This window comes from Fundulus heteroclitus, unplaced genomic scaffold (assembly GCF_011125445.2).
Source record: "Fundulus heteroclitus isolate FHET01 unplaced genomic scaffold, MU-UCD_Fhet_4.1 scaffold_72, whole genome shotgun sequence".
Taxonomy (NCBI): domain Eukaryota; kingdom Metazoa; phylum Chordata; class Actinopteri; order Cyprinodontiformes; family Fundulidae; genus Fundulus; species Fundulus heteroclitus.
The window spans coordinates 1,094,028-1,670,743 of NW_023397165.1; the positions used below are offsets into that span (position 1 = coordinate 1,094,028).

At 39.2% G+C, this 576,716-nt stretch overlaps 11 protein-coding genes and 1 long non-coding RNA gene across 31 annotated transcripts in view; 8 read left to right on the top strand and 4 right to left on the bottom strand.

Moving 5' to 3' along the window:
* The window catches only part of LOC118556366 (sodium-dependent phosphate transport protein 2A-like), an 11,114-nt gene extending 2,125 nt beyond the window's left edge, over positions 1 to 8,989 (bottom strand). Inside the window, exons 1-10 of the mRNA XM_036134042.1 lie at positions 8,848 to 8,989; positions 8,604 to 8,747; positions 8,362 to 8,473; positions 6,211 to 6,406; positions 4,409 to 4,504; positions 4,167 to 4,218; positions 3,769 to 3,936; positions 3,488 to 3,604; positions 2,572 to 2,696; positions 1 to 92 (exon numbers count right to left, since the gene is read on the bottom strand). The exon at positions 1 to 92 is cut by the window's left edge and continues 21 nt beyond it. Coding sequence (XP_035989935.1) covers positions 1 to 92; positions 2,572 to 2,696; positions 3,488 to 3,604; positions 3,769 to 3,936; positions 4,167 to 4,218; positions 4,409 to 4,504; positions 6,211 to 6,406; positions 8,362 to 8,473; positions 8,604 to 8,747; positions 8,848 to 8,983 — 1,238 coding nt within the window. The 5' untranslated portion in view covers positions 8,984 to 8,989. The remainder of the gene's footprint in view (positions 93 to 2,571; positions 2,697 to 3,487; positions 3,605 to 3,768; positions 3,937 to 4,166; positions 4,219 to 4,408; positions 4,505 to 6,210; positions 6,407 to 8,361; positions 8,474 to 8,603; positions 8,748 to 8,847) is intronic.
* Positions 8,990 to 17,440: 8,451 nt separating this feature from the next.
* Positions 17,441 to 41,097, bottom strand: LOC105937887 (solute carrier family 22 member 5). Its single transcript, XM_012879436.3, has 10 exons — positions 40,588 to 41,097; positions 38,188 to 38,291; positions 36,396 to 36,550; positions 36,146 to 36,317; positions 28,413 to 28,539; positions 28,104 to 28,201; positions 23,917 to 24,131; positions 23,643 to 23,825; positions 19,130 to 19,265; positions 17,441 to 18,440 (listed from the first exon to the last, which is right to left on the bottom strand). Exons 1-10 carry the CDS (start codon positions 41,017 to 41,019, stop codon positions 18,338 to 18,340), a joined length of 1,725 nt encoding a protein of 574 aa, XP_012734890.2. The 5' UTR covers positions 41,020 to 41,097; the 3' UTR covers positions 17,441 to 18,337.
* Positions 41,098 to 45,041: 3,944 nt separating this feature from the next.
* Positions 45,042 to 58,921, bottom strand: slc22a21 (solute carrier family 22 member 21). Of its 2 annotated transcripts, none has more exons than XM_012879437.3 (10): positions 58,369 to 58,921; positions 57,950 to 58,053; positions 55,541 to 55,695; positions 55,284 to 55,455; positions 53,550 to 53,676; positions 50,727 to 50,824; positions 49,882 to 50,096; positions 49,616 to 49,798; positions 47,375 to 47,510; positions 45,042 to 46,072 (listed from the first exon to the last, which is right to left on the bottom strand). In XM_012879437.3, exons 1-10 carry the CDS (start codon positions 58,798 to 58,800, stop codon positions 45,973 to 45,975), a joined length of 1,722 nt encoding a protein of 573 aa, XP_012734891.2. In that variant the 5' UTR covers positions 58,801 to 58,921; the 3' UTR covers positions 45,042 to 45,972. The 2 variants fall into 2 exon arrangements, 1 of the variants encoding a protein (XP_012734891.2); XR_004930272.1 differs by lacking the exon at positions 45,042 to 46,072 and adding an exon at positions 47,865 to 47,936 and having other exon boundaries at positions 47,413 to 47,510.
* A 6,512-nt stretch (positions 58,922 to 65,433) lies between these two features.
* slc22a5 (solute carrier family 22 member 5) lies at positions 65,434 to 75,144 on the top strand. Its single transcript, XM_036134038.1, has 10 exons — positions 65,434 to 66,241; positions 66,338 to 66,441; positions 69,001 to 69,155; positions 69,278 to 69,449; positions 69,534 to 69,660; positions 71,619 to 71,713; positions 71,904 to 72,118; positions 73,786 to 73,968; positions 74,112 to 74,247; positions 74,868 to 75,144. Exons 1-10 carry the CDS (start codon positions 65,852 to 65,854, stop codon positions 74,971 to 74,973), a joined length of 1,683 nt encoding a protein of 560 aa, XP_035989931.1. The 5' UTR covers positions 65,434 to 65,851; the 3' UTR covers positions 74,974 to 75,144.
* Positions 75,145 to 77,764: 2,620 nt separating this feature from the next.
* LOC105937879 (solute carrier family 22 member 4) lies at positions 77,765 to 90,638 on the top strand. Of its 2 annotated transcripts, none has more exons than XM_036134041.1 (10): positions 77,765 to 77,801; positions 82,367 to 82,470; positions 82,572 to 82,726; positions 84,476 to 84,647; positions 85,905 to 86,031; positions 86,203 to 86,303; positions 86,441 to 86,655; positions 86,965 to 87,147; positions 89,044 to 89,179; positions 89,654 to 90,638. In XM_036134041.1, exons 1-10 carry the CDS (start codon positions 77,784 to 77,786, stop codon positions 89,724 to 89,726), a joined length of 1,284 nt encoding a protein of 427 aa, XP_035989934.1. In that variant the 5' UTR covers positions 77,765 to 77,783; the 3' UTR covers positions 89,727 to 90,638. The 2 variants fall into 2 exon arrangements, with proteins under 2 accessions (XP_035989934.1, XP_035989933.1); XM_036134040.1 differs by lacking the exon at positions 77,765 to 77,801 and adding an exon at positions 78,555 to 79,307.
* Positions 90,639 to 93,817: 3,179 nt separating this feature from the next.
* On the top strand, positions 93,818 to 104,047 carry LOC105937878 (solute carrier family 22 member 4). Of its 3 annotated transcripts, XM_021324980.2 has the most exons (12): positions 93,818 to 94,043; positions 95,309 to 95,735; positions 96,452 to 96,555; positions 96,646 to 96,800; positions 96,910 to 97,081; positions 99,540 to 99,666; positions 99,927 to 100,027; positions 100,142 to 100,356; positions 103,036 to 103,218; positions 103,471 to 103,606; positions 103,809 to 103,901; positions 103,942 to 104,047. In XM_021324980.2, the coding sequence occupies exons 2-11, from the start codon at positions 95,328 to 95,330 to the stop codon at positions 103,861 to 103,863; spliced, it is 1,656 nt and encodes a 551-aa protein (XP_021180655.2). In that variant the 5' UTR covers positions 93,818 to 94,043; positions 95,309 to 95,327; the 3' UTR covers positions 103,864 to 103,901; positions 103,942 to 104,047. The 3 variants fall into 3 exon arrangements, with proteins under 3 accessions (XP_021180655.2, XP_021180654.2, XP_021180656.2); XM_021324979.2 differs by having other exon boundaries at positions 103,809 to 104,047; XM_021324981.2 differs by having other exon boundaries at positions 103,552 to 103,606; positions 103,809 to 104,047.
* Positions 104,048 to 149,005: 44,958 nt separating this feature from the next.
* irf1b (interferon regulatory factor 1b) lies at positions 149,006 to 152,539 on the bottom strand. Its single transcript, XM_012879444.3, has 10 exons — positions 152,398 to 152,539; positions 151,722 to 151,816; positions 151,482 to 151,581; positions 151,187 to 151,354; positions 151,035 to 151,075; positions 150,751 to 150,883; positions 150,523 to 150,633; positions 150,355 to 150,386; positions 150,036 to 150,150; positions 149,006 to 149,793 (listed from the first exon to the last, which is right to left on the bottom strand). Exons 2-10 carry the CDS (start codon positions 151,806 to 151,808, stop codon positions 149,693 to 149,695), a joined length of 888 nt encoding a protein of 295 aa, XP_012734898.1. The 5' UTR covers positions 151,809 to 151,816; positions 152,398 to 152,539; the 3' UTR covers positions 149,006 to 149,692.
* An 8,202-nt stretch (positions 152,540 to 160,741) lies between these two features.
* Positions 160,742 to 215,228, top strand: acsl6 (acyl-CoA synthetase long chain family member 6). 2 transcript variants are annotated; one of them, XM_012879434.3, is made up of 21 exons: positions 160,742 to 160,911; positions 176,394 to 176,614; positions 177,414 to 177,528; positions 179,131 to 179,195; positions 183,213 to 183,314; positions 183,436 to 183,535; positions 185,221 to 185,399; positions 191,986 to 192,018; positions 192,641 to 192,692; positions 198,184 to 198,257; positions 198,441 to 198,518; positions 206,133 to 206,267; positions 206,499 to 206,633; positions 207,929 to 208,024; positions 208,299 to 208,371; positions 211,132 to 211,220; positions 211,422 to 211,538; positions 211,674 to 211,817; positions 211,964 to 212,065; positions 212,173 to 212,244; positions 213,986 to 215,228. In XM_012879434.3, exons 1-21 carry the CDS (start codon positions 160,866 to 160,868, stop codon positions 214,124 to 214,126), a joined length of 2,169 nt encoding a protein of 722 aa, XP_012734888.1. In that variant the 5' UTR covers positions 160,742 to 160,865; the 3' UTR covers positions 214,127 to 215,228. The 2 variants fall into 2 exon arrangements, with proteins under 2 accessions (XP_012734888.1, XP_035989915.1); XM_036134022.1 differs by lacking the exon at positions 160,742 to 160,911 and adding an exon at positions 164,633 to 164,651.
* A 2,844-nt stretch (positions 215,229 to 218,072) lies between these two features.
* On the top strand, positions 218,073 to 223,298 carry LOC105937877. Of its 2 annotated transcripts, none has more exons than XM_021324970.2 (8): positions 218,073 to 218,291; positions 219,258 to 219,355; positions 219,559 to 219,880; positions 221,130 to 221,255; positions 221,346 to 221,388; positions 221,866 to 221,921; positions 221,997 to 222,028; positions 222,127 to 223,298. In XM_021324970.2, exons 1-8 carry the CDS (start codon positions 218,201 to 218,203, stop codon positions 222,505 to 222,507), a joined length of 1,149 nt encoding a protein of 382 aa, XP_021180645.2. In that variant the 5' UTR covers positions 218,073 to 218,200; the 3' UTR covers positions 222,508 to 223,298. The 2 variants fall into 2 exon arrangements, with proteins under 2 accessions (XP_021180645.2, XP_012734872.2); XM_012879418.3 differs by having other exon boundaries at positions 221,349 to 221,388.
* A 338-nt stretch (positions 223,299 to 223,636) lies between these two features.
* fnip1 (folliculin interacting protein 1) lies at positions 223,637 to 264,497 on the top strand. Of its 4 annotated transcripts, none has more exons than XM_012879431.3 (18): positions 223,637 to 223,836; positions 237,508 to 237,637; positions 241,216 to 241,344; positions 241,737 to 241,837; positions 242,196 to 242,270; positions 242,470 to 242,561; positions 243,440 to 243,523; positions 247,442 to 247,513; positions 249,126 to 249,261; positions 250,521 to 250,722; positions 251,016 to 251,101; positions 255,122 to 255,268; positions 257,085 to 257,254; positions 259,001 to 260,594; positions 260,710 to 260,875; positions 262,090 to 262,290; positions 262,381 to 262,496; positions 262,595 to 264,497. In XM_012879431.3, exons 1-18 carry the CDS (start codon positions 223,745 to 223,747, stop codon positions 262,671 to 262,673), a joined length of 3,672 nt encoding a protein of 1,223 aa, XP_012734885.2. In that variant the 5' UTR covers positions 223,637 to 223,744; the 3' UTR covers positions 262,674 to 264,497. The 4 variants fall into 4 exon arrangements, with proteins under 4 accessions (XP_012734885.2, XP_012734886.2, XP_035989913.1 ...); XM_012879432.3 differs by lacking the exon at positions 223,637 to 223,836 and adding an exon at positions 233,456 to 233,565; XM_036134020.1 differs by lacking the exon at positions 223,637 to 223,836 and adding an exon at positions 236,474 to 236,714.
* A 2,181-nt stretch (positions 264,498 to 266,678) lies between these two features.
* Positions 266,679 to 455,986, top strand: rapgef6 (Rap guanine nucleotide exchange factor (GEF) 6). 11 transcript variants are annotated; one of them, XM_036134009.1, is made up of 33 exons: positions 266,679 to 267,142; positions 314,264 to 314,334; positions 316,325 to 316,381; positions 321,003 to 321,086; positions 340,778 to 340,847; positions 349,612 to 349,758; positions 395,378 to 395,509; positions 401,754 to 401,934; positions 403,281 to 403,417; positions 406,619 to 406,777; positions 409,657 to 409,809; positions 413,095 to 413,259; positions 415,001 to 415,108; positions 415,210 to 415,413; positions 417,046 to 417,154; positions 418,142 to 418,385; positions 421,178 to 421,189; positions 425,015 to 425,172; positions 429,581 to 429,595; positions 432,864 to 433,104; positions 436,729 to 436,896; positions 437,020 to 437,235; positions 439,468 to 439,679; positions 441,062 to 441,185; positions 442,036 to 442,059; positions 444,317 to 444,537; positions 446,343 to 446,516; positions 446,643 to 446,789; positions 446,923 to 447,042; positions 448,456 to 448,720; positions 452,335 to 452,873; positions 453,377 to 453,721; positions 455,207 to 455,986. In XM_036134009.1, exons 1-33 carry the CDS (start codon positions 267,068 to 267,070, stop codon positions 455,227 to 455,229), a joined length of 5,100 nt encoding a protein of 1,699 aa, XP_035989902.1. In that variant the 5' UTR covers positions 266,679 to 267,067; the 3' UTR covers positions 455,230 to 455,986. The 11 variants fall into 11 exon arrangements, with proteins under 11 accessions (XP_035989902.1, XP_035989909.1, XP_035989904.1 ...); XM_036134016.1 differs by having other exon boundaries at positions 453,440 to 453,721; XM_036134011.1 differs by lacking the exon at positions 429,581 to 429,595.
* A 16,408-nt stretch (positions 455,987 to 472,394) lies between these two features.
* On the top strand, positions 472,395 to 511,974 carry LOC110369578. The gene is made up of 3 exons (XR_002429196.2): positions 472,395 to 472,556; positions 476,066 to 476,140; positions 511,530 to 511,974. It is a non-coding gene; the product is annotated as an uncharacterized LOC110369578 (long non-coding RNA).
* The last annotated feature ends 64,742 nt before the right edge of the window (positions 511,975 to 576,716 follow it).

Consider the following 576,716-nt stretch of genomic DNA (forward strand, 5'->3'; position numbering starts at 1 on the left):
GCACAGGCCATTCGTATGGGTAAACGGGTGACTGGTATAGGATACCAAAGGAGGATACCAAGGAGGTTAAAGAAAAAGTGGCACAGAGCAACCTGAAAGAAAACAGCTTGTGAGAAAAGAATAGAACAGGCTATTTAAATACAGTTTATAGCTATTACTAATTTTCAACTGTTGTTTTTGGGCTTCCACATAATCGACACAATGAAATCAAAATTACCAGCTAGTTAAAGCTACATTAAGCTATGCATGAAAATATGTATGCAATGTCATAATAGTGCAAAGAAGGGACAGATTACAATTTTAACTTTAGAACAAATGACTGAAATGCTGAAATGTAATAATACAATTAGCTAATAAGACAATAACTGTTTCACAGGACCGAGCCAAGAAAAAATGTCAGTGTTTTAAGAAAACTAAGAATCTACATTTTGTTTTGTTTAATGAGACTAAAGGTTTCCAAAAATGTAAACCTTTAGATTTCCTTAAACTGTACTGCAATTGCCTTTTTGTTTTGATTCTGGCCGGCTGTCTGCTCCCTCACTCTCCTCCTGGATCTCTCAATCATTGAGATCTGCTGCACCTGTGATGCTCCTCCCTCAGCAGCCCAATGCAGCAGATTCAGTTCAGCTGATTCCTTGACTTTATATACTGGACTTTCACAGTCAATCTTTGCCAGAGCATTGCAAGCCTTTAGTGAGTTGTGGCCAGCATTCTTTACCTGCCAAGTTCCTGACTTTGTCCTTTTCTTGGATTTTTCTTATTTAGCCTTGCTCTTGTCAGACACCTCATTCTGCCATTGTTTTCTGGACCGCAATCACAGGAGCCCATTAAACCTGTCTACCACAGCACATTTCTTGCCCACTTGGCACCACAGAGTGCCTGCCCAGAGCTGTCAAGAGTAAATAATACTTTTGTACGGGAATAATAACCTGTGCTTCTATGACCCCCCCCCCACCCCAAAAAAAACAAACAAACAAACATTTGGATTATTTCTGTCGCCCAGTGTTTATATTGGTAATGCTTTAAAGTTCTTTAGGCTGTGCATAGCTTCTCCGTTGTAGCAACGAAGCAGGTGAATCCTAGCTTGAGGTAGCGTGTCTAAAAAAAAATTATACCATGAAAACAAATTAATGAAAAAAAGCCATTTCAGAAACTGAAACTCTAATTTCACACAGTGAAATATTTCAAACATGTATTGTAATTTTGCTAACTATGGCTTACAAGATAAAAAACCCAAATTGTCTCTGAAAATTGGACAATTTTGAAAAAGTTAGATATGATAAGCTCATGATGTCACACATTAATCACCTAATTATCTCAAAACTTCTGCGAAGGCTTCCTGTTTCTATGAATGATCTTTGGTCTGGCTCTGTTGGCCACGCAGTTACAGGAAAAACTGCTGACTGGACAGATGTCTAGTACAGTCATGGGCCCCCTCCACAGGCTGGTTGTTGGTTCACAGTTTTAACACGGCCCTCTATCAGGGACTTTTACAGCATGTCATGCTTCTTTCTGCTGAGCTTTATGGAAATGCTGATTTCATTTTCCAGCAGACCTTGGCACCTGCCCATACTGACAAGGTACCCAAAGCGGGTTTAATGACCATGATGTTACTGGGCTTGATTGGCCTGTAAACTCACCTATCCTGGACCCATTTGAGAATCTTTGGAGTGTTTTCAAGAGAAAGATTAGAGTCACCAGTCTCAACAATGCAGATGATTTGAAGGCCACTATCACAGCAACCTGAGTTTCAATTTCACCATCACAGTGCCACACCGCATTGATGCAGTAATTCATGTAAAAGGGGGCCCAACCAGGTACTAAAAGCAAAAAATGAACATACTTTTCAGAGCCACACTGTATTTTCTGGTATATTGTGTTTTCATGAAGTATAAGACCTAGTCCTCAAAATTACAAGAAATAAAGACTTGGAATATTCCACCTTAGGTGTAATAAATCTATATAGAGTTTCACTCTCTAAAATGAGGGAGACGAAAATATTTAACTTATTCACAAATTCAGAGTTTTCACAAATTTATTTGAAATATTTCAAAATGAACTTGTATGTAATCGGAGGCTAATTCTTTTTCATTTTCCTGTTCTTTAAAGGGACTGATTTTTTTTCAGGATTTTCCTTCCTTAGGTGTAAAAGTGCATTCCCACATGTTTTTACCAAGATTTGCACGGCAAAAGGTTCTTTGCTTACTTATAACTATGCTCATGAAGTTCCACAGATTTTTCATGCAACTCTATTAGTTATACTATATAACCAATAGGTAAAAAGATTGATATGACAATATTATCTTACAATGTTTACAAAATAGGAAGCGTATCACTTTTAAATAGGCACAAGGCATTTAAGGGTGGAATGGTGTCAATTAATGCTTATTTATCCAATTGTAATCACGCTGACTCCAACTGGATATTTGCTTTGTGATATAGGCAGAAAGATGAGAAATATTTTAATGCCCTAATATTGTGCTGTCTTCACATCCCTACTAGAAAGTGAAAATACTAGCTGAAAATATGAAAGCTGTGCAAACAGAAGCAAAAACAGACAACATTTCTAACCTGTGTGGCAGCAGCTAACTTGTCTCCAGGGCTAGCCAGGGCTGCTAGCAGAGCTGTGGTAGTGGTTCCGAGGTTGGATCCCAGGGTTAAAGGGTAGGCCCTTTCGAGACTGATCACACCAATCCCTGTGAATCCACGGTGCAATATCTTACTCAGTTCAGAAAAACGTTAACCTAAATATAGTCACAGACAATCAAACGGCATGCCACAAAGCTATCACAATAGAAAAATTAATGTGTGTGTTAATGGATAAGAGTGATAAAACAGTTTCTGAAACTAAAGTAAAACCACTATAAACAACAGTGTAGATATTAATCAGCTGTGAAATACAAGGTTTCCTTTGTATTGTAAACCCTCAACAAACAGAAATTTACAATCATTTTGGTTTTCACATAATTTCAAAAAGGCTCATCTCTAACATTTTATCCTGACTGTCTAAAGAAACATCACCAGTTGTTTCTGCCTTGCCACGATGCCAATAGTGATATCTGGGGCAGTCTGTACTGTAATTGTTGGATAAATTACTATTAATTATTATTAATTAATAGTCATTACTTTTAATTAAATGCCCTTTGCCTGGCTACGGTATATCCAGTTATCAATCATGCACTACCTTGTATCGGTGTAGCACAAAAAATAATGAGTATAATATATTGAACTTTGTGGTTTTTACATGATTATGAGTGGCATTAATACTTTTGTAAGCCAACCAATTTAAATCAAAATAAAGATCAGGATAGATAAATGCTCTGTTTCCGAGTATGAGTTTTACAGACACTTGTGGAATTTTTCATTTGTTTGTATTTTTTCAAATTGTGAACTATAAGTACATAATCTAAGGCTACATTGTAAACAACAGTTGTTAAAAAGTTGGACGTTCAGAAGGACGTGAATTATGTTTTTGTGTGTTTATTACCTATGAGCGGTGTAATGGCAGATGTGAAGACAGAACTACTCTGAACCAAAAATGTCATGCCAGCTCCAACCAAGAGAGCCAGATAACCTGCCACCCAGGTAAAAGGGAAGGGGAAATCTAAAGAGCAAGAGAGCACAGTATGACAGAAGGAATTTTCGTCCTCTTGCATTATTTGTTAAGCTTTTAGAACTTTTGTTGCAAACGTAACTTTGATAAAGAGTTTTTTGTGTGTATTTACTCATTGATTTGCATAGTAAATGGTTATGGTTTAGTGAAGTTACCTGTATTGATGACTCTGTTTATAGCATTTGCCACCTGGCCCTTGAGTAGGGAGTTTAACAATTTAACCAACAGAATAAGGCAGCTGCACAGGACTAACAATGAGCAGGAAAGGAGGATGAGACCTATGGCCAGGTCTGACATAGAGCAGTCCACAAATAAATGTATACCTGCGCAGAGAGAAGGAGAGATGTGGTTTCACTTAAACTGTATAGGATTATAAGGTTGAAACTATTTTCTAAGAAATATTTGCAAAAATTTAAGAAAACCCTCTAATCCTTCAATTTTAGCGCTGCTTCATATTTGATTCTTTATTAACAAAGTAAATTATGTAATTAAAACATTTATACGAGAGTAAATTAACAAAAAAAGACGCAATGTCATAAATCTGTACACGTACATTTATATGATTGTTCTGAAAGGTTCTGTGCTCCCCATGATGTTTTGTTTTCCTGTAACAATAATAGATAAGGCAGACAGATGCATAGAAATGATTAGCTTTCAAAACATATCAAAAAAGTAAAATTTTCACACAGTGTATCACAACTAGCTTCCAAAATTAGAATAATAATTTTGTTATTTATGGATTGTTGCAAAAGATTCTACCAAACGAGAGAGAAGACAAGAAAGTTGTCTGTCTACCTTGACAGAAGAAAGTTCACACCAATGCTTCACCAGACTCTTATTTCGCTCGATTTTGTCCCCTGTGGCCACAGCTGTAAGGACTGACTTATCCAACTGAATAAAAAATAAATAAATAAACAAATAATGTTTTAATGCTGGCACTCAAAGAGCTGTGATTTAGTTAATTCTTAAGAGTTAGTTACAGAAAGTTATAATGTGTGAAAAAATTAATACATTTAATTGCAATGTGGATTGTAAACCCATACGCCATTTGAACTACTGTTTAAATGAGTAAGTATCAGAGTTCCCAGTGCAAGTGAATGCACCTATAATACCCTTAATGATGTGTGAGCTAAGCCCCCTCTGTAGTCAGTGGGGAGGTTGCACACCGAACAACATCCTTTGCTGTTTTTACTGCAGTCAACTGCTATGCTGATGAGCTGAAGTTAAAACCACACCGATGGTGCTGAATTCTGTTCGTCCACAGCAGAGTTCAGGGCAAAAGATCTGGAGTTTTGTAAATAGTCAAGTAGGTAATGGCCATGTTTTATCTGCAAAAATATGATTTTTTTCCCCCTCTTTTTTGTGTGTAAACCAATAAAGATTTGGGGGTAAATTCCACAAATTATTACAGAGGCCTAACGTTTAAAATCTAAAGCCAGATACTATTCCAGGACTAGGTGAGAGGATAGTAAAACAGCCAAACGTGAGTTAGTGTTGCTATGCCAGTTTGCTTTGAATTCAAAGCGTTTTTTCTGTTTTTATTTTGTTGATTTTTGGCTCAGACTGGGGGGAGGGTATTAAGAAAGTTCTGATTTTAAAGGTTTACACTTCTGAATATGGAACTGAATGACAGAAATCCCGTTCCATAAAATAAAGATATATTTAACCTTTTCCAGCACAAGTTACACAATTTAACTGAATATGAAGTAATAAACTGACAGTTTTCTTGACATAAGACATCTTGAATACAACTACATCTTGGAGCTGTATAGTTGAATGAACAAAAGACATTACAAAAGAATACTGCTAATTCAAAGATTTTGGATTTAATGTTCATTACCATGTAAACTATGAGTTTATCTGGTTCTGCTGGAGGTTTTACCTTCCCGTTAATGGGGAGTTTTTCTTTCCGCTGTCGCTTCATGCTTTCTCAGTATGAAGGATTGATGCAAAGCCATGGACAATGCAGGAGTGAATGCTGCTTGTCGGGACTTTGATGCAATCAACCGGGTTCTCTTATATAGGACATTTTTGACCAATCTGTATAGTCTGACCCAATCTGTATAATATGATTGGATTTGACTTTGTTAAGTTCCTTGAGATGACATGTTTAATGAAACGGCACTATATAAATAAAATTGAATTAAATTGAGTTTGCAGAGCTGTATATCACAGGACTCTCATCTCATCTTAACTCTATTAACCTGAATTTCGTTTTTATAAAAGTTCACTTTTTTATGTGATTTCTGAGAGACACTGCTTTGCAGCCAGTGGAGATAAAAAGTTGTTCTTCATTGACAAATGTGTTAATCTTGTACTCAGCTGCACCTTTAAGTCTGCTTGCAAAGTCAAATAGTTGCTGAATGATTATGCTGAATCAGTTTAAAAAGTAATCCTTTCTCTCCAGAAATATGCTAAATCCTGTTAATGGGTGACGATTTCAAACTGGATTTGTTTAACTCTTTATTTTCTCTTTACAAGAATAAGCAACCTTCCTTTTGTTGCCAAGAAGGACTTATTGTTGTCAGGGTCACATGATTGTGTGGTAATAAAGAAAGGATTCTTTATGTCTTTAAGGAACTCCACTTTCTCAGTACCTGAATGACCAATTTCGTTAAAGGCTCAGTGAGAACCTTCAGGAGTTCAGGTGCATCGTCTCCACTGCTGAGGTGAAGTGTGTTGACTGCAGCCTGCGACAGACGTCTCAGTACTCCACTTATGGCTTCCACAGGGAGAAGCACCAGTACAGACAACCAGTTAAAGCAGTCATGAACGGTTGCTCCAGCAAATGCTCTGCAAATAACAGTAATGTCAAAAATGTACATATGCACACTAAACCAATAAGAATGATATAAAAAAGTAAATGATGCCCCATTCCCAGTCTCAAGGGTAGATGTCCTGCATGTCTAAAATGCTTACCTGGTTCAACATGATTAAGTTACACTCAGATTCTGCTGAGGAGGTGATTTGGATCAGACAATTTGGAGAAGGGACTAATCTAGAGCATACAAGACACTAGCCCCCAAGGAGGGAATGAGATACCACTTATATGTTGTTGGATGATTTTAATAGTACATCCGCAAACTCCCTGTCCACTGCTCTAGATCAGCGGCCCTTAAACTGGGGTTCCCGGACTCCCGGGGGTCCACGAACCACGGGTTGGGGGGTCCATGAAACGCATGTTGTCGGGCCTGAGGAGGCACTGCTCAGGGTTGAGCTAAGTAAAACAATGGACAAATATTAAACTCCGTCCACTTCATCAAGTAAGGTACAGCCAAATCAGCTAAAATTAGGAAGTATGACAACAGTTACATCGAGTTTGGCTTTATCGAGAATGAGGATCTAATCGCCACTAAATCTCTAATATTAGGTGTATTTATACATTTTTAAAAAACATGCATAATTCCTAATGCATTTAATGGTAAAAAAAAAAAAAAGGCTGTTTAAAAATACTATCAGCATGAGAAATTTAAGGGGGTCCTTGGAAAAATTTTACTGCTGCTAAGGGGTCCCTAGCTACGAAGAGTTTGAGAACCTCTGATCTAGACGACTGGCGGGGAAATAAAAACAGAGCAGTAACCAGATAGAGCAGCCAGAGGGATAGTGAAGTGTTTTTGTTTTCAGAGTATAACCATCTTTTTGTGCTATTATAAATAATGGAAATCGTAAACAAAATTAATATAAGGCTTTTATCATCTAGGGGCTCATGAACACAAATCTGGAAGAGACAAAATTGATTTTAAAGACAGAACAATAGAACTGCATCTAAGATGATCAATACTTTATAAACTTGAGCTGGGCATCTATTTACAAAACTTAAAATGCTGGAAAAAAAATTTCTTGACATAATCTGATCGATTTAGCAAATGTAGACATTAAGGAGCAATTGGATTACTACACAAACATGTTTGCTTGCACTTTGAATCACTGGATATGGGCCTAAATATTAGGACTGTGTCATTTCTGATGCTTTTCCGCTCTGGATATTTTGTGTATACTGAGAACCGTGGTGTGGAATTCTGAGCTGATGGATTATGAAAAGGGTGTGCTACTTTTCCATATATTTACGCTTCATTTAATTACTTTTTAAATTATATTAAAAGATCAACGAACCATCTAGAAATTACGTTTTGGTGCTTTATTAGTGCTGCCATTTGATTATTGTTAGCCAAATTAATCAGACATCAAGGGAAATCATGAGGGAGGTCACGCCCGAATTGCCCCATTGTGTGACAGTAAAGGAATTTCTTATCTTAATTTATACTCTACATGTTCAAAATATAGTGTAGCTGGATGGCTTATCTGCTGATCAAATTGATTGTGCCGAAGCGTTAACGACCTGAAGGCAATTCTGTTGATGATATTTCCCTTTGGGGCATGATTTCTTCCCACATCCTTGCAGCAAACGCGAGCTATTCAAAATTGTAATGGAGGCTACAGAGAAATTAAAGATTTCTGCTAAAAAAGATGTTTCCAATTTGTTAAATTAACCCATCCCAGTTTCCTACCTTGTGTTTAATGAAAAATTAAGTTTTTATTTGGCTTCCTGACTCCTAACCCTAACCCTAACCCTAAGACAACTTTTTCAAACTACATTTGCTCTTTACCATCCGTTACATCTAGTCCATCAGTACATGTCAAATTGTCCTTTTAGATCTCTCTGGTATCCCTTTATTGTTGCACGTGTTGTTTGTCTCCCAAGTTGGGCCATGGGTGTGTTTTCTAATGTGACTGAATCCACTCTTTACCGTTCAAACTCCTCCCTGTCGCCAGCCTGCATTAAGGCAACAATAGTGTTGGTGACTGACGTTCCGATGTTGGAGCCCATGATAATCGGAATGGCTGACTGTACATCCAGCACTAAAGAGACAAAAATGTATGATGTAAGTTGACATAAACCTTCTAATGCTGAGATGTTTGGCAAATTTCCAATGTTTCACGAAGCATTGCTATTTCAGTAAATTGACATGTAAGTAATATTCTTACTCACAACCAGACGACACAAGGCTGACTATAATGGAGGTTGAAGTGGAAGAGCTCTGGACTAACACTGTCACCAGAATCCCTACCACCAACCCAGCCACTGGATTAGACAGGATAGCATTTTCCTGGAAGATTTCCCCAGCTACCCTGCCTGTAAGGAGACATACAAGGACAAAAAGAAGGAAACTTTAAAATATTTTTTTAAAAACTAGCATTATATTATCCCTTAGCAATTGAAACTAGGTGCTTACCTCCTGCAAGCTGGAAGGCAGAGCTCAAAACATCAAGTGAGCAAACAAAAATGTAGAGAATCAGAAAAAGGAAGGGGATTTTTAGGAGAGTAAATGCTGTTTTTTTCAGTAGGTGCACCCTTGGTTGAATCTCCATGGTCTGAACTTCAAGCGCAGAAGAGTAAGATCCTTTCAAAATAAGCCTAAACAAACCATGCATATGCTGTAAATGGTGTAAGAGACATTTTGTAGTGATTCATTTTAAACAAAACGGATACATTTTCTAATTTTTGGAAGAACATAGAGCGGTTTGTAGAGATGCCATCTTTAACATACCTGAAATGTTTGACGAATTATTGCCTCATCTTCAGAAGGTTTAAAAGAGACACACAAGAAGCTAATGTTCTATGGACAGAAAGAGAAAAAGGACGTTGGCAAAGGGAAAGGGAGGTGCTAGTACTGGGCAGTGTTGAATAACTAATTTATGCTGCAATGGAAAACTAAGGTTCACATTCTTTTTCACCATTTCTTTGTATCTTTACATATAAACCATGTCTGTGAAGGCGCAACTTTAGTTAAAACTCTCCCTCCTCCTTCAGCTGCTTGAACTGTATCAAGGCTGCAATCTGTTTTAATAAAAACTTATTCAGAGGCGGAAACAAGTTTAAATAAGGACAATTATGGACTATGGAAAGAAGACCACCACAAGGCTAACATAAGGCTCAGTTTCAGGGGTTTTCACCTGTTATTTATTCTTTGCCTGGTTTGTTTGAAGCAGGTATACATGGAGTAAAAAGGTATATAACCACGTTAGAAACTTATAAAAAAGTATAATGTTTGATCATCCTAAAATAAAGCTACATACACCAAGCCTCTATCTTGATAGTGTTTTGATGGTCCTTTCTGAGGCTGGACTGAATTCAGCTCTGGGTGCGATGAGCAGATATAAACAGACTAAGTTTTTGTTTTTTGTTTGCCCACTTTCTGAAGTGTGAATTTGAAGAATATCAGCTCTGTAGGCAATTTGGGGTTAAGTGTCTTGCCCAGGGGCACATCGACATGTGGCATGGGGAAGCAGGAATCAAACCCACAACCTTCTGATTGCCAGACCTTCTGATTGCCAGACGACTACTCAACCCATCAAGCCACAGTCGCCCCCTGGTCCACTGTATGCAATTTGGTGTAATCATGTATGCAGCACAGCTTTTTACATTTTTCAGTTTCCTTTGTTTTTGTCTTCAGAAATGGCTGAAGCATTACCTAAGATAATGTAATTTAATTGGAAGAAGAGAATAATCATTTAGTCTAAGTAAGGACATTTTTAGAGTAATGGCAGCAAAGTAATGGAATCAGAAGCACACAGATACACATACTTGTATGTTGGATTCAAATGAATGCAAAGATTTGCACATGTTTAAAGTCTTACACATCCCCTCAAACTTCAAAAAAATAAACAAAATCGCTTTCTTTACTTAGATATCTTTGGCACTAACAGACAGTGCCTCATATGCCAGTGAGCATGTAATGCAGGCACCAAACCACCGGATGGCGGTAAAACAAAGAGCAATTGTGTGGGTGCCTAATTTAGAGTAAGTACTGATTTAAGCTACAATGAGCATACTAATGAGTCTCCAAAAGGGGTTATTGTAATTAAGCTAACAAACTTTCACAGAAAAAGAAAATAATTAAATCAGACCACACTCTAAAAGACTAATATGAGATTAATTGTACTTGGTATCTCAAATTGTGTACACTCACTTGTTGTATATATATAATTAAATAATAATAATTAATATATAAATATTAAAATATATAAATATGTAATTAATATATAATTAAATATGTAAATATGTAGTTATATCTTTTCAATGGACAATGCTCAAGATATGACACTTTGATTCAATGTAAAGTAGTCAGTGTACAGCTTGCATAACAGTGTAAATTTTGATATCCTTTTTAAACAACCCAGTACATAGACATTTAACTGTAAATCCTTAGCAACAAAGGTGAGTGAGTGAATTAAGTGAAAATGTCCACGCTGTGCCCAATCAGCCATTCTCCTCTTATGAGTGCTGTCAGCATTGCTGCAGAGGTTGGTCAGCCTGTCAGTGTCCTGACCATACGATGCAACAATTTGGTCTGCATGGCGGTTGTCCAGAAGGAAGCCTTTTCTAAAGCTGATGCACTTGAAAGCTTTAGGTTTGCTGAAGACAAGGACACCAAGGATGGATTACTGGAACCATGTCCTGTGGTCTGATGAGACCACGATTTACTTATTTGGTTCAGATGGTTAGCTTATATTATTTTATTTTTATTTTATTTATGTTTTGATTTTTTGCATTGAAGGAACTGCTGGTTTGACTGGACTGACGTGAAAATGCCATTTAATTTTTTTAGAGGGACAAATAAATTTGTTCCATAAAGGCTGATAACTTATGCCCTGCAGCATACCGAGCCCGCTGTGTGTTACTGCGGATGGGTTCTCGAGCTTCATTGAAGGCAGAACCCTGCCTTTATATTTCTCAGGGTGTGACTGTGTGTGTGAATGGATGAATGACTGATTGAAGTGTAAAGTGCTCTGGGGTTGTCGGACTAGTTAAAGTGCTATACAAGTACACGCCATTTACCATCTACTATTTAAATCAATATTGTGTTGCACCACAAAGATAAGGAGAAAAGTCTTTATATTAAAATATTAAAAAGTAAATAGAGAATTGATGCTTTGCTTCAAAGTTTACAGAAACTCAGACTTGATACAAACGTAATGCTAACATTTTGGTTTCTGTTTTTTGGCAACAGACGTCTCTACACTGCATAATCGGACTAATTTAAAAGCAACATCTTTACTAGATTTTTTTTTGCTGTTCTTTGGGTGCAACATTTCATACAGAAACACACAAATCTCTGGAACACAGGATGAATCTCCTTGAATGTTGTGATGCCTGACAATTCCCAAACTGTACATAGTTGCAGATTCATTTAAGTTAAATTTATATAGTGCCAATTCACAGCACATGTCATCGCAAGGCACTTTACAGATAGCTGTTTGAAAGATAAGTGTGGCTTGTTCAAGCATCTGAAAACTGTTAGTCTTGCAGTGGTCCCTCTATATCACACAAGATTACAGTGTTTTTGAGGTGTTGCCTTAAAAGGGAAATTACATACTTTTAAGATCTTCCTTTTCACATTTAAATCCTTCAGTTGTAGTCTATATGAAGAAGAATTGCAACGCTTTGGTCCTTGGTCCTATTTTTTCCCCACAGCCCATCTTTTGCTCCTGTTCTGAGGTGTATCTGAGAGCAACTTGTTTTGGTGCAGCCCCTTTAAATGCAATTGAGAAAGTTTACACCCTTTTCGCAAACATTTTGCACTCCTAGAGACTCCAAGTGAAGAAAAAAATCCATCAATCTCTAAAACAATATTTTGCTCACTATTCGCTATAACAAATATAATTTGGATAACCTAAAGGAGACTGAAATGGAAAAGGTTTAGACTGATTTAATGCTTCAAGATACCAGCTAATGTTATGTTCAATAATTAATGTAATTCATATTTACATGTATCAAAAGGTTACTATACAGCAAAAAGACCTTATTTCTGAAATATTTAATCTCCAACTTTGCTTTTAGCTTTTTCCACTGCCGCAAGAGTTAGAGAGGTGTAGAAAGAGCAAGGGCCGCACGGCGGAGAAAGCTAGAATTAAAGAGGACATCTCTGAAAACAGACGCTGCTAAATGTGCAAAACTTTACAGCTTTTTCGATAAAATGAGCTCATGTTTGAAACGTCAAATGAGGTCAATGAAATGGGTAAGGAAAGATGTTGAACTTTGCCTGCAAACCAACCTGCAAGTTAATTACCAAGTCTGAATTTTGTTATGTTGTGGTGCATAGTATAATATTATATAATGTAATGTAATGCTTATTGCAGTTTTTTTATAGGTTACTTCATGGCTGTGGCTGTCAGTTATTGCCCAATAAGCAATAAAACTGTCCTTCAAAACATCTAAACATTTAACATATATTGAAACAAATTAAAAGAAATGGCTTAAGCATTACCTATGATAATGTAATTTCATTAGAAAAAAAGTCTTAAGTCCAAGTCAGGACATTTTTTACAGTATTAGCAGTAACAGAATCAGAAGCACACAGATACACATACTTGTATGTTGGATTTAAATCAATGCAAATATTTGCATATGTCTAAATTCTCACACATACGCGCAACGTGCAAAAAAATAAACAAAATTGCTTTCTTTATTTAGATATCGTTGGCACTAACAGACAGTGCATCGTGCCAGTGAGCATGTAGTGCGGGCTCTCAACCACCAGATGGCGGTAAAACAGAAGGATGAACCGTGTTTGAGTGGCGATGCCTTATTTAGTAAGGTCTGATTTAAGCTACTATGAGCATACTGCTGCGCTTCCAAAAGTGATTATTGTAAGTTAGTCAGCAATCTTTCACAGAAAAAGACAAGAATTAAACCTGATCACACTCCAAAAGCTTAATATGAGATCAGTCATACTTGTTATCTCACAAAATTTAGTACAACACTCACATTTATGTAAATATTTTATTATATGTTTTCATGAGACAACGCCAATAATATCATACTTTAATACAATGTAAAGTGGTCAGTGTACGGCTTGCATAACAGTGTAGATTTTCCACACCCTTAAACAACTCATCACAGGGAAATAATGTCCTAACTGTTGGAAACAAAGGTGAGTAATGTGAGTGAACAATTGGAAATACCCACACTGTGCCCAATTAGCCATTCTTAGCTGCAGAGGTTGAAGTAGTGGAGGGGTCAGTCTGTCAGTGTTCTGACCAAACATCAAATTGGTCTGCATGGCTGTTCAATTCCATCCATCCATCCATTTTCCAACCCGCTTAATCCCTCATGGGGTCACGGGGGTTGCTGGTGCCTATCTTCAGCGTTCACTGGGCAAGAGGCGTGGTACAGGTCGCCAGTCAACACAGAGACAAACAACCATTCACGCACACATTCACACCTAAGGACAATTTAAAGAGACCTGGGTTGTCAGCATTTAGGAGAACTAATAAATCCAGCCAGATTCCTAGAAAGAAGAGCTGCACCATCCAAAGTGGGATGGATGTCGTCTCTCCGGATTTGACCAGGTTTTATCCAGAAATTTCGCCAGTTATCAATGTAGCCCACCTAGACAACCAGCGGTTGAATAATGACATGCGGTGTCCGACATTGTTTTAGCAAACTTACACACTAAATCAACACCAACTTTAGTGACATCCGATCGGTGTGACCGGGTCTCATTACCGCCGGCGTGAATAACAATCTTACTGTATTTACGCTTATCCTTAGCCAGCAGTTTCAGGTAGGATTCGATGTTGCCCGTTTTGGCCCCTGGCAAGCTATGGTCCCTGGTGTCTCTAGAGCCACATTTCTGACTATAGAGCTCCCAATAATCAGGGTCGGCTTCTCAGTGGGTGTGTCACTGAGTGGGGAAAATACGTTTGAAGACGGGTTGGTGGTGACCTGGTTTTTCAACAGCACGGAGCCGGGTCTTCAATTCTGACACCCTCGCCTCCAAAGCTACAAAAACACTACATTTATTACATGTACCATTGTCACTAAAAGAGGCAGAGGAATAACTATACATCTGACACAGAGAGCAGGAGATAGGGGGAGACTTAGACAGAGACGGAGAAGTGGAGGGAAGAGTAGGGGAGGAAGCCATTGTGGAGCTAAAGCTAGGCTAGGCTAAAGCTAGGCTAGTGCCCTCTTACCATGCCAAAAAAGCAAACTGTGTGAAACACGAGGAGTTCCCAAGCGTGATGTGCAGCATGGGAGAATGTTTTAAAAGTGCTTATGTGTTAGAAACAGATGTTACAGCAAAGAGATTAAAGATAAAAGCGAGAGAGTCTGGAACAACAGAAAGCGATTCACACCGTGACAACAGGAAGTGACACAATATGCCTTACCGCAAACAGGAAGGAACAGGTTGGTTGACCCAGAAGGAACAACCAAGCGTGTTTGGTGGAAACCAGCAGAGTCATAAAAGGACAAGTGTGTCTCTCCTACAGTCAAGCATGGTGTTGGGAGTGTCATGGTCTGGGGCTTCATGAGTGCTGCCAGCTGTGGGGAGTTACAGTTCACTGACGAAACCATGACATATTGAGCATGATCCCCTCCATATGGAAAATGGGTCACAGGGCAGTATTCCAACATGTTACCAACCCCTCACCAAAACGACCAAGGATTTAATAAAATTATGTGGGTAAAGGTGCTGGACTGGCCTTTCCAGACCTAAACCTTATTGAGCATCTGTGGGGTATCCTCAAACAGAAGATGGAGGAGCTCAGCGTCTCTTCCACCACCGCCGTGACGTCACCATGGAGGAGTGGAAGAGGATCCCTCTGGCAATCCATGAAGCTCTAGTGAACACGTTTTCACTTTGTTGCCAACATGTTAGACTTGGCAGTGTTTTGAGTTGTAAATATGTATGTATGCAGTCCCTCTATGGTGTATTGGTTTAGGTCTTTGACTTTAGTTTGGCGGACCCAGCTTCAAGCCCCACTTATGTCAGCAAGGGCATCTGGCATAAAAATTCTGCCAAGTCTATGAATAAGTTGTAATGATTTCAGCAGCCGAAAAGGACCCTCCATCTATGTGTGTGTAGTCAGGTTAGTAGTGCTTACTTGTTTATGTTTTGTCTCCACCATAGAATGAAGTGTCCCTGCATCAAAATACCTGAAACTTCAGTACCAGGAATTTTACCGGACAGTCCTGTTGTGCCAGTTCATACGTGACAAAAACTGCATCAATTCGGGACGTAACGGACTGCATTACCCATGATGCAATGTGGTCAAAATGGCCACCAACTCATGTGGTCAAAATGGCCACCAACTCCCATCACGCAACACGGCAAAATGGCCGCCGATCAAGATAAGGTTGCTATGGTGATGGCTATAAAAGCCGATCACACACGACAATCTTCCTTCTTCCCTGGCTTTTAGCCAACCCGAGAAGACACACAGCTGTTTCCGTTGGGTTATTCCCACGCCACGTGTTCGATTGCTCGCTGGACCGAGATTTTTCGACGCAACGGTTATTCCCTGCTTTGTATAACAGGAGGTCGACTAAAATAAGTACTTTTAAATTCCCTCTGATCAAAAGACTGAGAGACGCCGTATCTCCCAGTGATCGAAGAGGACCCCGCTTTGTCTGGCCAACAAAGCGACTGTGAACCCGGAGGAAGAAACGAAGGAGCTTCTCCCCCGTCCCGCTGCAGCCTGCGGACAACTGCGCTCGTCAAGGCGCGTCCAGAAAGCCACTACTCGGAGCGCTCCGGACCAGCCCCGAGGCACCTCAAAGTAACGGGGTTCTCCCTTTTTATTTCTGTCTCACCAACAGGGTGTTTAGAAGTGCCTGGGCAGGCGTTAGAACTTTGTAGGTGTTTGTTAATGCTTTTATTCCACGACGAAGTTGGAATTATTTTGCTGAACATTTTCTTTGTATGTGCATGCATTTTACAATTGATTTTGCTGTGTTGATTTGTGATCCATCAAGAACCCCGCCATGGGTTACTGCTTCATTTCTTTTCATCTTTTTCCCTGCTTTCCCCCCTCTCTCTTTTCGCTTCTCATCAGTTTAATCTCTTTGTCCGAGCTCAAGTCGCGGGCTTTGCTTTAAACTCCCAGTTAGCTGCGCCCTCTCGAAGCGAGGCATTATCCCATCAGCGTAAGCGTGGTTACGGCATTAGGACCTCCCCTCATACGTCATCGTAGCAGCCATCTTGGGAGGGTGACGTGTATCTGAACTGTAGGTAGCTTAGCTGAACTAGCTTTTGGTAAGACATCAAAGCGTCCAGTGAGATTCCCGAAGCTGTTCTGTCTGTCAATGCTGATACGTGAAATGCCGGTGTTTTGAGGGCGGTGTAAACAACTGTGAGTTGAGTTAAGATCTGCTAACCGCTCATTTTAATCCATTGTTTATTTTTTTTTTGTTTTGTTCTTTTATTTCCACATATATATTTTGCATGTTTTAGTTTAGTAATGAGTAAGAATTCCAAAGTTGTTGAATCAGAGAATTACTGTAACAGGGAATTGCTTTTGGTTCAATAAAACCAACGACTGCGGAATAGACATTGTTTTGTGTTCAGTCCAATTCACAGTTGCCTGGGTATTCAGAATTCAGAGCTAACCTCCTTTGGAGTTAACATCTGATATTAATATAGAGACAATATCATTGGATGGTGATAAGGAATAAGGATTTAAACTCTAATTGCAGTTACATTGGGGTTCTCACAGCCTGCTGGATAAACCTCGTCGGTTAACAGTCCGACCTGATCATTTATTCCAGCATAAGTCAGTTCATAACAGCAAATTAACTAATGCATTAGTGGTATAAATACTTACAAGCTTATAGCTAACATCACCACCATTTGAACTTTATTTGTTATAGCGGAAATTTGAGTTGAATGATTTATTATTTAAATTATAATACCAAATTATAATTAATAATAATAATAAGCATATTCAACCAGCTTATGGCATAACAGTCCTCTGTGATAATCTGACATGTTGACCGTCACAAGTTCAGTTGAAAATTATATTCCTCTGAATTACCATGTATACCTTCCTTAATAGTTTATTGCTGTTTCCTGAACTGATGTTCAACAAGTCTCTGCTTAAAAATGTGTAAAATTAAAGGCTGGTTCACACAGCAGGATAAATTGGCCTATTTTTGCCCCGATCTACCCCTTCTGACAGGTCCCGTGTTAAAAGTAATCTGGTCTGTTCGGAAAGACCTCGGGACTGCTCCGACCTCAAATCAGAGATATTCAACATGGTCGATTGTCTAGGCCTGTTGAATGTAATGTGTAGCTGATCAGAAAGCAAGGTGAGGGAAATCCCGAGAGAAAAAAACACAGCTCACCTCCATATCATACTGCAGCAAACATAAAGCCCCTGTTCACACTGTCTCCCGTCTTTTAACTAACACCCTTTTTAAAGTTATTTCTGTTCAAATTAGTCCACAAACTATCACCATTATACTTCCTCATCATCTATGTTTATTTATTCTGGATCTTGAGAGGTTTTGTGAGATTTCTGATCTGATATCTGAATGATCCTGAGTGAAATCTATTTGTGTTGTGTGTTGCGCTTGCGGTTTGACCGGACACCACACACAGTATGAACAAACCTGTTATTTTTTATCGTTAAGCGCGTTGTCCCTCAGGCTTTGACAATCGACCGACAATTTTAGAATCTTGCCATGTGAACCAGGCTCAAGGCAACTTTCAGTCCTTAGCACTACTGAGTTTATCACTGAAATATTCTGATTTTATATTTCAATAGTATAATGATCACAAGGAGAGTTAACTTTGAAGATGATCTAGAAACAAACCAAAAAAAAAAAAAAAAAACGCTTTCAGTAAATCCATTGTAAATATGTAGAAAGGTATGTTTTTTCATCTAGTCCCTGTTCTACAGAGACGTGCACAGAATTTACAGCCAGCCATAAGCTTGTTAGTTTTGAGTGACGACGCTTCGTTTTGCCGGAGACTTTTCTTCAGCAGTATTTTCCTCTTCTTTAGTGTTGGTGAGGGCATACGGTCTTTTCTGACAACATCTGGAACAAAAAACAAATTCACATTAATCCAGTCAAACTACTGACTCATGAAAAAAGATGGAGGTTATTGTTGCCTCTCTTAATTTGCTTGAATCAATACACATTTTTTCCCATAACACTCAATTTTATTTGTTATGTGTTTCTGAAAGGGCCACACCCAAGCTTTATGTTACTGTTTTTTCTTTAAACTGACATATTTGATGTCAATTTAGATTTTTTACAGTTATCATTTAGGTTTGCTGGTGTATCTTAATAAAGTAGAATCTCATTGAAATAAATTAAGCAAGCAACTTCAAAACGTATTGATAATCGTACTATTGTTGAGCTGTACCTGCAAGTACGTCCAAGTGTTATTTCTGTTGCCAATGATTTGTGGTAAGCTTTGAAGTAACTTTTCTACACTAACACACTTCCCACTCTGCTGACCGGAAAACAGCAACAGAGCGCGATGCTACAAGTCCTATAGCTGTTCTATCAAGAAACAGATCATACATGTACGTATAAGACTGTCAAGAAATAATTTAATTTATGTTTCTTCTAGGGTGTGTTTTTGCTGAAACATTAAAATATGTGAGAGGGAAAAATACAGCTTTTTTTAAATAAATCAATAAAAATGTCTAAGAAATATATACATTACAATATTTCTCTGACAGAGATGTAGGAGATGTTTTTTTGTTGTTGTTTTTTACCCAGGGAAGCTTTGCATTTGACTGATGGTGTCCGGCAGAGGCATCCCAAAGCTCTCAGGGAGTAGGAGACTCAGAAGTCCAGTCAGAGTTGTGAGGCTTCCCACTAAGATGTAAAGCAGGGAGACGGAATAGGTTCCTGCGGGGTAACATCAAATGAGAGATTATGAGACAAAAAATTATCTACATTAAGTGGCAAAGCTATCCAGCTGCTAAAAACAAATGAAAAACAGAACAAGTAAAGTGGGTAATTTCAGATACACTTTTATTTTTTTAAACCAAATGTGTGGTTTTATACCATGTTAAAAAGAGAAGTAGTTTAGATGAGGACAAAATTGCATAAAAAGGTGACTCTGTATGCAAAACCTCATTTGGATGCCCACAAACTGAAATGTCTTGAATTGAGAAGGTTTCGATCAATGAACAAAAAGGTGAGCTAGCCAAATTATTGTCTTTTGCCCACAAAACCAGTTGAGCTAGCTTCTAGTCTCCTGTTTTTATGTTAAAGTGTGTTACTTTACCTAAAAGCTTCATTAAATCTAAATATGTGAGCGAGATAATTGTGTCTTCGCTTGAAACAGTAACAATATACCAAATTGTTTTGTTACAAGCATAGACTTTAATGATGCTATACAAACAAAGTAATGCATAACATGGAAAGGGAAGGAAAATGGCACAGGGTTTTTATCTTATGAAATTCTTTTTTTTTCTCTATTAAAATTAGTCCACAAACTATCAGCATTATTGTTCCTTGTCGTCCACGGTTATTCAGTCTAAACTCACGTTTAATCTTGAGAGGTTTTGCAAGATTTCCCGTCTGTCACCTGAATGATCCAGAGTGAAATCTGATCGTGTGTGGTGTGTTGTGCTTGCCATCTGACTGGACAACACACACTGTACACGCAAACCTGTTATATCTGCATTTTTTTTATCGCTACATGTGGCATCTCTCAGGCTTTGAAAATCGGCTGACTATTTTAAAATCTTGCCGTGTGAACCAGCCTTAAGACAGAAAAAAATTCCATTAATAAAAAAATTACATCACACTTATACTTCCAATGTCAATGGTCTTAAATCTATAATTGGTAATCCTGTTTAGAAACGCTTTTTGTTACACTGATTGAAATGGTCCTTCAATCCTGAGAGTAGTCAATACTCTTCAGAAAAGAAATGAGAGTAAAATAAGATCTCTGTGACAACTGCAGGCCTTTAAAAACTGCCATTCGGTCCGAATTGGTGAGAGGATTGGCCCTGTCCACGGCTCCCTCTGTCACCTGAGTTCGGGGTATCACCTTGTCTATCGGTTGTCCCACATGCCTATCATTGTGATGCGCTCACATAACACCAATGTGCGTGCACGCTCCTTGCTAGTTTCTGCATGTCGTCTGCGCATGCGTACTTTTAGTGTTTATGCATCCAGTTAGCTTTGGTGTTAGCCGTTCATTGTAACTCCACTGCTCTCACTGTATAGTTTGGCCGAGAGTCGCAAGAAGCAAACTGTCTTACAAGTTTATGAGAAGAAGAGGAAGGCCTCAGAAGAAAGAAGTAAGACCAGAGTGGATATGGGAGATTTTTTCACATGACCCCCCCCCCCCCCCCCCCCCCCCCCCCTGAGGAGCAGAAGAGCAGGCAAGACGGTCTTGTGCATGTACAGTTGTCCAAAAAGGGACTTGGGCTTTTCTTTATTATATTTCCAGAAAAATCACATACTCTACCTTTTAATGAAGTAAAGTAATCGATGAAAGGTTGCCATATCTGAAATTCCCTCTTAGTCTAAACTTATTTTTCAGTTTAAAAAAAAGACATAACATATCTTAGCCAAAATCCTGCAGCTGGAGGGTTAGGCACTTTCCAGGACAAAAAAAATAAAGAAGTAAAGGCAATAATATCCTTCGCCTTTTGTATAAGATTTATAATAGAGCCCCCAGTAAAACCAGAAATGGCCACTAGGGGACAAGGTTGTACTGTAACATTCAACACACTGGTAAGCACATCACAGTAAGACCAGTAAGAATGTAGTGACAGACAGATGGAAAACACATTAGATAGATCATAGGGGAAAATACTCCATCTCTCACACAGGTCAGAGACGCTGCGAAATATTTTAGATAATCTTGATTTTGACCAATGAAATCTATATACTGTTTTAAACTGAATAAGGGAAAGTCTTGCACGTGATGTTGAGGTACAAATCCTTTCACTAACTTTTTCCCAATAACCTTCCCCAAATTTAAGACCCATCTGCTTCTCCTTAATGGTGCCTTAGTGTAAGGTTTCAACTTAAATAAATCCTGCCCTGAGTGTTTGGGGGGTTTCCATGGGAAATAAAAAGGATATGTGGGTAAATAATTTAAAGAGGACAAATAGCTAAAACCAAGGAATGTGTTATCTCTAAAAAGGTCATAAAAGCATTAGATACCTTTTCTTGCCCATATAGAAACACAGATAGAGTACAGAGATGAAGGAGGAAAGAGACAATTATTCCATATTGTCTAAAGGTTGACTAAAGGCAATTAGGCTGCAGGGGAAGTAGGACAACGAACTGGCAGTGGCTGGAGGATAACAGAATCTAACAGGAAATATGAAAATAGCCAGACACAAGGAAACACCTAACTAAACTGAAAAATGAGCAGGCAAAAGATACGGACCTAACAGAACTACTGAAATAATAAAGAACAGAAGTACACAGAATGCACTCACATCATAAATGCTGAACAGAAAACTAAACTAATGACAAGGGTCTAAGCAGAAACCGTACTAAAGGTGCAAACATCCACTGGAGGATCCCCAGGGAGCTACAAAAGTAATCAAAGCTCTGGTGATCCTGACAGATTGAGCTTCAACATAACACCAAAGAGCCTGAGGATCCTTCAGCCACCAAATATACTTCTTGATATTAGCTGCCCAGTAATAAAACATTGAGTTAGGTAACGAGAGACTATCGCTGTACCTACTCTGCTGTAGTAAAGTCATCCTAACCCTGGGTGTCTTGTTCAACCATATAAATGAAGAAATCATCTGATTTACCCATTTGAATAAACATTTATGCAAATACATTGAAAGAGATGAAGACATTTAGGTGCAATATTCATCTTGGCAATATCAATCCTACCAAGAAGAGATGCAGGAAGGTTTGCCCAACTTTGAAAAGCCAATCTTGCATGGGTTAAGAAAGGAGTAAAATTTGCAGCATGCAACGCTTTGAATGAGCAGAAAACATGCACTCCCAGATACTTAAAGCCAGAGAGAGCTAGATGGATAAAAAGGTCAGATTGACTAAGCTTCTGCACAGCTTTGTTTATTGGAAAACATTTACTCTTTTCTATATTAATTTTGTACCCAGAGAAAGAGCCAAAGTTCATGAGTATTGCATAATAAGAGCAAGGTGAATTTTAAGGTTTGAAACATACAATAATAATAAATTGTCCGCATATAGGACAACTCTGTTCTCTACACCACCATGTGTAACCCCTTGAAACAGCAGAGAGGTTGTGTGTACAGATGACAATTGTGCGGTTTATAAAGGTTGTATCAAAAAAATTTAATTATAACAGAAACCACATTTTCTCAAAACTGCAAAAAGGTATCCCCATTCAACTCTGTCAAATGCCTTTTCGGCATCAATAGAAATTACCAGAATATTTGGAATACATTATATTAAAAAAGGGTAAGAATACTGACAAACGAATGGCTTCCTTCGATAAAGCCTATTTGTTCACTTGATATTATCAAAGAGAGAACTTTTTTTTTTTCCAAACGGGATGCTAACAGTTTAGAAAAGATTTCAAAGTCAACATTAAAAAGGCTTATAGGCCAGTTGGAGCCGCTACAAGTAGTATCACTACCCTCTTTATACAGTAGAAAAATAGAAGCCTGTTTTTGTGTTAGAAGGAGAAAACCTAATTTCTGACTCCTCAAAAACTGTGCACATTGCATGACAAATAACCATCCGAACCACTTGACTGCATATCTGATTAATGCTCTTCTTGCCTGGCCTGTCACTTTAGCTGGACAGCAATGCATCAGTAGTTTTGCTATTGCACAATGTTCTTCCTATTGTCAGATGATGGAACAATACATCATGAGCTTTTGTATTATAACCTATTCCTGCTTCTGGTTTGCTCTTTGATCTTCATGATGTTATTTGTTCACTAATATTCTAAAAATAAACTGACATCTTCACAGAACAGCTGGATACTGAGATTGAGTTACCTGGGCTCTGTCATAGTTAAATGACTCATGAGGGCAAATAGATGCAGTAGATTTTATTTAGGAGCAAAGAGGCTTAATACACATCCTTAAAAATGTAAACACTACATACTGTTTGTCCTTCCCCTGGAATTGTGCTACTTTCTGTTTGGTCTAGCACACAAAATGAGCTTAAGTTTGAGGTTGTGACATGAAAAAAATAGGCAAGGTTCAAGGTGTATGAATACTTTCACAAAGCACTTTAAATCAAAGACTTGAGGTTTTGTCTAACCTTTTTCCAAAACTAAGGGAGTTTGATGGCACTTACGTAAGTAAATGAAGTATGGAGCAAAAAGGGTGCCAATTCTGGAGGCTGTGGAGCAGGCACCAACAGCTGTAGTCCTCAGCACAGTTGGGTACAGCTCTGCTGTGTAGGCGTACAAAATAGCAAACACAGTCGACACAAAAAACTTCCCCATCATCTCAAAAGTTATGGCTAGAAAAAACAAATCTGCAAGAAAAGAAAATTTAAAACCGATCAAGATTAGAAACTTGCAAACACCAATGGTTAGTGTAAAGGTTTATAAGCTTTAACGTCATACGTGCTGGTACGAGCTGTATGATGAATATAAACAATCCTCCTGCAAAAAGCAATGAGCAAAGACTGAGCCGTCTGGAACACCAGCGAAACATGAGCCACGACAAACCGTAGGCTGGCAACTCTACCACCGCAGACAGGAAGCAATTGAAGAATGGATTTCCATGGAGGTTGGTCGTGTTCAGGGAAAGCGCATAGTAGGAGATGGTCATGGTGTTCCTGTTGGGGAGGAATTTGAAGCACACATGACAGAGTGTTTAGTTAAAAAGAAAATAAGTATTAATGAATTATTTCTGTTTTTATTTCTCCCACAATTGGACTGTTAGCATTACCCAGTGGAATTTGGAGAATGAGTGGAATTACAAATGAGTGGGATCAAGGATGAAGTGTGCCAAGAATTGAGAATTTGGAGATGAGTGGGTCGAGAAGGGCTACAGAGGATTAGATTGTTCTGGGATGAGGAATATTAAGAAAGGCTGGGATAAGATCGGACATGGATGTCAGTTGTGTATGAAAAGGGGGAATGAGTAAGGCAAATTATTAGGAATAGTCATGACCAGATGGCTATGACTATTCCTAATAATTTGATATACTGAGTCGGGAAAGCAGAGTTTATAATTCAAAAAAATATGAGGAGCCAATTGGAAGATTCCGCAGTAATGTTAAAGTAAAAAATCTGAAGACTGAACCTTATTTTTCTAAATGTCAAGAGGCTTTTTCAACCGTTCATCTAAAGCACAACATATTTGACCAGCACTAGAGAAGGACTGCAATTTAGACAACAGTAGATGTGTATATAGGAAGGAAGAGTCTGTATCTCCAGCACACTAACTACTACAGTGGGGAAAATAAAAGGCTAAACATGTAGATGTTTTTATTTCTGTTTCCAATGACAGTGAAGACATGAAAAAACTGAACTCCAACTTTAACATGTCTCCCTACTTCACCATGGCTGTTTCAAGTGGAGCATTAAAGTGTTTTAACAGTGCTGTTTCTCTCTCATTCACTGTAAATCAGGTGAACGACGACAGAAGTCTGTGCAAAGAACTGTACTATTCAGATGTAGTCTGCAGACCTGGGGTCAGTCTGTCAAAAGAGCGACATCCAAAAGCATGCAGGTTACATGCAATAAAGGTCCTCATCCATCATAGTGACAGCAGTTATAATCCCTTTAAATAAGCTTATAACAAAACATATAGTGAAGATGGCACGAACAGGCAAGAATATGTGTTTCTATCAGGGGTTGAACTTCAGATCTCTCATATTGAAAGACTGGGACTTAATCCTTAAACTGGTATTTGGGTGGGATGGTACAAAGGTTGTACTATTTGGGGGGGAGGGGTAGCTTGTTGTGCAGTATCTGGGTAAGAAGACACTTTTTTATCAACAAGGACAAGATGATCATAAATGGTAATAAGAGGAGGTGGATTATGTTGTAAATATTGAGATTTCAACATGTTTCCAAAATTTCTACACCTTTTCTTTTTTTCTTTTTGTTTGTAGCTCATTTTACATGTCTTCAATTTTTATTAGTTTAAAGACTAACCTTGTGTTATGATTTAGCTTTTTGTTTGTTTATTTTGGACTTTTCTTGGATCAGCCTTCACATCTCAGCCTCTCTCCAATCAGCTCAGTCTCCTTCCAGCCAACACCTTGCTGTTAATCAGATCCACCTGCTGCACTAATTAGTGAACGCTGGTCTCCTGCCTACAAATACCTGCCTCAGCCAACTCATCTGGGCCATAACGTTTATTTTCTTCTCGTCTCATCCAGTGTGATGAGTTCTGCCTCTACCAGTTCCTAAGTGCTCAGCCAGCTGGACTCTTCTGTTAAATGTCGCCAGGGTCTGCGTGCTGTAGTGCTGCCTGTTTCCCCGTGAGTTCCAGCTGCTTGCTCTGCCCGTTCTGGTGGTTCCCCGGTCCACATTGCCTGTTCTGGCCTGTCACTACCTGCATCCTCTGTTCTCCTGCTCTTCCCTGCCAAGTCTGGTTCTGCTTGTCTGCCTCACCTGCCACTATTCACCCCTCACAATAAAGCTTTTTAAAAGAAACATAACTCTGTGTCCGGCTGAATATCGGGTTCACCAGTAATAATCATTACACGTTTAGTTTCTTTGGGTTACTACCAACATTGTATGAAGTTTTGAAACTACATTTAACAAAATTAAGAACCATATCATAGCAAAAAGTAATTTTCTATATCTATCTCCCAGCTGTATGTCAGGTTAAAAGAAGAACCCTAATGCCTAGATAGCAAAAGCAGACATGGCCAGATAAGATCAGATGTAGGCCAAGGTGGTTAAAAGCATTGTTTTTCAAGCACGAGCATGGCCAAGATTGGAAAAAGCGAATGTAGCAAACAAACCGTGTAAGTTGAGTAATTCTGCTGCATGCATTACTCAATACATGCAGCAACTAGTTAACAATAATACTAATGTTACCTATGGTACATTCCTTGCTAGTTAGTATATGCAAGGAACAAACCCAAACCTCTTTCATTTCTGTGCACATGTTGTTCTCACTATGGCTTCCCACATATTTATAAGAAATCTTTAGAAAAGGCCAAGTCAGAGAGAATATATTTCATGTTCAGGGTTGTCATTTGGCACCTAATGATCTGTCTACTTCAACTCCAGTAGTCCAGGTTCCTGGAGCTTTTAGATGTGTCCTTGGTCCAACATACCTGAATCACATGGCTGAATAAAGTATTCGGTATGCAGTCAAGTTCTCCAGAGTCCTGCTAATGACCTGTTTGTTTGACTCAAGTTTGTTGGAGCAGAGACACATAAAACATATTTACTATATGAAAGTGAGAATTAATGTAATAGATATGAATGTAATAACTTATTCTGAATGATTTCTGATGACATCTATAATAAGGTCTACAATGTTTTTGTTTTGTCTTGTGGACCCCGGGAAGAGTAGCTGGTCCCACTTTTGGTGACAGGTAACGGGGATCATTTTAACAATAAACAATAAACCTGCCCTCTAAGACTGAAGTTAAAGACCCCTTCAAGGGTCCGAGGGTTATAGTATCAACAAAATCTGAAAATCTGGGAACTAAAACATTTTGTTAGGCTATAGCTTAAAGCAATGGTTTTAAAACCTTGTCCTCAGGACCCACTGTCCAACATGTTTTCGGTATATCCCTTCCTCCACACACCTGGCTTAGATAAACTGGTGATGAGGATGCCTCTGCAGCCTTTGATGGCTGCTGAGGAGGTAATGCAATCATTTGATTAAGGTGGAATTGAGCAGAGGCACATCTAAAACATGGAGGGCAGAAGGTCCTGAGGACCAGGCTTGAAAACCACTGGTTTGAAGAAATAAAGTTGTCCACTGGTGCTGTACTGCCACAGTACTGTGGCTGTTAGTGGTTATAAAGTGCTTTAGTCACCAAGGAGAGATGCAGAAAGGTGATAAATTACTAAAGAGACCTCTTAAAAAATAGTTCCTCCCACTTCTGAGATGCTGGTTATTCCCCTGATATAATGTAAGTTGCCTCATGTGATTATTGTGCAGGATATAATACCCTTTTGGCGATTTGCTCTTAGCAAAGCAACACTAGCATAAAAAGCTGATATAAGTTGCCAGATTAGTCTTGGCTTGGGCAAGTGGCCTGCATTCAGCGGGTTAAATGTAGATCAAAACCCCAGTGGTCTTCATGAGAGTGGATGGCTGTCCTCCTTTAGGTTCCGCACCATGACTATCTTTTACTGTGAGCCAAAATGCTTCTAAACAACCAAATTTGTCTCACTTATATAAATAAAGGAAATGTGATGTAGGCACTTATTGGTTTCCTTTAAAAGCTTTATAACTTTTGAAAAGCCTTGGCTTAGCGGCATATGCTTGTTAACATCTAATCTTCTTTCCAGGTGGACAGTTTAAGATCAAAAGGAGACACACCACTTATGTAAGTTTGTAAAACCATAAAAACTTTTTTTTTTTTTTTCAGAACGGAACAAGTAGAAGCATGTAGCGTAATTACTCGAAACCAGATTTTGAGCTCTGCCACAGGCATCAAGAAAATCAATATGTTTATATCTAACCGGCTGAGTTTTATAGCAGTTGATGTGAGAACTTTAACGAACAGGTTCTGATCACGTAACGCTGCATTTGCTGTTAATTCTCATTCATTCAAACTGTGCATGTCTGCCATGAAAAACATCAACGGAGACAATTTAAGACAAACCAGACAAGCCACATCGTGACAGAGAGCCATCGGATGTTCGGAGAACGGAGAAGATCAAAGATGTTGTGGGCCTTCGTCTCTTCGGTCTTGCCTCCAGTCTGTGACAAAGTAGAGTTTAGCCACTTACTGAATACCTCTATTTATCGTACACCTGCATAGAGTGCAGACTTGCTAGTCATTACGTACCTGCAGAAAGAGAGAGAGAGAGAGAGAGAGAGAGAGAGAGAGAGAGAGAGAGAGAGAGAGAGATTCAACAGATAATGGTGGGTACAGCTTTCAAGGTTGTTTACGCAGTTGGGGAACTCTCACCTTTAGGGGTCTAAAGATGACAGCTGGAGGTTCAATATTGTTTATCTTGGCAGCGTTTTGGATTATGACCTCAGCTTCTTCGATTCTACCCTGAGAAAGCAACCACCGAGGAGACTCGGGGATGAACCTGCCTCATTTTGCAATCGTGGGAGCAGAAAGAGAGAAAATGAAGTCATTAGCATAGATGTTAAGCTTTTATCACCACATTATGAGTTTCTTTGATGCTTGTTTTGCACAGCCATAAATACACAGCATTGTGAGAAGTATTGCTATCAAAACAGAAACTGAGTTCAACAACATTTGTATGAAAATTAGGTGTTCAAACTTGCTTTATATCACCTAAAAGCCTAACCATTTTTAGATACATATACCAATATAAATCCACTGAATCATTTGTTGTTGTTTTTCTGTATATGAGTCAATCAACACACAAATCATTTGTATTTATAATTTGAGGCAGCATATACATCGACAAATAGCAGAATGCGTTCATTTTGATCTGGCAACAGATCATGTTACTTCTCTGAGCAACTGTTTAACCCATGTACAAGTTAAAAAAATACTGATTTTCTTTTGCACTAAAGTGCAGCAAAGGTTGCTTATCCTAGAGACTGAGAACAATGGGAGCTGTTAAGGGGGTGGTCATCTCAGTCTATGATTAAGCTTTAATGCACAGCAATGTTCTGCAGCTACGGAAAAGAGTATTTTATCTTTTATGCAGCGACTTAATAGGATTAGCCAAATGTCCGGCGTCAATAAAAAGGAAGATTTAAACAATTCCGTGGGGAAAGTTTTTCAATTGACAACCAATGGCAGCATACGTTTTGAGGAGTTTGTTGGTAAGTAAATCCCTGTTTATTCACAACTGTCGCATAGCTTAAGTCTGCCAAACATTAAATTAGGAAACAAATAGTAGTTGACAGTAATGTTAACAGAGGCCCAACATGTGTTTAGACATAAAGGTTAGCATTTTGCTAATCTAATGCAAATTCATTACTTCTTGATAATTTGCATTTGTGTGTTAATAACTTTGTTGGACAGTCACAGAACATAAAAAAGGGTCTGTCTCAGGTGGGTATTAAGTACTTTTAGGCCAAAAGAGTGAGTATGCCATCTGCTGAGAGTAGGGTGAGAGCAGAAGAAGGCTGCGGACCAGAGGCTGGTCAAGAGCAGGGCACCTCCACTCCTTCGTCATCAGGTCAGAAATCTGTAATGCTGTAAAGTTGGAAATGTCTGATATCTAGTGAGATGGCATGTACGTTCACTGGATTCTGACTTTTCATAGTGATAAGATTTACCATAACTTTAATGCTATGGCCCTAATTTTTAATTTTTTCGTATATCATCAAAAACAGCTTAGCTTAAAATAAGTAAAAATACTGTCTTATATACGACATGATTTTGACTGAACACATGCTCATGTCCCCTCCCTGGGCTGCCACCTTACCGTGGTGGAGGGGTTTGAGTGTCCCAATGATCCTAGTAGCTATGCTGTCAGGGGCTTTAAGCCCCTAGTAGGGTCACCCAAGGCAGACAGGTCCTAGGTGAGGGACCAGACAAAGCGCAGCCCAAAATGCCCCTTATGATGAATAAGATTATTGGACCTCGTGTTCCCTCGCCCGGACGCGGGTCACCGGGGCCCCACTCTGGAGCCAGGCCTGGAGGTGGGGCACGTTGGCGAGCGTCTGGTGGCCGGGCTTTTGCCCATGGAGCCCGGCCGGGCTCAGCCCGAAGAGGCAACATGGGTCCCCCTTCCAATGGGCTCACCACCTGTCGGAGGGGCCAAAGGGGTCGGGTGCATTGTGCAACGGGTGGCAGTAGAGGGCGGGGACCTTGGCGTTCCGATCCTTGGCTGCAGAAGCTGGCTCTTGGGACGTGGAATGTCACCTCTCTGGTGGGGAAGGAGCCTGAGCTTGTGCGCGAGGTTGAGAGGTTCCGACTAGAGATAGTCGGACTCACCTCGACGCACCGCTCTGGCTCCGGAACCAGTCTCCTTGAGAGGGGCTGGACATTCTTCCACTCTGGAGTTGCCCATGGTGAGAGGCGCCGAGCTGGGGTTGGCATACTGGTTGCCCCCCATGTCGGTGCCTGCACGTTGGGGTTTTCCTCGGTGAGCGAGAGGGTGGCCTCCCTCCGCATTCGTGTGGGGGGACGGGTTCTGACTGTTGTTTGCGCTTATGCGCCAAACAGCAGTTCAGATTACCCACCCTTTTTGGAGTCCTTGGAGGGGGTACTGGAGAGTGCCCCTCCTGGGGACTCCCTCGTTTTGCTGGGGGACTTCAACGCTCACGTGGGCAATGACAGTGGGACCTGGAGGGGCGTGGTTGGGAGGAATGGCCCACCTGATCTGAACTCGAGTGGTGTTTTGTTGTTGGACTTCTGTGCTCGTCATGGATTGTCCATCACAAACACCATGTTCAAGCATAAGGGTGTCCATATGTGCTCTTGGCACCAGGACACCCTAGGTCGCAGTTCAATGATCGACTTTGTTGTCGTTTCATCTGACCTGCGGCCGTATGTCTTGGACACTCGGGTGAAGAGAGGGGCGGAGCTCTCCACCGACCACTACCTGGTGGTGAGTTGGCTCCGTTGGCGGGGGAGGAAGCCGGTCCGACCGGGCAGGCCCAAACGCACTGTGAGGGTTTGCTGGGAACGTCTGGCAGAGTCCCCTGTGAGGTGGAGCTTTAACTCCCACCTCCGGGAGAACTTTAAACACGTCCCGAGGGAGGCGGGGGACATTGAGTCTGAATGGACCATGTCCCACGCCTCTATTGTTGAGGCGGCTAGTGGGAGCTGTGGCCGCAAGGTTGTCGGTGCATGTCGCGGCGGCAACCCTCGAACCCACTGGTGGACACCAGCGGTGTGGGAAGCCGTCAAGCTGAAGAAGGAGTCCTACCGGGCTTTTTTGGCCTGTGGGACTCCGGAAGCAGCTGATGTGTACCGGCAGTCGAAGCGGCAGGCGGCTCGGCTGGTCGCCGAGGCAAAAACTCGGGCGTGGGAAGAGTTCGGAGAGGCCATGGAGAAAGACTTCCGTACGGCTTCGAAGCGATTCTGGTCCACTATCCGGCGTCTCAGGAGGGGGAAGCAGTGCAGTACCAACACTGTTTACAGTGGGGGTGGTGTGCTGCTGACCTCGACTCGGGACGTCGTGCGTCGGTGGGCGGAATACTTCGAAGACCTCCTTAATCCCACCAACACGTCTTCCATTGAGGAAGCAGAGCCTGAGGACTCTGGGTCGGGTTCTCCCATCTCTGGTGCTGAGGTTGCCGAGGTTGTTAAAAAGCTCCTCGGTGGCAAGGCCCCGGGGGTGGATGAGATTCGCCCTGAGTACCTTAAGGCTCTGGATGTTGTGGGGCTGTGTTGGTTAACGCGGCTCTGCAATATTGCGTGGACATTGGGGGCAGTTCCTCTGGATTGGCAGACTGGGGTGGTGGTCCCCCTATTTAAAAAGGGGGACCGGAGGGTGTGTTCCAACTACAGAGGAATCACACTCTTAAGCCTCCCTGGTAAGGTCTATTCAGGGGTTCTGGAAAGGAGGGTCCGTCGGATAGTCGAATCTCGGATTCAGGAAGAGCAGTGTGGTTTTCGTCCTGTCCGTGGAACACTGGACCAGCTCTATACCCTCAGCAGGATTCTTGAGGGGGCATGGGAGTTTGCCCAACCAGTCTACATGTGCTTTGTGGATCTGGAGAAGGCATTCGACCGTGTCCCCCGGGGGATCCTGTGGGGGGTACTCCGGGAGTATGGAGTACCGGACCCTTCAATAAGGGCTGTCAGGTCTCTGTACGACCGGTGTCAGAGTCTGGTCCGCATTGCCGGCAGTAAGTCGGACTCGTTTCCGGTGAGAGTTGGACTCCGCCAAGGTTGCCCTTTGTCACCGATTCTGTTCATAACTTTTATGGACAGAATTTCTAGGCGCAGCCAAGGTGTTGAGGGGATCCGTTTTGGTGGCCTTAGGATTGCGTCTCTGCTATTCGCGGATGACGTGGTCCTATTGGCTTCATCAGGGCGTGATCTACAGCTCTCACTGGAGCGGTTCGCAGCCGAGTGCGAAGCGGCCAGGATGAAAATCAGTGCCTCCAAATCCGAGACCATGGTCTTGAACCGGAAAAGGGTAGAGTGCCTTCTCCGGGTTGGGGAGGATGTCCTGCCCCTAGTGGAGGAGTTCAAGTATCTTGGGGTCTTGTTCACGAATGAGGGGAAGATGGAGCGGGAGATCGACAGGCGGATTGGTGCAGCGTCTGCTGTGAAGCGGGCGCTGTACCGATCCGTTGTGGTGAAGAGAGAGCTGAGCCAAAAGGCGAAGCTCTCGATTTACCGGTCGATCTACGTTCCTACCCTCATCTATGGTCACGAGCTTTGGGTTGTGACCGAAAGAACGAGATCCCGGATACAAGCGGCTGAAATGAGTTTTCTCCGTAGTGTGTCTGGGCTCTCCCTTAGAGATAGGGTGAGGAGCTCAGTCATCCGGGGAGGACTCAGAGTAGAGCCGCTGCTCCTCCACGTCGAGAGGAGCCAGTTGAGGTGGCTCGGGCATCTGGTCAGGATGCCTCCTGGACGCCTCCCTGGTGAGGTGTTCCGGGCACGTTCCACCGGGAGGAGGCCCAGGGGAAGACCCAGGACACGCTGGAGGGACTATGTCTCCCGGCTGGCCTGGGAACGCCTTGGGATTCCTCCTGAGGAGCTGGCCCAAGTGGCTGGGGAGAGGGACGTCTGGGCCTCCCTACTGAAGCTGCTACCCCCGCGACCCAACCCCGGATAAGCGGAAGAAGACGGACGGACGGACATGCTCATGTTAAGTATTTTTTCATTTAGTGCTTTCAGACATCTTCCAGTGCGCTGCACAGAGTTCTATGCAGACATCAAAGGATGGCTCTGCTCCAGAAGGACCATATAGTATGCTTCTCATTCTTTAAATGGCCTTTAAATTCAATGAATTATTCACTTATTTTTTCTGCATGCCTTAAAAAGCAAAAAGTTGAGGGAGACTTGCTTCCTGTCATACTTCCGCCTGTCCAGCACCTGAAACTGTTATCCCGCTTCAGATCACCCGTACAACAGAGGTAAGGCAAGGAGGCGCTCCCGAGCTCAGGGAGGACAGTGGGAGATGAGAGCAAGAGGCCAGGCAGAGAGAGCACCGACCAGGGCAAAGGCGGTTGCCAGGAACCAGCTCTGGAGCAACAAGAGGAGGTTGGCTGATTTAACAGTCCTTTTAAGTGCTAAATTAAAATGGCTTTTTTCAGAGACATCAAAATATCATTCTAAATATCATTCTAAAAATTTGTTACTTCATCCAATGTCAACATAAATTTTTCTATATTCTGTTTTGATTGAAATAAGCTTTGTCTCCGCTGTGCTCCTTATTCACTGCGCTCTGTATGTCACAACAACAACCAGTGTCTGATTGGTTGAAGCAACATGAATTGAAAGAAAAGTTCCGATTTTTAACTTCTGCAAAAGTCATTGCGGTGCACTACTTCGCTCCTGAAAGTGCCTTTTGCATACGGATAATATGTAAATCGCTCGCTCAGGTTGCCTCATTCACGTTCAGTGTGAAAGCTTGCATCACAGACAAATTGTGACATCAATACATCACACAAAAGCCGGTACGGAGATTAGTGTCGGGGATGAAAATCACCTGGTTAAGTGAACAAAGTAAAGGAAAACCAGGCAGGGTCTTTACTTTTCTGAAGCTGGTTTGCCCACCTCTGCTTGTGTTCTGTCAAATATGTGTTAAAGCAGACATGTCGACAGATTTATTATGCCAGTGATTATGTTGTCGATCTGCTTCAGTAGAACGACAGCAGCCCTGGCCCAGTGATTAATGACTACACTCAGTGGTATGAGGAGTCTTGCATCAAGCGTAACACAAGAAAACCAACAGTACTGGCATTGCTTTTTTTTGGAGGAAACCGTGCATGCACAAACTAATTTTGATCAAATATCAGGCCATTGAGCTTGTGCATTCCTCTAAACATCTGTGGGCTGTCCCTGATGACGGATTGAACTTTGATACCAACTGTAAAACTGCATAAAAAGGCTCATCTGCATCAGTTTCTGTTTCACTCCCATTCGCTTTACCGCGAGTTTCAACTTCTTCCCTCTGGATGGAAATTCTTATTCCCCAAATGGAGAACTCAACGTCATAAAGATAGCTATCTTGCTGCAGCTGTTATTGAACAAGATGCAGAGACACTTTGAAAATGTAAATACCACCTGCAAAGCGATTTATCAAACCTGAGATTGACTGCGGGCTCAGTTTTTACATCTCTATTTAGGACAATTGAAAGTCTGGTGCAAACATGCATGCACAAATGTCTGCGGCCATTGTGGCCAGATTGGAGGCAGTGGTACCATTACAGACGATGGAAAGCAAAAGTATGTGCGCATGCAAAGATATTTGGACTGTCAGATATAACAACAGAATAATATTAGTGGAGTGGGTCCACCTGAAGTGCACATTCCTAACTTGTGGCAAGAGGGATTTTCTATTCCTGTCTCAATGTTCCTTAACTGATGAAGAATAGTTATTTTGTATCATATTATTATGGGTATACCTTGGTGTGCAATAATTTGGGTCAAGTGGTTGTTGTTAGGAATTGGTGGAGGTAAATCTAGCTGTTTTTTCAGAGTTTGAGACCACTGCTGTAAATCTGAGAGTGACTCCTTCCTGGACTAGAGTCTGTTAGGGAGGAGTCAGTATGTAGCTGTCAGTCAGCTTTTCCAGGTTTAATGATTGATATTACATTTTTTTAATTTAACTTTTGTAATTTTTACAAAACTACTTAGAAGTAAAATGCACTATAAATACTGTTTTTTTTAAATAATTATCATGATTTCATCCAAGGCCATTGCTTTATTTAATTTTATGGCCACTCTCAAACTGCCAGTAGCAGACGCAATTTACTTAATTTACTCAATTTATTGAATTGGTTTTATCTACTACGGACAGTTTTTGTAATTACCTGCTACATGCCCCTTTATTTCATGCGCAAAGTTTTATTTTGCACTTTTTTTTTGTTGTTGTTGTTTTTGCCTAAGCAATTTAGCCTTCCTGATTTGGAACCTATGTGGATCAGGCCTTTAATGGTCTATGCTATATATGCATATTTATTGTTTATGTATTTATTCTTATAATGATTTAACATGACTTGGTTTAAAAATTTGTTTTATCTTTAGATGAATCCTTCTTCTTGCATGTCCTGATTGGTGGAGCGTTGAGTACTTTTTTACAAATATGTGTTTCATGGGTCTGCTATGTGTTATACTTAACAGTGTGTGTGGGGTGTGTAAAACAGACATCATTCTTTTCTTATCTCCCAGAAAGCAAATCTACCTCTGGGAATTAATAAAGGAACCTGATTTTCCTCGTCACCTTCGCCTTACCCGAGTACCTACCAAAAAAGGCTATTTTCTCTAAGTTGTATCGTAGAAAGTTGGTGACCAGGTTTTTAATGGTAAAGACACTTCTTCAAAGGTTGAAACAGAAACATTTAGTTAAACAGGCACTTGCACAACACTAGCAGTACAACTGGTTTGCAGGGAAATCGCCTTAGGAAATTTGGTAGTTAAACTTTTAAAAGTACCACCCATTAACTGAATTCTAGGCTTTTTCCACACTGCCTGCCGAACAACATATCAATCAAGTTGGAGAAAATTGGAGAGTAAAAAAAAAAACATGAAAGAAAAAGCAACACCAAAAAAAAAAAACATACACGAAAACGCCTACCTACCAGAACAGAGGCAAAGAAAGACAGCCTGCCAACATGAAGCCAACTTGAAGCTGCCTCCAGTCTCTCATGAAGAATGCGAGCAGCGGAAGCAGCATGTAGCCCACAGCAAAGAACACAGACGCTCCAGCGGTGGAAAACAGCGTCCGAGCCCATGAGCCTAAGATTTCTGTCCCTGAATATGAAATTTCAAAACTTAAAACATGTGGGGGGATTGGGTAGAATAGGCTGGAAATATAGGAACAAAACATACCTAGAACAAATGCAACCAGATAATTAGAAATTTGTTCCACTCCAAGAAGAAAATACAAGACGAGAAACATGATCCAGTTTGAAGAGAAAATCTGAATCAGAGTTGTGACCACTTGCAGTCCTATGGTGCCAAACATCACTATTTTCCTCCCAAATCTGAAATGAAAACAAAACAGAGCAATCACTAAACAAGCTGGACTAAATGTAATATTCTTTATGATGTTGCATTGTTGTTTCATAAACAAGAAGTAATTACCGGTACTCCTCCACCTTTATGCACTGTAAGACCTTTAATATATACTGGTTACAAAAATAAAGTTCATTATGCCAGCCACTGTTCTAAGAGTACAAAGGAGTTAAGTTAGGTGTTTTCCCTTAACTTGGGAAACTTATGCATCATATATGAAGCTATTAACAATGTTATCTTCCTCTCCTTCTCCTCTCCTCTATTTTTGTCCCTTTTTCCCCCTTTTAGCATTTTGTCTCATCTTTTTTCTTCCTATTTTCTCTCTCCTACATTCTCGTTTTTTGGGTTCATTGAATGTGAAATAGTCCCAGAATAAAATCTAATAAAGCTTCTTGTATATATAAATCAAGCGGAGCAGCCCAAAATCTGTTGGGCTGTCTCTGGCATTAACACAACAATTCTTAATGCTACACTGCCAAACAGGACACGTGAAAAAAAAAGTATTTGAAGCTGTTAAGAGGCTTTTTTATTATAGGGGTGAATCAAAAATGACATGACATTACATGACTTTAGTGATTGACTTCAAAACAATATATTGCCCCAATTAGCTTTGCTATATAAGTTTCAAGGCCAAGATGAAATGCTTCTTTATTTTCCTCGTCACATATTTCTTATATCCTAATATACCTGAATTCAGCACTTTATATGGTAATACTAAACAAGTATATCATATTTATTAAAATCATATGTTGAGCTATACTTTATAAAGTCCAAAAACAGGTGACAAATATGTTATTTATATAAAAAAAAGATAGATTGTAGAAAAAAATATGTATAGGTTGACCACATGATTGAATGTAAAAAAAAAACACAATTTGAAATAATCTTACATGAATATTTTAGTTTTTTATGGGTCTTGTGTTGGATGGGACCAAGACATTGTTTAATCTATCAGTGTGGATCATCAAACCTAACATTTGATTGGTTTACCTGGTCAGTAAGTCCAATTCAGATCAATTGTTTCAAGTAAAGCAGCGCTGACTCTGCCTTCTGATTTTTAAAAGTGAAGCTTGTAGATAAAATATGAAGTGTTGTGGCATACGACTTTAAAATGTCCAAAGCATATGGTTTCCTTTCAATAATATATCTAATTAATAGCATCTTCACCAAAGGGTAATTTTAGTTTAAACCTAAAGGAGGCACTTCAAATCCAAAAAAAATTCTAAATTTTCAAAACATTTTATAATATGACCCAAAAAGAGTCGAAAGATATCGAAGCAGCACCTGGAGGGACTACATTCAATTTTTCTGCACTCCAAGAGAAACCAAATGCACAACAAAATGGATTTAGGGGCTAAAAAAGTGGACTTTGTATATGTCTCCTTTGGGAAAATATTAACACATTCAGGTAATGATTTGCTGTTTATTAGAGTTTTTATTAGAGACCTTCTTGAATTTTTACCTAAACCTTTTGTGGATTTTTACAGAATAAACAGATTCTTCAAAGCTATAAAATGGCTGTTGTTGTCAAGTGTTTCTTGAAATTAAAGAAACTTTCAGTGTAGTTCAGTCCCCATTGTGTACGACAAAAAACGTTGTTTACAACCTGTCAGAGAGCTGTCCTGAGACGAAGGAGCCTGCAAGAACACCCCCAAAGTAGACTGAAGAAGTGAATGGGTTCTTCCAGCTTTCATCACACACCAGGTTCCACTAGCAAACAATCAACAAAAATAAATTAAATTCATGTAGTAGGTCAACGATTAGGACAAGAAATGAAGGCAAAACCTAGTCTATCCCCAGGCCAAGTTTCTTGTCTTTTGGTTGAATAGCAATAAATTAATAACAAAAATTGTTGCAGGTTCTTTGAAAGAGGTAGTGGTAACCTTTATTGGATTTGTCTTACTGATCAAAGTGTCCTAAAGCACATCCTGTTGGCTGGTATATTTATAGACCAGTGCCTGTATTTAAAAAGAATCCTACGACTGAGAAGTAGCTCTTAGTGACGTAATTTTAGAAATAAAATCTTGAAATTAATTCCAAGGTATTTCTTCGAATTTTACCTCGGTAAGATGAAAGTTATTCAGAATGCACCCTAGACCTTATAAGAGAGCTTCTAAAGTGAAACAAATGTTAGGAGTAGTGAAGAGGACCTTTAACGAGCCTAAGAGTGTCTTCAGCAGGGAAGATGGTGGAATTATATAGAGCTGATTGGCTGATCCACCACCTAAACAGTGGAGGAAATGCGCACATAAACTTATTTAACAATCATATGATTAATAATATTAAAATTAGATAAACTTTATCTTCTCAATAAGGAAAATTAATTAATCAATAGGAAAACATTTTTGAATAATCGTGAATAAAAATTGTCAAAATGTACAAAGCGCATAGTAAAGAGGAATATTTGTATTATTTACAGAAATGCTCTCAATAATATACATTTTAGAAGAAAAGGTCACAGAAAATATATATATACATAATAAATCTGTTGGTTATATTATCCTGTGCACCTGTGCATAAATCCAGGAATGTAGTCACAAAGATTCTCAGAGTCCTCTCAGAGAGGCAAGGCAAGGCAAATTTATTTATATAGCACAATTCAGTACAGAGACAATGCAAAGTGCTTTACATGATTAAAATGAGAGCTCCTATCTTAGCCTAAACATTCCTACCTATAGGAGTCTCAGCCTGAGGGCGATCAGATATGTAGTTTCTCAGAGTGATGAGACGACATAAATGTTTAGCTTACTCAGAACGGAGTGATTAACCCCGTCGCGAGGTGTGACCTGTTACTACAAGAAAAACACAACTGGGCTCCTAGTAGCCTAATCAAAGGAGTGAAAGTAAACGATTTGACTGGGTTAAGAAATGTGTGACATGATAATGAAACTTAAGATTAATTAATTGTCACATAACAAATGTTTAAAAGCACATTATTTACATCCTCAGCATTAATTTGATTTGCTTATTTATTTCTACTTATTTTATCCCTTTGAGTGCGCACTTAGCATTTTTCTTGGATTGCCTGCTTGTACAAAGCGGTCCTACTTGGCAAAACGACCGACATAAAATGGAGAAAAAAAGGTGGAAAGAACCGGACAGGACAGCTGTGCAAATACATGGAATTTGAAGCACTTTGCCGCAGGTCAATGCATCCTTTTCCCTGCGCCGCCTCTGGGTGCTTTTACGCACCACCAGCCTGTGAGAGGCGCTCCGCGCAGTAGGTGATCAAAAGCGAGGAGATAGCGTCACACAAGCAAACTTCTAGATGGCCATTTAGCCTGCTGACATTATTATGCAATACAGAAAATACTTTGTCGCCTCTTTCATATATATTCTTTGTAAATTTATCCACTTTTATTCATGACTATATAAAATATTTCCTAATATTGTTTTAATCCTCGAGTAAATTACGCTACCCAAGCCTTTAACCTAAAACTAAAATTAATTTCCCTCTGTGGGGATGATAAAGTTTATCTTATCTACATATTAATACCTGTATGATTGTTAAAGAAGTGTATGGGCTCATTTCCTCCACAGTTTAGGTGGTGGATCAGCCAAACAGCTATCTCTGATTTCACCATCTTCCCTTTTACTTTGGGAGCTCTATATGACTAGGGTGCATTGTGGATAACCTTTATCTTACCAAGGTCAAATTCTAAGAAAAATCTTCAAATTCGGGAATTTCGAAGATTTGTTTCTAAAATGACGTCACTAAGAGTTACGTTTAGTCTTGGGGTTCTTTCTGAATACGGGCACTGTATTTTCTGTCTTGGTCTTTTTGTCACGTATCGAATTCCACTTTTTAGTGCCTATTCCACCCGTCCTTAACATAATGAACCACCATAAATTAATTATAATGAGTCTATAAAAAAAACTTCAAAATCAATTATGATTTTTGGATGTGTTGTGTCCCCGCCACAAACAGGGCATCTCTCTAAACAAAAGTTTTAAAAAAAAATATTCTAGAGGCGCCGTGGGCAGATCGAATAGGAAATCCACCCACCTCAGTCACAACAGTGGACGTATACACGCTGTGGTCAAACTCCCATCCGTCCAAGCAGCCCTCTGTGGGCACAGTGGACAGATTCACGTCCACTCCGGGTAGCAGACCCCTGTCCGAGTAATTCAGCAGGTGCTCCAGCTTGTATCTGGAGCACCTGCTGGGCACCGACGCGCCGCCGCGGCTCGCATCCTCCTCCAGCGGGATGCTGCTGTTCCTCCACGCCGCGCTCAGGTTCAGGTGCGCCGGCAGCAGGCAGCGGTGGGCCGGCGTGTCGACCAGAAACACCGCAGACAACGCGGTGAGCCCATTGGGGATAAAGCTCAGACAGAGGAAAAAAAAGACCCGCTGCTGGAAACGTCCCCATTCTCCCAGGAAGGAGGTCGCAGTCTCATAATCAGCGATTGTGCTGGTATCAGAAGTTAGAGCGGGCATGGCGCGGCAGAGGTATCACAGCGCAACTAAACAGGTTTAGGCTGAGGATCCCCGAAGTTGTGCTTTAGTACCAACTGCAAACAGGTCCAACCCACAACCGGCTGTGAGATTTTTTTGTCTCGCTCCTGAAAACAAGTTTGCTTGAGGTAGAACTTGTTTTTCATTAGGGGAGAACCACAACGTATAATTCCAAATCCCACAATAAAGATAAGAGAGAAAGCGTCAGACTTCTTCATTTGTACTGACATCAAAAATTAAGTCGTTCGTGTTTTTCTTATTAGTTAACATCCACAATTTTTATTTTCAGAATCAGAATCAGACATACTTTAATAATCCCAGAGGGAAATTGCTGTTTTTTGGGTGCACTTGGCCCAACACTGGCAGCGGAAGAATTTGTGATTTCCAGGTATTGCACCAAGCTTGGCCTTTAGGACGTCTTCTGAAGAACTGGCAGCAGCTTGTCTTTTCTTTTTGCTGTAGATGTTGCATTTCAAATCGATTTAAAACATTCAGAACCCTTGCTGGGGTAACCTAATCAGATTATCATGCAAAAATAATGCAGATCAGGTGTCTATTCAGTTCGACAGTCGCCGTTTTCACACCGGAGGTGTGGCTGTTTGCCCAGGGCGCTATTCTGTCTTCCAGCACCAGAGGACAAAAAAAAAGTTGCATTTTTCAATTTTTGGCAACAGCAATCCTCCTAATGTTGTGCAACAAGTAAGCACTAAAAGGATCTGATGAATCTTATATTGTTATCTGACCTGACTGATGCGTTTGTGTGTTTTTCTGGGAACAACCCAAAATAATTTGTACATTCCCAGACCCACCACTGCCTAAATAAGCAGTTTAAGTTTGGTCACCATGGACGTAAGATTTACTCAGGAATTCACTGCAAAATGGAAATTTGCTTGTGTGGACAGACTTCTACCTAAAAGAAGTCAAAATGTGTGCTTTACCCTTTTTTACGTGGTACTTTTTGCCCCTTTTCTTAATATTTTTGCCACTCTGTGGGTGAAGCAAAATTGGTTTTTGTGCTTTCTTGACAAAACGTGATTAAAGTTTTAGTTAAAAGGGTAACTAAACTCAACTTCTAAGGTTTGGAGAAGTATTAAAAACAACAAAAAAAAACATTTCTTATTGTATTTTTTTCTTATTGTAGCTAGTCCCTGATGCAGTTTGTAGAGAATAAAACACAAGTTCTCTCTCTACTTTTCAAACTATACAGGAGTATAGTAACAAGAAGCTGCCCGTGAATCTTCCCATGTAGGCTACTCTGAGAATCATGAGGTTTGGAAATTCAATAATTTAACTTGGTGTGTATTTTAACTGCTCTTTTTCTTCTATTTTCTATTTCCACATCCCTGTGTCATGTAGGATTTATAACATGTTTAAACATGTATCTGATATAAGAACAGAACATCATTAAACAAGTTTTGCAGATGGGGTTTATAGAGAGCCAGGCACACATCAGCAGTCATTAAAAAGGCACACATGCTCCACAATTTCTTTAAACTCCAACACAGATGAAGAGTCACTTTTATTTCAGAAATTTAACTGCAGAATGCTGAGAAAATGCAGACATTGCACTTCCTGCTAGAAATCCACTGCTGCACGTCATCAGTGGGCCATCCACAAATAGGGTAGCGAGGAGAACGATATAAGGACCTGTAGCTGCCAGTCACAAGCTTTAATTTTTTCTACTTTCATAATTATAATTGAAAGGGGTTGCAATCACTAATTTCCCCAGATGTTTGACTTTACAGACCTCAGTTATCCTCATGCAACTTAAAGTATGAGAGTAAATCCTCAGGGGGCCATTGCGTGTTTGTCTACATCCATTTACATTGTCTGCATCATGTGTGTTTTGAACTGCATGTTTTGGGATTTTAATACGGCCTTTAATGCATATAAAGTGAAGCAAAGTGCATCAGCAGTCAGCAGAGTGACTACAGTTCAAACCAGAGCCTAAACAAAGAGACCAAAAGTTGAGTCTTGGAGGAACACTGTGTCTTCTTCAAGGCTGCTAAAATAGGGCAGATTCACAGCTATGTTTACCTAAAGAATAAGATCATAGTTAAGCAGATATTGTCTCTCTCTCTCTCTCTCTCTCTCTCTCTCTCTCTCTCTCTCTCTCTCTCTCTCTCTCTCTCTCGCTCTACTTTTAGCCTGTGTATATTGTTCTTTCTTATGTTGGAGTTGAGAGTCAGCATGTAGCCACATGCTATGAGGAATATAATTACTGTACATGCCACGAAGAGCAACAGGTTGGAAAATTTCAAATATTTGTGCTTGTGGCTGTAGCGTCTTCTGGTTTGACGAGGAAACCTCCAATAGTGCATGTAAACGAGGCCTGCTCTAAGGAACCATTTAAAGAGGTCTAACTAGGATATGCATGTAGAAAATGTGTTAAAAACTACAATTTGATACCAAAAAGCAGACACACATGGGTAATGTTGGTATGTTTGTTTTATTTTACAAATGTAATAACAATTCAAATCAATCAAATCATAACACCTTGAACTCAGGTTTAGAGTATGTCTCTGTCTTATGCATAGCTGTACACATTTTACTGTGCTATGCCCTGGGAAGGTTTTTTCTATCACCAGAACCCTGACTTATTGCGGTGTTTCTTCAGAAGTTATAAATCCTACAAGACCAGCTCTGCCTGTACACACTCTTCATAGACAGTGATGCTTATTTCAATCACCTCAAAAGCGTCATTCTCAGCTGATCTTATGATCTCAGTGATGTTCAGTTACTCTGTGAGGTCCATTGCCACGTCCTAATATTGTCTAATAATTGATAATTCAACCTAACTTATAGTTAAAGGTATGTCCCCCAATAAACTATAGCCTACTGATACTTAATTAACAATAAACCCTGTATTAGCCTACTATGTCTTTTATGCTTCCTGGATCAAATAATTTTGTAATATTAGAACTGTTCTGACCATTCTAGTCTTTGAGAACTGACTAACTTGCGTTGTGCACACCCTTTAGTAATCTTAGATAACAAATTTAGGCTTCAATGTGGGTTGTTTAGTGCTGACACTATTTATATATGTTTATTGTGGAGTACAAATCTGCTTTTCATTGCTCATCCGCGATACATTGGCTTACCTACATCGCCCTCTGCTGGCAGTTTATATAACAACTGTTCGTGCTTAAAATAAAGCTCTGCTATGTAAAAAAAAAAAAAAAAAAAAAAAAAAAAAAACGCGGACGGATTTGTATTATCATTATTCATTTGGATTTTTTTTTTTAAATTAGACTAAAAGACAAACAGAACATGCATTGACATCACATGGCTTTTAAGACTTGGACGTTTTTTGTTTGTTTTTTATGATAAGGGTCTGTTGGATAAATAATAGTATTTGTCATCGTTCATACAAATTTGTCCTTTAAACTAGTTCATGAAGACTTTGTTGTCTGTTAGTGTTGATTTCTGTTTTAATCCCACCTAATGTATTTTTGTGTTTGAGACCCAAACTCTCCTAGATAGTGCTTCTCTTCAGAGCTAATGTGGAATAGAAACATAACTAACAAAACAGTTGTTAAGGTGAGCAAGGTTCAAGCCACCGAGGGAGCGGTAAAGCACAGTGTAAATTGGCAACCACTCACACTAATAATCCTATATTATATAAATACTAGGCCTATATATATGAACCTTTGTAGTGAAATCTCAGTGTAGGTACACTGTCACCAGATAATTATTGAGCTGGGTTAAAGTCTCTGATTTTATAGCCATTAAATAGATGAAGTGTATGTTTGAGATTTTTGTCTCTAATTTATCCAGTTGCTTGAAAAATAAATAATTACTTTCTTTGTTCAAGATCAATTTAGGGAAAAGGCAAATAAATTGCTGGACCTGACACGCCAATACAGTATTATGCAGTTTTGGATAAAAATCCCTTGAGCTGGGTACATTTAAAATGAATGGATAACTATCAAGATCTCAAAGTGTCACAAAATGTATACGTAAAGACACACACACACACACACACACACACACACACACACACACACACACACACACACACACACACACACACACGCACACACGTTTACACCATAAACAGATTTAGCAGCTGGTTGTTTAGTTAAATTACTCAACAGCTCTGACACAAACAATACCCACTTATTTTATTTTATTTTTACCACTCAAGCTTTAAGCAATAACCATAACTTCCTGTTTGAAATGAATGGACTTTAAAATAAAAAAAAGCACAGCATTTGTTTTACATATGTGTAACAAATGTCTTTAAAGATTTCAGTAAAATGTAAAAGAGTAAACTTTTGTCCTATACGGTGAGAACAAATATCCTTATGGGTGCAGAACAAACATTAGTTCATCAAACTGTAAACTGAAGAATGATTCCTTGCAAGACCAGTCAACACATCTTCCCATACAAAAAAGGGATTTCAACATGATTTATTAACATGTTTGGATCATTTCTTTTTTCTAATTGCGGCCATAGACAGTAACTCTTGAAAGTGTGGTGCAAATAGAATTTTATTACAATCTCACAAATGCATGAATGATCAGAGAACTATAAAAAAACAATCCAGGTATATGTGGCTCACACTACATTATTAAATCAAAAATGAAGTCGACAAAATATTGACAAGAGATGAAAGTATGACCATTTCAAAGGTTTAAATTTAAAACAAAAATTTAGGGTAGAAATGGGACCTGTGTTTGAATAACTTGTTCTAAACTCTGTTCTCTTTCACCATTGGCAGTTTATCAGTCACATTAATTGAGAAAAAGAATGGTAATTTGCAAAAGAGGCAAGTTCTTCAATAGTGTGTTGGAGAAAGGACAGTTTTCATGGAAATGTTTGACAAATTATTTCACACACAATGTTTTTTTCTTCTGTATGGTTCCCCAGATCAGTTATGGAAATTCTCATATATGCGCACATGGACTTTATGGCTGCTCATTTGTTTGAAGTCAGATTTGAGAGCTGCTCTTTCTGACCAGAGACCTTATTTCTGCAGCTTTTTCCTCCTCTTTAGTGTGCGAGACGATGCAAGGAGCCTCCCGACAACATCTGGAGAATCAAAGAGATGCAAAGATATTCAGCTTCACGGAAGGCAGAACCCAGCCTAATATTTCCCTTTAAACCAATGTTGTGTAGCACCACAAAGTTTAGGAGAAAGGCCTTTACATCAAAATATTAAACATAAGCAATTCAAAAATTAATTAAAGAAGCTTTGCTTCGGAGTTTACAGAAACTAAGGCTTGATCTAAACACAATACAACCATTTTGGTTTCTGTGTTTTTCTTTAACAGAACCCTTCTACACTGCATAATCTAACTAATTTTTTTTGTACTGAAACATCAATCTCTGGAACGCAAGATGAGGCTCCTTGAATGTTGTAACGGCTGAAAATGAACATAATGTTCAGAGTTGCAGATGATTGTTTGAAAGGTGAGTGTGACACCTTCAAGCATCTGAAAATTGTAACCCAAAGTATAAACTAGTGTTGTCGTGGTCCCTCTGTGATGTCACACAAGGTTACAGCGTTTTTGAAGTGTTGCCTTAAAGGGGACATTACACACTTTTTAAGGTCTTCCTTTTCACATGCAAATCATTCACTTGTGAATTCCTGGTTATCGTTGCCACACAGCCTATTTATTGCCCTATTCTGAGGTGAATCTGAGAGCAACTTGTTTTGGTGCGGTCCCTTTAAATGCGAATGAGGAAGTTCGCACTGCACCACCCCTCCAGTTGGTGGTGCAGTTGTGTGGGTTAATACACCCAACAACCAAATATTTTCACTTATCCACTTGTAGTTTTAACATCCTTCAGCTTGGACTACATCGTGTCAAAAAATATTAAAAAACGGGATTTGCGGACATCCATGACCTTGGTTAGCAGTTCTGCAGCAAATACTGTGATGCAATTGTTTAAAAAAAAACATAATAGAGAACAGAGAAAGCTGAACAATTTGAAAAATATCACCCAAAGAGAATATAAACATATCTACACAGTACCTGGACAGACTAAATACAAACTTTTTGCAATCCAACAGATTCCAAGTGCACAAAAAATGCACTTAAGGGCTAAAAAAGTGGATTTTGCATGATATATCCCCGTTAAAATGTTGAAACTCATGTTGAAACTTTGTTATTGTTAACAATTTAAACAGTTCACACATTAAAAAGAAATATATAGGCAAAAGGATGACAAACAATGGGCATCCCATGCATATTTGGACATTTGAAAATTTGAAGAAAAAAAAAAAGAAACTATAAAGACTGTGTACATTTTTTTAAAGATGAGGCTTTTGAGATATTGAAGATGAGTACCATGATAATGATGACGAAGGTGCAGAAAGTTTAGTCTTACCCTGGGAACTGTTGCATGTGACTGATGGTTTCCGGCAGCGGAATTCCAAAGCTCTCAGGCAGCAGGAGACTCAGCAACCCCGCCATGGTTGTAAGGCTTCCCATTAGGATGTAAGGCAGGGAGACGGAATAGGTTCCTGTATCGTAGCATCAAACGAAGGAGAAAGGACCGTGAAAAACAACCTTGTCTACAATCAATGGGCTGCACAGCTGCTAAAAACAAAAAGACAAATATTCAAAGTAAGACTTTAGTGGACCACAGAAAGCTTTTGTCTCTAAGTGACTGGTTGTTTAGCGTATTTCTGCCAGGGGTGATTCCAAATTTAAATGTGCCGTTTCCTCCATGGTTACAAAGAAAAGCAGATTCAAACAAGGGTTACAGGGAGATTTGACGCACAGATGGTGGTGTTACACAGACGATGGATAAAAAAGCTTAAAGTATTTAGAGCCCTCAAATTTTGGCATGCCCTCTACATCTCTATTGGCATTACCTGCTTATCCTTGCAGTGTCACTCAGTGTGTGGTTGTGGGGGGTACACGCTGCACAGCTCACCAGTCCATAACTGGGCCACAAAGAGACAGAAAATGCAACTATGCGCAGACACTCCTTAAGGCATCTTAGAGGCACTAGCAAACTCTAACATGCATGTTTTTGGCCTGTGTGAAGAAGCCGGAGTACCCAGAGGGAACCCAAGCATAGCCGGAAAGAATATGCAAACTACACCCAGAAATACCCCAGGCTGTATCTTTACTGCAGTAGCATAATCTCACACCAGTGACTCAAAATCAGACTATTGGCGTGCAATTCCTCAAAGGGGAAAAGTCCTTATTGAGATTCTGTTTGAGTTGCTGAGGTAACAGTTACTGGCAACCCTGGTGATGAAAACAATTTACAACTCCCTTTTGCCAATAGGACAGGCCCTGGTCTTACCTTATGACATTGCACAAGAATGGAGTGGACAGCAGAAGGAATCTGTCTAAACCCGTTTGCACAATCTCTCGAGCTCATCCAGAGAACGTTCAAGCACCTAAGGTTTTACGTGTCTCCATTTCCTGACTTGTGAGCATCAACACAAATTTTATTTGTGGATGGATTTTGGCCTCATGGTGAAGACTGATTTAAATAAACAGGACTCTGTGCCACATCATATTCACCTTTAGGGAAACAAAGTTAAAGGCTACTTCTTAAAACTTTAAAGAAACAGTGATCAGCTTTAAAAAAAATGATAATACGTATTTAACAAAAAAATGTTTCATTTAGTTTCAAAGCATTGATTCTGGTGATTTTTGTAAAAAAAAAAAAAAAAAACAATAAAAAAAAAACACATCTACATATGTGTGTGTGTGTGTGTGTGTCATGATTTAGGTTTTTGTTTATTTGTGTCTGTACTTTTCTGGACTGATTAGTTCCCACTCCCACCAGTCACCATCCAATCAGCTCAGTCACCTACCTGCCACCACTCTGCACCTGATCAGCTCCACCTGCTGCACTAATTACTGCCAACTCTGCTCACCTGTTCCCCCGCCTACTTATACCTGCCTCAATCTTCCACTCACTGCCAGAACGTCTCGCCTTGTTACCCGCCTGTATGTGTGAGTTTGTTCCCGTGTTTTTCCTGGATTCAGTCCTCGCTCTGCCGCACTAGTTTTCCTGCTAGTGTTTGTGTGCACCGGCTCTTAGGAAGCCTTCCTGTTGGGTTCTGTTCTTTGTTCTGCTCACACTGGAGACAGATCAGTGGCTTCTATCAAGATTATGTCTATTGCTTCTGATCAAGTTGGGTTACATCAATGAGTTCAAGTCTGGTTCTACCTGCCTACCTTATCAATCATTACCCATTGGGTTCTCTAGCACTACTCTTATCTATCTATCTATCTATCTATCTATCTATCTACACACACATTTGTTTTTAAACATAGTATATATATTTTTTGCTCCACTGAATAAATATATTTAAACTAAAGATAGATTGCATGAGATAATCCTACACCAATCAAACATGCATTTACTGTAAGGCTTTTTCACATCCTGAAACCTTGAAATGTTCATAAAAACTGGCATGGCGTGTGAAATAATAAGCCTCAGCAAAAACGAATGGGGCATTCTGAGAAAATCACAGAAACTTAAAGGACTATCACCTGCATTGAATATATGTTGTTTTATGTTGATACATTAATCGGACCATAACACATTAAGTTAAGGCAGCAACCTGGAACTTGAAAATTCAGAAGAAGACGGACTTACTCAAATAAATGAAAAATGGAGCAGTAATGCTGCCTATTCGGGAGGCCATGGAGCAGGCGCCAACAGCTGTGTTCCTCAGCACAGTAGGGTACAGCTCCGCTGTGTAGGCGTACACAATAGAGAACGCAGTCGTCACAGCAAACTTCCCCATCATCTCAAATGTTATGGATAGAAACACCAAGTCTACAGTGAACAGAAACATGAATTTGGTCAGTTCATAAGACAATATGTGTGAACAATAAGTTCTGCAAACAGGGGTGACATACGTGCTGGTACGAGCTGTATGATGAATAGAAGCAACCCCACTGAGGAGAGCGATGCAAAAACACTCATTCGTCGGGAACACCAGCGAAACATAACCCAGGACAGAACGTAGGCTGGCATCTCCACCGTGGCGGACAGGAAACAGTTGAAGTAGGCGTTCCCATGGAGGTTCGCCGTGTTCAGGGAAAGGGCAAAGTAGGCGACATTGACTGTGTTCCTGTGGGCATAAAATGGAAGCACAAGTGATAAAAGTCGATGGTACCCATTTAATTTCACCCAATGAAATGTGCTTATTTATCTTAATGGCTAGAGGGGTACCCAATAACTTAAGTGTTTTTTTTTTCTTTTCCCTTTTATTATAAGGTTATTTTGGAATATCTTACACATTATTCTTTCTAGTAATTAACAGATTCTCATTAAACTGTTGTCAAGTTCAAAACGTGGAAAATTTCTGAATATTTTGTCCTCTTTCAGAGGAAAATGTCAAATGTGTAAAAATCACTCCAAGCTGGCATGTAGTTTGAAGCAACATATTTGCTTGTAACGCTAAAACCAAAATCAAACTGCACCTGTTTTTCCACTCAGGACACAGTGCATCCACGCTGTGCAATTACATAAAGCCTGATTTTGATTCTAGAAGCCGCTCCATGGTACTTGGCATGTCTTTGATGTTCATAGAAACGGTCTGAAATGGGATTTAGGTGACATGTGAACAAAAGGTGACACATGGGAGGACTGTGTGTGCCGTATGTGCAAACGTGGGCCTAAACTAAATGTGTGCTGGTGTATATCTAACTGTAGATGGTGGTGTGGAATGTGGAGGCCCGCTGGGACGGCATGGACTCACCAGATCACCCACAGCGTGATCGAGGTCCAGCGGATGTTTGGAGAACGAAGCAGGTCACAGATGTTGTAGGTCCTCCTCTCCCCGGCCTTAACTCCATTCTGTGAAGCAGCGGAGCATGATGAACAACAACAGACATCTAATTAGCAAGCTGAGACATCGGTCAAGAAGTACTTTAATGAAACAGAGGCTTTTTTTTAGATTCCTGAAGCTTGCTTAGTGAACTTAATAGTCCCTACTAGCTTTGATAATCTAGAGACTGAAATTTCGGTTCTTTCTTAATTTTTATTTTGTTTAAAAACCTAATTTTACTTATTATTTTTTTTCTTGTTACTTACAATCAAACAATATTTTGTGCTTGATCACAATACATTGAGTCTTGTGGTCAAAATGTAACATGTGACAAAGCAATGGGAACATTTCCAGGTATATAAATATATTATGAGGCGATGCACATAAATCCAAACAGAGGGAAAGATTTACAATCATTTAAGTTTTGTCCCTTCATCCTATTCTTGTCCTAAAATGATGCAACTACAAAATGATTTGTATGCATTTCATTACTAGGATTAAGATACACAGGAGCCTCTAAAAAACAGTGGATGATTGAAAAACTATATTTTTTAGATGCATTCATGGAGAAGAAAATTACTTGTGAGATATCCAAAAAGAAAGGCTAAGTGGTGCATATGCACAAGCAAGACGTTCTATTACACGAGCCATTGTTTATGTATGGGCAATTACAGAAGTTGTAGTAGAGGTCGTGGTTTGTGACAGTTTTGTTTCTAGAATAAAGTTCACAAATTTTTTTATTTTTTTATTTGATTTTAGATTAGTTTTAACTATGTACTTCATTGTTAGGACAAACTTTTATAATAGAATAAAACTGCAAAAACAAGGGGATTTCTTGTCCTTAATGTGACTGTGATCATAAAACTCAATTTTGCATTTAACTGCATGCATAATACGTAAAAAAATTGCAATTTTGTAAAGTTTAAGCTGAGCAGTGAACTATTAAAGGTCTATTCTGCATCTTATTGCTATATTAGCAGCTAAAACCGTTCTTTAAAAATGCAAACAGGTGGAAAAGGAAGCAGCTCCAGTTTTTTTTATTCTGTCACAGACTGCTTATAATGCAGATGAACATATGATTTACAAGTCACTTATAATTTAATAATAAAAGAATTCAATTCAATGCTATATTGATGTTATTTTACAGATTTATTTAGATTTAGATTTTGCACTCATTACTCGTAACATTGTCATTTTTAACATCAACATACCAGCTGGGAATTCAATTTGAATGCTTAGAGTGCCCCCAAACAGCTAATTATTTATCAGTTAATAGTCATAATTCAAGCATTAGTTTCACCTTCTCTTTAAAGCATCTGGCATCCCGGCATCGGTACAGAGTAAATAGCATAGCATGAGATTAAATAACATTATTTTTGGGTCACTGCAACAAAACTGAGTCACAACTGGAATACTTCTGTAGCAGCGGTAAATGTGCATACTCATGAGCCACAACTCCCATGCAGCAAAATATTTGGTCAAATCCAAATAAATCTGTGTACGCCTGGCTTTTTGTCACATACTGATCATATATGCTAGTGTTCAATGCCTAGGTAAGCAATACCAGTCTTATTTTGCAATACCAGTCTTATTTTGGCTTTCCAGCTTTGCATTTTCATGCAAAGCTGGAAAGCCAGTTTGATAATGTGTGGCACTTTACGTTCTGCACATTATCAATCTTGGCCTGCTCCCAACAAATCCGTACAAAAAGGAGGGATTTTCAGCAGAACTTTCCGAGCTGATTGGGTGAAGTGACACCTAGTGCCCGCCTACCCAAGGTTGGTTTTAGCCAATCACGGTATCAAATGAAAAATGTAAGCAGCAGGCGCCATGAGAAACCACAACAAGTTTATCTGGTCAAGGCGCTTCTTGCTGTTCTTCTTTCAAAGAAGGAATCGTTGTTTCTGACAAAACAGTCGTGATAACTGCAGCTACGCATGCGTCCTCCTACGCTGCCATTTTTATTTTGGTTCGGCTGCTCGGCACCTCTTTCTATCTTCACAGCTGGTATGTCCTGCCTCAAACCAGAATACTGCACAATGATTGGCCTGAATGATTTCAACGGGAGCGGGACAAGATGGATTCTCGTGTGCTTGTGAACGCACAAATACCGCAAGAATTCTGCTCGCAGGCAAGGTTACATGTCCTCTTCTCTTGATATGAAGGCAATATACGCAATAGTGTGATTGGCCTTTAATCGTTTCAAGATCTTTGGTTTTTATCAAAATATAGAAACTGAACAGTCATATTCCTGATATTCCCATTAATACACATGAAATAATACTGTGGTTTTTGTGCACAAAAACAAACTATTCATGAATTTTTCTCTTTATTTTATTGAGTAGATTTTGACTTTCGTAAGTAATATTTTCAAAGTTTAAAAACTGAATGATAATAATATGCACCAACTTCCCTCCTACGTACTGTAATATCACAAAACTACAATATGCATGCATTCTTAGTGTGGTTTACTTTATTTCTGTGTTTTTGTACGTACCTTACTAAGTTTCGGTGGACTGAAGTTACATATTCATTCTCAACTTCTAAAACAAAGTTCTAAAAGAAAACATCTTCAGTTATTAACCTCAGTAGCTTCATTCGCGATATTTAATATATGACTTGCCAACCAAAGACTATCAAGACGTATCTGAATGCAAGCAGTTCTCACAGAGATATTTTCCTTTTCAAAATATGTAGGCTTTTGGAAACTGTGGTAAACTGTTCAATTTATCAAACTATTCAGGATGTTCTCACCTGTAAAGGAGTAAAGATGACTGCTGGAGGCTCAATGTTGTTCATTTCAGCTGCCTCTCTGATTATGGCCTCAGCTTCTTCTATTCTTCCCTGAGAGAGCAACCAACGAGGGGACTCCGGAACGAACCTGCCTCATTACACAGCAAAGCAACGGTCAGTACAGGAGAAAATTAGTTTTGAGAAGCAATAGTTGATCTAATTTGATTTGGAAAATTTAAGAATTTACCACCAGAGTGTCTAATTCTATGATAAAAAAAAAAAAAAAACGTGAACCATGGAGAGCATCTCCCTCCAAGGTCAAAACCAACGGCGGACTGTGCAGTGCTAAAAAGAACCGCAAAAAGGCCCAGCGCTACGTCTCCAAAGGAGCAGTGCCTAAATAGTCCTAAATAGTGTTGTAAAGGTGTTAGTAATTAAGGACAGTACGGGTAATGCACAAAGGAATAAAAACAGCATTACTTGAACGAATCACTGAACCTGGTAGTCCTTGGATTAATCATGAACATGCAGTATGAGTATGTGGTACGTTACAGTCAAAGGATGAGTGATCACAGTAGAACAAATGATAATGTTTTTTATTTACTCAAAAGAAAGTTCTGCTTAACTGCAATCAACTTTACATCAGCTGCTCTAACGTGTCAAATTCCTTGCTGAGTGATCATTAAGGGAGCCTGTTTCTCATAAGGATGTCTGTACAGCCGTCAAACTTGGCAGAAATTGGCTCATGCAACAGGAACCAGCTCTGGAAGCACAAGAACCAAGCAATCGATCAAAGTGCCCGTTTAAAAGAGATCATTAGGCGTTTTGGTCTAAGTTTAGCTAAATAAATGATGGCATCTTTTAACATTTAATGCTGATCACCTCAGAATTTATTCAGTTTACCAGATATTGAGACATTTTCAGGAAGAGATTATCTTTCCATTATTTCAGGTTTGGATTGGGTGTTTGGAAACTATTAGGTGGATAAAAATATTGAATTTATCACACCACCAAACTCCAGCTTGGGGTCTTTCTGCATTAAGTAGACAGGTTCTCCAAGTGCACAAGTGGATTCTCTCTGGGTACCCAAGAGTTAATGGGTTTTCTCTAAAATGACCTTAGATGTGAGTGAGTGTGTGTGTGTGTATGTTTGCTAGTCCTGTGTGTCTCTGTGTTGCTCTGTGATGGACTTGCGACCTCTCCAGGGGGCTTCCCGCCTCTTGCCCAGTGACCGCTGGAGATAGGAACCAGCGGTCCGTGGCTAGACGTGCAAAGCTAGTAGAGGCATATCCAAATAATTTTCATTCTGATTCACAATTAAGCAGCTCTTTGTGTTTGTGTGTCCCATAAAATCCGATGGAATATATTGATGCTTGTTTGAAAAAGCTAAAGGGTAAGAAGACAGATGTGAGGAACTGTAAATACATTGAAGCAAAAAAAATCTGATTCAAACGTTGAACTGTTTTTAATTTAAGCTGACCCACTGCTAATGGGATTCTTAACCAGTGAAGGCATCAAATTTAATACGGAGGCAAATTTGCTGAACATTCAATATGGCAAAGTACTTTAAAAATCTAGAATAATAATTGATTGCTTTTCCAGATTGGATTCATTAGCAGACTTCTATGTAACTACAATGTTCAGGAGTGCCTTGTGTCAGCAAGAATTCAGGAAAAACATTGAAGTATTTTTTTCTTTTACTTAAGCCTTGGGGGGAAAAAAGGACACAGACAAGTCAAACATACACCTACCTACCACCAGAAAGGCAAGCACAGCCAGCTGGGTATCATCAAGGCAAGGAGCAGCATCCTCCAGTCAGTGATGTAGAACGCGAACAGCGGCAGAAGCATGTATCCCGCACCAAAGAACAGAGTCATTCCAGCCGTGGAGAAAATTGTCCGGATATGAAAGCCTAATACCTCCGTCCCTTTAAGCAACGTTGTTAAGCACAGGTTATGTCACACTGGGTTCCCATCATAATGGATAGTTTGAAAAGATATAAACCGATGTACCTAAAACAAATGCAACCAAGTAATTGGAACTTTGTCCCATTCCCACAACGAAATACAAAGCGCAGAAAACGATCCAGTTTGGAGAGAAAACTTGAATGAACCTGGTGACCGCCTGCAAGGCTATGGTGGCAAACATCATTATTTTTCTTCCAAACCTGAAATTGACATTAAGCACAAGCAATTGGAAGGTAAACAACGTATATAAATTGGGGATATAACAAAAAGCTACATTGAAAAAGGTCTGCCACAGTTCTGTATCTTGTTACCAGGTATTCAGAAGACATTTAGTGGACAGATAAATTATCTCTTAAAACCTATCGACTTTAAGATGAACGCAAACATCTGTAGCAGCTGCACAGACAGATTGTCATTGTGTTTTGAAAAGAGATCAGAGAAGTGCAAAGGTCTATTTTAGGGAAACTTAAGGTGGTCTGAAGGGAATAACCTTACATAGATTTCCATAGTAGAAAGAGTAGAATCGCCTTTTTAACTTTGTCATTTTGTTTGTTCTTATTGGTTGTTTTCCTGAATTGTATGATGGCTGGCCATACTGCTTATACCTGCATGTGTTTTTTTTTTCTATTTTATTTTACAGATACATTTTAGGGATCAGGAAAATATACCTAAGGCAGACACATACTTATGGAGGTCTATGTTTCTCTTCCTGACATCTTGCCTGATTTATTTTGCTGGTTCCATGATCTCACAGGGAAACTGTTTGAGGTGTTGTCCTAAAGTACCTCCACCGGTGTGCCTGTCTGTCTGTATGTCTGCCTGTATGTTTCCCTTTCTTTTAAAACCTCAGCACTTTAACTCAGAGCGGTGGCGATTGATTAACAGCATGACATCTTGTCTTCTTGAACCCCGACAGAAAACATTATCTTGAGGGTTGAGTAAACCTGTGCAATAATTATCTTAACCAAACAGTAAATCTTTAGATGCAGTGATCAAGGCTTTTTTTTTTTTTTCTGACAGATGACGATTATTGTTTTTCCCTTGAGATCTAACTTGCCAACTCCACTTTTGACCATTTCTGTATTTATTTATATATATTTCAAATGATTATATTAAAATAATAATAATAAAAGAGAAAAAAACACCCTGAAAGCTCTTTAAGTAGTCGCAAAAACTCAAAAGAACATCAAAGCCTTTGCTGCCTGCTAAATTAATTTGTAGACAAAAAAATGTGTTCTAAGTGTTATGGTTGAGTTTTGGTTTGGCTTTGTTTTTCTGTTATTTTCATTTTTTTCATCTCTTTTGGGTTAGGTTTGACTTTATTTATTGTTAGTTTTCAGTCATCAGTTATTTTCTGTCAATTTTCACTTCACCTCCTCAGCAGTCAGTCACACCTGAGAATCATTTACCAGTCAATTAGCCAGACCCTGGTTCCACCTGTGAAGTGCTCTATTTAAACCTCCCTCTGCCTTCAGTTCAGCACTGGGCCGTCATCAATCCACACCTCTCCATGCCAGTCCCCGGTTTTTGCCTTGGAAGATTTGTTTTTCTTGTTTAAGGTTAGTCCTGCCAGTTTTCTATAGACTCATACTTTGCTGTTTGTCCCTGGAGAAGTTCTGCTCCGTGTCCTGGTGTCTCCAGAGAACTGCTAACTGGACTAGCCATCCTGGAAAGGCTCTGCTCTGTGCCCTGGTGTCTCTCAAGTTCTGCTAACCTGACTAGCCGCCCTGGAGAAGCTCAGCTCTGTGCCCTGGTGTCTCTCAAGTTCTGCTAACCTGATTAGCCGCCCTGGAGAAGCTCAGCTCTGTGCCCTGGTGTCTCTCAAGTTCTGCTAACCTGACTAGCCGCCCTGGAGAAGCTCAGCTCTGTGCCCTGGTGTCTCTCAAGTTCTGCTAACCTGACTAGCTGCCCTGGAGAAGCTCAGCTCTGTGCCCTGGTGTCTCTCAAGTTCTGCTAACCTGACTAGCCGCCCTGGAGAAGCTCAGCTCTGTGCCCTGGTGTCTCCAATGAACTGCTAAGCTGTTGTGGCTACGGGGCCCGCTAGCCGAGCAGTACTGAGCTTTCCCTGCGGCCTGTATAGTTGTGACTCTCTCTCACTCCGGGCCGTCAGCTCCTGCCATCACCTACATCCCTGACCTTCTGCAGCCCTGAACCTCCGGTCTTCATCATCTGCCATCCAGCACACTTCCTTTAAATAAAAACTCTTAAACTTTAGTCCCGTGTGCGTGTCCTGAGTTCATCGATAAACAAACCCTGACACTAAGATTTTGCACACATGCATTTAAAAAAATAGGGGTAGCTGTTTATATATTATATATAAATAATGATAATAATAGACTCTTCAAAATTCTTAGTGAGTAAGAGAAGTCTTCTCATCATGATTGCTTCTTAATTCACAGAGCATCTCTGTGGGGTGCCAACATGAGCTCATGCAAAAACGACTGATTCCAGAACCTGTCAGAAAGCAGTCCAGAAATTAAGGCTCCAGCCAGAATGCCACAGAAGAAGATGGAGGTCGTCAGTGGGTTCTTCCAACTTTCACCACACACCAGGTTCCACTGCAGAAGAGACAAAAAAATGCAAAACAGATGAGACCAGGCAAATAGTGCACAGAAAATAATAGATTTCACGAACATCATTGTTAAAAATTCATCACCACCATGTTTCAAATGTGCATTTCCTGACACATAGACATTTATTTTTACTTTTGTGAATATCATTTGCAAAACTACAATTTTTTTTTTAATGTATTTCCCTATTTTATCATTAATGTTGTAACATATATAGGTAAGATAACATTAAGTAATATAATAACAGATCATCTTCACTGGACTGTCAGTAGCAGGAGAATCCAAGTCTGACACTGAACGCACCTCAGTCACAATAGTGGACGTATACACGCTGTGGTCAAACTGCCATCCGTCCAAGCAGCCCTCTGTGGGCACAGTGGACAGATTCACGTCCACTCCGGGTAGCAGACCCCTGTCCGAGTAATTCAGCACATGCTCCAGCTTGTATCTGGAGCACCTGCTGGGCACCGACGCGCCGCCGCGGCTCGCATCCTCCTCCAGCGGGATGCTGCTGTTCCTCCACGCCGCGCTCAGGTTCAGGTGCGCCGGCAGCAGGCAGCGGTGGGCCGGCGTGTCGGCCAGAAACACGATCAAGAAGCCGGTGAGTCCATCGGGGACGACGCTCAGGCAGAGGAGGAAAAAGACCCGCCGCTGGAAGCGTCCCCATTTCCCCAGGAAGGAGGTGGCCGCGTCGTAATCGGTCGCTGTATTCTCCACGGAAGGCTCTGGGAGCATGATTACAGCCGGGGGAAGAGGAATGGACGAGCTCAGATTGGGTTTTTATGAAGTTGTTGGGTTTCTGCTAAAATCCATCCCACCCTCCTCTTTGGTTTTGGAAGTGGGATTTCTTTCTGAATAAACCTGTCCACCCGCGCAGGCCAAACCACAGGCCTGAACCATAACTATAAACCCTGTAATTATTAACACGACCTCACAAACACAGGCGAGAGATTTTGTTTAAAGGTCGGCCTTTCACTTTTTTGCTGATAAGCATTTCAGTGAAAAAAATATATATTACATTACATTACGGGCGCATCTCAAAGTATTATATATTTATATTTTTATTTTGGGAAAACTGAATCTTTAATTATAGCTGTAATCACCCGCCCGGCTGGAAGATTTTGATTTAAAGAAACCTTTCAATTTGATCAACATGTTGCTTCATTGGAAGTAATGAGCATTCTGGAGCCCCAGGGAGTCCAAACATGAATCTGAGAAACCATTGAGGGAGCTAAAGATTAGGGTGATGGCAAGGAGGCCCTCAAACCCTAAACACTTGGAAATGATTGCAGCAGCAAAAGCAAAAACTTTCTCAACAGTCATAAAAGTCCTCTGCTGGAATGCCAATAAAGCCTTTTATGTAAAACATTGAGAAAGATACACTAATGTAAATAAATAAATAGATCCTGGCACCCCATTAAGAATTCAGTTCTTTCAAACATGCAGGGCTGTCATATTGACTGATAGCTCATTTTTTATCTCTGAAAAAGAAATTGACTTAATTGCACTTTAGCAATTGAAAAATGTTGGTTTACTCACTAAACAAGAAAGTGTTTTGTAACTGAATAGGAAAAAGTTTATCTTGGAAAAAGTTAGGACACCCTTACTCTTCAGTACTTAGTGGGGCTTCCTTTAACTAAAATAGCTCCAGTGAGACCAATTTCTCACTTAAACCTGTAAGATACTTGTGAGGGCTTCTTGCATATATGGCCTGTTTTTAAGTCACCCTGAAGCAACTCTATGAGATGTGGGCTTTGACTGGGCACGAGAATTTTTATTTGTTAGCTTTTAGCCAGCCCTCCATTAATTTATGAAGGATTTATCCATGTGTTTCATGATTTAAGTCATTGTCGTGTTTGCATGGTCCGGTTCTGCATTAGCTCAACCCTTTTACAGTTGAGCTCACCTTTTTTTTCAAGCAACCTTTAATGCACAATGCATTACATTTATAGTGGATTGTATTATGGTGAGTTGGCCTGATACTGCTGCGGCAAGGCAATCTGGAACCACGGCACATCCAACTCCATACTTTAAAGTTGAGCAATAATTTTGTTGCGTTCCATAAATTCACACACGCCTTTGTATTTTATTGAGTGAGCAATGGCTTCTTCCTTGCACAACTCCTATAACCATTAAACGTTTGCGCTCTTTTTCACATTGTGCAGGCATTCACACATCTGTGATGACATTTTATGGGTTTTATTTTTTTAAGAATGTTGTAACATCTTGAACTGTACCCTGAGGGTGACCCGGCCAGACCTGAGCACATATCCCAATGTCTTATCTCCCTCAAAAATGTTGAGTAATTACGTTGTTATAAAGTATATATCTTTATTTGTTATTTGGCTCAAAGTTTTCTATTCCTGAATTTTGCAAATACCCACACAATACTATTCTCTTTAAAATAGAGTAAAAACAAAATGTCCTGCTTCAGGTAAGTGGCCTTTGTCACTATGAATACATTATACAGCTTATTCTTTTGCTTATAAAATACTTAATTCACCAGACTGTGTGTGAAAGTGCTTATTTGTTTTAATTTATTTTTCATATTTATTCATTTACGTTTTTGTTTTCATCCTTAATGTGAATTGTTGTATTTTCCCCAATATGTTATTTTAAATTTGCGCTTGATCAAAGCAAAAAATAACTTTTAAAAGTTGTTCATAAGCTTCAAAAATAAACTAGATCTTTACATTTTGTTTGAACTGCATGTTTATATATAAATACACTACATATCTGTATATAAAAAAAAAAACGTTCGGTGGCTGATGAAATAAGCTAAAATGATCATTGTTTCATGTACCAACTATCTTAAAGCCAAATCTAAGTGACCTCTACATTTCAATAGTTGTAATTTATTTACTAATTTAATAACAGAACCTCTAAGTTTTGGAAGATTCCCTCTATGAACTTAATAATTGTCAGTTCAATAATATTTATGTTGATGTTTAGGCTAAAAATCTAACAAAAAGTCCGGAATTTTGGCCTGAAAGTCACAGATTGAGCCAAACGTATAAATGGGTTCAACTGTCACTAAGTAACAGCTGGTAGTGAACTGTGAGAACATTTCAACATACAGACCCGAGGCTTTTTTCAGTGACTGACAGGATAAAAATGGGATCCTGTCCTGCTCAGCCAATACACTTGCAGCCCTAAGGGCATTCAGTTGGTAAAGGGTTAACATATATCTGAAAAGACAGCCAAGGAGAAGGTTAATTAAACCTGTGGTTAAATCTGTTAGAACATGTGTAGGTTTTCAAAGAACCAAGGAACCAAATGCTTCCCAGAGTTTATTTTTCCCAAGTAAGAGAAATGGTGCTGTTACACAACACATAACAGCAAAACTGATTCTGAATCTTAAGTAAAGTATTTTAAACTACAGTAGCATGCCATGTAGCTCAAACTCAGCATTCGGTCAAATATAAGGCCAACAGGGTAATTTAAATGGACCAAGGACTGAATGAACATAGAAAATCCAACATTACCTTTTGACTAAAATCTGCTCAAAAGAGAAAGGTGGACAGACATCCACAGAAAGTCATTTGTACGTGGATGCAGGGTGGTTGGGTTTATCAAATAGACTTACCAAGCCTAGCTTTCTATCGTTGTTTGGGCTAAATGTGGATCAGACCTATCAAACTAATCTAATTTCAGTTTTCAAGATAATTTTCTTTGCTAAATAAGAACAAGGACTGCACTATTTGCAACAGTAATAAAAACAGTTTTGATATTGAGTGTCTAAAGGGCAGATCGCAGTCAGCTCATCAAACTGTTTATGACCTGTAAAAATACATCTAAGAAAAGAAGTCCGCTGTTATCTATAGCCGTGATTCTGTTCTGGAAAAGGCCACTGGCTGAACTACTGCTGCCAACTCACTGTTCTACCATTGATGATACACATGGCCCTGTCTTTTGGTGTTTAACCCTGTCTCAGAGTACCTGCAGCAAGTTCTCCTTCTCTCCAGTTCTCAATTTGAGTTATAAGACTCAAATTACCCCCATATAAATGAACTGGAAGGGGGGGGGGGGGTGGGAACAACCCAAATGGAGAGTTCCCTGTTAGTTGGTGCCAAACTACCTTTCAAACAAGTTTAAACAGGCTTTGCTTCTCCATTTTAAGCTAGCTGAGAGTTTGCCCAGTCATGTCAGAGGCCAAGTTAAACTCCTTGTCCATAGTTTCCCCAGATTCCCTCAATATTTCAAGCGTCTTCTACCATTAAAACGGCTGCTGTATCAGCTATGCCACACTTGCCAGCTGCTACGGGTAACTTTTCGGTGAATTAAGCTTGTCAGTGATGTTAAATAATAAAAGAAAATCATTCCTGCAGCTTCATCCTTCCCCAAATAGACATTGAAGTTCCTTATGAGGACATAATCTAATAGATAATTATAATGTGGCAAAGCAGGAATAATTATTTTGAATGAATTATGTATATCTAGGTAAATGGTTTACTTTTTTGTCTTTTCTTTTCTTTTCATATCAGAAATTTGAAAAAAAAAAGTCATATTATTATGACGGACTTCAAAATTTCAAACTTAGCCTTAGACTCACTGTTTAGGAATAATCCCAAACATAATCCAGCACAAAACACGATCCTTAACGTATGGGCTGACAGAATCCATGCGCTCTTATTTTATGTCACGTGTAGGCATCCTCTGACTGTGTGTACTATGATCCTCTGTATCGGACCGGTAACATCTGGTGTTAAAGCGCATGTTAATGATTACACAGACCGCTACAGACTTCATCTGTTAACACCTAAGATAAGCTCAGCAGAAATGGATGCTGTTCGTCACACACTTCGTCTGCGGTATAAATTAATCTTAGAGTGAAATTTTTTTTAAAAAACTCAGTTACTAAGGTTCCCAGTGAGGAAAAAAAAAATAACCACAAAGTCGAGTATCTCCCACCGGAAATGTACCGCACATTTTGTCAGCTGGCAGCAACATGTTTAACCCCAATTGATGCAGTGAGCAGCTTTTCAGTCCCTAATCTTATCAAACATGTGAGGAGATATTTAACAATTGATGACAATGTCAGGATTCACTGGGCACAAACTGAGAAAGCCTATTTCAGGAACCTCAAGACACGTTTTTAACACAATTGCTTACGTTAGTTTAATTCAGAATCTTAGTTGTATAAAACCTCACATGATAGTTTGACCTTTTAATTGTTGATTTAAAAAATTGTGGTGAAAAACATAATTACTGTAAAAGGAAAGAGATGTTTTAAAGGAAAATGTAAGTTTATCAAAACAACATGTCAGCAAATGAAAACCTGTCATCAAAGTGTCTGACCTTTTGTTACCACTCTGTGTACATGCTTTCGGATGTGAAAAAATTAGGACACTCCAGTAAAATCAGTTGGTTTGGTTTTATTTGCCATGTATTTAGACAAGTGGAAATTTAATATCAATAGTAACAATTCACATAATATAAAGAAATACTGAAAACTGAACATTCTGAGAACTGTATAAACAATATAGGACATCCTCACATTTAATCTGACATCAGGGGAACATCCTTACTCGGTATTTTGAAGGATGTTTGCCCTCTTTTTAACCTTGGGCATTTGTTTGGCTGTTCAGTCAGGTGTGCTCCTGAATGTAGAGGTAGTAGTGAACACTTATAATCAGCCATTCCCCTGGGTGGAAAATAGTATTCAAGTGGAAGACATTCAAAACAATTAAAAACATGCCCAGGTCTGGCTTTCCAAGTAAGTTCACTCTTAAAAGAGATCAGAAGATTTTTAAAGGCGTCTCCAAAACCCTTAAAATGTCATAACCTACAGCAGACTATTGCAAAGGTTGATACGAAAGTGCATCTCTAAAATCTGAAAGAGACATCACAGGTTTTTCATTCATGAGGGGATGTGGAAGGGAAAACATCATGAAAAGCCAGACTTGTCAAGGCAGAGATAATTTAGGCAAATGATGAGTGGCAACGTGAATTATTTGGACACCAAAACCAGCACAAACACCAACACTTTGGATTTGGCATAAACCCAAAACAGAAGTGCTCATTCGAATGTTATGGACATGGAGGTGTTATGGTTGGGTGATGCTTTGCTCCAGCTGGACCAGGCCGCTCATCATCATGGGCTTTACCCTAAATTCTACTGTGTATCAGAAGAGTTTGAAGGAAATGTGAGACTCTTTGTTAAAAACAAAAAACAACAACAACAAAAAAAACCACGACAGTTCATGCAAACCTGGACCCTCCAACGTGACGGCGATGACCCAAAGCAAACCTAGAAATCCGGTGCACCACTAAATAACCAGTTGTGAAAAAACACAAAATGAAACAGTTCTCTTATCTTTTGACGTCATCCACCCAAAATCAGCTGACAGCTGTGTTGTTGATTAGTTCTCTAAGGGGGATAAAAGACTAAAACGAGCATCAGCTAATGTGATCAAACGGCTTGAACCTGTGTGGGGCACAAAGGGACACATGTTTGCAATAATTCAATTGGAAGTGGAGATAACGTAAACATTCCTGATCATCATTAATCAATGCACTGATTAAACTGAATAGTATTGCCAAACTGGGTGTAGCATTGACGAGAGCAATCAGACTACGGGAATCTTGAGTTCTTAGGGGGTATGAGGTGGAAATTGCTGAAAATCATGTTGAAATGTTTAACATTTTCCTAATTCACAGGATGTTGTATTTCCCATCAAGCATTTATGTCTGCACTCTAAACATTTGAATCCCCAGAAAGCAGTGCAGATATCACCCCCCCCAGCAGAATGCGCAGTAGTTGTTATTCCTTTAAAGCTTATTGCATTAATGTTGAGGACATCAGGTCATCCTTTCACAAAAAAAGGAGAAAGAGCTTGCTGTTGGTCATCTCGGACAGTACACATTGCAAAAAAAAAAAAAAAGAACACTTTATTGGGAACATCTTTTCTCTAATTTTGCAAATAAACCACCCACAATGAGGAGCTTTATCTAGTTAAAACTGATTAGGTAATACAGCAGCAGTGAGTGCCACACAGGACCCAGAATTGAATGTCTCCCTCTAGAGTCACAGCCTTTAAGTGCAGGAGTACAAAACTATACATACTGCAGGTATTTTGTTGTTGTTGCCTGAAATCCAGATATTCATAGCGTCAGTCCACATTTTTAGGCTATATATATGTACTATGCGCCGGTCCACAAATGCTGGTCTGCAAAATGCATGTATTTTCTCAGGGACCATGTGAGTCAGTGGCTTATCTGTAAGATAGTAAAGCAAACATCCAAGATTGATACAAGTTCAGCAGAACTTTCCATAAAGGCCCGCTTGCCTCTACAATCTCCATTAACATGGTCCAATAGGAGTCTTAAGGCTACTTAGCGACATTCAGACTACAGTCATGTGGACTTCTTGGGAGTATTTAAAAGTGAGGAATGCTGTTTAGAGAAAATACCCCAGGAAGAACTTTTTCACAGTGGTGTAGGGAGCTGAGTACGTACAGTAGAATGGGTTCTCTGGAGCTTTAGATTATTGAACTTCCAGCGGACCAAATCCCTTAGTGAAGGGTCTTAGTGGGTCAAGCAGCCTTTCAAGAGGTTTCCTATTCCCGATAAAAACTTGCGCCCTACACAGCTGGCTTAATACTCTCACAGGACTTGGACATGGAAATTTTTGGATTCTGACTCCGGCCCACCCAGGGACCAGTCCGCTCTACCCCACAGAGAGCTCAACCCTTTAACTTTGGCACTGAGCTGAAGACTTGAAGAGGGACACCCCATTTCACTCTCTAAAGGAGGGAAGGAGGTTCTTTCATTCAGGGGGGGGAAAATGGGAGACTATGACGAGGAGACTGCGTTTCTTGGACAAATCGGTCCTTACTTCTGGGTCACTTTCTTCCTCTTGAACACGGTTTTCGTGTCGACCGGATTCAACGGACTGTACATCATCTTTGCAGGAGCAGCTCCGAAGCACCGCTGTCTCATTCCAGACGTCAACCTGACGGAGGAGTGGAGAAATGCCCTCATTCCCTTCACAACGGTGGGTGGCGAAGACGTTCAGAGCCAGTGCAGCCGATACAATCTGGCGGTGGTTAGAAATCTGTCTGATGAGGGTTATATTCCTGGAAGGGATGTAAATCTCACTAATCTTCCGCAAGAAGGGTGTTTAGATGGATGGAACTACAGCACTGATATCTACCAGTCCACAATAGTCACCGAGGTCAGTATGGATGTTGTTTTGTTCTTTCAGTTCAAGTTCTGCTGGTCTCTGTTAGTTTGGATGGCAGTTCCATTTTTTATATATATATCTTTACAGTGGAACCTTGTCTGTGAGAACCAATGGAAAGTGCCATTTGCATCCTCAACCATCTTTGTGGGCTACCTTTTTGGCTCCCTAATCTCAGGACAGCTTTCTGACAGGTATTTCATTCTTAAATACATCTTAATAAATATATATAATTACTTTCAACTCAAAGTTTGTGTATTTATGCATTACGTGAGTCTCTGTGCAGCTCAAACGTGTAATTTTGCCTGAGCAACCTTAACCTAGAAAAATTGTTTATTGCTGTTGCTTTATGTAAATGAAGTTCGGATGAAAGCCTGTAGTAAATGTTGCTGAAGGGTTCTGATCGACTGCTGACGAGGACAACAGCGCCATCTTCTGTTATAGTGATTGCATATTCATCTGATCTTCAGTGCTGAGGCTTCCATCAGTATCCAGCGTTCAGCTCAAATCTAGTTTTTTTCATCTCAGTTTGATCTATAAGTAATTTTCTTTCACTTGGCATTTTGTTGTGTTGCTTGCTGAATGTATTTATATTTTATTAATGTGTTGCCTCTCTATAAGCTAGGAAAGTCGGTCTATTTCAGTAACATTTAAAAGGGGAATGTTCTTCATTTTGCACAGAGTGAAATAGTTCAAGGGTTTATTTCAGTACATTTTGAGTATTATTACAGACAATGTGAACCCAAATCTGTTTCTCAGAAAACTGGAAGATTTAATTTTAATCCAGAAATCTCACTTTGGTCAAAGGTATGCCCATTCACTGTACAGTAAATGAACTCAGGTCTTGGTCGGGGCTCCTTCTTTGCTTAATTACTGCATTAATGCATTGCGGCATGGAGGTGAGCGGCCTGTGGCTCTCCTGTGGTGTGTGGAACCCTGGTTGCTTTATAAGCCGCCTTCAGGTCCTTTGCAGACTCTGGTCTGTCGTCTCTTGTTTTATACTTGACAGCGCTCCATTGTTTCTCTACGAGGTTTAAATCTGGCAAGCTTTTGTTATTATTTAACCCTTATTTAACCAGGTTAGGTCCCGTTGAGATCAAGATCTTATGTACAAGCGTGACCTGGCCGTGACGTCAACAACACGTGGCATCATAACTGCACCAAGTAAAAAAGACAGATCACAAACAATAAAATAAGCAGTCATCCACTGTTCAATCATTTTGTACTCCGGACAGTTAACCTGTTACCAAGTTCAGTCGTGTCTATTAGAACACATGGATTCCTGTTTTCTAAGATTCAATTCATACCATGGTCATTACAGCGCTTTTTGGTAACTTGTTTTTTGGCAGCGTGTGCAGGTGCCAAAACTTACCGGAAAATAAAATCCAACAGGATTCCAGCAGCTCCATAAAGTTTGCCAGCAGAGGGAAGCAGTACGTCCTCTAAAATTTCCTGCTGGAAGGCAGTGCTGTGGATTCGATAAAATACATCTCCAACTTGGATATTTATGCCTCTTCAAACTCCTAACTCTGGGACAATTATTAAAAAAAAAAAAAGGCTAAATTGACTTGCATCTGAAAAGAAGACTTTGTAGCACTGTGCAGCAGTTCAGTCCCTTTTGTTTTTGGCCCAGGCAAGATGCAACGGAGGTCCTGTTTGAAAGTGGCTTTAAACAAGGAATGCAACGGTGATGGGCTGGAAATGTGAGTGTGGGGGAAGCTTGATGCCAGCTGCAGTCCACACCTTTTTCATCTAATCCAAATTCTTAAATGGGTTTTGCTTGACAGTCCAATCAATCCAGCAGTTACCCCTGTTGCTTTTGCACATTGTAGACCTAATTTTTTTTCTTTCACTGAACCTTCCTGTAAAGTGTTTGTTGTTGTTTTGGTTTTTTTTTTAGAAATAAACTGTCCACAGTCATGTCAGCAGGCTTCCCCATGAATGTGTATGGTACAACATGTTATGATTCTGGCCTGTCTGCCTGCTCTGCTCTCCCTGTGAGCAATCAAGTCCAGCTGCTGCAGTGCAATCAGCAGCATGCCTCTCAGCTGCTCGCAAGCAGTTATAAGTCAGCCTGTGGCAGGCAGACAGGGCCAGATAATTGCAAGCCAACAAGCCAGCAGTATCCAGCACCTCACGTACCTGACCAAGGTTTTGACCACGCCATCGCCTCACGGATTTTCCCTTTTTGCCTAGCCCTCGTCGGAATTCTCTGCCTTTTGGACAACGACCCTGTTTCTGCCCCTTGACTTTTGCCTCTTGCCAAGCCCCCTGAATATTAAGCCTGAGTTTGGCTTCCAGGACCTCAAGCCTGCTTCTGTGCTCCATGTCACTATCTGTTAAAGGAGCAGTCTGCTCTGTTAAAACTGCCGACCCCTGCTGAAGGAAGGACGCTGAAAAGTTATCCCTGGTCCTCGGCGGATGCACTCCTGAAGTCCAGAGTTCAGAATAAACTGTTTAAGTCCTACTTCTGTGTTTCTGGCTGAAAATTTTGGGTCTTCTGTCTAGTTCATTACACAACATGGCCATACCGTGACATTTCTGCATTACAAATTCATGTATAATTTCCAGAGAAACCTAATTTTGAATTTTCACTAATAGTAATCGTCAAATTAAAAGAAATAAAATTATGTGTTACATAAATATGTTTGCAATTGAATTATTTAACATACTACTTGAACTAAATCATTGAAAACATTTTCATAAAGATCTACTTTACTGAGACTCACCTGTAAATGGCTTTCTTTTTTTAGGTTTGGAAGAAAGAAAGTTGTTTTCATATCTCTTGGGGCCCAGTCTCTCGCTGTTCTGCTTCAGTCATTCTCTCAGTCTTGGAGAATGTTTTGTGTCATGTTCCTCTTCGTTGGAGCCTCTCAGATCTCCATCTACATTTCTGCATTTGTACTGGGTAAGTGCTATCCCATAGATATGCCCTAAAAACAACCAACAGTAGGCTTAACTAAAACAAAAATAACTAGGACCTTTACGGCTTGTTTATAAATGCAGTTTATGTTTTCCTTTGTCCGATAGGTACAGAGTTGTTGAGCAAAACCATGCGGGTTCTCTTTACGACCCTCGGGGCCTTCCTCTTCTACTGTATCGGCTACATGACGCTTCCCTGGATTGCATATGGCATCAGAGACTGGAGAACTCTGTTAGCGGTTCTGTCCGCAACGTCTGTGATTTACCTTCCCCTGTGGTGGTATGTTAGCCGTACGAATCTCGGATTTCTTAGGTACATATGTGCAAACTTTACAAAAATGACACCTAAAAACTGTTTGCCCAGGTTCATCCCGGAGTCCCCTCGGTGGCTGATCACTCAAGGAAGAGTGACGGAGGCGGAGGTCATTGTGAGAGAAGCTGCACGGAAAAACAAAGTGCAGGCCCCTTCGGTGATCTTTAAAGAATCTGGGGTGAGGTTTATCTTATTATTACTATTTAATTCTGTCAGCTCGGCCCTTCTTATTCTGCTGATTGACAAGAAAACTGTGTTAAGACTATGTGTTTCAGTCACCTCCTCAGGTGACTGCAACTCCAGTCCTAGAGTTCCACTGTCCTGCATCTTTTGGAAGCATCCCTGCCCTGACACACCTCAAAAGGCTACATTACTTCCTTGGCATGTCAACAAGTTTTACAAAGGCCTGGACACTAACCATTATTATGATTCCGGTGTGTTGGAGCAGGGATGCATCCAGAAGTTGCAGGACAGTAGCATGGGTGGACTGTAGTTGCAGACACCTGGGTCTAAATCTGATGCGTCTCAAGGAGCTATTTCCAACATCCACTCTGAACTATGCTCTCACAACAAATAGCATCGCTGATGTACTTTTCACTGGGAAAGATGATTTGGAGGCTTTAAACATTCAGGAAAATGTAACGGCAAATTCAGCTCAAAAGTACTTTGAGTTAGTGATAAGGCTGATTGAATCAATGGAATTGAGTTGATAGCTTATTCAAGTCATCACAGTCGTTTTTGTTATTGATTTATTAATGCATGCTCGTCTAAGTAAAAAAAATGGGTCAACTACTGTCCACCCTATCACGCTGCCCCAGCTCTAAAATGCATTGTAATTAATTCAAAGGTTGTTGTTTTTCTATTACTTTACCAAGTCACGTTTCAGGACCTGTTTACCTGTAATTGCCGGACACTTGAGAATAGGTAAATAATATTAAAAGCGTATTTGTTCGAGATTCTTAGTTTGAATTTATACAGTGTCTTGCAAAAGTGTTCAAACCCACTAAATGTTCTGTCCTTTTATCAAGTTACACCCACAAATGACAATGTATTTTATTGGGTTTTTATGTGATAGACATTACATAATAATACATGATGGTTTTCAAAGCTATTTGAAAGTAAACACTGTAAAGTTTGTCGTGCATACCGTACGTATTCTGCCCCCTTGCTCTAATACCCTTAAATGAAATCCAGTACAACCCAATTGCTTCTGAAGTCACCAAACAAGTACCTAAAATCCACCATAAATTCATCTCAATGTAAATAAAGCTGTGGTGTGTGAAGGCCAGAGGTTTATTTGAGAACATTTGAGAGTAAACAGCATCCTGCTCAACAAGTGATTGCACTGTGCAAGTCAGGGATAAAGTTGTACCAAAGTTTATAGAAAGATTTGGTTATATAAGAAACTCTCTATCTTTGAAGAGTTTAGCAGTTTCACCTATAAGAAGCCTCATTTGCAGTTTCCAGTCATGTAGAGGACCCAGCAAAGGGTCTGGTCAGGTGAGCCCAAAATGGGACTTTTGACCTACATTGAAAAAGGTGTGTGGCAGTGAAATGACTCTGTACACCACGCGGAATGCATAGAGGGAATCTTAAGTAGTGACAAGGAAGCAAGTCAGACCTACAGAAAGATGGATGAAGAGAAATTCAGTCCAAATCCTGAAAGAAAATCAACTGGTGGCTGTAAAACACTTGAGCTTAGATCAAAGCATATGCGTGTTTTAATGTGGCCCCTAGTGAAATTCAAGACCTAAATCCAATCTGAAATCTGAATCAGCACTCGCAGCATTCAACATCCAGTCTGACTGAGCTTGAGCTGTTTTTTTTTCCAAAGAAGATTGAAGAAAATGTATGTCTCCATATGTGAAAGGCTCATGGAGACATATTCCAAAAGAACTGCAACTGTAATTGCAGCACAAAGGAGTTCTACATAGTATTGATTTATAGCATTTTCCAGTGCATAAAATTGCAAAAATAAAAAAAAAGATGCTTGAAATGTCTTTATAAAGAAAAATCTGTGGGTATTATCTCACAACTACAACCATCTTGTGTTTGTGTCGGTCGGACAAACCAAAAAAACCTGCAGGACAAATTACAGATTTTGTGAATTTATCAGAAATGTCATCTTGGTTTTAGGTTGAGGAAATCCCTCCCGGGAAGAAATACACCATGCTCGATGTTCTGAAGTCCAGTAAGCTCAGATGCATCACGCTGATGTGTCTCCTTTTGTGGTGAGCACACGAGTTCTTAATCCAAAAATGAGAAGCCTGACATATGTTGAGATATATATATATATATATATATATATATATATATATATATATATATATATATATATATATATATATATATATGAAATGTCTTTGGCCTTAACCATTTGGAAATTATTTTTATCTTCGACACTGTTATTTGTCTTTTCAGGATGGCGATAAACATCGGGTACTTCGGCTTATCCCTGAACACGTCTAACCTGAGTGGCAACCCTTTCATGAATTGCTTTTTATCAGCTATCACTGAAGTTCCTGCTTATATTGTGTCTACTTGTCTGCTGAGGAAATGTCCTCGAAGGGCAATCCTGTCAACCTTCCTTGTTATCGGAGGAGGGGTTCTCCTGCTCATCCAGTTTATCCCTGACAGTAAGACTCCTTTTTTTTTTTACTTTTTTTGTCAGAATGTACGGAAGACGTCAGTAATAGGAAATAGGAACACATGGGCTGTATGGGGAATTTCAGTATTTGTGGAAATATTTAACCTATGCCCAGTATTAACGTGCTTGCTAAGCAACAGACATTAAAGTGTTATATCCTTTTGATGTTTACGGCATTCTGCTTGTGTTACAAGATATATAATCTCTTAAAAGATAAATCAAGATGAACTGAATATCAATTCTGGGAACTATAATTTTAATTAAAAAAATCCAATTAGCTGTTAAAAAAGAGACGTGTGGTCCCCAAAAAAGGTCTTCTAAATAAGCGCTGTGATTCCAGATTATTAAATTAAGTGCACACTGAGCAATGTTTAGCTTGTAATAGCTGCCTGAGCTGACTGTTTCCAACCCTTCCCACCTATTAAGTTGTGCTGGCATTCCACATGTGTGAGACAAACAGCTTTGTCAGGTAAAATACTTAGACTCTGTCCATGGGAGTTCAAACAGGTTGCTTGAACTGCTGACTGCACAACTCAGAGTTTAGCAGAGGACTAGAAACGTGTCTGTTATGTAATCAGCACACACTCTCTTTTTAAGGTGACTCCAGTTTAAGTAAAAGAAGCAGTGAAATATAACATCTAGGTTCTAAACTTTAAAATGAAGATGTGAAATTTGAAAAATAATGTCTATGCTATTTATAGTAATGTCCTGTCAGGTATGTACCCAGAACCGTAAGGCCATTTCTAATGTGGGACCTACATATAGACAAAACAATAAACCAGCCACTAATTAACAGCTTCTTTCACCTTACCTACCCCCAACCTTATAGCTGTCGGCACTTGCTTTTCAAGATTCTCATTTATTCCTTTTTTTAACTCCATGTTTTACAATGTTTCACAGTAGCACATCAAGCAGCTGGTTATTTCGGATCTTTTGGTCAAAAGATGTTTGTCAAAAGAGAGACACCGACGCTCAAGAGGTTTAAGCTTTCCTGCACTTTTAAATCATCATTTAATCTCAATATTTACTTAAACAAATAAGACTAAAATCTCCGGGTAGAAAAGGCTGCTTATTTTCATCTGACTTTGTAATGATTAATGCTGGTTAACCCGGTATTCAGCCGGACACAGAATTACATTTCTTTTAAAAATGTTTATTGTGAGGGATGAATAGTGGCAGGTGAGGCAGACAAGCAGAACCAGACTTGAACAGATGAGTTATGGCAGATGGTGCAGGCAGGCAGGGATGAGCAGGAGACCAGAGGATGCAGGTAGTGATAGAACAGGCAATGTGGACCGGGGAACCACCAGAACGGGCAGAGCAAGCAGCTGGAACTCACAGGGAAACAGGCAGAACTGCAGCATGCAGATACTGGCAACTTTCTTCAGAGAACTTTTAGCTGAAGAGTCCAGCTGGCTGAGCACACAGGAGGCAGGTCACATCACACTGCATGAGACGAGATGGGATAAGAAGAGACGTTCGGACTGCTAGTCAAAAAAGCTGAGCCAAAGTCCGGTTACCATCAACTTAAGCCTGTTGTTGTTGACACGAATGATGGAGAATATGCGCAAGCAAGCTTCTTTTTGTCATAGATTGCGTTGTTACGAGAACTGCATAAGAGACTAAAAATGTTTTCTCTCTCTCATTCCTCTTTAGCGCTCCATTATGTTGCTGTGGCACTGGAAATGACCGGGAAGTTTGGCTTCACCATGGCCTTCACTATTGTTTACATCTACACCGCTGAGATCTACCCCACTGTACTTAGGAATGTTGGCATGGGAATGTGCTCCTCAGCTGCTCGCATTGGGAGTATTACGGCTCCTTACGTCATCTATTTAGGTACCTAATACCTCTGTTGGCTGCAAAGCAATCAACGGAACAGATATAACACCTCCAACCTGAGTGGCATCTGTCACAGGGCATGTTTAGTCTGAAATGATGCTGTTTTTTAATGTCTAACTTTTGTTCCTTCTTATTTACAGGTACATATAATAAGGCTCTGCCTTACATTTTAATGGGAAGTCTCACCATTGCCTCTTCTGTGGTTAACCTCTTCCTTCCGGAGACATTCAACAAAGATCTCCCTGAAACAGTGGAGCAGATGCAAGAATGCCAGGGGTATTTATTGAATATTTGTTCATTTTTAAGTTTAAGCAAGAACTGCAGCCTTATCCCAATCAGTAGGCTATACCCTGGAATGTCTTTGTCAAATTAGGATTTCCTGTTACATATGACTACAGTATGTTACGAAAAGAATGAATATCTGAAGACACAACGCATAAATAATACATAATATGAAGTTGAGCAATACAATGGACAATATAACATCAATGAAACAATATGAGCAATTGCAGGGGTATATGATAAAAACACATTTTGTAAAAATGTTTCTAGCTTTACTTGAAAATAACCCTGATTTAAAAGGGGGTAAAAGTTGGTCTCCTCTGTCAGGAGGAATGGGCCAAAATTATAGCAAAACTAAAATGAGAGTGAAGGATACCCACATTTGAGTCAAACAGTTTAAAAGAAAATTCTGCAAAATGTTTAAAAAATGTACGTGAAATTGAGAATTTGAAGAACAGTTTTAAAAACGAAAATTAAATTTTTCTATTTTAACTAGAAAATACAAGTAATTTTTTACAGTGAAAAAAATTATTGTGTCTTTTTACAGATTGTGTGTAGATTTGTGATTTAATGAAAGTAGCGCTGTTGGTAAAAAAAAAAATTATACATTGCAGGCTCTGCGGAGGATCCAAAAAGAAGAAATATTTTCAAAATGGAGCATCACCCAAACAGCCAATTTCACAAGGAGAAAAGTCTGAAGTGCAAACACTCAACCTTTAAATTGTTTTTTTTTTATAGTAAGGAAGGATTTGTTTTTTTTCTCCAGGTGTGAATCCATGAAACCATTAACAAGACCAAATGTGGTGTTATTTTTGTTTTGGCTTAGCTGATGTTTATGAATTTAAAACATTTTCTAAAAATGTTAAAAAAAAAAGTAAGTCAATAAATTATTTTTTATCCACTTGCACCATGTGTGTCATCGGTCAACATTTTTTACACAGTTTTTGTCTAATAGCAGCAATTAGAAAATTGTACATTGAAATATTCTCAAAACAAAACTTGACAACTTGTAAAAAAGAAAAAAAAGGGGGGGGTTATTATTGTTATGGCTTTACTGAACGGAAGAAGTTTAAATATTGTTTCATATTTTAGAACATTTTCAAGTCTGTGTCAGAACTATAGCTAAGCTAAAGAGCATATAAATTCTTATCCTAATTTCATCTTTGTGTTTCAAACTACTAGTAGGATTCACTGATTAACTCTTTTTTAAAGCCAATATACTTTAAAAAGAGGTTTGGGTGGTTTATAATTTTGGCAACGACTAAGGTAGCAATGTTTTCTGCCTTTCACGGTGTGATTTTAACTTTTCTACTTTCTTTTTGTTCTTTTTTGTAGATGGCATGATTATTTAAATATAGCTATTATTTATAGACCTTTCCCAAAGTTTCAGACTCAAAACACAATAAGAGTGTATGGCAGAATTCATTGTCCTCTCTGCACTCTCCAAAGGTTTTACATAAACTATAAGTCCTACAGCAATGAGTGACGATTTTCATGAACTAGACAAGTTTACACATTAAATGACATATAAATGATCCATGTAATTCAAAATGTGTGGCTTGTGACACCATGGTAACTGAAAACAGCACCAAAAGTAATGGCACAAGCACTGCATTGGGACCACGTTACAGTCAAGTCGAATAAAGAAAGATAAAGATTAAAAGATTTCCATTTAGACGTGAAGAATAAGGTGTGCTTCTAGCAGTTAAGTGCATTGCTTTGCTCTGCATTCAGTCTGCATCAGAGTTTGTTGAGGTTAAAAAAAACTGTGTGTTTCTTGTCTCCTCCCCCTGTTCAACTCTCTGCACACCAAGGCACACAGTGCGAAAGCCTGCGTCGTTTGTCAATCTGGGTCAGAACTCTGTATCACACAACGCAACTGGCTGTTGTTTTGGCCTCTCAACAAATATATTTACACCCCCACACCACCACCACCAAGGATATTTCTTCACCTAAAAATCCCTCCGTTTACACCTTTTTTAGGTGTTAACTCTAAACAACAACAGATTATATGTGTGCCATACAACCATAAGTTTAAACAAATCTGCACTCTAGAGTAGCATTAAAACAGTAATAAAATCTGTCTAAATTTCTAAAGTTCCTTATACAAGCAAAGTGTAGGATCGATCCATCTGAAGCTGTGTTGCTGAAAATGATCTGGGGAAGCACCTCCAAACACATTTCTCCAACAAATAAAGTTACATCATTAAGTTTAACTGTAAAAAGTTTCTATAGATTGTTCGTGTGTTGTATTGTTTCATGCAACACGTTAAATTTTCTGTCAGTCTGTCCTGCTGTGTAGAACTTAGCTCCTATTTATTTTTCTCCAACACTTGCTCTGCTTTGATATGGGTCAAATTCTGCTATCTATAGTTTATCGCTTTCATCAAGGTTGTCCAATGATTGTTTATGAATGTGTTCAAAGTGCCACACGATGGGAACACCTATGATAAGGGTAATCTGATTGAAACGACACATACGTTGAGCTGGTTTTCTAAGAGGGCGCCACAGTGTAGTTCTTTCAATTCTACCGTTTCACTTTATATGAGATACTTCTCAGAGCTTTTTCATCTATTGTCATTCAGTCTTAGTCCCTTTAACAGGTTTGAGGGGATTTTTGAGTTAAATGTTTCTATATTCTAATTATCATAATATCCTCTGCAAATATTAACTTGTTAAATATTTCTTCTATAAATTTCTAAAGAGTAACACATTTGATCCTATAAATGCAACAGCTCCAGGGTTTGTGTTTACTTCTAGGGGGTGACTCATGACAGGGAGACTCGAGTAAGCCCCTCACATGAGATATTCCACGTACATGACAAGTTCTCCGCAAATGTGGACTTTTTCCTGTTGACCCTCATTTTTTTTCCCTCTCTTCTTACTCATAATCTTCATAAATCCTTTTGATGTCAATTGTATTTGCAGCGGAGTGGATCTGTTGGAGGTCCTTTTGGGAACAGGGTGTAAAGCAGAGGCATCCGATCAAAGAAATTAGCTTCGAAATAGGGTGTTCCTAAAGTGAGTGAGGGGAGTTTGGGCCTGAAAACCATAGAAGATGATCCCTTTGGTGAAGTGGAGGGTGCCATGTAGAATAATCTGTGTATTTTTTAACTGGAAGTAGAAGAGGGCATACAAATCCAGGAGTTAGGCTTGAAACGAAATCCGGGGGTCAGGCATTTGGTTGAGGTCCAGGTAACAGAAGCTGATGAGAAGTACGACGGGTGCAAGACGACGCAGGGGAATCCAAAGACGAGAACTAGGTTGAGGTCTTGGCAAAGTTGAACGCTGGACTTTTACCCACCGAGGGCTTTTAATAATCCGGCGCCAACAGTCTGTGAAGTTTGGGCATTCAAAGACCGAGAAACAGGTGCAGATGATTGGCTGGATTGCTGCCGCAGGCAGAGGCTCACAGGTGCATGGAGTGATCTTGATTGTCATGCTGCTGGTGGAGGGTGAGGGATCAGGCAAACAGCCAGGTCACAATCATAACAGTGAACTAGATTTGAAGTCCATCATTATCCCAGTAAATGAGGAGACCCAGTTTGGTGAGTAGGTTTCTTCCCTAACGGGGTTGATAGGAGCAAACGAAAACTGGTCGAAATGATGGTGGGGCCAACAGGTCAACGGCAAATATTATAACATGATAAAACCTCACAGAATCTCTCCTTTTAAACCTCTTAATGTCTATACCATCTAAAGAAATAGCTCTTCCACATTGTAAATGGTACACTCTGTGTTACCTCCCCCGCTGCCAGCAAAAGCCCAACAATTGATAGAGTTTAGGCATGATGGGTGATTTAATCAACAAACAATAGAAAGGGTATGGTGTTCCTAATCTGTATTTTCTAGTTTCCCATGGAGAGCATTAGGGATTCCTGGAAATGAAGTGCTGTGTGGATTTTCTTGTTCAGCACAATACATGATCTGGACTTTGCTCTCTTAATTTACACAGGTCATTACTGGATGAATTTATTTATATAATAAAAGACTAGGTCAACACTTTAACTTTTGTAATGAAAACTTTTAAAACTGAAGAGTTTCAACAGTTATCTAGAATTTTTATTATTGTTTTTCTAACTATAGGAAGTTCTGAGCAAACTCCTCATGGTTCACTATCCTTTAGGACTTTGGTCCTTGTAGCAGTTTATGAACAACCACAACACAGCCCTTATGCAAAAAGTCATAATCTCATTATTGTTTAACTGCAATAAAAAACACAACTATCCATGGAAATTGCAGTGAAATGATCCATTACTGTTTAACTTTTACTTGGGAAAGATTTACTTTTTAGAAGAGCTTCTTAAAGGATGGGTTGTCTTAACATTTTTCTTTATTGTTATAGTTTCTCTAAAACAGGTGTAGTAAAAGGTTTGTCTAAATAATGAACGATTTGAACCACAAATATTGCATTGAACCTAAGGTAAATCAGAGATTATCCTGTTTTACAGTGTTGCATGTAACTATGTAACCTCCCACATTTCCATGAAGGAATCTTAAAACGTGAGTTCAGAGTTACAGTTCGGAGCACTTTTACACATAACACAGAGTTGTGCAGAAAACTCTGTCTTGTATAAATTAGTACTTACAAAGGACTTCGCTGCCTTCCACTTTTTTTCTTAAAAATGAAGGAATTCGGCCAGGATAAGGACAATCAAACGATCAGGGACTATGACACCATGACTTCTTTTCTTGGATCCTTTGGACCCTTTCAGAGGAGGATTTTTTTGGCGTTGGCCATCAGCATCCTACCGAATGGATTTACTGGAATCTATATAGTATTCGTAGGCGCCACGCCAACTCATGAATGCCATGTCCCCGAGAACAACAGCATCAGCAACATTTGGAGAAATGTGACCATTCCACTGGAAACAGTCGACGGTGTCACAAAGCGCAGCTCTTGCTGGAGGCTTAACCTGGAAACGGTCAGGAACTACTCTCAGCAGAACTTTATCCCGAATGTCGACGTGAACGTGAGTGAAATTCCCCATGAGAGGTGTCTGGATGGATGGACATACAGCAAGGAAGACTACCAGTCAACTATTGTTTCAGATGTAAGCCTATTTTATTCAAAACTATGCAGCAAATGATTGCATTTTGCTGTCCTCTTATGCCTTTATTCTGTATGATCTGGTCAGTAAGGGTGGAGGTGTTTCACGTGACCTGGCAAGTAACAAAGCTTTTTAAATGAGCCAATTATATTGCTGAGTATTGCAATTCATTTAGATTGAGTTAACAATGTTAAGGGGAAATAACGTCTTGCACACACACTTTAGTTTCACTTAGGCCTAACTTTCAAACCTCGTTCAGATTTAATAACTGAAGGCTTTTCCAATAACTGCATGTTTTAAAATGAGGGTGCTCAAGTCAAGCCATCTAGAGCTACCATCCTGTAACTTTTAGACGCATCCCTTCTCTAACACACTTGGATGATCTGGCTGAATTACCTTTTCAGCATGTCATTTAGTTCTGCAGAGACATTCCTTGGATTCAGATTTGTTGCAGAAGAAATGTGTAAATACTTGCAAAGCAGAAGCTCTCAAGGGCTGGAGTGGACACCTCTGGTTTAAAAGTGTCCACAATATTTCAGTGGGTCCAAAATGTAAGATAATACTAAGTATGGTTCTAATGGTGCAACTGGCTTCTCTCCAGAAACAACCCACCCAGTCCACACACATAGATGTTCATAATTTATGTAAATTGAACATAATGAAACAAGAAAAAGTATTGAATAATTAAATAAATTAGCTGCAAAAGGGCATGGAAAGTAATTAGAATCTAATTCAGCCATTTTTAGTTAAAATCAGTTTCAGCTAGATTAGTCCAAACTGGTGCTCCATAAAAAGGCGTCTCATAACCAAGGAGTCAGACAACAAACCAATGACCTTCACAACCTTACTATTGGAAAACATACTGATGGCTTTGGTTCAGTTTAGGGCTGAACAATATAGAAAAAAAGTACATCAATAAAATGGAGATCATATTGATTGATATCCATAATTATCAAAAAAATCAAAACATATAGTTTAAATGCAGCCCTGGCAATTTTATGCTGTTGCTTGATTACCTTCTTTTTTTTTTTTTTTTGATAAACAACACACAAACGCTGAATTCAAAATGAGTCCTTTACTTACCCAACTTTTTACCGAAACTGCAAGTTTTTGAAAAAGAAAAAAGAATGTGTCCTCTCTGAACTCTTTGAAGGGGGCGGAGCTTGGTAACGGAGTATTCCTCTGTCTGCATTTGTGATTGGTTGGGAGGATGTAATGACTATAGTATTAACCTAAATGATGGGCTAGAATGCAAAAGAAGGGATAACTGTTCTTCAGTTGTACTTTTTATTGACTCTTTTTTTTTATTGCACCACACGTCTTTAATTATCATCCAGCCCTTGTTCAGTTACTGAAGTTTTCCAGTTAGTATGGTAGGGGCCATTATCAGGAAGCAGAAAAAACAGAATTACACCATAAGCTGTCCCCGACCAGGTACTTTCCGCAAGATTTCAGACAGAAGTAAAAGGAATTATCAGATCTTCTAAATGTGACAACAGCACCCCACACTGTTAGTTCTGTACCTGCGGTAAAAGGTACAAAACTTAATGTAACTAAAGTTTATCTTTAATGTTAATGGCTTGATTTTATTTTTGCCATATGAGGTTCATAGCAGGTTAAAAGTTGACTTCAGGTACGAGTCGGGCTAAAAGCCCGACTCGTACCTGAAGTTAATGTTATATAGTTTAAAATTGTGGCAATGTTGAAACATTCTAGTTGTTAGAAAGTAGAAACCATTGTTATTTGTTAGAAATGAACTTTTTTGGACCATATTGCGCGCCGGATGATTACGCCCACTGTAAATTAAAGTGTCTACGTGTGTCTAAGTTCACACATAAGGTGCACCGGATTATGAGGCACATTAAATATTCTTCCCAAGTGTGTAATATCACTCCACACCTCCACGTACACACATACTACCTCAGAGGAAGAGCTATCCGTCTCTGTCGGAAGGACAGAGTAGCTGGACGACACTGCCCTGTTTCTAACGTAAGGCCAAAATAAACGTAACTTTTATATTGAATTAATTTACCTGGTTTAGTGTTGCTAGCATGTACTGCAGGCTCGGACTGCCTTACATGAATGCATTTCTAGTTTAGAAATTACAGTCAGACAGTCTTGTAGACAGCTCAATGGTCCGATCAGGTAGTAACACAGTGTACCGTAATACTCCGAATATCCATTGACCGAAGCATCTTAGTTTGCTAACCAAAGTCGTACTTACACATTTTGACAGATCTTTGAGCGCGTTGCACCGAATAAAATCAGTCAATAACTGGATTATATGGCACACTATCAATTTTTGAGAAAATTTTGGTATTTTAAGTGTGCCTTATAGTTTGAAAAACACGGTATATGTTGTGAATTTTAAAAGAGATTCTGGGTAATCTTCAGAACAGAAGCTTTATTCCACTAAAACAGAAAACGATAAAAGTTAAATTTAAAAAATTTCTTTCTTCAAGGGGGTGGCGCTACTGAAAACATTTGAGAACCACTGCTCTAGAGTGATGCATGCGACCAACTTCTCCAAACTGGAGTCATCTTGAAGCTGTCATCACCAACAAAAGCTTTTGTAAAAAGCATTAAATCAATTTCAGTAACTGTTTGACTTAATTTCTGGACCTCTATGGTTTATTTTTTTCTGCATAAGTGGACTGGATGGGTTAGTTTCTTACATCCTGTGAGAATTGCATGTCAGTTGCACTTTCAGAAACAAAATTACATGGTTACAAATTGGTGATGTGGCTAGTAATTATTGAACATGGTATAAATATTTTGTTTCAATATACACATAAATTTAGATCGGAAAAATAAATAAATAAATAAAACACCACATTCAAATGATGAGAATATATGACTGAAATACAATGAAATTATCATTCAACTAAATCTAAAATCCTTTCCACGTCTGTTAAAGTATCCATCAAATGTTGCATTTTATCCACAGAAGGCTTAAAAGTCTATTACCTAAAGGCCATATACAGTAAAAGAGTAACAATTATTGTCATACTAATGAAGCACTTTGTGATAAAACATTTTTTGTGAAAATCCTGCTTTTACAGTGGGACTTGGTATGTGATGAAGCATATAAAGCTCCACTGACCACCTCTATTCATTATGTTGGAGTGCTAATTGGAACTATGGTATCAGGTCAGATGTCTGACAGGTATGTATGTACCTTATGTTTAGGATTTCCTGTTAAACTAACGATCTAATTTTCCTCTTAGGGGTATATAAAACACTGACCAACCAACTTGTCTTCCACAGGTTTGGAAGAAAGCCGATTCTCTTTATCATGATGGCCCTTCAAACCATAGCAATAACAGCACAGATCTTCTCACCCAGCTGGGAAATCTTTACTTTTATTTTTGCTCTTGTGGGCGCTGGAGGGTACTCCAACTACACAATAGCATTTGTTCTGGGTATGCTCTTCAAGCCAAAACACAAAGAAAACAAAAACAGCACCTAATATAGCTTAAATGTTAGGAATGTCTCGCTGAAAACAACTCAGGCAGAAATTCATACCCATGCCACACTTTCTTCCAACATTTTAAAGAGATCTTGATCAATAGTTTTTAGGCTTTCTAAATGTCAGTCAGAAGTCTTTCTTTTGACTTTGACAGCTTTTTCTTTCTTTTTTCTTTCTTTTTTTTTTTGGTTCAGCCTTTGTAACTGATCATAACAGCACATCATGCAGTGTTGGCTCCACCAAACACTCTAGTGCCAAATGCATTCGCCCATCACACCAAATCATTGAATTTAGATGATACAATCAATTAGACAACAACGGATGTATGAACTTACAGCACCTTTGCATGCAGAGTGCTTCTCACAACATTTGTAAAATTGCTCCCTCTCAGGAGCTCGGTGAGTTAGAGAGTCATAATATGAAAGGTTGACACCTGTGAAATAAGTCCAATGTTGACATCTCAAGTCTATTAAATATTCCACAGTCAACTGTTAGTGGTGTTATAACAAAGTGGAAGTGATTGGGAATGAGAACAACAAAGCTTTCTCCAGATTCAGTTGCTACACATTGTCAAACGTCGTCATCTTCAGATTAGGTTAAGAACAATGTTCGTCGTCTGCTATTTGCGAATTACGTGGCTCTATTGGGTTCATTAGGGCGTGATCTACAGCTCTCACTGGAGTGGTTTCCAGCCGAGTGTGAAAAGGCCGGGATGAGGATCAGTGTCTCCAAATCCAAGACCATGGTCTTGAGCCGGAAAAGGGTAGAGTGCCTTCTCCGGGTTGGGGAGGATGTGCTGCCCCTAATGGAGGAGTTCAAGTATCTTGGGGTCTTGTTCACGAATGAGGGGAAGATGGAGTGGGAGATCGACAGGCGGATTGGTGCAGCGTCTGCTGTGAAGCGGGCGCTGTACCGATCCGTTGTGGTGAAGAGAGAGCTGAGCCACAAGGCAAAGCTCTCGATTTACCAATCGATCTACATTCCTACCCTCATCTATGGTCATTAGCTTTGGGTCATGACCAAAAGAACGAGATCCCGGATACAAGCGGCTGAAATGAGTTTTCTCCGTAGTGTGTCTGGGCTCTCCCTTAGAGATAGGGTGAGGAGCTCAGTCATCCGGGGAGGACTCGGAGTAGAGCCGCTGCTCCTCCACGTCGAGAGGAGCCAGTTGAGGTGGCTCGGGCATCTGGTCAGGATGCCTCCTGGACGCCTCCCTGGTGAGGTGATCCGGGCACGTCCCAACGGGAGGAGACCCAGAGGAAGACCCAGGACACGCTGGAGGGACTATGTCTCCCGGCTGGCCTGGGAACGCCTTGGGATTCCCCCGGAGGAGCTGGCCCAAGTGGCCGGGGAGAGGGACGTCTGGGCCTTCCTACTGAAGCTGCTACCCCCGCGACCCGACCCCGGAATAAGCGGAAGAAGATGGATGGATGGATGGATGGATGGATGGATGGACAATGTTCGGAGAGTTTCATTGAGTGGTTTCTGTGGTTAAGCAGCTGTTTCCAACATTTTATAAGGGATCATCTAAAACTTTCTCACACGAATCCAGCATTGTAAAACATACCATGAAAAGTTTAGATTTTTAGGATTCTTAGGATTCTTAGTCCTATACACAAACAAATAAACACAAAAATGGCAATTATTTTCCCAGACTGCAGATTTTGTTTTTTTTAACAAGTTCTGCATATGAAACCCACAGGATCTGAAATTCTCAGCCCCAGGACCCGGGTTGTGTTCTGTTCCCTTGGAGTTTTCATGGGCTCAGCTGTAGGTTACATGGCCATGCCTGCTGTTGCCTACTTCATCCGCGATTGGAGAATGCTGCTGATTGCAATGGCTGTATCCGGACTTATCTACATTCCTCTGTGGTGGTAAGTATACTCAAGTATGTTAAAAAATAAAGATATGTACATCAAAAGTTACTGATCATATTCATATTATTTTATTTGTATCATATTCAATTCTTGATTGTGCTTGTTAAACACCGTCTTTTTGCCCTGTGATTTAAACTGCTGCATGTAGACATTTTAGTCGGGTTGCGGGGGTAGCAGCTTCAGTAGGGAGGCCCAGACGTCCCTCTCCCCAGCTCCTCCGGGGGAATCCCAAGGCGTTCCCAGGCCAGCCGGGAGACATAGTCCCTCCAGCGTGTCCTGGGTCTTCCCCTGGGCCTCCTCCCGGTGGGACGTGCCCAGAACACCTCACCAGGGAGGCGTCCAGGAGGCATCCTGACCAGATGCCCGAGCCACCTCAACTGGCTCCTCTCGACGTGGAGGAGCAGCGGCTCTACTCTGAGTCCTCCCCGGATGACTGAGCTCCTCACCCTATCTCTAAGGGAGAGCTCATCCACTATGGAGAAAACTCATTTTGGCCGCTTGTACCTGGGATCTCGTTCTTTTGGTCATGACCCAAAGCTCATGACCATAGATGAGGGTAGGAACGTAGATCGACTGGTAAATCGAGAGCTTCGCCTTTTGGCTCAGCTCTCTCTTCACCACAATGGATCGGTACAGCGCCCGCTTCACAGCAGACGCTGCACCAATCCGCCTGTCGATCTCCAGCTCCACCTTCCCCTCATTTGTGAACAAGACCCCAAGATACTTGAACTCCTCCACTAGGGGCAGCACATCCTCCCCAACCCGGAGAAGGCACTCTACCCTTTTCCGCATCAAGACCATTGTCTCAGATTTGGAGGCACAGATTTTCATCCCGGCCGTTTCGCACTCGGCTGCGAACTGCTCCAGTGAGAGCTGTAGATCACGCCCTGATGAAGCCAATAGGACCACGTCATCCGCGAATAGCAGAGACGCAATCCTAACGCCACCAAAATGGATCCCCTCAACTTTCATAAAAGTTATGAACAGAATCGGTGACAAAGGGCAAACTTGGCGGAGTCCAACTCTCACTGGAAACGAGTCCGACTTACTGCCGGCAATGCGGACCAGAGTCTGACACCGGTCATACAGAGACATCATTTGTATATTATTAAAAACAAATTGGGCTTAATGTGATTCCCTGTAGTACACCACAATTTCCAAAGATGAAGATGAGAATTTTCCACAATAACATTCACGTGTTTTTTGTCTTCTGCATAACTTTAACTTATCTGCAGATGCTGTCTGTCTGTTCAGGTTGCTCTCAGAGTCTCCTCGCTGGCTGCTTTCTCAGGGGAGAGTAGAAGAAGCTGAAGCCATTCTTAGAAAAGCTGCAAAATTAAATAGCATAGAAGTCCCTCAGGACATTTTTAGCCCCGCTGAGGTAAGTTTATCAAAAAACACATAATTTATAATAGATAAGAATATCATCAAGCGCTTTATCAAAATTGCATCAAATTTGCAGCCATCCAAAATATTCACGTCTTCTTCTTTCAATGCATTTTCCTTATTTTTATTTTACACCGCATTGACCATTCCCTCTAATTTTACATAGATTGAAGATGCTTTGTCGAAGAGTGATGAAAAAACAAATCCCTTGGTCATCCTGAAAAGCTGTAATATAGCATCTATAACATTGTTATGTGCCAGTCTGTGGTATGTCTCGAGCTCCCTTGCATTACATAAACCCTTAAATTATGACACATTTATTCATTGCATTGTTCAAGCTTCAGCATCCAGCTTAACATTTTGTGCTGTGGCACCAACTAAAAGTTTTATGTATGTCTTTGCAGGATGATCATCACCATTAGCTACTATGCTTTGCTCCTCAACACTTCAAACCTTCACGGTGACCCCTACTTAAACTGCTTCCTGTCTGCTGTGACAGAAGTACCAGCATATATTATTGCCTTGCTGCTGCTGCGGTTCTGCTCCAGGCATCTGTGTCAGTCCTCCACTCTTTTCCTCGGAGGCATCATGATTCTCTGTGTACGGCTCATACCCATAGGTAAGGCTAAAAGCCTCTTCGGCACACTTGAAAAATGTTGAATACTGTCAGATTTGTAATAGAAGATTTAAAGCCAACCCAAATATAACAAGGTTGTCAATGTATTCTCATCTGACTAATCTGCCGTTTTATTTCTTTAGAATCATTTAAACACCACAGGACAAACCAAAGAGTTTGTGCCTTTTCAGGAACCAGATCATAATTAAACCCAGTTTTTTGTCTGTTCTTTTGCTGCATTATAAAAGTTGATGTTTGTTACCAAATATTGAATGTAAACGTTCACTTTTGTTTTTTTTTTCATTTCTCCAGATTTACCCATTGTGGCTGTGCTTCTTGAGATGTTTGGAAAGTTTGGAGTGACCGCAGCATTCTGTGTGGTTTATTCCGTCACATCAGAGCTCTTTCCCACTGTTATAAGAAATACTGCAATGGGTTGCTGCTCCATGGCCGCCCGCATTGCTACAATCATCTCTCCTTTCATCATTTATCTAGGTAATTACGTTTTGCATTTCACAAAAATCAGCTGATCAGATGAGTACTGTCTCAAATTCCCATTTTCTGGAAAATATTTAACATGTTTGTGTTTTGTGAATTGAAATTTTACTAGATATTTTTCCTTTTTTTGCGTAATAATTACATATTGGACAATATTGTCTATTCAAGGTTCAAGGTTACTTTAAATCTTTTTGTTCTGCAGTGGCTCAAGACACACACATACACACAAAAAGATTCAACATAATCAGAAACCATCCGTATGATGTAGGGCTCAAAATGCTCAAGGATCTACACATCAAAACATTTATGGTATTATAAGTAAAACACAGACAAGACCAACGGATTTAGAAAATAATATATAATCATTACATACAGAGCCTTTCAAAGGCACTTATGCACATCACACTTTTTAGATTGTTTTTGTTTAAAATTACTTCTGTTCTCAATGTGCTACTTTGCATTGGACTATTATGTTATATCCCAATGAAAAGACATTGTACTTAATTGTAATAAATATGTACTTGTAATATAATAAATAAATATCAATCTTTTTTCAAGGCACCGTGTACAAACAAAATGTAAAAGAAAACTAACAAGAATCCATTACGCTAAACTTTTATGTTGGTGTGATCTGCATTATGTATTATTTATTTTTATTTTTTGTTTTGTTTTGCTTAAGCAACACAACTCCATAAAAGTATATAACTTAATAGACAGAAGTTACATTATTTCCCTCAATACAGAATGTAAATTTAGATTCAATTTGTTATGACAGAACAAACCACAAAAAATCCTTGTTTTACATAGATTTTTTTTATTTTCTTGCATGTGAGGAAAAGCTTACTAGTTGGAAAGGAATAATCCTTCATTGTCCCACACTGAGGAAATTCAGCTGTACCAGCAGAAAATAAAGGAAAATGTCCAGAATCGAAGAACAAAATACAGTACAGTTCAGTTCTTAAAAATGGTACAGCCAGATTATATGAAATTTAGGCGACAAGGTCTAGCAGTTATTTTCTTTTTGCTAGAGTTTTCTTGTCTCCCTCCACCTGTTTGGGTCAGGGGGGCTTCCTAGGACAGAGATGGCCTTCCTGATGGGGCTTATCTAATCGCTCCCTCTCAGCTGTAGATAAGTTACTGCTCCAACAGACAAACTCTTTTGAGCACCGTCGGCACTCAGTCTGCTCTGTTCTCAGTCTGCTCTGATCCCGCCTGTAAAGAGTATCAGTGTTATGACTCCAGTCCAGTTTATTGTTCTGGTGAATAGCCAGCTACTAACAAGAGTCCAATATCTCAATGTCTGTTTCCTGAATGTTCACCAGTGTCAGTGAGGTGAGTCTGGGCCTTCCCACGTGGATCAGGAGGTGGTTCTGATGGCACCAGTCCACAAAGTCTTGAAAAATGCTTGAAAGAAATTTTTATAAAAGCTTATGCAAGAAAAAAAAGTTGTTGTATTATTCATTACGAATGTAAAAACATTTATTTAATCATACCATTTTTTTCAAAGTTTGGAAGAACAAAGTTATATTTATTTTCAGTTAATATGGGGTTCCTAAGGAAAAGAATCAATCTGGAAACGTATGTCAAACTGCCCCGCTTAGTGGAATGATGTGGTAATTACAGCAAACTTCAAAATGCTCGCTTCTTCTCCTTCTCCTTCTTCTCAATATAAGAGTAAGACTAAGAATATGTTACTTATTGTGGATCCGGACAGTTTCTGAAATAAAAAAAAATTTTGAACAACTATAGAATAATAAAAAAATATGTTTTAATGATATTTATCACAAATTAAGCAGACGTGTTACCTTACTTAAGGCAAAATGTAATAAGAAAAATAACTAAACGTTTTATTTGCCTCTCTCAAAGCATATTCATCTTTTTTTTTATTTTAAGGGAAATACTACAAGGCGCTCCCGTACATTGTGATGGGTGTTTTAGCCATTTCTGGTGGGATTATATGCTTCTTGCTGCCAGAGACATATGGAAGAGCGTTGCCAGAGACAATCCCTCAAATGCAGCAGATCTGCGGGTGAGTCTACAACTGTGTTTGTCTCAAATGAAAGCTGCTTAAATATTGTCAGTTAGTATAGGACCAAATATATTACAGACTTAGACTTAGACAACCTTTATTGTCATTTGTATGCACAGAGTGCATACAAAACCAAATTCTGTTGCAAACAGCTTACGACAATGTAATGAGATTGCAATTGAAATAAAATAACATAAGCAGTGATAAGAATATAACAGTGCAGGAGAAAGACAGTTTTTTGTTTTTTTTAAAAAAGTGTTCAGAAGAATGTTCAGCCATGTTTATCGTGCAAAGGTAATGGTGCAAAAATAAAGGCATTAATTTGAAATGTTCAATGTTGGCAGTGCAAAATATGTGTTAACAGTGTAACATTTACACTGTTAAATTTCCAACACATTGCTCACAAGTTTTAAAATCTTAATGAAGAAGACAGCTTGTGTTTTCTAATTGTTGCTGTTGTCTTCTTTCAAACAGGAGAAGAAGAGGGAAGGAAGCTGAAACTGTGGAGAAACAGTTTATTTCCCAAGCTAAAGAAACCAAATTGTAGTTAGCTATAAATTGTGACATGGTCTCTTTAGTTTGACTTTAGTCTCTGTTGGTGTCTGTGGATGTAGTTGCACATTTTTTGTTGTCTTATATATTTTTAAAGTGGCACATCATTATGAAAGCTGAAAGAGAAATTATAGTTTGTCTTGTCCCTGTTCTCTCCACCACTGCTGAATCTTTTATTTACTTATTTCCTCAACAGTTAAATATCAGACATGTATTTTTTTCTTTTGACCGACAGTGTGACTGTTCCAGTAATTTTCTTTACCTGACCTCACATGCTAAATGAAGAATGCACTTCCAGGTATTGTCACAGGGCTCACAGGTCATGTGTTTGCAGCAACAGAAAGAAAAAAAATCCATAATCCAGCTGTAAACTGTTTGGGTAAGAAGTTGGCTTTGTGATAAATTATGTAACACAGGGAGACTAGGGCTCCAACCAGAAATGTCTTCCTCGCGATGTCCCTTAACGGTGCTAAGGAGCTAAAACGAATCCCGCTATCCTCTCCGTAACATGACGTATAAACACAGCCCACCTCACGGAAATTAACGAAAATGTCTGGAGACAAGAGAGTGTGCACTTGTGAGTAGCACCAGTTACCCTTTCACATATTACAAGACTTGTTGATCATCCATGTGGATAAGAGGCCTTTGCCCATCTCCGCCTTTGTTGTGTACAGAAAAGGAGATCCGATAGATAGTTTAACAAAGTAACGGCAAAGTTTTAAATTGAAGGTAGCAATGAAATTACCAGCTGTGATTAGATATAATGTAAATGTAAATAAATGTTATAAATACATATATTAACCTTGAAAATTAAACTCTGTATGCTGTACATATTGTTTATTTTGCATATAGTGTGAATACACCATTTTCTGTTAAAGACAAAACCTATCCATAAAATTAAAACAATTACAATAAATATAACAAAATCGTCGCCTGTATGTCAACTCCGTTCACAAAGACAATAACAAGCAACTGGACCAGTTGCTGTGAGAACTAGAAAGTCTGTATAAGTTAACGAGCCGTCACATGTTTTGGTTTGTGTAACGGAGAACTTCAGCCGTTCGCTACATTTGTCTAACTTGTGTGTTTAGTAGTTCTTGTATCATTCACGTGTGTTTTTCTGCGCGCAATGATGTATATGAGTCCGACATTGGCACTGCAGTCCGAAGCTCCTTTCCTCCCCACGATAGAGTTTTATTGTTGACTTCATGAATGGTCAAGGAAGAGGAGCTATGAGCTATAATTAGACAATTTTGGATGCAGCTTAGACTTCTACATACTGACTTTGGGGATATTAAAATTATTTAAAGCCAGTTAAATGGAAGAATCAGACTGTGTACTTAAAACATCCTGGACGTTACTACCTTTAAAAAAAGCATAAACTTCTTTGTTAAACTGTTTGGCCAATGGATGGTTCATCCTTGGCATTTTGGTGCTTTTTTATTATTCAGGAATTTGAGAGGAGAGTTGAAAAGGAAAGCTTTATTGAATTTAGGTCTAGCTCTCATCAATGACAAACAAATGGTCTGAGTAGTAATTCAATTTATTTTTAAAAGAAAAAAAAAATTCACATGCCGATGCAAGCTAAATGGTCACAATCCAATGGGAGTCCTTTTTTGGTAATTTGAAATAGAAATGTAGCTTTTGTTTCCTGATGTTTGGTAAGTTTCAGAGTTTTTAAAATTGACAATTTTTTTAACTGCCTCCCATCTCCTCTGAACTCATGGTTCTGACGACCGAAATGATCAGTTATTGACTGAAAATATTCAAAATTGCATACAAGAAAGATTGTTTTAGCTGCCGAACTAAATCAAGTAAAGATTGTTTATTTAAAATTTATCAGATAAACATTTACAAATTGATGTTATGATGCAACCCAGCAACAAAAGGTAGAATCAGGCATAATAAGAATAAACACATTTTCCAGTTTCAGGTGTCTAGGTTATTTTACCGATGCTCTTTTAATTACAACATAAACTTTGTTAAAATACATTCTTATCCATATTTATAGTATTTCAATTTGTCTAAAATTGCATATACAACTACTTTTAGTTAATGCGCCGATCATGAGATAGCAGCAAGGTGAAAATGCTTCCAGTGTGAATCTTGATGTGTGTAAAATATGCAACAACAGGCATCTCTGCTGGGTTGAGGGAGGAAACAGTGTGAAGCCATGAAATTTTCTAATTGGACGAAACATTGTGAAGACAAGAAGTCAACATCAACTAATTAATAGCAACAATTTTTTAACACGTACGGCTGGACAAGGTCCCAATATGCAAATTGATAGATTCGGTCCTTATTCAGAAATTCTTGTTGTGTTCTGGTCACTGTGAAAATAGTTTTCAGTTTATTTAACTTTTAGTCAGACACAGTGGTGGCTGGTGATAAAAAAAATTATAAGAGGTGCAATAGAGGTTGACGATTACCGCACCACAAAGACTCTACATAAATTCGTCCATGCTGTTGCGGTCCTGCTGCTACATCCTGCAGCTGGATTTTTAAGTCTGGTCGGTCCGGTCCAAGTTCTATTTTCTGCTTTTTTCCCCCCAGCAAAAGCATAAAGAGATTTCATAAGTATATAAATGACATAATTTAATTTTTGCTGTGCCATTGTTTCTTGTATTGGTGTTGTGGTCTGACTCCGCTTGCATTCATATTCTTGAGTCACATTTGTACCTGCAGCCAGGGGTGCGACTTTTATTGAAAGTATGATGAATTAATCTGAATGGATGAAGAACGACACCAAAAGCGCTGATTGGTCGCAGGTGCAGAGAGTTGCATCCCAAAATGTTTAAGTAACCAATTAGAGACCAGCACGAAGTCACATGCAAGCCAAAGATACATTCTCGTTCATCTTTCTGGCAGCCCTCAGCTTTGAAACAATAACATTAGGAGACCTACACAAAAAGATGAATAATAAATAAACCCAAAATGGAAGGGGAACTCTCTAAAATCAGAAGTCAGACACATTTTATGAGAGAACTTATAATTACTTCTGTCTGAGAGCCCCCTATTGACAACTTGGCACTGGTCAGACGCCTGTTTTCCAATAGGCCCTCAGACAGGCAGCTCACATGTCTATGTCTGTAACTCAAACCCTCGAGGGACAGTGTCCTGCAACTTTTAGACGTGTCCCTTGCCCTACACACCTAAAGCAAATGGTTGAACTACCTCACTAGCATTCAGTCAATCTCTGCAGAGCTCTGCTGATAAGCTCATATATAGGAGTCAGGTGTGCTGAAGCAGAGATGCATCTAAAAGTTGATGCACAGCGGCCATCGAGGACTGGAATTTGAGATAACTGGCTTAAAGTATTGTGCAAACACTGTGCAATATCTAACCCCCTGAAAGCAAAATTTCTAAAACACATTTTGCTTTATTGTTTCATTTACAAAAACTGGTCCGGATTTTGAATTGCAGATCGGAAAAATGTTACAGGACTCTACCTTGGAATTGTAATCCAAGCTTGTAACCTGGGGGGTTCTTACTATCCCCAGCGTGAGAATTCGTTGTTGCTAAGATGTGTGTAAAAGGTAGTCGACTGATAGCTGCAGTAATTAACATAGTGGTTATTGTTGAAGATTGCAATTCATATAATTACTATGATTTCATTGCATTTATTGCTGCAGTGTTTCAACTGAAAAAAATTGTAATGTGGCTTTGGCTATTAAACCTAGTTAAGATGGTCAATGACAGTCAAATTGGCTTGTTTTTGTTTATCATTCAGACTGCAGATATAGGCCGGTTTAGGCAAATAGCTATTTTCTTCTCCTGTCTTTCCTAATGTGACAAAGAGAAATGGGTCTCTGTGTTTTACCTCATTAATGCCTCGGTGAAGAAGGAAGTCATGGATTACTAATTAACTGTTTCAGGACATTTTGATCAATATTAAGAGTACTTAATACATTTACCCAGATCACATTAAAGTTCTGATTTGTCCGATATTTTCAGAATGAGTTCATGGATGTCTATACCAGGGGGTGTAGAGGACAGTTTATGATTTACTTCATTCAATCAAAGGGTGGTCATAGCTGGCAAACGATGCGTGTAACTTTAGCTTTAAACACCAAAGAGTCTGCCAGCACAAAGCGAAGCGTGTCATTTCTTCCCGGGTGTGGATGATCGCAGACTGAACCAACGCCTTGCCACCAAAGAAGTTAGATCTACGAGTCGAGCCAGAGCAGCAAAGCCATAAAAATTGGATTTTTCCACATGCTGATCTGTTGTTTTTAATTGTGAGGCTTCAACTGTGCTGCAGAAAAGTTGCCTCCAGAAAAACCAAACACTGCCACGCTGCAACTCAAACTTGGTAAGTTATAGCTTATTCCTCGTCACCCCATGGGGACGCAGATAACATTTACTTAACGGTGAAACTGAGTTTACCACTGCTGGTAAACTCATTCAGGAAAAAGGAATGCTTCTGCCTTGCTTTTATAGATTTAGCCTGTTTAATATGGCGCCGCTGCTGGTTTCTCTGAAAAGATGATCAGAAGCCAACATCCCTGCTGTTAACTGGTAACATGACTGACTGCAGCAGCAGCTCACATTCGTGCACAGACACGTGCATACCGGGTATTTTAGATGGTCATCTCTCTGCCAAATATATTTTGGACCCAAGTGTACAGTATGCTTGAGGGAGATTATGTGGAACAGCGTGTTACCAGATCTGAAAGGTTGCATTGAAATATTATCCCGGGAGATTGCAACGAGTCTTGACGAGCAGCGTTCACTCCTCCTGAAAGAGCGAAGAGCCACAGTGGATGTCCTGTCCGGTCGATTGCCTGAAAACCTTTGATAAAGAAATCTGTCTATTCCAGGTAGTACTGGTCCTGTGCAGTGAAAACCATGCAGTGTTCTTAAAGAGTCTTCTGCAAAATACAACCAAACACTTTTGAAGGAGGAATCATATTAAATATGTGAAACCATAAAAAAAAATAACCAGAGTATTAGAAATGGTTTTATTCGAATTAACTTAGATCAGCTGCCTTCTGTGATGTCATCAGAAGCATGTGGAAACGTTTCTTTTTTGGAGAGTAGATTTTTCTGTAAGTCCAGTAGTCCAACAACAACTAACTGTAAGATTTTGTGCAATTGAAAAACTATATTTAAAATGCATGTTAGTAGTTTTATTTAAGAAATTATCTATAAAAATAAAAATAAAACCTAAATGTTTTGAATAATAGGTTTGCAATTAAATCTGCACCATGTTGGTAAAATGTGCTATTGGAATGTTATTGATGAATATTGTGATGACTATTTGCCTTGTAAATTATGATCAGCTCACTTGTTAAATATTCCTGGCATGCAGAATGTGATTGCATAGCACCTACAAAAAAATTAAATAAAAGATAAACTATACTTTGTATCTACTTCACGTATGTTCTTTTAAAATGCACACCTACATTTTCTAGCAGTGACTAAAGTCCTTCCTTTAAACATGTTGTAACAAAGACCAAAAGGGTTTCAGCTTTTAAGCAGGAATCCCAAGCTCACATTTAACTTTAACATCTTACAAAATCTCAAGAAGGTAACAGCAGTAAAAACATCTGCTTGTGTTTTTATGCTTTCTGTTAGGATTTCTTTGTGCAAGACAATGGATAGCCAGAAAATCAGGGACTATGACATCATCACCTCTTTCCTTGGATCCTGGGGGCCCTTTCAGAGGAAGATTTTTTTAGCACTTGCCATTAGTATTATTCCAAATGGATTCGTCGGTGTCTACATCGTCTTTGTTGGTGACACCCCACCTCATGAATGCCGCGTCCCTGAGAACGTGAGCCTCAGCGAGACGTGGAGGAATGTGACCATTCCACTGGAAACAGCCGATGGTGTCACAAAGCGCAGCTCTTGCTGGAGGCTTAACCTGGAAACGGTCAGGAACTACTCTCAGCAGAACTTGATCCCGAATGTGGACGTGAACGTGAGTGAAATTCCCTGGGAGAACTGTCTGGATGGATGGACATACAGCAAGGAAGTCTACCAGTCAACTATTGCTACAGAGGTGAAGAAAAATCCTTATTTCACATAAAGAAGCAAAACCCTTAATAGCTTTGCTTTAATAGGGGGAATGGAAGATGTTGTGTTTTTTTAAACTTTTCCTTTTATTTGCATAAAAGTTATCAAGCATTTTAGACAACCCTGATCTCTAATGAAAGAAATGTGCAACTATGTCTTCATATTTTTGTACACTTGAGCACTGAATTACTTTAATTTATGCAGCTATAAACTTCTTGAACCTCAAGCCAATTACAGAGTAGTTTAACTTTAGTCAATTTAACTCTATCTCCAGCCAATTGAGACATTTACTCTGCAGAACTGCCTCTGCTTCTATCAAAATTTAAATGATATGCACAAACAGGGTGGCATGCATTTAGCACCAAAATATGGCTTTGCGTATATTTGCGCTTGAGAATATCACAAATGTCAGGGGCGACTTGCATGAGCTTTTGCAAAGTGTCAAAAATACATATCATGTCAAGTGAGTAAGCTTCAGGCCTTTTTGTGTTTAGGTACGGCATTGTTTTAAATCTTGACATTTATTTTGATTCCTTTAGATGCTAAATAAGTTCCACGTGAGCAATAATAGGGCAGCTCACCTACTCTATCTCCCGTGATAATAATTGATTGAAGCGTCCATGTAAAATTAAAACACTGTCTTGTTTAAGAAATCGTCCCGCCAGCTGTTCAGTAAGTAAGAAGACGTGTCTGCTTTTGCAGTGGAACTTGGTATGTGAGAATCGGTACAAAAACCCACTGACTACCTCTGTTCATTACACTGGAGTGCTGTTAGGAGTTCTGTTCTCAGGCCAACTGTCTGACAGGTAAGTACCTCACATTTACACGCAGATTAATTTAATTTCTGTTTAAAGTCTGGAAAACAGAAAGTCAAATCAACTTTGTTACCTCTACAGATTTGGAAGGAAGCCCATCCTTTTTGTAACGATGGCTGTTCAAACCGTGGGGCTGACAGCGCAGATCTTCTCTCCGAGCTGGGAGGCCTTTCTGCTGATTTTCTTTATTGTTGGTGCTGGGGGATACTCCAACTATGTCATTGCATTTGTTTTGGGTACGCGTTGTTAAAGCAAACTGTACAATGTCTATGCGCACTGTATGTGTATGGTTATCGCATATTCTTTTTTGACAATTGTCCGTAAAGATGTGGCATCCGCCAACAGGAGCCGAAGTTCTAAGCCCTAAAACCAGAGTGGTTTTCAGCTCACTTGGAGTATTTATGAGCTCGGCTTTGGGCTACATGGCAATGCCCGCGGTAGCCTTCTTTCTCCGTGAATGGCGGATGCTGCTGATTCCCATGGCTGCCTCTGGTTTGATCTACGTCCCTTTGTGGTGGTAAGAATATCCACACAGCATATACCAGCTCTACTTTTTAAGCTTTTTTTCTTGTTTTAAAATAACTTTTTTTTCTCGATGGTGCTTCGGGTGATGCGCTCCATCTTTGTGCAAATGGCTGTCATTGTAACAGTTGGTCTTCTTCTCTGCAAATCATTAGCCGAATTTAAAAGAGGTATTGCTTATTAGTGATGGATTGTGACTGCTGGGACTTGCTGTTTTGTTCTTAAAGACCGGTAAATAGAGCAGAAGTATTTCTTGAAAACTCCTCATAGACCGTATAGAGCACTGAACTCATCCTCTGCTTAATGTGTAAGAAATGATCGCAGCAAAAGTAATGTACCTGATTCTGATGCAATAGAACACTGAATTCTACATCCCACACCCCAATGCTCACAATTCACAGAATAGGAGCATATCAAAAGTAATGTACATACAGATGATGTATCAAAATGTCTTGAAACAAGTGACAAGACTTGATATTGCACAAAATTAGCCTCTCACGTTCCGAGACACTTGATACTGTTTTTTCTGTATGAAAACACACGGAATGGTAAGAAGCGCTCGGACAGCAATTTATCCAAAAGACCAAAGAACATACATTGCGCGGACACTATGTGTGCTTTTTATAAATGTTCACCTGTTTGTGTGGAACGTATAACTGAAGTTATAGTGCAAAAAAGCTTTATAGTACTAAAAATATTTGACTTTCACCATGAAGGTGTTTTTTTGGGTTTTTTGCATTGAAAATGGTTGGACTTCTAGTAAAAACCCAAAACAAAAGAAGAGACAGTGGATTTCAAGTTTATAAACAAGTAGTCTCATTTAGCAGCTGTTTTAAGATGGCAGAAATTTGTTGAGGAACTGTTTTCCCTCTGAGCAACTCTCAGCCTGACTCTCCAAAGACGGACGCCTCTGAGCCTTGTGCACTAGAGTCCACCACTGGAAGCAGGATACCGTGGGTCCCGCAGGACCCAACGTAAATCTCATGGGAGCGGGCGATTTTTAAGACTATCACAGGCAGGACTGGGTGGCTTAAAATGGACACAGCATCCCAAGACTCTTGGAAGGATGGGGGCCACAACTAATATTGGTAATTAAATGATGAAATCAAGCCTGGAGACTTGAGAAAAATAAAGTGTATAATTAAACAGTATAATTATTAAATAGCAATTTAAATCTCTTTATGAAATAATATTTTAACAAATATATGATGATTTGCAAAACAAACCTTTCAGAACATGGGCTTTGATGGGCATGCGCCGCCACTTGCCAAAAAATAAATAAAATCTAGACCGAAAAACAGAAATGATTCTGTTTATTACACATTTCTCAGAGACTTCACCTTTTTTTGTGACACCGTGGCACATTCATCTTATTTCTATATATATTTTTTACATTAGAGATATGGTTATTGTCATTCTCAGCTTACAGAAGAATGTGATATTCAAAGCGAGGGGATTTATATTACAGTATTATTTATTCTGCTCTCGTTGGACTGCATAAAGGTTTAACGAATTATACAGTGCTTCAATGAAAATATCGTATGGGGCCGAGACACAGCGACAGCAGACGGGATTTATAGGATCGGCAGACAAGATATTGTGGTTGGAACACAATACAGGCATTTAGGCATTCAGGCATTTAGGCATTCAGGCATTTAGGAGATACTTTAAACAGCATACATTTTAGATTTTAGGCATGTGTGTGTGTGTGTGTGTGTGTGTGTGTGTGTGTGTGTGTGTGTGTGTGTGTGTGTGTGTGTGTGTGTGTGTGTGTGCCTGATTTCTGATTTCAAATATTCATAACACTTTTATTTTGACTTTTTCTCTACAGTAGTGGACAAAATTGTTGGCACCCCTCTGTTAATCAAAGAGAATCCCACAATGGTCACTGGAATAAATTGAGACTGACATAAGTAATAATAAATAAAGAATTTACTGCAAATGAACCAATGAAAATCAAACATTGCTTTTGAATTGGTGGTTCAACGGAGTCGTTTTGCTTTTTATTATTTGCTTCCGACAATGTTGTCGCCCATGAATTCCACTTTGGCTCGAACAGTGAAAGGATTTTGCGATCTGACACTGATGTACCTTGACCTTGTAGTTCACCTTTAATTTATTTGGAGTTTATGCTGGGCACTTTGGTTACCATTTGTATGATCTTTGTCTTTAAGTTGCCAGTTTAACATGTCCCTATGGTCAAAATGTTTTCAATCTTTACTAGGGGGCCATCATTTTTGTCCAGGCCTGTTTGATTCTTTTTATTATTTATTTTAATGATTCTGTTGAACCACAATTCAAAAGCAATGTCTGTTTTTCATTTGTTAATTATTGAGTGAATTTTTATTTGTTGTTATTTTTGTCAGTTTCAAGTTATTTCAGTGACCATTGTGGTATTTTCTTTGATTTACAGAGGGGTGCCAACAATTTTGTCCATGACTGTATATGATCAGGTGGATCCCAGAGTCTCCTCGCTGGCTGCTGTCTCAAGGGAGAGTGGCTGAAGCTGAAGCCATCCTTAAAGACGCAGCAAAGCTGAATAAAGTAGAAGCTCCAGAAGACATTTTTACACAGCAGGAGGTAAACTTTAAAGCACTTCTTTAATACCGTTATAACACCAACACTAGTAAATGTCTTCTCAAAGAGCCCAGTGTTTTTGTAAGTGTATGGAATACCCCATACTTTTGGTATTTAAAGAAATCTGTTTGGTTTCATGTTTTCTTTTCAGTTTTGTCTGCCTTTTCTCTGCCTTCATACCCCGTGCAACTTTTATTTTCATCAGAGACCTTTGTCTTGCCATGTTTTAACTTTAATTCGTTTTGTTTTCTCTACTGTTACAGGTTGAAACAGTTTTAAAGATGCAAGACAATAAATTCAACATTTTGGTCCTTCTGAAAAGCTGCAACACGTTTACCACAACATTGCTTTGTTCAAGTCTGTGGTATGTGCACAGATAATGAGCTGAAATATTCACAGGAACAGATGAGTAATGTTCATTGGATTTGACGCTTTCACTCCTCCGTGTACTAAAGACTTGCTCTGAATTATTTGGCAGGATGATCGTCGCTATGAACTACTATGCTTTATCCCTCAACACCTCAAACCTCCACGGCGACCCTTACCTGAACTGCTTCCTGTCTGCTGCCACAGAGGTCCCAGCGTACATCATCGTACTCTTGCTGCTCCGCTACTCCTCCAGACGCCTCTGTCAGTCTGCGATGCTCTTCCTTGGAGGCCTCATGATCATTTGCGTAAACCTTATTCCGATAGGTAAGATCCACACAGGACCAGCGCAATGGAGACCCTTCGCCAGCTTAATTATGTTGGGTTTTTCACACCCCTAGTTTTATAGTTTCAAACTGAATTAACATTAATGTTTGCAAAGCGTTTTAATACAGACTCAAGTAAACAGGTACAAAGAGGTACAGTTACAGTTCATATCAAATCTAATTCAAGCACAAACATAAGAGGAAATTGATCAACTACCAGTATTAAATTATGCAATCATTAATGTGAAATTAGAAACATTTTCTTATGTCTTGTATTCCAAATAAATCATGCTTTAAATTATTGAATGATTTCAAGTTTAAAAAAAATCTGATATTCAGAAACCTTCTAACTGAAGAGTAGACTTGTTATTTATATACAGTATATTCACAAATCAAAAGTTTGGGCAGATCTGTTCTTCTGGAGAAGCAGAGGACTTTTGGGGGGGGGGGGGGGGCACATACTATCCTGGGAATCCTAAGCAGCAGCTAAGTTTGCTTCTGCCTCAGGCCGGCTTTGAGCCCACAGCTCCTACAAATTTCTGTTGATTAATAAATGGTCTATGCCACAATATGCAGTAAAACTTATGAAATTAGAACATGGACTCCAATGACCCCTCGTTTGTCAGGGTCAAAGTACCTTCTGGAAATAACAACCTTTAAGCAGCTATTAATACTTTTCAGTAAGATGACATTTCTGCAGTGTCAACAAAAGTGTTGTTTTATTGGCTTGATATAATTTTCTAATCTTAAATGCAATGTTCTCATTTGCTTTAACTGGAGAAACATAATAACGTGGAAAAATTGGCTTGAAAACACCAGTCTGTGTCTAATTCATCCACGTAGATGTGTCACTTGTTGAATTTAGTTAGTGAAATAAATTCACTTTCAAAGATATTTTCATTTATTGGGTTTTGATCTGAAAATTTAACGCAAAACATCAGTCAGGATCATTTACACCAGATTAACATTTGTCATGGTGTAGTTTTGGCCTGCCTGTCTCTCCATGAACTTTCTGGAGCTTCCTGCCTTCCATACTGCCTGGCTCCATTCCACAGTAATCAACTACACCTGTCATGCTCCAATCAAGCCCTCCTCAGTCTGCTCTTCCCTGCCGGATTGTGTTCATCCAAACCTCGTCCTGCCTCGTGCTTCTCATGTCTGCCAGTCAGAGCTCCCGTGCCTGTTAGTTAGAGCTTCCTACGTCTGCCTGACAGAGTTCCCTTCTGCCTTTCCGCCTGCAAGTAATCTCTCTGCTGTGCTGCTGGTTCTGCTGCTACTCCAGCGCTCCAAGTAATCTCTCTGCTGTGCTGCTGGTTCTGCTGCTACCCCAGCGCTCCAAGTTCTCTCTCTGCTGTGCTGCTGGTTCTCCTGCTACTCTAGCGCTCCAAGTAATCTCTCTGCTGTGCTGCTGGTTCTGCTGCTACTCCAACGCTCCAAGTAATCTCTCTGCTGTGCTGCTGGTCCTCCTGCTACCCCAGCGCTCCAAGTAATGTCTCTGCTGTGCTGCTGGTTCTGCTGCTACTCCAGCGCTCCAACTACTCTCGCTGCTGTGGCGTCGTCTGAACCACACCCCAGCGCTCCAACAACTCTCTGTACTGTGCTGCCAGCTAACCTCATACCCCGGCGTTCTAAGAACCCGCTCTGCTGCCGAGCTTCCGGCTCCTCCTGGACCTCAGCGCTTTCACGCCTGCCCTGTATGCTCCTTGGCTCTCAGCGTCTTCCTGGACTTGCAGCACAGCACCTGCAGCCCTCTTGCTCAAGTCCTCCAGCTCTTGCCATCTACATCCTTCTGCTCCTGCTCAGTCAAGACTCTGGTTCTCTCTCTCTGTCCACAACTCAACCTTGTTCTTAAAACATACCTGTGTGTGCGGCTGAATCCGGGTTCCAACTCAACAAACCCTGACAACATTTAATTAAGATCTTGATTCAGACAGGCGAGATGGAACTGGTTTACCATTTTACAAATATAAAATCCTGCAAGGTAAACCGTGTTTAAAAGAGACCAGTTTAAATAAAGGCATTTCTAACAGTGCACAGTCCAAGAAACAGGAACAACTCACAGTGGGATTAGAGAGCATTAAAATAAAACTGCAGCACGCCGTCCAGAATTAAACACTGACTTCCCCAAGATAGCATTAAATGATCACAATACTACAGTGACACGCATCTTACAGACACTCTATTTTAAGTCAGACTCTTATGACATCACTAAATAAAACTTGTACATGTTGCATGATGGATTTCTTAATTGTAAGATGGCGCAGTACAGAGCAGTGTATAGCACGGTTTAAACAACGCCCCCTTTATAATAAAACAGAACAGAAGCTGTGTGCAATGGTGTAGACCTAAGCACGATGTTCGTCATAATCATCACTAATTTAATCTAAATAAGAAATTAAACTATCCATCCATCCATCCATTTTCCGAACCGCTTTATCCCTCATGGGGTCGCGGGGGGTGCTGGTGCCTATCTCCAGCGTTAGAAATTAAACTATTTCAGCTTTTTCACAATTTACATGACTACATGCCTATAGTTTATTTTGCTTTCCTTTTTCTTTTATGAAACGCCGCATGCAAGATACGTTAAGCCTGGTTTCCATTTGTCTGTTCTGAAACTGGGATGATAAAATCAACCACATAAGTTGATTGTGAATCTGCTCTCTTGATTTGATCTCCCCAGATCTGCCCGGCATGGCAGTGCTACTCGAGATGGTAGGAAAATTTGGCTTCACTTCAGCCTTCTGCATCTTGTACTCCTTTACCACGGAGCTCTTCCCGACCGTGATCAGGAATACAGCCATGGGGTGTTGCTCCACAGCCGCACGGATCGGTACCATCATCTCCCCCTTTATCATTTATCTGGGTAAGCGCTGAGCATACATTCGTGAAATTTGGATTTTATTTTATTTTTTCAAAAGATACATAGTAAGCATATTTCTTCATTTTACATATAATGTTTACAGTGTTCTTGTTTTGTTTATATCAGTGAGAATTACTGTAATCTTTCAAGCTTTATCCTGTTATTGCAGACTAAACAAACGGCAGTTGATATTCTTCTCAGCAAATGATTAATTAGGGACAATGCATTTGAAATAAAAGCCTGGGTTTTTCACAGGGCTATACCTCAGGGCCCTTCCGTACATAGTGATGGGTGTTATGGCCATTTCTGCTTCTGCGTTCTGCTTCATGCTCCCAGAAACCCACGGGAAGGCTCTGCCAGAGACTCTATCAGACATGCAGCAGGTATCTGGGTAAGTTCAGGCACAACTTATCTAAAGGATAACTTTTATGTTCGGCAAAAGGTCTTTGTCATCCTGTTCAATTATCGGCTGCCTTCTTCTGAGGCCGTGTAGCCACATTAGTTAACATTTAAAAAGAAACTTGAGCTTTATCAATGAGCATTTATGCAGCACTCTTTCTTTTTCTGATGTTTTTGTGCCTTTGTTCAAACAGAAATTGTGGAAAAAAGGAAGAGGAGGCAGAAAATGAAGAGCGCTCGCATAGTTAGTTGGGGTATACGATTTTGTTAGGGGTATAGTAAGTCTGCTCCCTTGGAAAGGAATTTGTAGTATTTCTTGGGCTTCTCCTAAATACTGACTGAATTTAACTGATTAAAATTTTTATCAGGTATTATTTTTGGATTTCTGGTGTCTGGAGAGGAATAATATTAATAAACTCCTAAAAAAGTCTAAGTATATTTGTCTTTAGTATTAATGGGTAGATATTATTTGGTCCATATTTTCAGCTCATCTATTTTTGGGTCCCTGAATTCATGTATCGATGATGAGGTTCATGTCTAGTTAAAAGCAACGCGCCATCATTCCAGAGAGAGAACGAGCCGGCAATGAACGTTTTTGTTTCTTCCTTTGCTTTGACTGCAGGTGTGAGTCAGGCTAAAAACCTTTTTATATTGCTGGTAATATTATAAAGTAAAAGATGTGGGGCAATGTTGAAAAAGATACCTTTATTTGTTGGAAACCATTGATTATATATTGAACTGTTATACATTTTAAAAGGGATTCTGGGTATTCCCTTTTAAAATGCATAACATTTTGCATTAAAACCGAGAGCAATAAAAGTTACATTTTTGACCCATGTTTTGTTGGGATGGGGGGTGGGGGCTGAACATCTTTAATTTTTCAAAAGGGTCACAACAGAAAACATTTGTGACCCACTGCCTTAATAGAAGAAGCAGTAAGCCACTGATGATATGGAGCCTTAGGATATCCAGTTTAAAGTTTACGACAGGCAATGTAGGGGACAGAAAGCATGTGGCAGATCAGACGTGATCTGATCAGACAATAAGATGACTGAACTTTTTGATTTTAATAAAAATGACATCAAACTGTATAAGCCAAAGAACATTTTTCTGTTTGAAAGGTCCAGTCAAAGTCCAGACCTATTCCAAGAATTAGAATAGAGAATTAATAGCAAAACATGATGCTCAAAGACACTCTCAGTTACATGTGGTATTTTTATATCACATTTTAATTAGCGATTTTTTTTATTTTTTTTTTGCATTAAAAAAACTGAGACATTTTTCCCCTCTCTAGACTTGCCAAGCAGGATATATACCCCGAGAAATCACAACTATAAAAGAAGTCCTACAAAGCATGGACTTAATAGCACTGAAAAGCACCTTGGTGTTGGTCTGTCACACAAGATCCCAATTCAGTTTGTATAAATGTATGAAAGATTAAAGGTTTTTCTTATTTTCTGTTATTCATTCCATTTTTGCGCCACTCCAGCTGTGTTACCAACGCCAAGAATAAATGTGAATAAACTTGATTTGAGTCCACAACTCCCCCCCCCCAAATTCAAATAATAGTTTCCTGTGATCAGCAAGCGACCATTCGATTGTGTTTCTTTTCTGCTCAACACCAAACAGAAGGGTGGTCATGGAAGGCCTCATGGGTGAAATACCCTGCTGACGTTCAGCAGGGTATTTCACAGGAAGCCGTGAACGCGTCAGGTGTTACCGTGGAAAGGCCGCCATTTCACTTTCATTTCATCTCCAACAGCAAGCAAATGCGTCGCCTTTTTATGATTTTTTTTTAGAGAAACATTGTTTAGATGAATTAAAAAAGAAGCCAGGGTAAAAGGGATGCTTTATTTCAGTTGTGCTGGATGCCAGCGGCTGTCTGAGCTGCAGGACGCGCCACAGCTGCTGGAGATTTAAAGCAACTGCAGACTACGTTACAGGAGGCAAAGTAAAAGTGAAACCAAGTGGTTTAACCAACGGTCCGGTTCTTTGTTCGCTCTGTCGAACCTCTGCGGCTTGGATGGATTTTATTTGACCGAAAAGGAATGATATACTGGATCGCAGGTGAGTGTTGTTTTGGTTGTAGAGATTGTTTGGCCAACATGCTGGACCTCTCGACGAGGTGATGGTGACGATGATGATGCTGGCGTTTCTTCTCAGCAGCCTTGCGCTTTTTTTTTTTCTTTCTTTTTTTACTTGAACAAACCTTGATGGTATTCTCTGATATACAGTCATCTCTTTTTATACATAGATACAGCTTTTGATACAATGACATGTGCCCATGTGTCGCGTCTCCTTTATTTTATTTACCTATTTTCATTTTTTCTGTGCGCTATTCTTTTATCTTACGTAATCTGCGCTGGTCTTCCGAGCGATCTTCTAACGAGCTTTGTGATCTGAATTGCAGCCTAAATATTTTTTTTATATACAGAACCGCAGCGTTTGATGAAAATTTGAAGGCATTTAGCCAACATGAGCGAGTCTCAGTCCTTTCTGCTGCGTGATGGTGAAAATGGGCCTAATCTTTCTAAAATTATAACTTCTTTTTTTTTTTTCAAAGCAGGAGGAAATGACATAAACCACTGAATAACAGTAATTTAAGTCTACATGTCAGTGTTTTACCCTTGCTATCCCTTGTTTCTTATCTTTTTGTTCACTGGTTGCATTACTGCGAGGTCGCTCTGAAGATAGAGAATCATAACATCCGAATAATACTCGAGCAATATGTGTGTGTGTGTGTGTGTGTGTGTGTGTGTGTGTGTGTGTCCAAGTTTAAAAAGGTTATTTAATCAGCCTAACTGCTGTATCAGAAATGGCCACATGATGGCGCCAAACTCTACTTTATCGGAATGATTGCTTTTGGTTGAATTCAAAATGAATAAAGTAACAGCTGGCCTGAGGCACAAGCAACAAATAGCCCTAGGTGTGTGTGTGTGTGTGTGTGTGTGTGTGTGTGTGTGTGTGTGTGTGTGTGTGTGTGTGTGTGTGTGTGTATTACAGCAGCTGGGACTGAAGAATATCTAAGCTGTAACAAAACATGATGAATTATCGATGCGTTTTCATATTTTCGATTTTATTTTAGGCTACGATCACATGTGTTTTTGTTCATATTCGTAAAATTGTTTTTCATCTCAGCTCCCTCCCGACAAACTTCCACAACGCAAGCTTAATGCACCAGTATAAGACTCCGCATTGCATCTATTCCAGAAGAAATTATGAACTTCAGCTACTGCCTGGCGTGCAGGTTGCCTTGAAACGAGGGATGTTGGAGGCCAAGAAAGTTACTCCTCTAACCTGGAAGTCTGCCAAAAACACCCATGTTTACCTGCTGGCACAGGGAGATTTTGTCAGTTATTCAAATCGACAGGCTGCCACAAACCCAACGAACAGAACAGATTTTGGAGCCTTTCCTGGCACATTGTCGCAGATTGTGCACATCTGTTGTAACGCCAAACTGTAAGGCCGTAGGAGCAAATAAGTGATCAATTTAAAACAAAAAAAATCTTTTGGGTGGGATTTTATTAATATTTGTTGTCTTTGACAAAAAGACAATATGAACATGAAATAAAAAATAACAAAGTTGCACAAGCCCTAACTTCACTGCTACGTTGTCGTCAGACCTTTTAGACTGATGTTTCTGTGGCGTACTCAGATTCCATAATTCACACTTCATTCGTTTCATAGGCGTTTGTTGAGAAATGCATCAAGCTTAAGCAAACTGTTACAGGGTTTCTGAGAGGTTTGAGCTCTGGGGCGTTTCCTGGCCGCAGACCCAAAATGTTAATGTATCGATCCCTGAGGGACTTGGTGATATCAGCCCTTCAAGAAAATGCATTATTCCTTACCATACTGCTACCGGACTGTAGCTCTTGGATAATGTTTTCAGTTTTTATTCATAACAGACAAAAGGGTAAGTGAGGCCACTCCCTTGAACTGGCGCCAAACATATACACACATAGGATGTTTTGCTGTCAGTATCACCCAATGTAGCGTTCAGCTTTCCTTCTTTGGATGCTACTTTCTCCAACTATCCTAAGAAGTCGGAAGTGGGCTTAACATTAAAGGAAACAAAACTTCACCCCATTTCGCCATAGTCCATTCCTTGTACTACCTTGAAAATATCAGTCTAACCCTGATGTTTTTCTTGGCTTCTTTAATATCCTTCTACACTGTAGGCCCGTGTCCAAAAGTCATCGCCTCACTGTGAGTCCAGGAATACGCACGCTTGCCTTCTATTCCTGAGCGAACTCTGCACAGTCCTCTGACTTGAAGGGGGCGTCTGAACTTCTGTCCTTGCAGTTCTTGGTGGTTCTATGAATGCGTTTAAACTTATTTGCAGCAATATTCTTGCCTGTGAAATCCTTCTAGGAAAGGAGTGTTTGTTTTCCTAGAGTTCCCACCACCTCCCATTTCCTGTTTAAAGCAACTATTCTGATCTTGATTCAATCAGCCATTGCCTGTTTTTAACACTTTCCATTTTTAGTAGTAATAGTAACTTTATTTATAAAGCGCTTTCATACAATTCGCTGAACAATTGCATGGCAATAAAAGACAAGTAAGAAAACAACAGCTAATAAAAAGGAAATAAAAAATAAAAATAAAAGGTTGTTCCATAGGAAAGGGGCTCGGAAAGAAAATCATGCTCGCCAGCAGTTTTTCTCGGTGCTTTAGGGATTTTTAGAAGGCTAGTGCCTTAAGATCTGAAAGCTGGAGAAGGGACATACAAATGCAAAAGGTCCGAGAGGTAAGAGACGGCCAATCCGTTTAAGGCCTTGTAAGGCAACAGGATCTTGAAGTCTGCTGGAAAAGGGCAAGGCAGTCAGTGAAGAGACAACACTGGGGTGATGTGCGCATTTTTCCTAGTGTTAGTTATAACACGGGCATCTGCGTTCATGACCGTCTAATTTAGCTAATTTTAGCTGACATTGCTGAATTTATCCCAACAGGGAATTTTGTTGCAGAAGTAAAATACTGTAAAAAATAGGTCTTTGTGGTTTTTTTTTTTTTTTTTTTTAGTTTTATCTAGATGAAGATTTATCAATTTTGGGATTACCTGGATTTTCCAATATTAACACAAAGACACCCTTTCTTGCAGAACTTTAAGGCTGCATGGTATAATGGATAAATCTTTAACGTTTGAGTTTCATTTTCATAGTTCATTTGAATCTATAGCTAATCTAAACAAATTTGCATATTCAAACTAAGCTAAATTTGCAGTAAAACATTAAAATAAAACAATGTCACTCTTTATACTCTACCCTCAAAATAGGTTTAAAATCAGTGTTAAGTTTTTGGACAAAGTTGTAAAGATGGTAATTAAATAAACACGTTTTTTATATATCAAAAAAGTTATTTGCAGCTGAAATTTTAGATTGGTTAAGCAATTAGCCAAAAGGTTAGAAATGTTTTGAAGACAGTAAAAGACTCTCTTTTCAAATGAGGGGGAAAAAAAAAAAAAAAATATATATATATATATATATATATATATATATATATAATATTATATATATCTTATATATATATATATATATATATATATATATATATATATATATATATATAGCGCCACTAAATAAGTTAACGACAAGCAACTGTTATCATAAGCAACTTTATCACTAGTGTGATAAGACTTTACACATTCCTGAAGGAAGTTTTACAATTTACCAGACATGTCCTCAATTGGGTTTACCAGCAGCAACAATTAAGTCATAAAGGGACACGTGATGACGTCAAAGGCTCTATATCATTTAAGCAGAGTTGAATTTCAGTACTGTGCAGGAAGAATTGGATTGAAACTCTGGTCATGTCTACTTCAACGATATCAAATGGTAAACTGAGTTCGGACTCCCAATCTATTGATTTTTTTAAATGTTTGCAAACACATTAGTGCTAAAGTAGCCTAATGAAAACGGTTAGGACGTCAAGAAACAAAACTAAAGTTGGTCACTAGATGGCGCCAAACTACTTAAAATCATAAAAAAAATTGCTTCATGCTCTTTGTCGTGGGAAAAATACAGTCTGGTAGTTTTTAGTTATTTGCTCACAGGTTTGTTGGTTTTTCTTTTACTGCCTTCTTTTTTTCACTTTATCATTTAAAAATGCAAGCAAAACAAAACAGACCGCTAAAATTGTTCACAACCTTTTGATGATAAAAACAATGAACCTGCAGAAGATGAAGTTAACCGAGAGGCAAAGGTTGGGCAGGAAACACGCTGCAGCAGGAACCTGTGACTGCTCTGAACCCAACAAGTCTGGCTTGTTTTTTTTTTTTTTTTGTTTTGTTTTTACGTCACCGCATTCTAGAAATGTGAACGCGAAATGTAACAAACTTCCTCATACCACCTCCTGCTCAAAGCTTAACTTTAAAAGACACTAGTCTTCAAAATGACACTTAGTAGTTCAAACGTCTATCCTCCAGGGGCTGAGAATGTAGTATTTTTTTTGTTAAAGTAAGCAGACTGTTAAAGCTGAGGTATGTCTGCTTCTCGCTTCCTCAGAATCTGTTTTGCAGCTGAATACTTCCTTTATCAGTCATCATCAGAGAGTGGATCACATCAAGAGGTGATGAGGCGGCGGGAGGGTGGGGGTAGATAACAGGCTGCCACAGATACCTCTACAAGTCCGGGGGAAGAAAAACATCAGAAAAAAAAAAAAGAGCCAATGTCATTGGTCTTTTACGTAATGAAGTCTCGGGCCATTATACACGCCAAAGTTGTTGTTTTAATTTTGTGTTCCATGTTTGCTGGTGTTAAGTGGTATTCACTACACCTCATGAGTGTATTTTTTAAAGCATTCAAAAACAAATTACTGGCTGTTAGACAGGGGGCACTCTCCTAAAAGAGCCCAGACCAGATGAGCTGCCATGGTGACCCGGATCCATTTTAATGATGTTTAGCAGAATTTCTCAGCTTTGCATCAACAAGAAAGTGCAAAGTCAAAATGCCAGCTTTATGCAGATAACAATCTTACCACGTTGTGTTCTCATCCCAAAGGGTGAATATGCAAAAATATGTACATTCAAGGTCATGCATAATCCAGCAAACAGGACTTTTACTCATTTTTGAACTGTGTTGCTATCTATATTTTAACTTTTTCATTCTTTTACTTTGGAATCCTTCCAAATTAGTAAGCAAGATGTTTTTAATGCGATAAATCCAATAATTAATTTATTTATTTACTTTGGGGGGAGGGGTATAGTTGCAATTTATCTTTAGTTTCATAGAAAGCAGGTGCTTCCAAGAGCACGTTCTGCTTCATGGAAGTGGTTTGAGGGCTGGACAGGCTGGATTTCCCAACTCCAGAGGCATTTCTTATAAACGGTTCAGCCCCGCACCTGGTAGCGTTAGCGCCACACCCTGGTTGCACGGTGAAACTGCAGGAGGAGCTTCTTCCAAGTCACGTGATTTAGAGGAAATCGAGCCTTCAGCTTTGTGCAGGTCAGGTTGTGGCAGACGGTCCTGCACAGACAGCGAGGCTCCCTAGAGTCAGCAGATTTTTTTTTTTCTTTTTTCTTTTTTTTTTTTGAAGGATTTCTTCTGGTGTTTAGTTTTTGTTTTCCTCACATCTTAAGAATGATGTGTTATCTGATGGGGGGCGTAAGATGAGTGATCTAATAGATGTTTAATGCTTCATTTTACTCAGAGTGAGATGCTTTTGGGTAAATCATCATGTGACTGCAGCATCAGCCAGGAGTGCTAACATATGAGAATAATTTATCATCTGCTTATGTTGGACTTTTGGTGATCACGTGAAATCTTAAAGCTAGTCACACAGTCTTTAGAAGATTTCTAATCCTTTTTGGCTTGACTATGTTTTTTTTTTTTTTTTTTTTTTTACATTTGCATGCATTAATGACTGATCATTTGGATAAAGTCGGTTCCAAGTTTGTGCATTCAACCTTAATTTGACATAACTCGCATGTTTTTGGAAGTGTGCAGTTGGAAGCCCGCATACTTAGCCCTCCAGCACTTTGTTTACTTCCTTGTGTTGTTGCGATGACCTCAATCAGCCTTATCTGTGGCCCCACCCTCTGCAGATGGGGATCAGAGCCAACAGGTCGTCACTCAAGTGACTTCATGTAAATGGAGCATTTCATCTCATACAAAGGCTCTCACGCACAGCAGCCATTTTTGTCTTTTTTTCAATGTAAATATTAATTAGAAACATAATCTATTTAATCACATTGCGACTGGTGACTTAGATGGGCATGCATCTTATACAGTGCCTTGCAAAAGTAGTCATACCCTTTGAGATGGTTCACATTTTGTCACAATACAAACTCAACTTTTTATGTACTTTATTGAGATTTTTTATTTATTTATTTTTTTGATGGACCAAACCCGAGCATCATATAATTGTAAAGTGGGGCAGAAAACATGTATGTTTTACAAGTTTTTAAAAATTAAAATTTTTGTAGAAATAAAAATCAGAAAAGTAGGGCGCTAATTTGCATTCAACCCTGTTTAATACTAACCTGACCCTAGTCAGATGACTTCCGCTCCGCCTAGCTCCATTCATTCAATCTGGGACAGATCCATAGGAATGGCGTTTCAGAAGGCTGGGCCTCATCAAAAATCCTTGCATATGATTGGATAAGCCACTTGTCTGTCATCTTTATCGACGTGCTATTTCAACCACTAACACTGAAGCTAAACCGTGACGTTGATGAGAGCGACGCAGGAAAAAACAAAACTTTTTTTTTTTTTTTTTTTTTTTTTTAAATGTGTTTGCGGCTCTAGTGGCACGCGTTTTATTGACAGTGAGCTGAGCTGACAGGAAGAGGGGGGAAGACGGGCGGCAAAGCGCCGCGGGTCGGAGTCGATCCCGGGCCGACCGCGTCGAGGACTAAAGGCCTCCTAACATGGTTTGCGCTAACCGCTCTGCCGCGGGCGCGCCCCGGAAACAAAACTTGCCAAATCCGGTCGGGAGAAGGGCGAAAACATCATTTCCAACAACAAAAGCCTTCAGAGCCGTTCTCTGATGTTCTTTTAATGAAACAATATTAGGTAGATTGGACAACACGGAAGAAATAGCAGCATCAATGTTAACGCTTGCTTCCTCGATGCGAGCCGCCATTGTTGTCTGAATCAAAACAGTCTCACGGTCGCTTCCCCACTACGTCTCATCTATGAAACTCTAGCCCTGCGTCCTGATTGGCTGGACAATAAAATTGGTTGAAGAGATCACTCTCTATGGGAGATGTCCCAGATGGATGTGAGTGAAGCTAGGCGGAGCTAAGCGGAACGAAATTCAGCTGGCTAGGGTCAGGTTAGTTTAATACTGATCATTCAAATTCAGTACAACCAATTTCTTTACTGTCCATCTGTGATTTGGTCTCAGCATTAATACACGGGTTTGTTAGAACCCTTTAAAAGCATAGGCCAAACAGCAACGTTTGATTTTTATGTTAATAACTTAATATTGGCCTAAAGTCATCGACTCTTTAAAATCACTGTTCTGAATCTATTTTTTATTAGACAAGTTAACTGAAACATCACATGTTTAATGTTCAACTTCTCTTTACCTGCCTTTATTTTGCCACTGCAATGTATTTTTCTATGCGTTTTCCTCTTCTAATGTTCTATTTGTGTACTTTGTCTTGTCACTGAAATGGGCTTTACCAATGAACTTGTCTTGCCTTGCCTCGAGAACATTAACTAACAAACAGAACCATAAGATCAAAAAAGACACCAGACAGGCCAGAGATAAAGCTGTAGAGGAGGTTAAAGTGGGGTTAGTCTACAAAAACAACATCCTAAGCTTTGAACATCTCATAGAGCATTGTTCAGTCTTTTATGTTAAAACTGAAAGGATATGGTACAACTAAAACTAAAACAGTAACTCTGGAGGAGCTGCAGATGTCTACAGCTCTGGTGGGCGATTTTGTATTGACAGGACAACTTTAGCAGTGCACTTATCCGCTTAATACGCGAGATGAATGACATTTTAAAAGAAAATCACGAGAAGGTTGACACAGTTCATATAGGGGTCACAGTAAATGCGGTAATAGACGCTCTGGTCAGATAAGAACGTTTACCTTTTTTTTTTTTTTTTTGCCCTATATGCAATACCCGTGTGGTGGGAATTACGGGACATCACAATGAATACACCATCCCCACTGTAATGCACGGTGATGGGAGCATTATGCCGTGAAGATGCTTTTCATTAGCAGGGACTGAGGAGCTAGACAGAGTTAGTAGGAAGATGGATGGCACTAAAGAGGGGGCTCCATGGTCCCATGGTTGGAATGGTTTTATTTAGACATAATAGGGCTGGATGATAATTCAATAACAATATATATGGTTTGACGGACATATATCGATGCCAGAAAAAAGGTCAATAAGAAGTTCAATAGAGTAACAGTTATCCTTCCATTTGCATTCTACCCATGTTAGTAAATATTACAGTGATTACATCCTCCCAACCAATCACAAACACAGACCCAAGAATGCTTAGTCTCCTTCAAAGAGTCTAGACAGCGTGCATTCTTTTATAAAAGATGGAAGTTTTTGTAAAAAGTTGGTTGAATAAAGGGTTGAGTGTTCTGTATCAAAAAATAGGTTGCTAAGCAACAGGTTAAAATGGCCAGGGCCTCACTTAAGATATATGCTTTGAAATTGTTGATAATTATCGATATCAATCGATATGTTTTCTATTTAATCGATATGCTTTTTTTTCTATATCGTCCAGCCCTAAGACATTATTCTAATTTCTAATGAATGTGGGGGGGGGGGGGGGGGGGGGAGTCACTTTGTTGATGTGCAAAGCCGGTAGAGACATAATCCAAAAGACTTACACCGGCAGACTTTTCAGATTTTCCTTTGTTAAACATATTTATTTATTATGTTTTTTATTTATATATATATATATATATATATATATATATATATATATATATATTAGTTTTGTTTTTTTTGTTTGTTTTTTTGCTTCCACTTAACAATCGCTACTTCGTCTTGACATATCACAAAAATCTCCTACTAAAAACCATTGTTGTTTTTTGATATAACGGGACAAAATGTGGAAAGGTTCAAGCAGGATCAATACTTTAGCAAGACACTTCATTTACTGGAAATAGGAACAGCAGAGCTGGGGCACAGTAGCCAGAAATTGTACTCAAGTAAGAGTAGCACTACGTTGTCATAATCTCACTGAAAAGTAAAAAGTACAGAACCAAGAAATGACTCCAGTAAAAAGTATTTGGTAAGAAGGCTACTCAAGTACTGAGTAACTAATCATAACATCTGATTTATTATTTAAAAATATTGGAATCGGTCAGGCAAAAATATTCAGTTATGTACAAATTCTGCTATTTTAAAGAACAGCATAAGAAATGTACAAAAACTAACAATTACAAAGTATCATTCAGGCAGAAAAGAAACATAACATATATAATAATATAAGTTATAGTAATATATAATATAACTTATTGAACCAACACTTACAGCAGTTGATATAATACAGTATGTCAGAAAAGTGCAAGGTACTTGCAGTGACAATATCTACTGTTTACTGTATGGTTACTTGACCTCCAAATGGCTCAATGGTTTCACCAAATGGAAAATAACATTAAAACAACAAAGCTTGTGTACAAACAAGAAGTTGCCTTTTAACATAAACCGTAGGTGTGTCGCTCTCTGGTGCGTCTTTGTTTAAAACAAGTCTGTATTCAATTAAGTTACTCTCGGTCAGTAGAGAAGCCAGAAATTTTACTCAAGTAAGGGTAGCGATACTTCAGTGCAGTAAAACCACCCTTTTTTTGTTCAAACCATTACTCAGGTAAATGTAACTGAGTAACTGTAGTTACTACCCACCTCCGGGCGAGAGTTTCTGGAGACTGGCTGCAATAGATGACACACTTTGAACCTTGACAGTTTTGAAAGAAGGGTTCGGGGGGGGGGGGGGGCAAGGACGGTGTCAGCACTGTTGGGTGAGAGACAGACGACGGCGTAGGGGAAAGACTGAAAACTTTTCCTAGACTGCTGCTTGCAGACCTATCAGGGTCATCAGAAAACCTTGCAGGACTAGCGAAGTAGCCTGAATTAACCCTGTTTTACAAACTGTATTAGTAAACCGATTCAGGAATGCAGGTCAGTTATCTTTGTAACATCTACTAATACTTGACTTCAATTGGATATTTTTTTCTTTGTTTGCTCCATACAGAGCATTACATGCCATTTGAAACTAAAGGTTCACATGGCCGTGAATGGCATGGGTGTATTCAAAGTTCTCTGGAAGTGCCCTGACATCTTTCACTTGATCCACACAACACTGCAATTGTACCTTCACCTGCATTGCTAGCAACCACGTGCTCGTGCAGCGCCATTTCGGGCAGCTAGAACAGACAAATCCCCTTTGCGTTTATCGCCGTCATGGCAAAGGAAGTCTTTGTTTTGCAACCTTAAGACAGAATCTGCAGCTAAACGCGTAGAAACTTGCGTTATTCTTTTTTTTTTTTTTTTTTTTTTTTATTCAAATTCAAATGTGCTTTATTGATCCCAAAGGGAAATTAAATATGCAAGTGCGATGCTAGGAGGAAGAGACTTTAGTGGGAAAAAAATTGTATGATCCATTTGAGTCACATTATACGTTAATTGTTGTTATTTTAAATACTTTGTCAGAAAAGTAATGATAGGTCCAGCACTTCTAGTTGCCTGCTTAGAAAACAGCCTAGTTTGACCTGCATTTTCTTTGTTCTTTGGTCTGGGACTATGAACATTCTATGATCCATGCCGCATCCGCCCTGCTTTGCCTGCGCCAGGTTCATAATCCTACAAACAAAAGAGCCATATTCAGGTTCGGGTTTCCATTAAATAAGCCTTCTTATTCAATCGCGTAAAAAGAAAAACAAAAACAAAGTATGATACACATAAGCTGAGCAAAAGCCTCTTTGCCTCTGATTTGCAGCTTTTGTTTGCACAAGGCAGTCGGAGACATGTCATTTCATCTTTGCAGACAGTCCTCTGGCATGTCTCACCTTATCTGTCTCTTAACCCCTTTTTACATATCTCCCTGCGTCCTCCAGCATGCACAGTGTTATCCCACATCGTCGTGCACAAACGGACATATACACACAAACTGGTTGCCCGTGTTTGTCAAGAAAACGATGACGTGGGAATCATTCAAACCTGATAGCATCAAAATTCAACATTTGCATGTGTCAGGTCACCATCTCTCACTGAGGATACTGTCCAGTTATTGGCATAAATAACACCTGTTGTTGCATTTCGTTTTTTATTTAACCTGTGGATAACAGAACAGTAATGTGCTAATTTGAAGGGATAAGTTAAATAAAAAATAATAGATGCACTACAGAAATATTCTGATCAGAATGCCTAATGTGCTCTATGTGCTGCAACAAGATCAGGAGTCGCTCTTCGTCGCTACAGAGTGAGGATGATGAAGTCGGTGTAGCTTTGGCAATGCCAGTGACCTTATAGGATGGCACTGGCTGCATTTCTTTTTTTTTTTTTTTTAATGTTTCTTTTGGAGATAAGAGTGCACTCTTTGAATCTGACCTACTCTTATCTCTGCAAACTCTTCTGGTTCATTTTATTTACTTAAGATTTTTCATGAGCAAACATTATTTTCTTCAAATTGACGTGGTTGTTGTGTCAAGAATAAAAAAGAAAAGGTTTAAAAGAATCATTTATTATTTTGGATTTATCATGACCTGGATGATTGAGAATATTCACCAATATCATGTCAAGAAAGCTGTAGACATGGAAGAAGATTGGCGCACAATATAAAAACAAAAAAACAAACTTAAATGGAATATGGAAACACTCAAAATGTCTTTTCTTCACAAATGTGACTGTATAGACTGAAAATTTTTCCTCTTTTATTACCAAAGTTAATCGGTTGTAAAGCCTTAACAATAAAGCAGGGTCACACGTTGCCCACTCCATCTATTTTTACTGATAACTAGAGAAAAGGCCATTCATAGGTTACTACTGTTGCAACATTTAAACCAAAAAAAATACACCTACTGGTCTGCTGTTGAGCTGCAGCTTATCATGGATTGGCAAAGATATCTTTAGATGGGAGTGTTTATGTTCAAACGATTTATGCTGTATCTAAAAAGTTTATCGCACATAATTTTGATACTTATTGAGACATAGGTCTGTCCAAAATGCATGTTTGATAATATACAAAAATAACATTTGGTGCAGCCAACAAATAAAATGATGTGTCTTGTTGAAGAAGCATAAAAAAAAAACAGTGAAACGGTTGACAGAAGTTGTGGCTTTAGCCTGCAGGTTGTTTGATGCAAATTTTTTATTCGGTACCTGTAAATATTTTTACCTGTAGATCACACAAGCATCACACAAGCACAGATGAAAGACACCCTTAATGTGTGTGTGTATGTATGTATGCATGTATGTATATGTGTATATATATATATATATATATATATATATATATCAGAAACTTGATTTTATTGAAGAAAGCACACATATGTGATGCAGGATGTGGTGCACTTTAGCTTCACAGCATCCTTTTTTGTTTTAAACAACTGCAGATGGCTCCAGCATTTCCAGTAAACACTATGTCTTCTGCTCTGCCTCTCTCTATGATATGCACACGCACGTCCAATATTTCTTTATTCACACACCCCACAAACAAGACATCAGCAAAGCCTGTTCCCTGACGTTGAAAAACAATGTTGATGTCACTGCTCTTTTTCGTTGACCTCTTTGCTGACATTAGGCTGCCTGACTTGTCAGTTCTAGACAGAAGAATAGAATGGAATGGAATAGAAATACCTTTATTGTGCCACAATAGAGAAATCTGGGTGTGACAGTGGCAAAGAACATGTAGACAGGATACACCAGATTTACACACTAGCGTCCTCTCAGCTACAGATGAGCTGCTACTCAGACAAACTACACCATAGAAGTAGCTGATGCCACCACAGAGTCTAAGAAGGTATTCAGGAGCCTTCCTTGCACTCCTGAAGACCTCAGTCACCTGAGCAGGTTAAGTCTGCTCTGGCCCTTCTTCTTGTAAAGAGCGTCCGTGTTTTGACTCCAGTCCAATTTATTGTTCAGGTGAACACCCGGGTACATGCATGAGTCCACAATCTCAACATCAGTTCCCTGGATGTTAAGCGGTGTCAGTGTGGTGGTTCTACACCTGTGGAAATCCACCACCAGCTCCTTTTGTTTCCCCTGCGTTTAACATGAGGTGGTGGTTCTGCTGACACCAGTCTACAAAGCTCTCCCTCCACTGTCTGTACTCTGAGTCGTCCTCATCTTTGATGAGAGACGACGGCAGAGTCATCAGAGAACTTCTGAAGGTGGGATCCTAGGGAGTAGCGGACTTGGCCTCTATAAGGTTTTTATGTCTAAAAAAAAAAGCATCAAGTGGGCATCAGGGTACCATTTTCAGTCATTCAACCACTAAAAAGTGTTGCCGTAGACTGGAGGGGCTTTGTTCATCTTTTGTCTGACCACAAAGAGCTGAAAAATATTCTTAAAGGGAACATATTTCCCACCAACTGGCTTGTTTTCTATTTCTCATGTCCATCTCAAAGAGGTTTGCAGCAGAAAATGGGGTCGTTTCAGTGTTTTGATCTGTGCCAGCAGGTTTCCTACATGGGGTAGGGAAGAGGTGGTGTTGTGTACTCTAATCCAGGGTTGATTTCAAAAGGGAGGTCGCGAAAACAGTTATTCCACTAGTTTTTGTTGTTGTTGTTCATCCCATTGTGGTTTTGTTTGTTCACTGCTGATGTAGGCTTTTGCAGCATTCTTTAGGTGTATGCTGCGTGGTTTCCTGTCAACACATTGAAAAGACACACCTTTTCATGTAATCTGGCCCGTTTTAATATTTCTCTGTTTAGCCCATTGCATTGAAAACCAAACTCGATGATTGTGAAACTGGACTGACCATGACACATGCAAAGTCATCATAAACAAAGTCACCACATAGACCAAGTACTGTAACGGGGGAAATGCTTCACATTGTGGAAGTGCTTGCGGAGGCAGGGCTTCCCAACTCCAGAGGCATTTCTTATAAATGCCTTGGATTCCACCTCACTTTCACTTATACCTTTGGTATTAAATTGCAACACCAAGAGACATGTTAAAATGTCACAATATACTAATAGGATGACAATCGTTGATCTACAAGGTGCACTGCTATGAGGAACTGCTGTTTCTTTGGTTAAAAATCATAAGCTAGTGTGCCGACTGTTGGCTGTCGCATATGTTGAAAACCATCTCGTCACAATTGTTTGTGTGAGTCTGTGTGTTCTGCATTACCTGCAGATTTACACACCATCAATCATTTAGCCTACCTATTCAAATTATTCAAAAGGCAAAACACTGCTATCAATGTCATCAACAGTGGCAACATCTGCACAACACAATTGTCCCTTAAAGTCAAGTTGGATGAAAATGTCAATGTGTCCTTTTTGTCCCCTGGTGTTTCACGGAGGCTGTTGCTCTTAGGATGCCTCCTGTGTTTAAATGTTTTCCTGCAATTCTTTTTTTTTTTTTTTAAATAGATTCTCTGGAAAAAAATTCTCATGACCCTTCCCAATTCTAACCTATAATACTGGCTTATTTTTTTTTTTTTTGTAAATGTGCAGACATGCGCTCCGTTGCAAAAATAGAGCACATGTAGCAATGATCCTCATGTTTCCTGAAAGCTTTTCGTCATCATCAGTGCTCAGTTTTTGCAAGTTAACCATTGACTAGATGCATTTTGGGCTTAAAGAATGCATTTAGTCTGGTAAAATAAAGAATTAGGAAAAAAATAGAAAAGGATTCATCGGGTCCTCTAGTCAGATGGAGAAGTTTTTCCACTCTAGGTTACAATGCATTCTAATTATCTTTGACTATTGTGTAACCTTTATCAAAGTTCTTCTCTTCATATACTCTATGAAAATAAATGAACTTTCTTTGTCTTTGTTTAATTCTTTGGAAACCTGAAGAGCTTCTATTAATACTTTAAAATCCCTGATGACTTAGTAGTTAATGCGATTAAACAGCTCAGTTATGAGAGAGTACATACTCTTTTAGTTCTATTGTATTAATATAAGTGATGACATTTTTTAACCAGGTAGGTTTTCTTTCTTTTAATTTCTTTCTTTTAATCTAGATTTTGTTCCGCAGAGCTCCACACATCCACACAGGAGGGGCCTTGTCAAAAATCCTTGCATATGATTGGATAAACCACTTATCCATTCTCTTTACTGACTTCAACCCCTCACGTCGAAACCAACCCGTGACGCTGATGAGAGCGAAGATAAAGCTCTTGCCAAACTCGGTCGGGAGAAGGGCAAAAACATTGTTTTCCACTAACAAAAGCCTTCAAAGCCGTTCTCTGGTGTTCAAATTAATATTCGGTAGATTGGACAACACTGATGAAATAACAGCATCAATGTTTCCGCATGCTTCCTCGCTGTGAGATGCCTTTGTTGTCTGAATCCAAAAAGTCGCTTCTCTGATACGTCACATCTATGAAAATCCTGCCCGGGGATCCTGATTGGCTCGTCCGTGTCATGTGCTATTGAAATCCCTCCCAATGGCAGCGATTCCAGAAGGATGTGTGGAGCCGTGTGGAGCTCAGCGGAACAAAATCCATCTGGCGAGAGTCGGGTTAGGAAAATGCTGCATGTACAGGAAAAAAAAAACGGCAAGTAAAAAAAAAAAAGCTGCAAAATCACTCGAAGAATAACAGAAGTGCTCCAAACCACTAGGGGGAGTAGGGAGTCTCAGTAAAGACACGCACACTAATATTACCTACGTAAATATGGTGATGGTCTATAATATTGTAAAAGATTACAGCCACAAAAACATACTTTTTCTTTCTTCCCTCCAACCTTCTTCTAGGCAATAATCTCTTTACTGAGGGTCTAATCCCACCATGCTAGGTGGTCGTCTCCCCCTTGTGGTCTGGTGCACTTCCATTTTTGTTTTACAGCAAGTTTGCAGATTTTACTTTACTACCTGTTGCTTTTGGTATTTTCAGCATTTTATTTTTTGTGTGCATGTGTATGTGTTTTGGAGTTTGCATCATTCTGTTTTTTTGTGATTGCAGCACTTTTTTTTGCAGCGTTTATCTCTTGTAGCACATCTGACCGTTGGCGGCGCATTCAGCCGTTTGCTACGCGTTTGCACCTGTCGGCCACTGCACCAAACCCTTCCTCATTTGCCTTCTGCCTAAACATGTAAATGTGGTTTAAAAGTGAAAGACGTTTAAGTGTAAAGTAGAGGGCCATTTCACTGTTGTTCTTTTTGTCTCGGCTTCCTTTCAAGAAAATGTAAATAACCAGGAACACGATCAAGGGGCTCGCCCCGGGCGGTATTTGTGAAAGAACTGCTTCGCATCAAAATGATGCCAATGAACCCTCAGTGTTTGGAGGGACAAATTCCTCCATATCATTTCATTTACTTGTTGATTTTGTTAAACATTGATGAGGCATAATTCAAAAAAAGTTGTTTTTTAAAACAAAGAACCCGTGGATAAAATTAATTAAACACACCTTAGAATTCAAAATGAGTGCCCTTTTCACATCATAACTTTGGTAATGGATTTGTTTTTAGTTAAGATGCAGAATTAATGGGTGATAGAATTATTACCACCTGTTTAATATTGAAGTGATGCATTTTTTCCTTTAGGATCATGTGTTTTAAAAAAAAGAAAAAAAATCTGGCATGAGCAATATGTTTCTGGTCCAGTGGATAACGGGGAGGGAAATGTTTGCAATAGATCAGTGCTATCAGATACACTCTGGTTTTCAGGGCTCTGGGAGTGAGGCAGTGCTTTCCCGTGTGTGGGTGTAGATGGGTGTTGTAGGTCATACTTCTTACTTGGCAGTTGGAAGTGTTGCTTATTTGAGAAATGGCAACCGGACCCCTGTTCCTGCTGGTGCTTTTTAGTTTCCTGTATGAGGATAAACAGACAGAAAGGCAACAAGAGCAATTTCTGACATTGGGGAGAGGACAACAATATTTTTCATACATACGATAAGCAATGCATTCGTTCAGCAAAATAATTACATGATTCCTTAAAAAAATTTATAAATATGGAAACGCTTCCCGATTGTCGCATGTCATCCTTGCGCAGGGGCTGACCCTGGCCCAGCTGTTACAGCTTAGTTCCAAAAATACAAGAAATAAATAAGGGTAAATAAACATGGTCAACGCAATTTTCTGCACCTAAATATTCGTCTCTCTAACACTTTTAAAAAGCTTGCATTTAGAGTGGATGTTGCATTCATTGCCTGGATCATATAGATAAGCCATTCAGTTAGCCAGCCGGTCTTTTCTGCTTCCTACTATTGTTTTCAACTATCTCCGAGTGAAAGGTACAACTTCTGCCAAACCAAGCCAGAGACAAAAAACGTTAGGCGTACAGGAGGTTGCGGTTCCTCCAAATAACTCTTTGCAGTGTATATTACAGTCATGCCTGCCTAAAAAATAAATAAATAAATAAATAAATAAAAAATAGCAGAGAAAAAAAATAAATAACATAAAAAAAAAACATCCATAGCTTCTGCAGTTTTGTTTCCCAACATTCTTTGTCTAAAGCATGTTTTTTGGTTAAAAAGTTACCCAGGCCTATATTTTGGTCCCGGTAATGATTCCAGGTGTTACTGCTTTTACTTTGAGGCAAGTTGCCGCAGGGATCTATGCACGTGTTTTACAGTGAGTCACCATGAAACTAAAGAGTAACATGACTGACAATTAATGTGTTGTTGTTGGTTTGATAACCCCCCCCCCCTCTCTCTCTCCCCAAGTCATAATAGGTTGAGTCAGAACTTGTACAGTTTCTGGCACAAGGCTTACCATCATACATCATGAAACAAACCAGATTCATCGAAAGCCTGTTTAACTGTAAGACTTTCGTACCCTGTTTTAAGTTAAAAAAAAAAATAATAAAAATAAAAAAAGATCAACAGCTTGTAGCACTAGCAGCACTTGCCAAAATAAATACATATTGTGTCGGAGAATGTCTTATACCTTTCCAAGTCATTATTGCCACATTTCTTTGTTCAATGCAGAAAAGTTGCTCAATCACATTATTAAATTCTGCATAACCATGTCTTGTACAAAGTTCACCTTTAAGACGCCTGCAGACGACTCTCAATTTTGCCACTTGCATAGTTAGTGTGGTTAGAGGTGTTAAAACAGTTGCTCTGTAGCTCTTCCTGTCTAAAGAGCCGCTTTGTGAAAATCTGGTCTTTTTGTTTTCCTATTTTCTGAACCAAGTCTGTGCTGTAAAAATTGAGTTTCAGGTTTGCAATAAAGTCTATAAATAATTGTACTAGATTTTACTGAATTTATGTAACTGGGTGACCTTTCGTCCAAGGTCAGCAATGACACATTCAAGCTTCCACAGCTGCGAAGAGATTTATACTCAGTGATAACAATCCTCTGGTTAACTCTGAAATGAGGACTGCCTGAACTGCCTGAACATAGGGATTTTCAGCTGTACCCTACTGTGCAGCTTTCTTTCATTTGGTGTCATATGCTGCACAAAAGGGTTTTTTTTGCACTTTAAAGCAGCCTTATTGATAGCACCTTTAAGCTTAGGACAAAAGCTACTGCTATTAGGAATGATAAGAGATCTCATATAACACAATCTCATGATGTTGAATATTTGAAAGCGAGGCTTGTCTCGGAAAGTGAAATCAGTTTGCTGTTAGTTCGGGTCCCTGAAAACTGTGTGCTTTAATCTCAACCTAATTAAGACCAAAAATTATTCATATCCCTGGCAGAATAACATAAAAAATTCTCATCCAACCTAGAAGCTTGTTGATATGAAATTAGTCTTGCACCTCCTTATACATTTGAACTGTTAGATGAGAACATGGCGGGTTCTCTAGGGCACCCAGGCAGCTTTTATTGGATGTTCCAAGGAGCTTAAACTCTTGGCTTACCTGGAGTTTTCATTGTTGTCACCGACACTCCAGACCTAGCTTCCTTTGTAAAAGTATATTAAACGTGCATTTGTTTAGAGAGGCTTTTATTAGTACTTAGTACATTCCTTTTTACCTGAATTATTTTGGTGTGATCTTTTTTAACTTTTTTAACTTGATTTTTTCTGTGCTTTGGTCTTCTTTGGATGTTTTAAAGGTCTTTTTTAAATCAATAAATTAAATCAATTATTGAAAAGAGACAGGCACTTCTCAAGACAATACATCAATGTAAAAAGAGTATGGTGTAATTCAGTTGTTTTTTTTTTATTATTATTTACATTTTGTTAAAACATAGCTTGTCAGTTAAGGTGAAGATAGATGCCGCAAAATATGGTCCAATCCTGCTCAAAAACCTGTTCAAGGATGCAAAAGACAGAGGTGGAGGTTCACCTTCCGGCAGGATCTTCACCCCAAACGTACAGCCAGAACAGCGATTGATGTACAGTGTTCAGATGTTATCCAAAAACCCAGCTCAACGTGCAACTGAGAATATGTAGGAGTACTTGAAAATGACTGTTTGTCGACGCTCTCCATCCTGACTGAGCATGGACTTTATTTGCAAAGAAGAACAGGCAAAAATGTCTCTAGAAATGCAAAGCCGGTACTCAGCCATACCCCAAAACGGCTGCTGTAACTGCAGCGAAAGGTGGTTCTAAAAAGAATTGGCAAAGGCGAGCTGAATATAAATGTAAGCCACACTTTTCAGATTTTCACTCATGAAAATTATGAATTGTTTGCCTCTGTCCTTCTATGGTGGTGTAGCAGCTTACGTCCGCATCTTTGATATGGGGGACCCGGGTTTGAGTCGCGGTTGCTACAGGAAGGGAATCCGGTGTGCAAACTGTCTGTGTGCAAATTCTAAGGACTTGTGGCGACCCCTGAATAAGAGAGCAGCTCAAAGGACTTAGTTGTATCATTACCCCCTACTTACATTGTGCTTTTAATAAAAAAAACACAGAGAATTATTATTATTATTATTATTAGTATTAGTATTATTAGTATTATTATTATTATTATTATTATCTAAATAAACTGGTCAAGCTGTAAAGTCTATTGGTTTGCATTTTTTTAATTTTTTGTGGGATCTTTTAAAGGTGGAGAACCTGCCGCCTCGATTCCTCCCAACGCCCGTGCCAGTAAACTGTTGTTCCTTCTGCAGAAGCCAGTAATGAACTGAACTATGAACGCATATGAATACGTCCTTGGATTCCTCCGGCTTGACGTTTTAATTACCCCCTCACTAAAACGTCGCTCATAACTGCCTTTGTGTTGCCAGGTTACTGTGCCACACAACTTGCCTGCCTCCACCCAACCGTGTGTTTAGTTTGCCTGAAAGTTTGGAACATGTTCATCAGCATTCACGACCGCTGACGAGACGCATTAAATCGCACGAGCTGACATTTCAAACCTGAAAATCTACCTGCCATTCTCTATTTTGTTTGGCTCTTCTGCTCACCTGGACTTCTCTTAGCAATTATACCAAACACACTGTCGATGTATTTGTGGCACAGAGCAGATGAGTCTACACCCATGTTTGCGCAAGCTTTTGACTTAATCTTTTATAAGTGATAAACCTACGTGGCTGTTGTTTTATTCCACAGTCTGCTTAATAGTAGAGAAAGAATCTGTAAATTAGATCTTAGTTTGCAGGTCAAAGGTTAGTTATTCATATGATGGTTAGACAAGTTCAAATGCCATCCATCCACTATGTGTCAGTTTTGTGCTCTGTTATTTGATACATAAAACATGAACAAATTGCTTTTTGTTTTATGGGAAGCAAACGGCCCTGCAAACAGTGCAACGTAGGAATGATCTTTTGATCTTCACATTCAAACATCATATTTTAATGCATTTGTGTAAACATTTTTAATACAACTATCAATTTGTGAATGTGTGAATGAACTCAGTTCATATACGAGACACCATATATTGAATAGCTGATTGCCAAAAATTAACTTTGGGGATTCAACGTTATTCTTTAATTACATTTCTTATGCAGTGTACGATCACTGGCAAGTACTGGGTTTGCGGACTTGCATTTTGCATTATTTTGCTTTGTTTTCTACATGCATTACTGCAAGATTTTATCTTTTAACAAAAAAACAATTGCAGAACAATAAGCTGCCTTTTTTAAAATAGGTCCAGGAAAATATCACTGAAGTATACATTCAGTTGTAAAAACATGAGAGTTTATGCTTAGATCTGTACATAATTCAGACTTTCAACATAATATTTTTAAAGTACAAAAAAAAAAAAAAGAACTAATGCAAATCAAACAATAGAGATGGACAAAAATATATTCTATGTTTAATGGTTTTGGATAATTATCTCATTATAATTTCAAATTAACAATCCGGTTTGTAGGCAAGGCTCTAATACAAACAGATAAACCAAATTAAAAGGAACAATATTCATTACTATAGGGGGTTAATTTTAAACATTGAAAATAAACTAATGAATTAAAAGAAAACAAGTAAAAAAAATATATAATAAAAATATTTTCCCTACAATACTGATGTCCAAAAGTCACGTGTAATATGGTTTTAAGAGTGCAAACATATTTAAATACAAGCAAAACATAATGTAGATCAGGTCTACAATACTGGTTATAATATCTTCTCTAACTTGTAAAAATGCTTAAATAAGGGTAGTCTGCTACTACCTGATTGGCCACATGTATTGTTGGTCTTTTTTAAGCCTGTCCATATTATCAAAATTTCTTTTCCTCAAGAAAATATTGCGATAGTAGTTGGGCTGCACGGTATTAGAAGAAACGTGGGAATATTGGTGAATATGTGACTTTCAATAAATGAAGAAATTTCTTTAAAAGTGTTAATTTCTTTCTGCATTTGGTCTGTAGCAAACATAGACCCCATACAATGAGTAGTCTATACAGCACCTGAAAAATAAAACTTAATTCATTATTTCCATCTCAAAAACAAGGGTTTATTGAAAATGTTGATTCTGGCTGACGTCTAATGTTTTGGCATGGAAACAGCTTAATTAGTAGTTTCTTAATGACTCGACTTCCTCTTTTCCTTCTAAAACTATATATTAGACACTTAACAAGTGTCACCTAATCAATTACGTAAACAGCTTGCATTGCGCTTATAAATTAGCTAGCATTTGTTGTAGTCCAAGAAGTTCTTTGTGATATGAATGTTGCGTAGAGGGATATTGCATTGACGTTAATTTTCTAAATTGTGTGGAGCCTAAATTGTTTAATGTTGTTTGTTTAGATCTCTGGACAGTTAAAAGAAAGTCCCAGCAAATCTCCAAAGACAATTGCTGCTCTAATTCAGTAGTAAAGATTTTAAATACCACCAATTTCACTGCAATTTCAAGACAGAATCACAACATGACTTATTCACTTAGTTGCTTAATGTCCATAAAAATAAAAACCAGGAAGAAAATAGTATTGTTGCACTCTTGTGCTATTATGCATAATTATTCTATTTGAAATTGAAAAAATTAGCAGGTTCTTAGAAATCTAAGATTTCTCACCAACCCTAACAATAAAATCTAAGATGGCTGCCATGACTAGTGGTAGTCATAGTAAAATGCAGCTAATTTGCTCTTTTGATGACTTGTCTCTTTAAATCTTTTTGACACAAAGTACTGTAACTTCTTCGGAGCAGGTTCTACAGTGTTTGAAAGTTCAAAATGCAGAGGAATGCATGATTAGCTTGTGCTGCTAGTAGTAGTTAGCCGGGTCCCTGAGCATGTCAGTCAGTAAATCCCACTGGTTTAGCCGTGTTTGTCGTTTCCAGATCTAAGTTCCAACTTTAGAGGTAAAAGTAACACAGCACAAGTACTGTAGCTACCGATACGCTGCTTCCTGGTTCACTGTTGCCCACATACTAGGATTTCTGTATGTTTTCTGTAATGTATTTCAGTTTTGAGAGACTTCCGATGGAGGAAAAATAAATGTGTGACAATGTTATTTTGGCTGTTAGTGCATATTAGAACTCATCAGTCAGTTTGCTCATGTTTGCCCTAATTTTTGCATCACTTGAAGCATCCTTTCCGTGTTACCTGCATGCCATTTGAGACTATTTCCTTTTGTTCAAGTGAAAAGGTTTGAGGAGCAGTATACAAATATAGACCCCTCTCCAGGCTGGGGAGTTCCTGCCTCAACCTCCTGTTTTTGTCCAAGCTTCTGGAAAAAAGCCTCAGATGCTCAGCTGCAGGATCCCCTCCTTCTTCTGTCCGTGCACTTTATTTTGAACAAAAGGTAACCAGGCCTTTTTTGCAGCTGTCCTTTGCCTTTGGAGCTCCCTCCGCAAACACCTGAAAGCTCCATAGACACCTGCTGCTGTTTAAAAATGACTTAAAGACTTTCCTTTGTAAACAAGTATATCCTACCGAGCCATGAGTTTTTGTTGTATCCAGTAGCACTTGAGATTATTTTTTCTTAAATGAAAAGTTCTTTACAAATACATATTATTATTATTATTATTATTATTATTATTATTATTATTATTATTATTATTATTATTATTATTATAACTTTCATGGAGCCATATCAAATCCCTTTTTGCAAACTTTCCAAAGCATACAGCTTCGCCATTTTGCTCTACTAAGGGTTCTAAAAAATCTTACCTTGGGAGAACACAAATAAAGTGGTGGGACCCAATTTAAATAATAAAATCTAAATAACTGGAAGCACAAAAAGCAAAGTGTAACAATTACATAAATGTTTGTAAAGGTGAGCAAATAAGGTCTCACCAAGGCAGTGTGAAATTTTAGCAGTGTGTCTTTTAGTATATGTTGAAAGGAATGCCATACATCAAAACTGTGTTGTAATATGTATTTTATGACCGTAATAAACTTGATGTTAGGTGCAGTTAAATTTAGGCTGTTTCTTTACTATGTAGGCCAAAGTCTACTATTACACTGAACTTTGCCTATCTTATTTGCTTATGATTTCCACACATTTGCCTCCATTTACGGAAGGACTTCAGCTTAGGTTTTTACTCCTCCAAGAGGATGAGAGTATAGAAATCACATTTCCTATTGAGTGAAGCTGAATGAGAAATAATTGGTGCCGAGGATGGTGAGGTGTAAGAATACAGGTAAAATATGAGATTGGTAAGGAGGACAGGAATTAGGAAAATTAATATTTAGACAATTTGAAAAGTTCCTTTCTATATTAATTTTACATCTAAAATGGTATGGGTTGCTTAAGCTACTGGATATCTTATCTTGCAAGTAAATACTTTTCAATTAACTGGAATAAAATACTTTTTTCACCTTTGCACCATTGTGATATAGAGTTGCCCAGAGACAACAAAACCCAACATTGAAATTATTTATTTAGTCTATTTTAAGACGTAAAACAATAAAATAAAGGATCATAGGTTTACCATAGAGCAGAGTTTCCCAAACCTTTCAGCCTGCGACACCCAAAATAATAGTGCCAGAGAAAGGCAACCCCATTTTTTATAAATCTATATTTTTTATTTATTTGGAAATTATGAGAATAAAGTCATAAATTTAAAGTGTTTTTTTTGTTGTTTTTTGCAAGACCTCTTTAAAAAAAGTCCATCCTTCCCTTTGCATTAAAATGACGAATGTGGAGCATCTTGTGAAGTGAAACTTTGGTATCTGTTTCACAAATAAGTATCTTACAAATATCTTACAAATCATTTTTTCTAACTTCTTAGTACATCAGCATGAAATCATCTCACTACCCCCCAGAGGTGTCTAACGACCCCCTGGGAGATATCGACCCCCCCACTTCAGGAACCCCTGCGATAGAAGATTAAAATGTTTTTGATTAATAAAATCCAGCTGTTTGCGATTCAAAATCACTTATTACATGCTACACCTATTTCACTCATCTTGTATGCACACATTATGGATATGTAGTCCAAATGTCTATTTCTTTTGTAATTCATTTGTCTTCTATAGTTTTCTGTAGTTTTTATGCATAGTTATACAGTTTACACCATCTGTCATAATCACAGTACTTTGTGAATCCCAGGGAGAAATTACGTTATTATAGTCGCTCAGTCAAAATATACATAAAAAAATTACAATTTAAGGACATTAGACCTTCTTTAAAGAATTAATCTGAATAAGATAAAAATAAGTTGCTCAGACAGATTTTAAATGGAAACAACTCTAAGTTCTCTGCCGCGCTTCTTTAGAATGCATGATTCTGTACAGGTGATGACTCCAGTTCGAGGGATCGTCGGATTGAATCTGTGGTCTGCAGATGGATAATACAGGTACTTCTCAAATATTAGAATATCATGAAAAGGTTCGGTAGTTTTTACTTGTTTCAGAAAGTAAAACTCCTATATAGATTCATTACACATGAATATAAAATTATTTTAAGCGTTGTGGGTTATAGATATAAATTCTGTTTTTCAGAGCACTGTAATATTACATAGAATCAATAAAAAAGGATATTTTAAATGGAAATATCAGGCTTCTCAGAAGTATGTTCCTTTCTATGCGCTGAATACTTTTGTATAAAATATAAAGCGTTTGTCAGGTAAGCAGCATAAATTCTGAAGTAAAGGAGACTTTATTGTGAAGGCATGCAGACGTTGTCAAGGATTGAAAAAAGTGGCCCTGGTGTTATCTTACAGGACCCCCATATTACTAACACAGCAGTCATGGGAGTTTGGGGAAAAGAATGTTTACATGTGGGTGTTTTGTGTGATTTATCCAATGCTTTAATCTAAAGACACTGGCATCTATTACTTCCATTGTCCTTTAAATAACTTTAAGGTTCTGCTGGAACATTTTCAGTAATAATTATCATCATCTTAATTTGTCACCACGACAATTTCTGTACACGCCAATGAAATGTGTCCTCTGCTTTTAAGCAGTGCCTAATCCAGCAGGGCGCGGCCATTGTGCCGGGCCCGTGGAGCGCCCTGGGGCTAAGCGTCTGCCTTAGAGTTTCAGAGTGGTAGTGTGCGGGATTCGGATCATTGAACTTAACCCCTCTTCAGGACGCAAGCACCCTGCTCTAAGCACTAAATCACCACTTAAGCTACAGAATTTATACTTTTGCTCTTTTAGGGAAGTTTTTACAATCATTTCCTGTTAATGATTTTTCAAAAGATTGAATATAAATCGTGATCTTGGGAAGAGTGAATTGAAAAGATAAAAGTATAGAATTTTTTTCTATTCTTACCTGACAGTTTTTTAAATGTATATAAAGTGGAAACGATGAAGTATTTTTTTTTCTTTTCAGCAGCATTAGTACAGTTTATCTCTAGCTCAACATTGTCATTTCATTTTTTTTTTTTTATTCTCTGTGTATTACATTGACATATATTTTTCCCCCTGAATGATAACAAATGTTAACATATCTCTCGTTTGAGAGACGGGGAAAAAGAAATTCTCAGGTGCTTCGAAGAGCATTGCACCAACCACTATTGTTATTGTTTTTCATATACCAAGTGTATTTCAGCTACTATTTAGCCGAAGTTGGGAATTAGCTATTGCATTTTTCGTAGTCAAAATAAAGTGCCGAATAAAAGCATTTGAAAACACAGACTTGTTAGGATTATGTCCATCTGCTCCTCCGAGGACATTAAACATTTTCTGCAGATATTATACTTTACGTGGTTGTCATGCCAAGTTAAACAAGCGCGGGTACATTTCTAAAGATGCTGACAGATGGTGAATGGACATGCATGATGTGCAGCAAAAAGAAGCTGCCAAACTGGAAGAGCAAAAACAACCAACAATAAAGAGGAACTGCGGTAATTTAATGTAAGCGCATGTGTTCAGTTTAATTCTTCAGTGCTGAGTACCACAAAATCCCCTTTATGGTTCGACTCTAGAAGACAACGGTGCCAAGGTAGCACGACTTATATTTGTTTTGCTGGTTGTAATGTGCTCCCATCACAGGGGTTAGGGCCGAAACCGGATAAACAAAACTCTAGATGAGGCCAAAACGTTGATAATTGTGACTGAAAACGTATTAACATAAACTGTCAAACTTCTCTGTTTGCACTGAGACTCACCGTCTGACATGGCGCACGGCAAATATAATAAGTTATTGCTCACATGAATGAAATTGTACTTGCGTTTTCAAACTTATACGACTTTTTTTTTTTTTGCTGTTTTAATTAAAAACTTTGAAAACATCAAATCCATTTCTGTTGAGCCCACAACATTTTGTAAGCTTTGTAAACAGGCGAAGGCAACAGACACGTACGGAAACACAAACATACGGACTGGTATTGCAGACATAAACAGCTAACGAGCCATAAACGGAAAATGATCCCTCACTGACTGTTTATAGTTCTCACCCTCAAGGAATAGGTAACCTTATTTTGATCCTGGCAAATATTTCTACATAACAAGGCTGGACCCTCATTTTTTTTTACCCTTTTCTATGTTAAACCTGTTGCCTTAACAAAAACTAAAATCAGGTATTGCTGTCAATCTCTTTTTACTCACCCCGTATCCTCAAGAATTATACAGTTGTGTCCTTCTTATCCTTGTATCCTTCTTATTATTAGCACTGTCTGGCCAGGATTCTACAAATTAAACTAGAATGAATAGACACCTGTTAAACCCAAAAAAATATATAAAATGTCTTATTAAAATCTTTAGAAAATTGATAAGGGTTCCAAAATATCCCACTTTTGTACCCTTCATTTTAGGTAGAAACAAACATTTCTCAATCTTGTCCATGTTATTAAAGAAAGCAAAACTATTATGCTGGCTTAAATTAGATATTGTTCTTTTCTTGGGCAATGCAGTCATTTCATATCAGCAGAAACAAGTCGTTGAAGGGAAATGACATTGGATGTGGAACAGTGAACTCGGGCATCAATGCATATAATACAATGAACACCAAAGACAAAAGTCCCTAGTTCAAAGCTTAGTTTACAAGATCAGAGTTCGGGCGGACTTGTCCAGTGAAATACCTGTCTGACTAGGGATGTCTTCCTCTGGTTATTTCTTTATTTCTTTCCCAAAGTCACCCTAAAGTTGAGTCATGTATTTAGAAAACATATAAATAAGAAATAAATTGTGAATTAAATTTTCTAGAAGAGCAGAGACTATTCATTAAAGTCCAATCTTTATGAGCTAAAGACAGTCTGAACATTCACTTTGATGTCTGTTTATGTCTTCGTAAATAACAAATAATTATATTAGTGGGATTGCTGATACAGTTGATTGTGGTGACTAGACGCAATATAATCATAAAATATACAACGCTAGTGTTAATATTGACACTATTCTAAGAATAAGTATATTTGTATTGTATATTCCTCTCATTTCTGTCATGAAGTATGTAATTTGGACTTCCTGAATAACAAAATTTACCCTTCAGATACCAAATGATCTGTAAAGACTTGAGACGGAAGAAATATTTTATTTAATGAGACTAGTTCTGTTCTGTCTCTCTTCGAAGGTCGGTCGCGTTTTTCTCTCCTCTCCAGCTCTTCACCCACCCTCCCCCTCTCCTGCTTCTGCTGCCGTCTTGTCTTTCTGAGCACTTTCTTCATATCACCCGTACTCTGAAAACCATAGATCTGGTAAGCTGGTCTCTCAATGCTATTGATAAAAAATTTTCGACGGGTAGGCAGCGTAAGGGGGACCCGTCCTGTCCAGATTTGACTCTTTTCATGGGATACAGCCTATATTCTTGGATGGAAAATGGTGTGTCCTTCAACTTTGTCTGTCCTGGACGTGGAGGCGTATATATGTTTGGATTCATGCTACTTGGATTTCTACTTATTGGATTTGGTGGATTTTTGATGTATCAGGAAATACAGCGGATGTCTGTAGCCATTTGGCCTTGATCAGTCTACCGGCTGCATATGACGCGATCACTAAGGCGGTGAACTAACAGACTCGGAAGATGGAGGAACAGACTTGAAAAGCTGGATGTGCTGGAACGCAGACTGGCTTTGGTGGTTGAACTCTAGGGGAGATGGGATAAAATCTGGAAGTGAAACGCGGAAAAGCCCAACTAATTTGGAATATTGGATTTCGCCATTTGAAGCCACCAATGACTTAAAGCTGACGGGAAAGTCAGTGCAGCTTGTCCTCATAACAAATAAAGTATATGGATTATGCCTCCCTTATCAATAATCACTCACTGGTTGTTATGTGGATAGAGCTCAGAACTCTCCCCTGCTCCCTCCTCCCCCGCTGACATCTGCAGATGCTTTCTGAACTGTCGGCCGGTTGATAACATCAAGGACAATGGCCTCTGTAGAGCGTTCATGGAAATATAACAACTTTCACCCAAACACACACACATAACTGATGCCCACGACAACATACCAACATGCGACTAGTCTCCAAGGTTAACCTTTCTGCTTATATGTGTCTCGCCATATTTGTGCTTCTCGTGCCAGAGGTTTTTGATATCTCAAACGGTATCCTGTTATTAGGATAAAGTGTGAAATATGTGTTTTCCCCTCTCCCTTCCTATTATGGCCCCTATCTTTCCACAGAGTCAATGGCAGCGCCCTGTGGGCACCGTGTAAGGCAGTGTCCTTGGCTGCATGGCCTCAGTAAATCGTCTCCCCCTGAAATGTTTGTGATGTATGTTATGTTATGGCGGTTGTACTGAAACAGTAATTTCCCTCTGGGATTATTAAAGTATATCTGATTCTGATAATAGGATTTGTATTGCATACCGTGGCTACCCATGCATTTTGTGTAAGCTTTTGTAATGTTATGCGATCTTAATTCACTTCTTTTTAAAACCTTGATCGACAGATGTTGCCAGATGTTTTGGGGACACATAAAAGTAACAAAAAAAGCATGCTAAATCAATGAATTTTCCTACCTGAGAAACGTATGCTTATAAACAGCACCTGTAACATATAAATGTTTTTGCCTGCTGAGCTAGCTGTTGTAGACGGGACATGAGCGGGGTTGAGTCCTTCAATTACTCCTTCTTTGGAAGTCAAGATTGCGGTTGCTGTGTAATTTCCAGACCGTCATCGGTTTCATGAGCCTCACCCACTTTCTTACACCTCAGGATATTTGGGAGGGAGTAAGAATGTTTATCTGTTGCCATTACAAGGCTGCACATCGATCGAAATTATTCCTGTTAAATATTTTTCTGTAAAAAAAAAAAAAAAAAAATCGTTTTGTATTTGCAAGAATAAGCATTTGTTCCCTGCAGTTCCAGGCGGCCCCTCATCACCCATATACGGCCGTGCCTTTCGGTTTTTAAAGTGCTTTTATTTTACCAGATTAGTGAATAATGTTGTTTATCTGCTTTGAAGAACAACGGTAGGGCGGGTCATGACTGACTTATGATTCATAATTTTGAAATGTTTCAACTCTCATTCTAAATAAAATTTGCCCTTTTAAGATTATGATTATGAAAGATCTTTAACAGTTATATGACATTTGTGTTTTGAGAACTACATCATGCTAAAATGGTACTATTTAAAAGTGCCAAAGTGTTTTTTTAACTAAGGGTGTCTAAAAATGATGTCTACAAAACAGAAGTTATCATCAGTGATTCAGAATCTGTGGGTAAATTTATTTTGATCCATTATCACAGTTAGTGAAATTACTGTAACAGAGCAAAGCCAGAAAATGTTTGACGGAGTTCTATGATAGATGGATAATGTCTAAACGCAAACTGGTGAAGCTTTCCAAATATGATAACCATCAAAGTGAACAGGTACTGTTTTTTTTCTTGGATTTTGTTTGATTTTAATTGCAATCAATTGTTAAATCAGGAAGTGTATGATGTAATATTTATTTTTGATTAGATTAGAGAAGCATTGATCACAGATTTTTATTTTCATTTTTTGGCCAATTTCAGATCCCCAATTTGTTGAAGCCCTGACCTCCTTGTGCTGATTTTAAACTATAAGTATATAGAAAGCACCTGCTATATAAATAAATTAAAAAAATCCAACTGATATAAGTTTTGGCTCACTAAGTTTTTTTCTTTTTTCTGCATGTATCAAAATTATAAAGTGCCTTAAATCAAAATAGGCAGGTCAATATTGATATTAGCCTAATCTCTTCTGAACAACTGCTGTGTAACTTAACTTGCAAAGCTAACCTAACATAAAGTTTCAGGAGTTTAAGCACATTATTGGTCCTGCTGAGCTGGCATTGGGATTTTAAAGTCTGATGCCCTTGGTCATGCCTTTGGCCCCAAAGCAGGAAGTGGCCAACACCCAAAATCAGGTATCTAAAACAAATAATAAAAAAAGGATAAGGATAACAGAGTACACTTTAAAAACCACACAGCTGATATGTGCACGCTCCATAATATCAGTGTTTGGTTTAAAAAATTGCTTCATTTTAATGCTGGACTATGTGTTTACCTGCAAAACAACGTAACACGACTAAGGACGGGATTGTGTAGACTGGTGTTATCCATGTGTGACTAAAGCCATTGTGCTAGAAAAATAGTGGAGGTTCATTTTTGTCCACCCCCTCTCTGAATAACTGTTGGTAAGAAAACAAATCTGTTAAAAATTAAAACTTTCTGTTATCTACCACAGGTAACTTTTTTTTTTTTATTTCTCAAAAAATCTGAACCATCTGTTGTAACCTAAATTGTAAATACAAGGTGATGCTGCTGAGTGATGTTTGTGTCACAAGACTGAAAAACTTAGGGAAATACCAAGGCATATTAATTTTACCCTGTGGTTTAACGGGTTTATTGTGCATCCCTGAAGCTTAAGAGGAAATAACCTTACACCAATGTCGCTTTCATGGTAAATATAAATAAAAATGACTCGTACGATGTCCACCGTAAAGAAACGTACAGGAACTTTATTAAAATTAGGACAGGTTGTGTAAAACATTTACGTTTGTGAAGTGGAAAGCACCAGAGATTTCTCCCAACATTTTCCCCCAGACACATACACACACACACACACACACACACACACACACACACACACACACACACACACACACACACACACGGTTTCTCTGTCTTAGCCCATCTCTCTCAACAGTCTTTGTTGTGGTTTTTAGCTGAAAGATTTTTTTTATTTTTATTTTTTTTGCTGTCCAGTTTTTCCACGCAAGGTTTGCAGCTTTTTGTGCCCAGCTCACACATAAACACTTTTTACCATGTTATAAGTACTCAACATGTGTTACTTTGCCTTTGATATTTGTCTAATAAAAATAGTACAAAATTCTCCAGATGTACAGGGACAACAGATTTATAAAAAAAAAAAAGCTGCTGGTTGATTCTGGTGGTTACAGAAATAACGTTTCTGTAAATGCAGAAACTGTGCACTGACTGTTGTTACACCTCATAAGAGCTTCCATTTCTCTCCACCCACCCCAAACTCCCTTTATGTGACTAATTTTGCTACTACGACTGATGCACAATATGCAAACTGAAACCATGACAAGACATCCCACTAATCAGAAAAATAAATCCTGCTTCACTGACCTATATTAGCAAAAAGTAATAGAAGCTAATTTTTCTTTTCTTTTTCTTTTTTCCTTCTTCTTTTCATAAAGCTTTTAAAGCTTTATTGTCGCCTGTTGTACATTATTTAAATGCACAACACTAATAAGTCTGTCTTTGATTACAAACAATTCTGGTCTTTAACGTGGCATTGTACTGATTTGTTAGTGAAATACCCCCCAGTCAACTAACGCTGTCAACCCTGGTGAAAAGTGAGATGTGTCTTTTACCAAGACATTGTCGTCCACCTAAACTAACGAGTTGGCTAAGGAGAGAACGATTTCAAGAAGCACCCAAAAAGTGCTGTAATTCTACTGTAATCCTGGAGTAGTTGCAGAGATTCACAGCTTGACGCACAGGACAGCTAACAGTTGGGATTTCTACAAATCTGAAAGATTCTCACATTTTTTCCATACGCCCTGTATAATACTGTATATTCTTCAGTGACAGTATTTAGGCGTTGGTTGTTTGTACCTGTAATACTTTATCGGTTGGTTTTGCTGTTCTTGTTATATCTCTCTCTGCAAGTGTAGAAGCAGACTCATAGAATGTTATCTTGCTCTCTCTCTCTTTCATCTCCTCTTTGTTTTTCACCTTTTCTCCCTTTTAGCATTTTGTCTCATTTGTTTCTCACCCTTATTTCTTCTTTTGCCTTCCCATTTATATGAAATCGTCCCAGAGTAAAATCTAATACAGCTTCTAGCATACGTAAATCAAGCGGAGCACTATGGTGAAAGCAGTAAGGCAGTACTCGTGAAAGTATAATCTGTTGGGCTCTTTTTGTCATTAAGACAACAATTTTGAATGCTGCATTGCCAGGCAGGACACAAAAAAAATTCAAATCCATGTTTTCTTTTTACTCCCATTGTGAAAAGTGGCTCAGAGGTATTAGTCTCTGTGCCTCGTCGTTATTATTCCCCAGGGAATAAGGAAGTTACTTATTACATGTTTCTAAACAAGTTACACAACTTTACCAGAGATGCCAATAATGAGAGGGAAATCCACCTCTAACATAATTTAGCCTCTACAATTTTAATCAGCTTTGGGCTAACAGTGATTTGTCTATTAAACTCTATTTTGTACCTTTTATGAAATTTGGCTCTGTGGAATACTCATTGATAGTCTTTGCTGTCAGGTTGGAGAATTTGTACGTTTTCTCAGATGACCAAAACCTAATCTGGACTAGGTCCAATTCTGACTCCTTGTTTTGTTTGACTCCATGTGAAAATCTCTTGTATCTTAAGCACTCTGGCTGCTTTCTGCTGTAGGTAATATACTGACTAGTGATAAGTTTTCCTTACAAATCTTTGAAATCTTAAATGTCCCTCAATATTTTTATCAACACATCCTATTTTAAATATGGTTTGCTTCATTTGTTTGAGCTCAATTAAAGGGTGTTGGATTTTTTTTTTTTTTTTTTTTTTTTTTTTTTTAGCCAAGTGAGTCATGCAGTAAGGTTATCTGTAGTCGGCATCTTAACTACAGTCTATAGGGCCTTTTTAGCAACCTCCGTTTGGATGCATGAAAAGCAGTTTAGTCATCAGAGCTCTTCAGTCTCAGTAATTCACTGAGTCATTGTAATTCATCTTAAAAACATTATTTTACATGTGATGGCAGTTTACACAGAAATCCAGCGATATCTGCACCAAAGACCCAATAACACTCCATGTGGAGCACATGTGTCAAACAAAACATGTTAATGCAACCGAACAATGACACTATCTGTTGCACAAATAATGAAAAATATTCTAAATTTTATATATATATTTTTATTTTTTATTTTTTTACTTTTCTAATCTGCTGGATATGAGACAAGGGAAGTTAAATCGGGGTAAATCATATGTCAGTGTTTCTTATTGCTGGATGTTAATGGTTGACATGACGCATGCAACAAACTATAAATAATTGTTAGATTTATTAAAGTCACGTCACTGAAAACCCCAGTTTGAATTCTCTCAATGTAAAGTATTATTGACACCCATTTTTTTTTCTTTGCAATTCCCATCCAACTTTTTTTTTTTTACGTTAGAAACCGTTTTCATATAGGACCTATTGTTTACTGCAACACTGTAGCGAAGTAAATGGAAAAGGAGGAATGCTCTCTTGTTACTTCTTGTTGTGTAATGTGTTTGAAAAATGCTAGTCTCACAGGGTGGTTAGGCAGGCTCTGTTCCATGGAATGAAATGCACATCTCTAATCATGCCTTTTTTTTTTTTCTTGTCTTTTGAAAGGATACCAGACTCCAAAGGATCAGATTGCTGGGTGCTCCCCGCATCTACGTCTGCAAAGAAAAAAGGAAGAAGAAGCGACAGAGACTGCTTGTGGGCATTGTGTGTGTCTGACATAATGTACAATCAGCAAAAAAAATAGACCCTTCAGACATCTAAAAAGTTTCACATGTTTTTCTGAGGTTTTCTTCTTCTTAATTGTGGATGTCTGGTTAATATCGTTGAGCGGATACAGTGTCTAGCCCAAGTATTTGTACCACTTGAACTTCTTTCACATTGTGTCTCATTACACATACTTTAGCGTGTTTTTATTGTTATAGACCAACACAAAGTACCATTAAAATTCTGAAGTGGAAGGAAACTAGCACATGGTTTTCAAAGTTTATACAAATAATAGTCTGAAAAGTGTGCATTTGTATTAAGCCCTCTTGAATAAATACTTAAAACCACCTTTTGCTGGGATTTCGGCTACAAGTCCTTTTGAGTATATCTCAAAGTCTTGCACATCTGGTGAATTGAAACTTTGTCCGTTCCTGTTGTTGAAATAGCTCAATCTCTGTTATATTTAATAGAGTCTATATGTGAACAGCAGTTTTCAGGTTTTGCCACACATTAATTTAGGTCTACTAGGCCCTTTTAATGTTCTCGACCACGTTTGCCAACTCCCGTCTTCTTGTGTCTTGCATGTTTTGAATGTTCCCCTGGTCAACACACCTTAAGCAAATCGTTTCTTCACGAGGCTTCAGTAGAGCTAAAGGATGTACTGAGCAGGTAATCTGTCCGTTCATTTAGCCGTGCTGGAGTAGTAAACACGGGGCAGGAGCTCTTTAGAGACTGGACTTAGCCCGCTCTGAAGCCATTCCACTGTAGTTCTGGCTGCATGTTTGGGGTTCTCTGAGAAGGGCAACCTTCCACCCAGTTTTAGGTATTTTTCAGCCTTTAGCATGATGCTGCCGGCGCCATGTTTTACCACAGGATGTTGATGTTCAGGGTGTTAGTTCTCTGCCACACACCGTGCTTTAAAAAGTTTAATTACGGTCTCAGTTGACCAGAGCACCTTCTTCCACGTTTCTTTGCCGAGTCCCAGACAGGGCGTATGGAAAAATGTGAGAATCTTCCAGATTTGTAGAGATCCCAACTGTTAGCTGTCCCGTGTGTCGAGCTGTGAATCTCTGCAACTACTCCAGAGTTACTGTAGAATTACAGCACTTTTTAGGTGCTTCTTGAAATCGTTCTCTCCTTAGCCAACTCGTTAGTTTATGTGGACAACAATGTCTTTGTAAGTTGGCAGTGCTTTTTTTTCGCTTTAATATGATGGACTGAACTATGCTGTAAAGTATTCAAAGCTAAAGATATACATTTTATTGTACAGCATTCTTTAAATACCTCCACTTCCTCCTGCCTGTTAGTTGTGCCCGTTGTTCTAGCAAACCTCCGATGCCTTTACAGAACAACTGGATTTACACTTAGAGTAAATGCCGCACAGCTGGAGTCTCTTTACAAATAGGTGACTTCTGAAGGCAACTGGTTGCCTTACTTTTTATTAAGGGACGTCTTAGTAAATGGACCTATGAACAAATGCGAGGCACGCTTTTCAGATTGTGATTTGTAAAAGAAAACTTTCATCTCAGTTCACAATAATGCACTACTTTATGTTGGTCTGTAAATAGCTCTGTAATTTTACCCTGTGCCTGCATGTTTCATAAGACCTGTCTTCCCGGTGCTTTAATAAAGGACTTCGCCCTCATTGGAGCAGTGATAAACTGAGTGTATTATGTCAAACTTCAAACTGGTTCATCTTATTTTATTAGTTAATGAATGATGTTCAGATTACCTATTCCCACAGTGCTACAAATTAAAAGGTTTTGAGTTTTATAATGGTGCAAACTTCAAAGTGTGGCCTATGTCGCATTTGGCCATTTATTTCTCACGCAATAGGCTTGTTGCAGCACTTAATCAACATCTAAGTGACAGACTTCATTATTTTTTAATTTTTTTGGAAGACTTCAACGATCCAGCTATTATGGCAATACATTTAAAATAAAGTTTCACTCTGTAAAGTTTTCCTCCATAACATGTATAAGATGTACTTTATTTCATCTTTTTTCTTTAAGGCACAGACTAAATAAATGATCATGAAATTAAGTATTTCTTGAAGTGTAATTATTTAACTATCGGCTTTCATTTAATTATAGTTTCAGGTTCAAAATAACTTTCAATTTAATCTAACACTCTACAGTTTGAAAAATATACGGTCATATTCAATAAATTAGACTATTGAAAAGTCAATTTATTTCAGCAACCGCATCATTAAATTAAACACGTTATATAGATTAATTACCCACCCTCATGTTTTCAAGCCTTTATTTCTGTTAATTGTTTTTCCACTTGCAGCTAATGAAAATATGACTTTTAAGCTCAGAATATTACATCACAACAATAATTATTCAAAAGAAATTATACAGAAATGCGGGCCTAACGAAAAGCATGTTTGATACCTGCTTGAAGGTTATTTTCCAGAGGTGCTTTTAGTCAGACTAACGAGCCTCATTGGATCGCGTATTCTTTTTATTGAATACAACTACAGATTATTAAAGGTGGCAATAGTCACAGTGGCACAACAGTATTAACTGTATGGTGTATTTATCCATTAAAAAAGTTAATCTATAGGTAAATTGGACCTTTGGATTTATGTTGCATTTTGCCATGAAATGTTTTCTATCATTCTTTTAATAAACTAAGTTTCCTCATGAGATAATTTATATACAGTACCTGTAAAAACAGGTTGCTTGTTGGTTATCTTGAGTGATCTGTGAATGAGTTTCCAGGAAGCTGACTGGTTGAAGCCCCGGTCGCTGCGTTGAGAGACAACCTCAGCTCCAGCAAGCAAGATATCCCATAATCTTTCAACCGAGAATGTTACAGAAGGGATTATATTAGGCTTTTGTTAAATCTTTCTTTAAAACTACCAGAACCAAAGGATGTTTATCATTTGTCCCTTGAAGAATGTTTTCTCATTTTATTTCTCTTTGTATTTTAATTTTGTTAATTAAGTAGTGATTTTATTTTTCTATCTCTGGAAATGAAAGTCATTTTATTGCTTCAAAAGAAGTATAATGACCTCAACCTAACACTTAGAACCATAAATGGCTTTTCCAACTGAGGTCTATGTGATTGGACTGTTTTGAATTTACATTTCTGCATAGGAACTGGATCAGTTTGTCAGTTTAAAGAGCCTTAAGGTGACATGAACTAATTTAAATTTAACCGAAAGAGATAAATCCCCCAACCCACTCGTATAATAACACTCCTTTAGGCAGAAATGCATTTAGTGAAAGGCTTCCTGTGGCAGTCGGCCACTTTCTGACATCGGTATGAGGAAAGTCAACCATACTCCTCGCTGTCAGCTGTAAGATTTATAAAAGGGTTTTTGCATGTATGTTTTGAGTTGTTGTCATCCTGTTGCAGGGTGCCGTTCCGTTTCAGGGTCAAGTCTTCCATTATACATCGATGGGCATGGTGTTAGACTGATGTATCCAAGGAGCTCATCCTGAGGACTACCTGAGGCATGTACACCTCGGCGTTGCTTAGAAAGGCCAGTGCTCAATTGAAAGCATCCTGAAATGCTGTATATGCCTGTGGAGCAGCAGTGATTTAGAGAGTTATTAAAATCACACAGAACGATGTCGCCTGCCCTATTCCCCAACTGGAGGAGCTGCACAGTTCCAGGAGCCTCAAGAAGATTAAAAAAAAATCTCCATACAGGACATTTCTCACTCTTTGAACTGCACCCACCAGGAAGACAGTATAGAGTTAAAAAAAACAGTTTTTATCCGACACTTAACACTGCCAATATGTGGCATTTTAAAATTGGCACAAAGAAAAGCTAATTTACACCTGATTGTGGTTGCAAATGCAGAGCAACAATGTTCTCATCACATGTTCCTGAAGAGATACACCTGTGTGTGCATCATTTTGAACATTTTATAGGATAATACACAAGTGGGTCGTCCCAATTTATTCCTTTCCACAAATTACATTTTTGTTGCATTTTTGGATTTATTTGCTAATTTTTAGTAGTTTGGTACATTGAATATTCCAGTATTCAAAGTGCACATATGCTTTTATGTTGTTCCTCTTCACATTTAAATTATTCAGTTGTGGTCTATATAAAGTGGAACTGCAACACTTTAATCTGAATTCCTCATTTTAGTAGCTCCACAAGCCCGCGTTTTGGTGCGGTCTCCCTCCAGGTCACAGAGCGTTCGCCTCCACCCTGTTCGGCCATTTTTGTAGTTTGCTGGTAACAGTGTGTAATCAGTTGCGTGGGTTGATGTACCCAGCTATCGTATATTTTGACTTATCCATCTGTAGCTTCGGCATCTTCCAGCTAAGGCTACAGAATCGCAGCGAAAAATAAAAATGGCGGATTCACGAAATTGGTAAACCGGAAGTCCATGACCTAGTTTAGCTGCTCCGCAACAAAAACTGTGACATAAATGTTCAAAAGACAAAATAGGGAATAGAGAAAACTGATGGGCTTGAAAAATATGATCCAAAAATATTATAAAAATATTTACGCAGCACCTGGAGAGATTACTTTCTACTTTGCTGCACTCCTAGAGAGTCCAAGTGCACATCAAAATGTATTTAAGGGCTAAAAAAAAAAAAAGCTGATTTTTTTATGTCCTCTTTAAATTGAAGTAACACTTTTTTAGGCTATGTCAAAATATGTTGGAAAACACATGATTTTAGAGGGTGTCTAATTTTTCCGTTTTTTAACATGACTATATGAAATCAAAAGCATTTTCCAAGTTTAACGCTTACATGTTTTCCAGAAAGAGAACAGTACCTGAGAGACAAGAGTAATAAATCCCTTTTACACACAAAGTATTACAACCTAAGTGTGGTCTAGTAAGATTTTACGTCTTGCACCACAGTCCGTTAATGATACTGATAAAAAATGGAATTATTTGCTAAATGTCAATGAACCAGAAAGCAATGCTGGTCCACAACAGAGGTTTGAGTATTAAACAAACTTCTGCGGGTTTGCCAACACTGTGGTTTGATGGGCATGGTCTGGACCTGTGTCTTAAACCAGCCATAAAATATCCTAAAATAAAAGTTAATCATGCAATCTGAGGGGCTCTGTACCAGTGTCTCCTGCGCTGTACTGTTGTACTCTGGGTGGATGTGCTGTGTACCTGTGGTGGAGCTACTGGTTTTTCTCTCTGCTCATTTCTGATCACAGCAGAGGATATGGTGGTGGCCCTCTGCACCCATCACTGAGCACAGTTCATGTCCCACACCACATATGTTGCATGTTCACACACAAACACACTCATAATACAGTAGCTGAGCGGCCCGGTAGTTTTTTCTTTTTTTGTTTTTCATTAGTTCCCTATTCTTGCTGCTGCTGAGGTTTTGTTAACTGTGTGTTTTTTCCCATTAGTTTTGTCTCTTTGCAGGTGTTTGTGGTTGTCTTTCCCCAGTCTGGCCATGGACACTGTTGCAGGATTTTTTTTAGTTTTTATTTTTTTTTTTTGTTTTGTTTTTTGATAGTTGGTTGTTGCGTTTCGTGATTATGCCTATATATTTTTCTTGTGTTGCTGAATTTCTCCAATGTGAGATCAATAAAGCCTATCTTATCTTTTCTTTTTCTTTGTCCTTCTTATCCCAATTCTCCTATCTCCTGGTCATGTTTGGCATCAGTTTGTATATAAAACCTTAACAGTAATAAATTTAATTATTAAGCTTTGAGTGATAAGGTAGGATTTATAGGTATAAAGCCTCCCTTGGTAAAGTAAGTTAGGCTTGGCATAACTAAGGCAGCTAGAGTACCATTCTGCTTACCATGAAACCAGACATGGGGGGGGGGCATCATAGTGAAACAATAAGGACCAACATTACACTTAAATTGGTGAATGGAATATAAGCATCATAGTGAAGCAATAAGGACCAATATTACACTTAAATTGGTGAATGGAATATAAGTAAAATCAATTTCGATAAGTGTGTATATTCGACTGAAGTTTGAAGACAGGTTGTCACAGTTATCACATTTTTAGCAAAGAGGGGACGGAAAGTTGGCTTCTCCAATGATACGACTGAAAGCTATATATACCTATGCAATCTGTAGGTAAAAGAAATGTTTTGATCTTTGGCTGAACTCTCAAACGTTTTCCTTTACAATACAGTCTCTTGTTCATGTTAGTTTTTATATTGTTACCTGTGTGTGTATCTACAAGCTTCTATTTCCCTTTCACTTTGCTGCTGGTACACCTGAGTTTCTAATTCTATGATTTTAAAATATGTGACCAATTTACTCAGCTGTTGGATAATTGCATTTTATAGGAACTCTTCTGAGTCATAACTTATATAAACCTAGTATTTCCCTCATGTTTCAGATGGGAGACCTCCAGTTTTAGTTATTATTGTGCTTTATGCTTTAGTTTAGAACTGCATAAGAAATTGTATCGGTAACATCATCACAATATCAATGTTTGCAATATTGCATGTCCAATGGATTGTTTGGGTGAAGTTTATGGTATGCCATATTTCAAGTGTCATGCATTCAATGATATGCATTCAATCCCCAAATGGCCAAAAGATATTTGACCATTTGGAGAAAGTCTAACTGCCCTTGGTGTCCATAGAAAAATCTTAGTGGCTGAGAAGCTGAAGCTTATGAAAAATTGTGAGGCTATTGGAATGATGGCAAAGAAATAAAAAGCATCTATATATGGGTCAAAAAAGTTAATGTGTACTAAAAAAAAGTTGATATTTCTAGTTAACCGAATAGTTTTTTAGGGATAGGGCCCAAAACTGGATTATTTTTGAAAGGGGTAATTTGACTAAATTCAATTACTTAAACCTATGCATTGCAAAATATAAATGAATAATTTATTTTGAAGAACCCAAATTGTTAAAAATATCTATCTTTTATCTCTTTCAATACGGAAGTCTTCTTACCTAGACGGGTTTCTGTGAAGTAATGTCTTTATTTTAAATTAGAAGAGACCTGCCAGGGAACAAGAATCAGTGCAACTCCATGTCTCTCTATCTCCTTGCGTTCAGACTCTCATTGGTAATAAACTGCTGTACGGCTCAATCAATGGCGACAGCTCCCCAGTTTAATCATGACTTCACATCTTAACTAAGAGTTGCAGCACACATCCAGGATAGAAAGCTTTTGGAGTGGAACCACAAGCACGTAGGAACCTAATTGATCACTGCTAGTACCAACTGCTGATTCTGAAGACGTTGACACAGAGCCAGCCAAAAGCCAAATGTGACCAGACACGTTGAACTCAAGGCAGCGGCAGAAGACAAATGATATCTTCAAACTGTGTATGAATATCTATATGCGTGGTTAGGATAGCATATGTTGTGCAGATAGACCACCTAACTTGGACAAGCTAGAAAATAAAATGAAATAAAATAAAAGCAATAAAACTTGAAACCAAGCAGATGTTAAAATATAGGTGATGCACATGACAAAAGCCCAAGTCCCTCTGATGGTCTGTGACTATATGATAGCTTTGAAGTGCAAAAATAAAGATAAAACATGGGGCAGGCGGCAACTGCTATTAAAAACAACAACCAAATATGAACAAACCAAATGTATAAATGAAAACAGTACCGCTGCTGTTTGTGACAGAGATGCTTTTGTAAGAGAGACCTGTCTATTAATACGCTGTGTGCAGGGTACTGATTTGCATGATTCGTGTTTTCAAATACTTGAAGATAGAAGTTATGGCTTATTTGTTTATATATTTGATGTTACATTTGGTTTGATAATTAAAATATTACAAAGCTTAATTAATTAGGTTTTGTTACAGGTATAAAAAGGGGATTAAGGCCAGTGTTTAATCAGGCAGTTTACAGGAAATGCCCTGTTTCCCTTCATTCGACCTCAATAACGGGCTGCAATGAAGTCACGTGATGTAACGAAAAGTGTAAGAAGCAATGATCTCAGATAGCTATTTTTGCTTGAACGGTATTTCATCTTGGTTCAAGAAGCAGGAAACCACGGTCCTACTTTTTAGGCATTTAGGTATCATCAACGGGGTGACTGCACAGGCACGTTAATGAACGGTCCATCAAATGTAGCTGCATCCAGACAAACTTGAAACGGCTGTTTGGGATCAATGAGATGAGTTTATTCTATTCCTGGGAATGATATATTATTCTGCTGGCAAGATTCCCAAGGATGAATTTATTGCATTTGTGTTATGTTTGATTTTCTGAACTGCTATTGGCAATTCTTACTTGAATCTAGGCCAGTTTATTAGGCAACAACAGTGTTTCTTCAAAAGCCCTGGGGTTTACAGGGAAACCCCAAATGAGGAAGGGGAAAAACCATGGAGGAACTGTTTTTTCTGGGGGGGTTTATGTAAAAATAAATAACATACATAAGTTAATAATGAGCCACTTAAGGGTAACATGGTGAGAGTGCCCAATGCAGTCCTTCTTGGTATATATGTAAAAACAATTTGAACAGGTGCTTAAACATTTTAGATGCTTAAACATTTTAGAATGTTTAAGATTATTTTATGATGTAAAAACTCTTAGTTCTCTGTATACTTTGAATTTTGAGTCATGTTAACACCTTTTGTAAAGATCATTAAAAGGACTGTTTACCTTACAGGATGTATCACTTAGAAAAATGCCACAATTATTTTTCCGAGGGCTTTTCTGCATTATGTTCTATGGTGTCACAGCAGTTCATCATCGGTATACTGTGCAATGTAAACCCAGATAATTGAATCACTCGTGCATTCAATTAACTTGAAATATGTTTCTATATCTAAAAAGTCAGGAGTCATCCATATTTTAAAGCATTTTTTTATTTTGTAAAAAAAACAAACACAAATATTTACACTTTTTACAAATGCTTTAAGCAAACATTAAAATGTGCTTTCACTGGAAGTTGACAGGATAATCAAAAGAGTTAAGATGTATGAATGTATCTACCCCATTAGCAAAGGTTCACTTGTAAATCTAACGGAAAAATAGGCATGTGATAGTTATATGGCACTATAACTTAAGTACTTTCCAAATGTTTAACGCAGTAATCTTTTTTTTTTTCCCAATTTTTAGTATTTGAGGTAGGTATACTTCCAAATTGTAGATCATGGTGTAATGCCCAGTCAGAAGCTTTACAATAGAAAATGTCAACAACAAAAAAGATGGACACCAAAACTGCTTTGAACCAGCCAAAACCATAAAAGCGCAGCATCTCTGCTTCTGTCACACAGAAGCGTTCTTCATAACTTCACATCGGTGGATGGGAGAGATGAGGACAACTGTCTCTGAACTGCTACCAAGAAACAGCATACGTAGAAGAGTGGGTGGCATTTTAGCTTGATGTGGTGGTGGGGGTGTGGGGGGGGGGGGGGGGGGGTTGGTCTTCAGTAGGAGGTGGAAAAAGGCTAGAGGGTCAGAGCTTGTGAACAGGCAGAGCTCTAAAAACAGTCCAAAATTTTAGAGTATCCTCCTGTCCAGTCGTTGAGATCTCAAATCGTCGGAAAGCAAAAGTTGTTCCAGGCGTCACTTGTGGAGCTCTGGAAGTCTGAGCCGAGTGTTGTGTACCTTCGACTGTCGTCTAGTTCGCCGACTGCAAATCAAACAGAAAATTCCAGCATGAGTGAAGGTGACAGTAGGTATGCATTCGCAAAGTCGGAGCCAAATTTTCATCAACACCTGTCTGCTTGCTTAATGTCATTCGCAGCTACTTGCAAAACCCGACTTGCGTTGAACTAAAACTCTTAAGAGTGCCATATATAAACCAACATTCATACTTTTAAAGGTTCAAAACTGCAGTAGAGTCAAGTTTCCTCATGGGTTAGCAGTATTTACCTGAGGAAGATTCACTCCACACGCTCTCTGGACTGGTGCATGCTTCATTGTGAGGGAACCTCTCCATGACTGAATTCTTCATCCACAGTGAGTCTTTCTCCAGTAACTGGCAAATCTGTAAGAGCAACAGGAGACTATTGAGTATGGACTATACTTTTTTACCAACTGGAGATTTCTCACACCAAGTTCGTTTTTTTTTTGTTTGTTTTTTTTATTAGCTTTAGCTTTGTCGCCAAACAGGCAGAACAAGACTAACATGGATATTCCTGCCAATGAAAAATGCACGCAGTTAATAGTAAGAGCTGGAAGTTGAGCTTACCTGAATAATATCGCCATCTCCATAGTCCAAATCTGAGAGAGCACAGCGAAGAAGCGGGTAGAAAAAAGACAAAGTTATTAGTATGGTGGTAAGATAATATTCAATGTAATTCTCTTGCTAATTATTTTATTTATGTTCAAGCGAGGAAAAGTTGTCTTGCTCTCTTACCAGGGCTGTGTTCAGGAGAGACCTCAAATCTGTGGGGAAAGGTCTGCAGAAAATCCGTCTCAATCTCAACTTGGAGGGACAACTCTGGCACGTCAATTGGATACTCGAATTCTGCAAGAAGGAAACGGTATTAATTCCCTTTGTTGTTTAGAACATCTCATATTTAAGACTTTCGGCGTTTGCATATTTCCGACTTTTCTCTAAATGTTTTGCAGCTCTCTCACTTACTTGGCCGGTCAATGTTTACTGTGCTGTCTACTGTGTTTTCCTGAGTGGACATGCTTTCCTCGGGCGGACACGTGTTTACAGAAGACTGGGTTTCGCTGTAGTCTGACTCCATCTCTTCCTTGACTGCTTGTCTCTGCAGAGACAAAAATACAAATTTGGTGAGTTTTTTTTTCCCAAGAAAATACATCCGCGGTGATGTCAATTCACATAGCCTTATCTAAGTCAGTGTGAGTGTTGCATCATTTGAATAAAACGCTAACTAGACAGGAACTGACAGTATTTACCTTCTTCCTCAGCTTGGTGGTCCTGGACTTGCTTCTTTTGTCTGTGCAGAGGAAAGGAAAACATTTTTAATCTCTTTACATCTCAACCTCCCGACTGTCACGACAGCAGGAAAGCTACAGCGTCTTGAACTTTGCCTGGTAATTGCTCGTACCTCTGCATTTTGAAACAGCAGGTAGCATTCTGAAGACCCGCATGGCTTGGTGGCCTTTGTTGATGCTCTTGTCTTTCACCTCCTCAATGTCAGGCAGGGAGTTCATTGCACATCGGAAGTTGGCTTTCCATGTTTTGGGATCGCAAGCCTGGCCAGTGGTGTATTTGCCTGTAGAAAGCATTCAAACATGATGGTTTGATATTGTTTTTGTTTGTTTTGGGTTTGTTTTTTTTATCACGAAAAGATCACTCCTGTTACCAATGCAGCCAAGGTGTGCATGCTCTTGCTTGCTCACCTGTATGGATGGCCCATTCTTTGAACAGACTGGCGTCTTTGTCCAGCTCCCAACCATGGCGAGCAGCATGCTTCCAGGGAATAGAGAACATTGTCTTCTCCTGCAACATAAATTTATATTTTTCCTGTTCAGATCATGTTTTTTTACATACTTGCTTTAATTTTGATCCGATACGTTTTGTGCACAAACTCGACCCCGACCACAACTAATTACAGGTTCAATTCATTCGAAGATTCTTACCTTATCCACCCAAGTCAGACCAGTGATGGCGTTTGATTCGATCATCTGCTCCAGCCATGGTCTCATCCTCATTCTGGACACAGGCATGTTTGTGCCTAAGACATACAGCAACACAAAAAAAGCAAGATAGTTAGATATAGAGGGAATCCGAGTTTGATACACATCGGTGAGAGCAACTGAACTCCCCACATCCGCCTCAGCTTAGATTTATAGCTGCCTGTTGGCCGCGCATAAAAAAAAAAAAAAAAAAAAAAAAAACAGTAAGGAAGAGTTCATCCGGGGGTTGCTGGGTGCACATAGAGGGAAGTTTTGGGCGTTTACTCATATCAACTGTAGTTACATTGTTGTATCTAAAAAAACAAACGCAGCTGATTTAAAATAATTAAATTACAAATTCGCTCAGTCTCAAGTTGTGGACATAAAAAGTGTAAAAACATTAAAAAAAAAAAAAATTAAAAAAAGGTGCATCATGCGCTTCTGGAGGCGCACAATTCCTATCCATGACAAAAGCCACATACAATTCGGTGAGAGCGACAAACACGCAAAGCTTGAGAACCATTTGCTTTGTTGAAGATAATATTTAAAAAAAAAAAAAAAAAAGCCAAGTAAATAAAAATGCAAACATGCCCGTTAAATCATTTACAGTAGTAAAATAAAATCCTGTGGAGTCACTTACAGTGTTTGCTCTTTTAATAATCCGAGGAAAATAGGAAGATCCGTAAAAATCAGCAGTGATAAAAGCTCGTGTTTATTGCAGAAAGGTTTCTTCTCGTTCCTGAGTTATCCTCATGGATAGCTTTCTTGAACTGTACAGAGCGCGCCGTGGCATCAGAATTTATATCGTTCAGGCTGGTATTCCCCGGTCAGCCCAGAAAGGTGGAGTTGCGCATGCGCATGTGAGACCGACAGAGGAGCCGTTTCCGAGAAATCACGTTGTTGAGCGCAAGAGGGAAGTTAATAACAACAAGGGTTGATTACAGTAGCCCTCTGCACGTAGACCGTGGCGTTAAACTAAATGACCTGACCAAAAAGTCATGTTGTAATCCGGTGTGCAAAATAGTGCAAGGGACTTTGCAGACCTTTATGTATCTGCTGGAGGTTTATTACCGTGCAAACTGATTTAAAATCCCATTAGTTTTAAAAGCATGAGAGCAGATCACAGCACCTCTATGTTGAATCGGTGTTAATAGTATTGTGTAGATGGTAAATGGACTGAATATGGCGCTTTTTCTAGCTATACCAACCATGCAAAGTGCTTTACACTAAAGCCCCATTACCCCAATCGCACTCACACATTCATACACCGGACATGCAGATTGGGGAGGGGGTCGTATCGTGCCTAGGGGTGCATCGACGTGGGACGGCAGAACACTGGAATCGGACCCAGAACTTTAGATTTGCATTTTGTAAATATCTGTATTATTACAATAAATGCATACTTTTCTTTGCATTCTTTTTTGTTCCTCGGTCTCTTGAATACCGTCCCACACACTGGCATGGCAAACTTGCTCGTGATACCAGACCTGCCCTTTAGAATAAACAACAGGCTCAGAGAGAAGTGGAGCATTTACAAGAAATGCTGTAGTAATTTTGGTCCGCCGCTGGGGGCAGACTGGCGCAATCTTTCTAGCACGAAACGGGTGAAGAGAGAAGAGACACGAGGGAGCTCCTATCTCTCTGAAACACACACACGCACACACACACACACACACACACACACACACACACACACACACACACACACACACACACAGAGGTGCGGCTTGTCAGATCGGTTTTTCGCTTGTGAACAAAGAAAAACGCGTTTAGCGATGCAGCATGACGAAAGAATGCTCGTGCGTTTTTGTTTTTATCACCAACTACGTGCATGCGTGTCTTAATCTGTGGCTGTGCGTGTATTGAAGAGAGCCTTGCTATTTTAAACTGTGTGCACACACCTAATTCATTTGGGAAGCCCCATAAATGTCTTATCACGTCCCACCCCCCCTGCTGTTCTTAGTGGGGCTTCCCGGGCGTCGTGGCTCGCGGCCGCACTCTCGTGCAGCGGCCAGCGTGTCACCATTGCGCGCGCACGGCGCCTGGCGTCTGGCAGGGAATGGCAGGGAGTTTTCATTGCGGAGTTTTCTTCACCGGAAATCATTGAGTGGGATTTCCCAATGAAAATAGGAAAACGCAAGTCCATATAGGGAGGTGGGATTCTCCCGAGTTTCTGCCCTTCTGTTGCTGGGACACTGTCAGCCGCCAGGCAGCTCTCTGGAGAGAAATGGGGGAATTATAGGAAAACGCTGCAGCTGACGAAACCCACGCCGCTCTGTTTTATTCAGTGTGTGGCTGTCCGTGAAGGCGTCAGGGGTTTGCAAATGAAGACACCTGCTCATCAGGAACAAAGAAAAACACCAGAGTGATAAAGATGGGGACAACTTTATAGCGGCCGAGATAGGTTATAAACCTGTTTTTGCCCAAAGGTATGAACATCTCGGTGAGCACTGTTCCACTCCATGATCTGGAATATTATGGCATATCAGCAAACCTATGAGACACGGACAATTTTAACAAGGTAACTGAGGTGCAGCAAGTATCAGCTACAGCTCAGGTGCCAAAGGTAACGTCCTACTAGTAACATCTGGCCTTAACCGAATACACGAGCAAACACCTGAGGGAAGTGGTCTGGTCAGATTAGATGAAAACCAAACTTTTTGGCCTGCACGCAAAATGCTCTGTGCGGTGGAAAACTAACCCCCGGGACTGACCATTCCCATCATGAAACATGGTGTTGGCAGCATCATGCTGCGAGGATGCTTTTCTACGATTGAGTCTGTCTAAAAGTAAACCTAAAAACATGTTCACAGGTAATCTCCACCTAGTTTGACTGACTATTTAGAATGGACAAAAATGTTGGTAGAGACATCTTCCTAAGGATTTATTATTATTATTATTATTATTATTATTATTATTATTATTATTATCCATCAATCTATCCATTTGCCCACACGCCTATCCCTATTGGGGTTGCAAGCGGTGCTGGTGCCTATCTCCAGCTGTCAATGGGCGAGAGGCGGGGTACACCCTGGACAGACAGGACAAACAACCATTCACACACACACTCACACCAAAGGAGAATTTAGAGAGGCCAATTAACCTAACAGTCATGTTTTGTGGACTGTGGGAGGAAGCCGGAGTACCCGGAGAGAACCCACGCACATGCACAGGAAGAACATGCAAACTCCATGCAGAAAGACCCAGGGCAAGAGTAGGACTTGAACCCAGGACCTTCTTGCTGCATAGCAACAGTGCTACACACTGCACCACTGTGCAGCCCTATTATTATTATTATTATTATTATTATTATTATTATTATTATTATTATTATTAGATTACATGTTCTTTTGAATCCTATACCTTTGACATTAACTAATTATTTGTTCATCATTTCGGAGTTTCTAACCATTAACTCCAAGTGGTTCGACCTTATTGGCAGTGTGCAGCAAGATTCTCAGAGAATGCTGCACACGGTGCCCGCAAATCTGAATATGTAGGCCACCTGAAGGAAAAGTAAACTGTCATTTGACGCTTCGGCATGAGGCAAGCTGCTTGAGCATCCGATCTCTATCCCCGCCGGACCATCTGTTTTGACAGCTCAGTGACACCAGGTCAGGCCAAAACCCCGATGCGTCAGCCGCGCAGTTGCAGCACATACTCGTGCAGGTGGGAGATTGCAAGCAGGGATTACCAGAAGCATCATTTTGAATTTTGGCATGGCTCTGTAATATCTCGTAACATTATTTGCTGCAAAGCATCTCAGGTAAACCTGTTTTAATACTGGCTAGTTTCCTGGTGCTGGACAGCAGCACAGTCATGTCAGTTATGGAGTTTTTATTCATGACAAGCATCTGTATAGTTAGTCGCATCCTTAGCTTTCTTAAAACACACTTCTTTCCATTTGAGATTTATTAGCCTTTTCCCATGCATGAAGAGTGTTTATTAACTATTTATGACGTCTAAATCAAAACAACTTTTACCCTCTAGCCATTCATATTACGAGGAAGTAACTTGATTGGAGTCAGAATGAACGGTGTAAGGAAACGAAAAGGGAAACACAGAATCACTTTCCTTAGCTCCTGAAGAGGCGGTGTGGTGTTTCACAGAAACGTTTTTTTCAAGTTTAGCACCCTCATCAGGCCACTCGGTGTATCCTTTTTGAGAGCTGAAACATGTCGAGTTCAACTGTTTTTGTTCGTTTTAGGCAGAAAAGTGACACAATATCTAAACACAATAGTGGTTTTTTTTTGCATCTAAAAGGTCCCTTTGTTCTGTTTTTGTTTGTTTTGTCAGATTTACTGATTGGAATTTCAATTCTGTTGTATGATTTGTTAACATCAACGGGCACGGTTGTAGATTCCCATCCTACAATGAAACCCAATGAAACATTTTTGCTTCTAAGATTAAATGAGCATAATGCAGATTAATAAATAGGGAGTGTAACTAATACATATATATAAAATAAAAAATTGTCCTGGCTGTATCATTTGTTTTGCTTCCGGCCCTTGAATTTTTGCATGTTTGGCAGTTTGGCTCACTGTAAACTTCCTCCTGATTTTAAATGGTATGTATTAATATGATGACCAGTAAATAACTCCAAAATATCCAGTGCACTGAGGTGCACCACTTTTTTTTAAATCCCTTAATACACATCAAAGGAATTTAATTTCTGTGGGACATCAGCATAAATTGTGTGTCTCTCAGGTGGCACTTCAGCTGAAAAAGTGTGGTTAATAGTTAAAGAGAAGGCAATAAACTGTAATGATGCTTCTTGGAAAGGGTCATCAGGCCAAGGGCAATATACTTTGCATGGTGGTTTTATCTTTGATGCTGTTAAATAAAATCTAGGTTGACAAATTACATAAGACATATGTCATGCCATTCTGCAAACATAAGGATATCCTATTTTCTTGTCTTTTAATAGGTCATTCCATTGCTGTTTCTGTAAACTGTTTTATAAACCAAAAACATACATAAGATAGAATGTTTTATGAAGAATACTTTGTTACAAACATTAACTTGGCCCGAAATGGACCTTTGTTGCATCACTTATCATGTTTTGCACACGCCATGAATTAGCAGTTTATATGTGAAACGATAAGCCCGAAACAAATAAGGTTACTCCAGAGAGTTGAAAATGTTGACTTCTCCATTTGGATGAGTGCTTTTAGCTTCAAAATATCCAAAACATTAGACAGTAAATTACGTGGGCCTTTATCACAGTCTCTGGCCTCTGTTTCAGGGGTCTAAAATGCCTGCCATCATTATAACTGATTTGGAAATATGACCATAAAATAATTCAAACCTACATGGGGTCAGAATTTCTCTTAAATGACTAAGTAAAAAGGCTATTTCCAATGGGAAATTGCCCTTATTGAAAAAAAAAATGCATTTTATAATATGCATGTCTTGGATGGAATGTAGCCTGCAGGGAGTTTTAGGTATGTTTTGCATACAATGAGGGTTATGGGCTAGGGTTACAACCCATGCATTATCTATACCCAGCCGTAGAAGGAAGTTCACGGGGGTTTGGTGCCTATCTCCAGCAGTCACCAGGTGGGCAGGTTGCCAGTACATCACAAGGTAACATAGAGATACACAGGAAGCAGGTGCTGGACAACCTTAGAGATCTGGGAAAAGGACAGAAGTTCAAAGAGATCTAAAATAGCTGCAGTACTGGGGTTTATAGCAGAGGCAGAGGCGACATGAGAAGGTGAAGACCTGTCAGGACCTGTCATTCAATAATTAAAAAAATAACTTTTTAAAAATTTCATACTGTGAAGAGGAACCGTTTTAAAAGTAACAGAATAAGATGAATTAGAAGAGTCCTTGCATTCTTCTTTTCAAAAGTCCAACCCAATCCTACAATAAAATCAGTCTATTTCTAAGACATCCTCAGTCTATCAAAAACTGTTGTTTTCAGATATTTAAAAAAAGAAAATCTGTTATATTGAGGACATGTGGAGGGCTTCAGTGGTTCTTTGTAAATTTATTGATGTGTTCACAGCCTCAGCGCAGTAAAATTATCTCTTTTCACCACTTACCTTTATTCTTCAACAATTTGCCGATTTTGGCGTGAAGGTGCTCTAAAACTAGCTGCACTTTTATCACAGTATAAAACTCCTGATTTCTTTTTGAAGTTTTTTATTTTGTGACGAGGAAACAAAGCATTTTTTTCATTCCTTCTCATTGAACCTCAAACTTTACTCTAGATCCTTTGTTCCCAGAAACTGTGGTGACAAAAAAAGAAAAGCTTTTCAGACTCTTCATCTGTCTTTTTTGTGCCGAGTAGCCTGAAACACTTTAATAAAGCAAAGCGCTTGGTTGTTGGCTGAGAAAGTGTTGTACACATTTCCATTCAAATGTTTATCCAAAGTCATCATATGTGTGAGTGTAACATTAATTATGGGCTTTTAAATGCTTATTACACAAATTGTTTTTCAAGGTTGGAATGATAGCACAAGGAACAATGTAAAAAAAATGTTTTAAAGTTTCGTGCACAGGTTTGATCTTTTCTTCGTTTGCTTCCCCGATCTACGTTTTGTTTTTGCTTCGGTTCCTGCATCCTCCAGTGTTTTTGTGTTTGTTTCAGAAGCAAATTTGTGAGGTCACACACTGATGTTGGGCGGGAAGGCCTGGCTCTCAGTCCCAGCTCTAATTCATCCCAAAGGTGTTCTATTGGGTTAAGGTCAGGACTCTGTGTAGCCCAGTCAGGTTCATCCACACCAGACTGTTCCATCCATGTCTTTATAGACCTTGCTTTGTGCACTGGTCTACAGTCATGTTGGAAGAGGAAGGGACCGATCCAAACTGTTCCCACAAAGTTGGAAGCATAGAATTGTCCAAAATGCTTTGGTATGCTGAAGCATTCAGAGTTCCTTTCACTGGAACTAAGGTGGCAAGCCCAGCTCCTGAAAAATAACATCACACCATAATCCATTTAGCACAATGCAGTCAGACAAGTACCATTCTCCTGGCAACCACCAAACCCCGACTCGTCCATCAGATTTACAGATGAAGTGTGATCCATCACTCCAGAGAATGTGTCTCCACTGCTTTGGAGTCCAGTTGCGGCGTACTTTACACCACTGCATCCGACTCCTTGCATTGCTCTTGGTGATTTATGGCTTGGATGCAGTCTCTTGACCATGAAAACCCATTGCTGAAGCTCTCTGCGCTGCTCTTGAGCTAATCTGAAGGCCACATGAAGTTTTGCGGTGTGTAGTGATTGACTCTGTGGAAAGTTGGTGACCTCTACGCACTATGTGCTTCAGCATCCACTGACCCCGCTCCGTCAGTTTACATGGCCTACCACTTAATGGCTGAGGTGCTGTCATTCCCAAACACTTCCTTTTTTTTACAACACATCTGACAGTTGACTGTGGAATATTTAGGAGCGAGGAAATTTCACGTCTGGATTTGTTGCACAGGTGGCCTCCTATCACAGTTCCATGCTGGGATTTACTGAGCTCCTGAGAGCGACTTTCACAAATTTCACAGATTCTTTCACAAATGTTTGTACAGTCTGCATGCCCGGGTGCTTGAATTTATACACCTGTGGCCATGGAAGTGATTGGAACACCTGATCCCAATAATTTGCGTGGGCGAGCAAATACTTTTGGCAATATAGTGTATATCATCAGCTAGAATGCAGATCTTTCTGGATGTATTTTCTCTTATTTATTTTCAATTAGGATTGAATATTCAACAGGGTGTCGGAATGTATTCCCCAATGAAGGTATATTAAAATATAATATTTTAAAAATCCACTTGTTGTGTTTAATAACATGTTTATGTTTATGTTTTTCTTGACAATTCAGAGCCCAGAGCCTGGTGCAATTTGATCTTAATGCAAATTAAATAGAGAAAGTTATCAAATTTGTGCAATTACCTCACTGACATTCACTCTGCTATTGTCCTGCAGTCAAATCACAGGTAACTTAAACCAACATTCACAAACTGAATTGAAATAATAATAATAATAATAATAATAATATCCAGTAACTCTACTGGATGCCCTGCTTATGTGCATCTGCTTGACTGTTTTCCTCCCGTCCGCCATGAATGAACAGCTTAGCTCTTTTTTAATGTGCTTTGAGTTTTTTTGTTCTTTTTTTTTTTTTTTTGCCAAGGGATGAAAAGGAACAGGTCCTTACCAGTGACCCATTTAATAAGGTGAGTCAGCAGGAGAATAAGATAAGACAATGTCATCCAACGAGGGAAGAAATATGGACAAAAATAAGACGCAAACCGGATCAAGTAAACATCTGATGAGCTGCTTTGGTAACATATTAATACGTGTAAACTATGTGGCCGCAGTAATTTTAATGTAATTCCTATTTCCTTCCCTCCATCTGTTCAACCCCCCGTCTGTGTCTCTGTGTCAGCCATTCTCAAGGTTACTTCAGTTCAATGGGCGTGTCTGGCTGAACCACGTGACCCTGATGCAAAGTTACTCTGTGTCAGCGTGCTCAGCTGCAGGGATGGCGTGATGTACAGCGCATCCCCATTAAATAAATGAATCAATTTAAAAACTAAAAAAAAAAAAAAAAGTGTATACAAAAAAAATGCATTTCCTTGACAAATTTCTTATTTAAATTTAAAATGACAGGGCTATGCTGAGAACTAAGCATGGTAGGCAAACCAGGATCCCCGTTTGATTTTGTCGTTAATGATTAATTAACATCACAGAAAAATAAATATGACATTGCTTCTCGTCTGGGGCGGGGGTCGCACCGACCTACAAGCCTTTTAATGCCACCGAGGCTGTCTGCCATTGCGCAACGTCCAACTAGGTGACGGTACAAAACCCGCCGGAGGAGGGATGCTTCGCAGCAAGCAGCCTCCTTCTTCTTCCTCAGTCTGCACGTGTAGTTTATTTTCAGGCAAATTCTGCGGGCCGAGAACCCCCTCCAACACCCCCCCTTCCAGAGTGACCCCTTCCCTTCAGAACTACCCCCCCCCCCCCTCCTCAACCACCCAACCCCCCCTCCCCCCACCGTCGCTCCTTAATCTCCCAGCTTGTCGGCGGACTTGCTGCAGTCGTTGCTGCAGTTCTGAGCCGCTCCCGACCGGCACCGGGACACCTGACTCCATGAGAGAGACATGCTCGCATTCGTCCTGGTCTCTGGGTCACTCTGGATTATATTAGGTGAGTTTCGCGCATCTGCTTGATTGTGTTAATTAATTTTTTTTCCCTTTATTTTTTTGTTGCCGACAGCCGGCCCCATGCACCTGCTGGTCTCTTTCTCTCTCTCTCTCTCTGTCTCTGTGTCTCTGGCATGGGCAGAGCCCTCATTGTGTGTCATTCATTGCCGGTGTTCCGGCTTGCTTGTTTTACAAAGGCAGGGATGCTTCTATTTTTACTAGCGCTCCGTTGATAGGTGTTAACCCGACACGTTGTTCCCGCTGGCTCGTTGCCTGCTTTGTGATAACGCCATTGTATTTTTATTTATTTATTATTATTATTATTATGCTCAGGCTACACGTGTAGCCTCCAAAATTAGCATCGACGCAAACCATGGGCATCTCACGATAACCTAGGGTTATCTCTAAAAAAAACACCTAATGTATAATCTGAGCCACACTGCTGCGGCCAGATTAAGCTACCTTAAATCAGGTAGGGGTGCGCACGGGTTGGACATGTTGCCATGCACCTTAGGAGAAAGCGCGGACATCACCGGGCTGGATTTGACAAGAAGATAACAGTTTAAACCCCCGGGTATTAAATTGTCTTCCTTACTACGGGCTGGATGTGATAAACGTTCGTTTTTTAATGGCCTGCCAGCAGCCATAAGGACGTGTGACATTGTGCGTGGAAACCGGACACACGTCATTTTCAAACCTCCCCAGCAGATCTATAGCTCACATCTCATGCCTTTTTGGAGACGTTTTTTTTTTTTTTTTTTGCCGCAGTGTGCTTGCACCGAAACGAGGAAGCGTTCAGAGCGGGCCCGCCACAATTTCCTCTATGTACAGCGATGGGTGTCAGTGCGCCTTTTTTTTTTTTAACACACGACCCGGCGGTGAATGTCAGCGTTTCGTCTGAAATGTCCTCCGCCATGCATGCTCTGATGATGGAGGGGAGGATGAGAGGAGGGGGGGATGAGGAAGGATGACGCGCTGCGGGAGAGCGCAGCTGATTGGACGGAGCTGTCCAGGAGCGAGGAGGTGCTGAAGTCCTGCGGCCTACCGGCAAAACTGCAAAAGTACGGCGTGTTTCTAACGAGAAACAACCGGCACACCGACCCGTGGCCCAATTCAGAGGCTAAAGAAGCATTTATTATAAGGTGCATTGGACTTAAGCGACGAGAGATCATGAGATTTGTTCTCTCCATTATAGTGTTTTGAAGTTGTTTTACTCAACAAAATGGCTTTTTAATAAGTGTGCTTAAAAAAAGAAACTGCATTGCCGCCAACTACTTTCAATGGCAGTTCTTGCCAATTAGGGTTGATCTTTAGAGATGCTCTAATCAGGGACGTCACTGGGGCTCAAAGACAGGGGGTATTACCCTCAAGGTCACAGGGAAAACTGCAGTGCACATAATGAAAAACATCAAACCCCAAAAAGCCTATTAATTTACTTTAATATTCCTAATACTACAGCATAGAGCAAGATGATTTATTTGGCACAGTGGTCCCTAAACCTTTTGAGATGCTTGAGCACACCTGATCTAAATCATTGGCTCATTAACTTGCATCTGCAGAACAATGCTGCAAATCGGTCATTTGGCGTAGTTCAACAAGGAGTTAAGAACATACTACAATTTTCTGCAAGGTTCCATGCCCACCCACCTATGGAAGAATGCAGGGGTAAACGACCTAATTTCAATGAGAAAGGGTGTGCAATATTGATAGCATTTATTTAGATCGGCAGTCTTGTTTCTTTATGTAAAGTTATGATCTACACTGATTTTCGAAACCAGATTTCCCTTTACTGGCATCTTTTAAAAAGATGCCTGTCTCATTTCCAATCAGACATAAACTTCTAGATCTAATGGGAATATTTCTAAATCTAAATTGCCTGGAGCATGAATAATTTTGGACTTAACTGTAGGTTATTTTCACATATGTCACATAACACTTGCCGTTGTGATTGATGTATGTGTGGTAAAACATATTGTGGAGTGGTTTGGAGGTTGCAAGTGGAGTGTATCAATTAGACAACAAAAGGGGCCCCAGTAAGGATTGTTTTTGGGGTTAAATATTGGCCCCGACTTAAATGTGTATATTGGTTTATGCATTTGCAATTGAAGCTTTTAACACACAGGTCAGATGAACATAGGCTACAAAATTGTTTTCCCGATCTGTTTTTTTTTTTTTAGCTATAGGTCTGATACAATAGGCCTATCGTGAGTCCAGGCTCCCTTTTTACCCAACTAACCGGAGCAAAATCACTATGGGTCCCATAGTGATGGCAGGGTAGGGGATCTTGGGGAGAGGTTCTCATGACATCCTTCACCTGCCCTCTCATCTCAACACCCTGCTGTCACTCAGTTTAAATAATTCATTGTAATCTTCATCTAGTGCAGCCCTGCGCAGCATGTAATCCAAGACTTTTCCTTGCTCAATATTTCATTAAAGTAGTAAAGGTAGCTTCATCATGCCCATTAGACAGGAAGCAACTAGCAATAGTGCTCCAACAGAATACCTTCTTTAATTTGGCATTAGAGCCTTTACGGCTCCTTTAGGACGCTAAATTAAAAAGCATGATAACTCCAAGGAAGTGTGCGAAGTGAAGGCACTTTTTGTGGTATTCTTGTTGCAAAATAAATCTGTATTACTGTTCACTTCCACTAAGCGTAAGAAATACAGATACCAAGCAAATTCCTTTACATCTAAGTCTCTGGAAAAGGACTTGTACATTTCCCCCCTCTAAAATCTGTTATCAGTATTAATCAATGGCCGTTGGTCAGACAGGATGCGCTCAGGGCCATATGGCAGCTCTCCGTCTGAGAGCCTTGTTGCTGTTTCAGCATTCCTTGCCCACTCCTTCTTCTGGTGAGGGACCATGGTCAGCAGCTCAAACTAAAGTGCCGTAGCCGATCAGCCCGGCTCTCATGGTGAACACTGTTGTACCTGCTCGGTTGAAGTGCTAAGCCATACCGGGTGAATGTAGATCAGTGAGTAAGGGAGGTAAAACTGGAGTAATAGGCATTTATCCTCTCTTTGTTCCTTCTTCCTTTTGCTTGTTGGTTTAAAACTGAATACAGAAAAACGCTGTAACACAAAAGGCTGTTTTTCTTTACAAAGATTTACCTGTTATCATTCAAAAGCACAAGGACGATTAGAAATCTGTTGAGGTCAAACAGGATCTTCCAATTGTAAGACTTTAAAGGTGTCCCTTGTTCTGATTTGATAGTCAAATCAAAGAGGGCACTGCCTCGATTGATGCGAGTCTCCTTCATTTGTTTGAATGTGCAAGGTATAGTTTGGTCAGGGGGGGATTTATTTGCATACATGTGCCTGCACCAGCATGCTAATTCTTTGTCACCATAGGCCACCTAACGCATGGCTGTGTATCATTTTCATGTAGTGAAGGAGAAGGTGAGCCTGTGTATTCAGTGTCGGAGGTGGAGAGAGTGGTGAGGGGAGGGAGACAGGAGGGAGGGAGGGGTGCGGCAAGAGCGTGCAGCGTCTGTTGAGCTCAGAGTGGTGTGATACGGAAGCCAGGGAGGCCCAAGCTGATCCGCAGCGCTCCTTCGCCGCCTTCCTCTTGCTTGCCTCAGCTTAATCTAGCTGGTGCCAATTGGTAGGTAATTACCAGTTTGCAGGGCGTTAAGCGATATCTGCCTGATGCCCCTTGAGACACCGCATATCTTTTATGCACTCACACATGCACACACACCTACACGGGCACGCATTGCACCTCACCGGCTCCTGGACACCTCTGTAAGTGCTGCTGCTTAGACCACAGCTTCTTTATTGCACCACAGTTGAAGCTTATAGAGCTCTCGTTTGCTTGTCCTCCTTTATTCTTTCGCTTGCATCCTTATTTAGCAATACCTCCTGCTGCCTGTTTTTTATTTCCCAGTATCTTATTTTCTGTCTCTAGTGTCTTTTTCTAATCTTATTTCATGAGTGATGGGTGCATCATTCTAAAATAAGAAGGTGTGTGTGTGTCAGGATGTTAGTGTCTATGTGACTGACCCTCGGAGAGGAAGACAGGAACAAGTTGAGTTCTGTGTCGCAGAACGAGACATCAGTAATGAGCAGGTATAGAGCGTTTAAGAAGATCTCTGCAAAAGAGATTGAAGAAAAATAATAATGCAGACAAACCTGTAGATTAGAAGTGAATTGTGTTTTTAAAAAAGGGAAAGCTGAGCCTGTCCTTTTAGGATGAATAATGTATAGATCGAGTGTAGTAGTGAGGTTACTACTGGTCATCCGCCTTTGTGCTAATAGGCTGTAATCCCCCCATGCTGGACTGTAATCATTGGTGGTGGACCTCGGATGAGGCGATGGGGCGGGACCTAAGGATGACTTTTCCCCACCTTCTAAGCCTGAGAGGGCACAGGAAGTGTGACGGACCCATTCACCAGCCCCCAACCATTGTGAAGCTTCTGACATAGTCATGGTGCTCTAACGTTTTGCCAAGTCACATCTACCTTGGAGAGGGAGCATGGCAGCAAAATGAGTTGTAAAGTTAACTGACGTCATTATTGTTGGATGATTTTCAGGTGTACTGGCTTTAGACCGAGCTTCAGCAATGTTTTATGGGTCATATCAATACATAGCACAGCATGTGAGGCATTCAGACTAATGACGGTATGCTGAAAAGGTGTCAGAGTGGAAATCCCGTTATATGCAGGTGTCCAACCGGCATTTTTTTTTATCCTACATTAGATACTGCGGTTAAATTTGTTAAGTGATACAGATATTTGACTGGATACCAGCTGCTGTGGCTTCCACTGTTTCAGTCCATTCCTTTAGCCACATGCATATATGAAAAGGTCAAATGTTTATTTTTATTTACTCAGCTGTTCGTGCACAGCATGTGGACTAAACATTTCACCCTGGATATGATGTTGCTCTTATTTAGCTATCCACATCTGTGATCCATCCAAGTGCATTACATATCTTCCTGACTGGAAATTGAAATAAAATCCACCTCCCAACACCTACACTTAATATTAATCACGTTCTATCAAAAAGATCTGACTTCTTTCGGTCTTGACAGTAGGACATCTCCCTTAAAGTTTCTAATTAGCCAGAGACGATCATTCTCCACTATCGTGGCCCATTTTAATAACACCCTACATCTTTGCCAGTTAGCTGGCCGTTTACGTCTTGATCCTGGTTTGTTTGTGGCTTAAGCAAACGCTCAGACCAAATTTCATTCAGACATGAAAACAAACTGACATGACATTGAGTTGTTTCCTATATTTAAACATTTGATAGTGAGCAAGACTGTACAATGAAGGGACTCTATTATATTACCTCACTCTGTCTACGGTTTCCTGTTTTGACAAATTGAAATCCTATCTGTTGCAAAAAGGTGTGTTTTTCTGCTTATCGTACCATTCATCAATGCATGTATGTGGGTATAATATCTCCCAGCAAGATCTGAGTGGATGAAATGTAGAAGCTTTCTTAAGCTGCAAAAATTTAATGCATATTCTGACAAACTACATTACTCTTTGTATTTCTGGTGTTTGCAGTTTATCCTCTTTCAACCTTCCAAACAACACCGACCAGCTTTATTGTCCCTGTTGATCTGCACACCATGATGCTGCCACCACCTTTAGTTTATGCGTGAATGGTGTGTTGAGGAGGAGGTGCATTGTCAGTTCACTGCCACACATAGATCTTTGCATGTAGGCCAGAAATAAAATTAAAAAAAATGTTGCCTCCTCTGACCAGAACACCTTCCCCCATATGTTTGCTGTGTCCTCCACATGGCTTTTGACAAACATCTAGCAGCACTTCTTATGGCTTTCTTTCAACAATGGTGTTGAAAGAACATCCCCCCCGAGTTATGGCTCGCTGCAGCTCCTCCCGTGTCACTGTGGGCAGTTGTGCGATACTCTTTTCATTTTCAGATGATCCATAGAACGGTGTTCTGTAAGACGTTCAAAGCTTGAGATACATAGCATAACCCAACCCTACTTTAAACTTCTCTACAGCATCAATCCTGGCAGGTCCGCAGTGTTCACAATGCTTTTTGGTTCAGACATTGATGTTCCATACGCTGAGTCCCTCCTACATTTACATGCACCGTTGAGCCAAGCTGCACTCCTGGCTCGATCAGGCCATTTAGTAAGACCACTTTCCTTCTTCCGCAGTACAAGCACAGAATCACAGCTAAAGTATTGACTACTTCATGAGCATCTGCTCTAGAATAGGAATTGTTATACCCCCTATCAGCTTGCTGGTATTATGCCTTTTCAGGCTGACCTGTTATGTCACACACGAGAAGAATTGACGGACAATTTAGCTGCCGGCAAAATTAAGCTGTGAATTGGAGAGCTTTGCAAAGGTTAGAGGAAGAGGTGGAATGATCTCACGCACACATGTTTGAGTCTATTGGGCTGCCTGTTAAATTTAATTGAGCACAACTTCAGTCAAACTAACCTGTTTACTTCTATTTTACAAGTCTTGTTTCGGTAAAACAACTGTTCGGTCCTGTCAGTTCAATTTAGTAACATTTGGGAATAGTGTTTACGTTGATTCTGAGCTAATTTCTGGCCAACAGCAGTTTCAGCTTGCCACGACATTTTCTCATTGACTGTCAGCGGCCAAAGTCAACAAAGAAAATAGCTTTCCAGCCACATAATAATTAGTGTGGGAGATAAAGAAGCCATAAATAAATAGCCCTTTTCAGGATATAGTTTACTCGGTTTATGAAAGGGGCACGTCTCCAGAGCCCTGTAGATATGATGTGTCCACTTTCAAGTTCTTCATGAAAGCTTGTGCAAAATTGTGGAAGTCGTGTCTTTCAGCTAATTGCAGGCAGGGTTGGAAACATAGCGTTTAAAAAAAACGGGCCTTCAAAAGTTCTTATCCTGATGGAGGTCATTGATGTCACTGATGGGGATCCTGCAGGCCTGCTGTTACTTTCTCCCTCCAGCTGAAGCAACAGGCCTTGTAGAGGGCAGCGGGGACAGATTTCAAACCTTGTGTGTGGACGTGTTTATTTGGAGACGTGTGTGTGTGTGTCCCTGGGGTGCTTTAATGGGGTTACTGCAGGACAAAAGGGCTTATGGATGTGTGGAGAAACTATACAAATTTAATCAACTCTGCCCATTAAAGGTCTTATATATTTTTAAACATTTTAAAGGTTTTAGCTTGTCTCTTTGTGTTTTTTTCTTGGAGGGATAGTTGAGTTTGTCTTGCTGTTGTAATTGTTTGAAAAGCAGAGAGTTACTCTGGGAATGATAGCAAAGGTTGTGTTGAAATAGATGTGAACCTCAAGATAGTCTTTCAGTAGAATTTTGGGGGAAAATAACAGCTCGTTAAAAAAGCCTGACACAGTGACTGTAGTGGAAGGGCTAGCGCCCCATAAACGGAGCCTATTAGTCGTCAATTGAGCCATTTGTGGTTGGATTCTCAATCTAAAGACCTAAGCTGCATGTCTGCCCCTCTTCTTGTAATCGATATACTAATTTAGCAGCAGTAAGAAAATGTATTGCTTTTTGGTGTTAAATAAAAGTAATTAGGCCCATGCCTGATGTTTAAGAAGGACTTTAAAGACTTTTGTTCCTCCATTGCATCCGCCCAGCTAACATGTTGCACGGTTAACAGTAGAGTTCATAACACAACGGAGGGAAAGCGGAAATAATGAGGGGCAATTAAATGTTTCTATCCTTCTTGGAGGCCAATTAGAGGTCTGGGTTGGCCTTGTGTCTCCTGCTGTTCTCAGGCTATTTCAATGCAGGAATATGGAGTGTACTGGCATGTCTGTAACAGATTATTTGTAGGTTTGTGTAAACACTATGAGCTCCACGTCAAATTTTGTGCATTTTAAAAACAAGTATAGGAATGATATTATAAGCAGATGTAGAATATTTGTGAACTTGTGCTGTACAGATAAATCTAAGTACATCAGTTCCAGTCAGGTTTCCCAATTATAGATAGGTCTTATGCTTATTTTTGTCTATAGTGTGGCTATTTATGCTTGCATAAGACCTACCAAGTTGCAAAGAGCATCCGCAAATAAGGAAGCCACTTCTATAGAAGACTCTTCCCCTAAATTACCAAAAATTGCCTTGCAAGCATTCCACTCTACTTTTTCCTCAGTTGTATAAATACAATATGTGGTATAAGATTACAAAAACTGAGAGGTGAAGTGAAAAATAGTAATTTTCTTGGCACCTGTCACAAGTGTTTCAAATGGACAAAAGCTGGGATATTAACAACTGTTTCTCTTTTTTATGTTCAGGTCTACAGTGCTTTTTAGTGGTTACGAGTTATGAAAAGCATAGAGATGGACATTAAAACAGTGGTCAAGGTCATAATTATCCAAGGCTTACTGCTCAAGGAAAGGAAAGGCTAACAAATTTTCATTTGTTACATTCTTCCAAGCCTTTTTTCTCGGTTGTTCCTTTGAGACACAAAAAACTACCCAAAAATGCCCACCTCTTCACACAGTTGAATTTGACTAAGCCTAACATTTGGCCTTAGTTGTTTTTTTTATCTATTATGTTTTTGTCCTGTGGCTAATATGTCTGTGTTTGTGCACAAGGATGCTTTTGTAACCACCCGCACTCTATTTCTTTCCAGCTATCTGCACAGTGGTGTCAGCAGGTTATAGAGTCTGTCTATATTTAGAGCTGGTCCGTTTCTCTTTGTCAGCCTCTCTTTTCAGACTCCCGAGCCCACTGTTCAACCCTTGGTTACCTCAAAGAAATAATCTACACCTTGCATGCTTTGCAAGACAGGTTTAGCCTGGTTATTTTTTGCTAAGATAAGCTAACATGTGTTCACTCTCAAATTGAAAAAAGTGTGCCAATTAGGAAAACTGCTTGCATTCAAAAAATGCAAACCAAAAAGAACGTAGCATGAGGATAAGTTGATTAAGGGTGACTTTTATTTACATAATGGCTTAGTCGTTTAGCTCTGATTGTTGCTTTTGCCAAGGTAAGCTTAAGCTATGCGTACTCACTCACAAATGGAAAAGCAAACAGGTATTTTCCAAAAAACTATAACAATTTGACAATAGCTGTGATCAATATTACTTATGCTCTCCCCAAAAAATGTTAAAAATTAACCATGATGTTTAGAGTATTAGATGGAAGATTTATTTTTAGCTAACAAAGCTTTTGCTAAGCTAATGCATTTTCATTCTATAGGTACAAAAGCTTACCTATTCATGTAACTATTTCAAAAGTGATCATTCCATTACTTTTACTCCTAAATATGTGGAAAATGGAGGGATATTAAATAATTTTATTTACAGTTGATTGAGCTAGGATAGTTATGTTGCTCTGATTAGTCTTTATGCTAACACCTGTTTACTGCCTGAGTGAATGGGCTAAAGGGATTTTCCACAGAGTATGTCATTAATGTTTTAAAAATATTACGCATTCCATTACTTTTATCCCAAAATTATTCTGAAAGTATTCCTTTGATAAAGTGGGTCAATTAGGGGATTAGAAGTGTTATTTATAGCTAAGAGAGCAAACTATTTAGCTATGATTATTCTTTGTGCAAAGCTAAGCTAACAGGCGGTCACTTTTAACCATTATTCTAAAAAAAAAGGAGAGTGTGTGTGTGTCCTAAAAAGTAAAAGCAATGTTCTACTGAATAAAAAGTTTTATCTTAGAAATGAAGCGCTCTTTATTTGATTTTTCAGCAAGGTGTAGGCAAGTAGGAATTTGACACTTTATACTACAAAACATTTAGTTTCACATGTGTTCAAAAACAAATTTCTATAGATTAACTTATAGTTTTTCTTAGATTTTTTATTTAACAATAATTTTTAACAATAATTCTTCTGTGGTCTTAAACATGTTGGGAAACCTTGCGAAATTGATGTACTTGAGTTGGAGGGAAAAAGGTTGAAAACATTCCTTACTCTTAGGAGCTCTTAATTCCAAATATTTTTCATAATAACTGCATAGATCTCTCTTAAAGTGACGATGGATATAGAAGGGACACCAGTGCTGTTATGGTAATGAGCGCGTCATGCGGTCACTGTTCTGTTTTCACACATTAGAGGGCTGCTATGGTTGCCAGGCACATATGTTTTGTGTCACAACAGACACTCAACTGAATTAAACGGATGAATGCCCAGCTTGTGTTTGGTAAATTACATTTGAGGAATCTACAGCCGTACACCTGAAGAAAGAAAGACAATGAGTAACTGCTATACCATGCCACTGTTGGGCTTAGCCATGGGAGGAACAAAATAAGACACTGGTAAAAACTCTGAATCCCAGAATGCACAGCATTACTCATTTTAATCCCCAGCTCCCAGGAAACAGGACTTAATTGTAATGTCACTGCAGGGGCGTTGAGGGTAATATTGGGGGCTTTAGCCCAGACCCCTCCTTACTTATTTTCCCTCTTTAACAAAATGCCCCTACAGTATTTCTGCATTTCCCTCACTATGTTTATGTCTCACATGCAGCACCCTTAACACTAAATTTACACCGCGTCGAGCTCCGCTCCGCTCTGCTCTGCCCCGCCCTGCCCCGCCCTGCCGTTCGCCGCCATTGGTTGTGGCCCTGATTTACATGTGAAGCTCTCCGCTACGCTGCAAAGACTGGAGGTGCTCCAAGAAGCATGTGCAGTAAAAGGCAGCCGTAAATGCAGAAGTCAGACCAAAACGATTCATTCTGTTAAAACTGCTTCACTTTTAATTTTTTTGTTTTTGCACCCAGACATTTTTACACATTTTCTACAACGGGTGAGTACACTGAGTGTAGAGAAGCTATATCTGTTGCTTATTTTTGTGCATTTAGTGTTTAATCAGTAGTTTTTGAATACCTAAATAATGTACAGTATATAGCCCACTGATATACCAAAATCTAATGCGCTTTTAATAAATTATTTTGAAAATACGGATGTAGCACTCGTTCAGTTTCCTGTTGATGCGCCATAATCTGTGTACATTGACTCCAGCATGTCTCTGGCATCTGGAAAAGTGGAATCAGGTTGAATTTTTAGTGGATAGCTGTCCACATGCCACCACCCTTCGGAGGCTGTGCAAATCCTGTCATTGATTATAATTTCCCCTTTGTGGGACGATAAAAGGCTTTCTTATTTCTCATCTCGCCATATTTATTGCAGAGTTTGCACTAGAGTGGGGTAAAGCTCTCAATAGCAGGTTAAAGGCAAAGCTGGATGTAGTTTATGCCTCATCTGGTCTGTCCATACCACAAAGATCTGCAGACAACTTCAAGCTTAGTCTTCAGCATGTGTACTTGCGCACTCAGAAGCTCCTTGTTCATATGAACGACAGAGAGTAGAAACGATCTTCGATTAGGGCAGAGATTGAGATGACGGGCCTGGGGCAGTGAACAATGGCAACGAAGGTTATGAGCTGAACAGTCTAATACTGACCAGAGAAGGCCGAGCTAGGAGCATAGAAACACAAGGAAACAAATCAGCAGCTGGATCATTCATAATGAGGCAGCGTTAAATGGACGGAGCTTATATAGCGCTTTTCGAGTCTTACTGACCACTCAAAGGGCTGCACACTAGAGCCACATTCACCCAATCGCACTCACTAATGCACATACATTCATACACTGATACACAGCTCAGTAGGCAACTTGGGGTTAAGCGCCTTGCCCAGGGGCACATTGACGTGTCAGTGGGGAAGCTGGAATCGAAACCCACAACCTTCCGATTGCGAGACGACTACTCAACCTATCAAGCCATCAACAGTGGCCCGTTATAACCCTTCCACGCCTCAAGCACCACAGCAGAGGGCAATAATCTGACCACAGGGAGGCTTGATGAAATTCAGATGTAGTGACTGATAAGAGCCGAAAAATAAATATTATCTGATCCCGAGACGGTGCCGCTGTACGCACCGCGTAGCACGAGAGCGCATGCACAGGACAGAGGAGATGGGACGTAGCTTCCTTCCCCGGAGGTATGAGGAGGAGGAGGAGGAAGAAGATGAAAGGCGTTCAGAGTGTCAGTGTAAAACTGAATGAGCCTGTGGTGCGGGCCTTTAAGTGTAAAAGCAGGGTTAGGATGCAGCATAGCTGAGCTGCCGTCGGCACCATATTCTGAGACGAAAGGAGCGACAGAGAGAGCAGAAAAATTGCTCACTCTCTTTACGGATGTCAGAGCCAACAGCAGAAAAGACAGAAATTCCAGTGGAGCCTAGGAGCTTGAATGGCGTTTTAACCAGTGCGCCCATAACAAGCGCCAATTCCCACTGGCACCAAAAACCCTCATGACGAGAGGAAATAGCCACAGCATACATTTTAATTGAGCTGCCGCAAATTTGTTTGTTCATCAGCTGCTGAAAAAAATGACAATACACAGTATTCATGTCCACGCCGTTCTCTGCACACCAGCCCTGAAAAGATGTCCATTCTGGTGTGTGTGACGATGTGGTATAAGCGGCTTGTGCACCCTGAATCATGTGCATCACGCTCTGCGGGCGGGCCGAGCGCTCCCGCTCAGGGGCCAAACGCAAAGACACTGACACATCTCTGGATGACTCCTGCCTAGAGGAGGATACCTCCCACCGCGGCGCCCTGATACCAGCTGCTGCGGGTTCAGGAACCATGACGTGCTTGCACGCTCATGGGCTTTGCTGACAACTGTTCCGCCCAAACACAATCCAGGAACCACGGGACCTGTGGAAACGGAGGAAAGGCTCAAAAGTCCATCTTTGGCCACAGACTGTGAGCAAAGGCATCCACTCCTAAAGATGGAAGCCTTGGGCTCAGAGAGAACAAATATGGCCTGTTCATCCATGGCATGAACAGATCCACTGCTGATCTGCCGCTTATGCTTCAGGTCTGCTTCAGCAGGATAAATACAAAAAACGACAAACCAAAATAATGTAAGTACATGAATCAATCAAGAGGGATTGATGATGAGTACGCTTGAGATGCACATTCCACGCAACTGTCAACTAAAAATGAATTCAGCTTACCTCTGACTCTTAATATTCTCATTTTAATCTGGGACTATTTACCAAACATGGCCCAGGTCTAACGACGCATCTGTGTCACAGGTACGAAACTGTCCACAGCAGCAGTTCTTTTTTCTTTTGCCCGCAGCAATCACTCCACCAGGACACATGCAGGTGAAGGTGTTATTGCTGGCAAAGTGAACGAGTGCATCGTCAGAGAAACCTCTGATCCGATATAAGTACAGTCTGCTGTTTAGTTACTGGGTGCCTCTGTCCAAGCTTAAAATAAGGCTGCCCGAGCTTCTGCTAAAAAGAATCTGATTCTCAGGAAGAGAGGGTGTCCCTAATTACGTCGACAAAGCGTTTTTCCCCCACTGCCTGAGGAAGATGGCTTGAAGCCGCAGCTCCGCCTGCTCCAGCAGAAAATCGCCCCAGATACTAAACCGAGAGCGACTGCTACGTCTTCTCTGCCCACCACACAACTCACTGGGCCTATCGGACGTCCTCTTGTTCATCTCAACGGTTTGTGCAAGGGATGGTGCCTGAGCAGAGAGTTGATTTAGGATAAAACAATTTAAAGAAGCTTATTTCACTGAGTTTTACTTTTTTGCGGTGCTTAAGGCCAGCGGTGTCCTAGGATGTCGTCTTATCCCAGTGCGGTGGGTGGGGGACAGAAGAAATCTAGGAAAAATAACAGCATTCTTGGACAAGGTCTCCAGCCCCATGCATGAAGCTGTTGCACAATTTGGTGACAGACTTCTGTATCCTCGGTGCACAAACTAGCTTTGTCACAGATCCTTCCTCCCAGCACTTGTTAGATTTTATAACCATCATTGCGCCCAACCAACTCAATAAGTGTTTACATCCCTGCTGTTATTTTTTTTTAAATCAACCCACTAAGTTGTGTATTTCTTTAATCTGAGAATCCCAATTTTAATAACTGTACAATATTTTTTCTTAGGTTGTAAATTTGCTTTCACTGTCTCTTATAAACAGGTAGCAACAAAAACCAAACATTTTTATTAACATAGAAAGGTTTGTAGGATTTGCATCTATTCATCTTATTTTGGTTATAAGGATCTCAAACTTTAAAGTGTGACATTGGCAATGATTAGAATTTATTACGATTGTTGTTAAATCCTAAATCTGGCTTTCAACTGTTGCTCTTGGATGAGTTTATATGATTATGCTTCACCTAAAAGGAGTAGTTATAAAAAAGAAAGGAACAGTAGCTTTTTGCCAAATGGATGAAAGAGGAAGTCGGCCTTTGCATAAACGGCGATATTTTTACTTGTCAGCAAAACTGTGTTTGAATGAGGGGCGTGGCCTGATGTGTGTGGGACCGAAAGAGGAAGTGACTGATTGGCTGTAATATTTCCTCAGCATTGTATGTGTAATTAGGTGATATTATCTGTGACTAATTTAGAGGGGTAAGAGGAGACCTTTTAGTCATCACTGGAAAGTAACGACTACATTGTGGAGGTTGCAGCATGTGTTTGTGTGTGAGCATGTGTGAGAAAAATAACCCATGACGATGTACTCTTTGATCTGTTTAACGATAGACAATGTACTGTGTTCTGGTAGTAGCACGCAACCTAATCTATACAGTCAAACCAGAAATCTGTGGGACTACCCCTAATTTACCCTTTTACAAACATGAATCTCTGTAGGAGCCGTGGGTTTAAATTTTGTCACAAAGGACTGGTTTTAGTGGCGCAATTTCACGTGTGTCCGTAAAAACGTGTGTGTGTGTGTGTGTGTGTGTGTGTGTGTGAGTGAGAGAGAGAGAGAGAGAGAGAGAGAGAGAGAGAGAGAGAGAGAGAGAGAGAGAGAGAGAATTCACCACTTTACCAACATTAGGTTTTCGGTGTTTTCTAAAAAAATCTTTTCATTTTTATCTTATTTTAATAATAAGAAAAATTTGCTGTTGAGAACAACCTGTCAGCACATTACAATTTATGTATTTTAGGCATTTAACATTCATAGTTTTTTCTGCTTTTCTCATTGGATTGGATTGGATTGTCCAAATAAACTAATTATTTAATAGTATATAGAATCAGTTAATGGAATATCAAGTATGTGTGTGTGTGTGTGTGTGTGTGTGTGTGTGTGTGTGTGTGTGTGTGTGTGTGTGTGTGTGTGTGTGTGTGTGTGTGTGTGTGTGTGTGTGTGTGTGTGTGTGTGTGTCAATATTACAGTCAGCATTTTATGCACTTTTATCATCAAGATAGTTATAGTATTGTATTTTCAAGAGTAGTCTTAAGAGGTGGACTTTGAAAATATTTTTTGCATTCAGGACCTTTGCGGACAAGGTTTTTCACATGATTTATTTTGTGCTTATGCCAGCAGTCCACTGTCAGGTGTCCGTGGGTTTTCTCCCATCCCTACTTCTGCTTCTTCTTTTCTTTTGTGGTTCCATAAAAATACACATTCCCCTATATAAGCTGCGTGTGTGGCTTTCCTGCTGCACAGCAAAATGATGCAATGTGAATTGCAAAAGATGTGTTCAACATTTTTGCTGGATTTGCCACACTTTGCGACACTTTTGCATGACAAGCTTTAGTGTTTTAAAAGCTCCGTTCCATCTGCAGAATTGAGTTCCACCCTAATGGAGAAGATGCAGGCCCAGGAGATGATGAGCGGCCTGAGGATACCGGAGATGGATGAGCTCGGCCAGTTCTTCCGCTCGCTGCCGACCTCCACCTTGGTGGGCATCGGCGCCCTGACAGCTGTGCTGGCATACTGGTTGGCCACCAGACCTCGACCCATCAAGCCTCCCTGTAGTCTCCTTCACCAGTCTGAGGAAGTGCCGGTGAGACTCGCAAGTAGTCATTTGCAGACACGGATACAACCTTTATGCAAATGTATGAATCAGCAGGAGCTCCAGAACACAATATGAGTGAAAAGGGCTTTTGAAAGTCCTCGAATGAAATAGGAAAGTAAAGTTTAATCATTTCCTGATTTTTCTATTTATTTATTTTCCCTTTCATCACATTAGCAATGGCATTACCTATCTCTGCAAACCGACCTACCTGGGTCGACGTAGTTTATGCATGAGACTCTGGTCTGAAACAATGCCACCTCCTCTCGGTTCACCAAAACCAACGTCTCCACCCTGACATGCTTTCTTACACGTTTTTACCACAGAACTTTCACCGACAGGTGAGGTTGACAGTTTTTCATGTCAGGGTGAAACTCCATGTGGCTTCAAATGCGTTTTTCTCGTTCGCTTTGTTAACCTTAAAGGGCGTTTGAAGCTGTGGCACCACATCGTAACTGACTGACACGACTTAGAAAGGGCCAGCCCAAACCGCGTTTCGCACGTTGACTGTAGCGGTTGTTGGAAGTTTCATAACCAGAAAGTCAGTTTACCCTATTTGTCATTTTGAGGAGAACAAATTCCCAAAACTAATAACAAGAATGCGTCGCCATTATGACTGTACACACTGGATGATAAAGCACAGCTCTGCTCAGCTCAGTTTATTTTAAAAATTGAGACATGAATACATTTATAGAACAAGATAGGGAATAAGCTCTCATTGGGTCTGAGTTTAAAGAAACAGAGACTTGAGTGTAATTTATTTATGTGCGTCTCCTTTTGTTTCTGTCAGCATGAAGGTGGAGGTCGAAGGTCAATGATGGGTGACCCGTCGAGGTTGCTGACTCATTACCACGATGACGCCAGGACCATGTATGAAGTCTTTCAGAGAGGCCTCCATATATCTGGTGGGTGGGATGGAACTGCAGGCACACAGAAGGCTGAAGCCGGCACAGTCTTCACTTTGACGTAGCTTCTTGTCTACATGGAAAACCTTTCGCGATAGTATTTTATTCCGTTATCAATAAAGCAGAGCGTTTATGTTTATCGGTCTCATTTTATGCTATAAAGCATGAACTGAAAACAAATAAACTAGATTATTCATTTTTATCATTCATTTTGTGTACAAAACATTCCGTCAGTGGGGATATAAAAAAAAAAATTGTATATCTGAATTTCACATCATTTCTCAAAGATTTTATTTCCCTAACTGTTATTACTGCCTTTAAAACAGGATTTTACTAAGTAGTTCACCTACTTCACTCATAATAAGACATGTTATTATAGTTTTGATATAATAAATAGATTAAAATTAATTTTATATGTTTCTTATTTCTTATTCTTTGTGACCAATTAACTATAAAAATCAGCTTTCACAAAGAAACTGGCTGATATGGGATGAATTAAACTGTATGTAATTGCACATTTAATTTCAGTCAGACTACACTGCATATGAATATGAGTTAGACCTGTTTGACCGGTGAAGTGCCCCAAGATTTGTTTTGAGTTTTAAATAGCTGACATTTGATTAAACTGTTTAGTTTCTGATGTAGAAATCATAATCTCTGTTGTTAGAGCGATGGAAATTAATATTTTTCAAGGTCACGTACATCACGGTGCAGCTTGATTAAAAATTTCTATTTCCTCTGTTGCAAAAGTACCTCGTTTTGACAAAATACATAAATATACCACATATTTGTAGAATTTAAAATGTAAAAAGGCAATAAATGACGCAGAATATATACATATCCAGTATACACAGCTACACTTTCCGTTGTTTCTATAACCATATTGCATTTGTGGACATTGTTAACTTACCGTACTTTAAAACCCTCAGTCAGTTTTTTGATAGACACACGGAAAAAAAAACTCCTCTGGTTGCCACAATGATGACCATCCTTGCTAAAAGTCACAAATGAGCTACTCATTCATGCTTCAATGCCGCCAGCCCCCTGGTAGTGTAAAGCGGGTTTTTGAATTATTAAAAAAACCTCCTTATCAGATTCTATCTCTGCAGACAGGTTTATTCACCAAAAATTATATTTTATGAACTTTGTGGCCTTGTTTCAGGTATGTAAGAATAATTATTAGAACGAAGAAAGCCTGTCATTGTCTTGGATAGAAACCTGGAGACTCTTTAGGTTATTATCAAAAGAATAAAGTGATTTAAAATAGTTTCAGATTTAATATTAAAGTGACCTCTTTGTCCCCCGATCTCCTGAAGGTATAGCTAAGATTAATTTGTAATGGTTTCCCAGTAATTATCACATACGTGGTAGATGAGATAACTTCTCATGCTGATTGTCATCTGGCCAAAATAACTTCTATAAAATCAAGCAGTGTAATAAGAACAAAATATTATAGCAGTTTAACTCATCAGAATATTATGTTTATTTACTTTTTTAAACCTTAAAATGCTCCGCCTTATTTAGCACCTGTAAATGTCTAGTTTGAAGATTTAAAAGTGGATTTAAAAGAGTTTTATTTGTCTTTCTCTGTTCATTCCCCAGGTGATGGACCTTGTCTGGGCTCTCGACTCCCAAACCAGCCCTACAAATGGATGTCCTACAAAGAGGTTAGGGTCCTACAGTGGACAGTTGTTACAGGAAGAGAATACGTGTTTCATAAGTCTGCTATTCTTCTTTGGCTGAGTCCCAAATGTAGAAACAAAGGCTCATGACTCCTAAAGGACCTCAAAGAACGATTGTAAAGGTCCAAACAAAAGTGCTTCAGGATGGAAAATCAAATGCAATTCCTCCTCTGATCCTTTCCTTTCCTTACCCTATTCCTTCAGTCCTTGCTTTTTACAACCTTTTATTCCATCATTGATTCCTTTCTTTAACCATTCTTCATTTATTCAATCCTTCCTTCTTTCCTTGTTTGATTCAGCCCTTTAATAATTATTGTCTTCAATTCTTTATCCTTAATTAAATCCTTCCTTCAACCCTCTATTCAGTCATTCATTCATTCTTTTCTTTAATTCTTTCTTAATTCAATCCTTCCCTCTTTCCATTTTTCATTCTGTCCTTTATTAATTTTTGTCTTCAATTATTTTGCCTTAATTCAATCCCTCCTTCACCCTTACTTCTCTCCTTCCTTCAATCCCCTTTTCCTTCCTTCCAACCATCCTTCATTCAAGCCTCCTTTCCTCCTGACCCTTCTGTAATCCTTACCTCACCCCTTGAATATTTCTCTCCTTCCCTTACTCTTTCCATCCTTCTCTCAATTCTTTAATTATTCCTTCCTTTATTGCTCATTCATTAAATACTTTACGTAAAGACTTCTTTTAACCTCCCTTTCTCCGTTAATTCAGTCTTTTATGTCTTAATTTGGTCCTCCTTTCTTTCAGCACCTGTCCTTTCCTTCCTTCCGTCTTTTAAACTGGTCTCTGCTCATTTCAGAGGTGTGCTGGTATCAATTTTCAAAAACAAGGGAGATGCGCAGAGTTGTGGCAGCTGCAGAGGAATAAAGTTGATCAGTCATTAAATTAAGTTATGGGAAAGAGTGGTGGAAGCTCGACCGAGGTCAGAGGTGAGCATCTGTGATCAGATGCGCGGTTTCATGCCAAGACAAGGTTCTACAGATGCAGGATTTGCTTTGAGGATGTGGATGGAGAAGTACAGAGAAGGTCAGAGCGCGCTGCATTGTGTTTCTGTAGCTCCAGAGGAAGCAATGGCACTGTGCCGAGAGAGCAGCTGTGGTACTGTATGCGGAGGTCTGGAATAGGAGAGAAGTATGTCAGAGTGGTTCAGGATAGGCATGAGAACTGTAAGACAGCGGTGAGGTGTGCTGCAGGTGTGATAGAGGTTTGCCCTGGAAAGGAGAGAAATGAAGGTTAACCGTAGCAAGGGCAGTGTCCAAAATGAACTTCCTGACCGGCCAAATTGGCCGGTAGATGTAAGAATCAACCGGCTAAGCATGTTTTTTACCGGCCAAAATATTAGTTCTGACTGACCCCTGCTGAATATCTCCACATAATCCTGCTTCGTTATTAGCCTGAGCTAAACGCTAGCTGTTAGCAAACGGACATGACGTAGTTGCCGACGACACGAAGGTAGTTGGTGTGAGAGAAGAGAGAAAAAGGTGGAGAAGATAGGGTTAAATGCAGATGGAGGATTTGCTATACCGACCCCTGAAAAGGAAAAAGCCAAAACACAAAGAAGACGAATTTTAGTCCTGTCTCACTTTAATTTTTCCTTCCTTCCTTTAATCCTTTCTTGAGATTCTTTCTTTTTAGCCTCAATCTTTTTCTTTTCTTTCCACTATCCTTTCATCCTTCCTTCAATCCCTCCATAATTTCCTTTATTTCCCTCAATCAGTAAATCATTCCACCAGAACAAATATGTGGAATGATAAACTAAAACCAATACAACAATTTGAAATATAGCAGAAAGTCTCTTTTAACTCTGTCCAGCTTGGACCCATGAAACAAACATTTCCTGATTATTATTTTTTTATTTAGCTTACTTTTAAGGAAGGTATTACATTATTGAAAAGATTTCAGTACTAATCGAAGGGTTACAACTTGGCAAGGCAGTGATTTAGATTTATTTCAGTAGTTGTGGAAGTCGCACCCCACTCAATTGAAACAATTGAACTCAGTCAGTGGACTCAACCTCCTCCTGGTATGGTCACAGAGACGCTTACTTTGGCCCAAACACAATAAATGCAGCATGTTTTAGGTGCGACTACTCCGAGTCAGCTGCCAGTGACACATGCATTGTCGGAGCTGTATTTGCTTTCACTGATTTTGCACCACGACTGTTGCTGTGAATTCTGTCAGTCATGTCGGTGATGCTTGTGGTGAGAGGCGTGTTCAGGCAACGTTTCGGTTCTTGGCTTTGTTTCAGCTGCTGCAGACTTCACCTACATAAAATATTGCAGTTCAGTAAAAACAACAAAAAAAAATATGTGTTACATCTGCAGCTGTCTGGTTTCAGTCTGAGGAAGCAGAATCTGCCAGCACATATTTTCCCCTCCATGTTTTGTAGTGAAATATGCAAATCAAAGCGTCTGATAACACGGGCCTGCCTCCCCATTTATTGGCAGCCCTGGTCAAGATGTTTGAAAAGACTTCAAATAAATTCAGTATTTATCACCACAGCAGATTTAGAGCAACAATTAAACCTTTCAGAATATTTTTAGGTAAGCAACTTTTTTCTCGTGGCCATTTCCTGACATGTAACTTACCTGAATGGCTTGTTGTCCTGTCTTTCCTATTTTGAAGAGCTGGGTCTCAGTTTCACATCATATTTTCACATCAGGGATTTTGGCACTTTTTTCTTAACGTGGAACATTTTCTCCCTCGCTGAACAGATTTACACATATTAAAGGTTGTATTTTCTCTACAGATATTTTAATTATGCCACAGTAATAAAAGAACAAATAACTTTTTGAGTGTTTTTTATCAGGGCTGTCAATAATTGTTGAGGGCGCTATATCTAATTTTATCCTTAAAGATCAAGTCTAATTACATAAAATAAAAGCAGCATTTCCTATGAATATCAGCGAAAAATAGAAAAGAAAACATCCAGCTTTCGTGGCCTGAGTTTACTGTTATTATTAAACAGGATTTGTATGTTTTATAGGGAGGCCCACATAACCTATGTATTTTACTACATTCTTTAATAGGAATCAACAAGTGCTTTTGGAAGGGTGAATGGAAAAAATAGTAATTTCACAGTTTATCCCAAAGTTTTAGTTTGGTTTGAAGAGTCTGTAGATTTGTGGGGGGGGGGTTTCCTGTTTCAGCCTTTGTAAACTGTGGATTACATACTAAAGCAGGTTCACGTAAGGATCCTCAATTCTTCCTCCAATTTAATTGTTGGTTCTGCTAGAAATAGGGCTTTTCTTTATTTTAATGTTTTTAATCTTTTAAATACAACTCCTGTAAGTATCCTAAATTCCATAAAACTGTGGATATTACTTATTTAGTGTATCATAAGATTACTGAAAACTGTCAACATCCCATAGAAAAGTTTCAGGACAATATCTCTTGTTATATAAGTGGACGGAATAATGACTGGAGGGGAAATGGAATTAAGCAAAGAAATAAATAAATCTGCAGTGAGCGATGGGAGAATCCCGCCGCCCCCACCGTTTATCTTCATGTTTCACAAGAGTTGGGTGGGTGGACGTATATTTCCTTTCCCTAAAAATTCCTAGAGCAGCAAGGCAAATCCGGACCTGCCTGCGCTCACAGTTGGAAAGAAAGCAGTTCTCTAATGGAATCAATGAGCAATTAATCCAAGATGGAAAACAGATTTCAGGATTATGTTGAAACGTGACACGTGTGATCTAAGTTTGCTGTGAGAGCAACATAGGCCTTTTTTTTTTCCTCCCGTGTTTCACAATCACGGTTACTTATAGGGCAGTCTGGGACTTCCCAATAGGTTTCTTTGATTATGAAAATAAGTGAATTAGTGGTACCAAAATTACTTTTAGCAACTTTACCATATTACACATCCCTGACTACTACCATGTGCTCAAAATAGCCATTAATATTGTGGAATTTTGATGCTGTTTATTAATATGTTCTTTCTTTTTTGTGGATTACCTTTTTCTAACAAGACGTCATCTCCTCATCTTACAGGTTACCGCCCGGGCAGAGCATCTGGGTTCAGGCCTTCTGCACCAGGGCTGCCAACCCAACCCCAACCAGTTCATCGGAGTGTTTGCACAGAACAGACCTGAGGTGACTGCTTCTCTTTAATCTTCTCTCTCTCTCTCTCTCTGATGCATCTCCATCCATGTCTCTGATTCGTTCTGTCAGGAGTTTGACTTTATGTCTGAATTATGCCTCGCTATGGTTTCAGTGGATCATCTCCGAGTTGGCTTGTTACACCTACTCCATGGTGGTGGTTCCCCTCTACGACACGCTTGGCGCAGACGCCATACGGTTCATCATCAACACTGGTAAGAACACACGTTTTCAGCCATGTGAAGGCCCCAGCTGTTATGCTAAACCTAGTGAGCATTAGGTTTGATTTGTACAAAATGTACTTTTTTTTTCCCATTAGCTGTTGAATGACTAACATGGAGAGATACAATATGGGTTCGTTCTGAGACAGCAACTCAAACCAATCAGGATTAGCACCCAAAAAGGCCCCTTGATCTAATTTTGATAAGATTTACATACCTTGGCAAACCATTGCACCTAAGCTGATAATCATCAAATTACAAAAAAAAAAAACAAATAACCAGTTTATCTGACCTGAAACAAATCTTCTGTGATCAAACTTATTTACAAAACCTTTAAAAAATTCCACTGTTTTCCCGACACAAAATCTACTTATGCTTATGCTACATAGGGCTATGTTTGTATATAAGGGTCATTGTTTTTTACAACCTTCTACGTTGACTTCTTTGTTGTTTGATAAGTAATGAAACTGTGTAATACATTAGATGTTTTTTTAAATCTTCAGGTTAGATTTAAATCAGTTTGGAAGCTGGTAAAGACCAGATCTTGTCTACCTTAAAGCTCTACAGCAGACAGTGGCCTAAGTTCCTTTACGTTGACATCATGCTCAATGAAAACAGACCAAACAATGACTCAACAATGCCCCAGACCAGGAAATCATATCACTGCTGCTTTTATGAATTGTTTGTAAGCCTGACACCTTTAAAGTAAAGAAAGGATATCCAAAATCTTTTTTTTTTTTACCATTAAATAATATCCACACAGTTCTGTCGGTTTTAAAATCTCAGCCGCTAAGATATACCTTAGGTGAAGACGCAAAGTGCATACAACTGCCAAAATATTTTCGATATTCGTAGGGTTATTGTCTGACCCTTGAAATATAATATCTGAACTAATATTGCATAAAACAGTCCTGTGCAATAGCGAAAATTGCAAACAGTGTTATTAGAATAATGATTGCAACATCCTACATATCATGCAGCTCTGTGCTAACGGATCAACAAAGCACAACAGACGAAATAAACACCTTGTAAATTCAGTGTCGGTCCGCATGTTAACACGCTTTTCACCGCAGTTACATAAGAGCACCGGAGAAGTGGTCCAGACAACAGAATTTGTTTATATTTTAAGAGAAAAGTGTCCCAATCTTCTTTTAGTCAGCTGATCAGCAGTGCACAACAGCCGAGGGAAGGGCAGCGCTTTGTTACTCCCTGCTCCCTACATCTGGTGCAAATCCCCTGCCCCCCATCAATTTCGTAGGTAGCTAATTAAAAAGGACTTTAAAGTGCAGGAACAGTATGAAGGAAATTCTTGATGGTTTTGAATCTGTTTTAAACAAAACCCTTGATACCTCTAATAGGTCCTGAATCCAGGCGTACCTCAAAGGGGAACTGAGGGCACCTTGCAAATCATTTGTCCATTGTTGTCCTGACTTAATTTCAAGTGTTTGAATTAGAATTGGCCCAACTCATTACTCTTAACATTGTAAAAAGGTAGAAGCAATGAGACTGTCAATTGTTTGCGTAAATATATATAAAAAAAGATTTGTAGTGACGTAAGGCGTGATCTGTTAAAACTACAATGCTGAAGCTCTGGGTGTATTCTGCTCCTTTTTCTGTTTCCTATTTCGTTCAGATTCACACAAGGGTTTGTTTGCACTTGTGTGCTTGTTTCTCTGCAGCCGACATCTCCACGGTAATCTGTGACAAAGTGGAAAAGGCTCAGGTTCTTTTGGCCAACGTGGAGCAGAAGGAGACACCCAAGCTGCAAAGAATCATCCTGATGGACGCCTTTGGCTCTGAGCTGGAGGAGCGTGGCAAGGGCTGCGGTGTCCATGTGCAGCCCCTTCAGGAAGTTGAGGTACGAGATGCAGGAAGTATCTCTAAAATAGCTCGAAAGGATCTACGATGGGCGTCAGAGGCCTACAACATTTTTAGGTGCTTACCGTGAGATGGGCGTTTCTTAACGGCTGAAAAAGGATCAGAGTTGTTTGATTTACCCCTCTTCTAAAAACAAATGTTACATTCTCTGCTGTTTTAATGATACACCACGATTACTGTCACTCACCAATCTTTTCCATTTTAGCTTTATTTTGAACTGGCCCAAACTGAGATCAGAACCACATTCAGTAGAAATAAAATCAATCTAGAGTTAAGTTAACTTATAAAAGACATTTAAGCAAGTCTATGAAAACTTATCTTTGTTATTCACTACTTCCGATTAAGTGTGGTTCTATTAAGACATCATAAGCAATATTTTATCTCAGGGTTTCTGCAAAATCTTGAAAGTATATCACCTAAATGTTTGCCCATAAAGACTCTTAAATGTGCTGAAACTCTCCACACTAGGTTTAAAAATAGATTTAGCTTCATCTTAAATAATGATTCATTTAGGCTTCTTCGATCAGCAACTTTTTTATTTATTCATTCCTTTTAAAAATGTGCTAGGCAAAGGCAAAAGGCGAAGGCAAATTTATTTATATAGCACAATTCAGTACAAGGACAATGCAAGGTGCTTTACATGATTAAAATATAGCAAAATAAAACAGAATAAAAGCAAGTAGGAATAAAATGTAGATAGAAAATAGAACAAAAAAGTGGTGATTCAGTTAACTAGAACAGTTGAAGGCAATCCTAAACAAATGTGTTTTTAATCTTGATTTAAAGGAACTCAGGCTTTCCGCACCTTTACAATTTTCTGGAAGTTTGTTCCAGATAAGTGGAGCATAGGAACTAAATGCTGCTTCTCCTTGTTTAGTTCTGGTTCTAGGTATGCTAGTAGCTTTAGTTTTTTTCCTTGGTTTATATTTTCTGGCTGAAGAGTTTGGGTGTTTTTATTCTGTGGCAAAACTACAAACCCCATGATGCAGCGATGGAAATTTCCCAGCCGAAATCATTTATCCCCAGACAACAGTTCTCCTCCTGATATTGACTCGATGGCATAAATCATCTAAACATGGCTAATAAAGTCTTCAAAGGGGAAGTCCGGTCAACAAGGAAAAATCAGGGAACCATTAGCTATAACTAAAACTAATACGTTTGTGGTTATTTAATGAACTTATCTTTAATCAATAAGAAAATAAAAAAATCTGCATGCATCGTCCTTGTACCCAATTGTAAATAACGTTCCCAACGCCTTGGTTTAGTATGAATTCAGATAAGCTCGTCCTGGAGTCTGACAGCTATTGTAAGGCGGGTCAAAACTAGAGCACACTTTTACCATCCTAAAACAACTTCCTTCTCAAAGGTCATAGCAGTTTTTAGGAGCAAATTTTAAAGAATTTCTAAATAATAGTCACGTTTGAATACAATAGTTATTATCAAAGGAACTGTCATTGTTTATCTGGGAAATTGCAGGAGACGATGCGCCAACGATGATCTTTCTATGTAAAAAATGAAGGACTTTTCTTTAAATAACCACATAATGCAAATGTGACAGAGGTTTAAACTTGTGGACTCAAACGTGTGCGTAGGAGTTGTCTATTGTACTACATGTACTACTACAACTATTGACTTTTTGCTTTTTTTTTTAACAGAACCTCACCTCAAAAGTTCTGAACTATCCCTTTAACTAAAAATACAACAACAAAAAAACTCTATTATGCAAGTGTTGGTACAACATGGCTTTTCGGTAAAGAGCCTAACCAACCCAGATCCAACCCAAAAGCTATCCCACAAAACAAAAATATTCTCCAGTTACACTTTATTTGAAGGGGTGTACATAAGACTGATATTACACTGTCATAAACATGACATAACAGCTGTTATGAACATAAATGACTCTTTATGAATGTTTAGGACTGTTGTCATTAATTGTCATTAGGTAAATTATGACACTATTAAAGCAAAGTTGACATTGTTTAAAATGTCTTTGTTATGACAACTTGACATTAACAGAGACAAGGTTAGGTTTAGGGCTTAATTTGGGATTAGGTTAAATTAAGCGCTTGATTTGGGATTAGGTTAAATTAAGGGCTTGGTTTGGGATTAGGTTAAATTAAAGGCTTGATTTTAGATTAGGTTAAATTAAGGGCTTGATTTGGGGTTTTGTTAACTTAAGAGCTTGTCATAACAAATTTTAAACAATGTCAACTTTGCTTTAATAGTGTCATAATTTACCGAGTGACAATGAATGACAACAGTCCTAAACACTCATAAAGAGTCATTTATATTCATAACAGGTGTTGTGTCATGTTTATGACAGTGTAATGTCAGTCCTATGTACACCCCTTCAAATAAAGTGTTACCTATTCTCCAAAATGGGAGAAGTTTTAATTTATTGATTCAGTAAAGTGTATTTTTACACACTTTAGCACATTTCTATTAAATATGCCCTGTGTGCACAATTTTTATTTACATGTTTTTTTTTACCATTTCATCATTTTTAGCCATGTTTTCTAACTACAAGCTGGATAAACTTGAATGCTTAATGGATTTAAGAATAGCAGGTGATGTTTCTGTGTAATAAGGGAGGGTGTGGCCTCAGGAGGTCAATGACTGATATCAAGGTGTGCATAATTATTAGGTAGCTTCTTTTTCTATGGGCAAAATGGGACAAAAACAAAACAAATTTAACTGACTCTGAAAAGTCTAAAATTACCTAAAGTCTCACAGAGGGATGCAGCGCCTTTAAAAATGATAAGACATTGGGGCGTGATCACAGAACCATCAACTGTTTTGTTCCAAATAGTCCACAGGGTTGCAAAGACGCTAATTCACTGCCGAGGATTCCAGAAGAATCGAGAGCGAAGCTTGTCCGAGATAAGCAAGGCTGAAACCTGACCACCACTGATTAACACACATAAGCTGAACCCTGTAGACTGGGCCGCGAGATATCTGAAGACAGATTTTTCAAAGGTTTCATGGACTGATGACATGAGAGTGACTCTTGACGGACCAGATGGACGGACCCGTGGATGGATCTGTAACGGACGCAGAGTTCCACTTTGACTCAGACACCAGGAAGGTAGAGGCGGGGTTCAAGATGGACGCAAAATCAACTCCCAAACGTACTGCCAGTTTTTAGGAGACAGTTTTTTCAAGCAGTGGCACAGGAATACGTCTGCATCTTTCAAAAGGACAATGACTTTTTTATGCAGGAAAGTGCTTCATTACATGCATCCAAGTACTCCTGTTGCCAGTAAAGGCATTAAAGATGAAAAACCTATTACATGGTCCACTTCCTCACCTGACCAGAACCCAACTGAGAATGTGTGGGCGGTTCTTAAACAGGATGCAGGAAAACAGTCCACCTCTTTGAATACTGTCTGAGAGGCTGTGGTTGACACGTCATTAAAAGTTGATGGTAAACAGATCAACAGACACACTCCATGAACGGAGGCTTTATCTCTGTTATTAAAAAGAAGGGTGGCTACACTGCAAAAACAGAACTAGAAATAAGTAAAATGTTCTTAAAATTAGTGTATTTGTCCTTGATTTGAGCAGGTAAATAAGATGATTTGTCAATGGAATAAGATTTTTGCACTTAGAAATAGGAACAATTCATCTCCATCATTTTATTTCAAGTGCAGGATGTCTAATTATCTTATTTTAGGGGTCAAAATACTCATTCCATTGGCAGATAATCTTATTTACCTGCTCAAATCAAGGATAAATACACTAACTTTAAGAACATTTTACTTATTTTTAGATCCGTTTTTGCAGTGTAGAAGGTGGCCACTTTTTTTCTTCTTTATTTGGGTGTAGATGTCAAATGTCTATGGAAAGTTTTGTGTTGCTTATAATTCTCACTGAAACAAATGAAAATAAAAAAGTGAGATGGGAAAATGTGTGTTTTTCATTTAGTCGTGTAGTAAATCTGCACAATAATATTTGCCCAATAATTGTGGACATATAGATACTCTCCTAAAGAAGCCAAAAAAAAAAATCACTTACTTTCTTAAACACTCCTGTTTGAGGTTTATTAACATTTTGGATTAAACAAGAGCTTTCTTGATAGAAATAATCCTAAAAAAATAAGACCTGCCTAATAATTGTGCACACAGTGTATTTCTCCATGTGGAAAAAGTTGTTTATTTTTGATATGAACATTGTTGTCTGGCAACAAAGGCTGATTTCCTCCCATTTTTAACCAAGCACTCTTTTCAGATCACCCCAGGCTAATGTCTTGTTTATGTTCCTCATTGAGACATCTCATTTAATTTAGTTTCCGTCCGAGTCAGTTTATTTATACTTAGCTGTTTCACATCAGTTAAGAGTGGCCTAATGTAGAAGTGATGTGCCGGCGAAACAAAGGATTGTGTCTCTGTTGGAAGAGGGCCATGTTTTTTTTAAGGGTACAGACAAAATTTCACCAAATTGGGCCATTTTTAACAGGGGGTAGCGTTTGTAACCTGCAAAGCGTCAGATAATATCCCGATACTCTGATGTTTTGAGTGGGTCATTGTGGGCCGCGTAAACACAGCATTTGGATGCCTTCCTGCAATATTGCCTGCAGCTAGATCATACCTTTTCATAGTCTAGTTACAGTCAAAAAGTCTTTTAAGCACGCGAGATAAAGGAACATGCCAAGACAGACAGTCATAACAATCAGATGATAAAGATTTCAGCCTGTTAGACATGAATAAACAGGATGAGCGTATGGTTTAAGGCGCTTATCAGATCCATCCCTTGCATTACAGAATCCGATGAATGCAGGCCTTTTTACGTTTACAAAACCGGCCAAAGTAAATAGGTGCGTTGCTATGGTTGGATATGTGCAGGTGGCTCTGTTCATTCAAGCGTTAAAACAATCCAGTAGTTCAGCTACAATAGACAGGTCCGACTGGATGTAGTCGGTACATTTACATTATTTTTGACAAAAGGGTGCGGTTGCGTTTGCGGTGCAGAGTTTAGAGCACATGAAACGTGTTCGGAGGCCTCGGCCCTCGGTGTAGCCTTCCTGTGCGTATTTGCTTCATCTTTTCACTCAACCCCAATTCCTGTCAGCCTGCTGTCAAATAGAGGCCACCAGTGCCACAGAATAAAGTAAAAAAGTAAATAAAAAATGCTGGACAAAAAGTTTTACATGCTCAGTCCTAAACATTTAGGTTAATTGAGAATCATCATAATCATAATTATCATAATAGGGACCTGTTTAAGATAAAAAATATGTACAGCATGTTATTAGATATAAGTAATAATAAGACAAAAATATTTGTTCAAGCAAACGATGGATCGCTCTCCAGTCTCTCCTGTGGTGCCCCTCCGTAAACCCAGCCGGTAAATGTTTAGTGAACAAAGGTGATACTTTAACAGAGTCATGGAGGCTTGGTAACGCTGAAAAGACCTTGCAACTAGGGCTGTCCAAGTTGGTGCATAAAACCGCGTTAACTCAATTTCCTTTTTATTTTTTATGTGCAATTTATGAACATGCTTCTATACGTTTTGGACCTCGTCTGTGCTGTAGCTTGAACGCTATTTCGATTTTTGTTTCAGCCGTTTCTCAAAATGTCGAGCAGTTCCGCTCTGTTCCGCCTCCTGTCCACAAGAAAGAACCTTTGGAGTTTTTTTTTTAACTGTTATGAACGTAGCCAAACATAATTTCACATCCTGAAGCAACACTGAACTTCATTGAACAAATGGAAATCATGAAAAACGAAGAATGCAAAAGCAACAAAGATATAAGAAAATATCCCATGTTCAGTTTGTTACATCCGTCCTACTTCAAAAATGATTTACTCAGTGGTGTTAAAGTCTGTTGATTTGTTTTTGATGAGCTCATCCTGATGAATCTTCCTCAGGAAAGCAAAACCTTTAAATGGGTCGGTTTCCTCTGTAAAGTCAGACATTTTTGATGTTTTTAAAAGCTTGTGTCAAACAAATGCAAAATGTGAAACCAGCATAAAGATAGTTCTTATTCTAAGAGCACTTTATAGAATGAGTCCTAGTTCTGAATCATTCTCCCCATTGTTGTATTTCATTCATTGTACTTTATTTGCGTCCTCGTTTTAATCCCACTTAAAATCTGTTATTAATATTCCCCCATGGCAGGTAAAACACAGTTGTCTTGTGTGGACATTTATGCAGTATTGTTGAAATAAAAATAGTTCAGGATTCTTATTCTTCATCTTACTTATTGCAACTGTTTTCAAAACATTCATATTGACAAGTTATTTAAAAAATAAAGAGACAAATACTGTATTATTGTTCCTTGCTTGGTGGTGGGGGGCACCAGTTGCGCTTAGGGCCCCCAATTGGCTTGCACCGCCCCTGTACACAAAGCTAGAGGCCTGCATGTTTGCTACAACTGTTTGCATTTCACCTACTAAAAGAAAATTTTAAAACTCTTGCCAAGATTTTGTATGTTTCCTCTTACTTAGGAAACTGATGCATAACCATCAGAGGAATTTGTTGAGCCAAATTACTCCGAAGCTCTGTTTGTGGCATAAATCTATCGTACTTTATGCATGTCAAATGCCTAACTGTTTCTAATTTTACATTTACAGGCTCTGGGCCGAGAGCACCACAGAAAACCTCTCGTAAGTATAACAACTTGCAAGGGCTGCAAAACATACCACATGAAAGCAGGATTCTTTTAACCACTGTTGGTTTTCTTGGATGTGAAGGATTTTTTGGCGACTGAGAAAGAAATAAAATCTGTCCAGTAATGAGCCTGTTTACAATGTAAATATTTATTTACATTGTCCTTTATACGTTCTCCTATAGATAATACTTATTGAAAGTTGTTACATAAGTCTGTTTTGACAGCTGTACCACCTGTACAAGCACTTTGTGTTTACAGGCTGAAGAGTGAACAATGGCGGGATGATATTGAGCAGTAACCGGCCGTGCGACAACAGTTTTTTCTGTCTGTTTTTAAAATAAGAGACAAATATAAATTAAATAGCAACTATATGCTGTATGTACTTTAATGAATTGTGTAAATCATGTAGACTGAATGCGCTTCTGATCGTATAATTAAAATAAAAAGGGACACAGACAATAATTGGCGCAACTAAATATTTCTTACTTCTAGCATTGTTTTGATGCAGCTGAGGAGGACGCAAGTTTTAGGGGTCTAATGGCAGATAAGTTGCATAATTTCTGACAGATGTCGTTTTTTTTTTTTTTGTTTGTTTGTTTTGTTTTTTGTCTCAACAGCCACCAGCACCTGATGACCTGTCAATTGTGTGTTTCACCAGTGGAACAACAGGTAATATTTAAAGCAGCATATGTTGTTTGCCTTTTCTTTGGTGGGACACAGGAAATGCTGTATACGCTTATATCCTGGGAGTATTTTCTCTACATATGTTATTTGTACTTTTTTAATAAAGTAGTTTGTTAATCATTAACATAAGTAAGTAAATAAAGTGCTACCAAATGAGTCTTACCCCTGGTCAGGGGCGTTGTATAGGGGGCAAAGGTTAGGACAATTTCAAGGGCCCCTGGCTGACAGGGGCCCCCAAAAAGAACATTTTATATATTTATATTTGTATTGGGATGATTTAGGGCCCATAATTCCCTGGCGATTTCATTTGAAAAATCTCAAAAAATATATATATTCTTTTAAATGCATAATCTACCACTGACGATTTTGTATATTTAATTTAAATGTTCAGTTGGGACTGGCAAAGTGAGCCACATTTTGGCCCCCATATCTATTTCTAAAAAATAAATGTTTAAATGAGTGGGTGTAAAGATCTACAGTTGTTTAAAATATTTCACTAGCCTTCACAAAATCCTTTAAAAGCTTCTGAGGGAATGCCATAATTATGTTGCTAACTGTTGAAATGTGTTCTGTCTCTGAGGTTATCTTTGAAGACCAACATGTTCACGGTGACCAAATTCACTTGCAAGATTAAAGAAGTCAAAGAAACAGGAAAATATATCCCAAAACGTGGGAGCAATTTCTTTATTTTATTAGAAATAGGGCTGAGTTTCATCTAGGATGAGCCGCTTCGATACAATTCTCGATACATAACTCACGATGCAATACGATTCTTTATATAGCTCAGCTTGATTTGATTTGACTCCAATATAGATATTTATTACTATTTTATTACTAAAGGGCATTTGGTTCAATGCATTTAACGTATCACAGAAACCAAAGATGTGCCCAAACGTCTAATTTTAGGGACGAAGGCGCTTCCTTGCTGTGAACAGTAATGCCACGCTGTAATAATGTCCCCTAGGGGTTGGGAGGTATATTGATATTAAAAGGCAGAATACTCATATTAAATCGTTTTTTAAAAACATCAATATTAATCCTTGTATCAATTTTTATGCACAGCCCTAATTATAAATACTGTATTGACACTAATCGAGTCCAGAGCTCTTATGTTGGTTTATTTTGGGATCTTTTGTTTTTATTGGGGAATTTTTAAATTTAACTAAGCAAGCATCATAACAGCTTGATTATCAAAACACACCAGACAGTGAGGAAAATGATTATGGTGTCCTGTTAAAGCATTTACACCCCATGAAGTCAACACATGTTGTCACCCTGCAACCACAAACGTCAGTGTCTCACCAGCATTTCATGGTATAGGCCAACACAAAGTACTGCATAGGTGTGAAGTGGAAGGAAGAGGATTGATGGGTTTTAAAACTTTTTACAACCAGAAGACCCAGTAAAATACAATGAGACGGAATGTGTGGCATAAGTAAGTGGGCACAGTAATATCAAAATTTCCAATTAGAAAGGCAGAGTAATACGTAAACCGGGGCACTTACTGCTTATGTTGCATGCAACAGAGAGGAGGAAGTTGCCTGAAACACAAACCAGCTGCCCTTTGTTTTCTCCATGTTGACACTTTGTCGCATATTGAAAAGAGCACATCACCAACCTTGCTGATTAACAGGCTGTGCGCATGACTGAACGGCGGAGCAGAAAGGCACTTATATGCTGGACCATGTGAAGTTCATGAAACATTTCTGCGACGCGTGTTAAATGAAGTTTACATTGTTCATATCTTGTATCCGAGGTGGGGGTTTCCTGTGCCCCTTTAGACGGCTTTAGACACCGGAAGAATGACTAAATTGTTGGCATTTTTTGTGCATTTACTTCTGTCACAGTTACAGAACCCCGAAATAATGACTAAATAATGCAACGATTGAAAGAACGGGAAAAAAAAAATCTCAGCAAAAGAGCAGTAGGGAAGAGAATCCCCTACTTTAAAGGGTAAACATACACAAGCATTAACTGTAGATCTGGCTTCTCCACTGCAGTATAATTAGATAATAGTCAGTCACGGCGTAATTTTCCCTCCCTTTTTCAATAGAACCTCGGCTCTGGATTCACCTGCCTGCATGTTGTGTCATGCCAGACGGCGGGAAGTTGAGATAAAGCGCTGCTGCTTTTTTGGGAGGTCTCAGCCCACAGGAGGCCAACTGCTCTAACCAACAAAGAGGTCATTTGAGGACCCACTGGTGTCAGCTTACAGCAGACATTGACATGGAAGCTTCCTCTTTCGTAAACACTGCCACCTACTGGTAGCAAAGGAGAGCTGCAGGTGTGCCAGCCTTAGGTTTTGTTTTCCAGACATCATCCAGCATTTCCGACAAATGCTCTCTCTCTCTCTCTCTCTATCTCTCTCTCTGTCCATGTTGCAATATCGGCTCTCTGTTTTGCAAGAAAATACATGTGCTTGCAGCTGCAGGGCATTAGGAAAGGGGAACTGTAAAAGTGTCAGGGAGTTTGAGCTGCTGGATTACCACAATTAGGACCAAATGGTTTTTTTTTAAAGGGTCAGAGAAAATGCCATGAACACTGATGGTATGTGGCTGGGGATTTTAAAGTTAAACCTGATTTTTTTATTTATTTTTTTCTGTTGACCCAGGTCCAGTGATCAAGGTTTTCCTACAGTACCTTCTATGTATTTTAATGGGATCGCATTTCACAGACCAACACATAGGAGTGATTAAGTGGGAAATGATAAGAAAACAACACATGGTTTTCTTGTTGTTGGATTAAATCTGAAAAGTGTGGCATGCATTTGTTTTCAGGTTCTTTTAACCTGCTACACCTCAATAAAATCCCCCATCATAAAGACCAAGAAACGCAACCTGGCACGTCAGGGAACGAGTTTGTGGAGACGTTTCCACCAGGGTTAGGTTATTTATCAAGATCCCAAGCGTTGCACATGTACAACAAGCACACATGCAAACCAACCACCAGACTTGGCCATCCACCTGAACTTACAGACTGGGACATTATCTGAGAAATCATGGCAAACATGTGAAAGAAAGTCCCCTGGCTGAATTACATCGAGATGTAACACAGAACGCAAAGTATGATGAAGGCCTAACACTGCAAATCACCGGCCTGGCGTCATCATCCTCTCCTTCAGTCGGGACAAGGAAGCTGGTTAGATTTGATTTGAATGACAAATTGAGCTAAATACAGAGCAGCCATGGAAGAAAACCAGTTTGATGTTTCAAAACACTTGAGACTGGAGCACAAGTTCACCTTCCAATGGGACAACAGTGTTAAACATACAGCCAGAGCTACTTAGAAATGGTTTGGATTAAAGCATATTCGTATGTTAGAATGACCCTGTTGAAGCATGCATGTAGCCGTAATGTGTGAAAATCTGAAAACACTCAGTAGGTATGAACCTCTACACTTTATAGCTTTATTAATATTACTATTATTTCATTATTTCCATCCTAATATGCTGTGGCTCATCAGTGCAAAGCAAGGAAATACCGTTTACGTTTGGTAAATAGGTAAAATAATGTTATTTATGGCAGACTGCGTTTGCTGCTACTGTTCGATAAACAGTGTTGTTTGTTGTGCAGCCAGTGTTTAAATTATTCAGTAAACGAATATGCATGAATATGTATTTATGTGAAACATATATAAACAAACGCTCTACATTCATATTTTTGAAGGTGCTACCCAGGGCTGCATTTTTCATCACCGTCAAATGTACATGGCAGCAAGGTTGGGGTTCTCCATTCATCACAATATAAGGTTTTACAAAGCGAGCTGCAGAAGAAAACCTAATCCTGCTCCGTGTGGATTTATGTCACTGAGAGCAAACAGGTTGAACAATTAAGGCAGCTCAGCAGGGATTAGTAAACACTTCCACGGACGGAGGAGTGAGTATCGGCAGATTTTGACAGATCCTGAAGCTTTGCAGTTGGGCTTGATTGGCTGCAGTCTGATGACCCACATGTCATGACGGATGCTTCTGTTGATGGCAAAAGCTGAGGCGATTGTCCTCAGAACGTTAACCTGTATGAATCTGTTTATATTCCTGTTTTAATTTTACTGTCTGATTGGTTTCTTAAGATGATTAGCCCCGCTCAAAGGGAAATAACTAAATGGACCATGCTTCTTCTTCTATCATCCTAAACTGTTGAACTATTAATACAGTGTTACCGTACGCGGTCCAGAATCACTGTTTTAGCTTACCTGGACAACCTTTCTGTGTCTGACTGCTGAACGATTACATTTTCTTTCTTACTTCTTCCCTCTGGTGTTCACTCGAAGGATGATGATGATGATGAGCATGATGATGATGATGATGATGATGATACAGGCTCTACTGCAGGTTCATGCCTGATGGGCACAACTCATTTTACTGTAAGTCTGTCTGACCAGTGATCATTTTCAGTGAATGTGGATGGTGGTGCAGCAGCAGCAGTCCCGCAGGTACCATCTTTGGAACTGGAAAATCTTTATTATCATCCACCTGATCTTTTTCCTCTTTTATTTCCTCACAAAATGGTTTGAAATGACGGATCCAGATCTTTGGCAATGAAATTTGGACGTTCCAGTTTGCCCCGGCCCTCTTGACAACCTCCGCCACGTGTTTCAAATAATCCTGGAATCCATACAGTGTTCTCCATTACAGTTAAAAGGCTTTTAATACAGCCAGACAGGTTACAAGTAAACACCTTTGTGGGAGGAATTTGAGTCAAAGTGTGAGTGCAGAAGACAAGGAAATGACAAGAAAAATACAAATAAGTGTACTCAAAAGATGCCCTGTGTGAAGTCCGCAGAAGCGTGCGTGCTTGGTTGGTTTAGATTTACAGCAGAATAGCAAAACAAAGTTTAAAAAGTTGTTCTACTGGTTACATGCTATATCCAAAGTGAATGAGGTTGATTTTATACAAAAGTCTGTCTGATAGCTAGAATGTTTTATGTGTTGTTGCATTCCCCTTTTTTAATGATTTGGCATGGTTGTTTTTATTGTGTTCCCCTTTATGTACAGTATTCAACTGATTCCTCGTCTCATTTACCAATCCCTTTGTCCCGCTGCTACAGTTCACGCTTCGCAATTCAGTCGAAGGGTCCCATCTATTGAAGTTTGTTGTATTCTATTCCACCTTGGAGTATCGGCTCATGAAAATGTGTCACTTGAAACCGAGCTCTGCGCACAGCCTAGAAACACGCCGGGAAACAAACTCTACCTATTATGATTTGCTGCCACACCTAAAATATCTGTGAAATTCTCTGGAACTGCTCTCACCTGCTTGGATGGCTCGAATGCCTTTTTCCTCGGACCATTTTTGGCCGTTGTCCAGCACAGATTCAACTATCAGTCAAATGTAACGAAGGCCGTTTACTATAAAGTGTCATATTTGGCAGGAAATATGGATAGAATTCCCCCAAATGTTTTTAAGTGACATTTTGTTCCTCAGGAACTTCATTGTTTTTCATGAGTCCGGTGTCTGTTTTGTGTCTTCTTTCACAGGAAACCCCAAGGGAGTCATGCTCACCCATGGAAACGTAGTAGCAGACTTTGCAGGATTTCTTAAAGTCACAGACGTGAGTTATTCTTATTCCTCTGGGCTTTGATCTGTGTCCAATCCAGTGAATCACGTTACGTTTTTTTTTTTAAACGGGGGTGAATCATTTGCTTTTTAAAACTCAAATACTTTTTAACTGCATACTGTCTGGCAGTGTCATGTGAAGATAATCTAACTGCTGCCTTCCTGGTGTGTCCTGCAGAAAGTCATTTTTCCAAACCAAGACGATTGCCTCATCTCCTTCCTGCCGCTGGCTCACATGTTTGAGAGACTAATTGAGGTAAATGGGCCGACCACAGATCTGTGAGAACAGGAATGCACTGGCTGTGTGTGTGTGAGAGAGTTCCAGGGGGTTGGCGCGTGGGCGTAGGAAAAATGGAAGGTGGGTGTTTACAGCTGCCTGCAGAGGTGGGACTTAGAAGCTTGCCACTCCTTTTTCCTTTCCTCAAGTTTTGCTTTCCAGCATTTACAATAAATGCCACACCTGTAGTTTATACCCACTGGAGGGCAAGTTGCATCACTTGGAAAGCACGCACACACGCACAGAGAGAGAGAGAGAGAGAGAGAGAGAGAGAGAGAGAGAGAGAGAGAGAGAGAGAGAGGCTGAAACCCTTTATTTACAAGAAACCAAACAGTTTAAACTCATGTCTTTCTGCATCATTGTTGTTAAACATGTTGTTTAAACACGTTTTTATAAAAGGCTTTAGTTGTTTATTGATATTAATGTAGGAATTATTGTAAACGCTGGAATTTTGTGGGGTGTTTTTTTTTCTTTTTTTTGGATTAGCAGACTCTGTGGTAACAAAGTCCACATTTTTTTCTTTCATGCTTAAAAATCTGTTGTTGGGCCATGGACTAGATTTCGGTTTCAGCATTGGTCACTGCTTTTGCTTGCGCCTTTTGTGGCTTGGAAAAATAGGAACATTTTCCAATGCTTTCCATCCAGGTTAGTCATAAACATAAACACACTACAAGTCAAACGTTTAAAAGGCAACTCACACATTTACATTGAATAAGACTGAATTTATAGAGAGCTATTCCCACTTTAGCTATATGCACCAAACGCACTCACTAATGCGCACACATTCTTAAACCAACACGCAGATCGGTGGACCAGCTTGAGAATAGTGCCTTGCTCAGGGGCATATTGACATGTGAAGGTGGAAGCTGGAATCAAACCAAAAGCCTTCATGTTGCAACACAACAACTCTACCCACTATGACACTGTCGCCCACTGAGCCGCAATCACCCATAAAGGTTGTGTCCAGACTTTTGACTGGTGGTGTAAGTCATCCATTGACCGGTTTTTATTTTAGTACATTTATCAGATCTGTGGAAAAACTGAAAATGCCTATAAAATGTGAAAAATTACAGCCGCCATGCTGATGGAGGCTGATGAACTTAACATCTGTTTTCCTCAGTTTTACACATTTACCATAATCAACCGGGCCATATTCTGCCCACGGACCCATCCCAGTGTCCCATCCAGCTCGCAAAGTTATAAATCGGCGAGACGTTATAAACAGTCCAACGCGTTAATCGTTTTAGATGAGCTAAACGACAACAAAGCCTTAGCCAATCAGACCACGTGTATGCTGTGTACGATGAGGTCTGACTCGGACAAGCTTCATCCGACTGCTTTTGGCTTCTTCCATCTTTCCCACGCTTTACCAGCTACATAAAAAGTTATGCAAAGTAGTTTTTTATTTGTTATGCTGAATGCACAGTAGCAAAAGTACTCTGCCCCTTTTTCCACATTTTATCACGTAATAGCTACAAACCCATTGGCACATATGCTTAAAGGTTAAACATTGGTCTCACGTGACCAAAGCATCTTCTTGCACGTATTTGCTGTGTCTCTTACGTGCGTTTTGGTCAACTACAAATAGGATTTCTTGTGGCTTCCTTTCTGACAATGTTTAACAAAGATTTGATGAGTCCATGACTGCTAGCTTTCAGCAGATTCTTCGACCTGATCTGTGGATTTCTGCATCTCCTCCAAAGTCTGGGTGCCTCCGTAGGTTTGCAGCTGTACAATTTCCTTTACATTTTTGGAAGATAAATTAAACATTGAGCTGTCAGATGTCCAAATCTTGGACAAGCTTGTTTTATAATGTAAACCCTGTGTTAAACATCTTCACAACTTTATTCCTGACATGTCTGTGTTCCTTGGTCTTCGTGATGTTGTTTGTAAATGTTTCCTTACAAACTTCTGAGGTCTTCAGTTGCTTTATTTATACTGACTATAAAGTTTGTCATTGTAATATGTAAAAAAAATGGGAAAAGAATTGAAGGTGCATGAATGCTTTTGAACGGACCAACAGGTAATAATGACCCCTAGTGGTTAAGATTAGAACAACGCATACACTATGCCTTTTTACCGAGACCCGCCATTTACACAACGGTCCTGCGGCTGTGAAACTCAACTGAATTTTTACTAACACGGTATAGGTATATAAGGTTGTATTCTGTTCTATTTTTGGTCTGCTCCTCTTACTGGCTTCCATGTTAGCAGGCTGCTGCTCTTTTGCCAAGATAAAATACCAAATGCTGCGCTCTGTTTTGGGATCGCTGGGAACTCTCAGATGATTGGCTCAGGAACCAGGAAGTAAACATGGGCTACACTCTGAACCAAAATAGTTCTGGACCATACATCTAGGTTTGAAAGGAGAAAAAGAGACTAAAGACATTTTTTTAGGGTAGAGGACCGGATTGTTTATAGAGACTGTTATTTCCATCCCAGGTGACAAATGTGAATGATTTAGGTTGATTTTACAGTAAATATCTTACTTGTAGCTCCTTTAAGACACCGAATGCACATTATTCTCCATTAAAATGTCTTGATGGAGACATAAAGCACCTTTAAAGACAAAAGAGCATAGCAAACCTGGTGTACAGTAAACATAATAATTCTGCAACAGGAAGCAGCAACATGTCTTATTAACAGATGATCCAGGATTTGTATCGACATTAAACAAATGGTGCTGATTTTTCCCTATTAAAGGTTCTTCTACTTAAGGTTTTGTATTTTGGATATATTGTCTCTGTGCTCCTCTTTTTCTTTAAAGTTAGGAAATTCAGAAAAAAATGAATTTAACTTTTATTCACAATAATAATGCATTTTATTTAAAAAGCGCCATTCAGAACATGCAAGGACAGTGTACAAGAACAAGCAGAACAACAAAGATAAAACAGCAAAAATAAAAGTTACAATGAACTGGCAATCACAGAGAATATGCACTGTTGAACAGATGGGTGTTGTGTTTAGGCTTGAACTGGTTAAAGGTGGCAGTATTACGGATGTCTGGAGGGAGAGAATTCCAGAGAATTGCAAGGAGGAGTTACACAGCTCATCTACATCTTCAAGGTCTTTTTTACAATAGAGACCTGTTTTGATTAAAAAATAAATAAATAATAACTACCATTTAAAAAGCTAATAAAATATGACCTAAAACAAGATGAAGTTTCATTGAAAAGTTTCTCTATTTTGCTTTAACAAAATTTAGATTGTTATAGTCCTGAGAGCAAAGTCAGGATCGCTTTATAGAGAAGAAAATCAATAATCTATCATGAGTAAGAAGAAAACCAGAAAACTAGGTTTTAGAATATATATATATATATATATATATATATATATATATATATATATATATATTTTAAATATGGATGGGGCTGGAGCCCTAGCTGTCTCCCAGCACTTTACAGTGATACCTTAACAAAATGATCCACACCCTTTACAGTGCACAGTTTGCTGCTTTGTTCGGCTCTGTCATAACCTCCAGTACCTCATTATTTACAGCTAGGTAAAGATAGCTGGTTGGACTGGCTTGTTTTGAAAAAAGATGAGCTGAATGCATTAATAAGCTTGATCTGTTGAGACGGGAAAGCGTCTCTTATTCATTGATGTTTAGTCTTTTCATCCAAGCCGCTGATTGCCTACAGCAAACAACCCAGCGAACCCAGACCTCCGAAATAGACAAACAGGCTGTGCGAGACAACTGAGACCGGTATACATTTCTGGGTTTGTATTTAGACCCGATTGCATCATTTATCAGTAATCAGTCACACACTCAGTCATGAATCTTTTAACAGCTTAAAACCCTTTTTTTTTTTTTTTTTGACTGAAGTGGGGGTGTTAAACCAGGATGCCCTTTTTTAGATGTACAAAGGAGCGTGTGCATGTTATTTGTGATTGTGACCGATTTGTGCAGCATGTGGCAGAGGTTTTTTAGCACACAGCACAGGAGTGTTGTCAGAGGCGTGGGACCCAGACACAGGAAACCACCTAACTTCCCCAGAGAGCGGCGCTTCGGGTCACACCATAAAAGCAAGTTCAGCAACGTCGCACAACAAACATGCAGCATTGTGCAGTGCTTCACCCTCAGTCATCTTGAAGAGCCGTACGAAATCTGCACGGGCTTGTTTTTTGAACGCATTTGACAGGAACCAAACTTCGAATTGTTAACCACCTGCAAAAGAATTGCACATAAGTCTATAACTGGGTGTTAGCTGGTTGTCATCGTGTTTTGGAAATGAAAAGCAGCAGTTTGAAATGTGCCCCACTGCTACTGACTGACTTCCTGTGCTGCTAATTTGAGTAACGGCCTTTCATAGTTTGTCTCTCATGCGGCTTTCAAGTGACCTGAGAAGTTATGCAATACTATACAATATAAAATAAAAATAAAAAGTTGATAGTTGACAAAAAAACAACAACATATTTATCAGTTTTCAAACATGGAAATAATAATTGTAGCTCTTGGAAAGCCCTAATCAAATAAATTACGAAAAGATAATTTTAAGGTATTTGTAATATCGCATATATGCAATTAACAAATTAATATTTCGGGTTGGCTGCTGCAAATGCTGAAAAGCAATACAGGTACCAAGTGAGATTGGGAACTTTAGAAATGAAGTCCCTTCTTGGTCTGCTCTCCCTGATCCCCCTTTTTCTGTGTCGCCCGGTGGGATCGCCCAGGGCCCTTCTTTTGACCATCTAATGCACAGATGCCATGGAGAACTTGAGCCTGTTGAGGTTGAGGGCTCTTGGGGGTGGAGCTCTCCCTCCTCATTGCTGCGTTGTCTTGGTGCACAGTGCTTGTGTCCTTGGCGTGACCTGGCTCTGGTCTTGGGTTGGACTGTAGTGGATGTTGTGACGTGTTGGGTGTCTTGGTGCCCTGGCTTTCCCCTGTGTGTGGGGTAAGGCTGTCCTGTGGGCGTGTCTGAGGTCCTGCTGCTTGGGGTTGCTTTTACCGTTATGGCCACTCACAAAAAAATGTTGATGAGATAAAAGATAATCTTAAATCCTTATTTGCTGTTGCTTTAAATAACTTGACTTAACTGCATATTTTCCGGGTTCAGCACATCTGAGTAAAAGGAGAGCAGGGACCCACTCAAAACATGCAAGACCGTGGGCCCTGAGGGCCAGAGTTGGGAACCCCTGCATTTAATTTTCATTAAAGCTTAATAATTCCAAGTGTACAGACGTTCTCCATTGTGCCCTCAGTTTACGGTAATTACATTAACAGAGTCCCTTGCACACATAAAGTGATAACACTACTGAAACATCGCTTTAAGGTTCCTCTTTTTCTCAAAATGCCATGAAACTCGGGAGTGTGGTAATAAACGGCATGACATTTACGGCAACTCTGATTACATAGGCATAAACTGGCACCCGTGTGAATGACCAAGTAAGTTTATCAGAAGTAGTGAGGTTATCTGTGGTTTTTATTAATGTGCTCATTAATCACTGTACTTTTTGTCACATTATTGCAAACACAAGCTTGAATGGGTTTCAATAGAACCAACACAATGGATCAAAGTCATTTTGAAGCGGAAGGAACTGGATACATTTTCAATATTTTAAAAAACAAGCTGTAAAGCTTCTTATGCGTGTGTTTTCATCCCTCTTTAAGTTCTACCCCCACTCCCCATACAAAATCCAGAACAATCAAGTAACTTAAAGGGATCCACCATTAGTTGTAACAATAGACTTTATGTGAGAAATATCTACTTTTAAATGTATAAACAATACAATAAAAACACTGTAAGTTGTTTAGTTTTGATACATTTAAATAAAATATTGTCACATGGACGTTGCCATATTGTTTACGCTGAAATGTATTCTGGGTAGATGATGTATGCTAGGTCCTATAGCGCTAGCTCCGTCCAGCCAAAACAGCAATGAGCATCGTTAAACCTTTTCACTTTGAACCGGAGCACGACAATAATAATAATAATAATAATAATAATAATAATAATAATAATAATAATAATAATAATAATAATAAAGCACTTTGTGGATGAAAATAGTCGGCACGGCAGGTGGTTTTACCCTGCGAGGGTAACCCCCACCTGTTGTCATCCATTTTTTTTGTACGATTAACTCAAAGTCTTCCGGAGAGAGGCGTTAAGAGCACAAATGTGGGTACTTCGGAAGTTGTGTTCTTCCAACGGTGCTGTTTTTTTTTCATGTGGGAAGCAGCGAAGACCCACCTCACTTTTTCTGTTGTTTTTGTAAATTACAGCCAACAGCGACACAGCGTGGCATTGTCTAAATTTACACCGCCAAGCGCAATATGATTAAAAAAAACATCTCGGATAACTCTGTAGGTTCCAGTCCAGTAGGACCTAACCGCATCTTCAACCCAGCATGCATTGCGCAGGTGAAAAAAATGCCGACCTCCATGGGGGAAAAATATAACAAAGGATTTAAAATTTATGAATTAATTGTGAGTTTTTACACAGACAGTAAGTTTTAAGTTAATAGGGAAATTTCAACATATTTAGGCCAACGTGTTCAACTGATCAAGGATCCCTTTAAGCAGTAACGTAACAAGTAAATAGAGTTATCCAATGAACAGGTTAATGCCAACTAAATCTGTGAAGGCCTCAGTTTATTGGAGAACTTAATGAGTAAATGGCATCATCAAGACCAAGGAACACAGAAAACACATCAGGAAGAAAGTTGTGAAGAATGCTAAAGCAGAGTTGGGTTTTAAAACAGTATCTGAAGCTTTTAACATCTTTCAGACAGCTGTTTAATACTGCGTCAGAAACCAGACCTACTAAGACGTAGCCACCAAACTGAAGGGCAGTTTTTGATGCCTTAAATCCACAGTTCAAATGGGAGAAACTGCACTCTACAAATATGACCTTTGTGGGAGAGTAGCAACAAAGAAATCATTCTTGAAAGAAAATAAAATGTTTGGTTTTCAGTTTGAGGCAAGCCGTATGGGGACCTGGAAAACACAGTCACTGTAAAAGATGGTGGCGGCAGCATCGTGCTGAGAGGATGTTTTTCTACAGGAGGGACAGCAACTGTGGTCAGATTTTTTTATTTACCAAAACAATCGATAATAATAAATAATTGAACTGTATTGATCTCACAATGGAGAAATTCACTTCTGCATCTTAACCCATCCCCTTGGGGAGCAGTGGGCTGCCACTGTGCGGCGCCTGGGGAGCAATCTGGGGTTAAGGGTCTTGCTCAGGGACCCAAATTTGCCATCACTGGGGATCGAACCAGGTACTTGCATCCTTCTCTGAGTGCAAACACACTGCTCTAACCACTCGGCCACGACCCAATAATCATGCATCTCTGTGCCTAAATTTTGCTTCCATCCTATGTGCTGCTTTATCTTTGTCTGACACATAAAATCTGACCAAAGTACATTAGGGTTTGCGGTTGTGACATGAAACATGGAACAGTTCTAGGCGTGTGAATGATTTTATGAGGCACTATTGTAAGTTCCATTAATTTTATCATCTTTTTTTTTGTAATATTGAGAAATTATTAGTATGGTCGCATATTGAAAAGTTTCCTTAACACGACAGGATTTAGTTTGCAGATACCTGATCTTTAGGGTAACTGTGTTTGTTCTGTCTGCCTCTGCAGAATGTGGTCTACTGCCATGGAGGTCGGATCGGGTTCTATCAGGGCGACATCCGGCTCCTGCCGGACGACATGAAGGCCCTGCGGCCAACCATTTTCCCCGTGGTGCCTCGGCTGCTCAACCGCATGTACGACAAGGTGAGGTGAACAAACACGGAAAGTTCTCTTTTAAACCTTGAGGTGTACAAGTAAGCTTCCACAGTTCCCACAAGACGTTTGTTGGAAAAAAACTAATTAATTACACAAATTCCCAAATGTATTTTTAGGCAGTTGGGTCCACTAAGTGGGTAAATAAATAAGTAGCTAAAAACCAAAATTCAGACCTGGAAGGAAAAACAATCCAGCTGAAAATATCTTTTTTTTTTTCAGATTTTCAACCAGGCAAACACCCCGCTGAAGCGCTGGTTGCTCAACTTTGCTGCCAAGAGAAAAGGAGCTGAGGTCAGCAGAGGTATCATTCGCAGCGACAGCATCTGGGACAAGATCTTCTTCAGTAAGATTCAGGTAAATGCTGTTTCATTCCCCCTAAGCACCATTGCAAAATATTGTCTCAATCCCAGTCTGTGCATAACCTTTTCCAAAGAGTGAGTAAGAATGAAACTAAAATTAAAAAAAGTTTTTTTTTTTTTGGCTCCTTAGCCCACAAAAATTTAAAGTTGCCCTGAAATAGCTCCCTGAATTCCTTTAATAAGAACAGCATGTTTGTTTTTTTATTCAGTGCCCTTCACATATTTTACTTATTTTATCTATTTATTTATAAATCACTTTAAAACAACCATGGCAGGGACAAAGTGCTGCATATAAAAATGATGAAACATTTAAAACATAAAACAATGAGGACAGACAGTCAAAAACAATAAAAGAATCAATAAAACCGAGTAAAAACAAGGAGAAGGCAGTGGCCACGTCACGCCATAGCGATGCTTATTTCCATACCCCTTGTCATTATCTGGCAAATATGGTTTAAAATTCATCAAATAAATGAATCCGTTAAACCATTAGTAAAATTTTTAAACGGAAAATATGTAAAGAAACCCAATTTTAATTTGTGTGCATTTGCTCACCCTGAAGGAAAAAAAATAACTTACCTTAAGAAATTAGTCAATGGTGCCTCCATTTGAACTTCTAACAGGTTATTCAGGAATTTCTGTTTAGCTTAAGTGCAAATATGCAAAGACGAATACCCCCCCCCCCCCCCACACACACACACACACACACACTGAAACATGGCAGTGGCTGCATCATGCTGTGGGGAATTCTATTTTCAGCAGGTACAGAGGAAGCTTGTCAGAGTTGATGCAAAGGTTGATGGAACAAAATGCAGGGCGCTGATTGAACCCTTAAAGGTTGCAAAAGGCTTGTGGGTCGCGCTGAGGTTAACACGCTGGCACTGTAAAAAAAAAAAAAAAAAAAAAAAAAAAAAGAAATGGGAAAGGCATGAGAACGTGCCATTCAAGAAAGGCAGGTATTGGCCAATCTTCCAGAAATAGCTACTTGTAAGTAATAAATTGCCTAATCTCAGTGTGAGATGATGCTGCTGCAAAAATATCTTATTTTTAGGGCTTCTTGCACATTTCTAGCAGGAGTGGCAATAAGTGTGGAGGGTGCTGAGGTTCTTTAAATGAAGCCTGAATCAGAAAAAGATCCCTGTGACGTTTATTATTTTTTTAAAAAGAGATACATCGAAAAAATGTCTTCAAACTGGTGTAGCTTTTTTCCCAAATTTCTGCCCAACATCTATTTTGCTAACAACAGTGAGATTCCTCCCTCTGATTAATATATGTCTCATGTTGATACAGGCGAGCCTGGGAGGCAGGCTGAGGATGATCATAACAGGAGCAGCTCCTACCTCACCAACCGTCCTGAGCTTTCTCAGAGCCGCTCTAGGTTGCCAGGTCAGACAAACGCCCACCACCACCACACACATACCAGACATATTTGACATTTACTGTACACGACAGGCATGGCTATAGATTATCTGATGATCTAGTGGTGCGGAAAGCAGCAGACATTTTTTCTTTAGAAGAGATTTCTGAGAAGGCCAAATTTTGTTTACCATAACATTACAGTTCATCCACAGACACTTTAGTGTACCTAATCTGCACAGCTCAGCAAGACTGTACAACAGTAGGACAGTATTCTCTCTGAATTTCCCACGTCTCTGCGTAGGTGTATGAAGCGTATGGACAAACGGAGTGCACGGCTGGCTGTACCTACACCACACCTGGAGACTGGACCTCAGGTGAGCCTCTGCGTTTGCCTTGGAAAAGACAGAGAGATCCTAATCTCTGCTCAAACCTGAGCTCGTTTACTCGACTCAAGCCGCCGAGCGGAGGTCAAAAAGTGATGACAGCGAGCCTTGACGTTGGGCCGCAATCAACCGGCCCGCATAAAAAGCGGCTTGATTAAAGTCATTATGGTCGTAAACCTCATAAAGGCAGTTTGTTGTTGCTGTTCTGCGTGAACGGCTCCACTCTGCGGTTGTGTGCTGCGTGGGTGTCATGGTGATGTAACAGCTCAGACACTCTAGCTGCGTCTCCTCTTTTCTGTGTAGATGATTTATGGAGGCGGGGGGGAAAAATGTGAGTGGGAGGGCAAGGAAGTCCATATACAGTTTCTAAAAAAGGAAAAAAGTGGGAGCGGCCTTGTCCATTAAATGGAGATGAAAGAGCTGTTCAGTCTGTTTGCTTAGGTGATCTCCCACATCTGCAAGCAGGCACAAAAGCTCGGCAGCGGTTATATTGGCCTCTATTGTTGTACTTTAATGACCACTCTTTGCGATAAACTCCCAGTAATATTCCCTCTGGAGTTTCATGCACAAGGGTCCTAATTTGAAACTGCTTTCTACACAAAGTTACACGTCAATACCCAGCTGCCGCATGCCATATATAATAGGATATTTTAAATGAAAACGATTCTGATTTGCAGAAGATGTGTTGATTTCTCCAGTTAGTCATTTTCTAAATTACCATTAAGGATTGTAAAATTCTCAGAGTTTGGTGTTGCTGAAATACACGGCAACTCTGCATCAGACAGCAGGACTGTGAAGAAACCTATGGCCACCACTCACATTGTTCTTACAAGGCCCTGCACTGAACGTATTCATTGCCACTAAGCCTTCGCTGATCTTATTCATGTAACAATTACAGACTTTAATGCAGAGTCTATCTCAGAACTGTCCTTCCCCCTGTTTAATTGTCAGGGTTTTATGATGTAAAGGTGAGATCATAGTGCATCACAGCTGATACCTCTTTTATTGTGGTCTTTTCCTGAAGAATTAAATAGAAAACGCAAGCAAATCTTTTATGGGATTTTTAAAAGCTACACTAACCTGGTTTATCAAATAGATAAACAAGATAGACTTACACTTATTGGTCCAGCTTTAACATCTGCTCTTTAAAAGACAACTTTGCGCATCACCAACAGATCATCATAGTCAGAGTGAAACATGGAGGTGGTAGCATCATTATCTGGGGTTGCTCTGGGGTCGAGTTTTTTTTTTGTCACGGGTGACATTTAAGAGTTCAAAAAACATTTCGTTTTGACCCAAAACATTCATGTGATTTCTAGTAAGCCAATGACGGATCAGGATTTTAATTTTCAGCTGCAAAGCGGGTCCAAACATACATACAAGTCTAAATTATAACGGGTTCATTAGAAGAAAATATTGCATTTTGGAATGGTTTACCAAGAGTCCATTCTCACAGAAAATATTTAGGGTCACCTAGAGTAGTCCGTGGACAGGAGGTTCCCACACTATGTCCCAGTTTGGAGAACTTTTGCAGGTAGGAGTGACAATTATTACAAAGTCAAGATGTAGGATGATGATAGACTCCTATCACAAAAGACTGAGGGCTAGTTTTGTTCAAAATGTGGTTCAATATAAAATTAGCACAAAAGAGTGCATTCCCGTTAAAACAGGCATTTGTGGCTTTTTTATTTTTTTTTACATTTTCCCCTTTATAATTTTTTTAACATCACAACAACATGGCATTTTAAAAGAAGATTGTACACTTCTGAGAGCCACTGTACTTCAATTGGGATTTTGTGTGATAGGGCAAAATAAAATAGTGGAAACCTGAAAATACAAGAAATAAATCATTCGATTAAAAAATATGTGGTGTAGACTTATATTCGGCCTGACTCTGAGGCTAATAAAACAAAATCCTGCACAGTTACTTTATCCTTCATGAAAAAGAGTTTAGCATTTGTCATTTTGCGTACTTGAATTCTCAGCTTAAAAGAAACAGGAGCAATATTTTAAAAAGATAAAACAACATTGGTATTTTAAACAACATTGTGCCACATGTGATGGCAGAAATGGAATAAAGGTTTGTGGTCGTAATGTGACACTGCACTGCAATTTTCTCCCAAGGAGCCAAACATTCTTCTAATGCTTTTAGAACAGAAGTTAATCTTGGCTATTAGTTTGACTTCTTTTTAGTATTATTCAGCCTAGCAAATAACTTTGCATGGTGTACAAAAGAGTATCAACTGAAGAAAAGGGAATGATAGGCGAGGCTTTGACAATGACCCAAAGCAGATGAACAAACAGTACCTAATCATTGTGTCCTGAGAGGTTCTACGGAAACCTTAATCCTTCATCAAATTTACCTTTCCAGACATCTTTTCCTCTGAGGACAAAGTTATTTTCTTCAGCATATCAAAGTGAAATCAACATTTTTTTTATTTTATTTTTTGCTGCAACAGGTCGCTTAAGCATACAGTTTAAGATGTGAGATAAGATAAAGTTAAATTTAATCCAAGATTTTTAGAGTCATGTAGTTTTTACAGACATCTGTGCTTCAACATGTTTTTGAACAGTAGCAGGAAATACAACTCCTGCACAAACCAGTAATGAATGTAGTGCAACATCGCCCCCTGCTGTTCACTTCTCAAATAGGTGTACAGAGTAATACAGATTTATTTGAATTTATAGGAAAATGTTACAAAGGAATGCTACAAAGTAGACTTATTACTGTTTTATCTACCTGGCTAATAGGTCATGTTGGTGCTCCGCTGCCATGTAACCTCATTAAACTGGTGGATGTTCCTGAGAAGAACTACTTTGCATCTAAGGGTGAGGGAGAGGTAAGCAGTGATCTTTAGCATAACTGCTCATTTGAATTGCATATAAGGTTTTATTTAAATTACTCCAATCTCAGAGCTTTCATACTTTCTTTTTTTTTTTTAGCATTAGTCTATTTTTTTATTTTTTTTTGCATACGAGTCGGTTTCTGTATGTTTCATATCAAACATCAGTCCCGTGTGTATTTAAAAATTTTCCTTCAGGTCTGTGTGAAGGGACCAAACGTATTCAAAGGCTACCTCAAAGATCCAGAGAGAACGGCCGAGACGCTGGACACAGATGGCTGGCTTCACACCGGGGATATCGGCAAATGGTTATCTGTGCGTACATGAAGCTCACAGCAGACTATATCCGACTGTATCGCAAAGAGATGTTCCAAAAAAGCTGTTGTGATTATACGAGGATTTTTTTTTCCCCCCTCATGTTTGCTTTGTTCAACCCGTCTCCTGCTGTAGAACGGCACGCTGAAGATCATTGACAGGAAAAAGCACATCTTTAAGCTGGCGCAGGGTGAGTACATCTCCCCCGAGAAGATCGAGAACATCTACATCAGGAGTGAACCTGTGGCACAGCTCTACGTTCACGGGGATAGTCTGCAGGTAGGCCTCTGTCATGCTAAACCCCGCAGTACTTTGATGTGACAGAAATCTGCAGCTATAAACTGAATGCAGTTTGTAGCTTTTCACGCGGGATCATTTGTCTGTGTGTTTTCCTCCTGGGTCGATTCTGTGACCGCTTCCTCCAGTCCTTTTTGGTGGGTATCGTGGTTCCTGACCCTGAAGTGATGCCCGGGTGGGCCAAGAAGAAAGGCATTCTGGGCACTTACAAGGACCTTTGTAAAAACACGGTCGGTCAAACTTTTATAAACACTAATATATTCTGTAACTGATTGAAATTGAACACAAACACATATATATATATAAACACACACATATGTATCTTGTCTGTTAATAGGAACTGAAGAAGGCCATCCTTGAAGATTTGGTGCGTCTGGGCAAAACTAATGGCCTCCTTTCTTTTGAGCAAGTAAGACATTAAGTCCCATTTTTACACATATTACCAGGAACTTTTAACCCACGATCTTGTAATGAACTCCAACATTCTTTGAAACCTCCTAACATTCCTCTCAGCCTATCACTCAGAGAGCAAAAAGGCAGATTACGAAGACCCAAATTTCTGGTGACGTGTCTTGTGGTCAAATAGAAATACAGTCAAAAATGTTTAGCCCTTTTGGACATACTCAGATTTGGAGGAAAAAGTGAGAAGCTTACGAGAATTGAGAACAGCATCTCAGCTGTGAAGTACGGGGGATGGCAACATCCTGCTGCGTAAGATTTCTGCTGGAGGAGGTACTGGTGCGCTGAGGAAAAAACATGTCAAAATATTGATGCAACATCTCAAGAAGTCCAGGAAGTCTTTTTTTTTTTTTTTTTTTTTGCCTTTAATAGGGGGGAAAAAGCTACTCACGCAGCCAAATAAGTAAAAAAGTGGCTTAAAGATAACAAAGTTAGTATTTCAGTGCATGGATCACAAACCCTTATCTCTGTGGACAGAGCTGAAAAGGTGTGTGCAACCAAGTCTGTCTCAGCTGTCAGGAGAAATGGGCCGAAATTCCCACAGGCTATTGTGAGAAGCTGGTGGACGGACACCCCAAATTGTTGAACCAAGTCATGCATTAAAAAATGTATCGTAAACTGCATACAGAACTATAGATAAACTTCTAAAAATGAACAAAAATGACCTAAAACAATTATTTGTGGTACTGTTCTGGCAATTCAGTTCGATTCAATAAAATGTTATTTATATAGCGCCAATTCATGATACACGTCATCTCAAGGCACTTGGCATTTAAGAAAAACAATTTTTGTAATTCTAAGTGACTTTAAACAGAAAAGTTTAAAAAAAAGTGCGGAAAGCTGTTTAAATACCTTTTTATTCATATAAATATTGAAACGTTTGAAGAGTTGTTCAAGTAGGACTCAAAACCAGCCTTAAAGCAAGGAGACAGAATTCAAGCAGCTCTCCCTCTCTGTACACTGCAAAAACTGATCTAAAAATAAGTAAAATGTTCTTAAAGTTAGTGTATTTGTCCTTGATTTAAGCAGGTAAATAAGATTATTTGCCAATGGAATGAGTATTTTGACCCCTAAAATAAGATAATTAGACATCCTGCACTTGAAATAAGATGATGGAGATGAGTTGTTCCTATTTTATGTGAAAAAATCTTATTCCATTGGCAAAACATCTTATTTACCTACTCAAATCAAGGACAAATACACTCATTTTAAGAACATTTTACTTATTTCAAGTTCCGTTTTTGCAGTGTAGAGCTGTATTTTCTTCTTATGTCTTTTGGTTGCCTCTGTCCAGCAGTTTCATCATCATGTTCTTGAACGTGCTAACAAATTTCCGAGGGTTAGAAATTGGGCACAAATTTGTGCCAACAGGACAAAGACCCAAAAGACTCACTGGTATTGAAACAGTAAAAATCCGCTGACAATATGTTCTGGAGGGACCATCCATATAAAGTCGCTCCATCATCAGAACTATTGAGAATTTGCGGACTAAATAAAAGCTTGGTCCTTTCCAGTAAACCTATTCTCCCAGGAAGAGTGGTTAAAAAAATCTACTCAGAAAAATCTAAGTTGATGGCCACAAAAAGCTTGTGGCAGAGAGGGGGAACCTGTAGAGGGACATTTAACCTAATTCACAATAGTTTCAAAGTGCTCCCTGTCTAAATGTTCATACTCCCATTTCCTTTTAAAAGGTGAAGAACATCTACATCCACAATGAGATGTTCTCCATCGAGAACGGCCTCCTGACCCCGACGCTAAAGGCCAAACGACCTGAGCTGAAGGAATTCTTCAAGAAGAGGATCGACGAGCTCTACAGCAGCATCTCCTTGTGAAGGCCACCGCGACCTCGTTTTTTTCCTTTGAGCATCCTGACACAAAGATCTGTTTTGACCTGCAGTGGGACAATTCTGCATCTCATGAGCCAGAACATGCTTTGGGAAAGTAAACCAAAACCTGTCCTAAATGTGGAAGTCTTAAATTGGCGGTTTAGAAAAACCTAAACAAGGAGAAAAAAAGGAAAAAAATAACAGGACGGTGCACATTGTCATAATTATTTCTCTTACGGATGCATTTACTGAGCTATATGCTTGAGGGGGGTCGTTTAACTTTTATTCTGGGATAACTGAATGAGTGTTTTCCTTTATGGCATGAATTTGCTGCGTTAAAACCCAGTCAAAACGCAGGCGAGTCAGTGTTTAACACTGCATCCTCCGACAGAGGCAAGCATGGAGCTGCACATACCGCACATGCAAAGCAGTTCTTTCCTTTACGTCTTTAGCGAACGACACAGTAGATGCAAAAGAAATACATATGACAATGTGTGTTGTTGCATCTGTTTCATACCGTCTTTTGTGGCGTTGGTTTTAAATCGGGCACATGCCAACACTGCTACCTGCTGCTGATCCAAACAAATCACAGCTCAGATCCTCGAGGCAGAAAAAAAAAAAAAAACACACCTCAGCGCTGAGCAGATCATCTGTTTCCTGTCCCTCTCTTCTCCCTTCCCCCCTCCTCCAATCAGCCGGACAAACGACAAGTGTATGACCCCAAGTTTGATGTAATTGTGTGTAGAATAGCTCCAAGAGATATCTTAAAGCGGGAAAACAAAAGACGGTATTTCAATCAAAACTTCTATCACAGCGCAGACTGACACATGTAAACCCACCTTTCAGAGCTCCTGCAAATCTTTCAAATCACCGTTCTGTTTTATGCGGGGGGCGTTCCCCCCCCAAATGAAACTGTTTTTAACTCATCCAATGCAGGGAAAGTCATCACTACGCGACTGTGGCCAGACATTCAGCATGCATGCACTTTTTTTGAATGTAAAGAACTGGTCCAGGTGTAACAACAGCTATCTCAGCTGGTGCAATCGCCGCGTTATTTTATTTTTTTCCACACATTCCTGCACAAATAATAGGTCTGGTAGAAACAAAACAACAAAAAAAACAATGAATGGGTGAATGAATGAATGCAAAACCAGGGCTTAGGGCAAAGCATGCAGTTTGCCATGCAATGCTGAGACCATTTTGGCTTTCGATGCAAACGGTTTTTAACATGAGGCGATGTGCAGCTGCCCTCAACCGCCGTTAAATTGCTGGGTTATGTAACTCTGGTTAAGGTAATGGAGGGCTAATAGAACAAATGACAACTTTAAACCATAGGGTACGTTTGTCTGAAGGGTTTATATATAGTAGTAATGCATATGCTTTTAAAGTTGATTACCGTCCCAAAGCATAAATAATGTGGATGTACATAAATAAGGACAGGTAGATGTAAGCATATTTATTAAAATCAACCATTTGAATGATTTTTTTTTTCTTTTTGTTCATCTCTCTTTTTTTTGCGTGTAGTAGGAAGAATTGTACTTTATTTATTTATGTATTCTGATGTACAATGGAATCAGCACCATATCCTTGTAATGATTGATCGCTGCAAAACGGAAAAGGGAGGGTAGGGGAACAGGAGCAGGGCAGTGAAATAAAAGATATTCTGGAATGATTTTAAACGAGTCTGTTGTTTGTTTTTTGTTCTCTTGAAAGGTTAGGCTTTTGTCAGTCAATAATTTAACTGGGGAAAGATAATCTAGGACCCCCCACCACTACCACCTCCAAAGTAGGCATGGGCAAGTTACCAGTATTAAGGTTTTAAAAAAATATGTGGCTCCAAAACTCACTTTTTTTTTTTTTACATCATACCTTTCTTTTGAGAAGATGCAAGAGAAGGTGAGTGACCAGCCATGGTAACGAGGAGTATAATAATATATAATGGTGCATTGCACACACACACCTCACCTAAGGTCCCACCACATAATTTCACTTGGTTGAGCCAAACATCGACTGGGCCTGTGCAACTCCTTCACCTTTTTCTATTCAGCCGATGTTTTAACCATTTGCTGCTGTATTTGGGGTCAATGTTTTGGTCATGACTCAAATTCAGCCCAGCTGTTGCTGTTGGACAGACGGCCTCCCAACCAACTCTAGAATATTTCTGGTATAAGTTCATGATCAACAAAATGACGGGCTGCACATGTCACATAGCTGCAAAACAAGCCCAGTCAACACCTTCTTGTTTTTCATTTGCTGTCCTGTCAAGCATTTCGGATTTCCTTGTATATGAATGGTGCAATATAAATAAACTCTCCACCACCTTGCATGACAGTCGGGAGATGTTTGTATTGATATGTGGAGTTAAGATTTCGGCTTTTTCTCCTTTTTTGTGTATTTATCCTGGTCCAAACATTTAGATATGGGATTCTTTTATATGTTCTTGTTTAATTATATTTGTTTGGTGGTAATAAATTACATGGGACGACAGCTATGAGGTGTACTAGACCACCTCTTACCGTCACAGTAGCCAGATGTTGGTCAAAGAATTGGATGCATGTCTTGAAATGTCTGTTTCTCTATGCCTGTTTTTTTTATGGTTTTCATATTAGCATAAAAAGGAAATAAAAACAAATAAAATTATCTGATCTTCCATTTTTTTTACACAAAAACTGTAGCTATTTCATTTTAATACTTTGTATTTGAATTTGAAAATTGATTACCTCTTGTTTTTTTGCTGTTGTTTTTTTTACATTATTTACAAATATATATACCATATGCCTATGGTATATAACCATAGGCTGTGCTCAAGGTAAGGTACCAAATACAGAAATAAATGTACAGAAAACAAAAGGTCACAAATCAAATTCTTCACATAAGGCTTCAAGCTTTATAGCTTTATAGTTAGTTTTTGAGTCCAAAAAGCAGCTCAGATAGGCCCTGAAAAGAGTGCACTTGGGCTTTTGTTTTGTGAATTTGCTGGCATGTATGAGAAATTTAGCTAACAAAATAAGAACATAATGAGACGTTTAGCACCAGGTGTTTCAGCACTACAAACATCGAAGAAAACCTGTTTAATATCCAGTGTAACAAGAGAGATGAGAATATTAAGGTCACACCAAAAAGTTTTATTTTACTAATTGTGCACTCCCACAAAAAAGTAGGTTAATTTTTCATTTTCAAGGTGACAAAAGGAACAAAGAGGATTGAGATTTGGGATATATTTAGTTAGGACTGAATTAACAGGATAACATCTGTGGACATTTTTTAAGAACACTTTCCAAACTTTATTTGAGACAAAGAACTTTCTTGGCAACAGCCATGTCTCTTCCCAATCTATATCAGAATACAGATTGTTCCAGAACAAAACACAAAAAAGTTTAGTTTGCTTCTCTAATGTGTTCGTTTTAGGTTTTAATATTAAGAAATCGGTCAGCATTTCTGGAAATTGTGGATATTGCAGGTAATTACTTGTTGGCTGTGGATATTGGTCAGTTTAAACGTGCTGGGATGGCATCTAGGACAATGGTAAATTATTTAGGGGTTACTGGGATGCTGTATTCAGAGCAGAATTCCTCATATCTAAATATTTGTCCCTCCTTATTACATAGTTGTTTTACAAGTAATATTCCATGATCCACACAGTTCTTAATAAATAATGATTTGCGGTTGTAGCAAATATCCTGGTGCCTCTTGTTTCTTAAACGCGTCTAGAATATCGCGTTACTGCCCCCCTGTGGTCGGCAACGGTACTGTTCACTATGGTTTTAGTAGTTTCCTTTTGGACAAAATGTCGCTAAAACTGACAATCTGCATCTACAGAACAGGAGGAACGCTAGAATTTGCTCTTTTGATATCTATCAACGTTTAAGACATCTAAAAAATGGAGCGCGAGAGCAGAAAGCACACCTCGAGCAGAAAACGGTAACTAACGACCCAGGGCAGGTGTGCGTGGTTGCTAGGCAACGGTCCAAGCACGAGAAGTTGGCTGCTGAGCAAATCTATTTTATATAGCTCGTGCTGTTTATCTTAAAACTGCGTTTAAAATAAGAGAGGGAAACCGGAGAATAGGGTTGAAAGGAAATGGATCGACACAGGCGCCACGTTAGAGGTCGTCGTGGGTTGCCTTGCAAGCGAGATACACCCGTAAGGCTGGCGACAAGGAGGCGAGAGAGTAAGAAACTGACGTAAAACCAAAGATTTTACCTGACAGGGGTGGACTCTGAACACTAAGTCATCTGGTACTTGGATAAAACTCTAGTTTGCTGCTTTTAGAGAAGCAAGACCTCCCTTCTCAACAGCATTTAATTCTGTGGTTTCTTATCTAAATAACAGAATGCCTGCACTCAGACTAAATAATTTCATAATTTTCACATATCAAATTAAAGTTTCACAGACCACAAACTGCGTTTTAAATATTTTTTTATCTGAATTTGCAGAATTATTTCAATCAGACTTGACTAAAGTATGTAGTAAATAGTTTTTGAACTCTCAACGTCATGTGGTCCAGTGTATAAAACTACATGAAAATATATATATTTTTTGAACTTTACTAAATTAAATAAAGTTACAGCCTGTGCTTTAAGTGGTATACTATCAGTGTAACCCAAATCAGATTTCATTATTCATTATTTCATTTTTCCAATTGGGCTTTTTGAGCTCCACTGGGACGTCCTTGTAAGTCTGTTCCAATGTGGCATTTGATTAGAATAGTCATTGGACACAGTGCAAGGAAAATGTTCTGCCAAAAGGATGTGTCAAACCTAGAATACAAGAACAGAATAAAATAACTTTGTTTTGCAGCCCAGGGAGAGAGAACAAATCTCTCTAGTCTTGGGACTTAAAACAAACCAGTCAATCAATTTACCCGCCCCAAGACTCTAAAACTCTCTTCCTTTAGATTTGAAACTGGTGATAGTCTCTTCCCTTTTGTTTTCAATAATATAGAAAAAAAAGTTTCACAAAACCGAGAAGGCCCATTTTAAACTCGGTCAAGGTTTGACCTTTCGTATCAAAAGGTAATCCAGAGTCCTAAAAAGAAGTCATGAAGCTCACTTTAGTATTCCCCTTAGAATGTAGGCAGGGTGTGGTGGTAAATTTACATCGGTCCAATATTCCTCTCCTCCTTCTAAACTTTCAGAATGTAAGAAGCTGGTGGCCATCGAGCATTATGACGTATTACCAGAAGAGCCGCAGGAAGAAGAAATAAATGATTCCAAAGTCCAACCAGTAATCCTGGTGAGGGTCATTTTGACTTGTAAAAATGTATATACTTTGTTTAATTGGTGGATAAGAAACATATTTTTAACTAAACATTTAAATTAGTTTCACTAATCCCATTTCAATATATATATATTACAATATTAAAAGTTGTGGTGCTACTTAAACAGTCGGTGTTTTCCTAAAAATGAGCTTGGTTTCTTCTGCTTTTATATTCACAGTTTAGAGCTTCTGTGCCGTGCTTAAGCGGCTCTGGGTTTACTGAAAACACAAGAAGCCACCCTGCTTCGTCTGTCACATCGGGTTTTAAGGAATCTGGCTCCCAGAAACCGTCAAGAGAAGTTTACCCGGCAGTTCAGGTCCCACTCATTCCAGGGGCCTCTGAAGGTTGTGGTACTCCAGAAAGTGGGACATCTTGCATCGAGGAGACAGAATCAAGTTTAAACTCAGAGGATGATGAGGAGGATGACCACGTTTCCTCCTGTGGCTCAACAACGCTTAGCAGCTTGCCCTCCCCAGAGATCTTCAGAAAAGAGATGAGTGGTATGTCTATGGCATCCGTGGTTTGAAAAAGTACACCATAAACATTTTAATAGTTTCGTCGTGTTGCAAACCAAACTGTGTACTTTATGAGACAGACCAACCGAAAGCAGCACAACTGTGAAGCGGAAGGAAATCAGAATCAGAAATAAGTTTATTGCCAAGTAGGTTTGCACTTGATACAGAATCTATAGCTATTTTTACACAGTAGACTGTGGGTTAATGTAACGCAGAAGGCCCGGAGATGCTACGTTGGTGTAGCTTGTAGGTCCTGAACGGGGGAAGGAGAGAAGCAGTGTCAAATGTCAAGGGGGGCTGTGGGCCTTGTTGATAAAGCTGGTAGCGGATGGGAAGAAAATGTTTGATGGTTTTCACTTTTTTTAATTTAAAAAAAGTGTGGAATGAATTTTCATTCATCCCCCTTTAGTCCTATACGCCTAAATGAAATCCAGTGCAGCTAAATTGCCCCTAGTTAGTAAACGGGTCGAACAAAAAACACCACATGTAATTAATCTCAGTTTAAATACCAGTGGTTATGTGACATGGGTTTGATGAGGAGCATTTAAAAAAAACAGATCCAAACAACTTTGGCTGAGCTTCAGGAGAACTTAAAAGCCTGTTTAAAATGATTTGTAACGTTCTAAATGTTTAAGTGAACATCCATCATCTGAAAATGGAAAGTGTGTGGTACAACTCCAGATGTTCACCTTCGAGCAGAGCCAAAATCCTAAACCTAGTTACATACTCCTGTGGTAAGCCCAGTCAAAGTCCAGGACTAAATCTGAAAGAGAATCCGTAGAAAGGCTTAAATGAATTTTCACACAGGGTTTCCATCTAGTCTCCCTGAGTTTAGACAATGTTACCTTAACATGAGAAAAAACGGTAGAGATGTTAGAGACTAACTAACAACAGCGAAAGGTAGCTCCACAAAGTTCTGACTCAGGGAGGCCTAATACAGATGCAGGGCAAACTTTTCAGACTTTTTATTTCTAAAAAATATATAAATAAAGAATATTAGAGTAATTATGAAAAACATGCACCATTTTTCTTTCATTGTACAGTTATGTGCTTCTTTGTGTTGATCTGAGACATAAAATCCTAATGAAATACACTTAAGTGGTAGGTTTTAACAACCACTTAAGTGGTTTTAACATGTTTGAATATTTTAGCAAGGCAAGAGGCAAATATCCAGCATGATAAAACAAGGTAATCCTAATAAATGTTTCTGTCTTGGTTTGTCTTGACAAAACAGCCGACACCACTTGTCCCAAAAAGGATGAGTTGCTGGGTGTCCATGTGAAAAATTCCACCTTGTTGGAACATAGTGACGCGCAGAACATTCACATGCACCATCCACCCAACCTTTCTACCATCATAGGTAAACGTCAACACTCTTCAAACAGTACGAAAAGTTACAGTCCCATTTCTGAAAACAGCAATGTCTGATTTACTGCTACCTTTGTTTTAGCAGATGCTTCTACGATCCTTGCTGAAAAGATGTGTGAGATCAGGTAAGTGTTTTATTTGACGTGAACCTAACCAGAGACTTAAGAACACAGCTTTATCTACTGATTAATGGCTTTAATTGAGATTTAACAATTTTATTATTTTTTTTATCCGACGTAGAGGTAGTCGTTTTGAATCCAACAGAACATTGTGGGAATACGAGATTATTCTCGTTCATGCATTTAAAGACATGTCTAAATTTTACTGAACTCGAATAAATTGCATCAAAGTACATCCTGGTGGTTAATTTGTTTATAGAGCAAATACAATGAGGATTCATAGTTCTAATTCATTTAATGAATATTGAGCTGCCAATCGCTAGACTTAACAGAGTGAAAATTGGCCAATTACAATCTTGTGTTTTTCACCTACTTTTTTCTTCTTACACTCCTTTAGAAAAAAAAATTCATGGGAGCTAACACTTTAATTAACCTCCTGTAATGTGGCTGACCAAAATTTGACATATTTTTGTTTCTATTAAGCTACCATAAACCTCCTGAAGATGAAAGTAAAACAGACAAAAGCACACATAAATCAGGTAAGTTGCCAAATTTAATGAGGCACATAGTTTTATCTATTAGTTTATTATTAATTTTTCCTTTTTGACTTGCAGGTCAAGCCTTTGAGCGGGAACCACAACCAAAAGTAAGTTTCGATTATATTATTTATTTTATTTTATTTTTCACACATTGAAATTGTATAGGATTCATGATCATGTTCAAAAACATAAATCCTCTCTTCAGCTCTCAGAGAGAAAGCCAATTTTCTATAAAAAGAAGGTTTGGTTTAAAAGCCCCATCATAACTAAGATTCAAAAAGCTAAAGACGTCACATCCTCTCCACCAAGCAGCGAAAACACCAGCAGTTCCTCAAGTGCTCCCCAAAAAACAAAGCCTCATCCCATGACATCACCAAGAAGAAGTTTGGTCAGCTCTAACGATGAAACATTACCTCTTGCTGTGACGCTCAAAAGGCCTGTGAAAACGTGTTCAGAAAAACCAGTGTTCTTTCACTTTGTGAACGACAGTGACAGGGAAGCCTTTTTTCAAAAGATGAGAGAAAGAAGTGTCAAACTCAGAGATGCTGTATTTTTTCCTTTCATATTAGACACGCAGAACCCCTAGAGTTGACCTACAGTTCAGTCTGAGATGTTTAGGTGAGAATAAATGCTAATAATAGGAGATAGGCAGTGAAGGAAAATGGGTAAATGGATTACTTCTACAAATGGCCTTTGACAAAACAACAAAGCGCTCCTTTCAAGAAAAAAAAAATGCATTGTACCTGGATATGGTCCTTATACGCACAAAACTCAATGGACCTGTAATCAGCTTCACGGGGTAATACTTAAAGAGAAAACCTATTGAAAACACAACAGCCTCACATTTATGTTTGTGTCTGAATATGATATAAGTAAGAGTTAAACTTAAAACAAATCTCTCAACTTTTTCATCACCGTAGCTGGTAAACGCACTTTTCATGGGTCTTTTCTGTGTTTGTGGTAGTTATTGTAAACAGTGTCTCAGGAATTTTGCAACTTTAATACATCATATTTTTAATTTGTGGATTCAAATGCTCAGTTGATGCTCCAACTTTCCAGTTTTGCATGAATGCAATTAAAACTTACATAACAAAAAAATCGCCACTAGATGGCACATTAGTATACTTAATAGCCGTTATGAGTATACATGTACCATTCACTTTTTTTGTGTTTTTTTTGTTTCTTTTTCTGTTTGTCTGTATTTTGATGTACATTTTTGCTGCTTTTCCTTTTCTATGTGTTTAGTTTGATTTCAAGAAAAAGACTAAATGTAAAATCAAAATGTGCAAATGTATGTCAGCTTTTCATTGTATTTGTCTGTATATGTGTGTCAGCTTAAAAAGCTTGCTGATTTAAGAGTTTGAAATTAAACACTGTTTTTGCATTACGAGTTGAAAACACGTATATTTGTTCACCCATTTTAAATATATAAATATATAATTAATTAATCTTAAGTATATTTTTAATGTGCAGGCATTTATTGGATGACTGCCCGTGTGTTGCCAGCTGGTCAGTGGCCGAATTTAAATGATTTCTGTGAATAAATTTTACGCCAACACGATTCCCGTCAAAACATCAACACGGCGAGCACAGGCACCACATGGTTACCCTCACTAAAAATATCAGCCAATCGCGTAATTCCGTCTTGGGAGCCGCGTTCGCGTCCGGCCAATCAAAAAAAAGTAGCAGGTTACCAAGCAGCCCCTGTGACTAATGCCTGTCATATGACTCCGACACCCATGGAGACAGTTACAAGGAACGAGATTCGCTCCTGGATGTGAAAACAAAAGAAAGCGTGTACCGAATTCATTTTTGGTACAAAAATGCCTCCGACCCTCTTTCAGAAACTTTTTAACAAGAGAAATGCGCTGTCGTCACCGCCACCGAGATGTGGCAAGGAGGACCCAGCTTTCAGGTACATTTTGTGTGTGTGTGTGTGTCAATGTTTGTGTGTAAACGTTGGCTACGCTAACCTTATTTCTGATTTTAGCTTTGTCGTGTGGGTGTTTAACGGGTGTCTGGGGGGTACGTGCTTTACATTAATGGTAGGGTGTACGCAATAGACGTGTATAATTTAGTTATTTCAACTTCAGTGAGGGCAAACTCCCCGAAGACGTGGGAGACGCTGTTAGCTAACATGCTAACGCTAGCGCAGAGCGAGGCTGCTGCACGCGCTGTGATGGCTCCATTCCTTAGCAACCGCTCTCTGCTCACCTACCAAAACATTTCCGCTCGTCTGTTGTTTATCTGTTATTTTACCAATAAATACCACGCATTTTAAGTTTGGTCCTATCAGCTTGGTGTGTTTGGAGTTTCTCAAGCGGCGTCCTCTTTGTTTCTCCTCATGTTTCCTAAATGGGTTATCACCCCCCTTCCCTCCCCTCCTTTGTGTTTGGTTACAGCTTTTAAGAGTTAATGGGCGTCATGGAAAAACAATGCATTTATGTTTCAAACGCTGCATGGGGTTTAGGTTTTTTTTTATTCCGCAAAGTACAAGTGGTTTCTCTTGATTTTTGTTTTCCTTGTCAGTGCGGTCACGCAGCCCAGCGGAGGAGGACACCGTGTGCTGTGGTGTAGCTGTGAAGAGCATGTGATCGCTGTAGTTGACCACTTTATATCGATCCCAGATCAGGCGTCTTGCCTCCAGTGTTTCTGCCGTCGACGTACGACGGGGAAACTGTGTTCTGATTACTACGTGCAACGGGGGTAGTTTCAGAGATTTGCAGTCTGCATTAGTCCCGAGCAAAACGAGATGCATCTGGTTTTAAACTCTGTGAAAACCGCGTTTGTTGACCTACAGATTTCTGCTGTTTTTTTTTTTACCTTTTTGTCACACTTAAACATTTCAGATCACACACATTTCAATCAAAGATAACCGGGGTAACTACTAAAAAAGGCTGCTTTCAAATGATTTCAGATATGAAGGGAAAGAGCTATGCAAAAGCCACATCTTTTTTGTAATTGACTGTTATTAAGTTGTGGGCCACGTTTGGGCCTGAATGCTGCCAGATCTGAATAATTATCAAACAACTTCAGTAGAGTTTGCTAAAACATTTTTTTTTTAAATCACCTCATGTCCCAATCTAAAGAAGTTCAGGAACAAATCAGAAACTAAGCAACTGGAATATTTCAATGAGGAAAGTTTTTCTAAGACTTGCAGAATGTAGTGACCCAAAACCATTATCCACAAATGGGGAGAACATGAAGCTACGATGAATCTTCCTTTGATTGGTCATCAAAAATGACTCTAAGCAGATTCATCCACGAAAACCCCTACTGATTGAATTGTGGCGTGATGGTCTGTGGGTGAGTTCCTGCTTCAGGACCCAGATGGTCTGCTGTAATTGATTGACCATGAATTTTTCAGTGCACCACAAAATACAGAAAAATAATATTTGGCAATCAGTGTGTTACTTAAGCTCAACCGTGCTTGGGTTTTCTTAGAATTGGAGAAGTATCTAAATGTGGGCAACTGCTAAACAAATTTGTAAGCTTTTAAATGTTTAAAGATGGGACATTTTAAATTTAGAAGATGACTGCAATTTAAAACACTTTTACTAGGATTTTTTTATTTTTGCTTCAGGAATGAGATTTCTTAAACAGGTTTACAAGTTTTCTTCTTTATAAAGGCTGGAGATAACACGCTACTACACATTCAGACGCAATAATTTGATACCCTTAATTTTTTTATGCAGGTATCGGTAAATCAAGATATTATAAAGCTATGGTAACACTGTTTTAAAACTACTGTTGACAAGCTGCTTTCATCACGTCTGTGAAGCAGCCAACTCCATGCAGCTGCTTGGGCTTATTGCCTGACTAATTTACCAACTGATATTTGCTCTTTGTACTTGTATTACTCTATAAACAGCAGAATGGGGAAACAACTAATATTCGGCGCAATCTGTACTTGAAAATTACTACAAAATTGAGCCAATTTATTCACCTGTTTTGTATAAGTCTGTCAAACGGAAAATGTAGATATGTTAGAAATACCATTACCATAGCCTTAAAAATCAATAGAATAGCAACATAGGAATAATTTTCTTGTTTTTAAATAAAAACAGTTGTATTGTAAATTTTTGTTTCACTGCTATAATACCAATAAATAGCCACATATTTAGTTAAGACTGTCATGCTGTCAGTTTCATACTTGTCTAGTTTTATTTAAAAAAGGAAGTTATTTCACAATATCATCCCAAACACTTAAATTTTTGTTTTTAGATTTGTTTTTATGTTTTTCTAAGCAATGATGTACATATTGCTATTCATTTTACAATAATTATATTTTTAATTTACTTGTAAGAAGGGAAGAGGCCTTAGCTGTAGCCTTTTACTTTGATATGAAGTGTAACAACTTGGCCATAATTGATATTTTAAAATCCATATTAAAAACAATGTTTATATCAAAGTATAAAGATGACGCATCTAAACTTTTTGTATGTTGTTTATCAAACACATGAGTTTTATGTCAGTATGCAGGGATCTTCTGTAACGCTATCAGACGGTACTGACGTAGTTCTGTTGAGTTTCTGAATCCTATGCAGCAGGTGCAGTTTTATGTTGACTAGATTTTAATAGAATAATCCTTTTTATTTTCCTCTCAAAGGGGAATTTCAATAAACATAAGTAAGGTAAAGGAAATAAAATATGTTGTAAATATCAGAGGTGGCTACAGCAAATAGACAGCAGACTGTAATGTTACTAAGCAGCAACAAGCTGTGGAAGTACTTATTAAGGTTAGACAGAACTTCACTGAGCAATGTGTCATAGAGCTGGTTAGGATGATACTCAATCCTCCCTGAGGTGAATCTCAGGCTCTGTGCACATTGGTATGTTCTTGCGCACATTCTCATTCAGGGTCAGACATGCCGCTAAGGGGAAAGTGCTCTTTTTAGTTGTAAATGCCTTTTCAGTGAAAGATGCTGCTCCCAACCGTGGATCTAATTACCGGCAGACCTCAAAGCTCACCTCCATGTGGTGCCGCTTGCACTTTGGCCCGTGTCTGTGCCAGAGCACGTTCCGTGGCCATAAAGGTGCCATGGTCTGCACCCACAATATAAATGTGTGTGTGTGTGTGTGTGGGCTGAAGGGGGTGGGGTGCCTGGCATCAGTCCTAGAGCAAACAGACAGTCAGCAGGCGTTTCTGTTAACTCAGTGGTCAGCTGTGCTCTCCATACCTCTCCATTCACCGAGCATGAAGCGGCTCTGGTGGGGGGAAATCTGTGAGACGAGATGGTTGGAGAGGAGCCTTTGATGGCTGGACAAAAAATAGGAGCGCCTCTTAAAACGAGGAAAAAGATTTGGATTAAAAGAAAAACCGATAAACAAGAGGATTTGTGGGCTAAAGGTAGAATAATGGAGTGGATGGTGTGATATTCAGAATTTTATTATAGAGTTGGTAGTTCGTGATGTAACGATTATTGAAAAGGCGAGGTCGGACAATGGAGTCGGTGCACAGAAGTGGACTGCCGAGATTGGGAGATTTCATAAATCCTTCATAGATTGTCTGTTGGGTGGATGGTTGGTAAACCTGGATATTCCACTTTTAATTCCTGCCCCCCTCGGATCTACCATCCTAGCCCAGCAGGTTACGCCGTGAACCTGCACACTCATTGCCCCCTGCATAATGTCTCAGCCACCAAAAGCACTGTCAGACCACATCACTGTGGCTCCCAGAATACCACAGCGGGCAGCACGTTGGATGACCCTCGCAGGAAAGCCTAAAAAGCCTCTCGTCTTTCCCTGGCCGCAGCACCTGACCAGGGCCGGCATACTGTACATTTCACCAGGAGCCTTTGGCTGATCCTTTAGCCAGTCACAGGTCTTATCAGCCAGTAGCTCCGTCCTCTCTGCCCATACTCGCGTTGGTCGGCTTGGCAGGCTGTGGGAAACCTTTCATCTCGACTTAGGTGAAATAAACCCTCTTATAAATATGGTCCTACCATCACATGTTGTGTCTTAAGGCTGGAGCAGAATTTCCGCATGTGGAGATTCTTTCCCTCCAGTACCTGTTTAATTCTGTCGGGTTTTCCCCCCAATGAATAAGGGACGCTGTAGAATCGACCAGATATCGTTTACCTCTACGCTACGCTACGTTCTCCCACACACTCAGAACTGGATGACACGGATGCTACGTAGCAAAACTTTCAGCTGGGTCTGACTTATTTATAGAGCTCGTTCTTTTTCTGATGGTTCAGGAGAAGTCGTGTCTCGGGTTGCTGGTTGGCATGGGATCCTTCCTCCGCCGCATACTTTCATAACCGTGCGTGTCATGTGAGGCCTTCATCAATCTCTGGCTGTCAGGATGGAGGAACGATCACATGGCTGCACGTTCAGTCACTGGCACAGAGCTGAGCAGCATAAGATGGGTCATCTGGATCTGTTCATTAAGAAGAATATATGTAGATTGGCGCTAAAGCACTTTAGCGGTTTGCTGTTGAGGGCTGTGAACAGATGAAATACATTTTAATCTCTGTAGAAACTACAAGCTGCTATTCTCTACGGTTATTAGCGCTTCTTCTCATCAACCTGTGCTTGGTGTAGTCCGTCAAAGACCAAGCAGAGAACCTGCCTAGTATCAGTAATGCTTTTCATGTGACTTGTTCAAAAGATGCGATTTGTATCTTTGTTTTGTTGTCATAATGCAGGCGTGGAGTAACTGTTGTCAGATTTGGTTTATAGCACCTAGACTACATGAAGAAGGGTGGCTGCAGGTAAAGACACCACACTTTGGGAACAAAAGGGGGAGTTCCAGTAACATTTTCTCCTACCAGCCTTAGAAAAGGAAATGAAATTGAGTAAAATGCTGCAAAGCCAAATTGCACCGCATTTTATAAATGTTAGCTTGCAGGCAGCTTGTAACTTTGATGGGGCAGAGTAGAAAGTCATCCGGGAATCGTGTCGTCTTTCTCTGGTCTGGTTGGCAATCGGCTGGAAAACAAAAATGACAATATGTTGGGTATTTTTCTTTCTCTTCATTTAACCCATCAAAACCCAAGAAGTTCAATGTGCTTCCGTCCCCTTTTTAAGGTAAATACATAAAATGACATAATGGTTCGTGTCACATGCTCTTGTAATGAGGTCAATCTTGTCATACATTTTTTTTTGATGAACCCAAAACCTGCGCCTCCATCAAAACCTTCAGCACATTTTTTTTTCCTTATCTGTTATGGACCTTAAAAACAAAAAGGTCTGTTGGCCAAGAAAAAACTGATCAGACCTCTTGGAGAGAAAATTTAATGGTGCAGTTGGCAACTAAACCTTTCTTTTTATTTTGCAAACTAAAATTCATATTCTCCACTTTGCCAATTTGGTCATTTATCAGTGTTAATGTTATTTTGTTTAGAAACAATATATATATATATATATATATATATATATATATATATATATATATATATATAATATATATATATATATATATATATATATATATATATATATATATATATATATATATATATATATATATATATAATTTTTTTTTTTTTTTTTTTTTTTTTTTTTTTTTTTTTTTACGAGTCTATTTTCTAAAGGGATTATATAGGCTAATGTAACAACCTGCTGTGACATTTTCTGCAACCGTAGTGATGTACTGGCTTACTGGCACAAGGGGCCCCTCTATGTATCAATAAACACACTTTATAACTTATTATAGCAGCACGTAATACAAGTTTCTCAAAACATAGTTTCTCAAAAAGATGCATGCTAAAGACGCGGAGTATTCAGAGTAGGGCTGCACAATTAATCGCACTTGCAATATAATCGCAATTTAAAAAAAATGCAATTTCCAAATCTCAGACGTCGGCAATTTTTGGCTATGTAACAATTAATGGATCAGACGCTTCCTTTAGGTGTCAGTAATATGATTAAAGTAGGTTTGCCTCCACATGTAAGGGTAAGACAGTTGCAACAGTGAGATAATCTAATTTTAGTATTTGTTTTAGAGTTTATATAATCATGCTGTTTTACCTGAAACTTTCTGGAATCTCACAATAGCATTAAGTTCTGGTCAATCATGCTTGTTGGTTGCTCTTTATGTTCAACAAGGATTGATGTCCAAATCAATTAAAATCTGTTCTCTTGAATAATATTCTGATTAATAAAAACCTTTAAAAGTTCTTGTTTTAAATAGTCATTGTTTACAAACATCTTTATCTAAAGGCCATTTTTGTTGCATGTGGTTCATGCAGAGAAAAGTCAAAATCAAATCGCAATTTTGGTTGAAATATATCGTAGGCAGAACACAATAATTTCTGCTCTGAGTTAAGACGCAGTGGCTCTTTTAGCACCTAATCTGCACAGCGATGAAACATTGATTTGTTGTTTGTATACGTTTAAAAAGACACAATAAATTAAATAGAAAAAAAATTGCATTAAATCGCAATATTAAGATTAAAAAAAATCGCAATTAGATTATTTTCCAAAATCGTTCAGACCTAATTCAGACGCATGTTTCTCACTAATTAGGGTTGATGATCCAGTTTGTGGCTAAATTATAGATCTGGTCTCACTTTTTCTGCTGCCCAAAAAGTTGATATGTCCAGGTTACTGTTCTGTGGGCTCAAAAACTGTCGTTAGAAACTTTGTATTGGAAATGTTTTCACGAGTAGACATTTGCTCTCTATAGATATATAAAATAATAATAATAAGTTTACTGCACCAATGGGTTTTTGGAGCCTAAACATGTTAACTTTATTCACTTCACTATAAATGCCTTCAGTGGTTTTCTGAGAATATGTTATTAATGTGCAAATTTACAGCCTATTAGGATGGTGCATTCACGTTATGTTATGGTATTATGTTGCAGGCGTGTCTTTTTTTATGTGAAGGCTGCAGGCCTGCCAAGGTTCTATAAAGACAGCGGCTGTCATCGGGTTCCTATCAACACTATTTTGAGTGGCCATTCTCAAGCTTCTAAGAACTGCAGGGGACGCGATAAAGATATACTTTTACGAAAATCGAAAGCCCCAAATCACACGGCTGCGCACCGTTGGTTATGATCTCATTTTCTGTGAGAATCTTTTTTTTTTTTTTTTTTAGCTTTGCTATCGTCTGTGGTTGAGCAGGGTGTCTCGTTGTGTGCTGGTTTTTTGGTCAGGATTTCTACTGGAAGTTATAAAAGTTTTATGCCACTTTCACAATTCCCAAAATAAAATTATTAACCGTAAATCCAGTTTCCTCTTTCAGAAATGAGGTTGATACTTTATGGTAAAGGGAGGAGAGATGAATAAACTTTGAGCGGAGGGTGTTATACAGTCTGTTTCCTATATAATACAACCATTTAGCAGTTAGACATTTCTATTTTATTGGAACATAATTTGAATCATTTGTTAAAATCTTCTCTCAAAAGTGAAAGAGCATACATAGTGACGTGTCTGAGAAGGTTCCCAGAGAGCCACCAGTGTGAGGCATCTTGTCTGCTGGGAGTTTGAAAGTCAAATGAAAGACTGACAGGTCGCCTAATTAACCTACTTTCAGCTGCCTGATGAGTGAAAGAAAGAGAAGCAGTTGATTTGTAGGATCTTAGCTTTCAACGCCATAGATTTTCTACCTTAAAACAATCATAAGATGGCTTGTTCACTACTAAAATCTTAATTTTCCAGCTTTAACACATTCCCTTTACGGGCACATGGCTACCACCCCTTTCGCTCACATCTAGTTCGTGCGACTCTGGGAGACACAGCCACGCATTTAGCGCCATCACCTCTATCGCCCCCTGTAGGCCATAATGTGCAGACTGAGAAGTTGTTTCACAGGAGCAAGCTAAATCTAGATTTACTCACTGGGTAAGAAGTAAAATGAAGTTTAAAAACGACGTTTGAGATATAGTTGTGACTCTTTAATTTATCCTTACTTTACACGGAGCAACAATCTGGAATCTACTCCTAGATTCCAGATGATGTCAGCTACTGTATATGAATACAGAGCATAGAGTACCGGCGACTACAGTAACCTTTTCAGCATCGAATGGCTGCTGGAATGCAGGCGTCATTTATTCTTCCCAGCATGCTGGTACTCATTAGTCTGTCTTCAAGATAAGAAAGACCCTGTTACAGTTTATAAAGCATGCATGAAGCCTTACTTCAGCTAAGCGTTTCTTTTGCTGTTGCGCCAACAACCGTTTTGTTACTGAAGCACCTAAAATTTGGACCCACGGTGACCTTGATGCCCCTCTTTCACACACGAGTATTTCAGTATTAGAAAGTATTTTTGTCAATTTAAATATTCCATGTATCAAATTGTATGAGTCTTCGTATTTATTTATTTTTGGTCTTATTTTGGGCCCAGTTGGGCTTTGGATGGTCTGCGTTTTATATTGTCTAGGGATCAGATCGGTTCTGTCCTCTGCTGTCTTATGACGGGTCTGACGTTCACATCAGAAATGTTAAGACAACACTCTCGGGGCCCAACAGTGTCCTCTGCAGCTCGCAGCCGGAAGAACGTCACCCAGCTTGGACGGTGGGGATGTTTATGTAACTGACACACACACACACACACACACACACACACACTGATACACACACACCCACTGATACACACATCCACAGATGTTCCAGTGGCAATGGAGAGAGAGCCGGGGCTCTTTGAGGTCAGTATAGGCTGATGTCAGACTCAAAGCAGTCTAGTTTCCTAGACTGCTTTGTTATAACCAAGGGAGGGTATTGTTTAGGGTGGAACCCTACCGCCAGTCTTACTGATGCTGTTTGTACACCTAAAATTAATCCACAACTTTCTATAATTCTCTATTAAGATGCATAAAAGCATTAAAGTTATCTTTATCTTCACGAAGTTTTATGTTGAATTGTGATTTAGGTTAAAAAGAAGCGGCTAATTGAAAAGACACTTGGATCCGGTCTGCACATCAGACAGAATGTAAAAGAAGCTTTAAAACATGCATCGCTGCTTTATTATACAGTTTTATTGTCCAAGTCTTTTTATTTCTGCACCAGATGTGGAGTTTAAGAGGAATGTTTTAAAGAAAATGTTTTTTTCTTTTTTAAATTATTCATAAAACTGACAGCAGTTTGGATATGTACCTGAAGACTTTGAGAATTAGATGGCCAACTGCAAAATGGTTTATTATCATTTACACATTTCAAACGTGTCAAAGGTAAAGTCGGGCGATTCCACACCTTCTAAGTCAGCTCTTACAAATAATTCCAATGTTTTTTTTTTTTTTTTTTTAGCATTAAATTAAAACTCAGGACCATCACGAGGTCTTTCTATCTCTCTGTATTTTTTAAGATTTAGCTAAGAACCAGTAATTGCACATTTGCATTTATTGGATAAAGACAGAAAAAGGGGAAGAGGAAACATCAGCGGGTGAGGAACAAAAAGAGTCAGATTAGGAAAACAATACACAAACAAATCCCCCCCCCCCCCCTGTCACTGTCTTATCACGGCGCTTTGCTGGCCGTCAGCAGTCCAGGCTCGCTGCCGTTTGCTGCCTCTGTACTGTCCAGCGCACACAGTGTTGCTCTGATCACCTGATAGTCTCATGTTGTTGTGTGAATTTAGTCCACCGCTATTCTTAGACCCCGCTTTGGCTGGCAGAGGAGAAGCAGAGAGGAGAGAGACGGGAGAAAAAGAGAGTGGGAGAGGGCCGGGGAAAGACCGGCAGAGTCGCGATGATGCTCAGGTAGGAGCGGGTAATGTTTAACCTGGCTTACGTGCATCCGAGGGGGCATGGTTGTGCTTGTGGAGTGTTGAAGCAAGGTTTGCATGCGTTCGATTTAGTTTCTTTTTGTCAGAGGGCTTGTTTGCAGCCTCAGCCTTCCAGGTGGTCGGCTTTCAGTCTCCATCATGTGGGTTAGGAGGACCGTAGGAAAGCGTGCCTTTTGAACTTATAGCTTATACGTTTGGGTTGGGGAGTTGTACTTTGTTAAAGTCGCACTTGATACAAGTTTCTTAGAAAGACGATGAATAATTCAAATAAGGCTGCTTTGTTTTTAGCTTTGAATTTTAGGATTTAACAGAGTAGATGGGGCCGTTTTTAATTAAGCGGTGTCTCCAGGAAATAAATACCTTCTTTATTTACCTGTCTCCCTGTGAAACTTTGAGTCAGAACAGGTTTAACTAATCGCGGTTAGACGAGCACAAGAATGCAACAGTCCTGAAGTCATGTGCTGCTTTTATGAATGACTCCCCTCTCTGCTCTGTCAGTGCTGTGACTGTCACACGGTCACTGATGTGTACTTCCTCCTCCGCGTTTTCTTTCAGAGGTTTCTGCCTTCGTCAGACGTTGTGCTAGATTTAAAATTTGAATTTCAGTGGGCAGTTTGCGCTGCCGGAGCTACTCTTGTTGAATAGTTGATGGTTTAGTTGAGTCCCTGTAACAGAGTGATCCATTTCCTGTATGCATTTAGAAGAGAACATAATCATCTATGTTGATTCAAATAACATAAGGGAATGATGGACTTTTATTGTGAATTGTTTAAAAAAAATTAAACATTTATTTTTGGTTTGTTGGTTGAAAGAAAAAGACTGAGAAGCTAAATCAATCAGCCAGAGATTGGAATTTGTCAATTTGCTGTTGATTGGATCTCAGCTTGAATCAGCATAGAAACCAGGTAAATAAAGGTTAGAGTCACTTTTATACATAGATCATTTTCTGTAGGGTTCAAAACTCACTATAGCTATCAAAGAACCTTTTAAGATGTTTTTCTCTTTTGGGTCACAGTCCTTTGTAAAAACGCATAAAAAAAAAAAAACAATTGAATTGAAAGGTCAGTGCTCAAAGAAAACTGAGAGGTGGCATCAGCCGAAAAAACGTAGTTAAGTAATTTCTTGTTCTTGTTCGGTTTGGGCAGACCCATTATTCTAATCATGATATTGAAACCGTTTGTTTTGTATTCTTGTATTTGAATTCTGAAGAGTAGTTTGCATCTTTTTAAACCAAAAGTAATATTTAGTGTTTTTGTTCATAAAGGAAACGTCGTCCTGATCAGCCCATACAAGCTTTATGGCAGCAGTAGAACATCTGATAGCATGCCTATTGTAGACTTAAACCACGGCCCAAGTACTCTTACACTAAAGTGTATGAGCTCTATACTGACTCTGCCCCATACCATGCATTATGTAAACTGGCCAGCGTTGACATCACACAATAAGCACCAGACTAGGTGAGAGGTCAGGCCTTCCCTCGGATACACACCAAAAAAAAGAAAACTGAAAGTGGCTTTGTGTTTTCCCAAAGTGGCCAAACATTAGCGGTCAGTCAGGTTAGACGCACAAGCACCATTTGGAGCCTCCTAAACAAACGGCGGTCTTATTTCTAGCCACCCAGGGCAACGCGGCTGCAGAAGGCACAGATGTCAGCCTGTTGTATTCACAACAAATCCTGAAAGTGTTGTTTATGATTGGCAGTATAAGCTCGGCGACCGTCCGTCATGTGACTCCCACAGTGTCCGTTCCTTCTGAACAGGCTTCTGAGTGTCTGGAGCTTTCTCCAGGTGTGTGGAATGGGATTACAGCACGTTGCCCCTCCCCCGCCTGTTGCTGCACACGGCCTGTCAGCTGGCTGAAAAGACGCTCTTACAGTTTTTTTGTTTTGCTTTGAATCAGTGCGAACAGATGATGTTAGTTTTAAACTTTTGTTCAATGTTTACGTGTGGATAGAAAAATGGTGCGGCAAAAGATGTTCTAAAATGTACGACTAGATCGCTCGGCCTCCGATGGTGTGTGCTAGCCGGACACCATTGTTTGGTAAACAGGGTTGACATGTATGGGAATGATGCACACAGACCCACTGCCACGAGCTTTCAAACCCGCATCAACAGGCCGCCAAACACTGCCATGCGTGAACTTTTGCCCGTCGAGCCGGTGAAAATAATTCTTCCTTTGCTACCCTTCCCCTTTCAGCCGACGTGCTTTTAACAGTTGTGTTTAGAGACAGTCGCTACCTCCAGTCATTACACTATATTTAGGTCCAGCTCTGTGTCCGCTGTAAAAGATAAACGAGTGACTATCACCACTTAGACCAATCGCCAGTCATCTTTATAGCTCATAGTAAATCATTCAGGTCACAGGGGTCTCCCAGAGTTCACCGAAGGGCCACCAATATCCACTAATTTGTAAACGCCACATGGTGTGGTAATACCAGCAATAGCTATTGTTTTTATTATTGTTATTATTATTATTATTGATTAGGCGAGCAAATAGATTTAAAGTTGTGGAAAGCCCTGTGGTTCGTGTTTATGCCGCTCTTTAAACGTGGACCGAGGAAGTCGGCGTGTCTTGTCAGCAACCTTTCGAATAAAGACTTTATTCACCAGATATCTGCTTGCATTAGCAAATCTGAATGTATCACAAGGTTTTCTTTCACTCAGCTGGTCAGTGACTCTGATCCCATGACTGGAAGTCACTCTGCAGTTTTAGCCGTGAATAACAGCCCCGAGCCTTGAAGAGACCAATTAATGACGGAGATTTTCCTGATGCAAGTGTAGGCAAGCGGTAATGGCTCATACTTTAATCATGCAACAATGTGTAAAACAAAGATTTAGCATGCCCACGTGTTTTTTTTTTTAATGAGTAGATGTGTGATGGTGTTGTGGGAGCAGGTTTTAGTGCTCTTTGTCAACCCCCCCGCAGGCTGAGGCATGACATGGACGAGAGGCAGCTGTGGCACGGATTCTGCTGTGTCTGCCATGCCCGGTGCAAAAGATGGCAGCTTAAACGGTGTTTATTACCAGGGTGTAAGTGCCCCATATTTACATTTGCCCACATGCTTCACATCTGTGGAGATTCTCAGTCACCCAGGTCACGGTACACTTTCTGCCTCAACAGAAGGTAACCGAACTTATTTACTTCCATCTGTACCATAATATTTAAATGAATGCACAGCTTTGGGCTGCTTTATATCAGAACATCTTGCAGTGGTAAATATTGCAGTGACTGTATCAGCTGCGGTATTAGGCTATGTTCTTCTTTGCTGTCTGTTTAAGCCTTTCACATTTTGAGCTGATGGCATCTGTGTCCTGCCATGAGACTAACTGGCTAAACTTTTACTTTAGTGTGTAAAAACAGAAGTTTGTAACATTCGGAGTATATTGGCCAACAATTGTTGCCCTCCAAACCGTCCTTTGTCATGTGAATGTTGCACACACTAATACTGCGATGGTGATCTATTGAGCAACCGTAGCTCACGGCGTAGAGTTTTATTTATTTTTAACCTAGTGTGGAGATATTTTTGGGGTTTTTTCTTTAATGTTTTATGTCATTTTATAATTTGATATAATTTTATTATTGGAAAACAAATTGTGAAATGCAACACCTTTTATATTATTGTTCCAGAGTTTGACACTATGGAGCGTGGGTTTAAGTGTAGCGTTGTCAAATCAGTATTATATTGTCCTTATTGAGCTGTTTGCAGTTCTTGGTCAAAATAAATGTGAGATTTTTCTCTTTATTAGACAGTTTCACCTTCCTTACCTGCACATGGTTTTAGGTTTATAACTGCTAATTATTTTTTACCATTTTTCTCCCCCTCCCCATTTTTCCTCCTCTTGTTTCCAATCTTCATCTTCCTTGGCCATTTTCCTTTTGGTCTCTCGTTCCTGTATCCATCAATCGGTCCGTTTAGCTGGCCGCTTCCCCAGCTGGAGCCCGGTCAGATCAGACTCATCGTGTACCAGGACTGTGAGAGGCGCGGCAGAAACGTCCTCTTTGACTCCAATGCCAAGAAAAGGGGCACGGAGGAAACCCCGATTGCCGTGAGTCACATGTTTGCTTTGTTTCTGTCCAGCACCTTCCACAGGCCCAGCTTTATGTGCTCCAGTGACGGTACTTGGTCATAATTGCTAGCCAATGCAAAGCTTTGACTCTCCTTTTGCTGTTTAAATTTAATTGAAACATAAGTGGAGGTGGGTAACTACAAACTTAAATAGCTGATGCAGAACAAGAAAATGAGCAGAGGATTTACCCCAAGCAGAAAATAGTCACGGGTCCTAATTCAGCAAACTCACACCTAACAGGACTCCATACTGTGAGAAGTGCCTTAGGATTTTAAAAGTTGCTCACTGTGAGTATATGCAGTAGGACTGAGTGCAAGGAAAATTTTTAAGGTGCTTTTTGTTTATAAATAAGGCTTATTTTTTCATTTTTATTGAAATATTTAGTTATACAGTTCTGGCTCAGAGTGATAGCCGTTTTTCCAATTTAGATTAATTGTATTAACATCAAATCTTGATGCGCTGATCACACATTTGTGGTAGATTTCTTATCTTGTTGTAAAGCTTGGACGTGCAGATTACCGTATATTTTGGAATATAAGGCGCACTTGAAATCCTTAACTTTTCTCACAAATTGATGGTGCGCCTTATGGTCCATAATATACGGTAGGTTTTTGGGCACTGTTGCTCTACTATGACATATAAGAGCATTCAAAATATTTTCCTTTTTATTTGCACCCACTTATTACATTACTTGTATCTGAAGCGCAGGTGACGTGACCCTGCTGTGAGAGAGACTCGTCCCTATAAAACAGCATTTTACTATTATTTCAAAGCAAAGACTGCAGGATTAGGTGTGACATGTTAAACTGTCTTCTTTATATTATATTACCAATTAGCACAGCATTACTGGATAGCTGTCGGAAATCTGGGACTTAAAGTGAGGATCTTTATTCTCCAGGTAATTGACACAATCTGTCGTCATTTCAAATCCAGCATCTTCTGTTTCGGCGGTTGAAAGCTAAAAAAAGATCAAACCGATGAGCTTTTCTAGCCAGCCTCCCTGTTTTTCTTCTCAAAGGAAAACAGTTTTCTCTCAGATAGCTCCTTATGCCTCTGCGCCTCCTCCTTTAAACACCTCGCCGACACTGAAAATTACTAACATTAGGCGTTCTTCACTCAGTAACAGCATCAGGACTGAAGGCTGTTGTCAGGGTAGCGTTTGTTATGCTGCAGTCATGGATGGGGGAAAAGATCAGACTTATTTACTTGGTTTCTGTAGAGCCAGTCACCCGTCAGGGCGAGCCAAGCTGAGAATCGCGTCTTCTGGTCACCAACCAGTTTCTCAGGGCATGCCTGACATCAGATGACTAAAACCAGTATAGCAGGCTGCCTTTTTCACTTATTTCAAGCAGCTGAAGTCTTGTGATCGGTTTTTGAGGGCATGTCCTTCAAGGCAGATCTTATCAATTTGTCAAACGTTTTGTGCGCTTGTGTATAAGTGCACTTTGTACAATTATCATGCATGTCCAGTAGGTTTTTTTTTTTTAAATGTGTTTTCCAACCAGCGGCTCTGTGACCTCTCTTGTTTGTGCTAATGGCGACATGCTACACCCCTGTATAGAATAATATGCACAATATTGGTTGTTACCCTTCAGTGTCTTCCCATCTGAATCTTACCGGTTTGTTCTGGTTCTCCTAGCTCCAATAATAATAGAATCAGCTGACAGCATGTGTGTAAGCAGCATACTTTCATCCTCACATGACGTGTGTGTCATCCACTGTTTGTTTGTTTTTTCTTCCTCCCTCCAATATCGGCCTGTTTTTGTTGTTTTTTTTTCTCTATATATTTTGATGCCTAGTAGCTTTAATTTGTTTTGTTTTTTTAATTATGGAGTTATTGTCTGTTCTGCTTTCTCTCCTAGTTACATTTTTTTTTCTTAATAAATTGCTGTCTGCCTCTCATCCATGTTAAAATGGTAGTGTTCTTCACTAAGTCTTCTTTTCTTTCTTTGAGAGAACTGGGTCGCTCTAGCTTGTTTCAGATGTTTCATACGGCTTCACTCCTTTTCTTCACTCCTCTGTAACGTCAGTAATTTTCTGTCAGATGCCAACACTTTATCTCCTTCCCCTGTGGTTTGCACGTTCTCTTCCGTGTCCCCCCTGTATTGCTGCAACTTGTCTCACCAGATCAAGCGCCTTATCACCTTCCCCAACTTTGTTGGCCCACAGTTTGGTGCTGGTTTTCTGCAACTTACAGCCAGCCACGAAGTTTTACTCAGATTATTCTCCTGTGTTTTTGCAGGCAGATCATTGAAATAGTGCTGGCATCAAATTAAAATATATGAATCTGCCAGAAATGCTGCAAGGGTTATTTTGACACATTAGTGCTTGTATTGGTTGAGTTGCTGTCAGTAGTCGATGCATTGTGCAGTTTTAAAACTTTGCCAGCAACTTGAGTTCTATCAGATGACTGTTTTTGGTTTGTTTGTTTATTTCTGGAAGGGTTGATTTGGCTGCGCCAGCAGCTCAACTTGCAACACGGGTACGGAAATGGAGGGACAGTAGATGAAGTAATGGAGAGAAAGAGCAGGCATGGAAGGCTTAACAGGGACTCTATAATAAACACCATATTTTCCTGAAGGACATCTTTGATACAAGTTAGCAGGACATTTAAATAGTTGTGCATTAAGAAGGGAAACACACCAACAGGAATTGAAGAAGGATGTGGAGCTGGCGAGAGTCGGAGTGATTGCAGCGCTGCTCTGTCACGAGTTCTCAGAGAGTCATATGACTGCCAGTCACATGCTGCTGGACTCTGTATACACCTCACACGGCTCACGCTGCACTGCAGCAGACACGCACACACACCCGAGTGCATACTCCAACAGCAGCTCCCCCTCAGTCATTACAGCTTCACTAACATGTAGGCGTTGATGGGCTGCAAAAGCTCAGAAAACTGATCGGGGGGGTAGATTGCACAATTTCTTTTGGTCGCAGTAGTTGGAGCAGCTTTTATCTTTTCCACCATCTGCTTGCTTTCCCTCTCATTCGCTCTGTTTTCACATGGGCCCCGACTCTGGTTGCAGCGGAGCTGAAATGTACACGCACACACACGCATGTCTGCTTTCACACACGCCCTCTCCCTCCCAAATGCATTCCTCCTGAACAGGCTGCCAAGCTAAGCAGGCACATGACTCAGGCTGATTGGGCTCACATTGCTGCTAGTTAGTTGTTAAGCCAGGTGCCTGTAGATTAGCTTTCTTTGGTTTTTACCAACACAGTTTGACTTTGTTTACATTTTACCTTAATATTTCTGTCATTCTGAAGCAAAATAATTGTCTTTAGTTTATTTTTTGTCATTGTTGGTATATATGATTTTCAGTAAAAATGCAATAAATTATATGAATCATGTAACTACAGTGGCCATTTTAAGTTTTATGTGCTTTTTGACTGATATCTAACAGTTATAGTGTGTCATTTTGTTTTTTTGTTGTCTTTGTTTTGTCCAAAGTCTCTAAATCAACTTTAGGCCCAATCCTTTAGGTCAGATGAGCTTGCTTTCATCCCAGTCTACTTGCTAAATTAGCATTTCTTTTGTTATCATTTGAAACTCACAGAGCACCGATGCCCAGGTGAACAGGTTTGCCAAATGCTGCCGTGCAACACGAGGCAGCAGCAGTTCCCTAGACAGCTCCTCTTCATGCACTTCTGAAAGGGACTCCAAGGAGCAGGGCCACCGTTTTCAGGTAACGTTTTCAGTCTTAGATTTGCATAAAAATGGAGACGCACCCTTCTGGATTTAGCTTTTTTTTCCTGCTGACTTCCAGTATCTGTTACTTTCTAAAACCTTTTAATTTATCTTTTTCTAACCATCCTGCCAACATGACCTAATTTGCATTGAGACCAAATTTACTACATTATGCTGCATGTGTGAGAGCAATTTTAAGGTTATTTAAAAACACGAAATAACTACATATTTGAGATTTTAAACAGTCTTTAGCATCTTGTAATAACGGTATGCGGAGCTTGGAATACATAAAAAACAACAGCAGTGCAGTTATTACCATAACCTGTGAATGCCTTTGAACCTTTTAGTTTAGTAAGAGTGGAGGTATTAAATGATGGCATCCCTTTTCAGGGTTCGAGGTGTTCGTCTGATGTAGCGATGCTGGGGGAGATGATGTTCGGCTCTGTGGCCATGAGCTACAAAGGCTCAACTCTCAAAATCCATCAGATCAGGTAGGAAAACAATAGATTTCTGCATTTGAGTTTTGGTCCTATGAGAGATTCTGATGTCAAAGTTTGGGAAAAAAAAAAAAGTTCCATTATTTTTGGCTAATTTAGGCAGGAGACAAAAGATTTTATGTGGCTTATTTTATTTATTTTCAGACTAGCCTAACTGTAAAATTTCCTAAAAAAAAAAAATTCTAATACCAGTTAAGTTTTTGTTACCGAACATTTAAATGAAATAAAATAAAGAATAAACACTTTTGGGTACAAACAGACGTATGAAGGATAACAATGATAGATACACGTGCGTGTATATTACCAAGGTAACATATTGATGATCTTTGTCCCGGCGCTATCGTCATATCAGATCGCCGCCTCAGCTAATGCTGAGTAAGGTCTTCACCGCCAGGACAGGAGGCAGTGTGTACGGCAGTCTCAACACGTAAGCACACACCCGTCCCACTGTGACTACCATGGCAGTCACATCAGTAAACAAAAAAAACATTTGCTTATTGTTTCATCTATTGTCAGTCTGTTATAATGGCAAGTTTCTCTTAGTGGTTGGTAGAACACGAAACGTTAAATTACTATTTCATGTCCCAATTCTTTTATTTATTTTTTATTTCCCTTGTTTTCCGCAGGTTACAGGACAGCCTAGAGTTCATTGGACCAGAAAGCAACACCTTGAAGCCAGATCAACACATTGGGCCCAGCAGTCTTTTAGGGAGCATAGGTAACCAGAGTTAGACAAAACTAAAGCAATTTATTTAGTCCACTAATTATTCTACTTCGCCATTTACACGCACATTTCTGGGCTAGTATTTCACGCCTCACTGCACACAGATACTTTCAGCGTTGTAAAACATGAAAGCCGTGAAGCTTTCTGCAACTGGGATGTTTCCTTTTGTTAGTTAACGTGACTCAAGCCGAGCGGTTTGGTTTCTAGCAGGTGTTGTCTCACTTTTAAGACCATTTAGTTTTCCAATCCGCATACAGATCCTGCCAGAACGACTCTGCCAGCAGTTGCTTCTTAGGTTTCCAGTCAGCTTGTTGGAAACTGTCTTGGCAGTCTTTGCGAGCACGTGATTTCTGAGCCAAACGGTTGAGTCACCTTTCCATCAAACATCGTTAATGCTTTTAGTGCCGTCCTGAATCTTTGATCTCTGTACTCGTCGTTGCTGGTTGTGAAACTCTGAGTCGATCATAGGTCGGAAATGCTCCTGTAAGAAAGGACGTATAAGAGAATTTCTTAAAAGAATTTGGGCATCTTCTATCCTTTGCATATTTCTTTTTTTTCTCATCCTCACAGAAAACACTAAATATGCAGTTTTATTCCCTGATTGACAATAACATTGACTTAAAGAGAAAGCTGTGTTTTCTGTGAATGATACCAGCTCTCTTGTTTGTCCAGTTGTCTAACAGACTATTATCTGTTTATTTCCAGGCTAAAAATCTAACTAACTAGACGGTCGGTCAATTGGACACTACCGGCTTTCCTCCTTATCCATTTACTAATCGTGGTTCATGTCTGTCTGTTCTTCCTCTCTCTCTTTTTTTTTTTTTTTTTTTATTTCCCCTCCATGTTTTTTTTTTTTTGTTTGTGCTGCACAGGATTTTCTCAGCTCTGCAGCCCTCGACGGGCCTTCTCTGAACAGGGCCCGCTGCGCCTCATCAAGAGCGCATCTTTCTTTTCAGGTTGGCGCTCCAAACTGGCCACGAATGCCGTGTGCCAGGTGCATGTGTGCGTGAAGGCTGTAGTTGGGAGTAGTGGCGGTTGTTCAGGATGTGACTTTGGGTGTCCGTGCATGCGTGGTTACTCCTGCAAATAGACGTGCTAAAAGTAGTCGCAGCATGCCATAATACAGCACGCCTGCAAAGAACCTGGGTCACCTAATTTAGGCAGAAAAAAATAAACATTTCTAAAGGGGCTGAATAAGGCTGATGTTAACACTTAATCTTCCAAAAAGATTCTAGTTGATTGTTAAATTGCCGTCTAAAAGAAATGTTTGGCTTCGGATGTCTTCTACAGCTTCCAGTACGAGATGTTCTGCTGCCAAAGTTTCACTCAGACATTGTAAAAACATTACATTGCAAAAACAAGTTAAAATCTTCTTGAAATTAGTGTATTTGTGCTTTATTTGAGTAGGTAAATAATATAATCTGCCAATGGAATAAGATTTTTGCACTTAAAATAGGAAGAACTCATCTCCATCAACTTATTTCAAGTGCATTATATCTAATTATCTTATTTTAGGGGTAAAAATACTCTTTCCATTGGCAGATAATCTTATTTTCCTGCTTAAATCAAGGACAAATATACTCATTTTAAGAAAATTGTAATTATTTTTGGTTCTGTTTTTGCAGTGCAGCCAGTTATTTCTGACCAGGTGCATTGCAGACTTATTAAATGCATGGTGGGCTCGTGGCTGTTGGTTACTGTAGTGTTAGTCAACACTTTACTGTGTCTTCTCTTCCTCTTTCTTCTGTCATTCACCCACTCGCTTGGACGCTATCCGTAATGCTTTTAGACTTCAGTTGAACTGGGCAATTGCATTTTATCTTTCCTGTTTTCCTTAAAAACAAGCTTGTGAAAAGCAAGCTTGTGAAAATTGCCAAAGCATGCTTAATCTAGGGATATTCCTTCTGTTATCCATGTTGTTAAACACAAGACAGTTCTACCTTCTTTATAAATCCTTGAAAAGGCAGCAGAAAATCTGCCACACCTATCACTGACTCGCCTGTTCCTGAATTATGTTAGACCTTTGTGATTACACATATTGTAATCATACTTGTTTTTGTCTGCATTGTTTCTTCAGCAGTTATACTTTGAATTATTGTATTTTTTTCGATTTTTATTTATTTATTTTTCTCTCTCCTGTGATTCAGAGGGAAAAAAAGATATCGGTTTACAAGGGATAGTTTAGGGTTTTTCAAGTGAGGTTCTGTTGAAAGATTTTAAGCTGTTAATCCTCTGTGCAGTAGACTCCTCTCTAGACGTCTTCAATTACTATAAATTCAGGTTGTTTGGATATTTCTTTGTTTGGTTATTTGAGAGAAAAAAAAACTAGATTCAGTTATTATTATTACCCTGTTGTCTGCCTGTACTGTTACATTAAAAAATGTAAGTACCTTAGAATAGCCTGAAGACACAAAACCCATTCAAACAGTGTTCTGGTTAACATTTTTTAATCGTGATAAGTGAACGAGTGCTGTTAAACAAATATGACCAGGATTTCTGCGAGGCCTTGAAAATCATAAAAAGCCATTATTTAATCATTTGAATCTAAACTTTGTGTTTTTCTTTTTTAAGAAATCCACTGGTAGCTCTAGCTGGGTGTGGCGCAGTCATAAAATGACAAGCAAAGGAAATTAATCCCCAGAAATGTAACCTTAGACCTGCCAAAGAATGCTGCTGCTTAAACTCGCTTAAAACAGTATGTTTAGGCAGTCAAATCATAATGTTCTTTTTGTGTTAGTCATGTTTCTTTATAATGGAGTAGAATACAATAAACTTGACTGTCATGTCAATGTACACTAGGGTACAACTAAAAATAGGGTGCTTCCCATAATAAAAAAAAAAAAACCTAAACCACACTGAACCGCATAAATATATTTAGGCAAAGGTAACTTTTGCACAATTAAACATGGAAAAAATACATAATCCATAATTGTATCGACTTGTACAAAAGGATAGGCAACAACACAAACATATACAATGTGATAAACATTTAGACAACAAAAAGGAATAAAACCCATGGATTGAGCAATAAAACGAACAGATCCAGGACTGCGTTCAGATTGCTGGTCTGTGGCTCTGTGTGGGGGTCTAGGTGATGGTGGTGATGTATTCAGTGGTTATTTAAGTGCATATTTAATGAGGTTTGCCCTGATAGCCCGAATTTCAGTGGTTAGCTAAAACCCATCGTCAGTAACTATTATGCAGCTTTCCATGTACCGTAAGGTGTTTAAGTGAAGTAACCTAGTTGTACGGGTATTAGAGTTACAGAGCTTGAAAATGCCATTGTAAGTTTAGCCAATTGCATTTAACTTGCTTATTCTATTGCACAAGTTAAATATGTCACTAACTGAGACATTCAATGATTTGTCCTAATTAATGTAGGTCGTGAATTTAAACCATAATTGTCTTAAACTGTCTTAAATTGAACATAGTGGAGCTGGCAGAAACGCTGTTTTCCCTCTGATTGACTTCTCTCTACTTAACCGATGTGGTTTTGTCCTCAATGACCCGTGTCGGGCAAGTTTTAGATGTCTTCCTGGTCCTTCACACCTGATTCAAATGTCTAAATTGCCTCCTCAGCTGGTTGTGAACCTCGACAAAGTTCTACTTGAGCTAATTATTTAAGACTGAGTCAGATGTGTTAAAGCAGAGACCTAGAAGTTCAAGGACCCCATCCCCTGAGGACTGGACTTCTGTTTTTGTCACAATAGTTAAAAGGTCCATAACTTGGTGTTTTCTTAAACCTCTCACATTTTTAGGGTTTGAGTCGCTTTAAAAAAGCAGACCTTTGGACTCTTGGACCTTCTCGGATTAGCTGTTAGCTTTAGCCTCTGGGGCGCAACAAAGAAATTGAACTGCTGCAAGTGAGACCCTAACTACTTCTAACCTTTCCGTATAAAAGCCCTCACTTCCAAAGGTCTGAGCTTTTCCCAAACACATTTAGCTCACGATAGTTTCAGTGATGCGAGCCACTTTGACCTAGTTCTACCGTTTTAATAGAAAAGTAATACACACGTCGGTTATTTTGAGTCACATTGTTACAAATAAAAATACAGAACTTTGCTGTTTTCTATGAATATGTTGGTAACTTTTGGTTTTAATGCATTACATTATTGATCTTTAGGCTCCCCCCAGTTGTTTCTCCATTTGTCTCATTGTGTTGAGCGTTTTGCCACACTGCTAAATGAATTTGAGGCTGAGCCGATTCCTGTTACACGGTGCAGCAATATGGACTAAATATCACATGCAGCGCTCTCATTGGTTCAGTTCAGACGGCTTATTTGGGTCTAGCACCAGTGGTTAAAACCCTCCTTCATTTTTCACAGTGAGTTAATAAGACTGTAAAGTGGGGAGCCAGCCCCTCCGCCATCGTGTCTACCCACGTGGGCATGCTCTGTAGCTCTTTCATTCACGTTGTGTTTGTGGTTTCACACCCCTGCCTGTGAGAGGAAACACTGAAGTGTTCTTATTTTTATGCGTTCCCTCATGGTTTTTGTCGAAAGTATGTCTAAAGGCTGACTTTGTTGTGAAAAAGGTCTTTCAGAAGCAATATCGGTTTCTGTCGATGGTGACAGAGGACTGATCGCCATCAGCCTGTTACAACAGTTGTTCCTTGCTTTATTTATGTTTTTTGGGACACTTCCTCACATTGAGTTGCAAAACCCTGCGAGTCATCTGCAACCACCCTTTTTGTAGCGGAGTTAGCTCTTGCCGTCGCTTGAACATGGGATGTTATTGTTGTAAAAGCATCTTCGGCGTTTGTGATCTCCAATTCTAATCACAGCTGAGTGCTTTTATGTATTTTTTTTCCAACTTTGTCATCTAACGCAAACTATCTTCCCCTCCTCCCCCCACCTTCTCCTTCTTTCCTCTAGGCCACAGTCACCCAATGGACATGCCTGGCCGAGGGCCACATGACGAGAGGGACAGTGGCATTGCCAGATCAGGTACGTTAATGAGACTTATCAAGAAAAGCCTGGATTGACCTACAATCTCAACAGCCTTCAGCCTCACGGATGAGGTTTGAATGGTGCTTAATGAGAGGATGAAAGAGTGAATGGGAGCAAGAACATCTTCCCTCTGTTTACATCACCTTTTCCCTGTCAAGTCCACGATAGGGCTCTAAAAATAATGTCAGTCTTTTGTTTTAGTGTGAACTTCCCAGAATGTGCGTTACGCAGCAAATGAGCGTTTTGTTTTTGTCCCCTCCCCCCCCCCCCAAGCATTTCCTGTGTCAAATGTGGTCGACTTGTTTTAACTTCACTGATCAAGGTCGCCAGACTAAGTTACGAAACCGGCAGTATTTTTATTTTTTTTGTTTTGTTTTTTACATGTGGCGTTCAGTAGCAATTTTACTTTGATGTAAATTTTGCTTCACGTGAACCCTTGCATACTATGCCTTCACGAATGCGTCCTCCATGTGTTGTGAGTGAGAAAGCCAGGTTGAAACCAATTATTAAAACAGATTTTTTTAAATACAAAAAGAAAACAATCTATTTTTAACAAAGAGGAAACCGTGGAGGGGAAAAAAGGGGGATCCGCTGGGGAAAAGACCCCTGCAGGGAGTTGGTAACTTGTCCTGTGGAAACTGCCCCACCTCCTCCCTCTCTACAAACATAATGTCCACTTGGCACGACTGGTATTAGGCCTCATGCTCAAACACAAGTCACATGCAGATGAATAAATATAGCCGCTCTAAAAAACGGCTTCTAGTAAATGAACTTCTAAATCGAGCCGCGTTCTGTCATCTTCGTTTTCCATCTGGCCGCCACCCCCGCTGCTCTCGGGTTGGAGGGTTCTTTATCCAACTCTGACACAGATGCAGTCAGACATACCTGTCCATCAGCAGGACGCCATCTCCTCCTGTTCGTCCTCTTTCAACCGTGGTTGATTTGTCCGTCTCATGGGGCGGCTTCTCATTTATTTTACACAAGATCACACGCCATCTATGTGGCTCGTGTGATCATCGATCGCCGTCTTCGGCTGCCTGGGTTGTAAATAACTCTGTGATCAGCAGCGTACAATGTGTTGGATTATTAAGACAAGTTTGGTTCCCAGCTCATTTGCTGCAGCTTGCCATCGCCATATTATTTGATCTCTATAATAGCTTCTTTTATGTTATTTTTCCTTGTTTGCTGCTCATTATTCTTTTTATAATGAATGATCTAAATATTGAATAGTAATAAGTAGAAATAATAAGGATGATGATAATACAGATAATAACAATGGTAATGAAAGCTGTTCACCGATTGCAGATTCCATTACTTCTTTTTCTTTGTCCCGTGTAGTTTATTTTCGTCTCATCAACTTCTGTTCTGGAGAAGTTGTGGACAAACTTCAGTTTCTCCAGAACTGTGTAGGATCTATGTGTCACTGTGAATGACTAACCCTACATGCTTGCGGTCTGACTCACAATTGTCCTTTTTACTTTTGTGACCCACCATTCTCCGTATCCATTCTCTCTTCTCCTCCGTTGATCTCCTACTCCATTCCTTCCCTCCTGATCTGTGTCCGTTTATCTCTCTTCTCTCGTTCCCGTGCCTCGTCGTGTCCCGACAGCCTCCCTGAGCAGCCTGTTGATCACTCCCTTCCCGTCCCCCGGCTCCTCGTTGACCAGCAGCTGCGCGTCCAGCTACCAGCGCCGATGGCTCCGCAGTCAAACCACCAGCCTGGAGAACGGCGTCTTCCCTCGATGGTGAGACGCGTACATGCAACTGCATCTGCTTGACGACAGCCTTTAAATGCAGGATTCAACACGTTTCTGATCCCTGTCCATAGAGGATGAGGAGCAGAAGAAATGCAATCATACTGGGGAAAAAAGGAAATAAATACGTCAGTTTCTTGAAAACATAAATACTAAATCCAGGGATTCAATAAAGCCATAAGATCTGTTAATTAAAATAAAGTAAAATAAAACTTTGAATCTAAAGTGATGCCAAAGACAACTCCATATAGAAGAATATAAGAATATGGAGCTTGTTCTTGAATAATAAAAAAGTCCATATTTTTAGATGATGATAATAAAATCAGAATAGTAAATAAATAGAAATGAAAGCCTAACAAATATTACATTTAAAAGTTGTGCTAAAGGTCCTGCTGTTATGAAATTAGCTGCTCTCAGATTTTCAGTTCCCTTTTTGTTTTTTCAAGGTACCAACACATCAAGTTTTGATTTATTTTTTTATTTTTTTACATATTCATTTAAAATGCTTATAATCCCTGTATTACCATTGTGAAGACTGTGTTGCTGATATGTCACTAAATCTGACAACAAAGAGCTGATGAATATTTTCATATTTTACCCCTTTGAACTTTGATCCTCCCAAATAATTATTTCTGTTGGTGACGAGCTCATCATTCAGCTGTAATCAACATGTTCAAACAACCTAAAATATTAAACCCAGAGAGAAATAACTTTCCCGGCTCTTAAAATCGACTCTTTCTCCTAAAACGCCGATGTGCCGCTACCTCTGCTGTCTGCTCAGGGCCGCTGCCTGCCGTTTATAAAGTTTATCCTGCAAAGACTTCCTCTGTATCCAGCAGGCAGCTGGGGGAATGACAAACTCTACTGCTATGCGCTAATGACCGCTCACAATCACACAGTCCTGTGACTAGACAGGATGCTGCGTTGGCCTGTTAATGTAAACGCAGCTGTCAGTCTCTCCAGTCTGCCAGCACCAGAGCATCTTGTTTACTAGCTGCAGCACTAAAACCGGCTAGAAATGGAAAGTCTAAGTATTTTAAACTCTTTAACCGCGGCCTGAATTTGTTTTGTTTATCTGCGATAGTACTTTAAGTCCACTTGACTTTGGGGGTCTTTTAAAATAGTCATGTGAGGTTTTATGAAAGAGAAATCACTAAAACAGTAAAAGTAGCAGCTTTTAGATTCACATTTTCAGATTTACTTCTTCTTGTTGTCTGAAGCCGACTCTCTGTGAACTCTACTCTGCTTAGGTCAGTGGAAGAGAGCTTCAACATGTCCGATGAGAGCGGAGGTCAGAGCCTTGGGGTGATGCGGAAGAAGAAGATTGCCATTGGAGTCATTTTCACGCTGTCGCCAAACCCTGAAGAAAACAGCCGCTTCCAAGATTTCTTCTTCTCCCACTTCCCGCTGTTTGAAAGCCACATGAACAAGCTAAAGAGTGCCATTGAGCAGGTACATTTAAGCACATGTGTGGCCTGTCTCTAATTAAATCAAACTGCTTTTTGTCTTATACCTTCATATGTCTAATTTTTATATGCAAGGCTGACAGATTGCCTGTTCAAATGACAATTTACAGCCATGCTTGTGTTTTCTATTCCATTTGTGATTCTAAATATTCATTCAGTTTATCCTCCATCCCACTTTTTCTTATTTCTTCCCACACCTATTCCCCCACAAATTTCTCAGTTAAAAATGTCGGTGCCAATAATAAAAGTACACGTGTGTTGTGTTGTGTTACTCTCAAGGCCATGAAGATAAGTCGGCGGTCAACAGATGCCAGTCAGAAAGCTCTGGCTTACAGCCGAATGGTCGACGGGCTCAACGAGTTCAGGTGCGGCATCAGCTCACATTCTCTCACTTTGACCCTGGAATTATTTTCTTATTTTTCTCCCATACGTACAGCATTTTTCTAACAAATACATGCCAGAAACCTGTCATCATGCAAAGTCTGGAAACTAAAAAAAAAAAAGTTTTCTGCATTAATAGACTCAGTGGTTCTTTTTTCAGTCTAAATCACTCAGTTTATATTTATTTTTTGTTGCCACGATTTAATGCAGGTACATTTGTTAGGTTGTTGTTAGGTTGTCATGGTATTGCTCTTGACTACTTTTTTTTTTTTTCTGACTTTTTTTCCACCTCACTGGTTAAATTTCTATATAAATCTTAGGCTTATGAACTGAAATGGAAGCTGTAGGCTTTGCTCTTACTGCTTTTTTTTTTTGTTGTGTGGCTATTATGTTATGCATTTATGCCAGAGTTTGAGATCCTTCATCTCTCTTCAGCAACTTTTGGCTTTGTTTTCTGCTGCACTGTCTTTACAATATTGCTCTTAGATTTCCCTTTTATTCAGATTGCACGTTTAAACCTTCAATTAAGTACCGTATTCTTCGACCATAGGGCACACAGGATTATAAAGCACACTGTGAGTTATCGTGTCAATGTGTGTCTTTGTCCACATATAAGCCGCACCGGATTATAAGGCGCATTAAATATTATTCCTAAGTGTGTAGAATTACTCCACCCCTCCCCCGTACACCGCTCTCTCCTGAGAGGGAGAGCTATCCATCTCTGCCGGGAGGACAGAGTAGTTGGACTACACTGCCCTGTTTCTAACAGAAGGTCAAAATAGACGTAACATTTATATTGAATTAACTTACTAGCGTGTACTCAGGGCGGGGCTTTCTTACATCAATGAACTTCTAGTTGAGTTATTACAGTCAGGCAGTCTTGTAGACAGCTGAGGGGTCCAATCAGGTTGTAACACAGTGTACCGTAATGCTCCAAATATCCATTGAGTGGAGCGGCTTCGTTGCTTACCAAAGTCGTACTTACACATTTTGACAGATTTTTGATTTATGACACCACATAAAATCAGTCAGTAAGCACAATGGTCATTAATCATATAAGTAATAACATATAAGGCGCACAATCAATTCTTGAGAAAATTTAAGGATTTTTAGTGCGCCTTATAGTCTGAAAAATATGATAAATGTCAGAAGAAAAGTCTCCAAGTAATCATCGTTAAATATTCACCTTTAAGACTTAGTTGGCTATTTTGGTCCTATAATATTTTTTTAAACTAACGATGTGAACCACAAACACATTCTAAAAAGTTACTGCATGTTCTTCCCTACCTGAGGTCACCAAGCAGTGATTGATAACAGTGTTACCTTGATGTAGGACGGGTGATGATGCCAGTGGTTAAAGAGCTTGTTTTTATTTAGACATGTGTGAAACGTCAGTTCCAAGAAAGCTTATAGACTTTATTTGTGGTGACGTTTAATTTGGCAGCCAGACAAATCAGGCTGCAAAGGTGCGTATGTGCATCTTCGTACGTGTCGGACGTGCTGCCACTGTTCCGTGAATGTTTGTTTGGTTTTCATAAAACACACAATTCAGTGTTTGTTCAAGAACACCCCTGTCTGTGGCATTACAGTACTTTCATTTGCTACACGCATGCTGGCAGCTCCCTGTATGAGGTCTCCACATTGCTGCGGTCATGTGGCGGTTGACACCTGGCACTAGCAACCCAAGCTGCCCGAGTGGCAACCCTAGCTTCCCCAGAATCTAGTCACAAGCAAGCACCAGAATAGTAAATGCTAAGTTCCAGCAGGAGGAACACTTGTGCCCTGGACTCGAAAAAAAATCTATAAAATTTCACCTCCAGACTTGGGGGGGTGGGGGGGGACACCTTTGCCATTAAGGGGCTTTGACTTCATGGAACATTAAAGAAGGAAACTGGAAGAAATTCCTGCCCCTGATGCTGATGTGGCGTTGACGTCGTAGGAGGGCGGACACGCACACATGCTGGCGAAGATAAGCTGCGCTCTTAGCAGAGGCATGTGTGCATAAAAGTCACACCAGCCAACAGTGGTAGTGTCAGCTCTTGTATTTAGACCAACACAGGTGGCACTTCTGTACCAACACCCAAGAACGCGGGTCTGGACTCGTTAGCCGGGCCGATCAGACCTTCCTGGTTCCTACGCATTTTAAACAAATTGAATAATCGTTAAGAATTGTCTGTGTTTGGAAAAGTATGGTATAAAAAAAAAAAAAAAAAAAACATGAGCATACTTTTCATACTCCAGACTTTAAACGTCATTCCATCATCAAAAAGTCTTCATCTTTGTTTTTTTAGCCTCATTATGCAATATTTTTTTTGTTTTGCCGATTAATAACGTTAATCCTTATTGCTGTTTATTTAAAACATCAATCTTGTCACTTTATACGAATGAACAACAAAGTTGAAGGAGTGTCAAAGTTGAGCCACAATAAGTAGGAAATTTTCTAAATACATTTTCAAGGAATTTCTAAAGACCTAAAATTGCACATGAAAAATGGGGAACAGCTTTATTTTGAGTATTATTTTTTTTTTTATAACTTTCACTGCTAGTTTTTGTACTTTGGAAAAGACATTTGGGGACCAAACGGAATCTGCTCAGAAATGTTGACCTCCATAGTGAGGTAATAAGAATCCCGCCTTCCAGCCTGGTACGTCAGTCTGAGCCCGGTTCTTTTTAAGTCCACCTGAACAGCTGCATCAGGGATATTGAAACTAGAGTTCCCTACTCATGTAGCGCTGGCTTTAGTCTCAGACCTCCACACAATTGCAAACAGTCACAGCACAAGTACACAACAGACGGAAAGGGGTCAACAGGGGCTGAGGGTATGTGAAGCTGTTCATAACTCAGGAATGTGTGACACATTATTGGGTCATTTGATGCTGACACTGACGTGTAGTCTCTGCTGCCCTGGGGGCGTACAGAAAGGCTGGAGACGTGTTTTGGATGTGAGGAGCTTGTTTCTCCTGGTTTTTCTGCTGCTCCCTTGTTGTCATCGCGTAATTCTGAAAGCTAAACTCAGTTCAGATATTAGTTTATTCTAAAATGGCTATTATTTTTATTTGTTGTTTGGTTTTATTAAAGGGAGGTTGGTTAAAAAATAAACTTATTGGACTTTTTTTATATCATCGAAAGTCACCAATAGAACCTTATCTTTGAGGAAAGGTTAAGGTAACCTCACTCAGCCTGTATTACAACCATGTTAGCATCTGTAATCCAATTAATTACTTTTTTTTCATAATTTCCTGTAAATGTAAATAGAAGTATAATTTCTTCCTAAAATAATTTGAGCGCAGGGCCTGTAGCGAAGGCCACTTTGGCTGTTTGACACCTGGGTTTTCTCCCAGCTTATCTGCTGCTCTCATTTCACTGGCGTCTCTAGAAGTCAGGAGTCAACTTTGTTTACCGCCACAGATCTCCAGAAGCTTCCAGCAAGGCGGGATCAATTGCGCAAAATCATTTCCAGCGCTTATCATCAGCACTTTGACAACACGTGTCTGATCACCGGTGTTGATAGCTGCTGATTACCTTTTGTTACACTGAGCTAAAGTATTTTAAGCTCAGAAGAGAGCGGGCGGGATTAGCATTTTCAAGCTTTTTCCCCCCCTTTGCTCAGGGTTCAGAGATTCCCTTTAGCCCCTGTGTGAAAGCTTGGCCCCAGGCCGAGACGCGCTCGCCAACGCCCCACGTTCCATGGAGAACTCAACTTGTTCTCAATGGACAGATGCCCAAGAGCTGAGCAACATACAGATACACAATGCATGCACGCACACATAAAGCGCTCATTCCAGTAGACAGAGGTGTGTGTTTGCGCGCGCATTGCCCGAGAGAGCAGGCGAGTTCGTTGCACTGTGACAAACACACAGTGAGGGTCTCCCATAGCCTCAGTGCAGACAGTGAAGCTCTGTGAACTAAGATCTCCTTTGTTTTCAATGAGAGACAATAATGTGTCTGTTTTCTCTCTCTCTCTCCCCCCTCTCCATCCCTCCCTTGCCATACCTTGTCTCCAGGATGACCATCTGTGACCTCTACAAAATGCCCCGCGTGGCCGAGCCCGTCTGGTTGACCATGATGTCCGGAGCGTCGGAGAAGAACCAGCTCTGCGGCCACTTCATGAGGGAGTTCGCCTTACTGATGGACCAGGCCTCCAAAAACCAGTTGAGTGTCTCCTTTTAGTCACACCTGCTTCCTTTTTCTCAGGTGCTTTGACTCTCAGATATTGGAGAATCTAAGCACAAATAACAAAGCTACAGTAAAAGAAACAGTGATTAAAATCCCCTCTGAAACGGCAACAAAAACGGCCCGTTTTAGAAATGTTTCATAATCACATTTCCTAATCAGTTTTGTTACTTTAGTGTCCAGCCTGTTATCAGAGAAATACATGCAGCTCCACACACACACTGTTCATTCTCTTCCCAACAGAACTTGAAGCCTAATAGCGCTCTCCCTCCTACTCACACTGTGACAGCTTCAGCCTTATTCTAACAAACAAAAAATACTGAATTGAAAAGAATCCCTGCCAGTCTCAGACTCCGTATTGTCACAGTTACAAAGCCTCATCAAACTGCTGCTAATTGTACACGCATGAATCGGTAGCAGGGCGTTTGTTGAACATATTCAGTGCAGTTGATTTGTTGTTGTTTTTTGTTTGTTTTTTTTCAAATTAACACGACTCTTTAAATGCTGGCGCCTGTCTGATCTTAATGTAACTACATGCTTTTTAACAGAAGTTGCAACTACATTTTGCAGCCAGGGGCATCATTCAATAATCTTATCTGCTCAATCTGTCACTTTTGCTCATAGAAAGGATCCGTATGGTTCAGAATTTCAGTAATTTTGAAATTTCAGCTTTTTCAAAACATCGGTCGACCTTACCTGTTAACCTTTTTTTTTTTAATTTAACTTTAAATATATCATGCAAGGCAATTTACTGTGAACGACACACAACTGCAAAGACCGGTGCAGTATGGATAACAGTTGCACACATGAGCATTTGACCTTCTCAATAAAAGGTTTAAATAGAACTCAGCAGAACAACTAAATTGATTAAAATCAAATTAAAATGAATTGCCGTTGCTTTCACGTATCCGTTTATCTGTTTCCAGCCATCGTTGCTGACAGACAAAACAGAACGAGAAGCATTTATGCAGGAATTGCTTTAAAAATGTTTTTATTTTTCTGTCCTAAGGACCATAACGCATAAAAGAGGAAAAACACAATTCCATGTTGGGGGATTCTTTTGTAGACCAAAGATGGTGGGAAATCTTAGCTTTAAAGAAACATCTGCTTAGTCAGCGTTTGACCTCCAGGTCACCAAACAGAACCAATCAAGGGAAAGTTTGGCAGCTTTTACACTCTGATAGATGAATTTATTCCCTGTTTAAAAGGATTGACACTGTCAACAAGCCCTTGTTAGTGAATTTGTTTCAGTGCTGTCCTGTTAGGCTAAACTGACACTGTAAACCTCCACAGACTCGTTAACTATAGTTTTTTAAAATGGAAGCTGCATCTCCTAGGTGGCTGTTTGTTTCCTAACAAGTATGACTTAAGTTTCCATCGCTACTGGTTGGTCTGACCAACTCCCAGCTACGACTCTCTGCTGCTGACTACATGGGAACCTGTGGTCCTGCTGTATCACATCATGTCTTCTTTGAGGGATCCGGTCATTTAGCTCTGACTGATGTGGGTCATGGCTTTGTTCTGGCACGTGATGGAACTGGGCTTCCTTTATTGCTTTGAGTCATGAGACAGGAAGGGAACTAGGCTCTCGTGGTGAGAAATGAGAAGTGAATCATGAGAATTGAGTGTGTTCATGTGAGTGTTTCTGCCTATGCGAGCTTTGCAACACTTTCTGTCAAGTGGCTTGTTCTGAAAGGAAACGTCCGCTCATGGATTTCCGTGTAGTGGCAGGAAATTTGGTTACCAAATAAGGTCAGCTCTCTGTCCTGACCACGCTTGTATCCTGTTTTCCAGGTTCCTTCCTGCATTATTAACAGCCATCCTGACCAATCATTTGGCCTGGGTGCCCACCGTTATGCCCAATGGGCAGCCTCCTATAAAGATCTTCCTGGAGAAGCACTCCTCCCAGAGCGTGGACATGCTGGCAAAGACGCATCCCTACAACCCTCTTTGGGCACAGCTTGGTGAGACTTTCTCATATACCCACACACACACACACACACACACACACACACACACACACACACATCCGGGTTTTAAATGCACAGTGAGCACCTTGCATTGACTTCCATTCATTTTCCTCCCTAACCCTAAAGCTAAACATTACCGGTACGTTCCTAAACCTAATTCACCCCTTAGTCCTAAACCCACCCTAGCCCACCCAAAAAAGTGAGAACTAGAAAAATGGTCCTCACTTTACATCAAAGTCCCCTTTTGACTGGTACGTACAAATGTTCTCACTCAGCTACAAGAACAAGTACACACACACACACACACACACACACCTTCACACACTCCTGGAGAGAGGGTATTTTCTTCCGTCAAAGCTCTTGTAGAAAAGAGGGGAAACAGAAATTCAGTTTTCACTTTATTTTGACTAACATGACTGTTAATAATTACGGCACGAAGACGAGTTGAAACGAGACGATCTTCCCTACACGAAACGTTGATAAAGACCCTCTGGAACAGTTTGTGTGTAGGAATATTTTATGTTAACGCTAAAAGTAAAAGTAAGATAAATCTGCAATTTTAGAATGAAGTTTTTATCATCCAGTTGTGTAGCTATAATATGTGGAAGTCGGGAGTCTTTCTGAAGTTGTTAATAATTCATGTAGGAGATTCTTGTTTGCGGTGAAGCAATTTGTTCTTGACTTTGAAAAATCCATAATTTCTTTGAGCCATAGATGATTTATAGATGCATCTGGGAGGTAATTCATCTCTGAGGATTACAGGACATTAAAGCAGTTTGAATGCTCGTTAATGCTGACCCCTACTGCTCAGCTGCAGAAACTGCAGACCAGACAACCAAATTTCAATCTTAAGAAAAAAAAAAGAGAAAAGATCAAGTACTTTAAGTGACACACAGGACAACGCATTGCATGGTTCAACTCCAAAAGGGATACACTGGAGACATTATAGGGTAATATAGCTACCAAAGCAGATTTTATAAACATGCTGAGATCTGGAGCACTGCAGAGTAAGGCTAGAAAAAAAACTGGTTTTCTATCAGAGCAGACCAGGAAGCTTTGAGTTTAGGGTGATGATATGAGCTGTTTGAGAACTGAATGGATCTGGATGAGGGCTCGACGATATAGGAAAAAAAGCATATTCATAAAATAGAAATCATATTGATCAATATCGAGAATTATCAACAAATTCAAAACGTATATTTTAAGTCCAGCCTTGGCCGTTTTATGCTGCTACTTAGCAACCTAGTTTTGGATACAGAACACACAAACACTGAATTAATACTCAACCCTTTATTCAACCAAGTTTTTACCAAAACAACTCTGCAAGTTTTTAAAAAAGAAAGCGTGCTCTCGGAACTCTTTGAAGGGGGCGGAGCGTTCCTGGATCTCCATTTGTAATTGGCTGGGAGGATGTAACGACTAATATTAACCTACATGATAGGCTGGAATGCAAAAAGGAAGGAAAACTGTTATTCTATTGAACGTTTTATTGACTCTTTTTTTTTTTTTTTTCTATCAACGATATACGCCTATCGATCGATATATATTGTTATTGAATTATCGTCCAGCCCTAATCTGGATCTAATCTCATTAGCAGGGTGCAACGGTCCTGCTTGAATTAGCCTAAACAAGCTGTGGGATGAGAATTCTTCATGTTGTCTTGAAATGAACGTAAATGTGTTTCAGTTGACATAAACACTGATCCTGTTTCTCTTTTTTTCAAACTCTCTCCCTTTGTAGGGGACTTATACGGGGCCATAGGGTCTCCGGTGCGGCTGTCAAGAACAGTGGTGGTCGGGCGCAGACAGGACCTGGTCCAGAGGCTTCTGTATGTTCTCACATACTTCATCCGCTGCTCAGAGCTGCTGGAGACCCACATGCTGGACAGCGCTGAGGACGAAGCTATTGTAATGCCTGGCTCGCTTATCACCACCTCGCTTAGAAAAGGGGAGGTGGAAGAGTCCGACTACGTCCTGGTTACCGTCCATAAACCTAGTGGGGACTACCTGTCCCAAGGGGCCCACTGCCAGCAGACTGAGGCGGAGGACAGCAGCTACCGTTCAGACAACAGCCTCCAGAGCAGCACCTACACTGACATGGAGGTGGAGCACAGCTCCTGCGAACCACCCAAAGAAGATGACGAGGAAGAAGGAGAGGATGAGGTCAGCAATGTGAGTCAAGGCTCCAGGAGTAGTGTTCTTCAGTCGCGGCCCAGTGAGGACACCATCTCTCAGGTTAGGACTGCAGAGGTGGCAGAACAAAGGGACCCAAGCGGCGCTCCGGTGTCCGAGATCCCGGTGGAAATGTTGGTGCGGCTTGGCTCAGCCTCTGCCAGGAAGCAGGGCTGTGTGCTGGAGGCAGAGACCCAGGGTGACCTAGATCTAGTCGATTCGTCCTTACCAGAGCCTGCATTAGGTTCGTCCGTCTCTCCTGTCACCGTAGACTGTGAACGGGCTGAGACGGATAGCCAGGCCACCAAAATGCAGGTTCTTTGGCCTTCGGGGATGAACATGGCGAAGAAGCCGCCTGATAAGCCGTCTACTGAAGCGATGCCAGTACCTGGATTACCTGCAAACACTGTGACAGGACCAATGGCTTTGGCCGAGGACGAAGAGCCAGCCACCAAAGTGACTTTCCTTATCGGAGACTCCATGTCTCCTGAGTCGGACACAGAGAGTCGCAGACGGAAGATGGAGGTGGAGTATAAAAAACACAAGCATCTGCTGAGAGGAGCGCATTCAAAGACCATCAACGCCGGTGCAGCTGAGGACCAAACCAATCAGACCAAGGCAACTCAAGCTCTGCAGCGGGTGTCCAGCAAGATTCCCCAGTGGAGCAGCAGCTGTGCGGACTATTGCAACGAGTACTTTAATTCAGAGAACCCTTTGGAGGCGAGGACTATAGACGACCAGGACACGTCTATGGACAACATGCACAAACATTTACTGAATCCTTCTGGGATTCCTCCACATCATGAACTGGGGGATCCCAGTTGTCAAAGCGCACCGAGCAGTCCGGGTTTGGACGTATCGCTGGGCTCTGGCAGGAAGGGGGGCACATCTTCTGTTGTTCAGAGGAGGTGCCGGTGTAGTTCTACAGACTCCTCTGACACCTGCTGCTGCAGAAGCTGTCCTGCAGAGCGGGACAAAGACCCAAGGCTGTGCGTCCTCCTCCGTCAGGACGGAAAAGACAGCAACAAGGACCAAAAGTGCCAGGCGGCCTCCATCAACGACTGGGAAATTCCCCGCAACGAGAGCTCAGACAGCGCGCTGGGAGACAGCGAGAGTGAGGAGACGGAGGACTGGCAGGAGGAGGTGTTGGTTCCCTTCCCCGGGTACGTCTGTGGTCCACCTTCTCCTCAGCTCAACAGCCCCTTTCCGTCGATGTTGAGAGATCTAATGGTGTCCTTTTTAAGTTTAACACATCTTATTATACTTTGGATCCTACAGGGCGAAATTAGTGGAGAACTACTCCAAGCCGACCATTGCCAACTTTGGTCGGTCTCTCTTCGGAGGCTACTGCCCCACCTACGTTCCAGACTTTGTGCTGCATGGGATCCCGAGCGACGAGAAGCTACGGCAAAGCCTCATGACCGAGTTAAACCATGCTTTTCAGGTAAATGACAAAAAAAAGCAGGACTTTGAACCGATTTTTTTTTTTTTTTTTTTTTTCCCCATCGGTTCGTTCCGAACAGAAACTGAATTATAACGTTTCCGGTTATGAGTTCCACCAATAAATTGACGTTCCCAAACCGGTTAGTAGAGAAAAAAAAAACTGTTCCCGGAACGGTTAATTTCGTTCCTGTCAGCTGTTTAATAATGCTATAGAATTATGTCACATCTTTCTCATCCAGCTTAAACCAGCTATTGATACTGTGTTTGGAATGAGCGTTTTACTTAAGATGTGTAGCTCTAGTGGAGACACCGCCACTGAGCTATATTATACACTGGAGTGCTAATCACCGTCTGAACGAGTCGCTTTAAAGCCACCAGCCGCCATATTGGTACTCCCTATTTCCCCCCTGTAACTAGGGAATATGTGTGCTACAGCATCGAATAACGAGGATTTTCTCATGTTCAGGGGGGGCTTAAAACTTTTAAAATGTCAAATGCCATATACTTTTATGTTATGTTCTAAAACTATCAAGTACTGAGAAAGTCATGTGCTGAAATATTTTGCATTTTATTCATTTAAATATATATGTTTAACATTTATAAATATATAAATAACAATGTACAAAAACATATATTTACATATATATATATATATATATATATATATATATATATATATATATATATATATATATATATATATATATTTATATATTTATTTATATATATATATATTTATTTATTTATTTATTTATTTATTTATTTATTTAATATGAATAACATGTAAAATATTTCAGCACCTAATTTCCTAGTAGTTAATAGTGTTAGTACATCCACGGACTGTAGAATTACCTGTGAAATATTTTCACACAGTCAGAAAACTGCTTGTTGTTGCAACCAAATCCTGTGGGATTCTGTGAGAACGAAAACTTTGAGGAACGAAATAAAACCGGTATTAACCGGTTACCCTTATTTTTAAATAAGTGTTCCAGTTCCAGAACAAATAAAATGAATAATAACGTTTCCGGTTTCGTTTCTGTTCCCTGTAAAATACAAAAAGTTCCCGGTTTTCGTTTTCGTTCCTTGAACCGGTTCAAAGCCCTGAAAAAAAGACATATTTAACGCATATTACTGCTAAATTTACCGTAGTTTATTTTTTCTGTTGCACGACTTTTTAACGACTGCAGTAAACGCGTTGCTCTCCTTCCTGCGCAGCATCCTGTACTGGATGAGCCTATTGCCGAGGCCGTCTGCATTATCGCAGACACAGACAAGTGGACAGTCCAGGTGGCCAGCAGCCAGCGGAGAGTCACCGACGTCACCAAGCTGGGAAAAGAAGTGCTGGTGTCCAACCTGGTCTCCAACATATTGCAGTCCACCCATCAGCTCTACAAGCTCAACCTGTCGCCTAATTTTGTAGGTCAAACCTTTCAGGTGTCCAAATTGTGATTCATTGGTAAAATTGTGTTGTTGCGCTCTAACCGCCGCTTCCATTTTTCCCATTAGTGTATAATGCACCTTGAGGACCGTCTGCAGGAGCTCTATTTTAAGAGTAAGATGCTTGCCGAGTATTTGAAGGGGCAGACGAGAGTCCATGTGAAGGAGCTGGGCATGGTGCTGGGGTAAGCTCTTTGCTTTTTACTCTACCTTTTTGGAGTAGCAGCGAAATTTTTTTGTTTACGTTTAGAGTCTCATGATATTTCCTCGGTTATCTTCGCAGGATTGAGTCTAGTGACCTGCCTCTGTTGGCTGCAGTGGCCAGCACTCACTCCCCTTACGTTGCCCAGATCTTGCTATGAGACTTAATGGTCCCGTGGTGCCCTCAGAAGAAGCCGTCCATACCTGCACCGCTCACCCCCCCGCCCTGTGGCTATGGCCAGCACAGGAGTTTTTGGCTGGACCCTCAGTGTTGCACGTCGTCGTGGACGCTGGGCTTCGCAGCAATGTGGACGTTTGACCACACGGTGGCAGCAGAGAACGCTGAGCAGATGACTGGAGCGTCTCTGACGTGACCTGAATGTTTGTTTGTTTTTTTAAGCAAAACTCTCACTTTTTTTGGAAGCCAAAGCCAAAGACTATAAATTTATCCAAGTGGAATATAAAATTTGAAGACACCTGCGGTATGGTTGGAAATCATTTTTAAGTACACAACTGCTTTCATTTCTTGTACAATCGTAGCCATGGCAATATGAAGTAATGGACACCATGTTGAAACTGAACTTAAACTCAACTGGATTTTTTGTTTTATTTTTTTTCCTCCTATGCCAGTTATGCCACGTTTGTCTGATTTCCATGTTTTTGTTTACAACTTAGATTTCTTTATATAAACAAATTAATGTGTTTTTTTTTTTCCAAAATGAGATGCCCTCTCTGACTTAGAATACTTATGTTCTTTATTTCTTTTAGTCATATAAATGTAATCTACACTCAGTTTTTTTTAAGAGGAAAAAAGTAATATTTGAAATTGCGAAAAGTGCTTTGATGCTATGATCTAAGCTACATCACTACCTCAGATCTGCTTATGGGCAGTGGCTGATTTACAGTTGCCCCACAGAAAAAAAAACGTGATGTAATCTCTATTAGAAATTTTAATCAAAGGAATGTCAACTATGGAGACTATATGCTGTGTTCTTTAAAAAGGGAAGGCTGTTTAGTGTCTTGAAAACTGAGGAAATGTATTTTTGCATCTCAACGTGACTGAGAAGGGCCCCTTTATACTGTGGAAAAGCTAAAAGCTCCGTTTGTCTGTGTTTTCCACCCAAAATGCTGAAGTATTTTCTCACTTTTCTATATCTGTCAACGTTTTTTATGTTTATGTCTTCAATGTCTGGGACAGAAGGAAGACCAGAGGAGCACAGTTTTTTTTTTTTTTTTGTTTTTTTTTCATGGGTGCGCATGTACTGGTTAACACTATTTTCAGGCTTCTTTTCATTGCAGAATATCAGAAACTACATCAGGATTTAGTGTACGGGACGTTGGCAGATTTGGGGGGGCTAGTAAGATGAAAGGATGGTTAATTTTGCAGCTCTGCTTGCACATAAAACCTGCTGCGGAAGAACAGAAACTTCCTAATTCGTAACATTTTCTGTTCCTTTTTTTATTCTCTACATTCAGAAACAAAATTTTGCCGTCATTCTATGGGTTTAAAACAACCATTTCGGACTTGTAAGTGGACTTGTTTTAATGAATCTTGAAACAATACAGTGCTTTCTGTTGCCATAAAATAGCAGCTGGAAGCCTGAAAGGTGGACAGTGGTTCTTAGTTCGCTCATCCAAGTTGCACCCTGAATATAATCCAAGTCTTAAAGGAAAAAAAAGGCACGAATGTTTCTTTTTGCTGTTAAAAGTTAATAAATGCTTCTGTATATTAAAGATGCTTCATTATATCAGCCTGCCTTTGTACAAGATGACTATAATGGATTTATATATCTACTTTTCCCTCTTTGTACATGAGTAAGTTATTTAGTTCCTCTTATGTGTAATGGGTTGTGTAAACTGTACATTCTCGTTTTTTGTTTTTTTTTTCCATGTATTTGTACAGAATGTCTTTTGAATTGTCACCTCCAATATTTTTTTCCCAATTTTTCTGGGAATGTTGTGCAATAAAAATGCAGAGAATTTGAGTTTGTGAAAGTCTTTTTTTATGCCACTAAACCACAGCCTAACAAAAAAAAAGAGTGATTTTAGAGCAAATGTAGGTAGTAGATATCTTGGTTTGTACCTGTTCCAAACATGGGAAATCTATTAAAAATAAAGAACACAAAGCAAAACTGCTTCTGAACACTGGCTCTAGATATTAAACGATGCTTTTTTTTTACAACCATAGAGCTCCATGATGCATTTAAAACTTCACCTAGTCTGGATAAATGCAGGAAAACATTTGGTTACCAAACACTACTCCTTCCTCCCCCTGCTCCTTTTTTATTATATTTATACCCTCCCCCCCCCCCCCCCTTCCCCAATTCATAAATCCTTTCATCAGTTTCTCTAAAACATTGAGCTTTTATTTAAATTTACATTCAATGAGCCGGGGGGAAAAATGTCGAATTTGGACATGAAACTTGCAAAGGAGCTCTGATTGCAAAAGAAAAGTAGCTTTGTTCTCATGATAGGTGGGAGCTTGACTTCTAGTGGTCCCCACATCTGGACCCCACATTTTCCCCACCTTTCAATTCAGCACCAGTCTTCCGCCCCACCCCGCCGTCCTCCTCGGTTCAGAGCTGGAGGTGAAAGGAACACACAAACACACCACAGTTATGCAATAAAGAAAGGAAGGAAAGCCCATGGCTCACAGCGACTACCCAGGCTGGTCCACACGCCAGCAGCTGTGGGTCAACTTTCTTCAGGCTTTCTGTTAAAAATCAGGAAGCTAACCCAAGCCAAAGTAAACATTTTTAGCCTTGTCTTGTTTCTTGGTTTCATCTTTAACAACAAAACAAAAAGTTAGGTGTATTGTTGAGTCTCTGGGGCCAAAACCTGTTTCACCCCACCGGCCCCTCATTCTTAACGCCTAACTGCATTTTTCTAAGGGGAAGGACAGCCCAGTGGATTCTATGGAGCAGAGGGGGGGCCTGGTTTTACAGCCCTTAAAAACTGATTTTTCAGGGACACGCTTGAATAAGCAGGGGTCAGAGCACAGCAACCCCTGCTTTGAGTTGCTCAATGCATAGCGATGTTTTATGTTGTTTCAGAATCCTTTGTTTTTAACAAGCAAACAAAATTAAAAGTAGAAAAAATGGGACTTTTACTTAATGATTACCGCCACAGCAAGAAACGCATGAAAACCCCTGTCTAAACTGATGTATTTAAACGTATTACCCCACAGAAAAAAAATAAGTATATTAAAGTTGGACATACTTGAAGTCAGATTGTCTTCATTATTTGGGTGTCTATGATTTTCTTTTTAATTAAAATCTGTCATTTTGGAACAACTATATGCCTGTTATTATAGTAGCAATCGGTATTGTTACATCCAAAATATTTTAAACACATTAAGATGCATTTTTAACTGTACATTTAAATTAGTAAAAAGAAAAAAATGGGGACTATATTAATCAAATTTTTGGAAACATCATCTCGCTTCTCATTGTGGTATTTAGAAATGTAACTCTCAAGCTGGTTAAAGACAATTGTTTGCCTTTTTAGTTACTAAACATACTGTCCAGTGGTGCAAACAGCTTGACTATGACGTTTTGATTTTTACAGTGGGATTTTATTATTCCTAATTACGCAATTTTATAAGGCAGACTAAAGAAAAAAGGGCTAACTCTGTTTTTTGATGACATAAGAGGCATCAAAATTAAGTCACAAATCTCCCACATATCTCAAACTTTATGATGCACCCATACAGAACACACGTAAACATTTTTGACAGAGGAAGTAGACTAGAATAGGCTAAGAAAGAGGAAAAGACAATATAATATCCCACAAATAGAAAATCTGATCAGTTACTTAGTTGCCCAACGTGACGTCACAAGAGGCATGTTTGTTGGAAGTAAGCTTTTATCTTAGTTAACGTCTTAAAGAAAAAATAAACAAAGATCGGCCATTTTTTTATGTGTCAAAAATGCATCATATATGTTTGTTTGATCTCACAAAATGGTTTAGATTCTTTTGTATGTCACAGAATAGTTTTATTGGCTCTTTGTGTTCAGCGATGTTTCATTGAATTAATTTTTTAATTCAATGAATGTTCCATTAAAAACACCTGGTTGTCAATTTCCGGCAGCCGTGAACGCAGCACAACGTACGGACTCGCAGATGTCGTCAACTCTCGGCTCTACTGGAGGAGGAGGGATCAAAAAAAAAAAAAAAAAAAAAAAAATCTGAACTCCTGGATATGACTGACGGTGGCCGCCGAAGTGGAGTTTTATTTCCCCCCCACTAAAAATGTGGCGAAAACAAGCGACCCGGTCACACACACCTCGGCTCTTGTCACATTTTAATGGCGTTTGCCATTGTTCGTACGCGCAGTGACAGCGACGCGGCTGAAAGTGAAGTTTTTCCCCCTGCCCTCCAGGAGAAGGAGTTCCCGGTCGGTTCGTTTGGATTAAACTCCATCCACGCTCGGTTGGACGACCGCGCTTGTCCGTGAGGATGATACTTTTGTTCGGTTCGGCTGAGGAGGCGAGAAGTGAGCTTATAAAGGAGTAAAACGACAAGAGGAAACCTGAAGCGGGTTCGAACCGAAGTTATGAAAATGACTGGAGCCATGGAAACTTCTTTTAAGCAGGCTTTAAAGAAGCCGCCCTCCCTCCGGACGGCCGAGGTAAACAAAACCATCCCGTTTTCTTCCCTAAATTAGCAATTCCTTGCTAATGTTTGTTAAAACGAGCCATTAGCCTCGCCTCATTGTTATTATCTGCTTTTTTTTGGGGGGGAGGGAGGGCGTTTAACTGAACTGAGTCAATAATGAATAATGAGCTTCTTGTGGCTTAAATTACCCGTTTAATCAGAACCTCTCGCCAGAATCACATGTTAAAAGGTGGAAGACTGGACAGAACCAGGAGTGTGTAACACAGAAAGGCAGCTGGCTAGTCACGGGAAGCGTGTGTTAAGCTGCTATTCTGGCACACTTTGGAGTTGCTTACAGTTCATATGCTGTGGAGAAAAAGCACATACATACACGAGAGGGTCCAAACTTTTATAATTTTTATTGATTTTTTTTTTAATGAATCTTTTTTTTTCTCTAATCCTTGAAAAGTTACTATTGTTGTGGTTTGGTTTACATTTTGTTGTCCAAACTGGCCTCGCGAGATTGCCAGATTATTGTTGAAAGTTTTAATTTGCTCAATTGACCAAGGAAAACGCATTATACAGACTTATGCGACAAACCGGTGTGCTCAAGTCTGCATTTCTGCTAATTGTGAAAGTGACGAGCTTACAGCTTAGGGAAACACAAGCTTAGTGAAAACTATGACTTAATTCCTGCTTAAATGAAACATGTTTGTTCAGTTTGGGCCGCCCCCCCCCCCCCCCACCTAACTAATACTACTTTAGGTCTATTAATGTATTCACTCCTTCCTCCATCTTTATTTATCTTCTGAGGTTCAGTTTCATGTTCAAGATTGTCTTTGCTTTTATTGATGATGATCTTATTCCACCTTTCAAAGCAGCGGCAGTAACTTTTCTGCAGGAAAACCCCGGGATATCGTCACAGCCTCTCCTCACAGGACTCTTCTTGCATTACCCTCAGGATGTAGTTTGTGTAAACCCTAAGCAGAGGTGACGCCAGTAAAAAAAATGTGATCATCCCACCTCCCTCCCTCCTCCTCCTCCTCCTCCGTCTCTGCTCTCTCCTCTTCCTCCCCTCCTTTCATGAAGCTGTGGAAACACAGCTGGCCTGTCAGCTCTTCGGTTACGCTCTCTGCCCCCCCCAAAAATAGCTCCTGCTGCACTCCCATCCATGTTCAACTGCTGCCGACCGCGTTGAGCGCGCACTTCTCCAGCCCACAGCCCCACCGGAGCCCTTTCCTGAAAAGCTCTCCTTGTGAGGCTCTGATCTGCTGCTTGTTTGTGGGTGTGTGGCTCCAAGAAAGGCTCTTTGACACCTTGACAGGGGGGGGGGGGGCTTTTGTGCGAGCCATAACAGCCACGTTTTGTTCGCAGATATAAGACACACAGGCACAGCTTTGAAGAGATGGTCGGCCTTTATGACGAAGTAGCCAAATTCAGGCCGTTCTCTGGGACCAGAGAAACGCTTTTCTTTTCTCACTAGAAGTGATCATAAGGTCGAGTACAGCTTTGTGAAGGACGAAGTTATCTCCTTCGTCGTGGTGTGTAGGATTGGTGCAGCTGCTGGTTTATTGGTCTGCAAGGAAATCTAGCAAAAAAGTGTGTTGTAGATCATTTCATGATGGGGATTCACCGTGTTTCTCTTGTGCGACTGCAATAAGACTGGTTTACACCAGGGCTAATTAAATCTATCTATCTATCGATCGATCGATCGATCTAGAGATATATCTATCTAGAGATATATCTATCTAGAGATATATCTATCTAGAGATATATCTATCTATCTATCTATATAGAGATATATCTATCTAGAGATATATCTATCTATCTATCTATATAGAGATATATCTATCTAGAGATATATCTATCTATCTATCTATATAGAGATATATCTATCTAGAGATATATAGATATTTATAAAACATAACCAATCTGGACAATGTCTCTCTCCCCCGCTCAGGACTTACAAGCTTCTGCGTTACATTGACGCACAGTCTGCTGAGTGTATACAGCTTCCGTGTATATATACTTTTACCTTTTACTTCTTATTTTACTGTATTCTTTTTTTTTTTTTTTTTTTTTTTTTTGTCTGCACCATCAATACCAAGTCAAATTGCTTGTAAGTGCAAACCTACTTGGCGATTAAACCTGATTCTGATTCTGATATCGACCGATAGATGTATATATCGATGATAGGGAAAAAAAAGACAATAAAAAGTTCAATAGAAGAACAGGTTTCCTTTTTACGTTTTAGCCTGTCATTGTAGGCTAATACTAGTCTCTACATCCTCCCAACCAATCACAAATGGAGACCCAGGAATGCACCGTCACCAAGCTCCGCCCCCTTTAAAGACTTCAAAAAGCGCGTTCTCTTTTAAAAACTTGCAGTTTTGGTGAAAAGTTCAATATTGAGTTGAGTTTGAGTTCAATGTTTGCGTGTTCTGTATCTAAAAATAGGTCGCTTAGCAACAGCATAAAATGGCCGTTTTGAATTTGTTGATAATTATCGCTATCGATCAACATGATTTTTATTTTAACGATATGCTTTTTATTTCCCCCCTATATCGTCCAGCCCTAGTTTACACATATCTCAAAGCAAAGACAAGATAGAGTTTGCATCTTACACAGTGAAGTTCAGCACATTAGAATATTGTTCAAAAGTGAATTAATTTCAGCAATTTAACTCATTGAGTTAAACACTTAAGTTTCTGGGAAATATGTCATTCAAGATTAGAATATTCCTTCAGACATTTCTTTATTAATAAAGAAATGTTTAATACCCGCTCATAGGTCGTTATATTCTAAAAGGTGCTTTTAAATCTACCAACCGAGCTTCATATTCAAGTTTATTGAATGTGAATATTACCAATCAAAGTTTGTAGCGATAATGACGTATTTAGTTTCTCAAGAATCAAGATCCTTTTATCATACATTAAAGGTTAAACTGAGGAACTGTTCTGCCTTCCTGTTATCTGCTGAAAGTCTTGATCTCTCTCTCTCTTACACACACACAAACACACACACACACACACACACACAGTGCCTTTTATAAATCATAGACTTGTCAACATTTAATAGAAAATAGTTTCCTTTTGCACAGCTTTTTACATCTTTCATTGTCGGATTTCATTTTTAAACACGCCATTCGTGCTTAAAGTAGCTATTTTTGAGTTCTTCCCTGCCAACAGCATCTGCACCGAGCAGCGTCGATGCGACAATGACCTGATTACCTTCAGTTTGGATGTTTGACTTTTCGTCAGGCTAATAATCTTGATGCATCTCTGGCTCAAGACGTCACAAAACTACATCTGCTACTATAGTAAAGGACTGATGGGAATGTGGTGATTGTTGCCTTTTTATCTTTGGATGCTAAACATTTATTCAGCTTGCTGGAGGGAGTCTAACTGTATCCTCCACTGAGGCAGCTGCTCGTATCCACAGGCTGAAGCGCATCGTAATTCAAAACGTGCTCATAAGACCACAGCATGCAGGTTAAGTTGATTTCAAACGGTTACATTCACATTATTCTGACGGCGATTTGCATGCCAGGGCTGCCGCCTTTTGTTTGATTGAACTGTTCGGTGTTTTATGATCCGTTTTGATTTGAGAAAGCTTGTTTAGTTTTCTCCGCGCGGCTCAGGCAGACGTGGCTTTAAGTGGAACCAGTGAGACCCGGCCAATCACCGAGTCGTTACGCTGTTTGTACCAAGAGATGATTTCCCGTCATATTTGTTAAAGACCCTCAAGTGGGAGCTAAAAAAAGGCCTTTCTGTAAACCCCCGTTTGTCCGTTTCTCTGGCGGAGACGGAGGAGAATGACTGCCTCATCTGTCGGCTCGATAAACCCCAGAGTCTGCGGTCGTTTTAGTTTGCTTCGCTTTTTCAAGACTCCTCGTTCGACATGTTGCTTAAATTGTCAGCATTGTGCTCATTCGTACAACCGACGGGTTTCCTGTCGTCTGGAATTAATCTCCGCACATTTACATGAAAAAAAAAAAAGTTTTCTCCACAACGAGAAGACACCAACTCTAAAGCTCTACATAGATGTAAAAACAACTGCTCTTATCTGAGGCCTCACCACCATTTGCCTAAATAAGCAAGCCACCCGAGCATTATGCGCCGTCTAACTCTTAATCTTAACGAGCCGTTCCGTCTGTATGACCCGGACTAACCGATGGGTTGCTTGGTGCCGTGTGCACCACACTGAACCTGAGCCAGAGGAAGCAAAGGGCTGAACCTGTCTGAAAGGCTCAGAGAGAACATTAGAGATAAAGAGGCAAGAAAACCAGCTAAAACCTTTTTTTAAGCTCAACGCCAGGTCAAGATGGGTCTTTTTCTGCGTCCTCATAGGAAGAACTGGTGGAGAAGAACACAGAGGAGCCTAACTGGGACGCCACTTTAAGTTTCTGAGGTCGATACTGGAAGTTTTTGACCAGCTACATCAGCTCTCTGTTTACAGAGGGAAAAATGAAGCTTTGACAGAAAATGACGCAGAGCCTACTGTGAAACGTGGAGGGGGCACGGCTTTGTTTCATTCAATTCAATAAATTTTTATTTATATAGCGCCAATTCATGAAACATGTCATCTCAAGGCACTTTACAAAGTCAAATTTAATCAGATTATACAGATTGGTCAAAAATTTCCTATATAAGGGAACCAGTTGATTGCATCAAAGTCCCGACAAGCAGCATTCACTCCTCATGAAGAAGCGTAGAGCTACAAGGAGAGTCGTCTGCATTGTCCATGGCTTTGCTGCAATCCCTCATACTGAGCAAGCATGAAGCGACAGTGGAAAGAAAAACTCCCCATTAACGGGAAGGAAAAACCTCCGGCAGAACCGGGCTCAGTATGAACGGTCATCTGCCTCGACCGACTGGGGTTACAGAAGACAGAACAGAGACATAACGAGAGACAAACAAGCACAGAAGCACACATTTTTGTTATACTGCCCACACCCTTTGACTTTCTTTTCATGAGCAACTTAACCTTTTTTAATAGACTTCTCAGTCAATTTATGGCCCATTTTTTGAAATCTAAAAAAGGGTAAATATAAATATACTACGACTAGATCACATCTAATGTGTTCTACATTAGATGGTAACAGCGGGTGAGCCGTCTTCTCTGGATGATGTCACAGTAAACAGAACGCCAGACCAGGTGTACCTACTATGAAGAGAAAAGAGAGAGAGCAAAAAGTTAAAAGCTAAAATGACGACAAGCAATGCAAAAAACAGTAGAAATCAGTAGAGTGAGAAAATTAGGCCCTGATGTCCTCCAGCAGCCTAAGCCTATAGCAGCATAACTATAAAGGTAGCTCAGAGTAACATGAGCCACTCTAACTATAAGCATTGTCAAAAAGAAAAGTTTTAAGCCTAGTCTTAAAAGTAGACAGGGTGTCTGCCTCACGGACCAAAACTGGGAGTTGGTCCCACCGGAGAGGAGCCTGATAGCTAAAGGATCTGCCTCCCATTCTACTTTTAGAGACTCTAGGAACCACCAGCAGACCTGCAGTCTGAGAGCGAAGTGCTCTGTTAGGAACATACGGGGTAATCAGAGCTCTGATATATGATGGAGCTTGATTATGAAGGGCTTTATACGTGAGAAGGGGAATTTAAAATTATATTCTTGATTTAACAGGAAGCCAATGAAGGGAAGCTAAAATTGGAGAAATATGATCCCTCTTGATGATTTTCATCAGAACTCTTGCTGCAGCATTTTGGATCAGCTGAAGGCTTCGGACTGCATTTTGTGGACTTCCTGATAGTAAATAATTACAATAGTCCAGCCTTGACGTAACAAATGCATGGACTAGTTTTTCAGCATCACCCCTGGACAGAATGTTTCTAATTTTGGCGATATTGCCAATGCTCACTGTTAACATTGAATCTGTGCAGGCAGCAATGAAGTTGTGATGCCCTCAGAGGTAGTCATTGGTCCTCCAACAGGACCGTGACTCAGAACAGCCAGACTGAAGAGTGGCTGAGAGAAAAAACAGGGACTCCAGCACATTGAACATCTAAAGCCGGCCTTACACTGTACGATATTTTCAACCGTTGTACTCAGATACAGATAAAACTGTACGTCAGCTGTACACATCGACCAACTGCCTGCAATGTTTTGAACTTCTTTCAGTTTAATAAAAATGGAGACTTGTGCTTTGGTGTATAAATGGGGCCAATTTGGTCATTTCTTCATATTTAGTTACTTTCAGACTACTGGGCCACCTCTATTATAGAAACTGCAGCACATTTTTCTTTTTTTTCATACGCTGCAGTTCTTTGGAAGAAAAAAAAATTTAATTGGACATAACCAACAGGTCAGACCTGGAAATCAATATCGGCCAAAAAAAAAAAACAACCTGATCCTTGCCCTTCCATTAATGATATGAAGTATTCACCTTAATTCTAATCAAAAAGGTTCTCCTTATTTCTGTTAAACATGGAATAAGCAGAGCTCTAAACCTTCATTAGTTTTCTCTGCCCTCCATCGGTGCCGGCTGGATCCCTGGGAAACCTTCAGACGGGCTGCAGGTTAGTCGCTCTCCTCTGCAGACGTTGACCTCGGCGGGAAAACTCGCCGCGTGCGTTTTCTATCGCTTCGTCAACTTTTCCCAGTTGCTTTCGCTCCCTGCCCACCGTTCCCGTTGCCACCGAGACACCAGAGTGTGTTTCACGGCGGTTTTGGCTGCGCCCCAGCACAGATCGGACCTTATGGGAACTCCAGCCATCTCGAAAGCCGCAGGCTCCCAGGGGAAAGTGCGAGGGAGGGAGGGAGGGAGAGAAAGAGACGGTTAAGTGGCGACTCGCTGCTCTCTGAACGGAGCCGAGGCGGGGAGGCAGACCAGTGTGTGGTCGGCGCTGTGCTCCAGGAGCGCCTGTGAAGAAACGGGATTCAGCTGGAGATCTGCACCGGCCAGCAACCGCTGTTGTTGATGATGGGTAGCTGGCTTATCTGCAAGTCATGTGACGCCCTGAGATGTTCGCGGGCGATGTTCGTCCGTGCGGCCGAATTATTTGGAATGGCAAAGAAACCATAACTTATTGGTCACTTTGACCACCAATATTATTGTTTGCCTATACAGCTTTACTCGAAAAAGAATTTAAAACTTAAGATGTTTCACGTTTAGCTTTAGCCGTATTGAGCAGGGGGCAAAGTTTTCAACTGCTAGATTGGGGGTCTGAAACCTGCAGTTCCAGAGCCACAAGTGGCTCACTTAATATTATTACACAGTTAAATATTGACATTTTATTGTTTTTAATGTTTTTTTTTCTGTACCCCTGTGAAAAAACACTGGGCCCACCTTGGCCCCCCTGGTAAATTTGGTCTAGAACCGCCCCTGTCTGTGGGTCAATGCAATGAGAACACATTTTATAAGCAAAAAGAAAAGACGGCAAGATTTTACTGTGAAAGTTAAGGCTTTCAATGTGTGATATTAATGTTTTAAAGTATTTATAAGGAAAGCTTGAGGCATTAGAAAGATTTTTAACATTGGGTGTAAGGACGGTTATCATCTGAGGTTTTAGAGAAATGACTTTTCCGGTCAGCCAAAGAATTTCACTATTCCCGAATTGCTCATTAATTAGCGCTTAATGTGAGGCACTCAGACCCGCTTAATGCCCCGTAGCGTCAGCCAGCCAACAGTCAGGTTGGCAAAGATTCATTTTAAATAACTTTGGCTTCTTTTTATCCCTTCACATCGTTTAACTGATCTGAAAAAGCTGTTCCACCTTCTGCCTTCACTCGCTCTGCCTCAGTTAAGCTGAGGCGCAGTTGTTTAAGTGCTCTTGTCCGTTTGGTATGTTTGTGAGAATTAGGGTACTGACAGAAATCCAGTCGTTTGCTGAGACACGGCAGTGATTGTAAGATCACCTGTTTTGCTCACCTGCGGAGTTTCGGTGATGGGGGGGGGGATGTCTACATTTTGCTGACCGCTTTTAACTTTGGATGTTTTTTGTTCTCTTTTTGCCTTTATTATCACGGCTCGAACCTGTGGATTTGTTTTTATGCTGCATTGCTACTGGTGTTTTGAAGATCAATAACAATAAAAGGATCTTAACCGCAGCTTTGAAGTTTTGAATAGCGAGCGCGTCAACAAGATTTCCCCTATTCACACTGCAAAAACGTGTCTAATAATAAGTAAAGTTTTCCTGAAATGAGTGTATTTGTCCTTGATTTGAGCAGCAAGTTTAAATGATCTGCCAATGGAATAAGATTTTTCTCCATCATCTTATTTCAAGTGTATTTTATCTAATTATCTTATTATAGGTGTAAAAATACTCATTTCATTGGCATATCATCTTATTTACCTCTTCAAATTAAGGACAAATACACAAATTTCAAGAAATTATTACTTTTTAATTTGGTTTTTGCAGTGCAGCCGCTCGGCCACTCAGTTTGTTTGACTGTCGCCAATAAAGAGTCTTCAGCACGCGTGCTCGAGTTCAATCTTTAGATTTTAAAGCTCATTGAAACTTCCCAGTTTGGTGGCTGTCGTGAGTTTGTAACATGACTGACACGACGCAAAATGTTGGTGCTGTTACGGCCCGAGTGATTGCAGAGCCTTCCTCCCAGCAGCTGTTCCTGACTTCATCACAGCTCCCAACCAACGACGCTGACAGTGGGATGACAAAGCTGTTGGCATCCCACTGTCAGCATGAGTTCTGTAAAGGTTTGTTTAGAAAGCAGTATTCGTTGTCTGATTTGTCAGGAATTGACACTTTGCGTGATAATATTGGTCCCGCTGCAGTAAAAAAAACAAAAAAACGCTTGACACAGATAATGGTGTAGAAGATGCTAAAGGTAACGAGGACACTGCAAAAACGGATGCAAAAACAAGTAAAATGTTCTTAAAAGTTAGTCTATTTGTCCTCGATTTGAGCCAGTAAATAAGATTATCTGCCAATGGAATGAGTATCTTTACCCCTAAAATAAGATAATTAGACATCGTGCACTTGAAATAAGATGATGGAGATGAATTGTTCCTATTTTAAGAGGAAAAATCTTATTCCATTGGCAAATTGTCTTATTTACCTGCTCAGATCAAGGACAAATACACTTAGTTTAAGAACATTTAACTTATTTTTAGTTCTGTTTCTGCAGTGGAGAGGTGGAGGATTGTAATTTCTCGCTAACGCGTTGTAAAAACCTGAAAACGTGGCGGAACAGTGGAGTTTTTTCTTTCTGGTTTAAGTGTAATTTTCCGGCTAACTAGACTAAACATAACTCAAATATTTCAGCTGTGTTCCTTTTTAAAAAAAGAAAACCAGAAGTCGGAAAGTAAAACACCTTTTCCTTAGGCTGAAATGTGCTTTTTCTGACTCAGAGGATGTGAGTCAGGCAACGCTTTGGAAAGCAGCAGAGAGCATTTCAGAGCGAAGTACGCAGACGTGGAGGGTTAAATCTCCATTTTTCTTTGATTCATCTCTTAACTGGGTTTAGCGTCACTCAGGGCTTTTTTTTTTTTCTGCGATTGGTACAGAATAGCCGGCATATTTCTGCTGTGATTTATGACGGCGATGTGGAAGTGAAGGGCCTCCCACTGGCAATTATGAAACTGGTAACTTCAGTTGTAGTTGTATTAGTCACACATGCTTTCCAGTTAATTTCCATGAAACCTTGGTGGCTGTAGCTGCTTGCCTTTGTTTATCGGGATGAATGTCGCCCGTCCTCCTCGGAGGGTTATATTGGACGAGCTGATAAGGGCTCACCTTGCAGTGTCAGCACAGGTAAAAACCGAGCTAGACTGGATTTCATAGAGTCTGCCTGAAGCTGCGCAGGCTGGAAAATCTCTGCACCAAAGAAGCCGCAGGGCTTTTCAGAAATCACTGATTTCTATCAGAACGTGGCGTTACCTAAATCTGCCAATAATTCGACTATGATAGTAACGTGTCCCTGACTCTTAGAAAAACAAAAACCTTCATTTAAAGCATAAGCAAACATGCGTGTTTGAGCACAACCTGGGAACAAAGCCGTTGGAGAGCAGAGACACCAGGCAGAGGCCCCCAGGCTGGTCTTCACTTATTACATTTTAGGGTAATTAGTGCCACACAAATTAATTTAGTACTAATGGAGCTGTTTCTTTGACTCTGTCTTTATAACATATGTCGTTGTTGTCATTTTTAAGACAAATGCACCACTATGGTGTATTTAGAGGTAGATCAATTTATATGTAGGCTGGAAAAAGTCTTAATATTATTAAGTTAGATGAAAGTATTTTCAGGTCTAGATAAGGTTGGGGAAAAAGAAAAACAATGAAGGAAAACTTTCCTCAGGTCAAATGTTTTTTTATTCCCTGTTCCATTGGCTAAATATTCCAACCGTTTTCCCATCTCTGCGGTCCACTCATGCTTACATGCTGGCTCTTGTGAGTTTTGAGGTTAAAGCCACTCCTTGTTAGAAATAGCTGTAGTATATTTATATTTACCCTTTTGTAGATTTCAAAAAATGGGCCATAAATTGACTGAGAAATCCATTAAACTTAAAAAAGGTTAAGTTGCTCATGAAAAGAAAGTCAAAGGGTGTGGGCAGTATAACAAAAAAATGTTGTATTGCAGTTCTTTTTTTTACAGTAAAATCACAATTCTGCAAAAAAAAAGCATAGGTCTATAAGAACAAAGCAGATCCCATAGGTCATAGAGGATTTTTAAACAGATTGTGAATAGTTAACGTGTGTCAAACACAGTTGACATTTAATACACCGCCTCAAGCTGTTTTTTTTCTAACTCAAAACTGTTTTTTTTAAATTAAGACGTAAACCACAACACTCAGGTAAAGTCCAATCTGTCATTGATGAAGTACAGTTTGCTCCATGAACACACAATACACCCTGGAGTCAGATGTATTTTATGACCAAAAAGCACACCGTAGGCCGCCGTAATTAGCTTCATGCTAAATTCAGAGCGCTTTATGTCTGGTTGGGGGAATGTCAGAATGTTTTGTTTTTTTTGTTTGTTTTTTTTGTATTGATGCTACACTGCAAAAACAGAACTAAAAATAAGTAATATTTTCTTAAAATGAGTGTATCTGTCCTCGATTTGAGCAGGTAAATAAGATGATCTGCCACTGGAATAAGATGTTTGCACTTAAAATAGGAACAACTCATCTTCATCATCTTATTTCAAGTGCATTATATCTAATTTTCTTATTTTAGGGGTCAAAATACTCATTCCATTGGCAGATAATATTATTTACCTGTTCAAATCTACACTGCAAAAAGGGAACTCAAAGTAGGTAAAATCCTCTTGAAATTAGCGTATTTTTCATTCATTTGAGCTGTATCAGATTATTTGCCAATGGAATAAGATTTTTGCACTTAGAATAAGAACAATTCATCTTCATCATCTTATTTCAAGTGCAGGATGTCTAATTATCTTATTTTAGGGGTAGAAATTCTCTTTCCATTGGCAAATAGTCTTATTTAGCTCCTGAAATCAAGGAAAAATATACACATTTTAAGAACATTTTACTTACTTTTAGTTCCCTTTTTGCAGTGCAAGACAAAAACACAGGCTTTAAGAATGCTTTACTTGTTTTTAGATCTGTTTTTGCAGTGTATGAATCGAGGCATAAACCCTTCTGCTATTATTCCGACTGTCCTGCTGAGTGTGAACAGACCCTTGGAAACATCGCTGGTGGTACAGTGAATCTACCCAACCGGAAACCGGTTAGACCATCCAGACCTCTCCGCGGAGCGCTAACCAGGCGAGTACTGTTGAAGTTTCCCTTCAGCAGGTCATAAAAACAAAAACATTGGCATAAGTCTTGGTTGCGCATTGGCAAGATCCAAAGAACGTCATTTAACACTTGGCGCTCTTTAGCGGTTCAAGTTTCCGCGACTTACTTACACCGCCTTGCGCTCGCGTCTGCTGCGACGCATCAGAGACGACGACGGAAACCTTTTATTCCCCAAAGTCAGTCAACAGAACTTTCTTTTTAAATGAGAACTTATGTCTCAATGAGACCACCTGTGTGAATCAATGAAATTCGAGAAACCTCGACGGCATCCAAAAATATCCGCCTGTTACAGCGGCAGTGAGCCTCCCTGGTTTTAAAACATCAACTCTAGCCATAAAAGAAAAAAAACACGTATCACGGACAAAAACGCGTCTGTTTTCAAACGCCATCTCTCACAGCGTTGATCTTTGTCCTGTTTTCTGACGGTAATAAAATCAAATCTGGGAATCTCGGTGCATGTGTGCTGCTCACCAACAAAACTTAGGAGGCCGTTGTGGTCGAGAGTTTGAGAAAATAAAGTTTTCCCGTGTGACTCTACGCAATGATTGTGTTAACAGTCAATACAAAACTGCCTTGTTGTGGAGTCCTCAATGGCTGCTGGTCCAAGAGAGGAAGAGACATGAGTTACTGCAAGTACCTAGAAGTGGCTTTTTTTTTTAGGAAGTTGAATGCTGTGTCTTTTAATAGAAAAAACAAATCAAGTTTTGTCATGTTTAAAACGTTGTTTTGTTTTTCTTGAGTGTCACCTTGATGGAGAACCTGTGGTTTCCACATCTGTAGATGTGAAACTGAACTGGTGACTCATCCCGTCACAGTGGCATACCTCATGATGTTGCCGGTAATAGACAAACTAGAAAAACATCTACTACAGTTTAAGTGACAAAAACAAACATTTTCATCCGTGTGAAGGTGTAAAAAAAAAAAAAAAAGCCCAAAGACACTAAACGGGAAAGTTACAGCAAGCAAAACTTGCATTTGAGACGTGTACCTATTGGTTTAGAAAAACAAGATTAGGAAGTGAAAAAAAGGTTGTAATATGGCAACTTAAAGGTATATGAAGGGTCTCACAGGTTAAGCAGGCTGTTGTCTAACTTAAGAGATGGAAGAAAACAAGCGGCAAACGGAGGCACCTAATCTGAAAGGAATTTAGATGTTGGGAAGTAGAGAAGGAAAGATATAGATCTTTAAATAGAAAAAAAAAAACATTTAAATGGGAAGACAAGACCATTTTCTATACACAGTTGCACCTAGAATGAGAGGGAGCATCAGAAAATGTAAAGAACACAAGCAAGAGAAAGTGGGATTGAGCCAACGGGGTCGTTAAATGTTGATTATTCGTGTGGTTTGCGTGACCGATTGGTAAAAATCACTCCACCCCTCTAAAGCGAGCGGTTTCTACACAGAAAAGTGAGTCAGTGTCAAGTTGCTTTTTCCAGAGCTGCTGCTTCCGAGCATTACGACTGACACGCATGAAAACTCGCGGGCTAAACATGCGAGGGTGTGCTGCCACAGACACTTGCGGCAAACTCCAACCTAGCTGTGGAAGTGTGTTTTTGAGTATACGTCACAATTGGCGGAGGGATTTGTGTCGCAGCCAAAGAGGAGGTGCAGAAAGTTAAACTCTGCTTCACGCCGGCGCTGCGCTGCACGATTCCGGAACGGCACAGCTGTCGTGGAAAAGTGAATTTAGGGACTTGAAAGGAGAACCCATCAGTCTAAACGGATCTGCTTTGAATAAACGTCACACATTTATTATTATATGGCTATAACAATTAGAGAGCCACAGACCAAGGCCCTGTTTACATGACATCAATCTGCCGAAAACAAGATTTTTGTTTTGTTTCTGGTAGCATGTTTACAAGACAACGAGCTAATTACAATTTTGCTCTGTATGGTAAGTTCAGAGTGAGATTGGTCAAGGTTCCCATTGAGCGAATCAATGGGGGGGGGGGTGCTTATGTCTCAAGGTTATTGTGACTTGAGAAACAGTGTACATGCGTACTGACTAAAAGCCACCGTCAACTAATAAACCTTCAAAATGGCAGCGGACAAAGTTTTCCTGTGAACGGACGAAATGTTGCTTGAGGTAACTCGATTATCTCCATCCCCACTGATGTGGTTATATTCAGAACAGTCAGCAGCCCAAACTATGCTATACTATGCAATATTTCTATGGGGTAGTGCAAGGCCAGCGTCGGGAACGCTTCTAATCTGAGGAAACGCCTGGTAAATATGTTATTAAATATTTTAATTCTACTCACTCACAGCTTCAGTCCCGAATTCACCTCGTTCACGCTGTGCCTCAGATAGCTGTTGTTTTGGTAAAAATAGACAGACATAGACAGCTTTATTTGTCATTTTGTATGCACAAAGTGCGTACAGAACGAAATTTCGTTTGCATACAGCTTGGAAAATCACAGTAAATTGCACTAATTTTCAGGGTAAAGATGCTGCAGCGGTTTATTTTAGACAATTGAAATGTAAAACAATGTAACAGTGTAAACAATGCATGGGAAATAATAATAAAATGTGTTTTATTATTGCATTGCTTTAATTATCTTTCAAGCAATGCATTAAAATTCACAAATTATTTAATAAGGTTAATTTGTAGAGCCAAACAAGCTTATATATTGGGAAATAAATATGTTAAATTGAAAAATGTATAGAGATTTTATTAATAAACTAACATCACTACATGAGCACACAAAAGTACCGAAAATAGGTGCCATTAAGTACCGGTATCGATTCCCAGGTACCGGGTATCGGTTCAAATGTGAAAGGTACCCATCCCAAGCTGGCAGATCCACTTTTCTCATAAAAATCACAGTTTGAACGTTTTAACCCATCAAACTCTGATGACTGACCGATAAGCTGTTTAAGTCTATGCGTATTGGAAAGCAAGGTTCTTTGGTTTATATTATATTAGAATTGATGCAAACCAGTTGTATGATACAAGCAGTGCCAACACATGTCTAAATATGAATTTGACTTTTGAGATAACTTTAAAGTAGGGGGTTATCTCTGCTTGGTAGTGGGTGACCCTGCTTAGCCTCGTGAGACCATCCTGATCTCGCGAGCTTTCAAGGTTTCACTCGCAGATCAGTCTGGCTACTCTCCGTTAAAGAAAATTTGGAGCCGTTCACCAAACGAACGTCCAATCAGCGTTGGCTTTGAGGCGGGTTGAGGTGTGACGCAACGAGAAGCGCGACAGTTCAGTCTAAAGAACATGGCGGCTTCAGCCGATGAAACTAGCGTTAGCGTGGCTATCGAGCAAGTTTTATCGGAATTACAGAATATTTCTTCACTGAGCTAACGAGCCTTTACCTGCAGCAGCAAAAGCAGCTTGGCTTGTGGTTGTGTTTTCGTCATCGCTAGTAACAGAGCGACGACGAAGCATGTTGACGAGTACGTCATATGCTTCGTTGATCTGATTGGTTTATTTGGCCCGTCTATCACCAACATAGGCCAATCAGCTAACCAGTATTTTCGTCCCTTCCCAAAATTACTTCAACGGAAGGTTTCCAGATGGATATGCGGAGCAAATCTATCTGGCGGCGTCAGGTTAGGCCCTGCTGCCTGGGTCTTGATATCTTTTTTTTTTATATAAACTTGTAGTTTTGGTAAAAAGATGGTAGAATTAAGGGTTGAGTTTGAATTCAGTGTGTGTGTTCTGTATCTAAAAATAAAAATTAAAATCTGTTTTGAATTTGTTCATGGATATCGATCAATATGATTTCTATTTTATCGATATGCCTCTACACACACCGCCACACAAATCATCCAAATGGCTGAAGGTCATACATGTTAGTAGTACATCGTTGTGGCCCGATTTAATTTGATGCTGGATGCAGTCTTAATTTAATATATACATGTAGGCAACCAGATTTTCTATATGGTATGCTTGAAATGCCGTGGCAGGGCATATATGGGGAAAAAATTAATAAATAAACTTAAAAGCATTTCTCAAACAAGTCCTGATAGTCCACCTGAGTACTTTAAAGATCAGTTTATTTCCACAGATTACTTTGTTGTCATATCCTTAATGGTAAATTAATTTTTAATTGGGACGAATGAGCTTTTGCGTTCAGCATGCCGTTGAGTTTAGGCTGAGAGGCAAGAGTGGAAAAAACATCTGCTTGCACTCACTCACATACGAAGAGCTTTCGACTACAATGATCAAATGTCAAACTATCAGATTTATATGTAACCTTAAGTTTAACCGCATGTTTCTTCTGTCTGGAAGCAACATCACTGTTTTGGAGTTTCGGCCAGAGTCCTGATTTCTGATTGGTGAATCTGTGGAGGGAGCGAATGATGAGGGTCATGGCCAGGAAGGCTGTAGACTGAACCGTCACAAAGGCCCACGAAACATGCGAAAAGCTGCTCAGCGAATACAAGAACAGCTCGTTTGCTCTAATGCCTATAAAGATTTTTCCACTGATTGTTGAGAAAGGTATAAATAGTGTTTAAATTAAGGATTCATGTTTGATCATGGAGGGGCAGCATATAGTCCTCCACCCAACACAAAGTGCTTGAATGCTAGACATAAATCAAACGAGGAAGATATTTTGATGATGGTCATGGTGGTTGGAATATAGGAATGCTGTAATGTTTTTTTTTTTTTTTTTGATGATTTAAGGTTACATATTTGTCTTATTTGTGGACAGGTTTATGGTACACTTATAAAAATATGACAGCCAGTAATCAGTTATTTATGAGTAGATATGGCGGTAAGATCTGGACTTGGTCCCGTGAAGAGCAAAGCCTTTATTTGTTCAGTACGTGTGACAGCAGCTTTAAAAGAATTAGCGAATAGCCACCAGCCAGAAGGTGGTACATAAATACCAAAAAGACGTATTTGTTATTTCCTCAGGTTTTATGGGCCGGCTGGGGAAACGTGGAATCAGGGCCAACAAAAGTGGGATCAGTTCCCTGAGTAACGACGGGCTGATTTCCAGCTTTCTTCAAGGTCTGCATTATAGTTTGGACTACTGAGATTTTCATTTTAAGGACTGTAACGCATACAAACTCGTGTGTAAACTGGTATATTTCAATAACTATTTCACTAGTTTAGAATCCACCAAAAAAAGTAAATACAAAGTATCCGTATTTATGGATCAATAAATCTTTTCCTAAATTTGACCAGATGTTTCCTAAATTCTTGGGAAAGAGCATCAGAAACATGGCATGTGTCGATGCCTTTACACAACCAAAACGTGCCCAATTCTAGTTTTTGGTGTGTTTAAAGATTTTTTTTTTTTTATATATATTCTAATTGCTGAGCAGATCAGGTAGAAACTGACCAACTGATTGATTGCATCTCTGTTTAATACTTTAGTTAAGTACCAATAATTTAACTTAGTACTTAACTGTGCAATCAGTAAAATGACCCATTTCCAGCCAGGCTTGGATCTGGAGCCGTGTTTGATCATTTTCACGCACAGTGTAGGAGATTTTAATTTTAGCTCTTACCCAGTTGCAATATCTCTGCCAGAATGTGCCGCAGATGTGAATAAAAACCACATCTGCACCGTGTGCCAGCACAGTGCTCTGTTTCAGAGCCAAAGCAGCAGATAGCTACAAATAATCATCAGGTTGAGGCTGATTTTCTTCAGGAAATTTTAAATGTAGCGCAACTGAATGCACACACGCATGCTCCCACGCTGAAAACACACACGGGTAGGGCAGAAGAAACGGCGACAAAGAACGATGTGGCAAAAACCGTCAGGGGGGGGGGCAACAAACAGAGAGTCTGAAATGAGGAAGTAAATGTAGCCTTTTCCTGACCCAGCAGTGTGAAAGCTTTACTTTGTTCACCCAATAAAGGTTCTTCCTGACTCATTTAAAGGGTCCGTGGATTGGGAGGCAGGTGGACATCAATTCAGTCTGTTTTAACATTCAGCTGTTACTTTGGACACAACACCAGAGTGGATAATCTATAAAAGTGGTAGAATGTAACTTCGTGACTGCCTTGATGTTACCATGCACCATACATTTTACAGACTCATTTAAATATTGGCAAAAACCATTTAAGGACAGCAAACATGCAGGAGAAGGTGAACGCCCTCTGTGGTTAATGGGCTGCACCCCTCCTTCGAGCAGCATCGCGCCATGCTACCCGCACTGCCAGGTCAGAAAGCTCCGGAACGGGGAACTATATGCGAAATGTTAGATATGCAGAAAAGTAAACAGTGCACGGCACTCTGAATTCACTGTCCCCACATTGGTCCGCGGTGGTGGCAGCATCATGCTGTAAGGAATCTGCTCAGACTCGATGGAAAGATGAACGGAGCTAGAAGACAACTTTTTAATAGCTGGCTGCAAAAAGACTTGAGACCAGTGCAAAGATGGATTCTTCTAGAACAACGACCCTGCATGCACCCAGATCTTCAATATAATGGTTTAGATTAAAGTATAATGAGGTGTTATACTGGCTAAATCACATTCTAGAGCAGTGCTTATCAAATGGGGGTCCTGTAGCTGTGGTCTATTAATAACTATTAATAACCTCGTAAAAAAGGTATCAAACTTTATGTGACTGAAGTTTGTCTTTATTATTAATGGCTTGATATTATTTTTGCCATATGAGGTTCATAGCTAGTTAAAAGTAGACTACAGGTACAAGTTGGGCTAAAAGCCATTTACGCTGTTGTTAATATCGTTAAAGTGTGGCAATGTTCAAACATTCTAGTTATTAGAAAGTATTAAGTTATAAATGAGCCCATATGTATGGTAGAAGTTTTACATAACATTCTTGGTCGTCTTTAGAACGACATCTTTAATGCATTAAAACAGAAAATAGTAAAAGTTACATTTTTGACCCATGTTGTTTGGATGAGGGGTTCCTGAAAATGTCTCCATCTTCAAAGGGGGGTGCAGCGTAAAACATTTGAGAACCACTGTTTTAGATTTATAATAAACTGCATATTTGTCCATTCGATCTGTCTCAGGTTGAGCTGTTATGCAAAGAAGGAACAGGCCAAACGTTGAACCTTTATAATCGTAAATCTGAAGCAGACGTATGCCAAAAGGACTTCCGGCTGCAATTTCAGTAAAAGGTGGTCAAGCAAGGTGTCCGTTCATGGTCTGGTAATACAGATTCATGTCACACTGTCACATGTTTCACCCCCCCCCCCTTCACAATTATCCTCATGCTTTGTGTTGGCCTGTCCCTTTTTAAAATCCCACTAAAACAGAAGCTTGTGGTTGTCGTGGGAAAAAGAGGTCAATGGGTATTTACGCTCTAGCGAGGCCCTGTAATTCATATTTCTGCGTTGGACGTTTTGATTACAAGGTGAAGTTCAGACCGCCCGTCTCGGGAGTCCCTTGTTCACGCGGCCTTCCACAACAGCAGCTGAGCTTTGTTCCCGCTGCGTACTGTTTGCATGTAAACACATCAGCTTTTTCCTGTGGGTGCACAGGCCCAGCAGCCCCGCCGGCCCGGCCGCTCGCCGTGCACGCTCGCCTTTCAGTGCCTCCGCTGCTGCGTGCGTGTTTGACTATGAGGTGGGAAGAGTAGCTGCATTCCTGTCATGGCCGCAGGTGGGAACAGGCAGATTACATTAGCTCTGACCCGTTTGGGTTAAAAAGGAATGCGAGGCGAAGGCTGCAGAGGCTTTTCTGCGCTCCCAGCTATTTTTGGACCAACTTCGCGTCGATGCGTTTGTGCCAGCCGAACCTGTTCCCGTTGCTTGGTTGGTTGGGAACTGCAGCATGATGTCAGGGCTCATAGCTTATTTTACGAGTGACGAGCCGGCCGGTTGCGAGCAATTAGCGGCCTGGATACGAAAGGAACCAGACAAGCTTGTGTTAGGGGATCCTGTTGGAGCACTGAAATGAGACGAAGATTAGGTTTAAATCACGATGCTCTCTCATCTACCAGATATTATTTTCTAGGGATTGTTTTGCCAGAGCAAATAAAGAGGGGAAAATTCTGAATGACTTTACTATTAAATCTTTAGATACACTTCCTCTTGGCCTCTGCTTTTGCTCCGAGGGAGTGGTTGCGTTAGAAATCCTGTCGGCTCTTATTTTTTCCCTCTGCCTGAGCAGACGCAGTCCACGCCGCCGTCTGTGTACGAACCTGTCGCTGGCGTGTTCTTATCGAGACGCTTTTTATGAGCCTGCGTAGCGCGTCTGGAATGTGCGTCAGAAAAAAGGAAGCGGGAGATCCTTCCAGCTTACTTGTTTTGTGTTTGACTTTAGCTGCACAGATTTAGTTTGAACAGTGTCTAGGTCACGTTTTGTGTGCTTGTGTCACGCAGCTGATGTATGGGATGGCCGTGTGGCCTACAATTTGAAGGCCTAATGAAATGCTCTTTATACCTCTATTCTCCTCCTTGGTGTTAAGAACAGAAAGTTTCCCTGAAGAACATAATCTGGCTCAGATATCTCGGGTATTATTCACTTACAGGACGTACCGTATTTCCTTTTCTCTGCTGGTCATGTGATTCCTGCGTATTCCTCAGTGAAATGCTCCGTGCTGCTCGGGTTGCGTAAGCGTGAATCGGTGACGGTAGTAGTTTTTGTTTTAACATGAGACAGGAGTCACATCATTGCTGTTTACTTTGGCTATCAAACAGGGAAACGGGTTTAAACTTGTCGACTAGTTTTTGATCACAAAACAGTTATCGGTGTGTTGCAAAGTTTTGCTCTGTTTTACTGGAAGTCTTAAAAGTACTAATTTATTCAGTCATAGCACAGAATCTCTCAAAATCTGCTTTCATCTGCAAATAAGGAACGATATATGTATATGAAACACCGACGTCCACAAAGCTTAGCGCAAAGTTTAGGTCAGAACGATCCCCCAGTGGATTTTTATGAGTTGGTAGAACAACAAGTCATCACATAATTAAACCAGACTGATGGGAACACGTGATAACCGCCTAAAGTCAGAAACAAGGAGGAGAAGCAAGCCAACAGGACCCAGTCTAACCTTCACATTTTAAAACATTTAATTAAACCAGTAGAAGTGAGACGTGATTTTTATTGAAGATGTTGTTGGTATGTGTGCCAAATCAGGTATTCCTTTAGAAAAAAACAGGCAAAGCTTTGTCTTTTTTTCTAAAGGGCTGCAAAACGGGTGGGTCTACGGCTGTCATAAATGATTATTTTCGTAATCGGTTATCCTTAAGCTTATTTTATGAGTAATAGAAATAAAGGAAAAAAATGCTAATTAGCAATTCAATTTTTTTTAATAACGAGGATAAATCTGCAGCTAAAAAGTTTTAGGATCAAAATGTTAAAAGTTCAGTCCTTTCTGGTTGACGTAACATCAACACATCAGCTGCCTCTGTGGTGGAAATGGTCACAAACAGAAAAATACATAACGTTTCACTTGCATATTGTACTCTGAATTTTTTTCTTTTAGATTACAAAGCCTAATTCCACCCATATAAAACAGAACCTTTCTAGCGTACTTCAGGGCTAAGTTAAACTCCTTTTTTTTTTTTTTTTTTTTGTGTGTGTTTTGGTCCACAAATGGACAATAAAATAATTACACATTCATCAAAAAGGTAAACGGCTAATTTAAATTCAGGCATATTAAATACAGCCTTTTTTCAAACTACCTATGTTTATAACAAACAAAAACTTAAATTAACAAAAATTCAAATACATCCATTTTTATAGCTCTGATAAGTCCCTGCAGGCTTTAAGTGGAACCTGCTCTCATTTTTTATTCTGCTATGAAGAAGCTCTGCGTTGTTGTCCCCAGCATCTTTTTTTGGGGGGGATTTTTTGCGGCTCTAGTGGCTCGCTTTTTCTGAAAGTAGGCTGACAGGAAGGGGGGTAGAAGAGGGGGAGAGACATTCGGCAAAGGACCGCGGGTCGGATTCGAACCCGAGGACTAAGGCCTCTGTATATGGGTCGCGCTACCCGCTGCGCCACATTGCGCGCCCGTCCCCAGCATCTTTAAACTTAAAACCAGATAGTTTGTTTTCTCTTCTCCCTCATAGTTAATTTTACAGAACAACCTAACAAACTCAGCCTCTACTCACAGCTACATTCACTGCCCCCCTCTCAGTTTTCACATAATGGTAGGGCCCTCACGTGATTGGCCGTTTGGCCCATAGATATTATCTACGTAGTGGAGCGCATCCTGCGTTGCCGCCATATTGGATGGGTCTCTCCTACCCAAGGCTGGCATAGCAGCCAGAGAGTAAAAGCAGAAGGAGCAACTTTACTCGTATTTTCTGCAGCTTATGGTTGCAATAACCTGAGATAACTACTGACAGTAGATCATGGGGTGCAAATCACTATTTTGGGCCGAGACTGGTTCCGAAGCTTAGTTTTTACTTGGTGAGGACAATGCAGAAACCAATGGACCATAATGTTATGCTTTTTAATATGTTATCACTGTATTTCACAAAATAAGGCTGAATCACATTGTCAAATTAACTACCCTGGAGTTGGAGTACCAACACATGCAAGAAGCTGTGCAAAGCTGTTCTTTTTCAAGGGTCTTAAGTTCCAGCCCTAGTTGCAAGCAGTGTAGTGTAAGACACTGAAATGACCTGAAAATTTTAACGGCCACTTTTCCAAGCCTTTAAAAAACTGTGTGTATGTATGTGTGCATGCATAGCACGTAAAAATGTGAAGAAATTATTGTTGGTGTTTAGAGAAGGTTCAGGCTTGTATATGTGAGAGTTAGATACATTTAAATGAACAATTCAACTTCTTTCTTTATTAAAATCTAAAATGTATTAGTTTATACATGTACTGACTTGTAATACCACACTTCTCTTTAAGTGCATACAAAGTATTTCAGCATGTAAGCATGTATTTATACATTGATATGCCACATGTCTCTTTTTATAGAGCATACATTTATGAAATATGTTGTTTAAACAACATATTTCAGCCTTAAACATTTTTTTTTGTATAACAGCGTCCACATCTCTGTTTGTAACAAACCCTGTGAAAATCAGGTAAAAGTTCAGGGAGTTAAGATTTATTTTAGTTGGGCAAGCGGCTTCCTCAGTACAAATAAATGCACTGGGGTCGTGTGAGAGACCCATCCAAGATGGCAGCCTCGCTGAAACACAAGCTCCAATTGACAAGGCCAGTCCATGAGGTGTCTACCTATATAATATCTATGGTTTGGCCCCCATGTTGACCAGTCAGAACGTGTCCTGGCGAGACAGGAAAGGTGTGGACCAGCAGCGACTAGAAGCGCTGATCTTGGACAGCTAGAAACTCAGTCGATACCAGGCAGCTCGCTGCGTATAGTTTTCTTTCCTGTTAAGCTGAAAGTATTCCTACACCTTTAAAACTTTAGGTCTCTTGCTCTGCGCAGCATTTTGCCCATTTCTTTCCGTGTATTAGCGGGCTAGGCTATCGTTAGCCGCCTGGCCGGAACACAGTGCGCTGAATAAATAAACAATGCAATGAAGCTTTGGGGCAGATCATTTTGCCTCGGTGAATTTTATGAATTGAGACAGCCCTGGGTGGGTGGGGGCAAAACACACAGAAAACCTGCAAAGTTTGATGATTTGTGTGTGTTTTTTGTCTTCAATAAGAAGGACACGGAAATATTTCAAGACACCTTGCAAACACACTCAATGTTGTGCTAAAAAACTACTTTATTATATATGTGTATATTGAACAACATGTAAATGTTGAACTATTAATCAGTCCCTCCTTAATAACACACATGTATTCAACATGGTTAAAATGGAGAAAGTGGAATTCTGAAAAATATAACGTGGAAAATAAAGGAAGTTGGGGAAATAAAACGGACTACTTACGACCACATAGATCTGGTCTCCTTGCTTTAACTAAAGACGTTACACAACCTGGCTCAGATTTTATTCACTCACAGGACGTACCTCATTATCGTTATTCTCCTGCTCACATGAGCAGCTCTACTCTCTGTAATTTAGGCATGAAGCGGTGACGTTAGTATTTTTGTTTTAACATAACACAGAAGTCACATCATTTCTGTTTACATTGGCTACCATGAAGTGAAACTGCTTTAAAACGCGCAAACCACTTTTATCACAAAACAGTTAATGGTGCATCTGGAAGTTTTGCTCTGTTTAACAAAAGTCTTGCAACTGCTACTTTACTCACTCATATAAATTACACATTTAAAAAACAAAACAAATGTCCTGTTTTTAAAGGCAGGAGTGATGAAATCTAAACTAAAAGGAAGCTGTGTTTTCTTAAGTATTGATGGGACTGGTAGCCTTTATCTAACAATAATTTGACTGGAACGATGGTGGAGAGCGGAGAAAAAGACACACAGCAGCTACCCTGAGGCCAGAAATTGAGGACTATAGCCTCTGCACATGGTGCACCTACTCTACACTGCAAAAACAGAACAAAAATAAGTTAAACTTTTCTTGAAATGAGTGTATTTTTACTTTATTTGAGCGGGTAAGTAAGATAATCTCCCAATGGAATAAGATTTTTGCTCTTAAAATGGGAAGAACTCATCTCCATCAACTTATTTCAAGTGCATTATATCTAATTATCTTATTCTAGGGGTAAAATTACTCTTTCCATTGGCAAATGATCTTATTTACCTGCTCAAATCAAGGACAAATACAGTAATTTCAATAAAAGTTTACTTGTTTTTAGTTCTGTTTTTACAGTGTACCATCTGAGGCACATATCGCCCATAAACTGTTTTCCACTACATTCAGACATGTCGTCTTCTCTGATTAACAACTGGAACGTCTTTGGTGGAAAAGCCCTATCAGTGCATTTGCCAACTGTAATCAGGCTTTTTTTATGCCGTTTCTCATGTAATGCTTTCTTCCTTTCACGGTGGCCTTTCAGCGCATGTCGGCACAGGGCTAGTTTCCCCGTGTTTAAGGACGCTCTTTCACCAGCTTCAGCCATCATCTTAATGAGGTCTTGACTTTTTTTTTTTTTTTTTCTGGAGCTGAGCTGCCCATTATACTCTGGGACACAGAACCAGACTCCTTCCTGAATGGGATGATGGCTGGATATTCCCACGACTTTTTTATACTTCCATGTAATAGTTTGACCAGATGACAGTCTGGACATTGTACCCAAATATGATCCAGATTTGTTAGAGTTCCACTGTTCTATTATCTTGGCTCTTTTTTTTTTTTGGTTTTGTGAATTAGCCCACCAGCAACTTACAAAGCCTGGGCTTTTCCTAAACAGCTTAAAGGCACATTAATCTTTGTGTATCCAAATGTCTGAATTGGAAAAAAGTAACAAATGATCAAAGCAATCAATTCTCTCAATAATCTGGTATTTAGCAAGTAGAAATATTTCACTGATCCTGGCTGAGCTGAAGCAGGAAAAGTCTAATCTGGCCTGATATCAGCGAGTGAGACAAAAAGGATGTTAATGCAGTTTATCTAGGTTATGTAAGGACTTTTTCATAAAATTGGGATGGGGATTTTAAGATTTTATGGGGGGGGGGGGAAATTTGAAAATGAAAAATTGACTCACAATCCGACCCCCCCCCCCCCCCCCCTTATTGCCAGACATAACATAGATTATTGAAACTGACTATACAGTCTTTTATTGGTAGGTTTTTCTGTTACGACGAAAATGTAAACCAGACATTGGCACTTATAAATTTAAGAAAGTAGATAATTATTTAACTATTTTATTATCTGCAACCCCTAAAAAATTTGATAAAACAGTATTACAAAACATTTGGAGAATTGCATTATAAAGCAACTCGAAATATGAGTAACTGTTTGACGACTTGGGGGATAAATAGTATCAAAGCACACTTATCAAAAATTTCTAATAATTTAGTTGTTTTTTTTCCCCAATAACTGACCTTATAAAAGTCTGCTGTTCTGTTTTTTTTTTGTGTCGCTGTCAAGATGTAAGATTTTTCTTTTTCCTGAACCACTGTAATTATTTTTCTGTTCTCGCTTTATTTGGAGATCTTCAGAGAGCTGCAAGAAATCCAATGAAAGGGGAAAAAAAATGGTGAAACATTAAGTTCACTCACAGCAGTGGTTTCTTTTAACAGTTTTGAATTTTCTTTTCCTTCTTTTTTTTTCGCCATAGAAATAAATCTGGCTCTCCGTGTGTGGTACGTTCAGTAGAGCATGGGCCACATGTTGGTTTGAGCCACTCCTCCCAGCAAATCCCACTGAAACTGGACCGTAGTCAACAACAGCAGTGTTCTTTTCAGTAGCCAGGCAGCGCCGGTACACTGGGGAACAGAACCTATAAAATGAGTTGATGAGTTCTCTTGCAGCCAACTTGTTTACCTGAAATATCTAGAACAACTGAAGCTTAGAGTTCAGTCTCTCTCTCTCTCTCTCTCTCTGGAGGTCTGAGATATTGACAGTGAAGAACACTGCTGTGTCTGAGGGACCTGCTCTACCCACTAATTAGGCTTTACGGATAGACGCACACCTGCCGCACATCTCTTCAACTTTACTGCCTTGGAAAGACCACAGTGGGGACTTCACCAACCGATTCCAGTTCAGTTACTGTTATTCTTGTAATTGGCTGCACGCTGTTAGTAACTACGGGCTGTTTTTGCAGGTGCAGCACATTCCGGCACAATATCTCTACCACTGTCAAACAGAATCCAAGAAAATTGTAATCTAGGAACTGGTAATATATTAAAACAAGATTTTTTTTCTTTTTAGATTTCTATTAATTGAACTGATTTTTATGGTGTAGATGTACATTAGCTAAGCTACAACTAAATGAAAATCCAGGATAATCTATTCTGTTCTTGCAGTCACATATTCACTTTAGTGATACACGATGCGGAGAAAACCTGCAAGTTGAAATACCACTGCAGAACTCAAACAAATAATCAACTTGTAGTAACTTAAGAGACGGTGTACCTGGATGTTCTTCTGAACAATAACTTGGGCTGGATTACAACACTGCTGAGGTCTTTTGGAGTGCAAGGGGCGCTCCTGACTCTGTGGTGGCATCAGCCATCTCCTTGGTGCGGTTTGTAGGCGCTGCTGCTCATCTGTAGCTGAGAGGAAGCAGCTGGATAAGCACATTGGAGGGCCAGCTCTGTCCTGGGATGCCCCCTGGAACCAGTGCAGGTGGTGGGAGACAAAAAGACTGTAAGACAAATCTCATCATTGATGGACAATGTCTCCCACCCCAGGCATGGAGCTGTTGCAGAGCTGGAGAGCTCTTTTAGTGACAGACTGCTGCATCTCAGATGCCCGAAGTAGCGCCTCCGCAGGTCGTTCCTCCCAGTTAGACTTTATAATGTTGTTCTTTTTACACGAGTATTGTCAATAATTGTGCGATAATTATTCTGGTATTTATTTAATTTTATTTTTTTCCATTTCTGATAATGATCATCATTTGTTGCTTTAGAACTAGCTTTAGATTAGATTAGCTTTTTCATTACTATAAACTGTGTAACTTTGTGTCTTTGAACACTGTCACCCTCAAACATCCCTATTGTGAGAGAATAAATAAATTTCTTATCTTATCTAACTACACTCCCCATATGTTTCTATAAGGTTACCACAATCTTTATAAATACAGGTGTATCTTAATAAGTTGGAATATGATCAAAAAGTAAATTTATTTCACCCATTGAAGTCAAACATTTGAATTTAGATTTGTATTACATTCAGCCTTACCGTTATCAGTTTTACTTTTTGCTCTCTCTTGGGACCTGAATTAACTGCAGACATACAGTATCATATGGTTTTCCTCCAAACAGCCTGAGATAAGAATCTGGTGATTCTAGTCAGCAGCCGATTTCTTGTGCATCTCTAGTCTTTTTTTTTTTTTTTTATTTAAAACAACTTTTACTTCATTTTGGGGTTCGTATTGAGTTATTTTTAAAATGCATTCAAACTAAATTAAATCAGACAACCTTTTTTTTTTTTTTTGTTAATCAACCATTTTGACCATGGATCAGGTGATGGTGAACGTCGTGGAAGTCTAAATTGCAGGGCTGGATGTTGTTGTTTTTAAGCAGAGCTGTGGACTTTAACTTGATGACTCGAGTCACAGATTTGATAACACAACTTAACTTTCACTTGAATATGAAGGACTTGTGACTTGACCGTTTATGCTTAAAATGACTTGTTTGCAAGATTGACACCTTGAAGAAATTTCTGAGAAATGGTAAACAATAAAAAAAATGTACATCAAAAAACATGAAATAAAGAAAAATACAAGATTGTCTTGGATATTTTTTAAGAATAAAATAACCCACTGGGATAAATATCTGGATCGCACACTAACTAATAAATCGCTTATATAGATTTTAAATCACTGTTATAGATTTATAGATTCCAGTGTGTGTAAAATGAGAGAAGGCCTCGATAAATCTGCAGATCTGATACAGAGCGTCTGCATATAGAAGGCTGAAGTTTCCTTTTTCTTTTCCCTTTTTTTACTTCAGGCGTGGTTCATGTAACCTTGCCTGCAAGAGGAATTGTCACCCTATTTGTGCGTTCACCAACACACAATAATCCATCTTGTTGCGCTCCGACTTCGACCGTCTGTGTCAGAACCAAAAACGGTTCGGACCAATCAGGTTGCAGTATTGAGCTTTTAGATTTGTATTTGATACCGTGTTTGGCTAAAACCAGCCTTTGGTCGGCGGGCACTAGGTGTCGCTTCGTCCAATCGGATTCAAATGGAGCAATCCCCGACTGATAATGTGCAGAACTAGAGTGCTACACATCATCAATATGTGTAAAAACAACATTTCCATTTGGCCCACTCCGTTCATGGTGGTCCTTAATATCAGTGTGGTCCCTCTACAGTATCTCTTAACGTTCGGGTAAAAACCTTCTCGTTTGCCCTCACCCTCGGCCAGTCACTGCAAAGCAGTGTGTTCGTGTCAAAACTGTAGTTGGAAGACATTTAAAACGAGTCCAGACATGCTCAGGTCTGACTGTTTATGCATAATTACACTGAAAGCAGACTACAAGATGGTAAAGAAATTCTCATAAGACCTCTAAATATTGGCGGACCTACAGCAGGCTATCTGAAAGGCAGGCTAGAAATGTGCCAGAGACGGTGGACAAAAAAAAAAAAGACTTGTGGGATGATTATTTTTGGACAGATGAGTCTAAGGTTGAATTATGTGGTGTTACTGTTTCACCGTGCCGTGTCTACAGTGAAGCACCCTCGGTGGATAACCACCGAGGGTGGAGGACATGTTTAGCATAAACCAAATACAGCATTCCAGGAAAATACCTGTATATCAGCATTGAAGCATATCACTGGAAGGAAGTGTCATGGGCTGACGGTGGTATTCTGGCCAGCTCACCATCTAGCACATGCCCAGCATAAGTTATAACATGTAAAAAAAATTGTGGTTTGGGAGAACATCAGACAATCTGTAATAAATAAATAAAATAATTAAAGCATGACTGAAGCTATTTGGGTGCAGGTTGTCCTGTTTCCTGTCAGAATGCACGTTTTTGTTGATAATCAGTGTAATGCAGAAAGTAATAAATTATGTCCTCGTTTTTTTTCCCCACTTGACTAGAGTTAATTTAAGAAAGCTTGGACTGAAAAGAGTTTTAACTTTCCAAAAGGAGACCCAGGTTATTTGTGTTTTCTACGTCTTTAGTCAAAAATCACTTTTAGTGAGCATTAAGTTAAGTCGTAAGTATTCTAGTGTATTTCCCGTTTACCCTAACTGCACTCAAGCTCTGGTCTAGATAAAAGATTGTTTGTCTAAAATGATGGGTTTGGAGATCTTCCCGTTTTTGGGAAAACAGAGCAAGGTTATTTCTCAGCCAGCTGCCACCATCTGAGCGTTTCAGAGAGAGCATCAACTCTCTCATTACATCCGTTTGACTCCGACTGGATGCCAGCTGTTCCCATTCAGCGCGATTAGGTCTGAAGCGCTGACAGAAGCAGTGTTGTGGGAGGCCTCTTGTTCAGCAGATCCCATTGTGGAAACACTGAGTCAATGTCCACAACACAAACCACAGGCTGCTGACTACCTCTGTCCTCCGCTCTCAGCTTTGTTTTCAACTCTCTCCTGTCTTAACATCTCAGATGTTTAAAGAGTGATTCATTTAGGTAATACATGTCTGTGCCATCTAGGCTCTCCGCGCATTGAGTTTCAAACACATCTCCAACAGAAAGTCCTAAAAAGCACAACGCAGCTTTGATTTTTTGGGGTTATAGAACTTTCTTCAAGTTCTTAACCCATCTTGAGAGAATTTCTTTAACCTTCGTGATGTTTAAATTATTTTACTGTGCAAAGTGTAATGAACACATGTCAGAGACTACATAATGTTTTGAAGGTGGAAGTAACTTTCATTTTGAGTGTTTAGGCTGTGTACTTCTGAAGTGAAAACAAGAAGCGTGTTATATCGACTTGTTCGGACAACATTCCTGTCTTAGAGACGGACGTCAAAGCCATTTCTCTGGCTTGGAATGAAGTTGGACTGGAAGTCAGCACTTCCCCACCTCGTCATCACCTCATTCTCATGCGAACGATCATATTTCAAATGTTGTCCCGTTGCATCTCTAAATAGAACCAATAGTAGATCCATCAACACGATCCAAAAAATAGTTTTTCACAGCAGCTACCTCACGCCAATGGATGCCACACTCTTAATTGTGAAAAAAAAAGGCACACCTCAAAACAACTTTGTCATTTGGTAAAAATCTCCAGGATCGGTTAAGAGTTCCATGAAGTCTTTCCAGGCATCCAAATTTGTCTTCTTTGTAAGCAAGGACTGAGAAACAGCCTTTTTCAGCCAGCTGAACAGCAGTGTGCAGCAACAGTTGGGGAAGGGCAAACTACTTTACTCAGGATTTAACCGTAGGAATGGCATATGGATCTGATGGAGCGTTCTAGCAGCTTCATCTTTTTAGAACCTCAATCGATAAAAGGCTGGTGCTTACACTCGAAGCTAGGTTTAATCTCGCAAGGGTGCGCGCGGCAAAAGTGACGCAATCACTCCGTCCCTGCCCCCCATGCAAGCTGTCGTGCCATGAGGTCCTGAACCTCCAAATTTGTGTGACTTGCCATGGACCGCGTGCACAAGCCTCATTCAAAGTGGGACGGTTCAACAACTTTGCCTGTACTGACATCAAATGGCCCTGAAGTTTCAAGCGCCACTATTTAGTTCAATGCTTTGTTGTTAATGCTTAATATGTGATTTTAAAGCTACATAGCCATGTGATATGCTTATAAAATAAGACCAAAAACCATTTGATCATGATAAAATAAGGTTATATACACAAAGCTTCCATCTTGATAGTGTTGATGGACCTTTTTTTGAGCCGAACAATAATTCGCTCTCGGGTGCAATTAACAAATATAGACAGACGTTGCGACACCTAGCGGCAGCATCTCAGTACTATCATAATGGCGGTTTGCTTTATTTATAAATCACTTGTAAATATTGCCGGACCGAGCCCGACCCGCTGCAATGCCTCGCAATAAAACGGCAGCTCGTAAAGATCAAAGTCCAGCAATCCACAACTTTAACAGCCTCGTATCAGAACATTTACCCACATCAATCAACTCTGCGGTCACATCTGAGCCTCGGCAGCTTCAGCGTCCTTTTCAGTGAACACCCAATGTTCATGCTGTATTCCCAGTGACATTACAGTCTTTTCCCTCTTGGATTCATATTTCTTTGCGTTTTTTTTCACTGGACCTTAAACCTTTCTTCATTGTTTTGCTAGGAGATGCTAATAGCCATTAGCCGCTTTCTTGTTTTAACCCCTGCTACTTCAGTTAAAATGGTAAAGAAACACAAAGACTTGATGTACTAATAAATTGAGCAAAATCAAAGTATAAAAAGCCAACATAACTAATACGCCAGCAGGACGTGGTAATATTTCATCAAAACTTTGTATGCAACCAAAGTGAGCTACTTATGTGTAAATAAAAAAAAAATAACGTGGCTATGCACCTTTTTAAAACAGCATACGCAAATTACTGGTATACTTGCAGGGGTGAGTTTATTGGCCAAATTTATGGCTACAAAGATTTTGATTCCTGTTTCCATCACTTGCAGCATAAATCAATTATAAAACAGCTCACAGTTTTTAAAGCCATCAGCTTTTACTTAGTAAAGCAAAGTGTTTTTTTTTAAACCTTTTTTTAAAAAAATGATCCCTATGAGCTGTACAGACAGGATTTATTCCCCATCTTCAGGTCTTCACATTTACACCTCTAGCCCTCCATTTATTTCTGTTGCGCTGCCATGAACACACCAACTATTCTTCATAACTATTCTTCGGCCATTTTGAAAGTGTGACGTCAACTGTTTCTTCCCTTTTTTTTACTGCATTTCCACTGGTTATGCTGAGTTCGTGTTTGGCAAATACTGCAACTATGTCCGTGTCGAGTATAAACGTCTACAGCTCTATGAGCTCGCGCCCATTCCGCACCATGACCCACCGTGCGAGTATAACTCGGCCTTTAGATGTAAGGCATTCCTTGCAGGATATATTTTCATAAAAATTTATCTGCGTATAAACGCAAGTATCCCAGGATTCTGTTTTGTTTGATCACTAAGAAAAACAAAAACCAGTCACATGCTCAAAAAATTCACTGCAAAAAGGAAACTCAAAGCAAGTAAAAATTTCTTGAAATTAGTAAATTTTTACTTCATTTGAACAGTTAAATAAGACTATTTTGCCAATGGAATTAGTATTTTTTTTACCTGTAAAATAAGATAATTAGATATCCTGCACTTGTGACACTTCTCCAATCCACATCAAAATGTGGATTATTAAATATAGTCAGACTTGAAGAGTTTTTTGGGCTGCATTTATCATCTTGTGTTTTCTTTTTTTTTTTTTTTAGGGCTGGGAATCTGATTGTCCAAAGCCTGGGAAAGTTTTAAGTAGAAAGTAGGAGAAAGTGTTTCCCCATCAGCCGCTGTGGGCGAACCGCTTAGTCACCGAGCCGAGTTTTACCGACTACTAGCTCCCACGTCTGCAGCACTTGGTGTCGGGTTGTGTGTACACACAGATTAGAAGCCATTCAGTAGCAGAGCTCTGTGTACGTTTGGTGTGTCATGGCAGGGCGGCCGACAGTCCAGAGGGCTCGCAGCGTGATTCAGCTTGACACGCCGCTTTATTTTCCATTCAAATTTATTCAAACTATATTTGAATGTCGGCAGAAGTCCACATGTTCATGTGGCCTGAGCTGTTTGTTATTGTCCTGCTCGACAGCGTGTTTTTTTTTTTTGTTTGTTTACCTTTTATTTAGATTAAAGTTGGCTTTTGTAGCGCATAAATTAACGCAGAACACCAGTACATTGCTTTTTTTTGTCATTCAGTGGTGGATCTGGTCGGCTGAATCCATAGGATGGTTCTGCCAGCCCGCCTGTGTTCTTGCAGAGACGATGGAGATGACAGCTATGTGTCGGCTAAACGGGAGCACGTCTCACCTGCTTTCATTTGCCTGCTGCAGAGATCCAGAGCTACAGTAGTTTGCTTCCATGTTTTCTGTTTGTGCGCTTGCCTAAACTTAACAGTCCTCCTCCTCCCCCGGTCGTTGCTTGCCAGCTGAGCTCCGTCTGGCCTGCAGAGCGGCTCAGTGTTTGTGTTTTGAGTCCAACCTGCTGCTTTGAAGAGACCTCAAACATCTCTTGTCTGCCGTGCCGTCCATCACAAAGTCCAGCAGAAACGGAAAATACATTATTTTTTTAAATTCTACTCCTAAAGGTTGTAGCTAGAAGAATAAAGATGATTCTTTTTCTTATGAGCTTGCAGGGACGTACCCAGCGGTCATGTTGCACTCGATGCAAAAACCGGCTTTAAGGACAACATCGGATCAAACCAGCAGTCTTGAAGGAAGTCTTCTGTTGTTGCTGGGTTCGTTTCTGCAGAAAGAGCTGGAACTCGGGTTACATATAGCGTCAGATTTTCCGTTTCGGTGTGTGGCAGCGTTTCTGTGCGCATGTGTGTGGATATTTGGTTTGGCTGGTGAGAAGATGGCAGCTGGTGTAGTGCTTTCTGAGCGCGGCTCGCTCCTCGCCCTCTGTATGTGCGAGTTTAGCAGTCATAAGCTGTTCTAATTCATTGCCAGAGATGCCAGTGCAGTGGTCCAAAATGCGCCGCAAACCTTTCTGCTGCTGTATTGTAAGCAATCTCTTGAAGTCGCCATGCTTTTGCTGGTGGGTTGACGGCTACATACGTGAAGGTCGAGGTCTAAAGGGTTTTTTTTTCCTTCCTTTGTGTCCTTCCTTGCTCCTTTTCACTTTCTGCCGCCTTCCTCCTCTTTCTCTGCTCTCCAGCACCACCAGCACCACAACTGTCGTCACCGGGCTTTTTATGAACCCAGTTCCAAAGTTTTTATAGTGTGGGAACTCTCCGGGGCTTTCTCTGCGCACGGTCTGTTTTCAGCGTTTCTGCTCGGCGAACGTCAACTATTGTCAGCTCATGCTTGACACGATTTGCAGCAGATTTTTGTTTGTTGAATTCGTCTGACTCCAATTTAAAGAAAACCCTTTCAAGATTTCTGTGCTTGCTTGACAAATTGGATTTGCTGCAGGAAAAACAGGTTATTTCTCCAGTAGAAGATGGGCTAAACTGGGAACTAAAAGAGGAAGATGGATTGCTTCAAGTGCACTTGAAACTTCACAGTGATGCTGACAGCCGTGAGGGTTTACAGCAAAGTGAAAGCAATGAAGCAAGATATTCTCAGGGGGTTTGTTTGGATGATCCTGTCAAGAGTTTTACTATAATGGGATCAAAGTTAAAGTTTTTGGGCTAAACTTGGAGCTTTGTGAAGAAAAATGTTAGATTCACCTTCATAATTTGTATTTGAATCCCTTTTAGTGAGACTGTTCTTCCTCTGTACTTCTGCTCCAATTTTATGCCATGCTCTACAGTTTGATTTTAAATTATGAGTTAAAATTCTGAACTAGAAAATAAACTATTAACTACAGGACTCAAAACTAACAAAGAAAACGTAAGTGATAAACCTTTTAAAAAGTTTGAAAACAAGCTTTCTCTAAGTATCTTTTTAAAGTATATTGGTTATTAATTCTGATTATTCCTATATTTCTGCTTTTATTTTTAAGTCTGTCAGTTTTGATCCGTCATAGATTTTTGTTTTTTTACCCCTACTTATTGCTTTTGCCCAAATAAAGAAAATCAAAGTTGTAGGAGATGGGAACAACGTTTAACTACTCCCAGCCAACAGGTGGGGCTGCCGGGTCCGGTAGCATTAGCGTTAGCATAATTGTTAGCATCAGCAAATATTTAACTTTGCTGTCTAGGAGAAAAGAGGCAACCTCCGCGTAACTTCTGAGCCCCTTTGCTTCCTTAAGTCGGCACAAACGCTCAAAAGCTTGACCGATGTTCAGCCCCGTGTTTCTTATTTTTGGTCCGCTTGAATCTGAGAAATGTAACAAGAGGACAAAGCCATTTTTCAGCGCTATCGTGGAGCTATTACAATCTGGCAACACCTGAGCGCCGTCTCACATGACTTCCACCTATTCTGATTAGTGCAGAATCCTTTCCTGTTGAAGTTGGCTTTGTAACCAGAAGTAAATATTTATATATTTTGTACCCGTCAAAATTAAATTATGAATTTTCTACGCCACTCTAGACGTTCTGTGGATGTTTTATTTTCTAAAAATCATTTTGATGAAAAAGTTGTAACTATGACCTTTAAGTTTGAATATTTTTTTTGTTGTTGCTCTTAACCAGAAATAACCTTGTGCCTTCAAAAAGTTTGCACACTATCTAAAATGGTTTAATCTTTGTATTTGTAACGGGTTAGGCGTTTTAATATTGTGACAACACTACTGCCTTCTCAGGTAGCGCCTGCAGTTGGTTGCTGCTTCCCAGATGACTGTTGAGGTTTTTGTGATCGGAAATGTTGAAAAGCCAATTTATTTTATTTATTTTTTTTTTTTTTGTAACCTCTAGAAAAGTCTAATAGCCTTCGTTCAACCAGCTGACCAGCCAGGCACTGCACCAGGGGAAGGATGGGCAGATCTTTGTTACTGTAGACTACATATAGCTGAGAAAATCTTGGAGAAAGACTCTAATTCAGCAGCTCAGACCTTTAAAAACTCTCCCCCAACAAACTGTTTCTAGAGCTGAACTGGTGTTAGTTTTCAGTAGTTAGTTAGTAGTTTGTGTTGGCTGTGGTTCTGAGCCCCAATAAACTGGGTTTCTCTCTGGAATCCAGTGCTTTAATATTAATTTAATGTCAGATTAGCATCACAAATGGCACAAGCTCTCTGTTGTATTGTGTGTTTTGATATCACTCAACACAGTTTGGGGGCTGAGAGCAGCACTCACCGCTGGTATTATTTACCTCTGAATCCACAAAGACCATTTTCAACCCAAGGCTAGGGTTGTTAAAAATATTGTTGCTCTTTTAATATCGCCACAGCTCTTAAGGAACGCTAATCTCAATGTTGCTTTAAAATCCTGGTTGGTTGCTGGTCAGATATGAGCTGATTGGGACTGTGAAGCATCAACACGTGTTGCTTGTTTCATTATTTCGGGGCATTATGTCACAGTATTTAGACAGAAAACTGGCTGAGAGAAAAGAATGGAAAACATGCAGCGAAGGGTCAACGGTCGGGAATCGTACCACGGATGACTGCCTCCAGGACCAACAGCCTTCGTACATGTCGTGTCCTCTTTATCGCTTCACCACGTTCCGCTTTTTAGGTAAATCCAGTGAGTGGTATTAGGACATCTGTTTGCTGGGGTTCTGGGCTAAATAATGCTGAACTTTCCACCATGAACAACAATCCTCCACAAAACCGGAGACTAATACAAAGGCTGACCAAACATTTGCCAAAAGAGACCTTTACAGTTGAGCCGAGAAGCATACATGCTGATGAATGGTCTTTCAAGTGATACCACAAGCCACTAATGTCAATAATCAGTTATAATGTCAGTCAGTCCCACCGTTAAGCCGGTCTGAGGCGTGTTTAGTTTTGCTGGTTTTCTGCAGCTACTCTCGCAGACTATACGGCTTTAATTTGCTTACTTCAGCTGCAGCTCTAAGTAAGTTCCACCCACCAGGATGCTCAGATTTATGGCACATTAGAGAGCACTCTCACCGTCTCCTCTTTTCTTTCCCACCTGCAGACGCGCTTTCGTTTCTATTTGCTGTCTCTCCGTTTGCAGCCGAAATCGAAACCAGACATTTTCGATTCTCAGATTCACGTTTCCTCTCTCCTCATCCAGAAAATACTTTTTGGTTACACTTTATTTGAAGGGGTGTACATAAGACTGACATTACACTTTCATAAACATGACATAACACCTGTTATGAACATAAATGTCTCTTTATGAATGTTTAGGACTGTTATTAATTGTCATTCGGCAAATTATGACACTATTAAAGCAATGCTGATATTGTTTAAAATGTCTTTGTTATGACAACTTGACATTAACAGAGACAAGGTTAAATTTAGGGCTTGATTTGGGATTAGGTTAAATTTAGGGCTTGATTTGGGATTAGGTTAAATTTAGGGCTTGATTTGGGAATCAGGTTAAATTTAGGGCTTGTTTTGGGATTGGGTTAAATGTAGGGCTTGATTTGGGATTGGGTTAAATGTAGGGCTTGATTTGGGATTAGGTTAAATTTAGGGCTTGATTTGGGATTAGGTTAAATTTAGGGCTCGATTTGGGATTGGGATTTGGGTAAATTAAGGGCTTTAGTTGGGGTTTTGTTAAGTTAAGGGCTTGTCATCACAAAGACATTTTAAACAATGTCAACTTTGCTTTAATATTGTCATAATCTACCGAATGACAATAAATAACAGTCCTAAACATTCATAAAGAGACATTTATGTTCATAACAGGTGTTATGTCATGTTTATGAAAGTGTAATGTCAGTCTTATGTACACCCCTTCAAATAAAGTGTTACCTACTTTTTTTTTCTTAAAGATGGTTACTTTTGACTTATTTTAAAATCTATGCAAATGCACTTTATTTAGAAACTTTTAATAAGCTGTGACAATTATCCTTTTATTTTGTTTATTTTTTTCTAACTTGGAAATCACCTGGATTGCCCTTTTAATGCCCCTACATCGATTCTATGTTGATAAAATCTGGCGCTTTACTACCATAAAGCATTATAGTCCTCGCTTTTAAGGCTTTTTACGCCGTATCCCAGCAGAGTGTTGACAGAGACTCCTGGGAAACCCGGCGGTCAATTTGATCTGAAAGTTATGAAGGCAGGATGTCAGCCAAGCTGTTTGTTCTTGTAGCTTGAAAGGCCCAGTTGTGGAGTCTGTCGACAATGTCCTCTCTGTGTTGTTGACTGACCCGACAGGCATGCCGTGCATTCTGGTGAAAGTGGGTGTGGGCCGCTGGCTGATTTCACGGTCCTTGAAGCTGGTAACTGGACCTGTGTTTTTTTTTTTTCCTGAAAAGTGAACATTTGCTTTGCTAAGACAACAACGACTTTCAGGAAAACTCAATGTTTGTGTTTCAGCAGCAAGGAGTAATTAGGAAGTAGAATTTATTTAATAAAATATTGAAAATGTATTCTGTTTTCTTCTGAAATGTACTTTTATCTGAATTAAAGTCTGTCTAGCTATACTGGTTTTTAATAGGAAATGGTTAAAAAAAAATCAGCATATGGGACAAAAGCTTTGGAATAACCCATCTTTTTTGGGACTGGTCTCAGCTCTGTGCTACCGGAGCTTTTTTCAGGCATGAGTAACACACACTCCGGAAACATGTCGTCACATCAATATCCTGTCGGATTTAGAGGGATGCTGTGACTCCCGGTGGGATATAGCAGCACATCCAAAATAAAGATTCAAACTCCATCTGTATGGCAGTGCTGCCTGCACATGTGCCACTTCTGTTGGTCAAATCATTGCTGACGCCCACCAGTAGGTGGCAGCAGCACTATATCTGTGTTTTACCTAATTGTTCATCTAGAGACTTTTAAAGCCCTTTAAAAACCACCTCTATTCATTGACTTTTGAATCAAATACTGCTCAACAATTAAATTTAATTAAAGCATTCTTTTAACTGTACCCTGTTTTTTTATTTTAATGTGTTTATATTATCCATTTAGTTTATTTTAAGTCTTTTTTTGTGTTTTTGCTGTTTTAAATAATATAAAAAAAACTTGATGTTGATTATTTATCTACTGTGTAAAGTGTCTGTTTACAGTATGCTTGCATTTAGGGAAAATGTTCTGGTTTTAGTGGACTTTAATCCACTGAAACCAGACCAGAATTGTAGCTCTGGCTGTATATTAAGGGCCATTTTCCCACCGCCATGTGAACCCTACCCCTCATCTCAGTTCTTGTGCAGCTTCTAGTGTATTTTCTTTTAAGATTGCCCTGAATTTTGCTCAATCAATCATCCCAACAACTTTTGACCAGCTTCACTTCCCCTGCTGCAGAAAAGCACCATCTTAGCATGATGCTGCCACCACTATTTATGTTTTTGGGGGAGGTTGTTTTTAATTTATGTTGGGTTTTTTTATTTATATTGGATTTCCTCTTAACTTGGCGTGTATGGTACAAAGTTGCGGTTTGGTCTCATCTGATCAGAGAACAGTCTTTCTGCTCTTACATTGATTGTGGCAAGCTGAAAACTGAGCTTTAATAGGGAATTCTTTCAACATTGCCTTTTTTTTGTTGCAACTCTTTGGTAAAGGCCAGATTTGTGGAGTGCATGGCTGGTAGTTGTCCTGGCATCATATTCTTCCACCTGAGCTGTGGGTCTCTGCAGCTCCTCCAGAGTTTTTTGGGGCTTCTTAGTGTGGCCTCCAGGGTTAGGTGGGTGACAGTGTCTTCTTAGGGTTTGCAGTTGTTCCATTGACACTATTATACTCTATTTTCAGAGGATGAATTCAACAGCTCTTTGTATATTTGCAATGTAACTCTGGTTTAAAACCTATTCTTGACCTTCCTGGTGTGTTTTTAGTAAGATGCTGTTTGCTATTGTTTGCTAATAAACCTCTGTGGTCATAGAACAGCTCTATTTATAGTGAGTTGCAATTATACACTGGAGGATTATATACTAATGATTGGATTTATGAAAAAAAATTAGTTGCACTGGATTTTATTCAGGCATTTCAGAGTAAAATACAGTGCTAAATACTTACACTATGTAGCCAAAAGTATTTGCTTCCCTGCCTTGACTCGCTTATGAATTTAAATGACTTCCCATTCTTAATCCATAGGGGTCCACCCTTTGCAGCTGTAACAGCTTCCTCTCTTCTGGGAAGGCTGTCCACAAGGTTCTGGAGTGTTTATGGGGAATTTTTTGACTGTTCCTCCAGAAGCGCATTTGTGAGGTCAGACATCGATGTTGGACGACAAGGCCTGGCTCTCTAATTCAACCCATAGGTGTCCTGTCTGGTTAAGGTCAGGAATCTGTGCAGGGCGGTCAAGGTCATCTACACCAAACTCATCCATGTCTTCATGGACCTTGCTTGGATTCTCTGGTTGCACAGTCATGTAAGAAGAAGAAGGGGCCAACTCCAACCAGTTCTCACAAAGTTGGGAACTGCTGAAGCATTCAGAGTTCACTTCACTGGAACTAAAAGGCCAAGCCCAGATCCTGAAAGACAACCCACATCAGAATCCCCTTTCCACCAAACATCCGCTGATCTGTTGATAGCTTTCTTTACTCAACTGCATCCGACGCTTTTCATTGCACTTGGTGATGAATGGCTTGCATTCAGCTGCTTGGCCATGGAAACCTACTCTATATAGCACTAAACTCGCTGTTCTTCAGCTAATCTAAATGCTACATGATGTTTGGAGGTCTGTAGCGATCGACTTCTTCAATTCACGCTCAGGGTTTCCCCCAGAAAATACCGTAATCATGGCTTTTAGTGGAAGCTGCGTGCTGAGCCGGGGGGGTGGTGACACAGCTCAAAGGAGGGGTGTGACCCATTAACCAGATACAGAAGTGTGCATCAAGCTAATATCAGCTAGCGCTAGCTTTTATTGGCCAGGGAGTTGTCTTCCAGACGGGAACTTTACTGACTGTTTTATGTTGCTCTGAAACATTTAAACATTTAAAACGAACAAATGCCTGGCAGGTGGGGCGGATAAAGCATGGCGGCTCGTCAGGTTTATCATATGGTGGGGGAAACCCTGACGCTGCCTCCCCCTTAGTTGCTGAGTTGCTGTTGTTCCCAATCTCTTCCACTTTATTATAATACATTTGACCGTTGCACCGGTGGCATCCTGTCACAGAACCACACTGGAGTCGGATGGGTGGGCGAATGCTTTTGGCAATATAGTGTATGAACACCAAAGTTCCAAACAGATACGATTACTAGCTGCCCTTCTTGTTCCATTCACTTTACAATTATGTCCTACTTTGTTGTGGACAAGTTTACCTTTGCTAGGCATCAAACTGTGACGGCTCCTTGCACAGAGCAGGACTGGGGCTGAGACAAATGTTCTCAATCACCCAGTCACTTCTTAACTCAACTCGAAATGACAACAGTGACCGTGCTAGTTAGGGCTTTGAAGAGCAACTTTGTTTTCCTGCACTGAAGGAATTCAAACGCACTCCGTCTGGCCTCTGCTCGAAGAAATAAAGAACATGGAACGGCTCAGCCTCAGCTGGTGATGAGCTACTGCACGTCTCTCCTGAGGTTTTTGACGTCTTAATCACAGATGGGGTCGTAAGGCCACTTCATCCGTCTCGGGGGAGGACGGACTAGAGGTCAGGAGTCAGAGAGGCTCTCCTGAGGGAGGGTAAGGACAACAGAACCGCGACGCTCGGCACGTGGTCTTCAACCTAATGAGACGAGGGGGTGGGGGGGCTCTGTTTGGATAGCTGCACTCACCAATAGGGCTGAATGATTTTGTAAAATAATCTAATTGCGATTATTTTTTTTCTTAATATTGTGATTTAATACGATTTTTTTTTCCAGTTTAATTTATCATGTGTTTCAAAATATATACAAACAACAAATCAGTTTGTTTCCTCGCCATGTGGATTAGTTGCTAAAAGACCCACAGCATCTAAACTCGGAGCAGTAATGATTGCGTTCTGCCTACAATATATTTCAATCAAAATTGCAATTTTGACTTTTCTCTGCATTAACCACAAGCAACAAAAATGGCCTCTAAATAAAGATGTTTGTAAACAAGGGCTATTTTAAATATTAACTTTTAATGTTTCTATTGATCAGAATATTATTCAAGAGGACAGCTTTTTAATTAACTGGACATCAATCCTTGTTGAACATGAAGTGCAAAGTCCAACCAACAAGCAAGTCTATGTATTAAACTGATTGATCAGTACTTAATGCTTTGTATGATTATACAAACTCTAAAACAAGTAATAAAATTAGATTATCTCACTGCTGCAACTGTCTTCCCTTCCATGTGGAGGCAAACCCACTTCAAACATTTTACTGACACCTAATGGACACGTCTAATTCCCTAATTGTTACATAGCCAAAAATTGCAGACCTCTGCGATTTGGAAATTGCGATATTTTAAATCACGATTATATTGAAAATGCGATTAATTGTTCAGCCCTACTCACCAAGCAGTTAGATGGTTGTTGCACCAGCTCATGTTTTCATGCTGTTGTAAATATCAAGGTTATTTATTTCAATTAGAGGTTTAAATATTTTTTTCATGCGTTTTACATATGAAAAAAATCCTTCATGTTGTGTAATTGGGGAAATCATGTTTGCGTGCATCAAGGCCCAACATACTCGAGTTTGAACATAAATACATTGGAACTATCAGAGTAATTGGTTTGTTTTTTCCAAGCTGAAGATTGATTAGCATTTTCATTGGTGAAAGTCAAATCATAAGTTTTAGGTCAGGTCCACGCAGTGCACCGTACGTCTGCATGGGCCGACAGCACCGGCTAGCTGCTATCATGTTCCCCTTCCATCCTGGGGCAACCACAGAGGAGTAGATATTCAATCCTCTGACATCCTGCAGCTCGCCGATGACCTGCTTTAGGCTGATCAATGCATGAAATGGGGACAGTTGGTGTCCCTGGTGTCTGCAGTTGTAATCAAACGGCGGCTGGAATGCTCATTCTCTCCAGAGTTGGATTATCCTCTTACTTCTGGGTAACGTTTTTGCTGTTATCTCTAACCTGGCTGCACAGAACCGCCGGTGAACGTGTTTGGAATCAGGCCAAGTGTTTAAGATGGATCAGGAATTCCCTAACAAGCCAGGACTAGCTGGGGTTTGTGCCTGCCTGGCACGCATCCATTTCCCCCCCCCACGCCACCCACTGCCTCAGGGCTGTGTGTCGTAGCATGTACGCTGTGCAGCTCGACAGGAGTGCTTACTGCAGCAGATTGTTGGGCTCACTAACCCAGTTAAGGGTGATGTTAAAGTCAATATGCTTTCACTTTCTAGCTGCTCTGAACTGTCTGAGCTGTCGGCTCAGTAAAAAAAAAACGCTTCATCTGTGAGGTTAGGGTTAAGCTCATCACTAAGCCTAAACAGTTGGACTCTTGTACACAGCTAACTTATTTCTGGTTCATTAAACTTTTAAAAAGAACCTAACCATGTGACTTTATTTGAAAAGATTAAAGATTAAAAAATAAAACAAAAACAAGGCCCAAAACTTGAAAAATAAAGGTACAGTTAATTTTACATAAATAGTGATTTTATAATATATAGATTCAACGGGTTGCATGATATTCTGAACGCAATCGTTTCACATCTTTGTACATCAAGAGACGAGCCAAAAAGCAATATCAGCTTCATGAAAAATGGACATGAAAAGATTTTGGTAAATATTTTGAGTAAAAACTAAGAATCTTCAATTTTGATGTTTTCACAATCTTGAAAATCACATATTCTAAAAAAAAATTGCAAGCTGTTCAGATTTACCGTATTGTTTGGACCATAAATTGCACCAGATTATAAGGCGCACATACATTTTTAATAAAATGTAAGGATTTTAAGTGTGCCTTATATTCCGAAAAATACGGCTTCTCTCCTTGGACTGTTTTGTCCAAAATTATTCGCTTGTCTGTCTTCACGCACAGTTGACATTAAGTGACATCCCATTTAAATCGATTTAATAGATGAATTCAGATTCAGAGTTTTATTTTAGATTTAATTTCTGGAAAATCTGGATTTTATTTTGCTAATGCACTCATTGGGCTTCCATGAAAAGAATAGCATGCAATGCTCAATAAATGTTTTGGAAAATATATTGTCAAAATATTTAGTGGAAACTTATTTATTTTTAACCATAATACAAGACACTTTTTTTTTTTACTTTGAAGTTACACAAGTGAAGTGGAACCTGTTTTCACCACATTATGTAAAACCACTAGCAGCAAACATTTTGTTATATTTTCATTGTTTACAACAGCAGGGCTGCTATCTTGTTTTCCTAGCATATTTCACAGCTTGTATTTAGTTGCACTTTGAATTCAGGTCATCTTCCAGACGAAATGTTTAACATGATAGCAAGTTTTTAAAATGGTTTCTTTAATTTATTTTTGTGAAACAAAAAGGAGGGGGAAAAATCTATTAATCTGATTTGGTATAATAAAATCAGAGACTTTTATTTTTTATACATATGACGCAGTGTGTCTGTAATTCAACAAATAATACATCTCCATCTCACTTCTGTAAAAATCTGCAATTAGACATGTACACTTGGTACAAGTTTTTACTTATACTTTGTGATCTTAAAGGTCCATTATTGCTAGAGACAGCCGTTAACTTCAGCAAAGGAAAAAGGAATTTATGATGAAGAAGCTGAGCTTACCAGTGCTGCTTTTTCATCATCCAACTAGTTAAACTTCAAAAAACTTGTAACGATTCAAGCAGCTACTATATTCTGTAATTTTACACTGAATTAAAGTTGCATCAGGCAGTGACATGGGACCGTGTTGCAACATGGATGTTTTTTGGGTGTTAAAACCCTTTTGATGTTGGGGTTATAGTGAAAAATGGCACAATATAGATCTGATGGCAAAATAATACTCATTTCTCTTTTTACTATGCATGGAGCATCATCAAGCTTGGATAACTGTCACAATATCCTTCATGTTTCTCCAAAGATTGTAATCCCAACCAAATAGGAAAAGCTTTTCCAAGGCTGTTCAAGTATTTCCCATAATCCCACAAATATCCACAAAGCAATATTGCTCAAAGCTAGAGATGCATCCATCAGTGTTTTGTGACCAATTTCAGATCTGCTTTTTTAATAATTATTTTTTAAATCAATCTTTACTCTGCCAATTGAAATTTAAACTGTCTTCAGAAATTTAGAGATTAGCATGATTAGCACCGTCGGCATTAGTCACTGTAAAAAGCTCTCGTTGGTGTGTATTACACAGAAAATGAAAACTCTTATTTTACTTAATGATTTCTGAAAGGCTACAAGCATATTCTGCAATGGACAGAAGTTCAAAGCTCAAAAGGATAAAGCATAGCAACCTTGCTGCAATATGTTCAGCTAAAGTCAGCTTTGGATCTTTTGCTCCGTCAACAAATTGCTGAATTGTCCACAAGGTGTGTACAAATTGACTTCCTTTGGTAGACGGCCAAAGGAAAACGTCAGTTAAAAAATTTATCAAAATTGATGAAGTACAAAAAAGGGAAATGGCAAATTGACTAACAAAACTCTAGATATCTGTAGCAGCAGCCTACCTGAGCAACATAAGCCCTTTCACACAAAAAGGTTTCCTTTGAAATAGTTTCTCACGCCTTTCGCCTTCCTGTGACTTCTCTATCTTTAAACACCTCACCTGATTTGAAATGGCTAACTCTGAGTCCTCATCACAAAAAACGTTGCGGTGTGGGTGACCTTGTAGCACTTGGTTATGGTGTATTCACTGATTTGAAAAAAAGGTTTGAGTTTCCACCTCCAATCACTGATCAGGTGATTAGAGGCGATCCAATCACACATCAGTGAGTTTTGGTTGAGAAGTTGACTCTGCTCCGTCATGTAGCCTGGCAGCCAGGCTGAAGGGGATCTGTTTAGCTGACAACTTAAGGAGCTCGTTGAGTGTTTATATCTAAAAACAGAACCGCATAAAGAGCATTTTGCATAATTGTCGTCATTAAGCGGTGCAAAAGTAATCCCACACTGGACTCCATTTGGACCACTTTGTGTTGCCTCCGCCGTTACTTTTTTCTCTTACTACTGCTGTTTGGCTTCGCTTTAGAATGACTGACAGCGCCCTCTTCTTGATGTCAGCCATATTACAACACTTAAGGAACGTCTAAGTGGACGTTATCAGTTGATCAGATGGAATAAACTTTAAACTAATTAACTATTAATCGACAATTAATCGTAAGTCGATTATTTGTTAGCATCCCTACTTACAAGGTATTATTACAAAAAATTGCTTAGTGTTGATTATATTTGTACTTTTAAACAAAATGTATTCTTAAATGGATTGAAAATCTGGACACCAGCCATTTTGTGGAGACTTTCAATTCAATAAAATTGTATTTATATAGCGCCAATTCATGAAACATGTCATCACAAGGCACTTTACAAAGTCAAATTCAATCATATTATACAGATTGGGTCAGATTATACAGATTGGTCAAAAATGTCCCATATAAGGGAACCAGTTGATTGCATCAAAGTCCCGACAAGCAGCATTCACTCCTGGAGAAGCGTAGAGCCACAGGAAGAGTCGTCTGCATTGTACATGGCTTTGCAGCAATCCCTCATACTGAGCAAGCATGGAGCGACAGTGGAAAGAAAAACTCCCCATTAACGGGAAGGAAAACCTCTAGGCTGGTCTTAGTTGGACAGTGAGACGTGGTAATCTGGTCTGTTATGGTGTATACTAAACAAGGATCATGCAGATATTAAATGGAGATTGTTTAAGAAGTTGATATGTATATAAGATTCACTGCTAACTAGCATTACCTATTTTTTTCCAGTTCATTTTTAGACATTTCCTGCAATTCTCTATCTACAAGATCCAATTTTATGCACAAAAGTCCAGCTCTCCTATGATTTGAACTGAAAGAAACAGGGATTTTATTTCTTAAAACCAGTCTATTCTGTCATTGCACAGCGGATGTCTTGCAGCCACAGTCGGCTGTTTGTTTGATCTCATACACTCTTATAAAGCTGTTGCCTTCCCGTCCACCCTCTGTTGTCCTTTAAATGTTTTGACAGCTGGCCCTGATAGAGTTCTATTTATAAGTCCATGAGTGGGTATATCTGTGTGTGTGTGTGTGTATATGTGTGTGTGTATCCTGGTTGTCATGTGGGCACATAAGTGGTTTGCCCGTCTGTCTGCTTTGAGGGTGTCAACTTGATAGTCGGTGTTTGACACAGGCTAAGTGGCTACTGTCAGCTCAAAGCTCGTGATGTGATTTATACAGCGTGGAGATATTCTCTCTGAACAATGAGACAATAGTAGAAAAATCTTTAGCTCATTAAATATCTATCAGGAGTCAAGCAGTTTGACATTTAAAGAAACGTGTCAACTTTATGTACGTTTTACTGATGAGCTGTCTGCTTTCTTGCGTGATTGGAAATGTGGGATGACTTGGTGCCTTCCTAAAGATAACTTTCCTAATGACCGTTTTCCTTTGTGCTCGGCAGGATCTACACATCATCTACTGCCACCTCTACCACATGGAGGTCCTCTCACACCTTAGGGAACATCAGTTAAGGTAAGTTTTTATTATTACTACATTCAAATTAATAAATTAAATTGTTTTGCTATCTATCCTTTTCTAGAAGCAGTTAGAACAATTCTATTTTTACTTTAGGTTGGTTTCCTCAAACCGTCTCTATAGTGAACATTAATATTTAGGGTAAATTGTACCTTAGTTCAGGATGCCCAAGTCCAGTCCTGGAGAGCAAGCCTCTACAGAGCTGACACGCTGAGGAGCTTATTTACCCATTTGATTCAGGTTTGCTGCAGAGAGGATGCATCTACAAGTTGCAGGATGGTAGCCCTCGAGGACTCTGATACCTTCCCCCCATAAGGCGCACCGGATTATAAGGCAGTTTGATGTAAAGACTTCTTGCCTCCGAGAAGTTTATAGTGTGACACGCACCTGTATGCGCAGAGTCCACCTTGAGTCCACCTTGAGTCTGCATCGAGTACTCGCAGACCTCCACTTAGTGATCTACACCCAAGTATGAGGGGGCCTTTTACATAAATGCTCTTCCAGTTTAGACATTGCAGTCAGGCAGTCTTGTAGACAGCTCAGGGGTCCGATCAGGTATTGACACAGTGTACCGTAATGCTGCCAATATCCATTGAGTAGAGCAGCTTCATTGCTTACCAAAGTCGTACTTACACATTTTAACATATTTTTGAGCGCATTGTACCAAATCAAATCAGTCAGTAAGCACAACGGTGATTAAATATAAAGCGCACTGGATTATAAGGTGCACCATTTAACAATTTTAAGTGCGCCTTATTGTCCGGGGAAAAAAAAAGTAGTTTGTGCCCGATGTTTCATATCTTGTTCCAAAATTCTCCACAGGTTTCTAAAAACCAAATTGTCAGACAATCGCCTGTTATAATGCAAAGGAGGCCTTTAAAGACAAGGAGTGTATGAAGATCTATGTAACTGGTGTGATGCCGCCTGCCAATCAATCCTGGATGCTCGTCAGTGATCGCAATTTGTTCCAATGTGAAACGCCCCTTACCTACTGGAGCTGCAAGCCCTTTACCTCGTGACAACACTGTCGTGATTTTGCATTACAAACACATCACAATCAGAGAGGTTCTGTTAAAAAACACCGGAAAAAATGGGTAAAGTTGTCAGTGGGGAAAGTGCAATTTAGACACGCGTCATTTCTGATGTTTAGAGGGTGGAATACAATTTATTCCTTTCCAGAAACCTAAAAGGGAGTCTAAAAAAGTAAAACATGGATAAAGGCACGGGGCTTCTGTGTCCATGTAAAGGCTTGTTTTTATTGCAATACTGTACCCCACGCTCCATTATGCACGTAGGAAATTTGAGAACAACTCTAGAACTCCAGATTTGATCAGTTTGTCCAAATTGGATATTTAGCAACCAGGGCATCTTTTTGTTTTCTTTTACTAAACTTCCCGAACATATTTTCTTTCTGTCCCGAAATTACTGAGTCCTTTAATCAGTGAACCTTGTTAAAATGTCTGTAAAATGGTGTTTTAGTAAATAAGTTGCCTGTCTACCAAAATTCAGTTAATTTTTTTAAATTTTGTTAAATCCATAAATATCTATGTATGCCCTCATTTGATGGAATTATTGTCTAATGAAATGTGTGCCCCACTATGGATCAAAGTGACTAAGGCTTGTCTCTAATGTGTTTGTTGTCTGATGGCATGAATTGCATAGACTGATACCGTGTCAGTTTCATCTCATTACGTCCCTACTATCTTTGTTTTTTTTTTACAAATCCTGCTTCATTTTGTTGGGCTTTATTGGATAAATGTGAAAGTAAAGTCAAAACGCATTGAAATATCGACTCTTGGGCTGCGCACACAGAAAGTAAAAGCGATTCATCTTACTACACCGAGCTGACATCCAGTTAAGGTGTTCTCTTAGCACGGTTGCCTCCTGGGGAAAAATGATGGATCTCTGATGGGTTTGCATGAACGAGAAGTATACTGATGCTTTCTGGAAGAAAAAGCTAACGTCTTTGCCTGTCTCTCTCTCTCAGGTCGATGTGCACCTCAGCCAGGTATGAGAGACATGAGGCGAACCACATCCTGTTTTAGTAAGTACAAACATTCACATTAGAGAGACGCTCTTCCTGCAATGGTCTGCTTTTTATTTCCGTTCACCTTCTGCTCTGCGGTGCATTGACTGGATCCTTTACATCGACAGCAAGTAACTTTGGGGCCTTGCAGAAGTATTCGTACCCACTGAACTTTCTCACACTTTTCCAACTTAAAGGAAATGATTTATGAGTTTAAACATGGCAATGTTCGAAAAGATTGGCTTGCACTTATTCAATTACAGTTAAAGAAAAATATCGTATACCTAAGGGAAATTAAATCGTTGTAACTCATGTGATACAAATTTCTTTAAATAGTTGTTGCGGATGGTCATGGCTGTGTGGAGGATTTTACTTGAAATATACAATCATCTTAATTTCTTTCATCCCATTCAAGATGAGATGATTTGTCTCCACACTATGCCACAAAGCGGTCCACCAGTTCTCTATTCTCAGCTTCTTGTCCGTCTCCCGATAACTGCAGAGTTGTCTAAGTATTTCTGCAGATGACAGGACTTTGTCTTGTTCTGGAAGTCTGGGGCGTACAGAGTGAACAGGCGGGGTGAGAGCACACACCCCTGTGGTGCTCCTGTGCTGCAGAGCCCCTGGATAGACACGCCACCTATTAATTCACCCTGAGTCAATACTTTGCGAATTCAGCCTTCGTTGCAGTGACAGCTGCAAGTACTTTGGAGTAGATCTCTACCAGCTTTGCACGTCTAGAGACTAGGGCTGAACGATTTAGGACAATAATCTAATTGCGATTTTAAAAAAAATGTCTTAATATTGCAATTTAATGCGATATTTTTTTTTTCTGTTTAATTGATCAAGTCTTTTTAAACATGTACAAACAACAAATCAATCTGTTTAATTGCTGTGCAGATTAGGTGCTAAAAGAGCCGCTGTGTCTCAACTCGGAGCAGAAATGATTGCGTTCTGCCTACGATATATTTCAACCAAAATTGCAATTTGATCTTGACTTTTCTCTGCATTAACCACAAGCAACAAAAATAGCCTCTAGATAAAGATGTTTGTAAACAAGGACTATTTAAAACAAGAACTTTTAAGGTTTTTATTAATCAGAATATTATTACAGCTTTTAACTGATTTGGACATCAATCCTTGTTGAACATAAAGTCCAACCAACAAGCAAGTCTATGTATTAAACTGACTTACCAGTACTTAATCCTACTGGTAAAACAGTATGTTTATATAAACTCTAATATAAGTAATAAAATTTGATTATCTCACTGTTGCAACTGTCTTCCCTTCCATGTGGAGGCAAACCCACTTTAAACACATTACTGACACCTAAAGGACGCGTCTGATCCATTAATTGTTACATAGCCAAAAATTGCTGACATCTGTGATTTGGAAATTGCGTTTTTTTAAATTGCGATTATACTGCAAATGCCATTAATTGTGCAGCCCTACTAGAAAGTTTTTGTCCATGCATTGTTGCAACATTACTCAAGCTTGGTTAAGTTGGATAGAGAACACATGTAAACATCAGATTCTCAACTGGATTTGGACTTTATGATGAATATGCGTTGATCTGAACCCTTCCATAGTGATTCTTTGAGTGTATATTTCAAATTATTGTTCGGCTGAAAGGTTAAACTCAGCCCCCCGTTTTTATTTCTATTCCTATTTTCGTTCTGGATAGCTCTGTATTTAGCTCCCTGCATCTCCTCATCAGTTGAAGCAGAACATCCCCGCAGCATAACGCTGCCACCGCCATGTGTCGTCATGTGGACGGTGTGCTTACGGACAATTTTTCTAAAAACCGTGGGAAAATGCATTCGTGTTTGTGATGAAAGGTGACAAAATTCTTGGGTTATGAATACTTTTGCATGGCGTTGTAGGTAAAGCAAAGGTTTGGTGAGGGTGAAGGGTATTGTGAGTCCACTAAATAAAACATGTAAAATAAAAGTGCTTTTCCAATATTTAGTTCTCTTGTTTTAAAATGAAGATGTTTTTGTTTCTGAAATGTTTCAGTTTTATAGCTGTTCAGGGGAACGTACGCAAAAAGAAAAGGTTTTTGCATTGCCAAACGCTTAATTTGAAGTTTTTGAAATGAATTTCCACCTGAATAACTCGTTAAGTCGTCACTGTTTTCCAGCTTCACAGAACCAAAAGCTGCTAAGCTTATGCAGCTTACAACTTATCTACGGCTTGAAACATCCGGGGATTTTCTGCTGAGTGCTTGAAGGAGATAAAAGTGAACATTTATGCATCTATAAGAACTTGAAGCTGAAAAGTTCTGCTTTGTCAATCCTCTAGAAATTCAGAATTTTGAACTCTCTTCACAGCATATTTGGATTTCATCAGGTGGTTTAAATTCAACCTGATTGTTAATATATTGCAATTTGGATGGTAGAAGAATTTAATATCCCTTCTATCACGTTTTTTTTTGGTGGAAGGAGGGCGTGTCAATAAACGATTAAAATGATCAGCTGCAGAAAAGCAAATTTGCCATCATAAATTGCGCAAATTTAGACAGAAACCTGATGAATGACCAGCGGGAAGGAGCAAAATAAGAGGGATGCGACTGAAAGGTAGGCACAGTTAACGGAGATTGCAGAAGAAGGGACAAAATATGAAGCCGAGGAGGGAGTTTTATCAAAATGTGAGGAGGGAATGCAGAGGAGGAAAGAAAACAAGATGTGAATATGCTAAAGAGGATAGAAGGAGGAAAGAATAGCGGTGTCAAGATGGGAGGAGGGTGACAAATGAGCTGACAGGAGGAATGAGAAGACGAGGGCGAAGAGGGATGAGGGCGTCTGGGATGTGGGGGGAATGTGAGCGACGAGGGGTGGACAGCGATGGATGGAAGCATGAGACAGCAGCTCAACATGTTGACGCATTATCATCCTCGCTCGGATCACATTAGACACTCCGTAGTTTAATTTACCATCAAATAAACACTCCCTCCCACTCTCCCTCCCCTCCCCTGTGATATATATTCTCCCGCGTCTCCACCGGCGGTAAGTCTTAAGTACCTTAACCCCGACCAGAGCGGCTGCCATGTTCAATTACTCTTCCGCTGCACACACAAAACCAGCAGATGAAAGCGATCAAAGTCTGTTCAATAAAACCGCAGCGATGGTTAATTGCGTTGGCCTCACTTAAATCCAACAAGCTGAGAAAAAAAAGAATTATCTTTTATGTGTTAAACTGAGTCGTGTGATTAATTCTGCTTTCTTGCAGAAAATGTAACGAGAAGTAAAATGAATGAACAAATTAATAAAGGCATGATTAGACCTGTACTCCTCAGTAGTGTTGGGCTTTGTCTCTGCTGCTTCACGACTTGGAAGAATTAACTTATGGCCTTAATCGATGGACTAGTGAATTTCTCCCTCGATCAGAAAATATGTTTTGAAGTGGCCTAATCAAAGCCCGGGCCTTAGTCTGAGAATCATACTGCAAAAATGGAACTAAAAATAAGTAAAATGTTCTTAAAATGAAAGCATTTGTCCTTGATTTGATCTGGTAAATAAGATGATTTGCCAATGGAATAAGATTTGTCCACTTAAAATAGGAACAACTCATCTCCATCTTATTTCAAGTGCAGGATGTCTAATCATTTATTTCAGTGGTCAAAATACTCATTCTATTGGCAGATAATATTATTTACCCGCTCAAATCAAGGACAAAAACACTAACTTTAACAACATCGTACTTATTTTTAGATCAGTTTTTGCAGTGCATGCTTCGGTTTTACCTTAAAAAGATTCTTCGTGTTCGATAACTCTCCAGTTTGGCTGAACTACAACACGTCTTCAGAAAAGAGGAGGCCAAAATTCCTCCACCGTAATGTAAAAGATGTCCTGCCAACTATCGCGAAAACCTGACGCATCATTTACTGATCTGAAACGCCTAAGTGTGACAGACAAGACGCTGACGTCCATAATCCGTAAACCCACTTTCCTTCAATGTAGCGAGATGAAAAAGCAGCTTATTTATGTCCCTTTAATGAGAATCAATGTTCGTTTTGCTGCCAGTGATGATCTTCTTTGACTTACGATGACAGGCTTAGGCTGAGGTAAAGCCCATCGGCGTTTACCTAATCTTTTTCCCCCTTACCTGCCTCTGTGGATCCAGCCGACTCTTTGCCCGCCGGAGATTTATTCGCCCAGCGTTTGTGACTGATGTGTGTTTAATGGATTAAAGCTGGAAACAGCATGTAAACAGTAATAATACATGTGTGCCATTAGTCTTGTCTCGCCTTTGGAGCAAGGCTACCTGGTAATAATAGATTCTCAACTCCTTCCAGTGACCGAATTTATTAGGGTTTCCTCTTGAGAGTGAATTTATGTGTTTCATGTAATGTTTAACAACCAGGTATACATACAAAAGTATTTCACCCTATCCTATAGTCTAAAATGTTGTCTATCTTCCATCAGTGCATCAGTTCTCCTTCTTATCCATCTGTTTATCTATCTGTCCGCCGTCCTGTCTTATGGGATTTTTGAATGTTCAATATTCAAAGTTTGAATGTAGAAATATCTGCAATGACTTCACTGCGAACGTTTGTGTTAATGCTTCAAAGGTTTGACATGAAAACGTGCAGGGGCTCTGTGTAAAGGATGAACCTGGTAATTATTTCCTTCTTTTCCAGTCCAGACAGTCTCGCTACCTGTTGGTACATTCTGCTCTCTGGATCCGTCTTCGTCAAGGAGCACATGTACCTGGCCAGGTGCTGGTACGTACACACACACACACATATACACTTACACACACACACACACACACACACACACACACGGGGGCAAAAACAGGATAACAGCACCACCACAGTGTGACTATGAGATGTCATATAGTGAGAGAAGCAGGATTTATCTGACATGACACATGAAGCTGCACTATCTGGACAGCCTGTCATGAGACAGATGGTTTGTATTTATTTGTGCTGGATTCAGCATGTCACAGAGCTGTAAAGCATGAAAATACAGGTTTCACTGGCACGCGAGGAAACGTCTACACACGTTTGTAAGTCTCGTACTCGTTGGGCTAAAGACCGATTTAAAGTTTGAACTCTTAAAGCGCAATAAGAAAACTGCAGTAAGTAAAAAAAAAAATCAAATGATATTCATGAAATGGGAGAAACAAGCTCCGCTTCCTTAACGAAAACGGATATAAAGGTGGATGTGTTATGCTCTCTTTAGCGGGTCAAGAATGTATTTTCTTCTTTGTCTTTGGGTATTAAGCGAGTTGACTCTACAGGGCTCACTAAGACCTCAAGATGTTTTGCCATATCTGTGAGCAAAGTTGTTGGGTCTTTGCCAACTTACACACTCTTCTTTCTAGCTCTGAGTGTGCTGCACCAAAGCTTCATGTGCAAACACTCCGGCTGAAAAGCCGATGTCTGTTTTGCTCTCTCTGTGTTGGTTCTGTTTGTTGACGTTGTGTTTTATTGGCTCTACAAACGCCGCAGAAAATATTAGGGCTGCAGCTTACAGTTGGCCAGAGACTGGAATTTGGAAATGTCTCCTTCTTCAGGTCTGTGTGGTGATTGTGAGGATGATTACTGGAAAACTGGAATTTTATTCTACTGTTTATTACGTGCACGCTCAGAACGCCGATCATTTCTGGTAGTTTGAAGTACTATTTTATTTTAATGAAAAAACAGAAAAGCCTCTAACCCTGGATTTAAAATGGTTTGTTTGAAAGTCTGAACCGTTTACACAACCTGCCTACAACTTTAAAGATGGATTATTTTTGAATTTTGAAGAAAACAACAAATAGGACAAAATAACAGAACAACCCCCCCCGCCTCCCCCCAAATCAGCACTTTAGAGCCACTTCTGCGGCGCTTCCAGCGGCAAGTGGCTTTAAATAAGTCCCTATGAGCTCGCCACATCTTGCCACTGGGATTTATGCTCATTCCTCAAGGCAAAACTGCTCCAGCTTCTCCATTTTGGTTTTTAATGTAAAAAAAGACAAGTATAGGGGGGTTGAGGGGGGAGGTGTACTTTTGTAAGGCACTGCATACAAAAATGGATGATCTTGTAATTCCATAACTTTTTAGTTGGATTGAAAATCGTAAAAATTCGGATCATTCTGTTTTTCTTTACTTAAAATACAGAAACATCACGATTTATCTGCACTCGACTTTAGGCACATTTTCTCTAAACCAATGAACCAATTGAATTTGACAACTTGCTCTAACTGATGACACCGTGAATCCTGATCTGCGCCAGAAATCCTGAGAGAGAATATCCGGCTATCAGTCTGTGACCTTACGCTCGAGCGCATTTGGGTTATAAAGCCAGACGATGATTCAAAGCATATAAGCAGCTCCACCTTTGGATAGTTAAAAAAAAAAACATCATACAAAATCAAGTCTCTGTTCTCGTCTATTCAAAGTCCAGAATAAAATTCGGTAGGGATGTAGTTGCGTGGCCTTAAACAAGCTGTTTATACTAAAACTCTAATTAATTAAAATGTTTCTCCATGGAAGAATGGACCTAAATGAATCCATAGTGATAAGTAAGAAAAACTATCTGGCAATTATAAAAAAAACTAAACTTTATGGTAGATGACACAAAAAGTCATTAGGTTGTGTGCTAAAAGGTGATACAAGGGAAGTAAATAAAAGTGTGAAAAAACTGTGAACTCCATGTTTAAGAGGAACTGAAGTTGATTAATGTTTCATTTACCAGGTGATGCTTCTAAATTTGGCTGCACTATATAAAGAAAATCTGTAGTTGGGATACTAATGTTAACTGTCCTCACCTATTGTTGATCTTCAGTGTATTGATGGCCATTAGTCCAACCAACAGGCAAAATTCATTTTAATATGCACAGTGTAAATTCATGACACATGAAATATAATATCCTAACAAATATTGCAAATATTGCATTCATACTGTCCTTTGCAATATTGGACCCGCAGAAATTGTCATGGCAATTGCAATTTGATCCGTTGTGCAGCTCTAGTCTATTAGCCTAGTGCTTTTTCATAAAGGTCAAGTCAGGGATAGTTTTTAGGTTTTTTTGCCTTAAGGAACGTAATCATTATTTGAAAACTTGTATTTTGTATTTACTCTCATATTAAAATGAGTCTATTAATTTTTACAGCATTTTAGAATAAATACCCACGAAATTTAGAAGTAGTTTCAAATAAACATGCCTCTTGTCCTGAATATTATGCCCTTTTGTGCTGTTTTGCTGTATGTAGAGTAAGACGAGGATAACGCGATTATATTACCAGGTTAAAAAGTCGAATTGTCTCTGACACTTTCTCTGTCAAGGGAGAGAAAGTGTTTTTAAAAGGACTTTAAAATATAGCGACGATTTCTTTCAACAACAATGCAGTTTTGAAGCCAAAACTATCCAAGTTATACGTTGTCTGTGATTGTTTTTGCCATTATTAGTTATCAATACTTGTTTACTTCTGAAGAACCCTTATAATGGAACATTCAAATGTCTAGATTAACCTACATCTCTGGGATTTACATAATTCTCCGGACATCAACAAAATGTTTAACTATAATGAATATATAATAAAGTATCAGGTCTTTGTCCACAGTCTAAGGAAGTAAAACAATCTAAAATACTCTAAGTAAAAGTGTTGCACCTGTTTAAACAGCAGATTTAATTTAATGGGCTACCGTGACAACTATTGGCTCAAGTCTGGCCGTAGGTCTGTGTTTACTTTTCTTCTGTTCTTATAGTTTGACTGGAAAAAGAAGCAATTGATGCCAAGAACTGTCAGGAGGGAACACATAGACTCGGTCTAATAGTATCTTAAAACGCTGGCTCGAGTTTTTGGCCTGCTGTAATGGTCACAAGGTGGTCACATCTGAAAAGCAAAAGTGGCTTTAGATAAAGCTTACTCAGCGTCAGCAGAGGTTCATATGTAGCTTTATCATTTCCTGCCTTTGTTTTTTGTTCTCTCCGCAAGTATGATTTAGCCCTTGAGAAACTCCAAAGCTCATGTTACTCACACAGGTTAAAGATAAAGTGTTTGCAAATTTATATAATGTAAATACAACTTCTTTTTTCTAATAGTCTGGGAATAGCAGCACCAAGAGGAATTTAACGAAGCACAACGTTGTCCTATAAAATTACATGACTGCACGTAAAGCTACATTCATCTCTAAAACGGTTAAATGCAGTCGTTTCACTTTGCTTTGAGGGTAAAGGGGGCTGAAAGCGATCGGCCTATTGGTTTTTATTTTCGGTAATAAAGAGTGCAGTCTGCAATCAGTCCTGGGTCCAATGACCGAGCAGTAGTTACGGGTAATTTATTGGCTCAGTCACCAATCAGCAGCAGTTTAAAAACATGACAGCCTGATGGACGCCCTAATTTCTGCGTAGTTTCCGGCACGATGATGTCAGCAATCACTGAAACAATCGCGGCTCTGTCTCAGTCACTTGCTCCATTTGGGCATCCGCAACCACTGCTTTATTATTATTTAAATAAAAGATTATGGCTTCTGTCAGCTACTGAGCATGGATTTCATTTTGACTGGCTCTGTTTGTGGGACCAATAATAAAATAAAAAACATGCGAAAACAATAATGTTACGTTAAAAAAATGGAGACATCGGGATTTTTGACTTTCCAGTACTGATTTTAGCAGATTCTAGTTTATTTAAAATAAGCGAAGTTCTTCAATTCCAGTACATTTTGGTTGTTGAACTTGGACCGACGCAGTTTAATGATGAATTTGAATGTTTTCTTTCATGCAGCGGTTCATCCAATCATACCCAGTTTCAGTTATATTCAAGATACGCGTTGCACTTTAAAACTCTACATCATGCTGCTATGCTGGGGGAAAAAGTGAAATATTTCTATATTTTACAGAACAGGGTTTCAGTCAGTTAGCTCTATATTCAGAAATGTTCAAGCTATATCTGTCACTCCTTACAGTCACTGCATGTTTGTGTGATTTTTAAGTCCTTAAATGTTAAGGCTGTGTAGTAAAAATAATCAGTGACATTTACTCTTAAAAACAGTGTTGAATATGTGCGTTTACCCCTGATACCCAGTGCTGTTTGATCGTATAATATTGTCATGGGGCTTGCAAAACCCAATGGGGCACCAGCGCCACAGCGCTCTGAAGTTGATTAATTTGTATTTCAGCTTGGAGCAACAATGTGTTAGCGCTAGTTAGCGCTAAAGCCTTCACCATTAGGAACATTTAGTAATTGCTCAATGTAGCTTACAGATCACTTATGCAGTAAATTAATTTGCCTTAGAACATCTAATATTTACTAATTTAAGCTCTAAAGGTTTGTGCGTGGTTTTGTTGCTTCTCTGGTTATATTCCCGCAGCGGAGCGTTGTGTCTTGAATGTTGATGAGGATTGTTCATCAAGCTAATAACAGCTAGCGTCGGCTTATGTTGTCCGGCAGGTTTATAGCTACGCTGATGTACACTCAAAGGCTTTACTGTCCTCTCTGTTCCTCTCAAACATCCGTGTCGTACTGACCGTTATGCTAATTTTTATGAGCATAAAGGCCTAGTTTCATTATAATTTAGAAAAATCTGGTGACAGCCTTGTATTAAAAAAAAGAAAGAAAAGGATTTTAAAAGTGATAATTTAAATTCTCTTGATCTTCTTACATTAACGATTAGCATAGTTAACTTTACTTAATGTTAGCTTCAGTCCTCATGTGCATTCTAGGGTTCCTATAAACAGTCTGGAAAAGTGTTGAATTTGATTGAAGCCTTTTCCAGATCTAGATAATGACAAAAGAAATTAGAAGTAGAGGAAAAATTTTATTTCTAGACTTTTTTGAATACTTCCATCTGTTTTAACATGGTATATCCATCCATCCATGCTTGTAGGTGCTGTATCCGAACCTTAACTGTAGTAACATCTGTCCTAAATTCACAGTCGCCATATTTATAATTTATTAGAATGAATTTAAAACTGGGATAGTGGAGTACTTTGACATGAAAAATGTTTAGCAAAACTGGTAGACTTCCCACTGCAAAATCTGGATACTGGGTATACTATTTTCCAGGTCTACGTTAAGTATAGAATATTTAAACAGTATAGGTGTATTTCCAGACTATATTGCATATCCCTTCTGTTTAAATGTTCCTTCCTTCCTTCCTTCCTTCCTTCCTTCCTTCCTTCCTTCCTTCCTTCCTTCCTTCCTTCCTTCCTTCCTTCCTTCCTTCCTTCCTTCCTTCCTTCCTTCATGTCTTTCTGTCATTGACTTTGTCTAACTGAATTGTGTCCTTCCTTACTTTTACCCTTTTTTCCTCTACACCGTTTCCTGTCAAGATTTCCTTCCTTCCTTCCTTGTTTCCTTGTTTCCTTCCTTCATGTCTTTCTGTCATTGACTTTGTCTAACTGAATTGTGTCCTTCCTTACTTTCCAATTTTCCTCTTACTGTTTTGTCATACTTTTCTTCCTAAATTTTTTTTTCAAAAACCCTTCCTTACCTTCCTTCCTCCTTCTTCCTTCCTCCTTTTCACTTTGGATGGCTTTTTCTTTTTAATGTGTCCTCTACCTCTTTCCTTTCCGTTTCTGTCAGATTCCCTTCCTTCCTTCCTTCCTTCCTTCCTTCCTTCCTTCCTTCCTTCCTTCCTTCCTTCCTTCCTTCCTTCCTTCCTTCCGTTATAGTTAAAATTACTTGTTTTCAGTGCTCGTGCTGTTTAGCAGAAACTGACAAGCTGTAGCAGTGAGTAGCTGGCCCACTATCAACACCCTTAGGGTAGTGAGGACTGCCTGTGTGTCATTCCAGCCCGGGTCAGTTGATAAACGAGTCATGGGTGGGGAGGGGGAATGTTGGTGCCATGCGAAGGACCAGAGGGGGTGTGTGTGGTTGGAAGTTCTAGCAGCAGCAAAGGGGTGGGGGGCTTGGAAAGGGTCACAGAGCGAGCTAATGGGACGTGTGTGTGTGTGTGTGTGTGTGTGTGTGTGTGTGTGTGTGTGTGTGTGTGTGTGTGAGGGAGAAAAAGAGAGAGAGCGAGGAATGCGGAACCCCTGGCAGAGCAGGGGATGGCCATGTGTTCCTGAGCAGCCTGCCCGCCCGGAGCCCAGAAGCACATCCAGGCAGGAAATGAGACTACACACTCTCTCTCTCTCACACACACACAGAAACACACACCTTGTTGGAGCAAGCGGACGGACAGAAGTGAACAGAGAGAGAACACACTCCTTCCTCTGTTAAAGACAAACTAGAAGACCAGTAGCTTGCTACTTCTGCTTTCTGGGAAAACTTCTCTCTTGCGTGCTCAGGAGCTGGACACAGGCGCGGTCTGCGCTGATTTTGGATTATTTGAAGGATGAACTTTCGCCCCTGCTTGTTGTGGATATTATGCTTCTTACCAGAGGGAATACAAAGACTTGGATCGGTAGCATTTCTCTTTCTGGTTAGTAACCTTAAATCTTTTGTGTCTCTGTCTTTTAAATTGCTATTTCTTTTGTTTAAAACTCCCGCTCACTTTCTTTACGTGTTCTTTACCCCTGCATGCCTCATTTCCTCCCTGCCACCGTTCAAACAACTGCAAAGCCAGGAACACTCCCGCAGCAAACTTAAAACTGCTGGGCCTCCTCAAGACACAGCACCAACTATTGTTTGTGAAGTTGTTCTCTTTTTTTTTTTTTTGTCACTCTTGTTGACAGCTAGCAGTAAACACATCTGAAGGGCTAAATGTTTGCACTGTTTAGCTGTTGAAGCATTGATGATGCATGGAAAATGAAAAAAGGGAACTAGGGGAGATTCTATCAAGAACATTATCTTTTTAAACCTTTGTGTTTATTAATTTTGGCTGGCTTTATAGATGGGAGAATCTAGTTGTGGTAAATTAACAAGAACAAAAATATGGAAATGGTTTAGTGCAAAAGTATTCATACCCTTTGAACTTTTTCCCCATTTTACTTTACTGACCACAAACTTCCTTGCATCCTTTTCAGATTTTATATGATAGACCAAAACAAAGTAAAGAATACTTTTCAAAGTGATATGAAAATGTTGCATGGTTTGCCCAATATTCTCTACTAAATAAAAATACCATGCATTGTATTCTTATCCCTTTTGTTCTAAATAAAATCATAATCAGTGAGTTAATTGCTTAATAAGTAAATGTAGTCGACCATGAAGACCAAGAAACATCCGGGGAGTCAGGGGTAAAGTTGTGGAGAAGTTTAAACCAGGTTTAGGTCCTGAAACAGTTGCCCAAGCTTTGAACATCTCACAGAGCATTTGTAAAAGTTTAATTCAAAACTGAAAGATTATAGCAGAACTGGAAAACTAACAAAAAAAAAATGAAAAGTTAACCTGAACCCTCGCAGATAGCCTCCTTACAACTTACTGAGTTTCAGTTATTTTGCATAGATTGGACAATAATGTTGCTCTCTAGAAATGCAAAGCTGCTTGAGACATGTCCTCAGAAGACTTACAGCTAATATGTCTTTGTCTGTACAATTTCATGCAACGTTTTTGCTAATATATCTTATAAAATCTGCTCAAGATACATACCAGTAATGGAAGACAATGTGAACAGGTTCACAGGATATGAATATTTGCAAGGCACTGTATGTTTTTCTGTTCGCTTTACTGTTTCACTTCCTTAAACCCCAAGATTGTGTCTAAATCTTTTGGTTTCATATGAAGTTGCTGTTCTACAAGTAAAAGCATTTATAGAGTCTAGCAGTGAACATGGGTTCGCAGTGAACACGGGTTCTCCTATGTGTCAGATGATTATTGGTCTTTTAGCTACGGTGACACCTTGACTTGTTGCTTTGGATTTGTGAAACAGCTGCTGCTGTTGGTGCTGTGCCTCAACGACCTAATGCATCATTCCTTGCAGTCTGGTTGTTTTCGTCAGTGTCCTGGTGGTCTTTTAGGAAGAAGAAAAGAAGGGGAAACCTGTCAGCTAGTTTGTCTGTCCTTGTTTTAATATCTAGAAATTGGTCATTTCAGTGTTAAAGAGAGCTGGACAATAACTCAGTAAGAATATATATTGATCGATAGACGCATATTGATGGTAGGGAAAAAAAGAATCAATAAAAAGTTCAATAGAATAAGTTTTTCTTCCTTTTGCATTCTAGCCATTTAGATTATTAGCCATTACATCCTCCCAACTAATCCCAAACGCAGACCCAGGAACCAAGCCCCGCCCCCTTCAAAGAGTTCAGAGAACATGATTTATTTTTTAATTTTTTAAATACTTGCAGTTTTGGTAAAACGTTGGTTGAATTAAGGGTTGAGTTTGAATCCAGTGTTTGTGTGTTCTGTATCTAAAAATAGGTAGCAACAGCATAAAATGGCCAGGGCTGCACTTAAAATCTTAAAATTATCGATATCGATCAATATGATTTATATTTTATCGATATGGTTTTGTTTCTATATCGTCCAGCCCTAGTTTTAACCAGTGAATTGTAAAAAGCGGTGGTACTGAGGAGTAGAAATGCAAACATTATACATGTGTGTCCTTTGCTGTGGTCCTTACATTTAAGCATGACTGCTAAATTCGGACAAGCTTGTACATTTTCATTAACTGACATTTCACTTTGCCAATACTGCAAAGTATCATCTAGTTTCAGTCAACAGAGTTAAATTCAGTTCATTGATATAGCCCAAATTAACAATGTGTCATCTCAAGGCACTTTACAAAATCAGTTCTATCGAATCCTATGGAGAGATGGGTTAAATTTTTCAATCTATGGAAACCCAGCAGATTGCATCAAGTCATTGACTTGCAGCATTCATCAGGTTGCTGTGAAAGTTCACAGTTTCTGATATTGTGTCATTGACTTTGCAGCAACCCCACATTTTGAGCTTACATGTTGTGACAGTGGAGAGGAAAACTCCCCTTTTACAGGAAGAAACATCCTGCAGAACCAGGCTTAGTGTGAGCGGCCATCTGCCACGAACTACTGGGGGTTTCAGAAGAGCATCTACACAAAAGAACACAGAAGCACTGGTCCTGGAGTACTTTCTATGTGGGAGAAAAGTAAAAGAGTAATGGCAGTACAAGCTTCTTTAGTGGCTTCATCTACGAAAGAAAGACTAAGTAGATTTATGGTCTATAAAAGGTGAATATTAACTTGTTGGCAGCAGTAGCTCAGTCGATGCCCCCCTACAGGATGATAGCAAAGCTAAACAGAACGCCAAGACATATGTAGCTACTGTGAAGAGAAAGAAAAGAGAACATGAAGTTAAAAGTTGACATTAAATCAAATAATGGAAAATTGGAGAGTAGTAAGAGAATATAGCAAAGCTTATAGCAGCATAACTACCAAGATTGCTGTAGCTATGCTAGGGTAGGCCATTCTAACTATAAGCTTTATCCAAAAGAAAGGCAAGTTTATTTGTATAGCACATTTCAGTTCAAGGACATGGGAACGTGCTTTACATGATTAAAGCATAGGAAAATAAAAACAGAATATAGACAAGTTAAAGGACAGTTGGAATAAAATGTAGGAACATTTAAACAAGATAAAACATAGGAAAATGGAAACTAAAAGCAGATATTAATGATTTTAAAAATTGTTGGACTACAAACTTAAACTAATGTTTTAGTGAACAGTTTAACTACAACAGCCAAAGGCAATCCTAAACAAATGTGTTTTTTAATCTTAATTTAAAGAAACTCAGGGTTTCAGCACTTTTACAGTATTCTGGAAGTTTTTTTCCAGATAAGTGGAGCATAAGAACTAAATGTTGCTTCTCCATGTTTGGTTCCGTTTCTGGGTATGCAGAGTAGGCTGGAGCAAGAAGACTTTATAGGTCTGGAGGGTCGGTACACTGATGAGAAGTCTTTGATACACAGAAAGAGAACTGGGAGTTTGTGCCACAGGAGAGGAGCCTGATAACTAAAGTATCTAAGAACAATGAGAGGTTTTTATGTTGTCAAGTCATGTCTGTAGTCTATCTGATTGGATTTATCAGGATTTATGGGGAAGTATAACTAGGTATTATCAGTATAACTATATAAATGTATCACATACTGTCAGATAATTTCACACTATTGGAATATATATATTTAAAGAAGATAATTTGCCCAAGCACTGAACCCTGTAGTACTCTACAAGTAAACCTGGAGTTTGGAGAAGATTTTATTATTTATATGAACATAATGAATTCTGTCAGAGAGATGAGATTTAAACCAGCCTTGTTCTGCTCCGTTGATCAAGCCTTTCTAAGACAATATTGTGATCGACTAATGACTAATTCTGATCATTTTAACAGGACAAGTACAGACACAGTTCCCCATGATCTGAGGCCATGACCGTATATTTTGGCAACTTTTACCAGAATGTTTTCAGTTTTGAGCTCTGAAGCCTGACTGAAACACGTCAAAAAAGATTAGATACAGGTCTGTAATTTACAAAGTCACCTTGATCAAGGTTTCTTAAGTAAAAGTTTGATAAAAACAATCTTAAAACCCTGTGGTACAGATCAATTTACTAAGAATAGATTAATCATATCTGTAATGGAGGTGGTGATCAAAGGGAACATTTCCCTAAATAATTTGGATGAGTCAGAAAGAGTCGGCTCAGGATACTTGTTTAGATGCTTAGAATTTAGAGAATGTGGACTTTTCACTTGTGGTATGTTTGCTGATAATAGTTGAGCATGAAAACATTTCGGCCCTCATTCATTTCAATTAAACAGGTTAACCTGACAGCTAGGATAGGTATGCAGGCCTTTTCATTAAAAAAAATGAAGAAAAACAGGTTTTTTCTATCAGAGTTTTTGAACCTCGCCCTATTTTTGCTGGATCAGTAAAGCTGGAGTCTAAAGCTGGTTCAAACACTTATAATATTTAATTGTAGTTATGGCATTAAGTGACAGTTAATAATAATACTAATTTCTCTTTGATTTGTGACTGAAGTTGGCTACATAGTATCAGCAGAAGTTGGGAATCAACTAATGAGAAACCATGGAGAATTGCAAGTAAGGATCAAGCAGCAGTGGCCTCAATAAGGAAGTAATGAAGGCATGCAGTTGGCCATCCTGGAGCTATAGTGGACATCTCAATAACTTGGATTAAAATCAAAATGTTAATTTATATCAGAAATTCAATTAAAAGTGAAACTCCTATGAAAGTTGTGTTGTTTTTTTTTTTGGTCATTACACGCTTTTGTCAGCATTAGAAAAAAATTTGGTTGGTTCCTGGACTGAGAATAAAGTGGGGAAAAAAAAGACAAAATAATAATAATAATAAAATAAGTAAAAATAAGTCATAGCTTATAACAGCAAAAAAAAATAAGAATAAAGCTGTTTAACAGTTTGCATCTTTGTTGCAGAGACAGTTATTAGGTTTTGGGGGAGGAAGTGACGTATAGAGAGTCATGAACAGTAACAAAGGAGGGTAAATGCGTAACTGCATGAATAAATAAAATTAATACATATTGAATAAATGTAGCAGAGACATAAGTATAAAGAGTAAAGAACAATGGATAGATCTGAATTGCACATATCTTATATATTGCATTAACAATCTTTAAGAGATCGCCTCGACTGTAGGAAGCATGTTCCTTAACGAGCAACAAAGTAAGATTGAGGAAACATGAAGAAAGGTTACTCACACACTCATATGTTTCAAGCATTTATTTCACTTCATTTTGATGATCATGAGTTACAGCTGAGGAAAACCCAAAATTCAGTGTCCCAAAGCTTTTAGTATTGCATAAACGCGTTATGGCCTACACAATCATGACCTTACAGTCGTCCAGGAGACAGATATTTCCATTGACAACCTTCATCTCTACTGAATGCTATATGCAAGTATCATAAAGAAAATTAAAAGTGGGAGATGCAGGGACATCTGTAGTGTTTCATTGGAAAATCAAGATCCAGTCTAGGGGAAGAACGGAGAGGCACAGAGATCGGGGGAAGTTACACAGTCTAATGATTTACGGAGCCGTGTCAGCTGCTGGTGTTCATCAACTGTATTTTTTTTTTTTCTAGTCCAAAGTTGGTTCGTCTACCAGTCAAGCTTAAAGTATGTCCTTTTATATTCCAGTAGGATTTGGCACTCTCCCATACTGCCCAAAGTACTATTACCTGCGTAAACTGGTATGGTAACACTGAGCTGATTGGAAACTGAACTGACCTAAACCTTATAGACAATCTATGAAGTATTGCCAAGAGGACGATGAAAAACACCAAAACCCAAAGTGCAGACAAGTTATCTGTCACTATTAAAGCAACCTGGGCTTTTTAGCACCTCAGCAGCATAACAGGCTCATAGCATCTGCTCTACATTATGCTGAGGCAGTGATTACTGTAAAAGGAGCCCAAACCAAGTACCTTAATGTATAAACTGAGATACTTCTCAATAGGGTGACAGTTCCGTTTTCAAGATCCATGTTTTTCCATTTGTCTGATGTAATTTTAAAAGTTAGTTGAGAAGCTGTATTTGGGCTTTCAATTAGTTGTAAACCATAATCTGTGAAATTAATGGACATAAACTCTTGAAATGTATCACTTTATGTGTAGTGAATGTATTAATTTAACTTTTTAAATGTAATTACTCTAATAACGTTCTTTTTTTTAATGATTGTAATATGTGTGACTTACTTGTCAAAAGAGGTCTTTAAAATGTATCCACTGAAATATAATGTTATTATTACTTCATGTATTGACTGTAGCCATTCTCCACCTCTACACACCAATGATGTTAAATTATTGGGAAATAAACCAGTATTTGTCCAGGACATGGTATGCATGCACTGGTTGGTACACAATGGGTTATCTTTAAATTCTCCCTCTGTGCACAATATGCATAATTTAGAGAGAAATTAGACAGTTCAGCATGGCTGGATGAGAATCTCATCAATACTAAATCTAAAAAACACCCTAGAAAGAAATAATAATAATATACGTCCTTAGAAATCTACCATACCCTACACAACTCTTTTGTTTTCTTCTTTTGGGTAGAGTCGTCCGTCGTTTAATAATAGCTGTCTGATATTTTTGTACTCGTTGACACGTTGCTGGTATCCCCAGGCTTTAGACTTCACCTCGGTGCAGGGGGGGGGGGGGGGGGGGGTGCATATGTGTGGTCGTAGTGACTTGCTGGCTGTCATGGTTTGTTGCCCAAAGCCCTGCAGCTGACACTGGGCTGAAGCTGAACCTGTTCCTCCCTCTGCCAACAACTTGTCAGTTTAGGAAGACAGGGGAGGCAAATCATTGGCTGCTTAAATGCAGCACAGGCAAATCCTCAGTAAGATGTGGGAAGAGATTTTTCTCATCCCGATGATGATAGATCAGACATGTGCTCTTCCATGAGCTGCTGACTTTAAGAGAAAAAAATTATAATAGCAATTATGTTGGTTGATATTGAAATTGGCTTAAAGAACAAAATAAGAGATTTCTCACAAATCGCCGGCTTCCTATTCAGTCTGGTGAAGTTTGGAATTTGGCTTGAATAGTTTCAAGTTTTAGATAATTTGGAAAAATGATTTGATTTGTGTTTCCAGACTTTTTTTGTTTGCCATAGTCTAAAAGTTGCATCTGTCTGAATGTCTGGCTGTTTCTTTCTGTCCATCCATCCATCCTTCATTTTTTAAATGTATTTATTTTTATTCAAAACCTGACTGCTGTAGAAGTGTCTGACTTTTTGTTTTTATTTATTTATTTTAATTCCAAAGCAATCATAAATCTACGAACTAGAGTCTGAAAAATGTCTTGCATTTTTTGTCATAACATTTCTAGGAACCCTGAAAGTGAAATGTGGTACATAAGCGGAAATACAGCTGCCCTCTTACCATAAAACATCTGGCTGCACATATAAATCTAGTTATCTGCTACCCAAGCTGTAGAAGTAATGTTATGTGGAACGTATATATTTTTTAAATACACCTTTATTTAACCAGGACGTTTCATTGAGATCAGAAATTTATTTTACAAGGTAGACCAGGCCAAGACAGTAGGCACATAAATGTATAGAATAAATAAAGCAAACTAATGCAGTCGCCCGCCTGTTTTTGTTTTAGCCACAAAAAATGTTACAGTTGCATTTAAAAGAAAATAGCGGATTGTTTTTTACACAAAATTGAGCTGCCAAAGTGAATTTATATATTAACCACAGAAGACACTTTGTGTCTAATTGTTTGGCTGTTGTCAGTATGAGGATCATTCAGTACATGAGATTTAAAACCGTGTTTTGTTACGTTGCTTAAGGCTAAAGTTGGACTATATTCTGGTTTTAAAGGGTTTCCTAACGTAAGCGTCCACAAACAGATTCCCACCAGCCCACAACAGACAGGCGTCACGTTTCAGGTCAGTCACGGCAGTAGCATTGGTTCTGGGCAGACGTGTGCGCACACACACACACGTTCTCTGTTTGTCACCAATATTTGACTTAAGGGTGTTTGTTTTTCTACCGCTGTAGGCATGCAGTAGCTTAAGGAAAAATGAGAAGTAACAGAGCAAACAACAGTCACAGACAGGTACACAAGCCAAAAAAAACTCCAGCTCTGCTGAGTGTCCTTTGTTATAGCCTGCGATATTCCTCTGGTGTTGCTGCTCTTCATGCAGGCAGACAGAAAGTGGAGATGCTGCCTTGGCAGGGTTTGCTGTAGGCCAGGCAGGGACCAGGAGTCTCGCCTCAGTGGAGTGTAGACACATCTGTCAGAGTTGGGCCGACCTCCTGGCTGAGCGCTGTGAGCCCAGCCGACTGAGCTACTCCCTGCAAGTCTACTGCATCTGCATATTTTTATAGAGTTTAAAAACTCATTCATTGTTTGCTTCAAATAAGCTTTTGTATGTCTTTTTAATATATAACCTCAGCTCAAAATTAACCTCACTAGAGACAGAGTAGTTAGTTGGCCAGAGATCGGGATTGTCCAACTCTGATCTGTTATCGCCTGATCAAACGGAAATATTTATTAATTTATCAAATGCTTTACAGCTAAGAACTCCCAACATTATCAGTCCACAAGTACATCAAGCAGCAGGAAGTACTTTGATGGACTTCATCATACTTAGATGTATGAGTGAGGATTATCTTGTATTTCCTTCATGTTCTGTTGGATTCAAAGGCAAATTCCTTCTCTCTATAAACATGCAGCCTGTCGTCCTGTTTTATGTGTCGTAGTCACGGAGTAAGAAAATCAGAATCAGGCTAAATCTGAAAGGGTTCACGGCCTTGTTTACCGTATTCCTCCAAAGGATCTCAATGTACATGTTTTAGCTAAGCTTACAATGAACTTAAATAATTTGCACCAATCAATCGGCCAAAGATCAGAATGCTCCAATTTTACCTTGATCATTAGTCAAAGTTCTTTTTTTCATATTCTTTAAACAGATCAGAGCTAAGAACTCTGGTCTATATAGACAATGACCAAAAGTCACTACAGTGAAGTTTTTCTAATTTAATAAAAATAAGTTTAGGGGCTTTGAGTGATTAAATATTCACTACGTTATGGAGAACTGTTCACGTATTGATGTCAAATCCTTCTACTTTGTCTCTGCAAAAGACAGTTATAACATTGTGCTTAAACGGGGAATATGAAAACCTTGTCTTCCTCACAAACTCCTTCTCTAATAGCTTAGCTTGAAGCTTTTGGCAGAAATAACGTCAATGAGACGCTTGCTGTGGAGCGACTCTACCAGTCTAAATTTTTCTGAGAAAAGTTGCCCATCTCTTGGCTCACAGCAGTCAGATGTTTAAAGGCATTTCTTAAATGTTCACTCCAGTTCAGGTCATCCCACATCATCTCATAAGTATATTCCAAAAAACAAAAAATAAAATAAAATAAATAAACTGGACTTTTTTCCGAAGTTTGAAGACGTTTCGCTTACCATCCAGAAAGCTTTCTCTATTCAAAATGTCTGGAGTAGTGTGGAGTTCCAAGCTTGGAACTAGGGCTGAACAATTAATTGCCTTTTCCATAAAATCGCGATAAAAAAAAAAAAAAAAAATCCAAAACGCAGATGTCTGCAATTTTTGGCTATTTAACAATTAATGGGTCAGACACGTCCTTTAGGTGTCAGTAATATGTTTAAAGTGGGTTTGCCTCCACATGGAAGGGAAGACAGCTGCAGCAGTGAGATAATCTAATTTTATTACTTGTTTCAGAGTTTATATAATCATACATAGCATTAAGTTCTGGTCAATCAGTTTAATACATAGACTTGCTTGTTGGTTGCACTTTATGTTCAACAAGGATTGATGTCCAAATCAATTAAAAGCTGTTCTCTTGAACAATATTCTGATTTATAAAAACATTAAAGTTCTTGTTTTAAATAGGCCTTGTTTATAAACATCTTTATCTAGAGGCCATTTTTGTTGCTTGTGGTCAAAATTGCAATTTTGGTTGAAATATATGGTAGGCAGAACGCAATCATTTCTGCTCCAAGTTTAGATGCTGTGGGTCTTTTAGCATCTAATCTGCACGGCAAGGAAACAAATGGATTTGTTGTTTTGTATATGTTTAAAAAGACATGATAAATTAAACTGTGGGGGGAAAAATCGCATTAAATCGCAATATTTAGATAAAAAAATCGCAATTAGATTATTTTCCAAAATCGTTCAGCCCTACTTGGAACTTTTTTTTTTTACTTTTTTGGGATGACCATGACCTGGATGACTGAGAATATTCACCAGCACTCATAAGTATAAAAATCTTGTCATTATTATTAAGATCAACATTGAATAAATGCGCAGATACTCCAGAAACTTCATGGTTTTCGAAGGGTGGCCCGTTTTGTCACGTTTGTCACAGTTTTCACAGAGAGTTGGTATCGGCCAAGAAAAGCCTCATAAATGCATCTATAAACAAAGCTTTCAAATCACTAGCTCAACACTTCTGCTGTGCTGTACAGCTCATGCGTCTGAAGGCATCCGGCGCCCCGAGGGCCTCATTGACAGATGCCAGTAGACCCTCTGCAGCTTTAGGTCCTGAATCTGACATGAGGCTCCTATGGAGGAAGGCAAGAAATCATCTTCAAGACAATTGGAGGTTAATTAATACTGCAGGTGAAGAAAATGCATCAAACATTAGACAAAAGCATGAATATCCAGGTGAAACCCTATTGCTTATTAAAAAGGTTAATCTGCTCTGTTTTTTTGTTCCTTGCTATTTCCGCTTGTGTTGTCCTTTTTGTTAAAATGCTGAAAATAAAGCAGTCTGAAAATGTTATAATATAGATGCGTGTAGGTGGCAGCACAGCATCAATACATAGCTCGTCTGGGCCGATTTCATCCACTGAAGTTGTTTAAAGTTTAGTAAAACGGAGACTGATTTATTTATTCCTACTTTAGTGGGACACTGGTTCTTTTTACAGACTCTTCTACTTTGCTTGGAAAATTTGTCCAAAGTGAAACGGCTCATTTATTCAGGAAGCCGTTAAGAGGATTGTCATAATTTTTTTTTTTCCCTATAATTCCCTAATATGATGACAGATTTGTATTTGAGTCCTAAATCAAAAGGGTGACTTTGAGCAATGTCTGCACTACTTGGAAGCTGCATTTCAGGATGAGAGGAAAATTCTGGTTTTCAACTCAGGATGAAAGAGAATGCAAAATGAGACGCGGCAGAAGGGAACCAAAACAGAAAATAAAACACGAAAGGGAGATGTACTGTGGGCTAAAAGTTTTCAAATTAGCAAAGGAAGCCGTCTTTTAGAGGAAATTTTTTTTTTGGTTTGAATGGAAATTTACAATCATAAGATGCAAGCGGGTAGATGAGGAGCGAACAAATAAAGCAGATGTAGAGCAGACAGATTGGTTTGCATTGTGTTAAACAGCTCAGCCGAATCCTAGAAGAGATGTGGGTAACGTCATAGGAGTGTTCTGCTACCCTGCATGGCTCCACGGTTGCATCCAGCCGCCTCTTCAAACTTTAAACAATGTGTAATCACCACTTTTACAAGCCAAGATGAGGAAGACATGTTGGCAGCCCACAGCGTTCTCAGGATTCACCACGAGCTGAGACTGAGCCGTTCAGACACGGGACCTCTACACGGTTTCTTCTCCACGGAGACACGACTAACGGCTCGACCCTCATGCCGCTGACCCTCATTTCCTTATTTTTGTCTTATTTCTTTTTTTGCTTGACAGCATAAATATTGAAGTAGATCAGACGTTCGCTTCCTTTTTCTTAGAAAAGGCCACAATTTATAAGTATTTGTTTCACTAGCCAAAAAATAATACGGGGTCATGTGGACCAATGTGCATTTGTGTGGTCTTTAAAGGGCTGACACAGTTTTATAGGACAATCTTTGACTTTAAGTGATACATTTGCAAATTATATAGCAAAAAAAATCCTAATTTTAAAAAAAGAAGCAGTGGGTGGCATGAATTATCTTTTGTATAATGCCTCGCAAAGGTATTTACTCAGTATTTACTGAGTGGCTGAACACAGTTTTCCAATTTTTTATTTGCTTAAAACATTTTTTCACTTCACAATGATGCTCTACTTTGTTAGTCTATTACTTATATTCCCAATAAAACACATTTAGGTTTGTGGTTATAATGTGTTGAGGTTCAAAGGGTATGAAAACCTTTGCAAGGCGCTGCAACAAACTGAATTAAAAATTAAACCCAGTAGCAAGTTGCTGTCCTGAATGCCGTATTTAGCTGTGGCATGTTAAAATTTGGGTTTATGAAGTAAATGAGGCTTATGCATATGCGCCTCCTTATCTGGTGTGAAGGGCTGGTATTGGCTGCTTTGTCTGTGTTTGCTCCTATTCCACATTTCTGGCTTGCTTCTGCCTGAAACCCTAAGGTTTGTCACACACGCAGAACTGAGTGTTATCCTTAAAGGGCCTCATCTCACGTTCCTTTCAAGCCAAACAAGCATGAAATAAATAACGTGGCAACGGCACAACAGTGCAGCAAATTTCCACTAATTGATGCACACGTTACTGTGAACGGTTTGTATTTATTGTGGCTTTGGCAGCCCGGCTTACTCTAAAAAGGAACAAGAACCCTTTACAGTGCTGATTTTCTTTATACGTTTCAATCATTAATGAACTTTATGTAAAAGGAAAACAAAGACGGGACGAGTAACCATCCTTGTGTTATTTATTTTGGGAGTAAAACCTCTGTTGGGTGAATGCCAAAGCAGCATTAGCCAGGTGCAACCTAACATTTTATGTGCACCAGTGTCATCAGCTCTGAACTGCGCCTCACAGGCTTCCTGCTGTTCATTTTCCTGAGCACGGATCAACTTGTATTCACTTAAATATGCACGTGTACTTCCCCTCCCAACAGATGTAAGTTCTCTCGTTAAAGATATTCAGCACATATATCAGTATCATTTTACATTTAATGCAGCTTCAGCGTAATGATTTGGGTAATTACTGTAATTTAAGGGCCCCTAATGCTGGTGCTTGTCTGTGGGTGGGCGCCTGGGATTGAATGCATCTGCCCCTGTGGTCATTGGGAGCTGATTTCTCATCCTTGCCTGAGGTCTGTTTTTATTTTGTACTTACGTTTTTTCTCCGTTTCTCCGTTCTCTCTGCAGTTTTGGCAAGCAGCTGGGGGGCAGGCGAGGCTGTGAATGCATCACTTTGGAGCCATCAGAAATGATTGTGGTGGGTATAGATGCTGCTCTCTCTCTCTCTTTTAGACTTGTTTCCCCCCGTTTCTCTCTCCCAGAGCGCCTCACTTTTATCCTTCCGTCCTTCCTGTTCTGCCCTTTGATATCCGTCCTGTTTTTTTTTTTTTTTCCATCCATCTTTATTTGATGTTTGTATTTTTCCTGCTTTATTCTTCTCTAAGAAATCCTTCTCTTTTATCTTTTTTTTCCCTCCTTTCTTTTCCATCTGCGTCCTCTGTCTCAGCAATATGGCTAAAATATATAGGGATAGTGAAGCACTCTTTTTAGACCGTTATTTCTCGAAAGCTCGTGCATATTTTTTTTTTTATTTCACATAAATATTGCGTCTGCTTATTGTTGTTTTGTTTTTTAAACCCACATTGTTTTTTTCATCTTCCTGGTTTTTTTCTATTGCAATTTACAGACTTTGTACAGCAGGCAGATTAGAATAAAATCCGTTGTAGCAGACTTATGCTGTTTTCTTTTCTTAGCTAAAGTGGTTTTAGAGCAATATTCCAACTTTATCGTTGGGTTTTATGTCTTGTATACATCACAGTAGGCTAGAAATGTCAACATAGAATAGTATTTACTGATTAAAGAGTGAAAGGATTAGCACACAAGTATCTTGGCAGTTGATAAGAGAATCAACTTTTGTTGTTAGTGACTCTGTGAAAAGTAAACGTTTAACAACCCGGCTCTCACAGGGTCTAAGTAGTCAAACGGTTAAATGAAACATATAACATGATTGTAGTTGGATGCTGATTACTCCTACTACCTGGTAAAATATAAAAAATATCAAGAAATAATGTTAACTTGACATAAATGAACATATTGTTTTGTTCAACAGCAACGTCTGGTTCCTTATCCTTCTGTAGTCAAATTTTGACTTTGTCTTACTTCATTTTGTCCTTCCTTCCTTCCTTGTGCCCTTCTTCACTTTTTACTTTCTGCCCTGTGTCCTTCCTACTTTCCTTCTTCCATCCTTTGTCATTCCTTCTTTTGCACTTACCTTTTTTGTTGTGTCCTTCCTTGTTTTTGTTTTTGTTCTTCCTAATTTTTTTCCACTGTGTTCCTATTTTTATTTTTTTTTCCTTGCTCAAACCTTTTCTTCATCCCCTCCCTTCCTGCTATCCCTGTATCCATCAAGCTGTCCAGGTATCGATTCAGTTTTTTTTCTCCACTGTAGAGATATTTGTCACAAATTCATTGTGAACTTTTAATATTGTACCATTTTAAACCAACGTCACAGAAAACTCTAGGAAGTTGAGTCCAGGGAATTATAGAATCTATTTCAGCTCTTTAACATTTTACATTTGTGTTTTCTTCCGTTCTCCCAATAAACAACTTTTTTGATCTTAAAACCTCCATAAAAACAATAGACACTTATGACTTTGTCCTTTAACGCTCAGGACAAAGTGATATTTGATGATAAATGGAGGCTTTTCATTTTCAGGAAATCATGATTAATGTCTCAGGATTAAGTCATTACTGTATCTTGGGAAAACACAATGAAACCACCATATTATGGGGGGTACTGTCATTCTGTTTACTTAAATCTGAAGCAATCATTTGCAAGATTTTCATGTCTACAAACGTCCCTTTTACCCCCCTTGCTGCTTTACTTCATAGAACAGAGCCAGAGTGTCTACTGGGAAAATTCCCCGTGTTTACAGGAAAGTACACTTTTATTGAAGCTGGGGAAAAAAATAGACCTAGAATATTTCACACCAACTCGGACCCTTTTAGCTTAAGTGCTTCAAATGTCATTTGAATGTAATAGTCAGAGATCTAACGAAATAGCTGGAAATTGTTGAAAATATGCTTAAACCACTAAGTCAAAATGTTTCGTAGTTGCGTGGTGGGCAGAAGCATTGCAGACTCCAGAAAGTTACTGATTAAAAGGGATTTCCCATTAATCATTTATTGTTTTTACAGGGTGGTTTTCCTTGTTGTTTAATGAACTTTTCCCTTTTTTTCTTGCTCTATTTTCAGTCTGAGTCAAACACTAGCAGTAAGTCCATCTGTTAGAATGGGTCCATATTTGCCAAATGTCTTAATTTACATCAGTTATTAGACGCCTTGGTAATGATGTGTCTCTATTCGCTTTACTGTAATCTCTCACTGAAAAGAACAGCTGCATTTCTGCTAATTACTACATTGACTGTTGATCAGCACGTATAGCTCAGTACGTCTTTTCTTGAAGCCATTTCTTGATTTTTCTTGGTTTTTTCTTTTGTTTAGTTTTTTGAAGATCAGCACAAATCAACTTGCTTTAAATGTTGTGTTCTTGTTTCTTTCCCCCATTTTGAAGTGGCTAAGAGAAGTGGGCCCTCTGTAACTGAGCATACAGTTGATATAAAAGTCTGTGTCCTGTCAAAATACGGTCGAACAGATAATTTGCCACCTGCTTACAGGAAGCAAGGAGACCCTTAAGACAAAGAAAACACTAACTGAAAAGTACCTGTGACACAGACCGAAAACAAAAACTAAAGTTGGACGAAGGGTTTGTTTTTACCTACAGTTGACCTTTCAATGATTCACCCCATGCCTCTTTATCTCCTCTCTGCTCTCTTACCCCCCTGGAGCACGGCTATCTCACGACAAGAAATCGCAGTGGCTGATTAGTTGGAATAAGTCGTTCTGTTGACAAAGGAGCCTCGAGGCTTTTTTAACCACCCGCACCACTGAAGGCTACACAGTTCACCTTGACCCACAGTTTCCATGAAACTTCTCATTATTGAAAGAGTTTTATAGGAGTGAGGTGCTCTTTCAGCAAGATATTTAATCCAAAACTACCCCCCTGGGTGCATTTAGAGGCTATTGAAGCTGTAAAAGCAGCAGCAGTGGTGCTGACTCTACCACTGGTTTGTGTGAAGCTTTAGAGACGGGTTTTTGTAGTCGGAGCAAAAAAAGTGAGATTGAAAAAAATAAAAATCTATACTGTGTGTATATATATTATTTGGGAACAAATTAAACAACCCGGTATTTTATCATCCAGATTGTGTGAAGTATGTTTGGTGGAGCAGAGGTAAGGGAGGGTAGGGAAGTTGTTGTTCCCGTTATAAAAATAAAAACGTCCGTAGAGGGATTTGATATCATTGCATATTCCCGTCTTGTTTATCTTTTTTAATTATTTAATGTTTTTCATGGACCACAACAGGAAGGTACAACAATGATCAAAAGTAACTATAATAAAACAGAAATGACATCCCTGTAAAGTTTTAGACATTCCTTTATTCTGTGGGAACCACTAAAACAAACAAAGAAACCATCTTGGACTTATCAAATAAGACTTGATTTATTTCTAAAGTTTGAATGTATCGTTCTAACTTGTGCTCAGTTAGAGATTTATTTTGAATAGGCACTTGATATTTTGTAACTAGATCTAGATTCAGTCAGTACAATAAAATGGGCTCGTTTTTTTTTTTTTTTCAGCTTCTCTGAACCAGTAGTTGAGACATTTCATGTGACTAAAATATGCTCAACTTCAAATAAAAATTTGCCATATAAATCACACATTTTACCTTCTATAAAAAAGTTCAACTAAATATAATAAAATATTGAAACTCTTTTACTTTTCTTGAATTACATTTTGTGCATTTTCTCTTATTTGGTTGAAAATTAAAACAAACTATTTTTGGCTCTTCTCGCCTTTTGGATTATTACAGTTTTTTTTTAAACAAAGCATTCATTTAACTTTGCTGAAGCAGTAGATGTAAACCAAACTTTTTCATTAACCTTTACTTTTTCAGTAATAGAAGTTAAACACGAAGTCTGAAACATTTTAAGAGCAATAAAGTTAGTATGTGGAAAAAAAATCCCAACAAGAATTGCATTAAACCTTGAGTCTACAGTATTATTGGCTGTACAAAGTACATTTTCATGTTGCATATTAATAAAGGACAAAGCGGAAAAATAAATAAAAATATGTATACACTGCAAGTAAAGAAAGTTCAATGCAGTTCCTCTGCAGTAATCTTTAATTACGTCATTAATAAGCCGCTGATGTCACTTTGTCATGGTTGGCTGGCTCAGTGCTTCATTCTGATGCTAATTATCCTGCATGTGGTAGATAAGTTTTCCTCATGAATGTGGAATGTTACAGGGTTAGCTTCATTATGTCAGCTCTCAGGCACAACAAACCGGTTTATCTGTTTATATCTCACCATTTACCTTAACTGCAACAACAGAGTTTCCTTTAGGATTTCTTTAAACCACAGTGGGTTTTTTCCCCCACAACAATTAGATATCGGCAAAGACAGCGACACACAAAGTACGTAGGCCTGCGCCATTACCACTCTCAGCTTATTCCTGATTTTAAATAAATAAAAAAAGCAATGCTTTTAAATGTCAAAATCTCTTGTCAAGACCTGGAAATCAAAGTTATGCTACTTATTTAGTTAGTAAGCTGTAAATGTTTACATTTTTCACAACTTTAAGCTGTCCAAGTTCAAATATCTTTGCTCTGCTTGTATTTTTCAGATTTAGATTTTATTTTTTTTATGCTGGGGAAGTGATGAACAGTGAGTGCTGTCTGGGTGCTTGGAACAATAGCGGGAAATGTTTCAACTAAAACCCAGACACTAGAAGTTAAAAGGTTTCCTGTCAGATGAATCTGTCCTTGGGAGAGAAGTTTTTTTTTTTTTTTTTTTTTTTTTTTTTTTTTTTTTTTTTTACAGTACAGTAATAGGATGATGCAGATTTCAAGCAGGAGCAATTCTGGTTTAAGGGCTAACTCAGAATAAATCCTGCAGCTATCAATGACAGTGAATTGTGTGGTGGTGCAAATATAATGAAAATAAACCACTGTGTTGGCTCTGATAATAATTAAGACCTGCACAAAAATAAAAACAGCAGGGAACGCATTTCATCATTTTTGTTTCCTCAGGAAAAAAAAGAAGAAAAAAAGAGCCTGTACAAACGTGAATGTATGAGCCCTCCTCCTTCTAAGCCCATAATGCACAAGGATGAGGGGGGACTGCAGTATAGTCACACCGCACTGCAGCCAATCAGCTAATTGGGGCCATGGGAATAGTAGGGCGAATGTGATCTGTGGCTCCTGTCATGACTCTGGTCACAGGATGGACAGGAGTGACATTCACAGGCGCACAGTACGTAGTTGTTCCTCTGTGTGCGTGAGTCGGGAGTTTAGGGGAAATGAATGGAAGACGGGAATTACGAAAGTACAAATAAAGAGAGACGAGTTCTCTGCGATGCACGCTGACTGGAAGCCCATCAGATAGAGCAGGAATGTAAACCCGTGGATGAGTCGACGTGAACTTCCTCACATACATGTGTATTTGAGATTTGAGAGCAGGAAATGTGAACATTCTGAAGTTTATGATCACGGGATGGATGGTGGGTTCTCCCTCAGTCACCCAGACAGGCAGACAGACAGGCAGACAGACAGGCAGGCGGCATTTGAGACGAGAAGAAGATTCACTGTAAACATGAAAGTGTGGCACACTTCTAACCTTTCCGCCACCAGAATTAGCCGCCTGCTACCCTCAGGCAGTGTCTCATGAGGCTGATTATGGCAGATGACATTTTTATACTTAGACAGGATACACTGACCTTAGCACTAGCCCGATTTACTACTAACTGGTATCTACTCTTTATCCAGTTCTTTTAGAGTCTTCAGTCCCGAACTAGTGCAGCTGTTACTATTTTTTTCTATCTCAAACAGGCTCGTTTTTGTTATTTTAACTTTTAGTAATTACAGAATTGGTTAAGCCTGATTTGATCCATTTTAAAACTGGTTTTTATCAATCTTAGCTCAGATTTAACTTATGTCTACCTATAAAACTTCTGTTACAGTGAATGCACTTGTTTCATATTTTTTAACTTTTATGGAATTTGTTTCATATAAAAACAGAAGAAAGATTGTTGTTCTAGTTAACACAGTAGTGCTCCTTTTGCGGTCATGAGTCTTTATGTACAAGATGTCTGTCAGTGCACATGACCGTCCCGAGGAGAGACTGCACCATGTATCTTCACAAAGGCTCGGCTTGTGGTGATGATTCAGTGTAACAAAATCTTTATCTCTCATTTCAAATCTCCTCACCACAGTTTAACTTTACTGATGGCATGTCAGAGACCTGAAGTCAAATTTAGGCTTCTCATCAAATGCATGCAATACGTAGGTTAAGGTTTACTAAATAGTATATGCATTGGTAGTTAATAGTTCTCAGACACCCAAAGTCAAATTACCAGGGGGAAAAAAAAACAACGTTAAAATGGATGAACAGACAAGAAAAGCTAAAACATTTGATAAATAAAATAGTTCTTGACACATGGATCCTTTTCTTTGTTTCTTCTTTTGTCCTCCCACAAAAAAAGAATGGCACCTTGCTTAAAAGAGGGGTTTGTGATACAGTTTCTGGGCTAAAGGCTCACTACAAACCTTGTGTAGTACTTAAAGTATCAGAAATGTATATGTACTCTCCACAAAGTTAATGTCATCAATAAGAGTATCAGTGGCAGGAAAGACGGTTAAATACAAAAGAAATGAGGAAGTGAGTGGCTTTGTCGTGGAAGAAGAGATATAACTAGACCTTAAATCAGTGGCACAGGGGTACTTTGTTTTGGAAGGAAAGCAACGAAAAAAAAAGTTAGTGGCAGCAATATCTGTGTCCATGGCTTCACACCTATGGTGGCCGAGAGGCGCAAAGTCACTGCAGATACATAAGTGCCCCGCAAACACAAAAAAGAGGCTAACACACAAAACACACGTAATGGAAAAATCCAGCAACAGAGAAATGCTGCAATCACAGAAATTAGCAAACATGCTGCGCATGCTGCGCAAACACAAACGATGCTGACACACGACACATGCAAAGGCAAAATGCTGCAAGTTAAGAAAAGCAGCAAACTAGATACGCATAACGGAAGTGCTCCAGACCACTAGGGGGAGTAGACAACGGTCTGCCGTCTACAGACCTCAGATTGCAGTGATGGACACATCCGAAATGCAAACTACTATATAAATTAAAAGTGTTAGTGTTTAAAAAACACAAAGGAAAGTGTACCATTGCTTTCTTCTATCCAAGCTTGGTTGACTTGGTTGGTTTTCTACTCCCCCTAGTGGTCTGGAGGACTACCGTTATGCGGAGCTAGTTTGCAGCTTTTCTTAACTTGCAGTTGTTTTTGCTACTTGCAGCATTTTGCCTTTGCTTATGCATTAGCCTCTTTTTTTTGTGTTTGGAGTACGTTTTGTTTGTAGCGCATTTATGTATATTCAGCGCGTTTGCACGTCTCACCCACTGTACACACCAGAAAGATGATTAACAGAAGGATGAAGCAAGGAGTACGTTCTATATAAAAGGATATATACACAGAACATATACAAGAAAATACACAATTGTAATAGAGGCAATAGTGCCATAGTTTTGGCCCAGAAAGGGACACAATAAAAAAAATGTACTTTGTGAGGTAAACCTTTCTATGGAAGGAAAAACTAAGAAAACAGATTTATTGGTAACGGTAATACTAATAATGCATCCAGAGAGAGCAGTAACTCAGAATAGCTGTAAGGAAAAGTGGTCAATAAGTCCTTCTATAAATTGTCATTTTTTACCAGTGTGCTATTCATAGAAGACTAATTAATTTCCTTTCTTTTAAGTGCAAAATTAATGTTCACGCCATTACTACAAATTATCAGGATGAACGAGACAAAACCTAAAACCAAGGCCCTATTGTTTAAACAAAAAAATCAAAGCAGTAATGTTTTAATGAGTTCTGTTACGTGCGTTCCTGATAAACAATGTGGTTTTAACTGACATAATAAGCCTATTGAGTTACTATTATGCAACAGAGAATGAAAACAAATTCCTCCCTCAACAAACTGACCTGCACAAAAAGCCTGCAGGGATTTAATTGTATGGCCGGAATCTTCATACTGCGCTGTTTTTCTCTGCCTGCCGAGGATATTTGTGTACTTACGGCTTCCTGGAGGAAACTGTGGGCTGACTTTATGCTCTCTGAGCGTGTCAGAAGGCGGCAGAGTGAGCGAGAAGGCATGTGAGTAAGCTTGTCACTATGCAACTTGTTGAGCTTCTAAACTCCGCGTCAGACTCTCCGGATTGATATATTTGCCAAATTCAAGAAAGAAAAGCAGCTTATTTTCAATTTTCAAGTCTTACCGGATGATTTTTTTATTTTTTTTCCCCTCAAAGGATATAACGCAGAGGAGCCCCTAAGGATTTCGGATTTCCAACTTTTGGACACAGCCTTTATACATTGTTGGCACAAGAGGGTTTTCCTATTTTCCTCCCCTCCCCTGTGGTATTTCCTGCTTTTATGTGTTTTTCTGATCCCGTCCTTGAATCCGGATGAGTGTGCTGCGCTGGCACCGGCTCTCTGCGCTCTGGAAGAACTGGATGTTCAACCAGGAGCCGGCAGAGGAGCAGGTTGAAAGCTCAGACGCTCAGGGACCCGAAGAGGGGTCTCGAACAAAAGACGGCGGCAGATTCACGGGTTGCAGCCCAGACAGCGAGACTCTACTTGGAGTCGATGCCCTGAACTCGGATTATGGGGAGCAGGAATCAAAAGCCTGTGAACAGAACCTGGATTTTATAAATCTGAATGTTGTTCATAAGGTCCCAAAGTCCGAACTGCTCAAACGTAGCTGCTCTGAACCGTGCCCCGAGGTCTCCAACCACTTGGACCGGTCGCACAGCTGCCGCTACATGCCTGAGCGTTGTGGGCCCGGGTCTCACAGAAGCTTCCGTTCTCAGGAGCGTGTCGGCTGTGCTTTTCAGGTGGATAACGGCACCGAGGGGGACGACGGCTCGCTGCAGAGAGACGGCTCCCAACGGCGGTCGAGGCGGCGCTTCAGGAGGGTCAACCCCAGAGGAGAGCGGGAACTCATCACGGATGGCCAAGAGCCCGGCGGCTACAGCAGCACGGTAAGGGGATGTCATCGCTTGCCGCTGGTGGGTTTGTTTAGCGGCGGTCTTTAAAGCGCCGGCAGAATTTAAAGCTCTTTAAAGGTCTGGTTTGTTACATCCGGAGTAGTCGGTGGTGTCAGTTGCCGCTGATAGAAAACATCCGTTTGAAAAGAGTCTTTGGGTTCTACTCAGCTGTTTTTAGACGTTTGTTTCATGCACAGGCTAACCTTCAATATACTGATATTAAAACGTATTACATGCTGGGCAACTACTAAACTTGACTGTGGTGCTGCTGAGCGCTCTTGTTTTTAAGGCGCCAACGTTATCTTGTTACCAGAAGTTTGATTCACCCAACAAAAAAAAACAAAAATGTGCGCTGGAGATTCAAATGTTTCTCTGCTGGGCTGTTAACTCTGATAACAGGGTATTTCCTGTACTACTTTTGGCATTGAAACTGTGCACAGTATGTCCCCCCTTGTGAGCCCCTGCGAGTTTCCCTCCCTCTGATAGGATCAATGGGTTCAGCATTGTGTCAGTTACGGTTTCTGCTAATCATCTGGAGCCACGCTTTGCCTCACACACAGACACACAAGCAGCTGCAGACTGTAACACGTTGTTGGCGCGCACACTTCTTCCCTGCTCCCCGCAGAGCTCCCCGGGGCGTTACAAAGGGGCTTAATGCGCAGCTTAAAAGTGCCCTCTGTCGACCCTACCTGCCTCTGAAGTCTCCTGGAGGTTGTTCAAGTTTTGAAAATTACATTTGAAGCCCCAAGGGATGCCAAAAAATCCCACTGCATTCTTCTTTCAAGAGAACTCCTTAAGTAAAGCCACAAACTAATTGTGTTTGAATGAGATGGCACTCACAAATTGGTACAATTACATGGTTTTAAGCCAGTACTTCTGCTCAATTTAGTCTTTAAGACTTTCGGGATATATCGCAAACAGCTTTTCCAATATAGACGCATACATTTTTACCCATGCTTCTTTGCATTCTTTGTGCATCCAGGCCCTTAATTGTGTTTAGGTCTGTACTTTGACTGTACTTTGACTGGGCCATTTTAGCTGAAGATTATGCTTTCAGCCAAACCAATCTTGTCGACAAGGCCAGCGTTCTGCAACTTCTGCATATGTCCCGAGTCTGACACTCCTGACCGCACTGCCTGACTTACCTCCTCACACGCTTTTGCTTTAGAAATAGTAATAGTAATATCATCTTTATTTTCATTGAAACATACAACGAAATGTGTTCTCTGCTTTTTACCAATCACCGTTGGGGAACAGTGGGCTGCCATATGCAGCGCCCAGGGAGCAATCTGGGGTTAAGGGTCTTGCTCAAGAACCCGGGGTGCCGGCACTGGGGATCGAACCGGGTACTTGCATCCTTCTGAGTGCAAACGCGCTGCTCTAAACCACTAGACCAACACTCCCCCTTTTAGAAAGTCCTGCTAATTATGTGATCCGGGTGTGTTGACGAGGCTGGCAGCTTCCACCTGGTTTCCCTCTATGTCCTGTATTTAGCTGAGTTCATACGTTCATCGTCCCTGAACCGCTCCATCATTCCCACTGCATGATGCGGCCACCACCGTGTTTTATCTTGGGGGTTTGTCTTCAGGTGTTGGGATTACACGCTTCTTCCCAATTATGTGCTGCTTTGTTTTGCCGTCTCTCATAAAATCACAACAAAAGAGATTCATGTCTGTCATTGCGTTGAGATGAAATGTGTAAAAAAAAAAGTAGGAGTATGTTTGCAGAAGATTCAAAGCCTAGCCACTCAGATCAGAAAAAGATAAACGAAGATGAATCAGAGGAGGACATTGGGATTAAATTGAAGCTGGGTGGGAAAGCAGGAGAAGCTCGTAGCGAGTGTCAAGGCAACATCAGTGTCACAAGGGATTAATGAGCTGTGAGACGTGTAGGGCTCCTGGCACACTTCATTTAAAGACGACACGGCACCGATGTCAGATGCACAGACTGTTTACCTGCTTCCTCCTTTGACTGCATCTTCTTTTGCTTTCCCTTTTCACATATTTTCTGCTGTGCCCCTGCCTCCGGATTATGTCAACAACGTAGGAAGCAATACAGCCTTATTGCTTACATCCATCTTTACGTGTAAATTGGATGTGCCTGTTGATGTGTGCGGGGTGCGGGCGCCGATGACTGCAGAGATAGTTCCCGCTTGATTCAGACACCTGTTGTTTAGAGGCATGTTTTGTGAAAAGCAGGTCATTTTGACGCTGCCGCACACATGCGCATACTTCTGTCTGCTGACGCCGTGGGTGGCTGATAGGAATGTGGCAAACAGAAGCATAACAAGATGCATCCTGGGAACCACGGCATGCTGATTTACACAAGTCTTAAGGTAAAACTCGCAGGATCCGCAGGTTTACGAGACTCTTGGTGGAAGATTATTCTATTTCTTTTCACTTTCCCGTTTATAACTAACAATTTAGGCACATATCGGCATTAAAAAGCATTAGCAAACAGTAAACACATTACTGATCACCTCTTGAGGTTGTTTCGGATAAATACAAATTTAATCTTCTTCATTGGATGAAATGAAATTGTGCATAATGATGTAACCAATTTATAAATTAACCCTCAATTACTGAAAGTATTTTTCAACTCAAGTTATTATATTAATTTGTCCAGCTTGGGTTCTTTGTGTGAAGCCGTTTTGTTTCTCCAGAATGCTTTGAGAATTATATTATTTATTGATTTATCCACCGAATAATAAATCAACCAGGTCTTGAAAATGATGTGAAGTTCACAGGTTTTGAACATATGAGCTGCCAATTTTTTTTCAATGGAATCTGGAAGCTTCCCCATTTCTCACGGTATTATAGATGCCTTAAAAGTACGTCATACACGCACGCGCACACACACACACACATTATACAGAAGTGTAGTTCTGGCAGTAGATCAAGGATGTTGTTTGGAGACCTTATTGAACCATAATTACATCAGTAATCCATTATCACTGTTCTGCACTGTGTCTGGTGTCTCTCGGCCTCATAATGGTTTGACCTGGAGTGAATGGAGTCTCTGAAAGTATGAATCGAGAAGGACACCCCCCCCACACCATATCGTCTTCAAGACGTCTGGAATATTAGAAAATATGGAAACGCAGGGGGAAAAAAAGGGTAGTTAACTGCAGAAATTGCATTTTTGTTTAAGTCAGGATAAATTACTGAACAGATCAAAAGTGAATTATTTTTTAATTTTACTCTTTTTTTAGATGTTTGCTCTGACTATTCCTGACTATTCTTGAGTTTTTGACCTTATTCCTCTTCCAGTGCGGCAGAAGATTCTGCACATTCACTCTCTGCAGCAGCAGACTACTGGGATTCACTGATGTATCAGACACGCACACGCACACACACACACACACACACACACACACACACACACACACACACACACACACACACACACACACACGCACGGTGCAAATACGCAGAGAAAGACACGAGAAGACTCACTGGCTTACTGTCTTTCCTGTCCTGGAGAAGGTGGATAAATGAACCCGTCACCTCATTTGCCTTGCAGGGGAAACCCACTCCGAAGGCTCTTTTTACAGCCAGGCTGCTCCCCAGGACCTCTGTGTCATTAATTCAGAACATGTTCAGCCATCTGCACAGGATGGTTCAGCCCAACGCTGGATGAAACCAGCAAAGAATGGTGTCGCAGTGGTTCGCTTTGTGCTAAATCTACCAATGTAGATTTATTGATATTTTACGTCTGAAAACACAATTTCCCATCAGAATTCCTTATTTTAGCCTTTGTTTCCTGGTTGCTAAGTTACTGTCTTGAACGTGCTTGCGGACTGTGAAGCAGTTTCCTCCGTGCTCTGCAGGAAGCGACTGTGTTCAACGTTCAGCGGAAGACGCCGGCGTCTGATGCAACGTTGTGGTTTGTCACCTTCCTGTGACAGAGGCCAAGATGTCTGATGTTTTGCTGTTATGTTCCTTCCAGAAAACAATCACGCATTTTCTCCCTCGCACTGGGTAACCTGACACATGCTAACTGGGTTAGAAGTGAAAAGCCCACACCGCCGACAAGGATCGAATACACTTTTGAGGTGACAGATGCTGAGGGGGCGTGATTGTTGATCGCCTTTGTTTGAAGGCCTTTCTGCTCATATTATGTTGCTGACCCTGATTGGAGATAACTGGCTAAAACCAATAAATCAAGTTGCAAATCCGCAAACATACCAAGAACATTACAACCATTTGAGGGAATCACTCCTCTGTTATGAATTGATTTATTTATTTATTTTGACTGCTTCCTCTGAATCAGGAAAACCACTGTGGATTCCTGTCTGTCTGATAAGAGTAGGAGTTTTGTATTTTAAATGTTAAAACCCTTGCATGTCCTTCCAGGTAAAATTTACAGTTGATTTTCTTACACCCTAATTTTGCTGAATGTAAGATATTTTACAATATATGGTTAATTGGTTCATTTTTTTTTAAATTCTGATTTATTTTAATATTGTTAATTACATGTATTTTTTCTGTAGTTACCTATAGTATACGGTGCCTTGCAAAAAATAATCACACTCTTCTGCATTCACTTCTCTTTAAATAAATAAATAAATAAAATTTCAAAAATGTAGTGGAGATCATCTAATTAGTAACTACAGTTTACCTGTTGGTAAATTAATTTCAGATAATTAAACAAACGGGAGGAGAAATAGGTCGCCAGTCCACCACGGGCCTTCAGAGTCAGAGTCTGATCAGATGAGACCAAAATGTAACTATTTGGGTAACATTTAAAATCTGTATCTGTAATGAGGTTGTGCAATAAACCTGTTAGAGGCTGCAAAGTACTGTAGACTAGGGCAGAGGTTCAGATTTCAGCCTGATAAGTATCTTCAGCACAGCCAGAGCATCAGTTAAATGGTTTCGATCAAGTTCAGACCTAAATCTAGTCTCTACATGTTGAAACTTGGAAGATACAGACCCCAAAAACCTTGCAGGTGTCTTTCACATACAATCCTGATAAAATACAATGAATCATGTGGTTGTAACATGACAAATGTGGAAAAAGGATTTAAATAGTTTAAGTCTAAAGGCTTATTGAACTGTTATGGAGTCATACTGTGATGCTTCAACCTTCAACAGTTTCACTTTAATCAAACCAAAACCTGCACCCAGTCTCTGACCTGTTTCTGTCTAGAGTTACTTTACCGTGACGCTGTGTTTTGTTGTATCATTTTCCTCATTTTGATGAAATTTACTCGTCATGCAGTTCCATTAGTGACTGAAGTCACCGCTGAGTCAGTTTAAATCTAATGTTGCACGCCTCCAGTGGTTTATAAGTGTCAGGTGTGACTCATGATTGCTTTGTCATAATGGTGTCAACCAGGTGCATACAGTAAAAACACCTCATGCATAACTCGAAAGCTTAGATATCAAGAAAGGATGAAGACTGTTTTTCTAATATGGTATTTCTAAATAACTTAGCTAAATTAGGAAAACATAATTGTATGTAAAGATCTCTTTGCTTAGTTAAAAAACACCCCTAGTTGGGTTCGCCGGTGGCGCAGGGCTAGCCTTCATAGCCCATGTAGAGGGTCCATAGTCCTCGATGCGGCTGACCCAGGTTCGACTCCAGCCTTCGTTCCTTTTCCGCATGTCTTTCTCCTCTCTCAGCCCCCCTTACTGTTAACTTACTTTCAATAAAAGGGCCACTAGTGCCTCAAAAAACTCTAGTTGAACAAGCCTTTTGTAAATAATGTCAATAAACGCTGCATTCACATCTGAGTGATCGGCAGGTTGAGTGTCCGCTTCAGTGAACACCAACGTTCACGTATTCCCAGCGACATTCCAGACATTTCCCTCTTGAATCCTAATTTTTTTTTTTTTTTTGCATTTTCATTTCACTGGATCTTGGACCACTGTTCATTGTTTTGCTAGTAGATGCTAATAGCTGTTAGCCGTTTCCGTGTTTTATCTCTTGCTGCACATGCGCAGTGTGCTGCAAGAGATAAAACTTCCGTTATTACAAATAAACACGAAAGGCTTTATTTATCGACAAACTGAGTAAAAACAAAGCATAAAACACCAACATAACAATTAATATGCCTGCAGGGCGTAGTAATCTTTCATAAAACCTTTGTATGCAACCAGAGTGAGCTACTGATGTATAAATAAAAAGAAAAGTCAAGTAATGTAGCTATGCCCCTTAACAGCTTCTAGCCTCTGTGGTGTGTGGTTTAAAAAGTGACTTAGCTGCCCTGCTTGCGTTTGAATAATCTTGACCTTATTTTTTTGTTTTGACTTGCTTGGCATTAAAATGAAGTATTAAGGCTTTCCAGCAGCTCTTTAATACATTCCCAAATCATCGCTATTCTCATTTGTGTGTCCACACATCATTAAAGTGCAACATGTGCTACGCGTATTATTTAGTGGTGTTTCTTTTGTGAGGAGTGTTTAATGCTGAGGGTCGAATTAAGTCCTTTTATTCAAGAAAAAATTTGCATGTTCTGAAATATACTCTAGTACAAAAGTAAAAGATAATTTTCACCTTCAATGATACAAAATAACTTTGTAGAGCTCAAACAAATGAAATAAAGTAAGAAGACACAACAAATAAGTTAGTTTTCCTCTTTTGCCCACAACCTGCACTTTGTTGGTAGAGAGATGATTAAAAACATTACTGTCTAGTTTTGTTGCAAACCGATGCAGATACAGGATAAAAACGCAAATATCGGCTAACCTCTACCAATTTCCTCTTTAAAGGACCTGAAGTTAGGTTATGGCTTTCCAGGTGATGTGTTTTCTCCCGGTGTAACAATCTCCCAAAGAGAGCAGTAACAGACGTACAAGTAGATTGTCAATTACCCTTTAAGAAAACAACGATAAATACTATTGGAACTCAGATGTTAGCCTTCTGGATTTTCAAGAAGCCAATTCTGTAAGAAAGCCTAAAGTCAAGTCAGCAATAAATCGAGGGTTATCTGGAGCTAATTAGCAATAGCTCATGTTTAATGCTGCTAACGTCGCCAAAATAACTTGCTCCTACGGTATTGCCAATGTGGTTAACAGGCTTACTTGCTAAATTAGCTCTTAATAGCTCCTAAAATTACACCGCTTACCTGGATGGGATTTTTCATGTTTGATGGAGATATTTTAAACGCCAGAAGCTCCAAGTTTTTAAGTTGGCACAAAACTCGCATTCACCATGAGTCATTCCTGAAGCTGACAGCACTGAAGAGCTCTCTTAAATAAGGCCAAGTATGGAAATGTCTCGCTTCTCTGTAGTTAAGGTTGATTTTTCCCTCGTGTTTGTTTGTGTCACAAGTTTTATGTCATGTTTTTATTGACACGTGTAGTTGTAGCTAGCCAGTTTTGAGAATGTAAACAGTGTAAAGTGCAGATACACTGCAAAAAAGGAAATCAAAGTAAGTAAAATTTTCTTGAAATTTTTGCATTTTTCATTGATTTGAGCAGGTAAATAAGACTATTTGCCAATGGAATAAGATTGTTGTACTTAAAGTAGGAACATCTATTCATCATCTTATTTCAAGTGCAGAATAGCAAATAATCTTATTTTAGGCGTAAAGATACTCACCCCATTGGCAAATAGTCTTATTTAGCTGCTCAAATATACTAATTTCAAGAAAATTGTACTTACTTTTAGTTCCCTTTTTACAGTGTATGTGTTCATATGTAGGGAGTACAAATAAAAAGTCATTAGAGAAATAAATACTAAACTAATGTACAGATATTAGAAAGATCTACTTGAGTCCCTGCCTCTGCTAAAATCTGCCTGCTGCCTTCAGGCATCCAGTTCCTTTCTGTGGTCATCTTGTCTCATACTATCTGGACACATGTAAGACTACTTTAGCCCTCGGGGGGATTTTCTACCCATGCTAAGCTTGGTAAGGCCCAAGGGAAAGATGGAGAGTCAAGAACTGAGAGAACAGGAAAGCATAACAAGACCAAAATGTAGGTTTGATCAGAAAACACTATAGGAGACGTTTGTTTGCCATCTTTAACTTTTTTGTTGTTTATTAATTGATCAGCTTTATAGTTTATTAATTGATCAGCTTTAATTGATCAACATTCATAGTAGCAAATTATATCCAATACTTGTGCAAATGTTTTACATAGGATTGCATCCTGTGTTGGAAGTAACAGCTTAGCTCCTTTTGACCCATCAACGCAATTATTGGTCCTTGAAGCAGCTGACACGAAGGATTAGGCTCCTTTTTTTTTATATAGCAAGCTAAAAATTAATGCAAAGGTTTTTCAGTTATTTTCTTAACCATAACACCAAACTTTCTATGCAGGAATATCCATAAAAGGCAGTTTTAGGCTGCAAAGCAGGCAAAAGTCCTATTAGGAAGGAAAGACTATTCCTCAAAAGTTAGTACTTACAGTACTAGAATACTGCAGGTAAACACGTGTGCTTATGGAAAGAAAATTATTTATGCAGTAGTCTACCTGTTAAGCTGTTCTTTAATTTGATCTTTTTTCTTAATATAAAAAAGCTCAGCCCTTAATGCAAACAATGATAATAAAATTATTTATAATGAACAATGATGGACATAAACATGTTTAAAAAGGGGCTTTCTGTTCCATTTTCCATAATGTTAGACTCCCATATATGTTAGACTGTTATCCTACAAGTTTTTGGTACTTTACCCTCAAACTTTTAGCCAATAATTGTCATTTGTTGTTGTTCTTTGCATGCACAAAGTTTAGAAATGCACCAATCAGGACGTTAGGGATTTAGAAAAAAAATGTGTTGAGCTGAGGAAAGGTTTGACCAAAATGGAGATGAGAAGAAATCATTGTGCTTAAAGGAAAATGTTAATGTTGTTGGCAGCTAGTTGTTGTGGAGATGAAAGGGTTGGGCTCAAAGGTAAAGGTGAAAATGTCAGGTGTGGCTTTAGTTGGATGAGGGTGAGAGAAAGGGGAGGTCAGGGAGCGAAGGACGAGAGGTTGATTGATGAGCCAGAGCTCTAATTGATATAACCTTTATTATTGGTATTTGAAAGGGATGCATGGTATAATTTTAACTGAGAATATGAGGTTCAATGTTGTGGCTCAAGCGAAAAAAAAAAAAAAAAAAACATGATGTAGGATATAAATTAAAAAACAAATAAATGCTGCTTTTTTTTTTCTTTTTAAACTCCTTTAGGTTTGGATGTTTGCGTTTTTGTCTATAAATAGCTCTTTAAATAGAAAGTATTAAGTGTCAAACAAATGGAGGCATTTACTCTAGAAGCCACAAATGAACCAAAGTTAGTTGCTCTTGTTGTGTCGTAATTCTCTGTGAAACCGCAGGGCATTTAAAGCAAGTAAAACACGTGAATAAGCCATTACCCGTCAAACTGGCAAGCGGAGCCAGCCCTCATGTTCCAATCTGTGGGTTGTTTACTTCCTCAAATTGTTACCGGGGCTCAAAAATACTCAAACTGTTCCAGGACTGGTACCTTCAAAAGAGCCGGCCACACCCAAGCCAAGTTTTTACAGTGCCTTATAAAAGTATTCATACACCTTGAACTTTTTAACATTTAATGACATTACAACCACAAACTTTAATGTAGTTTAATAGTTGTTGTTTTTTTTTTTTTTTTTACAATAGACCAACACAAAGTCTAGTCCCTAATTGTGAAGTGGAAAAAAAAAAGAATGTGTTGTTTTCAATTTGTTCAAACACCAGGTAAAAAATTGTTAGAGTTAATCTGCAATGCAACAGCTCCTTGGAGTATGTCTACCAGCTGTTCACACTTGGGGTAAGGCTGATATTTTAACCCATTATTTTTTTGCAGAATAGCTCAAGGTCAGTGAGATTGGATGGGGAGCATCTGTGGACTCCAGTTATCGGGTCCAGCTACAAATTCTCTATTGGATTTAGGTCTGGACTTTGATTGAGCCGTTCTAACACAGCGATGCCGTTTGGTCCGAACCGTTCCGTCGCCATTTGAAATTTATTTCGTAAACCGCAAGATGTCTAGCAATTATTTTGTTTACTGTTGATGATGATGATGTGAATTCCTTTGTGGTAAATCGGGGTGTTTGGTTGTTTCGTTTCCGATCTACAGTAGATTTCTAAGTTATCCCTGTAATGGTGCAGACAGCGTGCATGGTTGCATGCAGAGCAGCGGTACAGTACACGCCGGGCAGCACAGCGTACCACTGGTGCTACTGTCTGCGGCTGTTGTTGCTGCTAATTTTAGGGATTACATCACCAGCAGCACTAAGATGACAACCTTGTTGATCTCCCACTCTATATTGCTCTCTGTTTATTCTCTCCCCCCCTGTCTCCTCCCCTCATATTCCTCTCCGCCTCATCCCTTCCACTGTCTAACCTTTATCCTCCCTCTTTCTTTTCGGGCATCTGCTGGATAATATTTGAGGCTGTGATCAGATTAAGTTGAAAATGAGGGACGGCTGAAGGCTTCAAGGTTACCATTACCAGAACAGAGGCGGATCTGATAGTTGCAAAGGAAAAGCCGAGATGAGCCACTGTAAAATACAGCGTGTATCCTGGAGAAAAAAAACAAAGCCTTTAATCCTCCTGTCTTACCTCTTTTTCACCTTGTGAAATCCCACTGGTAGTTATTTCCCTTCTTCTCACCCCACAGCCCCTTTCTTTCTTCACTTGTCTGGGTTTCTTATCCAGGAGGCTCCTCTCATCACTTGCTTGTCTCTTGCACAGTGTCTTCGCTTGTTTACTTTCCATTTATCATTCTCCGCTCCTTTTATCTTTCAAGGATATTTTCTTCCCCTGCATGGTGATATTTATCCGTTCAGTCCCTGCTTATCAAGATTTTTTTTTTTTTTTTTTTAAGAAAATTGTAATAAAACTCCCTATTGCATTGACGGTGTGGCTAACAGTATTGGGGATTGTACAAAAGAGTTGCGTCTGTTGTGTTTTCACCCTTTATTTCCGAACCGATTATATCTTTTCATTTCTTCAGCTCCTCTAGGCTCGGACCTCTCTGAAGGCTGTCTCTGCAGAGTCTAGTCGGAAAGGGAAGGGCTGGATTAAATAGCAGGAATTCCTGTCCTGTCCTTCAGATGAAAAACACACTAACTTCCACAGAAACATACCACATGATTAAACACGCATACAGTTACGATATGATGGAGACAGTCTGTTACAATTATCTCCGTGATTCATTTTGTATGATGCACCACCATATGTTCCTTAGATTTCTTTTATGCTGTGCGCGCATTCCTTACTAGATAGCAGGAAATAACCAGATTGATCTTAGGGCTGTGGTGATATAAATTTTGAGAGTATTTTTTTTTTTTTTTTTTTGGCACCTGAGAGATTAAACCATTGCAATCCTTTTGAGAAATGACTGGAATTACATGAAACAATTGTTTGTAAAAATGGATTCAGTTGTACCCCAAGGCTCAATTCTTGGGCAAATTTTCTCAATTTGTTGATGAATGCTTTCCCACATGTGTATTTGTGCAATTTTCCATATGTGTGCTGACAATACCGTTTTTATGTAGCCGTTTATGACGTTGCATCTACGTCAACTCAACGGCCTTGGTGTTTGGAGTACATTGCAGCATGGTCAATTCTGGTTAAATGTTAAAAAGAAAACTATGTGCAAAGAGGGTTTCTTGAAAGAGCCTGATCTCGGATTGGCTGTACTGGTTTAATTCAAGATTATGAAACACAAAAAAGCTAATTATCGAACAAATTCTAGAAATAAATGGCTTGGTGTCATGTTAGTCATTTAAAATTTGACTTTTTTCTTTGATATACAATCGGATAACAGAGATATTAAGATGCTAAAAACATTTTTTTCTTAATATAATTTTTTTATGACAATTCATTTGCCTCAAATTAATTATTTTCATTGCTCACCTGGTTGGGATCCTCTTTGGCTCAGTGACCTTAGTGTTCTTTATTTTATTATATTGCATTATATTAGTTATTTAAATTTGTGTTTTAAGGTCTTAATGAATGTTTTGGCAAGGTTTTGTGCCAGTATTTAAAATCGCTTTTTGTTTTGCGGCCAAGAGTCCACCCAGGGATGTGCCATGCAGATAATCATGGGTTATAGATGCAGACCTGCACATCTGATAACTTTTTCCGCTATACGATTAACCTAAAAGAACAAGTGACAGTTATACCATGTTCGAATGAGAATAAATAAATCAAACAAATTAAACCTGTCCCTGTGACTCACTTTTACTTTTTAACCAGAATAATATGAATTTAAAGCTTTGCAGGTGAGTTTTTCTTTCTTTTAACTCTCAGTGAAACAAGTTTGGTCCTTATTTAGGCAAAAATGTACGTTTTATTAATGACAACAAAATAAATCACTGCAGTGTCACTAAACCTCTGTCCTGGCTTATCATAGATATATATTTCTTGATAAATAATCTTGATTTAACACATATATCTTTTTAGATGGGTATATATCATTTTAATTAGCCGGACAGAACTGTTTGATGTGAGCTGTAGTGAGACAGACATTTAAAAACTGCCTTTGACCATTCTCTGTTAGCACGTGACAGTATACTGAGAAGTCTGGTCTACTGATTCCCAGTAGACTTTTGGTTTTAGTAGCATCAGGCTGAAAGACGAGATCCCCAAGTATTTCCCCAGCACGCCCAACCACACTCACAGGATGCCCGGTCTCTGGCCAGTGCAAGCTGCACAGCATGTGTTGCTGTCTGTTTGCCGTTTCCTGCCTTATGTTTTTAAATCGGTAACATTTTACAAAAGTGTTTTAGATCTTCCTCTCTTTTGGGGGTTGTCATTCAGGCTCCCAGCACATGGAAACTGTTTATCTTCATCTTCCCATCACTGCTTTGCTTCTTTTTCCTCCCCTCTTTTTTTTTTCTGTGACTTTGTCCATCTCGCCACTTTTCTATGCGCTTCAGTAAAATGTTCACCTCACTTCAACCGACAGTCACGCAGAAACACAGGCGGTTGCAGACAGACAGTTGCAGGAAGCGTTTCCTGTGTGACGTCTGTCCTGCTCTGTGTTTTTGCTTACAAAGTCCACATCTCCATGTTCAGTTGTACCTATAGAGCGCAAGGTTTGAGTGCGCTTGTCTGTTTTCATTTCGGGTCGACAATCGGGTCAGGCGCACTGTCGTGACTGTCGCTTTGAAACCACACTGAAGATGGTTAGCGCTGAATACTGCAGTGTCTAGCAAATGTACTCGTGCCGCTTGAGGTTTGTCACGTTAACAACTGCAAACTTCAGGGCTTTATATTTGGATTTTATACTGCAGAACATCACAAAGTAATGGATAATTGTAATGTGGTAGAAAGATATGTGGTTAAAATTTTTCCTCCAGAAAATTGTGCCATGTTTTGCTTTTGAGACCCTCGTTCAGTACTTTGTAAAATTTGTTTATGCCCACTATTCTTTGCCAGACAGCTCTTTGAACTTCTCCACAGCTTTATCTCTGACCTCTGTGGCGTGTTCCTAGATCTTTGTGATGCTAACTGTTGACAGACGTTCTCTAACAAACCTCTGAGGCCTCTACTCAGCAGCTGTATTTATACAAGCATTAACTACACAGTTGGACTATTGTAGCTACTAGTTTTGGGACTCAATTGGCTACTCTGGATTTTATTTATGGGTATCAGAGTAAAGAGCTGAATCAAAATTCATAATGCTATCTGTAATTTTTTTTTAGCCCTGCTATAATGCTATTATGCACCACTTTCTATTGGTACAGTACATAAAAGCCTAATAAAACACGTTTTTTGTTTCTGTCAACAACCTGACAGACTTCTGCGAGGCCCCGTGTCTTTATAATAGAGATTTTATTGGTGTTTTCAGTCTGCCTCTCAAACGTGTCTGAAACACAAAGACATTTGAGACGATACAATTACCATTCATTTATTGTATGCTTTATTTCTGTCAACTCTTTAGTCTTTTTATATGTGCTGCCGTCTGACTCGCTGCGTTTTGCTTCTTGTGTTTTTTTTTTTCTTTTCTGTCGGCCTTCCTAGAATGCTTCATCTTTAGCCCGTCTGTCAACTCTTTTATCTTTGATGTTCCAATGTTTCTTTGTTGTTCCAGCTCCAGGAGCAGCACAGTTGAAAGCAGCCTAGCCTATAGCTATGCTAATGTGGATATAAATTGTACCCTGTTTGATGCACTATATAGATGTCTGCTGTTTCTGCACAGCAGTAACAGTGTTTCCATGTTATCCATTAATCTCATAATGCATATTTTACTCCCTTTCTTTTTCATCATCCGACAGAATCTTGTTGTGTTTTTTTTCTCCATTGTGGCATCATTTACATATTCAGAGATCCTATAAAAAGTACATCCAATAAAAAGAGTTGCATGTTTCACTTTTTGATAAAGAAAACAAAGCTTACAGGGAAGCTTTGTTTTATAATTTATTAACAGAGTAATTAATCAGTCTCTGTTCATTTGACTCTGCAGCCTTTAACCAAACAAGTTAAAGTGACGCATCAATCAACCTGATGGGTTTCACTTGATCGGTTCTGACCTGTTTTCTATGACACAAACATAAAAAAATTGTTTTTCCTGTTTCTAAAATGCATTAAAACTTGATTTTTGTGTGTGTGTGTGTTCTGTAAGAGCATGTAATCTCTCATGTTTTGACAGATTCATAACTCCTACCTCCATAAAGAAATCTTCCACACATTGTTCATCATCAGCCACTGTTTAGGTTTTGTAAACATATCACACAAATTAGCTTTTGTGTGCCAGTTCTTAAAAAACAACAACAAAACAGGCTGGCCAGACCTTTAAATAAAACTATACAAGGTGCCAGTCAGTTAAAGGCCAACATCAGGAAGGCCATATTGGCTTTAAAAGGGCACTTCTGTGCAGCCTTTTCTTTACTATTCATTGAAGAAAGTTCAGGGTTCGTGTCTTCCTCAAATTTTCCGTCTTGCAGCTTTGCATTGAGATATCTTTTAAGGAAGAGCACAAGAGAAGCTGCAGCCCTGCTTATATCTGCGTGCTTATTTATAAAGGCTGGGCCACTGCAGACGTTCTGCCGCTGCGCATACATATATGCAAAAAGGGAAAAAAAAGCTGCAGCTTGTGCACACTTACACACTTGGTGTGCACTGCTTCTTTTTTTTTTTTTCTTATTGCAAGCACAGATGTACAGTATGCACTCACTTGACAGGCCCCATCCATTAGTCCCAGAGTCTTTAATCCATTCAGCGATCTGTAATTTCATTCATATGAACTGGTGGGGTTTAATGGGTGAGTCTATGCGGGCCTATTTGTGTGCGTTCGTTTCATCCTTTTATCCCAGTAACTATCTCTGCTCTTTCCATTGGCCTCCCATTATTATTTTTTTTGTTTCTGCTTCTCTCTCTGCTTTCCTCTCTGCCTCTCTTGTGTACATAGCGCTCCTCCGAAGGCTGGGTTCCATGTGCTCGCATCCGATTGGCCGCCGAGGAAAAAGATGATGTCATTCCTAGTCGGGAGGTGTATCTCTCCTCGCTGGCACGGAGGAGAGAGGGATGGAGGGTAGCGATCCTGATTCGGAGCAGCGAGCTGAGGGAGTAAAAATAGTAGCACGGAGCGATAATGAGATGGATACAGTTGAAGGGGCATGTGGTTAAAACAAAAAATCTAACAATTTGAGGCAAGGATTTTCAATCCTGTTTCTGGGGAGACTAATTCAGTCCCTTTTCTAAATCGTCTCTTCCATTGCGACCTACAATTAGCATTTCAAGCAGACGTGCAGCTTCTATTGTCTTCAGTTTAAACCCTCCTCCTTTCATCTTTATTGTTTTAGTGTCATGAATGCGATGCAGTACATCCTGGATAATGCATAAAGAGCCGCAACAAAGAAGAAAATTAGAAGGGAAAGGGTTTTTGACGCTTGGTAAAACGTTCGGTGCGACATCGAATATGTGTTTGTTTCATTTTAGCAGGATTGTAACAGATTGTATCGCAACTTAACATTACTTTTAATTAATTATAGTTTAGGTGAAAGCCCGTTGTCATGGGATAATTGCCAAGTTTTAAGAAATTATAAGTCGAGTTATTGTTCCAATGGTAAATACTTGTTAAAAAGCTGTATGTTAAAGGTTGGTGTTGCATATGAGTAAAATAATTTTTTTGAAAGGTACTTTGGTTAAAGCACACTGTGTTTCCAATGGGGAGATTAGTACTTGATTAAAGTTAGTTTGCCTCATTTTGTGCAGCTCCAGTCAGTCGCGTTTGGACAAAATTAACAAACAAGTTTTCCTGCTTCATAAACCCAAGTGCTCTGCTTTAAATATCTGGGTTCTTAATGAGTTAAATATTGTTAAAGCAACATGTTGGGTTGACCTCAGGTCTCTTTCATTCAGCTATCAGTCGGATTCGCCATAGCTGACCAGGCTGTTTCCCGCCGTCACACAGGAAGCTGCAGTAGTCTGTGTAGTTGTGCTCCTTTACTGTGAAAATGAGTGTAAAAGGTGAAAAACACTGATTGCTAGAGAACATGCAGATTTGTTTGGCTCACATCTGGAGGTTAAAAGATTCCACGATGTCTAAATGTAAACAACATTAATGCTTTTGTGTTAACTTGTTCTAGTCCTTCACGATTTAATATTGTCTTATTTCCCACTCCTATGCTACGTTGAGCTTTATCGCTGTTATCAAGAAGGATCGACTAGTTGTGTAATCGTAAAAAGAAATGCAAGTTGGGCAAAAGAAGCACATCTTTTAAGAAAACCCTGAAAGTCCACTTAAGACTTTGTCATGAAGAGTGACGTCTGATTCCAGGCAAACTTTAATGAACGGAGTTTTGGCTTTTCTACAGTCGGGAAAACATTTCAAGACCAAAGGAGGCTGTTTCTAATTGTTCTCTCTTCTGATTAGTCTGATAAAAAATTAGCACCTTCAAAACCTTGCAAAACTATTCATATCCCTTCAGCTTGATCACATTTAGTCACCTTACAACCACAAAAGTTATGTTTTTATTTGGATTTCCGTATGTAATGAACCAAGAGGAAGGTTGTAGGGAACTGCTCCTTCAGCCCATTTTAGTAAACAGTTTACATTTATATTGTTTATATTATATTGTTTCTTAGTCTTCTCCTTAAAAAACTTTTCAACCTTCACAGAACAGCATTGTTAGTACTGAGATAGAATTACACACCGTTGGACATTATTTAATAATTGGGTGACTCTTGAAGGCGGCTGATTGCCCTGCAGTTTATTTAGGGGTATAAGCATAAAGAGGACTGCAGAACAAATTTTTCTAATATTTTGTTTAAAAATATATTACATTAATCATGTTTTCTTTACGAATTGCAATTATGCATTACTGAAGAGTTGATATAGCACATAATATCTTAAAATGCAGTTAAGCTCAGTCAAACTGGTGTGACTGCTCTTGTAGGCTTGAGTTTATATCTATTTGCATCTCTTAAGATGTTGAGCATAAATGCATGTTGTCCTTAAATGGAAACAAGTGTCCAACTTCTCCACATGTGCTGCTTCATGTTGGACAGGCCTGACTCAGAACCACCTGTAGTTTATGTTTTTATTAGCTTTAGATTTGGCCAAGGATTTACTGCATGTGTGCTTGCGTGGTTCTTAAACGTCAGATTCTGTTTGCCCCGGTGCAAATCTTCCTGGGCTTTGCTTGTTTGGCAGCAGAGTCTGTCCTTCTATCTCGCAGGGGCTCTGGGATTTATCTCCCCCCCCCACCCACCCCCTTCTCTTTCATTTTTTTGTAATTTATGCTCACAAAGGGGAGGGGATTGCCTCAATATACTCGGCTTTATGTTACCAGCAGATCAATAAAGATGTTCCCTCGCTGTCCCCTCCATCTCCATCTCCTTCTATCTCTCCTTCTCCTATCCACATCTGCTCAGCAGCCAATCCATTTAATGCAGTCCCCCCCCCCCCCTGTGTTCGCCTCATTTTACCCACCTCCCCTACCCCATCTCTCTCTTCCCGCCCTCTCTCCGCTGCACAGGTGATGTCATTCTTTTTCAGCTGGATTCCCCTCCCTTCTCCTGCCTCTCCTCGCTCCCACTCTTTCCTCAGCTTCCCATTAGTGGCTGGCTCGTCTCGGTGCAGCATCCATCCACGGTAGCTTCTCTCCACGGTTGGGAGGGGGGAGGAGAAGGAATGCCGGCGTGAGGTGCGAGCGTTAACCTCTGGATGACTAGAGTTGGGGTGCGGGAGCAGGATTTAGGGGATCTGGGCATGGAGCTGCACGCCAGGGCTCACGCTTGCATCGCTGGAGCTTTATAGAGTTGCAAAGAGACGGAGGAAGGAGTTTGACAGATGCAGTCTGTGCTGGCTGACGATCCAAGCTTTGTGGAATTGGAAAAGGATTGTTTGGACGACTTGAACCCTGGGATGAAGCTTTTTTTTTTTTCTTTCCAGGCTGCAGATGCATGGAGCTATCCCTCATTTTGTAAAAGTTTTCACTCCTCTTCAAGGCAGGAGCTTCTTGTTGAATCTTTAAAAGGACAGAACTGACTTAATGAGCTCAGTGATGTAAGTTTAAACTTAAAAGCTCAGCTTGACTTCCATGTCAAGTTTTTTTCCCCTCGTCCTTTCAGCATCTTTTTCTCATTTTACCCATGCGTACTCTCCAGACTTTCGCGCTTAAGTAGACGCCAAAGAGGGTTTGCATTCGAACGACTCTGTCTTCACTTGAAGCCTCCTTCCATGGTGACATCGCGCTGCCATCCTAATTAATCAGGACTCCGGGTTTCAAACAGCCTCTGGACAGGTCCGCTGCAGAAGCAGAGAGAGAGTGGCGTCAGCCGTTCCCCTCTTCTCTTATTTATTTCTTTTTTTCGTCCTTTCGCCGAACGAGAGGGAAACTTCCCCCTCGCTGGCTCCCTCCCTCCCGTGGAAATGGCTTTCCTGGTCCGTTGCTATGCCAACTGCTTGCAGCCGTGGTCCTCCAAAGTAAGCGATGTCGTAATCCCTTATCTGGCCCGCTCCTCCGGGGGGCACCGCCGCCTCAGTGTGCATGCGTGTCCGCCGTTGATGGGGAGAGACAGACTGCGTGGGGATTGGAGATCAGCATCTCGATTCATTTGCATATTGTCCACATATATGTCTGTTTGAAGATGATAACTCCTATAGCTTAAATTCGGTTTTGAACCATGTTGGGAGGCGGGGTGAGGGACGCACCAATCAATTTGGCCAGAGATCGGAATTATACGCTGATCTGCTGTAATAGGTGATGATGTATTCAATAAATGAAACGAAAGTAAATATTTTCACCTAATTACCACATGGCCAACATTTTCATCAAATGCTTTGATGCGCTTGTTTGGTAAAATTAAAATGAAAGAGAAATTGGCAGGCTTTCTTTGATTTAATGTTGGATTCAAAATCACTACCTTAATAACCGGCTCCACATTCATTTTAATTTTTTTGTCTTTTTGTTTTGAAAATGGAAATCTGTCAATTTCGTCGATCCGGGAAGCTTTGAAAACCGCGATCGGTGCGTCTTTAATAGAAATTATCCCAACTTCAGTTGTTTCTGGTCTTTGAGAGGAGAAGTACATTTTAGACAACTCTAAGTTTACATTTAAATCGAAAAATTCTTCTATACCTGATTTTGCTTAAAAAAAACTCTCTAATTATTTAAATTCTATACTGTTCAGTCTTTGAGTAGCTGTGATGTATTGGAGATTTTTCTGTCTTTTCACCAACATCTCATTAATCTAAGCAGATGTAGCTGCAAGTCTGGTTTAAGGGTTTCCAAAGATAATATTTGAAAGGCTCAGCGCTCTTTTCCTGTTGCTTTAAATCTGTTTTTTTGCTCCTCTTGTTAACATTATAAGTATTTAGCTTATTTAAACTGCCCGGATGGAGTCCCGGGCCACAGAGGAGCTGTTTTTCTGTTAAATTTATTCAGTTTGAACTAAACTAGCTGCAATGTAGCTGAGTTTATAATTAACAATCCAATGGCCTAGTTTCAGTTTCTCAAAATAATCTGCCAGAGTTATCCTTTGGTGAACTTGTGATGATGTAAGCATAGCAACTCCAGCGATTGAAGCGCTGCTTTTGTCTTTTTTTAGGGTTTCCGCTTTTTTATCATTGGTTCTATTTTTGTCTTTGAAGGAGCTGGTTGATAGGAACATGGAGGGATACTGGAGCTCTGGTGGTCCTCACAGAACGAGTTTAGCATGGATCTCTGTTTGTCTGTCGCTGAGGCAGCATCTATCTGGGTGCTGAAAGCCTCAGAGGTGTTTGCCTTCAGTATCTGTGCTTCTTGTTGGATTGGGAATAATGAGCTCTCTGGAGACTAAAGGGCGATAAAAGGGAAGATGTTCAGTCTAAGGTGATGCATAGCTGTTTGGTGGCTTGTTACTTTGCCTTTTGGCTGTCCCTTCATACTGTGACCCACCTTAAACGTCTCTTTTCTCTTCTATGGAGCTTTAGATAAATCTGGCGAAGGCTTGGCTTTCAAGCTCCTGCTTTTAAAGCAAAAGACCCCTTAACTTGTTGAACAGAGTTAAGTAGTTGAACCATCCTTTATGAGTAATAATATATCCTAATTCTAGACAATAAGAGATTATAGATTTTAAGTGTTGATGTCTGAGTTTCATCATTTTGACTTGACAAGTAGATATAATCTGCAGGGTTTATTTTACTAGAGTCTCTCTACATGCAAAATTAGAATTTGTGTAGCACTGTTCTTGCAGTAAGACGATCCTTGGTTCAAATCCGGACCTGGGGTCTTTGTGCATGGAGTTTGCATGTTCTCCGTGTGGATTTCTGGGTTCTCTATGGGTACTCCGGCTTCTTGCCACAGTCCAAAAACATGACGGTTGATTGGTCTGTCCAAATTGCCGTAAGGTTAGTGTGTGTCCAGCGCTGCATGACCCTGCATACTTAAGTGGGTATAGACCATGGATGGATATCGGTCTGTGTAATCCTGCATTCATAAAGAACTATTGGATATAATGTAATTTTACTGCCATATACTATATTTCTGCTAGCCAGTAATTTATTTGGCCAATCACCATTTATGTCCACACCTCATATAGATCTTTATTGACATGGATTGTAAAAGTTCAGGGAGAGTGACAGGGATGTTGTGATGATGGAAAACAGAGAATAGTGAGAAAAGTGAACATTGATCGTAATCAGTAAGATGTGGCAATGTTACGCAGTCCTGCTTTTTACTATTAAACGCATTAAACGATGAACTGAACTTGGCTGTGTTGTGTTGTTAACCACCAAAACACACAGACTAGACAAGGAAGGCGTTGATCATTAAACGATACATCTTCAAAGCTGTAGTCATGTTCTGTCAATCAAATGGAGCAAACCGTCAAACAATCCATTTTAATTCCAGGTTGTGAGGAAAAAGGCCACGGGTGAACTATTAACACCTTTAATCTTAATCCATGTCATGGTTCTAGCAGTCTAATATGAGGAGTTCTGCTCTGTCTTTGGCCTAAACAAGTGCTTGTCATTACTGGTCTGTCTGAGCCTATTTACCCACCGTTTATAGCTGCGGAGTTTACGTCCTGCATGGCCTGTTTGAAGTCTGTATTAATTGGCCAGCGTCTGTGATGAGCTCACCTTTTGGAAAGGTTAATTAAGCTTCCTTCCTCCTCCCTGTTAGGCGGCTGGTTTCATGTCTGCAGGGATAGTAACACTCAGAAACCCAGAAGGGGCTCTGCGGAGGGATTTCAGCTCTCTTAAGACAATTTTGGAATATAACTGGGAAGGAAAAAAAAAAGGCCAATTTTAGAGTAAAAGTAGAGGTGGAAGCTCCAGGGAAGAAAACTACATTCAGGAGGATGGTCAGTCATTTTATTGTTCTGGTGCTTTTTCTGTTTTTAAGGTTTCGGGTACAATTGGAGATGAACTTGGATTTCTCTCCTAATAATGACTGACTGCTTACAGTGCCTTGCAAATATATCCAGCCCTGTTGGTATTTGTCGTATGTTTCCTCAACCTGGGATTAAAAAGTTTAGACCGGGGGAGTGGTGGCCTAGTGGTTAGAGCAGGGCGCAAGAACCTGATTTGATCCCCAGAGACTGCCACCATGGGTCTCCGAACTAGACCCTTAGCCCCAGATTGCTCCCCGGGCGGCACGCATTGTGGCAGTCCACTGCTCCCTAAGGGATGGAGGAACAAATGAAGGGAAATAAATAAGATATAGTATTTATTTTATTGTGGATCAGACAACAAATATGACAAGTCTACAGTCAGTTATCTGTAGACTACAGCTGCCTTCTGTGGCACTTAAAGCTGCAAGTGGCTTTGCATAAGTTTCTCTGATTCTGTCACATCTTACCACTGGGATTTCTGCCCATTCCTCAGGGCTTCAGCTCCTCCATGTTGGATGGTTTTCACTTGTCAACAGTGCAGTTTCCTGATTGCATTGAGGTCTGGACTTTGACTAGGCCATTACAGTACATTTGCATGCTTCAGGCTAATGTCCTGCTGGAAGGTAAACCTCCATTCTAGTTGTATGACACTTAGATTGGTCACAGGTGGACTTCATTTCACTTATTATGTGACTGTTCAGGGGGCTTCATTGCAAAGCGTTTAGATACATACGCACAAGCCAATTTTCAGTTTTTTACGTTTGTTGAATCTTTTCTTATATATGCTTCTTATTTCACTTCCCCATCTTGGGCTATTAAAACATTTACATTACAGGTTAGAATGGAACAAAATGGGTTAAAAAAAAAAAACAAGGGAGATGAATCTTTTTGCAATGCGCTGTAGCTCCATTAAACAATTCAGCTTTGCAATGAACAGATTTAACAACATAGCTGGGTTTTAGGATACTTTAAAGTTAAGAAAAACAAAATGCACATTGTTTGTTTTAAATAAGCCATGTCATTTTGCAGTGTATGGACTTTTTTCAGTCTATAACACTTGTATTTAATAGGACATTGCGTCCCATATTCACCTGCTCTCATTTCTAATGCCAGAGGAGACGTATAGAAAAATCGACTGGATGGCTGGAAATTTGGCATCAGATGACACGCATTAAGATATAGGTCAGTGGAGCTGCTTTTTGATGACAAGAGGGTTTCTTTTCTGAGATACTGAGCAGTTTCTAATATCAAATGATCAGATTTTTACTGGAGGTATTATTGGGTCAGTGTTATGCAGAGCAAGTTAATTTCTACAGAACCATTCATGCACAAATTACAACAAATCAAAGTATTTTACGTGAAATTGAGGACGTAAATACCTTTTATTGTTATTTTCAATTACATTAAAACAAATAAATGAGGAACAAATTATGAAAATCAGTTGAAAACAATTTTTGACTTTAAAATGTTAAAGCTGGTGTGAGCAATTATATTTGCTGCGCCGATTTAAAGGAGAAATGCTTTCTCCCCTAGTTGATCTCTGTTCCTGGAACACTGGTTTAATAGTTTTCTGATGAATCTGAGGGTCCGCATGGTTTAAAACCTAACAACCAACTCTGAAATTTATGTACACCCAAGACCACCCAGGGCTTTATCGACCAATATGATTTTAAAATCCCTTCTTTACAGGGAGCAAGTGCAGCATTTTAAGGACTCGTGTAATAATATCCATTTCCCTGGCATTGGTCATGAGCCTGCGTGCTGCATTTTGGATGAGCTGCAGCTTCCTGACCTATAAAGATACATTACCATACCCTAAACCAATGATCCCAAACCCTAATGTCAGAAAATAATTTCATGGACCGGCCTTTAAGGTATGGCGGATAAATACTGCAAAATAAAATGATAAAACCGGCATAAAACTGTGGTATTTTCTAATAATAATAATTATTAGACAACAAGATGGTCCCATCTAGGGGTAATGGATGCAGTGACACCCAAAGTGTGTTGTTTATGCTCAGTGTACTCCGTAATTTTATTTTTTTAATTGTAGCTTTTAGGGCCACCTCTCCTAGAAGCTCACAGCAAATGTTTTAGTGGCGGGCAGCATCAGCTCTTCACTAATAGTGAATGGCTTCTTAGCTTTAGCCATCAAGTGTGAGACTATCAGGGCGTTCACTGCAAAAACAGAACTAAAAATAAGTGAACTTTTCTTGAAATTACTTTATTTGTCCTTGATTTGAGCAGGTAAATAAGATTATCTGCCAATGGAAAGAGTAATTTTACCCCTAGAATAAGATAATTAGATATAATGCACTTGAAATGAGTTGGAGATGAGTTCTTCCTATTTTAAGTGCAAAAATCTTATTCCATTGGCAGATTATCTTTCTTACCTTCTCAAATAAAGTATAAATACACTCATTAAAAAAAAAAAGTTGAACTTATTTTAGTTCTGTTTTTGCAGTTTTTGTTTACGTGACCGAGACATGAGTCTTGTAATGCGGATTTCATAGACAGAATCCAGCCATTTTTCCTGATAAAACATAGTTAAGACGGACACATATAATGGTAATATTGTAAGGTATTTCTTTCTATACTTAGTTTTTAGTCTGTTTAAATCTAGTTCCACCAAAAATGACCCCTTCTGTTTCATGTACATTAAGCTGGAGGAAAGTCGGACCCGTCCACTGATGTTATGGACGTGGTTACTTGCCGACCCCCAGGGGTCTGTGGTCATGTGGTGACACAGAAATATGTGAAATATCTTAAAATCCCATCCATGTCAGCTGAACAGAATTCCAGGTTGTGTCAACTTTCCCTCCTTTTCCGATTTGTATTCAGGCTGAGACTCTGCCATCCTCTACTACTTGTTCATTCCTTCCTTTACCTTTCCATCTCTCCATCCCCATCTATTATTTAAGCATCAATAATGGGGCCTGTTGCCGTTGTCACCAGCCTGATGTTACTGCTGCTGTCGCTGTTATTTTTAAATGACTGTATCCTCACTTATCTGCTCCTTCCTGTCTTATAAATCAAACCAGCTCCTTCTGAAACCATCTGCATCCTCACAGATCACACCTTTGCTTTGTGTTTTTCAAACCCTGTCAGAATCTCTGGGCTGCTTTTTATTCCCTCTGGATGGTACTTATGCAATCCTCATCATTACTCATATTTTATTGTTATAGCCCCAAATAAATGTTTGATAGAGTTTTCTAAAACTCATACAGCTAGATATTAACACATTTTTTATAAAATGCAAAACACTGTTAGGGTCAGTCAGGTGTTTTATTTTCTATTATAAGCTTGGTAGAGGAAATAACTGTATAACTCCTTTTATTTATTTATATATATATATATATATATATATATATATATATATATATATATATATATATATATATATATATATATATATATACACACACAGAAGAAAACAGAAGACCAATTGTATGCGTTATAACAACAAAACCCTGTTAAAGAAGTCGCGATCAAAAATGCTTGTAGCAAAAATTAGGGCTGTACAATTACGCCAAAAAAATCAAAGCTACGATTTATTTCAACCATAATTGCGATTGCTATTTAATTTGGACTTTTGCATTAACCACAAGCAACAAAAATGGCCTGTAGATCAATATGTTTGTAAACAGGGACTATTTAAAACAGGAAATGTGTCTGTTTTTATTAATCTGATTCTGATTCAACTTGTTGAGTTGGACATCAGTCCATGTTAAACATAAAGTGCAACCAACAAGTCTATGTATTAAACAGTTTGACTGGTACTTAACGCTGTGGTGAGATTCCTGAAAGTTTCTGGTAAAAAATGTATAGATTATATAAACTCTAAAACAAATAATAAAATGAGATTATCTCACTGCTGCAACTTTCTTCCCTTCCATGTGGAGGCAAACCCACTTTAAACATTTACCGACACCTAAATGACGCGCCACATCCATTAATTGTTACATAGCCTAAAATTGCAGACATCGGCGATTTGGAAATTGCATTGTTTTTTGTAATTGCAATCATATCGTAAATGCGCAAAAATTATACTTTTCTTTTTTAGTTTATCTGGTATGTTTTTGGCTCAAAACTGCAAGACTTTTTTTTATGTATTATTAGTGCAATAAATTGCATAGCTCTAATATTCCCATACTTCTTGCAGAGTTGATCAGGTCCATCTTCTGCCCTCCAGGTCCTGCTTCTGCTTCTCGTGGCAATCAATGACCCAAGCTGAACATTGGCATTATCAGTTAGTCTGGACCCCATTCTCTGTTGAATAGCAATTTGGTCATGCATATTTTGGTAGGGGAGCGCTTCACTTGGATGATGGATTTAATGCCAGGCCAGGACGGGCCAGGCGTGGCAGGTCGGCCAGATTGATAGGTCGGCACACGAAGCGTCTGGCATGTCTAAATAACCACAATCCTTAACTCTCTGAAGTAAATATGTCCATTTGTGCAGTTTAATACCATGAAAGATAATGGATCAAAACTTATTTAAAGTGGAAAATATTCCCGTTTTTTATAGGTAATAGATTAGCTGCTTGGTTACGTTTCTAAATCTGGCTTAAAATTACTGTTTGTCCATTCATCATCACAGCAGATATAGAACTGTTAGCTGCATTACACTGCTCAACCTCTATTGAGTGCAATAAGGAGATTAATTATTCCCCAGTAGAGTCTATTGAATTTTTCCTCAGTGCTAGGATTTCATGCCCAAACAGTTTATTCTGATTAAGATCTTAGCACCTCAAAGCTCATTTCACATTCACAAGGTGCTCTGACCACCAAAGATACCACATCAAGTAATTTCCCAGTGTAGATCACTCTGTAGACATAATTATATGAGAGAGGGGGTTACAGAGCTCTAAAAGGTGTTTTTTTTATAGATTAGAAATATACCTGATGAAAAAAATTAGCGTTAACTTTTAAACTTTCAAGTTCTCCCTTGTCACTTTTTCGTTGCTCCACTTTGTTGCCTTGACATCTGCTTGTATGTGTAAGGATTCAAAATACATTTATTTATTTTTTTGCTTAGTCTGCTGTAAGATGAAGTCTTTGAGAGGTTTGAAGGAAGATATCACTATAAAATGCCAATGTTGTGCTCTTGCTTAATCATAGAAGCATTTTATCTTGATGTGTGAGGGCCAGCATCTGGTATTGTTCAAAAAACTCATCATAATGATGCAAAATATAAATACTCTCCAGGTACACAGGCATAAATGACACATATTAGACTGTCTAGTCTACGCATGGTCTTCCTCGCATGCTTACAAGGTCCACCATCCAACACATCAGGACCAGACTTATGTGTGGTGTTGCGTTTAAGGGACTGCATCCCCAACTGCCAAGGTGATTTTATGCTTGTTAATATAACTTCCAGTCCCATGTACTTCCCATGTGACAAATCATATCAAATTCATATCACTAAGCATGAGGTCTAAGCTAAGTTTGTATTGTAACCGTCCTCCTGTGTGTATCTGTGTGTGGAAGAGAAAGCGAGTGTCTGTGAGGAAGTGAATGAAAAGAAACACCGGGTGTCTTGGGGGACGCACACATCAGAATCACGACGAGTTGAAGGTTAATTTTAAAGTTATTAAATCCCAATAAACATCCCCCAGCATCTAATCAGCGTTAACGGTTTAATCCCAACTGCAGTTATGTTCACTAAAGCCAGCTGCATCAAGTAATGGAGGTTTTTATCAAATTATGATTACAAGATGCTATTTAAATCATCCTTACATTTTATTCATTTACTTCAGTAACTTAAGCAGTGCATTGTTTATTATACTTTGCCATGACGTCATTGTTGTTGCTGATATGCCATTAAACTTCCTAAACTCTTGGTATTAAATAAAGACAGTTCTGATTCTATATCCTAGCTGTCATTATGGATTGCAGAAATTAGCTTAGTTGCCTTCTCTTGGATGTTTTTAAAAAGAAAGTCATGTTGTTTTTTTTTAACTATGTTTGTGTTTTTAGGCTGCAAATGAGCCTGTTTAGAAATATAGTGACAGATGAAAACAAGCCACGGATACTTTGATGATCCGTTAACACGGGTTTGTTTATGAAAGGGAGAGTTAGTAGTCTGCCTTTTTAGCCATTATTTTGGCAATAACCAGAAATCAGAATTATATAACATAGCCACATTGAACAAGTCACTGTCTGTCATAAAAAATATATCGATACAATCGTCTCCGTCACATCTAAAGTGGTCTTGGATAGCTACCCCATTCCTCCTTGAGAGCAGGAATATGTTGACTGAATCATTTTCTGTGTTGTATGGGGTTTGACCTTTTGTCAGGTGGGGTTATATCCACTGCCTCTTCACATCAGACTTGGCTGATTTACTTCGACCTCAGCCCCACATACTGGGAGACGGGGGGGGGGGGGACTGACAGACTCTACGCCGAGCCCGGTGTGGCATTTGAAAGGCGGGGAGTGCATGAGGCGTTCGGACAAAAGCACAAGCAGAGAGAGACGGGGGTTTGAGCATGAAGCAACACAGAGAGCTTTCAGCATGCCGAGGGAGCTCTAGGATATCATATGGGCAGGAAGTGGGGGTGATAAAGATCAATATGGATTGCATTTGGTCAGGCCATGCCCTGCTCGCCTCCCATAACTCATAAATTACCATTCAGTCTTTCTAACAATAACAGACACCGTTACTAATTTCTTTTTCTGCTCAATATTTTTAGCTGAATGTTGATCACTAAACGTCCGACCCTTTTGCTCTTGTATAATTTAAATGACCTCTCAGTCAATTTTTTTTTTTTTTGTTTCTCATGTTGTGAGAAATAATTGAAAAAGCTGTTGAATAAAACTTTAGCACACTGCTGTAGCTCTATCTGGCTTCTTTGTTGTGTGCATGAACCTGTTATGCTTTGTCATTTAGACTGAATGGGCTGAAAGCACTACACAAATTTCTTTAACCACAGTAGGCCTTTTTTACTTTCCTGGATGGTTGTAAAAATAGTGTTTATTTTTTATTGTTTTTGGTAGAAAAGAAAGCTTTTCTTCAAGTATGCACACATTTTGTGATTTTTATAGCACCACTTGAGTCATAAAAATGACGAAAAGTGCTTGTTTTCTCACACTTTACCTTGATATGCAATGACAAAAAAATGAGAATAATTTCTCTGGATGTACAACCGACTTCTGGGTGAACAAACTTAAGATGTTGTGCAGTGTAAAAAAGCTAACAGTGCACACCACCCTGAAAGCTGTGAAACATAGTGGGTCAGCATCATACGATGGGGGTGCTTTTCTTCACAAGGACCTGAGAAGCTGTTCAGAATGGATTTGAAGATGGATGAAGCTGAGTACAGCATCGTCCTGCAAGAATTCCTGTTCTAGGCTTGAGTCTGCGGTGGAGTTTCATTTTCTAGAAAGACAACAGCCCTAAACATACAAACTGGGTGATAATTTAGTGGTTTGCATCCAAATGCATTTCAGAATGATCTATGCCTAAATTGGCTCGAGAATTTGTGGCACAATTTAAAAATGGACGTGCGCCAAAGCTGTTCATCCAATCAGACTAAGCTCAAATTATTTTTCAAAGCAGACTGGGTTAGAGGTTTCAGCCTGTAGACATGCAAACAATGTAGAGACGAAACTCAAAAGAAAGTTGGTTCTACCAATCATTGACTTGTTGGCAAATTACAAATGCATCCCATACTGTACAGATGTTTGTAAAAAAAAATCAGACATCATGTAGCTTGACCTAGTTTTTGTCCACACGGACATTTGTAGATGAATCGTGACAAAATGTGACAAAGCTCACTTTTCATCAAAAAAAAAAAAAAGAGAATCTTCTAGTCGTGATAGGGTAAGTCGTAGATGGTAAAAAGCTCTTTACATATAACAATGCTTAAAGATAAACCCTCCCATTGTCTTTTCTCATCATGGGTGAGATGCTTGAACTCGATGGTTGAGCTCTCAGACGCAGTTTAACACTAGCATTACCAGGGTTTTCAACCTCTCCCCTGAAGTCCCAAAAGAGGGTCAAAAGACCCTGAGTCCAAACTGACGACTCTGGTGGCTCAAATTAGCATCCCTTGTTCAATTGTAAATAGGGCCATTGCCTGAGGAATCAGCAGGGGGGGAGGAGAGCCGAACTCACAAAAGCATTCCACACTTCTGTACTGTCAGGCCAGAAGGTACGTGTGAATAGTCCATGTTGGGGGTGGGTGCAATCTATGATGGAGGCAGCTCTACAGTAGAAAACTAACCAAATTAGCAACACGGGTTGGCGTTCAAAGTTACTGCAGGGCTATCATTGGATGGGGTTAAATAATAATAATAAAAAAAAGACACATTTTACTGTAGGCAACCCGTGTTTTCCTTACAAGTTTTCCTTGAAAATTAAGGAGCTGTTTGCTGATTTCATACATCAGAACACCCAAGAAAACAACTTTTATTTCATTAGATTATAATTGCACTGCATTTAACAAGGTCCCCTTTTTTTACTCTGACCAGTTTCCCTGTATCTAGTGAATATAGCATCCCCCAAAGAATAAAAACAACCAACACTATCACTTTACAACTATTACCCTGCAGTATGGATAAAACTAAATACTATAATAATAAACAATTGTTTGTTATTAGCAAAGTGCAGCATTTTTGGGATACAAAATCTCTAAAACCATCGTGTATGGTTTATTATGTATGTATGTTATATTATAAAGCAACTAGCTGCTTGGGAGTCAGGGTAGAAAAATAAGCCTACTCTGTGCTTCCATCACAAACAAGGTAGTTCTGAAAATTATTTTAAAGAAGGAGATGTTTGTCTGAGTGATACCCTGTCAGTTTAGGCTGATGACCATGTCCTGGTCATGTCTAAGTATGCCCCTCTCTTTCCGATTTCAATCGAACAATAACAAGCTTATTGTTTCAATCGAACAGTAATTTTTGTGTTGACTAGAATTTAGTAATTAAGCATTTTTTTTAATCTAGGAATATCAGGCCCTGAATACAAATGCAGTCCACACTTTTTCAGATTTGCCTTTGAAAACCACTTTTTAAACCACAGAGACTTTTCTATTCACATTACGATTATGCACTAATTTGTACGAGTAAATGTCATAAAATACCAATGAAATACACTGATGTTTGTAATCATAATTTAACAAAATGCAAAACAGTTCAAGTAGTACGAATACCAAATTGTCCAAATTGCCATTGCCTCTTATACGTTTGTATATTTCTCATGCTGGAATTTCAGTCCTCTTGACTTAGACACAAATACTTCTGGTCATTGCTCACAGCTGTACCTGGCAGTTAGTAGGGAGTTAAGCTTCCCCCTTCCTTTTGTGCACCAGTAATGGCCTTATTTACACAACAAAAGCACCGGTTCACAACTGCTTATAGGATGCTAATTAAAATCCTTCAGGTCAGTCGACCCGTCTCTGGGCTCCAAAGGTAGAAATGTTAAATGACCCTTCTCTGGTAATTCTAGTGTTAACTGCCACAAATGCGCACTCGGCGGTTCAAATCATACACAACGCCCAGCACTTACAGACACCAGCGTGCGTTATACCCCTCTCTTTATGCAAACTCAACCTACCACTGTTCTCTCATGAACTACCGTCCCCAACCCCCCATCCTTCCCAACACACACACACATAGACTCTCATACATGTGCTAATAGTTCCACCACTTAGTGCCCCCACCCCCTCAATTTCCCTCATCCCACATTATCTCACTTCTATTGATCCACATCCTCTTGTCAAGCAGAGAGCCTTTACTGGATAATTTTCAAGGGCATTTATAAATACAAGATCGGGTGGCTTGGTTGATTTTTCTGCGGCTCTTAGTGAATTCGCGAGTTGAACAAAGAGCAGGGTAGTGAAAAGGGGGGTTGCAGTGGGGTGGGTCATGTTTTGGTCCTTTAACATTTATAACAAAAAGGGTATTATTTTCTGTCATTAGCACCACACTTGACATTTACATGTTTTTTTCCCTCATTGAGTTGCACATTGTAGCTTTTAAATCCATAATATGACAGAATTGGACACGTAATTTGTGTGATCCAGCAGTAGTGGAAGCCCCGAGCGGGAATGATACAACACTGTAGTTCAGGACCGGTTGAAAAAGTTAATTTCCCGTCCTGGCTGTTGTCGTAGCGCCAGGATCACAGTCAGCTCCGTCTGCGCCAAACTGAGTTGGCCAGCAGAGTAGAAACGGGATCCAACATTAACAAAAACACCCCAGGAGAACCACAGGGTGGAGCTGGTCCTCCAGCCGCGCCCTGGGTCGACCTGCAAGGGCGCCAGGGACACGCTGCGTGTGTGCAGGTTGAACCACTGTTTGTTGGGCCGCAGGGCAGGAAGCATCTGCTAGCAGAGGGAAGCCACGACATGCTACCTGTTATGCAGCTGTATGTTTAGCGGTGTGGAGTTTTTGTGTTTGGGTACCTTTTTTTTTTTTTTTACGTGTTTGTGTTGGTATCAAGTGTTTCCCCTCCTTTCCTGTATCCGGCAGACCTGGCCGTGGCCCACTTTCCTCTGGGGCCCAGACAGAGATGCCTCACAGCTTCCTGCAACACACATACACCTACAAACAGCGCTAAAGTAAATACTGGCAGAAAGACGAACGCAAAAGGATTTCAATACCACTGCTCTGTACTTTACAGTGTATTTACAAACACTGTTTTCTGACAGGTTTGATGTTTTGGTTGTTATTTCAAAAGCACTGTATATTAATAGATGCATGAACTAATTACATTTTAGTGTACCGGAGTTAGTCAGCAGGCTATTTTTCTTCAGTAGTGGCTCTGCCTCATGTAAATGGGCATTTAGTGAGTAGATAAATAAATGACATCAACACATTAATCAAATAACAAATAACTAAAATATTACTCCAGGAAACAAGAAAGAAATCAAAAGGCTGATTAAAACAAATATATAGGATTGATATTATATGATAAAGGTGTAATAGTCAAGGCCGAAGGTCCAACATATCCAGCTCACAAAATAAGACGGTGAACTCACTCACACACACAAATAGAATAAGGTTTGCACAAATTGTGATTTAAGGAATCTGTATTCAGTGGGGAATACTTCAGTGCGGGTTTGAATTGTCTATATGTGGTGGCCGTCAGGGGCCATTTGCAGCCTTCTGAGGGACTTTGTGTGGCTCAGGATTCAGTATAAAAATGGTAAAAATCTGGCCTGTCAGCACATTCATTAAACGTTTTAGGGTGAAATTCTCACTGCAAGGCCAAGAAAAAACATCCATCCAAAGAAAAATCTATTTAAAATGGTAACTATTAGATTTAACACAAAGTCTGCCTTTTTATAAAACGTTTGTTTTTGCTTACTAATGGCATTCAGTGAATTATTAAAAATCTGACTTTTAAACAATAATCTCCCCTAGCTTCACCATTTGTAAGACTTTGCTAAATCAAGTAAACATTTTATAAGAAAGTGTCCCATATCCTGTCCTTGTTCCTGAGACTACAAAACAATCTACCCCAAAATGTAGGACATTGTATGCCTTTTTTTACTTGGGCTATTGTACAGAACTGTATGTTTCAGATCTTAAACTCTCCTTTTTTATTCAAAATTCATACTACTTAGATTCACTTATGATTCATTGGTGTTGGTTTAATTTAATAATGAGCAGGTAAAAAGTAAGTTTAATTAAAAAAAAATAATAAATGCTTCATGATACCTTTATTTTGCCCCACATGGCAAAGGGTATTTTAGGTGTAGAACTAATTAAAAGTGGCACTGACCCTTTAAAAACTGTAAAATAGCCCTTTACGTTGGCTTTAACCTTGTTTTGTATATCAGTAAACCAAATTAACTATTCACCACCATCAGGGTGTGAATGGGTGACAGACTGTAGTGAAAAGCGCTTTGAGGTCATTGGACTGGATAAAGCGGTATACAAGTACAAGCCATTTACCGTTTACTCTCTCAACCCATTAGGGCAGCTGAATAAACTTTTATTGTTCTTGAGTCACAAACAAATATGAAAGAAGTCAAGTGGGGTCCAAATATGACGATATCCACCAGATGACGGTAACTGGATAGGACTTTGGGAGACGGGCTTTACTTTGACAAGAAATATCATGCCGTTTTAATATTGCAAGATTTCATGGCACAAGATCACCTTGCAACCCTGATATTGCTCATATTTGAATAAAATTGCATAAAAATGTGGGAGCTCATCACACAGCTCAGCCCCAGGAGGTTTCTCTCAGATCGTGTACTTCCAATATCAGTTCAATGCAAAAACTTCTTTTGTTGGGACTGGAACATAATTATAGAACAAAACAAAATCTCCCCGACTTCCTGCAACTCGTATGTGTATATGTTTTGCCTCAGACTCTCCCTTTTCTTAGAGCCAACAGAGGAGAGTAAACATGCTGTAAAATATTGAAAATGCCTCGCAAACAAACACTTTTGGCCAGTGAATGCATTCTGCTGCCAAGCGCATACGCACTCAGTCACTGTATACTCCACCTGGAAGGAATCTCTCCTTGAGCTTGCAGTAAATATTCAGACACATGAATAGGCAGTGGAAATAGTGAGAAGGTGAATGACAACACAGTATTTTAAAACCCATGAATCATCAAGAAAATCTACACAGTTGTCTTCTAATTGGGTGAAAGCAGGAAGACAGGAAGAGTATAATATTTTTAAACCCTGGTATTTTATAACGGTTTGGCATTTCAGTATAGATCAATAATATTTAGCTAAAATTGCTACTAATCCACTGCAATGTTTTCTTATATTCTGTTCATTTACATCACTTTGAACTGTCTTGTTACTGAAATGTGCTATACAAAAAACTGAATTTAATTCCCGGGGTGACTTGTAAATATTATAAAAGGCACTCTTGACTTCAGTTGTAAAGTCTTTTAAAGCTATTTTGTGGCATTGCTTTATGCTCAACATTTTAGGAGGTCTATAGAAATCCTCCAGGTAGGCCAATCCTTGTCTTCATTTACTTCTGAAAAATTTCAGTGAATTCAACTTTTACATCCGGTAGCTTCTCTCTCCAAACGTAGCCTTAACAAAAAACATTGAAAGTCAGGTTGGATTAGCATATCTGCCTCCCTTCAACTGCAATTCTGCCTCAAGATATATATATTTCTTTGGATGTATTTATGCTGTTGACATTTTCTTTGTTGACACGTTGTGATGTCTCCATTTCAGTGTCTGTTAAATTTTGCTGAGGAGGTTACATCTAGGGACAAATCGGCACAGAAATGGCATGCATGCACAGAATAAATCTCCTTCCATTTATATCCATCCTGGTTTTTCTTTCCATTATCTAGTCCTGTGCTTCTCCTGTGTCCGTTTTCCCTCATCAGACAACTGGTGCAAAAGTCACAGGCCTTTGGCAGTGCTGATTCTATTCAGCATCCCGTCTGTCACAATACTGGCACGGCACAGTGTCGAAGCTGCCAGCTAATGGCTGCTGATCCGTTCCAGAAACTTGCCAGCCCCGTGTCTATTCAGGCCAGCAACTTGCCAGCCAATGATTGTTGAATCTTGTGGCTCTTTTAGCAACTCCGGCCAAATCACAGGATGAGCCGTTCTCTTCTCGACTGAGATAAAAGCAAATTTCAGAGTTTCTGAGGTAATTTGTTGCTGTGCAGAATTCGCACCTCATTTATTTGGGAGAATAGTTTGCTCTCCATGCTTTTCATCCATCAGGATCATACTATTGATAAATTTTTTTAACACATGTTGCTGAAAACACACTGTTCTGAGAACAGGAAATCTTAATTGCCTGTTTTTATATTTATTAGTTTTAGCAGTGAAGTTTTACTGCAAAACAGCAGTTTGTGAATCCCCATGTTGTTGGCATGATTTATGTAAGTGATTTCTTACATTAAAAAGGCAGAGTTGGCGACTTTTCCAGAAGTTTCCTCAAGTCCCTTTTTGAATAACTTTGCGTGTGCAAGACTGGCATACTTCGCTCTTTAGGGGGATCACGTCTTAAACAGAAAAGAGATGTACTTTAAAGAATGAAAATATATGTCTCAAGTGCTATTTCCAGCATGACAAAACAAAACAAAATGCAGCCCTTTTTATTTTGGTATTTTCAAGTTTTCAAGTATTGATGAACTTGAACTGAAAATAAACAGGAATGGACATCGGTTCAGTCAAATAATTATTTTTTATCACACCTAGACTGTAATAACGGAGACTGTAACACATCCATGTTCCTTACAAATAGCTGTATTTATTTAGTGTGTATTATTTATTCGTTTGTATGGTTTAAATTTGATTCATTTACATTGACCAATATCTACACAATTAAATGTGATTATAAGTGGACGATTTTGTCGCCTGCTAAACTCCGCTTCATGCAACGCATTCGGCGTCTGAGCAAAAAGTTAATGTCTTTGTCTTTTTGTCAGCTCATCTGTTGGGCCCGAGTGTTGTCCTTTCTCTTTCATGGCACTCGTATCGCTGTGGTTCACAACAACAAAACCTTACAGACCACCCACACCTCCCCCCCTCTCTGCTTGAAATGCTTGTATACTTTTGGTGCTGGAGAATGTTGAGAAACATTGTTAACCAGGCTCACCATCAGCGAGTTAGACGCTCTGCCCTGCGTGTTTGTTTTGAAACTGTAGAATAGATGGAGCCACCCCATATGCGCCGAGTACGTCATCTATTATGTGGACTGTTTGCCTCCCTTCTGTTGAGTCTGCTTTATTGAAGGGAAAATTTGCTTTTTATTTAACGTGTTAAGCATCCAGTACCAACACAAAGCATATGACTCTTATGTTTTTCTACTTTTTGCAAACAGTCGGTTTTAATCTCAATGTTTGGTTCTATGTAAAACTTTCTCAAGGAACTGTAGATGATGTAATCGCTACAACTTGTGGCAAGTAAATGAAACACACATTATGCTAATTGTATCAGACCAGTGGCATTTGAGGAAATTAGGGGTTCGGTACATCGCCGAAGGACGCTTCACCACGCAGCCTGGAGGGGCCTGGCTTCGGCTTTAAGTGTCTGAATAAACAAAAGCATCGCATTGATTTAGGATTCATTGCACTTTGCAAACTAAAAGTCTTCTTGGTGTTTGATCAAGTGCAACGGATTTGCTTTCCCAGCGAGCGCTCAGTCCCCCTCTCCTGAAGCCTGTTGATAATTTGTGGCGCAGCGGCAGCGATTAACAATAAACGCGAAGCCGCAGTGACGCATTTCAGATCGGTTTTTGTTAAAGATTCTCGTCTCTCGAGTCAGAAGTGACTTTTAGAAAGTAGGGCTCAGTGGAGATGATGCGGTGCCGCGGTGAGAATCCTTGGGGAGGATGCGTGTGAGCAGGAGGGTGTGTGTTCCAGGAGATACCGGTAGCGTTTTTCTCTTTTGAGTCCTGGTCTCCTCGCGCGGTGGCCCCTAACTCCTTCCCTCGCTCCTTCTCTCCTTCCCTCGCTCTGTTGCGTGTCTGTCTTTGCAGTTGTCACCTCCAATTTCAGCTTCAATTTATTACGTCTCCCCTATGCTGCAGCTGGCTCACACAGTCGCGCACATTCACACTTACCCTCGCGCTGCCTGGAGATATGGTCGTCTGGACTGAGGCAAAATTGGAATCCCGAGGGAATATTGTAGACCTTTTATCTTCATCTGTTGCCTCACTTTCACTTCATCCTCATTCTACCTCACACTGTCAGCCCCATCTTTTATTATTTTTCTCTTCCTCCCTTCCAGTGCCTTCTCGCACACTAGCTCAATTTAGTCCTCTCTCCGTTTGCCCACTCTTTGTTTGTCTCTGTCCCTCACATTTACGCCAGGTGACTCTATTTTTTTTCCCCCGCCACCTCCATCTGTCTCCCTGCTCTGTATCTTCATGCAGTCGTCTGTGAAGCTGCCAGTGATGCAGCGATGGGACGGAGCAGGAGTGGGAGCTAAGCCCGTTTAGCTCTGCTGGATGGGGCCCATCGAGGCATCGAGTTTTACGTCGAAAAGACAAGTTGCTTACGTTTAGAGCTAACCCCCGGCCTGGATTCATCAAAGGCTTCTTCAGCGCTAAATCTGCTCCCCTTTTTTCAGACATCAGAGCCACTTTCTCACACCTTGCTTAGACCGACGAATCCCAAAGCGGTCATTTCCCTCGCACAGAACCGCCGAAACGGTGAGAACATCTCCGAAACAAGACGGAAACCGGGCGAGAGCCAAAGCGCGAGGCGACAGAAACGGAGGGAGGGAAGCAGTGACGGGGGAGCTGTGATGGGCGAGGGAGATAGACGGAGACAGGAGACAGAGTTAATTACCAAAAAGGCGAGATGGGCCTGAAAGCGATAATGCAAAGAAATAGAGGAGACACATCAGAGAAAGCAGCGGAAATCAGAGTCAGGGACGGAGTTAAGTGGCGCATCAGAGAGAGGGCATCTCATCTCTGCTGAGAGACAGTAGCTGCATTGTTCCTCACTGCTGAGGTACATTAGCTGTGATGTGGTTTCTGGTTTAGCCGCCCGCTGTGTGAACTAAGTCAACATAGCGACAGCTGTCAGGAGCGAGGATGAGCTGTAGCCAAGGCGCTTTGATTCAATGTGTAATTATGCTCTAAACTCATAGTGAGAAAGACCAGTGTGGAGTTTTCCCTGATTTCAAAGAAAGGCACATAACTCGACATGTCCCAGTCTTCTTTGTAAAGACGTCGCTGAGTTTTCTAAAAACAAAAAGCTCATTGTGTTTCAAAGATCTCCTCGTGGAATCCTCTGCCGCCCTGTCAACTGTTTTCACATATTAAAAGCACACTTTTACTTGCTAGCATTGTCTTTATACAGCTATATAGCACCTTGCAAAACTGTTATTATCCACTGGCCCCTTTTCACGTTTCGGGTCCCTGAAAACACCAACCTCACTATGAAACAAGGTGGTGGCAGCATTATGCTGAGGGGATGCTTATCTTCACGGGCAGGGATGCTGGTCAGAGAATCTGGCTTGTGTCCAAAGGAGCAAGAAGTCCAGTTGAGTATCTGCTGTAAGACTTGGTTTGAAATTATCTGTTTGGCCGATGCTCTCCTTTTCTGGTCGAGACATATCCTCAAAAGACTTGCAGTAAAAAAACAGCCTTGATCCACAAACGATTGACTGCTGGTGACCGAATACAAATAAATGTCACAGTTTTTCACTGTAAAATATAAAATATAAAAGCATGTACGGCTTTCCCTTTGCTTTACAGTTATCCACTACCTTGATGTGAAAGAACTCAAGTAGGGCGCACACTTATGCAAGGCCCTGTACATTCACTCTGATCCTTTTTATTACTCTTTTCTTTTTATCATCACTGTTCTTCTGTGGTCATGTCACTGCTGACACCTGCAGGACAATCCTGTTAGTGTCAAGAGCTCCAGCACTGACCTTAATGTTTACTCAGATTTTAGGATATTTGAATGACAGAGTTTATGGCTTCAGCCATTAATTTAGCAGAAATGATCTCAGTAATCTGGAGCTATCGTAATCTATTAAATAGAAAGTTGTGTTATGTATAAATTGTTTGATTGCTAGATGCATTTTATCCTGCAACTCCTTCCTGGTGGCTGTTTAGAACAATTTCACAGTGGTTTATTGTCTGTTGCGGTTCACAATACGTTATCGTTGAATATTCATTGAGTTTTGTTTGTCACAGTTTTTCTTTTTCTTTTTTAAATCCCCTCTTTAATTATACTTCTCATTGTGATTCATCAGCCACATTATGGTTTAATTACCCTGCCATCCTATTCATTCTGTTTATCATCATGGAAATAATACATTTCACATTTATTCTTCGCTGCAGTTCAGCTTTGTTTGCGTCTTTGCTCCAAGCTTCTACCCATTGTTTGTTTCCCCCCTTATCAATGCCAATGTCTCTCCAGAATGCAGGAAAGGCTATTCAGTGTGTAAAATGCATTTAGGAAGTACTTTATATGGCTAATCTGGGCTTTATTGTCCATTGAACCACTGAGGAAATGGGTTGAACAAACCACTCAGGTTTAAACCATGAAAAGTGCCATTTGAGCAAGTTTTTGTTTTCTATAAAGACAAAGTTTGATCTCTTTATTATATTTTAACTGATTTGTTTAGGTCGAAGTGACTTAAGTTGGTTTAATGGAGGACTAATGGTACTATAAAAGAATACTTCAGATAAAGAGCTGCTGTTGTATATATATATATATATATATATATACTCCTGATGGAGGGTAAACCTCTAATTTGCATGGTAAACAGCAGTGAACTACGTGTTATTTTCTAACTGCTGGCTTCCACTCAGATGTATATCATTTGTCTGTGGCTCCAACCACAATGTTTCTAATCATATCTCAGATTGCAGTTGAAACAGCTTTAGAAGTACCAATAACATCTACACGCATGATATAACACTGAGAAAATAAATCAGCAATGTTGCAACTTTTGATCTGTTAAACTCATAACATAATAAACTATACACCTTTTAAGAGCTTTCTTCATTCAAAGCAGATATTCTCAGTTTTCAACAGCTTCAGGACGGTGTTGCTGCTAAACTTAACCCAGGCCAGATGTAGCTACTATAAAGAGAAAAAAAACTGAGTTGAAATAACAGCAAATGACACAACTAAATCTGTTGTACACCTTATCGTAATACAAGACCTGTTCATTTTTTCTGGTGTTAACCAGGCTTTTCTAATGATTGCTGCGGTTGAAAGCTCAATCCTCCCATGATTGGGCCTGCCTCCTTGACATGATGAAACTGTACAGCTAAAGGCGCCTCACACATTTATATTTAATCTCCTAACTCTCATCCTTAATGCATGAAGAGAACGGAGGACCCCCTTTACCCCAGCCCTTCGTCATCCCTCCCTGACTTGGCCTGCTGGGAGAGGAAAATAGGGGGATTAGAGCTGGATTAATTCTGTGGCTGTGAATAGGAACCACGAGACCTCTTCAGGCGACTCCTCCCTTCTCTGAAGTAGTCGTACAAACACACAAACTCCACTCTTCCTCCATTATCGTCCGTCTTGCGTTCCGTTCGCAAACAAAGACTCATTCAGAACCTAAAATAAAACATTTATTTATCTGATTGTGTGTGTGTGTGTGTGTGTGTGTGTGTGTGTGTGTGTGTGTGTGTGTGTGTGTGTGTGTGTGTGTGTGTGTGTGTGTCTAAAGGCATCTACTGGACCAAGTTCAGTCCCTCATGTTTATCCTGCGGTGATCTCATCTGCAGCTACCATGATAGCAGAGCAGAAGGTCACAAATAACAGTACAAAATTAATTTAGAAATGTTTTGCGTTTAGCTATAAAACGTCCACTTCCGTTCTTTAGGTTTAGCTGTTGAATCCTGAAACAAATATATTTAACCGTCAACTGCAGCTACATCCGGCATCCTTCTGGATTTAATGGAGCCTAAGCTTGTTTTGTTTTAAATACACGTAAAGCACTGCACTAAACCTGAGCTCTATACGTCCCAATGTTCATTCCTTTTTCATGATATTTCAGAGAAATGAATATCAACTAAATTTCCACAGTTACTTGGGCTGCTTGTTTTAGGTTTGTCAAAAGTTTCAATCTAAAGTCGTTTCCACACACAAAACGGGGAGATTATGCAAACATGTGCTTTAAATTTATATTTGTTTTGAAATACACATTCACTGCATGAATTTAAGGATGGACTTGCAGGAAAAGCACAAATATGAGGTTAATGCAAAATACCGTCTAAACCTTTTTGATGTTATGAAGTATGACATATGAAATTAAAGGCAGATAAGGATCCCTTATGAGTTTGTATCATGCTACTGAATCTGTCCTTGGTGGAAACCAGGGAGGGGAAGCAGTATGGCGTAAAGGGTTTAAAGCTACATGTGCACATCTGCACCCTGGCAGGTTGTGGTAATCTCTCCGAGAAACCCAAAATAAATGGGACTAAGGGTGAACTATAGGTTTAGTTGTATTTATTATCAGCTACATGGTGCGTCCATCAGAAAGCCAACTTAGATTTCTCACTTTGTATAAAATTGGTCCTTTTGGTGCTTCTGAGCTTAACTGGTCTTTAAACAGATTGTTAGTAACATACAAAAAGACTGAATTTGTTCCCTTTTGTGATTAAGAAACAGTTTATTTGCCTTTTGTAAACCTACTAAACCTCAGTATTTAAAGACTGGTGGGTTTGTGTCATTGTTGCCAAGATGGACACAGTCACATTGGTCAGAGACTGAAGAGCAAACATTTTCTCAAAGCTGTCTTGAGAGACGCTTGAGGCCGGAATAGTCTCTCTTGCAAATGTTTTCTCTTTTCTCAAGAAGCAAAACTTTGTTGCTGAAAGGTGGTCCTTTATAGGTTGGGATCAATACGGTGTTTCCCTATTGAAATTCAATGCTTTCACTCCCTCAAGTTTTCAGACTTCTGTGGGCTCAATCGAGTGGAAGACCAAAAAACAAAACAAAAAAAGAAGATGGTTAAGCTTTATTCCTTTTGCTGTAAAGGTCAAGTTGAGAGTTTTCTGTTCTTCAAAGCTGGGGTTCAAGGCACCAGTTTGCCATTTTAGCCTCCGTCCCTCAGCATCGGTGAATGTATCGGACGAAAGCCGACTGGCTCATAAGTGCTCCATCATACAGAAATCGATATGCGTTTGCTTTGGTGAAATTAGCAATTATTCCTTATCACTTGTTCTGGTGGTTCTCATTCACAAAGAAACACGGCAAACATCCAGCCTCGGGTGTTGGTCACCAACAGGTATCAGGACTATTAGTGGAGTGATGTGTAAATGTGATTGGATGTAATTCAATCAATAACACCATGATTGCATGTTGTGTTCGGGTCAATAAGTGAATAGCGCAATACATTACACTGCTGTGCTTAATAGGAAATGGATTTCACTTTAAATGCTTTCTTCAGTCAAAGACCTTCACCTCATTCCAGAGCCAATATAAGAGTGTAAATGTTAAAATAGCACGCTTTAAAATTACAATACCGATCCTTAATTGCTTTTAAAAGAAACAAACGTGCTATTAGCATGGTAGTATTGGGGTGTGGATTGAAGGCAACCAGAATACATTCATGTTTAAACAGATGCTTAAGCAGAATGCTGTATATTGAAGATGGTTATTGGCCAAGGCATTATATTTAATTATTATATTTATGTTTATCATTTAAAATGGACAAAAAGGTACTGTAGAAAAATGTTAACTTTGCTGACATCATTCATTTATTATTAAAAGATATAGAAACTGAAAATAATAGACTTTTCACATTGGTAAATATTAAAAAAAAAATATGCTTTTATTTATTTAATTTTTATTGTGGTTTTTGTGTTATAAGCCGAAAACCCAAAGACTAATCCACACTGATTCAGTGTCTAAATTTAACTGTGCCTAAACAAGGTGTTTTTCGATATCGAATAATCCTGCCTGGGTTTGAGATGTCTGAATTTAATAGATCTTAAAATGGAGCTGGTTTTGGTTCGTTTTGATGCCAAAAAGTCTGTGAAATAGGGATTTTACTACACTGCTAAATAAGACAGCAACTTTAGCTTTGTGATGTCTTATAATTTATGAACCATGCAACTTATAACACCCAGCTAGGTAAATCTGTCATACGCAAATGTCCAGAATGTAAAGTCGAATTTTTTTATATTTTTCTATAAATTAGAATTTTAATATTGAGGATTTGCAGATTTTTAGTACTGTTTCTGGCTGTGTAGTACATTTGTGTACTAATGAGGTAGTGTACTGTACTACACATTAAGGGCATATCATTGAACTTCCTACACTTCACTCCTCAGTGCTGTTTGTGTTTCCCTCTGGATTTAAAGATTGGGAGACTTCAAGGTTTATCAGGTTGTACCGAACATCAGACCTATTAGGTGAAAGTACCATAGGGGTGGGGGGGAGGGGGGCGGAGGGCTACCCCCAGACTCAACGTCTTTAATATTGCATGATGCCCCTCTGGTTCCTCTCTGTGTCCTCCTGCTTCTGAGCTTCATTTTGGCTCGATGAGGCTTTACGTGTACAGCAGTCGAGGGTTCCTGAGGGTGTTTATGTACGCGGTTGAGCTGCCAGAGATGTCTGATGAGGCTATGGAGGAGATTTGCTGTAGGTTTTCCTGGTGTCGGCGGAGAACGTCGTCCCTCACGCTAACTCTGCCCCGATCCCAGCTGGTAAGCCTTGAGGTTTAATGGTAGCTGATACAGCTTCAATCTGTTTTTTTACTGGCAGATTTCAAGACTTTTAACAGAATGCTTTAGGTCTCTCCATTTTCTATATAAATTATAATATAAGAGAAGAAATCAACTGCGGGCTTTTTACATTTAATAAATGTTTGGATTTTTTTCAGAGCTTGATCCACCGATCACTGTTCAGTCAGGTTGCCAAGCACATTGTTCATGAACGTGAAACATGGCTGCACGCTCTGTAATAAATATATATATATATATATATATATATATATATATATATATATATATATATATATATATATATATATATATATATATATATATATATATATATATATATATATATATATATATATATATATATATATATTTAAATGAAAAAAATTATTAAATTCTATTTAGTTTGTGTGGACTTATATTTTATCTTAAATTTTACAGAAATGAACTGTTGGGTGCAAAAATCTGGCATTTGTATTAGAGGTTGCTCAAAGCAAAGGAAGGTAGGGCTCGAGTATATTACGTGTGTGTGTGTGTATGTGTATATATATGTATATATATATATATATATATATATATATATATATATATATATATATATATATATATATATATATATATATATATATATATAACTGGGCAACAAATTTTAGGATCTTAGATTAATGTTCATAATTCTTTCTGGGCGTGGAGTGGTTGCCGGTATAAAGACTTTTTTTTTAAGTTATGTTTAAGAGTCAAAACTTCCTGTCATAACTTTGTTGTGATTTAGTTTTTTATGAGATCGCACAGTAAGTTCAGGGGTGACTGCTTTGTAACTTTTTTTGGCTGTATGGAGTATAGAGTAATACAGCACTTTCCCTCCGCCTATGTGTTACTACACACTGCCAGTCAGCTGACTGAAAGGAGGCTGTTACATTGTTCCTTTGCTTACAAGACAGACAGATCCAGCAGTGGAGAGTTGTGCAGTCTTCTGCTGGGTGGACCTGAACAGATAATATCAACTTGCAAAATCTGCACTACTCAAAAAAAGACTATTAATGGCAAAATGTATGGCATAAAAAGTCATAAATACATATTATATGTAACATGTATGTGTAATAAACATCATTCTCTCTCTGAAGCAGCAGGGTCAAATTTTTGCTTTTCAGTTAAAAAATAAACGCAGTAAGACCTCGTTCCACAGTGTAATTTTTTTTAAACATTTGGTAAATATTGTGAAACGTTGGTGGTTCTACTCAAAATTATTATATTATGTGATGAGTAAACTGTTGTCAATAAGCGTTTGGCAGTTGAAATTTTGACTTGGCAATGTTTGGTAAATGTAATAAAACAGAAAGCATAATAAAAACCCCAGTTTTTAGTTTGCTTTTACTTTGTTCCCCCTAAAAAATGCTTGCTCAGTCGTATTTGTTGGAGTTTAAAAGTTCGATTAATTTTCTTACAGCGATGCAGATGTTGCTGTTTGACTTTGCGTATGCACATAGAACTGACATGTAAGCTGTCTGTGAGTAGAAAGACGATCAGAAGATCCCAGTCAGAGCTGCTGGATCATAATTTACGGCCATCGTTCTTTTCCTCGCTGACTTCTCCAGGTTAATTAACTGGGAGTACAGCTTGTCAATCAGTGCCAACACAGCTCTGGCTTTTAGCGGGATGAAAACGGCTGCGTGTGTGTGCGAACGAACATTCCTGTGCTTTCCCTCTGTTCCAGTGTTTGCCTCCCATGAACTCACACCCTTTTCTCCCTGTGTGTTTCTCTTCTTTCTTCCCTTTCGTCTGAACAGCTACCTGCCGATCTCAACAAGATGCACCTGACGGACCACGCCCACCAGCAGGTGATGCACATGGCTCCCAGCCAATCAGGGTGCAGCATAACCAGCGATTCGGGGAGTAGCAGCTTGTCGGACATTTACCAGGTGGGTTCCAGAAGAGAAACATATTTCTTGGGTTTACGGGATGTGTTACAAATTATCTTCAGAGATTTCACTCTGTCGCTCTATAAAGAAAAAAACAACTATTGATGAATAAAAGATAAAGCTTTTCTCTGCCATGTTGCCATTAATAAATAAAATGGAATAAATTAAAAAAACATTTACCGTCTCTACTGGCACCACTTCAGGTCTGATTGCTTACTTTCATTTAGATGAACTTCTGCTTAGTTTGTTGTTCAACCTTCCACCCTACCTCCTTTTAATCCTTCTCTACATCCTAATTATTTCACGTCAGTTGTGCATCCTGGTGGCTTGCATCCCTCTGTACTTCCCGCTGTGGACTAAAGGTCATGTGTAGGAAATAAACCTAACCTTTACAGCTCCATCTTTGCCTGTCCCCAGGTAAAGAATTGTAACTTAATCACTGTGGCTTGGCTAGTGGTGGTCCTTTTGCAGATCGTGTGAATGGGTTTGTAAGGTAGTGGACACTGAGGGCGGACAGGAAAATGGTTTTGGAAGATGTTGGAGTTGAATTAAAATGTATAACATCTTAGGTCACTAGTGATTAAATGCCATCAAACAAAGCAAGGTCATTAATTGGTAGATCTGACACTATCCCAGGGATTCACGAGACTCTGGTGTTGATCTCACATCGTAGGCTTCCCAACAGGTTCCTTTTAAAGGCTAACATTTATTATGAATTGAGATCTAACTATTGGTTCATTTTCAGCTTGACCGGCCCCTACCAAAGACATAGCGACCCCATGCCTGTGCACAAACTGGTCCTACTAACCAAACTCTTTGGTGTGAAGGTTTTTACTGAGGGAAGCAGACTCAAAGTTAGCTATCGCCAACATCATTGAGGTGTTTGAAAAGGAATTCAGGGAAAGCAAAAAAAAAAAGTGTTTTTAATAATTTTTTTATCAAGTTACTGTTAAGGCCATAATTATTCATACCCCTGTCAAATTGAGGTTTCTGCTGACTGGAAGTAATAGTTCTATTTTGGATTTGCCCAGATGTAGTTGTAACCTGAGAAGCTGTTTAGGGAGCTAACGATGAGGGTGATGGCTAAGAGGCCTTCTTGTGTCAAAGACTTGGAGCTCATTACGCAGAAGGCCAATCTCTTTTCCTATTAGAAATAGGTTGAATGAAAATAATATAAAATCTAAATTTGATTGGGGTGTAAATTATTTTGCCCTTAACTGTTAATGAGAATTAAAGCTAGGGTCGTCGATTTTTCTGGAAGTTTCCCTAAGTCCCTTTTTGAATAACTGCACATGTGCAAGACCGTCTTACCTTGCTCTTCCATTCTTCAGGGGGATCGCATGACAAACATTTCCCTAACCTACTCTGGTCATAAACATAAACACAGTTTGCTTCTTGTGACTCTTAGCCATGTTCAAAGTCTACGGCGAGAGCAGCAGAGCTACAATGAATGGCTAACTGCTAAGCTAACTGCTAATCTAGCTGCTAAGCTAACTGGATACATAACGTCTAGGGGTGAGAGCAGGAACAAAACTCTGACAAATCCATGCCCTTCGGACCGAACGGCAGAGATTGGTTAGAGTTTCAACAGGACTTCATCTCCCACAGACAATGCTTTTTTTTTTTTTTTTTTTTCTTTTTTTGTGAATACATTGTTATTCACTACTTTCAGGATGGAAGGATGATTTTATCCATTATAACAAAAAGTGTTTCTGAACTAGATTACCAACTATAGCTTTAAGTAGATAAAAGACAGGCAAAATATAATAAAATGTGTTTTTTTTTTTTTTTTACTTTTTGAGATCTTAATATCAGTTGTGGAACATGTTGCTTTCTTAAAGGCTTGCAGTCTTTTGGAAAAGTTAGTTAAGGTAAGAGTCTTCAATCTGTAGGGAATACATAAACAGATGGCTAACAATGCTATTCACGCTAATTTTGGTATTTGCTAATAAAAGATCCTAAATGAATTTAAAGTTTCAGACAAGAAATTTTAATTTTGTGTTGCTTTTTGTTTGCTTTAACACCACTCCCTATTTAAGTATAAATACTTGATGACAAATCATGGCAGGAAGGCAAAACAATAATATTTTGAATCCTTTTAATTATCTTGAAAAACAAAAACAAAGTATTGACGGTTCAAAGTTTTACACAACCAGAACTGGTCTTCCTGTCTCTGCTCAGTACATCTCAATTTAAACCGTAAAATTTAACAAAAATGCTTTTCAAGTCTGTTTACAACAAAATCTTTGATCTACTGTAGTTTGACAGTTCCAATAAATAAAAGCACTTAGTAGATTTCAGACCATTGAAATGATGCAGAAGACCTTAAGTTGTATTATTGCCAATTTGTGATATTCAGCCTTGTTTCTTTTATTAGCAAAACATTAATTTTAAAATAGGTGATTCTAAACCTGTCTCTCCTTTGCTAATTATTCTATTGAACCAGATAAAGACATCTCCTTGTATACCTCTTTTTCCTTCCTTTGTGTTATTTCACTAACATTTGGCAGCTCAGTGTGCTTTGAAATGCCTTTCTTGAGTGCTGTGTGGTTAAAAGACTATGAGTCAATAACACAGAACAGAGTACATAATAAGCCTGTAGACTAATCGCTTTAATCCGCTAACTTTTCTAATCTCTGCTATTTGGGGAGAAAGCCATTATAAATCCAAGAATGTTGCTTTTGGCCTCCACGAGCTCAGACTTGCAGTAATTATTTGGTTGTCCTGCCCTCCACGCTGTGTTTATAAGTGGGTTTGTGAGGGTTTCTTACTGACGCAAGGTTGTTTATTTTAGGTACCTTTAATCATGGGAACCAGGAAGGTTAGATTGTTTCTGAGCCAGTTTATTATCTGGTGACAAAGCTATTGAGTCGACAAAAGAACATTTCTTATGAGAGAAAGTATGGTTTACATTTTTCTGATATAAATAATCCTATGCACATTTTGTTTTATTTTTCGGCAAAACAAAAAGGAGATGCAAAACAACCTCATAAAATTAAGATATTTTATCCTTCAGTTTTCCCTCTGCTGCAGGATTTGTCTGTGCTTGGTGGTCTGTGAGCAACAGATGCAAGGCAGGTTAGCCTGGGTCAGGCATTTAACACAGAGAGCAGATCATTTCATCCTCACATTAGGTATTTATCACACGGATTTGATCCCATCAACTTGTTGGTGACCCGGCCCTGTGTTTGTTTTTCAGCTGTCTTAAAGAGCTGACCCCTCCAGTCAGCTGTGCTCCTCAGCTGTCACTGTTTTAGGCAGTTTCTCCTGTGCATTTATAGTTTTCATCTCCGAAGTTCATTTTCCTTCTGTTTCCCCGACTTCAGAACCTTTTCTTACACTGGTGCCCCTTTTATCTCTTAGCCAATTTACATTTTGAATTTGTCACTTCTTATTTTCTTGTGCCACAGCATTGTAAGAGGGAGTTATTTATATGATTTATATGTAGGACAAATACTTTAAGCTAAAACTTGCCACAAATTTAACCTAGTTTTCACTCATCCTTTACCTTTTTTCTAAAATAGAAATTTAGTTAAGGCCTCCTTTTTTTACTGAATTTTATCCAAAAATATGCTGTCTTCTGGTCACGTTTATTTTTGTCTGGGTGGGGGGAGGGGTGATCTTTTGACAAAGAAAATCCATCAAACTGAGTTTTACTAAGCAGCATTAAATTAGTAGACAATTTTAATAAAATATTTTTATTATAATTAATTGGTTATTAGTTTTATTGTTAATTGCTATTGGAAAATGCTTCAAAAGCTTACATTTATTCTTTATAGATCAGGTTGTCGTTTATTATGTTGTGTTTCATTCGTCTCAGTATTTTGTCTGGCTCACCCTCACATTTATTTGTCCAAATTTATTGCATTCAGTTCTTTGGAAGCAGAGAAGGCTGAGCAGGTGGTCTCCCTTTGGAAAGGCTTGATTGCTTCTCCATGCTAAATTATAAAAAAAAAAAAAAAAAAAAAAAAACTGAAGTAAACCATGTCCAGAAACCCTCCTGGTCCGTGGTCTCAGTCACGTTTGCCTCGTAGGAGTTACATCTGCTATTATATACAGTTTTTACTTCTGCCACTTGGATGAAACATGTGGGATCTTCATCATGCAGCTTCTTGCCAAAACATCCACACACCCCTTGAACTTGTGTTTGCTGTGTGTTTGTATTCAGACCTGCTGAATCAGCTGTTTATTTATTTATTTATATATATATATATATATATATATATATATATATATATTTTTTTTTTTTTTTTTTTTTTTTTTTTAGTTCCCGGCGTAGTTGCAAACCTTTCGGTGCATGCTTCTACCAGCGTTGCACATCTAGACACTGCAGTGCGTGGCCAAACCTCCGTGGGACTGGATGAGAGGCGTCTGTTCACATGAACTGTCACGCCTTGCTGCAGATTCTCAATCGGGTTTAGGTCCGGTCTCGGACACGTCTAGTCCAACACGACAATATGCTTTTAAAGCCTTGCATCGCAGCCCTGGCTGCATGTTCAGTGGTTGGTGTTTGGCTGGAATGTGAACCTCCACCCGAGTGTCCTGGACTCCTGCTAATAGGCTTTCTCCCTAGTTCCATCCATCCTCCAATATACTCTGAGTAGAAAGGCATCCCCACAGCATGGTGCTGCCACCACCATGTTTCATAGTGGCCAGGTTTTCAGAGCCTTTTGCTCTGGTACTTTAGCTCCATACGTTTCATAGTATTTTGCATGCTGACTTAAACATTACTTATTGGTCTCTTGTGCCGCAAGCAGCTTCAGCCACACATTAGCTCTGTCCTCTGCATGGCTCATGGCGTCCTGAAAACAGGACTTTTTGGGGCTTGCTGACCCCATTCTTACAGCCCTTCAATAAAAGCCAGATTTGTGGAATGCAAAACTAATATTTCTCCTGTAGATTCTCCCACCTGAGCCATGGATCTGTGTAACTCCTCCAGAGTTACCCTCTGTGTAATTATCTCCATTTCAGAAGACTGCGCTGTTCTGTGTTTGTCTGGCCCACAAAAATCTTAATTAAACGCAAAGTTTTAGTTGTAACCTGACAGAAAGTTGATTAAAAAAAAGGTAAATAGTTGTGAACGTTTTAGCAACCTGAGATCTGTATGAACGTTGAATCAGCCGTGGCTGTTCTTCTTTTCACAGGATAAAACAAAGTTGACATGGTCCAGTAATTGCTGGTATAGTAAAGTTAAAGAAATGCAGCCATATCGCTACCAGTGCCGTTTTGTTTTTACTCCATAGTCCCTGCTCTTATTTAAAAAGGCTCCACTTCTGTTTGTGTCAAAATGTTTCATTAAGTTTCCAGGAATTTTAGCACAGTTGTTTACAGACCAGGACATCCTGACGATCGTGATGTCCTTATGGACAAATGGTTTGCAGTGAAAAGGGAATAGATGGGCTGAGTGTTACCCTGGAAAAAAAAACAAAAAAAAAAACGACATAAGAGGATCCATGTGAACAGTGCATGTGATCAAAAGAGAAGTGATCCTTTGATCAGAGCTTCGGTTTCTTTTTATAGACTCTCAAGTAAGATTAAAGGCTTGTTTAAAAAAAAAAAAAAAAAAAAGCCTGACAGTCTCTATTCTTTAATCTGTACATTAACATTTATGAAAGCATCATACTTATAGTTCTGTAGTCACAAAGTTCAAGATGACCTATATTAAAATTGCTGCCATTTATTCCTATTCATCTGGTTATCTAAAAGAAAACTTGCATTCTAGGTGATTTTTTTTTTCTTTTTACCTACATAAATCCATCAGTAAAGTAAAATTAGGCTCAGTTTACCTGCAAAACAGAACAGATGGTATGCAGTGGTGGCACTACCACTGGAGGGCTCCTCTTTTCACCTCCAGGTTGAAGGTTCAATTCCCCACCTGAAAGCCCCTCATGCCCTCCTTGAGCCACATCCTGCCAATCTGGATCTCTGCGCAGCCAGAACATTTGGATATTTAGTGGTTTCCTTCTGTTTTATCGCTTAGTTGGAAATTAGTTATCATATTTATTATAGAAAATGAATGACTGAAGACCCTGATTTAGAAAAATAGGACAAAAATTGAGCTATATAACTGCAGCACATGGAAATGATAATGCACGTGACTAATTTAGTTTTTTTTTTTACTGCTATTTGTGTCCGTTTTATGTTTAAAACACAACCTTCAGTTTCAATTTTTAAGATTTTAGTTGGTTAACCAACACACAGTAGGGGATAACTGTCTCACTCCGTGGGTTGTGTTTTTTTTTAGGCCACAGAGAGCGACTTGGGAGATGTTGACCTGTCTGGACTCCCAGAGGCTCCAGTGGACAGCGAGGAAGAAGAGGAGGAAGATGAGGACCTGGAGAGAGCGTCAGACGCTCTTCTGGGCCGCGACCTGGTCCGCGAGTGTCTGGAGAAGGATCCAGCCGACCGCAACGATGACGACATTGGTCAGTTTCACTTGATGTTTTTCTATTTCAGCTACAAACGTTTTTTTTTTTTTAATGGTTTTTTTTTAGTCCAATGCCTTTTTAAATTTTAAAACACTTCTAATCTCTATAAAATGATTTAGTTATTACGAGCAGCACTTCAGCCCTCGCTGTGTCTATTTTTTGCTATTTCATCTGTCACTCAGCGATAACACACACGGGAGCCATACAAGTGGCCCTCCCCTTATAAAGCTCCCCCCCCCTGCAGAGGTGTCTAAACAGCAGTGCCCTTCTAATGTGTATTTTTAAGCAGGCAATCAGATAAACGGCCTCATTAGCGGGACCCAGCAGGGTCCTGGGGAAGAAGGTGACCACATCAGAGAACTCCGAGAGGCGGTAAAGGCCTGGCCTGCTGCGCGGCTGCCGGGGAGGGCGGGGGTCTGGCCTTTTCATGGCCTTCTCTGCAACAGTCGCAGCTCCTCCTGTGGAAATGCAGGAGCATAAATTAAGAAAACAAGTCTGAATCAGCCTCAGAACTGGGTTTGCCTCAGCTTGTCCATTTTATATAGAAATAAAGAAGAAAAAAAGAGGAAAAAAAAGAAGAAAAAAAGGGGGGAAAAATATAGATTTAATTTTATCGAGGGATTTCCTGAAAGTCCTTGTCTGGATGATGAGCTTTTATAGTAAAGTAAAGCACCTCTAAGAAGCTATTTAAATAAAAAATACTGTCAAAGTACATGATGGACTTTAATTTTGGATTCTAACATTTACATTGAAATTCCATCTTCTTGATAAAACAGTAGCATCGGTCCTGTTTTTTTTTTTTTTAACACTGGTTATATTTACATAATTTCCTCTGCAGATTTTACCTTCATGCTTCTCGCCGCACCAGACTGCCGATTTAAATAAATGCAATTTCTCCTCACATTTTGCATCTGACAAGGACCAAATTTGAGTCCAAAACGAACAGAGAGCAATAAGCACGACCAGATCACTGCAGTGACGGTGCAAATAAGAAACGTCTTAAAGCACATGAGCGGCTTGGATCAAGGTCACTCTGTTCTCAGCTCCTGCACAGAGGAGACAGATTGCACATCTCTTATGGGACTCCACATTTATGATTTATATCCACCAGTGGCAGAGGACTTTTTGTGCTCTGCTTGTCATGTTTTATTGGAGGAACAACTTCTTAAAGTTTCGCTGCAATTATCTTTTCCCTTTATGTGTAACTCTGTTGTTTTAACGTCCGATTCTGGAGATGCTGAAAGCGTAGGTTTTAGGTGGCTAATTAAAATATGTAAAAAAACGCGCATTGAGACACGCCGCTATTTGCTTCTTACAAGGTTTCTCGTTCTTGTGACAAACAGAACAACTGCTGGAGTTCATGCACCAGCTGCCTGCGTTCGCCAACATGACCATGTCTGTACGGCGAGACCTGTGCAGCGTCATGGTGTTTGAGGTGGTGGAGCAGTCTGGCACCGTCATCCTGCACAACAAACAAGAGGTATGAATGGCTCCACTGTCTCATTTCAGACAATGTTAACACCAGATGAGAGTCGCTTATGTTCCAGGAGCCAAATATTGTTTCAAAGCCACATTTCTTTTTTTTCTTTTTTTTACGCTCCTTAAGACCCTCCTTTAGGATTTTCACCAGGATCATCACAAATGCAGTACTTCTCTTAAGAAAACAGAAAATAGTGTCTTTATACATCCAAATCAACAAAGAATTGGTTGCATATAAAAAAAATACCTGTGGCTTCTCTTGACACTAAGCCATTTAAATAATCAGATAGACGTAAATGGGGCTTGCCTTTGTGATTCTCCTCTCTGCACATAAAAAAAGAATCATCTTTAAGTCCTCAATGAGAGAAACTTGACAGAATGAGAGTTTGAAATGCTCTTAGAAAAAGTAGATGAGCATTAAAAAAAAAAAATGTGCTCAATCAGATTTTTATATGGTAGAGATTTTCCACTTCCAAGGATTACTGACAGTATTGTTGTAAATGTAGAATGCAGGGGAACGGGTGAGACATTTCCAACTTTATGCACGACTAATGCTGTGAGATTGTGGATCAACCAGCAGAAACTTGAACCTCCGAATAGCAATGAAAGCAGAATGGCGTCTTCATTGCAACCCTGGGATGTGCAACCAGCCTGGTTACTCACAGTAAGGCAAATTAGATGAGGTTAACAACCAAGTGGCCATCTTGTAGCGTGTTTTCAGCCCTGCTGCTTGTGTGTTGGACCAGCTGAACTTGTCTCGCCGTCGGTTTAGTCGCACATCGTTTGTCACATTTAATTTGCACATTGAATGAAAATCCTTCCCGTTTTCCTGTGATTTGCAGCAATAATGTGTTAAGAAAACCAGCTCTTGCTGCAAATTGCACGTCCGTGTCGGACCGTTCCATTGCTGAACTAAGCTCAGCGCGTAGATCCTAATGCAGTTTCCCTGAAACCTAAAGCAGCGGATTAGTTTTCATCTTTGGCCCGATAAGCTTCTCTTTTCCAAAACGTGCTCTCTTCACTTGCACCAGGTGTACTACCCTATCCCAGCATTCCCTCCAGGTAAAGCAATAACTGGACAAGCTGCATGCGTCTGCCATAAGCTGGCTGGGGCTGCACACATTTCCAGCCATTATTCATTACTGATACAGCTGAAGTTTTGCGTGAGAAATGTCGCATGAGTCCTTTTTTGTGTACAAGGCCCCAAAAGAGTAATTATTCGCATTTTATCTCATTATATTTAAATTATTGAAACTTTTATTCAGACATAAATTTGTGTTGGACTGTTAGTCAGACGTATCATATATTTCTTATCCTCTTAAACCCGAGGGTCTATTTTTCAGAAAAGTCATACTCATACTTTATAAGGCTTTTCTCAACTTGTACAGTGCCTAAAATGCGAATCTTATTATCAACTAACATAGAGGTCCTGGGGGATGATGTGGATGTGAAACTTTGAGAGTAAATTATTCTGGGCCTGAGTAAATTAGATTTTAAATGGCCAAAAAATGTAATTCTCCTAAAAAAAACAACAACAGATGGTTACATACAAAACTTCTTACTTTTGCTGTAAAGAATGAAATAAAGACATTAAATTGTAACTAAAATATCTTGGTTACATCTGTGTCAAGTTTGGTGTCCACACAACAAGCAATTGAGAAGTTCTACATGTTTAGACTGAAAGAAATCCAGACGGACCCGTATTGCTTTAGTGCCATTTTGCTGCAGTTTGGCACAATTTTTGAAATTTGGAATTTATTCTCAGAGGCTCAGATTAAGATCTGGACATATGATCAGTGTGTGTTGGTCTCAGTTATTCAGCCACAATAGCGTTATTGTTGCTAAGGAGCTCGAGCCTCCTTGAAATGGGGCTCGCGGGCTTAACGCAGAACAGTGATATCACTGTTAGCACCTTTTTATGTAAGAAATGTTCAGCAAAAACAAGAAGTTAAAAGGTTAAAGGAACATTTAAACATGTGATTCTTTCTATTCAAAGTCAGTTTGCACACAGAAGCTGATGTGTGCAGCGAGTGAGCCCCGTCAATCATTCCAGCTGCTACCAAGCAAACAAATGACGTTACATGGCTGAGAAACAACAGATCCACTCCGGCTGTTTTCTTCCACTCAGCAGCACTAAAACAGACAGGGCAATAAATCGCATCGACTTGGCCACTTCTTAGATCAGGAAGACGGGGATAGATCTCAGCATCAGTAAAACTTAAAAAAAATGTGTATTTGAACAGGCATCAGTTGTGTCCATGCGCCTCCCTGCTGTCTCTGCCAGGTCGATTGATGGGCAGTTCTCCTCCACAGTGTCTCTGTGGATTCACATGGTGAATGTCAAATAGAGGCACTTGGCTCCACTCAGAAGTCAAAATGACTTGGCCGAGTGAGAGGGAAAGGACAATAAAGAGTCTAAAGTGGTTTTTAGAAGAGAGAAGAGAGGGTACATGCTTAAAAGCAGGGAAATAAATAATACAATCGGCTTTATTTTTTACCTGCAATATAGTTTATTATGGTTAATTATTTCTTTACTTCTATACAAGGCTGTACATATTCATTAAATATCTCAAAATGCTCCGTATCACTGAAGAATTGCCTCTCAGCAACTTCTGTGTACTATATTTTTCTGCGTGAGGTTGATTGCCTTTCTTCCCTTCACCTATTTCCATTTCATCATCAAGAAACAAGGGGGACTACAGGTCCTGAGACCCAAATAGGAACTGATGGGGCATAGAAAGTGAGAGGCACTCAAATGTTTTTTTTTTTTTTTAGGGGAGAAAGAGCCAGAGAATGAAAAGCCAATGAGGAGGAAATATCATTTATGACTGCAGAGGAAGCCAAGGGTTCGTTCACCCTCCTTTCATCCGCCCAGTCAAACTGAGCAAAGGGCTTGTTGAACCTGCCAGCGTTTTTTTTATTTAAAAAGCAGCCACTTGAGACAAAACTCAGAAACACAATGTGCAAGATGCACAAAATCCTTCAAGTCAGTTTTAAATATGGTGCCATTCGATAGATCTTTTGATTATTATAATGCACATCTCAACCAAGCCAGTATATATTCCCATTAATGCATGTCTATGTCATTAAGCGCCTGAAAAAAATAGCAATAAAGAACAAGTATAACCCATTTTCATACGATTGACTGTGGGAGCCTCCACCAGTTCGATCTAATCTGGTCATCTCGTCCTTCTTTCTGCAGCTCGACCACTGGTATGTGATCCTGAATGGCGCTGTGGAGATCAGCCATCCAGAAAGCAGAACCGAGACTCTTTGCATGGGGAACAGTTTTGGCATCTCGCCCTCGCTGGATAAACAATACATGAACGGAGAGGTCCGCACCAAAGGCGACGACTGCCAGGTAATATAAGACTAACATAAATAGTGGTTTTCTGTAGGGACACTTAAACTGTCAGAGTTATTAAAAAGGAAATTCTTCTTTTAAGCATGAACTGTAGTTTTTAGTGGGTGTAAAAAGCGTGCACATGAGTTTTTTAGGTTTTATCTTCCCTCCTGCAAAGGAATCTGACAGCATTTAAAGTAGGACTACATGTTCACTTAATTAACTTTGGCTGTTACAGCATCATAAACAGGCAGGAATAGTACATAAATCTGACATTTGATCAGCAGTTTAGAGGAATCTGACAACCGTGTCATGAAATAATCTCTCCACACTCCCCTAGTTTTATTCAAATAGTTTAACTGCAGAACAGGTGCACTTCTTTCCACCATGTGAGCTAAATGAGCAAGAAACCACAGCTGTTGAAAACTGCTTCTAAGTTTAGTGAATGTTTCGTCTGTATTTTTGCTCAACTTGTGTTATCATTTTGATAAAGTGCATTTCTAAGGTAGCAATATTTATTAGATCATGCTTTGCATTTTTGTTTAAACTTTTTAGTATTCTGGTTCCATGAAAACTGCATTTTTGCTCAAATCGGATAAAATTTTCCGTCTAGAAGAGAGTACAGGGTAATGACTACTGCTGAAGCTTCACCTCTGGCAAGCAGTTGGCAACCAGGGACATTGTACTTAAGTCGTGTGAGTTTACTTTTTATCCTTAAATAACACTATTGGCAATATCACTTTAATCAAGCAATTTAACCCTGTCTGATCCGGAAGCTTTAACATTTCAGGATTTCTCAGCTTCTTCCAACCACTTTAAATTTTAATTAATTTGGAAAAAATTACATCATCCTGGAAGAAAGCTTTGGACTTATCTAGTATTTTGTACTTGGAATTTCAGAGATATGGCAACTATTGTAACTCTCCCTTCATAGCTTTGCACTTTTACTCAGATCCTGACATCAACAAAGGTTAAAGGGTCTCTGTGATCGCTTCTTCCGTTGGAACCTGTTCACATAACAAAGTTTTTTATGGTCAAATGTGGAAGTTTTGTTGTGTTTTTACTATTCATAAACACCACAGCTGCATGCACGGTCTCTGGCAACGGCACGATTTGGAGGCGGGCTCCAGTCTGGAAATTCAAAAACATCTTGGTCTCAGTTGTCGTGTAAACAAGAGTCAAACCTTGTTGTCTGTCTAAGTCCCTGCCATTCTTAAAGTTTTAGTGGCGGCACCTTTTTAAGCAGGAGAAGTTTGCACACCATAGTAATTATGCCATGGACTGGCATGTCCTATTGGAGCTGACGTTTCGGCGTGGCCGCCATCATGGATGGGTCTCTCACCCGCCCCCTATGCATTTATTTGCACTGAGGAAGCTATTTGCCCAACTAAAAAAAGTCATAATTCCCTGAATTCTTACCTGATTTTCACGGGGTTTGGTTTGTTACAAACTGCAGAGATGTGGTGATTACACAGGATGCTGTCACACATGAAACACATGTTTTTAAACACCATCTCTCTGACAAAATAGATGTTTAACTCCACCGTATAGAGTTAAAAGCTTAGTTTGTGAAACACAGCAATAACATATCGATAAGCATAAAATTATGCTCCATCTGTTGGGTTTCAGCATTGTTCTCACCAATTAAAAACTCATCTTCACAACCGATCTCAGCCCAAATGCTGATCTGCACCGCATGATCTACAGTCAGTAGTTATTGCTGGTCATTCCACCTGTAAGCTGCAGAAAATGCGGGCAGAGTTGCTTCCTCCGTTTACTCCCGTCGGCTCCTATGCCAGTCTCGAGTTAGAGAGACCCATCCAATATGGCGGCGACGGAGGATGTGATCCAACACGTAATGAGGCGTCTACGTATATAATGTTTATGTTGCACACAGGCTCATGTTGTTGAGATTCAAAGAACATACTGACTACTAGTGGCATGGCAGAGAAATTACACCGTTTTTAGCATTTCTTCTCTTGTGTTTTGCAAGATTACAATTAAAATGTTGTGTAGACGTCCTGTTTTTACTGGATCGTTGTCGGGTTCACAGGGCCTCAGTTAAAAGAAAAAGACTGATTCTATGATTGACACTTCCTTATTCTGTGAACCTAAATAAGCCTTTCTTGTACAGTATTTTTTGTTACAGCGTCTGAGTCTTTTTTTAATCATTATTTTAGTCCTGTTTTGCTCAACCCTATGAAGTCAAATCTGTGTCACAGAGCAAAAATGCCAAAGTTGAGTTGTTTTCATTTCTGCTTTTCTTCTTAGAGTACATGTCTGCCTCTCCACCAAATTGGCACAACTCAATTATTTCTCCTCAGCTCTAACGTGTCCTTTAAAAAAAAAATCTTTAGGCAGCAGAGCTTAGTAACAGTGTTTTTTCTTTTTTTAACTTAAGTGTGTGTGGGGGGGGAAACATGCAGTGTTAATATAAATGTGATATGAAACGTCGCAGAAGGTCCCTTTGTCCACACTGCCCAGTTCCTCTGCTGCACACACCATTTCCTTAGCCCACATAAACAGGAAGTTGCAGAGGTAGAACTTGGTGACACAAATGCAGAAACGGATTAGTTCGTCAGGAGGAGCACCGCAAGTTCTGTTCAGTGGGAGATGATAGGAGTTCTGATGAACCGCCCAGGTAGAAGAGGCCTCTGAAACATGGCTAGCTGAGAGGATTCTGGACGTCTAGTTCTTCCTTATCTATCGGTTTTAGTTCAGCGAGAGGCTGTCGCTGCCGGACCGTTTCCTTCCCCTGTCTGTCCGTCCCTTCCATGCCTCACTTTGACCGCTCTCATGCCTCCTCCTTGCTGTTGTTTGAGTATCCGAATGTGGTGCGGAGCAACCTTCTGCTCTACTACAAGTTCACCCGCTGTCCTCATGTCGTCCTCGACCAGTTCGTCTGCATCGCCCAGGAGGACTACTGGCGCATCCTCAACCATGTGGAGAAGAACACGCACAAAGTCGAGGAGGAGGGGGAGATCGTGATGGTGAAGGAGCACCGCGAGCTGGACCGCAGCGGCACCAGAAAGGGACACATCGTCATCAAGGTGTGTGGCGCTTATATTTTTCCTCAGAGAACAGCTCAGTTTTAGACATAGCTTCTCTCTAAAGCGGAGAGACAACTTACGTGCAATTCAACTGCAAACCAATTCTTCATTACTTCGTATTGCAGTAGCCAACCAAACCTTCAAGGAGATTTCTCTCATCAAGTCATTTTGGTTTTGTTGATTTGGGTGTAGAGTTGGATTCAGTTTGATGAAATCCTTCTTAAGTTTACCAACAGACACCTGAAGGTTCTGGGCCAAAACCTTTGAGCTGTTCCTAGCTTCATCTAACTTTTGCAAAAAATTGGTTTGAGGAAAACAAATCCCACAGCATAATACTGCCACCACCATCCCTCATGGTGGATGTGGTGGTTTTCAATGTCTGTTTCAGGCATAACATTTAGAATCACGGCTAAAAAGTTTGGTTTCCTCGACTCTAACACGTTCTTCCACGAGGCTTTGGGAGATTTTAGCCCAGCCCGTGTAATTTCTTTGGAAGAAAATAGTTCAGTCTTACCCCTTTGTCCAGAAATATGGCAAATATAGGAAATTGTTGACCCATGTAGAAAACAATCAGCACTTACTGGACATTTTTAGCAATCCTTCAGTGTTGCTGCCGGCCTCTTGGCAAACTCTCTGACCACTTCCAGTCTTGTCGTTTCGTCAGTTTTGGAGAACCATCAGGTTGTTTGCATGTTTTTGTGTGGCTGCAACATGTAAAGACGGCCAACAAGCTGAATCTTGAGGTCATAAGCTAACTAAAAGACAAAAATAAATTTATATTTAACCTCAACCTTGAGTCCAATCCTTAAAGAAGAACCTTTTCAGATTTATATAGTTTTGCACAACCTAAATTTAACTTTTACAAAAATGTCCTCACTCATGGCTTGCAAAAAAAACGTACCGTACATCTGCCTTGTTTTTTTGTTGATCGTTATGAAGCACCGCTAGCAGTTTATTGTTTGCTGGACTATCTTCCTGTCAGCTGCATAGCTCTCCGAAGCCCTTTGATCCCATCCCCAAAGCTCCAGAGGCAGCCAGGTATCGATCGGCTAATGGGCCTGAATGATTCTCTCTGCTGCCTCTCCCAAGAAAAGCTGTTGGCTCTAAATCACATCCAGTGGAGATGAGTCAATTCAGAAGTGTTAGCGTTTCCCCTTCTCTTTTCTAACTTTGTTCTTTGTCGTGTCCCAACACAAAGCAGATATAGTTTCTGTTCCCCAGTCACACAAATCATTTCCTGCAGAAGGCTCCCCCCGTGGGGAGGTTGACAAGCTTGGCAAAACCCACAGGGCACATGTATCTGGAATGTTTTGCATTGGCGCTTGACATTGAAATTTCACTCCAGCTAGCGGTGATCACACTCGGCCGTTATGTGGAGCTACCCTTAGGTTAGTTCTACTGGGTGACTTTGTGTGTGTGATCGTTTCGATTTATGTATGGCTGACAGCTCAGATTTATAGAAGCATCTTTATCGGTTGCCTTTGACATTTTTATGATTAATGTTAATGTCATGTATTAAAATGAGTGTACCTGCATGTATGTGGATGTGTAGATTCTGTGTCCTTGTGTAATTGGTGTCATCTCATGCTGCTGTACTCTGCCATGCAAAAGTGTTCAGACTCCTTGGACGTTTTTTACATCTTGTGTTTTATCCACATACTACCATTTCCTTAAAGGTAAAGTGGACGATCTTTTCAAGCTTCGCGTTCCAGGGGGATCAGCTTATCTTTTGGCTGTCCCACATGCCAGTTATTCTGACGTAACGCCAATGTGCGTCCTCGCGCCTTGTTAGTCTCCTCTTGCTGGCTGCGCATGCACTCTTCTAGTGTTTATGTATCCGGTTAGCTTAGCGGTTAGCTTTGGTGTTAGCCGTTCATTGTAGCTCCGCTGCTTTGACCGTATACTTTGAAAATGGCTGAGAGTCGCAAGAAGGGAACTGTGTACAAGTTTATGAGAAGAAGAGGAAGGCCTCTGTAGAAAGAAGTAAGTACAGAGTGGATAAGGGGGAGTTTTTTTACGCGGTCCCCCTGGAAGAGCAGGTAAGACGGTCTTGTACATGGACAGTTATTCAAAAAGGCACTTGGGCGTGTCTTACCTACATTTCTGGGAAAAAAATGTCCACTCTACCTTTAAGGTTGGATGTCACAAACCAGCACAAAGTATTGCATAGTTTTGAAATTATACGAAATTGATACAAAGTTTTCCGTGTTTTTACAAATAAAAATGAGATTCGAGTCTCGTTTTCTGAAAGAACCGCTGCATGTCTTTAGGGGAATATCTTTACCACCATTGCACATCCAGAGAGTTAAATGTTTCCAATGTTTCTTTCCAAGATAGCTCAAGTTTAGTCTCACTTGATGCAGACCAGTCTCTGAACATCAAATTCCAAGTTAAGGCATTGCTTTGATTTAAGTCTGGACTTTAACCGAACCCTCTAGTTCAACTTAATCCAATTCCGATTTACTATTAATCCAAAAGGGAATTTAATTTCTGAAACATGAAAAATGTTTTGATCTAAACCCTCTCACTGTCCCTCCAAATAGAATAGAAATATTCTTTTATGTCCCACAGTGGGGAACTTCAGGTGTATCGGCAGAAACTAAGGGAAACGTTTACAGCAAAGAATTAAATTCAGCCCAGTTTTTAAAAATGGCATCGCCACATTAAATTAAATGTGCAAGTGAGGTATGGAGATTTTGAACGTGTACAAAAACATGCATGTATGCATGTGTGTACAAAAAATATAAAAACTGCAGTTATTGGATTTGTCAGAAGCAGTAATTGTTATAAAGTCTAACAGCTGCAGGGAGGCAGGATCTGTCATAAAACTATGGTACTCTGTTCACCTAGAGTGCAGCAGTCTGTCACTGAAGGAGCTCTCCAGCTCTGCAACCGGCTGGGAGACGCTGTCCAACAGTCCTGGTATTTTTGTCAGAGTCCTTCTGTCTCTCACTACCTGGACTCGGTCCAGAGGGACTACTAGGACAGGGTTGGCTTTCCTGGGTTAGGTTTAGGGGTGTCAGAGTAGAATGGGATGCATACAAAAGCATTCCACATTTTTCAGATTTTATTTGTAAGAACCAAAAAATGTTGAAGCCCAGAATCATTTTTGCTCCACTTAACAATTATGCACCACTTTGTCTTGGTTTATCTCACAAAACCCCAATATTATACTTTGAAGGTTGGGATCGCAACATGACAGAAAGTGACAAAGGTTATAGGAGCAAGAATACTTTGGGCATTGCATGCATGTTTTCTATGCTCACCCTCGTGTTTTAATTTCAGGGAACTCCAGAGCGTCTGATCATGCACCTGGTGGAAGAGCCATCAGTGGTGGACCCCACCTACATCGAGGACTTCCTGCTGACCTACAGGACCTTCCTCTCTAGTCCCATGGATGTCGGCAAGAAACTGCTGGAGTGGTTCCAGGTGGACAGCTTGCGGGACACGGTCAGTTGTGACAAATCTGGCGTTTCTTTTTACTCTAGACGTAACTCAGTGTGCAAGTTAAGACGCTTGTTTGGTTAAAGAGGAGCAGAGCCTTCCTCTGAGAGAGTCGGCAAGCACAAAACTGCTTAAGTTCTCCTCTGTACTTTTATCTCTGCTAATGTAGAGTCAGTGTTTAAAGTATCTGCCTAGCTCACCTATCAGCTTTATTATAATGTCACGGTTATCGATCGCAAATTCATGTGTTGTGCCGCTCACCTGCGGATCGATGCGAGTACAGCCAGCTCAGCTGTCCTTGAGCCAGGTACTGATTTTGTTCATGCCTGACGCTCCTGCTGTCCATAACAGCTTTAACCTAAGATTAGTGTTGTACTGTCAATAGTCTTCATGTCGTCATTCAGCCTTACAATTCCCAGCTCCCTCAAACTGGGATGTAGTAGGAAGACGGTAACGGCATGTGAAAGCGCTGGGAATAGGTCTGCCAGAGGAAGCTGAGTGTGTTCATTTAGTAGTCGTGGTTTTCCTCTAATTATGGGAGACAAAACGCAGCAAAGGAAAACTTTAAGAGGGGAGTTTTTCTGCAGCTTGGCAGCGATCACCAAATATCCTCCTGGTCTTTTTCCTTGGTTTTGGATTTCTTCAGATATCTGTGCCTGCTTAAATTGATGGATCACTTTTGCTGCTAGATTGACTTGGAATTAATTAAGAGGATTCCTACAAAGTCTGTTCTCTAAATCTGAAGTGTGGAAAAGAAAATAGGCTTGATGAATATATTTATTTGTATTTCCGGACTTTATTCCCTATTCCATTGTCTAAAGGTTATCCATTCTTCCTCCTTATTTCTGTCCTTTCCTCCCTTCGTTATGTCCTTCGCTCTTCTTTCCATCGTTTTTATTACACCATCCCCTTCCTTCTTTCCTTCCTCCCAACCTTCCTTCCTTATGCCCTTTCTCTTTTCATTCATCTCTTCCTTTTTTTCCTTTCCTTCCTTGCTTTCTTCGGTTTTCCCGTCCACCTGCCCTCTGTTGTTTCCTTCTCATCTTTTTGTCTTCGTTCCTGCCTTGTGTCGTCACTTTCTTTTTATTTTATTTTGCCCTACCTTTTCCTTTCATCCTTGTGTATCTCCTGCTTTCCTTGTGTCCTAGCTCCTTGTTTCTTTCCTTGTCTTTTGCCACCTCGTCTCAATCCTTCCATTTTCTGCTTCCTCTTGTCCTACCTTTCCTTTGAATTTCCTTCCCTCCTTGTATCTATCATTCTTTTCCTTTTTTCCTTGTGTCCTTCCTTTTTTTCCTTCTTTTGTAGTCTACCTTCTGTCATTCCTTAGCTGGTACCATCTGTACAGCCTTCCCACTACACGAATCAGCCATTCATTCAGCGCGAATGTTAGATTTTAGATTTCAAAATGAAGCAAAGGGTCCGTAGCTTTGAAACGTCTGGATGTTTTTCTTGAACAATGTGAAGAAACCCTGGTGAAATGTTGATCATGTCGTCTTCTTGTAGAGCATTCAGATAATTCAGTGTCTTCTATCTAGTACTACCTAGTACTACGGCGTCTCCAAGTAATTCCCCAATGTGAGCCTTTCACTCAGCCCCAGAAATATTCTGCTTGAGCTCTTAGCACCTTTCTTGTTAAGAAATACAAATAGCTTGAGCTTTTTAAAGAAACCAAGAGGGACAGAGAGTGTTAGAGGAACTCTTTAGGCGCTGTCTCTTCCCTAAATGAAGCCGCTTGTGTGTCAAACAGGTAACAAGAATAGTGCTGCTGTGGGTCAACAACCACTTTAATGACTTTGAGGGTGATGCTGCCATGACGCGCTTCCTGGAGGAATTTGAGAAACATCTAGAAGCGTCGGTAAGAGCAGCTGATGGCCTGGACTCGGGCTCTACTTTGACTTCTCCTTGTCTTTTTTGCTTTTAGTTCAGCATTTTCCTAACGCTCTTTCTCCATGTCAGAAAATGAAGGGCCACCTGAGGTTGCTGAACATTGCATGCGCGGCCAAGGCGAAGTGGAGACAGATCACTCTGCAGAAGGCGTCCAGGGAGTCGCAGCTTTATTTCAGCGTGCAAGGAGGCAGCGAGAGGGGATTCGGCGTCTTTGTCGAGTCGGTGGAAGAAGGAAGCAAGGCGGCAGAGGCCGGGCTCAAGCGGGGGGATCAGGTGAGGGGATGGTGTGCAGTGAAAACAGCAGATAAATGTATAACTTTTATTGTTGGTTTCACAGATACGTCATGCTTGGAGGTTGAAATTTCCTATAATACAGAAATCAGCTAAAATGCTTCATTTTGGTTATATATTTGTGTTTATGCATCCAAAAAGGATTTGACTTCTTGCATCTCCTTCATCTGTGAGGACGTTTTAGCCGGAGAGTCTTATGATCCGGTCTGCCCAGTAGTTAAAAGGTCAGCATTCTAATTTAGAGCACGCCATGAGACAGCTGCGGCAAACTGCTGCTGTCGAGTTCACGTTTTTCCCTAGATGTGCAAAACTGCAGGGGTCCAATTCATATATTAATGCTTAAAGGGAAACATTGCATATTTATTTTACTTAAAATGATGGGGTATGGTGTGTATATTACTCTATATATTTAATTTATACCCAGTGGTAGATCCAAATCGATGTGAAGCGGTATTTTCTAAATTTATTTCCCCCTTTTTTCATCGTTGGTCATTATTCATTTATTGAAGTTGATTTCCAAGGAGCCAAAAGTTTTTTTTTTTTTTTTTTTTGTTTGTAAGCGATCTTGATCAGTGCTTCTGAAGTTTAGCTCTGAGGTTCTGATACTTTTTAACTTATTCTCACTCACCCGTTTTTCAGAAGACCTTTTTTTTATTCTGCAAAGCCTCTAAACTTTATTCATATAAATTATTCAGTCATGAGGAGGCTCCTTAAATCAAAGGATGATGTGTTGTTTTGTGCTGAGGAACCAATTTAAAAAAGGATTTTATTAATAGCATATTACAGTGACTTTCTCTTTTTGATTTTGACACTATGAAAATTCCCAAAATAACACAGTTTGACACATAAGATAGTCATTTAAGTCCAATAGGCTTCCAGTAGCTCTTTTAGCTGAGACGTGTCTACATCAGATGAACAGCTAAAGGATGATGTGTTTCTCAGATCTTTCGTCAGGATTTTCTTATCCATCCCTTTTCCAAACCCGCTTAATTCTCACAGGGTTGGGGGTGTTTGTTGGTTTCTATCTCGCAGCCAAAGGGCGAGAGGCAGGATGACGGACAGCATCTCTATCACTCGACAACAAAGAAACACACACCCACACTCACAGCTAGGAACAATCTAGAGTGGCCAGATAACCCTGCAAGCATGTTTTTAGACTGCAGGTGAAAGCCAGAGTTATGTAAAATTGTTACATTTAGGTGTTATTCGTCTGCTGAAGATTGTCTTGCTCTTTTTAATCAAAGAATGAACAAATCAGTGATGAGTTTAAAAGTAATTTGTATTTTTAGCCAGCATGCACGCTCATTTATTTGTACATTACTATTATGAGTAACACGATAACTGGCTGTGTATTGTCTAGCTTTTCTTATGGTAAATATTTAATCACAGCTAAACAGCTGATCTCTTAACATTGCACAAAATAATATCCTTCACGTAACAGTATGCTGCCCAGTTTGGTGTCACTCTCATGAGTAGACAGAAACCGCACCATAGATGAGCTAAATCATTGCTGTTTGGATTTTAAAGCCAAGAAAATGTTGAATGTTTGGCAGATTTTATTACATTTTATTACATACATTATGCATGTATTTTTTTTTTTTTTTTGCATTGCAGATCATGGAGGTTAATGGTCAAAACTTTGAGAATATTGCCTTATCCAAAGCAGTGGACATCCTGAGAAATAACACACACCTCTCCCTCACTGTTAAAACCAACATCTTTGGTGAGTAAAACTGAAAACTTTTATTAGATGCCTATTCTACCAAAATCAAAAACGCCACTAAGCTGTAAAGGTTGTTGGGATTTTTTTTAGGTGGAAGTATCCCACTGCAAAAACAGTACTGGAAATAAGTAAAATGTTCTTAATATCAGTGTATTTGTCCTTGATTTGAGCAGCTAAATAAAACTATTTGCCAATGGAATAAGATTTTTGCACTTAAAATGGGAACAATTCATCTCCGTCATCTTATTTCAAGTGCAGGATGTCTAATTATCTTATTTTAGGGGTCAAAATATTCATTCCATTGGCAGATAATCTTATTTACCAACTCAAATCAAGGATAAATACACTAACTTTCAGAACATTTTACTTATTTCTAGTTCTGTTTTTGTAGTGCCCATATTTGTTGCATTAAAAAAGGGGTACATCCAAAAGATGTGGTGGAAACCTTACAACCTGAACCAACGTCCCCATGGGGGAACGTGGTCATGGCAAATTCATGCTTTGTGGATGCTTTTCATGAAGTAGTGTGGGGGGGGGGGAGCTACATATAGGGACATTTTAGAGGCTGCAGAAGCCTTTAGACTGGGATGAAGGTTCAATTTTCAGTCAGTAAAACTACCTTAAACTTTACTTGAATGGTTTGTAGCTCAGTGGTCTCCTATTTTACACCTCAGCTCAACATCTAGATGATTAAAGCTGATAGAGACATAAGGCTTGCAGTTCTGTTGTGACTCCAGGGGTGTCGAATGCAAAAGCATGCCACACTCTTCAGATTTTCATTTGTAAAACACTTCATAAACCAGGTTTTATTCTCCTTCCGCTTGTATATACCACTTTGTGTTGGACTTTCACATAAAATTCCAATAAATCACATGCCGCTTTTGACAAAATGAAACGGTGGAGTTAAAAGTGGATATTGATACATTTGGAAAGTGCTGTTATTGGTATCTAATACGTCTATCCTGTTTTTCCTCTCCATCTACCCAGTGTTCAAAGAGCTCCTCAGCAGGATGATGCACGAGAAGAAGAACGGCGGCCCCCACATTCCTAAGATCCAGGAGAAAAAAGGCAACCGCTTCTCCATCGCCGACCTTCCCGGAGACATCGAGTTCCCCACGGACAGCAAAAGCACCCGGAAGATGAAAGCTAACACCGTGTCAGGGGGGCGAAACAAGATCAGGAAGATGCTAGAGAAGACGCGCTTCAGTATACTGCCACCCAAACCATTCAGGTAAGCGCGGAAACTACAACAAAACTTCTTCTCTAGTGGGAAATATTGTGTAGGAGCATATAAATAAAAAAATAAGATTGAGTTTGGTATTTAAAATCAGTTTATTCAAGAGCATAATTTGACATTACACTGCAAAAACAGAACTAAAATTAAGTGAAATTTTCTTGAAATCATTGTATTTTTCCTTGATTAGAGCAGTTAGATAAGACTATTTGCCAATAGAATGAGATTTTTGCACTTAAAACAGGAACAATTCATCTCTATCGTCTTATTTCAAGTGCAGGTTGTCTAATTGTTATTTTAGAGATGAATTGTTCCTGTTTTAAGTGCAAAAATCTCATTCTATTGGCAAATAGTCTTATCTACCTGCTCAAATCAAGGAAAAATACACTAATTTCAAGACATTTTTACTTATTTTTAGTTCCCTTTTTGCAGTGTAGGTAATTGTATATACCCCAGGAAGCAATATTTTTTGATCATCCTTGAAATTTAAACTTGGTCCTCTGGCGACATCGCCAAAAATAGGAGTCCTTAACTTTCTCACCTGATTATGCTTTGCTTTTTTAGCTGGCATATGTAAAAAAAATAAAATAAATAATTATATGAGGAATTATACTATAACTATATGCATTGGTGAGGTAGTGCTGGTCTACCATACCATGTTTGCATAAGTCTTACTGTTAGGAATGTTTTATAATGTAGCTTTTTAACAGCTGATGTAATAAAGACAGTTCTATCTGAAATCGTAGCAAAGTAAACGGCATGATCATCGGCATATAGTCATTAGCGTCGTCCCCTGACAAGCCGCTGTGTTTGGCTGCAGCTGGAGCGATTGTGCAGATGAGGCTCGTATTCGATTTTCCACCCGTAACGTGGTGATCCACATTTGATTTGATTTCATCATTTCATTTTCTCTCCACGCCTCGTTTAACGTCAGCGCTGCGGAAAGACAGCAGACACTGTTCTCGGCCTGTTAATTACACAGCTAACTCATTCAATACAGCTCATTCAAAACGCCCAGACACACTCCTTGCACACACAGTCATGTATGTTGTCTCTCTTTTTTTTTTTTTTTTTTCCCCTACTATCTCAGTTTGAAGCTCAGTGTTGATTGAATGCACTAAAATAATGCATGAAACCGCGACGTTCCCCGTCTCATAAGAAACCACCAGATGACTATTTTTCAAAGGTTCTCAGCTGCCTCCTATTTATCAGCCAAACAGGGATTTTCCTCTCCCTTTTGTTCAAACGGAGCCCACGCACAAAGGACTTTATGGGCTGATCAAAGGGACAGGATAAGATAATAGGAGTAGAAGAGGTTATTGGGGCCAGGAAGGATCCAGGAAGTGCTGCCATCTTGAGTTAGTGCTGATGTCTGGATGTGTATATGAACCATAAATAAAATAAGAGGCGTTTAAAGTATGCATTTAAATATAAAGAGTCAGCTTTTTAGAAAAGCACTAGAATTTTGCACTCTTTAACGCCTAATGAATTCATTTATTATTAAATTGACTTAAAATGGGACACATTAAAGGCCAGTTCTCGTTGTTACGCTGGCGTATCTTTCAAGTGGAGTCCGTTTAAGTCCTCATTTTGTGTGCATTAAGTTTAGACTTAGGTGGAAATTAATCCTCAATTCATTTGTTTAGTTTTGTGGTGACATTTTAATTTGCAGAGCTACATATTTTTCACCGTCTCTGGACAGATAACACAAACTCTCCATAAAATGAAAAAATCATATTTAAAAACCTTCCTCTCCCCTCTAAACTCTTCTCCTCGTAACGACATTCTTGCAGTTTATTCTTTAACACGGTATTTTTATTGGGTTTACACACTGCTTTATAGTAGCTTGACTTGGCTTGGCAGAGACAGGAAGTCTAAAGAATTGCAATGTCTAGAAGATTTGTGCAAATGAAAATGTATTACTGGTCCAGTAGATGGCTCACAAATACTTAAACACGGTTGATCTGGGCCCAGATTGGGCTTAATCTGAGCCTTTCTCACCTACAGTAGATGACCCCAACAAATGTGACCGAATAATTTTAGTTTCTGTGTCGTTATCACTTCTGGTGACCAGATATATGAACTCGCATGTAAAACAAAAATATTTTATTACTGTAAAAAGCTATTTAATGTCTTTGAATCCCTGTGAGCAAATCCAGCCTCCCTATTGCTTCTCTCTGGTCTACTCAGTGCTTCAAGACAAGGGTGCAGTGGCAATAAACAAGTTAATAAGCTGCCAGAATAACATATTAATATACTTTTGACTCCAACATGAAAAAGGTTTGAACCCAAGTTCAGTTTGTGATTGAATGTGACAACGACGACTCCTGTAATTCACCCTGTCTCAAGATTTAATTAATTTAAGGTTGTGGTCATCTTAGAGAACAATTTGTGCTTCTGTTGATCTGATAGTGTATAGAAATAAAGCGTCGTAATGTCTTTGGTGTCATTAAGCCGACACTCTGGTCAATGAAAACACAATAATCTTAATTACTCTCAGCTTTATGACTCATTATGTCATTTTTAAACTGCTCCTGGCATCTTTCTGCATGTATTACAGCAAACGCGCCATTATATCCTTTTCATGGTTTGGCAAAAATAATTTCTTGTTTCTGCTGTTCAGTGCGTGTCTTAAGAGGAGGCTTTGAGCATCGCTGCTGTTGCATCGCTGCATCTCCTCAGCAGAGCGCTGTTTCTTGTTCTTTCAGAAATGCTTTTTTCTGTTTTTTTTTTCCTCCATGCGTTTTAAATGTTGTCTCTCTTCTATCTGTCCGTCTCTGCTGCTTCAGGGGCCTGTTTGGGTAAGAGCTCTTGTTGTGTAATTCCCCACCCTCCAAATGTGTTTCAGTCTCCATGTGCTAAAGCTGCGCTCAGCAGGCTGGCAATCAAAGACCGACTCCAACATTCATCAGCACTACTAACCCTCATGTTCAGAGGACTAGACGTTTGTAGGTCTGATTTCTGCAAATTGGAAGTGCTTACACGGTTCCTGTGCAGACTGGAAAAGTCTGGATGTATACAGTACTGTGCAAACGTTTTAGGCAGGTGTGAAGAAATGCCGTAAACCTGAATAAAATTGGAAGTGTTGATCATTTCTTTTGATCAATCAACATAATTCAGTGAATGAACCAAAGAGAAATCTAAATCAAATCAATATTTGGTGTGAGCACCCTTTGCCTTCCAAACAGACCCATTTCTTCTAGGTTCACTTGCACAGTTTTTGAAGGAACTCGGCTGGCAGGTTGGTCGAAACATCTTAGAGAATCGATGCTGGTTTGAAGGCAAAAGGTCATTTTATTTAGATTTTTCTTTTGTTCTCTCACTTTACATTTTGTAAATTGATCAAAGTAAACAATCATTTATAGTTCTGAAAGCATTCTGTTTATAACATTTTTTCACACTTGCCTAAAACTTTTGCACAGTGTTGTTTGTAATTTAAGGGATTTCCATCTCTTTGTTTCCAGATATTATTTGCTTTCTTTTTCTTTAAGCAATCTGCTGTACATTAAGAATGATCTTATTTGAAATATAGTATGACAGTTTTTCAAGATACTAGATTTTATTATAGACAGGGTATGAGGTAACCTGACAACAGCCAGATGCATGTCTCGCTCCGCCTAGCTCCACTCACATACATCTGGGACACCGCCATAGGAATTGCCTTTATTGAAGGCTGGGGCTTATCAAAAATTCTTGCATATGATTGGATAAGCCACTTGTCTGTCATCTTTATCGACATGCTATTTCAACCACTCACACCGAAGCTAACCCGTGACGCTGATGAGAGCGACGCAGGGAATAAAAAAACGTTTTTTAATGTGTTTGCGGCTCTAGTGGCACGCGTTTTATTGACAGTGAGCTGACAGGAAGAGGGGGGAAGACACGCGGGTCGGAGTCAATCCCGGGCGGACCGCGTTGAGGACTAAAGGCATTCTAATATGGTTTGCGCTAACGGTTAGCGGCTAACCGCTCGTTAGCGGCTAACCGCTTGCCAAATCCGGTCGGGAGAAGGGCGAAAACATCGTTTCCACCAACAAAAGCCTTCAGAGGCGTTCTCTGATGTTCTTTTAATGAAACAATATTAGGTAGATTGGACAACACAGAAGAAATAGCAGCATCAATGTTAACGCTTGCTTCCTCGATGATGTTGGAATATCACAGTCGCTTCTCCGCTACGTCACATCCAGGAAACACCCGCCCTGCGTCCTGATTGGCCAGACCATAAATTTGGTTGGGGAAATCACTTTCAATGAGCGATGTCCCAGATGTATGCATAGCTCTCAACTCTCACGCATTGACCGTGTGACACACGCATTTCATCAATTGCACACGCTCACACGCATTACTTTGAAAATCTCAATCTTACAATGAAAATCTCACTCTTGAAACGCACGCGTACGGACGCCTCGCGTCATGGCGGAACCAATTTGCGGTACAATGGTTTCCGCACGTCCAGTAGTAGAGGTAACACAGCTGCAAGGACCGCCGCCGCGCAAACAAGTTTCCCTCATCCAAAGTGAAACACTTGTACGGTCCGTGTTGCGTGTGAATTAAATGGATAAGTCGGCATGTGTTATTACAAACTGTAACATGAAAGCAAAGTCCGTCTAAAATAGTGACAGTCTTGAGTCGAAAAAAAGTTGAGAGGTATGTGTATGTGAGTGGAGCTAGGCGGAGCGAGACATGCATCTGGCTGTTGTCAGGTTAGGTATGAGGTTCATATGACAGGTTTTCAGGCCCAGACCCTTGAGTCGTCACATGTTTTGTTTTTCTCCTTTTACTTGTTTAACCATTTTTTTCTAATCAATCTTTAAGAAACTTCCCCCTTTTCAATGCTGATATAGTTGAGTTTCAACCCAACTATAATTAATCTTTTAGTGAAGTGGTATTCAAAGGTTTAACTCTAGCGTTAAGTTTGGGGAAAAAGTACAAAATTTGTGCACAGATCTTGTTAAGAACGCTTGAGAAGGACTCCAGGATCTAGTCTGAACCGAAGCCTTTTCTTAAATTACAAAGTTTGTACCCACTCTTAGACTTCCTCAGCCCGGCTCTTTGGGTCTACTGAGTATTTAGGAACATTTATTATGAACAATCAATCCAGAACTCATTACTAAAACCTTTATTGATGAGGTGCCACATTAAATCAGCTTCTCTCAAAACAATCTCAAAAATAGGCTTAAAGAAACATAAAGAGCTTTTTAATCTGATCATTTGAAAATAAACAGCTGAATATAACAGCTAAAAGCATGAAACCAGGTACTGTTGGCGATCTCTGCAGTGAATGGTACATCAGTACATTATAGTCCCTAATTCAAATGTTTCTAACATTCTAATAAAGTATCACTGATAAGATCCATTTATGATTACAATGCTCCAGTGTTGTCTTTTGAACCTCTTCCTGTCTTACATCTTAGCTTTCCTTTCTTCTGCTTATAATCATGCTAGAAATATTTAATTTACTAATTTTCTTTTCTTCCTTGAGCTTGATTTTTAGTCACCTCTGCCCTTTTTTTCTGTCTTCTTTTTCCATTCATGGAGTAAATACTGCGCTTGTTGATGTTTCTCAGGATATGACAACACTGAGCAAAATTACCACAGTGCTGTATTATTATGATTTTAAATGGTAACAAATATGTAACAGTATGTCATTGTTTTCATCTAAATTGGTTATAATAATATTGTTATCCATACTGTATGTTTATTTTTATTTGAATTCTTAGTCATAGGCACTCTAGATTTAGTTGTAGTTACCGTTCTACTCTTTATAGAGTAACACAGTTATAGCAGTCTATTAGCGGCTTATGTAGTTATGCCGTTGGCTCTGATAGTGACCAAATGGTCAGCTGCTTTTCAAATGTGGTGGTCTTAGTGGCAGCCCTAAATTACAACAGACATAAATGAGGCGGTAATATAAGGAAAAGGGAATAGAGTATGTAAAAAAATCCTCCTTAAACCATATAACACTACTCCTTATGTTGCAATATATTAATTTTAGGTTTGCAAATAAGTACATTTATGGAGGTGCAATAAGACCGTAGCTTCCCAGGGTTGTGATTTAAAACCCAATCTGAGTGTGGACTTCATTTCGTTATGGAGGGAGTTGCCATTAATTTCTCGTGTGTGCACAGTCTGAATTAACTAAGACCATTACAGTGCTATAATCCTGGTAATACTGCCCAAATGCTTTCGCTAGTCTATCCCTGGTGTAATATGGTACTGATTATATAGAGATCTGATTAAAGCATGAAAGAAAAGATAAGCAATTGTCATCAATGAGCTTCCTGTCACCCGTCTTGTGAGTCTGTGTTTGGTGAATTTGTGTTTTCTATCCATGAATGCTTCTCGGCGGTCGCCGTTCCTTGACCTCTCTTCATACTTCAATCTCTGCTAGGTGAACGCTGTACAGGGGTTAGAATACACTGTGTGTTGTCATTGTGCCATGGTGGACATTTTTGATTGAACAGCTTGTTTTTCTGTGTTATCCATTTCAATATGTTCTCAGGGTGAAGCTGTCATTCTTCTCCTTCAACTCTAAACCCATAACAATGGACGAAGAGTTATTCTACCACCTCCCTTTTATTTCTTCCCCCTCATCCCACTGCACCTTCTCTGCTTTGTCTCTGTAGCGATGGCGGCCTGGGTCAGTCTCAGGACGACAGCATCGTGGGCACCAAACAGTGTCGACACAGCGTGGCCATCATGCCCATACCTGGCAACCTGTCGTCAAGCAGCCCCGACCTCCTGCAGCCGGCAAACAGCGTACTCGACTTCTCCAACCCCGCTGGTAAGGAACAGATGTTAAAACAGTAAAACCTTGTGTTTTTTTCCCCCACCCATTCCCTCATGTAATGCATATAGTTGTCTAATGCAACAAATATAATGCAATAAATATAATGCAATAAATATATGTGGAATTTGGACACAGCAAGAGTGAGGCCACGTTACTGGCATGTTGGTTACACTCACTTTTTCACTTGTTCTGGAGCTTTTTCTCGCTTCTTCTACAGAAACAATATGGAAGTTAAAATGGATGTACAGCAGCCATTCTTCAGGCCTTTTAGTTGTGTGTTTTGACTCATGATCTGCAACTGATGCTCAGATTTCTGACAAGCAAGTTTGCCTCACCAGGATACTCTGACAGAAACTTTAGTGCTTGTCTGAATAAATTCTGGCTTATATGTTTTTTCTATGAAGTGGAGACTTCTGGGTTTTTCTTCACTGGAGTCCATCATAGATCAGACTGAATGCATGGGTGCGATGCTATCAGAGAGTTACGTGTTTGACCTTAGAGTTCAGCTTAAATGGTGTCTATCCATAATGTCTGATCAACACGGGGTTGCATTTCCTTTAGAGCTGCATAATATATCAAATAACAATTGTCATCCTGATATATGTTTTTAAAGTACAGCTTGGATGCAGTATTTGAGGATATTATATTTCAACTGCCATGCATGCATATTCTGCGTGCCAATAATGTATATGGCCTGTTGGACAGATGCCCACGCTTGAATTATATTTGTTTTAGTGGCCAAGATAGTAAAGGTCATAAAGAGTAGTGACTGCGTTGGGATAAAGGGAAAGAAGTAAAAGAGCCAGGAAAATGTGGCTTAATCACAATTGATGCCATCACCTCAGTATTCAGATAAAAGCATAAATCATAAAAACAATGCAAAAAAATATTAAATGTTTCACTGATATCCTGCATGTCCAATTTCCTCTTGCCTCTACGTCCTTTTTTTTCTACAATCTGATAAACCGTACCCAAACGGCGCATATCTCCCATCATAATGTTTTCTGGCTTTTTAAAAGGCTGAATGTCTGACGAAAAGCTTGAAGGCAGCTGTGATACTAATTAACGTTAAACATGTAAGGGTTAATATTCTCTTTAGGGGCACCAACATATCTGTTGAGCATATATTTGAAAACTAGGCAACGATTTATACATTTATTTTTCTGCCCATACTAGAAGCACAGAGGTATGCATTAGATTTTTCCTTTTTCTGGGGAAATAAAGCAATATTTTTGCTGTACATAGCAGTTCCAACAAGTTTGTATGCATCCAGTTTCGCCCTTGGAGGGAAAAAAACAAATCTAAAAACCATGAAGGGAAACTAGTAAGCAGTGCTAATTAAAACAATGTTTATTTTTTGTGTGACACAATGCAGTTCAAAAATTGCATCAAGTGAATAGAAAGGTGTTTCTGAATATCCAGACCGTTTATGACTTACTATGCACATATTTGAACCTGCACGTTTTAGAAAACGAATGAAAATAATGTATTTTCATCTGCTGCTGGTAGTAGGAGAAAATGACAGAGAGAGATTGTCATTATCTGTGCATTTGTGTCAAATATTTCCTACCATGCTTGCAGATCTGATTATATCAACATGTTCTCTCTTTAGTGGGTGTCTGCTTTAGAAGTGCCGCATCCCTCTGTCGAGAACCCCTCACTTAAGTGAGCATCATGAGAAAGCTCGGTTCGTTTCTGAGAAATGGAAAAGAGAAGAAACCGAGACCTAAATTCTGCTCCCCAGAGCCGGCTTCTCATCTCAGAACTTGCTCTCAGGAATCCCATTAATAATGGAACTGAAAGAAACTACATAAGCTACATTAAAAAGAGCAACTTTGGCAGATTTGTGGTATGTTTTAGCGACATGCTGGTAAAGATGCAATACAAAAAAAAAGAGTATTAGTAAAAAATCCAGTGATTTGAGCAGTTACATTCAACAACAGCCCTTCTTGCGCGCCTCATTAAGCTGGTTTGCTGCTGCTGTCACTCCCCATTTTAAGGCGTTACAGTCACAGCTGCTTACTTCTCCTCTGAAACTGTTTTCCCTCATTGATCTGAGTCCTCGGCCTCCCTGAACGGTGAAACCCCGTCTGAAGTTCAGGAGGACGGTGATCAGAAAGGATGTGCAAACGAGCTGCTATTCTTGTGCAAAAAAAATAGCATAAAAACAGCTGTTTGCTGTACAAACTCAGTGTCTGTACACTGTTGTTCTTTGCTTCCTTAATAAAATACAGGAACTGACAAGTTTCATGTTTACCATCAAAATAACCCAAGAACTCGTGTACAGAAAGGTTGTGGAGGCTTGTAGCAAAAAAATCACAGGGGTATTTCCAAATTGTTTCTGTCTGACAAGAATTAACCTTCTGGGGCATTAGAGGATGTCTTTAATCTGCTCGGGTAACAAAGGTTTCGGAGCCTATAATTAAATAAACTAACATGGGGGACAGACTCGTGGGTTATTTATGCGTATGTAGACAGTGTAGAGAGTGTCAGCGAGCAGACCAAGGAAGAGAAAGGGGAAAGGACATAATCTTAATTTATTCCTCATGCCATATATCTGCTCTGACAGACACACACACTCCTGCTTGTAGGTGTTATGCGACTCTGCAAAACCCCAACCGTTGAGTTTTAATCACCCACCATTATATCTAATTTCCTTTAGTCCTCTCCATGTTTCCTAAGGTTTAACGGTGAACTGGAGAACCCCTGTACTGCAGATTTAAACATCCCCTACAAATCCCTGCCTATAATTACATTAACATAAAAATTCCAAAGTTTTCTTTTGTTCCCTTGGCCTTCTTGTTAATCTGCAGAGTATTTTTTTTTTTTTTGGTTGCCACCTTTTTTTGTTTCCCTGCAATTGTTTTCATTTGGAAAATCCCACCTTTTTATTTTAGTGCTGATTAAACTTAGTTTATACACCAGCTGCATTTTTTAAACCAAATCAGCAAGTAATTTGCATTTCCCACAGAGAAATAAATTTAAACCAAAAACGGAAATACACATATTTTATATATATATATATATATATATATATATATATATATATATATATATATATATATATATATATATATATATAGATATATATATATATATATATATATATATATATATATATATATATATATATATAGAGATATAGATATATATATATATAGATATATAGATATATATATATATATATATAGATATAGATAGATATAGATATAGATATATAGATATAGATATATATATATAGATATATATATATATATATATAGATATAGATATATATATATATAGATATAGATATATAAAGATATAGATATATATATATAGATATATATATATATATATATATAGATATTATTTAATAAACTCAACTTCAGGCTTTAAAAGTCTTAAATCCCAGATTTCCATGATAGGTCTTTAAATACTTTTATGTACATCTTAAAATTGTAAGTTCCTTCATTCAGTGTTGTTTTTTTTACCTTTTTATTTTTGGCTTGGGGAACTGTGTATTTAATAAGCTTTGTCTTGAAATTGACCGATGACAGTAGTTGGTTGAAAGTCTTTGTTACTTTTATAAAGCTGGTTGTGTACCGTGTTAAAATAATAAAGCCCCATCAAAGGAAAAAAAAACATTTGTTTTATTTTAAATAATTGCATCTGACACCAGCTGTGCGATGCTTCAAAAAACTAACTCGACAAAGTTTGGTAATCAATTTAAATCAGTTATCAAGTAAGTAAGCTATAAACTAAAGTGAGGTTCTGTGTCATAATTTGTCTCTGGCCTAGATTTCCATCACTGAACACATTTGAAGATCCTAAACATGTTTAATCTAACCTACTGAAGCTTGCAGGATCCCTGTGAACATTATTTTAAGTCCTAATGAGACTAAAGTAGTCTGATTTAAAAACGGTCAATATTCAAAACAGAAAGCTCTGGGTTTCAGTGATGGATTCTCCAGCTCATGACGCCTCATCTTGCTCATAAATCTTTGCTCCAGACATCACGTCTGTCAGCGTCTGAGAAGTAGAGCATGAATCTCAAAGCTGTTTTGCTTTGCAGAGTGACTGAAAGGGCGATGTTGCCATCCGTCGTTCATGTCTTGCCTCTCTTTTGGCAGAACACTTTTGTGTCTTCTCAAACATTTAACTCTGTGTGGAGTCATTTCCTCAGATCCCCGCTTATCTTTGTGTTCCTCTACCTCTTGTTTCTTTGTTCCTCTCATGTTTTGTGATTTTAAACAGATCTAGTGTCGACATGTTGACTCATATGCTTGCATCTCTGCTTTCCCCATCAGATTAACAGATTAAGGAGTAGTAGCTACATGAGCCTATCCTTCGCTGTGTTTGTCATGATTCGAGCCACATTTGTACTTATTTTGATTTCTCTTTTCCCCTACTGCTCTCCTAGCTATTGGACTGTACTGTAAGTATATATACCTTTAATGTTGCTATTGAACTTTTTCAAGATGCCCCCCCCCCCCCTTATATAATTCCTGACTTATCACAAACTGAACATTCAATATCTGCATCTATAAATTACCTTTTAAGGTTTTGTATGTATCACTTTTATAATTTTTTGCATCTTCATAAAGAGCTGATAAGCATTAAAGGGGACATATTATGTTTTTTTAGCCTTGAAATACATTTTGTTGTGTACTTGAAGTCTCTAGGAGTGTAAAAAGGTTGAATGTAGTCTCTCCAGGTGCTGCATAGATATCTTTATATTCTGGTTGGCTCATATTTTTCAATCCGTTCAGTTTTCTCTATTCCCTATTACATTTCTTGAACGTCACAGTATTTGCTGCGGAACTGCTAAACAAGGTCGTGGACTTATGGCTAACCAATTTCGTGAATCGACCATTTTTATTTTGTAGTCTGAGCTCAAGGATGCAGAAGCTACAAGTGGATAAGTGAAAATATTTGGTGTTTGGATGTATTAACCCACACGATTTATTACACCGTCCCACAGCATACTACAAAAATGGCCAAACTGGGTGGAGTAGAATGCTCTGCAACCTGAAGGGGGGCGGGGTGTGAACTGCCTCATTGGCATTTAAAGAGACGGCACCAGTTGCTCTCAGAGGCACCTCAGAGCAGGGTGGTAGCATAATGCTGTTGGTTCAAACCACTGCTAGGGTTACCAGTGCATTGCACACAAAAAATGATTAAAAACATTTGAATAAAAAAATAAATAAAATAAATCTGAATAAATCACGTTATTTTAAAATACCATTGCTATAAAAAAAAAACTTGTGTTGAATCCTAGCTCCTCTCTGTGCTTCAAGCCTTTCTGTATTAGATTACATATCTAACTTTTTAATATGGGATGACTGGAAAAGGCTTTGAAAGGCAGAGTAAAATGATAGCAAGGAGTGAGGAGGACACTTGATCTAGTATGACATGCATATTGTCTACCATTAATGCCAAATGAATCCCATTGTGTAGGAAATCCTGTAGACGAAATTGAATGATACTCAAGTAAATCTGTTTATTCATTGGATGAGAGAGCAACAACTGTACTCCTGCATTTAGGTCAGGTTTGTAACAGTGGATTAAATGTAATTAGCCCTCCTCCCTTTCACAGGATATAATAGGCTGATTTTTATCCGAGAGCTTTTCACACTTTAATCACAAGTCATCACAGCTAATGAGACACAAAGCATCTAGCTTCCACACAACCTGCACTCGGTTTTCTGCTGGCTGTGAGCACATACAGCTTACTGCATCAGCCATGAAGGGAGAGCGAGAGCTGCAGTATACAGTCTCCAATGATAGCAAAATGCTTAGTGCCATTTGTCTGTCACATACAGTAAATGTTATGTGGTGGATAGAAATGAGCCTATGGTCTCCAAAGTGGTCGTTTATCTGCAAGAAAAGGGGCCAATGCCAAAATATCAATATGTCTCATTTTCCTCATGAAAATGAACTGAAGGTTAAAGCTGATTAATTGCTTTTCAATACTGCAACTACACAAAGAAAACATAAATTAGCCATCTCTGGGAATAAATAAGACCAACTGTCCTTTTAAGTTGGAGAAAAAATAATTCATGCTGCCGTCACACTGTGTTTTTGTTGTTTTTGGTCCTATTAGGATCCCATGGACATATAGGGATGGAGGATGGTTACTTTATATACAGTTTATGGACACCCACTGCAGTCAAAATAATTATTTGCTGAATCAGTCAGAAATTAAGCCCAACTCCTTAATCAGCCACTTAAAGCTTTTGGCCTGCCGAATTGAATGAATCTTCATTGGTGCAAACAGAGCATCTGCATAGCTTAGCATGAATGATATAATGGGGTTAATATGGGGTCATTACTACAACAATTTAGTAGCCTTTGCATAAATTACACTATAGTGGAACCTATGAGGAGTTAGTGTGGTGCTTCAGAGTTGTGATGTTTATGAATGGTGTAGCAAGAGATTAAATTGTTTGCTGCAGTATGAAGTACACCTACATCATTAAAATGTAAGACAGATATGCAAAAGTCTGGGGGGAGTGTTAAAATTATGTTCAGTGCCACAAAAGTAGACACAATTTAAAGAAGCAATAACCTGAATTTCAATATTTTGGATATAAAGAACTAAAACATAATGCTGTGATGAACTGAAGGTAATATTTCAGATGGTCTTTGGTATGATGTCACACCGCAGCTCTCTCCTGTTGTTCTCCAGTCTCTTGGCTACATAGCCGGGCCGGACCCTGTGTGTACAAACGCACGTGCATGTGAACAGCTGCCACTCAGGGCTTAGCCCCTGCCTGCCTTAAAATGCCACCAGCAGAGCAGTGTGGCATTAGACCAGCATGGCAAAGAGCACCTCAGCAGATCAAAATATTATTTTGCTAACAGCAATATAAAGTTATGAATTGCTCACTTCTTCACTTTAAATGTTCCGCTGTTTTGCTGTATTTTTGTCCTTTAAAAATATGCGCATAGAAGGTGACGCATGAGAAGGGAAAGCTTTGACCTAGTAGTGAAATGATGCTAATTTCTCCTTTAAAGCACAGGGACCCAACAAACAAATCAAAAAGAGAAAAACCCTCCTTGTAAAAATGCTTTCATCTGTTTAGATTTAGCAATCAGAATCAAATACTTTAATAATCCCAGAGGGAAATTGCAGTTCATAGAAAAGAAACCGATGAAACCAAAAATAGCAGCAAAACTATCCTTTTTACAGCTCCCTAAACAAGATGATTATCTGTTTTTACTGTAACCGTATTGTTATTGGTTTTGCCTTTGGCAGTTTGCTTGTACTTGGGTGCTACTGCTGCTTTAATGATGGTAATAAAGGTTTTTTCATCTAAACACTCAGACACTGCAGCAGCTTCATCTGTCGGTTTAACAATGGCGTCCATATCCTGTTTACAGCTCTATAGTTGGCTCTATCTAATGGACCATAGACTCTTCCAAAGCTGAAAATCGTTTCCACTATTTAAAACACAATTTGCTGTGTAGGTTCCTTGTACCATTTCCGAAAATCTGTAATGTAGCTGCTAACATTCAAGCATTATTGGTTTGAATCGCACAGTAGTTCTGTTTGAGACCCTTTTTCAGGGACATTATCACTTTGATTAAAAATTGTAATTTTTAATTCTTAATATTAATGTTAAGGCTTCATTCACTAATTGTATTACTGACATTTTCACGTCTAATGGCTCCCTTTCTGCCGTCTCTCTTTTACTCTCAAGACATCCCAGACCAGGTTATCCGGGTGTTCAAGGCGGACCAGCAGAGCTGCTACATCATCATCAGCAAGGACACTACAGCCAAGGACGTCGTCACCCACACCGTCAACGAGTTTGGCCTCCTGGCAGCGCCTGAAACCTACTCCCTCTGCGAGGTGTCCGTCAGCCCAGAGGGAGTCATCAAGCAGCGGCGGCTGCCCGACCAGCTCTCCAAGCTGGCTGATCGGATTCAGCTGAACGGCAGGTGAGCAAACAGTCATTTTAAGCTGTTGTTGGATATCATATTTCATTGTCACATGGATTACTGGTTTATTTCTCCAAGCAGGCCTGGGTATGGTTGTGGTTTTATTACTCAAGGCAGCAAAGGAGACGTCTTGATAAACCAGGAATAGTCCAGATTTAACGGACAAGGAGGCACATGGGTTTAAGAAAATAATTTACCACCTCCGTCCTCATTGGGAAAGGAGCTGGGAGTAGAGCTCAGGATTTCAGATAACAGACTGCAGTCTCTGTGCCCTTTTGAAGCTGCCATGATGAATAACCAAAATCATGTATATTACATAAAACCTAGATCACAAGCAGTTGAGAGATTCTTCCCAGCTAAATAATTTTTTGGATCGGTTCAAATAGAAGTTTGAGCAGCCCTGCGTAACCTTAGATTTAGGAGTCTCGTCACAGAGGCTCTAGACTTCGCACGGTCTGCTTGAGATTAGCTCAGTTAAGACGCGGATCATGTCCACTTCAACGGTATAGATTAAATCCTTCCAGAGGAGGGGTTGCTCTTCCTCTTCCTGAGGACACGGGGGGATTTATTTAAGTGAGTTAACATTGTTTGGCTGCACAGCATGAATAAAAACTAGCAGGACTCTGCTAAGGCTCCTGCTAGTTCAGTAAAACATAAAATGAAATGGAAAGTTGTATGGAAAGCAAAGTGGATAGCTTTTCTAGATTGTCATAAACACCACATTCTGCATACATTTTCTCCCCGTTTTTCAGTAAGTCATGTATTCTGTTGGCTTACTGAAAGGCAAACTGTATTATTTCTATGTAACTTATCCCCCTTTTTTCCGCCTGAAACCTCGAAGAACGTGCAGGAAAATTGGACTGCAGCAGCAAATCCTGCCTCCTGTATTAGTTTTTCACAGTTTCATCCATCTCTCCTCCCTCTCCTCCTCTCATGGGGGTCCCTTGTCGGTCCCCTCCCAACAAGACTAGCATGAATTTTTCATCCTCTGTCAGGGGCGGCGGCCTCTGCAGACAGCGTGGCATGTATGGAATTATTCATACGCACTCTGACACAGCCGAATACAAACATTTCAAAGCTGCTGCAATTAAATTGCCGCCTTTTACACAACTGATCATATTTAAATCTATTCACAGGGTAATAAAAATACGCACATGGCTTCTTTTGAGAGAGCCTCAGTGATCTATAGAGGCAGTGCTTCAGTTTTGCACGTAAAGATCGGGTAGCATTTATGCTTAATGTGGGGGCTTTGGCTTTGTTTGTTCATACGTTTGACGTGTTTTGTAGTATCAGCGGTATGTGCGTTCACAGCCTTCAGCAGAAGGTCCCGATCTCCAGAAACAGTTGGAAGAGCTCTGTCTCTGCCTCTTTGCATCAGCCGTCCTCCAGACTCCAACGCTCTGCTGCTGGTGATTGACAGGAGCTCAGGGAGTGGCAGGCTGAGCCAATAGCAGGCCTTCATCACACTGTCAGCCTCCATATAAATGAAGTGAGAGGATGTTATCCTCACAACACACACATACCCACCCTCTCTGGCCATTTCCTATTGCTATGTCTTAAAGATTTAGACTGGTTCTGCTTGGTTGTATTTGATATAGTCTTCTCCAGCTGCTTTATCTACTTTCTTTTTTTTAGGTTTCTTATTAAACACTGCTCTCTTGTCCCTCTTCTTTCTCCATTAATGATGTCCTTGTTTCTCTATACATAGGTCATGGTCTAGTATTTAATACAGGCACTGTGAAAAGTGCTTTTGGTTATTATTACGTCTGTAGCGCTGGTCAAGATCATTTGCGCCCCGTGGACAGATTTGTACAAACAAAAAATAACTGAAACCTTTACCTTTAGAAAAATCCAACGTATAATCTTTGTTTTTTTCCACACTATGAAACAATTGGTTTTAACAAATTCAGCGGTTCACTGACGTATTGATACCCATACAAATCTCTACAAAATAAAAGGAACTGAAGGATGTTGATTTCTGAGACGTTTCACATCTTGTGTTTCTTGCGTGATTTCAGCTCCATCACAACACGCCTGTTGTTGCTCTGCTTTCCAGCTTCTCTGTCAGCATTAGCGCGCAATTTAGTCTCAAGTCTCTGCCAACACTTTACTACTGAAGAGTGCCCACTCTAGGCCTTGAATCCTCAGAGGGTCTGCATTCCAGGATGGCCGCATTACGGCTCCATTAGCGGGGAAGTAGGAGGGTTAGATTCATAAACACAGAAAGCATATAGAAACGAGAGACATGACCTGCTGCTAAAGGCTGTAGATCAAGCTGTTGAAACGGTGTGCTGGTCAGATACCTCTCCTCTTTTTTTTGTGCTTTTGACTTTTAGTCTTGAGCTAGAGCCAAAGTGAGCCAATCCCCAAATGAAATTTGAATAAGAGAAACATTTAAGAGATTTATTTGCACAGCAGAGTACAATGTTGTCTGCTCCGAATACTTCATACCTGCTACTCTCCTTAAAATGCACGGCTAAGATATTACCTTATTTTCTGCACTATAAGGTGCACTGGATTACAAAACAGTCAGATAAGTCAGTCAAACTTTATTAAACACATTCACAATAACTCCCAAACTTGTTCAGTTATTCAAAAAAAAAGTAAAAAACAAAGCAAATGGACTTGTTTTCCGTAGTTGAAGACGTTTCGCTTCCTCTCCCGGAAGCTTTCTCAATTCAGAAATGAGGGTGATCAAAGCATTGTTCCTTTAAGTCAAGCCAATAACAACCCTAACGTCTCCTCGTTACAGAGGAGTGGACCAGTTTCGGTCCAATATGCTGGCTTAATGGCTTTAACAACCGCCCATTACTAAGGGATGGACCTGGTTCGATTGAATTTGCATGTTATATAAGCCATTGCAAGGCCTTTGTTTGGCAATGGTATAAAGCTTGGTACTCCACATTACTCCAGACTTTTTGAAGTGAGAAATCTTCCGGGAGAGGAAGCGAAACGTCTTCAACTACGAAAAACAAGTCCAGTTGCTTTGTTTTTTACTTTTTTTTGAGATGACCATAACCTGGATGACTGAGAATCTTCACCAGCACTTGTTCAGTTATAACATGTAAAATACAACACAGTACACTGCATTTTTCAGCTAGATCCTGGTCCACAAATCCTACAAATTCTTCATCTTCAGTGTCTGGGTTTAACAGCTGGGCGATTACGGCATCCAGCAGACGCTGTTAATATTACGGTGACGCACAGCATGTATTACTCCGCCATGCACCTGACTACCGTAGCCGTAAACCTGCAAGAGGTGCAGCTTTGTAGTTTACCCAAGTCAAACTAAAATATTTTGACAGCGCCGTGTACCACATAAAATCCCTTCGAGGTCAGTAAGCACCACCAGAATTAATCCACATATAAGGCGCTCCGCATTATAAAGCACACTGTCATTTTTTGGGAAAATTAAAGGCTTTTAAGTGCGCCTTATAGTCTGGAAAATATAGTAGTGTCATGTCATTGTAGATCTAGGTTGTACTGTTCTGTACTTTAAGCGTTACACAAACTTTACAAGTCAGAAAAGGCCCAGAAAAGTCTAGAAATGTGGGACACGGTGGAGTTCGTCTCGCTGTGTTTTTAAGATAAAACAATGCTAAACTTAATTTGTCTTTCCTGAAGATACTACCTGAAGAACAACATGGAGACGGAGACGTTGTGTTCGGATGAAGACGCCCAGGATCTCCTCAGGGAGAGTCAGATCTCTCTGCTGCAGCTCAGCACCATGGAGGTCGCGGCCCAGCTTTCAATGAGGGACTTTGAACTCTTCAGGAACATCGAGTCCACGGAGTATGTAGTTTGTGATTTAAGTACAACAAAATACACCTGATTACCTTCGCTCCCTAAAATCCTAACTTGAACTCTATTCTTTAAAGTCTTACATTGTTTTCTGTCCTTGCTCCTGTTAATTAGGTATGTGGAGGACTTGTTCAAGCTGGACTCCTCTGCTGGATGTACAAATCTGAAACAGTTTGAGGAAGTGATAAACCAGGAGACCTTCTGGGTGGCTACAGAGATCCTGAAGGAGCCAAACACCATGAAGAGGATGAAGACCATCAAGCATTTCGTCAAGATCGCACTGCACTGCAGGGAGTGCAAGAACTTTAACTCCATGTTTGCCATCATCAGGTGAGTTCAGTCTATTAACTCACCAAGCTTCCTGTGTCAATTATGGTATTGCAGTAGCCTCAAACACCTGGTTTTACCTCTGAGGTGTTTGCTTCTTTATCTCCGCTGATGGTAAATGTGCCTAAATGTGTGAACTTTGACAGCCAGTCTTTCTCTACTCATCCTTTAGGGATCTAACTCTCCTCCACTCGCCCCTCCTGCTTGTGTTTGAGTTCAGCAGTGGTTCGCCCGGGCCACACAGGGCCCGCTTCTGCTGCGTTCCCATGTTTAAAACAAGAATCCGGTCGCAGCAATTATTGTCTCCCAGGTTTATTTCGAGCTGCTGGTCTGGCCTGGATCTAGATTGTTGTTTTAACTGGGGAGGATTTGGTTCAGGTGTCGGAGAAACGACATGTATGAGAACCTCGAATATGCTAACCACAACACCGTTCAGTGTGGAAGTTGTTCCAGTGGGGGGGGAAGAGTCAAAGTTATTTTCAGTTTCCATGAGATGTTTAAAAAAAGGCGGAGAAAGCACAAAAATGTGATAGAAGCTAGATAAAGGCACATTTTATTTTCCGCTAAAGCATCTTGACTGTTCATTCTGGCTGCTAGAACAGAGAGCTTGGCTTTAAATCAAAAAACACTTTTATTATTCCAAATGGATAAATAAATGTTGCTGTGACTTATATTGTGCAGGTTTCTTTTAAAGGGTTTTCGTAGAGCAGGTTCTTGTCAATTTGTTCCTTCACTATTTGTACTTTGGCAGCTTTGGTTGTTTGATCTGATTAAAAAAAAAAAAATAAATAAAAAAAAAAGGATAAAAGAAATAAAGATTGCCATAATATAAGGATCATTTCAAAAATATCTAACCTGCATAAACTTTCTGGTTACTTGTCCATTCTTATGATGCATCAGGAATATCAGGGTAATGTATTGATGCATCTTTTAAGTACTAGCTTGGCTGTATCTGGACTTGCAGCAGGAGGAGCTGCGCTGCGCAGCCATCCTTTGTTCACGGCAGTAAGAAACACTTCAGAGCAGAAGTGTCTGACCTCCATGTCCCCTTACACTCCTGCTCACAGCAGGTTCTCCTCATACGTACGGCTCTCTGATGCTCCACCTGCCAGGTGACACGGGCACATCTGCCACTGCCGCTGTGTGTATCAGAAACATGACACACAAGGTTTTCAGAATGACCCTGTTGCAGTCTGAAATAAAAACACAATTTTCTCATAGTTCCACATTCCCTTTCCATAATTACAGCAAAAAAACGCATTTAGATTATAGGAACGATTTCTAGAAAATGTGTGATTCCATTGCCTTGGTTTAACAACCACACGAGCTAGGAGCTGAGCACATTTCCAGAGAAAATGTTTGCAGATATCCTCAAAAGCTTTAAGGATTTGCAACAATAAGTCTCCCTGGACTCCAGGAGTCTTTATTCCTGCTTCTAAACACAGTCTTCAGGTTTAGTTATCCTTACTTCAACCAGCTGGAAACAGACAGATCAACCAGGCAAGGAAACTCCAATCGTGTATAGAAAGCAGGGACTTAAATAATAAGCTATTGCATTCTGATTGTTTCACAGCAGGTATGTCCTGTAGCGCCCACAATAGATGATAGAAACATGTAATGTTGAATTATTTTTGGGATGCAGGTAAAGCTGCATTTCCAATAGGAATGATGGCACAGATCGGCACGAAAACTGTTTCAAAACGAGCAAGAAACCATACATTTCAATAAAAAAAGCACATAAAAACACCCACATTTTAAACCTGATTTTTATTGTTGCGGCTTAAGCACATTGTCTGCTTTAGATACTTTGTGTACAGTTTTCTCAAGGCCGTCAGAGACCGCCTGATAGAAGCGACTCACTTCACTCTATGTAGAGCTCTAGAAAAGGACAAAACATCCAGGATTTAATTGATCTTTTAGTAACTTGGAAAGTTTTTGATGCCTCAAATATTCTGTCCTCCTTAGCCATAAAAAAACATAACTACCAGCATCAGATCTTAGCATTAAAAAATAAACAGCAATTCCAAAAGATAAGAAAACTGAGAGGAGAAAGGCTAGAAAAGGAGAAGATGTACTATTTGTGTTGGTGCTGAACACCCAAATGAAAAACTTATATTTTTTTTTCTTTCTCTCATTTTTCTTCTCTCATCTCCCCACCATAACCTCATTTATCTCTGCCTCGGCGCCTCCCGTCTCCCCGCCCTGCCCGGCCCTCTTCCCTCCCCCCTTCCACAGCGGCCTTAACTTGGCACCGGTGAATCGACTGCGGAGCTCGTGGGAGAAATTGCCCAGCAAGTACGAGAAGCTCTTCGAGGACCTGCAGGACGTCTTCGACCCGTCCAGGAACATGGCCAAGTACCGGAACGTGCTGAGCAGCCAGAGCATGCAGCCGCCCATCATCCCGCTGTTTCCTGTGATCAAGAAGGACCTCACCTTCCTGCATGAAGGTAGGAAGACTTGGAGAAGTTTCTTTGTCTTCTAGTCAAAATGAGCCACGTGTAGGGGCCCCCTTAAGGTCTTCCACATTCTACTTTAATGGGATTTTATGTGATTGGCCAACACATTATGGACAAAGTGGTCCATAAAAGCAAAGGAAAAAGGGACGCATTGTTAAAACCTGAAAAGTGGGGCATTATATAATTGTAACTAGAGCGGCAGTTTCATTTAGTGTATCTGTCTACCAGCTTTGCAACTGGGGGTTGAAGGTTTGCCTGGTCCTCTTTGCAAAGTTGTCCAAGCTCAGTAAGATTGGAATAAAAGAAGCTGAGAAGATACATTTTTTAAATCCTGCCACATGTTCTCAATGGGATTGAGTTCTGGACTTCGCCTCAGATCATTTTTACACATGACTTTAATTTGATCTAAAGGATTCTGTATGTTTCATTATTGTTTCCCTGTCCCTGCTACAGAAATGCATCCCCGAATCATGATATTACCACCACCATATTTCACGGTGGAGATGTTACATTAAGGGTCCTGTCTAGTGTTAGGTTTCAGGAACTTGTAGCATTTTTTTATTTTATTTTGGCCCGCTTTAATTTAAACAGGACTTTTCTTTCCTTTTGCTAACAATCATCCAGCATCTTAACAGAACAGCTATATTTGTGCCGAAATAAAATTACACTCGCTCTGTTTATTCATAAGATGACATATGGAGCCATTAGAGTGAAAGGGGCTCGATATAAATACAAGCTACATACATAAAAGTTGTATTTGTAAAACTGTCTGAATGCCCTGAATCCTTTTTCCTCCACTTTACAAATATGCTATAATACTTTGTCTTGGTCTATTTGATAAAATCCTGAACTAAACACATTGAAATGTGTGGTTGTAACATGAGAAAATGTTTAGACTCTGTCAAACTGCTGTGCACATGTTAGGTTTTCCGTATATTAAAGCGAAAAGAACAGGGTTAGTACTCATTCTTCTAATTTACTTCCTCTGTGCAGAGCAAATTCAAACTTAGGCTCCCGTTAGACCTGCTTCTGCTTCCCCATCTTCTTATTGTAACTGACAGCATGGAGTCAGGTCAAAACTACCCACGCTTACTTATCTTTAGGGGTTTGCTATTTTCTGTTAAAACAGGACCTTTCCCTAATAGTGCAGCGTCCAAAAATAAACTATAAAAGTGAGACTGTAAAAAAAAAAAAAAAAAAAAGAGGAACTTTCATCTCCTGTAGCAATCACTAAAATAAATAGCTTTTTTATGTAGATTTTCTTTTTAAATGTAGCTTGTATATCAAGAGTCCAGAGTAATGCTGGCCGCTTTTACTGCGAGTTAAACTGGTGCGCCTATCTGCGTTGTTTGTGTCCTCCTGTGTCCTCCTAGGCAACGACTCCAGTGTTGACGGCCTGGTGAACTTTGAGAAGCTGAGGATGATCGCCAAGGAGATCAGGCACGTGGTGCGGATGACCTCGGCCAACATGGACCCCGCCCTCATGTTCAGACAGAGGTTAGTAGTCAAACATGCGTCGCCCTACCTTCCTTATCGTAATTTGATGCCGTTGTCCAACTTCAGATTGTTACCATCTATTGTTAAGGTACAGAAATCCTGAGCCAAACTCTGCTGGTTTTACTTCAAATCTAGAGCTTCCTTTAACCTCGTTTGCCTTTCAAACTGGCTCTTCCTCCTGTTTGCCGTCAAATTGAAGGACATTTCCCTCAGAGGTGGGAAAGGTAGACGTTAAGTTTTCAGAGTTCATCTCTGAAGCCTAAAAAAATGTTGGCAAAAAGGGAAGCATGGCTGCCATACATCCACCGGTGCCAACCCTGGATCCCCGCGCCTGTGGGATCAGGCGCACACTCGAGGTGTTGTCCGATCAATTCCCGTCCGCTTCCCCTCTGGTCCGTGTTCAGCTTGCACTCCTTGTCTGGAACGTAGCCGCCTCGGAGCACAAGAAACGGACTGGATGGAGGTGGAGGGGGAATTGATGGCAGCTGCAGTGTGTAGTTGGTGTTTCACCCTGTTTTTTTTTTTTTTATGTGCGTGTCTGTCACAGTCTGTCACAGTCTGCCACTGCTGCGGTGCATGACTGCCCCCTGCAGACAAATTCAAGAGATACTCATGACCGTAGAGTCCTGGTATTAAATAGCGTACAGTGTCACAACACTCAATTTTCTGGTTCATAAGAGGAGATGTCCCCCCATGTGGTGTCCTCCCATCTCTGGTCATTTCCTGTCTGTTTGTGGTGGCATGAACTCTACGTAAGTCCTGTGTCGTCCTCCTCCTCCTCCTCCTCCACCACCCCCCTCCCAAATTTTGAAACTTGTCACGCTTCAATCTTCACGCCTCTTGCTTGCAGGAAGAAGAGGTGGAAGAGTTTAGGGTAAGTTATGGGCCGGTTGCCAGTTTTTAACCCAGTTCCAGCCTGGAACAGACGAAATTCTGTCCACCCTGCATCCCCACAGCCATGAACTCTGCATGTGTCCCGTTTTCTGTGCGTCTGCCTGTGCTTCTGTGTGATTAACCTTTGCATTTGCAGTGCTCATTCACATAAACCACCCTGAAACCCGTTGTTCACCCATTAATTATCTGCCATGTTCATCAGATTCTGAAGTCAGATAGTAGCTTGTAACAGTGCTTAGTAAAGTGGTTCTAATACACGACTGGTCGCATGTTTGCTGTCTTTATTAATAATACAGTTATGTCCGTCAGCCGAGCGTCAGAGGGAGAATTAGCATAATTACCCTGAATATACAGTGCCTTGCAAACGTATTCACCCTCTGTGGTATTTTTGATTTTTTGTTACCTCACAACCTGGAAGTAAAATGGAAAGAACAAGTGGCATAAAATGCATCATCTTATTTTGCTGAACATGCTACAAGAAACTTTTTTTTTTTCTTTTACTGTGAAGCAAACTACAAATAGTAAAAATAAAACAATACTTCCGCTCGCATTGCTGTTCATGGGGAACTATTTGGATATTTTTATACCCCCAGCCTTACTTGTACCTCTTAAAAATGTGGACATCCTTTCACTGATTATTGAACTTTTGAAGGTAATTTCTTGCACCAAAAATTTTAAGTGATTCACATCAAAAAGGGTGGATTCAAATGCACATGTCAGTTTTCTGTTTATTTTATTATTTTATCTTTATTTTTTTCTCCATTTTACTTCAGCAATTTAGACTATTTTATGCAAATCCATCACATAAAATAAGATTAATAAAAACATTTAACATTTTTTCCAGAAATGCAAGTAAGAAACGTAAATTTCCTTTTTTTAATAACTGTGCGAGACCGTCTCGCCTGCTCTTCTGCTCGTCAGGGGGAAAAGGACACTTTTTTTTTCTCACCAAATAAGGAAAAAACTAAGGGGGATTATTACGTTTACAAGTCATTGTATGCAAAGTTCCAGGACAGCGGCCATCGAGGACTGGGTTTTGATAACCTATAAGCATATTAATGTATTTAAATGGCTCAAAGTTCAGACCTAAATCAAATAAAAAAAACATTGTGATGTTCACAGATGTTTTCCATCCAATCTGCCTGAGCTTGTGCATTTTATGCAGCAATATTTTTAGTTTCTGGACATGCAGAGGTAGCAGAGATGTTCCCCAACAGATGTGCTGCTGGAATCGCAGTAAAAGTTGGTTCTGCAAAAGGACTACAGATGAAAATTAGCCTCCATGAGTAACTCTGGCGTATGGACTTTAGAATTAAGTAATATGCACAGTCCCATCTCAAATAAATATTTGTTGATTTGTAAAAGTGTAATTTTCAGTAATTGACATTTTTGTGCTGCATTGATTTTGCCAAACATATAAAGTCCCAATAAAACACTTTTTTGATGCTTATAAGGTGACAAAATGAAAATAAATTCAAGGGGATTGAGTAGTTTTGCAAGTCATTCTATGTTAAGATGCCCATAAGGTGGGTTATTTTGAACTATACTACGAGTGACAGGCAATATGAGGGGCTCCTCAGTATAATGTGATAGCAGCTGCTTCTCTTACCGTCTAAATATATATATATATATATATATATATATATATATATATATATATATATATATATATATATATATATATAGCATTTTCACAGAATACTTACAGGATAGACCTTTAGGATGACACAGTTTGTCTAAGTTTTTTTGTCAAAAGCTAAAAGTTTTGTTGGACACACTAAAAATGGAAAGTAAAATAAACTGTTGCGAGCATTTGCAAATACTATTTGACTCCGGTGTTGTGTTCGTTCACGTCTGCATCCTCCACATTGAATACTCCGCATCCTGTGTTTCCTAACCCTTTTTGCCTCCATCGGCCAGAATGTCCTGCTGTTCTGCACTACATTAGCATGGCCCAATAGGGAGTGCTGCCTAATTCCCAGTTGCATGGTCCCGTTTTTAAAATGCTGTAATGCTACAAAACAAATTTACAGGCTTGACTGAAGAAGTCTTATTCAGTTTATAGATTACATGCGCAAAGCATCCTGTTTTATATCTAAATATCTTTAAATTCTTCTTTTTATCTATATTTTTATTTCCCTCCACCTCCTGTGTGTATGTCCTTATCTTAACTCTACCTTTACCTATCTTCGTTCTCCTCCTCCTCCTCCTTTCTTGCTTCCCCTCCTCCACATCAGGTCTTTGAGTCAAGGCAGCACCAACTCCAACATCCTTGACGTGCAGGGAGGAGCCCATAAGAAGCGAGTGCGCCGCAGCTCGCTGCTTAATGCTAAGAAGCTGTACGAAGACGCTCAGATGGCCAGGAAGGTGAAACAGTACCTTTCTAACCTCACGGTGGAGACGGATGAGGATAAACACCAAATCACGTCCCTGCAGTGCGAGCCGTCTTACAACACCTGTGAGTTAAACGGGAGTCAGCCTGTTGGAGTGACTGTTGTTATTTAAACTGTGGATATTTGCCCCTAATTCTGGCCTGATATGTAGTGAAGTGGAAAAGCAAGAAGGGCAATGTTTACGTTTTTAATGATTAATTATTGTGAACATAAAACCTTTTACTGCTTTACCAAAAATGTAATCTAACTTGGCTGACCATTGCTGACACCTGTAATATTTGTCCACACTGCCACCTAGTGTGTTTGCAAATGCCCTGCAATGAATACAGTACTCTCAGCATTTCATAATAGTCTTAGAGTAAATGTACCTTTTAATCTGAAACTTAATTTATTTTATTTTATTTACTTTTACCACAGTTCAACTTGTTCTAAATTTTCAAATTATTGCTGAACAGCTGTCTGTGTCACATCATATTAATACCCAAAGGAAACAGGCCGTCATAGAAAACTAATGACAGTTCCTACACTGTCCTGTGAAAATAATTAAGTTACACTAATTTAATAGCAATTTTTAGGGATGCAAAATATTTACTGTTGAACTGCAGATGAGGTACCGTTTCCAAAACACTCCGGGTTTCCGCCTCATGTGATTGATCTTGGCGCACCGCTACGACAAAATAAAAGCCTCCACACCTTCAGTATGAAGTTTTGTTTATATGTTAAAACAATGGGAACAAAGTATATGAGATGTATATATTAACTCTATATTATGTATAGCCTATATTTGCGCACTTATACTAGCCATAATCCGAGTTTGAAATGCATTTAAATATATCATGAAACGTTAAAATGTACTTTATTGTGAAAAACCAACACCGTCTGCTTCTTCCTGTCTGGCGAGCGGCAGCGGCTGCTGGTTAGCACCGCCATGTACTGCTCTCAGGAGGGAAGGAAAACTAAATGTTGCCCATTTAGCGTCTTTGTTGCAACTTTTCAGACACTTCTATTGAATTTCTTTTAAAATGGACTACCAACGACGACTTTTAGCAACTTTTTTTTTGTTTGTTTGAGGCAGTAGCGAGGGTTCCCAAATCCCTCAGCGCTGTCTCACAGGCAAACCACTGCTGCTGCTGCCTCGTCACGTAAATATAGTTTTTAAAGTAGTCTTTTTTTTGTCTCTGAAACTGTTGCACTAAAATAATTCCCTGAATTTGATTCACACACAGCTTCAATCACCTTTTCAAATCGTTCACTGTGTGAAGCTCTGATAGCTGTCTTTTTGCTTTGATGTAGTGTGGATTCAGGCAGTGTATTAAAATTAATTTTATAAAGATGATTTTTAATTCCAAACACATTTAATCACTATTTTAATAATTATTTTGTTTTGGCAAAAGCTCTCCTACAGCCTGGGTCCCAAATTTCTGAACACATATGCAAATTAGATCACGACATCACAAAGATAAAATAAATTGCAACATTAAAAAAAAAAAAAAATGAATAAATACTGAAATAATTACGTTTTGGCTCAACATATAATCACTTCAAATTTTATGCAATAATGATTTCCACATTTAATTGTTTGTGTTTTGCTTGATATTGAAGCCTTTAAATACTTATAGATTTCTTCATTGTATTAAATCATCAGAATTATCTTATTTAATCACTATTTTATTGGATTGTGTCACATTTGACCTACCTTTGCCAAGATTTGTGGCACAGGTGTATAATTTAAAGAGCTTTTATTAATCACTGTTATTAATTTCCCCACTGGATCGGTGTGCTTAAATTTAAGGTCGGTTTGCCCACTGAGAAGCTGGTGTGACAGGGAGTTTCCAGATGTGCATTTCTCAGTGACTGTCTCTGTTTTCAGTGAGCAAAAACCTGAGTGACAGGCGGTCCAACAAGGCGGACATGTCTCCGGTGTCCCTCAGGGCAACCCTGCCCTCGGGCAAAACTCAGAACAGGGTGTCACAAGTCCTCCAGGTTCAGGTGCCGCTGAACCCCCTGCGGAAGAAGAGCACCGCCAAGGATGTCGGCACGCCCAGTGAGTGCTCCTCAGCTGAACTTCTCCTCCATTAAAGCCTTTTTCTTGCGTTAGGCGTCGCCGTCTGGAATCGGCAATGGTTCGTGGCCTTTTTTACCAAACCTCTTCTCTTCTTCTTCCCAAAAGACTCCAGTTCTCCCCAGGTGGCGAAGAAACCTACGACGAACTCGTCGGATGAGTGGAGCGCCAAGAGACCGTCTGATGACACGGTTTCCACCGTCTCATCCCTTCACTCCAGTCCCACGGTGTCGCCTCAGGGCTCCCCACGCAAAGGTGTGCAACACTTTTCACCCTCTGGATTCATTCCTCCGGCTTGTTGCAAGCTTTATTTCTCGGGTGTTTTGGAGACGCCCTCAACGGTGTTCGGTTTCTGCTCTTAATTCTGCCTTTGATTTTTCTCTCTTAGTGGGAGGCGTGGCCAAATCGCAGAACAGCAGCCAGATGAACTTATCGGGGTCGTCGTCGTCACTGACCAGTGACACCAGCACAAAGACGGGCACAATTAGTCTGCGCAGCTACGGCATAGGTGGGGCCCTTCTCCACAAGAGGATCCTGCAGATGACCAGTCAGCGTAGCAGAGAGAGCAGCAGGGACAGACAGGACGAGCTGGAGGCAAAGACTGAGGACGGAGCGGAGGCAGCTCAGGAAGGCCTGTTTTCTTCAGAGCAGAGCAGAGGAAGATCCAGACAGCTGAGCAAGCAGGGCGTTCAGGCAGATGCAGGGCAGATGTTACTGAGGACAAGAGCAGAAAGCCCAGCACAGACACCTGTAAGGACACACGGTGGGTCTCCTCCGCCCCGACGGGATTCCAGGAGACCCCAACCCCCAGTGTCACCCATCAGGACGAGGCTGCTGTCCCCGTTCAGGGCGTTGAGGGAAAGGAGTCGGTCCAGGGAGAGGTCCCTCCCAAAGAGTGAGGAGGGAGCTGGAGAGGCTTCGCCCTCCTCACCTGAGGAAGAGACAGAGCAGAGAGTCAGGCGGTCGGCCAGCCCCAACCCTTTCCTCTGGCTGTGCAGAGACAGGCACCGCAGGAGGAAGACGGTCTGAACCTCCAGCGGAGTCGGCGAGAACAAACAGAACCTCTGCTGCGTTTGCGTTCGATTCCGACGCCAAGAAATTAGCATCACATGTTGTTTTTAAAACGTGTGACGAAATGGATTTGACAGAGAGGATTAATGTTGAGACAGTGAGTCAGGAATAGGAGGTAGAAACCTTTCTCACTGTGCATGCCACTGAGCGGCTAATGTTGGCTCATTTTGGAGACGCACCAATCAGCTTTTCATGGCTGGTTTCCAGTGTTGTAAAGATCTGATGTGTTGAAAAGGTCTAATCACTACCTAGTGGCGGTCGGTTTGATGCCGCCACAGATCAGAAAAGATTGTATCGTTCATCTTTTTCCGCCTGGCCGATAGCATTCATGACAGATGGAGCTGAAAATCAGCTCATCAGTCGATTTCTTGTTGCATCTTTAGTAGATCTAAGCAGGAATCTTGTTTGTTTTAATCATAAAGAAAGAACATGTATAAATACTTTATTAGATTAGAAAGAAACTCCATGTCTGTGTCTGACAGGTCATTTGTTCATGCTTGTCTTCTGTGTTCATTGAGTTAACTTGAGTTTTGCAGGTTCTTCTGATAAAAAGTTCAATCTCTGAGTTCAGTCCTGTTTCACGGTCATTTTGCCACAACCCACGCAGCTTCAGTAGATATTTAACTAATGTCATAATTCACACACGTTAGCCGTAATTGCCACCAGTAAGAGTTTGATTAGCTCTAAGTGGATTAATGGCAGCGGGGTCTGACTGCAGGGCGCTTCGAAGTGCTGGTATTGTACAGAACAACCGTACAGCTTGGTGCCGTTGACTTCATTCCCAGTTTCTGATTACATCGGCCTGCATTGTCATTAGTCTTAATTATCCTAAATGTCTTTTTCTCTTCAGGTTGTCCCGTCCTCCCTGCCGGCAAATCGGACAACCTGTCGGACTCCAGCCACAGCGAGATCTCCTCCCGCTCCAGTATCTGCTCCGTGGACTCGGCGCAGGCCTCCGGGCCCGACGACCGCTGTAACCGGACCTGCTCCAGCGGTACTGCTGCTCCTGCCTCGATGGCGCCCAACGCCACCGCTGCTACGGCTGCTGTGGTCGCTGAGGGCACGGCGGCGTTAAACGCACACTTAACTGCTGATTACAGCCAGCCCAGCACAAGGTAATTGGCTCTGGTTCAGCTCGCTTTATCTAATCTGTCTGCTTAATTATCGGAGGCTGAAAGGCGCGCTTGTAAAATGGAAGCCACGATGAGACTGAATGGGGTTTAGATTTTAAAGTATTGCATGACACATTTGGCCTCATGGGGGTTCAAACCTTATCCTGAAAACAGGACATTTAAAATATTCGTCAGATAAATTGATACGTGAAGACATTTCTTTTTCTTTATAGTGATCAAATGCTACGTTGGTGTAAAGTATTCACACCCTTTGAACCTTTTGATATTTTATTTTCCAGTAGACCAGTAGTAGCTGCAGCTCTTGATGTATAATTAAGGTTGTTGTCATACTTGAAAGTGTACCTGTGTTAAGTTTTTGAGAACCTCTCACAGGTTTTCTTCTTGTAAAGAAATTCTCCAAAATGGGGAAAACAGTTACAAGCATTGTTGTCAGTTTTCTTCTTCTACTTGTGATATTTCTTGCCATTTTCTACACTGTTTTGTCCTTGAACTGCAAAAACAGATCTAAAAAGAAGTAAAATGTTTTTAAAGTTAATCTATTCATCCTTGATTTGACCCAGTAAATAAGATTGTCTGCCAATGGAATGAGTATTTTTACCCCTAAAATAAGATAATTAGATATCCTGCACTTGAAATAAGATGATGGAGATGAATTGTTCCTATTTTAAGTGGAATAATCCTATCCTATTGGAAAATCATCTTTTTTATCTGCTCAAATCAAGGACAAATACACTCATTTAAAGAAAATTTTACTTATTTTTAGTTCTGTTTTTGCAGTGTGGTGCCTCCAGTAAGCCTGCTCACAAATTTCTGGGTTTTAGTCCCATGAGGCGAACCTCTGAAGCCTGGGAATTAAGTTACACAGGTGGTCCCTGTTTAGTAATAGTCATTTCTGAACACATTGGACTTTTAGAGGTATCAGAAGGAAGGAGATCATATAGAAATGCACAGCAACAACAACAACAACAACAACAATAATAATAATAATAAAACTTTGAAAACAGTGTATAATTTTCTTTCCACTTCGCAACTGTGTTTTTTTTTGTTTTTGTCTATCTGTCATATGAAATTGCTGTAAAATGCAATGAAGCTGGCCGTTGTGACATGGTAGGGACACAAATAATGTATTCTTCTTTAAATTAGAAGCAGTACATTATGCCAAAATTTGTTTGTGGTGTTAAAGTTGTAGAACACACATTTTTGACCCCTCATTGTATTCACCTCAAACTTTTGCACAAGCCCTCCTCCCCCCCCCCCCCCCCCCCCCCCCCATTAAAAACACCAAGTCCTGGAAGTCGTAAAGAATCAACGGCTGTTTATTAGCATTGCCACGTTTTACTGCTCTCCTCTCTCCTCCTTCTCTCCGTGGTGTTGTGTTTTCACGCAGGCAGCTTTTTAATCTGGCTGAGTAAACCGCACAGCTTTTTTTATTGTCTGCTGTTTGTTTATCGTCCGCCCATAATCAGGCCACTCTGTCTCGTAAAGAGCAAACTGAAATATCTTCCTCTCTGATATTATATTACCTTGGCAGCCTTGCTTTGTAACATCGACTTGTTTTATGAAATATGGCCCCATTTCATTGACTGCCTTGTTTGTCCTGTAAAACGCTGGGAGTGAATCAACCAGCTGGTCAGGGAAAAAAAAGTAAAGCCGAGTGGAAGTTTTTAAGGGAAAAGTTCTTTTTCATGGAGGACGGGCTGTCAGATTTCTGATCAGTCCGCTCTGCAACATCAGTCTTCGTCCTGTTTCCTGTCTTTACTAACTTCCTGTACTTATTCACCCTTCATTGCCCTCATCATCCACGATTTTCTCCTGTTAGCTTTGCTTCGTTTATACCACCACAAACCTACCGGGTTTACTAAGTAACTGGAAACCCCAGTTAATTAGATTTTTCCAAATAACTGCGTTATAAGGTGTTTAAATGTATTTAGTGAGATCAGTAGAAAGAAAATGACTTCCTACGTAGTTTGCAATCTTTTTTTTTTTTTTTAGAAACATTGAAAAGGATCTTGTCCATTTGTGCCTGCCCCTCTTTACTCTGATACCTCTAAATTAAAACCATCCCAGACGTCACCTGATGAATGAATGGAGAACAAAATGGAAACATCCGAGAGAGAACATTAGTTAACAAACAACATCAGGAAGACTGAGATCCTGCAGTAAATTTACAGATAACTTTAAAACCCTTGAAGCCCAGAGGAGATTAGGAGCAGTTTCTGTCTCAAATTCCATACCTGATATAAATTTGCGTACAGCTCCACAGCTATAATGTGTGAATGCAAACTTTAAGTACCTGTGTGAACGTAAGGCATTAAATAATATTTTTCCTGTGGAACCACTATTGCAAATGTCACTATGTCTGACTTATAGGTAATTAAACAAATAGATTTTTTTTTTAAATGGGCCTCCTTTTAATTTCTTTTCCAAAATAAAGATGGCAAAACACAATTAAACCCCTTTTGAAAATACAGGAGAAGCCTCAGACGTTATAGACAACCATCTTTACTATAACTGCAGCAAACCTGGACTCAATCAGCTGAAGAATATTTGTAGAAGAAGAGTTAGGCTATAAAACAACGTCCTAAGCTGTGGGTCGTAAGAAGTCTTTGCCGCCAGCAAACAGTGGAACAGGGTGTCCTGGTTAGATGAGACCAAAATTAACCTTTTTACCTTCATGCCAAATGCTTTGGTTGTCAGAAAACAAACACTCACCATGACATGCCTCATCCATGCTTTGAGGAGGTTTGCTCATCAGCAAAGACAGGGATGCTGGTCAGAGTGGATGGTTAGATATATGGAGCTAATCACAGGGCGATCCTGGACAAAAACCTCTTAGTCTGCAACAGACTAAAGACTCCGCCGGGGTTGCCTTCCAGCAGAACAATGGCGCTAAACATTCAGCAAGAGCTACAATCAAATGGTTCGGTCAACGGGGGAGGGCTGTTCCAAATGTCGGTCACACGTTTCATCTTTTACACTTGTAGTAGTGACTTCAAGATTTTCAATTTGATAAATTCAAACTTTCTGTCAGTATTTGAATTATGCCAGAAAACTCCTTGAAGTGGGCTAATAAAGCAGCAGTTGGACTGAAAGTTCAAGCCTCTCATTTTTAGCGCCACCTCCAGTCGTCACGTAAACCGAAGTTCTCTGAGCGGCACATTTCTTTTGAAAAAAAAATAAATTAAAAAATCCACCAACCACAATATGTCCCTATTTAGCCAAATGAACAATCAAATAAATGCAGAATAGATTAAAAAAGGCATTAAAGGAACGTAAATAAATGGACTCTCATACTCTCCAAGTCAAAACCAAGGAAAATAAGTGGAAAAAAAAAAAATTTGGGATGTTTATAATGTATTGTAATCTTTAGATTAGAAGTATTAGAGTTTAAATGTCAATAAAGGTAGCAGTGAGTGGCTGCTTTGTCATTATTGGGTTTTATGTTAGCCTCTTTATTTATTTACCTCACATATTCATCACTGTATTTACCTTTCACCCTCTGATAATCTACAGATATCCTGCAGTTGTAGAGCTGGTAGATGTGCCACATTGTAACCGACTGATTTCATCTCCTCTTCACCTTTTTTATCTGATAGTTCTTCAGTTCTGGCTCGAGGCTATGCGCCGCGACCGTTCAGCTCGTCTCTCTCCACGGAGGAGCTGACCCCGGACCACGCCGCCCTGGACCCGGTGGTCGACAGCGGCCGCGGCAGCTGGACGTCCTGCTCCTCCAACTCCCACGAATCCTTCCAGATACTCCCCGCCTCCTCCTGCCGGCCCTGGGACCACGGCATCCACGGCCACCCCCTCTCTCTGCCGCACACGCACTTGGGCGGGTTCAAGCACACGGCGTCGGTCCGGTCCGCGGCGGAGGCGGAGGCCGGCAGGCCGTCGTGGGCCGGCGACGTCCCCGCCGGCCGGCACGCCAGAGACTCCAGCTCAGATCTGAGCGGCCAGCTGCGGGAGAGCTGGACGTCTTCGGGCTCCCTGTCCGATAACTACGAGGGCAATTACGGAACGATAAAGCGGCGAAACACCTCGGAGCATCCTTCCTCGCCGGCCAACGAGGAAGGAGGGCAAAGCACAGACGCCGCCTACAAAACGGTGACATCAAGCACAGAGAAGGGCCTGATAGGTGAGGGGACGGGATGAACGCAGTTTAGCAGCCGCCGGCTGTAGCGCCCCCGCCTGCATGTGGTTGATCTTGTAGAGATATTAAAAACACATTAAGAAGCACCAGCTTCATGCAGGAAAGATTATTCCTACTTTGCTATTTTTATTTATTTTAGGCGTTAGGCTGATGTTGAGATTTGGGCTATTTTTTTGTTTTGTTTTTCTAAAAAGATCTACATGATAAATTATGGACACATCACCCATTACAGCTTTAGGTTTCGCTTTATGCACGTCAGTCATCCATCTTATTGGTTTTATATTTTCCTATTAATTTCCACATTTTTGCTGCATCTATAGTTGTGTGTTGTGCTCGTTAAATCCTCGCATTCATTTAATTTTCCCCCTTTTTTTTTTCTTTTTGTTTCCCGTTTACGCTCCTTCTGTTCGTCACACCCCTTCTCCCACTCCTTTCTTTTCCTCCATCCTTCCTCTTCTTTTTTTTTTTCCACCTGCACATCCATCCAGTGTACTGTGTCACCTCCCCCACTAAGGATGAGCGTTACCGAGCTCCCCCTCCCACCCCTCCAGGCTACCAGGGTCTGGCTCTGGGCGATCTCGGGCTCTCAGACGGAGTAGTCAGCGGGCCGGGGTCTCCCGCCCCCCGACCTCCTCACCTCAGACCTCCAGACTACAGCGTGGCCCTGCAGAGGAGCAAGCTCCTGCAGAGCCCCGGAGCGGCCAGCGGTCTGGCTGAGGTGCGGAGGCTTCACCTCCAGCACCACGATGCCCGGACCGCCAGCCCCACACACGGCCACTCCAGACCGCCCAGCATCTGCCGCCCATCGAAGGACCTGGCTGATAGTGAGGATGGTAGGTCCTACCGCCAGTTTTCTCATGGTCAAATGACTTGATTCCCATTTGGTCCTCTTACCTTCAACCTCAGTATTGAGGTTTAATAAAATAAAATAAATTCATGTCTTGAGCTGAAACTACTTGAAATTTGTGAAGCAGTCATCTATTAGTTTTTATTTTTAAAAGTCATAAAAGAGAAACATTTAATTTCTATCATAAGCTGTCGGAAGTCAAGGATAAAACGGCTTTAAAGTGTCGGTTTAAGTCTGTAAACACAGACTTTTCCTTTTCCTTCTTTTAATGTCACTGTGAATTAAAATACTGTTTCCTGCTATAGAAATGGAAAAATCTGAGTAATATTATCCGAGTGGGTACCCACTGTGTTGCTAGAGAGGCATTCCTCTTCATATATCTTAGTAAAAAGTAAATGAATAACAAATTTAACAATTTTGGGCTTAAGTGCATTCAAACGATAAGGCAACACGAAACTGATTAACTTCTCCAAATACAAAAATACAAACTAATGAAACGTCGTCCACTCACCACCAGGATAATGTAGGAATGCCCAGCAGTGCTAATTAAGAACATGGTCTCGTTAATTTTGAGTCACCTTGCATATTTTTCCTCGTTGACCCCCACCAGTTGGGAAAAAATTGCAACAATTGTGACTCTTACGGCTTTCCATATGTTCAACTTCCCACTGTCCGATGCTGCTTCAAATCACATGAAAATCAGCAGCCTTTTTTCACAGCGGTGATTAAAAACAAGCAGGTGCGTCTCTCTAAGGATGTTATTATCAGCAGCCTGTATTGCATTGATTTGGTGTGGAGAACTTGTTCAGTGTTTTTTTTTTTTTTTTTTCCTTATTTGTTCTTCCCTTATTTGTTTTCGTGGACCTCTACAAAAAGCAGTTTATATTTACTTTATATACAAAACATTAATTTATTTGAAATGACAAAATATCCACCGAAAAAAATATATTTTATTTCAGCTTATCTTTTATAACGTGTTTCCCCATTAACTCCAAACCACACCATAGAATGGAAAGAAGGATTTGCTGTATAAATGAATCAAGTTCCACTTCCAGCATGACTTAGTAAAAATTATGCCCTAATTACTTATGTAATTAAAAATTAAACTATTAAATGTTTTGTGAATGTCATACACGGTTAGACTGAATTGGAAAGAAAGAGAAAGAAGCTGCAGTTCAGTCATGAGTGCAACTCCGCTACTTAATTTAATTGTTTTTGACAATCTGACAAATATTTATAACTAACTCAAAGTATTCCCATATTTTACATAATTTTGGCTCATTGGGCATTGAAGCGTCTGATTCAAGGCCGTGTTTGTTTTTGAAACTAACTCAGACGAAGCCCGCTGTGACTGGAGGCAAGCAGCTTCAAAAACATGTTTGGTTTTTGTTGCTCTGGCTCCTTGCTTTAGTTTTCAGACCTTAGAATCTCACTGAAAATGTTAAATGTTGTTGCATCTTCTCTTTTCCAGATGAACAAGTGTCGGCGGTGTAACGTTACGTCCTCACAACGCGGATCACGTGACCATGTTGACCAGACGTAGGACTGAACTTTCAGCCTGTGGTCATCATCGTCAGCGCACATTTCCCCACTCCGCCCACCATCCAGTGGGTCAATGTGGGGGTCTCCCGCCGCCTGTCGGGACTCAGACTTTTATGGACCCGCTTCAAAAACCAGAGATTTTTAGAGACTTCTTTTTTTTTTTTTTTTAAATGAGAACTTCTGAACAAAGCTGAAAAAGGGTGGCGTGATGGGATCCCATCGCAGGAGACGGACTTTTAAAAGAGAAGGAAAGCGTGACGATATTTATGCCTCGCTGGAAAAACAGACCACCACGTACCTCCATTCGCTCTCCAGGCTCACTCATCTGCAGATGTTTTCTATTGTTCTTACAGTTCTTTTACTTTCACTCACTTGTTTGAGTTTTTGCCTTTGTGTTAAATTTCTGAGCTTGCAAATGTGAACTGCTTGAAATATTTTTTTTTTAAATCAACTTTAAAGGAAGATTGAATGTAAATGAAGATCCGCCGTGGGGGGAAAAAAAACATAGATTTTGAGATTTTTAAGTGTTCTTCTCTAATAGTTGATCTCCAAAAGGCACTGATAAATTTCTGAGCTCTGTGTGATATTTTTCAGGTGGTGCAAAAAAAAAAAAAAAAAAAAAGACACTCGATCCCAACCCAAATCTGCTGAAAACACACGCGTCTGTGTTTAGCACTTACTGCCCTTTTGCTTCGCTTGACAAAAAAAAGAAAAAAAAGAGACAAAGAGCATGTCTGCCGGTTCTTCTGAAACTTTGCAACGCCTCCACCCCGCCACCTCTCCCTCTGCTCGCTCCGCCTGCCGCGTGAGGCTCTTCAGAGGCCCGCCGCCTCCTGCACGTTCTATTAAACCTGTATTATAACTCGTTTTTAATGAGCTGAAGAACAAATGCCTCGCTGCTTCCCGTAGAGTAAAACGCACGTGTTCGTTTTATTGCAGCAGCTGTAATGAAACAGATAAATTAGCACTGCGTGGCGACACCATGTGCATGCACGTAGACTTACACACACACACACACACACACACACACACACACACACACACACACACACTCACACACACTCTCCAAAATCAAAAGTGTTTACGTCGAAGCTTACGTATTTTGTTTACAGTGTTTACTAGACTAGTTGTCTGTGGAATTACGAGCCCGAGAGTGGATCGCTCCGGGTTTTCGCTGTAAATCTGTTTATAATGCAGCAGGGTTATGCTGACGCGGCATTATTTTCTGCTCACGGCGTACCTCTCTCGTCCTGCTTCTCATCCAAAGGGAGGGCGCAGCAAGAAGAACAAGTAGACGTCTGCCTGCCTTATATCTCTCAATTCGTGTTAATAATCTACATGGATTTTGTAAAATATTTAAAGAATACGCTTGAAGTTTTATTTGTATTGAAAGCAGGAGAGGATTTGTACAGCGAGATGAAACATTTGGAGTTTTTTTTTTGGCAGAGGATGTAACTGGAATCCCTTCTTTCCTCTGTGCGTCTTGTTTGCTTCCTGTAATTTGTTTTGCCACACAAAGACTTGAAATGATTGATGCTAATATATATATATGTATACAGATAAATAGATACTCACACAGCAGATGTATAAATCTGTACATATATATTTTTGCTGTTCCTTTGCCATAATCTAATGTAAACTGGGTCTGTATAAATGTGCAGAGAGGGTTCTCTATAGAGGCTATTTTTGAATATTTTTGTTGAAAGAAAAACAGAGTTGTGAAGGCTCTGCTGCCGTTTTGGCGGCAGGAGTCTTTAAAGGAATTAGTATTTGTTCTTGTCGTTTTTTATGACACGTTCTCCCCGCTGTGATGCTCTGTTTTAGCTGCCACCTCGGATCTTTGAGTGTAATTGCTGCTGAGTTTTGGGAGGATGTAGCAGCGCCGTATTAGTTGTTTTTTTTTTTTTTTCAGTCTCTGGGTGCTGCACTCCTCGCACGTTATTTCCAACCCAAAACTTCTGTAGTGTGCAGGTTTGCTTTGATGGCTGTTGCCTACGTGATGCTGCCCCCTTTTCAGCCTCTTGCCACATGTTTCATGACACAAGGCAGATTCACGCAAACCCCGACACTGAAAGGAGGTCTTTGATGCCGAAATATCCCCGCCTGTTTGAACTGAACAGACAAAGCCTCGTCCTAACCCCACGTTTGCCTCACTGAATCTCTTTATAACCCCACCACTTAGGCATAAAACTTTAAACCTCTCTTCTCTCTCTGCTTGGCTCATGCATTTCCCTTCCATGCTGAAAGTGTTTATGAATCATAAGACTGCATTATGACCCTCACTTTAGCCCTCTTTTTATTTTTTTCTTTAAGGTTACTTTGAAGATTTGCCTGCTCCTTTTGTTTTGTACTTAAGAAGAAGAACAAATATACTTTGTTGTCCCACTGTGGGGAAATTCAGGTGTTACCGGCAGCAACGTCAGAGGCAAATAGAGCATGCAGATACAAAGAAAAAAATAAAATAAAATCACACAATAAGAAACTTTACGGTAAGGGCAAATATCCAACCGAAGAAAAAATGCAAATATTAGAAATAGTATACTCAAAAACATTAACAAAGTGTGCAACTGAGTAGCCCAATTTTAAAAAAAAAATTTGCAAAACGTCTATGTATATTTAGAAATAAGCAAAAACAGCAGAGATGTAAACACTTGTTGAGCTTGTAGGGAGCAGTGATTGTTATAAAGTCTAAAAGCTGCTGGGAGGAAGGATCTGTGATTACGCTCCTTTGTGCATTTAGGATGCAGCAGTCTGTAACTGACATCAGTATTACAGAAATGTAACAATCAGAATATTCTAGACAGTTTTTAATCTCTGGTAAAATACAGATTTTGTCCCATTCAAACTTATAAGAGCATAATTCAATATTAATATTCACGTATTTTTCTTACGTTCCTTGAGTGAATTGTAAAAGATATATTCTGACCACGTTATACATTGGAGAGCAGTTGCTGTTAAACAAGGTTTTGATAATATTCTAAGTCAAAAACTAAATAATTAAACAGTTGCTTTTTTCTTTTCTTTTTCCTACTTTTTTAAGCAACTTGTGTGAGCAATTAGCATAGCTAGCATTGTTTAAAAAAAAAAAGCCTTTTTCATGTGAATGCCCAAGGAAATGTAGAAAAGCTGCCTACCTTTCCAAATTCAGCATGTTCCATTACAGATAGTTGCTATACTTGTTCAGCCTCCCTGTTATCTGCTTGAAGTCTTGCTCTCTCTCGCTCTCCTGCAGCCTGAATGAACTGCAAACTTGTCCCTACGTGTCTTTTTAAACTGCACCTCGTTAATTCTCAAAATAACTGATTTGATCAATGTGAAAATCATCTATTGGTCAACATCCGGTTTTCCATCGCATCTTTACAGTATTATTGCTCTGCATGGAATCTTTGAGCTAACAAGTTTACTTCCCGATGATGTACTTGGTATGAATTATTTTGGATCAAACATGAGAGAAATTTAAATCCAGAAAAAGTTGTATTTCTTAGCGCGTGCCAATGTTTGGATTTCTCCCCCTTTTTTTAAATTGCTGCTCTCCGTACGTTTTTAGAACTGAAAAATGCTAATTAGCGTTTGTTTTGTTATCAGTGTCCTAAAGCTAGTGAGGCTTTTCTGACCTCTTTGTTTCTCACTCCTGCAAAAAAAAAAAAAAAACAGTATAAACACAACATGACAGTGTTTCTTTGAACACAAAACGAGAAAAACCATCAGCTCCCTCAGCTGCATCAGTCACAATATAATTTCGCCCTCACGCTATCCTTTTTTTCCCCTCGCTTCCTGGAATGCAATAAGAGAGATGCGAATGTGTCTTTTTTTTTCTGTGTGTGTGTGTTTGTGGAAACATCTTCTGGCATTACAGCAGAAATGCACAATAAGCTTAAAACGTGGAGAGTGAGCTGCACAATCTTGTACAAAGAGGTATTAACTCGGTCTGTGGCTTAAACGTTGGCTTTTCGTCTCACGTGTATAGATGTTGTAACTTATGTCTTTTAGAAAGACAAACATGATTTTAGCTTGTATGCTTTGTATGTATTTTTTACAAGTGATTGTAAATAATTGTTATATTTTTGTTTAAAAGAATGTTTTAAAAAAAAGGAACAATTAACTTTTATTTCTCGGAGTCTACTGATATTAATTAGGACTATGAATAAAATGGTAAACTGAAACGTGTTTGTCTTTGTTTTGATTTAGCTGCTACACTTTATTATTTCTGCTTTAAAAATAGTCCAGAGAGAACGTTCTTCAACCATGTAATCTGATGAAGATTCAGTCTGCTTTTAAGTACCTGCTTTTAGCTAAAACAACATTTTTTTTATAGATCTCTGCAACATTTGCCGGCTTCTTACCCTTTTAAAATTGTTTCCACTTCCTCATACTTCGGAGGGTTAAATCTTCGCACAGTGGACCATCCCTTCGTACGTCGCTTGGATGTCCTCTCGCCCACCGACTGCCCTGTTCTGGTCTTTTTTTCAGATCTGATCCAATCCGTAGAGCGCTCAAGGTCAGCCTGCTTTTTATTGCTCGTTAAAGGTTTACTGTCACACAGAGAAGCGGGCTGATTGACCTCCCTGTGTGTGCGTTGGGATGCACTACTGCCTGTGCTGCTTGGTGCATTACTCCTGCAGATGCACATGTGAAGGCTGAGCCAACCGCAAAAAGGGCTAATTTATTGTTGTTGTTTTTTTTGCTTATGGTTGTTTTTCAGCAATTGCTTTCTTTTCCTAAAGGCCTTGGCTAATAGTTGTTCTGTCAACAGGTTCTCTCCCACCCCGATCTCCGCCGCTCCTCCAAATTTACCACAGGCAGCTCGGCTTTTCCTCTGATCAATAACTAGAATAGAATAAAAACTTTATTGATACCCCGAAGGGGAATTTGATATTGTCACAGCAGCCGCAGATGCAACAAGACAGACAAAAAAAAAGTAACAGTGTCGCTGTTCCTGTGCAATAACAGCAATAAAAGCTAACAATGATAACTAAAAACAAAGCCTGCGTTACTAATCTGTGCTCGGACCTGTGTGTCTGCCTGATTTCTTCCACTTCGGCCCTGTTGAACAGCCTGATGGCTGTGGGAATAAAAGAGCGCCTGAACCTCTCCGTTTCTGCAGATTCTGAGTCGGTCTCTGGCTGAAAGTGCTGCCCCTCCGCCACATCTCATAGAGGGGGTGGAATGGGTTTGGTAAGATGCAGTGAATCTTGTCCCTTATTCTCCTCACCATCACCGCCTCCAAACTGTCCAGTTTGTGGACCACTGCACTGCTGGCCTTCCCTTACCAGCCTGTGGATCCTATTCCTCTCTGCCTGCTTGATGCCTCCACCCAAGCACACCTCAGCAAAAAAACAGTGCACTGGCCACCATGGCTTGGTAAAATGTGGCCAACAGTTTGCTGCACACATTGAAGGACCTGAGCCTTCATAGGAAATACATACGGCTCTGCCCCTTCCTGTATACGGCATCCGTGTTGTCCTTCTAGTCCAACTTGTTATTGATGTGGATCCCAAAGAACTTATAGGAGTCCAGTCCACTATCTCCACCTTCTCCCCCTGGATGCTGATGCTCTCCTTGCTCAGCCGTTTAGTTTTGTAGTGAATTGAAACTGAATTTTACATGGAAGGCCATGTCCTGTCACACCGTTTCCATTTGCTGATGGTGGATTGAACGATGCTCTTTGAGTTATTCAGAGTTTGTGGGATTGTTTTATAACCTAAACCTACTTTAAACCTCTCCCACAATTCATCCCCTAAACTGGCTGCTGGGTTCATTCATCTTCTAGATGCCGTTGCTTCACTGATAATCTCTGGTAAAACTCAGGCCTTCACAGAACAGCTGGTTTTATACTGATATTGAGCTTTTTTTTAACTGTTGGACTATACATGCTGCTTAAACGACTACTGGTTACCGGTTTTATTTATTATAATAACATATTAGTCGAAATTTTTAAGAATTATAAGAACTATACTTTTTTTCACCTTCCATTTAGCTATGTGCTTTTTGTAGTTGCATAAAAAAAGACATTTTCCTTTATGTATTTATGGCTTAAAATTGGTAGGTTGAAAATAAAGTTCAAACAATATTGAGCTGTTGAGCAATGTTTTCTAAAATCAAGAGCCAAGGTTTTCAGTTTAAGAGCAGGAATCCACAGGGATCCAAACGTCTGGTTCTGATCTCAGATTTAATGGGTCTCTGGTCTGAGATGTATTCATAATAGTATTTTTTTTAAGGATATTGATCAGAATAATTCTTTCTGGATTGTCTCATATTTGTGATATTTGGCAAGTCAGTACAACATTCTTATTAAAAAAAAAGAATAGTCTCAGGGGTCATGTGGTTATGTGGCCTAAGTAAAAGATACTTTCATTTCAGTTTGAATGAACTGGGTTGTAATTAGTGAAACGGGGGAGGAAAGGTTTTATTAACCATCCTGTTCAGGGAGCAGGTCTGATGACAAGAGAAGTTAAAGCTCAGCTCCAGGTGGGAATCATCTAAAACACATGTTTGAAATTACATTATGTCGCAATAAGCCAAGGAGCCCCACTGCGTGGCAGAAGAAGAAATTAAAAAAAAATAATGAAATAGGAGTCCTAGGTGCTGTAATGTGTGCGACCTGCAGGCACGTGGCTGTGTGTGTGTATGTGTGTGTGTGTGTGTGTGTGTGTGTGTGTCTCACCTCTCCACTGTTTTGACTTTGAAGTTGTGACTTTGTCGGGAGCAGAAGCCGAGAGCAGGAGGTGGGAAAACGGAAACCTGGCTCCTGGGGTACGTGCTCGCACATGGGGCCTGGTTTTAGCATATTTCTGTCTATATGAAAATTTGAAAAGCAAAACAGCTTGGAAAGATATTCTGTCACCTGTACACTCTGAGCAGATGTGCCCTTGTGTTTGCTGCGACATGTATGATTGTAAAAGCAATATGGTTCCTCTAGTGTTTCATTAAACTACCATGTCTTGTCTCAAATTTAGTATATTTCACTCTCTGGTGAAAACTATAATTAGGGTCATCCTTATCATCATGATTAACACTATTGTTTCATAACCCCGCCATGACCCTTCAGCAACCTAAGAGATTACTCGTCGTACAGTCAGTCATGTTATTTTTTGGTTTTTGATGTATTTGAATAATTTACTGCAATAACATAAAGTCTTAAACATTTCAAACGTTTTCAGAAAGAACTGCACGAATGTCCGGATAACTGAGAATTAGCACAAGCATTTCCAGCGACATAGGCTCTGTCACATAAACAGCTGTGGCTGCTTAGAGATTGGAGGCCACACATAGGCCTGCTGAGTTGACGTTCTGGACGTTTCATATCCCTGCTACGCAGATGATATTCAGTTCTATATCTCTTTGAAACTCCACGATGTTTCAAAGACAGAGATGTTTGATGAAGGGTTTGAACAGCTGGAAACTTGGTCCAATTTAACAAAGGAACGACTGGAGCCGTCGTTTACCTGTGCCAGTGGCACATTGTGAAAGACGGAGGAAACTCTTGGTCCCTATGGTGTACCACACGGTCCCGTGTTGGGGCCCTTATCATGCCTTACTGTGTCACACTCGGAACTGGAAATTGTTCATGGCTTTATCCCTTCTAGATTATTGCAATGAATGTGTTCACTTGTCTTAACAAGACATCCCTGGAACACCTGCAGGTTGGTCCAAGTAGGCTTTAGACTACGGAGTTTCATATGTCACACTGTAGTGTTTTTCAGCTCTCTTTTATTTCTGACTCCACTTTAAGATTTAGGTTTCCAGGGGTTTTATTTATGGACAATTACCAGCAACAAGAAACCACAGCATAAATCGGTTCCCGAATATGTGAAGTCGATGTTGTGCGAACAGGGCCAGGTGACGACACGTCATACAGGGCAGATTCCAGGCCTCTTCTGAGACCTTTGGTCAACAACTAAACACTCATATTTTGAAAGTTTCTTTTAATTAATTGTTTTAACCTATGCTTTTAGCTTTTTGTCTTGGCATTATCTCTAAAGACGGGTTATACTTTACAAAGTATATGAATCTCTGAACTTATGAAAGTAGCATAAATTTTATTTTTATTTTTTTTAACCCAGCACATTATTCTGATAACTAAAAGATTTGATTACGACCTTTTCAGGGGGCTTTCATAAACAGGATGAAAACGTGATGAAGCTAATTTTACTCTCTGCTCAAATCAGTTACCTGTTTTATTCCCGATGCATTTAAAAAAAAAAAAAAAAGGAGAATGTGAGATTCTTGTTCATTAACAGCTACAGTTGACTGTGATTTCCACAACTGCAAACAAATGTCAACAAGGTCTCAGAAGCTTCGGTTTATTTTGGAGAAATGTTACTGTGCTTGTTAGCTCACCCAGGGGAGTGAAAGCAAGAATCTTTGGGGGGGGAAAAAACAAACAGCAAATAGGATATTTCAATTGTAATATTTACCGGTTAAAGTTGTAGCTGCAACAAATAAAGAGTGGTGGCCAGACAGGGAACCAAAATATTGTTTAGGTGTTTGATGCAATGCTTTTTATGACCCTTCCATCGTCACCAGCAAGAAAAATATAGATTTACAACATGGAAGAAACACTCAGCCTGCAGAACAAACAGAGGAGATGGTGTCTGCACGTTGTTATAAACATTGGACAGACAGAATATGTTGTGCACACAGAAGCCGATTCCGACTCCCAAGTCTGTCCTTGCAGCACCTTTTCAGATGTCATTGATGTGAGTTGTTCCAGCTATTTGTCACGAGTCCTCAAGGTTTCCCTCTTATAAAAGGGTTGAGGTCAGTGTCCTTGAGCCTCAGCGTCCTCGCCGATGTCTGCAGCACGGTGCAGATAGATGACCAGGCGAGCTCACAGAATGTAACCCCGCGCTCAAAGGACCACAAGTCATTTTTAAAGTTTTCTCTTTGTTCTCAAAAACTACACCTTTGTGTGACATTCAGCTTTCAGTCACACCCTTCATAGTCTAATGGCAGCATCATGAGGTGACCAAATATTTCCATTTTTCACCATTTTCTGCCTTTGTATCAATATTAATCACTTCAGAGATTGAACACATAAAGCTGTCTTTGATATGGTCAGGAAAAAAATGAATTAGTCTGTTTTTAAATTAACTTTGTTCTGTTTTGGACACTTTTATGAGCTTCTAGCAGTCCCAGGCCTTCACAAAACTGAATTACTTTCAGCACAAATCACCCAAGTTATAAATTTTTAAGAAAGCTCTAAATATTTTATTATGATACTCAGGTTTCGTCTGAATCTATTAGAATTTCGTGACATCTTTTTACTTTCTCTGTCTACCAGAAACATAAAATTAAGAGGACATCTTTTGATATTCTGCAAGATAAAGATTTAAAATGAGCGATTTTGCTCACAAAGTTCTTCTGCTCTTCCACTGATGGCCATAAGGGGGCAGTGCTGCATTTTACCAAACACAGCATGTGGAGCAGCTCAACCTCTCCGTGTCCATGCCCTCAGGCTTTAGGCAAGATTTGTGAAAGAGGACTATTTGAAGAGCATGTTTGGCCCCAGAGGTTGGCCATCCTATTAAGGTGCAAATTACCAACATGTTGTCTGTGCTGGAACAATGCAAACCCGGCTTTGCGGAGGAGGTGATTGCATCTTACTCCATTCTCTTTGCCCTCTGTGTTAAAGCTTCCCCTCGTGGTGGTAGCTGATGAATGCTGGTTCCCGAAAGGGTGTCCTGCCCCTCCATACTGGGATCTTATTGTAGGTTTTAATGGGTGGTCACATATTTGAGGTGGTTTCCTCTAATGGCGTGTGTTGCAAACTTTTGGGGATGCAAATTAGTCTCATACTTACTAACATACAGTTATCTATGACTGTGAAGGTGTGCAGAGATGTGGGGTGGAGGCCATCAGGGAGGGTGTAACGTGTCTCTCAACTGCAGAAGATGCTGAGCCGTCTACACCTAGGTACCCCATCCACGTCATAATCATTGTTAACCTTAACCAGTGGAATGAGACGCCTTCAACTAAGGATTTCCAAATTCTGCATGTCTGGCAGTTTATTTATTACTTAGTTTTATTTAGGAGACATCCTTTAACCATTTCGTTCAGTTACCTTTACTTTAGCACTAACAGTAAGCCTGAAAACTTAAACAAAGCTTTGGCATATATAGAAAAAATGAGAAATGGCCTGAAGTTCTCAGTCCCCCCACCACCCCCCCCCAAAAAAAAAGAAACACACACACACAGGCAATAGCTTTATGCAAGCATTGCTGCTGCAGAGCGAGAGGTAAAGTGCAGTTCACATCCCTCTTTGTCTTTTTTTTTAAACAAAGCTGGCAAAAGATCCCTCAGAAAGTATCTGTGTGTTGGCAACAGGTTGAGTCTCATTCTGAGCTCTGGGAAAAGAAAAATGCTGCTGGGAGTTTAGGAATTTGTTTCCTTTCTGCAGAGGGTAATGCAGATCGTCTGTTTTTTTCCCCAGCATTTTCTTCAAGAGTAGATGAGGAAACAGTTGTGATTTGATACAATGCACTCACTTTAGCAATATTCTAAGTTTTGGTATGAGTCTGATAAGCCTCAGAAACTCCTCGACATTTTTCTTTATGCAGCACTCACGTTGTCAGACCTTTTATTCTGTACATAAAGTGGGACACCCACTCACAGCAGATAGTCATCCTATTTATCAAAGCCACCTGACATCAATTTTATCTTAAAATACCTCCTAACCTCAATGATTGACACACTTTTTTTCCCCCTCAATATTGCACACCTCCACAGGTCTACTTGTGCTTAGGCTGGGAGCAAATCTCTGTTCTGCAGTAGTTTCAGTGTGATATGGACATTGTGGGGATTCGGTGTGTTCCTCAGTTGTTTAAATCCTGGCTCCCAGAGAACCTGTTTCTGCTCCTCTCTACAGATGTCCTGCCACCTTGTCTGTTGTTTCTTGGTTTAGTTTAGGTTCAACATTTTTAAATGCAGTCGTCACTCATGCACAGCATTCACCACTGATTTGACTGACCTGACCTTCACACTACATAGCAGACACTTTGGTTCTAACTCAAGCAAATTTTTCTTCAGGAACTTTGATGTGTTTTTTTATTATTAAGTTTTAGCCAGATCATAACACATGCAGGCTCATCTGGGATTACGGAAGTCATGTTTTTTTTTTTTTTTTTTTTTTTGTGTGATTATGGCTTGTGTAGTTTCCATGAATAAAGATAAATCTTTAGCATTTTTTTCAGGATCCTCTCCTGTGGGACGAGCTCCCAGTTTTTGTACTTGATTCAGACACCTTGTCTATATGGGGTTAAAACTTGAGTGACTTAGGTTATGATATATGTTACATTGTCTGACCTCTAGGGGTTCTCCTTCTAGATGAGTTTATTTATTACTCTTCTCCCTTTTGTTTTCAGGCCTTCTGTCACCCCTTGATGCACAGCTTAAAGGAGCAATAAGCAAAATGTCACCACTAGGTGGCTGTTGAGCGCTGTCTGTCGACCAAAACAAGAACAGACCAAAATCTAAGGAACAGAAAAGTTATCCACTTGAATTTAATTTTTTTTTTTTGTCAAAAAAAGAATTCTCTGGATGTATGTTAGGATCATGGTGGACTGCTCACAAGCCCGCTGTGGTGCATTAAACAATGCTAACTGTGTTAGCTGGGCTACCGACGGCTACTCGCCTCACATAACAGCAACGCCTGGCCTATTGCTGGTCAAACTCCAACAATTAACCCACATGCCACAATCATAGCATTATATTGAATCGAATCAACATAGCAACACAAGACTGTAACGGCAACAAAGACCAGCATTTGACTTCATGCTGTTACTCACCAGTCCGGAGGAGAAAAGCTAGCTCTGAGTCAAACCGGAGCTGCGTCTGCTCTCGAACTCCTCTCCACCTTGGAAACGCGAGGCCGCTGTCAATCCTCGTTTTGTCTATTTGCTTATCTGACAACTTCTTCGCCAAAAACCGTAGATGTTTTTGTTTTTTTGTGGTGAAACTGGGTCAAGTGAACGCGGCGGTAGCATTTTAAGGGGAAGGACATGCTGAGTGCAGAGTGTCAGCTGTTCACATACACGTGCAGCTGACCTGGCTTTGTAAACAGGAGACTGGAGAACAACACAGAGAGCTGGTGTGTGACGTCATACCATATTCCATCTAAAAAGGTACCTTTAGTTCTTCACAAAACAACTTTTTAGTTATTTTTATCTAAACTAATGCAAATTTGCTTATTGCACCTTTTAAGATACCTCCTCCTCATCAACGGACTACATAAAAGCTTCAGTCATCCGGCCTCCTAGGTTTCCATTCTAGGGGTTGTAACTCTATGGTATCGCTATAGTTTTGTGCTGTAGGCTTACTCTGCTGGAGGACTGTTTGTCTCCATTTATATGTCCAAGCCTGCCATTAAGTTTACGTTCTCTCTCTTTTACAGTTGGGTTTCTTCAACGGACGTCCCATTGACAGTGCGACTACTGCTGTGATTAACCTTGTATTCTGTTGCTGCTTTGCTTTAGAAGTGTCTGTTTCCTGAATGTTTCTACTGATAGAGCTGTGGTCAATACCAACATGGTGCCCTTTTTTAATTCCTTTCCCACAGAAGGTACACCTAGCCACCACTTTGTGTTTAGTTGTCTCTCTTTCCTGGATGTTTCTATTAACAGAGCTATTGCTGATATTAACGTTTTGCTTGTTTCTTTTTCTCAGAGCTTCTGTGTGTAGGTGGACAATGACTTTTACTTTTTTCTATGTATATCTATGCATATCTACTTCAGTGTGTCTGTGTTTGGTTCAGTCTCTCTCCTGATAGCTTTCGTTGCCTCTTCTATAGGAGGTATTTCTAGCCCAGTGCTTCTGTTTAGTCATGTCTCTTTGTTGGACTGAGCCATTGACAGGTGCACGCTCTCTCCGTGCTCGTCATCCAAAACGGGTTAACTCCCAAAGATGCTTGTCACCCTCTCCCAACAGGTTTCCACCTTATATCCTGCAGCCAGCTGGTTGCACAGAGCAGCAGTCATCTCTACATTGCATCTTTAAGTTTTTTTTGTTTTGTTGTGTTTTGTTTTTCGGGACCAGGTATGTGAATTAGCATCAGCTACATGGCCTATGAGCATCCATCCATCCAATTTCTAACAAGTCTATCCCTTGTGGGGTCATGAGGGGTGCTGGTGCCTATCTCCAGCTGTCAATGGGCTAGAGGCGGGGTACACCCTGGACAGGTTGCCAGTCTATCGCAGGGCTAAACACAGAGACAAACAGGACAAACAACCATTCACACGCACACTCACACCTAAGGAGAATTTAGAGAGGCCAATTAACCTAACAGTCATGTTTTCTGGACTGTGGGAGGAAGCCGGAGTACCCAGAGAGAACCCACGCATGTACAGGGAGAACTCCATGCAGAAAGACCCAGGGCAAGGGAAGGACTCGAACCCAGGACCTTCTTGCTACCCACTGCACCTATGAACATGGCATTGGTTATTTAAAAATGCTTCTTGTTCTGTTCCCATCAAATAAACTTGCAGAAACAAAAAAGTTGCAAAGCCCGCTTTTGTCACATAAAATCAACATTATGGTGCCGCCGCTGCCTCACTCAGGAGCTCAGCCCCCCTGGCTGCCTCAACTTTCAATTCCACCCAGGCAAATCAACTGACCCTGTTTTTTGGTGTTTTTTTTTTTTTTTTTTACTAAACTGAACTGCATAGAAAGAAATGGATTCATAGAAATGGATTCACATTGGATCATATTGGATCATAATGGGGGGTTGTATGTTTGAATGTGTGCTGTGGGAATAAGAAGGGATATTAAATGTGAATGTTCCTTTAAGGATTCTCAGAAATTTAATTGTACGTCATGTATGCTATAGCCACCAAACATCCCTCAATCCTTGAATGTGGACTATTGACTTGATAAATGGATCTAAACAGAATATGTCAAATAAGTCCAAAGTGTAGTAAGAAACTAAATTAACAGAGACGAATGAATGCTTCTGTGAACATTTAAAGTAAAAGGCTGTTGTTGCTGTGCAGTATCCCGGATCCGAGTCTGACATCGAGGACAGGCGAGTAGCACGGCACCAATAAAGAGGGAACGTTAGAGCGTGTGAAGGAACAGAGCCGGGGATAAAAACAGAAAAAGAGAGCGAGAGATCAACGCAGATCTGTGAAACATCCCCACCGAGAAAATAGGGGAGAAGCCGCAAAGGAATAGATGGGAGACGTGGTGGGGGGTGCTTAGTGGGAGGTCGCTCTTTTGAACCGGAGAGGAGAGAAGGATGGAGGCATCTCAGGGTATATCAGATTGCAAACCAGTAGATTAAAGACAGAAATCACAACAATGTTAGGGATGATGAGACCGGCGGGGCTGGAAAAGGAGAGAGTAAAGCTTCAACAAGGCTAGGAAAATAGGAAAGGAGACAAGGCGACTAAAGGTCCAATCTCTCCTGCTGTCTCTGAGCTGCAGCCAGGTCTTTGATCCTGCACTTCATTTACGTCCACTGTAGGAAACCTCCCCAGTTGTGCAGGATTAGACAGTCACTCCACTTTATTTGGCGTATGAAATATTATACACACACACACAGACACACATCCAACATGAGTTCAGGTTAAAACTTTTTTTTTTTTTTTTTTTACAACTTGCCTCGTGACATTTTTTATTTCAGGAATCGTGCCTCGTGTCAGCGGCTGTCCCCGTGCAGAAAGGGGCCGATGGTTGCTCCCCATTATTTCTGTCTTTGTTTCCTCTTTCTCAGAGCCGCCGTAAAGGTGAAACCTGGATAGAAATTTGAAGGTCTTACTGCAATTTTCCCCCTCGCTCTAATGTGGCTCATTATGTCTTTTGAAATTAAACCACCATTAGCGCACAGCGAGGTACATTAGTATTATACAGAGTTGTACAGAGGAAAGATAGGGAAGCAAAGGGAGGAAAACGTTTTTTATCAGACATCGCTCATCAGTCGGAGCCTTAAAAGCTGCAAAAACCCTGGAACATTTCACGTATATACTGGGACACTGACAAATCTCTTTAAAATATATTTAATTAAAGTGTTCCTTACTCTTGATAAGGAAGATTCCAATTCTGGATCAGCATGTCTTGCCACAGTGATAAAGATGATAAAAGCAAATGATCTGAAGCAGATAAGCGGCTGTAAACAGCGAAGGGGTTCTGATGACACAGGGGTCCATGCCGATCCTTTGGTGCTTTCCCGCATTCACTGAGGATGTGGCAAAAGGGAGAGGAAACTGATCCGATTCACTGTCTGCTCAGATTCACCCATGAAAGGTGTCAGTCAGCCCATCTCAACTCAGTCTTGTTGTTTTTAATTAGCTTACGACAAAACTGATATCCATGCATTGAAGTAATTTGAAAACAAGACAGAGTGATGTGTTCTTCAAAGAGTAAAAGGAGGAAAGGGTTTGGGGGTGTCTGTGGGTTTCAGGCGGTTTGCAGACCTGATGGTTATCCCATTACTAAGGGGGTGGACCTGTTTCGGTTAAATTTGCATGTTATCTAAGCCATTACAAGGCCTTTGTTGGGCAGTACTATAAAGCTTGCTACTCCACACTACTCCAGACATAGGACAATCCTGGGAAACAAAAAGTGTCAGATGTTGCAATAAATAAATAAATGGTTTAGATTTTTTTTTAAATTGTTGGAAATACCTGGTCAAAGCCCAGACCTAAATTCAACAGCGGATCTGTTACAACTGCAGTCCAACACCTCTGTCATCTCTATTTGTAGTGAGAAGTGCTTCTCCAAATTATTGACCAAGTGAGGCTGAAAACAAATGCTCACAATTCAGATTTTCTTCTCCAAAGAAACATTGAAAGCCACATGCATTCTTCCCCCCCTGCTTGAGATTATACACATCTCTGTGTTGCTCTATAGCAGGAAATCCCTATAAAACTCTTGATGTTTGAGGTTGAAAGGTGAAAAAGTTTCAGACATATCATTACTTTGGCTTTTTTTTTTTTTTTTTTGGCTGAACTGCTATGCAGTGGCAAAATGTATAATAAAAGAAGGTCCGACAGTGTCATCTACCATCAGGGCTGGAGTATAGGCGCCACGGCAGATGGACTGACAACGTAGCATTAGCGTGTCCGTGCACAGCAAAGATGGGTCACAATGTCCAAGAACTTTTTAGTGTGTTTACCTCCTCTCTCAAACCTGAAGAAAATGTTAGATCAAGTATTTTTCTGCAGCATCATGCTGTTTAGCCATTTCTTTGAAGTCTGAAAATTGATTCTTGAGTGCATCTGCTTTTATGATTCACTCAGAACGCCTGTGCAGCTATATATATATATATATATATATATATATATATATATATATATATATATATGAGAGAAAGAGAGAGGGAGGGAGAAAATTTGCTATTTAGCAATCTGTTCAAACAAGGGATTTTAAAGGAAGTAAGCAACCAAATATAATAAAGAGGGCACAGCACAGTTTGGTAAGCCAAATTAATGAAATTATGCCTTTCACTCCACTCTGCTTCACTTATACATTTCCTTGTTTTTTTTTTTTTTTTAAAAAGCAATAGATTCTTTTATCTAATTACAATTGAATTAATCAGAAATACTTAAACCCTATTTAAGTCAGTCTGGCTGGCCAGGCTAGGTAAGAAATGCCCATCGAGTCAATCCATCTTGTAGGAGGGGCTTCGGGAAGCATGGTGGGGACGTATCTCCTCAGATTACCTCAACAAGTCGGCAGCTAGAATTCCAAAGGCTGTCATTTCTGTAAAGTGAGGGTTCTTTGATGAAAGCAAAGTTTGAAGGATAAAATAATTTCAACTACATATAATTGTTACTAACCTTGCCAATATCTATAATTTCTATTCATTTTGCAACTCATTTCAATAATACAACGGGGGATTTCTTGGAAATTTTTTTTATTTTTTCAGTGACCCGAAACTTTTCAGCAGTACGTGCCACCTTAAGCAAACTAAACTAAAAATGTGATTCCAGTATTTTTATTTTTATTTGAAATCACTTTTTTTTAATTTAATTTTGTTATTCGGACTCTTATTTTGAACTATTTCCTGGTGATTGTGCTGCAGCTGCACAGGTGTTCTGAGTAAAGCCTAATTAACCATCTCCGGTGTTGGACCTCCACAGAACCCCAGAGACCTTAAACCTAAAAGGTAGATTTGTAGCACTAGATTTCTTTAGTTTTGCGAATATATATTTTTAGAAGCCATTTTATTATTATTGTTAATTATTATTATTATTTAGTAGAAACAAATAATAGTTGGATTTGAGTTTTTGGTGCACCGTCCTCTCAGGTCTTGCATGTGAGGAGCCTTGATCAGCGACTGGCCTGTAAGTACTAATGTGTCTACTGTTCTCCTTCTGTCTTTCTGTTGTGTTATTTTGTTATTAATGCAAGTTTTATAAACTACCATTAGCTACTCGTTGCCAGCCTTGTTGACACCTGAACAGTGTGGTTTTGTTTGCCTGTTTTTCAAGCTGTTAATGGTTTAAAAAAAGGGGGAAAGGAGGAAAAAAAAGAAATCCGGGGTATATTAACTATAATAGACTGCAGACTTTTTGGCGTGTTCCTTCAGGCTCATCTGCTGGTTTTATTTCTTATCTAATTACAGCGTTTTCACGTCCAAACTGACTTTTTATGCTTCATTCTGCTGAGCTCTCATCAGTGTGCTGATAGACATCTGCTGCTGGTCCTGTTTATCCGTTTCATTTATTTTCATAGAGCTTTAATTACCCTGAAGTTGAGCTTATGAAAGAAACTTTTTCCCGGCTTTCTTAACTTTTATCATTTACTGAGGAAGCTTAAAAACTGCAGACAAAGACTGGTTTGTTTAACTCTAATGTGCAAAACTGAACGCCATGTGATAAACTGTGTTCATTCAAGCTCTTCTGTTTAGAGTGTTTTGTGTGATGATGCCTTTTTAAAAGCCATAAAAAGTTGTAGGTAAAATGAATATTGTTTTAAAATGATCCCAATGTCATGTATGTGGGTTAAAAAAAAAAAAAGATGCCGGCTGCATTGTAAAAAAAAAAAAAAACCCCAACACAAATCATGCCATTGAAAAGTGAAAACCAGCTTTAACCGAAACCAAACAATTGTCTTTCTAATGTCTCAAAGTCTCAAGATAATATTCTGCATTGGAAAAAAAAGACATCTGGATTTATTTTATCTTCAAATAAAACCTTAAATTAATCCTGAAATTAAGATAAGAATCCCTTAACACCTTTATTGAACTCTGGATTGTGGGCTTGACAAATTGAGTTTTAATCTTTTGTTTCAGAATTAGCTGAAAACATTAAGTTATTAGGTTGATTTTAAATAAATTCTTCTAGCCTTCAGGTCAGAGGTTGTACAGCCAGTTGCAGAATCACCAATCCAGCTATGGGAGCCAAAATGGCACCAGTGTCGTTCTTTTTTATATATATATATATATATATATATATATATATATATATATATATATATATATATATATATATATATATATATATATATATATATATATATATATATATATTAGGGCTGGGCAACGATTAAAATATTTAATCGCATTGTATTTACAAACTCCAAGAATGAATTCAAAAGTAGTGTAAAGAGCACTTTTATTTTAATGTTCTGCTGCCATATGAACAAAAGTGTTGTAACATTTGTAGCACTTATTTTATACTGGATATTTTCAACCCATCTATTGAATTTAGTGCACTACTTGATCTTTTCTTCATAAGAGAACAGCAAGCACTGCAGCCAAAATATGGCCTTTTTTGACCTGCTGTATATTAGCCAGTCCCTAAGCTTGATGTATCATGAAACTGTTGACCTTTTGGGTTTTGTGGTTTTTATTTTATTATTACAATTAAATAATAATAATAATAATAATAATGTTATGTTCAGTGTTTTTTCGCTAATCCACCTCTTATATATTTCAATTCTTATGTAATTTTGTCTGTGTTGTGTGCACCTGCCTGTTGCTTTAATCCTATAAATTTCCCCGTCGTGGGATAAAAAAAGGATTAGCTAATGTTATCTTATCTTAAATAACACTTTTTAATATATGTACTGGGTTCTTTCAAGGTCTTAATTACATGTTATGTGTGGGCTCCAGTAACATCCATCCATCCATCCATCCATCCACTGATCTACCTGGATGTTCCCTGGAGGACTGAAACGCCTCAGTCAGAGACGTCTGTGGGTCTGCCGGGGCAATGACAGAAGTTTCGTCTCCTCTCTCCGTTTCTGGGGCTCGACGTTTTCATGTTTTTTCACGTGCTTAGATAAATTTGTTGTGTTTCCACTGAAATGAACCGGCTTTTTACAAAACATACAGCTAGATTTCATTTACGGTATTAAAATAAAGCCAAACGGTGCTACTTCCCCTGTTCATGTTTTTTCGCTGCTGCGGTCTCTCTCAGCTGTTTCTTTGTTAAATTTGTGTGAGAGCTGAGTGGGCGGGCCAGGCTGAGCCTGCGTGCTGATTGGCTGGCGCCGCTGAGCCATGTACGATAGGGGGGGGGGAGCGGGAGAGTGCTGCTGTGACAGCGCGCTGCAGTCAGCGCGTGCTGACTGACACTGACTGAAAGCATGTGAGCAACATGCGTTAATGCGCGATAATATAAATATCGTCGTTAATAGTCTAATGAATTAACGCGAAATTAACGCGTTAACTTGCCCAGCCCTAATAAATATATCTATCTATCTATCTATCTATCTATCTATCTATCTATCTATCTATCTATCTATCTATCTATCTATCTATCTATCTATCTATCTATCTATCTATCTATCTATCTATCTATCTATCTATCTATCTATCTATCTATCTATCTATCTATCTATCTATCTATCTATCTATCTATCTATCTATCTATCTATCTATCTATCTATCTATCTATCTATCTATCTATCTATCTATCTATCTATCTATCTATCTATCTATCTATCTATCTATCTATCTATCTATCTATCTATCTATCTATCTAAAACAAAGTCACTTATTTAAGTTATTAGCCTTATGATACTGGATTTTGGAATTTGGTTTTAAACACAGGTTCAAGTCATGACTTTAAAACCAGCTTTTATAAACATTTGCTTTTCTAAGCTTGGTCCTGATTGGCTGACACAAACAGACCTCCAGCCCTTCAGGTTGGTCAGTGGTGATAGTTTGGCAAGGAAATGTGGTGTTGCATGTAAGGAACCTGTTCTCTGGCTGAAATCTTAGTTTTCTGGCTTCTGTCCCTTTCCTGCAGCTCTAACGTGTTCATTTTTTAACAGCTTCAGCAGCCCAGTTTGCTTCATTACCTTGTGTTGCACAAAAAAACATTGTTCAGTGGACATCTTGGCTTGTTAAATATTTAAGCTCCGGGAGGAACTCTTTATCAATTTCCGTTTAAAATCTTTTTCTGTTCTTTTTCTTCTGAAGGAAACGTTAAAATGCTGAGTTTCCTAAAAGTTCCACCAGCCGTTCTCTCCTCGGTTCCTCTCTCCTTTGGCGCTCCTCTCAGGGATTCTGCATAGGCCCGGTGGCCACTTCAACAGAAACTTTAGCTAAAAGACTGAAGTAAAACCTGTGATGTGCACTCTTCTCCAAAGGCTTCTATGCCTTTTCTGCTGAGCAGGGTTTTCTTTCTTCACAGAGAATAAAAATTAGGGCACGTGGAATACTGTAATTCAAGTTGGATATGAAAAGTTCGGTCATTTGGTTAAATTTTTAACAGGATATATGGGCTCCCACCATTAGCAACTACAAAAGATTCCTATATTAGGATGTTACTTGCTAGAAAGGCTGGGATTTAGCTAATTTAATATTCCTCTTAACTACGTTTTCTGTCTTTCTCACTTTAAGGGGAAAATTACATGCGTGTGGCTTTTGGATTGATGGATGAATGCAGAGCCTGGAGGCAACAATTTCAACTTACAAGTGAGTCAGTCTGTGATTTCAACCCAGCTTTCATGTCAGGCTGAAGATGACACCGGCTCATGCACACAGTTATGATCGGCCGGTTTGTCAATCTCTGGTTTTATTATTAGTTTTCACTGCCACTTTACTTCGACTGGACCTCCCAGATGAACGGTGTCTGTCTTTTGTGTGGTTTTGTGAATATCCATCTTCATATTTCTCTCCCTTAATGGGAACATAATCTTTTTGTATGCCAAGCAGTGTCTGAGCTGTTAAGATGTAGTGTGCCTCTCTGCTTGGCAATGAAAGGCAAGCCATCTTCACACTCTTGCTTTTATCTCAATCAGCTGTGCGACAGTGACTCTGTTTCTAAGCCTTTTCGTGCGTTATTTACATTGTTTGAACATACTTCAGTCTGTTTTCCGTCAGCCAGTTTTGAACAAATGTGCCGTCCAAAAAATTTTTTTTCATCGATCCGCCGCCATAGAAATAAATTGGGTTCCCTTCTGAAGTCCTGCATCTAAACCAAGTAAATGTGATGTTTGAGATAAAACTTTGAGAATATACAGTAGTCTTATCCTTAAACAGAAGATTTTTAGCATTATGATAAAATAATGTATTTTATAACTCTTTTACTAATCACTACCTGGTACAGAAAAAAAAATATTGTTAAAACTACTATAAAGTTTGAAGGCACTGGTTTTACCAGCTCATCTTGAACGTGTGACTAGTTAACAGGGTTATGTTCTCGCAGCAATAAACCTAGTGATATTAAAACACCATGATATTTCTCGTCAAATTGAACGCTGTCTCATGATCCAGTTGGTGCTGCCATGGAAGTGTAAGCTTTGGTTTTAATCCTCGGAAAGATAGGAGTTTGAGCCTTAAAACTCTAATTTTATATTTGATGTTCTTATTTCATAGTAAGAAAGGAAGCTATTTACTCTGGTGTTTGGTAGTTGGCTGTCGAACACAAATACTTCTCCTGGGTCTAACTAACAACATTCAGCAGGCCTCTTGCGCTATTAGTTTATGGTTAAATCTCTTAGTTATAGAGCTAGGCTACTAAATTAGGCAGATGGCCTCTCTTTAACGATCTCAGGTTTTCTTAAACAGAAGTAGACTATAGGTTGATGTTGTCATGCCATGTTTTTGGATGAGTTGTCGCAAAATCTAGTTGGATGGTCAATAACTTTTTATATCCTCTTGAATCTGTTAATTCCTGGCTCAGAGCTTACAGATGTATTTTGGAAAATTAAAATATTGCTGAACAATTAAATAACTTCTATCACCCATTTCAGAAAATAAGACTCATAAGTTCTTGTAAACTTGATGGTTTATAGATATTTAAAACCTAAGTCAGTCTAAGAAAATGACACCAATTGTTTTTTTTCTAAAGCATTTCTAATGTATAAATGTTATGTTATGCCAATTTTATGGCCTACACAATCCCAGGGAACTTTGCTGACTGGACAGATGTCAAGACAGTCGCTGACATCCTCCACAAGGAGAGCAAGCCACAGAAGGTCATTGCTATAGAAGCTGGTTGTTCAGAGTGCAGGGTCACAGAAAGCTGAACAGGAAAAGGTGCACAGACAAACATGATCACAGCTATAAGAGGCTTGTTAAGGAAAATATATTCAAGAATTTGGGGGAGATTCACAAGGAGTAGACTGAAGTTGCAGTTCTGCACAACAAAAGCCAGTACACACAGATAAATCCTACACATGAGCTACAGATGCAGCATTCCTTGCATCGAGTCACTCCTGAACAGAGATGTCAGTAGAAGCATCTTACCTGGACCAAGGAGAAGAAAGAACTGGCCTGTTGCTCAGTATCTTTTCAGGTGAAAGTAAACTTTGTATTTTATTTGGAGATCAATGTCCCAGAGTCTGGAGGAAGAGTGGAGAAGCACAGAATCCATGTTTGAAGTCCAGTGTGACGTTTCCACAGTTGAAGATTTTGGGGGGAAGGTTATGTAATCTGCTGGGGTTGGTCCTCTGTATTTTCTTAAGTTCAGTTAACACAGCCATCTAGCAGGAAATTTGAGTGATTCATGCTTACTTCTGCTGACAAGCTGAATGGAGATGTTGATTCATGTTTAAGGAGGACTTGGTACCTTCCCACACTGCTTCAATGACCATGCCATTACTGTGCTTGATTGGCCAGCAAACTGGCCTGCCCTGAACCCCGCAGAGAAACGCTATATTGTCAAGAGGAAGATTAGTCATCAGGCCCAACAAGGCAGATCACCTTGCTGTGCCATTACACACGGTTTTAAGTCACTTAATGTTTAATAAATAACTCTCGGTCTGTTAGGTATTGTCCGGTGAATATAACAGGATCAACCATACCTCCTCAATAAGAAACATTTCTGTTGTTTCCTTACTCAGTCGCTCTCAGCAACTATCTTAATCGCTCTTAAGCTAAGATTCCTCTGTAGGAATTTTTAGGTTGAGATGGGAGCTCTCTGAGAGGACTCTGAGAATCTTTGAATATGGGCACAGGAGAACTGACTTGAAATGTAAGTGGGGTCGCTGTTTAAATTGACAGGAAACTGTAAAAAATATCACACTGAATAAAAAACAAATATTCAGAGAAGGTGAGCTTTTTTCACCCTGAAAGTTACATGGCTCCCAGGAAGTGTGAAGTTGTGCATAACTAAAGCAAGAAACCTTACTTTTTTTATAGGTATTTGAAAATGTGACAAGTATTCATAAAGTTCGGATTGCATACTGTCATTGCTCTGCAATCAGTTTTATATGGAAAAATCAGTTTCTGATGGAAACATTTGTAGGAGGAAGAGCGAGATTCAGTAGATTTAGCAGTGTAATGAGTTGAATGAAATAAACAAGTTGAAGGCAGAAGTTTATTAAGGGTGATATAAAAAGGCTTAAGTATTTTTTTTTTTGTAAAATTTTCTTATGAGTTTTGTTAATTGGATGTTCCCACCAAATCTATCGTTTTTTTAAGATATAAACTAAATATTTAAATTAAAATCTTATCTATTTTTTACTGAAACTGGTGAGAAGAATTTTTTTGTATTTTATTCATGCGTAAATCATTAATCTGCAGCAAAGAGAAGTGGAAAATGGGCATTATTCTTAGATTTTCCTAAACATGCATCTACTAATGCAACTATTATACTGTGACTGTAAGAGGCGCTGTTTCTTTAGCCTGACAACATTTTTCTAAGATATAAAAATAAGTTTGACTCTGAATTTCTGTCTTTTATGCACCCGATATCTAACACCTTGACCATACATGGGCTGTGAGAACATGGGGGTGAAACCTATAAATTATTGGTGTTTCAAACCCCCCCCCCCCCCCCCCCCCATTCTCAAAAAAACAACTAAGTTCTGGCCAATCTATCACACCACAAAAGTTATCTCAAGTTAACATTTTAAAAAGATTGTCTTTCATTCAGGCTTCTGTTGCAAACAAAAAACAAACCCAAAAGCTTTTGGTCACTGTTCACATGCTGCAGATTGGGTAGAGGTGGCCTGATGGTTAGAGCAGTGTGCTTGCATTACCTGTTTTGAACCCTGTAGACTGCTACTCTGGGTTCCTGAGCAAGATTAGCCCCCAACTTAAAACTACATTTTTTTTCCAATGGTATTTGGTATTTAATAGGGTTAGGGTTTTTATCCTATAAATAAGTTTTGCTAAATTCTCTAACTTTCAGCCTAGCTTGGTGTGTGTGTGTACTGTTGTTACTGTTGGGGGACAAATGAAGGTGAGCGATCACCTGGCTGTGTTCTGTTTAATCGGACTGAGACTGCTTGCCTGAGGCTAACGCGGCTCTGTTGTACACACATGCTGCTGGCTCACTCACATCTCTAGTGCAACAATTACCCAAGCAAAAGTATTGTGCAATTTGGAGTCATTTTTCTATGATAGGAAAAATGCTGCAGTTGTGCCAAAGTTCACAGTCCTCTCCAAAGCAACTGAAAATGGATGATCCAAGGGTTTTTTTTTGTTTTTGTTTTGTTTTTGACTGAACATTTTTGTCTTTTTCCTCCTGTTCTTCTTAAACTCCTTGCTGCTAAGAGGAAGTGATGATTTGTGAGCTACATTTAAAGTTCCTGTGTGTAATATTTACTCCCATCTAGCGGTGTGCTAATTAAGTTACAAAGGGATGAGAAGTGCGTTCTGGTGCCTCACCGTTAAGTGTGTAGTAACTTCTACGGAAGCTGCGGCACGTCAAAAATTTGACAATATCATCAGTTGCTGTCCTGAGGGGACGCTTGAACTCATGCAGAATGTTAACTGTTGCAACAGAGCTTTTCCAGTGTTGGCTAACAAACTAGCTGTCTTTGCAGGGAGGACAGAGTAGTTGCTGGAGTAAACTGCCGTGTTTCCAACGTAACACCAAAATAAATAAACTATAGTTATATTTTATTAAGATGCCTGTCCAGTAGAAAGCCTGCAACCTCTGCATTTGTTTTGAAGCCCTCCTCATGAGTTGTCTCCACCTGGTGGTAATAGCTGCGGTGATATAGACTCTTGTTTTCTTCTTTCTTGGTTACTTTCTCTTCTCTCTCTCTCTGGGCAAAGAGTATGGATGATCATCCATTTCAACAGAAAACGGCAAATAGAATTATCTACGGTCGTCTATGCTTGTTTTATACTTCTCCACGGACATGTCTTCATAAACGGGTAAAATGTGTAAAGCTTACAAATTTGTCCTTTTTCGGCTACTGTAATCAAAAATGGTGACGCAACATGGGGTCTTCCAGTAGGGTGCATCGCCACCTATGTATTTATAAAGTACTAATTTTAAGCTATGAGAACGTTATTTTTGAGGCGAACATGTATTTATGAAAGCAGTACTTGAATTTTGCTAATAAAAAGCAAATTACACACTGTCCATTTTTTAAGGAAATTCTTTAGATAAACCAATAATTTACCATTTAACCATTAACAATATTTTAAAGTAGTTTAACCAATAATAGTCGAACCAATAAAGTACTGTGAAGAGATGAAATAAAAAAAAACCCTTAACTATAGGTTTTGTGATTAATCACTTATCAAATGGCAGTATGTGATGCGTTAAGCAAGGATTTTAGTTCATAGATCATTGTGCTGCATTTATTTGCACTCAAACATTTGATAACATTTAATACTGGTTTAGACATCATATATTCCTATTCCAGTTTGATTTAAAGGAATCTTTTTTTTCCTTACACATAAACAAATCTAACTTCCCCAGGTCTATAAAAGAATACATTTCTCATTGTAGGAGCTGCCGTCCTTCTGGTTCCCTCTCTAAATTGGGGGGAGAAAGCCAGCAAACTATCCAGTTTTTTCTTTTTAATTGCAACAATGTTTTTTTGTTTTTCCCCAGCTCAGTCATTGTTGAAGGATTTCCCTCATGAATTTTGGTGCTCAGGTTTGCATGTATTTTTTGAGACATGATGCATTTTCTCGTACAATCAGATATTTAAAAGAGAACCTTTCTCCAGAAATCTCTGAAAGTATTTAGTAATTAAAATAATGGCTTGTTGCAGACCTAAAATGTCACCATCTTTTCCTCTGGTAATGAGGCATTTCAAACTGGCTCAGAGAAAAATATTAAATGGATTCATCTGCAGTGAAAATGGTGAATTACTCCATTTCATTATGGGCCAAAATTTGTGACATGTCACGGTAAGAAAAGTCGAGGTGTAAATAATGAAATTACTGCAGGTACTCTTTCGCCTGCTGGGTCACAGTCGCACTGTCGGCGCTCACAGGAACACTTGAAAAGCATGGAGCCATCATTAATGTTGTTAGTGGCACCTGTGCTTTCTCCATGACGAGTCACAGTGGCCTCTTCTTGACCCGGAAAACTGGGAAACCGCCTTTAACAACTCAAAACACACACAAGCACATTGTCTTTTAAATGCACAGATGTCTTGAGGGGTGATGAAAAAAACATTTCTTTCCAGTCAACATAATACAAACCGTTGTACTGTAACAGGCTACATAACAAAAACACTTTATAATCCTCGCTTCAGGAGAGGCACGTTTATTTTGACTCTATGCACTATGTGCTTGTTGATGGAGATGAGCATAACCTTCAATAGTGCATAGATGACTGCCAGCATGTTATGAAGATGTATGAAACTGAAGTGAGAACAGTTTGGTGTGCTTGGAGGTGGAGTCTAACCTGGCAAACCAGATTAATAATCTGTAGCACTCTACGTTCTACACGTTAGTCTGGGACTGCTCCCATCAAATCCGTTGGGAGAATGGAGGGACATTTGTTAGAACTTTCTGAGCTGATTGGGCAAAACATCTAGTGCCTGCCTACCAAGGATTGGTTTTAGCCAATCATGATGTCAAATGAAAATGTATGCAGCGGGCGCTATGAGAAACATCAAGTTACACTGGTCAAGGCACTTCTTGCTGTTCTTTCAAAGAAGAAATCATGGATTCTGACTAAACAGATGTGAAGGCAGCAGCTGTGTGTGTGTGTATCCTCCTGCGCTTATTTAGGTTCTTGGGTTCGGCTGTGAGCTTGGCAGCTCTTGCTTTAAGCACAGCTGTATGTCCCGCTTTAAACTAATACCCTGTGATTGACCCCAGCTGTTTTATCCCAGACAATTTATGCGGGAGCGTGGCAAGATAGATGCTCATGTTTGAAAGCACAAGTACCGCGAGAATTCGGCTTACAGGTTGGGTGGAGTTTTTCTACAGGTTTTCTTAAGCAGTTGTAGAGATGCAAAGATATGATGTAGCTATTTTGGCTTTACTTTAAGTCTGTTTTTGTGATATTAGGTGTTAAATATTATATATTTACTTTCCCATGTAGCATTTGTATTAACTTTTTTTTCCTGTGTCCATCAGTCTGATTGGAGATCAGTGGACTCGAAGCAGGATGTTATCCTGACCCTTCTGTGATCAGAAATTGACATTGGCCAATGTTAAGGCTGAGCTTTGAAGGATTTAGTTATTTTTAAGACGGCTTTATCAAGAATAAAGACACTTTATTGTCTGAGTTACCATAATGAAATGTTTGATAAGACAGACACTGGCTCAGATTGCACATAACATACAGACACAACAAGACATAATCTTATGAGCTCAAAGCAATTGCTTTTATGTTTTGGTGTATGTTTAATTCTTGTCCTAAATGAAAGCAGCAATAAATATTTGCTAAGCATCTGCAATAAGAAAGCAGAAATGACTGTTTTTCCTGGCACAAAACCCAGCACAGGTGAAAACAATCTCCTTTGTGCACAAAGACTCTGCTCTCCATTGGTCTTATGTGACATTTTCAAAAAATCAATACTTTGTTTGTGTGTGACATTTGTAAGAAGTTCATAATTTGTTATGGCTGCAGATTTAATAGTTGAGAGCATACGAGAGAAGGTTGAACCAGTGATCCAAACTCTGGATCATGACAAGTTCTGATTACACCCATGTTTGCCTCTTTCCAAGAAATCGTTCCTGGCTTTGAAGGCGGAGGCACCGAGCAAATAGCAGAGAGCTCATGTGGGGCAGTGGAAAAGGAAATTATCCTTATGACCTTGGGTTGGAGAGGTTGTGGTGTTGTCAGGCTTGTGCTCTAGATGTGGAGTGCTTGCTTTAAATGAATCAGTTTTTCTACCATTACACTGGTTCAGATTTAAACATTAGGAGAGCTCTGAGAAACCTAAATTGAATGTTTGAGAGAAATTGCGGAGGAAGGAGGTATGATGATGGGATGCTTATTTGAAATCCAGGGGCCTGAAAATCTTTTTATCTTTAATACGATTTGGAAATATTTTTCCATGGTTTGAGCTAAGCACTTTGAAAAAATGAATAGGTAAAACATGTTTATGCAGTAGTAAAAACCTATAAAACTAAAGTGTTTAATGCGCTCCTCAATCAAACCCAGCATTAACTTAAGCTACAGCAGCTCAGCTGTTAGATTAGACCACACGAGCTAGCCTCCATCCACACTAACAGAATTAGATCCAAGACTAAATGATGCAACTTAACCATTTGTTCCTTTTTAACTGTAAAAACTGAACCCTGCAGACTGGGAACATCCCTTAAGAGCTGCCCTTGCACGCAGGCTCATACCCAGAGTTAGAACCCTAGACCTGCGCTGCCTTCATCTTGTGGTTTTCTTTGCTTTTTCTGTAGTGCCTTTCTATATGGGAATTATCCTCTTATTACTAGATCTTCAGTTTCTGATTAGTTGCCTCCCGCTGTTGGTGGACTCCTGACCAGTCCTTCAAAATTAGCTGTACAGAGATGGCTTGCTAGAGGAGGCCAGTATAGATGAGGGACCCTACAGTCAGGGCTGCTGTGCTTCATGTGCAGAATGCCATTGTTTGCTTGCTGACATTATCTTTCTGTTTTTTCTAAGGTTGTCTCTGCTTTGTTTCACTGATTTCTTTTTTTTTTTTTTTTTTTTCTTCTTTTGTAGCCAAGAGACTACATTGGTTTAAACACAATTTGTGATTTTTAACCACTGAATTTAGTCTCTACCCTTATGTAGTTTGAATTGTGTATTTATTGTTTTGACTTTTTGTCTGATTATTGGTGTATTTACTTGTATTGCTTTGCGCTTATACATTGAAAGCCGTCACCTATTCTTGTTAAACGGTCTTTTTAGGTTTTGTGATTTAATGATGCGTCCACAAGCCGTGACGTACTTCTGTCATCTAAGATCACAATTTGGTTCATGTTAACTCTTCTTGCACTTAACCAGATTTCCTTCTCAAGCATCAACTTTGAAGACAAAATGTTAATTTCCTGCCTTTGGTCCTGTTTACACGTTTTTTGGTGAAAACTGAACCTTTTTGTTTTCTACTGTTCGTGTACACCACATGTAGATATGTTGAGAGAAACGGAAGCAATTATTTTTTACAACTGATCATTGTTGTTTGCACAGGGCCTGTATCCCACCCGCTGTTCAACAAATGGCAAGTTAACTTCACCTGTGTGCTGCATAAATGTACATATACATATAAAATATTAAAATGGATGAAGTAGAATTAATGTTGCAGCAGTAAGTTGTGAACTTGTGCAGCTGCCAAGTCTCTTTGAGAAAATAAAACTAAAAGTACAGTCGTACCATCAGCTTTTTCTTTTTTTTATGAAGTTTACAGCTTTTTGCTAATACGTGAAAGCAAATAAACTTTTAAGGGGCCTAATCATGTACTATGACTTTATAAATTTCTAGTCCAGTAGCTCATTTTGGTTGCATACAAAGGTTTTTCAATCAACCGGTTGTGCCCTATTGCCTTATTATATTTAGTTTTTGCTCTTTGTCAGTAAAAAGTGCTTTGGTATGGAGGTCCAAGTCTTCCATATTTAAAAATAAATACATAAATAAATAAATGCTCAATAAATAAATAAGCATACAATTAATTGCCACCAAATTAATACATGTAGGTAGAAATTTAATTATACAGTGAGACATAAATGTATATATCTCTTTTAATTAGCTTCTTTATTTATTCGCCTTTGTAATAATTATTGTTCGTTATGATCTTCAACTTATTAATTACTTGGTTTTTTTAAGTATTTATTTATGTGCATGTTATGTCTGTTTTATTCTTCCTTTGTATTTTTTTACCCTTTAGATTTCTGTGACGCTATTTATTTCTGCCTGTCGTTTTTACATTTTTGCATTTATTTATTTATGCATTTATTTTTAAATATGGAAGACTTGGTCCTCCATACTTGGGTGTATATTTACCATAATGACTATGTGACCGGATGTAGTCATTATTGTGCCTGAGCACAATGGGTAAACGAGTAGAAGAAATGCCGAGTGAGTCAGCAACATCCAGCTGAGGTGCAAAAGAGTTTGAGTAACTCCAGCTGTGTATGTTGTGCCTTTTTTAGGATCACGTAAACACTATCAGGACAAACCCTTGGCATATATTTTATTTAAAGATCAATTTTTTATTTTTTTGTGATCATATTGCGTGACCAGGCCCCTTAAAGACAATGGTCTTAGATTGGGGAGCCTCACATTGGTTAGGATCAACAGAATCCCAAGGGGTTGAAGATTTAGTCAACGCTATGAGCATATTTGTGCTCATAAGTCCTAAGACATTATATTGATTTAAGCTAAAGACTTTCGCAATCTTCATTGTCTAAAATTTGAAAAATTTTGAAGGTCTTACTACTTTTTAGACCTGTTGGTATTATTTATTTCACAAAAACTTAAAGGCATTATATTCATTAGTAGCACATGTTCCTAGAACGGGGAGAACTCAAAGCTGGGTTTTACTTTCCTCAACTTTCCCTAATTTAATAACTTGACAGTTTAGAAACTGCCAAACTGAAGAGACATGATGTGTATTGGAAAGTAAGCAGAGGTGTTTCCAGAAACGCTAATGGACACCCCATCTTTATTAAGAAAAACTGCATTCTGATGCGCCTTGACCTCAATTGGAAATATCCCTATCAGAAATTGGATTGTTGGAGATGTCAGTCTGATTCTGTGCTGCTTTGATTAATGATTTCACGGTGTGTTCAGGTGATTGGGTCAGAATATGCCGCTCAGAGCTACAACACTTCTACCAATTAGAAGAGAGTGAGCAAGTGAGCATCGTTTGAGAAAAGGTTGTAGTTTTAGTGGGGATTTATTTCTCAACTGTTAGGCAGAAGGTTTTATGGCAAAAAAGATGCCGACTTATTCACTTGATTAGTGTCTTAAGAGAAGGTAATTTATTTATTTTCCTATATTTTTAGTTTTAACTGTTAAAGTTAACTTCTACAATACATTTTAAGGTTATTCATCCCTTTTGTGTGCCAAAATAATTGATTGAACCAGTTTTGTTGGAATTTAACCATCAAGTACGGATCTTTTCATTGTGCTCTGGGTTGTGAAAATCTTTAGTGTAGTGCCAAAACAGATTAAGTTTGTGGCTGATTTAAAATTTTAACATTCTTTATCTTTTAGGACTGTAATGAAAACTATTTTAGAAAGACCTTTGCATAACTTTAACATCTTATTCCAATCAGTTAGTTTAATGTTGACTCAAAGTAATGTTTTCTTCTTCCTCTTAGCATTTTTAAATAAATGGCTGCTTAATATAAAAGCTTGTTACCTCATCTTGTGGATCATTTTGGGGGAAAGACATTATTGCAGCCCTGAGAAACTTCCTGGGTTGTAGCCAAATATCCGGAAGGGCATCACTAGCTGGTTCGCCGTAGCTGCCAGAAGATATTTGCTCGTGTGGGTATTGCTGGAGAAAAAGGAATATTATTCCTGAGTGGATGAGCAGTTTTTAATTTTGTTTCAGGGTAACAACCAAATAATGCTGTAGATTTAGTTTTTGTTGCTTGTCCACAAAACATGCATGTCTGGGGGTAAATGGAGGGAGGAAAATATGATTTTTGCAGTCAAAATGTAAATGTTCCTCCACTTTTTAAAGTTTTTGTTTATAATAATGCAGCATGAATAGGTATTAATTTCATTGTTTAAATTGAACAAATGTTTGTAAAATGTACCTTTTTGTAGGGAAGACTCGGGACAGTTGCAACACTTTTTGCATTATACTTTTACTCAGATGGTTTGGATTAGACAAACCACATTTTACACAATAAACTTGCATCTGTCTCTTAATAGTCAAAACCATTTGTACAAGTACATTTTTCAAAATTGGCATCTGAATTACAAGAGTCAGATATTTTAGCTGGGCCCGGGGATGGTTGAAACATTTTTTGCAGATGCTTGCAGCATGTCATAAAAGCAAAACTGTTAAATGATTATTATATATTGCATTATTTGTATTACATTTTAGAAAATTGCAGTGTTATTAATCAACTTTGATCAGATGACTATTATATATTTGCCTAGATGAATATTACATATTTGCCTGGATGAACAGGCCCCTGTATGCACATGTGAAAGATTCAGAATGGAACAAATTGTGAGCCATTAACTTATTTAGTCAATTGAAGGTAAATGCTTTCATTATTATTGTATTTGTTTTTATATAATTAGACCATTCACTGTATCCTCTGCAGCACATAAACACATGGTTGTAAAAAGGCAAACACACACACATAAACCTCCTGTGCCTGCTATTATCTGAACTGTATTATTTAACTAAAAACAAATAAAAAGATGTTAAAAATACTGTTGTGGTCTGTCTTGTCAATGGGGACAGTCCCTCTTTCTATCAGGCATGATAAATCCTCATGTACCAGCTAAATTGGGTGATCTTGATGCCTTCTAACCATATTAGCTAAAAATAAACATATCACTTGTTTTATCATTGGCTCTGTTGGACCACTTCAGTCCTCCAGAGCCAGTTCCATCCATATTGTTTAGATATTCCCCTAGCTGCAAACTTCAATGAATTGTTTAATCAGATTTGATTATCAGACCCATACTGAGGTAATTCCACCATTAATATAGCTGTGTAGGAGCTGCATTAATCTAAAACATGCAGGGCTGTTGACAAATGGAGTTGGACATCCCTTCTCTAAAGAAAAACATGGGACCTTTTGGATGGGAAGGTAACACGTAAACTTGGACTTGAGTCTAGATGAATAGCCTTGTATGTGTCTCCTGCCCAAACTAAGATTTCAACCAGAGATGGGCTATTTTGTCTCAAGTTGCATCAGCTCTCATCAGAACACTTTAAGCACTAAAAAAGTGCATAATATTTATAACACATTTCCTTATACAGTACTAAACAAAATATTTGGTATTGTATAAAGAAAATTCAATTTTTGTTTTTAAATGTTTTTGCCTGTTTTTTCAAATTTAAGAACAGTGTGTGATCTTTTTTTTTATTTTTGAATGAAGTCTCTAGAAGACTTACTCGGGTATTTTAAAATATCCCGGTTCGCCCTCTCCTTTGCTTGTGGAGGCTGATGCTCACTCAGTGCTGAGTCAATCCGTGCGCCTCCAAACATTTTCAGTTTTATCTGGCTTTGAACGCGATTCACCGATCTGTCATGTTAATTTACATATTTTTATAACATCACTATATCCTCCATTGTCATATTTGAAAAATAAAGAGCATGGAACGCAGAGCTTGTTCCTGCATATAGAAGAACACTGAGGGACTTCCATTTATTACTCACTGTTTCTATGGGGCTCATATCCCCTCTTTGCCTCATCCTGTATATTTTAGGCTCATTGTAAAATATTTCGTGTGACATATTTAGTTTTTCCAAAGTGAAATGTCAGTATGTTGAGTATTTATGTAATCGAACATGTATATTGGCGATATAGAGATATTCATAGAGATACTTTGTGACATTGTGCCATCAGGAGTGAGGCAGAGCTCCTCTACCTCACCTCGCCCTTCTTCCATGTATTTGAACCAGTGATTAATAGCGTTCAGCAATGTTGACCACAGAAATGTTGAAATCATAGACAAAACTATTTATAGAACAGTCAATTGGACAAAATATTTTTTTATTTGTTTTAGTAATGTCATTACTTGTATCACCGGAAATGAATCAAGATTAACCAGAGTTTGAGAGCTGGAAAAACAAAAACTTGAAGAACTAAGAAAAGTGGGAAATGCAGAGCAGAGAAAATACTATTTACAATCCTGTAAGTATATAGTTCTTCATTTATCTTGGTGTGTAGAAAAGAAAACTAAGTTATGCCGTTTACATTAATTTTTTAGATTAATTAATTTGGACTTGGGTACAGTCAAAACCCACACCAGGTCTAAAACTTTGCCAGTATGTACTTCAGGTGTAGCATAGAAAATTAAGCTTTGAAAAATCATTGGTCTATAATAAGGCAAAATTAAAAAAGCTAATTGGATAAATATTCTATAGGCTGTAAATTCTGGCGTTGTAGTCCTATGGTGTCTGTGCATCCTCGTTCTTCTTTCACCTACTTGTCTTTCTGCCATCCCCACCTCACTTCTTTCCATCAACTTGACCTTACTTTCTTCCCGTTTTCTTTCTAGTTTTATATTTGCCCTGTGAACACTCTAGAAATATATTATTACTAAAGTCATACCGAGCACTTTGAGTTTTCCATGAAGGTGGACGTAAGGTATTGAGTCAAGACATTTGTCTGGAAGAGGGAGAAATTTCAAAGAGGAAAATGATCTGTAGGAACCCTGTATTGAGTATAAGCGTAAATGGCAGAAATGATCAAACTGAGAGTGACCTCATTTTCTTCTCTGTTGCTTCCATGAAGCCAAAAGTGATTTTGCTTTCACCCTGAGGGCTGAGCACAGCTGTTCACCTTGCACACCTGCAGGCATCACACAGAGGTGTAAAGGTGAGACGGTGAAAGTGTTAATAAAGGAAAAACAGGATGTAGCAGGAAATGGGAGTGACAGACTGTTAAGATAAAAAAAACAAAACAGGTTAATTTAGGGGAGTTCAGAGAGAAATGGTAGATGATGAGTAACTGGGATAAATAAAGCAGTCTCCAAGTTTATAAAATTGTAAAACTTTGCTATGATAAAATTAAAGATAAGGATTCTTTTGAGGCGTTTTATTTTATTTTTTTTAAAGAAAAATATGTAAACGAATACAATTCCAGCTGTCTGAAAAGTCAGTTGCTTATTAGAAAAGAAAAAAATGCTTCTGGGGACATGAAGAGAAAGTGGGATTAAACTGAGCTGTCTTCACTTTGACTTTGGTTTTGTCAGCCACCTGCCAAGTCCTCATAACACTGCTCTAATACAGGTCTTTATGCGTCTGTCTTTTTGATTTTTAATGATTTTCTTTCATCGATCACTGTCAGCACCTCCGCCCCTCCTGTTTAAGGACATTATCTCCCCCACGCTCTCAGGTATCCTCCCACGGCTTCTGTTCACTGCGATTTCTCTTGGTGACATTTTTCCCTGACAGACCAAAAGAGACACCTGAGACATGCGGTCTATTGTCACAATCGTACATCATCTCTGCAGGGTTTAAGGGCACACTTCTCTATTACTGTGTGTTAGAGGAACAGAGAGGTGTGAGGTGCAAAGGTGAAACATGGGACTTCCTCATTAGGTAGAGCTGGGAGATGAGTTATAAACTTACCTTCAGGTCCCTGAAACCATAAAGGTTAAATGTCACAGAGCCCATATGGGATAAAATAATATAGAATATAGTAGAAGCCAAGTAGTTGAAAATAAAGGGAAAATATACATTTTAAACCTCAGCTAGGGTTTAGTTTGCTCAAATGTGTTAATTGCTCTGTAATATTTCCATTGTTTGTTCCCTTACCTATCAACAAAATGCCTCCTACCATGCATTATTAGTTAGTATAATAGTGCCAATTAACATTTTAAGGGGGCATTTTAAGAGAAATTACCATTCCTCTGATTTCTGCAGGGGCAACCAACAAAAATCCTGGAAATGACTTTTTCTTTAACTTTTGTTAAGAAAAAGGAAAGAAAAGGGGGAAAAAAATATTACTTGCATGCTTTAAGATGGTACTGAATAAAACACTAAAATGTTTGATTCAGCGCCTTTTATAATTGTATACTAGTAATTATGTAATTTTAACTTGCCGCATAAACTACAGGGCTGTCCTGTTTCCTTATAGTGTGAATGTTTCTACCAGTTAGACAACGTACAAACCTAAACCACTCCAAGTAACTTTTGTCAAAAAGGAAAGTTTTAAGCTTAGTCTTAAAAGTAGACGGGGTGTCTGCCTCAAGTAGAAAAACTGGGAGTTGGTTCCACGGGACAAGAGGCCTTTTGTGGACTTCCTGATATAAAAAGAAGAATAATCCAACTTTAAAATAACAAAATTATGCTCTAGCTTCCTGGACAGAATATTTCTAATTTTCACAATATTCTGGAGTTGGATGTCAATTTATTGCCATCAAGATTAAGTTTCATTCAAGACAATTGAATTGATTTTGTCTTGACTGAACCAAGCACAAAATTTCAAATTGGTCCAGGTTTTCATGTCTTGAAAACATGCCTAGAGTATAACTGATTCAATTTCTCATGATCTACAGATGAAGATGACTAAGCACCATTACAACTGATCGGCTGGAAGAAGGGTCAAAGGCCCCGTTTGACTGTTTTCTGAATGATGCTGGTGTGATACGTCACTTTAAGTATTAGTAGTGATTTAGGGGCTGGACTAAAAAAAAGATTTAAGACCTTATCTTAAACTTTGTTTATTACTTTTTTTTCCCTAACTTCTAAATCTTGTGTTGTAAGAATTGCCATTGCCTTGAATTATAATTGGGTTTTCTTTTTTTCTTTTTAGACCAGTTGGCATGCATTTTGGGATTGATTCAGTGTCATTGACCCTGTGAGGATAACGTTCCATTATAAATGTTTTACCTTATTTTGGGTCACGTTCAAAGCTGTTAATTTGTGCCAAACGCTCATTCTGTAATGTCCTTAAGGACTCGGAGGCTAAATATTTGGTTTAACGATACAAATTCATCAGGTAACCTAAGTCAGACAGGACCATCTAAATCAAAATGATTATTTACACTTATTTTGTGCCGTGGCTCTGCTCTGGGACTCTGCTGACCTTCATGTACCAAAGGAGGAATGCCTGAGGCAGAAAAACTGGCCCCTGACCAGGGAACAAAACAAAGTAGTCATCAGTAAAAACACAGATGACTTTGGAAAAAATAAAAATGGTCCTGTGCCATGTAAAATAATTAGAACATCTGGTTTCCTTTTTTTTTTTTGGTTACAACCACAACCTTTAATACATGTTTCTCAGGATTTTATGTGACATACCCAAACTAACCAGTGCATTTGTAATTGTCCACTTTTACTGATAAAAGGATCTTAAATCAGTATATTTTAGGAGTCATTACTGTCCATTTGTCATTTAATCTGAGAATAAATCCAGCTGTTCTCTAAAGGCCTCATAGTTCAGATTAGTAAGTGAAGACCAAGTAAGTAAAACTTTGTTTAAAGACATGGGTCCAAAAAAAACGACCATAAGTATCAGTACATCAAAACGGTTAACACAAAGCAACTGCAAACAGATGAATTTTCCATAAACCTCCACAAAACTCAAACTAAAGAGGGCAGAATTCGAAATTCGTGGGGCTACTGCTGATGACGCTCCTTCACTTTTAGTTTCTTGTACATGGCACAACCAGCTGGCCTTGGTCATGTGACCATAGAGACTTACAAATGAAAAGTTTTGAAATGTACACTAGTGCTTGACTATTCAAAGCCATATAAGTTAACCAGGATCCTGAAGTGTACTCTGGAGCGGATTGGGGGGGGGGGGGGGCAATGGAGCCAGACGAGTAGCTGTGTAATGTGAGAAAATATTGATTTGGTCAGAAGTCTGGCAGCAGTTCAGAACTGCAGAATTTCCAATGATTCTTTGTTCAGGCAAGTTAATGACTTTGTCTCAAAGAAACAAATGCATCAATCAAAATTTCCAGTTTTCATTGTGAGATAATACTCCTTTAGTAATTTTTCTTGAATATTTTTTTTTTTTTAAACGTGAGTGAACCATTTGTTCCTGGTAATTTGACACCTGTAACCTAAGGTCAAGGTAGCTTAAGATTTGAATGCATGATTTGCTACAAATGCTTGTGTACATTAAAGACATGCTATAAAAAAATGTTTCCCTTCAAAATTCTTTTTAATAATTTTAAATAAATGTATGCTCATGCGTTTCTATTACTCATAATAGACTTAAGTAGTTAAATGAAAAATCTGCTGAATATGCCAATTACTTTTTTATCCAGTTGATTAATCAGAATAACTGATGGATTAATTGCTCACTAAAATAATTGTTGGCTGCAGCCCTAGGTAAGGTTTGTGTTCAGCACTTCCCAGATATTGGCTTAATACTAGCCTGGGAAGGAGGTCTTGGTTAAATGCAAACAGTTAAGAATCGCATTGGGAATGGGGTACCGCGCACGAGACGTCACCGTCTCAAGAGCAACGCCCCTTTTGCCGCTTAGGTAGGGCACACAGAGAACGCACGGAGTACCCAGCTATTACAAGCGCAACAGTACCAGCGATATGACCGACTTTACAGCCATTAAACTTTCCCAAGACGGTGTCCCAGGCACACGGATTACTGGTCGCACTGTCGAAGAACACACCAACCTTCAGCTCAAACGATGGCTTGAGTGTCGAGGGCTTAAAAACACAGGAAAACGGGCCGAGTTGATCGAACGGTAAGCTTTGTTTTTTTTTCCTGCGCAGCGATCATGGTGGCGTCGGCCGTTTTTTTTTTTTTTTTGTAATCACCGTCCAGGAATGGGTATATGTTTAATGTTTGTCTCATTTGAAATGTTTTTGAGTAAGCTATCCTGGTAGCAGGCTATCATGTTAGCGCCTGCTACCATGATAGCCTATATGCTGTCATGGTAGCAGGCGCTACTTTATTAACATGTCGGCCACCAAAATACTCTTACCTTGACTTGATGTCGCTGGAATTGGGTCAGGATGTTCTTCGGTTGGGCCCTTTCCTCCGACAAAATGCTTGCTACATATGTAGGCCGACCGCACCGGTGTACCAAGCGCACACATTTCTCCTTGGCACTCTTGAATTTCGGGAAAGTAATGAACAAAACATCCTTCATATGCGGCCGATCAGCGTACCTCGAGTCGCTGTTGCACGTTCCATAGCAACAATGTTTAAAAACCATGGTCTTAGATTTGGAAAAAGCAGTCGTTTTAACGAGTAAAACCTAGGCTTTTAAAGCAAAACAGCGGCGGGTTTCCGGAGTTTGCCCCACTGCGTACCACGTGATGTGACGTCATCGTGACGTTACGTTTCTAAAAATAGCTCGCTCGCGGTACCCCATTTGCCACAAGTAATGCAGGGGAAACGGCAAACATGTGGAGTTCATCGATGAGATGAGACAAAAATTTAAGTCTTTGCTCTGCATGCAAACAGTGGTGTGGTAGAAAACCACATCTCAATGTCACTCTAAACATAGGGAAGGATTGTTTGCATTTTTGTATTCAGGATGGACAGAGCAGCTATTCAGAGTTGATAGAATGATAGATGGTGGTAGATTCAAGGCAACCATGGAAGAGATTAGACCAAAATATTCACAAGTCAGAATGGCTGAGTTTGTGTCCTGACCGAAATCAAACAAGACTTGATATTGTCGATATTCTCTCCATCTAATCTGACAGTTCAAACCGTTTTGCATTGCATATTGGTTAAAAAAAAATCAGTCTCTAGATGTGGAAAGCTGTGAGATGGATCCCAAAATACCTACAGCATTAAGTGCAGTGAAAGATGTAACTACTAAGTTTTAAATCAGGGAGCAGAATTCAAATGCTTGCTAGACTTTTCCTATTTCAACTAAAATTCCTTGAACTAAAACAAGTGGATCGTTTTTTCCTCAAAATTATACATCACTGTGTTGGTATGTCACAAATGATCGTATTAAATTTCGTCTAACTTTATGGCAAAAGATAAAAGCATTTCATGGTGTAGAAATCATTTTGCAAGCCTCTGTAAAGAGGAGCTAAAGGTGGATTACATAGAATTGTGTAATTGTTGCTAAAGCAGCTTTGTATGAAGCTTTCATTGTATGAAATTACAAATGTTGTTCATTCAACTTGTCCGTTTGAACAAAAGCTGCGCCTTATTTCCCCTTTGCATTTTGCTTTGTATCACAAAAGCTGGGATTTCAATGCTTTTTTTTTCTTTTCCTTTTTCTTTTTGACGTTCTTCTGGCCAACATCCAGACATTCCTACTTCACAAAACTGCTGCATCCCCCTACAACATAATCTGTAGAAACATTTCCATAGGGAAGCGGTTGAAAAAGGGCTGGCTGGATTCTAACCAGCGGTATATTGTTAGTTATAAAAATGTTTCACTTACTCCTGTCTGCTCATATTTTAAGTCCTGTTAAACTCCAGTCTGATACTAAGTTCTAGTTGGAGAGAAGAAATTCTCCTTCAAAGCTTGTTTTCAAGGTGACTGTTATAAAACCGTCTCCTCTGAAAATCCCTAATAAAATCTCTGGGTTTCATCGATTCAATTAGACCAGTTGTCAATGCTCTATCAGACCTGGTTATTGACTGAGAAAAAGGATTAGAAGTTGGGTTGGCTTTTTTTTCCATTAGGTGTGCATCAAAATCACTTGAAATGCTTGCCAGAACTAATATGAGACCAGCTGCTCCTTGGAAGCGGTGGGCCTGAAGCCTCGTCGGGGGAGCTTGCAGTCACAGGCTAGTCCCTGCAAGAGAAAACAATTTCTGGTGACAGCATGACACACTTAAAACCTGGAGGATCGTTTCTCTCTTCTCCTGTCCTTGCTATTAATTAGCAGTAGGTGAGCCAGTGTCAGAAGAACCCAACAGTTGACAAAAGGTGCGAGCGCCTTATTAGAGTCGCTCTTGGGTACAAGGTGTCAAGCAAGTATCAGCTTTCTTTCTAAGACCGTTGTTAAAGAAAAAGGCAATATCCATATCCAAGAACTGAAAGCTAGGCTCAACTCGATCTTTTGTAAAGCTTTTGCTAAAAGGATATTTATTCCCCCTGAAATCAGATATTTTCAACCTCTATCCTAAAACTATATTGAAATATAAATATTCAGTGAAAAATATGCTCAAATCTTCTCAGCTTGGCGAGCCTTATATGCCTTTTGGATGGCTTTTTCTGAAAGTTATATTAGAAATCTGGTGGCAATCAAAAGTTTTCACAGCCATTTTATAGTCAGTTTCTGTTATGTAAATAAATGAAGTAATGAACATTTAAAAAATTCTGTTGACCATGGTCAATCAACAGAATATTGATCTTTCTGTTGATCAGACAGATCAACAGACTGCTTTGAAATTGTCTTTCAGATTTATTGAAAAACTTAGAAGCAGTAAAGTAAAAGATGCATAACCTTTATACCTATTAAACCTCTCTTGATGTCTAACTTTTGCTGATTTATCTTGTTTTTAAGGCATTATATACACACTGATGCTAAACATGGTAGTTAGATACATCTTCATGTTTCTAACAGATACTTAAAGGTTTTGCTTAAAAACTGACAGGCATTTGGAAATATTATTTCTGTCCACCTTGACAGAAACCTCAGATCCATCTGCAGAAAAGTAATTTTAGAAAAATCCTTTTGCTGCCACCACCATGGTTTAGTGTGGATATAGTGTTTTAGTGCGGTCAAATGTTTTTAGTTTTGTGTGTGGGGGGTCAAACTTACTGCTTGCGGCTCAAAGTTCAAGTCGACTGTATCAGACCATAACACATTTATCCATCCTTTATTTCAGCCAAGCCTCCTGTTTTCTTTTGAGGGAAAAAAAATTCTGTTTTTATAATCCTACTCCTCTGTCCAGACATGGAGAAGAGAAAAAAATTTTGTTGGATTTCTTTTTCTGGAACTTAATCTTATTCATAATTTCTTATTTAAAGTCGGAGTGTTTAAGAATAAGATGAACATCTTAAACATAAGTTTTGGCTTTTACGTGCTTAAAAATAAAATAAACCAGCAAAGAAACTAGGACATAAGTTGCATGCCTTAAAATCTAAAATGTTTTCACTGAAGATTTTTAAATATGATAAAGACTTGCCTGATTTGGAGCGACAGGGATTTTTAAATTCTAAATTTTATAAATGCCCATTTTATATTGGAATTGAGCTAAAATGAGAACAATTGAAAACCTCTTTTCAAAGGTTTTTCTGTAACAGTGTCTTAATCTCCAAGGTATATGCATTTGTCATTGAAAATCAGAGATAATGTACATTTTTAAAAACAGCCTGGAAGGTTGAGAATGAATGGTCACCAGTTTAAATGTTGGCATACAAAAACAATCTGTAGTATTACAATTGTCAAGCTAAGTCACCATTTAAATGGTATTTGGTTACCTTGTTTACAATTTTTTTTTTTTTTTTTTTACTGTCATAATGTATTGAATGAGAGTCTTTATAACAGGAGCCCCCTGCCTCTAGCAGCTGCTCTACCTGCCTGGCAGTTAATCCAAAGTAATTTTAACTTTTAAGATTTATAGAGTTTGGTTTCCCTGACTTGTTACTGGGTGGCTTCTCGGACTACCAGTATCATAGTTAAAGGTTTGCTTAAACTCAGAAGCACAGCCACAATAGTCTTACTGTCAAGGTCTGATCTAGTGAACCCGAATTCAGCTACACACAGAGCCATGTTTAAGAGTTTCTTTTTGAGGATGGATGAGTTCTGGGTGAGAAGAACCAGAAGGCAGTACCGGACTGGAGCTGGTGGAGGGTGCTGGAACAAGGGGAGGTAAGCAGAGGGTAGAATGACGATGATCAGGTGGGGAAGAGTTGGCTGAGGAGGGTTTATACAGGGAGACTGGCAGATGGACTGAGTCTGACTTGATTGGAGGCTACAGGTGGCAGTGATCAGGCGTGGAGTGGAGACAGGGCTGGATGAGAGGTGGAAGGATCTGGAAACTGTCCAAAAACCTAACCCTGACACATGCCAAGTTTTGTCTAAAGAAGTTTGAGTGCATTTACTTTGAAATGGCTTTAATACAGCCAATGAACCAAGACACAACCTTCTGTCAACCTTTACAACAACAAACAAATTTGTTGATCATTGAGTGTAAAAACACTAGAAGAGAAATTAGTGGTGGGTGCTCCATGAATAATGCTTATGAGGCAGAAATTAGGCAAGAAAGACGAATTTTTTGCATGAATTACTATTCATGAATTAATATCCTTAAACAGTAACTCACCACCAAATTAAATTATTTTTTGCTAATAAACTGTATACTTGGATGTATTATAGTTCTGTATTCAAATCCTGGTCATTGTTGTGACATTTACAGCACATTTTTTGAAATTCTGTCTTTTTTTGGTCCTCTCTGTATAGTTTTCAAATGAGATTGGGCAGACTGAGGCTGAGTTATCAGTAAATTCTGATATTGCAGATCTAGGTCATAAAGGTCATTTTGAAGAGACGCAGAGTATCATGCTTAGGATGACAGTCATGATTAAAATCAATTAAATGGCAGACAGCTTTGTGCTAACAATATTAACTGGAGGAAACTGGGGGTAAGGGCTCTGGCTCCACTACAGTGACTTCAGTGTGAATAATGCATGTAGCATATTTTCAACCCATTTTAACAGTTGCAATATTAAGAACCGTGAAGAATTTGCAGACAAAACCCATTTTCACATTTAAATCAGTCTAGACTGATAAACTGTTATTTTCCTGTTGCCCTAAGCCAAATGTTGAGTTGCATTTGCAAAAATGATCCAGTGAGGATCTTTAAAGGCTTGTTCACCCCTCAAAAGCAGAATTGATACAATAAAATTTACAAAGGCCAACTAAAACTTTTCTCACTTCACATGCATTGAACTCGGCTCTGATCTCAGAATGTTTTGGTCATTACTTTCTTCCCCAAATACCACTTTCACAGCAATGAAAGTCCCTTCTTATCTGGCCTCATGAATTTTAATATAAATGCACAGATTATATTTCTGTAGATGCTGTGATGCCACAAGATGGAAATGGCCAAGATTCCAATTGTTTGAAAGAACACTTATTGTTTTTTTTCATGAATATATCTGTAAGTTATGGAATAAAGGAAAACAAATTGTTTCTTTAAAAACAGCTGAACGAAAATGGTGAATCCTTTTTTTCTGCTTAGTCTTATATTTTGATCATAGCCTTAAAACTTTTTCTGTACTAGGAATAATTTTAGGATGGCTACCTCAGAGCTAAAATTAATTTCCCAAGAAAAGTTTTATAAAATTCTACTTTCAGTTTTCATATGCATTTTAAAAGATTAATTCTCAAACTCCAATCTGGATCCATACCTAACAGCAATTCAATCCGGATCCAGTTCCCACTGTTTTAGTTAACACATGAGGCTTAACCAACAGCCATGTGGGGACAGACACATTTTTTTTTTTTTTTAATTACATGAGCAAATGTTAGGAGCTGAATTGTCAGTGAGGCAAAACAGAGTGAAAGCAACTTACTTTCAGCCTAGAACCATATGCTTTTTCACTTACATTAAGATCCGAAGAGTGAAATGCTTCGTCTACTGCAGACTTTTTCTTGCTTTATCTGCCAGCTTAAAGGTCTTTCAGAAATAAAGCATTACTCTTTAGTTTGTTGACGTTTTGTTTGAATGTTGTAGCAGCCCCTAAAACCTGCCTAGTAATGTGCAAAAACATTGTACAGTAATTCTAAGGGGGCAAAATCATTTCATTACCACTATTATTGGTGAGCAAGGTAGAACAGGACCATTTGTAATGCTGCATGGATGATAAATGCAATAATAAAATTTATACCTGAAGATTTATTTTTTATCACAAAAGGAACAGTTTCTTCATTGATAAAAATGTTTTATTTCTTTAAAGTAAAAAACAGAATTGACTAAAAGGTAGATTTAAAAGCTTTACTAAGACAATCCGTCACAATAAAAATGTTTCTATTTAAACTGTTAAGGGTTACACATTGACCATATAATTTGCTATTTTTTGGGGTTAAATATGTTTAAAATAAATAATAAAACTAAAATTTTAAAAATGGGGATTTTTTTTTTGGGCTTTAAAATTAATTTAGGAAGAGAACATTATATTCTCTAGTTGTAGTCAGCTTATTCAAAGGTAGCAGTTCCTTTTTTTGTTTTTAATGCACAAGGTTTATAAACAATGAATTTCTGACCCACAGCTAAAATAATCCCCAGTCGTCACAGCCAAAAACCATAATCATGCACACACGGAATGCATCAATCCGTCAACCTTATTTTATCTTTATATACAGTAGATATGTTTTTCAGTGTTGTTTTATATTCATACCTTTCTTTTAGATCACAGTTCAAGAGTTGGTGCTGACCATGTAGTTGTAATTCTCTTTAGTGACAATAAAAGCACCTTATCTATTTACAGTATAAGTTCCTCTCAGTTTTTAGGTGACTCTTATTGTAATTGGAGTTTGTTTATTTATTCTCACGTGTAAAGAAAGGCATATTGTTTGTTGGATATATATATATATATATATATATATATATATATATATATATATATATATATATATATATATATATATATATATATATATATATATATATTATAGTTGAAAAGAATCTGAATTTGGAGAAAAAATTTGGATTTCACAAGGCCCTCGCACGGTCACAAACAGTAGCAGGCATATGGTCTTTTACAAATTGTACTTCTGTTGATAAATTTTCACTTTTGTGTTTTATAAATATTATCCTCTTGGCATCATTTCAGTTTTCAGAATGACCAACAAAATATGGGGGGACTTGTTTTCTGTTCTTCCACTGCAGTCACTCCTTATATTGCTGATCGGAGGCTGCCTGTTTGTCTCATCTTCTTAATTCTTTTTCTGTGTGTCGATGGGAAGGGGTCACCTTGTCCTTGGGAAACATCATGCATTCCCCACCTGATGCTTTTGTGTCGGGAGATGCTTTGCTCCACTTTTGGAAACCAGCTCAGGGACCGGCGAGAGCACCATAACCAACACAAATATAAATGACATGGAAGATATCTACCGATATGCACACACATAGATAACACACACACACACACGAACATTGAAAGATAAAAACTCATTCTGGACCTTTCCACCATTCCCTTTAGGCTTCTTCTCCAGTTCATATATAAACTCAGGACATAAAGCTGTTTTTCTGACTTGATTTTAACTTGTGGCAATTTGTTCAATTCCCAATGCTCCGTTACTGACCCGTGAGAAAGGAATGGAAGATTGCAAAGAGAGGGAGTAACCCCCACCCCCATCTCAATGGAGCTTCAACTCATTTTCAACACTTTCACCCTCTTTTGGGAGAAATGGCATTCTCTGGAAAGGCCCATATGCCACAATGGGTTTGTGTGATGATATGATTTGCCATGAGAGTCTGTGTGCATCATATTCTACCATCACTGCTCAGCACACCATTTAGATTACTTTCACCTCATCAGCCCACATGCACTTGGCTTGTGGGAGACCTTTCGGGACAGACTCCCATGCGGATAGATGTTTTCACTGCACCACAAATGTATGTGCTTCAGTGTGTGGGTTTTGTCTGCATGAGGTGAGATAAGGAAATGGGAAGGCGGGGAAAGAAAGGACACTGGGGGAGAGAACCAAAGACATTTGTGACTTAGAGAAATGCAGGAGAGCTGTCTCAATAGAAAATTGTCTTCGGGCATGCAGTGGAGCTGTTTTTCACTTTTTTATTGCAGTGGAAGTGTTTTTTTTATGGATGTACTTATGTACATTTGGTTTAAAAGGTCATAAGTTAAATATTGCTTAAATAAAACACAGCTTCGGCTCTGACAAGTGTGAAAGATGCTGAGAACTAATGGTTCAACTCTCAACATGAGACATTTTTTTTCTTGCATCTTGTGCATGGATTCGCTATAATCTAGGCTCATTTTGTCCTTTTCTGCAAGCATGTAGATATTACCTGTACCTCCAATGAAGCAAAAAGAGGAAAATAATTGATATACACTCTTTAAACATTTTATAACTACGAACTGGTGACGACTTGTGACATAACTAATCATACCACCTGTTGGTGGCAGGGATGTATTTGGCAGAAAGAGAACATATTTGGTCCTCAATCGACGTTGACAATGGAACGATGAGCAAGAATAAGGATTTATGTGCATTTCACAAGGGCTTAATTGTCATGGCTTGCCAGTTGGTACAGAACATATCTATAATTGCTGCTGCGTGGAGATGCTTCTGGTCTGAAGCAGTCAGTAGTCATCAAGACTGGTTAAAGGAAGGAACAGAGGTGACACGGCGACAGTCTGGGGAGCGAAGGCTGCCCCTTGTGGTCCTTGGCATGCAGTGCAATGGTTTTGGTAAAGTTCTGCTTGGAAAGCTTGAATCCTGCCATTGATATACAGTTGTCCAAAATGATAGCAGTGCCACAGTACATGTTTGAGTTTGTAAAGAAAGATGTCAACGCTGCTATTTTTTGAACATTATATTTCTTGACTTTCTGTAAAATATCAAACTCAATTCCTTTTTTTTTTTCTTCAAATTTCTTGTTTTGAAATAGAATATGCAGTGTTCCCAATGCATTTTTTTTAATTAAATACAATTTTATTTGAATAATTTTGAGGTTTACTCACCTTTTTAAACACATTATGAGCACAACTGTAGATGTTTGTTGCAGACCATGTCGGTGTTTTCACAAAAGCTGTATTCCTTGATGGTGGTACCGTCTTTTCAGCAGGTTCCTATCTTGACTAAACCTCAAAACTCCGCAGATCTTTGTACAATTGTGCCTTCTAGAGAATGTGCTGGACTAACAAATCCAATCCAGTATCTGCCAGATACCGCAGTACACCTTCCATTGGAATCACTGCTTAGACAGGTTAGGATGCAAAAGTGGTACCAACATACTGCTAAACAAAAATATAGCAAATAAATGTAAGCAGTAATCTAATTATAAAGTGAGACGTAAATTTCAATTGGCTTATTTATTCCTCTTTTTAATAATCACCTAATTTATTTATTATAATTGTCAACTTTATTTAACAACTCTTAATGAATAAGTATATTTTATTACATCACTTGAATGCAGACGTTGGAAGGTGTGCCAAGTTCTCCCGACAGAAAGAGCCCCTGTGCTGGGGCCAGCTTTGGGCTGGAGCAACGGATCCAGCCGGCTCTCTCATTTCCAGCCATCTAGTCGTAGAAATAGCAATGTAGGTTACAACAGAAAATGACACTTTATTGCTCTCCCGTGGCGTCTCAGTCTACGTGATTGTTTGAACAGAGTTTTCCTAATATGAGGATGATCACGTCTGTTTAAACTCAATTCATATAAACGGCCTGGCTGTCCAGCTCCCGTGGCCAGCCACCTTCGTTACATGGACAGGTTTACAACAGAGGACACGGCTGTATAAAGTAAGAAATGCTTAAACATTACCTAAGAATCATATAGTAATATTTATTTGCATAACTGCTTCAACTCTAACTGCTTCACATCTATGGTACATGGAGTCGACCAACTTATGACACCGGTCTTCTGGTACTCCGTTCCACTAAAACTTTGCATTTCTTGGTTTTGCCACATGAAAATTTTTTCTATAGGATTAAGGTCCGAGGATTGTGCTGGCAACTCCATTATTCGTTTGTCTGGAACCATGACTTTGCTCGTGTGTTTGTGTGTTTGGGGTCATTGACTTGTTGAAACATCCATTTCAAGGGCATTTCCTGTCGGGAGAACTAGTTTGACATGACACCTAATAACATTTTCGTCCATGTGATCCAATTAATAAAATACACGTTCAGTCAGAGCGTCCACACGACAGATAAAGTCGTGAATTACAGCGTTGTTTTCAAATCAAGTTGCTAAATGCCTCAGCTCAATGATAACCTGGTAGTCACTGATGGCAGCAGGGTTTAGATTCCCCCTATGGAAGGCTGATACTAACCAACCAATAGGGAGCAGCTGTGCCCTTAAGACACGTCTCAGCCTCATTTGCATAAGGATGCATACAGAAATGCAAACATGGCAAGCAAAAATTGGGTTGAAGAATAAATGGGGTAAAATATAGAAAAAATGAAACAGAAATATTAAAAACATACACAAAAATGAATACAGGTAAAAAGTAATAAAGATTATATTGAATATTAAAAAGAGGAATAAATAAACTAAAAGTTATTTTTGTCTCATTGTATAGTTTAAATACTGCTTGCATTTATGTATCGTATTTTTCGGACTATAAAGCACGCTTAAAATCCTTAAATCTTTATCAAAAATTGCTGCGCCTTATAATCCGATATGCCTTATATATGGTTAAAGTTGTGCTTACTAACAGATGTTTTTATTTATTTATTTTTTTTATTTTTTTTGTTGTAGCATAATGCGCCCAAAAATCTGTTAAAATGTGTTAAGTTTGACTTTGGTAAGCAACAAAGCCGCTCCACACAATGGATATTCACAGAATTGCAGTACACTGTCACTATCTGATCAGACCCCTGAGCTGTCTACAAGACCGCCTGACTGTAATGTCGAAACTAGAAGTGCATTCATGTAAAGGCCCCCAAATACTCAGGCGTAGTTAAGAGCCTGTTGGAAAACAAATGGCTCTAGGAGCCCTTGTGGTCCGAAAAATATGGTATATGTTGTATTTCTGGGCATTTTTTGACAGTTTTATTTATTGAACATGTATTTATTTCTATACCGAAATTTAGGTGTCCTCCATGCATGCACCATGGACAAGTGTAATATACCATCAAGTCTTTTCCTTTCATATATAAAGATCCAAAGCTGAGAACCAGCAAAAATCATAAACTCTGTGCCTAATCAGACCAGCATCAACCACCTGTCAGGGTTATCTTTGGCAGAGTGAACCCATACAAACTCAAGCTGAGACAAACTGGGGACTAATGCACATTGCTCCAAAGTTACACAGCTCATATGTAAGTCAGACACAATTTTTTGGTCAGCGCAGTGGGTAGCGCTGTGTCCATGCAGCAAGAAGGTTAAAATCTTAAGTCCTTTAACTGCTAACTCTTGTTTATTCTTCCCGTAGTCTAGATTTCTAATCCTGAAGAAATATGTAGAAATCTCCTTTTGGTTCTGTCAGATTTCTGCATGTAAAGGTAAGATTCTTTAAGATTGTCACATTGTTAAAAAAAAACAAAAAAAAACTGAGTGATTAATGATCTTTAGTACAATTCATCATAACTGTCTCTTCACTCTCTGTATCGTATATTAAAGCCTAAGATATGATATGATAGGAAAATGGGTGATCATTTCAGTAATTTCAATCAGCCTTCAGAGTGTTTAAGAATAGGTGAACAACCATAATTTACCTGGTTCACATCCTATCATACCTCTCAATGTTGTATTGTCCTTTACAACAGGTGACCCAAACAGTAAAAGTAAATTAACAGTTTTTTTTTTCAGATACTGTGAATTCAGCATCTAAAACTTTGAATATTCAGAAGTTACCATGGTGTATACATTGAAAATGTTTTACTTAATCATGTGTAACCCAATACTTCAGGATATTAACTATTTTTTTTACATATGCAAGCCTTTTGGTGCTTAATGTCATGACAATTGGAATACCAGTAACCATGTCCTAATAATAAATGTAGAAGAGAACAATGCAGGAGAGAAGCCGGCAAATGATACCAGCAAAGGGTTTTCATGGGATCCTTTATAGATCAGAGTTTAGGAATGCTGTCGGACCAGCTTCCTCTGGGAATTCTGAGGTTCTGTTTGTCTCTTCAAACACTCCCCCAGCTCATGTCCCTTTCATCCACCGGTTCATCAACTGAGGGGAATCTCTAGACACAGCCAACCTCATTAAACTTACTGCCATCAAAATAGGGCTCAATTACTGTGTGTGTGTGTCTACGGTGACATCCAAGATCAATACTGCAAGAATCTATAATTGCATGCTGTGAATGCAACAAAAACATGAGTGGGAATGAGGATGAATATGAAATAAAACTGGGGTTTCCAAGTCTCCTCATACAATCTGTTTATTTTTTTTTATTTTAGTTGATGGCTCAGCTTTCTGTTCTCTAGTCTGCACTGTGGTGTGTAGATGTGAAGAGATTTGCCTTGAACAAAGCTAGGCTTTTATAGAGTAGACATTATTTCTAGTTGTCTGAGGGTTTATCCATGCAGCAGGATTTATCTTTATGATCTTCTGTGTAAAACGATGCTCAAGAGAATGTGTGTAATGCCAGGTCCTACTGGTGTACAGTATATTGTCATCATAGTAATGACAATTTAGCAATAATCTAAACATAAAATTTGATTTATCTATTTGCCTCATTGTTGTACCCTGTCTAGGGGTGTTGGATGCAACATTTAAGGAAAAAAGAGAAGCACAAACCCAGTGTCGAAATTATGATTTATTTACAAGGTGCTTAAAAAACATAAACAAGTAACAAAATGTAAGAATCTCTTCAGGGTGAGCCAAAGGCCAGAACAAACTTAACAACCTTCCCCTGTATGAATTACTAAAACCCTACATAACAACAAAAGACATACAAAGATGTAACTTTAATGAGATCTACCTCCCTAAATGAAAGGAGAAAATTGTACGGGTCTGGGGTTAAATAAAGGGCAGCTAACATCTCTGTATACCCCACACATCTTACAAACTGTTCTTCTTTAAGTAAGGAAATTTAAAGTGAAGCAAATATGGCCAAGTTAAGATGCTGTATGCTAACAGACTTGTCAAAGATCTGAATACTGAAATTGAGACGTAAGTTGATAGAACAATATTAGAGGGTGTGCATCTATCCAACCAGATTCTTGCATCTTTGTTTTGTATTCAGTTGAACTGCACAGGATGGATATAATTCATATAATGTTGTAATCATTTTAAATGTTAACTCTCCAATAAAGAGTCATTTAAACGGGTTGTAAACCTTTGTGAAACACCGTAGGTCTCTGAGATCATTTCCACATAAAGATGAGATACTAAATGCTACTATACGTTGGTAATTGACTACATGTTCATTGTTATGGCTCCCAAATTTATGTAAATCTTGAAAATATTTTTTTCCCCCAGTAATTTCATTCAAAAAGTGAAATGTACATATTATGTTATGCTGGTGAAGATTCTCAGTCATCCAGGTCATGGTCATTCCAAAAAAAGTAAACAAAGCAACTGGACTTGTTTTCCGTAGTTGAAGACGTTTTGCTTCCTCTCCAGGAAGCTTTCTCAATTCAAAAAGTCTGGAGTAATGAGTGGTGTATGCAGTTCATTGCAGTGAGGAATGTTCTGATCTTTATATTGGAGAAACCAAACAACCTCTCCACAGACGCATGGCTCAACACAGGAGAGCTACCTCCTCAGGTCAAGACTCTGCTGTCCACCTACACCTAAAGGACAAAGGACACTCTTTTGATGATCAAAATGTCCACATTTTGGACAAAGACAACAGATGGTTTGAAAGGAGTGTGAAGGAAGCCATCTACGTTAAGAGAAAAAACAACCTTAAAAGAGGAGGCGGCCTTAGGTTACAACTCTCAAAAACTTACAACACAGCTATAGGATTAATTCCGGCCAATCGTCACCTTAACTCTCAACCTCATTCGGGTGATCAAATTATTGTTCCTGCAAGCCAAGCCAATAACAACCCTAACAACGCCTCGTTACAGAGGAGTGGACCAGTTTCGGTTCAATATGCTGGCTTAATGGCTTTAACAACCGACCATTACTAATTGTTGAATTTGCATGTTATCTAAGCCATTACAAGGCCTTTGTTTGGCCAGTGGTATATAGCTTGGTACTCATCATTACTCCAGACTTTTTGAATTGAGAAAGCTTCCTGGAGAGGAAGGGAAACGTCTTCAACTACGGAAAACAAGTCCAGTTGCTTTGTTCTTAACTTTTTTTTGGAAATGCATATTATATTACTTCATTACACACAGACTGATATATTTCAAGTGCTTATTTATTTAAATTTTTGATTGGGTTTTGTGTCACAATTCTCCCCAGGGTGTGGTCATCCCTAGTGCTTGTACACTTTTCTCTACCACGTGCTTGTACACAGAACTCTGTGAACAGCCAGCCTCTTTAGCAATGACCTTTTGTCTTGCCCTCCTTGTGAAAAGTATCAATGGTCGTCTGACTTGACAACTATCAAGTCAGCAGTCTTCTCTCTGATTCTGTAGCCTACCAAACTGGACTAAACTAGAGATGCTGAATTTGGGGTTTTCATTGTCAGTTGTCAACAATAAAATAAATAAAAATAAAAATAAATCAGTGTGTGTAATGAATGCATATAACATACAAGTTTCACTTTATGTATGAAATATAAAACTTTCACATTACTAAGCTATTATCTTTTCTAACGAATCTGTGTTCAGCACTGGCTACAAGCTTAAGAAAATTGGTACACAAGACTGAACAGGAGGCAAAACAAAAGCTCTGACAATTTACCTAGAAATCCATTCATCTCCATGCTGGGAGAGACAGTTGGTGAGGGATAAAAGGTGGGCTGATTAGGAACATGGATCAGGTGGTCAAATGGGGGCCAAGAAAAAGCACCCACTACGTCTAAGGCAGGGGTCGGGAACGTATGGCTCGCGAGCCTGGTGTGGCTCTTTTGATGATTCCATCTGGCTCGCAGATAAAACAAAATGTCACTGCTATTGTTTTCTTCCGGGTTTTCCGCGCATGCGCGCCGGACTGGAAGGCAGAAGGCGAACACAATGGCGGGCGCAAACAGAGCAAACTGACCAGTTCTCAACATATTTTTCTTCTTTAGATAACGTATCACAAGATTGTTTTAAGAGTAAGTTGATGGTTGATATCGGGACATAGGCGCCAGCAACCCCTGCGACCCCATGAGGGATTAAGCGAGTCAGAAAATGGATGGATGAATGGATGTTCACACATGTTTGTGTAACAGCAGAAAGCGCCTCAGCAGAGAGGAACACCGCCCGGTAGGTTAAAAAAATTGTTCACTACGGATTATTATTGGTGCTTGTCTTATTAAAATGGGTGGAGGTGTCGGCGACGTTGCAGCGTAAACACAGACGTACTAGCGTGTGTGAACAAGGGTGTAATGTAGCGACTGTCTGCTGCAGCCTGCTGCTGCGCATCGACTCTGCTTCTCCCAGCCCCGTCTAGCGATCGCCACCTCCCCTCCGCCGCTATTTCAGTAGAACAAAATTAAGTTGTATTTACTGGAGATGCGAGAACAGTCCTGTCTTTGCCTACAAGCAGGACCCGGAAGTAGCGCGGACGTCACACGTGAACTACCCTATTGGCTCACTGAAATAAATTTCCAGATATTTTGCTTTCATGGCTCTGAGTCAAAAAGATTCCCGACCCCTGGTCTAAGGGCTCAGCACCAAAGCCAAACTGGTACTTGTTTGCACCTGTTCTATATTTCTGCTGCCACAATCACTTATTCTGCACCATTAAACTGGTGCCTTCTCAGGACTAACTTCTAACTTGGCTAAAGGAGAAAATCTTTCATCAGGTTCTTTTGATTTGGCTGCTGAAGACCAAGAACAAAGCGCCGTGTTTAAACTTCCCTAGTTGGGTTTGTTCAATTCTGCCTCATTGTGGACAAAAGATCATTAAAAAAAAAAAAAAAAAAAAAAACTGGTTAGCAGGGGAATGATACAAGCTCACTGTGCCCTTTATAATTTAGCTTTTTACTATATTACCCATCTAATGGTGTAAGCAGGACTAAACACATTGAACAATAAAACCCAAAATAATGAAGAAATAGCTGCTTAGAAGTATGTCACCAGAAAAAAATGCCTATCTGCAATTTAAATACTTAAAATAAAAATGCTAGTGGGTTTAACCACAACCAATACCACTTAGGTTATCAGTCAAATCGATATTAATTGAAAGATTTTTTTTTTTAAGATTGGAAATAAGACTGCTATCTCTTTTGAATCTGATGTTTATGAATGAGTATCAACCTTTTAAAACTACTGACCAGCCTTTTGTATATTTCTAATGGTATTTTGTTGATGACCCCCAAATCTGAGGTTGGAAGTCCTCCTGCCATCACCCTAAACAGATTCACTACCAGATTAGAGTTGGGATTCTGGCAGGGCTACTCCAAAACATTTTACTTTCAGGCAGAAGTCATAAATTTAAGATTACTTTCAGACCCAAATCTGCCAGGGGTATAAATCCTTTTTTGGCTTAGCTGCATGTTGTAATTTGAAAAGAGTTGCATTCAGCTAAAATCATTGCTGGGAAGTCAGAACTTAAAAAAAAAAAAAAAGTTAAATCTGATCTTGGCATCTCTAGCAAAAATATTTGATCTAAAACATCTAAAGTGAAGGAGGACTAAGATCTTTGACATCTTAAACATGCACACTGTTCACCTGATTTATACTAAAGTCAGTTGGGGAACTTAAAGAAGTGTTGTAGCGTGTCTTGCTGGCTTTAATGAGAGCTGACGCATAGCTTGACTCCATGATGAGGTCTCCCAAGTGCACACAATGGCAATTACAAGGGTCTTATGGGAGCACGGGGTGAGAGCAAACCGCTCTCCTTTCTCATCAGAAAATGGGAGGACAGAATCCATGAAACGGGACCCTGTGATTATTCAGTCCACAAGCTGTTAGTGCGACGGCTTTTTAATCGTTGCTAATGGTGTTCCTACAAACATAAGCACCCTGTGGGAGTTTGCAGAGTGACTTTGGTCCACTCCTGAATGGTATACTCTCGGTGCATCTATCACTTAATGATATCTTGCCTCACACATTGTTTTTTTTATTCTTTACTCCTTTTTATTCTTTACTTATCCTCCCCTTGGACAGCAATTATGCACTGGAAAAAGAGTGGCTGTTATTTTTAATGTTGTGCCAGCTCTCTCGCCTTTTTAAAAGCAAACACAATATTGTGCTCAGCAGCAAGCGGAGTCACCCCAGGGCAATACATTAGCTGCTGAAGTGGCTATTTAGAGTGAAAGTAAATGAGTCGAGGGATGACAGGTGAGCTAAATGCTTTGGGTTTGCCAAGGACACTTGCTCCACACTACATCCTTCACATTCATGTTATAGAAAGTCATTCAGAAGGATCCTTTACTCCACACCTAGTATTTTCTCCTGCATCTAACTTTTTCCACTTCTTCTATGTCTTACTCCTGCCAGAGTCTGCCTGCCATAGTAAGGGCATCCTGCTGTGGCAGTTGCTTTGCTGCCCACACTCCTCCTCCACCTTTCCCCATGCTGGTTGCTGCTCACTGAGAGCAAAAGCACAAGAGATTTGAAAGGACTTTGTGTTGGGGGAAAGTATACTCCATTTTGTGCTGCCTCACTTGCACCCAAAAACCCTCCTGCTGTGCTCCAAGTTCAGTAGACGATATAGAAATAAACCCAGGTTAGGGAGCCACGAAGACACACTGTCAAGAAAAGTCAAAAACCATCATGCCCGTTCTTGGAGACGTTGCAGAAATGGAAAGTTTCAAGCTTGAACGGGAATAAAGTTAGTGTTTCTTTGCTGACAAAATTCCCCTCTCTGCCTCTTCTTATAAGTGCTTGGCTGAGCTTACTGGGGAAGTTGTTGACTTGATGCTTAAATTTATAGCTCTTTTTATGTGTAATCAAGTGTAATGGAGATGTCTGTCTTGTTCAGTGATTTGTCAAAAATGCACCTGATTTAATAAAAAGAATATTTAAAGTTCTATTTTTTGTTTCATTTGACTTTTTCTTATGTCTGGAGGTGCAGGTTACTTTCTGCCAGAAAGAAAAATTGCACAAACGTCCTTTCAGGATTCCAGTAACCTGTAAGAAGTCAGGTCACTGAAAGCAACCTGATCTATCATATCTGATTTAAGTTATTTGTGGAATTACTTATTGCTTGACACTTGGTGCACATACACTGTGCTATGGTGACGTAAAAGGTTCAGTAAGCCCTTCTTTCCATCAGCTATGAGCACCTAAAATCTCAATATGTAAGAGTCTATACATTGTACATTAATATTAAGTTGGTTGTTTTGTCATCCCTAAAGATTTTTGTCCATTTTGAGATGATGGCATCACACAGTTCTTTTAGATTTGTCAGCACTTGAATCCACGATGCAAACGTCCTGTTCCATCACATCCCAACGTTTCTGTTGGATTGAGATCTGGTGAACATGGCTGTAATTGAAGCGTTGTGAACTCAAGGTCGGGTTTAGGAAATCTGTTTGAAATGATTTAAGCATTTTGATATAATGCGTTCACCTGCTGGAGGTATACATCAGAATATGGGTACGATGTGATCATGACAGGATGAACAGAATCAGCAACAGTACTCAAGTACGCCGTGGCATTTAAATGATGCTTGGCTAGTGACAAGGGGGCCTAAGTGTGCCAGGAATATATATCTCCCACACCACAACAGAACCACCAGAAGTTTAACCTGGCAGCATTGAGCCATGCTTTTTGTGTCTTTATATTTTTTGTTATTGATTTTGTTTTCACCACATTCTGATTCTCCCATTTAGAGCTGATGCTTGTAGGATCAGGCAATAGCTGCCTATTCAGTTTGGGCAAATGGTATCAATTGTAGCCTTAGTTTTCCTGTTTTTAATGGTACCCAATATGACTTTCTGCTGGTGTAGCTTATATGCTTTAAGGTTCCATATGTTCTGTGTTTTCAGATGTTGTATAATTGTCCTAACCATGTCTGGATGCCTAAAAGCTGTGTACATGCTGCCATTGGACTGCTAAATTCACGTTTGTATAATTAACAAACGTGAATGGATCTATGTAATTAAGTATAGTTGTGGCTCAAATTTGAGAACATAAATGTTACACTGCTTGGGATATTTTTTGTAAAATATGTCCTTTTTGTTTCATGATGACAAAACTTTATTGGTGAAAAGATCCGGTTGGTTCAGCAATGGTTCCCAGACTTGGAAAAGGAATGCACCCATGATTACTTTTATGACACATCCTGAGCTGATATGTTTGAGCTATAAAGCCGAAATATAATTTCCCTCTGGACAGGTACTAGTGCCTTTTGGTTGTTAGTTTTTACAAGCCCAGCTGCTCCAATACGCTGGGGTGCGAATAAGAAAGGGCCATTTTACACCCTCCCTGTACAGGGAGACCACGTGGTTGTTTTGAAGAATCCTGATAGGCTGACATAGGTTTTAACTTTATGGTACACTGCCCACTATGCGTTTAGCATGTTTAAAACAACGCTAAATGCAACATTTGTGCTGGTTCATATGGATGAAAACTTCTCTGTAAATGATCCTATGTTTACAATATTATATTCAAACATGGTGTGGGGGAGATATTATTTTTCACAAAGACCCGGCTATTTGTGTACAAGGCCTGAATGCTCACCTATAAAATTACAACCAACGAGAATGCTATCCTTTATGCTTAATGTTTATATTTTCAGCTAGCAAACATTTTTACTAACCAAGCTATAATAACATGAAATAAGAATTGATTTACAATAAGACTGTTTACAAATTTCATAAATTCAGTGTAAGTTATTTGGAATTTTATTCATTGAAGCACAGAGGGCACCACTGGTATAATCGTGCATTTATCAACATAAGCAAAAATTTTTTGCATCGACTCTAAAAGGTGACTTTATTAGAAATGCTCTACATCTATCCTGAACAGAGATGACCTGGGTGCAGGGTTCTGTAACCGACTCAGCACTGTTTGATGTGCCTCAGTGAGTCTTTCTCCCTTGGCTTGGAAAAACCTGCTACATGTTTAAACTTTTTGTTGGCCATAAACAAAAACAATACACTTGGGGTTAATTGCCCTTACCTCACCATTACACCCCCATTAACAATTGTTTGCTTCATCCAGAAAATATTACTCTTGTGTGTGCCTTTGGAAAGTTGTAAAGAATCTTCACTGTTTTTTTTCTCATGTATTTTATTAGACTTTTTGATTATAAAAATTGCTGCTGACTTCAGGGATTTTAAAAGGAAGCTGTGATCAAAGGTCAAAAACAAAATATACCATTAGGTATACTTTTTTACATCTCAATGGTGAGGTTATAAAAACTTTTTCCATTGAGCTTTTTAAGACTGCTGTTAATTCAATGTAAATATAGCTCTAAAGAGTTGTGGTGTCAGAAAATAAACCTTTCCCTGGTGAAATCACAAATGATGAAGCATGATAAATTTTGTTATTGGGGACAAGAGCTCAGAATACATTAGCCTTTTCCCTAAAAACGATTTATTTACATGTTTTCTCTTCACAAGAACGGGAAGCGTGAGAAATAAGTTAACAGGGACATTTCGAACATCAGCCAACTGGTTCATATACTCGTGAAAATTATTTACCAATCCCTTTTAATATTTAAAAAAGTAACAGATTCTTTTTACTTAAGTTGCAAGCAGTAGTAGTCACTCCGGTTCTTTGTAAGCATGGATGAGTGAAAGACTTTGAAAGGCTTTTTTCATGAGCGTTTGGGTCCTGGGTAATGTGCACACAAGTCCTAAATAATTGTTTTTTTCTTTCCTGTTTTAAATGGGCTGCATCCCCCGTTCAGATTTCTGTAGTTAAAATGATTGTGATTTGGTGGATGTATTCTGTTTCATGATTTTTTTTTTTTTTTTTTTTTTTTTTTATGTCAATGTTAATTTTTCTTTTGTTATAGCTAATTTGTTCTGTGAGTCATACTAACTCTCTTATTTGCTGAGGATTAGTGGTGTTGCTGGTGATTGTGTGGCATTCTTCTCTCTTTTTGTCGTGTTTTCTAAGTTGGGTTGTCTCACCAAGTATCTGGGTGTCTTATAGGTTTTATTTTGCTGTGTTTGGTCGATGCTTTTCACTTCCACTGCCACTTTTCCATCCGGTAACCTCAAATTCTGATTATTTTACTAAATTTTAAAGGTCTTTTTAATACACAATTTAATAGACCTGTCGTTTTTAAAATTTGGAACCACATTTCAGTGTCTTGTGTATACAAACCTGTGTGCCTCTAAGAAGGGCTTAAATTCCCAGGGTGAAACTCCTAGGGTGGTGTTGTTGAGCTGCTTATTTTTTTTGTGTTAACGTGTATATTGCCCAGTATTTCTTTATTCACCCCATGTTGCCGCAGAACAACAATAGGTGAGGGAGGGGGAACACGACCCTTTTTGTTTAGTCTTTGACAATTAACTTGATCCAGGTCCCATGCAAATTAGGTCAGAGTTGAATTTTGTTTAAGCATTAGAAAACATTAGGAAGCATTAGAATACTGAGCAATGTAAACATTCTGAACCTGTTTATAATAAAACATTGCCTAACAATAGTCACGTGTACTCCAAAGTGGAACTGATTTTTAGTGTCTTTTGTAGCAGCAGTATCTGCGTGAGGTCTCAGCATTTTATGTAAAAAAAGAGCAACTTACTTGCCGCTTGGGAAAGTACGTTTAATGAGTTAGAGCTATAAACTATTACTGTCGAATTGAGCAAGTCACTATTTTTTTATTACAATATGTAATGTTTGTCATTACCCAGTCAGTGTTGCTACTTGTAATATTCAGTTTTCATACTATTAATAAATTAACTACTCACCTAAATAAGCCAACAAGTACTTTTAAAACTTGACTAAATTTGAAGTGTGAGGCCATCTATTTCAATAATCTACTCAAATGTCTTGTGGAAGCTTTATTGAATATCCTTGAAGAAACTACTTGATTTGTGCTCAGGCTCCATATCTGTTACATCATCTTGACTGCTGTACCGGAATATTAGAAATCCATACACCCAAAATATGATGAATGGCTCTTTTGCTGTGGAAATGACTAGCGCTTTTGTTTGACGCAGAGTTTGTCTCTTAAAGAAAAAAAAAGTGGAGAAAAAGCATCAGGCTTCAAAATTAAGAATAATTAACACATTCCACCCAGTGGAAAAGGTCACATGTACAACAGACTGTTGCTTTTGATGAGGGCAGGTAACCTGTATTTTTGCCATGTGGTCTAAAAGTTAAGTAGCTCACATAACCTTGTCTCAAATTGAATGCAGTTTGGCCAGATTTTCCCCCTGTACGTGTTATTATACTTTACCTTCCTTAAGGGATTTCTCTTATCTTCTGTTATCTTAGTAAACTACCTGAGTGTAAAAAAATAAAAAAAAATAAATAACGTGCTGAAGTCCACAAAATACATCTGGATAAGATGCATTGCATTTAAGCTAATACTTTATGGTACTGCTGTCACTAGTTCATTATTTTCCTTTTTAATTCTGAATAATGTATAATCTCCCCAACAAACTGTTTAGAGACCTATCAGCAGGTTGAGAGACGGTGAAAATGAACTAAATGTAAAACAAGACAACTGCAGATTAAAAAGCCAATTACACACTAATAAATTGTAACAAGCTCATATTTCAGTGTGCACACATATTCACAAAAAATAGAATATTATTCAGATGTTCCTTTTTATTTCAGTAACTAAATTCACTGAGTGAAAACCCAATATATAGATTTACACCCGGCTGTGGAGCTCGACAGGGATTTGCCAGAGAACTTGGAATTGGCAGGTTCAGTATTGATGCCCTGTTCTTTTCACAGATGAGAGCTGGTTCACTCTGAGCTCATGTGATTGACTTGACAGCATGTGGAGAAGCTGCGGTGAACATGATGCTGTTTGCAACATTCTTCAGCTTAGGTGGTTTGGTGGTTGGTCAGTGTTGGTCTGAGCAGGCATCTCCATGGAGGGATGCACAGACCTGTACAGGATAAATGATGGCATCCTGACTATTAGGTATTGGGATAAAATTCTTAGAGCCAGCGCTGGTGCAGTGGGTCCTGGGTTCCTCCTGGTGCATGATAATGCCCGGTCTCATGTCCCAGGAGTATGCAGGCAGTTCCTGGAGGATGAATATTTGATGCCATTTACTGGCCTCCAGGCTTTGCTGATCTAAAATCGAATAGAACATCTGAGACATAATTTTAGGTCCATCTGACGTCAACAGTTAGCACCTCAGACAATCCAGGAGCTCAGTGATGCTCTGGTCAGGATCTGGGTAGGGATACCCTAGGGCGCCATGTGTCATCACATAAGGAGCATGCCCTGACGTTGTCAGGCATGCATAGAAATTTGTTGGGACCATACTAACTACTGAATACCATTTTTGAGCTGCTCCAGTGACATCTGAGCAAACTGTGGACCAGCGTGCCTCATCAGTTTTTCAGTTTCACTAAGCCCTCTGTGGTTTGATCATTTCTATTTTGATCAAATAACGTGACACCCTTTTGTTCCTTTACCCATTCCATATCTGTATGGGTATCCAGCATGTTTTTCTTCTTACAATCAAAATCTGATGTGTGCCTTGAAGTTAATGCACTGCTTAAAAAAGTTAAAGAATGTCCCTTTTTTTAACTGTAAATCAACTACCAGTTTAAATCTTAAAGGAATTTTCTAATCGATGCCACCATCTTGCATGTTTGTGTGGGCCATCTGAGGGTTTTGGAAGAAATGTGAGACACTTCTATTGTTTTACTGTCTCTCCCAAGATGAACATTGGAGGCTGTCCAGAAACTGCTGCGTATGCCCTCCAAATCTGTTTCTCTAGCTGTGCCAGGTGTGCAGGCAGGAGGCACTTCTGGAAAGATGGTGTACACTGTGTACACACTGCACTCAGGGCAAAAATCTCAGCCACAGTAGTGACATAAATCCTCTGGTAATCATATCGTAAACAGAAATGGAACAGTAAAACTTTTAGATGTGGGTTTAAGTAGAGTGAGAAGCCTAATCTTTCGAGAATCATTTCCTGGTGGACAATTGTCTTTTTTGCCTGCAGTATATTGTTTGTGAAATGGGATTTCTTTTCTTTTTAGTCCATAGGGACTTTTATGAGCTGCCCCTGCTTACTGGCCATGTGGTAAGAGCGATATTGACTGAATTTTGTCCCCCATTGTTTAGAAAACATGACAATGTGAAAATATTTATAAAGTGGTGTTAAAAATCAATGCTACAAAACAAAAAGACAAGTGCTGTAGTCAACATTGCTTGTTATCAGTCTATTGATTTTAAAAATGAGTACCTTTGAGAAAAGCAATTTTACTTCATTTTCAAATCGCTTAACTTTCATAGTGAATTGAATTGACACCTGTCAGATGTGTTATTGTATTGTGCAGGACTTCCCTACAATGTAAAATAAGGGAAATGTATGTAACATCACCGGAGATCCTTATTTTCCACCTTTTTTGTTCTCGCTAGCTCCCTTAACCTAAAAATCAATGTGGTTTATGCCAGAGGTAGATGCTTCTTGGAGCTACGCATTTACCCTCGATTATTAGAAGCTTCTGTTTGAGTATCTATCTCGAATGCATTAAAAGGTGTTAACATTCTAAGAAGTAGTTGAGGACTGCTAGTACTTAAGCAAGCATGAGATGCAACTCTCCCTTTGCAATGAGGAAGATAATATTCCCTCTTTACACAAATATGCATGACCTGATATGGTTCAATACTTCTGCCTGAAAATTTGTGCAGATGTAGATGTGCCTGCAATGTTTGTTAAAGAGAAATATTTCACTCTCGCATGCAGAATATACATTTGCAAGCACGAGCCTTTAAATTTCAGTCTGTGCACTCCCCCCCCTCCCCCATAAAGCCACATCGTTTTTAAAACATATCGTACACAGGATCCTTTTTAGAAAAGTTTTCATCCACACAAACCCGTGTAAATTCACCACTCACCGTTTTAAACATGCCAGATGCATTGGTTTTATCAAAGCTAAAACCTGTCAGCCAGTCAGTCCTTCAGAATAAAAGCAATATTGAACAGCATTGTGCCTTTATGAAACAGCTGACCTTCAAGTGCTTTTTCTTCCTTTGCACCTCAACATATTGAAGCAGCTGTGGCTGTAAAAACAAACAAATAAGCATCTGAACCAATCGTAACGTTTATAATGTAAATGGTGTGCAGTGATGTCAGTTAGAAATAAATGACCAGAAATTAAGTAGAATAGTGAATTTGCTCATTTTAACATTGATTAGACATACAGTATGCATGGCTTTCAATTTTTTTTTTAACTGTGACATTTGAGATCAAATTAAATTCAAATTCATGAGACACTTTAGATTTTAATTTGTAAAAATGTTCTGGACATGGTGCATACTGTATGTTGCATATTGAGAAGGTTTTCCACTTTAATTCAATTAAAATGCTTTTATTTTTAATTCCTTAATATTCTTTTTCACAATATGTTCATTTACCCTGTCCCAAATCCAGCAAGTCATTCTGGGAATTGAAGAACTGCACAAGGGAAAGATGGGCCGTATTTATAAAAACATACACATTTAAACACAATGGTGAAACACAAAAGTCCAACGGAAACCTTGAGGTATTGCAGCACTGTGAATAGTAATTTTGGTCACTAATAACCTGAAGCTCAGAGATCACCACTAAACTATTTGAAAGAAAGGACACGTTTGTTTAAACGACGCCTTGGGGGTTCAAGGGACATATGTCTCATTAATTAGGTCGACTGTGACATTGTTTAGACTGAGAGCCAGGCCTTTTCATCCAACATCAGTGTGTGACCTCACAAATGTGCTTCTGGAAGAATGGTCAAATTCCTGTAAACACTCTTAAACCTTGTGGACAGTCTTCCCAGAAGAGTCGGAGCTGTTCCAGCTGAAAAGGGTGGACTGACATCATATTGAACCCCTATGGGTTAACAATGGGATGTCACTTAAGCTTATATGTGAGTCAAGGCAGGTGAGCGAATACTTTTGGCAATATAGTGCATGTTTATAAAAAGTCAATCACAACACCAACATAGAAATCAGCTCCTCTCTGGCAGCATTCATTTTTTACTCCACTGTATGACAAAGTGTATAACAATGGTCACACGTGACGTCAGAGCCATGATGCGCCGGACCCTAAAACTCTGTCTAATGTACACACACAGCCTTAAAAGCTGAGTTTTAAAAAAATCTCCACTTTGGCCAGAGTTTTCAGAATCATTTGTTTTTAGAGATGTAAAACATAGTTGATGTGTGGATGAAAGGCATAACTGTATAAAAATATTTCTGCTTTCCCAGATATCCAGTTACTTGTGGACTAGGCCCATGTAAATATTGAGTTTTGTCACTAATGAAGCGCCAGTGAATCAATGAGAGGAGCTAGCTTACTGTTGAGTCACTGATGGGAACTCTGCTTGTGCAAAAATAATTTCAGACACTGCTTGCAAATACTTGCTTATTCATTGAGCAACCAAAAACTGACCAGCTTTACAGCAAAATATGGATGTGCAGATGAGGATGAAGACGACTAAAAACTGGTGTATACACGTTATTATCATAATACTTATTATACAAGACACTTATTATAATGAGTGTCTTTGTGAGACTGCTTTTTATTTTCATTATTACATCGAAAAGAAAATAGAGTAACAGTTGTCTTGGAATATTATTTCAGATTTTTGTTTTTGTCCAGGAGGACTCGAAAAGTGAACTACGATTTTTACAGGTGAATTTTCTACTGTATAATTTCTATTCTTTTATAAATTCAAGAGATTTTAGTCATTTTTGTACATGCTGACTTATGAAAGCTTTTCTCAAGTTTGGTGAACTATTCTTTCTAATCTCACAGAGAAGGCATACTTTTTAAAATTATAAGCCCTCTTTAAGTAAATAGTGTCACTGAAGTGGTTCACCCTTTTGTTAGGATATCAAACGAGAACATAAGCCTCAGGGAGATAACGGAGACCCAAAAGTAAAATATTTTGAAGTTTAGTGCTCTAGGATGACATGATGTATTTTTATAGAACAGTGCCGTATGTTCTTCTACAATGTACCACTGGAAATGTACTGTAATGTGATATGAGTTGAATATTTTAGATTAGTGTTGTGGTAGAATGGCAAACAGGTTTAAATCAGAGGCAATTACACTTTTGCTCAGGTCTTTCTAAAGACATTTAAACACTTATGCAGGAATCTTTGTCAATTCTGGTGGCTTCCACTTGAGTGCATGTGGTGGTAGAATTATCTTGATAAGTTGTTAAAATATTAAGTTTTGTAAATACTAGAGCAAAGTTTCCTCCCAATATAAATCTAAAACATGGAAGTAAATACAAAAACGACTTTAGCTCTAAATCCAATAAATTGAGACATTTCCCCCACCCTTGGAGTAACTAAAGGGGAGGCTAATGGACTCAATGAAAATTAGAGTTGGCATTCGGTTCTTTTCTGTAGACCTGAAAGGTGAGGTGATGGGTCAAGAAGAGGGACAGCCATTATCATGACTCATGTGAAGGCCACATTCTTGTCCACATCTTTCACATCATTGACCTTTGGGTTGGCGAGAAATTACTGCTCAGTGAGGTTAAAAAGTGTAAAAGGGAAAAAATCAAGGCTAATGACATGCAATGATGAGAAAATGAGACTGTGCGAAAAAGAATGGGTAGAGGTTCGACGAAAAAAGGTGAGTGGGGTGCTTAAAGATGAAATGAAACAAAGGAGGGAGAAGGCAAGACATTAGCCTGTCCTTGCAATTAGTCACTGGTCACAGATCTTTGGCTTTATGGTGAGATTCCTGTCATGGTGCTGCTTTTTAATTGACATCAAAGTGCATTGACCAGCATGAAATACTCCACCTTTCCTTCTCGTATATATCCTCCATTTTCTCTCTAACTCTGTATGCTTGATGGATCTGTTCTCCAAACTGGTACAATCACATACGATGTGACTATAATTTTTCATCTCACATTTCCAGTGTGGGAAATATTTAAGCTATCAAAGAGAATGTCATCCTTTAGAAAAGAGCACCACGTTCAAGCAGGTGCAAAGTATTTTGTCTAGTTTTTCTTGACTACACTGTTAACCAGCAGCCAGTTTTTGACTCCTCTAGTGCTACTGCCAGTTCCTATTTGCACCATGCTCCTGTACATTTTCTGCTATGATACCTGACATGATCTTCCATTTAGTAAGGAGACATGTTATTGGTCAATAACGTGATGGGGTAGCCTGTTTCTGGGGGACCTTGGGCTGTCAGTAAAATTTTATTTACAGAACAGCTTTCATACAGCCAGGTGTAACACCAAGTGCTTTACAGTAATCAAAAACAGAATTGGGGACATAAAAAACCCCCCCAAAAAACCTTGATCAAAATAAGTTTACAGATAAAAGAATGTAACAATTAAAAAAATCCAATCTGTAAGCTGCATTTAGATCTGATATTGTGAAGGGAAGAAGAGGCCTCATGTTTTTTTACTTCTCATTTTAGCCATCAACAAAATACCTTTTCCAGAACACTTGAGTTGCCTGTTGGACATGCTGGAAAAAAATAAATCTGATAATAATGGTTGTCTGAAACCATTAAGAGTTTTCATTACCAGTATACTCAAATAATCTGATTGAGAAAAACCTTTTTTGGCCAAGATTTTGTGCCCAAACAAGACATTTGACTATGAATATAGAAACTTGAGAGGACATGAATGGTACTGCAAATATCCTCATTTTGCTTTACAGTGGAGAAGCTGATTGCTCAGGCTATTAATTGGATTCATCAGAGAGACATCCTGGGTAAAGTAAAGGAGTATCTAGCAGTGCTGACCTGAAGGTAATAGTAGAAACAATTTGTGTCCATGATGTGTGGGCTCTGCAGAGCTGTTAGCTGCCCTTTTCCTGGATTGAGGGAAGATCAGTGCCACTTTGAAGTCCAATTGAAGCGTAATTGTTTGCAGTATGGTCCTGACTTGTTTTGTGGATGCGTGCAACAGCACAGTGATGGACAAACACAGGACAGATTGAATGGTGATAGTTAAGATGCCCAGCAGCTCCTGGGGAAAGTTGTACTTGAGTTGCTGCAGGAAGTACAGACTCTACTGGGACTTCTTCTAAACAGTGGGTCAATACAAATGCCCTAAGAACCCATAAGGTATCCCCCAATCCTTTACGTGACACTACGTATAGGCACAGCACCCTCATGGAAATCAACGAAAATGTCTGGAGAGCAGAGAGTGCAGACTTTGTAGTTAATTTTCCGAAGGCTGTAGCCCAGGATTTGACTTGCAGCGTCCATGCATACACCTTTTTTTTTTTTTTTTTTTTGTTCTGCAAACAAGTGTGCTCCTGTGTGAAGGAAGACTGGATTAGGAGCTAGGCTTTTGGGTCACACCATGGCATAGCATAACTATTTTGTGTTTTAAAAGTTCAAATTTAAAGTAATTTATCCTGAACTAAAACAACTATGCCCTCAGACATGCAGTGCTGTGCACATTCATTATGTGCCATGTGTGAATGCAGCATCCTTTGTTTGAAGACATGTGACAGCCATTGGTTAATGGTTAGCGGGTAGCATTAGCTTCCTCAAATTTATCGCTTTAACGGTAGTGAAGCTAACATTTTTGTTAGCAGAATGAGTCTGTGAAGCTAACTTTTTGTTTAGCTGTGTCAAGCACTGCTAAATATCTGCCCCACTGATTTAACTAGAGGGCAATAATCCCAAAGATCCATGAGACTTTGAAAAGCTTTTTATTATTTTTTTTATTACTTTAAATAATCATTAAAAAAATTAATTTTTTATTAACTCGTGTTGTTGTGTGCTGCTTTAGTTGTTTGATCTAAATCAGGATTCCCTGATCAACAAAGTGTCCAAAGGTTGTTCTGTGTAGACATCTCCTGGATGGGGAATAGAAATAGACATGGCGAAGAGAGAGATGGAGGGAAGGACAGATGGCCCATTAGAAAATATAAAGAATAGATGGATAAATATAAAGTAATATTAGGGGAGAGGAGACACACCAGGAGAGTGGGAGAAACTGAGTAGGGAGGCACCATACAGACCCCCCCCCCCCCCCCCCCCCCCCCAAGGATACATTACTTCTCGCATCCTACTGGCAGGGGTGATTGTTGATCGTAGTTCATGGGTTCATATCCTTGTGTCCTTCAGATCCTTTGTAATCTATTTATAACTTTGGCTTTTTTGATAAATTGCAATCTGAGCACATGCCCTGAAGCACTCTATTAGTGCAAAAATATGAAAAAACACTTACCTGTTCACCTGATGAGTTCCTTTCATGATCCTGCAGTAGTTGGAGCCAAATCATCAAAGCTTCTGCCAGTTAGCTCCCTATGCTCTTAATGATAATGGTGATGGCCATAGCTTAACATTAATTAAAAATAAATTGCACTGCAGCTGTGACACAAAGCACAAATGGGAGTCTAAAATGATAAAGTGTTGAGCACAATTGTGAATGACTGCTCAACCTACAAACTAAAAGTAATACTTTTTAGACATTTTTGCGCAAAAACGACTTAATTCCGTGTTGGTTTTCATTTATTTCCCCAGAAAACTGAAAGTCAAATGGTTGGAGCATCAAGCCTTTTTGTATACATGGCTGAAGCCTTTGGCAGATTTTGTGAGTTTGTAATCTTGTCATTTTTGCATACTTGCTGAGAATGGCGATAGTCATGGGGTGTTAATGTTGGCCCGCTACATTTCTGCTTCAACTCAGGAGTTATCAGGGGCGATCCCTTTCAGTATTGTGTCCCCTCAAAGACTACAAACACTACTTCCATGTACATAACATTGACACCTGGTCATTAAGATCTCGTGGCACGGAGCTTGTTGTGGCTCTCTTCTGCAGGAAAATGCAGTTTACATCGCCTGCTGAATGCAGAACGGACCGCTGTTAAATAGCATCATTATTAGCTCAATGTTCATCATATAAAAAGGGCAACCCTCCAAATACAGCAAAAATATTATCTAAAAACAAAATTACTACTTTAGGTCATTGACAAGTTGTAGCAACAACAAGCAATTGAAGTGGCCAGTGTGTTAATTTAAGTCATTGATGGAAGCCTTACATCTATTGTTCGCTATGCGAAAACCAAACATTGCACTGTCAACCATCCAGTGGGTCTATTATGATAACATGGAAACTTTCGGCATCAAAAGATGCAAAACTCACTAGGAACAGGGAAAATTATTCATAGAAAATTGATCTTTTTCTTCCCAGCTAAACTTTTTGCCTCATGTATTGACAGTTTTTGCCATCTGTCCAACCTAATTTTAATAAGTTTGCATTTTTTTTCTCTCCTCTCAACCTTCCACTGTGCATCATTGTCAACACATTGGAGATCAGCCGTATGAGGTGCTGCGCGATAATGACTCTCGCTTGCCCCTTCCTGCCATCCTTGCCCCACATTACCCAACATTGTTTTCACCTTCACAGATACTTCCCTTCATTTCATACCGCATGCTGCTTTGCTGTCAGGGTGTTAATTCTGGTGATGGTTAAGATAACAATAGCAATTAGTTTTTTTTTGCAAAATGCATATACAAATCTGAGAGTAGACGAGCCATATTTTGAATGCAAAACGATATGTTTTCCATTAGAAATTTCCATAATTTCTATGCATAAAATATTACTGGGTGACCTTTTTTGGTGAGTGATTAATCTTTCTCACTTTGAAAAAAAATTCACCTGCTAATTGGCCTCTGTGGAAATCCCAATTAACAGTCAAACCTGTGTTTTCCCCTTATGGAAAGGTGAGAATGAATTCAACAGGAGAGTGCAATCTTCAGGTTCCTTCTACTAACCTTTATCTTTACCGATCCAAATCCATTTTGGCATCACTGTTGGAAAGAACGATAAGGGTTTGATATTGCTGAACCCGGATCTTTATAAAGATTTCATAATGCAGCATTATATAGAACATTGTGAAAACTCATTATCTCAAGCAGAATAAATACTCAAGAACTGAAAAACACAAGATTGTACTGGAAACAATTCAGTTAAGTTTTCGTTCAGTGGAGTCTTTGCATATATTGATCAAATATCCATATCACTTTTTAAAACAAATAGTATGGATTATTATGTATGTATTAATCAGCTTCTTTTATTCCTTAAGTGTCAAGTTAAAGCTGTTTTTTGACTTTTTTTGTGCAGTACTGTGCAAACGTTTTTAGGCAGGTTTGGAACAAAATGCTGTAAACTAAGGGTGCTTTCAAAAATGTAAATGCTCATTTCTGTCAATTTACAAAATGCAATGTGAGCTAACAAAAAGTCAAAATGATATCAATATTTGGTGTTACTACCCTTTGCCTTGAAACCAGGATTAGTTCATATAGGTACAATTGAAAAATGTCAGGGATTCTGTAGGATTGTAGCCAAGTGTGTGATCAACCAATTATACCAAACCGGGCCGAAGGCCAATCAACGTCACATGTAGGTTGAAACGGTAATTACCTGAAAGAGAAACGGCAGCGTAGGAAGTTTAAAACTGGGCGAGGAGCAGTCGAACTACAAAGGTGAGGTTGTGGAAGACAGTTTAAGGTCACAGGTTCATAGAATACATTGAGACTGAGCACATCAACGGGACACAGTCATATTGCACCAGTAAAGTCTCTCCTAGATAAAAGTTTCAAAGCAGTGCCATCAGCTCACAACTGGCAGAAATCTGAGAGACCCAGATAATGTCTGGGGAATTATGGCCACATATGGCCTTCATGGAAGACTTGCAGTCAAATAGTCGAGGCCAAGTGACTCAACTATGCGCATAACAATAGCAACTTGGGTCTAGAAAAATGGCAGCAGGTGATCTGGACTGAAGAGTCAAAATATAAAATTTGGGTGTAGTAGATGGCAGATGTTCACCGAAGGGCTGGAGAGTGGTACAATGAGTGGCTGCAGGCAACAGTGAAGCATGGAGGTGGTTCCTTGCAGGTTTTGGGCTTCATGTATACAAATTAAGTTGGAGATTTGGTCAGGATTCGTGGTGTTCTCAATGAGGAGAATAATAGGCAGATTCTTATCCATCAGGCAGTACTGCCAGGGAGGCATGTGATTGGCCCAAAATGTATTCGGCAGAAGGACAACGACCCCAGACAAACAGCCAAGGTCATTAGGAGCAATGTTGAGTGTAAAGAAGTACATGGCATGGCCCCCACAGAGCACTGATCACAACCTTAAGTGTCCTTTTCGTTTACAGACCTGTAGTTAACAGTTGGTGCTTTTTATTGTTGTTTCAGTTAAGTACTAAAGAAAACTTAAAGCCCCAGTGTGTAAGATTTTCACACTGGTGCACAATCTAGTGGTGCGCTAAAGGAATTAAAAACAACTTTGCTGTTAAGCGTGTAATAATTACTACAGATGCCACAGAGCATCATAAATGTCAACATGTCCTTTATGTATTGGCTATGGCCAATACATAAAGGACTTAGAGTTAATAGCTAATATGTGAATACCGTCATCATGTGAAATGGATTTTGCCACTGTTGCCAAATCCGCTTTTGTTTTTTTCTAAAGTCGCTTGCAAATTCTGGGAGTCGCGGTTTGCAGTCACTTATTTTAGCTCTAAGATGAGCAACTATAAAAACGAGTAAAGAGACCTGCTCACGCTGCAATGCTGTATACGTGAATCAGCTGATACTACTCCACCCCTCTGCGCACACACATACTCCCTGAGAGGGAGACGAACAGACTAGCCATCTCTACTAGAAGGACAGAGTAGTTGCTGAACTACACTGCCCTGTTTCTAACAAAATAAACTTCACATATTGAATTAACTTACCTTTCCAGCAGAAAGCCTGCAACCTCTGCTTCTCCACTCCACCTCGTAATAACTGTGCTGATGTAGACTCTTTTCTCCCGGTTATTACAATTTTTCTTGTTTACTTTTGCCTCTTGCTGGGTGAAGAGTATGGATTTTCCTCCATTTCAACAGAAAACGGCAAATAGAATGATCTAAGGTCGTCTTTGATTGTTTATTATCCTCCTCTGCCGACAGCACGTCTTCTTACAGAAGACAGCTGAAAAGTTTGTCTCCTTTCGGCTACGGAAATCAGAAATGACGACGCAACATGGTGCCTCCCACTGGGTGCACCGACACCTATGTATTTATAAACTACTAATTCTAAATTATGAGAATGTTTTCATTTTTGATGTGATGTTATTCGACTTTGCCAGAATCTATTTATAAAAGCAATATTTGATTTTTGTTAAATTTGGTATATGCCAAGTTTGTTTTGCAACCATACACTACTTAATGTTGCTCTATCCTGCAAAATCCCAACAAAACACAGTGATTGTTGTTGAAATGTGACTAAGTGAAACTCTTCATTGAGTGTGAATACTCCATGAATTATTAGAAGGTCCTGTTTGGTCATTGCTAAATCCTGTTCCTGCAATATTGCAGGAACAGGATTTAGCAAACAAGCTGTTTCTGAATATTGCTTTTCAGAAAATGATTTCTCCCCCACTACATGAGACACATTCCTGCATAACATTAGCATGTTATTATTAAAGTTTTTAGATAATGTGTCAATAGAATCAAATCAAAGTAAAACCACTCGGGAAGAATTACTCACAACCAAAGACCCAACAGGGCTGTACCACATGGGGATATAATCATCAGTTTCACAGTCATCCAAATAGAGCCTTCAACCCAAAACCTAGCACTTCAGGTGGGAGGACAGATGAATGTTCTGTAGTGGTGTCACATTGATTTAAGAAGACCACAGCTAATTAGCAAAAGAAAGTTGCACAGTGCCACCCACATGGCCCCTTCAATCAGCACCGTTTCTTAGTCATTTGTGATGAAAAAATTAACTCATTTGCCTTTTAAGATAGTCAGTTTAAGGGCATGCATAAAAAGTCATGCATTTTTTTTTTGTTTTGGCTTTTAAATGTGTAAGTGGTCAGGCATTCTGTAATCTAACAGTGCTTTTACATAAGCATGTTCCCAGAAAAGGTTTGAGGTCAGAACACCTGTTGCTTTTAGATGTTCCTCAAACTTGAATTAAGCTTTCCCTGTTGTTGCTCCCAAACTCTGGAACAATCTTCCTTTTGGCTGTAAGGATATTTAATACCTTGAATGATTTAAAAAAAAACAGAATCTTTTTTAGTTTTAAGTCTGGTTGAGCTGTATATCAGGCTGCTCTTATTAGTCTTTAGCTCTTGGTCATTTGTTGTTGTTTCTGTTTATCCTCAAAGAATGGACCTGCATAGTACTTACCGCTCTATAAATAAAGGTTGGATTGAATACGGGATTGAGAAAGGAGCATCTCTTGTTTTCCTTTATACCATGCATATACTCAAGGAAAATTATGACATTTTAGTTTTGATAAAGAATTTGCCAATAAACCTACAAATGTGTTAAAAATTAGAAAGTTAAATATAATTGTTATAAAAAAGCTATTGTACAGAGAATCTATCTTGCTAGCAACAATGTTGGTGGGGATGCAGAAAAACTATCATTTCAGTCTGCAATTCCAGTTTACACTTAAGAGTTAGTGGCAAGTTCAGTTCACATGTGAAAAAACAAAAGCATTTTTTTTAATTTAGTTTGTTTTTAACTCCATATTGTCCACATTAAATGCGTTCTTTTAACACAAATGTTTTCATAATCATGTTGAATTAGATGTAAAAAAAACTTATAAAAAAGATTGATTTCATAATTAAAGTTTTTTTTTTTAAACTTCCTATAGAGCCGTTGTGTAATTAAAAAAAGTTGCAAATAAGCTTGAATATAAAAGTAAAAAATAACACTGAAAAATATAGTAAAAGAATGTGTACTTCAATTCCAATTGCTACAAAAGTAAGATTTTTTTTGTGTATTTTAAAGCGACCAAGCTGTTTCCTCCACTGAGTTTCTAGATAGTTTTCATCATAACCAGCTTAAGTGGGTTTAAGGGAACTGCTATAATGTGGTAACCCTGCCTGCAAGCTGAATTCTCACAAACACACAAGAATCCACCTTGACCAGCTTCCACTCAGGAAGTCCATTCAGTACTGAACCAAAAACAGTTTGGGGCCAATCATGTTTCAGTATTATGGTTTAATAAGGCGGGACATACAGTTGTGACGAAAGCAGAAGGTGCCGAGCCCAGAGCCAAAGCAAAATAAACATGGCAACGCAGGATAGGATAGGGTTGCCAACTGTTCCGTTTTAGCCGGGACGTCTCGTGTTTTAAGCCAAATTGACATGTCCCGTGCAGGAAAGTCTTTGTCCCAGATTTTAATGCAGCCTGCAAATTCTATATACGAATACAAGATGGCACTCCATGCTTTACTTTCCTAGACCTATATTAAGCATTCTCGTCAAAGCAGAAGGTCCAGACTCGTGCAGCTTTGTGTCTGACGGATCAATTTTAATCAACGACCCACCCCACGCTTAAGCTAGCACGTATACTATTGGTGCCGAGCTGGCAAACGTAGCACAGGGGGACATACACGTGTGTAGCAGCTGCCATCACATCTGTTTTGTCAGAATCCACAATTTGTTCTTTGAAAGAACAGCAAGAAGTACCTTGACCAGCGTAAGCTTTTGTTGTTGTTTTTTTTTCATGGCATCTGCTGATTACAACATTTTATTTGGTACTATGATTGGCTAAAACCAACCTTTGGTAGGCGGGCACTAGGTGTCACCTCTCCCAATCAGCTCTGAAAGCTCTGCTGAATGACCCTCCTTTTCCCTGAACGGATTTGATGAGACCAGGCCCAGATTGACTGCAAAATGTTGTGCTACATATTATCAATCTGGCTTGTCAGGTAAATGTTGTAACAACTCTTACTTAAAATATGTAAAACTTTATCATTAATTTTCACAAAGATTACACCTGTATAAACTATTCGGTAAATGTCTGTCTGCTGAGAGTCTTGCTTCAAAAGGAGCTTACAGGAATCCAAGACTAATGCTTGCTTCTTGAATAAAACTTAGTAAAAGAATTATTTCGCTTCATATTCAAAGGGCTTTGCTCAAACAAGTGCTGCTCTGCTACCACACGACCGATGCAGAGCTGAGCCCCATCTCAGCAGGTCGCATCAGACAGGAAGTGGCAGCTCAGGTCCATTGCTGCCCCCTACAGGTTAGCTCTAGAACTGAACGGTGTTCGCCTGTTGTACTTGAAACTCTGCTCGTGTAGCTGGCTCTTCATAAAGTTCCAATTTCCACCCTGGTAGGATTAAGGGTTTATTTTACCAGCTTTACCAATGCCTGCCATTTTTACCTGAAAATAACACACTGTCAATGAAATGCAGGGTTGGATGGAGGATGACTTAATTCCTGATATGCTTCTTAAGTGTTAGTTGGTGGTATTAAACCACATCATGTTTCTTGGTCTCACGCAATACTTATCAGATGTGTGTTAGTTAAGTAGTTAAATAAATTAGTTGCGATAGATAAAACATTTAAATTAATATTCTAAAGGCTTATCTATCACACTGGATGTCTCTGCTTTATAAAGCTCTCCAAAGGCTGTAACTTTAATCTGGTGGAAATTTTGGATAGATATTGATGTGTTTTTTTTTTCTCTTTCAATCTGGGGATTGGATTTGTTTTATGACATGCCTTTTGATGATTTTAACATTGTTCTGCTACAATATCCTCATTAGTTCTACTTGGCAGTCAAATCAATTTGCTCTCAGGAGTCTTTTTTTTTTTTTTTTGCTGTTCAACAAAAGCAGCTGCAGGAGGATTTTTTTTCTTCTATAATCCTTTGACACACTTCAGTATCGCTCTGTGGAAGTCTAGCCTGGAGGTTCAGACACACAGAGGCACACATCCACACACACACACACACTTCACAATTCCTAACCGAGGGAGTCCTGCATGCAGTCCCTATCTGTTGATAAGGGGGAGGAATTGTGGACTGAGCAAGCAGACCTTGACAACCATCAGAGAAGATGTTTAGCCCAATATCCACATGTCTGTCACTGACAGGCCAGTGTCACACTGCGCCGTTTGTGTGGGTGTGTGTAGATGTCTGGATGAACTCTGTGAAAAGAATGCTTGACAAGACTAAGCTTTTTATTTGCAGTAGCTCAAAGTCTTTTTATATGCATTTATCTACTTTTAGCTCTAAAGTCACAGTATGCTTGTAGCTGAAAGTGTTGTCACATAGTTTGACAGATTTGACAACCAACCATGACCAAATCTCATTATTTAGGCCCAATTGATGGAAAATGTTTAACTCTGTTTGTAAAAGATCATTTGATTTATCTGTGCCACTGTATGTTTATACATATTTCATTGTGAGAAACATCAGGTCTCAGAGAGAATAAATTTAAAATTTCATTTTTTTCATGTGTACATGCAATCCGCATCTCTTCGTGAAGAATAACGTAACTTAATTTCCCTCTGTTACCCGTATGCGCCTCATTCTCACAAATATAGATGCCGCGGTCCAGTGTCTTTGTTATGGCTGTTAGTAGCTTCCTTTCTAATGAACCTGCTCCACACAGTGTGCCCCCTGGTTCTGACATCAAGTTGCTTACATCAAGTTAGTTAGCTTGTAAAGGCAGATGTGCAATAAAAATCTGTTTTTAAAGTTTATCCATAAGTTGCTGACAGAATTAGAGTTCACAGGAGCTTAGCTGTAACGTTCTGCACATTTAGCTATAAGAACACTGTTTTAATAACATTCACAAAACTGTACATTGTGTATAGATTTCACAAATCTACCTATGTTTGCTCAAATACCTGCCTAATTTCTGCTAACTCATGCGTCAACTTTTGTCAGACTTAAATACAGTCTTGGAAAAATAAAAACTGTAATGGTAGTTTGGTTATTAGATTTTTTTTTTTATTGTTTGTAATCCTAAAATTTACATAAGCTGGTCTTTAGGGGTGACAGTGATACAGGAGTTTGGGACTTTGTCTGGCAATTGGCAGGTTGCTGGTTCGATTCCCCCGCTCTGATTGTCTGAGTCGTTGTGTCCTTGGGTGGTGCCGATGTATAGCAGCCTCGCCTCTGTCGGTCTGCCCCAGGGCTGCTGTGGTACTAGTATAGCTCACCAACATCAGGGTGGGAATGACTGATTGTAGTGTAAAGTGCTTTGGTGTCGTCAAACTTGATAAACTGCTATACGATTATAAGTCATTTGCCATTTTGAAATTTTTTAAATCCGCTACAAAACACAGCACAGGTTCCATCTTGTCATTATTTATCAAAGTGAAAATAAAAAGGCTTAAAGAAAATAAACACTCCCTTAACATATAGACATAAACAAAACCCTTGAAAATAAAGGGAGTGCACTTTTCTAACCATGACTACATCTAGTTGTTTTGGTTATCTAGTCATTTTGTTTTTTTTATCTAAATTACATGTATTTTACTTTCTCGATCATAGTGCTTCTAATTGTCTTAAGATTCTTATTTCACATCTAATCGCATACAGTAGGCCTAACACCTATTTTTAGGTTCCCATCTTAGTTCATGTGGTACATCTGCCTGTCGTCCTTGATCCTTTTTTTTTTTATAAACCTGTGTTGGGTTCTTCTACTGCTGTCTCAGCATGGAGGTTGGTGTCATCATGTCTGATCCTCAATTCTTTTATCTTCTTTACGCCTAAGCTTATCTAATTGCTAATTGGGTTGAGATATACATAAGATTAGATAAGGATTTTATTATATTACCTCCATCTTTGTCTTTCATTTCAGATTTCTGTTGTATTGGTTTTTAATTCCCCAAGGCTCTGTGATGAAATCAGCATATAGTTATATGTAAGTGTTGCATAACAGCATTTCTGCTCTGGAAAATGAATAGTACTCAAAAGAAGCAGGAAAAAGGTCTTTGCTGTCCTTACATCACCTTCACTCAGACTTGATATCCATATGAATGTTAAAAAGTAAGAGTGAATGGAGAAAAGTTGAGTTTTGTGGCTCAGAAATATGAATATTTTGTTCTGTTTTTAAAAATTCCATCCAGAGATAAATTAATGATCAATAACTGATTGTATGTTTTAAACATGAGGTTCTCCAAAGGGACTATGAGGCAATGTGAAGTAACTACTGCAGCGTCTGCTTTGTGTAGAAATCCCCCGTTATTGAATGGACACCACATAACCAGCTGGACTCATTTTAATTTGACCCATTTTGTCAGCAAGATATTTTATGAACTATTAGTGAGTTACATCTCAGCGGAGGGCTTACAATTTTGATTATGTTTAAGCACTCTGTTCAGCGTCATGTTTTTTTGTTCCTGTCAAATATTATGTTACAGTTTAATATATAAAACCAAGACAGAGCTCAGATTCTTGCTTTTATTCACCAAATATATGTAAAAGGAATAACCAGAAAGCTATATTATATGTTGCCAACATTGCCAACAAGATTTGGGTAAGGCAAAGTTAAATGGGTAAAAAGTAAATGCCTACGAACCATATTTGAAAGCCTAAAACAACCCGAACAAAGACTTATGCAGGGAACAGAAAAGAAGCATCATGAAATAATTGATTTGATGGGGGTACAAAATAAAGTAATTGTGAACAACCAAAAACATTGTTTGACCTAGAGGTGTCCCCAAAATGTATAGTTTTATTCCTGATATTAATCAGACGTTTTTCAATAAGCATCATAGTTTCTGAAAAGGTCTGATTAGCAACATTTGAACTGATTGAAGACTGTAGTGGTTTGTGTCAACTGTCGATGTTTCCCATTTGTGGTAATGTTATAGTGTTAAGCTAACTTTTGCATATTTACCCTCTGTTTTGGTAAGATTAGTGGAGTCATAAAGATTTTCCCTCCAATAATGAGAGTGGACTCTGTGGACAGCAGAGTTGATAACGGTGGACAGAGATGGTCAGTGAAGTGTGAAGTGTGAGTGAAGGACGGCGAGCCTAAGCAGCTTCTACCAGGGTAATCATCATAGGAAGGGTAACAAAGACTTAGATTCTAAGTGGAAAGTCCTGAACAAAATATTGTGCATGCACTGTGATGCAGTTTTACAAGCATGCACACAAAATAAAATGCTTTTTTAAAAAAAATGGTGCATCTCGCTGAGTGCTTCTGTCACCATATCAAGAGGACTTGAACTAAAGAAGTGAAAAATCATGAATCTTTTGTGGTTTTAAATGATATTACAAAATCAGATATTATGAGATTAAAAAGTCCTCACTAACCAGGGCTAAAAAGCCGGTAATGGTTATTTAAGAGGTAGCAGTAGTATCAAGCTATATAATCTATAATCCCTCTGATTTGTTGCTCAGATTGAAATAACTGATTATCCAGGGAGCAAAGGACTTCCTCTGTCCACTGAGCAGCTCACCGATGGTGTGAAAATGCTCCTCTGCTTTTTGAATGTGCTGTATAAAGAGTGACGGTCATTGACCGGGGTTGACAGAAGATTGCTTTTCCTCCTTCTCTCTGCCAATAATGTTAAGGATTTCAGTTCCATACCAACTACACAGCTCGCCGTCTTCACCAGTTTGTCTCTTTGTACTACATCCATTTTGTTAATATGGCCCTCTCAGCCCATGACAGCATTGATCAGTAAGAGACTGGTAGAACCTGAGGGGTTCGTTGAAGCTGGTAATGACCTTAACCTCTTCAGGAAATAAATGCTCAATTTCAGTGTTTATTTTTTATTTATTTTTTGGTGTTTTTGATGAGATCCCAATATTTTTTTATTTGCGTGGTGGTTGATTCTAATCAGGGTTCTAATGGACCTGCAATCAGACTCCTGTCGTCTCCGGGACTACAAGACATCACATATACACAGCAGACTGTGCTTTCAGAAGTAAATACTGACACACTGTAACTGTTGTTCAATGAGAGCTGACAAAGTCGACTAGCTCCATCAACTAGAGTCTGCTAACGTTGATAAACAGCTCTTTAAAGAATTTTATTCTGAATGAGACAGATTTTAATAAGTGATATTGATGTGATTGGGTTTAGACAGACGCCTAACAAGCATTATTCTGCTTAAAGTGTGAATAAAGACACAACTCAAACCTGCAACTCTGAACAATGTGGTGACCGTGAAATTGGTCAATAGCACAATAATTATATTTAATCTGCCTGCTTCCTGCCTCCTGCAGTGCCAGATTGTGAGCCTGTCACACGCCGTGACTTTAAAGTCATGGGAAACAAAAAAAATTACCCCTCAGTCGTTTTGAAAAATATCAGATGCCCATTTGATGTAGGACCACATATGAAAGTGGCTTTGTTTGATTTGAAAATGATGAATTTGTGCTGAGCCACGACTGGTTGTAGTGTGAACAAAGCCAGTGTGTAGCACCAGGTACCTTTATGTTTTGACCCCTTCCACAAAAATACATGCAGCGCACATTGACCAACTTATAAGGGTTAAAATCTTGTGATTTGCAATAATAAAATGTAAAATAATTGTTTGTTAAAGTGTCTCATGAAGTAGTGACCGCTTGTCAGTATGTGAAGTTAGCAGTCATCTAGTTAAAAAAACAGAAAAGCTTTATTATAAGCCCCAGAAATGACTCTTATGCTTTAAGTAGGTAAATAAGTAGTTCTTGATTTGCCTTATTCTGTTATTGGTGTGATCATAAGTTACAGGCAGGCTCAAATCACTGAGCCTCCTACATTTTTGTTTGTGTTGCAGCTTTATGCCAACATTTGCACCTGTTTAAGAGTAGAAAAAGGAAGGGAAACGTAGTGATACCACAATTAGCACAGCTTCCTCAAATACTGCAAATCTCTCATTGACACTGTTCTGTTCATCACTGCGGTGTGCTGGAAAAAAAACTGCATTAACAAAATGTATGTTCTAAAAAGAGACAAAATGAAGAAGGCCAGCTCTGTAGTTGGTATGGAGCTGAAATCCTTAGTAGCAGAGAAAAGGAACCCGAGCAAACCATTCATATAGCATATTAGGGGATATGTGACTGATCTGTTTGATTAAAAGTTGTTGTGCAATCCATTTTGCATAAAAAAAAAATAAAAATAAAAAATCAATTGGTTTCTATTTTTCAGTTTGTTAGCTTTGTCTCTATAGCCTCACATGCCCTGATATTCCGTAAAAAAATAAGCATTTAAAAAATCTGATTAATAAAGCCTGGGTAAATAGGAGTATAAAGCAGGTAAGGGTTGCATGATTCTTAGTTTCACACAAGGAAACTAGATTAAAACGTTTTCTCCAGGTACAGAATATCTCAATTCTGTCAAATCTTGCTCTAAGGGTTGAAAATGTTAATGATCAATTCCACTCACACAGTAAATACTTTGCAGGGGGAGGGAACAGCAGGTGGTTCTACCAGAGGCAGCTCCACTTTTCTAATTACAGCCATTTGTTGTCCAGAAGTTGAGAACATGTCGCATGTAATGCTCCTCCATTTCAAAATAAAAATCTCTTGGGAGGGACCTCAAAATTGGTGTCTCTCAGGAAAAGGAATTTAATTTAATCCATTACTCTGAGACGGAGAAAGAAAGGACACGGGTTCAATGTGGAGTGTTATTTTTTTTCTGTTCTTATTCCTTTTGTTTTTATTTTATTTCTGCCTTCGTCTAGACCTCAGGCAGGTTTCTCAGGCTGAAGATGTCTATTTCAATGCTTTGGGGCAATAAAAAGGGCCAGTGTGGTGCAGTGTGTGAATAGATGATTACCCAATACATCATAAACCCCATCAATGAGTTGACCAATTAAGCACACGGTTATTAGGTTCTCTCAGCTTTGATTTTGCAGGGGATATACAATTTATATTTGAGCCATCATTTTTATTTGCAGTGGTTGACTTGGGAATGGGAGGGTTGCTTCAGAACTATGTTGATTTTATCATGCTTGGCTCCAAACACTATAGTGTACTGCATCTGGTAATATTGAGTAGTATCTATTTAAAGATTGGTACACTTTTTTTTAAATTTTCTTTTAGCAAGACAATAGATTTTTCATTTTTCAAGTTTAACATTTAAGAGCTCATGGTTATTTTGTATAAGATGTTAAGACCTACAGTCCGATTTTTAAAGTATGCTACTAAAGGATTTGACATATGTAGCAAACTAAAGCCATTAATTCTTACCACTGCAATAAGATTTCCCTAATTGTGACAGTTTTCCTTGTATGAACCTAAACCTAAAGTAAGTTTGAGGCTAAATGCGTTAAGCCTCAAAGTCTCATGGTCAACAAATGGGTACATGGGAAACACGCTTATTTAGAAGCTGTGTCCTTGAATGGATCTTGTTTACCATTGTTGGATGAGAATTGGAAGAAATAAAAGGCCTGCTCAGTAATTATCTACCTGTGGATTTGTTCTACAGTCCTACACTATCATTTGTATACATATTATGAAGTTTTCATGAACTTGAAACTTTTCCTTGCTATATTGCATTGCAACCTCAAACTTAAATGTATTTTTGCAGAATCTTATGTGATAAACACACACAAAGTAGTGCTGGATTTTTAATAGTTTTGACAGATGACCGTCTGAAAGGTGCAGTATGTATTTGTCTGTTCTAAGTCAAAACACCTCATTTAACAACCCTTGATGGATTACAGCAGCAAATCTTTATTTATTTTTTTGTCTAGTAAATCTACAGACAACTTTCCCCATTCGTCTTTGTGACATAGCAAAGGCTCAATCTGACTGAATGAAGAGAATCTCAATATTATTTTAACACTCCGTCATCACATTACCAATTGAATTTAGGTCTGGACTTTGACCGGACCATTCTAACACATGAATTTGCTTTGAAATGAATCATTCCATTGAAGCTTTGGCTGTATGTTTGTGTTTGCTGTTCTGCTGGAGGGTATGCCCCTGCCTCAGTCTCTAACAAGTTTTATTCCATGATTGCCCCTTAAATAGCTCCATCCATCTTCCATTCAACTTTGACCACCTCTCTCGTACTGCTGGTGAAAAACATCGGTTCAGGACCTGCTGTGCAGTATTTTGAGTGTAAGCCAAATAAGTTAATTTGTAGTCTCATCTACTCAGTGCAGCATTTTTACACATATGCTTTGTTCACAGCAAACTTTCAACAGCAAACACTGTTGAATTTATTTCAACAGTGGCTTTTTTTCTTGCTACTTTTTAGTAGAGGCCATATTTATAGACTGAACAGCTAGTATTTCACCTTTCCCTACTGAGCTGAGCTCCTCAACTTACTATGGGCCTCTTAGCTGCTTATCTGATTACCAGTGCTGGACTGTAAGGCCCTGCAAGATCCTCTCTGTTGGCATAAGAAATATCAGAATCACACACTGATATGTTTTGTCTATGAATACTTGATATAAAATGAAATAATTTCAAATGGTCTCTGCTTTGTTTCATTGCTTCTTTTCAAGATGCAGCTTCTAGTTTCATAATTAAGTGCTTGACCCTGGCAAGAAATGATTCCTGAAATGTATTTGGTCAAAAATATTCTGCCAGGAGGCCTTCACAATCAGTTCTGTGGTTTCTGTCTCATACAGTGTCAATCAAATTTCAGCCAATGCTTAAGCCACTTAGGTTTTGAGTTGGCGACACCAAGGCCTTCCGGCAGGTGCACGGTAACGTCAGTGTATTCAAACCTTTTGATTATATGGAGTGTACTAGTCAGAGCTAGCGAACTACATATGTAGTAGCTGGACGAACAAGAATAGAATGTTGCTTTTTATACCTGTTTTGTCAACCCACAATGGCTGAAGGTGGAAATTGATTTTACAAATTCATTGTCGGAGCCTATTTTTTGGACGGACTTTTGAAGAAAAACTGTACGAGGCGCATAGCTACGTTATTTGACTTTTATTTATACGTCAGTAGCTCACTTTGGTTGCATACAAAGTTTTTATAACAGATTATTATGTCCTGTTAGCATATTAGTTGTTGTTTTTGCTCAGTTTCTTAGTAAATAAAGCCTTTTGTGTTTATTTATAATAAAAACTGAAGTACATACTGTGCACACGCAACAGGGGTTAAAGCAAGGAAACAGCTAACGGCTATTAGCATCTCCTAGTAAAACGATGAAGAAAGTCTAAGGTCCAGTGAAAAAAAAAAAAGCGCAAAGAAATATGAATCTAAGAGGGAAAAGACTGGAATGTCGCTGGTAATACAGTATGAACGTTGGTGTTCACTGAAGTGGACTCTAAACCTGCCGAGGCTCAGATGTGACAGCAGAGTTTACTGACATGAGTAAATGTTCTGATATGAGGTTGTTAAAGTTTTTGTAGATCAGTTTATTTAATTAATAACGGTTGGTCTTCGATGACGCTGAGCTGCCGCTTTTATTGCGAGGCATTGCAGAGAGTCAGGATCGGTCCGCCATTATTTACAATTTATAAATTAAGCAAACCAGCATAGCTCTGTGATACTGCCGCTAGATGTTGCCACATCTGTTTATTTGTTCATCGCGCCAGAGAGTGTATTATCTTTCAGCTCAAAAAGGACTATCAGAAAACTATCAAGATGGATGCTTTGTGTATATAACCTTATTTCATCATGATCAAACAGTTTTTGGTATTTTTTTCATAAGCATATTACATGACTATATACCTTTTTAACAAAGGTCAGTGAACTCCAAAGCTAGGAAGCCTGTCACAACCAAGAGCATAATTTCTCTGCTACTTTAGGTTCACTAGTTTTGAGTGGTACCCCTTGGCTGACAGGCTCTGAGGAGCACTGCAAATTAAATTCATGGGAGTGCTTCTTTGCCACAGATCGACATGGTGTTCAGAGCCACACTGGTACTTGTAAATCTGACGTGTCTAACCGAGTCAGCAATGAGACACCAAAACACTGACACAAACAACCACCGGTGCTCTCCAAAACTTTTGGGGAAACAGTGTCCAGATCTATAGCTGAGCAAGCAGGTGCAAAGGGAGACAGAGCTCCCCATCGAAAAGGCAAAAATAATAGGGATGGACTAGCAGGAGCTTTCCTATTAGGGACACAATGAAAGCAGAAGACACTCTGGAGTCTGTTTTTAATTCCTGAGAGCAACACAGCTTTACATCACCACCTGTCCATTTAAAAAGTGCTTAGTGGGACTTTGGGCAAAATATAAAACAACCTGATCACTGCTACTGCTGTGCTGAAGTGTTGGGAGAGGAGATCAGAATGGAAGTTAAGTTTGCACAGTTTTTCCGTCATGGTCGGCGAGATGACAGACGCGAGTAACTCAGCGCAACTCGCAATGATCCTGTGTTACATAATGGGCTTAGAAGTCGAGAAATCAACAGAGCAGACTTGACTTTCAGCTTCGATGGAGATAGAAAAGGACTTTTTGATGAAACTGAAACTGCACAACAGAGTAATTGAACTCTTTTTGAGGAATTAAAGGATGATGGATTTTGTGTACAAATAATGATGATTTTTGGTGCATGAAATGCTTCTATTTTCCCAAATAACATTTAAGTTCTGAGGTTGTTGTTTTTTTATGTGCGTCGCAACTGCAGAAAACTTGTGTAGCCAAAATAAAAGCATTTAGTACAGAAACAAACCCAAGGTGCACAAGTTATCTATATGTAGAAAAATCTCTTTATAGTGCATTTATGCACAACAAGATGTTTTTCTTACCATAAAATAGTGGGAGGGATTGATTCAGACAGAGCACTATTAGAAGGCCTAGGTTTAAAATGCACAACCCGCCACTACTGATTAATGTTCTCCTTACTAAGCCTGCCAGTTTGGGTAGAGAACTATATCATGGTTTACAAATGTTGCCCTACTTTTTAAAATGTTTGGATTATGAAAAAATACTCGGATTGAGATATTGCTTTTTTAAAATATATTTTATTTTATTGTCCTGCAATGGGGAAATTTGGGTGTGACAGTGACAGACAATTGCACACTTATTAGCAATGAAAAACTAGAAAGAACAAACGAGTCTAATCTAAAATTAGCTCTAAAGAAACGCAAAAAATAGAAGATAAAAATAAATAAGTGAATAAATATTGCACAGTGGAAATAAAATAAACAATGGAAAAGACTTCAGCCTATTTACATAACACACACATGACACACTATCAATATGCAATCTGGATCCTTTGTTTGTACTCTGTGACTATTTAACTCACTTTTCAACGTCTCCACAACTTGTTTTTTCTTAGGCTATCTGCTCTGTTTCTTGGTCCCAAGGATGTTTCTTAACTTATCTCTTGCAAACCTATGTTACGCTGCAATTTAATTGGGGATATCAGAGTAACAGGGAGCTGCAACTCACACTTTTAAATTTTTTTCCACAACTGTTTCAAAGCCTTGTACGTTTTTCGCCTACTTCACAATTAGGCCATACTATGCATGGAAACTGTATTTTTGACCCATACTACAATAGCTTCAGTTATTATGCCAGCTTCAGTTGAGGTTACTTAGGTAATAATTTCTACTCCAGCATTGTGTCACTTGTAGTTGGGGTGTGTGTCAGTATGCTGCAAGAGTTTCTCTGTGTAACTGGTTGAAAAATTGGGTCATAAATGATAATCAACTTATGAATTGTGAATTTCAAAATATTATACTTAGGTTTTAGGTAAAGCATGCTGGGCCAATGAAATTAGAATTTTACCAGCTTTAATAAAAATCACTCCATTAATTATGCTTTGGATTTAACAGATTTTACTTGGTTGTATCCAACAATGTTCATTATCATGCATGTTGTTCATTTAAACATAAAGCACTCTACAACATCATGGCTTAAAAAGTGCATGAAAAAAAAAAATTTTTTTTTTTCAGTTTCCATGGTTACCGGTCCTGATGTGAAAACAGTCACATGTAATGGCATTTTTACTTTATGGACAGGTACATAAAAAAAAATGTCAATATCGTGACGAGGTTCATTATTTTCTTTAGTCATTTCAGAAAGAGAAAATCATTACACATGGACTAAAGTATTTAAAGTATGCATTTCCTATAATTTTGATAATGATGAAAACCCACCACAGTGTCTCAGATTATTTGAATATTGTTAAAAAGTTAAATATTGAAAACTCTTGGTGTCAACCCCTAATTGTGCAATTAACTAGAAACATGGGCAGAAATTTCCTGAGCCTCACAATGGTCTCTCAGTCGAGGTCAGTAGGCTGCATAACCATGCAGAAGACTGCTGGCTTGACAAATGTCAAGAAGACAGTCAATGACATCCTCCACAAGGAGGGTCAGCTACAAAAGGTCATTCCTAAAAAAGCTGGTTGTTCCAAGAGTGCTTTATTCAATCATATTCATAACAGGTTGAGTGGGAGGCAGAAGTGTGGTAGGAAAAGGTGCACCAGCAACAGGGATATCTGCAGCCTTGAGGATTGTCGATAAAAATCCAATAAATAATTTGGGGGAGCCTCAAAAGGAACGGACCGAGGCTGGAGTCGGCACATCAAGAGTTGCTACGCACTGATGAATCCTTAAAATGACTTGGAAGCATCTTACCTGGGCTGAGGAGAATAAAAACTGAACTGGTGTTCGGTGGTCCATCGTTCCCTTTTCAAGTGAAAATAAAGTTTGCATTTCATTTTCAAATCCAAAGTTTTAGAGGAAGAGTGGAGAGGCACAGAATTCCTATTGCTTGAAATCCGGTGTGAAGGTTCCACCGTCAGTAATGGTTTGGAGGGAATGGAGGCAGTGGTCCACTGGGTTTTGACGTCCACAATCGACGCAACCAGGAAATTTCTGAGGCCTTCATAATTCCTACTGCTGTGGAGCTTTATGGAGATGCTGATTAAATTTTTCAGAAGGACTTCGCACCTCCCCACACAGTCAAAGGTACCAACAATTGGTTCAATGACCATGGTGTTACTGTGCTTGAATGGCCTGTCCTGAACCCCCAGGTTCAGGGTTAGACTTCAGTAGAACCACAGGCTAATGGCCTTCATACTTCTCTGCACTGATGCAGAAATTCATGCAAAAGGAGGCCCGACCACTTATTTCCTTTTTTCGTTGATCTCGATTGTATTTTAATCATCTGAGACACTGAATGTTGGTTTTTCGTTATCGGTAACGCATAAACCTAAAACTACAAGAGATTAAAGCTTGAAATGTTTCACTCTGTTATTAATCTATAGAATGAGTTTTACTTTTCAGAATGAGTGACAGAAAATATTGAACTTTCATTTGTTTATATTTTTAGAAATTTACCCGTACAGTTCCAAACTTTCTACTGGGTTTATAGCCTCTTGATAAACCCGAAAAGAGGAAAGTGAGCTAAACTACAATTTCCAAGGGTTAGCAATACTATCAAGCCATATGTGATTAGAAGTGTGAATTTACCAGTATCTCAAAATTCTCACCAGGACTGAAATGTGTGCAGTAAAATTAAGACTTGAGTTTTATCCCCATGGTGGTAGATGTCACACATTGGCTGTCTTATTCTCCCTTTTCCATTATTTGTTGTGTGGAGGTGCTGAAAGAACCCAGAATCGTCATATGTTGAAAATGATAGTGATCACCTAAACTAGGAACTTTGATCCAGCACAAAAACAAAGAAAATAGAGAATGTTAAGATGGTAAGTTTTGATTGCTGGCTGAAATGGGAATGAATTTCACAGTTTTCATCCAGTCACCAAGATTTATGAGTGCTAGTGTAGTGATTTAGCTCAGAAACCATGTCAGGGCAGTGTGATCTATTTTTCATGTTGAAAAAGTAATGCTTATTCATAGATGTCAAGAAAAGTAAAATTTTGCAAGGTCAAGTAAACTGTAATTGCTACAAAAGTCTAGCTGCATGGGGTTGCTATAGTAAAATTGTAATGCACTTTACATTTGACCTCAAATCTTAAAGTGCTACAATGGCAAACGGATAAAAACAACATAAAACATTAAAAATAATGGTATATCTTTCTAAAAAGGTATGTTTTAATTTACTTTTTAAAAACATCCACTATCAGCAGGGCTCTGAGATGGTCTAAGAGCATTCCATAGACGGAGAGGTGTGGCAACATTCTTAAATGGACATTACTGTTGGAAGCCAAATAATCCTGAGATAAGCAATAGATTGTCGAGGCAGTCTGCGTTTTAAAGCAAATGAGTCAGGAGTGAGATTCTGACCAAAATATTTAGTACAAAATAACACAAGTAGCTTGATTTTCAACAGTCTTAAAAGGTAAAAGTTTTTTCTTCTGCGATTAACAACCTTTGCACTTATTTTTTAATATTAACTATGTTGGTATTTTTTTCTTTTCAGTCCCAAGTCTCTGTCCATCTGTCCCTGTGTTTCTTTCTTCTCCTCTGGATGATTTGGCTTGAGCAGCGTTATGTACTCTTCAAATGATTCAGTCTCTTGATGTAATATGAATGGGTAGCATTCTGTCTGGGGAGGGTACGAAGCACAGTGAGAACATGTGAATCGACAGTCACAGAAGAAAAAGGTACAGAGATGGGCAACAAATCAAAGCACAAAGCTGCGAGGAGAAAGATAATGATGGGTAGAGATGTTAAAGATGGAGGGATAAGGAAAAAAAGGCGCAGAACAGCTGGAGGCGAGCGAGTGCAAGGGGTAGTTAAAGATGAAGGATGTTCTTCTTTTATGCTTTAAAAGTACACTCTTCACACATAAGACTGAGACTATTCTTTGGAAGGTAATGGCAACATAAATATTACTGATGTCAAGAAAAGGGCAGGCTGTTTAACCTGTAAGGCAAATGTGGAAATGGGATACTTTACACCTAAAGGTAGAAACAATGGAAAGCGAACTACATTTAGTAAAAATAATTGGTAAATTATTCAGGTAAAATAAAAACACATTTCGTCTCAATGGGACACAAATGTTATACATCAGGGTTTTTTTTTTCAGTCTAGACCCAATGTCCTTCACGTTTTGCGTAATAACAGACCATGTTGATATACTGTGGAGATAATACAATCATCTGAATAGTGAATACAAGTATTTAAAATTTACCAGACTCTGGGTTCTGAGGACAGGAACAGGAAAAGCTGGGCCTTTTATAGGGAATAGAATAAATTTCATTGCTTTGTGACTGTAGAGCCAAAGATGTGCAAATATTAGAACTATATTTTGATCTTTATCTGCACAAAGACAGCAAAAGAGAAATGAGCTCCCCTACGGTAAACACAAACATTTACGCATGTTCAATGGGATCTTTATGTGGGTTGGCAGGGGACACGCTGCATAGAGTGGGCTCGTTTAAAAGGAATAATCTGAGGACACCAACAGCCATGACAAAGCTAATATTTGCCTTAGCATGAACGCAACACTGAACGGCGCCATGTTTGAGAGGGACGGAGCTACAAGGTTATCTTTTAAGAAAAGATGCAGCTCCAATGTACACATTAAAACACAAAACCAGCGTTCTGAAAATGTCCCTCGCTGGGACCCAATTTGAAAAGTTGTTTATGGTCTCCCAAAACACCAAATCCATTTGAATGAACAAAAAGAACATTTGTGGAGTCACAGAATCTCGCCTCCGTGTGTACGGGGCTTTAATGGTCATGGGCCATACTCACAAAGAATCCTAAGAATTAAAGTAACACTTAGTAATGTCCTGTTAGAAAAGATCTTAACATTCCTCAAATTCTACGATTTTTCACAGAATGATGTGAATAAAAAGTTATTCACAAAGCACATGAGTCCTTGAAAGCTCCAAAAGTGAAAAAAACAGTTAGTAGTGGTGAGGAAGATTTTCAGCCAAGCTAAGTGTCTTAAGCAATGAAGATGGCGGAAATGGAGACGGCTTTTTAGCTGATCCACCACCTGAACAATTATGTAGATAAAAGAAACTGTATCTATATATTATTAATTAATTATAATTATTTTCAGCATAATTTTATTTGGAGATAAATAAACGACAGGGAAAATACTGAATAATTATGGATTAAAAAGTGGAAAACATGTTCAAATGATATATAATAGGAGTTTCAATATTTAGACTGTAAAGTGCTCTCAATAATTAAAAAAAAAAGTTGCTGAAGAATGTAAGCATAAATCGACTCAAGATAAAGTACAATAAGATATACTTCTCTATATAGTATTCTCTGTATTGTTCATGTCTGTATCCATAGCCTGAATGGTCATCTAGGAATTTGCTTGTGATGCATCTCCCTCTCTGGCTTTTGATTGATGCATGCAGCGCCTCTCATTCTGGCTGGTGTGTAAAAGCAGAGAAAAACGCACAGAGAAAAAGACATTGAAGCGAATTGCCGCAAATCAAGGTCTGCCTCTTCGCACTGTGATTATGGGTCCAATTTACTTTTCGACATTCCTATATTCTCCTCCCACAGTTGTGGGGACTGAGGCGCTGCTCCTCTGTCCAGTTTGTCTTTCTGTCTTTGTTTCTCCACTTTGTTGGCTGTTTTGCCAAATCCCACCACTTTATTCAAGTGAGCAATCACAATAAAATGCTGAGCGGTGAGAGCACATTAATATCAAATAGATGTAGTAAAATCACCAGTATGGATAGTAAACATAACAAGCAAATCAAAATGAGAATGTAAATAAGGTATGTTCAGCTATAGCTCCTTGGTAGGAATCTTTACAGGGAGATAGGAGTTCTCTGAGAGGACTCTGAGAATCTTTGTGAATATGGCCGCTGCTCTTTTAAAGAAGTGTAACAAAAGCGCACATTTTCAGGGAATTTAAGCTACTTTGACTCTCTGGAAGAAGAGAAAAACAACGGTACTACTGCTCTAAACAGAAATCTAAGATTTATCACAATAACATTAAACAGTTTAAGTTAAATGTTTGAAGATTTATGACTACTTGCCACAAAAGTTGATTTGAGATCTGCAGATCTATATGTCAGTGAGAATTAAAAAAAAATCTTTCTAGCATCTGTAATTTGTTTCACTGCCAAATGTTTAATATGAAGGATCCCCACAACCCCTCTGGGATACTTCAATACAAAATGTGTTTAGTTTGGCTGGGTCAAGGTTAATCATTCGCCTAGGCTTGCTTTTTCAACTATCTGCTCCTTCCCTCAAGTCATTGATTGAATGGAATGACTGAACATGACACATTATTATCCATATCATCTAGAGAATGCTTATACCTACCATGAAAACACCCAGGGCAAATCAATAGTTCTATTATGAAATGTGTATTCCAGCATGCCATGGTGAGAAGTTGTACTTGCATTGTGGTGATTGGGAGAATGGATCACGAAATGTGCTGAAAAAGATGGGAAAAAATTATGATTTTTAAATGAACTTTGACTCGTTCTTGATGACCAAATCTGTTTGAAATATTTTACCTAATGTGAAATGTGTAACTAGTACCATTAAGTCAAAATATTTACAATGGATAAGTTAAATGTATATACATTTGGATTTATTGGAGCTGATACACCCTAATGGTATGGGCACACTACTGTTTTTTTTTTTTAATTTCCCACCAAACTGGTCCTTTGCTGTGATGTAAAAGTTTCCATTGCTTTCTTAGCACCAGTTATTTCTGTTTCTACCTCTGCACACACCGACTCTGCTACGAAAAAACTGGATCTGTCTCAGGACCAATTCTGAATAAAGAATGGTTTATATGGGGAGAACAACAACCAATAGAAATGTTATGGGTAGGATTTTAAGTGTTTTTACTATACAAGAATTTTAATCTCAATACCCACAATAAAAAATACTCAATGCCATTTTCAATTCTGCTGCCATCTTTTTTTAGACATGGGGTTCTTATTTCATATAAGGATCAGAAAAATATAAGAAATGTAAATGCTTTAATGATTTACTGTGAAGAAAAATGGTTATTTCTTGAGCGGTTGTGCAGTGCAGAGCTGGGAAAAATCTTGAAAGGAGACCTGAAACCTTCTTAACACCACAATGGGGCTAACATTTAATCACTCATATTTAATCAGATGTTGGCTCCAAAGTCTTTTTATTCTTTTAATATTTTTACTCCTCCATTGTTGCCAACCTTTTTAAAAAAAAAAAAAAAAATTAGCTTTCAAACATAAGTAACTGCCTTTAAGGTGCTTCACTAGGGTTATATTTCTAGTCACAGCCTGTAACACAGCTAACATCAATCATTTATTGGCAAAATACTTCAGTACAACTCCTTTCACTTTTTAACTAAAGAGAATCACCGGGGCTTGTCTTTGGATGTACTTGCAATGTTACTGAAGCTTTCTTTGAACATTTCTTCAAACTTCCAGAAGCACTAATTTGTGTTTTGATTCTTGAGTCATCAGGTGAGCTGTTTTTGAGGGGTAAAATGTCTGCTTGGTTCTTCAGCCTTGTTGTGAGGAGTTGTATACCAGCTTGCAGAGATAAAAATGGGTCAGGGTTGATTTTCATTTGAATTACTATCTAACTTTATTTTTTGTTTTTTTTGTACTGATTGTATCGGGAAATCCACGATTTTTAGAAACCCAACTGCCTCCTTTTTGTCTCTCTTACAACCATATAACTCAATTTGCAAGACTTAAATGCATAAAATGAGGAATTTATATTCTTCTTTTGAAAGATATGGCTTAAGGGAATTATAGAGTTCTGTTGGTAAAGACAGAAGTCTAAATTCAACTAAATAAACCAGTGTTAATATAGCCCTTTTCAGTAAAAAGACTATTCAAAGTGCTGTACATGAAGAAAATGAACATTAGAAGGAAAGAAAATAACAAAAACATTACATAGGAAAAGAAAACATTAATAATACTATCATTGTAATGGGCTTCATCACTAACATTCAAAGCTTAATTGTTTCTATTCATACTTTAGCAAGCTTCAACACTAACTAAAAAAGCAGGTTTAATTTTTTCTATTCATAGACTTCTTTCGTTTAATTGTAATAAGAAAGAAACATACAGACAGCGTCATAAAGCATAAAATCACTACTTAGTTTATTTTTATTATGATTAGAAACAATTAAGTAAATGTTTGGGGATTTCTAATCTACAGTAGTTTTGTCCAACGTTTTAAAGAATTGCAATAAAAGCAGGTTTAACTGTTTCTATTCAGACTTCTTTTGTTTCATTGTAATGAAAATAAACTAAGTAAATCCTTCCAGCTACAAATAAAATAGGTCTCTCATCTCACTTTTCTGAAATCTACAGCTAACTTACAAAGCAAACAGAGTAGATGAAAGCCCTGCCAAAGCGGTGTGTGCATGTGTGTTTGTGTAGATCATGGGAGAGTGTGTGTATGTTGGTGTAGGTCCGTCAACACTGTCCCACAAGCCCCCCAGCCAGGCGGTTCAGTAGAGCTCTATTCCAGGTCACAGATGTCACAGAAAGGGCAGGCAGTGGTGGCAGAGCATTTTATTAACATAACATCCAGGAGAAATTGAGATAGCTGTACATCCAAGGTCGACACAGGGGAGCCAGTTTGGTTAACGACAATTGTTTCCCAGCAGGCTGACTCTTAGTAATTTTCCATCAGCCTAGAAGTCTAACTGGTACGTCTCAAGGGCATTTCCAAACAGTCAAATTCCTGGTCAATTCTGTCAAATCCGAGCTTCCAACTTCTCCAAGATCTATTCCCTACCACAAGTGAGTTCAGAAACAGCAACTGGCCTGCGATTCTGTGCAAAGATAACGTTCAGTTTGTAAACTCGGATGCTCACACAGCATCCGAGTGTTGAATGCTCAACATAACCCCTCACATAGTTCAGGCAGCCTTGACATGGGCTAAAACATCTGCACACATTTTCTGAATTTCTCGATGCAACAGCTAGCCGCCAGCACCAAAAATCAGAAATCCAATTATGTATTCATATTAAACATCCTCGACCAACAAAATGGACAGACACACGATCCTCCTCCCAACAGTCTTCCATCTGTCCAGATGCAAATTTCCTGCTGGGACACAAGGGCTCTCCTTTGTCCAGTCTTCTCGTTGAGAAAATGTGATCAATTGCATTGAGAGAGCAGCTGACCAGATCCATAATTTACAACTCAGAAGATATGCAAGGAAAGGCTCTAAAAAGATTGACAGAAAGCAGAAACAGGGCAGATACAGGGGAGGGGGAGGAGAAAGACGAGCAAATGTACCATTGCATTGACATATGAAGGAAATAAGTTTTGGTTTTATCTTGGAGGAACTGTTTGCAACAAGAGTAATTCACAAGAGTAGTCACTTGCTGTAACACAGTTTGGTTGTTGTGAATATACTTCTACACAGCAGTAATAGCAGAACAAGAAATGTCAGCCAGGTTTTCTGGTTGCAGTTTCTTGACAGTTATTTTATTGCCTAGTGTTTCTTAGCCAAGATGCATATTAATTCCTGACTTTTCCAACATTTTTGACATAATTATCATGGAACTGTATACGTGATAATGCAAACTATGGTATTGGTCATAGATATGCGGGACAGTTTTCCAAGACAATTTCCTTTTGAAATACACCAACTCCAGGTAACTTACCATGCCTTAGTTTGACAAAAATTGCTTTATCATCTCTTATTTCATGTTACAATCAGTCAGTTTCAAAACAATGGTTTTATTCATTTTTAGGACATTTTGAAAGCAGCATAATCAAGTTGAAGAAAAATAAACTTGTCTGTGATATTTGGGCAGCAACTTGTGGAATCCTCTTATTCAATCTCTTGTGTTGCCAAGCTTGACAAAACGAAGCTGTGTACTGACCGTGTTGGGCCTTGTATTAATCCAGGGTGACATTTGGAAAAACAGGATTTTAGTGAAAGCAGGATTATTTTTCTTTTCTTCCCATACATTGTAGTGTGCCTTTCTCCGACTGTGGCTCCTTCTTTCTTTAATTTGGAGACGCCTCCCTGGACTAAACAGGGTTCTCTGGGAGAGAGTGTTAACATTTATATGGAGACATGAGGCTGTTGTTTGACGTGTGATAAATTGAGTATTTTTCTAACTCTGTTTTTGGCTGCAACAATGGGCACAGAACTCAACCAAAAAAATGTCCGCTGGCATGCATTAACCATGCCTCGAGGCTAAAATAAATTAACACAATTGCCTTTATTAGTTTGTGTTCCAGAATTTATTGTTGGGTTGTTGGTTTGTTTGAACTGGCAGCTGTTCAAGGGAGTAGGCTTAGGAAGCTTGAGGGATGGATTTGGTTTGGGAATGGGTGGGTATATGTCAAGCCTGCTTAGGGGGCTCAAAGTCAATGGCAGCGGCAATTTGAAAGTTGCACACATGATAAATACATTGTGAGAAGAATGTGAGCAAGAACAAACACAAAATCCCAAGGCAGGGACAATGCAATAAATCATATGAATAAATCCGCCAGCTGACCGCTAGGGAGCACTAATAAACTGAACCTGACATGGCCTCTCTTGCTGTTTTTTTTTTCATTTTGTATGAGCTCTCTCACTTGTTCTCTAATTTTTTTTCTCCCTCTCTGCACCTTTACTGTTTTTGTCTTTGTCCCCCCGGTCAACTCTGTGCACACACACGGAGCACACACAAACAGTGCCTGGTCCTGTTATGAATTAATCAGTGGTGGGGGAGCTACCCTGAAAAGTTGGCTGGGGTTTGTCGTGTAGGTGTGGCTGAAAGTAAGAATATTGACTGGATGAGTGTTTGTGTTTTGCCAAAATAGTTATAATTCCTGTGGAAAAAAGAGATCAATAGGAAATGGATTAAATTTACAGTTTTATTTTTTTAGGTCTTGAAGCTAGAACCATTTTTTTTTGGGCTTAAACACGTCCTGTAAATGTAACTCACATTCTCGCACATGCATTCTGCGTTATTGTTGGCATGATGCAGAGCCCACTGTTGGGCTCACATTTCCTTTCTCTGACAAATCATTTCAGAATGTCCCAAACAATTGTAAAGAGAATTCATCAGAGAAAACACCTTTCCAACAGTCTGTCTGTGTTTGTCCTACAGAATTGCAGTCTCGCAATTCTTTCTTGGAAAGAAATGGCTTCTAAGCTTGTCTTTTCACAAGGGAGTTGTGAAATACAAATGCTGTCAAACAGATCTTTTCCCAACAGAAATAAATTTAAACAATATTTTGACTTAAATTACACTAAGATAAACTTAAAACCAAATACACTATCTTTGGAGACCGTAAAATACCTGTTGAAATGCAAATACAATGTATGGTGGATGTTGAAATAGTCTATGAAATACAATAATTGAAATAACATCATTCCTGGATGTGATGGACCATAAAATCAGCTGAAATACTAAATTAGTTAAATTAAGAACCAAACTGGCAAATAACATAGCCATTATGGGACAGACTTGATACTCTATAAGATTATAAAGAACTGCCATTGGTTTTACCATAATGAATTTATGTGGGGAAGTACGGGGGAACATATACAAAGACAACATTGGGCCATTATGCAGACTACAAAAATAGCCATCACAATACTTCAAAAAGTGGGATTGAGGGAGCATACCAATACTCCATTTTTAAATCACAAATGTAAAAACTTGTGGATCTAGTTAAGTTTCGAATAGCACAAATTATGTATAAAGCACAAAATAAACTTGCCTTGCCTGTGATCATACCACAGGGATAAGCATGTATCAGTGTTTTAGATGAATGATGAATCAAAACAACGCTATTGTATATTAATGTAAAAAATTATATGAAACACATTATTGGCTGCTTTGTGTTTTGAAATTATTAATTAACAAGACTCTGTTTATTGTCTTATACATGCAGTTGTACAGTTGGATTGTAGAAAAAAAAATTAGATTTTTTGTGGACTTGTACTGAAAATGAATGGGACCTAAAAATTTTAATTGGATACATTTGACTCAATGTAATGAATGAGGTGGAATATATTTACTTAAACCTACTCCCTTTTGAACATCTTTTTTATGGATATGTCTCTTTCATTCATTTCTTTAATTTTTGTTTGAATACATTGCAGCTTTTATGTGCAAACTCTTTTGCAGAACTTTTTTTCTGCATCCAGAAATATATATTTCAATATATAGATATAGAAATAAAAACATGCTCAAATACATAAGCATAAAATAAATGCACAAATACAGCAAATACATGTAAGCAGTAATACAATTATGCAGTGAGACATAAATGTATCGCTTTTAATTTGCTTATTCTTTTTAATCATTAATTTTTCATTATCATTGTCAACTTTATTAATTAATTTTAAAAGTATACATTTGTATGTTTTAATATTTTTGTCTGTTTTATTCCTTTCTATATATGTACCCCTTTATTTATTCAACCCTATTTCTGTCCTTTTTCCATTTCTGTATACATATCTACATCATTATGCAAATCAAGAGGGGTGGTCTTAAAGGGACAACCGTTCCCTATTGGTTGGTTAGCTCAGCCTTCCATAGAGAGAATCTAAACCCTGTTGCCATCAATGGTTACAATGGCTACCCAGATTATCAGTGAGCTCTGAGGCTCTGTTTTGAAAACAACGCTGTACTCCGACTGAACATGTGTTTCAGTAAGTGGCTCACATGGACGCCGGTGTCGTGCCAAACTAACTCTTCCTGACTGAAACTACAGCCCCTGTGCTGGGAGCACCTTTGGGCTGGAGTAGCAGATCCACTCGGCTCAGACTCATTTCAGGCCAATTAGTCGTGGAAAAAAAGAAATGTTGAAACTTTGTTAAAAAGCAAAAAAGTTGTTACCTCATCGTTCATTTAGTTACAACAGAAAATGACAATTCATTGTTCTCCTGTGGTATTGCAGCGTATGTGATTGAACACTGTTTGCCTAATATGAGGATGATCACATCTGTGTAAATTCAGTTCATATAAACGGCTTGGTGGTCCAGGTCGGGTCAGCCTCGATCAATAGACTCAACTGTTAGTCCGTTGAGTCAGCGTTCAGGTGTCACCCCTGACTTAAGCCTAGTTTATCTTACTTCCACCTGCTCTCTGTGGGCCACAGGACAAACTGGGTTCCAACTCTGCACTTGACTCTGATGCTGCAAGTGAATGGATCCGTGTCCTCTGTTGCAGATGAACGAGGCTGGCTGACGGACCTGGAGTGCCAGACCGTTACATACAGAAATGGAAAAAGGACAGGCATAAATAGAGTTGAAGTAATAAACGGGGTAAAAATATGGAAGGAAAGAATTAAACTGATTTTTTTTTTTTTAAATCATACACTGAAACACATTTAAAAACGAAGTAATTAAAAGATAATGTTGGCTATTGTGATGAAAAATAAATGAGGTAATTAAGAGGAATAAATAAATAAGATAATTAAGAGATATTTAGATTTATTCCGCATTGTATAATTTAATTACTGCATACATGTATTTATTTGATGTACTTTTGAGCATTTTTTATGCTTATTTATTGAGCGTGTATTTCTATTTTTTATGTCAGTTAGATCTAAATACTAAAATATTATTGAAATTAATTCCCAGGTAGTTGGTCAATCCTTAATTAGGAGAAAGCAAAAAAGACATCTGTTGAGATGTGAAAAGGTTTGATGTTGCACAAAATTCTCTTCATTTCCCACCATAAAAAAAATCACCTGAATATATTTTTTCAATATTCCAACACACATGGCATATTGAAAGATGGTAAAATTACATTTAACAGCAGAACAGCATTACATTATGTAATGGATTTTACTCTTTTTCCAAAAAAGGGAGAGGGAATGAAAGATGAAAGATATTTCTCTCTTTCTACCAACAAAATGGGAAAGGAACACCCACTGCGTGAATGGATGAAGGACATGAATGCTTTTTCACTCACTACATGATCATTTTTGCAGTGGTTATCTCTCGCTTACCTCCTTCCTTTCCAAGTCTGACCTCCCCAACCTGAAAGGTGTATCAGTTTGCTGTATCTGATCTTCCTTTTCGCCAGGGTTCCTTTGTTAGTGGCTGTTCGTGCCCACACTATCGAACCAAACTCCAGGCAGGTGAGGATGATTCGTCAGATAAGCTATCAGATGCCTACATCACATAGAGAAACCATCAGGACGTGAAATATGTGTCTGGCTGTGAGTAAGGATTATGGTACTGCCTGAGGAGTAGGTAAAAGCATATACACAGAAAACTCCAACTCTACGCTTCAGAAAATTTCTTTAAATTGAACACATTTGCACACAATCTCCATACAGTGGAAAAAATGCTGTTAACTTCATACTTTCCAAAGGGACAGTTGTAAGTAGATGCAAGTGATTTAGATATTTTTCATCTGAAAACACAAGAACATCCAAATTAACTTTTTTTTAAATTAAGAATCTAAACACTTTAGTAATTTTGATACCTAACATGAAACTCTCATACACAAAAAACGGTGCACAGACTAAGGTTAACCCTTACTAGCATTGTTAAGCGCAGGAGTTATTCTAATATTGATTACTCTATGTAAGTCTTATTTACACAGATGTATTGCAATGAAATTATTTATTTATTGTTGGATTAAGTGAATCAAATAAAAGGAACATTGTGAAAAAAGTTAAACAAAATAACTTATTTCAAAAAGTGAATTTCAGTTAATTACACAGTGAATATTTTCGGTCTTTCTCTTAATTTTGATAAATATGACAGGCAGATGATAAATATCCATTCAGGGTCTCTGAAAATAAGACTATTCTGTTTAACATACTTTCTTTTTTTTAAGTGCCAGGCTTCTGGAAAGCAGGAACACGAATCAGCTTTATTTGACTGAATGTATGCACAATCAAGAAATTTTACTTCAGTTACAATGCTGATAGCATGCAGATATTGGGAATAAATACGTAAAAAGTATGTTTTTTTTTTTTTTTGTAATATGTAAAAGAAAAACAAGGGAGCTCGTGAGTTGTGATGGTGAAAATATCCTTATTGTTTCATAGCAGTGAAGCTGAGTGTTGCGACTGTGAGGTGTTGATTGTGTTAATCAGAGAGACAGTCTGGTGGAAGAAACTCTCTCTGTGCTGAACGGTTTTAGCAAATAACACTCTGTAGCGTGAACCTGAAGGTAAAACCCAAAGCAGCAGCTCTTCTTTGTCAGGAAACTGAAATGCACTGAACTCTCTACTCGGCTGCTAATAAACGTTTATGGAGATACAATAGAAAGCATCTTGTATCTCAGTGTGGTTTGGGGGGTTACACGACACAGGAGAGGAACGTTTGAGCATGGATGGAGAAGAGAGCCCAGGGGGATTGTGGGATGCTGTCTAGAAGATCTACACTCTAGTTATGTTTACGTGGACAAAAGTAATTGAAATAAATGGCTGACCGGAATAAAAATGCATCATGTAAACACATCAAAGATTGTGATCAGATTAAGCTCAATCAGAAATAAATTGTAATCCGAATGAGAGGGATGGTTTATGTAAATTGACAATCTAATCGTGCATGTAAATGCTTGTCAGGATCCAGTTATTCTGAATGTTGCAAACTGACCTGAGTGTGCGTGTGTGCCCCACGTTAACGTGGTGTAAGTCTGCTTTGAGTGGCGAAAATATGTCGGGCAGCAAAACTGGTTGTGCTCCCAATACAGCCTTTGATGTAGAAACATTAAAAGAGCTCAAAATTATATATTTAGTAATGTTTCAATCATAATTGGAACCCTTGTTTCCTATTTTTGCTATTAAGGAAAGACAGAAATACTACTTGTGTTTTTTATTTTATTTTATTTTTTAGGGAAATTTGATAATGGCACATACCAGAGTGGTTCTAATTTGAATAAAGCCAGGTGCATATACACATCATGATCAGATTGATTGATTGTGAGGCCGTATAAATGGTACAATCCAATTTTTTTATTTTTTTTTATCCAAATGCATTTCAATCCAATCGTAAAATTTGGTGCATGTAAACATAGGTATTGTTTATGCTGCACGAGTCCAGAAAAGGGCCAGAGGTATTTCCACAGTCAATACACTCGCACTGACATTAGGTAAACGATTCAGAAACATAACATCAAAAACTCATAGACTAAAAACTGCTTCTTTCCCAAAGCTGTGATGGCTATTATCCCCTGCTGTGAATCCAGGAAACCACTATCCCAATTCAGTCTTTTACGTGTGACAAATATACTACCGGTTCCACGCGCTCTTGAACCAAAAAGAATTTACTTTGTCTCTCACATGCCAGTGTCTATTTACACACTTTAGCTTCTCGGGTAATGTTTATCCATGCAAATTGCACAGTCAAACAAATAAACGTAGCATTACTTAAACATATTTAAACTCCCTTGCCTGTCAGTCTACTGTGAGAAAAAATGTGCCACTAGTGCCATTAAAAACCCAGAATAAAGGGTAAAAAAAAGTATTTGGTAAGGGGGCTACTCAAGTAGTGAGTAATTATGTTAACTTATTTAATATTTAAAAATAATGCAACTGGACAGACTCAAATATAAAGTTATGTACAGAAGAGGTATGGCACTATTAAAATGCGGACTAACAGGCTGAGGAGCAGCATTTTTCCCCTTGCTATAGCCTCCATCCGCCTGCCATCTTCACACCGTCACTAACCCCCAATGTGATGAAGGCTGCACAGGAGATTGTGGGAGCTGAGCTCCTGGATTTGGACTTCGTGTATGAGTCCAAAACCATACGCTCACACTCAAGCAGTTACATTTGCATCCTGGAGCTGGACCTCCCCTCCACCTGCATCCCGATGAACAAGGTGTGCAATAATTTTAGTCTCTACCTTACCACTGTGTATACTTTTATTTATTGCGTGTAGTATGTACATATGTGTGATTATCGGTGTTGTTTCAACCTGTGTTTTTATGTTTTATGTTGCTTTCATATATTTTTTGGCATGATTTTATACTTTTTGCCATTGCTATATATTTATGCTACCAAAAGTTTGTTGTAGCAATACAATGACAAATTAACATCCTTATATCCTTCAGTCTGGTTTTATTTCAAGTTTAAAGTAACTTACAACAGGTTACAGTAAAAACATTGTAATTGGTATCTTTTTTGTGAACAATTCACAAATAAATTCTAAGTTGGCCTAAAAGACCACAGAAATAGTATCCTTTTTTAGTACAGTGGTTTATTTTATAATAAGAACATTGTAACTCACCTTAAGTGTCAAGCTGATCATTGCAATGGCTTTGTGCATGATTGAGCCACAAGAAGCAAAGGCTGGTTCACACAGCAAGATTTTTAGCCCGATTATTGCCCCGATCTCCCCCTTCCAAGAGTAGCTGATTATCAGCGTGTCTATTGAGACAATCTTAAGAGAATATCGTGCCATGTGTGGTGTGTTAAGAGCGATCGGGTCCACTCAGTAGAACGTCAGGACCGCTCCGACCTCAAATTGGGGATATTCAACATGTGCGATTGTCTTGCCCCGATATCCTATCGTGCGTGGTGTCCCCCGAAGATAAAAGACCCCCAACTTGCCTCCATTTCACAGTGCAGTAAGTGTAGAGCCCCCGGTCGTGTTGTCTCCGCTTCTTTAAAGATAGGGTCTTATCGGGTCTTATTTCTTTCTATTTAGGCCTTCCTCTTCTTGTCATAAACATGAACACGGTTCGCTTCATGTGACTTTCAGCCATGTTCAAAGTCTAATGTTATACCCCCCAGAACTTGAGGGACAGAGGGGAATGAAAGCAGGAACAAAACTCTGTCGAATCCATGCCCTTTGGACTGAGGGGCATGGATTGGTTAGTTTTTACAGGCCTGCAGCTCCCACAGAAAAAAACATAATTAACCTCCTTTTTGTGAATACATGTATTTACTACTTTCAGGATGGAAGGACAATTTTACCCGGTATTAAAAAAGTTTTTCTGAACAGGATTACCAAATATAGCTTTAACCAACACCTTTTCTTTTTATGTCTATTCTTTTTCTGTCCATTAAAATCAGTTCACAGACTATCGCCATTATTATTCCTGGTCGTCCATGCTTATTTACTTTGAACTCACGTTTGATCTTGAGATGATTCGCACGATTTCCCATCTGATAACTGAATGAAAGTGAATTCTGTTTGTGTATGGTGTGTTGAGCTTGACGTTTCACTGGACACCACACACTACGACCAAACCTGTTTTATCTTTTCTTTTTATAATTATGTGCGTGGTCGCTCAGGTTTTGAAAATCGTCCAACTATTTTAAAATCCTCCATGTGAACCAGCCTTAAGGAACACCTGCTTGCTTTTATAGCCACAAAGTATAGCCACAAAATACAGTGGCAACCTGCAGAATTTTGGTATGGTGAATTTACTGATAACCGGTCAAAGACAGTTTTTTGTTAGGTGTAAATTCAAATTTACTCAAAATTAAAATTGACCTACATTGTTTATATCTAGTTTATATCTAGTTTATAGCTAGTTAACAGTTTACTCAACCATTCTCTTAGCACATCTTACCTCTGCGGCACAAATCATTCAAGATATATATATATACAAAAAAACATGGCTAAGTTCTTTAAATTCCTCTTAAACATCTTTTGAACATGGCCTTATCTGTCCTTGTGTTTTTTTATCTATACAATTGTTTGATTTTTTTTTTTTTTATATTTGATGAAGCATTAGTATTTGCTAGAATTATGATCTAAAACATAATTTTTATGTATTTGTGCATCTAAAATACATCCAAAATCCACAATCCTTGGTGCAAATAAGCTTTCTCAGATAAACTGATGCTTCCACAGATTTGGCTAAATGGTTATCTTCTAAACCCCAAAATGTCCCATGTGTTCCTTAGGATTATGTTTCATCACTGATCAGAGGCAGAGGAATTTTGGCATTATTATCAATGTCATAATCCCTAATGCCATTGCTGAGGATTACTGTTTCTTGTAATCACAGCCAATGCTTAATCTTAGTGTAGTCCTTTTTTAGAAGGTAGACTGAACCAAAAATGTGTCAGGATTTAGGTATTTGCCACAATTTAGCAAGCTTTTTAGTTCTTATGTGTGGAGAAATAAGCAAGACTCTGCATATTTCTTTTTTCCCATACCATTACCCATTTCTTTTTTTCTTTTCTTTTTTTAGCCTACCTGCTTCTTGTCTTTGTCTCGTAAAAATGTTGAAAGTAGGCCTGCCAGGCTTTTAGGAATGAGAAGAATACACAGCATAATTCAGGAGAAAGCCTCACAGCACCAGGCTTCTATGACCACACTTTCTTTTCTCTCTCTCCCCCCCCCCCTTTGTTTTAGTATTCTGGAGTCATGTGAATTTAGCTCAGAGCAGATTGGCCACCAAAATCTCCAAAATAAGACACAAACAGAAAGTTGAAAACATGATGGGAAATTGCCAGAGAAAGAGAAAAATTGTTTGAGAGGGATGGAGAGAAAAACATATTGGTTTGATTGAATGAGGTTTAGCCTGGCTGTTGGACCAAAAACAGTTTAATCTCTTTCCCTGCCTGTAATATTTTTCTTCAAGCATTCTCATGATTAATGGGAAAAAACTACTGAAGATGCAGTTGTACTTTTTCTTTGTGTTTTTGAAGTGTGGGGTCGTCTCTAGGTCAACAGAAAAGAATTAAATGGAAATGTGATTCTATATAGTGTTTGGTCTTCAACGGAAGATGGAAGGCTGACAAACGGAATTCAAAGAAAAATCCAAAGTTGTATACTTACCCTAATATTTGGTATATTATACTTCAAAACTTGGTATATTTGCAGCTACATTGATAATCAATTATCATAATTATTTAGTATTTCAGAAATTGTGACACTGTAAAAATTTATGTTTAGTAAATGTCTTGTAAACTACTAGATTTCCATTTTATGCCCAAAAGAAGCATTTTTACCTTAAAGTAGTTAATGTTAAATTTTCGGGAATATTCTTTGTATTGGATTGTTTACTTGAAAACTTTTGCTTTAGAAAGCCAAAAGGTAGTAAATCAGCTAGAGAGCACATGTTGTTCACTGCTGCTAACTTGAATCTGTTGTTTGTGCTCTCAATTTAAGACTGTCCCTCTGTCAGGGTTTAAATAATTGTGCAAATGGTGAAGTTAGTTTTTCAGCCTGTTTATTTTCCATCACCTCAAATGAACCTTTCAAATAAACACCTTTTGCAAACTGCCTTTTTGTTAGGGGAACTAGAAAACCTTTAAGAGTGCAATATAAATGTGTGATATGCTTAAGTTAGCAGAAGACCTGTTGGGAGGGAGGGTTCAACATAAATTTGCAGATGAAGGTGGCTTTTTCAAACCAGGCCTTTATAAAGACTGAAATTGTACTAAAGTACATTTAATAACTAAGACTATAGTTGAGAAACATTGCAGGAACTTAATTTAACTGCGATGTACCATCATTACTGATAAATTTATTTTTTTATAATTTTGGCTCATACCTAATGAAAACCCAAACTTTCATTGTTTAAACAATTTATATAAAACAAATGAAAAAGGAGGTGTTTAACTCAGAAATAATGGCCTACTGAAAATTACCCTTGAATCATGTACGGTAAATTAGCTCTTCTCCTTTCTACATTGTTGGTACTCATATTCCTTTTGACAATACTCTATAGATTATCTGTGGGGTTTCAGTAAAGTGTATTTGCTAGCCAACTAAACACAGTGATACCATATGAGCATTTTTGGCTATGTAAAATTAAAGTAATGTATCCATTTAGCTTATCAGTAGAGAGAAGCGAGAGCTGCTGATTTCGGCACACTGGGACATCACATGATTCCCCTAATCATAACACCACAACTTAAATTTATAAATGAAAGGTGAATTTACTTCTGAATGTCTTACTCCCAGTAAGACATGTCTGACATTGTTTCCTGTTTAGGAGAGGTTTAACACATGGGATCCAGCTGGTTCTTGGAGGAACTACTACCAGATTCCACACCTTGTAAATATTTGTCAGATCTTGAACGGTTTGCAGTTTTGGGTATTTTAACAAACGTTCCCTCCGCTGAACATTTCATTAAAATGCTAGGCTCGGATACACCATGCTGTGAACGAGTGTCTTTAGACATTACTTTTGGTAACTTCACGTCAGCTACTGATACAGTGTTGTGGTTATGCTGGACATCTCTCAAGTGAACAGTCTTACCTATGATATATAGGCCAGAACATGGCATTTCTGCATTATTTGTCTTTAGTAATATTAAAATGTTCTAAAACTAAATTTTGGGTAATCAATGGCTGTAATACATAACCAGGTATGTGTACACACATTTTTGGGGGGCGGGTGCTCAAGCCAACAAAAGGTCACTCATTGTCAATTATTTTTTCTAAATAAAATACACAGCAGGATATATTTAACTTTATATTTTTAAAAATCCGTACAAATCTAATGGAATAGGGTAACTCAAAAGATAAAATCGAATTATTGAAAACTAGACAGAAGAGGACCATTTTATGCATGCTTTATAATAATAGTAAATTAAATAGTAAAATGGTATTGTACTATATATAATAGTTTTATACCCATCTTCACGTAGAAAAGGATAACTGAATTGATTAAATCAGTACTGGGTAAATATAGCCACATGTTATCAGAAAACCAATTCTTTTTGAATGCCCGACCCACAAGCTGCTTGCTGTAGTTCCTTCTCTTAATGCGTATGTAGCCTCTCTTGGCATTATGTTGCAAAATTTGTACACGCACGCACGCACACACTTTTTTAGGAAATGTCGGTCCAGAAGCCCGGTGGTGTTTTTATACGCACCACAGGGGATCTATCTGCGAACGTGCCTTGGCATAACCATTAATATTAATCTGTATTCCTAGCTTCCATTTTTTAAATAATTTGCTTAATAAAATGCTTTGTTATACTCTACCAAAATTTACTTGTATGTACTTTTCACACAATCCATACATCTCTTGGAATGATAAGGCATTGTTCTGGGCAGAGCCTCCAATCTTGTGTCAAATCATGTAACTTTTTCCACGACTAAAATGTTTTCCACAGCCTCCATGGTGACATTTACTTCCTTGAGTGATTTATGGTGCTTCCTGCTGTTATCTCTTGATGCATTTGTAGGAATCAATAATAGACTAAATGACTGACGTTGGACATTTTCATGCAGTGTAGTGAACCGTCAGAAGCTCTTGCATTTTTTTTTCTTCTATCAAGGACGATGCCCCATCGACAGCTTCTTGTCCAGACTTTATTATACGTGCTGATTTGACATTTCCCCTTAAAAGGTCACAGAAAGATCTTGTTTTTTTAGACTGGGTTTAGAAAGACTCCCCACTCCAGAGAGTAATGAGCCTTGCTGTACTAGAAAAAGAATATCAGGCTTCTTTGGTGAACTTGGCCCTATTCGTATTCGACTATTTACTATGATATGAAACAGTTGCATAGTTTAACAGTTCACAGGTATAGGGCTGAAAATATACAGCTTCTGGTGCTCTACTTCCACTTATTTTTAAATGTCAGAATTCTCATGGGTGTGGTGTAAACATTTTTTTTTAAATTTTCCCCCAGATGAACTTGATCGACTCATTGCGGCCAGATTAAGAAAGAAATGCTTGAAACAAGCTTTGATTTTCAGTAATTTGTAATTGATTACGTTTCTACAAAGAGAAAATTCACTTTATATTCTAGGTGGGGAAAAAGATCCAATAGAATTTAATGAAGTTTACCAAACTGCAATTCTAGTCTGTTGCACTTTTCACAAAATGGTTCAAGCCAGGAAGTATGCACCTTCTAGTAGTGTGCAATTTCTGAAACGGGCAGGGTGGCATCTGCATTCATAGAAACCTTTTACTCTACAGAGATACCAAGTGAGTTTTTGTAATAGTCACTTATGAGGTTTAGCTTGGTTCATGGCTTTATTGTAGAGTTGATAAAGCCTGTGTCCTGATTCGGCCATGAAACTTAATGTAACCACAGACTTAGGCTGCCATGGAGTGACATTTGGCAGATTTTTACAAAGTTAAGTTGAACCCTCTTACCACCCTCACATATTCTGAAAAACAAAGATAATGTCCAATCGCTGTACTATATAAGTGCAGGTTTGTTTAGCAAACTGTTTCTGCTGTAGCCATCATTTTTAAATTATTCAAATGTATACATAGGGTAGGTCAACAAAGGTCAACCTGATAAGTTCCTTGTCATAAAAAGGTAGTTTTTACTTTTTTGCTGCCATTTTTGTACTTGTGCCACTATTACGTTGAAGATATGTTAATATAAAGAAAAACATGATGCAAAGGATTGTGAGATTCCTTGTGGCTTTTTAGCACCAGAAAGGGACATCACAAGCTCCCTATGCTAAAGGAACTATGATTGGAAGCATATAGGCTCCTTTTCGTACCTCCTTCCTTACTGGCTTTACTTTTCACGTAATGATGTCTGAGTTAAAGGCTGTCTGAATTTGGCACTACAGTCCGAAGCTCGTTTCCTCTACACGATAGAGTTCTTACTGTTGACCCCATGAAAAGACAACAGGAGCAAGAAGCTATTAAGGGTATTCGGATGGAACCTGAGTCCAGTTTCCATCCATTCCATTTGTTCTTCTTCTTTTTTTAGGTGCCGCTGTTAAGCATACCCGGAATGTTACTGCATTTAGTCACAATAGGTGAGGACCTGCCACACCTCTCTCCTCTGACTGCATGTCACTGTTCGTTACTCCCAATGAGCTTACTAAAGGGCTTACAGAAGTTCACTGCACAGATGGTCCTTGTAACAAGATTGCTCACTATGTAAAGCTCAAACATAATTGTCACCATTTGTTGCTCTGTATCAGATTGTAGCATAAGGTAATTCACATCTCCAGTCTCTTGGAAGGTTCCAAAATAGATATGTAATATAACAAAACAAAGTTGAGCATGACTGCTTACATTCTGCTCACACCACATAGACAGACATACAGCTTTAACATACAGTTTTAACATAGTTTTTAACATTATCTTCAGATTAGATTTAAAAGACCCAGAGAGCTACAGTTCCTCACATCCTTTTAAATACACATGTCTAAGATAAAGCCGAACCCTGTTCTTTCCTCTGTTGCAACTTTACAATATCTGACAATTCAATAGTTTACAGCAAAGCTTAGAGTTGAAATAAAGTATAGTGCAATATGCTGCAAGTTTCTCATCATATGAATATGTCTAAGTAGCAGTGTGCTCAATGACCCAATTCTCTATCAACAATGAAGCCAGTCTTGAGGAAAATACATGAAATATGTCAGTTGTCTTGCTTGGGGGGTTCTGATGGGGGTGAGGAATATCCGTGTGCAAGGGGGAGGCAGACAGCTTCGCATTTGCACTTCTTCCACCTCAGGTGAGAATTTTAGTCATGATGTCTGAGCAGTTTATTGCTGGGACATATTTTGCAAATTACATTTTCCTTGTCAAATTGTCTGTATCTTAGAAAATCCAGTCATCAAATATTTAGCTACACCTCTTCCATGATTGTGACTCATCCCATATCCTGGCCTGAAGCTTCAGACTTGGTGAGAATTTTAGGAAATTTGGAAGTGGAGAAATCACATTCAATGTAAAGTGACAGAATCTGTACTTGTCTAAAACACAAAACGTTTCAAACTATTGAAGAGATAAATAGCTTAAGAAAATGCATCACTATTTTATTTAGCATATATTGCTACTTAATTAGCTCTTTGTATTTTCTAGAAATCAAGAATGCAATGTAAAATTCAGCCTTGAAGGGGCTACAGTGTCCTGTGCGCTATTTGTGCTGCTCCTGAGTTTAGATAAATGCTGATTGCATCAGGAAGGGCATCTGGCATAACACTTTTGCCAAATTTGAAATGCGAGTCAATAACTTGATCTACATACCGAATCCATCGAGGCTGGTGTTGACGATCGCCATTGTTGACCAACAAGGTACTGGTGGAAACTGGAATACAGTGGGCCATCAAAGGAGGAAACCAGTAGAAAAATTAAGATGTTGGTAGGCAGAAAGAGAAGAGCAAAAACCAGAGTCTAGGATTAAGAGTAGGGACTTTGAATGTTAGGACCATGAAAGGAAAAGCTAGAGAGTTGGCTAACATGATGCAGAGGAGGAAGGTGGAAATTCTGTGAATCTAGGAGACCAAGTGGAAAAGTAGCAAGGCTAGAAGCTTAGGCGCATGGTTCCGCCTGTTCTTTGTGGTAGGAATTGGGAAGAGAAATGGTCTAACAGGTATCTTGAAGGAGTTTGTCAGGAATGTTCTGGATGGACAAGGGATGTTAGGGTGACGAGTCTGAAGCTAGAGATTGAAGGTGTAATATTCAAAATTGTTAGTGGTTGTATCCCACAGGTGGGAGTTAGAGGAGAAGGGGAAATGAAATGGCAAATATCCTCTGAGATGAGAGCAGTGATTAATGTAGATTTCCCTGGACCCATTGAAGCTGGGAACAGAGGTGATGAGCAGGTTTGGTATCTAGTACAGGAATGCAGAAATACAAATGGAAGTAAAGTTTGCAAAGAGGACTGAAACAGCTTTCTTTCAGCAGAGGCAGACACACAGGGTGGCTTACAAGAGTAAAGTGGGAGCACGCAGGTGGATTAATTCTTGTGCAGTTGATGTAACGTGAAGGAACTTGGGCTATGTGCACACGAGAGGGAAGTCCGACCAAAATCTGATCTTTTTGCCCATATGCGACCCTTATCTTTTTTATTCAAGGCATTGTGAACTGCCCAGTTCCAGTCTTTTTACCTCCCCAAAAAATCAATCAATAATTGGATGTTTTTTAATGCGTCCTAAGTCTGAATGGTCTTGTCACATTTTTTCTGTCTTTTACGTCACTGTCCTGGCTCCAGTTCGTCTTGCTATGATGTGGTCTTAATATTGTCGGCTTCCGTTGCTCAACGGCTTTCTAATAACAAGGAGAGACGGCAGCTGGTATCTGAATTTTTTTTCTTTTTTCTTTTTTACTGGCTTTATTGAACACCTCTAAAAACAATTACCTTCAGCATTACTTACATAAACTGTGTGTTGCTGTGTGCTGTCTCCTCTTATCTGTGATTGCGGGTTGATTTACGGTCTTGAACTGTTCAGACTGAAGTATGATGCTAGTCGCATTTTAAAGTAGTATTAACGGCTACCTCAAATAAAATCTGATTTAATCAAAAAGTCGGAATGGATCAAGTTAAAGACAAACAAAGGGAATACATTGACTTTTATGATAATATGGATAGTAAGGAGGGAGCAAAAGATGTATAAATGTTGGTGAAGAAGAGACAGAGCAGGCTAGGGTGATTAATGATTGAGATGTGGTGCAACAAGTGTGATGGGTAGATGGAAGTAGTACTTTAAAGAGTCGATAAATGAGGAAGATGAGATTTTAACAAAGAGCAGAAGCAACCATTGTGGTCCAGGAAGTAGCAAAAATTTATATTATATTGATTAGTAATGAAGTTAGGAAGTCATTGAAAAGGATGAAGAGTGGAAAGGCAGCTGGTCCTGATAATATATCTGCAGTGGTGAAAGAGGAGCTGTGGTGTTTTACTGAAGTAAAATTAAAGTATGTTTGAGTGGTGCATGACTTGTATTAGAGCCGTAAGACAGCAGTCTTACAGCTCTAATACAGTAGTAAGTACACCTGGTCTGGTGTTCTGTTAGCTGTGACATCATCCAGGGACGCACATCTCTGCCATTACCATATAACATAGAAAGGATTCCTGGATCAATGTGTGCTTCTGTGCCTTTTGATATCTCTGCTCTGTCTTCTCTAACCCCCAGTCGGTCGAGGCAGATGACCTGGTTCTGCTGGAGGATTTTTAATTCTTGTTAGTTTTCCTCTTCATTGGTGCTTCATGCATGCTCAGTGTGAAGGATTGCTGCAAAGCAATCGACAATGCAGACAACTGTCCACTGTGGCTCTATGCTCTTTCAGGAGGAGTAAAACATTTGACCAATCTGTCTGTATGATTTGATTGAATTTGACTTTGTAAAGTGCCTTGAGATGACGTGTTGTGAATTGGCACAGTTGAATTGAAATTGGGTATGCTGTAGCTGTGACAGAGGAATTCAATGTGCTACATACGAAGCATCTCCAAGTGGATTTCCTTGTCACACTAACAACTTTGTAGCCACCAAAGCCATCTGAATTGAATGTTTTTTCTCATCAGAGAACTAAGCTTTGTTCTTTCAATGTCCCATATTGCAAAATCCAAGAACTTGAAAATCTTAAATTTCTCCGTTTCTCAATTTCTCCACAATTTCTCCACAATTTCTCCATTGTTAGATGAATAGAGTATCAATTATTATTAAGTTGGGTTCATTGCTTAGAAGAAGGCTTGGCCCATGAAGGTGGGGTTATGTTCTCAAAGTCCTCTCTCAGATGTTGTCCTTTGACTATCAACTAACAATCAGGGTTAGGACCTTAACTTGGATTAAGGAACTGGCATGTCTTTATGGACTCCTGACCACAGTCTTCAGATTTTGATCAGGAGTGTTTCAGTAACCTAAATGAAATGGCATTCTTACACTTTTTTGCCTGGACTTTTTCATGACTAATTTCCTCTTTAAAGTTACTTTGTTTATTTTTGCTTTCTATTTCAATAATTTATTCCATAGACCTACGGATAGTTGCAACTCTGTATTAGCTCTGTTATTTGAGTTTTTTGTTTCAATTTGCTTAGAATTCCCTTGTAGATTTGTGGTATGAATCACAATCGTAATAATTATACTGTGAGAGTAAATGAAACAAAAGTAAGAAAAAGTGTTTATACACTGCTTTGAGGTAAATGTTTCTTTTCTTTTGTCTAAAACCGTGTTGTCAAACTCAGGTTCTGCAGGGTTGGTGTTCTGCAACCCTTAGCGGTAGCCCTGATTCAGTACATGAGAACCAAATGGGTGATTTAACTCCTGATGCAATTATGTTCTGCAGAGTTCCTGCTAATGACCTGATTATTTAAGATCCGTTGAAGTAGAGTTGCATCTAAAAGTTGCAGATCAACTGCCCTCGAGGACTTGAGTTTTGGCACCTGTGGTAGAAAGGGACACAGGAGATGAGATTTACATAGAAGCAGACTTGGCCCTGTGGCTCAAAACCAACACCAAAGTTTGCACATACACAGAATTCTGACATCAAGGTCCTGCCACAAGCATCTGTGTGGATGGACAGTGGCTCATCTTTTATAGAAGCAAAGAAAGATGAACACCATGTAGGACATGTAAAATATTAAACATTTTTCGAAAAGATCACCTTTATGTTTGCTTTGTTTGACTGGAGGATGAAGATTTTTCAAATGTCAGGAAGTCGATGGGATTTGGTCAGGGACCATGTTAGATCCTGTTTACATTAAATTCAGCCATCTTACTTTAATCCAACTACATTTTCTGGTCTTTTTTTTTTTTTTTTAAGAAGTGTTGGCTGAAATCTGTCTAAAGTTTTTTTTCTTAAGGTATGTGCATAAAAAGCATTTAGGAACAAGCTCCATGCCTGCCATAACCTCAAGAGAACTGCAACTATGGTTCGGTGTCTAAATATATACAGCCGGAATTGTCAGAGCTGCAGCTATGTGCCAATTAAGGATGAGGTTGTGAGGTAAGCCAGAAATCAGGAACATAGCTTATTCAACCAAAAATCTTACAAAGATGTGAAGCGAAGGCTTTATATGGGAACACAGCGACAGAACACGTTTCACTCAATCTACTTTGACTTGGGAGGACTGTGAAAAACAAATTTCTCTTTTAAAGACAGAAATAAACTGGCTGTGCTAATCACCTGCAGTATAATAGTTACTGTTGAGGGTGATTGTAATTAGAAGCCTTTGTGTTTGTAGTATAAGCAATCCTCAGCTTCTAATTATTAAATTCTTCAGAGATTAATTTCATTTCAGCTCTTGTAGGGTCAGAGTAACAAGCTAATCAACAATCACTTCATGTTTCTGAATTTATCGCTGTAAATGTCAAACAGTTGTTGGTCCTAGATTTGAATTGAAATGATTTCCTTTGCCCTACATCATTATAAAGCCGATGTGTGAATTACAAGGGGAGGCTCAGATATGGAGTGGTCTTCCTTTAATTAGAAGATTAATGGTTTAAATCGAGGCTTTTGAGCAAAGTCCTCTAACACAAGTGACGTCTTACTGTTGGTTGTTTTTGTGTGAAATTTCAAGAGGGTACAGCTAGATCAATAAACAACTAATACTTAAAATGTATTGAATTTTAAAAACTAGCTATTTAAAAAACTAGACATTCCTATGGCAGCAGAAAACAAAACAATGTACCCGTTATTATAGATTGTGATGTTCTTCTTGCCCATGACTTAGCACTTCTGTTATCTCAAGATGACCAAGTTTGATGAATCAATCTTTATAAAGCTCTTTTCTTACACAAGGGCAAGAAAGTGCTTTAAATAAGATAAAAACAGGAGGCTGACCTAAACTTAACATAAGGGAGACCTGCAGACATTGTTTTGACTACCCAAGTTATTTTGTATGAATGTTAACTCCACATAAATGCTTGATACCCCAGTTTCCCAATGGGTTCAGTTTTTATATATTGTATTTCTATATTATATAAATTACTATATAATCGTACTAGTTTGACACAATGGGTCAGTTCCCATCATTAGGAACCAGTGGCATCTCTGGCATTTAAGTTAAGTGGTGCACAAATACTCAACACCTTACTAACAGCAACTATTTTTTTTTTCTGGGATGCATAAAACCCAACTTTGATCAATTTAAAATGAAACATAGATTAGCATAAACCAACACACTAGAAATGCCATTTTATATAAGCTAAATGTAATATTTGTATACATAAATTTACAAATACTCACTAATGTTAATTTATTGAACAGAAAAGATTCACATCAATCCTTTAATGAGCTAGCAAGGACAACCAACACTAGATTGTCACACGCTACCTGACAGAATGTAAATGTAACGTGCATTTCCACTATTTTTTTTGGACCATCCGAGCCTGGGGCTGTAGTATTTGTGCCCCATGGAGGTCTACTGAGAGTGTGTTGGGTATGCGTGATTTCAGATGTTCATTCTTTAAACAAATGTTGGCGGGCTGGCCCCAATATCAAGGCACCTCAAGGGGATCTAGCCTATTGAGCTTGTCAGTATTCTGGCAGACTTGGATATATAGACACAAATGTTTATAACAGAATTTTATTGGTATGTGAATCTTTTTTATTTTTTTACACACAATATTACTCTATAAAGAACTATCAACTCCCGCTGATTATGGTGAACATCGAGCTCCACATTGACATCTAGTGGGACCTGGCCCCACTGGCCTCAAATGCAGAGATACCACACTAATAGGAACTCTGATTGGAACTCTGATTAGGTCTCTGACCAGTTCAACACACCAACTGATGGCTCTTCTCTTTTTTTTTTTTTTTTTTTTTTTTTTTCCCTCACAGCTTCTGACTGCGTTTTTAATCCATTCCTCCGTAAATTGCTGCAGTAACTATAGCTGCTTTAGATCTGGTTCTACGATGGTTAATAACACTTGGTAAATAGTAAACTTACTGCTTCAGTTGTTTAACTGACCACCCCCTGTTTCCCATAACATTAAATAGAAAAGAAAATGAGGAAAAAATTAAGTTAAGTATTATATTTGCATTCCGGTCTGTATTTTTCAATGCAGTTAGGAAAAAGTCCTTTCTAATCACAGTTTTAAATTATTTACCGCTTCTTCTGTATCATGAAGGTTTCTCACTTTTTTCCTATTTTGAGAACTACATCACTTCCTCAATGGTCTCGTATTCACAACCCTCTGAGAACTGGTAGGGGTTATTATACAGTTGTGAAACACATGATGCAGTGCACCTGTTAAACATCCAACAAAGACTTATATTAATATATTAAAAATTTAATGAGATAAGAAATAACATTATTGTCCCACAATGGGTAAATTTAGGCATGATAGTGGCAAAGACATGTAATTATACACCAGATTAGTAATGAATTACAAGCTAATTTAAAGTTGAGTTCTAAAAGAAAAGAGAAACTTATCAGAAAGGCCTGTTTGTTTGCCCTGGAAATACTCTCTTTCTGGTGTTTGGATTTTCTCCCTGTGCAAGTGTTGGTTCTCTCTGGGTACTCTGGCTTCCTCCACAGCCCAAAAAACATGACTGATTGGTTAATTGGTTACACTAAATACCTGTGTGTGTGTGTGTGTGTGTGTCTTCATGATTGTTTGTCGTGTGTCTTTGTGTTGCCCTGTAAGGGACTGGTGACCTGTTCAGGGTGTACTCTACCACTCACCCATTGACCGTTGGAGATGGGCACCAGCTTCCCTGCGACCCTGCAAGGATGGATAGATGGAATACCCTCTTTTCAGTGAATGACTCTTTACGTCCAGTAACTTTGCCTCCAGGACACATCTGTTGAAATCAAAGTTGTTTCTTTGCCAAAAAACATGTACTGGTTTTGGATTACCATGGCCTCCCATACAGTTAAACCTAAAATATTTCTACCTGTGCTGGATTTGTGTGGATCAACATTTCAATTCAATCAAGAAATTACTTTCTGATTGAAACTGAGGGGCACTTCTGAAAACATGTTAAAACAGTGAAAAAAGTATACAATTTGAAAGTACTTTTTCATTTACATTTAAATGAAAAATGGCATGTCAAATTATTTAAACCATTTCGAATAATCAGTCAAAAAATCTTCTGTCATTCCAGCAATTCAACATTACTTAGAATTGCAGCTTTCTGCACGTTTCCATTATTTTTATTTAATTTTTTTCAGTTAAGCTGTCATAATGTGTCTGAGGTTGAAAGATCTCCTTGCCATCACCTAAATGTTTAGCTCATGTCAATAAAGATAAGACTTCATTATATCTAAATCTTCCCAGGGTATGGCATAACTATATATATATTTTACAAAAATCGTTGCATAATATTGTTGTATGCATTGGTGCACCTATTGTAGAGAAGCAGCAAATCCTCTTGTATAGAAATAGAGTGAAGAAAAAACTTAAGGCAATTCCAAGTGATCCTGAAAGTAGGAGCATGCAGTGATTACCAGGTCTGTTACCCTGTTAAAACAATGTTAAAGGGCTTTTTGGTGGAAGGACATGTAATGTGTGAATGCAGAAAGTGATTATACATCTTGTAATTTCTTTCATAAAACAAGAAACTATAGTAAAATATGTTACTGTGCTCTTGCTTTGAAAGCAGATAGCAACCAGGTACCATTGTCAAGGAATTTTAAGGTTTTACAAAGTTGTGGTTTCAAAACAGCTGAAATTTGCCATCAATCCATAGAGCATGGGTCTCAAACTCCAGTCCTCAGAGGTCAGTGTCTGATAACTCATAGAGGCATCTTTACTACACCTGAATGAAATGGTAGAAAAACCTCCTCAAACATGTCATCAGATTCCACGAATGACCTAGTTATTCGATTTATCTGTGCTACAGCAGAGATACCGGTAAAAGATACAGGACAGCCGGCCTTTCGGTCAGGCCAGAAAATCCATCCATCTTTTATCTATACCATCTTATCCTTGCAGGTTGGGGGAGGGAACTGATGCATATCTCCAGCAGTCATTAGGTGAGAGGCATTGTACACCCTGGAAAGGTTGCAGGCCCTCACAAAGCCCCAAAACAGGGAAACATAAAAGGTGAAGTACTTATTAAAGCTTTTCTCTAAAATTGTACAATTAAAACCTAGCAGCTTCAGTCACAAGGCTTTTACTAGTTACTTTTACTACTTTTTTTTTGTACTTTGCACCATACTAAATTTGACAAGTATCCAAATTTTGTGTGTATATATATATATATATATATATATATATATATATATATATATATATATATATATATATATATATATATATATATATATATATATATATATATATATATATATAGTTTTCATAGGTTATTCTGTTTGTCCCCCCAGTTGGTGAAAATCAACCAAATCCTGTCACCAGCTGAACAATCATGAGTCCCCATGCTGCCATTCTTCCTGACACATGACATTCCCCTGTGTGTTTCATCTCTACAAACAGAGATGTGACTGTGAACTGTCTGTTAATTGTGCTCAGTTCTCATCTCCCATAGAGGAATGTGTGCGTGAGAAAGAAAAGTGTAATTGTGTTTGAGAGTGCGTGGCTGTGTAAGTGTGAGGATGTGCAGCTGCTCTCATGTTCACAGCTGACTGCCTGTTTGCATTCGTGTGCCATTGCTGCCAAGTTGACTGCTGCATTCAAACCTGCATAAGTTGACACTTCCTCCCTCTGGAGAGGAACCAGGATCATGCGCTCTTGTAACTACATTGAAATCTGGACAACATGGATTGTCTTTGTTTTAATTAAATTAGTAAGGTCAAATCAACATAAAAGGACGGACGACCATGGACTAAACTATTTTGCCGTCCATTCTTGAGATCTGGGGGTGCTAGTTCTGTTGAACATTTTAGACATCTAGTTTTCAAAACGGTAAATAAAAATATCATGATAGAATATACCATAGTAATGCATGGACTGAACATTTTATCATGGAGGTGGTGATGGGGCTTAAACAATTGAACATCTTTTTTGGAGAATACACAAGTGATCACTTGAGTACTGCAGATTGAGCTTAATACTAAAGACATGCTATGTGATCCCAATCCAGACAATTTTTTGTGCTTGCTAAAGATTAATGGGACCCCTTTTAATTTGTGTGGTAAGTAGATTAAACACCTACCAGTGATTCTTCTCATTAACAAGTTCCCTATTTTAAAGATGCATGACAAAGCTGACTGATTACAACTTGCGCTCTTTAAAAATTGCTTGTGGATTTAGCTTTTTTTTCTTGTCTTGCCAATATGGCTTGTTTAGTTTGTGATTCCATCATCTTGTTATATGTTTAAGAAACAATTTTATCTAGATTACTTATCTTATACTGATGCTAATTTGAGACTGACAAAGAGAGGTTTAAACTCCTTCATAAACCTCTGGACAGTGGATTCTGCCATCATCTGTGTATAAATGATAGCTTGAAACTGTCCAGAGATGGAGGCCTTATTGCGTGTGGACTTCTATAACAGTTCAGGAGGCTATAACTAGCATTTTCTACATAAACTCTCAATAGTAAGTTTCCCGAATTGATTAAAATACTTTACGTGTGTCGGACCCAGACTGATGTCAGTACTGGATTTGACATCAGGGTGAGGCCAGTAACACATCCACTGACCCACACCCCACAATCCTGTATTGCAGGACAACATATTTTGACTGATTATACTTTGGGAGTTTAAGCTTTCCTCAAATTAATGGTTTTGCGTTTATAAGCAAAGTCCCCTGAACTTTATATAAACAAGAGTTGTTTAAGTCAATTTAATTGTTTGCCAGATGACTTAGTGTAAACATACAAAATAAATCTGACATATTTTTTTAAAGCGCTAAAAGTTGTCACATTACTATTAACTATAACCTTGATGAAAACTCTGCAGAGAAGAGACAATGATTTTCAGGCACAGAGCAAGCATGGCTTAAAATTTTGCAGTCTGATGAAAAGCTTTCATACAAAATGGCAAAAGTTAAATACTAACAGCACTAATTGCTAATACCTTATAAAGCATTTATTTTCTATATTCTATGATTATATAGTCTTTGTTTTACTGAGGCAAAAGTGTCATATTTTAATGAGAAGTTTATTGTGCCTTCCTTCTCTATTGAATAATTTCTGATTGCCTCTGTTGCCTCTCTCAACAAGGAATTTGACTTCAGTTGCACTTTTCTCTCAGTGAAGACATTTATGTATTTTCTTGTAAAATGAATAAATACATACTGCAAAAAGGGAACTAAAAGTAAAGATTTCTTGAAATGAGTATATTTTTCCTTGATTTGAGGAGCTAAATAAGACTATTTGCCAATGGAATAAGATTTTTGCACTTAAAATAGAAACAATTCATCTTCATTGTCTTGTTTCAAGTGCAGGACATCTAATTATTTTAGAGATGAATTGTTCCTATTTTATGTGCAAAAATCTTATTCCATTGGCAAATAGTCTTATTTAGCTCCTCAAATCAAGGAAAAATATACTCATTTCAAGAAATCTTTACTTTTAGTTCCCTTTTTGCAGTGCATTTTGGATTGGTGCAAATAGGCGCTGTATTGATCTGGGTACTCTTACTGTTAAGTGTTCATCAGATAACCAGGGGAAGAAACTGTCTCTGTGGTGTCT

Coding starts and splice junctions, on each gene's coding strand:
- LOC105937887 (XM_012879436.3), bottom strand. CDS start 41,019: ATGCCCGCTCTAACTTCTGATACCAGCACAATCGCTGATTATGAGACT. Junction 36,318..36,395: donor TCTGGTTGCATTTGTTCTAG/GTATGTTTTGTT, acceptor TTTCATATTCAG/GGACAGAAATCTTAGGCTCA. Junction 28,202..28,412: donor TCATCTTTAGACCCCTAAAG/GTGAGAGTTCCC, acceptor ACTTTGTCACAG/ACTGGAGGCAAGACCGAAGA.
- slc22a21 (XM_012879437.3), bottom strand. CDS start 58,800: ATGCTCCCAGAGCCTTCCGTGGAGAATACAGCGACCGATTACGACGCG. Junction 55,456..55,540: donor CTTGGTTGCATTTGTTTTAG/GTACATCGGTTT, acceptor CGTTGCTTAAAG/GGACGGAGGTATTAGGCTTT. Junction 53,677..55,283: donor CTGTGCTTGCCTTTCTGGTG/GTAGGTAGGTGT, acceptor GTAATGAGGCAG/GTTCGTTCCGGAGTCCCCTC.
- slc22a5 (XM_036134038.1), top strand. CDS start 65,852: ATGGGAGACTATGACGAGGAGACTGCGTTTCTTGGACAAATCGGTCCT. Junction 69,661..71,618: donor TGATCTTTAAAGAATCTGGG/GTGAGGTTTATC, acceptor TCTTGGTTTTAG/GTTGAGGAAATCCCTCCCGG. Junction 74,248..74,867: donor CAGATGCAAGAATGCCAGGG/GTATTTATTGAA, acceptor TATACATTGCAG/GCTCTGCGGAGGATCCAAAA.
- LOC105937879 (XM_036134040.1), top strand. CDS start 78,879: ATGAAGGAATTCGGCCAGGATAAGGACAATCAAACGATCAGGGACTAT. Junction 86,032..86,202: donor ACATTTTTAGCCCCGCTGAG/GTAAGTTTATCA, acceptor AATTTTACATAG/ATTGAAGATGCTTTGTCGAA. Junction 86,656..86,964: donor TGTACGGCTCATACCCATAG/GTAAGGCTAAAA, acceptor TCATTTCTCCAG/ATTTACCCATTGTGGCTGTG.
- LOC105937878 (XM_021324979.2), top strand. CDS start 95,328: ATGGATAGCCAGAAAATCAGGGACTATGACATCATCACCTCTTTCCTT. Junction 99,667..99,926: donor ACATTTTTACACAGCAGGAG/GTAAACTTTAAA, acceptor CTACTGTTACAG/GTTGAAACAGTTTTAAAGAT. Junction 103,607..103,808: donor GACATGCAGCAGGTATCTGG/GTAAGTTCAGGC, acceptor TTGTTCAAACAG/AAATTGTGGAAAAAAGGAAG.
- irf1b (XM_012879444.3), bottom strand. CDS start 151,808: ATGCCTGTGTCCAGAATGAGGATGAGACCATGGCTGGAGCAGATGATC. Junction 150,151..150,354: donor GAGATGGCGATATTATTCAG/GTAAGCTCAACT, acceptor TTGCTCTTACAG/ATTTGCCAGTTACTGGAGAA. Junction 149,794..150,035: donor GTGGAGTGAATCTTCCTCAG/GTAAATACTGCT, acceptor TTTGATTTGCAG/TCGGCGAACTAGACGACAGT.
- acsl6 (XM_012879434.3), top strand. CDS start 160,866: ATGCTCGCATTCGTCCTGGTCTCTGGGTCACTCTGGATTATATTAG. Junction 176,615..177,413: donor ACCAGTCTGAGGAAGTGCCG/GTGAGACTCGCA, acceptor TGTTTCTGTCAG/CATGAAGGTGGAGGTCGAAG. Junction 211,539..211,673: donor ATATCGGCAAATGGTTATCT/GTGCGTACATGA, acceptor CTCCTGCTGTAG/AACGGCACGCTGAAGATCAT.
- LOC105937877 (XM_021324970.2), top strand. CDS start 218,201: ATGGATCGACACAGGCGCCACGTTAGAGGTCGTCGTGGGTTGCCTTGC. Junction 219,356..219,558: donor AAGTCCAACCAGTAATCCTG/GTGAGGGTCATT, acceptor TTATATTCACAG/TTTAGAGCTTCTGTGCCGTG. Junction 221,256..221,345: donor CAACCTTTCTACCATCATAG/GTAAACGTCAAC, acceptor CCTTTGTTTTAG/CAGATGCTTCTACGATCCTT.
- fnip1 (XM_036134020.1), top strand. CDS start 236,530: ATGGACGAGAGGCAGCTGTGGCACGGATTCTGCTGTGTCTGCCATGCC. Junction 242,271..242,469: donor GTGTACGGCAGTCTCAACAC/GTAAGCACACAC, acceptor TGTTTTCCGCAG/GTTACAGGACAGCCTAGAGT. Junction 262,497..262,594: donor GAGCTGGGCATGGTGCTGGG/GTAAGCTCTTTG, acceptor TTATCTTCGCAG/GATTGAGTCTAGTGACCTGC.
- rapgef6 (XM_036134009.1), top strand. CDS start 267,068: ATGAAAATGACTGGAGCCATGGAAACTTCTTTTAAGCAGGCTTTAAAG. Junction 349,759..395,377: donor CCGGCGGCTACAGCAGCACG/GTAAGGGGATGT, acceptor TCGTCTGAACAG/CTACCTGCCGATCTCAACAA. Junction 406,778..409,656: donor CCAAAGGCGACGACTGCCAG/GTAATATAAGAC, acceptor GTCCTCGACCAG/TTCGTCTGCATCGCCCAGGA.